The following is a 523,483-nucleotide window of genomic DNA, read 5'->3' on the forward strand; positions in this document are numbered from 1 at the left end:
TTGGCCACAGGGAATGTGCCCATGGGTGTATGTTTCCCCTGTGAGTGCCCTGTGAGTACAGCTGTGCAGGCATGGCTGTGGATCCTTGTGCACAGAATACTATGCTGGCAGGGCAAGAATTCTGAGCTCTGAGTCCTCCTCAAACCACCCCCCAGGGTCACTGAAGACAGTGAGTCTTCATAGAAGAGGCATGTACATTAACTCACTGAGGGCTGATGGCGAAGAACCAGGGCTGACTTGAGGTTTTTTAAAATTGAGGTCACAGCTAATGACTCCCCCACAGCTCCAGGAAGAGGGTGTGAGGATCTCACCAGAGGGTAACAAACAACTGGAGGTAGTTGAGCTGTGGGAAAAGAAACCCTGGTTTTATTTGAGTTGGAGCCATGTACTGTTGAAAAGATTAGGCACAGCAGGCAGATCCCAGAATGCCTATGAAGAACAGTGGCAGACCTCTGCCACCAGGAAGAAAACAGCACCCCAGGAGAGAGACAGCCCCTCCACAGAGGGCAGACATGGACGTGTGAGGGTGCCGAAGAGCAGAGCAGGACTCACTCAGGATGGTCGCTAATCAAGGTGTGCTCATGGGGCACCAGGGAATGATTGCTAGCTTTCTTTATTTCTTTAATATAGAGGCTTTAACTCACTGTGACCAGGGTGGTGGAAAACGGGGATACTGGTGTCAGCCTGTTGTGTGTTGCCAGCAGAGAAATCCAGGTTTCTATAAGGATTATCAGACTAGAAAAATGAGACATCCCCACAGAATGAAAGCCTTAGAATTGCAAATGCAACGCGAGGTGCGTAGCAGTGGTGTGGGCCATGGCAGGCCTCTGAAGTAGACCTTTGAGCTCCCTCCTTAAATTTCACGTTTGCATAGATAGAAACAGTGGGTCAGATACATCTGATAACTCAGATACATCACCTGTAAATGGGAAATATCTGCATCAAAATAGGAATTGTAAACTAGTCATAAATTCGTCTTCAAGGAGTTTAACTGTATCCATTACATGACACATGTATTTACTGACCTTTCAATGTATTGTAGCCATCCCATTTATTTTCGAGGTTATATCATTCATACTATTTATATTTTTCCTATAGTAACTGCCCCTTTTTGGCCACTTTGGTTAATGATTGTCCCTCTAATCCTTTCTAGAGGGACAGAGTTATAAATAAACAAATTAAGGATTGTCCGTGCTTTCCAGAATTTAATCTCCTACCCACCCCACTCTACCATCTGAGGAAAGGCAGTGAAAGCCACATCTTAAGCAAGTAAGTGTGTAAGGACACCGATGACACTCAAACATGGAAACCTCTCAAAGCTCCCTTCTGGATGTGGCCCACACCCAGTGACTGACCTAGAAGGGAGTTCAAAAGCTTGGTTATTTTGGCCCAAAGCACACCTCCAAGAGGTTTTCTAGCCCCGGAGCTCCTCGTGGCTGTCAGGACGCATCTCAGCTCGGCTTCTCCTTCTGCCCAGTCCTGCTTCTTGCTCGCCCTTTGCCACAGGTGTTACTCCCAAACACTTAACAGTGTGTGGTGGACAGAATAATGACCCCCTAAAGATGTCTTCAGTCCCTGGAACCTAACAATACTCTGCAGGTATGATTAAGTTAAGCCTCTTGAGCTGGGAAGTTTATCCTGGGTTATCCAGGTATTCACCCAGTGTAATCACAAAAGCCCTTCTAAGGAGACCAGAGGGGGCGGGGGTGAGAAGGTGGTGCTCCGGTGGCTTTGAGGACCGAGGAACAGCGAGCTGAGGAATGTAGGCAGTTGTTAGAATCTGGATGTAAGTCCGGGGAAAGGAAATTCCGGGGCAAAATACCTCCAAAAACCGAAATCAGTCAAAGGGAGAAACGAAGCTGAAAACCCGTTTATTGCCTACAAACCGCAGTCCAGCGCCATCTCCCCTGCTCCGGAGGGAAGCAAACCAGCAGGCAGGCCAGCCCCGCCCCTTAACCTCTCAGGTCCAGACACGCCCTCCGCTGCCCAGGTAATTACCCACTGACGTGAAGATGAGCTTCTCTCCGCCCCTGAGGATGTGCACATGCACCAAAGCCAGGCGAGATAATCTGCAAATGTTACAATTTTACCCACAGTATTATATCTCAGTAAAGCTGTTAAAAATACTGAAAGTGATGCTCGTCTTTTCCCCATAGTTAGGATCACCAGTGTCCATAATACCTGAAATGCCACAACCATTGTTCAGCCATGAAGGGAATCGGTCCAGGGCTAAGGCCAACTCACAGGGAGAGCAAGGAAAAGATGCAAAGAACCCGGGTCCTTGACCATCAAAGCCAAGTGGCTGGAGTATGACTGGAACCGCTCAATCTCTGGACATCCTATTACAGGAAATAATAAATTCCCATGTTGTTTTAAGTCCATTGGAGTCAGGGTTTTCTGTTCCTTGAAGCCAAGAGCACCGACTTGATAAATTTTAAGCCTCTGGCTATTGGTGGGTAGGAGACACAGTAAGGAACCGTGTTTTTAAAAAGATGATGTTAAGGTTTTATGAGGAAAAAAGTGGAAATAGACGGCAGAAAGGGGCTAATTCACATCAATGGTTTGCTTAACCTCTTACTGTTCCTAAAAGCGTTCTCCAACCACTCCCCTGGCCCCTGGACCTGGGCCCCCTTTCTATAGATTCGTTAACCATAAAAGAGTTAAAGGATCAGAAAAACGGATAGAACGCTCAACACCACAAAACATCTTATATGCTGCATTTCAGATGGAATCTGCTTGGGGGAATAGGTGCTCCCCAGTCAGAACTTCTATCATAGAATATTATATACAAATTCTTTTAACATTGACTTTTGGCTTATTACTTATTTTATGCATACAGATTACTCTTTAGAGTACTTTGTTTCCACCAAGAAAAAATATGAAATGGTGTTCTTGTGGTATTTATGCCTCAAATCTCTTCCTTGTGTGACCTTTTAATACCTACTGCACCTACTACAACCAGATTGGAAACATGTAAATGAGGCCTTTCAAGAAACCAGTGGGTTCTTAGGAGAGCAAATATTTTCCACATTATACTCTGAGATTTTATACAAACCCTCTGTAATACCCATTCTTGTCCATGATCTATATAGACTCTGTTTCTTCCTGACTATCACTTCTCTTATTAATGTGCCTCCTTGTCATTTTTTGCCACCTACACCTCCTGACAACATGTGGGCCCTGGCTGGCACTTCCCAGTAGCCTGTTTAATATTGGAGTGAAAAGGGACAGAGACAGAGTCCACAGTGATTGCTTTGCAAAACCCAGTCTCCAAGAGCGACCCAATTTCTAAGTGTTCTGGAACAAGAAGGGGAAATTCTATCTATAATACATTTTAAGTAGTTTTTTTAAGACTTTATTTTTTAAAGCAGTTTTAAGTTGATAACAATATTGAGAGGAGGTTACAGAACCTTCCCATATACCCCCTGCTCCTACACATGCAGTCTCCCTTTTTGTCAACAACACTCACCAGAATGGTATTTTTTTTTTTTAAACCAAGGATGAGCCTGCATCAATCACCCAAAGTCCATAGTTTACTCTTGGTGTTGTACTTTCTATGGGTCTGGACATATTGTTTAATGACATGTATCCCCCATGATAATATCATGCAGAGTAATTTCACTGCCCTAAAAATCCTTTGTGCTCTGCCTATTTACCTCTCCCCACCCACACCCTGACAACCGCTGATTTTTTAAATTGTCTCCTTAGTTTTTCACGTTTTGTAGAATGTCATAGAATTGGGATCATACATAACATGCATTTAAAGTTCCTCCATGTCTTTTCATGGCTTGCTAGCTCATTTATTTTATTTTTATTTTTATTTTTTTAATTCATTTTATTATCATTAATCTACAATTACATGAAGAACATTATGGTTATTAGACTCCCCCTTCACCAAGTCCCTCCCCACAAACCCCATTACAGTCACTGTCCATCAGCATAGTAAGGTGCTGTAGACTCACTACTTGTCTTCTCTGTGTTGCACAGCCCTCCCTATGCCCCACCCCCCACATTATACATGCTAATCATAATGCCCCCTTTCTTCCCCCCCCCCCCACCCTTATCCCTCCCTTCCCAGCCCTCCTGCCCAGTCCCTTTCCCTTTGGTAACCCTTAGTCCATTCTTGGGTTCTGTGATTTTGCTGCTGTTTGTTCCTTCAGTTTTTCTTTGTTCTTATACTCCACATATGAGTGAAATTATTTGGTACTTGTCTTTCTCTGCCAGGCTTATTTCACTGAGCATAATACCCTCTAGCTCCATCCATGTTGTTGCAAATGGTAGGATTTGTTTTCTTCTTATGGCTGAATAATATTCCATTGTGTATATGTACTATCTTCTTTATCCATTCATCTACTGATGGACACTTAGGTTGCTTCCATTTCTTGGCTATTGTAAATAATGCTGCAATAAACATAGGGGTGCATCTGTCTTTTTCAAACTGGGCTGCTGCATTCTTAGGGTAAATTCCTAGAAGTGGAATTCCTGGATCAAATGGTATTTCTATTTTGTAGCTCATTTATTTTCAGTGCTGAATAATAATCCATTGTCTGGGTACACCCGTTTTTTTATCCATTCACCCCACCAAAGGACATCCTGGTTGCTTCCAAGTTTTGGCAATTATGAATACAACTGCTATAAATAGCTGCATGCAGGTTTTTTACGGACATAAATTTTCAACTCCTTTGGGTAAAACCAAGGAGCATGATTGCTGGATCATATGGTAACGAGTATATTTAGTTTTGTAAGAAACCACCAAACTGTGTTGTAAAGTGGAGGTACCAATTTGAATTCTCATTAGCAATGAATGAGAGTTCCTATTGCTCTACATCCTCTCTAGCATTTGGTGTCATGTGTTCTGGATTTGGGCCATTCTAATAGGTGTGTAGTGGTACCTTGTTGTTGTTTTAATTTGCATTTACCTGATGACATACCATGTGGAGCATCTTTCATATGCTCATTTGCCATCTGTATCTTTTTTGGTGAGGTGTCCGTTAAGGTTTTTGACCCATTTTTTAAATCAGGTTGTTTGTTTTCTTCTTGTTGAGTTTTATGGGTCCCTTACCAGATGTGTCTTTTGTAAATATTTTCTCCCAGTTTGTGGTTTGTCTTCTAATTCTCCTGATACTGTCTTTTCCACACAAAAAGTTTTTCATTTTAATGAAGACCAGGTGATCAATTTTTTCTACCATGGATATAATGTTTGGTGTTGTATCTAAAAAGGCATCACCATACCAGAGGTCATCTATGTTTTCTCCTATGTTATCTTCTAGGAGTTTTATAGTTCTATATTTTGCATGTAGGTCTGTGATCCATTTCGAGCTAGTTTTACTGAGGAGTGTAAGGTCTGTGTCTAGATACATTTTTTTGCATGTGATGCCCAGTTGTTCCAGCACCATGTGTTGAAGAGATTCATGTATTCCGGCTAAAGGAAGAATAGCATTATACATCATGCTGGCTCAAAGAATATTCTCAGTCTTGCAGGCAGCACTCCATATTGAAAGTGTTTATTTAACCAGCTGGAGGCATAAATGAATGTTAATAGATCATTCCACTGTTCTGTAAGACCTGCTTCTTCTGGGTGTTGGGTGTATGATAAGACCAGTAATCCTAATGGGCTATAATCCGTTATCTAATTTGGGTTCCTTGGTTAGAAGCAATGTTGTGCAAGATATAACCGTTTATAAAGTCTCTGGCAAGTCCCCAGATGGTGGCTCTGGCTGGCATGGCAGGCAGGGAGAATAAAACCAAACCTGCGGCTCCTTCATGGGGTGAGGCTGATCTGTCCACAGGCCCAAGGTCATAATTAGATCTGCTAGGTCTTAAGGGCAAAGGACAAAGTCAGTTGAACCAGATCAGCTGAAGAATCTTCTCATGCTCTGAGTCCACACAACCCGATAGCTTTGTGAAATGGGTCACCGCAGCACACACAAACCTCATATTTGTGGCTTCAAAAATGTGTGCCTCTTTTTGGTGCAGTTCACAGTGCCCTTCCCTCACTGTGAGGGCTTCAATGCAGTGATGTCTTCAGGGAATGTGGCAGTAAAAGTTTCTTGCCCTCATGGCCACATAGTTCTAGGTGACCATAGAATGTAACAGTTTTTTTAAAACCTCTTTAATTAATGTATTTTATTTCAGCATTTGGCTACATCACTGTTTAACATCCCTTCGCTGTTGAAAGATTGGGCTTTAAGATGTTAACTTATGTTAACTTAAAAACAAATGAAGATCTTTGAAGTCATTTATGATTATACTCTTAGGCTTAATTTTTCAGACTGAAATCAGAGGAAATATATTTAATGTTCCATAGGCATATTTCCAAACTGCTTTATTAAACACATAACCAGTTTATATTTCCACTATTTGCATAGGATGGCACCCTTACCATCATTAAGTAATTTTCTTCCCCTATTTCTACTTATTTAATTGCTGGGAAAATGGTATTTTCTTTTGCAATTTATGTTCTTTAAATGTGAGTAAAAATGTTTTCATCCATTTAGCCATTTTTATTTCCTCTTCCATAAAATGTTGCTTATGTCTTTTACTTTTATTTTTACTATATTTTCCTGACTTACTTTTTGTGCCTATTTTTATTTTTAAAATTCTATAACTTTATCTAAATGACTAAAGTATCAAATCACTTTATGAGGATGATATTATAGTCACTGGATTCTATTTTGATATTTTAATGCTCTTCTCAATTTGATACATAGTTCTTTATAGATTAAGGATGGTAATCCTTTGGCTTATTGTAAATATTTTCCTGGTTTATTTGCCTTTGTACTTGGTCTATAATGTGTAACATTTAACAAAAAACTGTTGAATTTTATGTAGTTAAGTTTGAGTCATACTCTTGGAGAATCCTCTATGTAATGATCAGAAATTCACATATGTGTTTATTTCCTAGGAGTTTTCTATAGTTTCATTTTTTTATCTTAATCTTTTTAAATTGGCCTATAATTATTTTTCTGTATCAAAATGTACCAAAATCTTTCCAATGTCAAGGTCTTCACTGTGGCTGGACAATTTACTCATCATGTTACTCTTGCTTACACTCCTCCTCCCAGCTGAGCTGTTACGTCCCCCCGTAGACCTTCCCCATGTCATCTGTCTAAATTAAGTTCCTCCTGCTATATTCTTGCATAGCTCCTTTGTCCTTTATGGAATTCATAATTATCCATAACTTTATATATTTAGTTGTATGTTTATGTGTTTAATGCCTGACCCTTCTCTCAACTATGGTATAAGGACAGTGGCAATGTTATTTTCTTTCCTACTAAATACTGACATCCTCACATATATAGTACCTGGCATAAAAATAAATACTTACTAAGGGTTGAATGAACTGTGAACTTCCTCAACTTCCTGTCCTTCCACATACAAAATTACATGCATGTTAAACCCATCCCTACATGGCCAATTCATAAATGACAAAGGAGGCGAGAATATGCAATGGGGAAAAGACATTCTCTGCAATAAATGGTATTGAGAAAACTTGAAATCCACATGCAAAAGGATGAAACTGGTCACTGTCTTACACCACACACAAAAATAAACTCAAAATGGATTAAAGACCTAAATACAAGACATGAAACCATAAAACTCCTAGAAGAAAACACAGGTAGAAACTCTTGAAAATCAACATTAACAACTTTTTTCTGGATTCGTCTCCCCAGGCAAGGAAAGCAAAAGCAGAAATGAACAAGTGGAACTGTATCAACTAAAAAGCTTCTGAACAGCAAAGGACACCATCAACAAAACAAAAAGACAACCTAGTTCATTGGGAGGATATATGTGCAAATGATGAATCTGATAAGGGGCTAATATCAAAAACATACATAAAGAACTCATATTGCTCAACACCAAAAAAAACCCTCCAATTTAAAAAATGAGCAGAGGACCTGAATATACATTTTCCCAAAGAAAACATACAGATGGCCACCAGGCACATGAAAAGATGCTCCACAGCACTAATCATCAGCGAACTGCAAATCACAACCACAATGAGATACCACCTCACACCAGTCAGAATGGCCACTATCCAAAGATAAGAAATAACAGGTGTTGGCAAGGATGTGGAGAAAAAGGAACACTCCTACACTGTTAGTGAGAATGTAAATTGGTGCAGCCACTATGACTAGCAATACAGAGGTTTCTCAAAAAACTAAACATAGAAATACCATAGGATGCAGTAATTCCACCTCTAGGTATTTACCCAAAGACAAAAAAATCTCTGATTTGAAAAGATATATGCACTCCTATGTTTATTGCAGCTTTATTTACAGTAGTCAAAATATGCAAATAACCTAAATGTCCATTTATAGATGAATAGATAAAGAGGATGTGGCATATACATTCCATGGAATATTCTTAAGCCATAGAAGGAACGAAATCTTGAACCTTAATGGTATTATGCTAAGTGAAATAAGTCAGATGAAAGACAAATACTGTATGATTTCACTTATATGTAGAATTTAAAAAACAAAACATGCAAAACAGAAATAGACTCATAAATGTAGAGAACAGACTGGTGGTTGCCATAGGGGAGGGGATGAGGAGATGGATGAAACAGGCGAAGGGGGGAAAAATGAGTAAGAATGTCTGATATCTAGAAAAACAAGTTGCATGCATATTTACTCAAATGTAATACCACACACCATGTTCCTCCACTGAAAGCTCTGGGAGAAAATGTCCTCTCCTCCCACCAAGGCTCATGTACCCACCTGCCCTTTGCATGGCACCCTCTTCTTCCTTTCTTTGAGAAATCTGCCTCATCAGCCATTCTTTGGTATTTTTGCCCTCCATCTCCACTGTCTGTCCCTCTTGGCATACAAACCTGCTCAAAACGTGTCCACTTCAACCTGGAAATAGACCAAAATTTACCCTTCTTAATCTTGCATTCCTCTCTATAATTTTTTTAATGAATTTTATTGATATATAGTCACATAGAATATAATACACCCATTTTAAGTGTACAGATTGGTGACTTTTGACCAATGTATATATACCTGTAATGGCCTCAGTGAAGAATTAGAACATTTCTATCTCTACCAAAGTGTTTTCTTGCCCTTCCCAGTCATCTTTCACATGGTCCCAGTCCACTCCAGCACCAGGTGACCACTATCCTGCTTCCTGCCACTGTAAATTAGCTATGCCTTCTCGAGTTTCATAGAAATGGAATCATATGGTAGGTTGCCTTAGTCTCTTGCTTCTTTCTCTGAAGGTAATGTCTCCAGGATTTAGCCACACTGTGTGTGTAACAGTAGTTTGCCCCCCTGACTGTGAGCAGTGACACACTCTATGGATCCACTGCAATTTGTTCATCCATCCGCCTGTTGAGGGACATTTAGTCTGTTGTAAAATTTTGGCTGTTAGGAATAAAGGCATATTTAACGTTTGTATATAAGTCTTTATGTTGACATATATTTATGTTTTCATTTATTTTGGGTAAATACCTAGAAACATCATGTCTGGGTTGTTGGTACGTGTATGGTTAACTTTTTAAGAAACTACCAAATGATTTCCAAAGTGGTTGTACCATTTTACATTCCCACCAGCAGTATGAGAGTTCCAGTGTTTCCATATTCTCACTAACTCTTGGTATGTCAGTTTTTAAATTGTAGGCATCCTAAGGATCTAACTATCTAAAGGGTGTCTTTGGTGAAACATCTGTTCAAATGTTTTGCTGATTTTTAAAAATTAGGTGATGTGTCATATTACTGAATTTTAAGAGTTCTTGACACATTTTAGATACAAGTCCTTTCTCAGGTATGTTTTGCAAATTTTTTCTCCCTGTCTGTGCTTTGCCTTGTTATTTTCTTAAATGTCTTTTCAGGAATAAAAGCTTTAGATTTTGTGTGAGATACAGTTTATTGATTTTTTCTTTTATAGTTCATGTTTTTTTATAGTTCATGGCCTATTTAACAAATTTTTACTTAACCCAGGATCATTAAGACTTTATCCTTTATTTCCCTTTTGAAGCTTTATAGTTTTCATTTCTATGCTTAGGTCTATGATCTTTTTTCAAGTTAATTTTCCTGAATGTTGTGAGATAAGGGTTGACGTTTCTGTTTTCCATATGGACACTTTCATTTCCATATGGACATATGGCATTGTTTTGCAAATACTCTCTTTCCTCCCACTGTATTACCTTTGCAAATCATTTGACCATACACATGGATCAATTTATGGACTCTTTATTCTGTTCTATTGGTCATTGAGTCTGTCCTTATGTTGATATATTGATTAATAATTAATAGCCTTGAAAATAGGCAGTGTAAGTCCTCCAATTCTGTTCTTCTTTTATAAAATATTTTGGCTATTCTAAGTTCTTTGAATTACTGTATTTAAAACCAGCTTGTCAATTTCTGCCAAAAAAGTCTACTGTGATTTTGATTGGGATGGTGTTCAATCTTTAGGTCGATTTGAGGAGACAACATTTTTACAACATTGAGTCTTCTTACCCATGAACATGGTACACTTTTCTCCATTTAGTTAGTTGTTCTTTACCTCAGTAATATTTCTTAAGATTTAAGTGCATATTTTTATTTAATAGGTCCCTATTTTTTCATGTTTTTAGTACTATTGTAAAGGGTACTGTTTAAGTTTCAATACCAAAATTGTTTGTTTCTGTAATGTGGAGATACATTTGGATCCTGCAACTTTACTAAACTCAATTATTATGTTTTTTTTTTTTGTAGAGCCCTAAGGGTTTTGTATGTATACAATCAGGTCCACTGTGAATAAAGGCAGTTTTACTTCTTCTGGTCTGAAGGTATTTATTTCTTTTTATTTCCTGACTTTACTAATTAGTATTTCTAAGGTAATATTAAATAGAACTGATGAGAATGGGCATTCTTGTCTAATTCTTTATCCAAGGGGAAAAGCAGTCAAGACTTTGAACATCAAGAGTGACTATAGCTGTAATTTTCTCACAGATGCCTTTTGTTGCATTAAGGCATTATGAATTGTTGTTGTATTTCTTCAAATGTCTTTCCTCATCTCTTTGTGCCTCCTACCCTAGGTTTAGAACTGGGATGAGAGTCTCGGTGTGGCAGCACCAAATCCATTGGCAGAGGCTGAATGACACAAGAAAACGGGGTAGACAAGTCTGGGGTTAGAGCTGGACAATCTCTGATACTCTTTTCCCCAAATCTCTCTGAAGCTACTTGGAATTTTCCAGTTAGAAGGTTATTCCAACTATAAACATTCCTGCAGCACTAAGGAGTGATAATACCATGAATACTAATTTGAACAGATTGATTTCCCAACATCAAACCAACAAGCAGTGAGGAATTCAGAACAGGTGTCTGAGGTAGCTTTGAAACCTAGTGCATGTGGCGATGGGCAGGTGAAGACCTGCCACACGAGGGAGACGAGCAGTCCAAGAAGAGGCGGGGAAAGTGAGAGAGAAAGTGGGGAGATCCCACACCACAGGTACACTTCAGATTAGAGAGAAAGTGGGGAAATTCCACACCACAGGTACACTTCAGATTTTCGTGGAGAACCCGGGGGGTCATCACTGTGCTATTGAAATCCTCCTCTCCTACATTCATCTTTTCTTGAACAAGGAAGGTTACAAACAAGAACTCTAAAATAAAAGTGTGCCCTGAGCTGTTTTTAACAAGTCTATTCAACTATTCTGAAAGATTGAATCCTCGTTCAGTTCACAACTGTCTCTCAAGTCCAGACCTCTCGAATCAGACTCCCCAGCATATCATCTCCCAGGGTTTCCCCCACTGTGTCTGTAGAGCAGTGCTTCAGAGGAAAGCTAATGGTTACACACACATGCCAAACAACAAAACAATAATTCCATGAGCTTGGGAATCACTAGACTAAATGTGTGTCTTTAAATTAGAATTCAATAGAACCTCTGATACACAAATGAGCATATGAATTTCCAAAAGGATGATAGAGTGTATAGTATTTTATGTATTATTTAAGTTGGAAATAAAACTTAGACTTCCTGACTGCAAATCAGGTGGAGTCTAGTGATGTAGTAGAAACGCTAGTAGTTTTTGAGACAGGAAACCCAGTTTCAAGATCCAGCTCTTTTGTTTAATTGTTATGTCATTGGGGTGGTTATTTAAAATGCCTGAATTTCTGTTTCTTTATCAATATAAATATAATTCTCTAATTTACCTATATGACTAGTCATGAAGGTTAAATGAGTTATTGGACATGCAATCACCTACTTAGTATCTAATGCCAAATGCACGTAAGCTCTCCTTTTAATTCCAAACCACATGCTTTTAAAGAAAATGCAGATTTAAAAAATCTACTGTGTATGGTATTAATTCTACTTAAAATGTTATATATAGACCCCAAATTTTATAACAGATAAAGGGGATGTGACCTGACTTTATACAGAAGATATTTAATATATATAACACACATAATAAACTACCATCCACATTATAAAAATTCTCAGGAATTCTAGTTCCTACGTGAGGCACAGAGTAACCCAAGCCTTTAGGAGAACAGTTTATATGTATACAGTAGAATAAAGATGACTAACACGTAGGAGACTATCACTGCAATTTTGCCAAGCCAAATATCAAAAAGAATGGGGGTAGTTTGAAATAGCATAGCCAAAGGAAAGGGACGTGCCTCCTAACCAGAGTTCTTCCTCCTTTACTGGGCATTTGACCTTGGGCATTCAGTGGAGCCTCACTTGCTATAATTGTGAGATGGAACTGACACTTGCCCTGTCTGAAGGCAGGGGCTAGGTCAGTATCCCCGTTCCCCTTCTCAGTTCTGCCTTTCCTTTGCACAGCTTTAACTTTAGATCTTGTCCGCCTTGACCAAACTTGCTCAATACCCCAAACTGTGAAATGATATGTACAAATACAAAATCTCGCTACTAATTATGTATGTAATTGCTGAGATTAAATTCTGTGATTCAAAATTCTCTGGCGCTAACTCTAAAGCTCTCCATTTATTCATTATTTCCACATTATTGATCTTGAACCTTAAGAGGAAGGTTTAATCCTTCCAGCTTTAAACAGAGCAGGAAACCCTGACTGGTTGCTTAGGTGGCGCAGTGAGCCTGAATAGATCGGCACTAGGTGGCGCTAAAGATCCGGCTGTAGGAGGGCGATTGACGACAAACACGAGGATATTGTCCTCTAGGTTTATCGGCTGGTACCAGCGGGCTACATCCTTATTGTCAGGGATCTTGAGGATATCTTGGCTTCAATCTGATTTAAACAGCCCCTCTGCAGTGCTCAGCAGTTTGTAAAGGGGGTCTCCAGGGCCTTATCACAAGATCATTAATGACAGGATCTTTCTGCCTCCTCCCCACACGTTCTCTCCGTCCCCAGGTCTGGGGCCTGTGCTGTTTCTTCAGCCCTTTGTGCAAGCATTCATTGCATACTCTTATGTGTCAGGCATGCAGCTAGGAGTGATGTGGTCTGAGAGATACAAGACTTCAGCATTTTTTCTCAATCTGCCATCAGTACCAAGCCCAGTGGTGACTGCCCAGGCCCTGCCCTGAGGGCACCAGGTGGCTGGCTGCCGGCTGTACTTCCAGGAGGGAGCAGAAGGGAAATAACTGTGGTTCTTGTATTCACAGCCAGTCCAGTCCCTCCTCCAACACAGAGCATCTGTGTGAAGGCAGTGAGAGTGGGAATGTAGTTTCCCTGTCCACTCACTTTTATACCTTCTCTTTCTTTATAAGGGAACCTTCATATTTACTTTAATTGAACTCTAATACAAGGTAGGCTTTTTTTTTTAGTGAAAACACTCGATATTATAGTAAAATGATGGAAATGTCACTACACATTTGCCTAAACCCATAAAATGTATGCCAAGAGTGAACCCTAAAGGTAAACCATGGACTTTGAGTGATAATGATGTGTCAGTATAGGGCCGTCATTGTAACCAAGGTCCCACTCTGGTGGGGATGTTGACGATGGGGGAGGCGGTGCAGATGTAGGGCAAGGGGCACATAGGAAATCTCCATGGCTTCCTCTCAGCTTTGCTGTGGACCTAAAACTGCTCTGAAAATATAAAATCATCTTTAAAGAGTCTGTTGGAAATACATTTATAATGGAATGTTATTTGGCAATGAAAAGAAATGAGCTATCAAGCTACCAATGAAAAGACGGGGGGAACTTTACGTGCATATTTCTAAGGGAAACAAGCCACTCTGAAAGGCTTCATACTGTATGACTCCAAACACATGACATTCTGGAAAAGGCAAAGCCATGGAGACAGAGCAAAGATCTGTGGCTGTCCCGGGTTAGGGGAGAAGGGCAAAGAAAGGACAAGGTGGAGTACAGGAGATTTCTAGGGCAGTGAGACTATGCTGTATGATCCTGCAACAGTGAATATAAACTATCATATATTTGTCAAAACCCACGGAATGTACAACACAAAGCGTGAACCCTAACGTAAACTGTGGACTTGAGTTCATAGTAACCCATCAGTGTTGACTTGTCAATTATAACAAACTGATTCAAGAAGTTAATAATAGCAGAAATTGTGGAGGGGGTAAGGGGTAGATGGGAACTCTTTGTACTTTCTGCTCAATTATTTTGTGAACCTAGAACTACTAAAAAAAATTTAAAAGTCTATTAATTGAAAAAAAAAAGTCTGTTTGGAAAGACCTCACAGTTATACAGAGTGCTTTATGGTTTCCAGATCAACCCATTCAGTTAAGATCGTGCTGGGGTACAGATGGGCCTTGATTCAATATGACCAGTGCCCTTGTAAGAAGAAGAGTGGAAGGCACACAGGGAAGAGAGAGCCCAGGAGGACACAGACACATGGAGGAAGAATGCCATGAGACGACAGAGGCAGAGACTGGCGGGCTGGATCTACAAGCCCAGGAGCGCCAACAAGCAGAAGCTAAAAGACACTAAAGGGTTCTTCCCCCAGCAGGTTTCAGAGGGAGCAGCTGAGACCTTGATTTCTGACCTGTATTCTCCAGAACTGTGAGAGAATAAATTCTGTTGTTTTCAACCCCCGTTTGTAGCTCTTGCTTCTGGCACCCTTGGAGGCTTGGCCTAGGTGGCCTTTCCCATTCCCATCATTAAAGAAAACATCTGTTTGCTGATGATTCCCAAATTGGTACAGTAAAGCTGTACTCTGTCACTGTGACTCTACCCATCTGGCATTAAAAAAAAATCTTACTGTTGCCATTTTTCCCATTTCCACAGATTTTGGTTTCCATCAACCCAGAGAAGATACTCCTGGACGTGAGAGGAGATGGGAGCAGTGGCCACAATACAGAGAGAAAAAGAAGTGAACCCCGGCTTTTGTGCTTCCAAAGGCTCACTCACTGCACTCCAACCATCCTGGCGTCTTTCTTTCTTCTCAAACATGCCAACTCCTTCCCACCAAATGCCTGTCTCTGGCAGAGGGAACAGCATGTGTGAAAGGCACTTACATGGCTGGCTTCCTCTTAGCCTTAAGAACATCTCAGAGGACTTCCCTGACACCTTGGCCTCCCAGGTGCTCCACACTTTTCTCTCATTGCACATCAGTTTTGTCCTTTGAGTAGGTCTTGTAATTTGTAGTTATATTCATTCATTCATTTTCTTGTTTATTTTTAGCCCCATTCCTCCATCCAGCCTGGACTATAAGCTCTTTGAGGACAGGGATCCCGTATGTCTTGTCATCAGAATATATTCAGTGTTGGGCACTATCATGGACTGAGTTGTGTTCTCCCCACATTCGTATGTGGAGACCCTAAGCCCCAAAGTGACTGTATTTGGAGATACGGCCTTGTCTTACTCAGGCTGCTAAAACAAAATGCTGTAAGTGGGGTGGCTTATAAACAACAGACATTTACCTCTCACAGCTCGGGAGGCTGGCTGTCTGAGATCAGGGTGCCAGTGCGGTGTGTTCCACTGAGGGCTCTCTCCCCAGTTGCAGGCTGTTGGCTTCTCATGTGTCCTCGTATGGCAGAAAGAGAGCTAGCTAGCTTTCTGGTCTCTTCTTATAAAGACATTAATCCCATTGATGAGGACCCCACACTCAGGGCCTAACCACCTCCCAAAAGTACCACACCCAACACCATCACACTGGGGACTGGATATCAACATAGGAATTTTAGGGAGACACAATCAGTCCATAGTGGGCCTTTAAAGAGGTTATTAAGGTGAAATGAGGCCATGAGGATGGGACTCAATCCAGTATCACTGGATTGCATCTAGTCCAGTCCAATTCTCCTTATAAGAAGAGCAGACCAGCTGTCTGCAAGTGGAGGAGAGATGCCTCAGGAGAAATCAAACCTGCCAGCATCTTAATTTCTGACTTCCAGCTGCAAGACCTGTGAAAAGATAAGTTTCTGTTAGTTAAGCCACCCAGCCTGTGGTGTTCTGTTACAGCAGCCTAAGCAGACAAACACAGGCACATGGTGGGCACTCAGTAAATGTTAGTAAGTACTAGGAAGGATCAATAAAGATTGCTGCAAACAAATAGTACAAAGGCCTGACCTGCACTGGGATTACGTGGGGGCCTGGTCTTAAGAAATGATGGTTAGGCTGGACTGGTGGCCATTAACCAGGCAGAAGGGGTTGGAGGTCAGCAGAAAGCCTTCCAGACCCAGAGGGAACAGTGTGTGCAAAGGTCCTGAGGTGGTGGAAAGGAGCACAGTGAGAGGTGAAGCACACAGAACAGAGGGAGAGGGGTTCTAGAAGAGGCTGGGAGGCAGGCCAGAGCCACAGCGGGCAGGGCCCTACAGGCCACATTGAGGGGTTTGGAGTAAAGGCAGCCGTTTTCAGTACCTGAGTGACAGAATCAGATTTGTATAACAACCAGATCACTCTGGCAACTAGGTAGAGACTTTGTAAAATGGGATTGGGGTGGGAGGGCTAAGGATGTATGTAGAAAAACCGGGAGTCCACCGGAGGCAAAGTAGGAAATGGTGGCTTGAACTAGGGTGATGGAAGGAGAGATGAATGGGCAGTTTCAAAGGTATTTACAAAGATATGCAAAACAGAACAAGACCAGTTCCTTACCCTCCCATGTGTTTTCTGAGCTGGAAAGCCATGTGGAAGGGGTAGGAATGGTAGTGGACAAAGGAAGATGTACAGCCTGGTCTAATACAATGCTGAAAGCATTAAAAAGGGAATCCTGAGAGGAGATAACCCAAGAAGTGGGGGAAAATGAAAATCAGGATTATCTTGCTAAAGCTGTTGGCTGGATTATTTTACAAAATCCCCTTTGTTAACACGGGAGCACCAAAACGTATAGGTTCACCACTGGAAATAATCATATTTTGCATTAATAGCTTTGGCATTCAGCCCATCTCTATGCACTTTCAGATCTGATTTTTTTTTTTGCTACTCGATGGATTGCACTCTTGGTTGCCTTTTAATTATTCAATTGCTGATCTTTATCTGCATTCTCTGACTAGTAACCTTATTATAACAATTGCCCAAGACTCAGAACTGAACAGTACACAATAAAAATTCACAATAATGAAAATGCTTAAATTAAATAAAAATCTCCTAACAAGTAGCAGAGCATATTGGAATGGATTGTATGAGTCACCAACTGTATGAATGATTTATTTTGGAAGTTATACCAGCTAAAGAAAATCATATTTTGATCTCAACATTCGATATGCAGGCCTTTCCTAAAACACACATCACAGAGTCTCTGAGTGAAATAGCCTCACACAGAGATTATTAATCTATAAATAACATCCTAACAGTCTACTGGTATTTATGACTACTGTTGTTAAAAATATTTTCTAGTGGCTTTAATAGTTGTGTGTTTCTTTCACTGTCCCATACCCATAATACTTGTAACTGTGTGTGTGTGTGTGTGGTGCAAGCTCAATAAAATAGAATCTGTTCCTCTTTCTTATGTTAAAAGAAGAATTTAAGAAAGTCTCAGAAGACATTAGGTGAAAATCCCAATTTTGTAACTTGAGAGCACAGAATGGATTTATGAACAAGAGAACTACAGTCATGCTCTAAATTCTATTCTTCCTCTACCACAACAGCAAAAAGAAATCACATGACAAGAAATTTTAACAGGCACTTTACAAAAGAGGAGATCAAATGGCCAATAATCATATGAAAAGGTCCTTGACCTCCTTAGTAATCAGAGAAATGCACATTGAAATAAAAAATGAGACCATTCAGAATGGCCATAATTTAAAAGACTGATGATACTAAACATTGACCAAGAACTGGAGCAATGAGAACACTCATCCACCCCTGGTGGGAGTGTAACTGGTACAACCACATTGGAAAACTGTTGGAAGTAGCTACAGAAGACAAACATGAATTTACTCATTGTTACAACTTACAGGAATATCATTGTATTAATTTTCTTTTTTTTACTTTTAAGAATTTTTTGTTTTTTTTAACTGAAGTATAGTTGATAATACAATACAATATTTGTTTCAAGTATACACCATAGTGATTTGACAGTTATATACATTAAATGCTTACTCCATCTAGTGGAGTTACTATCTGTCAACACAGAAAGATGTTACAGAACTATTGACTATATTCTCTATGCAGTATTTTCATCCCTGTGACTAATTTATATTATAACTGAAATTTTGTGCCTCTTTATCCCACTCACCCCAATCCCTCCACCATGGTAACCACCAGTCATTTCTCAGGGTCTATGAATGTACTGATGTTTTGTTCATTTTGTTTTGTTTTGCTTTTAGATTCCACATAAAAGTGGAATAATATGGTATTTATCTTCCTGGCTCAATGGATTGCACTCTTGGTTCCCTTTTAATTACTGAATTGCTGTTCTTTGTGTTTATTTCACTGAGTATAATACCCTCTAGGTCCATCTATGTCGTCACAAATGGCAAGATTTCTTTCTTTTTTATGGCTGAATAGTATTCCACCGTGTATATGTACCACCTCTTCTTTATCCATTCATTTACTGATGGACACTTTGGTTACTTTCATATCTTGGCTCTTGTAAATAATGTGGCAAAAAATATAGGATACATATATCATTTTTAATCAGGGACTTTGTTTTCTTCAGGTAAATTCCTAGAAGTGGAATTACTGGTTCATAATGGCATTTCTATGTTTGGTTTTTTGAGGAACATCTACACTGCTTTCCACAGTGGCTGCACCAATTTACATTCCCACGAACAGTGTAGGTGGGTTTCCTGTTCTCCACATCCTCGCCAACATCTCTTATTTCATGTCTTGTTGATATTAGCCATTCTGACTAGTATGAGGTGATATCTCACTGTGTTTCTGATTTGCATTTCCCTGATGATGAGCAGTGTGGAACACCTACCTGTTCATATGTCTGTTGGCCATCTGTGTGTCTTCTTTGGAAAAATATCTATTCAGGTCCTCTGCCAATTTTCTAATTGGGTTATTTGTTTTTTGGGTGTTGAGTCAGATGGGTTATTTATATATTTTGGACATTAGCCCCTCATCAGATATATCATTTATGAATAAATTCTCCCATACTATGGGCTGCCTTTTTGTTTTGTTAATGGTTTCCTTTGCTGTGCAGAAGCTTTTTAGTTTGATGTAGTCCCACTTGTTTATTATTGTTTTTGTTTCCCTTGCCTTTGAGATGTATTCGGGAAAAAAATTACTCACATTTGTGTTTGAGATTTTTGTCTAAGTTTTCTCCTAAGAATTTTATGGTTCCATGTCTTATATTTATGTCTTTAATCCATTTTGAGTTTAATTTTGTGTATGCTGTTAGGGAGCAATCTAGCTTCATTCTATTGCATGTGTTGTCCAGTTTTCCCAACACCATTTATCGAAGAGACTGCCTTTTCCCCATTGTATATTCTTGCCTCCTTTGTCATATATTAATTGACCATATCTGCATGGGTTTATTTCTGGGCTTTCCATTCTGTTCCATTGATCTATGGGTCTGTTCTTATGCCAGTACCAAATTGTTTTGATTACTGTGACTTTGATTTCTGTTCTGCTAGTTCATTGTTAGTATATAGGAATGCAACAGATTTCTGTGTATTAATTTTGTATCCTGCAACTCTGCTGAATCCAGTTTTTAGTTCTAATGGTTTTTTTGGTGGATTTTTAGTGTTTTCTATATATATTATGAGGTCCTCTGCAAATAGTGCCAGTTTTACTTCTTCCTTACCAATTTGAATGCCTTTTGTCTCTTTTGCTTGTCTGATTGCCATTACTAGGCCTTCCAGTACTATGTTGAATAAAAGTGGTGGTAGCATCCTTGTCTTGTTCCAGATCTTAGAGGAAAAGCTTTCAGCCTTTCACCATTGGGTATGATGTTAGCTGTGGGTTTGTCATATATGGCCTTTATTATGTTGCAGTATGTTCCTTGTATAGCCATCTTATTGAGAGTTTTTATCATGAATGGATGTTGAATTTTGTCAAATGCTGTTTCAGCATTTATTGAGATAATCATTTGATTTTTATCCTTCCTTTTGTTAATGTGGTGTATCACTTGATTGATTAATGAATATTGTACCATTAATAAATCTCACTTGTTCTTGATATATGATTCTTTTGATGTATTTTTTAATTTGGTTCACTAATATTTTGTTGAGTATTTTTGCATCTATGTTATCAGGGATATTTTTCTGTAACTTTCTCTTGTTTTTTGTAGTGTCTTTGTCTGGTGTTGGTGTTAGAGTGACACTGGCCTCATAAATGAGTTTGGAAGTATCCCTTCCTCTTCTACTTTTTTGAATACTTTAAGAAGGATGGGTATTAGCTCTCCTTTAAATGTTTGGTAGAACTCAGTTGTGAATCCATCTGTACCTGGCATTTTGTTTTTTGGGAGTTCAATGGTACAATTCGATTTCATTGCTGGTAATTGGCAATTTCTCTTTCTCCCAGGGTCAGTCTTAGAAGGTTGTATTTTTCTAGAAAGTTGTCCATTTCTTCTAAGTTGTCCAATTTATTGGCATATAATTTTTCGTAGTATTCTCTACTAATTCCTTGTATTTCTGTGCCATCTGTTATGATTATTCCTTCTTTGTTCCTTGTTTTGTTTGTGTGCATATACTTTTTTCTTGGTAAGTCTGGCTAGGGGTTTGTCTATTTTATTTATTTTCTCAAAGAAGCAGCTCTTGGTTTCACTGACATTTTTTCTATTGTTTTCTTATTCTCTATACTGTTTCTGCTCTCATCTTTATTATGTCCCTCCTTCTATTAACTTTGGGCTTGCTTTGTTCTTTTTTTTCTAGTTCCTTTAGTTGTCAGTTTAGATTATTTGGGATTATTCTTGTTTCTTGAGGTAGGCCTGTATTGCTGTGTACTTCCCTCTTAGAATCACTTTTGCTGCATCTCACATATTTTGAACCATTGCACTTTTGTTTTCATTTGTCTCATTTTATTGTCTGATTTTCTGTTTGATCCATTAATTATTTAGAAGCATGTTGTTTAGCCTCCATGTGTTTTGGGGTGTTTTTTGGTTTTCTTCATGTCATTTATTTCTAGTTTTATGGCACTGTGGCCTGAAGAGATGCTTGATACAATTTCAATCTTTTTTAATTTTTTGAGGCTCCTTTTGTGTCAAGTAATTTATTCTCAAGAATGTTCCATGTGCACTTGAGAAAATGTGTATCCTGTTGCTTTTGGGTGGAATGTTCTATATGTATCTGTTAAATCCATCTGGTCTGATGTGCCATTCAATGCCTCTGTTTCCACACTTATTTTTTGTTTGTATGATCTGTCTATTGATATAAGTAGGGTGTTACTATAATTATGTTGCTGTATACTTCTCACTTTAAGTCTGTTAGTAATTGTTTTATGTATTTAGGTGCTGCTATGTTGGGTGCATAGATATTTATAATTATCCTCCTGTTATATCCTCCTGTTGGACTGATCCCTTATCATTATGTAATATCCTTTTCTCTCATTACTTTCTTTGTTTTGAAGTCTATTTTTTTTAAGTACTGGCTACTCCTGCTTTATTCCTCCTTTTATTTGCATGAAATCCATTTTCCCATCCATTCACTTTCAGTCTATGTATGTCCTGAGGTCTGAAATGAATCTCCTGTAGGCAGTACATAGATGGGTCTTGTTTCTTTATCCATTCTGTCACCCTGTGTCTTTTTATTAGTGCATTTAGTCTGTTTATATTGAGAGGTTGTACTTATTGCCATTTTATTAATTGTTTTCTGATTGTTTTTGTAGTTCCTCTCCATTCCTTTCTTCTTATTTTACACTCTTGTAATTTGATGGTTTTCTTTAGTGTTATGCTTAGATTTCTTTTTTAAAAGAAAATTTGATTGTATATCTGTCATAGGCTTTTGGTTTGTGGTTACCATAAGGTTCATGGATAATTTTCTCAATATATAATAGCCCATATTAAGTTGATGGTCATTCAGTTTTGTACATATTCTAAAAGTACTACCTTTTCATTATCCTTCCTCCCCCACATTTTATGTATGTCATAACTTACATCTTTTGTGCATCCCTTGACTAATTTTGTGCATAGTTAATTCTACTACATTTGTTTCTTCATATTTACTCTGTCAATAATTGGTCTACTACCATTACTGTGTTTCATTTTCACTGATGAAAAATACTTAGACTTAAGAACACTTCTATCTGAAGAAGTCCTTTTAACATATACTGTAAGGCTGATTTAGTGGTGGTGAATTATTTTAGCCTTTGCTTATTTGGGGAGCATTTAATCTGTCCTTCAATTCTGAATGAACTTTGCTGGGTAGAGAATTCTTGGTTGTAGGTTCTTCCCTTTTAATACTTTGATATTTTGTGCCACTCCCTACTACCCTATAAAGTCTCTGCTGAGAAATCTTCTGATAGCCTCATGGAGTTTCCCTTAGGTAACTGTGTGTCTCTCCCTTGCTGCTTTTAAGATTCTCTTTAATCTTTGCCATTTTAATTACTATATGGCCTGGTGCTACCTTCCTGGGGTTCATCTTGCTAGGGGCTCTCTGTGCTTCCAAGACCTGGATGTCTTGTTCCTTCCCCAGATTGGGGGATTTTCACTATTATGTCTTCAAATATACTTTTTACTCCTTTGTCTCTCTCTTCTTCTGGGACCCCTATTATGTGACTATTGTTTCATTTGGCGTTCTCAACACAGCTCTCAGCATCTTTTAATTTTTAGAATTTTTTTTTCTCTCTGTTCCTCAGCTTTATTGTTTTCCTGTTCTCTATCTTCCTTCACACTTATTCTTTCCTCTGCTTCCAGCAGTCTGCTATTCATTCCCTCTATTATATTTTTCATTTCAGCTTTTGTATTCATCAGCTCCAAGTGGCTCTTTTTCTATTTTCTATCTCTTTGTTGAAGTTCTTGCTGAGATCACCAATTCTTTTCCAAAGTTCAGTGAGCATCTTTATGATTGTTACTTTGAATTCTCTTTCAAGAAAATTACTAATCTCCATTTCATTTATCCCTTTTTCTGGCACTTTAGATTGTTCTTTTGTTTGGAACATAGTCCTCTGCCTCCTCAGTTTGTCTGGGTTTCTGTGTCACTTCCTTTGTATTAGATGGATCCACTATGTCTCCTGGTCTTGAAAGTTATGGCTTTATGAAGTGGGTGTCCTGTAATGCCCAGAAGCTCAAGACTCTGCTCACCAGTGCCAGTTCTCTTCTGTGGCTGAGCCAAAGTTGCTGTTGGTGGGCTGTGGGTGGGGTCTTCCCTTTTGCTTATCTGCCAGCAATGGCTGATCCCCACAGCTAACCTCTGTGTGCCCTTTGATGTGAGGCACTTCTTCTGGGATTCATTGTGGGTGGTGCTGTCCTCAGCCTGCTGGTCAGCAATGGCTGACCACTTCTTGGCTGAGTGTGCTAAGACAGGCAGGCATGTCTTGGGGCTCTGGGGTTGAGCCAGTGGGGCAGGTGCAGAGTTCAGAGCTGGCCCCCACAAGAATCTGGCCAGTGGAGCTGATGGAGGGCTGGGAGAGCCAGGGAAATGCAATCCACCCTCTGCCTACCAGTTTGCAAAATCAGACTGCTGCTGGTCTGAGCCATCCAGGCTGGGTGGGTGCACAGGCAAGTACCTCCTCAGGGTGAGCAACCAACAAGGAAGAGGGAGCATTTTGGAACTGACGCCCACAAGCACCTGACCAGTTGGGCTGAGGAAGGGCTGGGAAAGAGTCATCCACCTGCCCTTTCTTCTCCAGAAGGAGCTCCCTGCAAACCCTGGCCCTCTGGCACCCTTCCTGGTGCTGGTTAATATTTCAAACTGCCGCCTCTGTGTTGGGTCTCAGAGGGACTGACAGAGCATGCCTGTCCTCCATAAGCAACAGGAATCTTGGCCCCCAAGAGTGCTCCAACTCTCTCTGGTGTCCAGTCCTGTTAATTACCAAAGCCCAATGCAGTGTGGACTCGTGTTGCCAGAGCAGATCTCCAGGGCCATGGTGCTGGATTCCTGAGTGTTTATTTTCTTCAGCTTGGGTTGGGATGCGGGAAGGACCTGGGTCCCAATCAATCAAAACGTGGCCCATTTACCCTTCTTTGTATGCTCCTCTCTTCCTCCCCAGCTGTAGGTGGTCTTCTCTGCAGTCTTCAGGGTTAGTTGTATTTGCTGTGGTTGCTTCTTCAGTGTGTATATGGGAGGAGGTTTCTGCCCTGCCTTCCTACTCCACTGTCTTTTTCCTGTCCCTCTGTATTAAATTTCTATTGCTGCTGCAATAAATTATCATGAACTTAGTGACTTAAAACAACATATTTATGTTCTTACAGTTCTGCAGTTCAAACGAAATGGGTCTCCTGGGCTAAAACCAAAATGTAAGCAAGGCTGTGTTCCTTCTGGAAACCCTAGGGAAGAACCCTTGATCATTTCAGCTTCTAGAGACCCCAGAGTCCTTGGTTGATGGCCCCAAAGCTATCAACAGTGGGTGAATTCTCCCATTGCTTCACTCTGACCTCATCTTCTGCCCTCTTCTTCCAAATTTAAGGATCTTTCTTTGTGATTACAAGGGGCCTAGCTGGACCCTCCAGGATAATCTTCCTATCATAAGGTCAGCTGGCTAGCAAATTACTTCCATTTGCTACCTTAATTCCCCTTTGCATGAAATACAACACATTTGTAGGTTCTGGGGATTAGGATGTAGACATCTTTGGGGAACTATTATTCTGCCTACCACCATCGTCAATAGAAATGTAAGCACTGCATTAAAAGACATTTATAAGGATGTTTAGAGCAATATTGTCTTTACTGGCCAAAACCTAGAAATAACCTACATGTACATCAATGGTAGAATAGATTTTTATATATTGCATATTATGGTATATTCATAAAATGAAATCCTTTACAACAATGAAACAAATGAGTCACAGCTTCATGTTACAGCTTAAATGGACCTCACAAACATAATGTTAAGTAAGAAGCCAAGCACAAAAAAAACACAGATGGCATGATTTCATTTATAAAAATATATTAATTATACCTCAGTAAAGCTAGGGTAAAAAACAGGCAAATGTGGTGCTAGATGTCAAGGTAGTGGCTACATTTTGGGAAGAAGAAAGATGATGACTGGGGGAGGACTAGGGTTTCTGGATGCTTCTAGGTCCTGTTCTATCTCTTGATGTGGTGGTTACATGGGTGTGTCCACTTTATGAAAATTCATTGAGCTGTAAAGGTAATATCTGTGCACTTTTTGTATCTGTGTTTTACTTTTTAAAGGCTTAAAAACAGCATGCTTGTGGTACTGCTCCTTATTAAATATTTTTTTACATATTGGTCTTGTGTTGTGGGGCAGCCTGGTGGAGAGACTGGTTGAGTTTGGAAGGAGATCTTCTGACACATGAACAGCCGCACAAGTGAGCTTCAAGGCAGACCTGTAGGCCTTTGGATGAGACCTTGACAGCAGCCTGTGACAGACATTGAGCCAGAGGCCCCAGCTGAGCCACTCCCAGATCCCTGACCCACAGGAACTGAGAAGTAGAAGGGGTTCATTGTTTTAAAATACTATGTTTTGGGAATGATTTGTTATTCAGCAATGCATTGTTAACATAAGAACCTTTAGATCTGTGGCAGAAGTTTGGCCTGTGCAGGTCATAGATCCATGTGAGAGCAAATGTGTGGTACTGATGAGAAAGTCAGCTTCCTGAAGGTGCCCTTTCATGGAGAGTAAGGGACAGGTGTAGTGTGCACCTGGTCAAAGAGCAGCACCTTCATTAAAGATGACAGAAAACACTGACAGTGTGTCAGAACGCTCACGTCTAGACATCTTGTAACAAACCAGGAAGCAGAGATAAAGGTCCCATTGGCTTAGATTCCTACTCACTCCAGATGTGCAGGCCAGGGCATAGATTCCTTTCCAGAACAGCCCTTCTTTTCCTTCAAGTATAGCAACCATGGTTCCCAGATCATTTTCAACCCTTATGATGGTTATTCAGCCGTGCTCAGAGAAAGTGTTCTGAGGTGTGCGTCCCAGGAGAGGGAACAAGCGAAATCTGCGAGGTGATGTCTCCCCTCACCTGTTCCAAGCCTGGCCCACTCAGTCAAATAACAGATCTGCCACTGGCTACCATGTGTTCTCAGCTGCCCCTTTACAACCCAGCACAGAGGAGCCTGCAACCTCCTCCAGGCCAACCTTGTTAGAAGATTTCATGGATATGTGGCACTGAATTAGGCCACGTGCTTCCACAAGGATGTCTCCAACTACTTCGTATGTACCACAGCACCCCAAGCAGCTAGCTTTGGAGACAGGCATTTTGCCTCCCACACGCTCCGTAGCACCCAACTCAAAGGCAGGCTGGTCACATACATGCATCCTTGAGCTCAGTGAGGAGCTACACAGATACACACGTGCAGAAATAAGCTTATTTCTATAGTTTACTCATATATGCCAAGAAAAGGAAGCTTTTAAGTTTCCTGTAACTGACCTATTCTTTATCATCAGCTCCCCCCATCATCCTATTGGGTAACTACAAAGAGAAACAAATTTAGAAATTGATCAGTGTGTAGTTTGCCTGAAATGGTTATATATACATACACACACACACACACACACACACATAACCATATATGTATAATCATATATATATATAAAACCATATGTGTTGGTTCCTTTCAAGGATGGCTTGTAGGAGGTAGAGAACATTCAAGGTAACAGAGGTGGGATGCACCTGGAGCTTCACTGAACCATTTCATTAAAAAATTATTGATCAAGCCTCTACTATGTATTGGGCAGTGTTCTAGGTGCTGGAGATACAGCAATGAACAAAACAAAGTCTTTGCTCACTGGCCTCATGGACCTTATATTCAGCTGGATGTGTGACAGATAATAAATAGACCCAGAATATGAATGTCAGAGGGAGACAGGCAACATGGGGCGTGAAGAGACAGGTTATAGGAAATGGAGAGTACAGGTTGGGGCAGTTGTTATTCATCTGGGTGCACAGGGATGGCCCTATTAGTGAGAAGACATTAAAGCCAAGTCCTGAAGAAAGTGAGGGGCTGGGGAGAGCAGCAAATGCAAACGTCCGGAGGCTGCAGTGGACACAATGTGCTGCGGGCACGTGAGAGGCACTCCACGAATATTTGATGGATGCGAGCATGAAGAGCATGCAGGGAAGGACCGGGCCCTGAGTCCGGATGTCTGAACCAGAGGCAGCGAGGGGACGGGCAGTGGGCTGCCAGCCCCGGGTGGGCCTGCTGGGCAGTGGTAAGGAGTGTTGCTTTCACTCTAAGTGAGATGAGAGGCCTTTGGGGGATGCTGAGCAGAGAAGCAACTTAGATCTTTCAAGTCCCACTGTGGCTGCTTTGTGGAGAGCAGACAACAGACGGCAAGAGCTGATGAAGAGTGAGTGTGGAGGTGAAGGGACAGGTCCTGGAGAGACATTCTGGTGCCATGGCCTGGGGCGGGAGCACTGGGAGGGAAGAAGGAATCAAGGCTCCTCCATGGTTCCTGATTGAGCAACTGGGGGCCTGGCATTTTCATATGGATGGGTGAGAGGAAAGGGTGTGCTGAGGGGTGTACTCAGGGGAGACAAGGACAGAAGAAGCGTTAGGGATGGAACCGTCCCTAAAGGCCTGGTGCTCATGAGTTCAAAGAGCCCGGACTAGAGACACACGTTTGAGACGTGTGGGTGTGGGCAGGATTTAAAGCTATGACATGACCATGTCACAAAGGGAGCTGAGTACAGAAGGGAAGCCAGAGTTTCAAGACAAAGAGGAATCAGTCCAGGGGGCCAAGAAAGAGAACAGGTCCCAGCCAACCGCCCTGGTCTCTTCACCCATGGCAGCACTTCTCCCAGCCCCAAGCTTTAGTCTGGTCCCAACGCTCTCCCCGTCCTCTCTTGGCCAGGTATGAATTTGTGGATTCTCTGGAATTTCTGGATTCTGTGCTCTTCCTGAGCCAGCCCTGGGGGGCGCTGTGCTGCCTGGGCCCCTGCATCCAGAAGCTTCTTCGGCCAATGCTCTGTGCCACTCTAGGCAGGTGGCACTTCAGCTGGGACTGGTGGCCTCCTCTAAGATGTGCCCACATCCATGTGCCACAGTCCGTTGCGTTCATCTTCTCAGGCTCCCCTATAATTACCCGTTGCCCTACTGTTTCCCCTGTTCTCCACACACACACACTCTTTCCCTTTCTCCCTCTCAAGATATCTGGCCCCAGGGAAGGGCAATAAGAATCTACACGATCTCTAGTCTTAGCTTGGGGTCCTTCACCCTTCATGCTCTTCTTTCTAGCATCCTTGAATCTCCCTTTGCTAAAATTCACCCATCCAACCAACTACGCATAGCTCTTGATATGCTAAGGAGGAGTTCTAGAATTTAGAAATCCCAGTCTCTTTCCACAAAGGCTAGCTTTCAAGACCAAGCTCTTGATTAAGGGAGATCTGATAATCAAAGGTAACCAGTTGCCTGTTAGTTCTGCCCACCTTCTCCTCCCCTGGGGCAGCAAACTCTGTAACTCGGACCTGGGGTGGGAGCTGAAAGTAGTAGGATCCAAAGGAGAAATGAAAATAAGTCATTTTTAGTATTTTCCAGCTATGACTGTGTTCTCAAGTCAACCATCTCTACTCAGACTACAACTCTCTCTTTCCCTTTCACTCTATGCACCTAAAAGAGGAGGAGGATCAAGTGATGGTTGTAAATGGGGGGGAGAACTTTAGTGACCCACGGGGAGGGGGGTGGGACAGAGACACAAGCAGGGCTGGGAGGGAAGAGAGCAGGAAAGAGCAGGTGGCTGTCAGCAGACAGGGAAGCGGATCTGGGAAGGCACGGCAGCCCCCAGGGCTTCCTCTTTTGTCTTCCCCAGGCTGGGAGTGGGTTGGGGAGGGGAAGGGAACACGTTTTTAACACGCAAGTTCCCTATCACCCCTGGACTCCAGTTCAGAGGGAGGCCTGGAGAGCTTGGCTCTAAGGCCAGCAGAGGCAGGCTGCAGGGAGAGTTATTACGAAGCCTAGCAAGGTTTAGCGCATTGATTTTCTCCCCCTTTATTTTTTCTAGGCAGTGCGGTTTGTGATTGAGTGGGGAGGTTGGGGAGGACAGCCAAGGCTTTTAAAGGTGCCAATACTCTAGCAAGAAATAAGAATCGTAGCTGCGAAAAGAGCCTAGATTCTCTGTTCTACCCTCCCATGCCTCATTTTTCTTTTCCTCTTTCTGCTTTCTTGGATAACCCTGCCTGTCAGCGAGGTGATTAACAGCCTCACAGGGCAGAACTGGGAGGCGGGATCAGGGTGGGGGTCGGGAGGCTTGGGTCCTGAGCTTGGCTGATGACCTGACCTTGAGCACATTGCTGCCCAGCTCCCTGACTCCCGTCTTCCTTCCCTACATGCTCTTCATGCTCGCATCCATCAAATATTTGTGGAGAGCCTCTCATGTGCCAGGCATCCTGCATACAGCTGTGACAGAACAGACACGGTCCTCCCTGAGGGAGCTTACACTTTAGGAAGGTAGATAACTAAAGAAATGGAGGTGAGACCCAGATCACACGCACAACTGTGCCAAGGACAACGAGAGATGAGGAGGAGAAGAGCTCAGGCTGCTTCTGCAAACCAAACCTGCTCTGACAGGTTCGGGAGCTACTCTTCGTATATTTTGTTCTGTTTACTCATTAGCATCAACCTGTGATGTGGCATCTATCAAAGGAAATCCTATCTGAATGTTTCCTGCCCTGGACAGGGGCAAATTAAACTGCCTAGTGGTACAAGTCCACTATTTTTTTTAATTAGAATTTTCTAAATTAAAAGAATTGGTGAATGATTCTTTAATTAGGATCTAAAATACTTATAACAAAAGTCAGGAAGCAGAGATACTAGAGATTAACTCTCTTCTTCATTTCCACTGGGAGAAAGCCTCAAAATCTTTTACAAAAAATAGGAAAAAGAGCAAGTTCCAAGGCCTTTGTTATACGGTGGCAACACTCCCATCCTGTGGGCTTTGAGCTGGTACCAACACAGGTCATTAAAGCCAAGTTGTATGTATGTGACTATGATCACAAATATTCTTTCCTTTCTTTTCTCCCTATTCTTCATCCCTATGCCCATTCATTAAAAAATATTTGTTAACCACCAAATGTGTGCCAGACACCATTCCTGATGCTGGCTGGGAATGCAGCAGAGCAGAACAAAAGTAGGACAGAACAAACTCCCTCTTCTCACGAAGCTTATCTTTTGCTGGGTCGGGGAGACAGTCAATAAAGAACCAGATCAACATGCAGTGGGTCTGTTAGCCTTTGATGATAAAAGTGGGGGGAAAAGCAGAGAAGGGGGATAGATAGGGATTGATGGGGACAGGGTTCCTACTTTGTATCTACATCAGATAAGATGCTATTTGAGCTGAGACTGAAGGACTGGAGGGAAAGTGTATTCCAGGCAGAGGGAACAGAAGATGCAAAGGCTCTGAAGTTTCTTGTGTTCTAGAACCAGGAAGCTGGTGTGACTGGAGTGGAATGAGAGCTGTGTGAGTTGGTGTACCCCCTGAGATCAGGATTTGTGTGCAAGTGGTTGACTATGGAGGTGATCTTAGGAAGCACTCAGAGACATGGGGACACGAGAAAGGTCAGGAAGGAAGGCTAGTAAATGGCATGTTAATGAACGGGTCACCACTGTGGGCACCTGAGGCTCAGCCCTGCTGGGGACTGTATGGAAATGCCTCGGAACTGCCCCAGCGAGCAGTCAGGAAACTGGGTATTTACCCAACTCCGGTCTCACTGGTGAAGATGGCTTCTAGAACCTGCTCCTGAGGTCGCAGAGCACCTCCAGCAGATGCAGGAAGACCACTGGGGCCTAGGACAGTGTCTGCAGGTGGTCTCTGTGGGATGGGCATGAGGGCCGGCTGGAGGAGGGAATGACAGAGATCAGCTCAGAGGGCAGGTGGGGGCCCAGGTCGTGTAGGCCTGGCACACCACGATAAGAATTTTGTTTTATTTTCAGCCAGATGGCAAGCATTTGGAGAATGTGAGCAACATGATCTGATTTCCATTTGTAAATAAGAATATTATGACTGATGTGGGGAGAACAGATAATAGGGAACCAAGTATGGAAGCAGGGAGACCAGTTAGGAGGCCTTTCCAATAATGCAGGCAAGAGATGACAGCAGCGTGTCACGCGGTGGCAGCAGCCTGAGGGTGAGAGGTAGCTGTACTCTTGATGTATTTTGAGGACATGGAATTTACTAACGGACTGGATGTGGGGCATGAGAGAGAAGGGAGTTAAGACCAAATCTATGGTTTCTGGCCTGAAAAATTGAGAAACAGAACAGATGTTTATGGAGGTGGGGTATACTTAGGGAAGAATTTTGGACCTACTCTACTTGGAATGTCTCCAAGCAGCAGACATCCACGTGGAGATATTGATTAGGCAGTAGGAAATGTGCATCGAGAACTTCACTCATGCCCACGGACCATGTGTTGGCCAATTCCCCTCCCAGCCCGCCCAGCGTCTTCTCTATCTGTGCATGACGTCATGATGTCTTTAAATCTGGGTACTTCCAGCCTCACTCCACACTTCTGAGTAGGTACACTTTCTTTTCACTTCTAATACTCTCCTCTCCCTACTCCTAAATCAAAAGACGAGGAGGTGATTAGGAAGTACCCTATGCTTAGATAATGCCCCCCTTTACCTTCTTCCATCGATTCCTTTCCAGTACTTCCTAAGCTAGGGCAGACATGCTTGCTGAAGGTGTGCTGCGGCTTCAGTTCACACCTCGCAGGGTTTGGTTCACCTCATTTCCAGCCAGCAAGCCTCTGAGGTCAAGGTTTTCTCACATACTTTGGTAAGGGTAAGAGAGTTTTTTAAACAGTGGAAACAAGTTTGTTTTCCCCTAGAGAGAGACACACTAATGCTAACTAATGAAGTAAACAATCCTTAAAATTCGGTGTCCAAACACAGTAAAAGTTTACTTCTTGTTCACATCACAGTCTGTTGTGAGTTACCCCTTCCATGTGGGGACTCCAAGACCCAAGTCCTTTCTGTTGGGTGTCTCCTCCATTGCAGCATCCTTTGCTTCCAGCACTTGGGACATTTCATGGCCAGGTCTGGAAGTGGCTTATATCACTGTCCACATTCCATTGGCTAGAACACAACCACATGGTTCCACCTAATGGCCAGTGAAGTTAGGTAAGACAATTTCTCTATATGTCCCGGAAGAAGAAACAGGATGGGCGACACCCAGTCCATCTTTGACACAAATGGTTTGTCCCTCCTAGTAAACTAGTACCCTGGTTCTATCTTTTTTCTCTTGTGAATGTTATAGTGTGACTCCACTTTGCAATGCATGATTGCTCCCAGTGAATCAAAAAGATAATCCTTCTAAATTTGCAAAGTTGAGGGCCAAACCATGCTGAACCCAAAGTGCAGTCAGCTCATGAAGTTCCTGCAGCCACAGCTCGCCCGGAACACTGCCTGCCTGACTCGGCAGGAGAGGACCAAGTACACTGCCTGTGTTCTGTCTAATGTCAAGGAAGCATGGCCTAAACGCACTCATTTCTAGGACCTCTTCCTACTTCCCCAGTCACACCAGGCTACCCATGGCTATGGAGGTAGCCGAGGAACTGATTTGAAACAAAAATAGGAAAAGAAAGGGAGAGAAAGGCCTGGGGCAAGGGAAGAGGAAAGGCCAAACAAGGAAGATAAAAACCTTTAGATGAATGACAGAGAAGCAAAAGGTGAAAGTCACACAGGAGAGAAAGGGTGGGCGACCACAGTGAGAGGGTGGGCGCTTAGGCGGGTGAAACAAAGGAGGGGAGGGAGGACAGTGTAAGCAGTGGGGAGAGGGAAGGGTGCCTTTAGGAGACTGGGCAGCAGCCCTGAACAGAAGGGAAAGGTTACCAGCACCTTGGCTGGGCACCAAGCCCAGTGCCTGCAGTGCGGAGCAGGACCAGCTTGGTCTCCCACCGGGACACAAAGCCGGGAGGGAGGAGGCAGGTGGAGATGCAGGGAAGGAGGGAAGTGCAGGAAAGCAGACACATCCTGCCCCTGCAGGAAGCCCCTTTGGGCTTGGCGTCCTAGGTCTTTGCCTCCTAGAAACACTCCAGGCTCACCTTGCCAAGCTCAGTGTGGAGTAAACACACTTGCCCACCAGGAGATGATGCAGTGAGCATGGAGCGCCCCCCTCCCCCAATCTGGCTCCCTCTTCCCCCTCCCCTCACCCTCTCCCTTACTCCTGGGCCTACCTGAGCGCGAGCATACTTGGACATACCTGGGCACAAGTGTACCTGACTGCACCTGGTCACTTCTTGCGAGAGGACAGGCTGCCTCCTAGATGCTCTCCTGGACTTTCTTCCACTCAGCCTAAGAATCCCGGGGCTGGAAACCTGAGGCCAATGAATGCAAGGCGGGTGGGGGTGTAATTAGGTACTCCCGGGAGGGCTGCTGGCCAAGGAGGAGCAACTGCCATGGAATCAGCCACAAAGGAAGAATCTGGCCCCTCTATCCGATTGCCTCTGCTGAATGTTGGTCTTTGTTGTCCGCTTGGTGACATTTTTCAGACTCTATTAGCAGACAGAGCTTGTACAGACAGGGTCAAGCCAGTAGGTGGGAAGGCCGGTGGGGGCCAGGTATGGACACCAGGCACAGGTGGGGCAGGGAAGGGCTGGAGGTCAAGCCCTCTGGGAAATTCCCTCAGCTGGGCAGCCCACCGCCTGGAACCCCATGGGATGGCTCACTGTTCCATTCCATCAGGCCTGCCTCGATTTTGTTTTTCTCTCTCTTTTGTTTTCCTCTCCCTTGTTTTTAAATTTTTTTCTGGGTCACCTGAGATTTCTTTTGTAAGTTTTTGAGTCTACAGGGCACTTAATAAAAGGGTATCCCCAAGGCCACCCCAAATGAAGGCTTCTCAAGGCACCTTGGGGAACTTTCTTCTGTTACCACCATGCCTCCTCACCGCCAGACTCCACCCAAGCTCGTCAGTTAAAATGCACAATTTACTTTACAGCTGTTTAAAGTAATGGCAAAAACCAGCTGATAAAGTTGACACTACTAGCCACTCAGGAGAGCCATGTCACCACTTCAGTTACACTTGGGCAGTGGCTGTAATTGTGCACCTGCTTCACTTGACTAGCTCCACACGGGCCGAAGGCCATTTCCAGGGACTGGTTGGCACCCCTGTTGTCAGTCCTTCCAGCCAGTTCCTGTGGATCTGGGGAAGGTGATGAGTGGTTGCTGTTTCTCCTGCTTCCACCCTCACCTGCCTCTCCAAGGAGTCAAAACCGAGGCTCACAGGTTCTCTGAGCTGCCCAGGTCCACCAAGCAGGTTCTGGGCTCCACTCCCACACATCTGTTCTTCCCTTTAGTTCTTGCACTATTTCCCCCTCTCCTAGCTCCTAAGGTTTCCTTGCTCTCCATTCACTCAGATTCAGTTTATTTTACTGACTCTCTAGCCTGCTTTCTGGAACAACCACACTGGCAAGTTCCTTAGCTTGCCATAACTGCAGCCCTGGCTTTGGCAATTCTGGCCAACCCTGGATGTCCCACGTTACCAAGGCCGGTACTGGTCAGGTGGCTCCAGGTGCTGGCCAGTCCCAGTCGTATACACACATTCTTACAAAGATGCACCTGTTGGTTCTCCTGGAGACACCGCCGCATTTCCCACTCTGATCTCAGATTCACTTGAGGATACAGCCTCTGGGAAAGAAGGCTGTGGAGCTGGTCCTGAAGATGGGCTGTCTTTAAATCCTAAAGAGCCTTTTAGACTTTCAGAGCTGGATCAGACCTTCAAGGTCACCTAGTCCATGGGTTACCGAAGGAGATGGGAGGATTAACAGAGCTGACACTTGCCAGTGGTAGGAAACAAACTGTGTGCAAGCATCTGTAGCACGCTGGGCGGGTCGTCCAGGAGGTTGGCTCCAGGCCCGGCTGGTCCCCAGGTCACGGCAGAGCCCAGCTGGGGAGTTTCTGCGGAACGTGTGCTTCCCTTCTTTTCTGAGTGTCTCTAAAATGCTAATTTCTTGAAACTCTTCGTCTACTTGTTCTTGTGACATTTTCTACCCTCTCTACCGCTCCTCCAGGACTTTTTCTATTTCCTAAGATTCTCTGCTTTTCCATCCACAAATGCAAGTCCCATAGAAATTCCGCAGAATAACAGGGACAATTCTCTCACTTGATACTTACCACATGCCTTCATATCTATTCTCATCCATGACATATCCTCAGAAAATTCTCATCCATGCCATATCCTGTGCCCAGGTGGCCCCACACAGAAACGTTGATACTTAGGCACACCAAACAGGAGGTCCTGTTTATTTATACCCCTTTTCCTGAGGTCCACTTGTTTCCACTGAATCCCCAAAGGTGGAGAACAGTATCGATGTCACAGCCTCCACATCCTAACGGGTCAGACCACATGCAGGACACCTTATGAGATCAAGAACCAGTGTTTCCAGCTGGCCTGGCATGCCCCCCTGGTCCTATAAAAGGGCAGGCATCAGAGGACCTAGGTGGAGACCAGGCCTTTAGAGAGGAATCTGCCCTTCTCTCAAGTCACAGGGGTTGCTGATTACTTGGAGGGTCTGGCATATTGGACACTAGGCTGTAATAATATACACCTAGAAAATATAAAGGCAAAAGACCTGAGGCGGCAGAGGAGATAAAAAGAGACAGAAAATGTGCACCTGCACAAGCCAAGCAATGGTGTTGCCTGGTGGGCCAAATGTGTGTGGTGCTGGAGGAAGATGATCCATAGCCATCTCCAAGGGAGCTGGCCCATGGGCCCTGCCTGGGAGGCTGGAATTGTTAGGAATGTTAGGGAGAAAGATAGAAATGAGCAGCCAGAAAAAGGAAGATAAGGTTCTAAGAGAAAGTTCCCCAGGCAAGGTTCAAAGAGAAAGCCGCCCAAACTCTGCCCAGGCAGGGGGTCCCATGAGAAGATAACAAAGGCTTTGCAGGGAGATGACTTCCTCCCCACCAGGTTCCCTGTAGGGTCTCAGCTGAAAGGACATGCTCACTGGGAGGGACGGCTGTAAAGACACACCTGTAAATCAAATGACCCCACCTTGTCCGTCAAAGCGGCGCCTCCTACCCAGGATGCAGTCTGTGGGCCTCCCACCTAACGGGTCAGGGCCTCTGTCTCCCTGGGCTCTGGCCCGCTCCTCCCTTGGAGGGGATTCAAATGAAACTGACTCTGCTTCACTGCTGTGGCTCCACCTTTCTGTTCTCTGCTGCGGTGGGACAAGGACGGAGAACAGACTCAACCCGCAGCAAAATGACCCAGCAGAAGGGGGGGCCCCGGAGGCCAACAGCCTGAGTGTTGGGGCTCACACAACCGCTGGGAGGAGCCACTGCCCACATCACTGGGAGGCCCTGGGAGGTTCTAGTGGGGATCTCAGAGCAGCCACAGAAGATGGCCCGGAGGGAGGGTCAGCTCTGAGATTCTGCCAAAGCCGGAGGCCACCGACATGGCAGCCAGCAGCAGAGCTTTCCCCTAATCCCTTTCCCCACCTTAGCAGCGCCAGAAAGGGTGGCCAGCAAGTGGTCAGGGAGCCAGAGAAGAGAGAGAGCAGCGACCATGTCGGCCACCTTCCTGCACTGCAGGCAGGGGGCCTGGGAGGAGCAGTCGAGATGGACGTATTAACAGGGACGAGAAATCTGTTCTTGTGACTCCAAGGACCAGGAAAATCTGAAGAACTGCCCAGGATTTCCCCAAAGGCAAAAAACTAGGCCATGGAGCAAAGGGACACACAAGGAGTGAGTCCCTCCCATTCAGTACGATGAGCTCACACAGGGCACACAGATGCGGTGATCACCGGGCAGGCGAGGATGTGGCAAAAATGACTCGACCTACAGCAAAAATAATCAGGGAGAACGTGGACTCTGTATCCAGGCTTGGAAATCCCTTCTGCGATGTTTCTTAGGAATGGAGATTGGGCTGACCCGGCAGCAGCCCTGGATCCTCCTTTCCTCCCCGGTGCTTGTTTCCTGGTGGATACCCGGCTGCCTGATGAAGCAGGGTCCAAGGGGCATGACTAGGACGTGGCTTCATAATCCAAACCCCTAGGCTTTCTATAGAGTCATGAATAGCTTGCTTTTCTGTTCAGTTATATACCTTTTGTATAAAAGTAGAAATCTTCAATAAAACCAGATCAGCAACATTAGTGCTAGCAGAAGACAGATTATTGTTTCAATGGTGGATCCTCTATTTCTATAAAGAAGTAGGAATATCTTGATATTTTCTTTCTAATCCAGAGGTCCAGATGTACACAAGAACCATTTTAGGACCTGGCTGAAATGCAGGTTTCCAGGCCTTGTCCTCAGAGATGCTGGGTAGTGAGCCTGGGGCGGGACTTTAAAGTCTGCACGTTAATAGGCAGGCCTGGCAACTCAGATACGTATCTCAATTTAAGAAAGATTGTTTTAATTATGAGTGATCACATGGCCACTCACTCCTTAAGCTAACTCTTTGCTTTTTCCTAGATGTGAGTGAAACTAGTTTACCCCGAATCTTTCAACATAAAGGCGGAACATTTTGGAGGGCCTTAGGTTTGAGCAGCGTTGCCAGATAGCAAACCTACTAATATTCCTCCTGTATGGAAAGCTGGTAAACTGGTTGTAACTACCTGCCTTCTAGTTGACTAGAAGAACATCTACTTGCCCTTTTTGTGGCTGCGTTTCTTTGGGTGACAGAAGCAGACAGAATGGCCAGTCAAGCTGTAGGTTCGCAGTGGTTTCCACGTCAGAACCACCACTCCAGGCAACGAACAGCGCTGAAGTTGACTCACTAAACATTTTCCAGAGCAAGGATCAGACACCCGGGATTAGGTACAAGTCTGCTTCTGAGACACCTGTTTTAGGAGTTTGGGGTTTCAAAATCTGAGCCAACCCAGTGCATTTAATTGGACTTTAACAAGATTTAAAAATACATATGATAATTTCTTCACATGCCTGGAGATACTCAGATAGAAACAGGTGTGACTAGAATAGTAAAAATTAGGAGGGAGGAGCCATCCACTCAAGGAATAAATCAGAAGCACCTGTCAACAACCACTCAGGTCCTTTTCATCTGAGAACCTGCCTTTTTTGTTTTGTTTTGTTAAATTTTTTCTTGGCATTGGTCCATTGTTCCAGTCTGTTAAGAATATTTAGGGTCTTGGGTTTGCCTTCTATTATACCAGCTATTCCCCCAACTTTAATTCATCCCCCAGTTGGATTCACATACCTATGAAGAGGTTCTTTCACACTGGTGATAAAACTGGGACCATGACAGACCCGTAACTCCACTGCAGTGCCCTCATGCTTATTCCACAAGGGATGCATATGCTGCCCAGCTTGCACACAAAACCTCAATATACACCTGTATTGCAAAAAAGAAGGCAGAAAGATAGCAAATATGTTCCCTATTGGTTGTCAGAGACACACAGAGGGTGTGAGTTAGGGCAGAATGGTAGGGGGCAGTAGGAAGCAGGCAGGGTGGAACGGAAGGAAGTCTGTGAAGGCCCATGGGGCACTCCCTACAATCATGAACGATAACAGCATCGAGCTGCCTTTACTTAGCATTGGCCATGTGACAGTCACTCTGCTAGCAGTGTGTATGCAATGTCTCATTTAATCTCCACTACCCTTCACAGGTAAGAACTAGTGGCTGCCAGCCTGGGCACTGGGCCTGAATGGCTTGGGTTTGAGTCCTGACTCTAATGGGCTTGTGGAATTATGTAGGACTCCAGCTGCTACAACAGATAAGCCCTGGACTCTTAGTGGCTTAACATAATAAGTGCTTCTTTCACACACACAACAGTCCAAATGGGTATTTGATGGGTAGCCTTCCACATGGAAATTTAGGGACACATGTTCCTTCTATTTTGTGACTCTGATAACTGCTAGGTAGAGAGAGATAATCTGGGGATAGGCTCAGGGGCAGAAGGGAGGGGTTACGGACCAGGCCTAGAAGCTGTGCAAATTCCATCACACCTGGAATCCAGTCACCTGGTTGTTCCAACGGCAAGGCAGGCTGGGAAATGGGGTCTGTGTGGCCAGGGGGAAAAATAAATGAATTTGATCTCTTCCATAGTTATGAGGACTAAACATCAATTCAATGCTCGGTACCTGGCATATAGAAAGTGCTCAATAAATGACAGTGGTTATTACCACTTCTACTGCAGTAGCTCTGACTGTGCTCATTCTGTGTCCTTCTGATGCCCAGCACCCAGATATCTTAACCTTTCGGTTCAGAGTTCTTTCAGGTTCTGCCTGACCTTGCACTGGTGATACACTGGGGTTCTCTCTGTAACTCTTGGGAACCTTCAGGCATTGACGTTGGCTCTGTTCTGTACACACCAACCCCAGGGTCTTCTCTGACCCCACTGGTCACTGGAACACCAGTGGGATGTGAGGGTGAGGACAGGGTAGGGAGAGGCCAGGTGGATTGGCACTGCTCCCTGGAGTGCCCTGCAGGCCCACCTGGCAGAGCTGCTCTGCAATCCCAGTATGCAATTCATTAAGCTAAAGAGCCTTTGCAAAAACTTGCATGAAAGCCTATGATTTAAAGTTTGTCTCTGCAATCATTTAATCATGAAATGAGTAGACAACTTAATCCAACCCACACTACCCTCAAAAACCCATAAACATAGTCTGAATGAAATGCTTGGAAGGGGGTGGGCATTTGAATATGGTAATATAGGCTTTTGTTTTCTGTCTTGATAAATATTTGCAACTCTGAACACCATGGAACAAACTGAACTGTGACTTTTGCTTCGTAGTTTATATAGCAGATAGAATAAACTTTGAAGACTCTATCATGCTTTTGATAGTGTAACATAGTGATTAGGATCAAACAGCTCTGCATTGGAATTCCAGCCAGAATCTACCAGCCTTGTGACTTTGAGTAAGTTGCTTACTTACCCCAAGCCTCAGCATGTTCATCTGGTAAATGAGAGAACTGGATGTGGATTACAGAGTGGTTTTGCACAGCACCTGGCAATAGTAAACTTGGTAGTTATTGTTATAATAATGAGTACAAAAACCCACATTTCCTTATCTGTGACACTGAGGGAGAGGCACATAATGTTGCAAAGCCCATCTGGAGTTTCCAAGAATATTATTTGAAAGTCACCTGTGGTTTTACATTTCTCTAGTTCTACATTTTTCCTTCGTAGAGGCATACATCTATCCATTTGTCCACATTATCTCCTTTGCACATATAAGACGGAGGTACCCAAAACAGCTAGTGTTATTTTCAAAGTGGCTTGCCTTTGCAGAAGTTGAGGGCTTCAAAGGGTAGGCGCTTGTGGAGTAAGGGGTACTGACTTCCGGGATGCACCTGGGGCAAAGACTGGTTGAGGCTGGTCGGGCAGAGAATCCTGAATGCCTCAGGTCTCATGCAATCTCCTTGTTAATCTTCAGGATGGTTCCAGTTGGCAAGAAGGGACTGCCACTTGGCCTCAAAGATCCCTCTAAGAAGCTGATGACCCTCATGGGCTCCTGTCCTAGAAAAGGTAGTTACAGCCACATGCACAAAGGTTTGCAATCAATTTCAGGGGGTTCAAGACCCCCAGCATGGCCCATCTGTGGATTTCAGGTTAAGAGAATCCTCATTTGTCCATTTGTTTTCTAATGTGGCTGAAAACTGCAGCCTGAGTGTCTTGCCAATGGGTTTCAGCCCTAGGTAAGTTCACGGATTCAAAGTGACCAAAGAAATGACAGTAGAATGTTCTTGGGGTGAAAGGGTTACACCCAACTTTATTTCCACGGTGGCAGGTCTATCACTAAAATCCTATCCACTCAGAGCGAGTCTGCATGTAGCAGGCTGGTCTCTGCCTCTGGGCCTCTCTGCCCCCACAGCCATCTCAGTCTCTGTCCTCTGCTCTCCTGCAGCCTTGCAGCTGTGCCACCATTTCTCCCAGAGCACTGGGCAGGGGTCTTTATATAGAGTCAATAATGAGGCATAGCCCACACATGTGTAGTGAGCTGGCCAACCAGGGCCAGGTGATAATCCTGGCCACAGGGACTTTCACTTTATCCACATGCTATTTCCAAACTGAGACTTTCTCTTTGTTTCAATTAGTAGAATTGAAGAGAATTAAGAGAATTTGCGTTCTCACTACACAATTTGTATTTTCTTATGTGTTGAGGCAGGACTCAAATCAAGAGGGGAACATTTTACACAGTGTACCCAACCCTGGTTGTGGCCTTATACCATCTAAAATGATGCCTTCTGCCACCAGGGGTCTGGACCCCTCACTGTGGGAAAACCAGGAGAGCTGGAGTCCTGACCTCAGGTGGGGGCAAGTCCAGGAACACTGGTGTCTTTGAGGAGTGGATTTAATGGCATGGTGAGGGGTGACAGGCAGAATGCAGCAGTTCAAGAGTAAATGGAAGGTAACACCTGGAAAAATAGCTTTGAGGAGTATGGATAAAATGAGAGTTCCTGTGGCCAGGATTCTCACCTGGCCCTGGTTGACTAGCTCACTGCACACCTGTGGGCAATACATGGCTGTTGACTCTTTATAAAGAGCTCTGCCCAGTGCTCTGAGTGACAGGGTGGCACAGCTGCAAGGCTTCAGGAGAGCAGAGCAGAGGCTGGAGTGGTGGCAGCACCGAGGACAGAGGCCCAGAGGACGTCTGTGTCGGACGACTGTGCAGAGAGGCCCAGAGGGCAGCTGTGTGGGACGGCTGTGCAGAGAGGCCCAGAGGACAGCTATGTGGGATGACTGTGCAGGCAGAGAGACCCAGAGGATGGCTGTAGAGACAGAGGGGTGCAGAGGCAGAGACTGGCTTGCTGCCTGCAGACTTGCTCTGAGTGAATGGGATTCTAGTGACTGAACTGCCACCTGGAAATAAAGTCGGGTGTAACCCTTTCACCCCAAGAACGTTTTACTGTCATTTTCTTTGGTCATGTTGAATCTGTAGCAAACTTGCCCAGGGCCGAAACCCATTGGCAAGACAAGGAGCTTGGCTGTGAAGGGGAGATGAGAGACAAGGTGCTACCTGAGATTCAAGATGACACTGTTTTGCTTCCCTTTTGGGGGAGGCTCTATCCTTCTTTCAGAGGCTCTATCTGAAAACATGGGGGAGATCCGAACATGCTTTTAGAGACTGGGAAGGAAATGGATGCGAGTCTGTAAGTACTAGAGAGGGGTGCTGATAGGTGGGGCAAGGTCCCAGTTTGGGGGAAGATGCGAAGGGTTCAGATCGAGAGCACAGGTGGAGGACTAACGCAGAACAGGAAAAGGGTCATCCTTTCTTAGTTTGAGGAGGTGTGGACACAAGCAAGCCAACGTAATTGCCTGGGTGTAGGAGTGGAGAGTGAAAGTGTTCATGTCTGGGGCCTGATTTTCCTCTGTTAGTAGTGGGTGAGAGTTTTTCTGGGGTCAAGGGGAAAACTGGGTGCAGGCTTGAACTACTGGTTCTCCAGTTGAAAGGGTATATTAGGGTTCTCCAGAGAACTAGAACCAATAAAGTGTGTGCGTGCGTGCGCGCACACACGTGTGCCCATTCTATTGAGAGAGAGAGCTTAAGGAATTGACTCACAGGATTTTGGAGGTTGCCAAGTCCAAAATCTGCAGGGCAAGCTGGCACTCTGGACCCAGGAAGGTTTGATGTTGTAGCTCACCTCCAAAGGCAGTCTAAGGCAGAATGCCCCCTTCCTTCTGGGGACCTCACTGTTTTTTCTCCTAAGGCTTTCAACTGATTGGATGAGGCCCACCCACATTATAGACAGTAATCTGCTTTACTCAAAGTCTGCTGCTCTAAATGTTAACCTCATCTAAAAAAATCCTTCACAGCAACATTCAGACTTGTGTTTGACCAAATATCTGGGTACTGTGGCCTAGCCAAGTTAACACATAAACTTAACTATCATGCAGAGTATTAATGATCTCATTTATATCAATAGCAAAACCATTAGAAGATGTAGATAAAGAGAAGACTACACAATATGGAGAGACTCTCCTGGGTTCTAGGAGGGTCTAACTGGTAGTAGCTTCTCTTTGGACTGCACAATTCCTAATGGAGCCAGAGGTGATGAACACAGCATGGAAAGGCCATGGAGGATGATCCACCCATGGGAACCCCCCGGGAACCCCCGGGACCCCCACACCATCAAAGAGAGTTTCTATCTCAGTATAGAAGGATACAGCCTCTGAAAGGGAGCCTTCTGAATGCAAACTGTGATCTGAAAGCCCCATCACTAACTGCTGGGGACCATTCTCCTGCCACGCAAGCAGGACACAGGTGCTTCCAAGACAATAAACTATAGGAGTTGTCTTTTGCATTCTTTCTCCTTCCTCTATTTTCAACATGGGTCAAAGGCATATGCACTTACCTCACTGAGATCGGTAGGATTATTTACTCTATTTTCAAGGTTGCCTTTTCTCAGTGTAATAGAATTTGTAGTCGAGCTTATTCCTTCCTTCACTTACAAGCCTGAGTTCTTTTCATTTCCATCCTGTCCTTGGTAAGAATCCTTGAAGAGTAGCCTGGGACATACCTAGTGGTAAGCCACCTGCTCTGGGGTAGGGGTGGATCTATTCTGGTCATAGGCTTTGTGATCTGGACAAAGGAGTTGAATGTGTGCCTGTCAAATTGTCAAGCAATACTAAATTTGGTGGGCCAGCTGAATTCTAGCAGAAAATCATGCAAAATAAAGTTTAGCAATTGGGGAAAAATTGGCCCACAGGAAAAGACAATTGGATGAAATTCAGTAGGATGACATGGCCATAGAATTCTAACACTAGGGCTGCAATTAGCCTTGTGATCTTTTAGGACAGGAACCCGTCCTCATATAGAAGAGAGAGTTGTACCACACCAAAGAGTTTTGGAGTCAAAGGGACCTTTGAGAAGCAGCTGTTATCCCCCTTTATAAGCATCAGAAGAAGAGGTTCTCCCAGCTTTAAAAGGTTATAATTCTCCAACCTTCACTTCCTCGGAGCTTTCCTGATCCTTCCAATCTGAATTGCTTGCGCCTGCCCCTCCATTCCCACAGGGCAATGCTCTATCATTCTGCAGCCCCTCCTCCATATGCCCTACATTCTTTACCTCTGTGATTCCCCATCTAGACCATGAGCAATTTGACAGTAGGACCATGTCTTGTTCAGCTCTGCATTTCCAAGGTCTGTTATAGTGCCTGGCCCATAATTAATGATGAACAAATTTTGGTTGAATAGTAATAACAAGAAAGCCCACATTTTTTCATGTAATGATTATCACATATTCTCCCCCTACATGCTCTCCTCTCTACACAGCCTAATTCAGTGACTCTTGAAGCTGTGAAGGTCAAAACTTGAATACAGTTCACTAGATCTTTGACCAGCACAAAATACAGGGAGAAAAAAATATTCCGTGCCTAGACATTTTACTTCAGGTAAGAGAAACTGAAGAACTGCATTGGCTTGTTTTTAAAGGTATGTCACATTAAGCTTGTAGTCAATGGAAATACTAATATGTTTCCTGTGTGGATTTCTGCCAAGTTGTAGCCCTCCCATTCTGCCTATGTGCAATTGATCTTGAACCCAAAACGTAGGACTTCATATTTTTGTGTCTCTACTCAAAGTTAAATTCAACCCAAATCACTCTGAATTTGATGCAGTTAGTGGCTACTAACGGCAATCCTTCCCGGCTTCAGGTCACAGGCATATTTGACAGGCACATCTTTCCTGTCCTTCTCCCACCCTTTGATGATGCTGTTGAAAGGTCTGAGGCTAGGACAAATGCTCCAGTAGGAACTATCCCCTTTCATGTGGGCTCAGTACCACTCATAAGACTCACAGGTAATCAACCATAAGCTGCAAATGCCCTCTAAAATACTGCCAGATACCCCTTATTTCTCCATTTTATCCACAAAGATCTTATAGATGAAATTTTTAAAAGATTTTCTAAATACATACTTTACCTACAGTAGCCACTGTAATTTGCCAGCCAAGTAATCCATTAAAATATAAACAAAGCACGACTTGTATGGTACATCTCCTTGGTATGCATTGCTGGCTCTGGTGCCAATGACACTCAGAAGTCTCACAATCCCCCACCTCCCTTTGAAATAAATCCAATTTAGATTATGGCTGGTATTGATATTGACCTAATTTTCCATGGTTGGGATCCCATCTAAGAGTATATCCAATCTTATTTATCTTTTTATTATTCCTCAAAAATTACCCACTGTGACTGAGATGATAATACAAGTTTTTTAGGCACCCCAGGACAAAGTCACTTAGACTTGAAAAACTTTGTGGAGAGTGGCCTTAATAAGCACAGGGGAGCTATTATGGACTTTTAAGGGGCAAGGGTCTGCAAGGATGTCAGTTATTATTACTTCTAATGTTTTCCCAATTCCTTAGGGTGAGGCGATGAAATAGGCCTTTATCACCCTGAACATCTTCAGCCATTAAGCACAGTCACCTGATGAGAAGCTGTTCATCCTCATCTCAGGATGCTTCAACTCTTTTCAGCAGTTGATATAAAGAATCTATACATGCTGGCATTCTCTTGGTCTTTTGATGCTGAGCATATGAAGGCCCTAAATGATCCCCATAGTATCAACAGGGAGATCTTTTTGTCACCAGATGCCAAAAACTTAGAAGAAGACCTTCCAGGTCTAACATGTTGGAATCAGAGATGAAGGTCATAGGGAGGTCTCCCTATATCCTTGATAGTAAACACCCCAGGTTGATCTCATGAGTAGAAGATGCCAAAACCAAGAGGGTAACTCAAATGTCCTGATGGGAGAAGAAATCTTCCTCTTACTCAGTATGTCAAACACAATGAGATCAATCAACTGCCCTAAGATGCAGAGTACTAGGCCAGGCTCTGTCTTTTCCACCTGACTCTGGAACTCTCGAAAGCCATGTATTTCAAAAAGGGATCCAGGAACAAACTTGTTTGATGGTAGAGTTTTAACTTTTGCATCTTTAAAAGGTAGCCTGCAGGTAAAGTATTCAAGTGCAGTCCTTTTGGAGGTAAGGATCCTGAAGTTCAAAGAGGCTCAATGACGTGTCCAGGCTCACACTTGAACCAAAAAATGGAGTTGGCCCTTGCACCCCGGGCTTCTCCTGGAACAGGCTGTGGCTCCTTTTCCATGTGGGTTATAGTTTCTCTGTCACCCTTTAGTTCTATTTTTCCCATTTGAAGACATTTTTTCTTCTAGACAATAGGGAAAGAGCAATTTGAATAGTTTTGTCTTCTGCTCATATTATGTCATATGTTCTAAGAATGGGAATATGGAGGGTGGTAAATTTAGACACAGAGAAGCCAGTAATGGAAAAACAGAGCTGGAAAGGACTGATTAGGTGCAGGGCTCAGACAAAGAGACCAGAGAGATCATGGGTGACCACAGATGGAGGGATGCAGCAATGGAGTGCCATTGCTGAAAGCCAAAATGATACTGGAATATATTTATAGAAGGATGACATGCAAAGCCCAGGAAGCGATCATTAGCCTGCAGTCTACATTGGTCAGATCTCTACTGAACGCGATGCCCACTTTGTCACACTTTGAAATGCAAGAGCCCAAAGCAGGGAGCAAAGTGACAGAAAATCATTACTCAGAGTCGAAGTTAAGGAATCTGGATTGCTGAAGGCAGCCGTTTCACGGACTCCGCCTACTGTCTGATGGCTTGAGCAGGTAGGAGGGGAAAGGTGGGGAGAAAGGGAGTCATTTCAAATGGAACCTTCCCTCGAACCACAGTGGGAGCAGCCAGGTGCCCGGTGGCTGACGCTGGGGGTCGGATGGTCCTCGCTCCTCATAAGGGCGTGGGCTCCACTTATGCTTTCTGGTCCTAGAGCTCTGGGGCTCCTTCAGCGCGGGCTCTGTGGCACACGGGGCCAGGGAAGTAGGGAGCACAGCTGAGAGTGGCCTAGTCCTCAAGCATGTGCCTCCAGACCTGCAGATAAGTGTGTCAGTAAGGAGAGGTCAGGGGCCTGGGCTCTGTGGCCAGACATACCTGGGACTGAGTATCGTCTCTGTCCAGGGTAAGCCTCGGCTGTGTCCAAGGACAAACCCACACACCTTCCAGGAGCTGCTGGCCTCCTACAGGACAAAGCCACATGTCTAGTGTTTTTTACTTAGTGCTTTTATCTTGTGCATCTCTCTCCACCAACATGCTGAGATTGACCTTGACTGTTTTAATGGCTGCTGGGCAGTCCACTCTAGGGCCATATCCACTTTTGCCATTTCCCAAGAATGGCTGTCAATTTGTTTACACTTTTTGCTATAGCAAACTGTGCTGCAGTGAATATCCCTATATAAATAACTGTACACGAGTATAGCTGCAGCAAAATTCCCAGGAAGAGAATTGTTGCAAGTGCCTGTACAATTTTGAAGTTGTTTAATTGTCCTCTAAAGAGGCCCCACCGATTAACCTACCCACTAATGGTGCCCAAGGTAGCTGCTTTCTGAGAAGCCACCACGAAGGAAGGACTTCAGGTGGGTGGAGGAAGGGCCTAAAAATGACTGTAATTCTTTGGTTATCCAAGAAAGGGGCAGTCAAGGGAATTGTTGTTGGGGCTACTGTGGGGGTCCTTTTCACAGAGGGAACGTCTGTCAGGATCCAGACCTATTTCTGGCAACTCAGTGACATACCCCTTGCATTTCAGGGAATTCTTGGTTTCCCTCAACAATGACCTATTTGTGGCTGAATATTTAGCTATTTGTTCAATCTTAATGTCGGTTCTGCAAACTGTTTTGAGATTCAATAGGTTGGTTCCCAGCAAAAACTGTGGATGCAAATCCCACATGAGGTTCTTACACTCAGTTATTTGTCTGGGGAGGGTACATGGGTAAAACATGTTTTTTATTATTTAATTTTTAACCTTTTGTCATCAGAAATTTTAGACACATATAAAAGTAGAGAAAAGAGGATGATGAGTCCCTATATACTCACCACCCAGCTTCAGTGATCAGCTCACGACCCATCCTGCTTCTCTGTACACCTGCCAATTTCCCACCTCCTCTATTATTTTGAAGCAAATTCAAGACATCCTGTCATTTCATCTGTAACTGTTTACTGTCCATGTCTAAAACACAAGGTCTTTAAAAAAAGACAGCCTCCCATTACCTTTAACACACCTAAACTAATTAATAGTGATTTTTGAATATACACAATTAATCCAGTGTTGATATTTCCAATAATCTCACGAAAGTATTCAAACATGATTTTTGAATGTTAGAAAAGCAATACTCAGGGCCATGCGGACTGAGTTCAAGTCTCAGCTCTGTCTCTCTCTCTCCTTGGGTGATTTTAGGTAATTCCCTTGACTCCCCTTTGCCTCTGTTTATTAGCATTTGAGAGCTGGAAAAGACCAATGAATTGAAATACTTTCAGATGATGCTGACAATGAATGCAAAAGAGAAAAAGTCATTGGAATAATTGAAACTAGAGTCAAATTCTAATTTCTGTATAATAATGCCAGATCAATAAATATCTACTAAATTGAACAGAAGTCACAAAATTTGTCTACACTTATCCCCACAAAAGAGATATTAGGGTTAGGGGATCCTTGTCTTCTCCTCTTGGCAGATAAGTGCTTTTCAAAAGGAAGTAGATGTAGCTGCTGTTTCCATTTTAAAGCACAGAATCTTAATACAGTGTTTGTTTAAAGCTCACAGATACTCCTTTAAAAGAACCTCCTGTTAGAAGACTGGAAATAGGGCAAGAAGGAAGGAAGAAAGAAGAGAGATTTGTCAATGATTCTGGAAGTCAAGCAATGCCACCAGGACCTCTATTGTCAAATGAGATAATGTAGGCACATGTAAACTATAAAGGGCCATAACATTGTTATTAAAAAAATGAGGATCCCCAGATGGGCCTAAATCACTCTGTGTCTTCCCCATTGAATTTCCATGAGCAGCAATCAGAGTTCTCTCTTAAGAAAAAAAAAAGGATTCCCTATAAAACCTGGAAGACAAGGAGAAGGGAGAGGAAAGCATCAAAGACATACTGGCAGGAAATGGAAAATACTGCTAAAAACTCCTGAAAGACTTTTTTAAGAAGACCATTGCAAATCCCTTTTCCTGCTCTGCGTGTGGGCAGGGGCAGGTGAGGCGAGGCGATGGAGCTGGTAGTGTTAAGGGAGGCAGGGGCAGGGGAGGCCACGTAGCGGGTAGTGCCAAGAGAGGCAGGGAGGAAACGAACAGGAGAGTCTTCACTTGTCACGGTGGCTGGTGAGGACAGAATGGAGAACTCCTTCCTGAACAGGTGGGTCACAGCTGCTGGGACAGCTGTGCATGTCTATCTTCCCAAGGAAGGCGACCCTTCAGCAGAAAAACAGCTGGGCGAGGATGAGGGACGGGCACCTTCTCTCTGAAAAACAACAGCGCTGAGGGTTAGAAGAGCCTGGACTTCTGCTATTCGACCGTCGGCAGGGCGCACCCTCTGCCCCTCCTTGGGACCCAAGTGTCGCACACACGGGTGTGACGGTTTCTTCCCCTAAAGGTACAGAGGGTCCTAACGAGCTGCCCTTCTGCTCACAGAGCATAGGGGAGAGTCACTGTGCCCCGCTGGGTGGGGGTCCTCACAGAGACGGCCTAGGGAGAACCCGCGTGGGCGCTGTGGGTAGGTGCGGAACTGCTGTCCTCACGGCTGGGACTGGTCGGGGCGACCAGATGGAGACTCACAATCCCCTTGGCAACTAGATAACAGGTTGAGTTGTTTCTTGGCGACTTCCAGAGACTCCCCGGCCCCCTGCGCTCACTGTGTGACCCGCAGCGCACACACCTGACTCCCTAACACTCCTGTACATCACACTCTGCTAGTCCCTAACTCAAGGACTGAGGGAAAATGAGGAAAAGGAGAAAGCACAGGAGGGAGCATTTTCTAAGCACAGGAGGGAGGTCCAGCTGGTGACTGAGCGAGAGGTAGGGGGAATAGGGTCTGAGTGAGAAGCGGGGGAGGTGTGCGGCAAGGCCTGAATATCATTCAGGCCCCAGACACGGTGAACGCTGAACAGCAGCAGGGGACAGGCAGAAGTTATTCCCGTTCCCATTTCTGTTTCTGTCCCTCTCTGCCTCCCTCCCTTCTTTCCAGAGGTCCTGTTACCAACTTACCTTCGTGGTCTCTGCACCTCTGGGGCCACCCCGTGGGCGCCGGCCTCCTTCCCTTTACTCACTCAGCCCACCCGCAGCACAGCATGCCTCCCATGGGGCAGGCACTGAGCTGGGCTCTGGGCTGCCCAGTCAGACAGACACGCCCTCTGCCCTCTTACAACTGGAGTGCTTAGTGGAGAGACTGACAAAAACCAAGCAGGCAGACAAACAAAATAATTGAGAATCAGAATAAAAGTTCAATAATGAAAAAACAACAAGTGACACAAAGCCCAGGCTTGACATCAAGATTAAGAGGAAAGGACATGATTTTTGTTTTTACCTTTTAAAATGTATTTTGCAGTACTTTTAGGCAGAAGAGTTGAGTTCTTACGTACACTTCACCAAGCTTCCTCCAATGTTCTTTGAATCAGCTTTGTCTGAAAGTGTTGAAGTGTAAGTGATACATATAAAGCTGCATAATTTCATGTGCACAGCATGATGAGTTTGGACATACGTAAACACCCGTGATCCCATCACTGCAATAGACGCTATGGAGGTGCACCTCCCAGAGTGTCCTTGGATCTTGTGGTTAAGAACCCCTAACATGAGATCTACCCTTTTAACAAAGTAGTTTGAACTAATTCCATACAGTTAACTCTAGGTACTTTGTTGTACAGATCTCTAGAATTTATTCATTTTGTATCAGTTCATACCCACTGAATGACAACTCCCCATTTCCTGCCCCCTCCAGCCCCCGGCAGCCACTATTGTATTTCTCTGCTTCTGTGAGTCTGATTATTTTGGAGACATCACGTAAGGGGAGTTGTGCAATACTTGTCCACTGACTGGCTTACTTAGCATAATGTCCTCCAGCACCATCCATGTTGTTGCAAATGGTAGGATTTCCTTCTTTGTAAAGACTGAATAATATTCCTTTGTACATATGCACCACGTATTTTTTATCCATTCATCCACCAATGGACTCTTGGGTTATTTCTGTATCTTGCCTATTGTTTCCAGCGCTGCAATGAGTATGGGCAGGTAGATGTGAACACCTAGGGCACGTAGATGCTGAAACAACACAAGCAGTCATAAGAGTAAAGGACTTACTTTGATTAGGTGGTCAGAGAAGGCCATTCTGAAGAAGCGTCATTTAAGCCAAGACCTGAAACCTTGTTATTGTACCGCCAGGCCACTGTCAGTGTTGTCCAGGCTGTGCACTGCACAAATCTAGAGGATGCCATTTACATTATAGCATTTTTTGTACAAAAATATGCAGAAACCCTGAGACCATATCCAATCCCCTACACCCCAGCTATTCTCAAATGCTTCTTTCCATCTCCTAGCTATGTATTCAGGCTTATTTCTGGTCACCCACTGGAACTCAGCAATGCGTGTGTGTGTGTGTGTGCATATGTATATTCATGTGTGTGTGTATGTGGCAGGGGGCAGAGGGAGGGAGAGAGAGAGAGGGATTGCAAAGAGGAAGGGAAGGGAAATGAGGGACATAGTAAGCCAAAATAGAATACGCTGTATATAATCCTTCGAAAGGCTAGGAAGAGCAGCCCTTTACACTGTGATAGGTGTAATGGGACAATCCATTAAATTATGGACAAGAAGCCAACCAGCAGCTTAGCTATTGGCAGAATCACTGTGCTGACTACTATGGGACAAAAGACAGCAAAATTAAGAGCGGACCTTCCCTGTCAGGCACTTGAAGGCAATGCACAGGCCTTAAAACCAAGAGATTTCCAGATCAGGTCTGGAGCTGGTGCTTGGAGCCCAGCCCCACGTCCAGCCAAAGCATTTTGATGTTGAAGGACCAGGATGAGGAGGGACTGAAGGATGAAGCTTCGGTGCAAGGAAGAGCAGAGCATGCTTGTGCTTTCTACAAGCTGGTGCTGCCAAACCAGCATACTCGCTAGGTTTAAAAATAACAGCTCGAAAGAAATTATGTTACAACTGACACAATATGAACACACAAAAATGTTCTCGGTGATGATCTTTTTTGGGTGGTGGGACGTAGTGGATCCCTTCCGACTTCTTCTCCCTCCTCCTCTTCCTTGGGGTGTTGTTTTGTTTTGTTTTGTATTTTCCTTATTTTCCCCAATGAAAATAATTTTCTAAAGGTAAGAATCCTTTTTCAAAAATTGAAGTTCGTAGTGTAAATAAGATGGCCTATCAAACTTTTTCCTCTAAAATGGTTAAAAGCCATTGGGTGTTTCAGTTTTGGCAAAGCTTTCAATATCAGAGAAACTGGGCTATTCTAGAATAAAATGCATACGCCAGGATATGCAATATTCAGTAAGATGAATCCACATTTGGCCTTCAAAATAGCTAAGGATAGATTTAATTTTAGTGTAGATTAGTCCTAATTTTAGTGAAGATGAAACTTGCTCCTTCAACATTTAAAAGTTATATTAAAAGGCAGACCTCTAAGGGCTAGAGCCCAAATTCTCAAGCTTGGATAGCTAGAGTACTTTCTAAAGGCCATTTTGTTTTTATGACCATTTGGTTCAGAACTAATGAGAACTACTTTGCATAGACATCATTTATATTCCAGAGCAGCACCTTTTGGGAATCTTCCACTCACCTTGTAGGTACAGATGATCAAAGTCGATATATATATATATTTTATTCCCAACCCATTACTGTTCTAGGCTATGAACCTCAGAGATAATTATCTTTTAAAGCCCACAATTTCAGAACATTTATCAAGTTATTAACACCAGCAATTATGGTGGTAAACACCCAAGGAATTTGGACACTGTGTTGGAAGGACTAAGAAAAGTAGCTTCAGAGATTCCTTCATGGGGCAGAGGGGCGCATGGGACAGGAAAAGCTTCTTTGTCCTAATTGAACCCTCATCTTTTTACATCTTTTGAAATATTTCCTTTTTGTTCTCAAGCAGATATAATCTTTCTTGTGAACAAGACCCTCAGAAGGCAACTGACAACTATGTGTAAAATTTTAGAGGCGTCTCGATGTCCCCACATTTTCAAAACCACTAAACTGATTTGTCATCTCCAAAGTACACAATAGAAATACATTGTCATAGGTGGAGAGCCATATATTCTAATACAGACAGTGATGACCTCTGACTTCACCTTAATAAAGTTGCACCTCCCAGCACGTCTATTCCCCTTTCATGATTTCTCTCCAAATAACTCACCATATTGACTATGACTTTACTTATCACATATCTTACTGTTTACTCTGTAGTGCCATCTGTCTCCCTGCTGCCCACACTACACTATAAGCTACTCGAGGGCAAAGATTTCTGTCTGTCTTGTTCACTGCTCTAGTCCCCTGGCATAGAATATGTGCTTGAAAAATAATCCCCACAAATGATTCCAATACACTTCAAAAATCTGAGAAGAAAATGGTTCTTACCACTTTTGGAACTGACCTGCTGAGGATATGCAGTCATTTTTCATTTTTATTTACTGTAGCTCTTCAAATGGCTTCAACCATTTAATTTTAGAAGTTAGGTGAGTAAAACACATACTAAGAATAATAAGGCTAACTGGTTTTACCTGTAAGTATCACTGGTTTCTTGTTTGTTTTTCTTTCTTCCTGTAGATTGGAGACCAAGGAAACAATTTTATATGGCACATTGCCCAAATTTAAAGAGTGGTGCAGGTAGGGAAGTAAGGGAGAAAAAGCTAGAGACCACCCTCCCCTCCGCCTGCACGGCAAGCCTCCTGTTGCAAACCTCAGTGATGAGAAGGGCTCTGAAGACGTATGGAAAACTGTTCACAGTCATCACCACCTCACTGGAGGGAGAAGAGCATGGTCCTGAGGCAGGGTTTTTTATTCCTGGTCTAAACAGTTGAGAGATGCCACAGGGGGAATACAGAGGGGTCACCACAGTCCTGGCCACTGGACAGGAGGCGGAGCTGTGGACATGCTGCTGTAGGGGCTGCAGCCCCATCAGTGCTGGTAACACCTGGCATGGGAAGGGGCAGACCATGGCCAGCGACACCATGATGCTCGTGGAGACAGCCTTCCCATTTCGTTCAGACAGCGGAACCAACATCCGCTTCATGACGACGCTCTGCAGAAAGCCCTTTTCCACTACCACTCCTTCTGATGGCTCTGTTAGAAGATTTAGCTGCAGAGACACACTTTCCAACCAGGTCTCATTAGCTAGTGGGACTTCACACAGACCATTTCCAACCTGAATTGTTCAATAACAAATACCTATGAAGCTACTACATGCCAAGCAGTATTTTAAGCACGTGGCAAATGATAACCCATTTTGCCCTCATAACAACCCTACAAGGTACTGTTATTGTCCTCCTTCACTGAGAGCAAAATTAGGCATGGAGAGGCTATCTTGCCTGGAGTTATACCACTAATTGGTGGCACCAAACTGCACTCAAGTGGTCTGACTCCAGTAAGTCATCCTGCCATGAATGAAATCTCTGCCATCTCGCTCACAAAGAACACAAAAGAAGGGATAGTAAGGGTGATAAGCTTCCAGTTCCCTTACTTTGCAGATCTACCGGGTCTCATGGTCCTAGCTTTCTTGGGAAGAAGCAAAGTGCTTCCCTGCGGGACACCCTGAGTCTGCTCCCCGACAGTGGCTGAAACCATGTGCTCTTACATACACCTGCTTGGAGACAGCTACTATAGAGTTAACGCTGCCTGTCACCTGCTCACTGGGGAAACAGGCCTAAATACTTGGCCGTGTTGCCTGGGTGCTTACCCTGAAAGCCAGGATGAGACCCAGCAGAAAGACTCGTTCTTGGGATGTTAGCTAAAAATGTTATCTATTCTGATGTGGTTTTGAAACCTCAAGACTGAGACTAATTTTTTCATTGTCCTTTGAAATCCTCCAGTGACCGCTATCCTAGATCAAAGATATTAGCAGAAATGTTGACATAAACTTTCCAATCACAAAGCTTAGCAGCTGTTACAGGCCAGTGCATTCAGATCACATGGAGATCACCTTAGAATGCAGTCTGATTCGGCAGACCTGAAGAGTCCATATTCCTACCAAGCTCCCAGGTGAGGCTGATGCCGCTGGTCCTGGGGCCACACCTGTAGTAGCAAAAGGTTCCAGAGCAGTTCTCTCACTCCTAGAGAAGGGAGACCTCTGCAAAGGGAAAGAATATTTTCAGTCCTTAAGAATATTTTTCTCCTTTCCTAAGTTCAAAATTTTTCAACGATTTTAGTACACACAGCAGTATGCCTATATGAGATAGTCGTGTTGACTAAACAATGGTTAAATAGAACAGATATGAGTTTGCATTTCATTATCAACGTGTCCACTGTCCATGAGCTTTTGGCGTGACAAGTGGCAGGGTACTTGTGGACTCTACCACTGGGCAAGTTCCAGCCCAGAAACGCTTCTTAGAGACTGAGATTTAGAACTCACTTAGCAACGACAGAGGACGATCAGTGCAGAGGCTGACAGCGGGCTCTGGGCCAGGGACCTCATGTGGGTCAACTCTTTCATTTTCTGAAATAGTCTAGGAGGTAGATGCTGGTGGACCCACTTACATACACACAAAGACACAGGTTGAAGAGGCCAAGTGATGCACTTTGTATACAGACAGATTCAAAACCAGATCTGCTTAAAGACTCAATGAAGCTCCGGGGCCTCCTCCACCTCCCTAGGACAATGGCATTTAGCAGGACGGACATTCAGGAGAGGAAGGCTTCCCAAGACCACTGCCCGCCTCGCTGGGGGACTTGGTCAGTCCCTGGAGCTGCCTTTCCTTAGTTACCCAACAGCTCTCACTGTGGGGACTCTAGTGCCTGGAAGCTCAAGGGTGGAGGGGAGAAAGAGTGGGTGTGTTTTCCACAAACCCAGTGGATTGCATAATTCATCGCAGACACAGAAATCAAAGATGTGCTTCATTGCAAACAGAACCAGACTGTTGCTGTCTTTGTGCTTACCCCAGGCTGCCCAAGGGGCATCTAGGCAGTAGGCCTCAGAGAGCCGTGCATGCATGTCCGGCCACCCTCGGCTCAGAACGCCACAGAACTCACAGGCCCTGGGGGCGCAGTCCGATCCTCCTCGCCCTAGCCTGGCTGGGGCAGACAGTCTTTGATCTACCTGCTTTCTTTTTAGGGCATGAGGAAGGCCTGCTCATTCCTTTCAGCGGTTTCCATTCTCTCTCTTCCAAGGGATGTTACTAGCAAGGAAGACACTCTTCAGATTCTGCCTTCCCATTTCTTCAAGCTCTCCGCTTACAAAACCTTCCCGCACCCATTCCGTAAGGCACTCACCCTTGGCCTGAACTTACTTTTGAAATGTTTTTCCGTGTATTTCCACCACGTCCAGGATGTGGCTGCTGCTTCTTTAATTCCACTGCTTACTCCGTGTTCCTGTTTCAGACTAAATCTCTGAAGTTCTTCTTGGACAGCATTCAACATCGTGGACCTCTGGACACAGGCTAATCGCTATCGTGAAGGTCACACACACATGCCCACTGGACTGCTATGCAGGTGTACCACAGAGGACCAGCATGGGCCTCTCCTCTCCTTCAGGGGTCCCACCCCCACTGGATGGTCCCCCTTTATGGCTGTCCAGCACCGTGGGCCTCTTCCTGTGTGGGGGGAATTGTCTCATCTATGAATCTTGGTGGGAGGCAGAGCTCACCTCCCAAAGGATAAACAAAGGCTCTGGGCCTGTTTCCCCAGCCCCCTCAGATGGTGCATTCACCTGGGATTCTGACCCTGGGGCTGTGGCCGGAAAGCAGCAGGGACCTGGGATTCATTCCAGTGAAGGTGGCAGCAGAGGCAGGGCGCAGACTGGACTCGGTGGGTGGCTGGCGGGGGGTGCGGGACTGGCTACCTAGCTGCTTTCTCCTGCTTGCATTACCTATTGGCAGCTCCCCACATCTCGTCCCCTCTGGGCACGAGCTAGAAACTTTACACAGGACATGGGTGGACAGGAGCTGTACCTCTACGTGAAAACAGATGAAGATGACTGTGAGAGAAACTTCTCTCCTCACTGACAGCTAGGAAATAGGCTGAGGGGTCAGGGGGTCCCCAGTAATGCCAACATCTCATTATGCTTTTTCTACAAAGGTACTAATGCCAGCCACAGGAGAAAAGGAACAATAGTTTCCTTTTTGTTCTATTCTGAATACTTCTCTTTTTTTTTCCCTCTCACCCAGCTCTGAAAGCACATACCTTTGGCTTACACATGCTTGAAACGCTTACTATTTCCTCCAGGATTAGTCTTTAGTCTGTTATCTACATAAGAGTTGTCCTATTTTTTTTCTATACAAAACCTGAGGGAAAAATATCGTTCTCTGTCAAATATACTAGCATTCCCCCTTCTTCAAGCAGACACAATCACTTAAAACACACAACATGATCTTCTTTATTTAATTGTTTAATCAGTTTACATTCCACAACTGACAGATTATTTTTTTTCCATGAACAAGTCATTTAATTAATTACCAGACACTTTTTTCTTCAATCGATGGAAATACAATATTTCTGCCAATTTGAAAAAGAAAATTGCAAGATGCAGTCAGTGTCAGTGAAGTCCCCAAATGCTCCTTGCTTCCTTAGTCCTTGCAAAGTCACAGGAACCTGGCAATTTCCCTTTTCATCCCCCCACCCCTCCCTGTCAAATTCACCTCTCAGAATAGCACAATCCTTTCAAGATCTGGTTAGGATCACCTTTCCTGTAATTAATTAATTATGAGAAGGAACAGACAGTACAATAGATCTGATAAGATGTAGCATTCTTGTTAAGATTAAACAACACATTTATTCACATGGTATCAGAACAAATTAACATAATATTTAATCTTATTTTAGCACCAATAACCACAGGACTTGCTACCTCCGGGGGCAGAGGTGTTGCAGGAACCCTGCAGTACACGCCACCCTTGTCTAACCAATCAGAAAGCACTATGCAAATTAAACATAAATAAATTTATACTGACTGAGCAATAATCTGGTGGACCATAAGCACTCCAGGTGTTTGAGAGTTTTGTTGGCCATGGTACCTGTCTAATGACCATATATAAAACATACTCACCAAATCAGCTCGTTTTCTTTTACTCAGAACACAGGGCTCAAAATGCATTTTAAACCAGCCAAACCTTGTCACTGTGAAGTGCTTTCAGAATGCCCAGGGATTGCTTGCTTGCGCTTTACTCTCTCTGCTAAGATCTTGCTTCTTGTCTTCGCCCCACCCCAACCAAAGAAGTTTCTTCAAATCTAAGGAAGGTCTCTGGGCAGAGAGGAGGGACGGAGCTTGCCACTGCCACCTAGGAGACTCAGTCTGCCCAGGCCCCTGCTCTTCCCAGCATATCCCCTGTTAGCATTTGACATTAAGATAGAAATTTAAGGACATTAAGGATTTGAGAAAACAACTCCAAATGTCAGTGAGATGTTATTACGAGGGGGCAGGACCAGACGGCAAAAGGCTGTGGAGATCTGAATGCTTGACCAAGAGAAGGCCTGTCTGCCCTCTGTCTCCACTGGAAGACACAGTGCATTGGGATAAGGGATAGTTGATGCTCTCATAACTGAAGAAGTGACCTGCTTTGGCCTCTAGAACTTCAAGTCATCCACACCATACCCTGGGGCCATGCGGACACCCTCTGGGGCAGATGTGACGTGTATTGCCAACCAGTGGCCCTTTCCTGTGACTAAGCAGGTGAAGCAGAACTTCCAGCGGCCAGGATAGCGGCCTGAACGTGGCTCCTGTGCTTTCCACTCTGGGCCAGCTCTCACCCCTAGCCTGCCAGCTCTGAGATCTGAATGACTCATGGGGCAGGGGATCCCATTCTGTTTCCTAACAGAGTCGAAATCTTTGCTGTCCTATATGGCAGCCAATAGCCACATATGGCTGTTGAGCACAGGAAATGTGGCTGGAAAAAAACAACTAAAAAAACTGATATGTTTTCTAAGAATAAAATTCATATTGGATTTCAAAGACTTCATTAAAAAAAGAGGGTAAAATATTTCTGTAACTTTTTATACTGATTCCATGTTGAAATGGTATTTTTGATATGTTAGGTTAAGTTATGTGTTAAGATTAGCTTCACCTGTTGCTTTGGAATTATAAAAAGGGAGCTACTAGAATATTTAACATCGCATATGTAGCTTACATCTCTGCTGGCATCACTGGTCCAAACTGCCTTCCCAAAGCTGGTCTCAGAGATGATCACCATGGGGCATCAGAGAGGACAAAGGGTGGGAGGGGAGGTACCATGGGGAGTGAGGGGTTAGCCCACTGCCTAGCTGGTGGGAACCCCCCGGGACACCTACTCTTCTCAGTGCTGGGGGAGGCAGATCTTTGTGCTATAGTATTACCCATTCCCTGTTCCTCTTTCCTACTTCCTCTTACTTCAGGGTGCCCTGCCTTTTGGGGGCCCTTCTCTGCTGCCATGCTAAGGACACTCTGGTGATTCTACCATTTCCCTTTCCAAAAGGTTCATCTTACCTCCACTGCCAACCTGCATCTGCTGCCCACTGCCTCTACCCCACCACCCACCAATGCTTTCTTCATTCCAGCTTGGAAGCATCCCGCAGCCGGACAACCGGCGTTTGCCATCACAAGCCGTGTTCTAGCTCCGAGATTACAAAGCAATGCATATCAGCATCTCCTTTGATACCCTTTCTCCTACCCCAGAGGCAAAGCTCTGTCCTTAAAAGGGGATCATCAAAGTGGGTGGGAAAAGGCATCTGAGAATGAAAAGGTAGGTCAAAGGCTTGGACTCCGAGCACAAACTGGCTGTGAGCTTGAGGTTACTCTCTGAGGAGTGAAAGAGCGCGGCTAGAGCAGCTGGGGGGAAGCTCTCAGAATGGACCTCGGTGCAGCACGCACACCAGAATGGGTGTGGGGCCTCTCTAAAAACAGCCGCAGAATGGCCAAGGAGACTTGGTGCCCCAGGAGCCCCGAAAGTCCCCCTGCTCCGTTTGGCTGAGAGGACGCTGGGACATAGTGAGGTAAGAAGATTCGATGCAGGTCCGGAGTGAGCCAGAGACCAAGTTGCTAAAGCGACCCCAGGAGCTGTTCTCCGTGTTAACCTTGGGGATGACCTTCACCCTGCAGAGTTTGATGACCTCCTTTCACTTTTTGGAAAACATTGAACTTTAAAAGCAAAAACCTTGAGAACAGAGAGTTCCAAGCAGACACTAGGGACTCTCAGAAACAACCAGAAAAAAACTTCTGTGCCAATGGCTTCCCTCCCTTCAAATCCCACCCAGAGTCAGGATTTCAGGGCAGTCCCCTAAGTCCTCAGAAAACTGAGGGCTACATCAATGCATTTGATCAGTCTTGATTCCCTCCCCCTATTTTCAGCTTCAATTTTTATTTGTACATTTTTACAGATAGTCTTGGATAGCAAAAGAGTCACACCACGGGTGGAAATGGGAAAGGGTGTAAGAATGAGTTCATGAAAGCTCTTTCTGTGAAAGGCATCATTACATCCACAACAACAGACACACCGACACATTCAGGCTACAAAGGGTCTACAGGCACCCGGGAAAGGAAGGGAAGGGCCCAGCCAGAGGGAGAAATGGGGACAGGAGAGAGGGACACAGCCTTCTCCAAGGAGCAGCGCCCAGTCCCTGGAAATGATACGGAAGGACTTGCAATTGCTCGTCTACACCAGCCACATCGAGGCTGGTGTCTGTCAAAGCGAGGCCAGGTTTGGGCTGCTGCTGTGCAACCCCGTTTCTGTTTCTTAATAGTAACAAACACCCCTTCCAGGTGGGCAGTTCCGCCGTTCCTTGTTGGGCACTGGCCCTCTAGGGAGCAAGGGCCTGGACTTCCCTTACAGAAGGTCTCACCATAACACTGAAACCCCATCCTCCGCAAGGCAGAAAGAGTGCAGACCCACTTGGAAGTGCAACCTTGTCTTTTTCCCAAACAGGATCACCCCAGAACGCTAGAGAATGCTCCATCCGGAGGACTTCCTTTAGGAACCCATGAGCTTCTGATGAAGCCAGCTGCTTTGCCAACTGACAAGAGAAAGAAAGACCCCAGTTCCTTGAAACTTGTCCCCACCTGAAACTTAGAAGGCCATTAAAATGTTTCAAAATCTGATTTGCTTCCACCACTTAAGCATGAACAGCTAGAAATAGTATTAGAAGGATGGTTTAAGAAAAAGGCATTGACCATGTGCCTGGGTTAACAGCTAACTGTTTTCAGCTCACGTGTGCTGTTTGCACCATATGCTACCCATTCCATCACCTCCGGGTATAATCAAAAGCGATTATGAGTGGCTTTGCAAAGTTGGCTTTGGACAAAAGGCAGGAAGCCTGAGAATGGGTAAGTTAAGAACTCCCTTCTCTGAGGGGCCTGAAGGAATTGAATCCTCGTGCTTAACTGGGTAAACAGTCCTGCTCTGGGGCCAAGAGGACATCTCACTCCAGGGGGCCTTCTGCAGCGAGGCCGGACACTGCCTGGAAGGATTCCACTCGGGGGCTCTGCTGCTGCAGGATGATCTGAACAGTGCATAATTTATGTGACACTTCATGTTCGCAAAGCATTTTGCCATCTCTTTGTCACCCTTAATATACCATGAGGTAAAGTGTTATCACTCTCCTCATTTTATAGATGAGGCAGTTCAAGTATGGAGAAGACAGAGTGCCCAGAGTCACACATCATTTGAGTGCACAGCTGAAATTACAGTAACTGTGTTATACAAGGGCAGCTTAATTAGTGAGTTAGTCGGGCTTCAGGGCTCTTACACCTATCGTCAGGTTGGCATGGCACTCAAGACAAAAAAGAAAGAAATCCCAAAGTAGGGATTTTTTACCTCTGTTCCACCCCTGCCCCTAAGCTCTGGCATTGAGCTTTTTCAAAAGCCTCTTTGCTCTCCGTGGGTGCTGAGCCCTGTGGGTCAACCCCATGCAGGTCAGCGTGGTCTGTGGTCATGGATGGCACTCCTGGCGCCGACTGCCCACCCAGAGACACCCACTGACTGGGGAGGGCGGGGTGATGGGGCCGTAACCACTGTGATGCCTCAGAGTGGTGGGATTATGAACAAACCTTTAGCTGTTTTTTGTATTTTATTTTTATTATTAATATGTATGTTTTCTATTATTATGTATGTATTGCATGTATTATTTAGAGGAAAAAAATTCAATAGCCTATAAAAATGTAGTGCAAGAACTAACAATGATGTTTAAGAGACAATTTGCACCATGGAGGCATCAGTGGAGAGATGGCAAAGCCCACCGAGTTGACTTCTTTGAGGGACACCAGAATCTTCTGCATCCATCAACTCAGGTGGACCTGCTTTATAGGGAAAGAAATCTGTTCCTTTCTTTAGGATTAGCACACATAATGTAGTGGGTGGGGGGCACAGGGAAGGCAGTATAGCACAGAGAAGACAAGTAGTGATTCTATAGCATCTCACTACACTGATGGACAGTGACTGTAATGGGGTGTGTGGTGGGGACTTGATAATGGGGGGAGTCTAGTAACCGTAATGTTGCTCATGCAACTGTATATTAATGATACCTATGCCGCCTAGACGACAGCAGAGAAGCCAGCCTGGCTGGTGTGTACCGACTGTTTTCATCTGCAGTGAGATCACCTCTCACTGGGACTTGTGAAGGGCTGGATGTGTCCAGGGTGATGGCTGGTCCCTGGAGCAGAGGGAACGTTTTCAGAAAAGCAGTTTCACTTAAGCTACGAGAATCCACCAAGCATCCCACACAAATGGCACCAAAGCCAACCACAGTGTGGTTTTCCGGCTCCTTCCCCCTCAGAGGCTTGAGGGTCACTTCCCGCCCAGAATAAGCCAGGTGAAGACAGAGCTGGTTCTAAGTGCCTCTGGGTGACGTGCCTGAGGATTCTGAACCTGACCCCGGTGGGCAGCTTTAGGGCCAAAGCGGCCCATCCTCCCGGAATCAGGACAGCGGCGTGTGGGCCCGTCGCTGTAGACCTCTTTTCATGGCTGTGGATGGACAGTAAGACTTAGGGCCCAGACTCAGTTTTGGAATTTCTTCTTCTTCCCTTGTCAAAAGGAAGGCAAGCGTGCTAGGGGGAAGCCCTCTCTCCGCGACGAGAGAACACCCAGTGCAGCACCAGGGCTCCAGGCGCTGCGCTGGGACATGCGGCTGAGGGGGGCTTCTCTGTGTTTGGTGGAGTTGCTGAATCTTTGTGACCCTGGGATCCCCGGAGTTGGAAGGGCACTGCTGTTGAAAGGCTAGGGGTTGAAGGAGGATTAAAGCTGGAACAGGCACACTTTAAAATTTCTTCTGTTTTGATGCCAGGGAGCCGCAGACCTCCTTAGGAGACCTACAGCCCTGGCAGATAAGGAAGGGGCTGCTGGGAGTACGTCAGCCTCTCCAGAGACACAGCCTCTAACCGCTCTAACTGTGCAAAGCTGATGCGGAGGGCAAGTGCAGTGGGTGGAGAGGAGAAAAGGAAACAGAAGAAGAAACCTGAACTCCCAGAACGGAGAGAGACAGCAATAGGCCCTCTTTCCAGGCCGACACCCCACTCCCATAGAGTAAGGAAGGAAATAAAAGCTGAAATGGCCTCCCTGGTCGAGGGGCTGACCTGGGGGAGCTCAGAATACAGGCACGGGCACAGACCTGTGTGTGCACTTGTGAGGGCTCGGTGCTCAGTGAGGCTGCCGCAGTCATATCCCACCAGAAGGTTGGCTTTTACTTTGATATGGAGTCAGCAGAGTCTGGCCTAAACTGTCTCTTGCAGGTTGGGGCCCCCTCTTCCTTCTCTTCTTCCTCAGCCACGTCATATAGCAAGAAAGTGTCAGTAACAGCTTGGACCAGCATGTCTTAATCTGGGGTGAGGCCTCTGTGCTGGAGGGATCAAGGCCACCTAACAGTTCTCCCCCTGGCCAGGACTTGTTCTCTGGGGCACCCACCCTAGCCTAGTAGCTGGGCTTTTACTGGCCCCAAGCAGGTTCAGATCCCCTAGTGTGTGCATCTGTACCTCTCTGGTCCCACTACCAAAACAGCAGCTCAAAGCTCCTGCTCCCCCGACAGTGGGTTGAGTCAAGGTGGTTTACTTCTTTCCTTGGAGTCTTCCTCAAATTTCAGGAAGGCTTCGAAGGGATAGGCCACGTGAGAAATCTATCATAAAGACTAGTAGTTGGAGAGCGTGCATGATCTGTTTATGGCAAGCATGGGATATAAATGAAGGCATAAATAATGGCAGGCTGGTGAAGGCAGTATCCTCAAACATGGTTACTTAAGAAAAGTTTAATTATTGATAGCAAATTGTCCGATATATAATTTCTCTCCCTATTTTCCTGCAACAGGAAAAGAGCTGGAATCTGGGTCTGGCCGCAGACTAGCCCTCTGCCCCAAATGGATGTGTGGGGACACCTGCCTCTCCCCGCCTGGCAGAGCCCACCAAAGGCTCTTAGAAGGAAGACACAGGCCTCTCCATCTGAGATACTTGTCACTTTTCTTCAAGCCCAAGTATGCCCTTCCCCTTAAGAGAGAAATCCAACTTTTCAAAGAAAAATTTTAAAAAATTCCCTATGCAATTGAAAAACTGGGTTTTCCTGAAAATTATTTTCCTCCTCATAGAATAAATCCTTTGTCTTAAAAAATCCTTAGAAGCTCAGTTAGAAGCTAACAGGATTTCCTGCTATACAACACAACTCCTCTCCCCACACATCCACATGTGAGGCCTGCAGAAGGTGACCAGTCTCACTGGCAAGGAAGTCTTGAATCGAACACTCACACCTGCGTCCAGGTACCTACTGACACAAACATACACACAATGCGCCAGAGAAATACTCACATACAGGGCCGCACATTCTGGCTATTCATGCACATGGGCTGTCCTACCCGGGGGTGAACTTTACACACACAGTCAGAAAGAGCAGATGAGGAGATAGGCAGGACTTGTGGCCTGGTGGACGGGAGAGGGAGAAGGTGAGTAGTTAGTAGGTGAGAGCAAGTGGAGGAGACACAAGAAGATAGAAGACAGGTGGATGAAACAGAGTGCGTGGGCGGCAAACTTCCCAAAGAGGACTTAGTTACGAAGCAACTGGATTCTTGGCTCACAGGTGACCCACGGCTGTGCAGCTCAGGGATTCTCTCCTTGCCTCCCGGGGCTGCTCAGCGGCTCAGGGTCACTGAGGTGACTGTCAGCGGCTCCTGTCTACTCTTTCTGGCAGACTCCTGTCCCTACAGCTTTCACAACTCTCTGGCTCTGTACCCTGCCAACACCTGCAGTGGCAATTTGCTCAAATGAGCCTGAGATGCTGGGCTGGATTTATGCCACCTCTATTTGGGTGCTAGCCACTAAGATGGCTATTTTGGGATTCATGGCCTTGAATATCAAGAGGAAAAGGAAGAAGATAGAAAGAGTTAAGAGTTCTCCATTGATTTACACAATATCATACAAACTTGAGCCCATGGGACATGGAGGTGTCCTCTGGACGTGACCCATTTTCCTTCATCTGTACAGAGGTCACCCCTAGGGAAGGGGGTAGATGTCCAGTGACAAAGGACAGCCTCCATGATGGGGAGTGAGATGTCCTGTTTGATATACATACCTATACAATAAAAACAGATGGACACTCCTCCCTTCTCAACTGCTCCCCCTCTTCTGTCATGGCTTTTGTGCCCAGCTGTGTCTTGAATTTTTAAAACTAAAGGACTAAATCCTGTGGTGTCCCACAACTGTGATGTGATGGGCCACAGGGGCCTCTGCCCAGTGGTTCTGTTCTTGGCTCTGCTCTCTGGGAATTTCAGTTGCACTCAAAATAATAGAGAAATTCAACACAGACGATAAAACCCCACACTCAGAAACCACCCCCGCCCCCCACACATGCCAGGGGGCTGCAGCTGCAGAACTGGCACCCAGAGAAGCCTGACCCTCATTATTCTCCCTGGGTCACGGGGCCTCCATCCTGGGCTGTGAGGCCCACACAAATGATAAAGAGACAACAGTCATAATGCAGGATTTCCACTTAAAAAGGTGAAAAAAGGAAACCACCCAAAGTGGCTGCACACATGCCCATACACACACCCACACACCCTTCACAGGGTGGCTCCCAGGCTCCGATCTGCCCCGGGGGGGTGCAGGCGGGTGAGAGGCAGGGTGGCCTCTTGTTTAACTGGGGTAAGGCAGCTGGAAGGTAAGACGGGGTTTTACTCAAGTGTCCTTTGACTGATGTGGATCTTGCCTCTCAGCGTATTGTTATCTCCCCCTTCCCACCTCTATAGCTTTGTCCCAAAGTTTGGCAGCAAAGAGAAAAACTTCCTTCTTAGTCTGTTTTCTCTTCCACTTCTTGTGAGTCACTGGTGGGCTAGGAAGGAAATCAGATTAGGAAGAACAGGAGAAGTGGTTCTGTATGGCCTCAAAGATTCGGTTACATCCTATGAACCAAGGGCTCTGTTTCTCTGTGACATGATTGGTGTTGGGCTGGGGTCCTCACCTGTGGCCCAGTGGATGGCACTTCCGTCTCCATCTTGCCGCTTCTGCCCACTGGCGCCATCCCCTCCCAGCCCCCATCCTCATGCGTGACAGGAATCAAGATGCTATGTGAGGGGTGATGTTCACTCTGTCTTCAAGGAACCATGGAGCCAAAAGTTAGGAATTGATGGAAGAGCCACACGACGGGTACGCCTTCCCCCTATTGGTGATGAGGCGACACGAAGTCTGACGAGATGCGGTGCCCGAGCCAACTCAACTCTACCTTGGTGCTGGCGTCGGCTGGGTTCAGTTTTGTTTTATATATGTATATTATATATATATTTATATATATATATATGTGTGTGTGTATGGGTTTGTTTTCAGCACACTGTCCCATTCTCGGGTCTGGATTTAGGGCAGTTGGTCCTCGGGACAGGTTGAACGGAAGGGGCCAAGGTACAGAAGAATCCCGAGATCAACGTGAGGCCCAGGCCCCCCCACGCACAGAACATGGACCATCCGTAGCCATGGCTGATGTCATCGGGGAGTCCATACAGGTAGCGTGGGTAGCGCGACAGCTCAAAGTTGATCCCGGCCACACAGGTGCACAGTGAGATGATGCAGAAGGTGCCTAGAGGGCAGGGGAAGACATAGGGGGTGGGGTAATGGAGAAGGAAAGGGAGGCGGAGAGAGAGAGACAGAGAGACAGAAGTGAGGTCGATTGCATTTTCTATCTTCTCGAGTAGAGAAATGAGAAGATCCAGGAAAGAGTAACCTGCTGACAAGATCAATATCTGGAAATATTCATGACGGGGAGAATTGGTATTAAGGAATCATGGCCTCCTGCCTCTTGAGAAATTGCTCAGTCTTGGACAAACTCAGCAAGTCTCTCATTTGGGAAAATACTAAATGGAAATCACAGTGGAGTTGCGTGCAGGGCAGAGCGAGGCAGAAGAGTATTCAGTTCAATTTTCTAAAGCACTGGAAATTCAGTTCTCCTTTGGAGAGGCAGAAAAGACCCTCTATGTTACTTCTTTAAAGAGAAAAACATCTTTATTCTTTTCTTTCCCATATATGTCTTACATATAACACTGGGTTTTCCTTTAACCCATTCACCAACAAGTTGTCCAAATCCTGGAAACCTTTTCCATTTTCCTGTAAGACAAGGTCTCCCAGAGCGTTCTCCAAGGAACTCTAGCCCTATGAGATATTCCCTTACAAAGGGGCAGCAGTCAAAAAACTCCGGGAAACTGTACATGACCTCTCACCCCTGAATATTCCTAACTCACAGTAGCGTAAGTTAACTCGTCTGCATAGTCTATGAGGTATTTCATGAATCTAATGATGTGGCCATCTCTTTAAAAAATATTGCTTACGTTAACCTCCAATGGTAAGGCTGCTGTAAGAGACAGAATGTTGTAAAAAGGTATAGAATTGTTAACCCATTTTTGACCAAGAGAGATATATGGGGTACCTGAAATGAGTTCAAGAGCTTTTTCTCAATATTTGCTGTGTCTTAGCTTCTTCTGTCAGCTCAGATATGAGGGCAATGGCCTGTTAAATTTGGGGAGGGTGAGTTGGGTCGATGGAAGGAAGAAGAGAGAGAAGCCTATTTTAAGGCAATGGGAACAGGACAAGGGGCATTATATTCATTATAAGACCTCTTGCTTCCTGAAAGCCAAGTTATTTCAGCATCCAACCTTATTTCTTCTAGGCCTCAGGCCCACGAACTTGCACTAATTTAGATGGCCAAGGAGGCAGCAGTCACAGCTGACATTTATTAAGTGTTGTGTGCTAAGAACTGTGTGAAGTGCTTAAGATGTTATCGAGCCTTAATTTCTCAAAACAAATCTATGAGGTAAGCTATATTATTATCCCCATTTTTCTGACTGAGGAAATTGAGGCCCAGAAAGGTTAAGCCATCTGCCCAAGATAACACAGCAAATAAATGGTAAAGTCAAGCTACACCCACCCCCAGGCAGGCTGATCCCAGAGTCTGCAGTCTTACCCTCCTCGCTGTAAGACTGGTGCCATGCAGGCTGAGTCCCTTCACGGGTCCCCCCTGCTGTGCAACTGGCTTCAAGGTGAATTCTATACCTCGCAGTCTGGGGCAGGGTGGTCTGGAGTCCTGAATGGCTTATGAAAGTGGACTGCTGGGCCCTACACTGCAGTTTCTGTTTAGTAGGTCTGGGTGGGGCCTGATAATTTGTATTTTTGATAAGTTCTTGGGTGACACTGATGATGCTGGCCCTGTGACCACACTTTGGAACCACTGGGCTAGAAGAAAGGTTTTATTGGGCAGAGATGAACCTTAACAGCCCAAAGGTCAGATGGCAGAGGAATACAAACAAATGGGCAGTGAACGTGAAATACACTCAATTCTACCAATAACCAAAGAACTGTAATAAAGAACAGCAGAACAGTAACAAGAACAGTAGAAAGAAGGTAGAGTAACAAAGCATAATTTATCAAATGAGCAAAGTTTTGTTTTGCTTTGTTTTTTAATGATCATCTCCAGAACAAGCACCGGAGCAGTGAAATGGATCATCCCACAGACTCTAGGATGCCTCTAAGGTGGTGCTTCCCTTACAGGAAGGGGGTCATTACAATATTCATACCTTTTACCTAATGACTTCATTTTAGCCTAAGGAAATAATCCCACTTGGGGAAAAGATTTAAATACGAACATGTTCAGGTGGTGAAGGTTGCATCTGAGGCCTGGCCACCAGAGGGGGGGCCAAAGTCAACCCCAGATGGTGGGGGGCACTGCTCTCTGAGGTGAGAGGTCTGAACTTCAGCAGAGAATGTTTCCGGGGTTGAGGCACTCAGTGGCTCTGCCCTGCATTTCCAAAGACCACTGAGTCAGGAGAACAGAGGAGAGTGCGGAGTGAGGGGGACCAGTTAGGAGTCTGCTGCAGTCACTGGGGGAAGGGAGGAGGGGGCTGGCAAGGGCGAGCAGGGCTGGAGTGGACGGCAGTTTTGTGACTGAGTGCTTGTAGAGGAAACTGAAAACCATGTATTGGGGGTGACCCGGATGCAGGTGCCACATAAATGAAATGTATGTTCATGCACATGCACATGCTTGTATGTATCCATGTGTGTGTGTGTGTACTTGTGCACAGCTGTGTGTGCACATGGATGTGTTTGTGCACATGTCTGTGCTTGTGTACATGCATGTGCATGTAGTGATAGCCACAGGATACAAACACAGGTGGCACCATTACTTGGGAGAACAGGGTTCCCAAACTTGGGGGAATTACAAAGCACTCCGGGTCCCTCCTGCTGCGCCCTGGGGTTCAGACAGAATTCTGTGATGGTACCCGGGGTGCATTAGGTCTCACCCTGGGCTTGCACAGAATCTCTGGGGCTGTGGGGCCTAGCCAAGGCAAGGGTGATGGCCTGGGAGTGTGAGAGCTAAAGAAAGCTTCAAATGACCCAAGTCCCAACAAATCAGAACCGGCCTGCCTGAACCTCAAGTATGTTTTCAGTTTCCTGTTTGGGAACCTGGGTATGCCTTGTTGTCACTTACTAAAATCTAGGTTTAGGCTAGCAAATATATGTGTGTGCAGAGTTCAAATTGAGCTGCCTGTGGGACATTATAGCACTTGGAACCACGATCTGGAGCTCGATAGAAATTTCTGAGCTAGAGATGGGGACTGAGTCATCATCTCGTAACCCAAAGCTCTGGATGTGATTGGGGTTACCCCAGGACTCATATAAACTGTATCTACATAGGATACTTTAAAAATGGAGATGCTTCTCCTCATCACAAGTACACCATTCTGATTAAGTCCAGTGATCAATTCTCGGAGAGAAGGTCAACCTCAAGAAGTTTTTGATCTTCCCACATGGCCAGTAGCTGAAAAAGCTGGATATACACTATTTTAGTGGCTTGCTCTGCAGGCAGAGTGGTCAGGAAAGACATAGGATGTGGCTGATAAATGGAGAGGAAAGGGATTAGGTCAACGTGGACCTCACTACCACTTGGAAATGGCCCCATCTGTTGAGAACATACGTCTGGTTCTGCTCCATTGATGGAGTTCACTGGAGGGACTCTCCCTGCCTTAACTCCCTGTCCGCTGTTCTGACTTTGGAACCTTTAACCGCTTCTGTTGCCTGTTAACCTCTGTCAGTGCTCCCTAGATGGGGTTCTCCTCTTAGACGGCTTTGTAGGTTACATCCATGTAACTTGTTGGGAAATTCCATGGGACAGAGCAGGAGGTTTGGAACAGGTTCTTTTAGTTTCCACGAACACAACTGTTTTCTGTTATGAGCAAGGAATTACACTGTTATGTATTTCTGCACTTATCAATTCACACTTGATTATTTGAATGGATATACGCAGGCACATGGTAGACCCTCAGTAAAGCGACTGGATGAATGACACGCTGCCTTTGTTACTTAGCATGTTCTGACAATGGAAATAATGATGCTGAGTCCTGACAGTGCAGGAGGTAGGGGACGTAGGTGGGCAAGCACCCGCCGGATGCAGCTTTCTGTCTAATGTCATGAACCCAACTCTCAGATCTGTGGATTGGAGACTAGCTCGGGGGCGTGGGGTGCAGAATGCCCCCCGCCACCACCATCAACTCTCGGGGTCCTCTGGGGGCAGGACCAACAGATTCTCAGTGCCTCTGCTGGAAGCATAGCTCAATGAAACGGTGGGATGGGTGTGGCAGCGGCCCTCAGGCGAGCATGAGGCCACCACCCCAGTCGCTTTATTTTGCATGAGCACTTATGGATACATAAAAGGGGCCCAAGGGCAAGAGCACTCACGTACAGTCACTTCATCATCCCTCTGGGGCTGGGTGTTCGGGCCTAATTCCAGTCAGACTCCAAGACTAACTGCAGTTAGACTGCAGCAATGAAATGAAAGGAACTCTGCTCCGAGCCCATCCCCTTGGAGCGAGGCCCTGTGCTGCCCTCCAGACCCGGCGGTAGGGAGCGCCAGGGGTGACGCGGCCCGGGAGGCAGGGACAGCGGCAGTGTGGCTGTCAGGGCCGAGCACAGCCAGGTCTGGTGTGGGAGGCGGGTTAACTGTGATGGAGGCGGGGGAATTCGTGACAATGGGCTCCTGGACGTGCAGGACAGCCAATCAGCAAATATTTGTTGAATTTCTATGTTTGTGCCAAGCATTATACTGGATGGTAGGGAGACAAAAAGGAGAAAAAGATTTGATCCCTGCTCTTAAGAATCTTTAATTAAATCTAAAATAGAAAGGTGAAAAAAAAGTGTATCATCTACTTGGAGATGAGGCAGACATAAATGAAAAGTTGAGGATGATCGAAAATAGCAGCATCCTGGGCCCAAAAGGCACGAGAGGGTCCCTCTTCTGTGACAGCAGAGAGCAGGAGCAGATGACTGTAAGGCCCCTCCCGTCTCTAGCAGACCTTGGGAAGAGACGGAAGAACACCCCGTGGGGAATGGTAAGAGTCAAGAGTCAGAGAGAGACACCGAGCTGGGCCAGGGAAGGATTCCTAGGGAGGCAGGGTCTTGAAGGACACACAGTTTCCTCAGGCAATGAACAGAAGGGGGGACTCGCCTGGTGTGGGGCGCATTCCTCCCTCCGACTCGGCGCCCCACTGTCCGAGCTCCCGTGACAAGAGAAGGCATGCCCACACACCGCACTTGACTTCTGTAACGCTCACGGCTGCCATCCTAGTCAAGCTTCCATTGTTCCTCACGTGAACTATAACAAATAATTGATATTCTGCCTTCTTTTCTTGCCACATATAGTAGCCAGTGATATATGTATATTTTTTAAGGTCGAATTTACATTTTATTTTCTTTTTTTATTAAGGTATCAATGATATACACTCTTACAAAGGTTTCACATGATCAACACTGTGGTTACTACATTCACCCATATTATCAAGTCCCCTCTACACCCTATTGCAGTCACCATCCATAAGCATAGTAAGATGCCACAGAGTCATTACTTGTCTTCTCTGGCTATACTGCCTTCCCCGTGACCGCCCTACATTATGTGTGCTAATTATAATGCCCTTCAATTTCCTTCTCCCTCCCTCCCCACCAACCCTCCCCCAACTTTCCCCTTTGATAACTACTAGTCCCTCCTTGGAGTCTGTTGAGTCTGCTGCTGTTTTGTTTTGTTATTATATTCTGCAAATGAGTGAAATCATTTGGTACTTGTCTTTCTCTGCCTAACTTATTTCACTGAGCATAATACCCTCTAGCTCCACCCATGTTGTTGCAAATGGTAGGATTTGTTTTCTTCTAGTGGCTGAATAACATTCCATTGTGTATATATATACCACCTCTTCTGTATCCATTCATCTACTGATGGACATTTAGGTTGCTTCCATTTCTTGGCTATTGTGAACAGTGCTGCAATAAACATAGGGGTGTATGTGTCTTTTTTAATCTGGGATCTTGTCTTCTTTTGGTAAATTCCTAGGAGTGGAATTCCTGGGCCAAATGGTATTTCTATTTTCAGTGTTTTGAGGAACCTCCATATTGCTTTCCACAATGGATGAACTAATTTACATTCCCACCAACAGTGTGGGAGGGTTCCCCTTTCTCCACATCTTCACCAGCATTTGTTGTTCCTTGTCTTGTCAATGTTGGCCATCCTAACTGGTAGGTGATGATATCTCATTTGGTTTTAATTTCATTTCCCTGATAATTAGCGATGTGGAGCATCTTTTCATGTGCCTGTTGGCCATCTGAATTTCTTCTTTGGAGAAGTGTCTGTTCATATCCTCTGCCCATTTTTTCATCAGGTTATTTGCTTTTTGGGTGTTGAGGCTTATGAGTCCTTTATATATTTTGGATGTTAACCCCTTGTTGGATATTTCATTTATGAATATATTCTTCCACACTGTAGGATGCCCTTTTGTTCTACTGATGGTGTTCTTTGCTGTATAGAAGATTTTTAGTTTGATGTAATTCCATTTGTTCATTTCTGCTTTTGTTTCCTTTGCTCTAGGAGAACTGTTCAGGAAAAAGTTGCTCATGTTTATATTCAAGAGGGTTTTGCCTATGTTTTCTTCTAAGAGTTTTATGGTTTCATGACTTATATTCAGGTCTTTGATCCATTTCAAATTTACTTTTGTGTATGGAGTTAGACAATATTCCAGTTTCATTCTCTTACATGTAGCTGTCCAGTTTTGACAACACCAGCTTTTGAGGAGGCTGTTGTTTCCCCATTGTTATGTCTATGGGTCCTCTATCGTATATTAATTGACTATATATGCTTGCATTTATATCTGGGCTCTCTATTCTGTTCCACTGATCTATGGGTCTGTTCTTGTGCTAGTACCAATTTGTCTTGATTACTGTGGCTTTGTAGTACAGGTTGAAGTCAGGGAGCATAATCCCCCCAGCTTTATTCTTCCTTCTCAGGATTGTTTTAGCTATTTGGGGTCTTTTGTGGTTCCATGTGAATTTTAGAACTACTTGCTCTCATTTGTTAAAGAATGCGGTTGGTATTTTGATAGGGATTCCATTGAATTTGCATATTGCTTTAGGCAGGATGGCCATTTTGACAATATTATTTCTTCCTGTTTATGAGCATGTGATGTATTTCCACTTATTGGTGTCTTCTTTAATTTCTCGAATGAGTGTCTTATAGTTTTCAGGGTATAGGTCTCCCTGGTTAGGTTTATTCCTAGGTATTTTATTCTTTTTGGTGCAATTGTGAATGGAATTGTTTTCCTGATTTCTCTTTCTGCAAGTTCATCATTAGTATATAGGAATTCAACAGATTTCTGTGTATCAATTTTGCATCTTGCAACTTTGCTGAATTCAGCTATTAGTTTTAATAGTTTTGGGGTGGATTCTTTAGAGCTTTTTATGTACAATATCATGTCATCTGCAAACAGTGACAGTTTAACTTCTTCCTTACCAATCTGGATGCCTTTTATTTCTTTGTGTTGTCTGATTGCCAGGCTAGAACCTCCAGAACTATGTTGAATAAAAGTGGGGAGAGTGGGCATTCTTGTCTTGTTCCCGATCTTAAAGGAAAAGCTTTCAGCTTCTCATTGTTAAGCATGATGTTGGCTGTGGGTTTATCATATATGGCCTCTATTATGTTGAGGTACTTGCCCTCTATACCCATTTTGTTGAGAGTTTTTACCATGAATGGATGTTGAATTTTGTCAAATGTTTTTTTTGCATCTATGAAGATGATCACATAGTTCTTGTTCTTCTTTTTGTTGATGTTGTGGATGATGTTGATAGATTTTTGAATATTGTACCATCTTTGAATCCCTGGAATAAATTCTACTTGATCATGATGGATGTTCTTTTTGATGTATTTTTGAATTTGGTTTGCTAATATTTTGTTGAGTATTTTTACATCTATGTTCATCAGGGATATTGGCCTGTAATTTTCTTTTTTTGTGGTGTCTTTGCCTGGTTTTGGTATTAGAGTGATGCTGGCCTTGTAAAATGAGTTTGGAAGTATTTCCTCTTCTTGTATTTTTTGGAAAACTTTAAGGAGGATGGGTATTAGGTCCTCACTAAATGTTTGATAAAATTCAGTGGTGAAGCCATCTGGTCCAGGGGTTTGTTCTTGGGTAGTTTTTTGATTACCTATTCAATTTCATTGCTGGTAATTGGTTTGTTCAGATTTTCTGTTTCTTCAAGGTTTTATTTTTCTAGAAAGTTGTCCATTTCTTCTAGGTTATCCAATTTGTTAGCATATAATTTTTCATAGTATTCTCTAATAATTCTTTGTATTTCTGTGGTGTCCATAGTGATTTTTCCTTTCTCATTTCTGATTCTTTTTATGTGTGTAGACTATTTTTCTTGGTAAGTCTGGCTAGGGGTTTATCTATTTTATTTTCTTGAAGAACCAGTAGCCAGTGATATTTTCAAAGTTTAATCAGGTTATAATTCTTTCCCCTGCTTAAAATCCTCCAACAGCTTCCTATCCATTCAGAACAAAACACACACTCTTTATCCCACCCATGTGGCTTTACCTGAGCAGACCCTGCCTACCTATCTGGCCTCATTTCTCACCTTGACCCCCACACTCCTTAGTTGCTAGACACTCAAGAAAGCATTCTGTGTCTCAAGCTAGCTAGGCTTGTACCCAGCCCATGGCCTTTGCACTTGCTGTTCCCTCACCTAGGTGGCCTTCTTCTAGCTCTTCTCCGAGATTCAGTAAAAATGTCGTCCTCTCAGAGGGATCCTCCCTGGCCTTCTTTTAAAGTAGTGCCTCCCAAGTGGTTTTCCAACTCTTCCATGGAGGTGTTTCGGGAGCTGCCCTGGGGTAGGGAGAGGGAGTAGAAGAGACTCCCAGCCCTCTGTCCTCTCTTTAACCAGAACAGCCCTGCTTTGATCTGTTTCCATGTGAATTTCCTTTTGAAGACAGGAGTCTGGTGATTTAAACATTTCTGAAAAGTACTGGCCTTTTACATTTGCAAGTTGACCTTGAGGTATGTCATTATGGGGACTATGCTTTGGATAGCAAGGCCCAAATAGCTGCCCCATTAGTTGCACATCCATGCCTCTGGCAGAAAGAGCTAATCAATGTCAACCCTCATTCCTGCTGGTCCTGGAATGGGGCTGACTCCCACTCAGCCCAGCCCTGCAGGCAGCCAGCCCCAGCCAGCCAGTTGCAGTGGTTGGAATGAGAGAAGATACCTAGTTACCCTCTCTGTGCCAGGACTTTTATTCACAGGCACTCAGAGCTCAGGAAGAGACGAGGCACCACCCCATGTAGCTGCAGCCTGAGAGCTTGAGTGCTTAAGACCCGCTGGCATTGAGGCAACAGTGCCCTCCGGACCCCTCCAGCATCCCTGTTTGCAAACTCTACCTGTGAGTGGGCAGGCACGGTCAACAGATGAAATGAACTATATAAACATCAATGCCTCCTTTTGATGGTTCAAACATGGCACCTGCTTCCTTTGAGGACAGTCCCACCTGCACTTCTTTCAGGAATCACACCTACACTATCACTTCCAACCTACGGCCCCACCCTGGCCACTCCTGTCTGCATGTCCTGTCATCACCTGACTAGAAGAGACAGCTGTGAGGTGTTCTGGGACTGCTGCCCGACCCTGTCCCCTGCCCCCCACCCGCTTCACTCTAGGCACAGCTGAGGCTTGAGCGAGGGTGCGAGAGAGGAAACAGTTCCCATGCCCAGACTGCAGGCTCTTGTTCCAACACCAAAAACAGCTTCCTGTCCACCTCCTTCACATTGCTGCCATCTCTAATTAACGTTTCTTGAGTTGCCAAATATTAGATTCTAGTTCCCCCCTAGTTTTAGTTTCTTGGCCGTTGGACAACGTCCTCCTGGTGGCTCTCTTTTCCCTCAGTTTCCCAGCTGCCCCTCCACCCAGGCTTCATCCGCCTGTCATGATGTCCTGCCCCAGCTCCTGCAGGGACTGCTTTACCCTCCCCTCTGACTTGAACCACCACCAGGAGATGATTAATTCACATGATTGTGTGATATATGTTATGTAGTCATGTGTCCACTGCCCCCAGGGACAGAGATGTTCATGGTATTCCCTGGCTACACACAGATTCCCAGTGCTTCTCCCGAAAACCCAAATTCCCTTATGTGCCTGACTTCTTTTAGTCTTTCAAAGTCTTGCTTCCTTCCCTAATAGGGTCACCATCCATCCCAGTTTGCCTGGGAGTTGGCAGAGTGCAGGGTGTTTTCCTGGAACATGGGACTTCCACTCCCAGAAGTGGGAAGTCCTGGGCTAAGTGGGACACATGGGACTTCCAGGTTCCCTCACATTCCTGCTCTCCACTCTGGTGCCAACTGGTGATACTTCACCGATGATATAAATAAACATAACACCTTAACCTAGTGGAAGCACAGAAACACGTATCCTGAGAATGTGTGGCTAATGTTAAGAAATGCCAGGCTCGGGTAGCACTATTTTGGGGCAGCTAATTCTTTGACAACCCTGAAATGTTACCAGGGAAACATCAGCAACATGATCATAGTTCTAACCCAGGACCACCTTAAAGGCTAATCACCTCTACTTTGATCCCAGCCCAACAGGGTCTGCACGGTGGTTGCTGCACGAGTGCCCTCGTGGACGTGCGTGTCAGGGATGTCTGAGAAAGAGCAGTCTAAGTCGACCCTAAGATACTCCCCCACTAGGCCTTCTCAGTCTTTAAAACTATGAAGAAGCAAATCGGCAAACATAAAAAGGATCCCGCCTCCAACAGCAGCGCATGTGTCCTAGGAAGCTGATGTACACTGAGCCCTTCCTCTGCTTAGATGGCATGCCTCAGCAGCATTCAGCTCTCAAGAGCACTTTATAGCTTTGCTCAGACCTGCGTGGAATATAAATTACTGTCGAATTATACACCACTGCATCAGCAGCAGCTGACAGGCATGTCACATGGGTCTAACATCCAAAGCGCCTTAGGAGTTCATTGGGATGAGACGGGGGTGGTGGTGATGGGCTCCAGAGATCACACTGCGAGGCATGGCGCCCTCGGTTAGGACAAAATCATCCTTCATTCTGCAAACTCTGCAAGAGCTCTAGGCAGACACTGACTGCATGAGCGCTGCCACCCTGGGCAGGCAGTGCCTGTGCTCCTGAGGCTGTGTCTACACACCACAAGGCTGTTCTGCATCTAGATATGATGACGCCACAGTCATGCCACATCCCGGCTCAAGCAAAGAAGGGGACTGACCCATTCACATAGGTTGGCTTCAGTTCTAAAGACAATGGTTCCAGATTCCCATCATGGAACCTGCAGTCTTATTCCTTCATTTGTACATATCTACACAGCCACCAAATCTGAGCATAGGTGTCATAGACTGAATTGCGTCCTTGCAAAAGGAACGTGAAGCCCTAGCTCACAAGCCTCTGAATGTGACTGTTTGGAGATAGGGCGATTAAAGAGGTAATTGAATGAAAATGAGGCTGTTAGGGTGGGCCTGAATCCAATCTGACTGGTGTCCTTATAAGAGGAGACTAGGACCTACAAAGGGGCAGTAGATAGTTGCATGCACAGAGGGAAGGCCACTTGATGAGGCAGCAAGAGGGGCCATCTGCAAGCCGACGAAGAGTTCTCGGAGGAAACAACCCCGTCAGTGCCTTGACCTTGGACTTTCAGCCGCCAGAACTGCAAGAAAATGAATTTCCCTTGTTTAAGGCCCCAGACTGTGGTCTTTTGGTTTGGCAGCCATTGCAATCTCAGCAACAGGTGAATGCATGATAATTGGCATGATAACAAAACATTATAATACATGATAAAATTAGACAATCTGTGTTTCCAGATTTTATGGCCACCCTGTAGCTAAAATAGGCATCTAAACGTAGCCATATAAAACAGTAGCTCTCTTCTGGTTTTTCCTCCACCCAGCTCCCTTACCTCTGTATCTGTGCTTACTCCCACTCAATGCCCACCAATCCATTTATCCTTTTGGGTGTATATTTAGATTTGATCACAAGATCAGTGGCTCTGGTGGCCTGTATACCAAAGATAGAGCCTTCACAAACTTGTGAAAACATCTAAAAGGCTGAGCAAATAGAAGAGGGCATTGGTGGGTGTTGGAAGTGCTTTCTATGACGGGAATTTACAAAGGTCAAAATGCTATCGTCCAGTCCCCCTGACTGGAGTCTGACATTTCCATCCTCCACCCAGTCAACACGGAGTCCTTGCAGCCATCCTCGAGTTACCCTGTATGGTCCAATCCAAGTCCCAAGTCTCACAAGATGCCTTCTCTGAGTAAGCCCAGCACAAGATCATTCACATTTTTTCCTGAATCCCTAAGCCTTTAATTAAGGTCTGGAAAACAACATGCCAATTACTTGTAGGGACCCCTCCTGTTCTCTGTTTTAGTTTATGTTCAGCCAGACTGGAACCTTCTCCAGAACTGGTAGGGTAGTGACACCTTCTTTTGTATTGTACACAGCAACTGAGGATTAAATCCCTTTCACTAGAAGAAATGGATTTCTAGGCTATGGAGTTTTGAAACCTAGAGGGGAATGAAGTAGCCCCCATGCCTGGCCCTCCCATCCCTTTTCTCCTCAATCATTTTGTGATGGTGGAGGTGTTTGTGAGCACGCATGTGGCAGGCCCACACATGCACACGCCTACCTTGTGTTTCAGTTGTACCTAGGAAGCATTTTTATTTTTACAGAAATTCGGCATCAGAATAATACCCTCTCTGCAGGATTATTTTGAAGAGCAATATAATAAATGTGAAAAGGCTTAGAAAAGTTAAAATTGCTTTTTATATGTAAGGTATAATATTAGAAATGGAAAGCTTTAAGTGAGGGTGAAGAAAAATTGTTCTGGAGGACAGAACGTGGTTGTTGTTTTCATTTCCACCACCCACTCCGCTCTCCCTCGTCCCCCTCCCAGGGTACAGGCCACACCAGAAGCAGCTGCTCTCCAGAGAAACCAGAGAAAGTGCTCATTCAGGACTCTTTGTTCTGTGGACTTTGCTGGAACCAGAATGATGGAACTTGGAAGATCTCAAAATACACTTCTGAGTCAGACCCTCTTTGGAAAGGAACTCTGGGCTCAAAGAGAGACAGCATCCAGTGACGGTCACATTACAACATTGGGCATTTGTTAAGGAGCCTGTATGGCCGGTGGCTCAATCAGGGTGAGTAAAAGGAGCGAGCCCTGGGAGAAGGGCTGGTAGTTGCTAGACAACAAGCATTGGGGACCTTCTGTAAGTGCTACAGAGCTTCTGACCTGGTTCCTCTGGGATAGAGAGGTGGCATTTACAGTATGTCATACTCACTCATTAGACACCTGCCACATAGTGGACTGTGAGAGCTGTAGTTTTATTATTTTACACCATGCAGTGCACCTTCCCTTCTTTCTTGTTTTGTTAAAACACCACCACCGTTCTTTCCCCTGGGAAGCCATTCTATAATCCCAGTGACTAATTCAAAGGCACTTGTTTCAAGCCAAGTCTCAGTTTTGTACCTTCTGTACCTTGAAGTTACTGTGAGATTGTGTGTGTGTGTGTGTACTCACACTCACATATATGTAAATATACATATGTACATTATATATATATATGAATTTCTATATAAATATACATACAGCACAGAACATAAATTATGTAATTCATATAGTAATCCAAAGTCAAATAATTTGCTAAAGATCCCAAAGCATAAGTGATGGAGCCAATATTTTATTTTGCTATAAAGCTTCAAACTATTTGATTGCAGAACCATCTGGAAACTACCCATGGTACTTGCTTCCACTGCCCCCATTCAAAAAGTGTCTCCTAGAGGAAGCAACTGTTGGCTCATTCCACTTCCGCCCACCTGACCTTGGATATTTCATGCTTCATGGAGAGAAAAGTTGGGAAGGTCTGAGGTATAGGGCCTGGTGAGTTATGAGCTTTCTGTGTAAGAGTAGAAAAGAGAGTTCTAGGAAGAAAATGATCCAGGGAGAGCACCACGTCTTTCTCAGTGCAAACCTTTGCAGCTTCCCATCCAGCTGGGCCACGGTCCAGAGATGAGAGTGAGTGGGAGCCAACCAGTTCCTCAACTAATCTGAGCATGGCATCTGCAGCTGTGAGAAAGGAACATTCTCAAACTGTGAACAGTGGGCTTCCAAGAGCACAGCCACTTAGAGCCTGCCATCTTCCTGTCCCTGCTTCTCCATTCTCTCCTTCTCTTTGTAGGCCAACTCTTTCTAGTGGATGACAAGAGTCCACAGGGCAACCTTTGAGACGCACTGGGGCGGAGGACAATCTTGCCCCGAGTTTCCTGCTGGAGATAGTGCTGGAAGCAACACAAAACCCCCTCAGACCACTCTGATGCTACGGCTTCCCGCTTGCTCGGGTCGTTCCTTGTCCCCAGCCGCAACAAGGCTTCTGCAGAGAAAGCCACGTCTCACCCACAGCCAGCCTGAAGCCCAGCACAAGGAGACCTAAGACTGCATATGAATTCCTCTTGTGGTAGCTCTCCTGGCCCAGCTGCAACCAGTGGGGGTGTGGCTTAGCAGAAAGAGAGCTCCACCAAGAATCAGAAAATCTGGGTTCTGGTCCCATAGCATTAGCAAATCGCCATGGATCATGATCCCCTCTAACCATAAAATATAGGGGTCGGACCAGATCTCTAAGTCCTTCCAGGTAAGTGATTTCTAGACTCCAGGTACTGGCATATGAAGGTGCCATTCTCTCTGAACTGCTCCAGGTCTGGCTGTCACTTATCCTGTTGAACATGAGGCACCTGGAAAGAGGACACTGCTTCTCAGCTCCTGACATGCACAGAGGGGCAGGTGCATGAGGCCATTAGACATCATATTGACATCAGTGTGCATATGAGGCTAAGCTCTAAATTACCTTGATTTTAAATGTGGAAGGATTGGGACCCAGCTGTTTGAGTGTCTGGGAGAAATTGGCTCCTGAGAGAAATCTCTCAGGCGTCTGCCCTATCTGATCTGAGCCAATGCCATATTAATTAGTAGAGGAAGAGGCCTGGGGTGGTAGCCAGAAGATCAGGTGAGCCTGCCACCTGGTTTGGTTTATGTTTCATATGCCTAGCACATTTGTCATCTTGGCCTGGCCTTTCTTTGAGATAAAAACCTGTACCCAAGTGATTTTTGCATGCTGTCACCTCACTGCCAAGTCACTGAACACATACATAGCTTTGTATGGATCAAACACTGATAAGTAATACACTTAGCCCTTGAACAGTCTGGGAGTTAGGAGTGTTGACCCTCCACACAGTCGAGAATCTGCATATAACTTTTGACTCCCTTAAAACTTGACTACTAATAGCCTACTGTTGACTAGAAGCCTTACTGATAACATAAACAGTCAATTAACACATACCCTGTATATGTATTATATACTTGATTCTACAATAAAGTAAGCTAGAGAAAAGAAAGTCATTTTTCAGATTGTTACAAATCTCCAAAAAAATTTTTCAATTATTTATTGAAAAAAAATTTGCTTATAAGTGGACCCATGAGGTCCATACGCATGTTGTTGAAGCATCCGCTACTGTATTTATAATGTGACAGGCACTGTTGCAGGTGCTTTACAAATGTTAGCAGTTTTAATCCTCAGAGCAACTTTATGAGGTTTAGAGGAAGAAAGTGAGGCACTGAGATGTTGGGCATATTGCTCAAGGTCACACAGCTAGTAAGTACGGGAGCCAGGATTGAAATCTGTGCTTTCACCACCTGTTACACTGTTTCTCATTTCTGGAGCATGCATATTGATTCTGGAAACGGACTGTAAGTGATGTGAGCAGAGAAGTCCTTTTCTTCCCCAATAGGGCCTATACACAGTGGGGCTTAACTAAGATTTATCTACTAGATGTGACTGGGAGAAGAGGACCTATCATTATCAATGTGGCCCTGACAAGGTTCTGGGTACCCCTCTGGTACTTATGCCTCAGGGATGACTTCTTCGGAGAACTAGGAAAACCAGTCATAAACTGTACACAACTTCACCCCTCATTGGCGTCACCAGAAGGGCAAGTCCCTGGGGAGGAAAATGATTTTTCAATAAGGGGAAAGGTCAAGTAAAGAAATGAATCAAGATCACAGCATTAACTCTCTTTCCATCAGACTCTTAGCAGTTTTCCAATCGGCCAGAAACTGAACCCAGTGGACAGAGTAAGCTCGTGGTCAGAAGAGGAGCTCAGGATGGACCTCAGCCTCTCAACACCAGCTCCTGCGGGCTTGTGAATGGGTCTCTACCTAGCCACCCTTTTAGCCCCTCTTTTCTCTTGGAGATTTGGGGACTGGTAATTACTCACCTGGCTTCATTTCCTGAATTTTAACTCTAGGGAAAGACACAGAAAGGAGGGAGATGGGGCAGAAAACATCAGCTTTATTACTGATAAAGCTAGCTGGCAACTAGCTAGCTTAACCCCTGGCCACCATCCAGTGCACCTATTCTTTGCCCCAGCCTGACATTCAAGGATGATTGGCCTCAGGGAACATTCAGCTTTGTGGAGCAGACACACTTCCCTGGAAGTGCTGACTCACTCTGGTGGGCCAGAGACAGAAAGGAAAACGGCTTCAAACTGGCCTCCTGATGCCAGCCTGGGCCTTGGGCCTTGACCCAGGAATGCTGCCTGTATGAAGGAACAGGCCAGGGCAGAGGACCGAGATGGTGTGAGGCCCCAAAGGCTCAGCCTCCTCTCCCAACCTCACCAGTCAGGGAAGTCAGCCTTGAAAGGTGAAGTGTCCTGCTAAGAAAGAAGTTTCCTACTTTATGGGCCCTGGTGGGCATGCTGACCTAAGGAGAGATGACCCAATTTGCCCTCAGCCATTCAAACTCAAGGACCTTAAAAAGCTCTGACCAGAGGCTTCTGGGGAATGTGATTTCAGTGGAACTAGTCTGAAAGTACTGAGTAGATTTTAAATAAATTGTAGTCTGGGAGTGCAGTGGAATCTTCAAGGAGAGATTCCCTGGTTTTGTTAGAGAGGCAGTGGGAAGGACACAGCGACTGGCATTCCTTCCCACCCAGGGCCAACACCAGGGGTCGAATATCATACTAGACTTGCACTTTACCTTTACAGAAAGCTGCTGAAGCTTTTTGTTTTTTCAGATAAAAGGGATTTTTTTTGCCTTATTCACAATAGAGTTTAATTACATAGAGATGTATAAAAATGGAACTGTATTAATGGCATGTGAAATCCTAAACTAGAATGAAAAAATAAAGACTTGGCATACTGCTTCTGAAAAGTGGCCAACTCTAAGTCTAGGAGCAGTTTCAGTTGATAGATGAGCATTAAAAGCCCTTTGAGGGTAAGCACGGTAAGGACAGAGCAAGTGACTTGACCCTTCCTTCAGCCTCCATCACTAACTAACTCCCCTGAGGGCTGTTGCTGATGCCCCAGCAGAGAGAGGCTCCCTTTCTCAGTCCACCCACAGTCTCCGCTGTCATGGCACCACTCTCTCTGCCTTTACCACTTGTCTGGGTGGCTGTTAAGGCTTCCTGCACGCCTTGTGGGCTAACCCAATGCCCAACATACAGTAAGCACTCAATTAACTGTTTAGGGAGTTGAACTTGGTTTGTAAAGCAGATAATTAAGAAGCACAACAGAGCTGCCTCCAAATACTTGAAAGACTGTTGGGGGAAGACGGTACTGACTTTAATTTTTTTATTTCAGCAGAAAAGGACCCAAGTCCAATAAGTCACAGTTACCAAAAACCATATTAAGGTTTAAAATAAAGAAGAGCAAAATGACAACCAGAGTAGCCAGCAAAGGGACCCTCGCCACCATGGAAACTTTAACCCTGAAGGAAGATAGGAAATGAACTAGATTTCTGCTCTCCAAGATATTTACAATGAGATAAGTGCCATCAAAATGGCACAAAGTGATGTCTGAGTTGAGAGGAGGAGTCTGGTTTTAGTAAAGCTGATTCAAAAATGTTTCTGGAAGATGCTTATGTAATGCTTAATTTAATTTAAAATTAAATTAGAATGTAAGTGGAGCCTGGAAGGAGCACACGGCTTCAACCGGCAGAGACAAGAGCATGCAGGCAGGCAATGGCAAGTGGCCCAGAGGGGAGCACGGGACGTGTGGCTGCAAGTGAGCCTGGGACAAGACTGGGGCCACAGTAAACTCTAAGCTGGGGACACTGGTCTTTATTCTATAAATAACAGTGAACCACAGATTACTTCTCATCAGAAAAGTGAATTTTAGAAAGACAGTATGGTATAAAGGTTGAATTTAGTGGAAAATAGGGAAATGAACATTTATGGAATGTTTATCCTCTGCTAGATGCTTTTACTGTGTCATCTCATTTTATCTGCACAAAGACCCTACTGGGTAGGCGGTACTATTTCAGTTTTACCAATGAGAAAACAGGCTCAGAGGTTGGCAACTATGTGGTGGGTCAGACACTTCCATGAAGGGCAGAGTGACTGCCAAACTACCGCACTAGCACGAAGACCCCGATGCATGCAGGGTGTGGGAACAACCGCGGGGCCACAGAGAACGTTAAGGAAATACTGACAAATGTCAACAACCGATGGAAAGTTGCTAAAGGGACTAGAAAAGTGGAAGATCACACAGAGGTGACTGACAGGCTGATGTGCTGAGGATGTCACAAAAAGAAACTCATCTCACTGGGGGGAAGGGAAGGGATGAAGCTGACATTTGTCAGTCACCTACGCTAAGCCCGGTACTTAGTGCAAGAGGCATAAAGCACATGCATAATGTATGTGGAGAAAGGACAGGTTTAGTTCAAGGCATGTCTGAGGTTCCTGAGGCTGGATATGTCTAGTGAACAATTAAAAGCATGAGTCTGGAGCTCAGAAAAGACGGTTCCATACACAGGTTCCAGACCCACCTGGGCAGAGACCATTATCACTGTGAGAGTTGATATTGTTGACAAGGGGACATGTTTATAGGGAAAAAGAAAAAAGCATCAAAGAACCCATTATACATAAAACAAAGAGAAAACAGAAAGGGCACAGAGAAAAGGAAACATCAGGTGTGTGTTGTCATGGCAGACAAGAGATGACAGTTCCTGTCTAGGTAGGTAAATCCCAGGGAGGTCAGGAAGAGCAGGTTCAAGGACAGGAAGCAGGCAGAGCAGCCAGGAGTAAGCAGGTCTCCAAGAAGTAATAAGTAAGGATCACTCTTTTTGCTACATGAGCCCTAAGCTTTGTCTTTTGTCTCAGAGCATATGAAAAGATAAGGCCCTCAGCCAAAGAGGTTCATCTCCCTATTCCTCTACGAATAGCCTTTGAACAGAATCTGCCTCATCTTTTCTGCAGCCCAAGAACAATGCCCTTTGTCTCCTACGGTGAGAGGTCTGTGTGGGGTCGTCTCTTCCCTATCACATAATGAGCTGCTGGAGATTCAGAAACATGTCAACATATTTGGGAGATGGTGCTGCATGACAACTAAAAACCCAGGCTTCACAGTCAAATAGATTTGAACTGGAATCCTTAGTTGAGGAGCTACGTGACCTTGGGCAAGGTACTTAAACTCTCTGAGGAAGAGCTAGAAACTGCAAACAAGGTAAGAGCCAGTGATAACTGAGTGCACACAAACAACAACACAGCAAGTACACAGTATGTGCCAGGCACGGTCTAAGCAGGTTGCACATCCTACTTAACTCTCACAACCACCGTGTAGGCAGGCACTATTTTAGAGATGGTAGAGATGGTGGAACTGAGACATCCGGAGGATTCACATGTGTGAGGTTAGCACATTTTGATTCAGACCTGACCCCGGAGCTGACCTTCATCACATCGGACCTACCGCTGGTATAAGTGTGGTAGTGGAAGTGCTTCCCTTGGTGGCTTCTCTGCCTGCCCCACACCAAGAGAGCATCTACCTGGCTCTTGCTGGCGGAGGTGTATGAGACCCCTCCAGGTTATGGATATAAACAAGTGCATGAATGCTTGCAGCGAAGGCCCTGCCTGCCGTCCTGGGGACATCCTCAGGCTACTTCCTATCCCAGGGGGCCTTGCCATGTATCCATTTCTTTTCTCCCTTGGGTCCCGGCACAGAAAGGAAAGAGTGGGGGTCAGTCTGAAGACCTTAGATTAAGGCTCTACCATTTCCTTACTATGTGACTCTAACCTTGTTCCTTGGTTTTCTGGGTCTAGTCAATTATCTACAAAATTAGGGTGGTAATGACGACCTCAAGGGCCACCGGGAAGATGCAAGGAAATAACATGCAAATAGCGTGTACCACTGATCCAGCCCACATGCCCCAAATGAAACCCCTTCCTGCCCCCCGCCCCCCGCCTCCTAAGGGGCTTGAAGGCCACAGGAGACCTCACCCTGTCTCTGGAGCTCTGTGAGGTGAGAAGTGTCACCCATAATTGACCCCTTTTCCACCCTTTTTGGGCGGTGGCACCTTCCTTCCCAAAGAAAGGCAGACAGCAGACTGAGGATGTCCTTGTCCTCTTTACTCCTGAAAATACAGCCACAGAATTCTCTCGTCTTTAATATTTTGCATTTTAAAGGTGTCAGTCATTAAAGGAAAACAGCTAATTTATCACACTAAGTGGTTAGGAGCCTGACTCTTCTCTAAGATTAGCAGCAGCTCCAAGGCAGGGATGAGTTTTATTTTATCCTCCACAGTACCTGGTACTTAGCAGGTGCTTAACAACTGCTTGTTTATTTAATGAATAACAAGCATCAAGCAGGTACTAAGGGTTCATCACAGAGGGGGTGGGCTCACCTTGTCCGTTCATAGCTTTTGGTGGCTTCTCTAGGCAGGGTAAGTGTATTTTCCAAACCCCAAATCAAGACACATGGCAGGAGACATATCTGGTAACAGGAAGAGTGTATTTCTGGAAATCAGGAGACTTCCAGAGTGTCAGAGAGGTAGAGCAGTTTACAGAGGCCTTCATTCTCCAATTATTTTATGCCTGGGGATAAAATGTAAGCCATTACCCAGCAGTCTCAAAAGCCCAAGGTCTGTTAGGATGAAAAGGTGTGTCCACTAGAGCAAAATTCCTACACCCCCAGGGCCATCTTCATAAACTCTCTCCAGTGCAGTGCTTTAAGACCTCCCCAGACTCATTCCCCCAGTGGTACCCACAAGACCTTCAAGGCCATCACCAGCCCCCTGCAAAGGGCAGACAGCTATTGTTCAGGACTGTCTGGCCCTCCTCGCTCCCATCCACAGGGACATCATCACAGTAAGATGTAGGAATGCCGCCCTGGGTTCAAAGGTGGGCCTGACTGCACAGTGTGGGGGGCTGCCTGGCCCATCTCCCTGGCTCTCTGATCTGGGGCAGTTCTCCACGTAAGCTCTCTGGCCCCGGGAGGGGGCCGTGGCCCTACCTGCTATGTGCGGACTCCAACATGCCTACTGGAAAGGCCTCTCAGCTTAGCTTGGGGGCCCTAGGCCTGGCCTGGGCCAGTTTTCCCAGGTGCCTGGTACTCAGACTTAATTCCACACGTAGTACATCTCAGTCATCCCAGTAGTTGGGTGATAAGATGCCTCTCTAGGTCAGAAGTTCCCTCCCCCCTTCCTGAGGTCTAGCTATTTCTGATGTACTTCTCACACATCTCCAAACCTCCAGGACAGGAGGAAATTCTTCCTCACTTACACCTGCTCCTCCCTCTTAACTGTTTCCCCTGAACAGCTTTTCAGCCCAAGAGAAGGGGTCTCTCCATTTACTTCAGGAATGAGCATATCCCTTTGATTTAGGGCTCGTTTCAAGGGCCAGAGGCTTGCCTGACGAGTTCCCTTTCTCTGAAGCTTGCACGCCGCTGTAAGACCATCCTAGAGGAGCGACAGGAAGGGAGCTTTTGAAGATGCTTCAGGAGTTTCCTGAGTTTCCATGGCAATGAAGCACTGTGGAGTAACCACCACATTCTGGGTCTTTCTGTTTCCACTGAAAAGCCTGCTGGAGAAACCTGTTCTTTCTCAACAACTGCTCCACAATGGAGATGGTCTCCCAGCCTCCCTTCTCTCTCTTCTCCTGCCCGCCCTTCCCCATCCCACTCTCGCTGATATCCATGGTCTGGAGGCCAGGGGCCTCACAGCATGCAGCAGAGTCAGGAAAGACAGGGCCTTGGTACCATGACGGGAGGGGACCATAGCATGTCAGGGCCCCAGCCTGAGTGTGGGCCACGTTCACTCGGTGATTCAGACACATCTGGGCGTGTCTGTGTTGGTGGGGCCAGGCCAGCCAGGAAGTCACCAGGCTGTGGAGAGGCCATTCATCCTGAGCGGGACCCCAGTCTACCCGCCATTCAGCCTGGGCTCTGAACCTAAACCACGCCTTTCTGTCTACAGTAACCTACCTTTGTCTCCTTTACACTTTCAGGTCTGTACTGCCCAAGCAAGTGGTTTGATTGTTTATTACAGGAATTTCTCAAAAGATCCATCAATTCTTTTATTAAAGCATTGCAGACAGTGTGTGTGCTTTGTTTTTGATCCTGCTGCTTCCAGCAAGTCTGGACATGGCCAGTATTCTCACCTAATCTGCGCCATTGAAATAAAGGCCTTACACCAAACTTACAGTTGGCAATCAATGCTGACCTTAACTCCCCTAGGGGACCCTGCCAGTTCAGCGGGGCGCTGTTCTCCCCTATCACAGTAAACCATAAACTCAGCTTAGTCTTATCAGTAGGTTGTGCTGGCAATGTCTGGGGAGCCAGCTTTTGATCTAAGGAAAGGGGAATGCACATTTCGTGTGATCATTCAGTAATCAAAGACAAGGGGTTGATTTAAGCACAGCAGACCTGGCCTGAGTTGGGGAAGAGAGGAACTACAAGTAGAATTAAGATCTGACTTCTCAACATCTCTGGGATCCCCTGCAGCAAAAGGCCGACGCATCCTTGGGATGAGGGAGCTGGAGAATGGAACCGTGGTGGAGGCAGGGCTAGCATCACGGCATGGGACCTGCGCAGTTGTGTGCTTGGTTTAACGCTCTGCTGTGGCCAGCCTGAAATAATAATGTTTGAACAAGGGGGTCCCAGGTTTGCATTTTGCACTGGGCCCCACAAATATGTAGCTGGTCCTGGTTGGAAGGGAGGCAGGCTCCTGAGTGTGCGGTGATGTTACATACCCACTTTCGGGGTGTGTGTGACAGTTTCCCTGCCCTGGCCACCCCAGGCATAGATACCATGCCCCCACACACTGTAACTGGGTGTGGCACATTGAAGAAGCTCAGAAGGAGCCAGACCACAGATAAAAGTCACACAATATCAAGTGATGTCCCCGTGGAGAACCCCAGGACAATCTGTGAAATACAGACAGGGCAGGGCAGAATGAGACATGACACCCTCTCAATCAATCAAACCCGTGCCATGGCCTGCCTCCAAGGCCCTGTGTGACCTGCCCTCCTTTGGGCACATCTCCATCTCACTCTGCTCTTGTCACCATCATCCTCTTGCTCAACGTCTTCACCCAACGGGCTCATTCCCACCCCAGGTCCCTTGCACCTGTTGTTTTTGCAAGGGCTGATCCTGCCCCAAGTCTTCGTATAGCTTAATACCTCCCTCATTCAAGCCTCCACGCCCACCCGCTTGCCCTCATCTACAGCGACACCCCCATCACTCTGTGTCTCCCTCCCAGCTTAATTTTTCTCTATAGTTCTCAGCACCTGACACTGTATCATATACTTATGGTATTTTCTTTTCGTCTGACTTTCCAATAGCAAGTAAGCTCCATGAGGACTTTATCCTGTTCCCACCCTAGCCCAAGTGCTCCAGCACTGTCTGGCACACAACAGGCAATTAGTATTAATTTACTGAGTGGAATGAATGAGTAGGGTGGTGACTAGCCAGACAGACATTACGGGCTTAAGCAATGTCATCTTCATCCCACGGTATCTGTGAGTGGTGTTGCTGGCGATGGGACAGAGCTGCTCAGAGCAGAGTGTTACTGAAGATGGTTGTTTAAAAAAACTATAACTAAAATAATAATATCTCAGAATTTATTGAGAACAATGCCAGGCATTGTCCCAAGTCCCTCACATGAGTTAACTCTATAATTCTCACAACTATGCCTCAGGTAGACGCTATTCTTAGCTTTCTTACAGATGAGAAAACTGAAGTGATGCTTGAAGGCAGTCACACAAGTTTCCCAACGTCACACGGCTGGTCCAAGGTTCCTCTGGTCCTGGACTAGTTCTTCACGACAAAAACGGTAATTCCCCCTTTTACTTGGATGATTTACTTCCTGAAGAAGGAGTTTAATCCTTGTTCACCCCCTAGTTAGCCTGCAGGGAGTGGAAGGCAGCTCATGGGCAAGCATCACTGGGGACACCCAAGAGACAGGGGCTGGCTCTTCCCAGAGGGTCGTCCCGGATGCCCTCACCAACATCCTTCCTCTCCATGTCCTTCCAGGGTGTACTCTGCATGAGCATTTGAGCATTTCCCCCGGGAGTTCAGCAACAAAGCACCCCCTGCTCTGGGTGACACACAGCACTTTGCTGAGCACCTGCTGGGCAGGTTGTAGGGCATTCCGACATGGCTTCCACTGACCAGACCTGGGCATACAGGGCCAATGCTGCTTCCGATCCTGCTCCGAAGCGCAGATCTGTAATGGAGGCAGGTCCCACTGGGTGGCAACAGTGCAGTTCTTTGGGGTCTGTGCCAACTCTTAAGGTGAAAATGAAGCCCTCCTACTGCCTGGGTCACTGAGTGATGGATCCTGGACACTTGTTCTGTATTAGGTAAGTGAGCATGTTATTTCCTAATCTTCTGACAATGCACCCCCTCCCCCAAATGTCTTTGTTTTGAATGTAATTATCAAATACTAACAAGTATTCAAGTAAGTACTTTCCAAAGTCAGGACATGTTCCGGGGTATGAAGTAGTTGGTAGACCTCTGCTTAGGATTTTGAGGGAAAGGTTTTAAGACAAAAACGTCAAGAGGAGGTGTGATGTTCTAGTGAAATCTCACATGAAACTATAATGAAGTCTAGCAGGGTAATTAGATGGGTTTTAAAGCCTTGTTTGGTCATACATAGTGGACACTTCTTGGCCTATTAGAATGTACATATAATAGGAACAGCTACCATTTATTGGGGTTTTTATAAGCTTTGCATCAGGGTAGGTCATTGGCTTACATTCTCTCCCTGCTGAATTTACATAATCTCCCTTCTTTTACCCATGAGTCATGAAGTAATAACTCAGAGTCATCAAGCCATGGGCTTATAGAAACACAACATTAGAACATGTTTCTAAGCAGTGCTGGGGCAAGGACCAGTGGCCGGGAGATATTGTTCTACTTCACAGGAGTTCCTAAAATGACTTTACTGCCTCAAAGAGATAGTTCTCCAGGCAGGACACCTACAGTCTTGGACTTTTCACTTTTGGCTTTAAGTTTTCAGAGTGGCTGGGCCTTTACCAAGGTCTTATCAGAAGAGAGGCATCTGGGGGACTCTGCACAGCCGAGCTGCTCTCTGGTGTGGTGTGGGGCAGAGGCACTGGGTTTGCAAGTGGTTTGCAAATCACTGCAATCACTCAAACTGGACAGGCTGAGCTTCTTCAGGGCATTCTCTTCGCTCCCCATGACTGATGGGAAAGGTAGAAAAGGCCACACTGATCACAGGTGCTAGGAAGAGGACTTTAATGATTTCCTTTTCCCATTACCACCTGTGCCCTCGATTCTGGCTGTTATCCCCTCCATATGCCCCTTTGTGCTTTGAGAAGGGAGGAAAAAAAAAAGGGAATGGAGTGAGCTTCTGGGATAGGCATGTGCTGAAAAGCCCAGAATCAGAGCCATGCTAATGTAGCAAGAGGTGTGTGGCACAGGGTATCACGTGGATCTTCAACAGGATCCAGGCTGGTGTCTCGGGCTGGGCTCTGGTTCCAGTGCTGCCACTCACCAGCTGGGTGGCCTAACTGACAGAACTACTCTGATCTGGAAACATGAGGACATCAGACTGCATGTTCTCTAAGGTCCCTTCCATTTCTAACATTCTGAGTCCAAATGAAAGACAGACAATTCTTCATGAATTCATGTATAATTTATACTCTACTTCCAAAGGGAATTTGAGACCTTTCATGCCAGAGGTGCACAGACCCTATGACCATTCCAGGAAAGACAGAAAGAAGATAAGGAACCCCAGGGAAAGGGAAAGAGCAGACCAGAAACAGAAGGGCATACTTTCTTGGAGGACTGTTGCTCAGTCGAGATAAACCACTCTCTCTCCATGTTGCACATAATTCACTTTTGCAATACGCGCACTTTTGCAATACTGCATTTGAGAATGCAGACACTGTTTGCAACATAGGGGACACCTTAGAGAACAAGGCAGACAAGGTTCTGGGGCTCATAGAGTTTATATCTAAGTTGGGGAGAGAGGTACTGAGTAATACAGAATTCTAAAAACACTGCAGACACCTAGTGCCCAGACCATTTTCCAATAAAAGGAAGCAGGGCTCCTTGGAGAAATGGCTGATTCTAGGTTTGGGGCAGGAAATATGTAAGATGAGCCTGGAGCACCCTGTAGTGCCAGAAAGTAAGGAAGTGCTCAAAAAACAAAAACCAAACCACCACCATCAAAAAGAGTGAATTCCACACTGATTAGGAGTCTGTCCAAGGGGCTCAGGGGTCAACTGAAAGAGCTCCCAATGGCCCAAATGGATGAACTGGAACAATGAATATAGTATCTGATTATAACCCAGAGTGAAAAATAAATATCCCTAAGTCTACACTGATATAAATAAATGATTGAATAAATTAATAAATCGGGAAGGAGAGAGAAATCTCCGAGTGACTTCCTTCCTGAAAGGACAGTTGGGAAGCAGGGAAAAGAGAAACCCTCACAGCGCAGAAACCTGACACACGCTACTTCAGCCAGGTGATCAAGGGCAACTTCAACAGTCGTAAGTCATGGTCGTAAGAGGTAGCCTGAAAGGATGTGGTGGAAATGGTACTCTGTTCCTGGGATCTTCCTCCTCAGACCCCACAACCCAGTCTCATCAAGAGAAAAGTAGCAGACAAGTTCCCGGAGGAGGGCATATGACATACACGGCCAGCATTCCTCAAAACTGGTGAGGTCATTACCAACAAGGGAGGCCGAGAAACTGCCACAGCCCAGAGGAGCCTAAGGGGGCCCAGCATCAGCCCAGACACAGCTCAGGGGGCTTCAGCCCCGGGTGGGGGCAGAGAGGCGATGTGTGTCTCCCAGGAGTGCAGGAGGATGTGTGAGGGGCGCTGATGGGGGGCAGGGGCTAGATGTGCCCGCTTATCTTCGAGATCCGTGTCCATGGGGTGGCTCTGAGGTTCACCCAGAGAGTGAATCACAAGGAACTATAGCAGTCACACGCTCCATCGCCACGCGTCTCCCCCGTGTCATCTTGTTCCTGGCTTCTGAATACCACTGATGATTCAACACACTTGTGCCTGGAAACTGCTGGTACCCGAATGGTGTGGTGCCAGTCTGGGCCAGCTTCTTCCCTGGAGGCCCTGCCAAAGGGGAGACTGGATCCCACCCCCACCCCCAGAGCCTCCTGGGCCAGCCAAGCTGCTCTACTTAATTGCCTCCTCTGCACAGAGTGTTAATGAAACAATTTGTTGCTCATTATTTCACAAGGTAAAGGGCGCTCTCTCTTTAACCTGGAAAACAGTTAAATCTGGAATGGAGTTGTGCCCAGTGTAGACCACCGTTCTTCACTTTGCAGATAAGAGTTGCTAACAGAATTCTTCCATTTTTATTTTGGCCCAGGTAGTTTCATCTGAAGTCAACTGCAACTCCATCTTTAGACCCTTTAGATGCCAACCTTTTTTATTCTTGCTGACCCTTCCTCCTCCTCTCACTCCCCCTACCCTCACCAGCCCAGCGCCACTTGGAGCCCAAGCTGCTCCTGGGCCCCAGGCTGTGCTCAGTTCCTAAAGCCTGAAATGCCCATCTGGGTGAGAGCCAAGGTCATAGGGCCTTTCTGTCCCCTTTTGCCATAATATTGATAGTCTGAGTGCCTGACTGGTTGACATGTTCACAAGGTGGCTGTCACAGGAAGCTGAGCCATCAGGCCAGCCCCAGGTTACCTGCTCGAGGGCAGGCACTGGTCAGGTTCTGGGAGGAGCTGGTGCTTGCACGTCTCCTTCTGACACACTGTCCTGTAGGTCAAGGCACCATTTCAGGGACCACACCTCAGCCTCTCTGTTGTGCTCTCTGCTGAGCAGGGATGGGGAGCTACAGCCTCTGCTCCTGAAGCCTCGGAAAGGACACTGGTAAGGGCCCTAACCTGACAAGGGAAAGTGCCTGCCCACCGTTTGGAGCTTTGTCTTCCCCAAATGACCACCATTCAAGGAATCAGCCCTTAGTGGTTCTGTCCTTCCCTTCCTTTGCGGGCCTGGTCTGATGGAACCCATGAGGTGTGTGAACACCACTTCCCTTCCCAGCCCCTACAGGGAGGGTATCACTCTACCTATGGACACAGGTAGCAAAGCTCCAGAGTGGAGGGGATAGGTTCTCTCCAACCCCCAGCAGCGAGAAATAGCTCAAAGTATAGCATCTTTCCCAAAACTCTGCCGGATGCTAACATTTTATCATGAAAAACTAAAGTGCATGTCCTAGAAAGCAGATTTAGCTGGGCACCTCAGTGACCAGCGCTTGGAGAGGTCTCCACAGTAATAAGTGGAGCCCTGTGAAAGCACCTGCCCATCCTGGGCTGCACCGGGCTTTGTAAGAGAGTCACAGGAAGTGGGAGAGGGAAGGGAAGAAAGGGAACAAATCATGAGCAGTCTTGGCCAACTGGGTCATCCCCAGAACCTTGCCATTTTGGGACTTTGGAGCTCATCCACTCCACCAGGTCTCACTGCATGTAGTCGGCTCACCCCCGCAAGTTCTGCCTGGGTGGCCTGGGGTGAGTTCCCCGCATCAATGTTTTTTAAAAACTCTCCAGGCTATTGGAATGTGTGGTGATTGAGAACTGCTACCTGGGCAGAAGGGAAGCAAAGCCCTCAGACAGGCACCCTCGAGGGAGGGGCCTCTGATTCCTAATCAAACCCAAGGATTTTCAGACTGCCTTCCCCAGAGCCCTCATCTTGCTGGCCTCACTGTCTGCCCCACACCCCTTTCTGGGGGAGGTCCCCACTGGAGTCTTGGGTGGGCAGGATGTGTCTGGGTGACCCCACCCCAGTCACAGCCATCGGCCCAGACACTGCCACTCAGTCCTGGCCCTCTACTGTCTGGCTGGTGGTGTGTGGCCTGGCCAGAAAGGATAAATGGGCCAATCACATTCTCTCTTTGTCTGAAGCTGACTGAAGCAGCTCAAAAGGCAGCTGTCAGAGCTAAAAGGGAGGTGAGCAGGGGCCTGGCCTGGCAAGCCAGGAGAGAGGAGAGCCTGCGAGCTCCACGAGAGAGGTGGGGGTGAAGGGATGTCGGCTCCCAGCGCACGCAGGAATCCTGCTCTGCCCGCGGCCTGTTTGCTCAGCTTCTCCCAGATTCCTGGGAGGCCTTTCTAGAGCCTTAGAAAAGCCCCATCTTACTGGAGCTTGTCTTTGTAAAATCAGAGGAGTCTTAGGGAGAACACTCACTGCAAACAGAGCCACAACACTTTTATCTTTTTACATTTCGGGGTCCATGGAAGATTTTGATGAGAAGGTGGAAACAAAAAGGATTCCAGAGCAGCTAAAACAGAGGATGGAAATCATAGGCTGGGTCTGACCCCTTGTTTTACCGAGGACACAAAGGCACGGCAATGTTAGGCGGGATGGTGGTATGGCCTCTGCTTCCGTGGGAGACCTGAAGGCAGGGTGTGGGGACTGTGGGAGAGAGCCACCAGTGGCCAGCACTCCCCTAGCCTCTGCCGTACCCGCAGGGGGGACACAGGGGTAGGCAGCTCTGGCCGGGACACCTGATTCTGAGGGCCCAGAGTTCGGTAGGCCTGGGGCTCCCCAGGAAGCCCTGACCTGTCTGGCCCAGAATGGTGGAGCCTCAGGAGAAGCAGCGTAGACCTCCAGGCCCCTGCCGTTCCTCTTCAGCCCAGAGCTCACTAGCCCCAGAGATCTCTGCACCTGGAGGGAAGCTGCCCCTTCCCCGCTTCACCCACTCCACCCCCACCCCTCTGCTCAGCACCCAGAGTCAGGCGTTCACAGAAGGGACCTGCACTGAGAATGTATATGGGGTGCGTTAGGTTTGACAGTTGTTTCTATTTGCAGGACCCGCTTTCCTTTCTTCCCATAAACGCCTCTACTCCCTGTGCCCAGCCTACTTCCCTTCTACCTAGCTCCACACAAGCCATCAGTCCACTTCCCTCTGAGGAGTAGACTGCGGCAGGTCACCCAATGTCAGCTTCAGATTTGGACAGAGACTCCGACCAGGAGATCAAGAAGCACCTGTTAGGTCTTCAGGGAGAAGAGAGGCACATGTATATTCCCAGGGCCTGGAACCTATGCCCATGCAGCTATACAGTTCTCAATCTCCGCTCCCTTCATAAGGATGCCAGATTAGTTCTACGGCCACGACAGCACCAGAGAGTAAGGGAGGCAGGCGTGAGAGAAGGTGTAGCCTGGCCTACCACCTTTGCAGTGCGAGCAGCATTAAGACATAAGTCAAGGCTAAGGATGGGCTTTTGAAGAGAAAACTTTCCAGGGAACACCTCCTTCCCACCCCACAGTCTAGTATGTGTATAAAATGCCTGAGTATTTCCTGGGCTCTTGCTCACGCGGGGCTGATACCTCTGTCCATGCCACAGTCCCCACAGCCTCTCCCAGACCAGGCAGTCAGACCCCCAAGAGTAAGGGCCATGCCTTATTAACCTTACTTACATCCCCATCAGCTGGCACAGTGGTGAGTGGCTAAGGAGAACTTAAAAATGTTTGATGAATGAAAAAACAAGTGTTCCCAGCCATTCTCCCAGAACCACAGTCACCAGGGCCTTTCCCCTAGCCCCCACGCCTTACCTCCCATGAGGAAGAGAAGCCCGGCCACATACTGCATAAGGCCTCGGTCCCAGCAGCAGCCCAGCACGCCGATGATCCAGCCGAAGAGGATGATGGCCACCGCCATGCCCATGAAGCCAGCCGTCATCCGGCGCAGGTCTGTGGGGAAGCAGGCAGGCGCCAATTAGCATCAGAGCCTGGAACTCAGGGTCAGGGTACACCCTGCCCTGGGCCACGGGGGAGAGGGCAGGCACCACAAGAGCAGGAAGGTAGCCTGACCTTCACAGACAAGCTGCACAACTGAGCTTCCTTTGCAGAGAACACTGCTCCGGATGGTGACTATTTTCATGTACAGAAACATGCCAGGATAGCCTGGTTTATGAGAAGAGAGAGAGGTGGTCCCCACCACAGGTGTCAGTTCTTACTGGCCTCCTTTGCTCCAGATGGAGCAGCCTGCTGAAGGTTGTGCAGCTCGTCAGGGCTGAGACGGCGCACTAACCCTGGATCTGCAGGGCTCCCGGGCCCCAACCCAGCATCATGCACCTCTCAGAACCAGCTGATCTCACCGGAGGGCCACGGTGAGGAGGAAGCTGCTGGCATGTCCTGTTCCTTCCCCTCCAGGTGGCCTCCCAGGGGCTCAGCTGTTTTTGCATGTGGGTTTGCAGCCCTTCCTGCTCTCAGACGGAGCCTCTGAGCAGCCCCCTCAACCTCTGGACTCAGGGCCCGCCCAGCTTTCCCTGCTCCACGCCACACGGAACCTGCCAGGCAAAGTCCGGAGTGGGAGCAGAGGAGGGCTGTCCGTAGGGGGAGGGAGAGGGCACGGCTGCTGCCACATGCCAGGCAGCCTCACTCAGCACCATGCTCACTCAGCTTCCCCCCAGCTCCCCCAACTGCCCTCCGGTGCACCCCCACCCCACCGGCCACACACCCCTTCCCTGGCATCCGGTCTCTCTTCTTCTTCCTGGGAAACACCTCACCAGCGGTGTGGACTCCTTCCACCCACCACCCACCCGCAGCCCACCTCTGCCACCTGTGTGAAGCCCACCCATTCACAGCTGAGCCTACCCGCCAGCCCCAGCCCAGGCCCTGCCAATGGGGTGCCAAAGAGGAGCAAAGTCATTTTCCCAGGCCTCTGGCCCTGGGTGTGGGAGGCATTGTGGAGCAGCCTGGAGGACCCCATGGGCATTTCCTTCTCTCAAAGGAGGGGAAGGAGGGAGGGGGTGCCTCACGGCGAGCTCTATCACATTCCACGCAAACAAGGATACCCTCTTCTCATCCCTGAGGAACAAAGGCCCCACAGGTCTCTGTGGGGACACTCCAGATGCACAAACCTTACTAGGACAGCCCCCCCTTCGATTCCTCTCCCTCACTCCATTCCCCCACTGGGAGCCATGTCAGATCCTAGCAGTCTGGCTTGACAACTCCTGGCCCTCTCCCCCTGGACAGGAAGCAGGACAGGACCCTGTCACTGGGGCAGAGATCCACAGACCCATCCACCCACAGGTTCCTGCCCCTTGTTCTACGAGCTTCCTCCCCGGCCCGCTGACCCGGGATGCCGGGCGCAGGCAAGCTAGAGCTATGTGCATTATCATTTATGTGACCTGCCAAGGACGCCTAATTGTCACGCTGCACCTTACAGACCACTCAGATCGCCAAATGCGTCATAGGAGTGAGTGCACCACGTGAGCACAGCCAACGGGCCAGGCTTCCTGCTGGTCCCTTGCTTTCTGCTCAGTCATCTGCAGCCAGCTGCAAATAAGGGAAGGAACGTTCCTGCTGCTTGGGCTGCCACCACTTATTCACCTGCCTCTGGTCCTCTGGCCCCCATCTCCCCACAAAGCCTTTTGTGCAGCCACCAGTCTCACCCCTTCCTCCGCCGCCACTGCAGGCTCTTGGGTGAGACAGGCCTGAGCTGCCCCCTCGGTGGGTAAGGGTCCCCTCTTGACATGTGAGTCCATTTGGACAGATTCCTGGAAATGGTGTACTTTTTGCTGTTGATGCTTAGTCCACTCTCCAATGCAGTCAAGGAGCAAGAGGAGGTGGTGGGAGTGGGGAAAGAGGGGCCAGGGTATTCAGGGAATTTTCATTGTAAAGGAGGCTTTTATCCCCTTAAGTAAGTCATGAAATTTCTCTCCTACGCCCCTGTGAGGCCTTAGGTTCCCTTTTCAGTGCACGGAGGGTTTCTAGGGGAAATCTGGGTCCCCTGACCGCACTGGAGATGGACAGCCTGCTAAAGCTATAGGGCTGCTCCCTGCTCTGCTTGGCCTTGCTCGCGGAAGGCCCTGTGGGTCTCCAAGCTCTGCAGACCCATGGGAACAGGGGCACTGCCTGGGGGTATTAAGTGGATAATGTGTCACACAAGGTGGGTCCACTGGGCCAGGGATGGGAAAGGGGGCTGGGCAGGAGGAAAGAACCGCAAATCAGAAAAAGAGGGAGTGCTATCAGTGTTACGGGAGGAATGCAAAGGGTTTTACTTGGGAGAAAACAGAGAAAAAAGGGGAAAGGCAGGGAAATGGAGGGAACAATTCCTCCTCCAAAAGTTACAGATAATAGTCACGTGTCTCTCAGGTCTGGGAGGACTGTGGCCCTCTAACCCAGCCTGGGACACTTTGTCAACACAAGCTGAGGAACATACTACCTTGTTTATCAGGAAAAGAGGATGCAAACCAGAGGTCAGGCGTGAGGATATTCACTGACCCAGGACAATTTCCACCATCACCACGTGAGCATGATTCTGCCAGAGCTGTGCACGTACAATTTGTTTTTTTTCCCCTTAGACCTGTGGCAATTCAGGGCAGCTGCCGCAAACACTTTTAAAGTAGGTAGGATAAGAAATACTCCTGTTTCTACATGTTAGGAAAGCAAGGGCCAAAGATGTTAAATATTTGACAAACAGTCCCAACCCGGTGAAGTGAGAGAAGAGTGAGTTGGGCTGCTGAGTTGTGCGGGAGAATAAATGATGTGATTAAAGACCTACTGGGTAGTCATGGCAGACTGAAACGTGTATCCAGTATTTCTTCCTCCCAAATAAAGTCAGAAGTATAGGTAGCTTTTTTTTAAAGACAGAAATCCACAAGGATGGGAAAAATAGGAAGGCAGACGATGACAGTAGCAACAAAAGACTGGAGACTAAAGAGGGTGGGCAGTGCACGTGACTTTGCAGCCCTGAGCCAGACCCAAGGCCCACAGCAGGGAAGCCAGACTGCACCTGCCGAATGCCCGGAAGGCCCAGGAACTGCGCCAGCAGCTTCCTCCGGATCAGGAAGTAAGCGGGGTTGGGGGCTATGGTGTGGGGGCATGGGACGGGGATGGGGACAGGACATAAAACAAGGATTTGGTGGAGGTGGCTTGACATGGAACTGGATCCCTATGTCTCCTCAGCCATTCCACACCCCTGGTGTGGGGGTACTTAGGCTGCGGGTCGACGAGCTCAGGTGAGGGCTGGCTGGCAGCACGGAAGAGTCGTTGCACACGGAGCCATTAAGAAGCTACTGCCATGTGGAATGTTGAATCTTGAGACCCTGGTCCCCTTCTACTCCAGATGCTGCCTGGCGGCTGGAGCTGGAGAGATCTTTCTAGTGCTGACCCGCTCAGGAGAAAGACCCAGACACGCTGTGCCGGGGGTGCCCCCTCACAGCCCCTCCAGTCACTCTGGAAGCTCCCCACTGACAAGCCCACCCAGCTGCTCAGAGCTTCCGTCCGGGCGGCTCTTCAGGGCCCAACCAGACAACGCGGCACTGCCAGCTCTCCGCAGAGAGAGAACCTGAACAAACTGCTGGGAGAAGAAATAATAACTCAAAGCTACTATTACTATTACTATTGTTGATATCTCCAGGGAGATGAAAGAAGACACATATTTTGCCTCCATGAAATAAGAACAGGATACTATTGAAAAAAACTATCTATATTATCAAAAATAATACCTTAAAATAACAGAATAAAAATCACTGAAATTTATATTATAAAATCAATTCTAATTTATAAATTAACAGCCCTTTTAATGTTCCAAAAAAAAAAAAGATGTAAGGCGGCTTACAAAATGCACACAGTATAACAGGATAAAAGTAATTAATGTTGTGAACAGATCCCAGAAATGGGCTGCTTTAATTTGTCTGATGGTTCAAGTACAGTTCGAAAATATCCATCATATCATAGATAAATTTTCACAAATGCCTAGGGTGCCTAAATGGTTTTCTTGGCTTCACTGGAGATGGCTGGTAATTATAGATTTGCTTTGTTTATGTCACCGTATTCCTATTATGTTAATATGTGTGTGCAAATTAGTTAGTAGTTTAAAACCTATACATACTTAAGGTACTATACAAGAAGATATGTCAAAGAAATAATCAATCCTCCCAAGTTTCCTTCATATGCTACATCTATAGCTTTTCTTCTTCCTTCCTAATTACAAACCTTAAATAGAATTCATGCCTCATATCGAATTTACCGAGTATCATAATTCCTCCAGGTGGTAAAGATACCTCGAGACAAGTGCTGGGCATAGAAGCCACAGGGCATAAATCTGCAAAGAAGTTAAAAGCTAACCTTTGCAAACAATATGGCTTCTCTCTCACTTACCAACTTTACATTTCCCTGTATGGCCCCGGAAGATGACTGGTTAGCCAGAGACGGGTAAGATTCCTCAAGGGAGGAACAACCTAAGACAGGCACAGTTGCAGGGGGGCCATCAGGTGAGAATTTGGGGATCAACAGAGGTGAGGCTCAGAACCTCACCCCCCCTGCTTTGAGAGAAATCTTCTGCATCCGTGGATGTCTTGCTGCCCTTGTCTAGCCTGGATTAATACTTAGTCCATAGGCACACACCTGATCATCTGATCATCTACATTTGCCTTCTTACAGCACTAAACTATGTTTTCTACCTTTATCTTGCATCTACCTACCACTTCAGCATTTTATTAAAAATAAAAATAATAATAATAATAGGAGAAATGTGGGATCAACATATAAATCAAGTACAAAAATCAAATGAATATTCATATTTGACCTGATGGTTTATAGGTCATATTGCATGATCAAAACCGAAAGTTTCTGTGATGAATGCCCTTGTACTGTTCACCATGTAAGAATTTATTCACTCTGTAAGAATTCGTTCACCATGTAAGAACTTGTTCGTTATGCTTCAGAAGATTGGAGACTGACGAGAATTAGGCTTGAGATGGATTAATGATTGTACATTGAGCATTGACCCCCCTATACTGAATTTTATTGTTGTTAACAACCATTTGATCAATAAATATGAGAGATGCCCTCTCAAAAAAAAAAAAAAAAAAAAAAAGTAATTAATGAGGAAATGAAGGAAGAGAAAATAAAGGAAATGAATCCAGACATCACATTCACACACAAAATTGGGTCCATGAGGTCTCTTCGGGAAGGTAATTGTATTTGCCATATTCACATTCAAAGGTAACAGCTATTATCTCCATTGTCCTGAAATCTTTGCGCTCTTTGTTTTGCCTTGCGTGACTGCCTGTGGAATGACCCCCAGGCAGACGCCCATTCCTGCCCATCTTGGCTACCCTACGTGTCACTTTTCCCTTCAGGATTAAGAAAGGGCCATTTTTATTCTCTGTGACTGCTCACTGTGTGCATAGCAGTCCTCTGCACTCAGGAACTTACATAGCTTGTATTTCTTTTCCCATCTTGTCCTGCCTTTTTAGAAAAGGAAAAAGAAAAAAGAGGAAAAGAAGAAAAAAAAGAAAGGGAACCTAACTCACTTGTCTGAAGCTTCGGGAAAATATTATTTATGCACAGGTAGCCCAAGAATAATCTCCTTGGAAAGAACCCGAATGATGAGCTGGACTCCGCAGGCAAAGTCTGAGACAAAGAGAAATCTTCTCATGAATCACATCGGGTTTGAGTCCATTATCTGTATTCTATGGCCTAACATTCAACACTCTAATTTCTGAAATGACAAAGGTGCATTCTAAACTTTTTAGAGAAAGAATTTAGTTCAGCTCAGTGGAAAGGAGTGGGCAGAAGGGGGCTGGTAATGAGAGGGTGGAGGAAGAAAGTCAAGGAGAGCCATTCAACAGAACCAGAAAAAGCAGTTCTCCCTCACGGAAAAAACCTGTGATTTTGAAGTTTACACTTTCATTAACATTTAAATTGAAAGGTATTGCTTGCAACTCTACATGGGAAACCAGGATGTCTGCATTTAAATAAATACCACTTAGAGAAGAAAATATATATGGGCTCTGAATATCTGTTTGCTCTTTAAAGACCTTGCACAAAAAAATGATGATGACTGGAATTTCTTTTTCTGATTAAAAAAAAAAAAAGAAATGGTGTTAAGTATGGGTTAGACTTTGCTGTGATGGTGAAGATTGGAGAGAGGTAGGGAGGACACTGCATTAATGGCCCTAGAGTCAAAAGCTTAGAGTGACCAGCAAGGCCACATGGTCCTCCACTGCTCTGGACACAGGGGGCTGCCCTGGGTGACCCTTGTTTGCTGGAAGTTCTCCCTTCTGCATGGTAGAAGGACATCACCCTGGCTACCAGGATGGAAGAGCGTCAGCTGCCCTTGGAGCTGGACATTTAGTCACGAATTAATCAATCCCCCTTGGGGTTCAGAGTCACAGGAATTGAATGGCAGAGCAAGATGGTAAGGCTGGAAGTGAAGTGGGTTTTTCTGCTCCAAGGGGTCAGTCTGGGAAGTAAGGAAGAGAGGGACATGCTACCCGAGGGATCATGCAATGAACATGCTACCCGAGGGATCAACTCGGGTCAAACTCATTCAAAGGGGGAGGAATATTCCAGGAACCAATTACTGCACAGCAGCCATTTCTGAAGGAAGTGGGGGTTTTGGTTCTGGGTAACCATATAGCTTCAACAGATGGAGAAGGAAGCATGGATTCTTGGAACCAGGCAACGCTGGTTCAAAATATGGCTATGTCGCGTACTGACTGTATGAACTCGAGCAAGTCAGTCCATCAGTTCCCACACTGGTAAGTGAAAGTTATGACAGTACTTACTTCAAAGGGTTAAGAGGATTAAAGAAGTTAATATGTGCAAACTGCTAAGAGTAGTACCTGATGCAAAGCTAGAGCTATGGAAGTGTAAATAGAAATGGAAGTCACTTATAGAGGGTCTTTTTTTCATACTCCAGATCTCTTGAATTTGCCGTACATAAGCGCATAAGGAGCTGAGAAACAATGGCATTAGCCCCCAATTAAGGATTTGGTTACCTAAAGAGAGCAGGCTTCTAGAATCTACTGTTATGCTTCTTCGGGGCTCAGACGGGCTGAGGTGAAGGCTTTATTTTTCTATTTATTAATATTGAGATGCATCCACCCTGGAGGGTTGATTTTCCTAATCTCCCAGGACCAAAACATCCAGAGACTGCAGCAGCTAACAGCAGAGGTGCCAGTGGCCATAAAGGCTGTTTGATTGAACCTTTCAGTGAGCACTGCACTAATCTAGAAGGGTGAGACATGAGCAAGACTGCAACACTGTTGCGAGGGCTTCAGTGATCTAGTTAATTAAAATTCAAACAGAGAAGTAGTTAACAGGAGATCCTGCCTATTGCTTTCTTCTAGAATATAAGTTGGCTCAGCATCATAATGTGGTAACATTTAAGAAATTATTTTTACGTGAAAACAAAATAGTTTATAAGTGTCCACAGAATGTGCCTGACTTGGGGCTTTGACCCCTAAAAGATCCTTTAGAACTGCCCTTTGCCTCCTCCAGCACCTCCATCTCGCTTCAAGCCACCCAAGCTCCAGTCATAACAGACCGCAGTTCCCTGAAAGCCTGGCACTTTCCCCTCTTGCCTCGATGGCACAGTGCTCTCTGCCAACATGGCTGCCCACTCACTCCAGCTGGTAACCTTCTCATCAGCCTTAATATCTTCCCTAACACAGAAATGTCTGAAAGGCTCTGGAGTACTCTAGCAGACACTGGTGTCCAGTTCACTTGGTTGATATCACCCCCCTAGCACTTACTACAAATCTTATTGTAATAATTGATGTCTTCCTCCCTCCAATAAATGTGAGCTTGTTCAGGACTATGGGCGTGTCTGGTTTATTCTGTCTGCTTGGTCCCTAGCACATTGCCTGACATAGCAGGTGGTCAATAAATGTCTGCTAAATGAGATCACTATCCCACACTGTAGCAATTACTAACATTGTGTGCACCCTGGAATAAAGCAGGGTGAGGAGGATGGATCTACCCAACTCAACCCACTTCAAGGATTTAAATGTCATTGTGACTTGAAACCAATTTCTGTCTCCTCCAATCTTATTTTTAAAAGCCAACAATAACTATCACTTAACAATCCAACATAATTATTTATCATATATAAACAAAATATCAACAGAAGCCCAGATTCCAGATTGCACAGAGCCACGCAATATGGGGGCACCTTCCCATAAAGTTTAATGACACAGATGACACCCCTCAGCTTATGAACCCAACAGACCTTTCTGCCCTGTCTCCCAAGTTAGGAAGAGATGGTGGGGGGAGGTATTTGCTATAGAAATGAGGAGTGGTTTCTGGGTTGGAAGACAGTCAGCAAGCCTCCTCCTCCTCAACCCCACCTCCGGATTAGGGAGCTGCCGTAAATAGGGATATAATGTGATGCTGCCATAGGCAAATCACATCCATTGTCAAAACAATGGAAGGCAAATTGCAAAATTTGTACTTGCCTGATGAAAGCTAGGTCAGCAGCTAAAGCAAGTGACTGGAGAGAAGAAAGAAGGGGAGAGAAACCAGCACTGAGAGGCAGAATCTCAGAGCAAAAAAAAAATTCACAGGAATGACTCTTTTCTCCCTGAAGCCACACTGCTAAACCAACAGCAGAAACAGCAGTAGGCAATGGAGGAAAGCAAACGGTGGCTCCCCAGCCAGTTAGTCCTGCGCAGACCCAGCTTGTTGCCTGGTTCTCTGTTCCTGTCCCTGGGGGGTCTTCTACCATGAGTGATGAACTGGGCCAGTACAATCCACTCTTCCACTCTGGAGAAGCCCCATTTCTCCTGCTCTGTACCATGTGTCACTGACAGCTGCTCTGCATGCGGAGCACTGAAACTGGGGTGGCTTGGCAAGAAAGTGCCCCCAGAGAGTCCCTACAAAGCAGTTGTAAGATGCGAGCTTTAAAACACACAGGCACCTTAGAGGGCGCTATGCTTTCCAGAAAAATGTGCAGGCACCTGAGAACTGACTGATGGCAAAGAATCTGAAAAGCCTAGGGAGGGGAAGATGAATAGTCATGAACATTTACTGTGCATTTATTATGTGCCAGCTCTGTGCTGGGCAATCAACACAGGACATGTCCATTAAGTCTCCCCCAGGCTCTATAAGATGGATGCTATTTTTCTCATTTTGTAGACTTAGAAATTCAGACAAAGGAATTTCAGTCAATGACAGAGTGACCAAGGTCACACAAACAGGAAGAGGCAGGTCTAGGAAAGCACCCCGTTCTGTTCATGCCCTTCCAGTACTCAGTCCTTTTCAGATTCCATGCCACTTCAAATCCCCAAGAGAATTTAACATTCAATAGAATATAATCAAGTATTATTTGGCTATTAAAATTATTCTTTTGTAGAATGCCAATGGCAAAGGACGGGTCATAATAGAATATTGTATGAGAAACAACGCAGAGGCCTCCGTATTCCACATGACTGCTACAAGGCAGCTGTATATATGTGCACCCACACGTGTACACCCATGTGGGAAAAGCAAGAGAGAGGTACACCAAATGTTAGCAGCAGCCTTTCCAGTTATGATGTTTAGAGTTTTGTTTGCTCTTTTCCACAAAAAAGAAGGTATTACTTTAACAATCAGATTTGGAGTTATATGTGAGCTTTCCTGTTTTTAAAGTTCCAAGTGCAAATAGCACAGCCACATGCCCTAACCTGGACTTTGACAGAAGACCATGACCTCAGGCCTGGCACAGATTCCTTTTAAGAGTACTGCCTTTTAAAAAAAATGCTACCACTAAGTAGTTTCTTGTTCTTTTTTAGCAGTGGAAGGTAAAACCGACGAACAGTGTGACCTGTGGAAGTATCAGCACTGGGGGCGGAGCTTCACCCAGCAGCTCCTGGGCAGGCCAGGGCCGGCGGAGGGCCAGGACCAGGCTCGAAGACACCACTGCCCACAGTTGCTATTCTTCCTGTACGCACTCTCAGTGAGGCGCGGGGCTGCCTTCAGTACCACTCTCTGACTATCTCCCACGCTTCAGGACTTCAGTGCTACCCCAGATCCTCTAATGACTCACGCAAATGTCTACAGCCACCTCCTTACCCAAAAACGTCCCTTCAGCCACTGAGGTCTCCGCAAAAGCAGCACAGCAATTTCTGTTAGAGCAGCATGGTGGGGCAGAAACAACCCAACAGAAACTTGAGTTTGCTGTCAGAAGACCTGCATTGGAGTCCTGGTTGTCCACACACTGGTGGGCATGCTCCCTACGGGTCCCAGCACAACTCTCAGTGCTGAGACCTCACCGCTGAGAAGAGCAGAAGTTATGCCCTACTCTCCCTCCAGTTCTAGAGTTGTGCCGTCCAACATGGAGGCCACCAGATTCCGATGGGTGCTGAGCACTTGAACTTGCTACTGAGTGCTTGTGTTGAGACACGTAGGAGTGCAAAATACGTACCAGCCATCAAAGATGCAGCATGAATTTTCATAAAATTTTTTATATTGGTCACATGTTGATATGACAATACTTTGGACTAGATAAAATATATCATTAATTAATTTTATGTTTCTTATTACATATTTAATGTGGCTAACAGGAAACCCAAGTTAGATGTGTGGTTTGCACTGTATTTGCATGGGACCACACTGCTCTAAGGAGAGGTGTAAGATCTTGTACGCATTGCTAGAAGGGGCTGCAAACCAGCTCTGCAACCTGTAATGCATCCTGCACCTTCATTTCTCACATGATAGGAGTGCAGGAGAGTGCAGGAAGAGACTGAGCAGGGATGCATAGGCAGAGGGCTGTGCATTCCCCTGCCCCGACATGCCTTGAAGCCAAGGGCCCTGCACAGAACGACCTGGAGAGCTGCACACAGGCATGCTAGAGCTGAGGACACAGGACAGGGCTGGTACCTACTGTGGCCTGGAAAGATGAGGCAAGAAGCTGGGAAGAGCTACCTGTGGCCACAGAGCAAAGAAAAAGCCATGTATCCAGGGTTTGTCTGGGTAGGTATCTGGTACTTCTCCATGAGCCCAGTGGATGCCAACGAAGACTAATGCTTCCTTGAAAAGACTCCGTCCAAGAACCTTGCCTGTTAGGGTGTGGTGACTACAACAGAAATAATCTCTACGTGTAGGGGGCACCAAAAATGAGGGCATAGGAGGGGGTGGAACCAGGTCAGCTAGAAGGTACTCCCGTCAGAAGCCAAGGTGCATGGCCACTCTCCCAGAGGCTTTTCCAAAGGAACCGCAGAAGTGCCCCGCGGGCCAGCGAGTGAGCACTGGAGCCCGGCCACAGTCAGGGCACTGAGACAGACAGCATGAAGCAAACGACACTCCTTGGATGCTGTACCTGCCTCTTCCCACCCCACCTCCCTGAGGAGCCAGAAGTAGCAGGGCCAATGGACAGCAGCTGGAACAATGGGGCTAAAGAAACGGAACAGATCTTTTTTCTTACTGCCAGTTTCCAAGAGTGGGTCAAACCCAAGCTGGGAAAGGGAGAAGATTTAACTAGATACAAGATGGAAATTATGGCATTACATCTATTCTGGCATTACTTCAGACTTTAATGTCTACAAATTAAAGTTTAGTAACACCTGAGAGTTATCAAAAAACCTGCAGAATCTTTCATAACAATATTAAAGTTAGCGTTTTTTATGTGCCAGGCATGTTCTAAGCACTTCCTACACATTATTACATTTAATGTTCCCAACCAATTGATCAATTTATCATTCTCCATTTACTGATGAGAAAATAAGTTCTATCAAGTCAGGCAGATTGGAAGTGTGAGACTCCAAAATCAGGCTTTTAATCACCATGCCCTACAGCTTCCTAAAGTCATTGACCAAATGAGATCTGTAATAGCCCTTTGTAAACTGTAAAGTGCTACCACAAATACCAGTGATCATTTATGTTCACTGCCATGCTACAAGGCAGAAGAACAAATACAACAGACCCAACGTGCATTACTGATGTCATCTAATATGTATTTAGCAGTGTCAGGGTATACCAGTCATTATGAACAACATGGAAAATACAAGATCAGTAACTTCACTTTTTCTCTCCCCAGAATTTTTCAGTTTACAATGCTAGCAAATTCTGTTTTCTAATTTAGAAGTCTGATAATGAAAGTGCCTATGGAGTGTGTGCTTGCCTCTCTCCTCAAAGGAGCAAAGATGTTTTCCAAATCCCATGTGCATGGGATGGCAAGATGTGGTAGAAAAAAAGATGTTTTAGAGCAGCACAGACCATGGAATAATGGGTAAGCACTGCCCCGGGGAAGGAGGTCTGCCTTTAGTCCCTCTCCCTAGTTCTAATACTTTAGGTAAGTCACATAATTTCTACGTTCAGCTGTCTACTTTCCGAAATGGGGATAATGCATTTCCTGCCTGGCAGTCTTGGGGTAGACCAGATGATTCTGTTCTAGTAGTTGTGATTCTCAGCCCCATTTTGGCAATATACCACTAGCCTGTCTTTATTTGAAAAGTCGGAGCATAATTCAAATATAAAGAGCATGTTATTAAAACACAAATAATGAGTCAGGAAGCCATTTTTGAGGAGTGCCGAGTGATCATAAATCAAGTAAATGATAACAGGGCTGTGTGCCTCTGGAGGCTGGGAGTCACATGCACGAGACAGCGGAGCCTCCTCCACCTCTGGCCCCAGGGTGATCAGCACATCCTCCCCTCACTGCGGTTCTCACCCCTGGTAAGGGGATGCTCGATAGCGATCAGTGACGAGTGAGTACACTCTTGAGATCAGTAGAGTGGGTTGACTTCTCGTCCCTGTATGCCTGCCTCTTTGGCTCTACTGATGCGTTTTTGAAGGCTTTCTGTGACCGAGGCTTCTTGGGCAGGCCTGAAGCTCATTCAAATAAAGGTCTTGCCAAGGAAAGGATCTCTGCAGAAGGAGACTAACGTCATATGCTACCCTCGACTTGGAAACAATTCCATCAACAGAAATTCTCTCTTTGGAGTCATCCTATATTCATTTCTTTCTTTATTCATTCGATGCATGGTTATCAAGCAGCTTCCACACCCAACAACAAAACCCAGTTCAGTGACCCAGGCCAAGTCTCTGTGCTTTCCAGGGAGGGAGACAAACTATACACACACACACACACACACATACATATGTCAGGTGGTGATACGTTATGAATAAAAATAAAGTAGGTCAGGGGGACAAAATGCAACGAGGTAGAGGTGGGGGGTTGTCATTTACTATAGGAAGGCTAGGAAATCGCTCTTAATAAGGTGACATTTCAGCATCTGAGGAACTGAGGGAATGGACATGTAGATACCTGGACGAAAAGCACTCCAGGAAACAGGAACAACAGGGGAAATCACCGAGGCAGGGACCTCTTTATCATATCTGAGGAACAGAGAGACCACACACTCTGTATAATTCTATATATGTTACTCATCATACTTACTATGAACAGGCTGACTTAGAGCCACATGATGAATGTCAGCGATCATTTGGAAACAAAGAAGTACTTGCTATAACCAGCTAAGTTCTCTTAGAACTTAGGATACAGGCAGAATTGATAGGAATTGGTGACTGAGTGAGCGTGAGAGGTGCAGGAGAGGGACAAGTCACTGATAACTCCGGGTTTGTGGCTTGGATGACAGGGAAAATGGTGCTCTTGCTGACCAAGGTCCAGAATAAAAGAACAGGTAGAGAGTGCTGCTTCTCTGTTTGGATTTATTTTTATTTTTATTCCTTTTTCTGGAGAAGGATGGAAAGGACAGGACTTGTAAGTACAGAGAAGGATGTTGAATTCAGTTTGTTAAATGCTTAACAGACATCTAACTGGAGATGTCCATTATAGCTCTGGATTTATGGGCCTAGTGCATGGGAAGGAGAATGGTATTTGAGATACTGATATAAGAATCATGTAGTTAAGGCTATAGGATGGAAAGTTTGTTCTCCTGGGGCATGTGTATAAAAGTGAGAAGGAAAGAAGGCTAAGGACAGAATTTGAACACCAATATTTAAGGGATGAGATGAGGGAGAGAAGAAGAATGAGAAAGGATAACCAAAAAGGACAGGCCAAACTCCAGCACAAGCAACACCACAGGGGTGAGGGGAAGAAAGGGTTTCAATGATGGCTGATGTTGCTGATCAAATAAGACAATAACATCATAAAACATTCAACAAAGACTACTAAGCACCCCTTATGTGCCCAGCACTGTGCTAGGATAGGGAACACAGTTGTTCATAAAACTGGCCTGGCCTCTTCCCCATGGAGTTTACCAGATTTGTAACTAGGTCCCTCATGACCCTGGCAAAGGTTCTTCAATGGAAGTTAATCTCCTTGAGTTACTAGGAATGAATGGAAAGTAGGGCAGTAGAAGTCACTCAAATACCATGCTTTTCTGTAGGCTGACTGTGGAGAAACGGATGGAAATGGAGTGACAGGGTGGAACACAGACAGAGGAAGACTTTTCTTTTTTAAAGTATGTAAAACTTGAGTACATTTCTGTGCAGGGGAGGAAGAATTAGCAGAGAAGATAAACCTGATGATACTAGAGATACATGCTTTCACACACTCTGTATCTTACCCAATCAAAAGGTCAGACCCACACAAACTCAGGAAAGTCCCTGATTCCACTTGACAAATGTGGGCAGCAGAGCCTAGTGGTGAAAAACACCAAGTCTGAGGGGACAGACTATCTGGGCTTGAATTCCAGACCTACCACTTACTAGCTGTGTGACCTTAACATCTCTGTACCTCTGTTTCCTTCTGTGAGCTGGGATAAGAATAGCACCTACCTCAGAGATTGTTATGAGGACTGTATTTATATGTTACTTAGAGGCTAGCACAAAGTGCTGTGCAAATGCTCAGAAAGCAAGGCCCAGAGACAGGCACATGATGTGCACATCCCTGTACACACACATGCAGTGGAAGGAGTGAACAGAGAAATAAGGGGGTATGATGCCTGGCAGTGGGAACAGGATTCAAAAGTAGGTGAGAATATGGGTGAGAGACACTGTCCCTCTTCTGAAGTCACTCAGGGCTCAGCTTAGACCCCCATCTTCCGTGGAACCTCTTCTGGGTACTCTGGCCCAGAATTGCCCATTCTGTAGATGTGCCCATCATGCAGCCCATGTGTGGGCTAGACCTCTCTCTTAGTTATACATTCATTCATTCCCTGACTCATTCATTTGCTCATCATTTGCAGAGGTCCACCTCCAATCCAGGTAATATTCCACCAACACAGGCAAGACACCAGCCCTCCCCGGGAGGTCACTGGTCCATAAAGCCTTGGGTCTTCCCTTCTGTTGGCCATGTCCTGTGCAGTCATTTGGTCAGTTAAAATGATTTCTTCATGTCCCTCACAGCATGTAACACACAGTAGGAGCTCTGAATCTCCACAGAAGGGAAGAATAAGCCTATTCTATTGAGCAGGTGCACAAACGAACAGGAGCCCGGTGTCTCTCCGGGATCAGTTAGCGAGAGAGAAAGGAGCTGACATTTATTTGTCACCTATTATGTGCCAGGCACTGTTGACAGTACACAGCTCACTTAGAGCCAGTCAATGAGAAAGCCTCTTCTACTTGTTTTGTTGAAAAGTGACGCCTAATAGCTTCACTTCTATGTTTTCAAATGTTTTCCATTTCTTATGGCTTGCTTGCTCTGCTTGAAGAGTCTCATGTGACTGGAAACATTTTTTTATGCTTCATGTGTAGCCTGTCCCTTTTATATTTTGCTGGTGTTTGGCTGTTGGGTCTTTTGTTAAGTAAATGCTGGCTATGTACTTTGTGTCTGGTTCTACAAGACAAGCATGCCCACCCTGACGGCCCCAGGTGCACCCCTCTGTCCCCTGTGCTGGATGGTGTCTTTGTTCTGCGGCAGGCTCTGGAAGCCTGTTCCTGCAAGGTGCTCACTAATGAGGCCAGGGTCATCAGCAGATTGGTGAAACCCAGGACAAATTGGGACACATTGAGCAAAACTTTTTTTTTTTTTTTTTGGTTCTCCCAAAGGAAATGGTGTGTTTGATTTACCTCTGAGTTAGAAAAATAAATAAATGGATCATGGATTTTTTTTAAAGCATTTAAGGCACAATGTTTATCTATGGATACCTAGCCATGCCAAGTCCTTGACTCTAAAGGAACAGCAGCCAAGTTGCCTCTCTGACACTAGCTCCTGAGGCCTTATGCTCCCTGAGTTCTCATGCCCAGCACCATGGAACAATCCTCAAGTTCACGATTCTTTTCTGCCTTCTGGGACACCGCCCTCGTCACTGGAAAGGGGAAAAGAGTCAGATCTTCTGTGCTTGTAGGATTTAGATGCAGGGCCGGGGAGGTGCATTCCTGGGCCCTGAGCTAGACCTCATGGGTCTGTGAGCAGAAAGGACGCTACTGGCAGAGTTGTGTGCTGTTCTTGGGCAGGTTAAAAACAAGGAGCTCATTGTCCCTCCTGCTCAGAAGGCTCAGCACAGAGACACAAGGCAAGAAGACTCAAGGTTTTGGAACTGGAAGGAAGTTGAAACCTGGCTCCTTATGGCTCCAGAACTGTTTGTGTCACCAAAGAATTTAAAGAGAATATTCTCACTGACAGATAAGAGTTTAAATGTATCCAAATTTATAATGTTTAATTGTACTTTGCATTCAAATATATGTGTGACCTACATAAATCAGAACTCAGTTTCTACTAATCTAACGTCAACTCAACATGAGCAGCACAGGCCTTTCTCTGGGCTCCCGGTCCGTATGGCGCACGGCTTTCTGGACATGTCAGCAAGGGTGGTCTGCTTATGCCTCTAATCCCGAACCCCCAACACCCAATTCCTCATCTTCACTCTCAAAGTGCTCCTTCCCTACTGATGCCAATGGCATCACCATCCTTGTGACCATCTGTCCCCCAAACCTCAGTGGCATTTTCAATTTCCCGCTTTCCTTGTCCCCTTTTTTCCTAGCCAGTTGCCAAGCTCACCAGGTTCTTGCCTGCATGGTAAGTGATGCCTATATCCCCTCCTCTCCGTCCCGTTGCCTCTGCCTGGCCCTGGCTCTCCCTCCCTGGCCCCCGGGGTAGTCAAACGAGTCTGAGCTTCGGGACTAGGGTTAACACCTGGCTTTGCAACTTTCTGGCCACATGACCTACCTGATCTCAATTTCCCCATCTGTAAGTACAGGTGATAAAATGAGAGCATTTACATAAAATGCCTTACAGTGTCTGGCTCTCAGTGGACCACAGCACCAGTATTCTCCCTCCTTGCTGGCCCACCCCCAGTCCTTCCTCCCAGGACGTCTCTGCTCCAACCTATTTCATGTGCTACTGCAGATGAATTCTTCTAGGGCAAAACTCACTGTCTCACCTCCATGCTCAGTACCCTGAATGGCTTCCCCTGCCTGTCAGAGTAAAGACTACATGGAAGGCCGAGTCTTAGGTCCTTTCTATCTGACCCTCATTAGCAGCATGATCTCTTCCCTTGCTTCTCTCTCTCACACACCGACCTTGGCTCACACTGGAGAGGAGGCACCTGCCCCACCTCTAGGGATCAGGTTCTTTCTCAACCAGCTCAGCTCCACTTTCAACCCTCAGAAAGTCTTCCTAATACTCAGGCGGAACATAGGCTTGCCTTCTTATGACACACAGTGATCAAGTTTTGATTTGTGGCAAAACCCAGAATAAATAATACCACATACATATAATTCCCTAACTTTTAGCTCTCTGCAGAGATCATTTAATTGTCAAAGTTAAATAATGTTTATGTTAAGGAGATGTTGCTACTAAGCATATAAATAAAAATTTATAGTAGCTTAGTGTACTGGTGGGTGTGCGGGGATAGAGAGTAAGATAAAAGCTAGGCCCTGGCTTCAATGCAAAATTTCCATATTTCTATATCATAAATTAGTTTGAGAATAAAAGTCATTTGCAAATACTCTAGTGAAGTATTAACTTCCAAATGTTATAAGCTGACCAGTATATCCTTCCATGTAAGACGGGTACTGCAGACATTAGAGACCCTGCTGTGAAAACCAAAAACCACCTAACCTATTCCAATAATTTGGAAATAGTTAAATAAATTAGGGTATAATCACATTATGAGCTATTATGCTGCCATAAAAATGTTGTTTTTGAGGAAATTAAATGATGTTGAAAAAGCAAGATATGAAATTGTATATTCTGTATGCTCCTAGATATGTAATAATGATTATAAATAGTAATGACAATAATAATGAGCAAGAAAAGATACTTTCCAACAAGCCAAGCACATTCTCCTGTGGGAATAAGGTCGAGTCCACCCCTGGCTCCTATAAAGCCTGCCTCCCACAGCCCTGCTGGTCCTCCCTGAGGGAGCGATCCCCATGGGGCCCTGCCCAGCCTGCAGTGTCCAGCTCCCCTGGACTCTAAGGATATGTGATGAATAAACAGCTGCCCATCTCAAAAAAGAAAACATACCACACGATTAATTGCCAGGGGAAAGGATTATGGGTGATTTTTACATTCTTGATCCTTTTATCTGGTTTCTAAATTCTCAACAATAAGCACGTGTTGTTGTTACAATGAAAGAGGAAAATATTCAAAGCATGATTTAAAAACAAACACAGCAACACACTAATGTCCTTGGGCTTAGATGAGGCCCGGAGGGCTAGAGGAAGTTCAAGCAGCTTCCGCATTCTCCAGCCACAAGCTCTCCCTCCATGGTGACATTGGGTGTCCACAATGCAATCGCAAAGAAAGTTTTCTCATCAACAGCCCCTGAAACAAATACTGTGAGCCTCTGCATGCTAAAGACCCTCACTGACCTGACTCCTAGGCAAGATGACCCAAGAGCACCAGGGGAGAGGGCACAAGATTTTGCAAAAGAACTGAGTTTGTTTTTTGTTGCTTTTTGTTTTTTTCTGTAACATCTCTGTCCATGATTGATAGGATAGAAGTCTTTATTTTATTTATTTGGTTTTCCAAACTCTTAAGACTATGATGCCAGCTGAGCACCTGACAACCTTTCAGCAGGCCTCTTTCAAGAATCGGAACATACCCAAGAGTCCTGAGAGATGTGTCGGTGTGACTTGAAACAATTACAGACTTATGGATACATGTTGTGACTGGGGTGGGAGAACGCTGTGATATGAAATCAGTTTTCTATAGACAAGTAGAAATACAAAATGCACACATGCCATGAAGAGTACATCAGCTGTAAAATCCTGAATGTCAGACAGAGGATGGAGGCACCAGAAAATTGCTTTGAATTAGCACTCAAGAAATATTCTTGGTTGACTGACCTACAATTTTTGTGACGTGAACGATCATAATGACATGGCAGTGGAATGCTATTATCACCTGTGCTTCTTTGTGACATTATGAAGCTGAGCATTCTTCCAAAGATCTAAAGAAGAACAAAAAGCTCACCAATTACAGAGATGCTTTTTAATTAAAACCAAAAAATCTCAGTCTTGAGAACCAGAAGAGTCTGGAGTCAGACTACCTGGGTTTGAGCAGTGGCTCTTGCCAGCCATGTGACTTTGGTCCTCTCTAAGCCTCCGTTTCCAACTGTAAAACAGAGTTAATGACAGTGTCTGTCTCAGAATGTGAGGGTTGGAGGGGATCATGCATGACACAAAGGAGATGACACAGAGTAGCTCCATGAGGTGTGAGCTACCCAGGGAACTGGCCACTGAGGACCTTGACTCTGAGTTTCACTGAACACTCCATATTGCTGGCAAAGCCATTTCTTTCCATTCCCTCATCTGAATCTGTCCACTCTTCAGCAAGTGGCTTAGATAAAATGAAACCCAACATTTTCTGAAATCTAAAGGCATAAGTGACACATTTTTCTTTGACAATAATCATTAGCATGAATTTTGTCATCAGCTAACTAATGTTGCAAATCTCTTGGGCCCATGATTCAAAAGCAGAAATACAAGAGATAATCCCAGGTGCTTTGCCTTGATTCTGAAGCCTGGGCACACTGAGAGCAGAAGGCTGGACAACTGCAACTTGAATGAGGCTGATGCAGAGCATCTAACCTTGGTCGGTGTTCCATCTGGTAGCTGTAACTCTCCACTCTTACCCTTAGGGTCTGACACTGTGCCTTGCTTCATGGCGATGACAGCATGTGTTCGGCACGTACCGTGTGCTGGCTAAAGCACTTCCTAAAGACTTTGCAGTTATTAACTCATTTAATTATCTAACTATGTTATGCTTGGATGACGACTCAGAGAGATACCATGCCCAGTGGGGTCACTTCTTACTGAAAGAGACAAGCTGACTCAATCAGATCATCTTTGGGGATCTAGGAATGTGAGGGGCATACAGAAGGAACAGGTCACTCACTCAAGCCAGTCTGAAATCCAAATAACACTGAGTCACTGTGTCCATAAAGTCCAGACGTGGAAGCCCTGGCACGCGGGGCAGCTGGGTAGCGAAGGACACAGCTTCCTTCCGTGCCCCATTCCCTGGTATCTTTGCAACAGGAGACTGTCCCCAAAGACCATCTGAACCTGCCTCTTCTTGGCAGCCTGGAAGAGACTCACCAACAAAGCCCACCAGAGCCAAGAGATAACAGATTCCTCAAGTTCAGCAGTGTGTTGAGCTATTTGTAAGGAAAAATGTCGACCATTTCAAATTAAATTCAGTTAGTTAGTCTGCACTGATCGTTTTATTCCATACTGAGCCCTGTGCCTCCCACATAGGCTCTATAAATGTGCTGAATGAACAGGTGAGTTGTCTGAGTTACACTTCTAAATCGAATACACCAAACACAATAATTTTTGAACAACCCACATTACATATAATACATTTTTACATCCCAAAGCTTAGAGAATGACTTTGAATCAATGTATGGGGCTTGCAAAAAAGTTACATTCTTATTTTTGTTTCCCCCCAAATGTTTATTTTGTGCTTTAAAAATGTTTTCATGGGGGTTCCCTCCCCATCTTTCAAAATTGTGTTTGTACATAACATAAAAAGTTCCCATTTTAACTGTTCTTAAGTACCCAGTTCAGTGGTATCAAGTACATTCACAGTGCTGTGTGGCCATCCATCTCCAGAACTTGTCGACCTTTCCCCACTGAAACTCTGTACCCGCTGAACACTGCCTCCCGTCTCCTCCTTCCCACAGCCACTAGTAAGCACCGTACACTTTCTGCTTCTGAATTTGATGATTCTTGGAAACTCACATATGTGGAACCACACATTATTTGCCCTTTTATGTCTGGCTTACTTACTTAACATAATGTTTTCAAGTCCATCCAAGATGTAGCATACACCAGGATTTCATGCCTTTTTAAAAAATTGTGGCAAAATATCCACAACATCAACTTTACTGTCTTAACCATCTTTAAGGATACAGTTCAGGGGCCATGGCGGTTCACTTTGAGTATGACAGCTGTAGAAAAACCATGAGAGATTGCACAGCATAGTCCTCCTAACTTTCCAGAGTTCTTGCATAGCTAGAATCAAAAAAGAGGGTGGGAGATCTGGATTTGGACCTGGCTCTGCTGAGAACTTAGCTCCTGAACCTGTTATAGGTCTCTGGTGACAGGTCTCAGGCCAGAGTCTGTGGGCAGATTATTATAGCCCATTACCACCCCCGGGTTTTTTTTTTAAAAAGAAGACACCCAAGGACACAGTCTCAAGGGAAGTAGCAAGAGTGGTAACAAAAAGCCAGAGCCAGAGACCTGACTTGTGAAGGCATCTGTTAAGGGTGTTTCGTTTGGAAGAATTTGCTGCATCTGAAATTAGCAGAGCAGAGTTACTACGGGCTGTCAGCTGCGGCACCGAGAAAGGCTCATCGCACAGAGCCAGGCGTAGGGCTGAAGACCACAAAGGCTGCCCAGTCAAAGCAAAGTGCTCAGAATAGAAACGTATGTCCCTTTTCACACTGGGGAGAAGTCAGGGAATTTTCCAGAAAGTAGGTGATGGGGATATTGGGAGAAGAAGGAAGCAGTAGGACAACGATGCACAAGCCAGATGTATAAGGAGGGGACACGTGGCCATGTCTTCTGGCTGCGGGACCCAGGACAGACCAAGGAAAAGGGGGACTCGGAGGCACACGTATTCCAGGGGCTCAGAAGAGAGAGGCCACAATTCAAACCCCAAGTGAGAAAGGGTAAATTTGAAAGGAGTTGAGAGCTTGAATATCACATTGTGTTAATTAACAGAACTGTGATTTGCCAATGAACGCCCAGCAGGGGCGATCATCTGCCTGATAGAGAGGCCCTGCTTTCCTGATGGAATCGCAAGTGCATGAGCCATGAAATTACTTCTAAAAAAAAAAAAGACAAAGACAGTCACAGAGGACAAGCACTTACATCTGTGCACTGGAGAGACTCTTGTTATTTTTCTTAAAGAAAACAGGCTAATTACAGAGACCAGAGATGAAAAAGAAATATCCAGCCTTATCAGCCCTTCTAGGAAAGCAGAAAATGCTAACTACATTTAATAAGGACATGAAACCTGTGCAGAGCACTTACAGGGTGCTCGGATGTATTTTACTTACACTATCCCATATAATCCTGCAACAACCATTATCACCTTCTTTTCAGTGAGGAAACAGCAGCACAGAGGTTAAGTAACTTGCCCGAGGTCACACAGCACAACAGTCTAAAAACAAACTTTCTACCTTCCTTCCTGAGACACTCCATGTATGGTTTACAAAAAAAACCCCAAACAAAGCCCCCAAATAAACAACTCCCTGCCCAAAAAAAACCAGCATTAGACAGAGTGAGCGTGGGCCCCAGATAAGATGCAGCTGAGAAAAGCTTGTCTCCCTCTTCCTGCCCGAGGTCTCCAGTGCCGTTGCCCCACGTCTCTGCGGGCCCTTTGTCGTTGCTCAGGGCAGTCTCACGGAGGGGACTGATTCCAGCTCAGGACTCTCTCCAATGCACACTGGATCTTGCCCTTGCAGAGCTTCAAGTCCTTCAGGGGCTCCTGGGGCCTTTAGATGGAGTCCTGGCTCTTCCACGGGCCCTGTGCGGCCTCCTGTGACCTGGCGTTGTGGCGCTCTCCGGCCTCTCTCACTAGCCCCCACCCCAACTCCCGCCCAGGACTGCACCTTTCAAGTCAGGGGGTCACCGGGGAATCTCCCAGCTTTTCCTGGGCTCTCCAACCCCTGGGTGCTTTCACCCACCGCTCCTTGGGTGTAAATCACCTCCCCCTTCAGCCTGGACAATGCCTCCTAGACCTTCAGAGCCCATCCATGGCCTCTGCCTCCACAAAACCTCCTGTCCCAGGCAGCCTGAGCTGCTTTCTTTCCTCTGCTCCCCCAGCCTCCCATACTTACCTCTGCTATAGTTCTTTCCACACTGCATTGTGAAGGTGTCTTTCCTCACTGCACCCTTTCCCTAAGGAGACTCCACTCATTCATTCATCCATCCATCCATCATCCACTTGCTCTGTCCAGGGCAGGAACCACAATCACCTCTGGTTTAATCACATGTCCCCAGCCTCGAATCCAGTGGTTCTCTTAGTGTGGTCCCTGGCAGCACCCCTGACAACCTGGGAACTTGATAGAAATGCACATTCTCAGGCCCCACCCCAGACCGACTGAACAGAAATTCCCATGTGGAGCTTGGCAGTCAGTGTTTTAACAAGCCATCCAGTTAGGGAACCACTGCTCTAATGCAGTGCTTGGCACATCTATTCAATAAATATGGAATGAATGAATACATAGCTGTCACTAGAGGCCAGCTACCTTGGAGCCTCTGGAGACCTCTGGGTTGCTCTGTCCTCCCGTAACTAAAGGTGAACAGACTTCCTTAGCTTCCCTGTCTTGCCCAGAAATCCTAGGCTCACTACATTTCAACCCCATCCTAGCCCTCGCGCAGCTAGATGACTCTGTGACTCTGTGACTTTGGAACAAATCAAATCAATGGATTGTCGGCAATACAATGAGCCTCAGAGTCAGAAAACTGGATGAGGCCCAGCCCAGGCTCTTACTGGGTGACCTGTGTCCTCTCTAGACCTACATTCCTCTTCTGAGCAGAACTGCCTACTCACATGGTCATCACAAGCATCAAAAAAGATAATCTATGCGAAGATGCTCTCTCAGCTTTAAAGCATCACAGAAATGTTTATTACTACCAATCTAGTAAGACGCTGGGCTAGATGAATACCAAAACGTTTCTGCTTTAAAATTCTCTACTTCTGTGAAATCTAGATAAAATACAATTTTGAGAAACACACATAAGTAGATGGGCTCCTCACAGAGGGGTGGGTCATGAGGCAGGTTCAGGTATCAGACTGAGTTAAAACCAGCTCTAATTTTCCAAGCATGTGACATGAGAAACTTAACCACCCTGTCTGTACCTCAGTGTCCTTGTCCACAAATGGATCATTACCACCACCCACCTCCCAGAGTTGTTAGAACATATGTAAGATATTCAAAGTATACTGTAAACATTCGGTAGATGTGGAGTACCCTAGCTACTAATGAACGATTGCTGTTGTTAATGGCGCTATTTTCATTTCTAAGGGGAAGCACACAAGTAAGAGATTATCGGGTGGTAAACAATCTACAGAAAACCATCTTAGTTAATTAATACAATCTTCTGATTACGTGATACTGAATAGTATATTTTTTATGCTCCAGACTGTGGAGTACTATTTTTGGCTTTATTTGGATGGTTCTGAAGTCAGAGCAGTCTTTCCAATCCTTGAGGTTAGGCACTTCAGGGATCATCTCTTCCAAGTTCATCCATGGGTGTTAACAGCACAGAAGCGCCCAATAGCTTAGAGCCGGGGTCAGCAAGCTTTTTCAGTAAGGGGCTGGACAGTAAATATTTTAGGCTTTGCAGGCCATAGTCTCTGTTGCCACTGTCACTCAACTCTGCCACTGCAGCAGGAGGGCACACCAGGCACATAAACCAGCAGGTGTATCTGCATTTGGCCCATGGGCCGTGGTTTGCAGTCTCTGACTTAGACAGCCAAGTAACTGGAGGTGACAGAATCACGGTCCCTCCTTTCCTCAGCCCCTTTCAACATACTTTATTTGCTTTGCTAATTCATTACAGAGAAACTGGCTAGGAACTCTATTTTGTGTCTAGTTCCTGCAGCCTGGGGGTGTGACTTCTACAAGTGCATAAATTGTAGCAAAATCCCACTTCAGCTTCAGAATCTGAGTCATGTGGAGTGTATTATGGGATTTTTATCTTAACAAGTAACATTCAAAGGAAGGTCCGGTATTATAAGGCAAAACTAATTCCATGTCTGCCCACACAAACTGCTTTTCTCTCATCCTAACTAGAATATGACGCATTTTAAATGAAAATCGTAGCATACTACATACATTTCTACTAATCTCTGTTTTTCCAGTAGTAATCAAAGTTATGGAAACATGGTTCTTTTGTTTGACCCAGTGTGCCATGATAAATTACCTTAAATTTAGGCATAGCTCTCCAAGTGCTGTGGGGGTGAATCAGTTGTTCTGTTCTGCTACAGGTCCTTAGGGTTCATGAGTGGCAGTTGGGGTTACCATTTTCATATCCAACCCTGGTGGAATCTGGGCGAGAGTATCAGGGGGTCAAGTACAGGGTCAAGACAAAGGCAGGGAGCAGGGTAATGAATGGAGGTAGGAACTTTCCATCAGCCTAGGGTAGGGGCTTTTATGGGGCACAAATGGGGGAACAAGCCAGAATGCAGAGATGGAAACTGGAGCCAGGGACCTTGCTGAGAGGGAAGGAGCAGAAATAACCCCTACAAACTGCTAGGGAGTGAGACAAATCACATTTTGGAAGGTAATGCTCCAGGCTTCTGACACTCTGGTAATGTAACATTTAACATACAATGTGCAGTGAACAGATGTGAGCTGGAAAATGACAGGGTGGAGAGAGGTGGGTGGCAATTTTATCTGCCATTTGAACCTGAACAGCCCAGTTTTAGGAAAACAGATAAAAAAAAACAATAAATAATGCAGTATACCTCCTCTATAGCTGGTGGCAATGGACTTCCATTTTAATGAGGATTGAATGCAACATAAGACATTTTGATGCCCTAACACATCCATTAAAACGGAAATCTATCTGTGGAACCTGTCACAGATGCTTCACAATACTAGGAAGGCCCATCCCCTCTCCAAAGAGACCAAGAGGTTTCCAGCGCCACGAGAGCAGGAGCCCCACTCCCGTTGTGCCAGCCGGGCTCCTCCTGCAGGCTAGCCCCAGGCCTGCAGAGGGTGGGGCCTGCAGAGTCTGGGGCTGCTGCCCTGGCCTCTGGGCAGAGGGGACAGTATGCTCCCTGCTGAAGGGGTCCGGTTTCTCCACAGTCTGTAGGTGTGTGTGGTGGGGCGGTGGGGGGGCTTTGAGGGAGATTATAATATAACCTTCACCCTTGCATTAAGCACTGTTACATAAATAGCCTAAATAGCCTGTGAGATAGATATGAAATGTGTTTTTCTCATTCTACAGCTGGGAAAATGGGTCCTGTGGTCAAGGTCAGGTAAGGTCAAGGTAAGTTATATAGTTTTGAGGAAGGGCCTCCAGAATAGTGAGGTCCCTTCTCTGGCCCAGGGATGTGTGGCCAACAGTGTCCAGCTGGTGTCCAGCTGCCCACGGTTAGGGTGTAAGGTGCCTAAAGGCCCAGGTATTCAAATGGCACCAGTTAGTCAGAGGAGCTGCCGTTCCTGTGCCCAAGCTCCCCCACAGGGTTAGGACTCAAGGCTTCTAGATCTGGCTGTGTTCAAGCGTCCCACTGGAACCAGGGAGGAGGACCATAGAAACACATCATTTTCCATTATAAGGAATTAGCAGGAAGCAGCTGCCCAGGGGATACAGACAAAAGCCTGTGCTGATTTGGGGGTGCAATGGAAATGCCCAAAGCAGAAGCCCTGGGTGCCCATACACCACAGGGTGGGCTTCAAAGGGGAACTTTGCCTATAGCCTCGCCCTTGGCGTGTGCTGAGCAGCAGACATAGCACTGGACCGACACAGGACTCCAGTCTCAGGGTCCTGGATACAGCTGTGCTGCTAAGTAGCCATACAACCTTGGAAAAGGCAGGAACCCCAACTTCCTTATAGGTAAAATGGGTAGAGTGAATTAAATTTGTCTCCCAAAAAGACATGTACAAGTCCTGTCCCCTGGTCCCTATGAATCTGACCCTTTTTGGAAATAGGGTCTTTGCAGATGTGATGAAGTCAAGGATCTCAAGATAAGATGACCCTGGATTCAGAGTGGGCCCTAAATCTAATGACTGGCCTCCTTGGAGGAGAAAGGATGGGAAGATTTGCCCCCCCAAAGATGCAGGGACTATGGTCATGAGAAGAGCCGGGCGGAGAGCGCGGTGACATGTCCACAATCCGAGCAGTGCCACGAGCCACCGGGAGCGGGAGGGGGCCAGGGAGGGGGCTCCCCTAGAGCCCTCAGAGGAACATGGCTTCGCGGGCTCCTTGGTTTGGGGCTTCTGACTCCGTAACTGTGAGACAGTATATTCCTGTTGTTTTAAGCCCCCCAGTTTGCATGAATTAGGTGTCCTTAGGAAACTAAAACAACAGGGATAAACACCTAATCACAGGGCAGCCACAAGCTCAAATGACACAGTGCAACTGCAAGGGACAAAGCAGCGAGGGAGCGGCGTGTTCTGGGAGAATCCGAGCCTCCTTCGTAAGAAGCTCGTGCTGCTGTAACTACTGTGACTTCCTCCTCCTCAGGGACTAGGGGGCTGGTGGGGCAGAGGACTTGCTGTAACCACAGACGAGCTAGTAATGACTGAGGGCTGACTCCACTCCAGACACTGAGCTAAGCATCTGCAGATGCTCTACCTAGGCTGTCACAGCCACGTGGACAGGTCCCACGATGCATCCCGCTGCACAAAGGAGGAAACAGACACAGGACGTGAACACTGGCCCAAGACCACAGTTAGTAGGCAGGAGAGGCAAGGCTCCAACCCCCGGAGTCTGAGCACCTCCCATTACAGGAGGTGATGCAACCCCTCCAAATGGGCAGCTGGAAGCTCTGACACTCTCACTAACCACCCACGAGTGTCTACACTGTGCCAGCAAGGAAAAGGCCCTTGACATGTTACTAGAATAAATCCTAAAACAGCCCTACTGTGTCCATTTACAGAAAACTGAGGCTCAGGGAGGGTAAAGTAAATATCCAGGATCACACAGCAGCGAAGTAGCAGAAAGAAAGTCCAACCAGGTCCCTGGGCCATCGAACCCGTGCTCTTCCTGCTGTAACACACAGCTGGCCTGCCGGAGCCTTAGGAAGGCTGGAGGTGGATCAGCTTTCTCACGGCGTCTTGCTTCGGCCTTGAACAGCCACATAGGTTTGGCTGAGGGGGCCTCAGCCCGGGGAGGTATAAACAGCAAGTGAGCGGTGAAGCTTCAGCTTGCGTCAAACTGACGCCCCATTCCTGCTGCTGGCTTGTTCTGCCTGAACGCGCTCTGCTTCCAGAGGGCAGGAGAGGCCCTGCATGCTTACGGACTCTTATCTCTGAATAAAGACCCTTCTGCAGCGGGTTCCCTAGTGACCATGGTGTGGCTTCCAGTGAGGGCAGGCCATGGCCTCCAGACCAGGCGTGTGAGGGAGCAAAGCACATGCTTCCTGGGGATGGGACAGACTCCGAGGTGACTTGTTAGCTGAGTGGTCAGAAGTCACCTCCTTTGGGAGCTGGCTCCTGAGGCTGGCTCCACTGCCTTCGCCCCTGGGCCGCTGGTCTGGCAGCTGCTGCGTATGGATACGGGCACAAATGCCCTTCTCTCCCCTTTGTCTCAGTCCGTCTTTTCACATCATTATCTAAGTTTGACACTGACTATGCTCGGGGCAGATACACCTTTCATTCATCATTCAACAAACAGGCAGCAAGAGCATTCTTAGTTCCAAGCACAGCGGGAGAGCCTGTCGGGTGGCACACAGGGAAACGGGGTCTCCTGCTGAGCGCAGGGTGGCATGTCAGCATCCTCAACCATGTGTACGGGCGACTGTGTGGAGTAGAGCAAGCCATGCTTGAGTGTCACAGGAGGGAGGGATTCGCTCTGCCTGGGGAATGGTATGGGAAGGCCTCATGGAGGAGGTGATACTGAATGGGTCATGGCAGGTGAGTGAGAGCTCAGCTGCTGTAGATGTCTGGTGGCACCTCCTTGTCTACAAGAGGTAGGTGGGAAAATGCGGGGTTGGGGAAAAGTACGTGGTCCACTTGCGATGCAGGTGAGGGTGCGTTGGGCTGGAGAGTAGCTTTCTGCTGACCTTTGAACAAAAGGGGATCATAGCTGAGGCGACTGTGCCACCACAGTTGGTGGGGGCTGTGCATTGCTCACTTCCTGTCTCCCTCTCCTCCTTATCCAGTTAAGGCCCCGCCCACTGCTCTCCTTCTGTGTGGATCACTCTTCCCAGTACTTCTCAGCAGTGTAAACCCTGGCCCTCACCTTGCCATCAGTAGACGTGGGTTCAGGTTTTGACTCTACCGCTGACTAGATTTTCAGCTGTGGGCCCTTGTGCAACCCCCACCCCTGTGAGCTTGTTTCCTCATCTGCAGTGGGAGAGCATCACAGAGGGTCTCCCCAGCTCCGAGCTCTGTGATCCATAACCAGGTGCATTTAGAGGAGAGAGACGAGCACCACGCAGATCAGTACGGTCACCCTCACGGATGCTCCCTCGTGCTCCCCAGCGGAGTCCCTGAGAAGGGCCAGTCTTGCCTCAACTTGCAGGAATCAAGCTGACCTTGGTCTTCTCTTCCCTGTCATAGTATTTTTTTTGGCTACAGCAGCGCACAGATGCAAAGGACGCAGGTGGAGGGACCTGTGGAACCAGGGCCCCGTGTCAGGATGTCCTTCTCTCCCTAGTAAGATACGTATTTGACTTTAAAAGGAATTTAACTTCTTAAAGCAAAGAAGGGGAGCTTACACAATGTCACTGGTTTCAGTACAGCAAACATACAGACTTTTAAAGCATTCACAGATTTTGCAGGGTGAGAGGGCACTTAAAGAGAGTTGGCTGGGTGTCAGCTCTGCTCAGCTGGGCTCAGCTAGGCGGTCCTGCCACTCTCACGCAGGGGCCTATGGCCAGCTGGGTGGGGCTCTGCTCCATGTGCCTCTCTTCCTCTCTGGGGACCAGCAGGCCAGCCCAGACATGCCCCCCACTTTTTATTCTGATAAAATACACATAAAACTCACCATTCACCCATTTTTAAGTGTACAATTCTGTGTCATTAAGCATATTTACATTATTGTGCCACCATCACTAAGATCCATCTCTGGAACTTTTTCACCATCCCAAACAGAAGCTCTGGCCCTATCAAGCTATAATACCCCATTCCCCATGCATAGGTCCCTGACACCCACCATTCCTTCTGTGTCTACGAATTTGATGGCTCAATCTCCCTAGGTATATAAGTGGGATCATACAATGCTTGTCTCCCTGTGTCTGGCTTATTTCATTTAGTGTGTTTTCAAGGTTCATCCATGTTGTAACACATATCAGAACTTTACTTACACATGCTTTAAATTAGTGTTTAAAGCTGATCATAAAGACTAACTGAACCTCAGCCCTGATGTCACTGGTTATAAGCATGTGGGCTGCCCTGCCAGGTGTCTGCTGCCCAGTACAGTTGTCATGAGCCTCACGTGACTGCTGAGTACTTGCATGTGACTAGTCCAAATGGAGGTACACTGGAAAGGACAAAGAGTGTAAATTACCTGCCTAATATTTATTTTATTTGTTGAGATGATAATATTTTAGATGTATTGAGTTAAATATCTTATTAAAATGAATTTCTTCTGTTTGGTTTTAGACACTTCTTAATGTGGCAACTAGAAAATGAAAAAGTACCTATGTGGCTTATATTACATCGTTCCTGGACAGTGCTGGCCTAGACGATGTGCTGGGTAGCACACTGGCGTGAGAATTTTGGCCCATCTTTCAGGTAGTCGCAAGCCTAGGGCAAATGCAATTTCTACCAGCCATAAGGAAAAGAATGCCTGCAGTCCTGTGTGGAGCCTGCCTCCATAGGATTACATAAACTAGTGTGGAGTTCTTGCAAAGGCAGGTCTCCCTTTATGGGGGTTAAATGAAAAAGAAAGGAAAAAGAAAACCAAATGAAAAATGAAGAAACAGATATCCTTGTTTCTCCTGTTTTACTCTTCCTTTTGCTTATAACTCAGATTTGCAAATGCTGTCAACACTCAGGCCGTTGAGTGCTTCGGCTGCCTCCAGCCCACCCCTGGCATTGCTAAGTGCCTGTAATAACAGGTTGGTTGGAGCTCAGATCATTACAGACCCAAACTAGCCAAGGCTGTGACATCTGTCTTCTCTAGCCTGTCTGTCTAGCTCACTCCTCATCTGTCCACCAGTCTCCAGGCAACTGCTCATAAATTTACTTTCCTCCCCCTTTGTCATCTCCCCTGTCCTCCCCTCACTTGGGTTTGTCTTTGCACGGGAGCACTGGCACACTCGATCCTAGTCTGTCGGCAGCACTGCACGCACAGCCACAGAGCACAGAGCGTCTCTGCCCCGAAGCAGCTCCCAACGTGACAGGTGAAATGTCTGCAGTAATGACAGGCGTGGGGAGGGAAGGAGGAAATGAGTTGCTAAAGCGCCCCGACTCCCAGCTCTGCAGAACATGCAAAGAAAGGAACCTACACCTCTGCGTGTAGACAGGCAGACACCACACACCAGACATGGGGAATGGAGGTTAGCTAAACCCACGGGCATGACAGAGCTTCCTTGAGAAGCCTGCTTGCCCTTCCACACCAGCATAGGTTTTCCTGTCCCAGAACTTTAATAATATCTACTGTCTGGGCTGCTTCTCTTTGTGTCCCTTAGCACAGTGGACTCCCGAAGGGCAGGCCTGAGCCTTCCATAAGCTTCCTTGTGATGGCCATGGCTATTCCATGCTGAAGATGCTCAGGAGGTGTTGGCTGCTGTTATTAACGAAGAAAAAAAGGAACAAAACTAATAGAAGGATATTTCTAAGGCCACCTTTCCTGGTGATAGCAAAAAACGGACCAAGATTTGTAAATGAGGCAAAGGATTTACTGTGGGTCTTTCTAGCATAGTGCTGGGAGGTGTCCAGCAGCCAGCTGGGTGGTCTGATTCTTCAGGGGTGTGCACCTCAGTTTGACTTGCTGTGTACTCTTCATGAAGACATTCACACCTCTGTTAGGGTAGATGTCAACTTTTAGAAAACTGATAGCCAAGGAAATGATTCTATCCAACAGCAATGCAAGTGAATATTGTCCTACAGACATACAAATGACTTCTGGCCTGGAGAACAGGTAAACCAGTGTTTATGTTCATTGTTTTGTGGTTCGTGAGCCAGTTTTGTATCTAACCTACCAATCTATTTCTTAGGTATATTTTAATTATGTTTCCCTATGGAACATATAAACTCCAGTTCTTTAACAGTCTTTGAACCATGTTTACTAACTTATTGGTTCCCTAACTAATGAGTTAGATAGCTTTTTGAAACATGTTCATTCGATTCATGTCTTTAATGTTTTGAAAATTATTCTTTTGCACTCAACAGCATTGGTGAGTTCCCAGTCTATAGCTACCCTAGATAAGCAATTAGCCATTGAGATGTGGATCATTAATGGTCACTGGCTCAGACTGTTGTTCCCCTTAATAGTGCTTCTAGGAGGTCTTTCAGGAAGAAAAGGTCCTTTGGGACTTGGAAGAAGGTTTTAGAGAATAAAAGAGAAGGAAAATAGGACACTGGGACAACCACCGAAGGTGGGGGCAGAGAGGACAGGCGATGACGTGACATACGCTGTGCCCCACATTGTCACACCTGTGACTCTCTGTACTTAGAATATCTTCCAGCTCGCTCTGCCACTCATACTTCATGGCTCAGCTCAAAGGCTCCCTTCTCCTAAAGCCCTCCTTGACCCCAGACCCAGCCCCGAACCCCCAGGAAGGGTTGGCTGCAGCTTGCTTTGTGAGGGCATTACGGAGGCCCTTGCTTAACAAGAGAACTTAAACATCTTTTCTTAGAATTGTGTGAAAGACATCTCCATTGTAAAGCTGACAGGTGCTTTAAAAAGAGTATGGGTAGAATACACTCTTCTGGGAATGGGGAGGGGGTGGTATATTTCCCAGCCTGGAACAAAGAGGAGAAAAGGAGCTTGAGGGAAGATGAAACCCTCTTGGAAAAAGAGGGCAAAATTGACCCAGGCTAAGGCAACATGTGCCTCTTGGGGCCCACGTTGAGTGGTGGGTAAGGCAGAAGAATGCAGGTGTCTTTGCGAGAATAAGCCAGAGGTGAGGGCTTCTAGGAGCTCAGGATAGAGCGAACTGAGGAAAGGAGAGATAGAGGATGGAAACACCTCTGTACTTCTGAAACTCAGTTAATTGGGAACATATCTTTGTTCCCGTCATCTGCTGAACAGATGCAGGAAAGATAAAATATAAGCAGAGAACTCTACCAAGCTTGGCCCTAAACTTTGGAACCCCCAGTGGATCGGGGGGCAGCCTGCTACCAGAAGAGTCTCTACCCGTGGGTAAATGGTGACCTCCAGCACTTTGATGTCATGTCACAAGTAACTGCCTCTGTGCCTGCAGCTTCTCCTTGACCACTGACTACTTGGGAACAAATACCACCTTATATTCATGATTGTGTTCCCAGAACCCAACACAGAGTTGGACATGTGACACAGAGGACACTGATGGTTTTCAAAGTTCTTGAATCTGTATTTTTTTTTGCCCACTAAGTTTTCTTTTCAGATGGAGAATATCTGTTTCTTTTCAAACATAGCAAGGCAAGAAGGGGCAATGGAAATCCCAAAACCGAAAGTAAGATATAACTTTGAAAAGGGGAAAATTTCTGGGGCCAGAAGAAGGAAATATAGGATTTCTAGAGATACAGAAACACCCTTAAAGATTTAGCAGTCTGGACGTCATGCGACTCTGCCTTTAATGTGGTTCAATGTGCAGGCAAAGGCAGCTGGCAAAATGACGTCTGTAAACCATCTTCCGAGAAACGACAAAGACACAGACCTAGAAAACAGGCAAGAAACTAATCTTGGGGCAGAGGCCCAGGGGTGTCTAGTAAACCCAGTGAAAGACAGGTTACCTTCCTAGGACATTGTGATCACAGGGAATTTCATTACCATAATCTGGAAAGAGGAGTCAAAGACCTAATTCTTAGCATGATTCTGCCTCGACCATGTACCAGCTAACTGAATAAAATGTGATTCTACCACATACCATATTTCCCACTACCTTCCCTAAATGTTTATTCTGGCAACCGAGGGCAGTGTTGCCGACATCGTGGACGGACTGAGGTCCAGGGAGCCAGTGAGATGGCTGCAGCCAAAACCCAGCAATAATGAGAAAAACACTTAAACTGGCCAGTGCTGAGTTGGAGATAAAAGCAAGGCCTGACTGGGGGGTGCCTGGTGGGCACCTGGAGATAAGAAAATGGGAGGCAAGTCAGGACGGGGGAGATAAATCTGGTTGGAATTTGCACTGATGTGAAACCTTTCCAAAATTAAAAAAAGAAAAGCAGAGAAAGCAAACAGGTGCTGAATCTGTGCTGCCCGCATATTCAGAGAACACTGATTACAGCTTGATACTTTCTAATTTGGGATGACTGGGAGGTGGAGTGCTTTCCTACTGATGAAAATGCCCTTTTGAGCCTCTCTCCTCAGTGCCCCTTCTCTGGAAATGCAGGAGACACAACAATGACAAGCCATGGAGTGGTTTCCTGCCTCTGTCGCCTCCTACCTTTGTCATCTCAAAGTCAGTTCACCTTTCTGGGTCTCAGATTCCTTATCTGTACACACACAGGGTTGGACTAAAGTGACGGGCCTCACCTGCCAGCTCTGGGAGCTCCCGCCACAGCCACGGAGAGCAGCTCGTGGAGGCCCTCTGCAGCTCCTCCTGCAGCTTCTAGAAAGTAGGGGATTCTCCATCAAACCACTCTAGCAAATCATATTTTCTGCACCCTGCCGAAGAGTCTATTTGCCTCCCAGGTGCTCTTGCAGATGGCCCAGTAAAAAGAACACATTGGTGTCCGAGGGTCCAAGCCCTGGGACAAAAGAAACCCCACTGTGGTGGGGAAGAAAGTTGGGGAAGGGGAATGGCTGTTCATTCATCTTCCCGTATATTAACCCCCGTACCTCCTTGGGTGTTCACAGGCTCCAAGGCACAGGGACTGGTTACAGTGGCTCCCCATGCAATGCAGCAAAACTGGGGATCCCTTCATCCTCAATGTATCCAAGATTTTTTTCAGAAGCAACAAGCATGAAATGGTCTCCTCCTTCTCAAAATGGAGATCCAGTATTAAATTTACCAGTCTGGTTAGACTCCAAGAGTTGCTACAAAGTTTGAGGCTGTAAAAGTCAAGCAAATGTCTCAAATACCCTAAAGTTGGTCTTTAATCCCACCCTTAGCCCTCGTCAAAGGCTCCCTACGAGAGCCCAGTGTGTTAGAAAGCCCACCTGTATACACTGGGGCACCTCCCCCAACCTTGCCTTGTTCCCTCTCACCTACCACCCTCCCCAGTCTCCTGATGCTGCAGATGACCCTCACTCAGCACCTGGTCCAGTCACAGCCGTGCCCTTTCCCACTTCCCCTGCTGCCCTGAGGCCAGTGTTGTGGCCCCAGCTCTCCACTGAGTCCTCACTTGCCCAAGAGCTGCTGGAGGGTCACAGTGGGGAGGGCATCCCCTCTTCCGTCCCTGAGTGGGCCATCATTCCTGACAATGCCAGTCAGAAACTGGATTATAACTTCTTAAGGAAGGATTTGTAATGGTGCTTAAACTCTATGTGATGCAACATAGAGAGAGAATCTGTTTTCAAGTGGGAAAATCAAGTGCAATAATTAAACGACTTGCCCATGGACGCAGGTGCCAGGTGACGGCTCCTAACCCCCAGCTCAGCTGCAGATGGGCTAAATGGACTTCCTCACTGGCTCAGAAACCTGCCTACTATTCGTAGCGTGGCTTCTATGTGAAAGTGTGTTCTGAGTTCCAAATCACCGTATTACCGGGAAAATTGGGAACATGGCTCATTATAAGGTCTGTCTGTCTGAGGGCTTGCTGGAGGGTCAGACTCAGGAAATGATGTTATTCCTGGGCTGATCCGCCCAACAGAAGGGTCGTCACGGTGCCAGTGCCCTCAAGACCCTGTGTGAAGGTAGCTCAAAAATCATTAGAGAGGAACCTTCTCTAATCTCCCAAGGCTGCGCTTACTTATTTTTTTTCTCACTGCACTATTTCTGAGAAAGAAGCTGAATCAAACAGTTCATCACTATGATCTGGAGAGAAAAATTCCATCATCTCTTTACTTCGGACACCAACTGAAGTTCATCTTTCTTACGGCCCTCAACCTTTAAGGAAGGTGGGCGCACATGTGGTCTTCCGGGGGTCACGGTGGTGGGCATGGTGGTACTGCCCCCGCATTCTCTTTCAGCCTACTCAGTGACGTTCGTGCAACAAAAAACGAAAGTTCAGTTCAGATGACATTTTGTCCTTTTGGCTCTTTTTCTGCCCTGAATGGCAACAATCACACATGTCTCAGAGGGTGGCTGCCCCCGTATAGAATCGATGGAGGGATTTCAACACCTGAATTGCAGACTATCAAAGGGTTTTTTTTCCTATCATCATCTCTCATTCTTACTCCGTAATAGTGACCTTCCTTATGGTCTCTCTCTTAGTATCATGTGGACTTGTAGGAGACTGCTGATTGGTCACTACGCCGACTCTCGGTGTTAAAGAAGTACTCTGTGCCCCAAGCCTGGGCCCATTCTTCTCCTCTTTACGGCTGCATCTGGAGGGGCCTGTGGCCTCTGAACAGAAGCAGGGAAGAGGAAGAGATGAGGAAGGCAGTGATCAGCCTGAGTGTTGGTTAGTGGCCCCAGCTCCATCCCTTCATCTTGCTGAGGCTCTGTCTTCCTCCCTGTCACAGGAAAGGCCAGCCCAGGTGCGCCCTGAAGGTCATTCTGGCTCTCAAGACCTTCGAGGGTCAAAGGCAGCAGGACCAGGGACTTCCATGCAGGGAGAGCGGCTGAGGAGGCACGGGGACCCTGGGAAACGGGGGACGGCGGCAGGAGGCATCAGTGAGGCACAAGCGGAGGGGCATTTGCCTCTTCTGACCTTTGAAACATTCTCTTCCTGTGGAATTTGGGCAGTGAACTCCTGGGAGATGAGGTCACAAGACCGGAAGTGACTCTGATGACAGACAGGTGGGGGTGCTGGCAGAGCCCCCCATCCCCATGGCAGTGACACTCCCCTCCTCTGCCCTCTCTGCACACCCCCTCTTGGGCAGGGGAGGGGGCCAAGATCTGTATGGGTCCCCAAGCCGCTTGTTTCATCCTGCTTCCCAGGGCAGGGCCAGGTGCAGAGCTAGGAGGGCCCCTGCATCTCCATTATGATCAGAAGGGCAAAGATAATTCTATTACCAGTAATAGTATGTTGTGAACTCTCCATCTCCCCCTGTTAATTAGCACCCCCTCTCCTCCCGGATATGAAGCGATGCTGTGTAATCATGGCATTTTGCGGGTGATGCTGTTTATTATATGTGGTATTTCAGTAGTTTGTGTGGGAGAAAGAATTAATTATAGCTCTCTGGTTTCAACCCGTTCTCACCCCCACCCCCGTCCTTTTCTCCCATTCCCCTGATATAGAAAGCCCTATATATATAAACAAGCAGAGTAAATATGCAGCTCACTGAGAATGGGGCAGGCAGGGCGCCGTACACCAAGCCCTGATCAGGAAGTCACCGGTCTGCCCTGGAACCCGCACAAACTGACAGAGAGGCCTTGGGGAACCTCTGCCTATGGGCTTTGGCCTCTTCACCCTAAAATGGGAATAGCAAACTAGCTCTGCTCATGGCCCTGAGCTTGTTATGAGGGATCGAAACCATGAAGCTCTGGAAGCTATACAGTGCTATATACATGCACAGTTAAATCCTTAAGAATTGTTCCACGCGTCTGTGCAATTCCTTTCCCAGATTCTACTGCAGTACATCTGTGGCCAGGTTTCTTTGGAAACCTGTGTAAACTAAGGAACCAGATCAGAATCATTAGGTGGTGCTGGGGGCTGCTTGGCAAGAGGAAGTGAGAGCGACGGGGCTGTGCGGGGCACTGTGGGCAGGAAAAGGGCAGGTTCAAGTCAGTGAAAGCTCAAAGGTATCACAGGTGCGCACAGAACATGTGGGAACACCTATGTAAAATACAGAACAGGAACTCAGAAATGGACTAGCACACTGGAGTCCATTCAGAGCAGAGAGGAGGAGGAGAATTGGGTGAGAAATGGCTAAGGAGAAAAAAATACACAGGTGATATACAAAACATATATATATAAATATTTAAAAGAACTATTTATGTAATATGCTTCATTTTTATCTTAGACTCTGAGAATATGTAAACAAACTCAGCATAGATGTAAAATGGAAAATGGCAGAATTTGCTTAAAATACCACTGGTGTTGGGAGAAAATAATAGCTATTGTGGACTATATCCTGGGACAGGTGTGCCATAGACGCCATTATTCTACACAGGGATCATGATTGGGGTTTTGTTATCAGACACTGTGGAAGGTGAGGCATGTTATAATGTATAATTCCCTGAACAACTCTTGAAGTTAGAAATAAAAATGTATCTTGCCCAAGGCCACATGCCAGTAAGTGGCAGAGCTAGGTGCCAAACCCCTGTTTCCTGAGCCACCATTCTGGGCTGCCAACTCTCAAAGTAGACAGGAGGGTCCCTACCTCACATTAGGTCCACATAGCTAGGACGTGGGGGGGTCACGTCTGAACCTCTCTTACACCCAAAGCCTATGTTCTTGCCATCACACCCCATTTCCTCACAGAAAAACCCAACCCACGTTCATCTTGGAAGCTTGGAAGAAATGTGCCAAGACCAGCAGTAGTAGGGCTGTGGGACACTACTGAAGAGCTACAGCATTCTTTCTAGTCTTTCCAGGGTCTTCTGCACAGCACGGAGGATGTCCTGGGATTGTTAGAGGGCAAACCCTTGACTAAATTGTGCAGAATCAATCTTTAAACAAAACCTCCCAGAAATGCAACTGCAAGTCAAGAAGAGGTCAAGTATCAGAGCTTGCCAATGAATTACTGGGACAAAAGAGGTGCTTCCTTCATGGCTTGCAGTCTTTAGGAGGCAAGACAACATAAATTAAAGCATGAAGAGGAAAAGAAAAGTTCCAGGCTAATAAATGCATCCCAAATCACAATGAAAAGCTAATTCCCGCCAAATGGTATGCTGCACACCTGAAAGTCACTTGTCCAGTTAGCCTTCTCCAAACCCAAACACAGCTCCCATACGCATGTGTGTGGCCTGTGATAACCACAGCCATAAAAACCAGTAGGAAGAAAATTATGGTTTTCTTGAGAACATGAGAGCATCTCTGTAGGAGATTTCTGACATTTTTGTGTCAGGGCCCCACTCTTAGGAGTACCAGGTGCTGGTACATGAGGCGGGAGGGGCTTACATGAAGCGAAGAGGCAGGGTTAGAACAAAGCTCTGACCCTATAATGCTGAGGGGAGGAACTCTTTCCCTTCTCCTGACCTCTTAGCCACACATTCCACAAACCCTTCAAGAATCCATCTTTTCCCAGAAGTCCTCCGGTTCCTTCATTCCTCCTTGATTTAAACATCTACTGCAATGGGCGCTCTGGGTGGAAAGCACGGACATGTAATTATTACGCCTCCATCAGTTCTCCTCCTGGTTTCAGATGCCATGCGTTTCCTTTGACTCCCCACCAGTGCTCAGGACAGAGTCATCACAGAGTAAATATCCTACTGATTCAGTGACAGATGAAGGATTTCGGCTTTCTTGGTTTCACGGTTGCCTAAAGACAGAGGCAAAGGAGGACGAAGACTGTGCTGCTCTAGGGAGCAAAGCCCCTGCAACACCCAGGCTGGCAGTGTCTCCTGGTAACAAGCCGTCGGTACCAAAGGGGAGAGGAAGGGCCTGCAGGAGACCGTGAGTTACCATACACAGTGTGAATTCCCAGCATCTAAATATACCCCAAATGCATAGGCTCCAACTGCTGGAACTGGTGAGTTATTTACCTTAAATAACAGGGGCTGGAGATGTATATGCACAACTTCTGGTAGCTTGGGAATGTGACTCAGCGTAAGTCTTTTCTCAGACATGTTGAAGGTTTGGCAAGAGTACATGCCGGATGCGAGCCCCATTAGAACTTGCATCTGCTTTGCTTTGGAGTAAGGAATTCACTTTCAGTCTCTCAAATCCACTCCCAAGAGCTAGATTCTGGCCTGAGGGGCCGGGAAATATGCTGCTGTCCATGGTGCCAGGTTTCAGTTTTGATCTCCTCTCTTCCTCCTCAAAACCTCTAGTGTTTTCCTTTTCATCTGCTGGATAGATTCAAAAGCCCTCCATGTATGATCCTTGGTCATTGGATCCTGATTAAGAAAAAGAAATCCAACCACTAAGGACATTTGGCAACAACTGTGGATATTAGAATATGAACGAGGCATAGGTGATGCCAGGAAATAGTTTTGTTGGATGTGATAATGGCAATGTGGATATTTAAGTAAGCTGATGTACTTAGGGTCACAAAGTTTGCAGTTTACATTGAAGTGGTTCACTAAAAATCAAACATTTTTGATAGGTAGTCGGAGGAGAGAAAGAGGAAGTAAATATGGCAAACTGTTAGCATTTGTTAGATTTGTATTATGGTGCTATGTACATCCCTGTTTCCTTCAAAAGCACAGGAGTATATATTTTCTTCCAAGGGAATAAATATCAGAGATTTGTATAATATGAGATTGACAGCAAAAGGCCAGAAGTAGGAAATTATGATCCTTGCTGCTCAGTCCCAAACTGGACGTAGCACCTAAAATCAAATGGCATTCTATGGGCAGGCAGTTTGAGACTTGTTTTGTTTTGAATCTGAGAGGTTGTGTATATGGGTGTTTATTGTCCTTCTCTTTCAACTTATGTGCATGTTTAAAAATTTCAATAATAAAATGGTATGCCAATTCCTCAAAAAACTAAACATACAATTATCATATGATCTAGTAATTCCACCTCTGTGTAGATATCCAAAAGAGGTAAAAGCTGGGAGTCGAACAGATATTTGCATATCCATGTTCATAGCAGCATTGTTTACAGCAACCAAAACTGGAGGCAACCCAAGTGTCCATCCATGATTGGACAAACAAAAGCGGCATGTCAACACATGGAATATAACTCAGCCTTAAAAAAGGAAGGAAATTTTGACACATGCTTCAACATGGATGAACCCTGAGGACAATATGCTAAGTGAAACAAGTCAGCCACAAAACAACAAATACTGCATGATCCCACTTATATGGAGTACCTGGAAGAGCCAGGTCAGAGCAACAGAAAGTAGAACAGTGGTTACCAGCCACTGAGGTAGCAGGGAATGGGGATTTAGTGTTTAATGGGTACAGAGTTTCAGCTGGAAGAAGAGTTCTGGAGCTGGGTGGGGTGATGGATGCACAATAGGGTGAACGTACTGAATGCCCAGAACTGTACACTTAAAAATGGTGAAAATGCTAAATTGTGTGTTACGTACATTTTGCAATAAAGAAAGTTTCATAATAAAGAGTTGAAGAAAGAGAGTAGGCATACTCAGCCTGGCCATCAAGGCCATCCTGGCTCTGCTCGGGACTTCACGCTCAGGGCCAGGCCCTGCATGCTCCGCACACCACGCTGCCTCTCTGTGCCCCTCCTCTTGCTGGTCCTGCCATCTGAACTCTCTCAACGTGCACCTGTCAAATCCCATCCACCTTGGGAGGCGAGCTCAGCCGCTGTCTTCTTTGTAAAACCTTTCCCCATTGTCCTGACCAGGAGATCCTTTCCTTCTCTCACTCCTGCTGCAAACTGCTTGTATTCTCCATAAATGTTTGTTTGCTCTTACAAACAAAACCAATGCTCAGATACTGGCCCAAGCAGAGTGCCCTGTGTATATATATAGTTCATTTGAGAGTCCCTGCAGAGGTACAAGAACCTTAAGTTTTCTTTCAAGGAAATATGCACATTAGAAAGTTTATGGGTAACATGAGATTGAGAGCTAAAGGTCGGACCTGGGAAATTACGATCCTTGCTCTCAATCCTAAACTACATAAAATCTCTAACCAAATGTCACCTCAGGATGGGCAAGGCAGTTTGAGAATTTCTGGCTTTGAAAACTCAAAAGCAAGGTAAGCCAAACTGTAGAATGTAACGTGACCTTAAAACACGACAAGGATACCTGCCAGCCGGTCAGAGCTGGGGAGGAGCCGGCCCCTCAGGGGACAGAAGTAGGCAGAGTTCTGATTTCCCCGACAAGTAACTATCACTTGATTCTGAGTGGGAGCAGACCTCCAAAACCATGGTAAAGAAACTTTGCAGAAATATTTTTTGAATATAGTACATGAAACCACAAATAACAAGTGAAAGTTTGTCCCCCGAGAACAGAAACCACCAATGCTTGTTCACAGCAGCCAAGTACGCGGCTGGGCTTGGAGCCCATGGTGCATGTGATCAAGAAAAATATAAACTACTCCCTGACTCAAAAGAGAGAGTTTTGCCCCCAAACTCTGGAAAAAAGGGAAGAAGAGTGTGAAGAGAGAAGTGATGATTTTTCACTAATTTTGGCTTGCCTTCTCTCATTCTCTCCGTTTAGCCTAAGTGATTTTCTCTTCTTTTTTTTCGAAGGGAATTCTAACTTGAAAGGAAATGGATTTTGGTGCTGGAAGTATTTCTAGGCAAGAAGCTAAAGTGTTCCTCCGCAGTAATTGCTTGGGCCTAAACAAGATGCTTTCTGGCCACGCGCTTGGTACCTGAAGGCTCCCTTCTGTCAGATAGTGCTCCTTTCCCAAAGCAGCTGTATTTTTAAAAGGTAAAAGGGAGTCTCTCGTTATTTTCTAGAGATCCCAGGCAGATCATGGAGGTGCTCAAGCCAGTCACCCTGCTGAAAGACTGCGGCCTCTGAAAAATTCTTTCTCCCCAAAGTCTTTGAATAACTCCCTAATGGGAGCCAAAGGCTTTTGTAAAACTGTAGACCACACACGATGTTCTCCATTCAGATTCATAAGGAAGGATCCCAACAACTAATGGCTTTGACACTGATCAAGGACAGTTTTGAAAGTAAAGGGGATTGTCACTATTGATAAGTGTGACAGGATGGTGCTGCCTAGCAACAGCTGGTACTGTCTGTGCGCTAGTGTGTTGTTATTGGCTAATCAGAGATCTTAAGATCCTAGGAACATCATGGCCTCCCCATTCACCACTCACATCAGGCTCTAAATGGAGAATACATAACAGCTCTCACTACTGTTTCTTTGATTATATTATGTTGGGTACAGATGCATCCCCTTTTTTCCATTAAGCCATATGAATGGAAGTCCAGGCCTGGATACGCCCCAGTTTCAAAGCCAGTTTACCAGAGAGGCCACTCCATGGGTCCGAAAGGGTCTTCTAGGAGGGCAGGCCTGCCTTCCTCAGTAAGGCAAGCTGGGAACCAAGGGAGGGACACTTTCTCTTTTAGGTCATACATTATTTATGGTAGTACATTATCTGGCAGGACAGCCCAGAAGAGCGGCACAGTTTTTACTATGAATTGTCTACTTATATATTCCAGACTTACTAAGAATAGTGGTATCAGGAAAAAGTATAAACTTGCTGGCAGTTCCTCTCACCAGCGTGTAGAGAAAGGGGTTTGTTTCTGCCAGGGTAAAAAAAAAAACCAGGAAGACCGAGCTCCTGGGCCCTGCTGGTCAAGGTGTGGTGACATTCCTCCAGATGACTCAGCTGGATTTTGGAATCTAGGAAGATCTACTGAATCCTTACTGCTGCCAGGAGTTAGATAAACAAGCCAGCTTTCTGACTATCCCAGGACACTAATGCGGATGCATTTATGGTGCACTTCAAATATCTGCAGTTCTGGTTTGGGGGGTTTTTTTGGAAGGAAAGATTTTGTGAACATACAGTATCTACTAATCAGCATACAGATTAATTAGTATTATTAAATACATTGGTTGCTATTCTACTTACCATCCCAAAGGTGTTCTTCAACTTTATTGAGGTACAGTTGACAATTTAAGATTGTACATATTTGCTGTGTACAACCTAATGACTTACGTATACATTGTGACATATTTACCACAATCGACCTAATTAACATATCCATTACCTCACATAGTTACCACTTAAGAACACTTAAGATCTAAATTTTTAGCACATTTTAACTATTCAGTACTGTCAACTCTAGTCACACTATTGTACATTAGGTCTCCAGAACTCACTCACCTTGCACAACTGAAACTTTGTATCTCCTGACCAACTTCTCCCCATACCCTTCTGTCCCCAGCCCCAGTGATCACCATTCTATTCTGTTCCTATGAATTTGACATTTTTACATTCCATGTATAAGGTAGTTCATATAAGTACTTGTCTTTCTGCATCTGACTTATTTTACAGAGTACAATGTCCTCCAGTTTCATCCATGTTGTCACAAATGGCAAGATTTCCTTTTATACACAGGGAATATTATTCAGCTTTAAAAAGGAAGGAGATTGTGCGTGTGTGTGTGTATATATATATATATATATATATATATATATATATATATACACATATGTATATGGAAATATATTTGTTATTGTATATTAACATGCATATATATTTTTTATATTCTAATTTTATTTTAACATATATATTCTATATACAATAAATGTGGTATATATATTATATATAATATTTCCTTTATCCACTCACTGTTTTCATTGAACTAGAGTTGATGTACAATATTATATGGGTTTCAGATGAACAACATAAGTACTTAACAATTATGTTACTCTTGACCAACATCTCCCAGTAATTACATTACTAAATACTCTCCATGGTAAGTGTAATTACCACTCATCTTTCAACAGATATTTAGGGTGTTGCCATATCTTGCATATTGTGAATAATGTTGAAATGAACAGACATCTCTCCAAGATACTGATTTCGTCTCCTTTCTTTATCCACCCACCTGTGGGACCACTGGGTCACAAGGTAGTTCTCCTTCAATTTTTTGAGGAGACTCCACGCTGTTTTCCATAATGGCTGTTATCAGTGAGGACACTGATTATAAACAATTCTTAACAGAACTTCTAGGAAGCTTGGGTATTTGACTTTACCTATATGCAGATATTTGGAAATGAGTGAGTCTTGCTGACTCCTACCTAAATCAGTCGCAAGCTCTGTATACATTTTCCAGCATCGCAAATGTCTAGAAGGGCAACGGAGAGGGGCATGTGAAAACACTGCTCACCAGGCTGCCGTGGCTGGTGGGGAAAGTCGACGCCAACCTGAAATAGTTATTATTCTAGTCCTTTTAAACTCACTCGTCAACCGTTTCTAGGATTAGGCTTTGGGAGTCACAGCTGGATCCTTCTGCCTGCAGGAGAGACTGAGGGAGGGGGCACACCCACCTCGGGAGTCGGCTTCCTCCTTGTTTGGAAGAATGCAGCACGAAATCAATTAAAGTCACAAGAAGATTTTTCACCCAGAGAAAAGTAACTCAGTCCTTAGTGAGTTCACAGTTACACTGACAGCAAACCAGGTGGTAAAATGAGGGCCATCCTTTCCAGAGCAGGAAGGCGTGCTTATCATTGATCTCAGGCAAATAGCTCCAATCAAAGCCTGAGTATTTGGGTGACATTACAGAGGCAATTCAGGACGAGTTCTATCTGAGCAGCTCCTCTGAGCCTGGCCTTGTGCCGGGTCTGGAGGAACCATAGACACACCTGAGCTGCTTCCCTGCCACACCTGCCACTCTCCAGGAACTCTACGGTCACCTGACAGACACTCGAGCTGAAATAAAAATATCCAAGTAGGAAAGCTGCTTCACTGGCAGAAATATCCCGTATAAGTAATCTAGATGTACCCAAATGCTTCAATGGACACAACATCACAACCATAAAAGCACACACCCCAGAGCCAGGTGATGAGGAGCTAAAGGCCGAATGGCATGGCAACTTCAGCAAGTAAATGCAGGTGTGAAGGAGGTGTTTAAACAGCAGGTGGATAGAGAGCAAGGAGCAGGCTTCCTTTAGGAAGGAGGGGCTAGCAGGATGACCATGGGGAAGGGGAGAGACTCTGCATGAGTTTTGGATTGTGTGACAGAACAGAGCAAGAGTGGGTGGAGGACAGACCCAGAAATGGAACCACTGTGGGTGAGCCATGTGGTGATGGAACAGTGTCAGGCCACAGGGACGCGCAGCAGGAGGTGGTGGGCGGGCAGAGTCCACACCCCTGGGGGACAGAAATGGTCAAATACGTGAAGGCTTCATGTTTTCCCTTTATTAAAAAGGGGTCTACTAAATATAGCTTTTCTTCATGGAAACCTCTTCCAAATCCTGGTTGACAGTGGTATAAGGAAAGAAGGACATGAGAAGGGACCCACCTGTCCCCAAATCCATTTTGGGTGGGGACAATGTCATCCTGTAATTTACTTCTGATTTATTTAGATTATCTAGAAATAAAAATTGGATTTCTAGGAACTCAGAAGCAGGAGCAGAGTGTCTTCCCCTGACTGTAATAAGTTATGAGAACCAGTTATAAGGAGCGTAGCAGATTCCAAACTATCATTTTCTAAGTTGAGTATTTGTTTCCTTGTCTGTAGAATAATTTACAATAGGTACTTGAATTATAGAGCTATTATAAAAGTGAAAGGAGATGGCACACGTATTTAGCCTAATGTCTGACACATAGTAAATACTCAATAAGACAATATAAATATTACCTAAGGTTCCTTCCATGCTGATATTCTGAGGTTCTATGAATTTGTCCAAAGCAGGAGGGCTGTGAGTGCCCCAAAACTATGTGCAAAGGTTAATTTATGGGAGACATGCCTGCCTAGCTCATGATGTTTTCTCTGTCACTGGGAATGGCCTCACGTTACACCCTGACGAGCACCCCTTTCTCCTAGTATAGCTAACCTACTTGATTCAAGCTAGAATAATTAACTTCTCTCTCTTGGGGTTTTGAAATGTGGGGCAGCTATGGACATTGGAGGTTTGGGGAGCTGAGTCAGGAAGAAGACCACCATCCCCCTCCCCAAACTCTGGCTGCTGAGCCCCTGGGACTTTCCTGGTTCCTACTCTGCTCCTATCTAGGTTGCTTAGCTCTTATGCTACTCCATTCCACCAGCTACCAGAGCGTCCCTCTTTATCGTTTGTGCTGGCCGGAGCTGACTTCCATTGCCGGCTAAGGACAGACCAGTGATACACATGTGGAAGTGCGCAATCACATTATTTGGAAAGAAGATTCAAAGTTTTCATAAGTTTCAAAGTATTCTTGACTTCCCCTGAGAATGATTAAATAAAACCCAAGATGTGAGTCTTCCCTGTAATAAGATAACACAGAGATAGCTCCCCAGAGCAGAGGTAGCACATTATTTGAATCATGGAGAGCAAAGTTTCTCAGAGTGGATTTTAATGCTTTTGACTTCTGCCATGTTTCAGAGTCCAGGGAAAGGTGCTGATGTTTCTGCAAAGTCCTCACACAACCCCATGTACCAGGAATGCCACCAATAAGTAGGTAAGATTTTTAATCAAGTCATCACCCAGGAGAGAAAAGAGCTGAAGGAGGAAACAGAGAAGACTAATGATATCCACTGCAATTCAAAGCCTAGCTGATGGGAGCAAACTTTCAAAACCACCTCAGCACCTCCAAACCCCTAAGTCTTTCTGAGGCCACCTGCCCATGGGCATAAGGTTTCCAATCCTGTGACTGTGACAAATGGCTACTGAAAGGTACTGAATGTTGTGGGAAGTACAGAGACTCAAAGAAAATCTGTCATCATTATGTAATGATTTCAAAAAAGAGCCCCCGAAGAATCTGATCTCTTTGTAATACAACACAGCCCAGGTGAGACCAAACCAGGAGTGGGAAGATTTACTGGCAGAGGGTGGTGTCAGAGGAAGGGGCTATCTTCCAGTTTTTCAAGGAGTTGCTCCTGAAGACATGGGCATGCAGCCTAGGAGCCGACACCTGCTGCTCCTAGACTCACCCAGGTTAGGGGTAATTAAGACCAACAGGTGGTCCAGGAGCAAGAGAAACAGTTGTAACGATATAGGAGAATTTATGCCTTGAAACACGCTGAGAATAAGCAGGACAGAGAGATGGGTAGGGTTGGATAACATGTGGCTCACCCTTAAAAGTAAGGATTATTTGAAGTACTATTTGTTAACAAGTGAGTGCTTAATGACATGCTTTTAGAACCTAGAAATCTGTTTCCCTTACTTAAAGTATGAACTACTTACAGAGTTCAACGTTATATGTAATGCACTTCTAGATCTTTTTAAAAATATAAATCTTTATATAAAAAGTACAAATGGCTGGGTTGAGTAGAGGATCTCTGCTAATCAAAATTGTGCTTACCTAAAGTCAGCCTACTGGCAAGGATGCCCTTACAGGGCACCATCTGAAGGGAGGGACCACAGTTATACGTATAAAACTCAAGGGATCTGGTTCAGCTTTAAGGGCTGGTCTTGCAACATGTTACTCTATGTCAGCCATGAACATATTGCATGTGCTGAAGATCTAACATAATTAAGGACCCTGAAATATCAATAACAGGGTCATGAGAGTTATACTGAAAAATATTAAAAGTAGGAAAAGGATACTCTTTTTGGTGGAAAAATAAATGTAGGGACCTCTTCGAAAACCCATATAAATTTAAGTTAGGACTGTCACTTGCAGTAAAGAATGCTTTGGATTGAACTATGAATTCAGGGATTCATAACAAGCATAGAAAGAAGGTTCGGTTTACCTGGGAACCGAGGAAGTATGGACAGAGCAGCGTGAGAGGAGCAGCACGCTCTGCAAGGACAGTGAGTAGGCTCGTTTTGTATGATGGATTTCCACACTACAGAGAGCACCAAAATGATGATCGGTGACATCTCACGTAGAACTTCAACTACAGAAAACGGGGCAACTCGAAAGAAAAAAACCCGAACAACTCCATTAAAAAAATGGGCAAAGGACCTATATAGACATTACTCCATGAAGACATACAGCTGGCCAACAGGTACAAGAAAAGGTGCTCAATATCACAAATTATCAGCGACACGTAAGTCAAAACCACAATGAGATGTCACCTCATATCTATTAGGATGGCTGTTATCAAAAAGAAAAAAAGTGCTGGTGAGGATGCGGAAAAAAGAGAACGCTTATACGCTTTTGGTGGGCCATTACGGAAAACAGTGTGGAGGTTCCCCAAGAAATTAAAAATAGAATTACCATGTGATCTAGTAATCCCACTTCTGTATATCCAAAGGAAATGAAATCATTATCTCAGAGAGATACCTATATGCCTATGTTCACTGCAGCATTATTCACAATAACCAAGGTATGGAAATAACCTAAGTGCCCAAAGATGGGTAAATGGGGAAAAAAAAGGTGGGAGATACACACACACACACACACGTGGAATTTTATTCAGCTTTAAAGATGAAGGAAATCCTGTCATTTGTGACAATATGGATGAAACTGGAGGATGTTATGCTAAGTGAAATAAGCCAGACAAAGACAAATGGTGTCACTTATATGTAGGAACCTAAAAAGAAAAAGTCAAACTTACAGAAACAGAATAGAAAAGTGGTTGCCAGGGGCTGGGAGGTGAAGAAACGGGGAGAGGTTTGTAAAAGGGTACCCAAGTTCAATCATAAGATGAATGAAGTCTGAGAACCTAATGCATAACATGGTGACTACAGTTGATGACACTATATTCCATTACTAAAATTTACTAAGAGAGTAGAACTTAAATGTTTTCACACACACACACAAAGTAAACATGTGAGGGGATGGATGGGTTAATTAACTAGATGGGAGAATCCTTTCACAAGGTATATATATGTCAACCACGCGGCATACTCTACATGTCTTGCAGTTCTGACACTTGTGTCTCAATAAAGCTGAGAGAAAAATTACAAAAAAAATAACTATAGGAAGACAACTAAGTCTTCTGGTGAACAGTTTCCTCCACCTATTAAAAATAAAAGCAATTCCAAGGGCAATGATTCAACACTAGTGAACTCAAGCCAAACAAAGGCGTCAGAGGCAACAAAGGCACCAGGCCAGACCACAGGCTGCCACCCTGGCCCACACACTGGCCCAGCCTGGGAAAGAAAGGTGAGAGTGTTTCCAAGCTCCCAAGGTGGACGGGGCGGGAGGATGAGGCAGCGGTGGGAAAGAAGCCTGAAGGGAAGTAAGGGGGTGTCTGTGCACTCACACTGGCAGATGTCGCTGGGATTTCTACATTTCTCAAGACATAGAAGAACTCAGCACTTTGCTGAGGCACAACTTTGAATTGCATGTGTCAAGGGGTTTGTTTGTGGGACTGAATCATCCAGCTGGTGAGAAAGGCTGGTCTGCTCCCTGGCACCCCCAACTCGGTGTATTAGTGTTGTTTTCTCTGTCATTACACATACATCAATGCTCATAAGGAAATTCTTCCTTTAAATTGCCGTTCTTATGAAAAAATAGTCCACTGAAGGAAGCCAACTGCTAACATTGATAATAGATGAGAAGAGGTCTTCAAGAGTGGTATTTTGCATAAGATAAAAGTAGAATGTTGAATATGGCAGGTCAGACATGAAATAAACAAGTTCACTTACAGGGATTAGGGAAGTTGGAAAATAAAATTTGTGAGTGTTCATAATCTAATTGATGTGCAAAAGCTGTAATTTATGGGGGAATTTTTAATAATGTAGTGATAGTCGCAAAGTGGTAGATTCTCAAAGGTCGTGGAACCTATCTCCTGAGAATCCAACTAGACTGTCAGCTCCAGGAGGGTAGACTGTCTGGTATCTCACAGAATCCTGGTGCCTGGCACACAGCAGGCTGAGAGATAGGCAACTGCCAAGGAATGTCATGCCCAGTGGTTCAGAATGAGGAATTTGACATTGATCTAAGTGCAGTAGGAAGACTGGGCATTTTTACATAAGGGACAGATATGATTTCTGTTCCAAATGGTCACTCTGGCTGCTACATGGAGAACAGATGATAGGAGGAGCACTGCTAGAAGGAGGTAGACCAGGTATCCCTACGGAGAAGGCTATGAGAATAGACCAGGCAAGGGGTCATAGTAGCCTGGATTTGAGGATTGTCAATTGGTTCAAGATAAATGGGAGACTAGAGCCAATACATTTACTGATGGACTGGGAGTGGGACTGAGGAAAGAGCAATCTAGGATAATATGAGCAGCAGGGTAGATGGTGGTGCCATTTGTTCGGACTGGCAAGACAGAGGAAGGCACTGGTTTGGGGGAGGAGAATCCAATTCTTCTGGGGCACATGAAGTTTGAGATAAGTATTAGACACTGTATAGAGATATCAATTACACATCAGTTAGATGGCAAATGGTATATGACCCTGGAACTCTCAGAGGTAAACAGGGTTGGATATTTAAATTTAGGATGAATACAGGAATGCTGAGGCCTACTGTCTGATTTAAAAATGGGAAAAGGTCTAGCCGAGACAGAACACCACTCACTTCCCCTCAGTTATGAGAGGAAATGTATTCTCCTTGTGGGCAAAGGGGGGATCTGACTTGTCACTGTCCTAAGACATGAAAGTCCCTCCTACATTTGTCAACCTATTCTAATAGTCCAAAACCTCAAAGAAGTGGTTAGGATCTTTTTAATGTAGGTAATGTTAGCTACTAAGACCCTCATTTTCTTGATTCACATAAACTCGTTATGTTTCCAATAAGGCAAGGTTGGAGGGATATTTGGAAAGAAGTAAGAAACAGCCTTTTAATAAAAATAATAACTCACAGAACTATTTGATGCTCAGGAAAAGTAAAGGGGGAAATGTGAAAAATGAGCATTGCTTCTTCTAAGGAAGGAAAAAATTCTCATAACACTTAGCTCTCTGACAAACCAAGTGTGGCACAAGAAAATCAAACAGAAATTACTTCCTCTGCTACTATGAAGAAAAGTCTACTTCTCTATTCAGAATGGGAGGCTGGAATTGTCCATTACCAGACATAAGGATTTAGAAGAACTTAAGAAATATGAGCAAGACCACAAGAGGAAGATCAGGAGATTAGGAGAAGCCACTGCTAAATTAACTGTAGGACTCAGATGGGGCAGGGGGTACACATCACTGAATTACATATAAAGATCACAGTCCCATCGAGGCTCCATTTGCCCCACCTCCTGGGACCTGCAGCACTTTGTCTACCTTACCTCATTCATTGTAATATTATTGGATAGTTAAGTAAGCATACAAAAGAAATATGCTATGTATGCATGTAAGACGTGGATTGTTAGAGGGGCAAGGGGTGGGGAGACAGTAATGGAGCTGTTACTAGGGGCTCAGCAGCCACTTATTAGCCTCTATACTACCCAGTTATAGGTCTGCCCTCTTCTAGATACATATTTGAGTTTGAAATTTCCTGACAGGTATAAGAGAGGTCTAAGTTTCTTTTCAGAGATGACTGATAACCCTGCCTCTAAAATGCAGTGAGATTGACATGCTGAGACTACTTCACTTACAATGCAATGATCAGCTGAAAAGATGTAACATAGCTGAGGATATATATATCCTTAAGATAATTACGGATCAGAATGATAAGCTTTCAATTAACATTTGTTCATAGAAAGGCACACGATACCCGCCCCAAACAGATACATACACACACAACAACAACAATAAAGCTGGCTGATATTGTTAAAAGGGAAGAGAACATGCAATTCTTTTTTTTCTTTAACTTTAATCAAAATTCTGGGACATAGCCCAGAATAATCTTACTAGGACATAACATTACTCTTTTTGAGCAAGCCATTTGGTAAATTGTATATTCTAGTCAGAAAGACAAAAACACTGATAACCTAAAAAAATTTGATTACAAACCCCACCAAGTTTAGATATGACAAAGAAGAGGATATGGGGTTTCATTTTCTAAAGGTGCAGAAAGGTCCTACAGTTGATGAGTAAGATGGGATCTCCTTTTCGATTGCCTTAGAAAGGTTTTCACATACACGCAAAAGGAATAGGATTGAAAGATTGTTACACCCAGTGTTCTGCTATCAATCTACACATTCAGATATTTTGTATGTCCAGATTGTTCTATACAGCCAATATCGACAAAATTGACTTCTTGGTGGCCCCCACTAAACACTGCAGAACATCAGTTCTAGATTACTGAGGTGATTAGCACAAGTACATGAAGACTTTAATCAAGTAGTCCCCAAAATATACATCGGGGCCAGAAAATTTATTTTGTCATTGAAATACACATTTTTAATATTCAACTGGATTTGTTTTAAAATTTATGTTTATGGGTAGGGAGTGTAAGTAACTCTTAGTCTGTATTTAAAGTAGTACAAACAGATGGGTAGAAAGAGATATCCAATGTGAAATCCTGTGAATTTATATCCATTTCCAAATTCTCCAAAGGCAAAAGAATTTCCTGACAGAATCATAACACCTGAACAATCTCCTAGTTTGATAAAAGTCTTCCAAGAACTCTGTCAGTGTTAGCCTGAGCTAGAAAATTTCATTTCTCATATAATGACACTCGTAATCGAGGAAGTGTGGCTGCCACAAGTGGCAGTTACACAAACGGGAGAGACTATTACACAGGATGTATGGGGTTGTTCTCACTTCACACACAAGTGTGAAGGTTTGTCCGCTAGGGAAGAGAGCTGGGCTGGCAGTTTTCTTTCACTCTCAGTACCATCCCTCCATTTCCTGGTTAACCACTGTCCAGTAGCAATGAACGATCTGTGGAAATCAGAAGTAGCTCCTCTGAGGGAAGACCACTTCTGCAATAAAGTGAAACCTAGAAATTTTTCAAGTTGAGGGTGGGAAGGAGACTCTCCAGGTTGGTCAAAGGACAGCGTGGAGGGGGAGTGGCTTACCAAGTGGGGCTCTGTGTCCCTGAGGACCTCCTTTCCCTCTCCCTTCATTACCAGCTCCACCAAAGCCACAGCCCTCTTGTGTTATCTGATGGTGCTCTTTCAAAAAAGGGCAAAAACAAGCTTCCTGTAGCTCAGCTAAAATTAACCAGTGCTCTGAGTATTGGGCAGTGGAGTGGGGGAGGGCTAGTAAAGAGCAGCATCTTGTAAACATTTAAAACTGTATGAGCTGGACTCAGTGACTCACTTCCAGAGAATAAAAATAGAGTACAAAAAAGGAAAAACAGTAAGTAGTAAAACAGTGGAGAGACCTTTCAGACACTACCTTAACCAAGTGATCAAGGTTAATGTCACCAATGAAGATCCACGTTGATGTCGGGCATCCCCTCAGATAATGCAAGAAGAGGGGTGCCTTACCTCAGTGGAATTCTTCTCTAAAACCCCTAACCCTGGTCTACCTATGAGAAACACATCAGAAAAATCCAGAATGAGAGACACTCTACAAAACACCTGAACAATAATTCTTCAAAACTCTCAAGGTAATGAAAAGCAAGGGAAGACTGAGAATCTGGCACATACTGGAAGGGACTAAAGAGATGTGGTGACTAAATGTGATGTGGAACATGGAACAGAAGAACACTGCTAGTGGGAGGGTGACTGAATCTGAATGACGTCTGGAGCTCAGCTAACAGTAACACCCCAGTGTTAATTTCTTAGTTTGGACAAAGCAGCCAGAGTAAGGTGACATGTTAACGGTCAGGAAAACAATGGAAGGATCCACAGGAACTCTACGTAGTGGCTCGGCAACTTTTCTCTAAAGTAAAAAAGTGTATTTAAAAAATATTTGAGTTCCAAAAGAATCCCTAGATTTCAATACAAATGAAATCCCAATTCCTTTTTGGTATATGTTTTTTGATGGTGATTTTTAAGAAAAAGAGAAATAGGTGAAAAAGGTAAAGGGGATAAAAAGGAACAAACATCTAATTATACAATAGTCATGGGGATGAAAGTATAGCATAGGAATTATTATCCATAATATTGTAGTATCTTTGTATGTTGACAGATGACAACTACATCTACTGACGTGAGCATTTAGTAATATATATATATATAACTGTCAAATCACTATGTTGTACACCTGAAACCAAAAAAAAAAGAAAAAACAGAAACAGCCTCCCTGTATTATAGAAAATGATAAAATATACACAACTAAAACCTAAAAATTGAAACATCACATTTCTACCACCACCTGGTGATCACCTGTTACTATCTAAGGGTATATTCACCTCTGGCTCTCTAATATAGATATGTACATTTATTTATCCCAATATGAGATCTTAAAGCACATACAATTCTGCAGCCTTTTCTTTTCAGTCAATGATTTCTTCTTTTCCACATCAGTACATTTTCATACCATTTGATACTTTTTATCATTTTCATATTTTTCCCAAAATGTCCTTACAGCTTCTTTGTTCCAACCAGTATTCAATCCAGGATGATTACATCTGATTGTTATATTCTTTAAATATTTTTAAATCTAGTGATTTTGCCTATGGACTCTGATTTGTGAAGACATCAGGGCAGTGGTCCTACAGAATATCTTAGCCTCTAAATTTGTGTGATTATTTCTTTCTGGTGATGCTTAACTTGCTCTCTCTCCCCTACATTTCCTAGAAACTGAAATATCTACCTCAGGTTTGATGGATTAATGTTTCTTTCTACTGAAGTATCATTGATATGTATTAATGTTAAACCTTTTTATTTTCTAGAAAACATAAGCGATGTGCAGTTGTGCTCACTTACATCAGGAGACATATAACATTAGGCTGTTATATCATTATTGAGGTGGTGTTTGGTTATCAGATTAGAGTGATAACCATTTCCCTATATTGTGCAATTATGTTTTCCTCTTGAAACCAGAAAGTAGGCTGTTTAGTCAGTGTAATTCTGGCAGTGTAACAAATACCCATTTCCCCAACAGCTACATATCTAGTGATCTTCACACCAATTAATAAATACTTGCCTGAATCAATAATTTCCCTGGGAATCATGAAATTATTTAAAATATTCTCAGAACAGTCTCTCATCATTTGGATCTATACAGTTACCCTTAAATACAGTTCCTACAGAAAAGACAGGAGAAATGCTGGCTGAAGCATTTACAAGATTTTACTAAGCATTAAGGGTGAACAAAAAGGGAGATATATGTTTAGAGTATCACAACTATAAAGTAGACACTTGCTTTGGCTTACAAAGATTAAGAAGGGTGCCCACAGCAATGCAGTGTTAGTCAGCCATAAAAAGAAAAGAAATCCTGCCATTTGCAACAACATGGATGGATCTAGAGGGTATTATGCTCAGTGAAATAAGTCAGGTGGAGAAAGACAAGTGCCAAATGATTTCACTCAGTTGTGGAGTATAAAAACAAAGCAAAAAGAAGGAACAAAAAAAGCAGCAGACTCATAGACACCGAGAAGGGGACTAGTGGTTATCCAAGGGGAAGGGCTAGGGAGGGTGGGTAGGGGAAGAGGGGATTAAGGGGCACTATAATTCACAATCACAACATAGGTAGGTCACTGGGACAGCAGTACAGCACAGAGAATACAGTTAATGACTCTATAACATCTTACTATGTTGACAGACAGTGACTGCAATGCAGGGGGTGAGGTCTTGATAATATGGGTGATTCCTGAGCCACTGTTTTGTGTACGTGAAACCATCATAAAATTGTATATCAATGATAATTTAATTTTTTTTAAAAAAGGCCAAGAAGGGCACCCACAGGACCAGCAGAACTTTAGGGTCACCATGTGGCTGGTCCCAGTTGAATGTCTCCAGGCTCAGGGCCCAGAGGGATGCTCCCTTCTGTCGCTCACCCAAGGCTTGCTCTCTCTATTTGTATTTTACGTCTAAGAGTCTGGCCTCTTCTCCAAGTATGATCTCTCTCTTCAAGTGAGACTGCCTCCCCTCTCCTACTTAATACAGCAGCATATCAAATTCTTATGGACCCATCAACATGGCCATTTCCAAACACACTGTAACAACCACGGCCTCCTAAATACACTGTAAGAACCATTGCCTCCAATAACCAAGAATCACACAGTGTAATGGTGAGGAGAGAGGCATTTCTTTGTGGATTCCTTAACAAAAAATGGTGGGACAATCCCTGGAATCAAATTATTTCCTCTGGAACATCATTATTCCCTCCTGTAATAAGGAACAAGCTATAATACAGTTTGTTTCTAATACAGACAGACATTAGTCTTATCTGCTAAAATCAGCATTGTAAAGGGTTTCCATTACATTTTTAACTCCCTGTCTTTTACATTTAAAAATAACAGTCTAACTTTGACAAACTATGCTGCTACAATCAAGATGGATGCAATGGAAGGATTTACTTATTGCAATTTACATGGCACATCACAATGACCCTGAAATGATGGGGCCAGTATTTTCAGGCTGCAAGCAGCTTCAAATATGGGCCATGGTGAAACCTTTCCACACTGTCAGGATCTACCAAGGTTACACAATCATAGGCATAATTTACTCATGTTAATTATTAAAATCACAGAGAGATGGAGCAACGTTTAAATAGTATAAAGGAACAAATTAAAGCAAATATATAAAGTGAGGTGATGATCTGTCCATCAAATGTACAAAATTCAGAAGGGAAGCATTTGTCAGCATCCAAGTATACATTAAATTATGAAAAAGAAACATATGGAAATAAGAACACAGACTCTCAAATCCTAGACATTCAATGTGGGGACGTGTATCTTAAGCCATACAAAGTGGACACTGACTAGGATGCAGAAGGTGTTATGCAGTCTGGGATTTTGTAAAAGTCAGTCCACTGCCTCATTACATTCGGCATATACGGAGCCTTAGCAGTGCAAGTTCCCTAGTAATGAGCTCACCTATCAGATTGCATTTTCACAAATTTAGTTCAAATGCCAGAGATGAATATATAGTCACACAGCAAAAATTGTCTGTAACAGTAAACCCCAGAGTAAAATGAGGTGACAAGTTGCCAGTTTAGGAAAGGACGTCCCATGAATCCTTAAGTAATCCTCATATGAGGTGATGTGCGTGAGCACTTGGGAAGAGGCAGGAACACGGGTGGAAGAGACTCACCTGATAGTATGTGATGTTCCTGGTCCACACTTCTACTACGATAGTCGTCCTCTGCCTCCAGCGTCAGCCCATGTCGCCCTAGAACAGTCACTTTCTCCACCCACCTATGTGCTCTTCTCTCCACTACAATGCACACAGCAAAGTAGTACGGGAAGAAACCGTGCAGAAGAGGGCTCGGGAGTGCTGTCTGCACTGCACACCTGTATCTGTGAGCCTAGAAAGGTAATCATTTTAGACAGGCTAGCCAAACAGTATGCACCCGGAGCACCAGGAGAGCCCTATGAAATGCCCTGAGCTCTTCCCTAGAGCCACAGAGGCCTGCTGGTGGCATCCTGTTTAAACGCTGACTTCCAGTCAACAAGCACGGATTAAGCACCACTTTAGCACTGTGAGGCTGCAAAGAAGGTCCTGCTCTGGGGTTTTTACAGTCCTGGGCTTCCCACCAAAAACACCGGGAAGAGTGCACACTTTGGTGACCCAGATCAGGGCTTCCCACCTCATCAGCTATAGGGTGGGACGGGTCTTAGCTTTCTCCTCCTCGCCACTCTACGAGGAATAAAATGTGAGGAGGCGGGGCCCCATTAAACATGGCCAATTTTCTTCCTTGTCTGTTAAAGGCTATCCCACAGAGAGGGACTTTAAGTAAACGTTCGCCCATGTAAGGGATTCAGGGGCACAACTGGAGTCCCCTCTCACAAATTTCAGGCTCTGCTTTCCCTCTGCTGAGCGGAAGCAGCAATGCTGTCAAGCCCCCACCTCAGGACTCAGGTGGGAACCGAGCAGGTAGCCCTCAGTGGACTCTGCAGTATGCCGCCCAGTCGCCCCTCAGGACCAGGCCTTCATCTCCCCAGCTGCCGGAAGTGCAGGCGGCTGGAGGCTCACAGCCGAGGCCCTCTCAGAAGCCAGCTGCCTCCTCCAACGTGCCTCCTCCTTCCCTGGGGGCAGCCTGCATCCAAGACTGGTCACCACAGCAGCAACCAGCCTGGCCCTTGTCCCAACTGGGACGTCTCTGAAGAAGGGACTTCACTCTAGAGCAGCTTGAAGGCAGGGAAGCCAGATTAGAGTGAGTTTAAGAAACAGGGAAGGAGAGGAATTGAGTGACTCATCTGTGAAGCATTGCTGCAAAGAGGAGAAATATGTGGAGAATTAGCTGGCAGGGGAAAACGGGCTCAAGAGGAGACTTTTAAGATGAGGAAAATAACAGATATTTGTATGCTCCTGAGACCCATCCAATGGAAAGACAAGAAGATTAGGGAAGTGGGGACTCAGTAGAGCAGTGCTGTGAGAAGTGAGAGGAGGTGGGGTCCGGTGGGGTGGAGGGCCTGGCATCAGGCAGGAGGAGGGGAGCAGGTTGTACAGGAGTAAGATGGCCTGCGGTGGCCTTCGCCAGTGGGCAGTGGGCAGCGGGCATCGGCTCCCACTGGCCGGTCTCCCTCTAATGCAGAGAGGTACACCAGGAGGCTGAGTCTTTAGACCTTGAGTATTCTGCTCCTCTCTATCCTGGTCTCATGGGAGAGACCAGGGCTGTCTATGAGACTAAGGTGCCCAGTTTGCTTTAGTGGGGGGCTGTTGCACCCCTTCCTCTAGCCCACCTCACTCCTTGTTCACCTGGTAACCTCTCGGCTACAGTTCTGCTTTACTCACAGACCTGCCTGTGTGGGAGAAAACAAGCGCTGGTCGTGTAAGCTGCTGCTATTCCTACCCATGTCACCATTTCTCTGTCTGTGGAGTGCACAGACCAGCCTGTGGGTTTTCTCTGCTTGTTCCCTGAACTTGGTCATGTGCATCCTCTCAGGAAAGACAGATCCACCTTCAGAATGCTGACGCCATCACGCTTCTGAGTCACATGACTGAGCAGCATATGCAGCTGCTGTTGCCTAACTGGAGACAGACATGCGCATCTTCTACATTTGCTGTGTGCAGACAGGAAGGGTCTATTTTTCAAATACTTAGGAGCAATTAACCAACCTCTAAGGGGCTGGCCTGGCAAAAATATCCCCTATTAAATGTTTGCAAATCTTACAAAGCCAGAGTCTAAAATGTCTTGCCCTTCCTGTCCAAATTTCATTCACCCTCCACGACTCAGCATAAATTCTCTTCCTCTCCAGGAAATCCTCCTCAAAGATTTCAGCTAAACTACTGTCTCCTTCTACTGAGCACAAATGGAGCTCCTGTGTAGTACCCACACTGGGGCGCTTTCTCACACGTTGCTTTACACAACTTCCTGCTACTTATCAGTCTGCTTCCGTGGATTAAAAGCTCCTTGAGGGCACAAGTCAGGTGCTATACACTTTGATCATGTTTCCCAAAGCTCAGCAATGTTCTGGGGTTGGTCATCCAGAACACGAGCCTAGTTCAGTCACGTCCCACTTGGCACTGCCTGTCCCAGCTGCTAAAATGGAGCGCCAGGTTCATCTCCCTTGCGCCCCGGCTCCCTGGCGCCCTTTCTGAACTGCCAGCCCATTGAAAACCTGGATCCTCACCCCCTTCTCGTGAGGGAGTCTCGTGGCCACTCCTCTTGGTATCCTAAGGCTGGGTCTTCCCTTCAAATGAACCTCTCTGGAGGTTTCCTTTTCTCTCTGTTGCTTGTCTCACTACTGCTCCCTCTGTCTCAGTAATACACCTGGGGGCTGGGTTCTCTCCGGGTGGGTTCCCTCCCAATGCCACCTGCCCCAGGACCCTCCCGCTCCGGCCTCAGGCCTGGGGGTGGGAGCCCACACAGAGCCCACCATTTTGCCGACTGAGGTGTGGCTCTGCCTTGTGCTGGGACAAAGAGGGGCAGTATAGGAAGAAGTCTGCTCTTTGCTTTCGCTTTTATTTTGTTTTATTTTTTCCCAATCTGTATGCTTCCATGAACCTTTTCAACTGGAATATTTCTCCACTTGCGGGGCATATTTCCATTGTATAGTTACTAAAAGTCATGTTGAAAAAGCCATTGTGGATAAGAGGTAGGAAGCCATCCTGGCTCCGGGGGACAGATGGAATGACCCACTGGGACTCTGCCATGTCCATTCCCAAGAGAAAAAGTGTCAGAATGGATCTGTCTGAAATGAATTTCCATAAACCTGGGCCCACAGCCCGTCTGCAGAGAGCAGGCTCCATTAGCAACATGGGTGAGGTGCTTCCCTGCTCAGCATTCTCGCTCAGGGAGGAAGCAAAACAGCTTCCTTCGAATTTTCCATTTTGCTCAGGCATACAAACAAGGAGGTAAACAGGAGGTCAGCCATTTTAAACAGCTGGAGAGGCCTGAAGCCCCGCAAGGAGCTTCTTGCTTCGAGAGAAAGTCACTGCCAGAGAGGCCAACAATTTCACCTTCTCCATGATGATATTTATTCTCTCTCTTCTACACATACTTACAAGCATGCATGCACATGCACACAGGCCAAAGAAGAAAAAAACAGAGGAAATTCCTGGACGGTATCACTTAAAGAAGACACATCTTTCTTCATTAATTCAACCATAGAATCCTGAGTATTTGTACCTGGTGGAAGGGGGAATGAGGAGATCCAATGAGAAGAAAAGAGCAGGGGGCAGCAACTGAGAAGCCAAGCGGAGGCCGAAGAGATGCCTACCCCTTTCTAGGGCGTGACAAGCCAGCTGGGGAGGGTCCCCAGACCTTCTTCCTGGGGCCTGCCCTTCTCCGGGGTCTCACAGGTCAGGCTTCCCCACCGCAAAGGAAACGGGGCCTTTCCTGCCAGTCCCTCACTCACTAACGATCTCTTCCTTGAGGATTTTCTTCGTTTGGACTCAGATGTAGGGAACAGAGCAGGAAGAGCACATCCTCCCCTGAGAGAGGCAGGCAGGCAGAAGACAGCAACACAGAGAGGGTTCGGGAACATTTCCCACTCCGCGGAAACCCCTTGGAGTAAAGAGGAATCTCTGCAATCCGGCCGTGTGACCCAGCAACCTCCCCTGGGCTCACGCCCTTCTTCCCTCTAGGATGGCTGTGAAGGTACCAGGTAGGCAGCAACAGGTAAACGCAGTAAGGTCCGGTGCACGGACAGTAAGAAACACTAAAACAGGAGAAATGAACACACTGAGAAGTGGATAAATGATGATGGCCCTTGTTAGAATGGTATTCAGTCTTTACGTATCATATTCTCGAAGTACTTTTAACAGTGTGAAACTTCTGTGATATGAAGTTACATTAGAAACCAGAATCACAAGTTTGTAAGCACAAGCCTGTTCATGTAAAAATTCGGTGAGACATACACTCAAGTACACTTTATGCACTTCCCTGTATGTATCTTCTATCACAAAAAAGCTTAAAATGTGTAAACACAGGATGATACAAATTCAGAAGATTGGTGATTAGTATCTCAGATCAGCTTTTCCTTTTTATGTTTTTCAACATTTCCCTGATTTTCCAGAATGAACACGGCCTCTGCTTCCCTCTCACATGGTCTTAGGCCATTCAGACCCTCCTGCCCACCCATCCTGCTGGTCTTCAGATGTTCAGATGCTCCAAGGTCCACCCTCCCTAAAGGCCTTTGCATTAACGATGTTCTCTGCCTAAACCCCATCCTCTCTGCCCCTCACTCTTACTCCGGCTCCTTCCCTGGTTCATCCTTGTTCATCGTTCCAGTCTCAGCTCAAGGATACAGGGTCGCAGGAAAGCCTTCTTTCCCTTCCATCCACTTCCCACCAGATGCCGTCAGGTTGGACCCCAAGTTAGTCCTCCGCACAGCCTGCCGTTACCCACTGTTTCTGTGAATATCGGTCTATTGACCAGTAAGATCTTCAGGTTGTAAGAGATGGTTTTACCCACATTATGCTCCTAGCACCCAGGATGATACCTGGTCCCAATAGGAGCTCAGAAAGGAATCACTGGATGAATGAATGGAGAACCTCATCCTGTTATCAAATAATCGGTTTGTAAAGGAAACGCAAGTCTTCAACAAAGGCCAGACAGCGTGTCCCTTCTCTCTCCCTATCCGCAGGGCTGGTGTTGGGGGTAGAGGTGTCTCAACAGGGCTGGAAGCCTGTGCTCTGCCCTCTGCCACCACGTGGGCCCTGCCTGGCAATGAGTTCCAGAGGTGTAGCAGCACAAATCAACCAACAAATGGAAGAGCGACATAAATAAGCAGTTGTCTAAGGAGGAGCCCCACCCGTGAAGCCCTTTGGATTCAATTCTGTGTCAGTCACCCCCATCCAGGAACAAGGAGATTGAATAGTTTTAAGGTCCGTAAAACAGATTATAAACTGTCACAGGAGAGTGGCAGAGTATATTATGGGCTGGACAGTCTGAGAGGTCTCCAGAATGAAAATAAAGCCGAGGTTGGCCACGGATCTCAACCCGTCTGATGAAAGTGAACGGGCGAAGGGGAGGGTCTCTGTGTTCGGGAGGGGAGCAGGGGCGAAGGCGGAGGGGAAGGTGAACAGCGCTATGGGGAAGCGAACACGGAAAGGGAAGGGGGTCAGAGGGAAGCGGTGAAAACCCAAACAAAACGGTGGCATAAAGAGAATAAAAGGGAAAGTCAAGGGAGGCCGGGATAGTGCAGCTGAAAGAACGGAAGGGTCAGAATGCCCTCTCCCCTCCTCCAGAAGAAAGTGACCTATGGGTTCAGGCAGATGTGAGGTTCATGAAATCCTCAGAAACCAACAGGTCTTAAACACAAGGAAATACGTCCCTGGGGGTAACATGCTACCTAGTCGGAGAGCCAGTATGGATTGGAAAAGCAGAATTCCTTAAGGTAAACCTGTGGTGATGCTTGTGTGCGGCTCACTCCAGGGGCGCGGGGGAACGGTTCCATCCTTGCCCCGTGGGGCCAGGACCTGCCGACAGGCTTTCAGCACAGGCAGGGAAGAGAGGGGGAAGAGGGAGAAGCAAAAATCAAAGGGCTCCCCGAGCAGTGCCTAGGCCTCGGGGGACACAGCAACCAGGTTATTAATAATAAATATTACAAGCTTTTATTTTTATGACAGCTCCCGAGGAATCACACGCTCGACAATCATCATCTCTGACCTCATCACATCCCTTCCAGGATGACAACAAAACCCTGCACAGTTATAAAGTGCTCTCTGCTTTACAGAAAGGCTTCCCCCAACGTTATTGCATTTGATCTTCCAAACAGCTCTGGGCCATCAGGGAGGCAGATGGCATCTCTGTTTGACAGAAGAAGGAAGTGACATTCTGAGGGTTCAGTGATTTGCCCAAGGTCGCTGCTGAGGGTTGAATCATGTCCCCCAAAAAGATATGTCAAAGTCCCAATCCCTGTTACCTGTGAACATGTCCTAATTTGGAAACAGGAAATAGGGTATCTACAGATGTGACTAAGATGTGAACTAAGGTGAGGTTATACTGGAGCAGGGGGGACCCTTCATCTAGTATGACTGAAATATGGCTGACAGCTTTATGAAAAGGGGAGAGACACAGAGGCTGACACACACAGAAAGAAGAGTGCCACCTAAGCACACTAACACACCAAGAGCAGAGGCCGTGGGGCTGCTGACGCTGAGGCCGCAGTGATGCGGCTGCAAGCCTGGGGGTGCAAGGCCGGCCGGCAGCCCCGAAGCCAGGAGAAGCAGCTCAACCCTGCCAACACCGTGACTTTGGACATCTCGCCTCCAGAACTGTGAGAGAATCCATCTCGTTTTAAGCCACTGATCTGTCATGAGACTTCGGCAGCGCTAGGAAACCGTGCTGTGGCGATCTTTCAGGCATAGCTGCCAGGTGTGGCTGCCGTTCCCATCCCCAGACTTCACCCTACTGCTCTGCTGGTGAGGCTTACATCTGACCACTGGCCACCCCCACTCCAGCCTGGCCACCCCAGCATTCAGTCCTTTCCCACCCACACCCCGTCACACAGCTCACGGCGTCCCCATCACACAGCGCCAGTGTCTCCCCAGCACCCAGACACTCCCTACCTCCCTTGGCTCTCCTAACAAATTCCATTTCTATGGGCAGTGATCTCAGTTATCAATGAGGAAAAAACCTGATATTAGTGAAACTTTGGTGTAGAACCGAAACATGACTGTGACATTTATTTGGCACTCTGTGAGAAGGGCTGTCTACACATTTCCTACAATCCTACAACATCTTCACAAGTCCAGGGGTCAATCTTAACTCCACTGTATAGACTGGGGACCTAGGCTTAGAGAGCCTGTCAGATGTGCCTGGATTTACATAGCAACTAAGGAGCCAGCCTATGGATCCAGAGCCTTAATCCAAGGCCTGAAGACCATCACATCAGGTAGGAGCCCAGGCCTTTAAGCTTGGCTACCTCAGTTTACAGATGAGGAAATCATCCTTTATCTTTGCCAAGATCACACCCCAACTTCAACTCTACCTTACATCTGAGGGCCAATCTGCATCCAGAATGGTACCAGGGAGAAGACAGCAGTCTGGGTGGAAAGCAGAGGGTTTCTCCAGAAGGCATTTATCCAGGGTTGCACATTTGATGGAGAGAATGCCAAGCGTGCTTGTTAAAGAAGGGCGAAGTGATGGAGAATCTGAGACAGGCTACCATCTCCCACAGTCAGGCCTTGGCACCATCCCTGGGACACAGATGTGTTTTGTTTAGTCCACAAAATGTTTAAATTTTTGAAAAATGAGTAATGACACCAAAAAGCCAGGAGACGTTACCTTCAAATTTTGTTTGCCAGCTTTGATTGAAAAAGAAAAAAATCAGAAGATCTGGCAACATAAGGCCTACATCCTCACAGAGCATCACTTAGTTGAAGTTCAGAAACAATAGGGTAAGTTATCCTCAGTCTCCACCACTCCCTGTTATCCTGCACAGGGGCCAACTGACAGTTGCTCATTATATCACTCTTCCGGTGCTGCTTTCCTTACATCCAGCCCATGTCTCTCTTTTGGACTACCTGCCTGGCCAGTACAGTAGACATTTCAGTATGTGATTGCTGGCCCAACTTTTTAATATATTCTAATTTAGGAGAGGTATTTGCTTTTCAAGCAGGTACAGCCTAGAAGTATAGCACAAATGCATGACTCTTTAACTGCACTAAGACAGCTGCCTTTGGAAAATTATTTTAGGAAAGGAAAGGGGGATTGCTCCCTTGTAAAGTAAGAGATGAAGAAGTTAGCTATAGGACATATCAAAAGTGGTCACAAATGCTATTATAGGCAGAAGCATATAAATCCATTACTTTCAGAAGATGTAAAGCTGTGACTAGATCCCCAAATGGTTTAGACACATTCATGGGTGATAGAGACATAAACAGACACAAGAGGGAGTCGAGGCAATTCACGGAGCATCTTTTCCTGTTACATGGCTTCGGGAGGCTGACCGTGGTCTGGTTCCCTCTGGCCCTGGGCTTGCCTTTCTTCAGAACAGTACTTTGTTTCAGAGGAGCTACTAAAAGAGATCTAACTTGTACAGAAAACTCTTTCCCCAACCCCTGCACCCAAAGAAGAGATAGGAGGGCTAATTGATTCTTAGTGACACATAAAGAAACTCCTCTTGGGAAACATTCAGCCTTGCACAGTGGAATCAGTCCAGTAATCAGAGGCAGAGAATTGGGTACAAGTCCTGGTGTCCCACTTAGTAGCCTGGCCTTGGACAATCACTTCACTGATCTTCAGTTTCCCTCACTTGATAATTAAAATGCTCCTGTCAGCTCCAAAGGTTCCTCGGAGGGTCCTCTGAGGCCATGCGTGCAAGCACTTGCAGACCGAGTTATGGTGTCTTGAGTAACTGACCAGCCAAGATACAGGCAATAGACTCGAGGAGGAGAGGGGTGTGTAATGCATTTTGCTCTAAGTCATCAGGCTCTTGACATCAAGATCCTAGAGGGATTCCTCGCTGTTTATTAACCCTGCAAAGGCAAACCCTGAGGGTGTCATGCCAGCCCCATTCATGAGTCACAATACTCTGACTCACATTAAAATTCGTTCACTCTTTTTTTCAAGCATTAATGAGCTATGCTTTTAGGCCCTGAGACTGTTGTGATGATTTCCTCTCCTCTATATTTTCTGCCCTGCCAGTTCTCCAAAACTTACTGGTATGGGAACTCTTGGCCTGCTTTGTCCCGGACGACAGACTCACTGTTGCCTTCCCAGCCTTTGCTCTGTCTGCTCAAAAAGCTTCCCATTTGTCCGCTGTGGATCTGACTTCCCCAGTGGTTCCCCGGCTGGCCGGGCAGACCGCTGCCCACTCCAGATGGCAAGAGCTGCCCCAGGAACATCTGTCAGTGGCTCTCGGAGGGATGTCTGCAGCATGGGATGTTTCCTTCCCTCTTTTCCTGGAGCTTTCAAACTGCTCACAGCATCTCTGCCCAGCAGAGTTGAGGAGCTCACTGGTTCCCTCTCAGTTACTCACTGACATCCAGAAGCCAGGGCCTCAGGCAGTCCTTCAGCCAGAAGAACGTCAGCAAAATTATCAAACTGACCTCAAGCACCATATGCTCAGCCGAGTGCTCCCCAATCCCAAGAGCCACTCACCCATGTCCTCGAGTCCTGGCGCTTTCGTAGATAGGACGATTCGATCATAAAATTATCCAGGTTGGCCTCTCTGTGCCACAGACCTCTTTTCTTTGAGTGGACAAACTAATAGTCTGGCTAATGAACAGGTCTTTCAAGAAACTGTACATGTGTTAAGCTTTCACGCTTATGAGAGAATCAAAGAAGAAACCAACTGTTTTCTAGGTGCTGTGGGCAGAGCATTTCACTCTGAGCATCACAGACTGCAGGCAGCTTGTCTGTACATTTCAAAGCCAAAAAGTCTGCTTTGGCATGACTAGTGTCCTATGCTTATTACTTTGCACCAAACTGTGATTTTTTACCTAAACAAACGGCCCTGGAGGGAATGCCTCCTGCCACTGGGAAGTGAAGATCCTACTAGTGACACTTAGGAGCCTCAGTGCCAGGCTAAGACGGCACATCATGTCTTAATTTGCGGGGCCCATTGAAAAGCATTAATTGTGATCATCAGATAATGGGCTCCCTCCCGTGACTTGGTGCACTAATTAGCAATGGCATTTGTCAGACTAGCTGTCTTGCAGCAAAGGGGTCTCGAAAGCTGAATTAATTTAGCCACTGCCATGCACCAGAGATGCTTTGCCTTGTAAGAATAATCAACCTCCTCACCTCCTCTCCACCAAGAAGGATGCGTCTGAAGTGTCACAAGGGCAAATTTCCGTTTGTGTTCTGCATTACAGTTACAGTTGGGTTTGCAAAGTCTCAGGCCTACAGGTGTTGGGAGGCAGCTAATTCTAATGCTGAAGTGGGCTGGGTGGAGGAAGCATGCAGCCTACTCCATTTATTCTTTTATTTTCCCACTCATGAGAGAGTCTCTATTATGCGAAAAAAACACCGCAAGAGTGACAATACAACTAACACTGAGCCTCGGTGTCAGGGAGACAATAAGGAGAGGGTGACAGCACGAGCCTCAGGAACACACAGCAGGGCAGCAGGGACTCCACAGTGGCAGGCAGAAATGTGGGCTAAGGTTGCTGAGATGTCTCATTTTTTTGAGGCCACAAATGTGGATCTTTACGTGAAATCTCCCGATTTTTAAAATGTTGGCAACCAATTCTGTAAACATGTTAGGTGTGTAGGTCACACAATACATATTTTACCAAACTGGGGACTCGGGGACAGCACTGCAATCTCAGCTCAAACTGTTTGTTCTCACTGGCTTCTCCCTGAAATGTGCTATGGATACAGAGAAACTGAAGATTTTTTTTTTTTTCATTTCAGAAACAGAACTGGTTTTGGGGGAATGGTCCAGAACATTTCCTAAGTTACTTGATACTCCACTGGGGTCATTCATGTGCTCCCTGCTTCCTCATCGTAAAGCCTAGCAGGATGGGAGAGACAAATGACGCGTGGTGCCCAGCTCTGCACATCCCAGGTGGCCGCGTGAGGAGCAGGAGGGCCGCCATGTCACATGAGCAGACAGTGGCAGGGTGCTGTCTCGGGTCCGAGCCAATGTTCAAGGCCCCCACGCCACGCTGCCCCTCTTAAAGAGCTTCTTACTCAGGCACACCACCCAGGAACATGTCCATAAGGCATCGCACCCTTCCTGATTTAATGCCTTTTTAACCTTCTCTTCTCTCTGCCCAGGGAAGCTCCATTCATTGATTGTTTCCCTTCTTTGAGGCCCTTTTTTGGCCAAATTGCCCTTAGTGTTCAGTGTTCTCCTTGCTGATGCCCTTGGAGTGCCAAACCATCACCAAACCATCTTTTTTTTTCTCCCACCAAGGAGGATTAGATGATATTTTGCTCCCCAAATATCCTCTAACATGTTCAGTTCTCACTTATAACTGCATCTAAAAGCCAGAGGCTAACCTAAGTCCCAGAAGAGAATTTGCAAGTGGTAAAAACACTGTATTTGTAAGCACAAATCAGTTAGGAATGCATTTGGCTGCAAGCAACAGAAAATCTGAGTTCTGAGACACTGAAGTTGCTGAATTAGTCTACGTAACGCTAAGTCTGGAAACATGTTGTGTAAACACAGTTAGTGCAGGGGCTCAAAAATGTTAGGGTGCTGGGTCAGCATTTTGTGTCTCTCTTGACCAATCGGTCACACTTGCAAGACAACCACAGCAACGGGAGGCCTTCTGCCGGCACAGGAGCGTGCCAAGCAGGAAGGAGGGGAAAAAGCCTTTGCTCTGTGAGGATCTAGGCTTTTATTTGGAATCAAAATCTTTTCCAGCAGCCCCTGGAAGACTTCTTCCCTCTTAAAGCTGTAAGCTCCATGGACACCCCTCGTGGGAAGCATGGGAAGCTGAGAAAGGGAATATCTTTGTCAGAGCAGAAAGGGAATATTACAATTTGCTCCTATCAATCATGATTTATCCTCTAAGGCTGTCAGAGGAATCTCAACCTTATGTGAACAGAATCTGGGTTCTGTTAGCAGGGAAGAGATGATCATTGTGGCTATTACATCAGCAAAGTACACCACAAAGCTAAATTTACAAAATATGTTAATTGTCAGAATGAGATGACATGTACGCAAGAGGGTCTGAAGGAGTTTGAGAATGAAATTGATGTAACCTACTCATATAAATGGGCACCAGTTCTAAAGACTGGTTTACTGAAAGTGCATCCCTTATTCATGAGAAAAATTCCATGGTGGGTCTGGAAAAATGTCATGGAGCTTAAAATAAGAGGATATTAGCCACTCTGGACCAAATTGCTTCAGTAACCCTTGTAAGAGTAGTTTACCATCATGATTGTTTATAGTCATTACGGTTAGAGTAAGTTAACACTGAGTTAATGATAATGGGTCAATTAGGAGAGATTGGAGTACAGGTTGGGACAGAGTCAATCTGAAAGGCTGGAACAGAGCATGGCAGTTACTATAAGAAAACAGTAGTACAGCATAGGAAATACAGCCAGTAATACTGTATTAACTACATGGTAACAGATGATAACCATACTTAATGCAGTGAGCATTTTGTAATGTATAATTATTGAATCATTATGTTGGACACCTGAAACTACTATTGTATATAAACTAGACTTCAATAAGATAGATGGGAAGACAAATGGGAATAATCTCCCATTGGGCAAGTGGAGATTCTTTTGCCATTTTCATCCTATTTACCTATCTTTGGGGGAAAAAATGGTAAAGATAAATTCAATATACAACTTCAACAATACCATCAAGTGTGTTAATTATTCAAGATTCAGCTACAAGAAGGCAACACGCTGGTGGGCTATACCCTGGGGCAGAACTGATAAGAACATTTCAATAAGGTCAGATGTACTCTGGAGAAGCAGGAAGAAAACAGATCATCAATAAAACACTAGTGATAGCGCTTTTTTAAAAAACAGATACTAGCACAAGATTTCTGGATTTTAAATGAAAGAGTTTGCCAAAAAGAATTTTTGGGGCCATTCCACTCAATGCCAAATGTAGCTACTATTTTATGGAAAACCACTGTGCATCAGTTATGGTACTGATATGTCTGCAGGAGGACACAAAAAGGGGTGTGTGCGTGTGTGTGTGTGTGTGTGTGTGTGTGAAAGACCGAACATCTGGGAATAACTTTTAATGTCTAACAAAGCTCTTACAAATCACAAGATCTATTGATGATTTGTCTAAACTCCACCTCCCAGAGATCTAATATTTACTAAAATATTCATTTTTAATAGATGGCTATAAGATCTAATCACTCTGGGAAAGCAACATGGTTCAAACAAGAGAAAACCTGTGTCTTCCTACTTGTTAGAATTCTTTGAGAAAGAAAGGAGCAATCTAGATCAAGAGAAAGAGAATTTCTTAGTCATTAATAGAAGTTTTCCACTCAATGCCTTTTTAATTTATTGAATGAATTGTGATGGGATTGAGGAGATAGGGAAGGGCTGGGGGTTCATATATAAAGGGCTATTTAGGGAACAAAGAGAACTTAAAGTGTCTCTGAGTAGAGAAGCATACTATGAAGAGCCTGATTTTTCAAAGATAAGCACTAAGTTGGTGCTGTCTAGCATCTTTAAAAATGATGCTAAGGAGACATTGGGGTGTCACACGGGTAACACCCAACTTCTGTGGACAGGGAAGAGTCAAGTGATTGAGAAAAGATACAGGAAACTCTTACAGACCTGTGCAGTTGAAAAAAAAGAAAGATGCATCTTAATGAAGACAAGTAACAAGGCAATGACTGACTATAAATAACCCAGCTTCCCATGTGGAATGAAATACTAAGCACCAAGAAAGGATGGATTCCTGAGGATACCTGGCCAGTGTGCTGTGAAGGACCAAGGTCAATAAAATGTTGATTATCATCAAAATGTAAGTTGAAATGGGGAAGGTTTATCTTTCCTTTATATAAACTATAACATTTCAGTTTCTTACATACTATGTTCAATTCTGTCCTTAAGAAGTACATAATAGAACAGAGTTCCAGATAAGAGCAGTTAAAATGGTTTCCAGGATATATGAGCTGCTGTATGAATACAGAATTCCAAAAAGCTTGGGAATTTTTCATCTGGAAAACAGGGACTCTTCACCTGTGTCCCATGGACACGTCTGGCAGTCTAATGAGCCATGAATGCCTTCTTGGGATGTTATTAAACATATAAAATAGAACATACCACATTATTAAGAAAACCAACTATGATGCTACCTAGTTTTTTTAAATTGGTGATCTAGTAATACATAAGCTTATTAACATAGTAAGTAACAAGATCTGATGGCAGTTCTAATAACTACCATAATTTCAAAGTAGTGATGAGCATTAAGTGATATTTCTATACACCGGTAACAATTTTAACTTGATATGAAAACATGTGTGATATACCATCTATTGGTGGTATTTGTAACAGAAGAAAATACTAAATTTCAATTCGATGTTAGTGAGAATAAAGATGCAATTTCTCCCATCCAAGTTCATGACCCCTCCCTCCCCTCCCCCCTGGATTTCTCCCCTAGGCCCCTTGGGGGTTTGGGATCCCAAAGCTAAGTACCCCTGCTGTAACAGCAGGACTGAGAAAGAATATAGCCAGTCCTATCATGTAGAGAATAAAATGCAGATAAAACAAACTTATTTCACATGTCCACAAACATGAAGATGGGTGGTGGGGAAGACATTAGAAACATGAATGAAGTGAATCTAGGATCAGAAAAGGACAATTGTACAAGTCTTATAAAAATGTGAACCTCATAATTTCAGTAGATTGTATTAACTTACAGTATGAAAAGATTCAAAAGGGGTTTGGACAAACTTGTCAATATTAGCCATAAAAGGCTCCTAAGAGGAGAGCGGGGGACACTTAACCTTTAAGAGTACAGTCAGGGCAGACAATAGAACCCTTGTTCAGGACATCATTTGTAGCAGAAACTACAGTAAGACAGTTGGGTCTGAAGCAATATCATAATATTTCTCTCCTTTAAGAATCCACTTTTGTTCTGCATCAGTTTTTTTCCCTCTGCTCACAAGGAAGAAAAACTACAATAGGACCCATAAGAATTGCATATGAATATTTCATCCCAGACCCCAGCTTTAGGAACTGGAAATTTGTGCTCTAGTTGTTGATTTAAGGTATATTTTATGGACACAAAAAATATTTGCAGCAAAGCAGGCAGAGAGTGACTTTAGAGCCCGAGAAGGAGTTGAAAGGGACCAAGAGTGGGGTCATAGTGCCAAAGGTTCAAGGTAGTCAAGTTCTCAGGTAGAAATTCTGACCACAAGATCAATGACCAAGAGGTCACCTGAGCCCAGAGGCAAGCTGGACAGCTCAGCCTGGGTGGGCTCTTCCCTACAGCCTTTGTTCTAACAGAAATGTAAAGCTGTGTGCAATGTCTGCCTGGGCTTACCTGGCTCTACCTTGCCCTTCCTAGCCAGCATATATACTCACTCTACCCCACTCAAGAATTACAGGATCCTGAAACTGCTATTATAGTTTTTTTTCCCTCTTTAAGATGGTAAAAAACTGTAAAAAAAGAAAATCAACAACCCTCCTCTGTTCTGGATCTGTCTCTATTCATGTCAGATGAATGACTGAGGGAAAGACTGGGGGCCTCAGTGCTTCCCTGAGGCTCCGTGGCAGTCCGTCTGGCATGGTTCTGGTTTTGTTCTCGCGGTTTCCATCCCTCTGACTCCCTGTATTTCCTGAGTTAGTCACCAAGTCTGAACAGCAGCCAAAGCCCTGGCAGAGTTAGCAAGAACACTGGATTCCCTTCCATAAGTCTGGAGATGGCCCTGGAAAATGCTCCGTGTTCCCTCTGGTGTGCTCTCTGCTCTGCGCCCCCAAGGGACGGCCCTCCACACCTTCCGCATTTTTCATCGCACAAGCAGAGGGAGTGTGGGGCTGAGGAAGCTGGGGACTCGGGCTGCCTTCAGCAAGTGTTTTTCATTAACATGAAAAACTTTGTTTCCTCTAAGCAAAACAATAAACAATAAAATGGTAAAAAAAAATTATTCTTACACAGACATCTGTTAGAATCTCTTACACTTATAAGGATATTCAAGATCAGTTCACAGAAAGTGTGGAGAAGGATGAAGAGCTGGAGGATCAAAGAGATGAAAGAGGAGGGGAAACTCGGAGGTGTGTTTCAGGAGGAGGTGGTGCGAATGGCCATATCTCGGGAATAAAGGAAGGATATAGGAATGGAAGTGACAGAGGGAATTATGCTCAGTGAAATAAGGCAGGCAGAGAAAGACAAGTACCAAATGATTTCCCTCATTTGTGGAGTATAACAACAAAGCAAAACTGAAGGAACAAAATGGCAGCAGACTCACAGACTCCAAGAAGGGACTAGGTTACCAAAGGGGAGGGGTGTGGGAAGGTGGGGGGGATGGAGGGAGAAGGGGATTGTGGGTATCATGATTGGTGCACATGGTGTGTGTGGGGTCATGGGGAAGACAGTGTAGCTCAGAGAAGACAAGTAGGGACTCTGTGGCACCTTACTACACTGATGGGCAGTGACTGCAATGGGGTATGCAGGGGGGACTTGATAATAAGGGTGGTTACAATGTAGTAACCACATTGTTTTTCTTGTGAAACCTTCACAAGAATGTATATCAATGATACCTTAATAAAAAATAAAAATAAAAATAAAGAAATGGAAGTGAAAGGGGTGCATGGGTGAGACCCACAGAAACTGCCCAAGTGAGACTAGGTGGAGAGAATGGGGCAGAAAGATGTGTTACCACAGTAAGCTTCTTACAGCTTAAAAGGATTTGATTCTGGAATAATGGAGGCAAGTGGGTGACTATTCCTGAAAGAACACAGGAAACCATTCCCAAAGAAGATAATTTAACTCTTGCACCTATGCACGTGCACATACACATTTGAACTCCCGACCTTCTCATTCTCCTGGACTGCATTGGAATAAGGAGGACACTTTATCATCTTGTCAGAACCATATGCCCACATCAAATTTGAGGTGCTAGGGTTATGGCAGGAAGAGGACTTCACTGCGTGGAACATCAGCACCACAACCTCAAAAGCACTTGAGCCGAATAGAGCGTATTTCTACAGCCATAACTTCCTTAATGTTCTTTGAGAATAGCTTATTCTAAAACAAGCAAGTGACAAAATTAAAAATTTAGAAAAGTTATATGAAACTCAAAGCTGCTATAACATATATTAATACCCAAAGCATATATTTTACTACTGCTTACGGACAGCCGTAAACTGTGCAGCAAGGCAGTGAGACAAGAAAGCCATAGACCCCGGAAGCCCGCTATAAGCATCAGTTGTCAGTTTTGCTTTGCAAATAATCAGATGCCCGTAGTTTCTTCTTTCATTTAATCCTCCTAACATGATGAGGTAGAAAGCGTAGGTTTACTCTTGTTTCGCTAATGAGGAAACTGAGACTTCAAGAAGAAATGAGACTTCGTCAAGGTCAAATGGCTATTCAGTAGCAAAGCAGCGTCTCCTGCCATCAAGTCCAGTGAACAGTATATGACACCTTGTTGTTGGCCCACCAGCACAATTAAAGTGAACTTAGTATTTTCTGTTTCTTTCTGATTTGATTTCATTCGATTAGTGTTTATCAAGTGCTAGTCACAGAAGAAAAAAAAGTTGAAAATAATCTGTCTTAACAGAGGTTTCAGAAAATGAACAAAACAGTAACAATGAAAAGAGACAGAAAAAACGCAGTATGCCTAGCAGGAGAGAAGCCAATGGGACTTACACTTGAAGAAGGAATAGAAGTCTGAAGTCAGTGGAGACAGCAGCAATAAATAGCATGTATTTTGAATTTTCATATACAACCTCTAAATAATGTAGGACTTTTTCTTTTCTTTGAAAATAACCTGCCTTTGAAGAAAGTTAAAATCTTTAGGCAGGCAAGCGGGAGAGAGGTTATTCTTGTCAAAGGGAAAACATACACAAGGCAAAAGATTTGAGAAACACTGGTATGTGCAGGAAACTATTAGTGGTTCAGTTTTGCTCAAGAATAAAATGTGAGGTGAGCATGGAGAGCTATGGGGTGACGGGAGGCCAGCTCAGAAAGGGTCTTGCATGGAAAGACTCTCTAGCTGTGAGCCCTGAGGCTGGGGGCGGCGGGAGGAGGGGGGAATCCACGGAAGATCATCACAGGGGAGGGACATGACCACAGGTGCATGTTAGAGGACATCCTGGCAGCCATGTGGACTTAGCCAACAGCGTGGCAGAGGAGGAGGACTTGAGGCAGAGAGACCAGCAAGAAGATTGTTTGTAGTCATGGCAACAGATGAAGAAGGCTGAACTGAGGTGGTGGTGGGAGGACTGCCTCCAGGAGGATTTTAAAAGTAAAATCCACAGGACTTTGTGTCTGAATGTAGAGATGAGGGAGAGGGAGCTGCCTGAAACAATGCTAAATAATTTGAAAACAACCATGAATGCCTTAAGAACAGAGGTTATATCCTGTCTCTGTATCCTTTCTCATACAGAGCCTGGCACATCTGGGGTGCTCAGCAAACCTCTGTGAAAGGTTGCTCTCAAGTTCTGTGAAAGGTTGCCAGATGTGACATGTCAACTGATCGTTCCGCATTTCTAGGAATACCTGGTTCAGGGGTCTGAAGTTAGCAAGTGTTCAAAAAGGTCATGAAATTAATAAATTTTCTAGATTTAAAAAAAACGTGACGTGAGGAAGTCAAGTTTAGCCTAGACTGAAGTGGAAAGGTGAACTGACGCTGGACTCTGAATTCTTTCCCAAAAAGGGCCACAATCTTTCTGTTCCTTCCCTGGATCCACATTCTTTTAAATGTGGCTTTGAAGGGACTCCTCTCAAGGGATGGAGTTTGTTTCCCCACCCCTTCGATCTGCACTGGCTTTGCAATTTACTTTGTGCAGCAAAAGTGACCTTGTATTTACACATCTGTGCCTTGCACACTGCTGATCTCTCTCAGATCCCTGCCCTGCTGCCATGTGAACAAGCCTGGACTGGCCTGCTGGAGGACAGGAGACCCCATGAAACAGAGACCAGCTATTCCGGTGGAGGCCCCGCCGGACCAGCCACCGTCCAGCCAACCTCAGGTAACTGCAGATGCGTGAGGGAGTTCCTGCGGACCAGAAAAACTGCCCAGCTGAGCTTAGCCTACATCAGCAATTCAGAAACTTATAAAGTTAAGAAATAATTGTTGCTTTAAGTGTCTAGAGTTTGGGCTTATTTGTAGCAAAAGTTATGGATACACTATTTTTGTAAAAGGAATATGTAAGACACTTTTCCTTGGGTCCCTGTTTTGAAGTAAATTAATGGTCCAATTGCTCTGGAGACCAGTACCAATTACTCAGTAGATCTCAATGGATGGATGGGTGAACAGATGGATGGCTGGACAGGTGGGTGGATGGATAGGTGAGTGGATAGGTGCGTGGGTGGATGAATTCCTCCTCAGGGTTCAGAGAACACTGGGTAGCTGGCTGAGGTCACCAGCCAGGGCTTAATACCATTATTTGGCCCCACCTCCACCACCCCCATGGCTCCTATCCTGCTATATTTTTCCTTTGTTCTACAGCAATTTACACCTTCTGACATATCAGATAATGGACCTACTTGTTTTGTTTATTGCTTATCTTTTTCCCATAGCCAGAATGTAAGCTCCACAGGGCAGGGATCTTTGTTTTGCTCATTGTTACAACCCAAGTACCTCATACAGTACATGGATCACAATAATAGCTCAAAACATATGTGTTGGATATCTGAATGTGACCCTGTCTCCGTTTCTGTGTAGCCTGATCTAATGTGCGTCTCGGTCCCTTTCCATCCCAGCTTCTCCTGGGAGATGTCTGCTTTGAGGATGATACATCAGGTATTGGTTCTGCCCAGAGATGTAGGTTCACACACACAAAAAAAGTCGAGACGGGCCCTGTGAGTAATTTACATTTATAAATATGTAGTATTTTTTTGCAATCTAAAAATTTGAGCAATGTAGATACACAGAGAAAATATAAATCAGAAATAGAATGCTTTAAAAATACAGAACACATCTGGTTTATAAATAAAAGCTAAATTATCACCTGAACCAGTAACATCAATTAACCATGAAACAGAGCGAATAAGAGGCTGATGGAAAAATTACAAAATGTATTCAGACTATTATCTGCGGACCTTTTCTCTCTGCCCATGTGTGAGTCACAGGGGAACACACTGGACTGACAGACACCACGGTCTGTCAGTCGGCAGTGCCACATCCTGGCACCCTGTCAGGAGCTCTGCCTGTCGGTCTCTTAACAGAATTCTGACAGGTTTCTTGATGTCAGCTCTGCTTACTGGAGTCCTGATGGCTTTGTAACCCAGTTAAGGATTCATTATCTTAACTAGGGTAAAGCTATATTTTTTCAGACAAAATCAGCCTTCCACCCAGGGTAAGACACATTATCTGAAATTGCTCCTTCTCCTCACAGGTCTATTTTGAACTCTCACATTGTGATTTCTTTGTAACCCAGTTAAGGTTTCATTAGCCTAACTAGGCTGCAGATAGTCTCGTCAGTTAGAATTTGCTTTCAGCCTGAGATCATCCACACTCTTTCTGAAATGACTGCATTTTTCTCACAGTCTAAATTAGATGAACTAATCTCAGGCTGCTCCCTCCCTAAATTACAATTTGCCAAGATGGCCCAGAGATGGTGTCTTTCTTCCAGAAAACTGTCTTTCTTCTAGTCCTCAGCTCCCCAGGCAGAATGCCATCCCTCCACGGCCTCCTCACTGCCCTGCCTGTCTGCAGAGAAGCCTGGCACCCTTTTAAGAGCCAGTCACACATCACCTGGGTGACGTCCATGTTAAATGCACTATATTTGTAACTTCTTCAGATGGGATCTTAGAACACCTTCATACAATCTGGGCTTTATTAAGAAGCTTGGATTCACTGATTTTGTGATCTTAATTTTGTAGTAAAGCAAAACAACTGCACAATTTAGAAATTTTAAAAAACCCTAAAAAACAGAAACAACCCACTGTGACAAAAGCCAAGACGTTACCTAAAACAAAAATAAAATAAAATAAAAAGACCTGGCTAATAAAAATCTCACAAGGAAGTAACAGAATATGTAGCCTGTTGCTAAATGCGACTCGATGTGTTTAAATCCTTTTCTCCTCCAACGAGTGTGAATATTGTCATTAAGAGTTCTGTGGTAATTAAATGCAGACCTTTGGAAATTACATTTTGAAAGGTTTCGTGACTGAGGCTGTTTGTGAAATCATCTTTCCTAAGTAACTACTGAGACAAAACAGGATTGCCAGGCTAGTGTGTCCAGACCGGATTCATTACATACACATTCCACTGTTGGCAGGGTGGTGGGGCAGGGACGAAGGCAGGAAGGGGTGAGGGAGGAGGGCAGGAAGGAAAGGGAGAAGGTAGAGGGAAGGAGAAGTGGAGAGTCAGAGACACAGACCCAGTGCACCCCATACGCAGGGCAGAGGGGGTGAGCCGGCTGAGGGCCTGTCATGCTGCACGGAGCGTGGTTCTTCATGAGAAGCATTTCTGCACAGTGTGGCTCCTCATCACACACCGATTGTGTCATGTGATGTTCAGCTAACACACTGGTCTCTTCAACGGCTGAAGGGAAATCAGGCTCTGCAGGTTCCCTGGGAGACTGTACGCTGATCTCACCTGGCACAGCCCGAGGGGATTTCCAAGGGAGGAGTTTTCATCTCAGATCCTTTTAGAATCTACAGAGAGTATCAAGACTCTCCGCCACACTATATGTAAATTTCATGGAAAACCTAGGGAGAGGCTGGTCTAGAAGACTACGTATGGGGCAAGAGAGCTCTCATGTCTTTATCAGTAAGTTTATTTGTAACAGAAATTTATGTCCCAATAGAAAAAAATATGATTCTATTAGAGAGAGAGAGAGAGAGAGAGAGTGCGTGCGCGTGTGCGCACATGCACATGAGGATAGCCACAGCCTGCACCTGGGGTGGCTGCAGTGAGGACAGGGAGCAAATACACATAATGATACATGATAACCCCTCATAAGGGGCTAATAAGCCAGCAGCCTTACACAAAGCTATCCATGAGGCAAGCCCTAGAGGTGGGCACTGTCCTGAAAGGGGCTGATCTTCCAAAAGGCATTTTAGATAAATTAGGAAAGAAGGACATAGGGTAATAATATTAGGGTTGATGAATAACACCCAAGAATTGTTGAAAAGGATGCCAAATTGTACCCTAGGTCTTTATTTTTTAGTATTTCTCTGTCTGATTTTCCACAGCATTATTTACTCTTTTCCAAATCATCTGTTTTGGCAAAGAATTACTTTTGACTGAAATAAAGAAATGAATTATAAGTTCCTAGGTAAGATCTGGTCCACATGCCACAAGACGAAGTGAGTCTTTCACCTTCTGCCACCAGTGACAGGAAGCCCAAATTGCACATCTCATTTGGTTGACTTTCTTGAAAATCCCCATTTAATGTTAAAAGTTAATATAAACAATCAGTAACAATATTTTAAGTCATCATTTGTAATTTCATTTAGTAATTAATTAAACCAAACTCTTGAACATTTCTCTTTTCTTTGCAAGATAAATATTAATTTCCTGGCCACGTCAGCTCTCCTTTTGCATTTTCTATGAAACACTAACCATCTGTATCAAACCCTTACCTAGCAAGGATAACGACAAAATCACCTAATACTTGACTATAAAAAGGATAACACAACCCTAATGCACACACTACAGCTCCTTCTGAGATGACTCTACCATTCACTGGTCATCTTCACTGTAGCTTGGCAAGAAGACCCCAAGCCTTCCAACAGTGAGGACACAAAAAGTTGGGAGGTGACATCTTCTTTCTCCAGAATCTCTCCAAAACACCTTTACTACCAATCCCAAGTTATTGACATTTGTATTTAAAGATTTTATCAGAATTATCAGCTCCCTCTTTCAATGTATTTGTAAATGTGATTTACAAATCAAAAGATTTTGATAAGTAACCTGTTATCATCATAGGTTAATGTATAACCTATTATACATTATTGTATTCAAGTACAATCAATAATGAATTTGTGCCAATTTAACCAGGCTGGCAGGTTGAAATTTTTCCATTTCTACAAATAGAAAAGGAGTGGGGAAAGGGGGTCCTAAGCAAAGTACTAATAGAAATGAGAGTGCATTTGTAACCTTTTGCTTTAGGACATTATGTCTTTCCAACTGCTTATTTCATAACACATTTCTATGCAATGTGCTAATTATGAGTAGGTTTAATTTCTTCATGCAAGTAGAGTCTATGTCTTTAGCAGATTGTTAGCTATTATTACAAGTTCATTAATCAACTAATGGGTCATAGTAAGAGATGTGGTAGAGCCCTTGTCCATCTCTGTGACTTTCCAACCAGGCCCACTACGCCCTGGAGAGTTGGCCAGCTTGCTCCAGGTCTCAGAGCCAGGTAGTGGCAGAGTCACAGCTAAAAGCCAGGTCTGCTGATTCCCAAAGTTCTGAAATCTTTATACTCTGATGGTTTTTAAACTGATCTGTGGATCTCTAGGAGCCTGAGAGGGTGGGGTGCTGGGCCTTCCAGGTCCTTCTTTCTTGATTTTATTACTTGGCCTTCCTTCTAAGAGTTACTTGACTGCTAAAGAAACATGATGGCTTAAAATAGATTTAAAATCATATTTCAAAAATTTCAAAGAAAAATAATTTCTCAAAATATGCTGGAAACTTACTACAGCTCTCCATTATAGGATGGAATGCAATATGATCTGGATCCCTTAAAATGCCATTAAGTTTAGTGAGTGAAGGGTCACAGGACCCAGGGTTCAGAGCTTCAGCCCTGAAGTCAGAGAGACTTGAGACAAGTGCCCCCAACTCTGACCACAGTTACTTAACCACGCCAATCCTCAGTGTCCTGGTCTGTGAAATGGAACTTAGAAAACTCTCCAGACTAGAAGAGTCAATGAGATAATCCATGTTCACTACTGCTGCCGGGATCTGGTCATTTTAGGCAACACTGGCTATGCGTGAGCAGCAGAGAACAGAATTTCACGTTCCATATAGTGAATGGTGAATACACCCTGTATTTTCAACCTTAAAAATCAAACTGTCTTGGCCTCTTTAGTATGGATAAATCATTTTGCTTTGCTCCCAAGGAGATCTGGGAATCACAAGCCAAGATCATGGACACTGGGGTGTAACAGGAGTCCAAAGGCTTGGGCAGCAGGCCCCACACTTGTCTTTAAAGAACAAACCAGAGCACAGAGGCTTAAGAAAGTTTTTTCATCACAGCTGTGGTCTGTATCAAGCCTAATTATGAGCTCGGAAGCTGGGGAAGGTCAGCAGCCTGGCTACCAATCTGGCCTTAGATTCTGTGCCTGCAAATAAGTCCAACAATAGGCTACAGCCAGATTTGGGAAGCACCAGCCAGGCCTCTCTGGGGGACCATCTGGCTTTGGAAACTCACAGTCAGAATCCAAGGACTAGTCTGAGGCCACAAGGCGTCTGGTTTCATTTGTCCAATACAGCATATTTATTGTCCATGGTCTTGCCAGATGCAATGCAAAGTGTTAGTGGGATAGGGATGAATCAAACTTTTTAAGGGGCCTACCTGGCCCAGCCAAATGGATAAAGCATAGGGCAGCGGTTCTCAAAGTGTGTTCCCTGGACCAGCAGCATTGGGACCACCTGGGAATATGTGAGACACACACATGCTCAGGCCTCATCCAAGACCTGAATTAGAAACCCGGGGAGCAGGCCCAGCAATCGGTGTCAACAAGCCTTCCAGGTGATCCTGATGCAACTAAAGTTTGAGAGCCAGTGTCCGGGGTGCGTTTACAGGAGCAGCTAGACGTGAGCAATGACACACAGGATGACGACAGCAAGCTGGCCCTCTCTCAGGAGAGATGGTGTGTATGACAGACCCACGGCGTGAAGAGCCCACCAAGGTGGGCGGGACAGCCGATCAGGCTGAGAGAAATGGGAGCCCGGCACAGCACGGGATAGGGCAGTCTTCACACCTCACTGACTGCATAAACCCCAGTGGGAGAAAACAGCAACGACTGGGTGCCACATGTGAGGACAGTTTTGTTTAAAGTGGATACTGAGCCTGCTCTTCTCTCTGTCCAGAAGAAGAAAACCTGCTTAACCTTACCCAAAAGAGATTCCTTATCAAACAAGGGGCCACGTGACCAGCTAAAAGAGCGCGATCCTGAACTCTGCCAGTCCTGGAGGTCGTCAGGAAGACCCAGGTGGAAGGGGGTCTTATCTTAAGGATAAAATGAACAGATTAGGGCCATGCCAGGAGAGTCAGAAGGGACTGCACGGGTGTGGGTCTTTTTGAATATGCTTTTTAAGCAAAGGACTCCACCAGTCCTCCCCTGACTTGGGTGCTCCTTGGATGACAGTTTGAGAAATACGGCTCGATTTCACACACTCAATAGCAGCAAGGTTGGAACCAGTGACACCAAAAGACCTATTATTCCTCGTTCATTTGACACTTGTTTAGGTTGTAATATTTACATAATACATAGATTTCTATTAGAAGACGTTGGAGAAGTCAAGGCTAATTTCTCAAGTGGCAAGAAGTCACTAGAATCCCAAAGTAAAGGAAATGATCCAGATTAAGATGGAAAGGGGCTGGTGAAAAGGCAGGGGAAGATTCCTGGGGCTTTCAGGGTAGGAGCCTTGCAATCATTTTATTTTCCAGATGAAAAAAGAGATGCATTTGTAACTCAGTCCCATTTCCCCTAAGTTGAATGACAGAGAAGATTCACCACGGAATGACTAGACATGAGAGCTGGCAGGGACCCTGGTGGTCATCTGTCCACTGCAGGCCCTGTGTGCCACTTCTTAGCCTCTAGTGATGAAAACATCCCCTCAGAAGGCGGCCAGTCCACTGGGTGGGGAGATCTCCTCCCAGGGAGCTTCGATAGTCACATTTCCTTCCTTAGAGAGAAAGGAGAGATCTGTATGCCCCCTTCAGATGGATGGCTAGATTCTTTTCTTTTGTGAGAGACGAAAGGTGATGAACAGCTAAAGAAAAAACCTTAATTAGATGCTGCAGTTAAAATAAGTGACAAGACAGATGGCAAACCCTGTCCTTTTTCCTTCATGATTCCTCCCACCCCACACCCCTGGCCTCTCTAATCACAGCATTTAGTAAAGTTACTGCTGCAAAACAGGGAGAAAAGAGAGAAAACCCCATTTTGTTTTTGTTTTTTAATCCTTAGATGTCATCTTACTCCGTCATTTTTGTGGCCTTCTGTCTCTGCCGGTTTCCATAGCAACCACCACGAACTGGCAGTTTGCATCCCTTTCTCTACCTTGTGCACAGAGAGCTCCAAACGGGTCGAGAACAGCTCTGGGTTGAGGATGAAAAGAGAAGATTCATTTCCTTCTCACAGGTGTTGATGTGTGGATTTGGTGTCAAGGTGCACACATGTTTCTGTGCACTGATCTCACTCAGTATTTTTGGCTGCAAGTGGTTTTTTTTAGAGTGTGTCTTTGTTCCTGATTTGGGGGAAGTGAGCAACACATTTCATATTTAGCCACATATTTGAAAACATACAGACACATCACTCACATAATATTGAAAAACTAAGGAGCATTAAATGATCTTTCAGGAAAAAAAAATAGTATAAAGCATTCTATATATACACCTAGGAAGGAAACTATTTCCTGGAAGGGCACCAGGATCTTGCAATATTTATACAGCCATCAATGACCTACCAGTCTATCAGGCAGTCTCACGTCAAGACATGATATTTGCTTTACTTTATAACTTCAGTGTTTTTGTGCTGCAATGCTCCCTGTGTGTTCTGTGTCTTCCTTAGATATTTTTCTGAACAAACTGTGCTGCTCACAGGTAGCGGTATGGCCCCATTAAGGTCCTCAGAGAAACACACAACATCTTCTGATGAGTTTTAACCAAAGTTGAAATAAGCAGGTTTTACCCCTTTAAAAAACATAAATCCATTTCAAACAATATTGCTTCTCTCTCACTTACCAACTTTACATCTCCCTGTATGGCCCCGGAAGATGACTGGTTAGCCAGAGACGGGTAAGATTCCTCAAGGGAGGAACAGCCTAAGACAGGCACAGTCGCAGGGGGGCCATCAGGTGAGAAATTGGGGATCAACAGGGGTGAAGCTTAGAACCTCACCCCCACTGTTTTGAGAGAAATCTTCTGCATCCGTGGATGTTTTATTGCCCTTGTCTAGCTTGGATTAACACATAGTCTACAGGCACACACCTGATCATCTACATTTGCTCTCTTACAACACCTAACTATGTTTTGTACCTTTATCTTGCATCTACCTACCACTTCAGCATTTTATTAAAAATAATAATAATAATAATAATAAAGGGAGAAATGTGGGATCCACATATAAATCAAGTATAAAAATCAAACGAATATTCATATTTGACCTGATAGTTTATAGTTCATAATGCGTGATCAAAACCGAAAGTTTCTGTGATGACTGCCCTTGTACTGTTCACCATGTAAGAACTTATTCACTATGAAAGAATTCGTTCACCATGTAAGAACTTGTTCGTTGTGCTTCAGAAGATTGGAGACTGACGAGAATTAGGCTTGGGGTGGATTAATGATTGTGCATTGAGCATTGACTCCCCTATACAGAATTTTATTGTTGTTAACAACCATTTCATCAATAAATATGAGAGATGCCCTCTCAAAAAAAAACAACAACATAAATCCATATTTAAATGTTACTAATACAGCTATAAATACCAAATTATGATAATAGCAGGAAGTATATATGGCATTTCTAGAGAAAGCTTTAAAAAAAAAAAGTATCTCAGGAGAAACTGATACCTGGATTCGTTTTCCATTGTTGCTCTACCAAATTACCACAGATTTAGTGGCCTAAAACAACAGAAATTTATTATCTTACAGTTGTGTAGGTCAGAATCCCAAAACAGGTTTCACTGGACGAAACAGAGGTCAATAAGGCGGCTCTCCTTCTAGAGGCTCTAGAGGAGAACCTGGTTCCTTGCCTTTTCCAGCTTCTAGAAGCTGCCTTGGTCCACTCCTTGGTCCACGGCCTCTTCCCGCAACTTCAAAGCCAACAGGGCAGCACCTTCAAGTCTCTGATTCCGACTCTCCTACCTCCCTTCATAAAGACCCTTGTGTTTATATCGGGACCACTTGGATAATCCAGTTTAGTAATAATCATTATCATCATCATCTCCCATCTTAAGATCCGAATGACATCTGCAGACTCCCTTTTGCCATGGAAGGTAACAGACAAGTTCCCGAAATTAAGATGTGGACATCTTGGGGTGGGGAGAGAGCGGGGTGCATTATTCTGTCTACCACAGAACAGTGTTCATCAAATCATGCCTAACAACCACCACATTTTAATTTGATCCTGGCCTTACTCCAAGACTTCGACAAAATGACCTTTTCCAACTGGCCCAAAATCCTATTGTGCAGCTGAGAGTCCAGCTCTTTGACTTCAAGCCAGGTTGACAGCAAATGTTTGGCAGTTTCTACTAGCCTAAGCCCATCCACTCTAGGGCAGTTTGGCTGCACCAGGTGCTGCCTGATCCTGCCTCTCTGCCTGTGTGCCCCCCTTTCAGATAGGTGCTCCCCATCACCACCCCACTCCCATTTACAGCACTGAGGACTGGTTTCTGCCACAAAGAATGAGCTGAGTTAAGATGGGCAGCGAATTTGTTTTAATGTTCAAATGTTCTGTTAAGATACACAAGAATGCCCTTGCTTTTCTATTTGATTTTTTATTTATGCCTTCAGTTCATGAACTCCTTATTTTTTAAGTCTCCTTTACTCTGTTAACACTATTGCTAGATCTCTTGCTGAAGTATCATCCTGGTTTCTGACCTCCCACTTGGTCTGACTTCTGCAATCTCTGCTTATGCCAGCAGCTGGTTTCCTGACCCATTAGCAATGCCCACCCTTCCTGACTGCCCAGCTCTAGATGCCCATCACTGCATCCAGGCTGCTGCAACCCACTGTCTGTTCCCCTCATGCGGCTACTGGGATCTACCAGAGACTGCTGCCTGACCCATCCTGGCTGAGCCAGGCTGCCCACTGAAACGATTCCTCTCAGGCTTCAAACCCCTTCCACTGGAAGGATCCTCTCTCTGCTCAGTGGGAGGAGAGTCAAAGAGAAGGAAGGTAGCCCCAGGGGGACTGCATAGGTCTCTTCAACCCGGGTATGGAGAAACTGGCCCACTCAGGGATTTGCAATGCACACCTACATGTTAAAGCCACAATCTCCCACCACCCCAAAACATACCCATCTTCCCTCCCTGACACCTGCAGTGGAAGTCCTTATTTTTCTGAAACAACATTTACATTTTAATAGATATTCCAGCTTCTTACCACTGAGATAACTCCCTAGTGCACAATTATTTGTGATGGGTGAGAAGTTTTTGAAAATATAAATTCAAGGAGGACTAAAATAATGTGACTTTTTATGAAGAGAAGGCACCACTGGCCAGCCAGAATTGGATTTGACAGCTGTGAGGGCTGGAAGACATCAAGGCAGCCCCATCACCCTCTGCACACACCGTATACCACAGCCATGAGGCTGGCCTCTGGGCTGGGTGAGAGCCCATCTCTGCTCTCCCTGCAGCTTCACTCGATCACATGTCACAGACTTACTTGCAAGGCTAAGCAGTCCAGACCCTATGGGCAATGTAGGACTGGCTTCTGAAAGAACCACTAAAAAAGGAATTTTCTATTTCATTTGTTCTAAACAATGTAAGAAAACAGACATTATTCCTGTCTTCCTTCAATTGCCATCTAATATCAAGCAGAGGGCAGGTCCCATGGAGTTCCAGGTGTTTTCATTACTCAGTCTTAATGAGATGTTTCTGGCCAGAATAAAAGTGTGCTCCAACCTGGGACCCAAAGATTACTTTTATATGCTTCTTTGATTTCCAGGGAAGAAAACAAAGTTGGGAGTGAGTAAAAGGAAAGGTTGAGAGAAAGCTCAATTATATAATTGACTAATTTACAGTTCTGTACTGACTGCAATCACTTCTAACAAAATAAGGTTATTAATGAAGGTTTAAATTGCATCGTGACCAAAAGTCTACTTTCCTTCCCTTTTCTTACACCTTTATTACCCTAATTAATTTCTATCACAGAATTTTTAAAGGAACGTTGCTTTTCAAAATACCAAACCATCTTGTGGTATCTGCTAGATGTCTCTTGAGTATGTTCTACCTCTGCTGTTTGCAATGGGCTTAAAGTCTTTACTAAGGCCACCATGGCCTCCTCTTTATCAAAATGACAATGTATCAACCTATATGGAAACACACATATCCACAGACACACAGATATAAAAGCAGATGTATAGATAACCTGGAAGATGTAACCAAAATATAGACAGAACAGGGGCTCCAGCACCACTTATTAACTCTCAGGCCTTGGGCAGATTACTGAGTATCTCTAGACAGATGTGTCATCTATCATGAAGTTAATAATATTGAAATTGAGGCTAATAATATTCAATCACACAATAGAGTTTTTGTGATAATTAAGTGAGTAGATTCACAAAGAGCACTTACAACAGTGCTTGGCAAGTAAGTTCAACAAGACTTCTTATTGCTGATTTTAGTGGTGGTGTGATGGTAGATGCAACTGTTGTAAGAGTTTTAGCCTGTGTAGTTAGCAACAGAGTATGAGTAGTGGAACTACACATTTATAAAATTTACATTATTTTTGAAATACACTGTCCCACGGATATCATCCTCAAGATAAAGCCGAGATTAACTAAACCAAGTCCTTGTGTTAGAAACTTTATAGCATTGACTCCACAACTCACAAGAGCCCAAACACGTAGATACCTAGTCTCACTTCACAGATGAGAAAACAGAGCCCCCAACAGCCAAGCAAGTGCTCAAGGCCACACAACGGGCAGCGGTGGGCCCAGGGGTCCATCACTCAATGCATGTTCTCCTCCTGGCCAGCCTCTCTCCAAAGCTCAGCACTTCCCCTGCCTGGGCCTTCCAGGGAAGCCAGCAGGCCGGGATTCAGAGGCCTAGCTATTAAAAGATGAGGAAATGGAGGCAGACAGCCAGGAGGCAGGAACTTAGGAGCAGAATGCAAGCTGTGTGGGGGTGTTAGTGTGGGGTGGTATTGATGCTGGTGATGGTGACGGTGGTGGTGACAGTGGTGGTGATGGTGACGGTGGTGGTGGCAGTGGTGATAAGGTAGAGTAAATGCTGTGGCATAGGCCCCAGTGAGGAACAGCTTCTTCCAGGAAGAGCCAGCTAGGTTCTTCCAGTTGGCTTGGTAACAGCGACTCTCTAAGTCTGCCTGTGGCAAGTGATGATTACTCTTTTTCAGTTGAAAAGACCGTCAAACATTTTAAATTACAATTGTCAGTCGTGTGATGGTGTTTCATCATGTGAAATGATCTAAAGCTGCAAAGCATAAAGGCTTCTTTAAACAGCAAAGTAATGGCTCCCTGCAGAGAGCTGAACTTTACGCACAGAGCGGGGCTCTTTTCTTAGAGACAGTGGGAGGAAAATTAGCAAGGTTCCCCAGATCTAAGAAGAACACGGCCTCAGGACCACCCAGGACACACCCACCCTCACACACACCATCTTCGCAGGCCCCCTCAAACGTCAGTACGCAGTCTGCACACCTGAAGTGCCATCCCGGCCGGACAGAACCACCACGTGTCTGCTCTGACCTGTAATGCAACAAATTCCCACATGTTGTGCTAATGGGGGAGAGGTGAGGTGATGGGAATTTGAAGGGGGGAGAAGCAATCCCAGACTGCGTGCTGCACTGCCACTATGTTCATGGGCTTCTCTCACCCGACGGAAGTTACCAATGAGCAGCGAAATTGTCTATTTGTGGTTCCTTCCTCCTGTTCTTCCATAACCACTGAAGGTGCAAATGAGCCACAAATCTGCAAATGCCAGGCAGCAGGAGGAAAGAGAGTTACGGGAGCCCAAGATTCTGCCTTGGACCGTGCCAAGCCCCCCGAACCCCCAGACACTGGTGAGAGGAATGAAGAGGTGAGGGAAAGTGGGGAGCCTAGGGACTGCCAGGCACATGGGGCCAGAGGCTGGGAACAGGGAGAAGAAGGGCCAGTCGCAGGCACCGTATGTCACCTAGGGACCTGCTTCTGACCTACCCTTCTGTGACCACTTGTCTGCTTGTCTCAATTGCTCCATCTGCCCTACAGCTGCCAGGGGGTTCTGGATAACGGAGGCGCCTGGACTCCAGGTCCGGAGCAGTCCCACCCCACCGCATGCCTCAGCAGAGACGAATGGTCTGTAGGATTTTCTGAAAGCTTCAAGCACTAGAACAACCCTTTTCCCACCCCACCCTCTGCTCCAGCACTGCGAACCTTTGTGGAATAATTAAATCAAGACAAACAAGGAAGGAGGCCTTCATTCAACAAATGTTTACTGGGCACCTACTGTGAGCCAGGAAGTGTGCTAAGAACCAGGAATACTGCTGTGAAGAAGTCAAAGAGGAAGTGAGAGACCACACACAGGAACCCTCAGGTGGTATGAAATCTAGGAGTGCCGGGTGATGGGTCACCCTCCCGGGGGCACCTGCCCAGTTCTATAGAAGCAAAACCATAAGGAAAGATTTCCTGGTCATGCCTGCCCCCACCCACCGCTGTTCTCAAGACCCAACTGACTACACACATCAGTCGGCCAACTCCATTTCCAGCATCCTCAGGGCAGGGCCGGGTGGTGAGGCAGGAGGAGGAAGTAGATATGGGCCCCAGTGGGTCGGGGTAGGGGCAGGGGAGATAGATAAGGACTCTGCATCCTCTCAGGAGCTACTGGAGGAAGAGGCTAACCTAAGCATCTAGGCAGCACTGGCCCCTCTGCCCACCTCCCAATGGGGCCACCTGTCCCCTCAGCTGGCTCAGACTCTTGGTCTCCTGACGTCCCTTTCCCCTCCCTTATCCAGGCTGCCCCTCTGAAGCAGCCGTGATGACATGGCTTGCATCAGAATCACCCAGGCTGTGCTAACCAAGCAGTTCATGTCATTGTCTGCTACTGATTCAGCAGCCCTGGGAGAAACTGCAGGCTCCTCACGGGAGGCAAAGATAAAGGAGGAACAAAAGGGCTTCCAGACTGTTTGCGTTCTTGCCCCTCGTTGGACCTGCCCTGGATTGGGAACAATTTTCCAAATCTTTACCAGCTGCCTGGCAGCTTGCCACAGATCAATAAGTCTTCTTCAGGGCTCCAACTTGCAAAAATATTTACTGTACATAATTTAATAGAACCCTCTCCTGGCTAAGGAGCTGACACTTCTAATTACCTGGAACAAGTGCTCTCCTCCTATAGGACACGGCATGCACGTGGCTTGGCATGCCAACTACATGCATTTCCCAAGGCTCTGCACAATTGATTTGAAAAGAGAAAGGTTCCTAGGACGGTGACCTCCATGTGGGGTAGCTGGGGATAGGCAGCCACAGATTTAATGTGATTTTTTCCCCAGGAGAAATTTCAACATGCTGCTCCTCTCTTCCCATTGCTTTCTCCTCTACTCCCTTTAATACATTTCCACATGCTCAAATACAGACAAAGCTTTTACCATTTCCAAGGAATTACGTTGTGCATTTTCTTTGGGATTCTGCCTGGGGCAGCTGGCTCCCAGGTATTCATCTTCTTCAGGTCCCAAGGACACATGACTGAGAGTGTCTGATCTGGAACTAACCACAGCAAAGATAATCATAATAGCCAGGATCTTTTGTGGGTCAAACATGGTAACAGTCTCTTAATACGTTTTATTTCTAAGCTGCATAATAACAAGCCTACGTAGAGGTGTTGCTATGCCCATTTTTCAGATGAGAAAACAGAGGTTCCAAGATATTATGTAATTAACCCAAGGTCACCTACCAACAAGCTGCTGAGCCAGGACTGAAACACTCATCGGTGTGACTGAAATCCTGTACTGCATGTAAAGCTTGTCCCAAGGGTCCCACACATTCTCAGATAAGCTCCAGAAATCTGTCCCAGTTTCTGTCCTGGGGCTGTGTGGAGTTAGGGAGAACAGATCTGGAGACTGGCCTCCTCGCCTCTTGCGGCCTGCTTCTGCTGGGCTCTGCTCCCCCTCCAACCCTCCTCTTCCCGGGCCCTGGGAGGATGTCCACCCTCCCACCCAGCGCAGCAGATGAGGCCTGGGCCCAGCCTCCATCGGGCTCTGGCCTAGCGTGGTCGGAAGCCCCATCTGTAAAGTAGACGTCTCTCTCAAATGCTAATTCATTTCCTTTGGCACCTCAGACAAAAGCAATCCCCTGGCAATCATATTTTGCATAACACCTAAAAATTTGTGGGTGTACAATAAATATTCAGTTCCTAACAACCATTCCCACACTTGCTAATAATTGTGTAGGCGCATTTGGTTTCATAGGCAGGAAAGCCAAATAACACATTGCTGAGGCCAGAAAGGGAATGATTAACCCAAAGTTACTGTATCTGCCTGTGACAAGGGCTGCTGGGCAAGCATGGAGTGGGAGACTGGAAACCTCATACCTACACAAATCATAAGTGGCACCAGAGTGGCTAAGGCCCACCAACTAATATGCAGTTGAGCCCTTAGAATGTTCGTGTACAATGGTGTTTTCAACACCACATAATTTTAGAGCTGTATATTTAACTGAGATGCTACTGGGATCCAGAAAAAGTAGATGTTCGTTCTGGGCCACCCCTAGGGGTTGCTGTGCCCTAGAAGCAGTGGAGGGATAGAGAGGATATGATGGTAAAGACACTTGGAAAATTTCATTAAAATGGTGGATTCAAAATGAATGGAGACAATTCTTCAGCCAAGAGCTCTTTGGTGCTCACCAAGGTGGCTCGCCCCTGTCACCTACTAAAACTGTATCACCCAGCAAGGGGAAAATGAGCAGCAAAGCACCAATATCTATCAGTTCTCAAAATGATCAATGAAGGACGTGGGTTGTTTAGCATGGATTTTAATTTACAACATCCACTACAAGTGAGAAAGCACTAGAGAGACCTGACACGTTTGCATATTCCAGGTGAGATGGGCAATAGATACCGCTCTGTAGGGAAGGACAGAATTGCAGGTGGGAGACAAACTGACATGCATTTCTCAACATATCAACCATCACCCTCCCCCCCGCCACGCACACACTGTTGCCTCCTATTATTTGAAACGAATGTCTAGAAGAGATGCTTGAAAAACTTCACAGACATTCAGGTGACATACATGTATAACTCTAACTTGATGATACCTTCCTGAGGGGAGCTGGAGGGATGAAGGGGGAAGAGAACTCGGGCATAGGGAAGGGAGAGAATAAAAGCACAGGAAAGGAGCAGCTCCCCAGGCTAGGCAGGTGTGTGTGTCACACGTGTGTGTGTCAGTGTCTGTGGGAACCACAGGACGGTAACAGCAGCCGGATGAGGGTGGTGGGCCTACAGGGGATTTTCTTCCTTTTTGTTCATGGGTATGTTATAATTTTTGACATGTAATGTAGTATTTTGGCATTTAAAAGGATGGGAGATTTTAAATATTTGGAATGTGAATTGGGATAATGGATACCTGAATTATATATTTATGAACAAAACTTCATAAAGATTTGGAAGAGTCTTGGATCTTGAGCAGCAACACAGATTATTCAGAACCACGAGTCTGGTTAGAATGACTTGGAACAACAGATGTGAAGGTTGGAGCTGTGCAGATGCAGAGTCACCGCCAGGAGGTCATCCCCAGGCTCGAAGTGTCCTGAGAACATGGGGAACAGCCTGTTGAGGGGACACAACCTCCCGGGGAAGCCTCCAAAGGGAGCAACAGGAGCTCCTGAATAAGACAATGACGGGTCAGACCACTGGGAACAGGCACAGAATGAGTTACAGACCAGGAGACCACCAAGAAAATCTCAAAGTACACCAACTGGTCCAAAGTGCTCCCCCTTTTCTAAGGGTGAGCAAACGGATCTTCAGTGTCCTCTTTCCCCCCAGCATCACCCACTGAAACTGTTTTCACCAAAGTTACGTGACTTCCTTGACCTTGCTTCCATGTCCAACTCCACTCCCCATTTCTCTCCTTCCCTTTGCAGTAAAGCTCGTTCAAGAGGTATCTGTCATCATTGTACCTAACTTCTCATCACCGGCTCTCCTGAAACCAGCCCAATCGATTTTTGCTCCACCTCCCCAAACCTGTTCCCGGCGAGCTCGCCCTTGCACTCCATGCTCTACCCCCAGCCCCACCCCACGCCACTCGACCCAGCAGCCATGACCTTTCTGAATGAGAAATCCAATCACGGTTCTCTTTCGTCTTGACCCAGCAGCAGCATTCGTCACATCCCTCATTTCTTCCCCGTGGGTAATTCACACGGCTTTCAAGGGTCACACTGTCAGGTTACTACTAAAAGCTACAGCTTTTCCATCTACTTTGCTGCTTCCTCCTCATCAACTTGACCTTCTAACGTTGGAGTGACCCAGGAGTCAGCCTGACTCTTCCTTCTTCTACTTACATTTACTCTCTTGGTGATTCTTGGTGATATCATCTAGTCTATGGCTTTAGATACCATCTATCTGCCAGGGACTTAAAATTTATGTCTCCAGTCCCTCCCTTACATTGAAGGCAAGACTATAATCCTCTGGCTTACTTAGTATCTCCACTTGGATATAGGAACACATCCAACACCTCCCCCATAAATCTAACTCCTTCTGTCTTTTCCATCGCAGTTTATGGCAACTCAGCCTTTCAGTTGCTCAGGTCAAAAAGTCTTGGAGCCATCCTCGGTTTTTCTTTCTCTAACACCTCATGTCTAAGTCTCTCAGGAATCCTGTTGGCTTCAACCTTCAGAAATCAAGACAGAATTTGACTACCTCTTGCAACCTCCACTGCTACCTTCCTGGTCAAATCCTACCTCCTCTAGCCAGGGATGCTGCAACAGCTGCTCCCTCTGCTACTGTCCTCTTCCCACTTCCAGGATACATATTCAACCCAGAAGCCAGAGTGATCTTGTTAAAGTTAGACGGTAACATCCTTCTTTCTAAAACTTCCCATTGGAGAGTTGCAAATCCATCAGTTTCTTTTTATCTACACTTCATTTCTACCTTCAGGTCCTTCTGTGTCAACCCCGCAAACCCCACATCACTCTCTACCCAGCAGCCATGACCTTTCTGAATGAGAAATCCAATCATGGTACTCTCTAATTAAAAGCTCTTCTGTGGGGTCCTGTTGACCTCAGGATACAGTTTGAAGTTTCTCAGGCTTACCGTGGCTTTCTCAGGAGCTCAGTCCACCTCCCCTTTCCTGGGCAGCGGCAGTCCTAGTGTATCTCCTGCTGCGGGCCTTGGTGAGCGCATTCCACTACCACTGATTCCATGCAGTCTGTATTATTTACCTGTCATTAGCATACTTCCTGAAGAGTTACCCTCTTTGTGCGACTTTGATCTCCCTAACCAGATTTTTTTTGTGAGCTGGAATCCCATCTCCTGTTTTATTTTCTGTTCCTTTATCAGCTTCTTGATAATAGCAGGTCACTTGCTCCTTCTTTAATTAGTGGAGAAGAACAGACTGTGTAGTGTGTGTAAAGGGATGCTTAGCAAGTATTTCTGGGCCATGGGTTGATTTCCTTTCCCAGCACATCTGCAGTGGCTATTATAAAATGTTCTGTAGAATGGTTGATGTACTAGTAGTTTGGTACAACTCGTTTTTCAATTCTGTTGAACAAGAACAAATGACTTCAGCTGAATATGTTGCAATGACAGGAAAGCTTTATTCCCTGGAACAAGAATAAAAGGCAGCTCTGCTGACCTGATAAGTATCAGGACAAAAGGATGATGATTTGATACAGTGGTTCAACAGACTGGACACTGGCTCGTAGGATCTGCTACCCAGTCAAGGGAGAGATTGGCAGGGAGGACAGCAACACAGAGACCAGGCTAGCCAGAGCCCCAGCTTTCCTCTTCTCACCTTACATGGTGGGTGCCCCAAATCCCGCCCACATTTTTACGCATCTGAACCCCTGGTAGGGGTGGGGCGACAGTTTGAGAGGTGATGTTACGTCACTCCTTTACCGCAGCCCATTTTAACAAAACCCCATGCAGTCTTTTACTAGACACTTTGGTCAGACTGGTTGAAGGATAGTAACAAACGCTGCATGCCCTTGGGGAGTTTTAGAACACCCATGTCAAGGCCTCAAGTTCCCCTTCCCGTCCAAGACTTGGGGGTTGACTCTATAGGCATAAAAGCAGTAAACCTAAACACAGCATAGATTTGCGGGAGGTGGGGGAATATATTAACATATGAAGAGGGCCAATCAGGGAAGTACAACATGTCAAAATGATCTGAGGATCATGAGACCGATGCTAACCATTACTTTCCTGAGTCACCCTGACCCAGGTACGGCAACTCTCTGGGCCTCATCTGTAGAAACGAGGAGTTGGAAATAGAGCCGATATTATAACAGCTGGTCTTCAAAGACCTCTGCAGGTCAGTGGGCCTAGGATTTGTTTTAAGAAAAGGAAAATGAAAGGCATCTTTGCTCTGGACCATTTGAACTGGGGATGGTAAATGACAATGGCCAGGCTCCTCGGCCCACGTCAGAGAAGATTCACAACAGCAGCTTCAACCTCTTCTCCAGGGCAGAATAAGACCTGTATGCCAGCTGTTGCAGCAGGACACAGTGAAAGGGGAAGACAGCCATTTGTAAGCCAGGACTCGAGGACTCACAGGATGTGGGCAACATGTCTCCTTTTATTCCTGGTTTGCCCCCAGAGACCTCGAGTGGCCAGTCATACCCTCAGTGGCCCAGGAGTCTCATCTCCTAGGCCAGAGCTCTTCCCACCATATGATGGTGACATTTATGGGCTTGGAACTCCCTCCTTCAGCTACTAGCCTCCCCTGAGGAGCAGGAGTGGGAAGAATCCCATTTGTTTCTACTCCTATCAGCAGATGCTGCGTCTCACAGACCCTTCTCAGATTCTCCCCATCAGAGAAGGTACTAAATATGAGATACCACCCGTGTGAAGTTTGGACAGAATCCCAACCCTCCATTTCTCTCCAAAGCTACAGTAACTCTGCCTATGCCTGCAGGAGCGAAGTAAAGACCAGAAAGGAAAATACATTCATTCTCTCTCAGGAGCCAACCTCACTCCTTCTTCGTTACTTGTGAAATAGAAGTGTGTCAATTAAGACCTTCAATTGCACACTCACGAATGAGGTCCAAAGTTAAGATGCAAGGTTAACTGGTCATCCTTGAAGGATTCAATCTTCCACTTCCCAAGCTGGCTGAATGCTCAGGATCTGTGGCAGGAATGCACAAGGTAGGCGAACATAGATGATTTGAAACAGTCTTTCGCAGAGTGTTATTGGCATTCATTTAGCGATCATGCTGAATTACATACACTCTACTTTATAAGGGTGTGGTGCTTCTTTAGAAATTGTTTTCTACTAGAACTTTAGAAGATACCCCTACAGATACTTTATTTTTTAATGTGCACCAACATTTTGCCCCAATTACATCCATTATTTACCACATATAAGTCTCCTATAAACTCCATGACATAGACTGCAGGCTAACTTATCTCAATTTCATAGACCACATCATATATATCCTATGCCAGTCTCATTTTCTCTATTCCTTTTTCAACTGCAAATGCATGAAAGATGCCAAGTAATAAACCACCAGTGGTGATAAAATATAATTTAAGATCACTCCCTGAAAGACACTGAGATTCTTAAAGCGCCCTTCCAGTATGCTGCATTAACAATTAGATGTCAGAGCAGGAGGAGGAGTTAAAGATACGGGGTATCAGATCACCACTAAAATCTGAGCCTTTGAATAAAATAAATACGGTTTTCTTTAAAAGACCAAAATATTAAAGCACATGGCCTAAAATGGTGATTTTATCCTAGAGCCACATTATATATTGTCATGGCAAACAGCAAATCCTAACGCAACCCCGTGCTACACACAGACTAACTGGAAGAGGCCAAGTTCAAAGAACCAAGTTCTTCATGGCATTTTTTAGGGTCAGTGGCATTGAACATGTGATCAGTTGGGAAATGAGAGCTCCTCAAGCTGCAACGAGAACAATGGCATCTCTGGGAACATCCCTGAGAGGAAAACTAGGCTGGCCATATGCATGGCCGGCACTGCTCTATACCGGGTCCACAAGTCCCTGGGAATCACCTGAAAGAGCAGGAAACTGGGATCCCATCCTTTATGGTCATGAGTGCACATGATGGAGAGTGATGCCTCAAGTGCAGGAAACTCACATCTACTTCTGTCCCTCCACTCCCCTCCAGCTTCCAGCAGGGAAAGAGAAGGTATCAAAATTGTAAAGCAAATCAATCTTCTCCTCCCTCTCCTTCCAGCACCTTCTCCATCATCCTCAACCTCCCTTCCATGCTCCACCCCCAAAGCTGTGTCTTCACTTAGGATCTTGCAGGTCATTGTGAGCTTTATCGGGAAGTCAAAGGCTACAGACACTGCATCCTCTTTTCCCCCCAAAGGGATCTGAATATGTACATTATGCATTTGTCCAAACCTACAGAATGTACAACACCCACAGTGAGCCCTCATGTAAACTACAGAGACTGGGTGATGATGACATGTCATTGTAGGTCTGATGACTGGAACAAATGCACCAGTCTGGGGCAGAATGTCAATAGTGGGGGACACTGTTTGGGGTGGGGGTATGCAGAGACAGGGTGCATACAGGAGCTCTACCAATTTTGCTTTGAACCTAAAACTGCTCTCAAGAATACAGCTTATTACTTTTTTAACGTAGTAAAAAAAAAACAGGCGGCAGGGGGACTTGATTAAAATTTTCCTTACTCTTTGCTCAACATTTTCCACTGGTAAATCTGTCTTTCCCATGATGGGATATTTCTGGGTGGAAAACTGCATGAACTCCATCTTTATAAAAAGAGGCCACCTCCTACCCAATGTAGGAATAGTTAGAACATTTTTAAAAAGTGTCTCAGTCAGGAAAGTCTGGAGGAGACCCAGGAAACAATGGCACAGAAAACAGAACGCGGGAGGACCCAGGATTTCACTGTATGGTCTAGCGTTGTATTGCCCAACGCGGTAGTCCCGGGCACCTGTGGCTATTTAAATTCAAATGGACAAATAAACTGAATTCAAATGTCAGCTACACTGGCCACATTTCAAGGGCTCAGGAGATACATGTGGCTCATGTGTTGACAGCACAGATACAGAACATTTCTGTCACTGCAGAAAGTGCTCCTGGGCAGCACGAGACTAGGGTAGGGTTCACAAGCTTTTTCTGTAAAAAGTTAAAGTGAACATTTTAGTCTTCGTGGGCCAAACAAATGGTCTCTGTCAAACCTACTCAACATTGCCTGGGTAGTGTGAAAACAGCTATAGGCAATATGTAAATGAATGGGCATGGCTGTGTTCCTCTAAAACTTTACTTACAAAAATGGGAGGTGGTCTGCAGGCTGATTTTGTCAAGCCCTGTCTAGAGGAACCATTCCCGATCTAGATCCCAAATCTAACATTTGACTCCCAAGAAGTCTGGAGTTACTTCAGGGCATCCACCCAAGGGCACCACAAGCAAGAGTGAAGACTAACTAAATGGTATGTCTGGCATATACCTGGACCTTTATTTATCAGGACACCTCTGTGTTATCATGGCTGATAAAATACAAACCCATATAAAATCATTTCAAAGGAACATTTGTCATCGTCTATTATTCTAAAGAAATGAATCATGAATTTTAGATCTTTTGTTATGTTTCTCTAATACAAGTAATGCAGGTTTGGTTTTAAAAAATGAGAGCAAGATTGAAGAAAAAAAGAAAGAAAAGGGAATTAGTCTGAGTCTCTACTCAGGAGATTTTTTAAGCATTGTTAAAAAATACATAGAAATACATGATTCCTTTGTTCATGGCTATATTCCTTGACCTAGAGCAGTCCTAAATGTGTGATAGGTACAAATGAAAAAAGTGACTAATTATTACAAAAATAGGAGTGTTCATGAAAGGACTTTGGGAATTCAATAAACCTTACTACATTTGTAATGCCAGTTGTACGTAAGAGTTTCTGAAGTGATCTACAGTTTTCACCGGATCATCAAAGGTGTCTGCGACCTAAAAAGGTGAAGAACCTCTTAGTCATCCCCAGGACTGACCTACAGGCCCTTACATTTCTGTCCATCAATCACGGAGCTCCCTAAAGTAAAGCAGACATTATTTTCCAGGGCAGTCTTCTGTCTCTAACCAAAGTCATCTATCTGAATCCAAACCATCCCTGGTAGAAAAGCTGCTGGGTTTAAACATAATTCACTCGAGAAAAATGGGGAAAGGGCATGGATCCAGCATGTAGAAAAGGATGCCCCTGTGGCCTTCCCAGTGAGGTAGGGAAGGGGCATGGGACAAGCATCATGATTAACTTTTCCTGCCTATGATTAAAAATGCTGCAATATAAATAGTATCATAAGAACAGGAGGGACTCCATCTTAAGGCTAAGATTCCATTTTAACCAGGGAGTTAGGATGTAAGATTCCTAACATATTTTATGATAATTAGCCAACAACAAACCCTGTCTTAAGGTAGGGCAGGCAGTCCTAAATGGTATGTTCCCACTGCTTGAGGGCAACCACTGTCATGGAGAGGAACAGGATCAACAAATTCCTTGTGTTAAGGTTATCTTGCAGAATATCTAGAGGACAGTCTAGGATGATGACACAATGTCTCTCACAGGAGGGAGACATCATGAGACCACAGTCAAGCCTGCCCAGGACCTTTGCCCCATTCCTGAAAGCCTTAAAAGATAGAATCCTAAACCCTAAAGGGCATCTCCTCTCTGAGGTTGCCACACTCCTGTTTCTTAGACTGTGTACTTTTTGCTTTAAATAAAGACTTTCTCTCTGCTCAACTTACTGCATTTTGTCTTTGCGCTCTTGCAGTGGTAAGCGTCTTTGTTACTTTACTATTTCATTCAATTTTGTAGACTTAAGGACAAGTCTTCACTCTCTCTGTCCTACTTCAGACAAGTAAGTAGGGAAGGGCTACTGAGATCTCTGATTTGGGCCTGCAAGTTCTCCCCATCCTAATGACCCAGACAGAACTGCAGCTGTACAATCATGCTCTTTAGCGGCCTGCCCGAAAACCGCCTTTCTTTGCTTTGGGAAGTTCTCAGAACATAATCTCCCTCCACCCAGTGCTCTGCGGCTCCCCCAAATCCTGGGGTGGTGGTGGTGGTGGCTTAGATTCCATGCTGTGCAGATTCAAGCAGACAGTGGATGCCTGGTGACCCTGGCCTCAGGGGCTGGCCAGGGGTTGGCCCTACACTGAGTGTTCTTTGCTCCCTGCTGCCATGTGCATGGCTGCTGCCATTCACCGCCATTCTCTCTGTAATGAATTCCGTCTTTAGCTACACTCGTCTGAACTACTCGAGAATTCTCTTTTGTTCAGACTCAAGAACCCTCCCCATCCAGGCTGTGGCTGCACCTACTGCGCAGAGAGAGACCTCCCCAGAGGCAGCTGCCAGACACCATCAAGAAGTTCAGGCTTGTTTCACTTCTGTGGAGCCTGCCAGTTCAGCAGGCTTGAGCATCATCCTAATGAAGTCAGACCATTAGCTCAATCCCTACAAGGACCAGCTAAGACTGAGGTGCCCCCATGGGCACGCCTAAGGTCAAGCAGCAAATGCCTCTCCGGGGGGGCTGCCTCTCCAGGGGCTGAGCCCCTGGGGACACCTTCACAGCCGGTGTGCACCTGAGATGGGGGAGTGAGGCCCAGCACTGTGTTACTTTTTGTCAACAATGAAAAGTTAACACAGAAACGCAGGGAAGTTTTCTTTCTCAAGATGCTTTTATAATCTGGGGGGAAATGACTTGCGATTTATAGAACCCATTTAGAGTTCTCTCAGGCGTTTTACCTGCATCTGTTGCCGAATGATGCAAGTTTTAGCCTCCTTTTCTGAATCTTCACAATATAATACCGTCAAATCAGTGCCATTAGTTGTGAAGACTAAAGGGCTTTCTGATGCCTAATGAAACCTTTAGGAAAGCAGGCTCCTGAGGAGCACGTCTATTTTTAGATCATGCATTTTCTAATGGGCCTCCCTCTCTTATCACTGAGAGCCCAGGTAGGAGGCAGGAATTTTTTGCTTCTGAGAAAATGATCACCTGCCCCGCCTCCTTCTTCTCCACCTGGAGTTCTAAACCAATTCTGACATCCTAATACGTCTAAGCACAACCACTATGCTGTCCCAAAAAGAGGATTATGACTTCAAAACAAGATGCAGTGAAGAGCTAATCATTGTTCAGAAACAAAAGGCCCTGTTTGTATGCAAATGGACATAGTTATAAAGAGTCTGCAGAGATAATGACCAAAAATGTAATCTATGATAAACAGATTTATGGCAAACACAAGCTGTGTACTTCCCAACTCACACATACAAAATGTGGCTGAAGATTCTTTAAAGGGATGTTAATGCCTTGACTCAAAACTATGATGAGAAAATCCCCGAAAACCCAGAGTTGTGTTTCTCAAAATCGGGGAGCCGGTCTGGGCCTCAAATGAGACACAGCTGTGAACAGAACACATTCAAAGGCATACTGCATGTCACATGGCCATGAGTCAGAAGCTCAGCTCCTGACCCCTCTCTCCACTGCCTTTGCAGACGTACATGGAGCATTTGTCCTCTCCATCCTCAGCTCATGGCCACTCCATCTTCAGTCGCTTGGGTCAAAAGCCCTGAAATCACTCTCTTACAGTCACCCCACATCTAATCTGTCAGCAGATCTTGTTGGGTCAAAGTACATCCTAAGCCCTACTACTTTGAACCATCTCCCCTGCCGCCACCCTAACCCAAACCACTACCATAAGCAACCTGGAATATTTAAGCAGCCTGGACTATTAAACTGACTCTGTGCCTCAGATTTTGCCCTGCCTTCAGGCTATGACCTATTAACATATAACTCATATCATATCACACCTCTGATCAGAACTCCCAATGGCTTCCCTCCCAGGAACCAAGACATCTGCCTCCTCCCTACCTCTCTATGTCACCTCCCACTAAGCTCCCCTTCACTTACTCTAATCCAAGTTCATGACCTCCAGGGAGTTTCTTGATCATGCCTGCACCTTGAAGCCTCAGGGCCTTTGCACTTACTGGGGCTTAGCACTTACCACTACCCTTCAATATTTCATTTATTTATCTTGCTCAGCATCTGTGTCTCACAATGAGTGTAAGTTCCTTAAGGGCAGGTTTTGTCTCTTCTGCTCACTAGTGAATCACCGCTATAGTGCCAAGCCCAGTGTATGAAAGAACACCAAAAATACAGTAATTGGCATTCTAACTGTTAATCACAAGTTAAAAACAAAATATAATTGGAAAAAAATAGAAGTGGCCTAAATGCTTATGAATATGGAATTGGTTAGGTAAATGATGATAGAGCCATAAGAAGATATACTATACAGCCCTTAAAAATAATGATATAGAAGTTATGAATATGAAAGAATCACAACTTAGTAAGTCAAAAAAGAACTGCAAAACTGTATAGTATTATCCCAGTGGAAAATATTATATAGGTATTATATGTGTCTGTATCACTGTGGGTAAAACTGTACTATCTCCAGAAAATCTCGCCGGCTTTAGTGCATCTGCATATCAACAGGCATTCCTCAGGGGTGGATAAAATAGTTAATCTTCATATCAATGGGTAATTACCGGGGCAACCAAGGACTTATTTGAACCGGAGAGGTTAGGGGGAGGTCTTGTTTGCTTCTGCCCGAATAGGAGGGAGAGATGGCCCTGGCCTGCAGTTTGTAAGCAATAAATGGGTTTTAAACTTTATTTCTCCCTTTGACTGATTTTGGTTGTAGAGGTATTTTGTCCTGGGATTTCCTCTCTCCAGAGTAACATCTGGTGGTAGTCGACAGGGTCTCTGAACCCGAAATCTGTCAAAATGGGTTTGACCTATTGGAGGGCTGCCCCTAGAGATGGTGGAGAGATGCCCAGAGCTGCCCTGTGGATGGTGGGGAGACCCCAGTGGATGCAGCAGCAGAGGGTGCAGCTTCACTTGTTATTATCCCACCAGCTGTGGGACTTCCAATTTGGAAGCCCCTAGTGGGGAACAGGTCTAGGGTAAAGTACCTCCTAGAGGGGTAGGGCCTTCCCCAGAATTGGGGAACAGTGGTAACAGTGGAAGCTGCAGAATCAGTCCTCTGTGAGTTGGAAGACTGCTTGGAGACCCTAGAGGGCTGTGTAGCAGCTGGCATTGTAGGGTTTCTTTTCATAGAGATAGTGGAAAATGTTATACAGGAAAAAGAGAAGTTTGAGAGGATTAAAGAGAGAGAGGGTCTTAGGCGGGAGAGAGACACACTTCAGCATCGCTTGGAGGAGCTGGGTGATAACCTATGGGATGCCGTTAAAGATGAGAGAGTTACTGAAAAGACAGGTCACACTCCTAGAAGATTCTGCAAGTGGGGTAGGCAGCAGGAAAAGCCACACTGCGGGAGGCCATGGGGAGGAAAGAGTGGTGCCTTCAGCCCCAAAGATGGAAGAGGAGCCAGGGGAGAAGAGGAGGAGGTGGGGCCATGGGCTGATCTGCTACCGAGGCCACGGCCCCAGGTAACATCCTTGCCTGTTTTGAAGGCCCACCTGGCTGTAATTAAGAAAATAAGAGTGAAACAACCGTGGGCTCCTCAGGAGGAGAAGCCGCCCCTCCCCAGGTTGTGGAGCACTCCCACCGATACCCAGGATGAGCTGGTGGCATCTCTGGGATAAGGGGGTGGAAAACGTTGTTGTGTCAGGTACTGAGATGAGCAGAATGGCTTCCCTGATGACTCACCCTTCCCTCCAGCTGCGGTTGCAAAATGCCTGTCACGCCTCAGGGAATAAGACACTTCTGGAATGGCTGACAGCTGCCATCAGGATAGTTTGGCCTAATCAGGGTGATTTACCATATTTATCCAGTAGTGGGAAAACGTATGTAGAGCTCCAACAGGTGCTGTGGGAATTGGGTGTGAAAAATATAGTCTTTAATATGGACCCCCAGGGCTCCAATGAGGAGGTGTTCACTGTAGGAATGAGAAACCTGGTGCTGCATACAGCTCCCACATCTCTCTGTGGGTCCCTAGTGACTGCTCTTGCCCCCCACCTAGGGCAGCCCATAAGTGAGGCTACTTGTACTTAGCAGATCTGGGGGAGGTTGAAACAATAAGGGCACGGAGGAAAGTACAGGTTACAACTGAAAGGAGGAGTGCAAAAGGCCCCGTGAAGGCTCGAGGACCCAGATGTGGGTTGATTTGATAAGGCCAGGGTAGTGAAAGAAAAACTCAATGGACAGCCCAATAGAATCTTGTTAGAACTGTGGCACCAATAAAAGCCAGAGCAGCAGTTTCAGCCACTGAGGTCCAGGACATGGAAACCAGAGTCAAGGCCTCATGCCTGGCCTGTGTCCCTGCAAAATTTCCTGGGAGGCAGTGCTCAGGATTCACCTGAGCTCTCACCCCATGGGAGGATGATTGGGCATTGCAGTTCAACTGGGCGGGGGGGGGGGTCAAAGTCCCCACCTTGGGGGACATGGCGGGGACCAGAGGCCACATGTAGAATTAGCAATTCATTGGTCCCCTGTGAATGTACAATGTGTCCTGGTGCTGGTGGACATGGGAGCTGAGTGTTCTCTGATTTGTGGCAACCCTGAGCGGTTTACCGGACCCCTATTGTAATAGATGGCTATGGGGGTAAGGCAATTAGAGTGAAGAAAGCCCAAATCTCATTGGGGATAGGGAGTTTACCCCCAAAGGAGTATACCGTGTACATTTCTCCCATCCCTGAATATATTTTGGGGTAGATATCCTGCAGGGCCTGTGGTTACAGACCACTGCAGGTGAGTTCAGACTGAGGGTACATGTGGTAAAGGCAGTTCTGAGGGGACATGCTAAGCACCCACCTGTAGCTCTGCCTGTACCTCGGTGGGTGACAAATATTAAGCAGTATAAATTGCCTGAGGGGCACAAGGAAATTGGAGAAACTACAGGAGTTGGAGAGGGTGGGCATCATAAAGCCCACTCATAGTCCTTTTAATTCCCCAGTGTGGCCAGCAAGAAAGCCAGACGGCTCCTGGTGTATGACTGTGGACTACAGGGAATTGAATAAAGTCACACCCCCTTTGCAGGCTGCCGTCCCCTCTATAGCAGACATTCTGGACACCCTCAACCATGAACTGGGAACGTATCATTATGTAGTAGACCTTGCTAATGCTTTCTTCTCTACTGACATAGCACAGGAAAGCCAGGAACAGTTTGCCTTCATGTGGGAAGGCCAGCAATGGACATTCACTGTCCTTCCACAGGGATACCTCCACAGTCCCACCATCTGTCATGGACTTGTAGCCTGGGGCTTGGCCACATGGAAGAAACCATAAATGGTGCAGTTGTATTCCTACACTGATGATAATATGCTCACATCTGATTCTCTTTCAGATTTAGAAGGGGCAGTTCCTAGACTGTTGCAACATCTACAGGAAAATGGATGGGCTGTGAACAGCACCAAGGTTCAGGGACCTGGTTTGTCTGTGAAATTCTTGGGGGTTGTCTGGTCAGGTAAACTAAAGTTGTTCCTGAAGCAGTCAGACAAGGTCCAGGCTTTCCCCACCCCTACCACTGTGGCAGTATTATAAGAGTTTTAGGGTTTTCTGGGCTACTGGAGAGTGTTTATCCTGCACTTGGCACAAATTCTGAAGCCCTTATACCGGTTGGTAAGAAGGGGCATCAGGTGGGACTGGGATGAGACATGTGCAGCTGCTTTTACTTCTGCCAAGTGGGCAGTCAAGGCCGTACAGGCCTTGAATGTAATGGACTCATCAAGGCCCTGTGAACTAGATGTTCATGTAACTGAAGATGGTTATGGATGGGGTCTTTGGCAGTGGCTTGAACAGACACACCAACCTATTGGATTCTGGTCATAACTATGGAAAGGAGCAGAAGTCTGGTACACCTTGATAGAGAAGCAACTGGCTGCTGTGTACCATGCCTTGCTGGCTACGGAGCCCATCGCCAGGACAGCTCCAACCAAGGTAATAACCACCTAGTTCATCATAGGGTGCGTACGAGACTGGATCCAAAGGCCACGGAGTGGTGTGGCACAGACACCTACACTGGCCCAGTGGGGTGCATATTTACAGCAGCACAGCACCCTCTCTACTAGCCCCTTAAGAGGAGAACTCCAATGTTTATTGGGGCCAGTGACCTATACCAGTGGAAAGCAGGAAGAACTTGCTTTTGAGCCATCGGTAGCTGAGAGTCCTTATCAGGAGGGAAAAGCCCCTGTACCTGAAGATGCTTGGTATACAGATGGCTCCAGTCATGGGCAGCCCCTGAAGGGGAGGGCTGTGGCTTTCCATCCCAAGACTGAGACAATATGGATGGAGGATGGAGAGGGGAGGAGCAGCCAATGGGCTGTTGTGGGCAGTATGGCTCATGATCACCCAGGAGCCTTCCCCCATAGTTGTCTGCACTGACAGATGGGCCATCTATTGGTGCTTGATCTTGTGGCTACCGACCTGGTACCATGGCAACTGGAAGGTTGGTCACTGGCCCCTTTGGGGGCAAGAGTTGTGGCAAGACCTATAGGCCTCTGGTCAGACTTAGACTGTTACCGTGTATCATGTGACTGGCCATTTGCCTTTGGTGTCCTCAGGGAATGAGGAAGCAAACACATTGGCCCAGCTGCACTGGCTAGAAGAAAAGCCTGCCTCTGATGTGGCCCAATGGCTGTACCAGTGTTTGTTGCATGCAGGGCAAAAGACAATGTGGGCTGTAGCCCATCGGTGGGGCTTGCCATTGACCTTTGAAGAAGTCAGCAGAGCCTGGAAGGAGTGCCTTGTGTGCTCTAAGAGGGACTTACACCGAGTCCCACAGCAACATGGAACAATAGTAAGGGGACCAATACCCCTTGTCAGGTGTCAGATAGACTATATTGGGCCTCTGCCCATATCAGAAGGATATTGGTATGCCATGACTTGTGTGGACATGGCTACTGGACTATTGGTTGCTTTTCCTGAACATTGTGCAGATCAGCAAACCACCACGAGGGGCCTGGAGCATCTCTTTGCAGCCTATGGCCAGCCGCAGGTGATTGAGAGCAATTAAGGCACCCACTTTATTGGACATGCGTTACAAGGATGGGTGCAGCAATTAGGAATTAAGTGGAAATTTCATGTACCATATAACCCTACTGGGGCAGGCATGATAGAGAGGTACAAAGGTTTGTTGAAATCTGGCCTGAAGTTGGACACCAATAGTCTATGGGGCTGGTCAGCTCGCCTACGGACAGTGCCACAGCATTTGAATGAGAAGCCCTGAAAAGGAGCCTTGAGCCCTGTGGATATGCTCACACACCTTGCTGCCTCTCCTATACAGCTGAATGTGCAAACCAAAGAAGAATTATTGAAGCCAGGATATGGCCAGCCGAGCAACATCCTGCTGCAGCCCCTACTGCATTAAGCCCTGGAGACACCGTTGAATGGACCTGGCCCTGGACATTTCAACACATGGACCAGTAATGGCTGGCCCTTCTGGCTCCTGAAAGCTGGCCTCATGTGTGTTCCTGGAGTGACAGCAGAGTGACCTGCAAAGCTCATGATAGCACACCCAAAACATCCAGGAGGTAAGAGCATCTTGCAGAGAAGTTTTGTTTTATCTTTACTGCCAGTGTATGTACCTCCCATTGCCCTATATATTGACGCATCTGTAACTCCCACAGGGAGGGGGGTGAAAGTCTGGTATACTAGCCCAGAGGAAGATCCCATTCCTGCCACTGTTTTATCAAGGACTACTCTCTTGCACATATCCTACCTGATGGACAAGATTTGCCTATGCTGGTGTCTTTACAACATGTATCTTATGGCCCTTAAGATTATTTTCTCCTACAGTCCTTGTGGCCTGAGTGCGCCCCCTGGCTGCAGCTGCCACATGATGATTGCTCTGAACCCTCCACCTCTTCAGTTGCTGCCTGCCTATGGAATGGGCGAGCTACACACTTAATCTGCATAAGACTTTGAACCTCGCTGAATCTTCCAGCTTGAGGATTATCATGATTTTATTGCTGTTGCTATTGTATGTCATTAGTCTGGTCACAATGCTCCAGTTTTCTCACCCAGGGACCATTGTGGAAGAGGGGGAGCTAGTAGATTATAAGGTGAGGTTTCTGGAGGGGTGGCCTGTGGGTAAAATTATAATATTTTCAGAATATCTCACCTGTGTTTAGCATATCTGCATATCAAAGGTATTCCTCAGGTGTGGAAAGTAGTTCATCTCCATATATCAATGGGTAATTACCTGGGCAACTGAGGGCTTATCTGAACCTGAGGGGTTAGGGGGAGGTCTTTCTTGCTTCTGCTGGAGCAGGAGAGAGAGAGAGACGGCCCTAGACTGCAGTTTGTAAGCAATAAACAGGTTTTAAACTTTATTTCTCCCTTTGACTGATCACAGTTTTAGAGGCATTTTGCCCCAGGATTTCCTCTACCCAGAGTTACAATCACATATATTTATCATAAAACTCCATCTGTGGGTGTATGTATGTGTGTGGACAGATAGGTGGTAGAGAGAGAGGTAGATCAATCAATCTTGGTAGAAGAATTTAAGGATATTTTTGCTTTCTTTATGCTTTCTGCATTGGATTTCTTCAATGAACAGCTTTTAAACAGAATTTTTAAAAGAGATTCTCTTTTAACATTTACCAAGGGTTAGCTACCTGCAGAGAGTCTGGCTAGACCTGATATCCCATAAAAAGCAGCATTCAAACCATCTGAGCTCAACCCTCCAGAAGCTATTTGACAGCCTGCTCTTCAGAATTCCAAAGGAAGGCTCATCGCCTTGGGACAAAAGCACATATAAGGAAATGATAAAATACAAATGAGTCTAGCTCACTAATTAATATTTTGTGGGCCCAAATCTCGAAGTACAGTGTTGGGCAGGGGGAGACAGAGGGGGGGTATGGAAGAAGAGGGGTGCTCACAACAAAAGGGTTTCCTTTCTCGGCCACGAGGCCTCATTCCAAACTCGGTCTCTTTCTTGGCCACCCAGCCCAGGTGCAGGCCTCGTCCATGCAGAGCCGGGTCACTGAGTTGGCTGGCCACCCCTGCACATTCCTGCCTCTGGGCCTTGGCTCTCGTCATGGCCATGCCCTCGATGCTCCCATCCTGCTAGGCTTGCTAGAAGCCCCATCCCCTTCCTCCAGGAAACTTTCTGACCCCCAACTCCTAGAAACGTACTCTTAGAGCGATAGAGCGTTTCTGATAGACACTGAGGACACAATCCTTGGCATTGTTTTTTCATTATTGTTGTTAATAATAATATGAATAATAACACTGCTCTGTTGGCTCCCAGGACAGGGCAGGTAGTAGGGATACAGAAGATGAATGAGACAGGCTGGTCCTGGACCTCGGATCATTTCAGATTCCCAGCCAGTCTGTAAGCTTCTAATCTGATTTCAACCTCTTTGTCTCCCAGCACAAAGCAGAGAGCATTTTGTACAAATCAGGAATTCCATAAATGGATGCTGCCAGTAATGACGATGATCCCAGGCTGCCTTCAGTCAGTGGGACGCCTGGATCCTACAGTGAGGGCTGAGGCCTGTGCCTAAGCTTCTCCAGTCCCTGCTGCACGAGACTCACCTAGGGAGCATTTTTTTTTTTAATGCTGGTAACTAGGACCCACACAAGTAAATCAGAATCCCCAGATCAGGGCCCAGGCATCAGTACTGTCTGAAAGCTCTCCGGGTGATTGCAGTGGCAGCTGGGGCTGAAAACCAACACTCTGGCCTAAAGGCCATTCTGCTACAGAACAAGCGAGAGAGCTCGCCTCCTCCTCTGGTGCTCTAGTATTCAGACCTAGTACTACTGGTGGAACAAAATCACAAGCAGTGGGACCACAGTAGAGCCCTTAAAACCACTTTCAAGGAATTGTGGCACATCAGAAATAAAAGGAAAGATGGGGCATGTGGCTACAGGTCACAAGTAGTGACCACCGCCTCCTGCCAGTAGCCTCCACCCTGGTGTGGCTTATCTTGAGAAGTCCAGTCTTCGTTTTCTAGGCCTCAGTGACCAGCATAATGTGGGTATGCATGACACCCAACAAATGTCACTTGCCACTGGGGTCAGTGAGGGTTCACTGTTCATGGAGAAGGCATCTTCAGCACACAAGGACAAAGATGCCCAAGACTTGAGGGCAAACTGCTTGGAGACAGGCCACCAGCATCTGGAAGTACCAGACCTATTTTACAGGGTGGTGAGCCACTGAAGAATGGCAGTCACCATACTGATGGCCAGTTGAGCTTCTGTAGGGTCTGGAGATATGCAGGGGGCTGCAGCATTTGGTCTTGGCCACCTCGAGATGCTGAGCCTCAGGCAGCCAATGGCATAGGCTTCCAGTGTGCTCCTAATGGCCAGAAGTCCCTTTCTCTATAGACAGCAGTCATACCCTAAAGGACTTCATTTCTTTAAGAAGCATGAACATGACCCAAGATCCATCAGTGAGTGTGGCGAGCCTTATTCTCAACAATGGACTCTGAGGGAATCCAGGTGAGCTAGGAAGGAGAGCAGGTTGAAAAGGCATCTCCATCTCTGGAAGCCTTCCCCAGCAGGAGGGTGTTACAGCTTATAGATTGAGAGCACAAGTTCGACTCAGACTTCCTGGGTCTGAAACCTTTGCTGCTACGTAGCTATGTGACCTTAAACAAGTTACATAATTTCTCTAAGCCTCGGTTTCCTTTCTGCAAAATGGGGATGACAATAAGAATACTTCTATCATAGATTTGTTGTGGGACTAAATACAGGGTAATAGTAAAAATATTGCTGAATGAATCAGTTATTGCATAAATGTCTGGATGACTGCGTAATAAGTAAAGGATTACAGGATTCTCTCAGGGTCGAGAATGGCCTGAGGTTCCAGGTGTGTGGGCTGCAGGAAACAGAAGTTAAGAGAACCAAGGTGGGTCGGCTGGCCTACTAAGGACTGCAAAAAGGTACAGTCCTTTGAACTCTCACAAGGATCAAGAATTCTGGGTCATGTCTCTCTTCTCCCAGAGCTCACTCCAGTCACAATGTCACCTTGACTTTTCACTCAAATATGCATGCCTGATAGAACTCCCTCAACATAAAAGCCAAAACCTATTGAACTCATACCATGTGCTGAGCCCCTTCATTTAATCCTCATGCCAATCTTATAAATCAGGCTGCTCATCAGATCCCCACTGTAGAGATGAGAGGCAACTGAGGCCTGGGTTACTGGGAAACTTGCTGAAGGCCACACCACTTATACATGGAATGCAGAGATCGTAACTCAAGTGGTCTTGTTCTGAAGCCCACTGTTCTTAACCCTTCTGGTAAGAAGTCAAAGGCACTGACACAACCAGAAAGACACTTGTTCCATCCCATTCTTCAGAAGTTGGCCTCTATATTAGAGCTCTTCACCATAAAAAATGCTTAGTCCCCTTGCCCCTTTCTTGACATAGATGCTAAGCAAATGAATTTGAACTAATTTGGATACCAAAAGGTTAATCAAATGGGTAGAAATACTGCAATTGTCAAACTCAGAAGTCTTTTCAGGACTAGAGGGACTGAGTCTCCTGCCTGTGGGCTCAGTGTTACAAATGACAAGCTTCAGAGGCAAGGCCACGAACCTGCCAATGAGGCTCTCTTTCTAAAGAAAACATAATGTGAACCACTGCTTTGTGGGTCAGGTACTCAAAAGCCAATTTATTTCTAGAGTGACTCTCCTATGCTCTTGTTCGAAACACAGTTGTCCACTAGGATCACCAAATCGCTTGATTCTATGCCATTTCTTAGCCTTCTGCTTTGCACCTTACTTTTCTGGAACTCAGTAAGAATCACATCTTGCAGTAATTGACAATTCTCTCCAACCATCACAGTCACTGTTTTTTTTTTTCAATTATGTAAAACTTGGTAAAAATTGTTCATTTCTTTTTGGCAGAAGTATCTCATATTCAAGCTTGGATCCAAGGTAAGCATTTCTGGCACATATGGTTAAAAAAAGATCTCTTTAACCGAATTAAGATAGCATGGGAAATACACATACAGTTAGCCTGTTTCCAAAAGTTGATTTCTAGCAGTTTAACAATATTTGACAGTATTATTCTTAGCACATGTGGTAGAACTGTTGTGTGCCTCTCTATAAGATAACAGATATCTAAGATCAAGATAAACTGTGAATCAGAGAGATTTAAAGTAGCAGAAGTTCCAGATATCCTATATAGACTTCTGAAGTGTGGGCTCAGGTTTAGTTTTAAACAAGAAGGAAATGTGGAATAGGTTTAAAGAGAGGAGACCTATTTTAGTCCCAATACATTTCTGTTTCCCATTGAGTGATAAGTGATATTTGCCCTACTCCAAGTAAAAAATTCTAAAAATCAAATAAAGCATTTATTCAAAGAAATAATGACTAAAGGAAAACTTGAATAGTTTTCTGAATCCACACACCTGAGTTCTCTCCCAAACCCACACTAAATCAGTTCAAGCCAACTTCAATATAGGCATACCCAAGATTTCAATGCTAAAATTGAAAGAAGAGAGGGGATGAGAACTTAACAGTCCAAGCAGGTTTATTGCTAACCTGAGAGGGCCCTCTCTGTCCTGGCCAGCAAAACAAAGGAAAGAGTCTCTTAACAGGTCAAGAAGCTTTTTATGGCCAGGACTTTGGTGGGCTCTTTGAGGGGAGGGGTCAGGGGAAAGATGGGTTTGTGGTTCACTGACGTGTCCTCTGGAGGATGCTTGTAGCCTGGGGAAGATGACACCTAGGTCTCTCTGAGACGGTGGCTGGGCTTATTTGAAAGGTGGTCCTCAGGTCCAGATTCTATCAAATACCCAATTTTTTATTAGATTTTCAGTCCCCATTCCCACCCTCAAACTGTTCTATAAGGAAGGATGGCCAGCAATCCTATTTTATGTTTACAGACTCAACATTCAATATATTTGTGCATTACTTCCTTAGGGAATGCCATATTGTAAGCCAAACAAATTTTTATTGCATGGATAGATAGATGGACATCCCATACCACCCCAGGTTGTGATTATACAGCAGTCACAACCACAAGTCTGAAAAAGAAAGCTTCCTAAACAGAATACGTTTTAACTACATTTAAAATAAATCTATAATTCCTTCCTCCCCCAAAAAATCTAATAAAATTACTCCCTTTAACAAAAATCTAATAAAAATAAACATTGGGCAGAAGATGCATGCTTCTGGCATTTGACACCTGTAGATGTTAGCAAGAGCCACATTCTACAGCTTTTGACAATCCTATTCAACCATCAGTTACTGTTTTTTAGTTGCTCAACATTCAACAAATCTAATAGTTTATCACTAATCCTTAACTGTTGGCAGAGACAGATGAACTTTAGTCTTATCCCTTGATTCTGGTAAAATGCTCTTTTCTAACTCACTCTGAATCATATCTTGGAATGAAACAACTCCTGGGACTGGGTTATGGCTCTGGAGTTGCCAATCAGTTTTGGGCCAAAAGCCTGATTAGAACATATCTTCCTAAATCACACCAAAACTCTTTATCTTGGCATCCAATCATTCCTGGGCAGACATCCCGGGAATTTCAGCTCCAGGACCAAGGGTCATCTTGGCATTAAAAGTCCTCCCTGTGTCTCACTGGTACCAGTAGTTTTTCCACAGTTCCTGTGCTCTTGCTGCCTGCTACAGTTGCTCAGACTAACTAGATGCAGCCTCAGTCTGCCCTTCCTGTCTCCTCACCAGCTAGAGAAGGTCTGCGACTCTCACTGACACACCTGCAGCCAAGTGGGCCTGGCAGAAAAGGTAGGATTATATCCACGTAGGGCTTTTCTCTGCTCCAGCATGAAATCCTGTCATCTCTTTCTTCCCCAGGGAAGAAGGCAACCTCCCACTCTCCTCCTTAAGAAGAAAAATTCTCCTCCCTATAGGCATCTCCACTAATAGCTGTGCTACTTGATGTTGCTTTTAAATACAATGTCACTTCTCAAAGCAGCCTAGGGAGCAAACCAAAACTTCTACCACCTGCCTTGGACACAAACCACTTTAATAACAGCTCCTCTGAACCACTTTCCACAAGACCTTTTCAGCTATGCCTGAGATGAGCCTGGATATCTAGCACCAAAGGCAGGATAGAGGACTAGTATCTGTCCGTGTGTCAGTCTACCCAGCACGTACAGAGTGTCATCTTGAACTGGAGGGAAGAGTAGGGAATGTCACTTCCAAAAATAAAGCGACATGAAATTGGAGACATCAGCCAGTTTTATAAACACACCAACTTCAGAAAGGATTTTGAAGACACAAAGGAAAAACACATCTGCAGGGAGTTAGAAGCATAGAACTGCTGAGTAAGAGTTTGTTGCTGCTTACTCAGCACTATCCACAGGACAGGCACTTGTCTAGAAACTCCAGGACAGGAGGGATAATGCCTGCATTTTCGGCACATGGCAGAGTACTTAGCAGGTGCTCAATAAATGCTCACCAATGGCAGAGGTGAGCATGCAGACATGTGGGGAACAATGTGTAGTCTTACACACACACACACACACACACACACACACACAGAGCAGTCCAGAGGCAATTCTGGCCTTCCCAGAATTCGGGGTCCCCACAAAACCACGGCTCTAATTCTCTTATGATCACCAGTCAACTCTGACTTCAAAGTAGGTGCCTACACACCTTCATAACTCCAAATTTCACCCTAGAAGGTGTATGTAATATATCTATCCCTAAAATCTTATGCTGATTTTACAACCAGTGTTTGTAGTTTGATTAATATCAATTTCCCCCTTGGAAAATGTAGTTAACCATTAAATCAAGGTTCTGGATTTGCTAAGCTGAAAGCCAGGTCCCGCCTCACCGGCCAGCCAATCTCCCCTGTACTTAAAGTCCTTTAATGCGTGAGTCCTCAGGGCCGAGTCGTGCCTGAATTAGTTTGGCAGCCACTGCATGCAGTCTTGCTATTTCCTTCCTTCTCTGGGGTTCAAACATGTGACCACTAGCAAGGTTCCACCCTGAGCATAACTCACACAGCCTCATCAGGAAAGATGAGCAGAGAACATGTCTTTAAAAACAAGGATCATATTAGTTATGTCTCATCTGTCAATCATACATAATCAAGCTCACAAACAATAAACAGTATTATTTTTTGGTGCGTAAAGTTTTATTTTTATATATTGATGGGAAGATGAGAGGGATGAACAGGTTAATAAATTATGTACAGGAAAAAACAGTTACTTTAAAAATAGATTTCCTTGATTAAAATAAAGTGAAAGTCCCAGGTAACCTTAAATCTCATTCTGCTTTCAAGTGCTGAGTAACTTCTACCTGCCGAGCTCTGTACTAGATAAAAGGTGACACGGAAAAAATGTACAGCTCATGCCTTCAAGAAGCTTAAACTTGTGTCAGGGCAGTAAAACATGCAGATGAAAAGAAAAAAACATTTTAAATCCAAAAATAAAATAGAAACATCAATAAAAGAAAACAGTGCAGAAGATACCAAATAGCAGTATGTGTGTAATTAAAGTAAGTGCCGAATATTAGTCTTTAGCTGTTGGGGTTGAGGGCCCTTAAGGCTCGAATATTTACAAGTTTCACTAAGAAAAGGAGATCCTAATCTAGACTGAAGAGGGGGTAAAGATTTGCCAGCAGGATTTGGAGACGGAGAAGGCCTTCTGGGCAAGGAAGCTGGCACAGTATGGATGGGGGCAGGAACGCCCTGGCATGTTCTGGGTACCCTGCTTGCCTGGAGGTGTGGATCCACTGGCCAGGATTGGGAGTTCCTTCATGATGTCCTCAAAATGGTAGTTTAGGCTGTTTCTAATGGTAAAGTGTTTGGTAAAACTCTTTACCATAAAATGGCAAAGCTATGAATGGTAAAGCAGAGGATGTGGGAGAAGAAGCAGTGTTTCCAGACGATGCATCTGACAGAGGTGTAGAGAATCAACTGGAGCTGGGCAGAGGCCGGTGGCAAGGAGATCAGCTAACAAGCAAGAGCAAAACTTCAGGTGTAACCAGACAAAGACACTGGTGTGAGCATCTAGGAAAAGTGGGGAAATATGAGAGCCGCTGATGGAGACAAAGGGCAGTCAGAGGGTCAGGGGGGAAGCAAGATCAGACGGTGGCATGAGGGCCACAGCAGCAGCATTGCTGAGCAGCAGGAAAGAACAAGGAAGCCTGAGAAAAGGGCAAAGGGCCTGAGCCAACCAGCTCCTCGGAGAGCATCACCTCAGCAGACTGGACAGCACCGAAGCCAGATCACCGGGGAGTGATGGTGAGATGGGAATGGACACGTGGTAGAAGGAAACGAATATGAGTAAGACATGGTCACTAACACAGCAGTGAATGCAGGACAGCAGCGCAGCCACCGGGGTACCATCCCTGCCCCACAAGGAGAGCACTTTTCTTCTCCAAGAGACTATGGACATCCTGCAGCAAAAAGCTTGTCTCATCTCTTCCTCCCAAATCTTGCAGGAGAAAACCATCCCATGGCACCAATGATGTGCATGAGCCTGAAACCTGTCATTCTGAGAGCTGAGGCCATCTGGCTGCTCTGCCTGCCCTGCAATGTTGATTCCAGCTGGCAGGGGTTAAACATTTCCAAGAAGTGAGGACAGAAGGTTTCCAGGCGAGAAGCTATGGCTGTTGCAACTAAATGAAAGAGATGTCAGGTGGTGGGGATACTCAACTGAGGCGGAGCGGAAGCGGCTGCACCACAGGCAGCCAGAAGTTTTTGCTTTGTTTGCTTTCAGCTCATTGCTCTCAGATCTCGCAGGAATCATTTAGTGGAAGCTCTATCTGGTTCCTGTCTGTTCCCTCTCAGGAACTGGATTTAAATCAGTGATTTTTGCACTTATGGATTTCCTTATCTCATCAGAAAGCTCCTAAGCCAAGTGGGCCTCTACATCTTTCTGAAGTAAGATCCTCCCTCTGAAAGCACAACAACATCACTAATGCAGAAAGTGCAAATGCGTACTTTTAAAAAAGCATAAAAATATGACCAGAATGCCTGTATTTGTCCAACGAAAGCCACAGTTGCATTGTACTTTCAGGACCGTGTCAACAAGCAGAGTGAACTTGACAGTAACACCTTTAACTACGGCGGGCAGTAGAAGCAAAGAGAAGGAGAGAATTTCAGCAAAAGTCACACTGGATTTGGGCAAAGACTTCCTTAGTATTCGTATTAATGAGTTGTATTAATGCACTAGTTCTACTAAAGATCCATAAAGTTTCCTTGAAAGACAATGTCTGTGGTTCATTTCCATAAATTTGCAGTAGGTGTGGGGGACATTAGGAAAGCTTTTAACGAAGCTGTGAGTGAAGCAGGATTCAATTCTATGAAGTGAAAGGAGACAGGTAACACAGGGAAGGGTGGGAGGCACATTGGCAAGAAAGAGCCAGACTTGAAGGTGAGCCCAGAGCATGGATGCCCACTCAGCCAAGTACTGGGGTGAGATATGATGCTGTTCGCACTTCTTTTGACTTTTAAAGAAAATGACTGGATAAATTAATAAAAGACACGGCTTCACTTTGGCTTCTCTCTCAAAATAGCTGGCCCAAATTTAGACATCTATTGCTTGAAGCTTTAAAATGCTTATCTGGAAAGAACTTGTCCCCTTCTGACCAGCCTGTTGTGTCTTCTGTTAATTAAAAAGAATACAATAAAAAGCCAATTCTGTTTAATTGAGATATTTCAAGAAATTTCTCTTTAAAAAGCTTCCACCTTTAGGAAGCAGTTTCTCTTTAAAAAGCTTTAGGAACTACATTTGCCACCCTGCATGGACCCCCAGGAGAGGCTTTACATTCTGCTTAGTTGTTGCCCTACATGATCTGCAGGTGCATTTTCTTATGAATGCAAATCATAGAAGCAAATTTAGAAGCTGTTTTGAAATATGTGACCTTTGGAGATTGAATTTGCAAGCTGAAGACTGAGGAGGTTATTTACAAAATTCTTATACTTGAAGAATGTTCAGAGACTCTTGTCTCTGAACTTGTCACTTGTTTCCCAAATGACCTCTCAGGACCTTTAAAATATCTGGGAGTTAGGGCTTTATTTCCCAGCTCAAAGAACAGAATGCTGTCTTCCCTATTTTAGTTTTCCTTGGCAAAACTAGTGCTTACTTACACATTCTCAGTCACGGGAACATCTTCGTGTTTACTCAAAGTTCCTCACAGAGATGTCAGTCCATTTCTTCTAACCCTATCCTTTCTGAAAGCAGAGTTTATAAGCACCTTAGGAAACTCACTAGATAAGGAATCCTGGGAGAAGAGCAAGTTGGGTTGGGGAGGGGAGAGAGGATGATGCATTTGGGTCATGCTCCATTTGAGATCAGACACCCAAACCATGAGGCAAATACATTCACCTCAATTCAGAAGACAGTCCAGGTTGGAGATACACATGGAGAGGCAGGGTCCTAGGCATGTGGGCTGTACCTGAAAGTATGGGGATGAATAGGTTGCCTAGGGAGAGTTTATAGAGTAGAAAGAAGAGGGTGCAAGGCTCAATCTCGAGGCACGGATGGCAGAAGAGTGCAGAAGACCCCACCTGAGAGAGAAGAAAGAAAATCAGGAGACGATGGCGCCATACGATCTGAGGGAATTTGGGGCTTCAAGAAAGAGGAAACACAATGTCAAAAGCAGCAGAGAAGGTAAACAAGAAAGGAAATGAGATTTGACAACTGGAGAGTCCTTGGTGACCTTGGCTACAGCAATAAGAGTTTTTTAGCCAACTAATCCCACATCCAGCCACCCCACTTCCCCCGTCATTCTCTCTCAACCTCGGTTCCTGACAGCATGTAAATTGTGTGGTTCCACACACCATTTGAGGACTCATTGTGTGGCCCTCAGCATCCAGCTGTCACAGCCTCTTCTCCCTCTGAAATCTCACCTCCACGTGCTGTTGCTCTCCCAGGTTCCCCTTTCTTGTCCACTCTTTCTTCAGAATCTCTGCCAGCTCAAGATGCCTTCTGACGACTGCCCAAATCTGGTCCTCACACTCATCTCAAGTCTTTTCAAAACTATCCCACTTCAGACAAGTGACTCATGAAATACACCAACCATGGAGTTTCAAGCTTAAATGACCAAAATCAAACCAGAAAAATAAAATACTTTCCTAAGCATAAAACAAATGGTGACAAATCACAAAGAAAAGAATCAATAGATTTGAGCATATAATCTAAAGTAGCAAATAAAACCAAATCAATGGTAATATAAAAATTCATGTTTCAAAGTGAGAAACACATTTATAGCAAAAATTAATATCCTGAATTTATATTTTTAAAACTCTAATAAGTCAATTAGAAAACCAGTAACAACCCAACTGGATAAAGAACAGCAGTCAATACACAAAGCATCCAGACAAAAATAGGTAATAATATAGAAGAAAATCAGCCTTTCTAATGACCAAATAATTTAAAACTAAAATAAAGTCCTTTTTTTTTTGCTTATTAAATTAGCTCCTTTAAGATAATACTCAGTTATGCTTAGAAATTAGAGAAATAGGTAGTTGCATAAACTTCTCATGGGGAGTGACACAATAATCCCATTTCTCTGAATCAATCCCAAAAGAGTGATGCAGATAAAATCTATGTGCAAATATATTAAGTGCAGTATTACTTGTAGTAGCCCAAATTTGTAAGTAACTTAATACACTGTAGAGGACTGATAAATTATAGACTTCTTAATTATATGCTCAATATTTTCACATAGATGCAAAAAGGGAAAAGATTTAACCTATAAAGAACATGTAATAATCAACAATGAATCTATTAAAAATGGCCAAACATGGACAAGCAAGCACATACAGATAACAATCAAACATTTTTTAGTTTATCATATAGTAATGAAACAAGATAAAAATATCTATAACTCATCACACTTGAAAATATGTAAGTATATGTAATATAACCATATTAAGAATACCTACATATGAGTAAGGCCTACAAGACCATTCAACAAAATGCTGGCAACAGTCATTTCTACGTACTGAGATTATCAGAGATTTTTATTTTCTTCTTAGTGTTTTATATTATCTAGATTTCTACAATTAACATATATTTCTTTTGTAATGAGAGAGATGTTTCAAATCATGTTTTCTACAATATAGTGGTCAGAATGGAAAGTGTACATGCTATAATGTTAAAGAGCAAAAAGCAGAAATGAGATAACATGTAAAACAATTTGATCCACTTTGGTATGTATACATTATGTGTGGGAAAAATAATGGAAGGAGATCCACTATACAAAGCTTTGAGTAAATATCTCAGTTATGGGAATATGGGTGATTTATTTTCTTCCTTAATTTTTCTGTATTTTCGAAGTTATTTTATAATGAAAATGTATTATCATTACAGTTTTAAAAAGTAAAACATGTGAGTCAAAAAGCTTTACTCTTTTGTCTGCAAAATTAAGCTTTTCCCATTTCAAGCTGAAGCTCCGAGTGTCCTTCCTCTAGAAAATTTTCTCAATCATTCCCCAGAGCACTTGATAATCAGGATGTCTTCATGCCATGTCTGTTTTACTTTTGTGCTTTTGGTCTGGTCTGTAATGGTCTATCATGGGACGGATATATGACAGACGGAGCCAGTTACAATGGAGGTTGCCATTCAGGAGCCAGAGTCCTGGCCCCTACGGACCCCCAGCACATCCCCCAGCCTCAGGTGGGCCACACAGCCTCTTTGAGACTCGGCTTAGTCACCCTGAGAATAACAAGGCTGGGCTGGAGGCATGGTTTGCATGTTGCTCTCTTCAGAGGGCCGCTGGAGGGCACAGGGGAGATGGAGGGTGTGTGGTCTGAGGCCAAGCCCCACCCTCAACTAGAGCAGCTCCGCATTTACCAGCTTTTCGTCTTGGGGTCCCACATAAAAGTGCATTGGAAAAAAGGCTCTGCTTGCTTAAAAATGTTTAAGAAACACGTTTCCAACTTTCTGCCTCCCCCTCCCAACCCTACCTGTTACAAATTGAATTTTTTCATCTGACAGTATTGACTGCAAGTCTGAGAAGTTAGAATGATTTCCTTCAGCTGGAGATCTTAATATGGTGGGTGAAAACATGGGTTTCATAACCTGAGATTCTGAATTTGAGTTTTGGCCCTTCCCCTGTGGGACGTTTATGTGATATGCTGAGGCTGAATAAACTTGCAAGTATAAATTAAGTTAATAATGTTTGATTTTTCGAAGCTAATTAAGGATAGCACAAGATAGACATACTTGTGTCATATCAGAGCACCTTTCCTGAATATAGAATTTCCTTCTGGCTACTCATAACATGAACCTCTACCTTCAGGACCCGTATGTGTGAACACAGCCACAAAACATCCACCTTCTCCTTCCCTCAAGCAAAGGGCATCCCTCTGTGAAGGCCCCTCCCACGCATGTCTTTTAAAGAGCACAGGTAATGACTGAATACCTATGAGCAAATGAAAGATGATTTTGCCTCTGGCTCATGCTTGACATCTTCATTCTTCCTGATTGGGACTCAGCTGGCCTTTTCGCTAGAAGGGATGAGGCTACGTGAATGACATCAACCGCAGCTAAGAATATAGTCTGTGAATTCAACTCTGTCTGCTTCAATAGATAGAATATATCCAGCACCTACTGTGTGTAAAGTACCTGCCAGATGCCACAAAGGATACAGATCCACAGGAAATAGTCAATGCCCTCAAAATTCTTCCAAGAAACCAGATAGGATAACCCAAGTACACACATCTGTATCACCAGGCAGAAAATGAGCACAATGAGAGAGAAGCAGGAACACAAAGAGCCCGTCTAATGGGAGAGCATCAGGAGAACAGCAAGGAGGTCAGGGCACCTCTGATAATTGAGAGATGGGTAAGATTTAGACCTAAGCCAGGCATCACTATAGGAGAAAACAGGTACATTAAGAAAAACACAGGGCATGTCTACAGTAGCAAGTGATGCATTTACTAGAGTAACAGTGTCTACTCACTAGGTGGTTATGAGAACCGAATGAGCTGATATGTATAAAGCGCTTAGAACCGTGCTCAGCACGGTGTTCTGTGACCACTAGTTGCTTACTTATTGCTCTTGCTTTATCACCACTGCTATTTTTACTAGTAACAGCTATTGCTACTCCTTCTGTTTCAGGAGCAGAGAAGTGATTGTAGAACATGTGACTGGAAAAGTGATTTCTGATCACAGTGTGGAGAGCCTAAACGCCACAGACCATAAAATATTTTTGACAGAGCAGATGTGATCTGAGTTTTATTTTAGGAACATTCAGGCAATAGTATAGGATAGAGTGGAAAGAAATAGAAGGTAGGAATACCAGTAAGAAATTATTCTTATCATCTATTGAAAAAGTTCATGGGAATCAGGACCAGGGCAGTACACACGGTGTGGAAAGGCTTGGCCCTAAGAAGCTCTGAGTGAAGAGATGTCAAATGAACAAATGGAGGGGGTGGACGCTAGAGACCCTAGAAAAGCAGAGGTCAGGGGGCCCAGCAACAAGTTAGATATGTTAAGTGAGAAATGAGGTGTTGAAGGAGTGGGGCCGGGGGCAACAGGAGAGCTGGGGTGCCACAGGGTGGGCAGGGAAAGGGGAGGGAAGGTGATGGAGAGCCTGCCAAGTTCAGTGCCAGAGCAACCCCCAGAGGAACTGCCCAACAGCGAGAGGGAAGCAGGTCTGAAGATGCCAGAGTTGGGACTGGTGATACAGAACTCAGAACCACTTTGACAGCAGTCACGGTGGCAGAAGCCAAGAGGTGGATGCGAGTCCTGAAGAAGAGAGGGCAAGAAAAGCCAGCTCAGGGTAGAATCCTCTCTGGGGGTGTCCCCATGCGGTGGGCAGAAGATGGGAAGGAGGATGGGGGAGGCACACAGAGCCAGTGAGGCAAATGCACTGCCATCTTCTCAAAAGAAAACAGAACTGGTGCAGAAGAACAGAGTCCTTCCACCCTGTGCCCACTCTGCCCGCCCACCACCAATCATGGATTCCTTCCACCCTCCTCTACCCCCATCTGTCATCACCACTACACAGAGGACATAAGATTTGCATAGGTGGCAAGACAAAGAGGAGAAATGGTGGCCCTTTTTTAAAAACTGAATCAGTTAATGGCCACATAATGTAGCTCACTGGTCTGAACTAATGGCAGTTACCTTAAGACCTAGATATTTAGATTTTTTCAATGAACACCAGTCCCTGTGGTACTGACAAAAGAACATGGAAATCTGAATCCAAAAACCTGTTTCTACTACTTACTGGCTGTGTGATTTGAGACAAGTCACCAAACCTCTCTGGGCCTCGTTTCTATCTACAAAATGGAGACCATGATACCTACACCTCTTATGGTTATTGTAAGGATTAAATGAAGAATATATATACATATAGCAACTTTTATTTATTACGTATTTGAAAGGAGGCCTTGCATATAAACATTCTCCCCCCTGTTTTTGGAAGAACATCACATTCTTCACCCCCAAGACTTTCAGTGTCTGACCCCATCGCATGATGGCGATTGGTAGAGGCAAAAAGTAGGAAGCATTGATCCAAAAAAAAGCTCTCTGCCAAAGACTGGTTGCACATCTTGTATCCTGGGGAAAACATCAGCAAGGCAGCCTGGGACTCACCTTTGAATCACGGTGTCTCCCTTGGAGTTGAGGGTGATACTTTAGGGCAGCGTCCAGACACTCCTCGGGCTTGGGGAGGCCATCTCTGGAGGGTGGGTCCTGCCCGCGCAGCAGAGCACTGGCTGCTCATGCGGAACACACTCCCCTAGCAGGCACCTGGCACAGATGGGCTGGACAGCTTCTAAATCTCCCCATAACCGGAGTACAACTGTCAGAGCTTACCCTCCAGAGCTATCCATGGAAGATGTGGCAGACATGGTATTCGGCCTCGTACCTTCTGGAGGCTACAAGAATCCTGTTAGCACAGGCGATAATTCCAACTAGACACATTTCCAATCCCACAGAAAAGCTACAAGGCTACATGAGAGAAGAGGAGGAGGGATACCATCAGCAAAGACAAGCTAACATCTCCACAACGTGGCATGTACATCTGAAGAGCTGCCTGGCTCCTGGTGGGAGGGAACGGCACTGAAAAAATATGCGATACCTGGAGGAAGAACCTAGTTGCAAACTGGTTAGCCATTTAAATGGGCAAATTACCCAAGACATAATTAGGGCCACAGTACCCCCCCCGGAACTCCTGTATGTGAATTAATGGACCCTTCTCGGTGAGCTAGGCTAGCACTAATAGCATTTTCTTTCCCTTAGACCGTTTAAATCATTAATCCTTTTCCAAGATGGCATTTGTGTTTGCGTCTTCTGTGCCCGGAGGTCAAGTCTCTAGCAGGCTGCCTTTTGCTCTCTGGCAAGTAATGCTGGGCATCCATCAGGAAGGAGAGGATCTTCTGGTTCTAGGTACACAATGTTCCCAGAGGTAGTTAGCACTAATCGAAGGAGCAGTGGGCTGGGAGAGTAGGCAAGCTTCGTTGGTGCCTTGCGGCCTGCCAGGACTGTGTGTGTGTGCTGGGGTGGGGGGACAGTAAAATATACAAGGCATAAAATTCACCATCCTAACCATTTTCAAGTGTACAATTCAGTGGCATTCAGTACTTTCACACTCTTGTGCAACCATCACCAGCATCCATCTCCAGAGCTTGTCCACCTTCCCCAGCGGCAACTCCATACCCAGTAAACAACCACTCCCTCTTTTCCTCTCCCCTCAGCCCTGGCAACCATACCAGCCAAGACCTTTAACTAGACCAGCCTCAGGTTCTTCATCTGAAAAATGTATACTGTAATCACAGCGTTGGACCTAGGAGCCATTTGAGTGCCAACTGGATTGATTTCATTCAGCTCAGTCCCCCTGGAACCCCCTTGAATTCTCTTCCTGGGTGGGTGCTTACAGCCAACTCTGGGGCAGCTGGATCTGGAAGACATCTGGGAATGTACTCCAGTCCCACATTCCATGGGAGAAGGGGCCAACACTTCCATCAGCGTAAGGAGTAGAGTTGTTCGTAACCTTTCCACACACCTACAAAACACTGCTCTTGGCATAATTAAACACACTCAGCCCAAGGTTAGAAAACCACATACAACAGTAACAATCTAAATATAAGTCCCCATTTGGTTTTTATTTTCGCTGCTACCTTTCTGGTCCTGGACAAAAAGACAAGAAAGTGTAGCTGGTTTAGATTGCTATCTCCTCTAAGAGAAAAAAAATTACGTATCACCCACCCACCAGTGAACTACACACATGTGAAACGACCATCTTCTTAAAGAAAAGAAAAATAAGTCCCTATTTGAATTAAGAATCTCACTTTTGGCAGAAGAGCCATTTTCCACTTTATATATTGTGCGTGTTTATTAGGGTTTAACAAAGAGGAGAAATTTCATGTAATTAGTCACCGGAGGATACCCACACAACCCCATAAATGTAACAGAGGCATATTGACAGCGGCATAAAAGGAAACACTAATTAAATCCCAATTTCCTCCAAATACTGCCAGATCTTTCAGGTACAAGCTCACTTCCCGGGTTGTTGAACATTTACTCAGAAGTGCCCAGATTTCAGAGCCAGTGCTTCAGAATACTGAAGAGTCTGGAACAAAGCACTTCAGGAACAGTTACAGGTGCTCCTCCACAGATAGGATGCACCTGGCTCAGCCCAGGAAAGAGATGAGAATAGGCACTTAGTCAAGAGAATGGACAGGGACAGCTGAAGAATTTTCCGGAAACATAAAAACATACGACAAGAACTGTGGATTTGAAAAAATAAAATTAAGGAGTGGACTTGGTTCTCTGTTTACTACATTGACTTGTTTGCAAAGCACTTACCTCCCACTGGTGCTAGCAAAGCTCAATTCATCCCAGTTCCCATTCTGATGACCATAAATCCCAAGTCAGTAAGATACACCTACTGGAGACTCACTGACATTAATTCAAGAAGCTTAAAAGTAAACCCCTGGAAAATGCTACCCAATTTTACTCTGCCCATATTATGACTCTAGATCTTTCCTCCCAGCATCACTCTCCCTTTAGAGTTCTTATTTAAAGCAAAGTTTCATAAAGGCTGTCAGGCCCAGCCCTGGGTTGAAAAGAAGGGGAGGGGACTGTGCCATGTGCTTTGAGTGGCATCAGAGATCCCCTGTCCTACTGATGTCACTCCTAAGGCACCACAGGGGTTCCAGAAAGTCCACTGGTATCAATTCCTTCCACTGCAAGTGGGGATTAAGAGCAGGGGCTCCAGAGGTAGACGGTGTGGGCTCTGCTATTTAGGAGCTGTGTCAGTTACATTCTCAACCTCTGTTAGGGACAGTCACAGCACTGCCAACATGGGCTTGTTGTGAGGCTGAGACAGGACAATACATACACATCCCATGGCGAAGGTCATTATAACAGTATCAGCTCCTATTTTTCCTTTTAAGCCAGTCATTCTCAACAACCCTATGATGTGCTGTGATGCGCAAGTAAATGGAAAGAAGCAGATGGCGAGGATCCCGCTGTAAGCTTCCTCTCCCAGGATAATGCCCTAGGTGTGCAAGTCACCACCGTAACACGCATTTGTTGACTAATTAAGAGACTTTGCTTTTTGACAGGAGAGAACCTAGAGCATGACAAGGCTGTGGGGTGAGGTGCGGGAGACCCACCTGAAGGAAGAGAAGAGGTGGTAGGAAGCAGTGCAGAGGAAACACACTTAAGGTCGGCCAACGTGCGCTGTGGTGATGCAAGACGTTACCACTGGGGGAAACTGAGTGAAGGGCATGCAGAATCTTCCCATGAATCTAAAATTATCTCAAGATAAAAAGTTTAAAAAAAGAAACCTGCCGGAATGTCCAGGTCCTTAAGGTTCTATTAAAATGAATCTGGGCGCCATCAGCAAGCTCGCTCTTCCTCTCTGAGCCAGGGCTTCCTGAGAGCAGAAACGATGTCTTCTCATCTCCGCATCCCCAGCTAGAGCTGTACCTGACACACAGCAGACTCACAAAAAATGTGACATCAGTGCGTGAAAGAATTAATCCTCTTTCCCCAGCCCTCGCCCCTGGAGACCAGCTGGAAGTAGTCCTTCCCCTTTGGCTCCAGGGCAATCATTTAGGATTTTGGTGCATTTCGTCATTTAGTCATTCTCTGTGTCTTTGGAAACCTCAGCTAGGAGAGACATGTGTGCGCTGCAGTCGGCTGTAGCCGCCCTGCCAAGAAAGGTTAACGGGAATGCAAACGAGCCACCATTAGCATCAGGAGGTTAATGGTAACAGGGCTGTGGCTGGACCACCTTCAGATTTCTGGAAATGTGGGACAAAGGTGAGCTGCTCCTCTGAGCTGGTTTCACTCTCTGCTCTTCCGCCTGCCTCCGGTTTGGCAGCTAAAACGCCTGCTCTAATTTCATTCCCTGCTCTTGGCAGTGTGCTTTGTGAATTGCCTCTCTTGACACAAGATGAAGTGAATGAGCAGAGGAATTGGCCCCCTGCAGAAACCAAAGGCAAAGCCAAGTCTGTTTGCTAAGAAAACACTCCCTGCTCACCAACCACAGCTCAACAGGTACTCGCTCCTGTTTGCTTCTTCTTAGTGCCTCAAATAATCCTTGAGCATCTGGGACCTGCCAGACCTGGAGCTAAATGTACTCACTAAAAAGGAGACCAGACATCCTCTGGGGGCAGGGGTGGGGGTGGCGCTTCAGAGCAGGCCCCAACGGCACTGCGCAGACAAGCCAAGGGAAATGAAATGCCAGATGGCACCCACTGGATCCGAGGCTTCAGGCTGCACCTGCCCTCTCTCCTGGTCCCATACCACAGGTCCCCTCTCCTCCGTCCTGTACTTCCCAAGCTCAACACCTAACTTTAAGTCCCCTAACTGAGCCAGGGGGCTGCCAAGATTCATCCATCAAGGGCCCCAAATCTCCCATGTTCGGATTTTCCCTCATACCTGTCATTTAGGTTTCTAGAATCTAGATGCCTTCTTCCCCCACATCCAGCAGCAAAGCAAGCACACAGGCATAGACACCCATCGGTCTGAGCAGCTCCCAGGTGGGCAGCTCCTTCATGCCCCAGGACCCACTAAAGGGAAGGACACCTCTCACCGTATTATCCAGTTCTGGGTCAAGGACAGCAGGCCCCAACGATCCCTCTTTCTAGTGGCACTAAAACCACAGAATTACATGTGCAAGCCTAGCGCCATCAAACTGTCTTAGATTGAAAAGGGCCCATGTTTGACTGATGTTCTATTCGCAGATGATGCTCCACAGCATGGTGAGAGTCCATCCACCAGGGTTTAGAACTAAATGGGTTTCTACAAGAGATTCTCCATAATTCTCTATAGGAGAGAAACAGGAATAAAGTGAATGAAGTTCAAGATTAATCTTCTCTTTTCTGTATTTGCTCAAGGAGTCTGAACCCCAGTGGGAGAGGACAAGGAAAGCCTCTGTCCCTCCAGAAACCAAGCTGGTTTCTGCTGTCAGGTTGTTGCTGGGCAGCTGCGTCTGGGGAGGTCTCTCCCTGCGCACTAGGTGAAGCACGAGGAGAAACCTCAACCTGGCTGGGGGAGGGTTCTTGACACTGGGTGAGAAAGAGCTCTCGAGCAGGTCAGGTGAGTGTAGGTAAGGAAGGAATTCATTAAAGCAAGAGCAGTGGGGATGGCAGCTGCTGTGCAGGCAGCAGAGAACAAGTAAGTGCAAAGGGAAAGAGGGAAAGTTCTTAGCTGGGGCAGATTCCCTTGCTAACTCCTGAAACCAGGGTCACCCACCCTCCTGTGTCTGCTTGGATCTGCATGGCATGGGGACTAGCACCCAACCACTCCAGGATTTGGGGGAGCCACGGAGCACAGGATGGAGTGAGATTATGTTCTGAGAACTTCCCAAAGAAAGGAGATTTTCCGGCAGGCTACTGAGAGCAGATCGTACGGTGGCAGTTTGGTCCAGGTCACCCAGGTGATGGGAACCTTCAGGTCCAAATCTGAGCTCTTAGCAGCCCCTTCCTACTTAATAGGAGTAAAGCAGAGACAGAGTGAAGACTTGGGAATAAAATGAAATAGCAAAGAGACAAGCTGCAGTAATCTAAGCAGTGAGAAAGCTTTATTTGAAAGTAAGCACTTAAAGAAAGGAAAGTGTGGGCATCCTCAGAGAGGAGGCATGCTAAAAGTTTGGGGTTTCTGTCTTTTAAGGCTTTCAGGAATGGAGCAAAGGGTGGGGGTGGGGTGTTGTTATTGGGCGTAGGCTTGACATGGGTCTCAAGGTGCTTATCTCTGCTGAGAGACACCATGTCTCCCTTCCTTTACTATCAGTCCTCCAGCTAATTCTGCTAAATAAACCCAACACAAGGGATTTATTTATCCTGTTCTTCTCCAAGACAGTGGTTACCCTCAAGCAGTGGGGACATAGCAGTTAAAACTGCCTGCCCTGCCTTAAGGTAGGCTGTTGGGTTATTGTCTGATTACCAGGGAATATGTTAGGAATCTTACTTCTCAACTCTCTACTTTTTAAAATGGAATCTTAACCTTAAGATGTGGTCCCTCCTGTTCTTACTGTCCTGTTTATATCTCAGCATTTTCCATCATAGGCGCGAAAAGTTACTCATGATGCTTGTCCCATGTCTCTGCCCCACCTCAAGGTGGGGGCTGAGGGGACTGGGTGTGCAGGGAAGGAGTGTTCATCTGAGGTTGTTATCCCCACTTACAAGGCATTTAATTGGGAGTCTTTGTTTAAACACCTTTGAAAGCTGCAACAAGAGAGAAGGGGTTGCTGAGCCTGAACGCAAGCAGTGGTCTCTTTCAACAGCCTCTTGTTTCTTCCTGTTAAGTACAAAGGTACTTTATGCAGGAGGATTAGTCATGTGCTAGCCAGGCCTTTGGGTACCAGAGGCTGTCAAAGAGATGGTCTCCTGCTGATTCTTGCTTTGGGTCTGAGATCCTAAGCCTCAGAAAAATGTCCTAACTCCTCTCAGAAGGGCGATGTTCCCATTTCTAGGTTCCAGCAGCTGAGATCAGCAGTGGCGGAGGGAGGCTGGGAATCCTGAAACTATACCTCTATTATTGGTAATCATTACAATTAACATTTGTAAACCACTTTTGCAGTTTCCTACTGACCCTAGTCTTTACAGCACCCTAGGAGGCAGGCAAGAACCAGGACTCACAGTTGACAGACAGAAGTGAATCTGCTCAAGGTCTCTCAGCTACCAGGTGGCAAACTCAGGACTCATACCCAGGACTCCAGATCCAAATTCTCTGCCTCTTTCAGGGCCATGCAGCCTCCTTCTATCGACCTCATAAGCTCAGGGTTAGAAATGTCAAACAGAAGAAACTGAGTTGCTCTCCTTTGCTAATTTTCAGATCAAAAGATCAAGAAAGAAGTAACATTACACCTCATACCCTTTCGATGTCCTACATTTGTGATAGAAAAAAATGAGATGCTATTATTGTAGAATCATAAAGACTTTCTACTCGCTCTCTGCAGTGCTAGTCACCGGTACGTGACCTTAATGAGCATTACACCTAAAACATTCCTGCTGTTAACAAATAAAACTCCCTCCTGCACCCTCCCAATAGTAAATCTGTCACCAAGAGAACCTTAATTGCCTGTGCGCAACACCATCTAGCCGTGGTGGCGAGTGCGCAGCTGGAGGCTGCGTCTGCGAGGCTGACATTCTTGTCTCTGCCATGGTCTCACCTTCTTCTCCTCCTTCCCATTTCCACGGGTGGTACCCCACTCTTTGCCACCATCCCACCTCACCCTCATAATTCTGGGGCTGCACATGAAGCTGCTGTGCCTTAACTCCTTAGCACTCCATCTCCGGAGGGCATTTTTTGCCCAGAAAAACAAACCATCACCACCAAGGTAGTCAGGGGTCTTAAGAGTCAAGGAGATTGTTCTAAATGAAGGGGTTGCCAAAGACCATAACTCCTAGTGCGCTGTAGGCTCCAGGCGAGGGAGGAGAAGGCAATGGAAATGACTGAACACCTGGAAAATGCTCACATCTGGCCATGCCCTGCAGACAAGCTCCAGGTCAGTCCTGATAAAACAGACCAAAGTCAGGTCTGTTGAGGGCACTGGCTTCAGTTTACAATCTCTACAGCCATTGCAAGTTTGATTCATCTCCGAATCCCTCCTGAGGCCCCCTCTCCAGCTAAGAGAGAGCTGGGCTCTCCCCAGTCCTGCCTCCAAAGACAGAGCCCTCTCTGGGGCTGAGGTGGCCCTGCAGGTCTCTATTATATTTTTATTTCACAGGACCCTTTCACCATGACCCTGGCAATCTCAGCACTTCAGGCTCAACTCTTCCCCAGAGTAGTGGCCAGAGAAGTCAGTAAATAGAAGATCTGAAAGCAAACTTGAGGGCAGAGGGGGTATTTAAAGATGAAATATGGGGAAGAAGCCAGAAAGGATATTGGTTCGTTAGTGATGCGAGAACACAGGCAGCCAGTGACTCTCGGGGCACGTGCCGGCTGCCCTCTTGTTTTTCTGCCGGAGGATATGGGTTTGCAAGCCTGAGCTCACTCCTCTGCTCCCAAAGATGAAAGGCGCTTGAGGAATGATTCTTTACAGTCTGGTTTATTACACAAGATAAATGGCTCTTAGAAAGGGTGGCAAGATGACAGTGAAAAGATATTTCTGAGAGATTAGAATAAAACCAAAGTTAAGAGGGGATAATGTGAAAGAATATGACACCGCAGGTCAAGAGAAATCCAGTAACTTTGTAGCTACATTCCAGTTGCCTGAATATTCTGGATCTTCTATATAAGAACAGTGGTCTGTGCTCCACAAAACACTGAGGTAGATTTTTGCATTTGCAGAAGGAAACTTGTTAGAGTCCCGGGGGGCCAGGTTCCACAGGGCACTCAGTGGCTCCCCAGGGAGAGGCACAGGATGGCTGTGTGTAACACCACACAACAAGCAGAAAGGGGGTGTCTTTCTGGAATGTGCATCCAAGATGACATGGCAAAGAGCCAATAAGAGAAGGAAAAAGAGCAAGCAGGGCTTTGATTTTTTTTTTTTTTTTATGTATCTCTATGAGATACACAAACCAGAGCACAGAACTCCAGGGCAGGACACTGAGGTGCAGGCGCGAGGAGGTGACGGATGAGTCGCCAAGGTGGTGGCCACCCCAACTGGGCTGAACAGGACTGTCTTCACTGTAGTGAGATGGACATTTCAGCAGCCCAAAGGCGAAGCTCGGCCGAAAGAGTGATACTATCCCTAAATTCCCGCTAACTGAAGGTGAGATTCTTCTTTATATATCTTCACAATCCTGGGCCATGGCTCTCGCTGCCATCTGGGGGGCTAGACCAAAGGAATAAGGTGCTCCCACATCTTTATCACCTGCCCTTGGGGCAGAGATTGGGAGTCCCCGATGCCAATTTTCTCACCTCCTACTGGACGGTGAGTGGTACATGTCTGTGTGTTTTCTAGTGTAGAGAAAGAAAAGAAGTCAACATGATTATCCAACACAGTTTTCAAAGGAACCTTGCAGCCTTGTCTTGCTGCCAGTCTCCCAGTAAAGGAGCGCGTGTCTTGGCTTAATCTACTTAAGAATGACAGACAATAGGTACCATCTGTTAATTCCAGCTGCTTCTCACAGGAAAGGAGAATCTGTCACATGGTGATATCAGAAGGCCTCAGGATAATAAAAAGATTTCCCAGAGGGTCTCCTAAAATAGGAGGAATGACCAGAAGTCATTTTGGTTGAGGTGACTGAGTCCAGAACACTCCTCCTGCTCAGAATAAATAACGCTTCCCCAGTATAGAGGACAAACTTTTTCAGAGACCAGCTACAGCAGTGATACCAGGAATGCTGTGTCTCCTAGAGGTCTAACTCTGTCACATGCAGAACATCAGAGTCCTGCCTTGTCCTGCTGATAGTTTTCTCTATCAAAATGCAGAGAAAACAATTAGGGAGACCACTATTCTTGACACAATTCTGACCATAAGGGGGGAGCCAGCTGGCAACGTGTAAGTGGCAAGGATCTCTTGAGTAAGTGACCACTTGATCTCCGGATTTGTAACAGCTTGGGACTGGGACACGCACACAGGTGGATGGGGTCATCGCTCACAGCCAGCATATAGGAACAGAAAGTAGCATGGCTACTTCCTTCCAAGAGCTTCCAGTCTACATGGAAAATAGACAGCATCCAAGGGCATTTTATCAGTGATAAAGGAGAAGCAGAAAGGGCCAGTGCCACAGAAGTTCAAGGAAGGAAGAGTGTCTTGTGCACAGTGGGACGAGGTGGTTGGAAAGGTGGAGAGCTCCTTTAAGGGTGCAGTAAGCAGTGAGACTGAAGACTGAAGGTAGTACAGGCCCTGCAGATGTTCAGCAAGCCACTCCAGCCTTCTCAGAGCACTGCCGAGGCCCTCAGGGCAGGCCCTGCAACCACATGTGTTCTAAGTACCACTCAGCCCCCTCCCTGCACCACAGCTGTTCGGACTGGGGTAACATGTGACAAAAGCTGAACCAAACACAGGCTTTCTCCCAGGAATTTGGAATTTTTAGTCTCTGCTCGTTGGCTGCTTTATGGGTGCGGAAACTCGGGGGAGACCATCTGCTCCTAAAGGCCAAATAAATAAAGGCGGATAGCAGTGTGCAGGAGAGTGAGGTGGACAAACAGAAGAGCAGAGAGGAGCCCTCTGCCACATTCAGCCCCCGTCCTCGTCCCATCCCTCCTGGGGCAGGCGTTCCCTGTGCCGGGCCCCATGAAAGCCCCACACTCTGATGCAGTCTCCTTTTCACCCAAATCAGACTGCCTGGGTCCTGTGTACCTCAAAAGCCATGACGATAATCAATGGCTAACATCTTACCATGTGCCGGGCCCTGAGGGGATGAGTTTTCCATATATAAAGGTTATCAGCCTGAAGGCCAAGAACTTGTCAATCTGATGCAGGGAGATGAGGAGGGAAAAGTGGAAAGACAGCTGGGTCAGCAGCCAAGTCAAAAAAGCAGTGAGTGGCCCAGGGACGAAGGACAGTAGGATGAGGCAGGCAGGCGAGTCAGCCAGCGCCCGCCCGGGATGGCACCTTCTGTCGCACCTGGTGTTTGCTGCCTGCACGGGGCAGCCCTTTGGAAGAGCCACGTTGGAGCTCACAGCTTCAAAGGTAGCAGGTGGCCGGGAGACAGCCTGCAAAGGATTATGGAGAGAATGGACAGGGAGCAAATGAATGGGAGGCAGGCCAGTGGGGAATGTGGGTGCCAACTTGAAAGGAAGACAGACCATTGCTGGAGGAGATAGGAAATCAAAGAGGGTTTCTTTCTTCTTTCTTGTCTTTTTCTCTTCTTCATTTTAAATCTTTATTTATTTATTTATTTATTTATTTTTTGGACACAGAAGCTTTGCTTAACTTTGTGGGCTGAAGGAGCCAGCAGGCAAAACTAAAGATGCCACAGGCCAGGAATAAAGGATGGTGCGGTTAGGCCCTGGGTGGGCAGCTGGACTTTAGAAAAAATGAATGGGAGACATTGGCGGTGAGAAAAGTAGGTAGAAGTTCACAGCGAAGTAGTCCAGCAGAGTAAACTCTCCATGCAAGAAAGATCATGAAAGGTAAAATTTCAGCTGAACAAATACAAATGATCCCAGAGAAGAAAAAGAGTGGGAAACATCTAAAGAAGGCCACATGGGCACCAGGACAGCTGAGCCTGAGCCCTAAAGAGGCAGATGTGAACATGGGGAGGCAGGGCCCCAACGTGGGGTGCACACACTTCAGGGCGGGGCTTTGAGCCCTGTCAGCAGGGCTCAAAAAGGGCTGGCAGTAGTCAACGGGGCTTTTGAGCTATGTTCGTGAGGAAAACAACTAGCTTCCCGCTGCTTGGGAAGACACTGCCCGCTTGCTTGCAGATGGCCAGAAGAAGTCAGACCTCCTAGTTTGTCTGCCTTTCCTCGGGAGAATGGTCTTGGGAGTGAGCAGGGTAAAGTGAACATCATAAGAAAGTAAGTGAAGTGCAAGGGGGTGGAAAGATAGTATGAGAACAGTTGGCATCCTTAAATGAGTTCAACTCTTCAGGCCCTGAAATGAAGGTGCGGTGCACGGGCCCATGTCCGGGGAAGTTTTCAAGGAGATGCCAGTTAACTGGAAAGGAGTATTGTCCAGATCACTGGGAAGAAGAGGGCGCACTCCCTTAAAAGGCCCACGCTGATCCCCAAAATGGAATTACTTATTAAACTGGTAGCTTGAGAATATTTAGAAGAGAATAAATACGTTGATTACCAAAAGCCACTGGGGTTCATATACCGGGCTAGGTAACTCATTTCCATATTTTGAGACAGAGGTAACTGGACGCTATTCATTTACTTACGGTCTGTCTCATTCCAGCAAGCACTGAAGGGTGATTAAAGGGACCCCAAAAATCTACTGAGACATCCCAAGTTACAAATATGTGAAAAAGAGGAAAAACAATGGAGACATGAAAATGGAGCCATAAATAAGACCAATATTAAAATGTGCAGCATAGAGCCCTACCCATGTGTTTTACAGTGAATTCTATTCTCCTGCTAATGACAGGCACTAATTTGGCTTTATGTGTTCCAGCAGGCAATAGAGGGGAAACCTGATTTACATTCACTTCACCACCTAGGAAATTTTAAAAAGAAGTAGGAAGAAAGAAAGTGGGCAATGGATGGGGAGGGAGGAGAGACAGAAAGGTTGAAAGAGATTAAAAAAAAAAAAAAAAGAGGAAGAAGTGCCGTAACTAACATTTGAGCATTTATTCACACTCTGCAAGAGAAACAGACAGTTGGGAACAGGCTGTGCAGGGGACAAAACATACCTTAATAACTGAGACCAGGACCAAGAGAATGAGGACTCTCTCAAGACAGCTACAGGGACAGTAAGTAACAGAAGAGCTAAGAGGTCAGTTATTCTAGGTCGTAGAAGCCACATTTCCTGTGGGCTTATGTTTCTTCATTAAGGACCTAAGAGTTTTGCATTAAGAATAAGTTACAAGAGGTTTGGAGTTTGACAAACTTTGATTAAATCTCTCTTTCACTTACAGCTTTGTTTGCCTGATCAAATCTATGTAACGATTTGGGTTTTTGTTTGTTTGGTTACAAAAATGTAATAACATCCCTACCTCAAAGAATTATTGTGAAAATTAAACGAAAAAGAGAAAAGCACAATTATTCGTGAGGCTAAGTCCAGAAGTTCTCCCAAGAGTCCTCATAAAGGGGACAGGGCATAACTGGAATAGGCAAAGACTTGAAGGACTTCCTTGCAGTTAGATATAAATTAGATGTAATATATTACCTCCAAGAATCCCTCTAACTCTGTTTATGAGTATTCATAATTCAAATTAGAGTAAATTTTGTTAAAACAAAAGTCTCGATGCTGTAAAGGTACTCTCAGCCCCCAAATATTGGCCTGGTTATTTTAAGCAACATTAGGTACAGATTAATTTTAGGACAAACTGACCACTAACAAAATAAACATTGGAGAACTTCCCACATTCTTTTCCTGAATGACATGTTGGGGTACACAGTCTCTGTGCCAGTCTGTGCAGGGCTTTGGGAAGACTCAGGGTCTGCTCAATGGAGACCAGTGACAGGCATGATTCTCCCCGAGGCTGGGCAGACCCTTGTGAACAACCAGTGATCCCAGCTGGGAAGGGGTTTGGGCAGCCAGTGTTCCCATCTTCAGACAATATTGTATCAAGGCCACCCTGACCTCATTAATGATTATCTTCAGATGGCTCTTCTAAGCTGTCATGCCATCTCTAAGGACAGAGGCATCACATGTACTTGTCCAGACCAGCAGACTTGACCTTTTTCTCTCACAGCCAATATCATGAGCCTCACCACCCTTACCTCTGTTGGGACCCATTCTCCTTTACAGATCTTTGACTCTGCTCCCTAACTATCCCTAACCTGTTTGACTCCCAACTGAGTCTCTGTGGACAGTCACGGAGCCCCTTTAATTATACAAATTCCATTCACCCTTGACTCCCTGAGAAATACTGACCAGTCTAGGCCCTAATGACCAATGGTCTATCAGGCTCCCCCTTCATACTAGACTTGAAGAGACATACTTGATGTTCATCCCTTTGTCTAACAAACCTTGCTGGCCCCATGCTATGTCTTATGTTATTCTGTCCTGAGGTGCTTTGGAATAAGATCATTGTATTCTATGATAAATACCATTTTCACTTTCAATTCTAGGTAAAGATATAATAGAATCAGAAAAGGTCTAGAGAAGGGCAGCTAAATTCATCAAAAGACAGAAAACCTCCTTCAGAAGGATGGATTAAAGAAATTAGGAGTCTGCAAGACACATAAAAATGTTTGAAGGAGACGATGTCAAAGTTTTCAAAAAAGTCTTGGAGAGGATAAAAATGCACTCATAGGCCAGACTGAGGCATCATCCCTTGAATCTTAAAGCAGACAAATTTAGGGCAGTTAGAACTAAATTACTAATAATAACAATGAAAGTGGTGACATCAAGAGGCCATAAAGACTAAAAATGTAAAATTAAGGAGGGTTGAGATAAAGTCACGGTGAAATCCACACAAGAGCATCACGAGGATACTGAATATCTCCAATCTCTGGAGAAGAGCTCAACTCCCAAGTCCCGTGTCACGTTGACCACCAACAGCTGAACCTGCAAGCTATAGAACCTGAAGCCTTTATGGTGTTCATCTGTTGTGAGGATTAAATGGGACCATCCATGTAAAGTACGTCTCACAAGCCTCAGTAAAATACATAGTAGCAGCAGCAGAAATGTTGCAACAGTTTTTATGTAATTCAGCCAAATGAAGCTGGATCCAGCTCCATATACTGGTTCTTCTGCAGAGTCATTATTTTGTCTTCAACCGATCACCAGCCGCCATCTTTCCATAACCACATCCTGCGGTAGGTCTTTCATTAGTTCCAACATTTGGGATTGTTCTTGGACATTCCAGACAAGCCCTTCCACGAGAGGACCTAGCACTAGAAAATTTCCAGTATAAAGAGCATGCCAGTCTCAGAAAAAAAATATTTTGTAAAAATAAATACACATTAACCAACTGCCATGCAATCCTTTACCCCATTAATGTTTGGTAAGAAAGACTGTATGCTGAGTAGTAGAATGTCAAAGAACTGACACTGTGCCCACTCAGGAAGGACATGAGAGGTTTCAACAAATGCTTCAGACATTAGACATGCCAAAAAAAGTGAAAGGTAAGAACTTAAAAGCTGAGAAAAAGAAGATTTCCTAACAGATGTAAAATCAATAGCAGCTCAGAACCCATCCAGGGGAAATGATGGCCCTGGCTGCAGGAGACAGGATGAGAAATCTTTAAGGAAAGGAAGACCATAGCTGGGGATCCCAAATTCCCCTGTACCTCACAGGGTCAGGTGAGCAGCTCCTGAAAGCAGACCTTTCTGCTCTGAAATTCACTTTCTCCTTCCCCACTTTGCAAAGCAGGTGTGATTATCCCCATTACCACTGGTCACCCCTACCTTGGGCTACATCATATCTGCTGGATTCCTGGGGCAAGAGGATAAATCAACCACAGGTAGAAGGAGTTGGTTGGATTTTACAGCCAAAGAACATTTTAGAGGTATTTTGAACCCACCTCTACCTTTTGCTGCTAAGTAAGCTAAGTAAGCTAAGGCCCAGTACATTAGGGGAAGAGCTGAATCTAAGCCTGGCTCTTCTCACATAGGCGGGTCTGCCTGTGCCCAAGGACCATGACATCCACTCAGACACCTGTGATCACTCCAAATTCCTCACTGCCAATAAGGGGGATAATAGAAAGTCCCTCTCTCACCAACTGTAGGAACCACTAAAAGAAATAGTTTAAATGAAATAGTTTGTGAGCTAAACACAGTGTCTGGCATGTCTAAGCATTCAATAAATTATAACTACTGTTAGAATTCTTCATTATGATTTCCTTTCCTCCTTTTTCAGCCCCATCTAGTTGGGGAGGAAGAAGAAACTATGAGAACATTTTTAGATTATCTCTGTCTGCCATTCCTGCATTTTCAAGTGTTCATTTACCTAATAGGCTGTGTGCCTTGATTACAGTCCTATATGGGTTTGAATTTACATTCACAAGTATGTTCGAACTTCACTAGCATTCCTCTCCAGGGAGTCATGCTATGTCAATACCTCTTATCCGATAAGGCTTAAATTGGTGTCACAAACTACCATTTGGATTCTGTAACAGAATTGTAAATAGAGTGATAATTAACAAATTTCCCAAGTATTCACCCCTAGTCCAGATTTACCAGGAACTGCACCTTCAGAGATGTCTGTCTTTCACCCACAGGAAGATGGAATGAAAATAATGAGCAAAGGGGATAAAAGAGGAAAGAAGCTCCACTGATTCTTGGCAGGTAACTTAACTCTGTGATTTACTCTTCACAGTTGAATACTGTCTTTGCTTCTTCCCTCCCATTCTCTCTTCAACCCCCTGTGATCTGTTTCTCTTCCTCCAGCCTTCCCCTCTGCCCCAGCTGATCCATTAAAACTGCCCTCCTTAAGGCCAGGTGGCAGGGGCCTCATCATTGGCAGACCCAAGGGCACTTCTCAGGCCTTAAGTGACATCTTTAGATGCTCTTGCCCTTGGCACCCAGTTTCCTCCTATTTCTCTGGCTACTCCATCCTCACCTAGAGGACCTCTTGCTCTGCTGTACCTCCTAAACATTTCTCCTTTCTATTAGCTCTTCATCCCTAGTGCCCTGGCCTAGTTCAAAACTTTATCATGGCACACCTGACCACGGCCGTGGCTCCAAAAGAGGTTTCTTTGTCTTCAGGGTCAACCCCACACGTCCTCCAACACAATCTATACTCCACTGGCAAAACAGTCATTCCAAAAGGCAAATCGTATCACATCACTCTCCTACCATTTTTTGCCACCTACAGAATCATATCTAGGCAATTTCATGCAGCACACACAAGCCCCCTCCTGATTCGGGCCTGCTGTATCTCCTAGAGACCTCCATGTGCTACTCCAGAATGCTATGCCCTTCCCTTTGCACACATGCTGTTCCCTCTGCTGCAAGTGCCCTCCTCCACCTCCTCATGGAAGATTCACTTCCATTTGGCTCCCCAGGCAGAGGGTTCTGTGTTCCTCTTCCCACAGCACACAGGAACCCCCCATTACCAGGGTCCATTTGTGCGTCTGCTTCCACATTAGGCAGAAAGCTTGCTGAGGACAGGGGCCACACCTTACTGGACTTTAGTCCCTTGTCCCTCACAGGCAGGTGTGCCTGTTAGCCTCTGGGCGCTCAACCTGGTAAGTAGCTAGAGAAAGAGATAAGCATTTGTTCAAAATGACATGTTTAAACCCCCAAAAAGAAGAGATGCCCAAATTACTGTTTCTGCTCATGTGAGCGGCATTCTGGGAAGCTTTCAGGGAGAAAAAGTATCTGTGGGTCTGAGTGATGGCACCAGAACAAGCCTATCCCTGAGGCGCTATTTAAATTCCACACAGTGATTTTCTTTTTAATTCATTTTTATTCCAGGTGCAGCCCTGCAGCTATTTTAAAACTGAGACTTAAAATAAAGTAATACTAATAGCTGGAGTTATCACAGGCTCCCGCAGTAACAGGGCGCCTTGAATCCAAAAAAAAAAAAAGGCCTTCGTGGAGTTTTGACAAACCACAATATCCCCTCCCCAGGAGAGGGAGGAGAAGGAACAAAAAGGAGCTCCATCATCAAAGGATTGTGCTTCACTCTGCAAAAGCATTTATTCCTAGATTCCCTGAAATAGCTCATGCTGTACATTTAACCATTTGTTTTCAGAATATTAAGAGGCTGAGGGCAGGACTAACATGCCAGGCAGGGAAACAGGAAAACCCTGGGTAAGAGAAGCTACTTCCAAGTGTGGTCAGCAGACCATCTGCATCAGCCACCCAAGCAAGACCCAGGGCTCTGGGCACAAATGCCCATTCCAGGCCCTGCCCCAGGCTGTGGAACCAGAATCTCTGCTAGGGGGAAACAAAAGTGTAATTTAGGTGCATGTTTCTCTCAACTCATTAATGAAAAAATGTGTTTTAATTACTGACCTAAGCCAGCAGAGAGTCCACAATATTAATGCTTCCCCAGGCATGGCACCGTGCACATTTTACGTGTCCTCAGCTCAGCGCCTCCTCCCTTGTTCTGGGAATGGCACTGACCCTCCAACGTGGAGGATTCCTTTCTCCTCATCTCCCACCCAAATGTACAGCACAAATCCGAAAGAAAGGCTAGCAGCATATCCTCCATCAGAGTTACAGATGGGAATCCGACTCAGGCCAGGCCACCTGGAGAACCTCCTTAAGGATGAGTCGGGAGGACCTGTGGGCAAAGTCCCAGGGTCCGTCCCTCTGCCCTCCCACACCATGGGAAACACACTTATGACTAGGCTCGCCTAAGTTGGGTTCCTGTCACTCTTTGGACAACCAAAAGGCCCTGCATGTGACACAGGTGATTAAAGTTAAAATGAAGTCTACCTGAGGCCTTCGGTTTACAGAATCCTAGACACCTTTCAGATGAGAACTTGCAAGTCCATGGAGGTTTGTGATTGGATGCCTCTGCGGCTACAGAGGCCCGGGCTAGTTGCCCACAGCCAGCTTCCCCAGCGGCCCCCAGCAAGGGGGGGTCACTGTGGGCAGACTCCAGATTCCTGGGTAGGCCTGCCCTAGCAGCCCACTGCACTCCTTCCCTGCAGCCAAGGGAGGGAAGTCCACCGGCCTCAGACACCAGAGCATCCTCCTTCCCAGCTAGCAGTGGGCACTGCTCTGAGATCAGCTCTAAAGTAGATGTTGCTGTTTTAAGTAAGGGACCAACCCCTGCTGCCTGAGACAAAAGTGCTCATCTCTCCTTTCTATGAATTTGCACAGCATTTGCTCTGCCTACCACTAATTTAGAACTTCCATTTACAATTCCTGACATCAATGACAGCCTTTGAGTCAGAAAGAAAATTGGACGGGGGTTTTCCAATTTTTTAAATTTCACAGACCCTTAAAATCCCCCCATAAAAAGAGTACAAACCTATTATTTTGCTAAGTAAAAACATGTTAAAAATATAGTAAAATCCATTACCAGCATCCTATCATAAAAGTGTCCTCATGGCAGAGAAAAATGGAAACCACCGGAAAGGTATCATCTCCAAACAAGCAAATGAGAAGTTTACTATGTTGTCGTGGCCACCTTCTTCCCTCTCTCCTCCTCCTTCATCTTTACTTTTTCCATTTTGCCTGGGACCAGGAGAAATGGCCTCACAGACCAGCCCCAGCCTGCAGAAATGTCTGAGTCACTCTCCTTGGAAGTTCTCCGCCTAACCAACTCAGGGCCATGACTTAAACTACAATGAGCATGACCTCTGGACATTAACAAGAGAAGCTTGCCTTGGTGAGATGTTTTCAGATTACCAAATACTCATCCATGCTCTCCTCATTCAGTTTCTCTTAATTCCCATTGCAAGGCTATGATATAGACGAGGAAGCTGAAACACTCAGGAAGATATGACCATCTGTCCCTGTTTGCATCCCAGTGCCTCCCTCTGAGATCTACACTTTGGCCTTTATTTTACCCTTTGGAGTGTTCCTTCTACCTAGTTGTCTTTAAATTTCACCAAGTCCTTTCTTCTCCAGACTAACTAGACATCTTTTAATTCTTTCAAGTATGGCAAGCTTCTATTTTCCAAACACGTTCCACAGTCCAGCTACATGGTATATGCTCAACAGGTCTTTGTTGAAGGATGAAGGGAGGAACAAGAATGAACTGTTCTTCATTTGATGTGATTTCTAGACCTTTCCCTTGCCTGGCCATGTCCCTCGAGAGGCAGTGCAATCTTTCAATGTGCCTCTTAAAATGTCATGCCCAGAACTGTGTGCCATGCACCAGATGGGCTTAGCTGTGCCCAGTGCCAAGCCCCCTTAGCTCTCTTGTCCTGGGCACAAAGCCTTTATTCATGAAGCTTCAGATTGTATTTGCCTTCTGGCAGCCATTTCCTGCTGCTGACTCCTCTAGATTGCAGTCAACTAAAATTCTTAGATATTCCCAATTCTGAATTTCTTAATTGGTATTTTAAATCCAAGGACAGTTGTTTTACATTTAGCCCTACTGTACTGACTTCTGTTAGTATCTTCTATTCTTATCTGACTTTTCATATCTTCTTATCTCTCCAACTACATGTTAAGGTTCTAGAGATGGTAGCTTATATGCTTTTATATAAGGAATAAGTATAAATATTCAGCATGATGTCACTGAGTAGGCAGTCAATAAATACATGATGGTTCATTAAGCTCCACTTTTTTCCTACTATCCCCCAGGACTCTCAGCTTCTGATGAATCACATTTAAGTCCTAAGGGTTAGCCCTGAAAACCTGTTCCAACTGTCCCCTTTTTACCCACATACTTCTGCCTCTGACTCTTGCTTGTCTCCACAGGGCCTGCTGAATGCATTCACAGCAGCCTGCTTGCACCCCGGCGTGCTCCACTCTCTATAAACACACACCCCCTCCCAGGGCCTACCCCTGCCTTCTCAAACCTCACAGCAGCCATAAGCCCTGACCCGCTGCACTTCCCCCCATGTTCCCTTAGCCCTTCTAGTGCAGTACGTCATGCAGGAAAATGATCTGGAAAAAATCTGTGAACATTCACACTCACCAAAACAGAGGAGGAGTCATCATTTACTTTAAAATGGGATTCTCTCCAAGAAGCAGTTCGCCATAGATTTATCTTTATAAAAAAGTCTTTAGCATATTTAAAACATGACTTCATGTGCCCCTATGTGGTTAACACACAACCTTCCACAAACATGTCTATCATACAGGGAGATGCCTCCGAACCTTCATAAAGAATTGTTCTCTGCAGCAATGCTGTTTCCATGCACACCAGCCAAAGGCCCTGGGACACACTCTGCCATTGACTGGGTGATAACGAAGTCTGTTCAACACGTAAGTGTGTGTACAAGTGCTTTCTCTGCACTCTCCATATATCACGGGTTTTCCATGAAGCTTATAATGGAATTAAAGAAATCATAGAGTCTTGTATCTGGAAGGGACCTTGAGTGACTCCCAATATGGGCAAGGAAAAGTAAGCTAAGCAGAGAGGGTGACCACTCCTTTATCCTGCCTTCATGTGCCAACAGCTCTTCCATGAAGCGCCACCCCCACCACGGCGAGGACCTCCTCTGGAAGCTAAAGATGGCATTGCCATCCTTCCCCTACGCAGTTTAAAGGACTGAGTATCTCCAGCTATTTGACTGGAGAGGCTGGACATCAGCCTCCATCTCTGAAGCTCCTGAAGATGAGTGGAGTGTTTCCTGGCAAACTGTTCAACATTCTGCTACAACAGAGTGATCTGGATGCCCATTGCTCATACTGGTAAAAATCTCAGCCGTAAGTGTCTGTACTTATTCAGATACTGCTTTGAGTTTGTCTTCTCTTAAGTGCGGCATGCTACTTGGACAGGGACCTCTGGGCACCCTTCTTGGTTCCCGGGACAGCCCTGGGCACAGGACTTAGAAGTTGGAGCAAATGCGGAATGAAAACAATGCACACTCTCTGTCCCATGGCACTTCACGGCCAATTTGCTGAAATAGTATCTGTTTAGATGGCTAATAACCACTGCTCTGTTATTTGTAGAAAGCTGTATTTTGTTTTCTAATTATGTCTTAAGTCAGTCTCTTATCTGTGCCTTAATATCTCTATAAAAATGTGTCAATTTCTCCATCATTTATTATACCCCAGGGACCCTGAAGGTTTGAAAAGGTGATTACTATAGTGTATTTTTTTAAAATACAAGTTGCTGTTACCATGCCTGCAAATCATATCCCAGAAAGGGAAATACATGTGCTGCTCAGGGTAAGACAGTAAGGGGAGTCCACCAGTGATGGGGGAAAGGGAGCTCTCAGAATCCTGATTTTTTTGGCAGAAAAGAGGTTGTACCTAGCAACGTAATTCCAACACAGGGTGCCCTTGGGACGTCAGGTAGAATAACCTAAAATTAGGTTTCAAAATGAGAATTGCATTTTTTCCAGCGAGACAGCATAGTTGATACTGAATGTTATTTACAGATTTGACTTTAGTAGTTTTTTTTTTTTTTTTTTTTTTTTTTTTTTTTTTTGAGAGGGCATCTCTCATATTTATTGATCAAATGGTTGTTAACAACAATAAAATTCAGTATAGGGGGGTCAATGCTCAATGTACAATCATTAATCCATCTCAAGCCTAATTCTCGTCAGTCTCCAATCTTCTGAAGCATAACGAACAAGTTCTTACATGGTGAACGAATTCTTACAGAGTGAATAAATTCTTACATGGTGAACAGTACAAGGGCAGTCATCACAGAAACTTTCGGTTTTGATCATGCAATATGACCTATAAACCATCAGGTCAAATATGAATATTCATTTGATTTTTGTACTTGATTTATATGTTGATCCCACATTTCTCCTATTATTATTATTATTTTTATTTTTAATAAAATGCTGAAGTGGTAGGTAGATGCAAGATAAAGGTAGAAAACATAGTTTAGTGCTGTAAGAAGGCAAATGTAGATGATCAGATGATCAGGTGTGTGCCTATGGACTAAGTATTAATCCAGGCTAGACAAGGGCAGCAAAACATCCACGGATGCAGAAGATTTCTCTCAAAGCAGGGGGGGTGAGGTTCTGAGCCTCACCTCTGTTGATCCCCAAATTCTCACCTGATGGCCCCCCTGCGACTGTGCCTGTCTTAGGTTGTTCCTCCCTTGAGGAATCTTACCCGTCTCTGGCTAACCAGTCATCTTCCGGGGCCATACAGGGAAATGTAAAGTTGGTAAGTGAGAGAGAAGCCATATTGTTTGCAAAGGTTAGCTTTTTACTTCTTTGCAGATTTATGCCCTGTGGCTTCTATGCCCAGCACTTGTCTCGAGGTATCTTTACCACCTGGAGGAATTATGATACTCGGTAAATTCGATATGAGGCACGAATTCTATTTAAAGTTTGTAATTAGGAAGGAAGAAGAAAAGCTATAGATGTAGCATATGAAGGAAACTTGGGAGGATTGATTATTTCTTTGACATATCTTCTTGTATAGTACCTTAAGTATGTATAGGTTTTAAACTACTAACTAATTTGCACACACATATTGACATAATAGGAATACGGTGACATAAACAAAGCAAATCTATAATCACCAGCCATCTCCAGTGAAGCCAAGAAAACCATTTAGGCACCCTAGGCATTTGTGAAAATTTATCTATGATATGATGGATATTTTCCAACTGTACTTGAACCATCAGACAAATTAAAGCAGCCCATTTCTGGGATCTGTTCACATCCCATATGTTCTTTTAACCATAGATAGTCTATAGTCATGAGATTTTGGGGTGCTACAACTTGCACCCCTCCCAACTCCTGGTTGAGTTCCAACAGTACAGATCCAGTCAAATTCGTTGTCTCACTGTATGCACATGCCAGCCTAGACATCTCCCTCCTCCTTCTCATGGCAAGTCCAGGAGATGGTGGGCTGGATGCAGCCACAACCGCAGCATCGTCCGGATCCCTGTGGAGGCTTTTTGATGATCATCCCCCAGCACGAGTCCTCCAGAGAGTGCTGATGCCGGAAGCTCCTCCTCATATCGTATCTTAGTTCATTTTCTGGGTATCCAAGCTAGGCCTTGATCTTCTGCGTAGAAACAAACAGACCCTTTGCCCACACTTTGACATGCCCTCTATACCACTGTGCAGAACTCATTGGAGGTCAGCACACAGTAACTGCTTTTTTTTTTTTTTTTTTAATTAAGAGAAAGGAATATTATCAGAAAAGAGTACCTCCATAGCTGATCATCTGACACCCTTTAAGTGATCAACATTAAGGATATTTAAAGCATGCGTTGATCTTTGATTTACCAATAGTTTTATCCTGTTAAGGAGTAATCCCCCTTTTCTTTCTTTCTTTCTTTTTTTTTTTTTTTAAATTTTTAATCTACACTTACCTGAAGAATACTATGTTTACTATGCTCTCCCCTATATCAGGTCCCCCCTAACAACCACATTACGGTTACTGTCCATCAGCTTAGCAAAATGTTGTAGAGTCACTACTTGTCCTCTCTGTGTTGTGCAGCCCACCCTCCCCTTTCTCCCTCCCCCCCATGCATGCTAATCTTAATACCCCCCTTCTTCTTCCCCCCCCTTATCCCTCCCTGCCCACCCATCCTCCCCAGTTCCTTTCCCTTTGGTACCTGTTAGTCCATTTTTGGGTTCTGTAATTCTGCTGCTGTTTTGTTCCTTCAGTTTTTCCTTTGTTCCTATACTCCTCAGATGAGTGAAATCATTTGGTATTTCTCTTTCTCCGCTTGGCTTATTTCACTGAGCATAATACTCTCCAGCTCCATCCATGTTGCTGCAAATGGTTGGATTTTTCCACTTCTTATGGCTGAGTAGTATTCCATTGTGTATATGTACCACATCTTCTTTATCCATTCATCTACAGATGGACATTTAGGTTGCTTCCAATTCTTGGCTATTGTAAATAGTGCTGCGATAAACATAGGAGTGCATCTGTCTTTCTCAAACTTGATTGCTGCGTTCTTAGGGTAAATTCCTAGGAGTGGAATTCCTGGGTCAAATGGTAGGTCTGTTTTGAGCATTTTGATGCACCTCCATACTGCTTTCCATAATGGTTGAACTAATTTACATTCCCACCAGCAGTGTAGGAGGGTTCCCCTTTCTCCACAGCCTCGCCAACATTTGTTGTTGTTTGTCTTTTGGATGGCAGCTATCCTTACTGGTGTGAGGTGATACCTCATTGTAGTTTTAATTTGCATTTCTCTGATAATTAGCGATGTGGAGCATCTTTTCATGTGTCTCTTGGCCATCTGTATTTCTTTTTTGGAGAACTGTCTGTTCAGTTCCTCTGCCCATTTTTTAATTGGGTTATTTGTTTTTTGTTTGTTGAGGCGTGTGAGCTCTTTATATATTCTGGACGTCAAGCCTTTATCAGATCTGTCATTTTCAAATATATTCTCCCATACTGTAGGGTTCCTTTTTGTTCTATTGATGGTGTCTTTCGCTGTACAGAAGCTTTTCAGCTTAATGTAGTCCCACTTGCTCATTTTTGCTGTTGTTTTCCTTGCCCGGGGAGATATGTTCAAGAAGAGATCACTCATGTTTATGTCTAAGAGGTTTTTGCCTATGTTTTTTTCCAAGAGTTTAATGGTTTCGTGACTTACATTCAGGTCTTTGATCCATTTTGAGTTTACCTTTGTATATGGGGTTAGACAATGGTCCAGTTTCATTCTCCTACATGTAGCTGTCCAGTTTTGCCAGCACCATCTGTTGAAGAGACTGTCATTTTGCCATTGTATGTCCATGGCTCCTTTATCAAATATTAATTGACCATATATGTTTGGGTTAATTTCTGGGGTCTCTAATCTGTTCCACTGGTCTGTGGCTCTGTTCTTGTGCCAGTACCAAATTGTCTTGATTACTATGGCTTTGTAGTAGAGCTTGAAGTTGGGGAGTGAGATCCCCCCTACTTTATTCTTCTTTTTCAGGATTGCTTTGGCTATTCGGGGTCTTTGGTGTTTCCATATGAATTTTTGAATTATTTGTTCCAATTCATTGAAGAATGTTGCTGGTAATTTGAGAGGGATTGCATCAAATTTGTATATTGCTTTCGGCAGGATGGCCATTTTGACGATATTAATTCTTCCTAGCCATGAGCATGGGATGAGTTTCCATTTATTAGTGTCCCCTTTAATTTCTCTTAAGAGTGACTTGTAGTTTTCAGAGTATAAGTCTTTCACTTCCTTGGTTAGGTTTATTCCTAGGTATTTTATTCTTTTTGATGCAATGGTGAATGGAATTGTTTTCCTGATTTCTCTTTCTATTGATTCGTTGTTAGTGTATAGGAAAGCTACAGATTTCTGTGTGTTGATTTTGTATCCTGCAACTTTGCTGTATTCCGATATCAGTTCTAGTAGTTTTGGAGTGGAGTCTTTAGGGTTTTTTATGTACAGTATCATATCATCTGCAAATAGTGACAGTTTAACTTCTTCTTTACCAATCTGGATTCCTTGTATTTCTTTGTTTTGTCTGATTGCCGTGGCTAGGACCTCCAGTACTATGTTAAATAACAGTGGGGAGAGTGGGCATCCCTGTCTGGTTCCCGATCTCAGTGGAAATGCTTTCAGCTTCTCGCTGTTCAGTATAATGCTGGCTGTGGGTTTATCATATATGGCCTTTATTATGTTGAGGTACTTGCCCTCTATTCCCATTTTGCTGAGAGTTTTTATCATGAATGGATGTTGAATTTTGTCAAATGCTTTTTCAGCATCTATGGAGATGATCATGTGGTTTTTGTCTTTCTTTTTGTTGATGTGGTGGATGATGTTGATGGATTTTCGAATGTTGTACCATCCTTGCATCCCTGGGATGAACCCCACTTGGTCATGGTGTATGATCCTTTTGATATACTGTTGAATTCTGTTTGCTAATATTTTATTGAGTATTTTTGCATCTACGTTCATCAGGGATATTGGTCTGTAATTTTCTTTTTTGGTGGGGTCTTTGCCTGGTTTTGGTATTAGGGTGATGTTGGCTTCATAGAATGAGTTTGGGAGTATTCCCTCTTCTTCTATTTTGTGGAACACTTTAAGGAGAATGGGTATTATGTCTTCTCTGTGTGTCTGATAAAATTCCGAGGTAAATCCGTCCGGCCCCGGGGTTTTGTTCTTGGGTAGTTTTTTGATTACTGTTTCAATTTCTTTGCTTGTAATTGGTTTGTTTAACTTTTGTGTTTCTTCCTTGGTCAGTCTTGGGAGGTTGTATTTTTCTAGGAAGTTGTCCATTTCTTCTAGGTTTTCCAGCTTGTTGGCATATAGGTTTTCATAGTAGTCTTTAATAATTCTTTGTATTTCTGTGGAGTCTGTCGTGATTTTTCCATTCTCATTTCTGATTATGTTGATTTGTGTTGACTCTCTTTTTCTCTTAATAAGTTGGGCTAGAGGCTTATCTATTTTGTTTATTTTCTCAAAGAACCAGCTCTTGGTTTCGTTGATTTTTGCTATTGTTTTATTCTTCTCAATTTTGTTTATTTCTTCTCTGATCTTTATTATGTCCCTCCTTCTGCTGACTTTAGGCCTCATTTGTTCTTCTTTTTCCAGTTTTGATAATTGTGATGTTAGACTATTCATTTGGGATTGTTCTTCCTTCTTCAAGTGTGCCTGGATTGCTATATACTTTCCTCTTAAGACTGCTTTCGCTGCATCCCACAGAAATTGGGGCTTAGTGTTGTTGTTGTCATTTGTTTCTATATATTCCTTGATCTCTATTTTGATTTGTTCATTGATCCATTGATTATTTAGTAGCATGTTGTTAAGCCTCCATGTGTTTGTGAGCCTTTTTGTTTTCTTTGTAGAATTTATTTCTACTTTCATACCTTTGTGGTCTGAAAAATTGGTTGGTAGAATTTCAATATTGTGGAATTTACTGAGGCTCTTTTTGTGAGCTAGTATGTGGTCTATTCTAGAGAATGTTCCATGTGCACTTGAGAAGAATGTATATCCTGTTGCTTTTGGATGTAAAGTTCTATAGATGTCTATTAGGTCCATCTGTTCTAGTGTGTTGTTCAGTGCCTGTGTGTCTTTACTTATTTTCTGCCCGGTGGATCTATCCTTTGGGGTGAGTGGTGTGTTGAAGTCTCCTACAATGAATGCATTGCAGTCTATTTCCCTCTTTAGTTCTGTTAGTATTTGCTTCACATATGCTGGTGCTCCTGTATTGGGTGCATATATATTTAGAATGGTTATATCCTCTTGTTGGACTAAGCCCTTTATCATTATGTAGTGGCCTTCTTTATCTCTTGTTACTTTCTTTGTTTTGAAGTCTATTTTGTCTGATATTAGTACTGCAACCCCTGCTTTCTTCTCACTGTTGTTTGCCTGAAATATGTTTTTCCATCCCTTGACTTTTAGTCTATGCTTATCTTTGGGTTTAAGGTGAGTTTCTTGTAAGCAGCATATAGATGGGTCTTGCTTTTTTATCCATTCTATTACTCTATGTCTTTTGATTGGTGCATTCAGTCCATTTACATTTAGGGTGACTATTGAAAGATATGTACTTATTGCCATTGCAGGCTTTAGATTCGTGGTTACCAAAGGTTCAAGGTTAGCTTCTTTAGTATCTTACTGCCTAACTTAGCTCGCTTATTGAGCTGTTATATACACTGTCTGGAGAGTCTTTTCTTCTCTCCCTTCTTATTCCTCCTCCTCCCTTCTTCATATGTTGTGTGTTTTGTTCTGTGCTCTTTTTAGGGGTGCTCCCATCTAGAGCAGTCCCTGTAGGATGCCCTGTAGAGGTGGTTTGTGGGAAGCAAATTCCCTCAGCTTTTGCTTGTCTGGGAATTGTTTGATCCCACCATCATATTTAAATGATAGTCGTGCTGGATACAGTATCCTTGGTTCAAGGCCCTTCTGTTTCATTGCATTAAGTATATCATGCCATTCTCTTCTGGCCTGTAGGGTTTCTGTTGAGAAGTCTGATGTTAGCCTGATTGGTTTTCCTTTATAGGTGACCTTTTTCTCTCTAGCTGCCTTTAAAACTCTTTCCTTGTCCTTGATCCTTGCCATTTTAATTATTATGTGTCTTGGTGTTGTCCTCCTTGGATCCTTTCTGTTGGGGGTTCTGTATAATTCCATGGTCTGTTCGATTATTTCCTCCCCCAGTTTGGGGAAGTTTTCAGCAATTATTTCTTCAAAGACCCTTTCTATCCCTTTTCCTCTTTCTTCCTCTTCTGGTATCCCTATAATACGAATGTTTTTCCTTTTGTATTGGTCACATATTTCTCTTAGTGTTGTTTCATTCCTGGAGATCCTTTTATCTCTCTCTATGTCAGCTTCTATACGTTCCTGTTCTCTGGCTTCTATTCCTTCAATGGCCTCTTGCATCTTATCCATTCTGCTTATAAATCCTTCCAGGGATTGTTTCACTTCTGTGATCTCTTTCCTGACATCTGTGATCTCCTTCCGGACTTCATCCCACTGCTCTTGCATTTTTCTCTGCATCTCATCCCACTGCTCTTGCATTTTTCTCTGCATCTCATCCCATTGCTCTTGCATTTTTTTCTGCATCTCTGTCAGCATGTTCATGATTTTTATTTTGAATTCTTTTTCAGGAGGACTAGTTAGGTCTGTCTCCTTCTCAGGTGTTGTCTCTGTGATCTTTGTCTGCCTGTAGTTTTGCCTTTTCATGGTGATAGGGATAGTCTGCAGAGCTGGTACAAGTGACCGCTGGAAGAGCTTCCCTTCTTGTTGGTTTGTAGCCTTTTCCTGGGAGAATAGCGACCTCTAGTGGCTTGTGCTGGGCAGCTGTGCGCAGACAGGGCTTCTGCTTCCTGCCCAGTTGCTTTGGGGTTTATCTCCACTGTTGCTGTGGGCTTGGCCTGGCTGGGGCTGTTCCTCCAAAATGGTGGAGCCCCGTTAGAGGGGGAGCAGCCAGGAGACTATTTATCTCCGTAAGGGGCCTCTGTGCTCCCTGCTGCCCAGGGAGTTAGAGTGCCCAGAGATCCCCAGATTCCCTGCTTCTGGTCTAAGTGACCTGTCCTGCCCCTTTAAGATTTCCAAAAAGCACTCTCCAAACCAAAACAACAACAGCAACAATGAGAGAGGGAACAGAAAGGAAAAAAAAAAGAAAAAACACGCGATTTTTTTTTTTTTTTTTTTCTCAGGTGCCGGTCCCAGGCACCCGCGCACTGGTCCTGCTGCCCTGTCTCCCTAGCACCAGGGTCCCTGTCCTTTCAAGGCTTCCAAAAAGCACCCATCCACCGGTCCCGCAGGGAAGGAACGCTCAATATTCTTTGTCCTCAGGCACTGGTCCCACGCACCCGCTCACCAGTCCTGCCGCCCTGCCTCCCTAGCACCGGGGTCCCTGTCCCTTCAAGGCTTCCAAAAAGCACTTGGCAAAAAGAGAGAAAAAAAAGGGGAAAAACGCGCGATTTCTTCCGTCCTCAGGTGCTGGTCTCAGGCACCCACCCACCGGTCCCACAGGGAAAAATGCGGGATATTCTTTGTCCTCAGGTGCCGGTCCCAGGCACCCGCTCACCAGTCCCGCCGCCCTGCCTCCCTAGCACCGGGGTCCCTGTCCCTTTTAGGCTTCCAAAAAGCACTCGCAGAAAAGAGAAAAAAAAAAGGGGAAAAACGCGCGATTTCCTCTGTCCTCAAGTGCCGGTCTCAGGCACCCGCCCACCGGTCCCGCAGGGAAAAACGGGGGATATTCTTTGTCCTCAGGCGCCGGTCCCAGCCACCCGCTCACCAGTCCCGCCACCGTGCCTCCCTAGCACTGGGGTCCCCGTCCCTTCAAGGCTTCCAAAAAGCGCTTGCCAAAAAGAGAAAAAAAAAAAGGGGAAAAACGCGCGACCTCCTCCGTCCTCAGGCACCGGTCTCAGGCACCCGCCCCCAGGTCTCGCAGGGAGAAACGCGGGATATTCTTTGTCCTCCGGCGCTGTTCCCAGGCACCTCCTCACCGGTCCCGCCACCCTGCCTCCCCAGCAACGGGGGCCCGTCCCTCTAAGGCTTCCAAAAAGCGCTCGCCAAAAAAAAAAACTGCTCCGGTTTCTCTCCACCCGCCGGGAGCCGGGGGGAGGGGCGCTCGGGTCCCGCCGGGCTGGGGCTTGTATCTTACCCCCTTCACAAGGCGCTGGGTTCTTGCAGGTGTGGATGTGGTCTGGATGTTGTCCTGTGTCCTGTGGTCTCTATTTTAGGAAGATTTTTCTTTGTTATATTTTCATAGCTCTATGTGTTTTTGGGAGGAGATTTCCACTGCTCTACTCACGCCGCCATCTTGGCTCCCGCCCCCGACTTTAGTAGTTTTAAACCAGAGCTGTGTGATCTTGGGTAAGTTGCTTGATCTCTCTGAGCTTCCATTTTCTCACTATAAAAGGCAGATATTAGAGGAACTTAGTTCACAGGATTGTAGGGAAGAGTAGAGGAGATAGTGCAAGCAAAGCACTTAGCAGAATCCCACTTAGAACAAAGAGTAAACCCTCAGTATATGAACTATTGTTTTACATTAAAAGTTATAAAAGAGTCCAGGCAACCCTCAGGTTGAACTCTATGCTGGAACCAAGATCAGTGACGTAGGGACCTTGTTTTGCAATAGCAACTTACAGCCAGAGAGGAAATGGGTCACGGACTCCACAGTGCCTGTCATGAACAGGAACATGGGAGTAACACAGGAAAACAGAGTCTCAGTCAAGCCCATCAGACTCTTCCCATGCACTGGGGCCCACCTAGTGGTGACGACCATACATGGAGTCAATTCCCCCTGCTCAGCTCTTAAACCACTTACACCCTTTTTAAAACCTCATAAAAGAAATGTCAGAAGGAAGTCAATGCAGGGAAATACTTGAGGATGGTCCCTGTGATCCTTGCCCCCAAGAAACCAGCCCAGGAAACTGGAGTTACTAAAGGCAGAGACAACCAAGAGTGATTGCTGGAAGGCCAGGGAGCATGGAGAGATTTTGAAGCATACCTCCTGCCCAACCCCAGCTTCTCAGATGACCCAGTGATGCAGGAACAATATTTACTGGAGCCCAGCTTTCAGGGTCTCCAGATGCCTCATCCCAGAACCCGTGCAGGGGGAGGGGTTCCTCTGTTCCTGGGGCAACAGGCAAACTGCGGACACAGTCAACTGTCCCTTCCAAGTCCCAGGAAGACTTTCAGAGCCCATGTTGGGTACACCCGGCTTAAGGCACTTAGAAACAAGCAAGCCGCCAAAGTAGCCACCTGTCACCCAGGGCTGAGACCCACAATGAGGATGGTCCAGCAGAAAGGTACAAAAATGGAACCAGGAAGTTCAGGATGGCACAGGAGGGGCTGAGCTGGCTGGCTGAGGCCCAAGTATGGTGGCATTTTCTTCTCCGATAGTGAAGAGAGAATGACATGGTATGAAGGACATGGTAACACTTAACAACAAAGGCTATCAAGAGCTATGGCTTGGTTTTTAGGAGGCTTGAATTTACCTTTCTTTGCAACATTTTGATTATGCTTCAACTGGAATTACACAGTATTGTCTTTAAAAGCCCGCATTTTAATTAGAAATGATACTTTCAAGAAGAATGGTAAAAACAGCCACTAAGAAAATCAGTTAAAGTAGCGAAATGACTTGTGGTCAACACATTTGACAAACAGGAATGATGGTAAAAGGTAGTTGAGTATATAAATCACTAAACTGCATGAAATTTTAGGATCAAAAGAGAATGTACCCAAGGATAATTCCTGCATGTCCCTTTCTCTGTCCTGGGGTCTTCTCTTCCCAGAGGCGTAGCCTGTCCAACAGAGCATCTGAGCTTCAAGCAGGTGCTCCCTGGAGCAACAGGCTGCCCTCCGGAGCCCAGGTGGGATCAAGTGCTCCCCAGGGCTGCAGACTGACCACACAAAAACCAAAAGTTGAACCAGGTGCTTCCCTCAGGGTCTTTAGTTCTGCTACTAGATTCTAAAGCCCCACAATTCGCATAGTGCTTCAAGCACCATAGCCCTCTAATTAAAAGACATAAACACATCATATTTAAGGGGAATCTGTCCTATAATGAATGTTTGGACAGCCACTGCATTTCCTATTGTTGACAAGTGAGAAATATGGGCTTCCATGTAATTCTATAGATCTTACAAAAACAGGGGCATAGGACACAGTGCCACAAGTTGGGCAAAATACGTCTTGTGCTCCCTTGTCTGCTCCAACACTGACTTTCAGGGTAAACTTTGAGGATATTTGTTGAGCACCGCTCAACAGGCACCAGCTAGGTTCGGAGGGTGAAATGGCTATCAGCCCAGCCCCTCCATCACCCCCCAGTTACAGGATGAGGAGTAGAGAATCAGGCCAGGAAAGCCCTTAACAGGCTCTTAAAGAAAAGCGTGATCCAGATAAGAATACACCATGACTTATCTAGAAGGATATCCCTTGTAGGATGGATGTGCTGGAGCAGGAAAGCCGGCAAAGCCCACAGAACAGTGTGGCTCCCCTGTGACACAGGAGGCATGTTCCCGGGCTCCGTGGCCATGCCGGGGTCTCTGCAGACAGGACGCTGTGTTCAGCCTGATGTTTGATGTTAGCACATTAACCAAAGGCACCTATGTCTACACCTATGTCCTGGAGGACTGGCTTAAAGCCAAGGCCAACCTAACACGGAGGAAGGGTAGGTGACAATGACAGAAACCCTCAAATATCTCCATCACTGAGGTCTCAAAGCTCACTGCTGGCTCATCCTTGTTTTGAGTTTCATGAGATCCTCACTCTTTGGTAAAAAGCAAAAACTACACTTTAGATAGGAATAACTCATCAAGCCCCTACTACTTTAGTGTGAAGGAATTTAACAAATTATTTAACTCTTTGTTAGGAGAGGCAGGAAAAACCTTTAAGTAGAGAAATCTGAAGTAAGCAAAGGGTTCAGAAATCAGGGGAAAGGGCAAAAAAAGGGTAATACAATTTCACTTCTTGGCTACTTTGCCCTGCAGCAGCCATGCTGTTATTTAGCTCTAGATCAGCTATTGGGGAGGTTCTTTCTGTTTGTCACACTCCTGTTCCTCTCACCTCCTCGGTAGTGACAAAACATAGGTGACACGCCTGGGGTCCTACTTCTGTCAGGTCGGCCAAGGTCTAGCAAAGCCCCTGGGAGCATCACCGGATTTCAGTGAAATGAGAGGCAGGCCACACAGGCTCATGGCAGCTCCAGGGGAAGAAGGGACTCCGGACCGGCCCACCTTCAGAAAACCCAATGCAGCAAGAACACTGCGCGATGCATGGCTTGGGTCTGGGTCTCTGCTTTTTTCTCAGTTCACAGACAGATTTTGCCAAAGAATTAACAACTTCTTGATGATCAATCAACAAAAACAAGGTATTTCTGATAAGTGTCTTATAAATAATAAACACCTTTTAATGTCTTAGCATTATACAATTCACCCTGGGTTCCTGAGGCTAAAGGTTGCAGTGGCTCATAGGGGGCACGACAGGAGATGTCAGGATTTCCTCAGAATCTCCACGGGCAGCCCTCCTAATCCACTAGGAGATTCACACGGCCTTTCTTAAGCCAAGAGCCAGCAGGACTCTCCACCTGGGATAGGGAGGATGGAGAGAATCCCCCAGGAACACTCTGTTGACACACAGGTTTGAAGAACTTACAGCTCAGGTGCACAGCATTTGCTGAGAAAGCAGCTGCAACTAGACTTCTGAGCTATTAACAAAGAATTGATGGACACCAGAAACTAGGCTTAGCTCTCAACATTCCAGGGCCATCAGGGCCAGATGTCCCCTCTCTCAGGCATGCCGTCTGCCAGTGAGGACAGCAGTTACTGATTCTGGTTCTGGGCAGGCTCAGAACGATGCTGGGAAAACTAATGAAATGATCCTCCCCCATAGAGCCTCATGCCCAAACAAGTCTTACCAGAAGAGGAGATACTCAAGGCTATAGCACCCTTTTGGGGTTCGAAGTTTCAATATTTTTCTTAAGAAACTTAGAGACATTATCGTGGTGAGTCCCCAAACAGCCTCTTTGGTTAAGGTCTCTGCTGTCAGAAGCCCTGATCATGCTCCAAAGTGGGCTGGATCATGGAGCAGCAGAACTCAAGGATGGGCAACCTCAGGCTCCCCAGGACAAGCTCATGGGGGACACCACCCCCTAGCCAGGCCATATCCAGGCCAGTGCAAAGAGGTCAACGTAGTCCAACTTGCAAAGAATCTTTAGCTGGGGAAACCCAGACCTGTGGTCACAGCAGTTCACTTCCAAATCAACCAAACCCTGTCTCAGGAAGGGAGCATTGTTGACCATCATGACCATATTTAAAACACCATTATAGCCTACACCCATATTATCTCTGTGGTCCTAGAAAGAACACTGGATTTGGGGTGCCAAGATCTTGGTCCTTTATGAGTTATGTGGCCTTCAGCAAATCACTTAACCTCTGTGAACCTCAAGTCCTCCATCCATCAGTATAAGAGGAACACAAAACTTAACTCCAAGAATGTTGTAAGGATCAAATGAAATCACATGCATGAAAGTACCTTAAAACTATAAAGGGCCACAACAATGTCAAGTATTATTTTGAAAGTACCTGGGAGCCTTCTGAAAAAATATAAAGTTAGAGAGAAGCTGATCCTATGTCTTCATTGTTCATCCAACCGAACTCCAGAATACACGTGCTCCACCTAACTGCCTCGCATAGCTACCAATCCATTTAGTCAACAAAAGTTCATTAAACTCTCCCATGCACTGTGCTAGATGCTAGAGGTTGAATAATAAAAGAGATCCCTTTCCTGCCCTCAGGGAGCATCAATCTAGAAATTCCCAACACGATCTGTATCTACCTCCACTTTATCTTCTTAATCTGTCCATCCTATCCTAGCTAGATCGCATCTCCCAGGGGCAAATAGAGTGGTCTCCTCAGTGTAGATGAACAGGCCTGAGCATGCAACCCCGCCCTGTCAGCTAATGCATTGCCTGAGGTTAAGTCTATGCCACTGTCCTGAAGCCACAAAACTCAGCTGTCCCCCCATACCCGACAACTGCCCCCTTCATCTGGGCCCTTCCAAAGCTTTTCATGTAGAAACCTGAATCTCCTGGTGGACCCAGCCTCATTCTTAGCAGATACATAGTCTTTTGAAGCCGCTTCAGAAATAAACACATTAAATACCAAACCAGTGAACCAGAGGTTTATCTCTGTCCCATAGGCTGTGTTAACCATGGCCATCAGGGGACTTGTAGCAGGTTAAGTATAGACACTGAAGTCAGAAAGACCTGGGTTTGAATCTTGGCTTGGTCACCTGTGAGCCTTTAAGCTAATTATTTAGCTTAAATTCCACTCTAAGATTCAATTTTCACATTTATAAAACTCAGATAATCACACCTACCCCATAGTGATATTCAAATAATTAAATGTGATAATGTTACTAAGTAATTTATCAGTGCTTGGCACTTACAAGCACTCTATAAATGGTAGCCACTATTATTTATAATTATAATAGTCATTACTATTAACATGCTCACAAAACAGCGCATTTTATCCTATGCCCCTTGACACCTCTTACTGCCTGTATCGATGTACACAGAAAGCAATGCCTCCACTGACTCCTAAGCAAATTATTTCTGACTGTAGACTCCAATTCATCTTGCCTTTTTGGAAAAACTAACTCTCAACCCTGAAGGTTAAGATATATTTATCCTTGGTTAACACCCACCTGATGGACAAAATGAAAGAATAAATCACACCTAAAACAATATTTCAAAAATCCATTGGGTTTCATGTCTCCCACTCCATTCACACATAATACTGCAGCAAGTGCTTCCAAGCAGCCTCTCCTCCTTTCCATCTAGTTTTTTCCCATCCCACTCCCTTACTTGCGGTACTTTCACTCCATCTTCCCTATGGCCACTGCCTCATCCACCGCTGGGACACCCAGGCTTACCTGAACAGATTTCTGCAGCTGGCTCAGCATGCAAAGAGAGGCTGTGTATTAAGAATTAACCTTGCCCTAAGAACATTCTGGCCTTTGCCCTGGCCTTCTGGGAGGTAATTCTCTTAAGCCCTTGGAATGTAAGGCCTGACCAGAGTTGCCTTTGTTTGCATGGAGCCTTCAGCCATGCAGGATAGTATAATAATGCTGCTTCGGGGCTTGGGTCCTGTGGTATCAGCTCAACCTCAGGAGGGGCTGGAAACTAAGATCAACCAACCACGTGCAGTCAACCATGCCTCTGGGAAGGAGCCCAAATAAAAGCTCTGGATGCTGAGGCTTGGTGGGCTTCCCTGGCTGGTAGTACTCCATGCATATTGCCATATACTGTTGATGTTGAGAAAGTAACATTGCTTATGACTCCCAAGGGAGAGGAAAACTGGGAACTCACATTTGACACTTTTCTGGACTCTATCCTTTGTGCTTCTTGCCTCGCCTGATTTTAATTTCTATCCTTTAACTATAATAAATCATAATCATGAACATAACAGCCTTCAGGACATTCTATGAGTCCTTTTAGTGAATGAACAAAGCCAAGAGTGATCTTGGAGGCCCCGAACTTGCAACTGGTGTCAGAAGTGAGAACAGTCTTGTAACTGTTCCTCTAACATTGCAGACACCATTGGGAAATCCCTGCAGAGGGGCAGCCACGTTCCAGTGTGCACTGGGGATATCTCTAGGAAACTGAACAAAATATCCTCAGATCATTCCCTGCCATAAGAAGGTGAACCTCAAAGCCTAAAATTGTTACCCTGCAACCACTTGCAATCCTTATATGGTCAAGATAATTCACTCTCCCTAAATTAATGGGTACAAATGGCAGCTCGGCCCTCTTTCTGCCCACTGATCTCTATGCACAGTATGGGGGCAGTCCTGCCTCTGGGGCATTTGGGATTTCTAAATCTGGCAGTCACAGTAGATGGTAGATCACAAGTAGATTGGAAGGATTACCACCTGGAAGACCACACCTGGGAAACTGCCACCTACATCCATGTGTCTCATCTGCCTGGAAAATGTCACAGGACCATTTCCATTTCACTGAGCCTGGTCCTCAGCCAGGAAGTCTCACAGATAGAGGAACAGAAAAGAGGATCCAGAGGAATGCTCAGGGAAGCCAGAGGCCAGCAAGAGTGCCATCCATGACAAACTCCGAGTCCTTGGAGACACACCTCTTTCAGATGTCTTCCCCAGGCTCGCTGGGCCCCCTGCTGAGAAACAAAGTTCCTCTTCAAGGCTGTGCTGCTGTCTGCCATGGTTTGGTGTCCAGGAAACTGGGGAGCAAGGAGATACATTCTGATGTCAGGGCTCACAGGGAAGATACAGAAAGAAGAAATGTCAGCATTTGGATACCAATGGAAATGGGAAAATCTCAAAACAATCAAGAGGGAAAGAAACTGCATTTTTGTGATAGTGGGACTGGAGTGAGCTGAGGCTGGGGGAGTGCTATACTGGATCTCAAGTGGCCACAGTGTCTTTGTTAACCTTGAGTCCCAGCCACCTGCCCCAAGGAAGGCAAGTAACAATGAGGGAACACACTGAACCCAACATGTTTAAAATAAAGAGGTTTCAGAGCTGTATCAGTCACTTAAGCCTAATATTTAGATTTCCTTTAAATTGCATTGCATCAATGGCTGTTCAGGCTGAGTTGCTTAGACAGTAAATTCTGGTTCTAGCTGCCATTCCACATTATGCTAATGTATGTGAGAAGCTGTCTCCCTGGATACCGTAGCAAATTACCAGCTGAATCACAGAAATGCTGTCAACTTTTTTTTTTCAACTTTTCCATTTTTGCTTTGCCATTGTGTATAGCCAAGAGAAATGGGAGTGGGGGGGAATATGTATGTGTGTATATACATATATACACACACATCAAGCTTCCATTGGACTGGTTTTGCCTCTCTGAGGGAAACCTATACCTTTCTCCCTTGTTTCTAAAGCAACCCACATACATGCCTCCATTTTATTTGAAGTCATTTCATCGCACAAATGTGTGTGTCAGTTTCAGGGATCCGCCTTGAGAGCCAGCAGAGGGAGAAAGAGAGCACCAAACCTGATTTTCTACAGATTCTACTCAAAATCAGAGCGTGTGCAAGTGTACACCTGCTGAGCCCAAAGAGAAAAAAACAAATCAAACAGATCCACCAGGGGAAGCCACTTTTCCAAAGCTGGCCCAGGGCTCCTGGCGTGGTGCAAACAGCCTTGGCTTGGTTCTGGCTTTGGCACTGCCATCTTCCCTCCTTGGATGGCTCCTCCTGCTGCAAAAAGTCCCTTTGTCTGTAAACTAGGAGAGGGAACTAGATGACCTCTAAGGTCCCTTGGGGTCCTAACATTCTAAGTCTCTAGGGCTCTTTTCTAGCCTTCGCTGTCTTTTGAACTGGGGATAACAATACCTTATTTTCTTGGAATCGGGGGCTGGACCTGACAGCCTAGCAAGGTTCTTCCAGGTCTGAGAGCTAAGATTCTGTGATGCTTGCAGTACAAAATGGCAATTTCTCTTACCGTCCGATGGTGGAAGAGACTGCTATGTGCAATGGTGAAGGACGGCTGCAATAGGGAGTGGAAGGGCGGCTCCCAGGAGCTGAGGCAGGGACAACAGGGAGTTATTAGAGTGCAAAGTTCCCATTAGACAAGTTGAGTCCTCTCTACAGCACCATCCACTGCACAGCATAGATCCCGAGTTAACCATACTGTAGTGTATACTTAAAGACCTGCTCAGAGAGTAGTGTTTGTACCACAAAATAATAATAAATAAGAAGGCAGGAGGAAACTGTTGGTGATGGATAGGTTTATGGCATAGATTGTGGTGATGGTTTCACAGGTGTATCCTTATCTCCAAACCCATCAAGTTGTATGCATTAAGTATGTACAACCATTTACATGTCAATCATAACTCAATAAAGTAGGTTTTTTGTTTTGGGTTTTTTTTTTTTTTTAAAGAATAATACAATGTAGAAAGAAAAGACAACGGCAATAGAGCTAGCACATACACCCTCATGCCCCTACCCTTCACTTCTGGACTCCAGCGCCGGGGCTCACTCCCCATGGCCTAGTCATTGTCCTGTTTCCTGGGATGGCAGTGAGGACAGAGGCTCTGTGAGTCACAGGGACGACCATGTTGGCACACAGCTCTCAGTCACTGGCCTGGGTTGAGACTTCCCATCCTGACGTTTTGCCAGCTGCAGAACCATATGTAATTAACAATTCCTGCACTTAGGACCCTCCTCTACAACCAGTTTCATTGTCCAGCCTGTACCATTTCCAACCACCCAAAAGTTCTACTCATGTCCCAACGCCCACTTTTCCTACAGATGAGGATTTTAACTCTGCCCTGCTGCACCTTAGCCCTCCCCTAGAAGGGTAACATGCTCAGATGCCTTTGGGAGACTATCGCAAAGGCTCAGCAAGTGAGACTGCAAGGCCCGGGGAGGAGCAGGCCCCGGGCTGAGCCAGGAGAGAACCCCTGCCCCTCCCCGCTCCCAGACAGGGAGCACAGATGCAGTGTTTCAAAACTCTGTGCCCCAACCAAAATGGTTATGCAAAGTGAGGTCCCACTCTACCAGTTTTTGACTGCAAGCATCTGTTCATTAAATCTGGGCTCCTTTTTAGGAATATAGGAATATACCTGCACTGAGAATTCACAGTTCTTTCCAGTAACTAGCCTTGTATTACTAAAATGATCTTCAAGTTTAATATATTCTAAAGCTTTCATACCATAAGGCTGACATTATCTTTTATTAACTGTTTTTTAAGTCTAATCTCTATGGCATTTCTGTAATATTTTAATGAAAATACTCCTAAGTATGAAGTCATACCTCTAGGGGTCACCCAGAGTGGCCAGAGTAAGTAGAAAATTTCTCTGATGTCTCAGGGTTTTATCTAAAAAAACACATGAAGTATTTTTTTGTGAATTCTGTATTTACTCTATATTACATCCCCTTATTAATTTGAAAATGTGTTTTTAATGACTTAGCACCTACATAACCCTTTGCTATAAATCTTCAAGTGAAATGGATTTAGGGATGATGTACCACTCGTATCCCAGCATATCCCTGGAGGGACTTGGGCTTTCCTGTGCTGCCTATATAGGAAGGCTGGTTGGAGATTCCATGTAGCAGCCTTAGAGGGAAGTAGGTTTGTTCATGAAATCAAAGGTTTAGAAAGGGCTGTTTCTGGGAACTGCTCTTCTGCCTCTTTCCTGAGGCTAAATTCTCAACAATTTCAAAGTCTTGTCAAAATAAACACTAAGCAAAGTTCCCCAGTTGCTTCAAAGCTGCCTGTGGTCTTCCACTAAGCAGCCTCTTACACCCTCTTCTCCCTGAATGAAGAGGTCAGCTGCAATCCCCTCGCCCTGCTCCTGGAGCCCTGGCAGCGCTGCAGAGACCCTGACAAGAACAGAGAAAAATGAGAAAAACCAGACATGATGCTGCTGAAAATTATGCACAAAATAAGTCTTTGTATATTAAATCCTATCTTGCCACTGACCCCCCTCCCCAGTTACTTCTTTTTTCGTTGCTTTTCAAAAGACAGCAGACATGAACACATGAACTTTAAGCTTTTCTGACCTCTACCAGGTAGTCAGTGATTTGAAATATTTGGCGGACATAAAGAACTTTTCATATTGTAAAGTGGAAAACTGTTTCATATAAACTGCTCCTTAATTTGTGTTTTTTTTAAGTCTAGATTTTTTTTTTCAGCTTGCATTAAAATTGGGTCACCTTTACTTAGATTCTGGAATCTAAGAACTGTGCATATGGAGGATCATAGCTCATGTTATCTCACTTGTCATCACCTCTTTAGAATTCTGCTTGCAGTGAACAAGCTTCTCATTCCAGGCGAGAAGAAAAGCAATGCAACTGGCCAAGGGGTGTGGCGTGCTGGTGGGCAGAGGCTGTCATCTCAGCAAACAAGCTGCCCAGCACCCAGTTACCCTCTCTGACATCACCCATTAGGGCTTGTCTCTGAAAGACCTTTTGCCCATCCACATCACATCTTGTCCACACCATGCTCAGATGCCAACCACACAGGAGAGGTCACGGCCCTCTTAAGAAGCAAAGCAGATTCTACTAAATATCCTTCCTTCCCATCAGAAATGCTCTTTTATACTTGACTAGCAGAGTTAAGGTAAGCCCAACTTTAAAACCATTTTGAGGGCAAAATGCCGACTTCACAGACAGTAAGCTGGAAGCGGGAAAGAGAGTAGGGGGAGGAGGGCATAAGTTCCTTGACCAACAGGCTTCTGTCTTTGCCCTGGGACACAAATGCAGGGGTTTTTTTAATAGGAGGAAGCCCTTTGTTCAGTTCAGGGTGGGATTACAGGTCCCTAGTGTTAGGAGCAACGACTCACTGTAAAGCATTCACAAATGAAGGGAGAATATGTATCTGAAATGAAATAGTGTAAAAAAGTAGGAGCCCAACTACTAAATGCATAACTTAATGCAGTGTTTCTGGAGCATAGCTACTTTGTAAACCAAGATACACTTGCTACAGGGAATTAAAACGAGCACGAGCCTGGAGCTGATGCCCTGGCTTACAGACCCAACAGCCAGTGAGGAAGGGAAAGCCAGACATGAACACATGATCTTTAAGCTTTTCAGACCTCTAGCAGGTAGTCAGGACACAACAGGGTATGGACGGGGCACTCACTCCAAAGGCTCGACTAAAGGGAGTTTTGGGAAGGGAGGGCACCAGCTGGTGCAGAATTAAAGGAGCCAGTAAGGGATGGTGAAGCATCCAGGGGAGACAAGGGTGAAGTTATTACTGCCCCCAGGCTCTGGGGCAAGGAGAGGGAACTGCGCGTGCTGGGAGCCTGGCAAGAGCCAGGGCAGTGGCAGAGGGCTCCCTGGCGGGACTGCCTTGAAGGAGCACAGCATTGCAGAACCGCAGGGCGCGGGTGCAGATGAAGACCGCCACCTCCTGCCTCTTGCTTCCTGATTCTCAAGGCATGCCTCCTGCTGCTCACACCCAAACGGAAAGCCAGGAGTAAGGAGCCCGCGGACACAGCCCGTGGCGGGCAGCCTCCCTGAGCCTGGAGAACGAGGCTGGGCCAATGGAGCAAAACCAGCAGAGCCCTAGACTGAGGGTCAGGACACCTGTCCCAGCTGTGTCACCACTGGCTTTGCGACTGGACAACCCTCAACATGCTTAGACTTCGAGGAAAGAGGCTGTGTGACAGCCTCTGGGTGTCTTTCAGGTTTTATATCCTGTGACTCTAATCCTAGAGTTACAGAGACCCAGGAACTACATATACCAGGAGAGGTAGAGAACGAGATGACGCATTAGCTACCATGGCTGTCACAGGCTTTACACCAGCACCCCTCAGTCTACAAAACACTCAGTTTGCTGACTAACTTCAGAATCCAGGGAGAGAGCAAATCTGTGGCAAAGAAATATTAGCCCAAGGAATCCCCATCTCTTGGTTCTCAATTTTATCACCAGAGCTACTCTCTCACCTTGACCAGTTTTCCTTTGGATTATGGAAGAGTTCAGAATTTCATGTGGCTGCCCTGTTTCTTTTGAGAACAAGGCAATATAAAAAAATGAGGCATGTTGGGCTCCAGAGCTTCTGTGGCTATGCACGCAGGGAGAGGGCTCAGACACCCCCAGCCTGGAAGTCCCATCTCCATCACTGCAGACCAGCCTCCTATTGCAAGGGCCTCTGCTCCTCTGCATCTTTTCCATCTTGGTCTCGTGCCTGCCCCTTGCCAGCCTAGGAGGAGAGGGTTCTGTAGGTCAACAGGTTCACATGTTGTGCCTCTAATGAACAGCCTTGCCCACTTTCCCTTGTCTCAGCAGCTACTTCTGGTCATTTCAATTCTGTATGTTGACAAAATCTTTCTCTTGCAATTTCAAAGCAGTTGGGAAAAGGACACTAATAAATAGACAATCTCATTTTTCAGCCTTAAGCAAAGAGAGATCTTTGAGAAATTCCTTTCTCCTAGGAGAAAATAAAAGAATTACATGACAAAAGCAGCATCAAGTTGGTGGAAATTTCAGAGAGAAGTGACTCCCCTTGCACCCAAGAGACAATGACAGATCCTGCCTACCCCCACCTCCGTGTAAGTCCCAGGGCGCTGCAAGTAAAGGAATGAGAGCCCGTTCATCTTGGACGGGACCATAGTGGGTTGGGACACACTGTAAGAAACAGTCAAGTACAATTCTGGGTAGATAAATTATACCTAGGGTGATAAACACTCTAATTTTGTTTTATAAGTTTGCACTGGAGTTATTACCATCATTATTTTACTTAATAATTATGGCTTAATATGTAAATAATTTTTACTTATGCAATAATCTTGCAGGCTAAGTAGTTACATGGGAACTCTGCATCATGCACCTAGTAGGTCCTGTCAATAAATGTAAATTGCAGCAACTTCAGCTGCAGAACTTGGGAAGCTATGAGAGGGCCCTGCTCTGCTCCACCCTCTCTATTCCCTAATTCTGTCTAGTAGCAAGTTGCATCACCTCCCTCTGGCCCATTCCCAGATGCACATATGATGTGTTTCCCTGGACATCTGTCCTCGTGCATTGTCCAGGCCCCTCTGTCACTTCTGAATGCATTTCTGTGGCTCCTGCGGGGTGTTTTTGTTTATTTGCTTGTTTGTTTTTGCCTTGCCTCTAGCACAGAATTTTCTGGCAAAGAGATTGTTTCCTCCCTGGGGACTGAGGGGCTCCCATACAAGTTAGACTGAGAGCCTCCTAGCCTCCAGTGTATCCTCAGGGTCTCCATAGGGGCATGGCCCACAGGAGATGCCTAAGGAAGATTGTTAAAGCCAAACTGTGTTATTAGGTAAACTGAGCCTGGCCAGTCCTTTAGGGAAACACAAGGTTGAATGCAAAGTATAGGTCTGTGAGGGGAGCCTTCCTTTCCCACAGTCTGGTGTTCTGAGAAAAATCTTCCCCTTGCAAGGTGGGAAGGGAGCAAAGACAATAAATGGAGTTTATCTTTCATAAAGAAAGACTGTAGTGAGATTAGACTCTTTGGGTCCTATAGGATGTGAAAAGGCTTCTCAGGAACTTTGGGGCACGTTGGCCAGAACTGCACTTGGTGGGAACTGTGAAGAGGTGATGGGAAAAGAGAAGATGATGGCATGCATCTTGGGGAGGGGGTGGAAAAGTCACTTGTGGCCAGGTGCTCAGCAGGAGCCTCTCCCAGGGAGGGTCTGATGGTGATAAATGTCAGGAAGCCTCAAGAAGACTGAATGAAGGTGAGCACAGAGCTCTTCTTTGCCCCATGAGTGCATCAGATGCCCCACCCTATGCTCTTTCCTTTGAGCTCTGTGCATACAACAAAATATTTGTGATTCAAGAAACAATTTGCAGGGTATGATGGAACTAAATTCAAAAGGAAGGGAAGGAATAAAACTAGTCAGATTTCTTCCAGTTTTTAACTCTAGCATCCAACATGATCCATTTAGTTCATGACTAGCCTCCTCCAGGAAGCCATCTCTGGCTACTACATCACTTGATACTATTTAACTTCCTTTGAACTCCTAAGCACACAAGCTGTACCACCAAGTGCAAATTATTTTAAAATCCTTTTGAATTGTTCTTGTTGCTCCATTTAGGCTATAAGCTCCTAGAGAATGTGTACCACTCCAAATACACATCTGTAGTCTCAAAACACCTTGCATCTACTGGGACTGAAAAATACTTGCAGATATCATGACTGAAAAATTTGCCACTTGCATCACATAGGGAAATGCATTACTAGTCTGTATTTTTCAATTCCATTTTACTCAGGGAATAATAAATATTTCATGACAGATTTCATTTGAACAAAAATAAGCATGGCTCCATTGGGATGAACTATCACCAAAAATGGGCAAAAGTCATTACCATTGCTCCATAGATATCTAGAACCTGGTAGAAATCCCATTATTACTCAGAATCATACCTTCAGAAACAAATTTGAACAAAAGCTAAATTGTGCCTAAATTAAGGCTAACTTAACTAAGGTCTGGTTAAGCCTCAATTAGGCTCTTGATGAGTCCATAGAAATCTCCAGAAATTATAGGTTTAATCAGAATTCAGGGAGGAAAAAAAACAACAGAAACATCATTTTCGAAACCTTCTTTCTCCCATCACTACCCCCAAGCCCTTTTCAAGTCTGATGGTGCTTCCAGAATGAGATTCAAATCCTGCTTGTTTACATAACAGAAGTAGATTTACATCTCATTCCATGTGATAACATTTCTATCATGGGCCATAATGAAATTCACTGGATGACTTCCACAACAGAAAGAATATGGATTTGGGGAAGGTTTGGAAGATTTACTCCTAACATGCTGATTCTCTTGCTTCTATTTCAGTTAAATCTATAAATATTTGCAAATAACGTGGAGCTTTGTCAGGGGAGCCAGCTTATATGTGCAGTGTGGCTGCATCTGAGCTTGGGGACAAGTGAAAACATATCAGCATTATGTGCAGAAACAAGAGTTAGCAGAAGAGGATTCTCAGAACGGAAGAGAATGGTTCTGGGACCTCAATGATTCCTCTCCATGCTGTAAACTCAATAGGCTCTCAGAGACTTTTTGTTGTGAATTTCTATTTCCTAAAATGCACTTGAAAGAAGACTCAACCTCTATAGCAAACATTTAACATTCAGGCCCTGAGCAAAATTATCTACAAGTGCAAAATGAACAAACTTCTATCCACAAAAGTCTTCTCTTAGTCCTGCTGCAAAGGTACCCTGGGTTCAGCTTCTGGCCTTTCCAAGGTTCTGATTTCCCTCCCTTTGTCATGCACCGCAGGTGGCAGCCCGCACCTGGAAACCCCCCACCCCGGCCCCCTGGACATGATGGGCCATTGCTTTCCCCCTACTGCTGCAGTCATCCCTGCTTTGAGCCCTTTACTGACCCCTGCTTCCCTCTAAGTGCAAGTTCTGCACACTTTGTAGGACTCCAGCGTTCACCTTCCTCCGTTTCACAAATAAATCCTGTCCCCTGACTTTACTATTACCTCTACTCCAGGACTCTCAAACCTGTATTCCCCACTCCATTTTTCATCTACACTCCAGCTCAGGTGCCCATGAGCATTGCCAACCGGACATGTCATCATCACTAACTCTCCATACCCCAAACAAAAACCATCATCACCCTTCTCAACACCCAACAGCTTGGCTGGGTTCGGTCGGCCAGGCTTAGAAGCCTGAAGCCATTCATTTGTTCATTCAACAGTGATTCACATGTGTCCTACATAGTCACCCACAACCAAAGCTTTAACCTACATTATTCCTACTGAAAAAACTATCTTCTTTCATCTCCACGTATCCTGTGAGAACTATCTTCACAACTCAATATTAGTCCTAACTCATCTTTCCCATCTCTGAACGTCTGAGGCATGTATTGACTATATAATCACCTGGGCACTTAATAACCCCATGCTTTGGGCTCTTGACTGTTGCATGCAGACGTACATCTCAACATAGTCTATAAACTTCTGGATGACAGGTGCTGTGTTTGTGGATTTTTTTTCTTTTAAGGATCTATTTTAGCACAGAGGTAAATGAGCTGACCTTGATAAAATGCTTATTTCAGGGCCTGACACAAATTAAGGGTCTGAGAAAACAGGCCTAAAAGTAAGTAGATACTCAGTAAATGTTGGGAAAACCAAATAAGACTGAATTATGCAAAATGCTCCCAGGACATCCACAGCCCAATTTGCCTCTTCTGCCAACTGTCAAAGCTCAGAGTGTCAGGCCGTGGCTGGACCGCAGGCACAGGTTTGGGTATTCACAGACCAAGCAAAACCCATACTACCTTCAATTATTTGGGGAGTGAAAATGGAATGTGGAAACACATTAGCTACTATTTCTTTCCTTCTCCCCATTATTTTTAACAATGTAAATGCTTGGTTTAACCTCTTCCCAGCTCTGTAACTGGAATGAGAATGCCCTGAGAAGTGGGTCTGGACTCAGGGGCCAGTACAGCAGAGCAACTACACAGAGCACAGCTGAATTTGACAAGGAGGAAGGAAGCTGAGGTCCAGGGAGGGGTCACATTTGCTCAGGGTCACACATCTACTGCCCAGGTTAATTTGATGGTCCTGCTTCACTTTCCTCTTCCTTCCCCGTCCCTCCAGTCATGGTCTGATGACAGCACCCAGCCCCAGCTGATGTTTCTCTCAGCTTCATAAACACCTCCCATCCTTCCCTAAGATGCTTTATTACTTCCCATGCCAACCATAATCCCTCAAAGCAGGGCTGACCTCCCTGCCTTCTGTCCCCTTGGAAGGACAGTAGAGCTAAGGGACTTCTGTGTTCTTTTTATCCCAAAACAGAAGTTAACTGTTAGGGTCAGACCCAAAAAACTGACCATCCTGGCAGCCCTCTTGACAAAACGCAACACAGAGTGCCTGGCCGACGTCAGATGGATTTGATAGCAAGGATCTTTTTCCCCTTTATTACTCAATGGTCCTCAAGAAAAGGAAATCAGTCAAGGGCCACAGGGGTTTGATTATTTAGGTTTCCTTAAATTTTATTTTACAGTGAGTGAAAAATCTAAACTGTCGCCCTTCTTTTATTACTGGGAATTCAAAATTATTCCATTCAAGAAAGAACAATTTAAAAAATAGGCAGAGCACAGAGAATTTCTAGGGCAGTGAGCTCCTTATGTGACACTACAGTGGTGGGTATGTGTCATTGAACATTTCCCTAAATCCACAGCATGTACACCACCAAGAGGAACACTAAGGGCAAGGAGGGGCTTTCGGTCACTATCACATGTCACCGCAGGTTCACTGAGGGTGACAAAGGTCCCCCTCTGGGGCGGAATGCTGGTGAGTGTGGAGGCCGTGCCTGCGTGCAGACAGCGTGGGTATGGGCAATCTCTGTACCTTGCACTCCATTTTGCTGTGAACCTAAAACTGCTTTGAAAAATAAAACCTATTTTTAAAAAATATAGACTTTGTAACTAGTTCATGAAGAAAGTCAGATATGAAAGGAAGAAAGAGGAAGATAAATAGCCAGATGGAAGGTGAAATGCAAAACGGTATCAGAAAAGCAGGAAACCCAAGCAATGAAACTAAAAGGCAGAGAAACAGCAGTTAGAATCCCAGGTAAAGAGCCAGGAAGGTAGTTGATGAAGAGACAGACATGCGCACATTTAACACAAACAAAAACTTGAAAAGAGCCTCACAGGGAGATCCTGCAGGGAAGTCACTATAAAAGTCTGTTTATATTTTTTCTTTTTACTTCAATAGCTCTTTAAAATATTCTAAAGTAGCCAGCACACGTGCCTATTGGGCATTTGAAATGTGGCTACTGGGACTAGAAAAGTGAATTTTTAATTTGACATAATTTTGGCTAAACTTAAGTTTATTTAAAAATGAACGTAAAATAAAGTCATTTTCCACTGAACACAACTTTATTCCATAGGACTACTTTTCACTTTGCTTCAGAGTCAAATCAATTTATTCTTTACTGATAAACCCATTTTATTAATATGGATGTAAATATTAAAGAAAATTGGTTTTTTTGAGAGGTACTCGATTCAGTTACTGAGAAACTTCTAAGTATGTTCAAAACAACTTGAATATGTGAATCCACATTTTCCCACTGCAAATTTTATGAACTCTAAATACAGGTCAAGTCTTTCTTTTTTTTTTAAGGTCAGATCTTTCTGATGAAAATTTACCATCCAAGTTCAGGTGTGTTCTAAGTGAAAAATACTCACCAGACTTTGAGGACAGAGTATGAAAAAAAGGGAATGTAACATATCTCACTAATATTTTTTTACATTAACAAGACATTGAGATGAGAATATTTTATATATACAGGGTTAAATAAAATCCATTATTAAATTTAATGTCACCTGTTTCTTTTCACTTTTTTTAATGTGGCTACTGGAAAATTTTTAATTATGTATGAGGCTCACATCATGCTCCTACTGGACAGCACTGCTAAATTCGGTTAAATTCTAAATAAATGTTAAATTGGGCACTGTTAAGTTGAGTTACATTCAGATAAATTCTAAATAAGATGCCTTCCTGGGATGGGATGAGCCAGGGGAGACAGGAGCCCTCTTTGGATGGAAAAGGGGTCCCAGAAGTGAGGATGTTCTGAACTCACAGGGAGGGCTTCTGGGGGCTTCCTCCTGGGAGGAGACACAGGGCAGAAAGTCTGCAGTGGAGGCTCACCCAGTGCCCACCTTTCAGAAGATTTTCCAAAAGCTGGTGGGTACCCAATCACCAGAAGGAGGAGAGAAACAGAGGCACAGAGCAGCAAAGGGAACACAGCTCAGAGCAGCGGAGGATGGGGAAGCAATTTGCTTTATGTACAGAAGAGCGAAACCATTCCCAAGGCTGTGTGCCTGTAACTGGGAAAGCCATCCCGGTGTTTGCCAAAGGCACAGAAACAGCTCTGGCTCGCCTAGGATACCCTTCCCTTTGGGGTGAAAATGCAATCCAATTGATTAAGGAGTTTTACCGCACAATTTTTTTTTATTGAAGCATAGTTAATATACAATATTATATTGGTCTCAAGCGTACAACATAGTGATTTGACAGTTATATACATTATTAAATGCTCACCCCAAGTAGCGTAGTTACTGTCAACACAGAAAGATGTTACAGAACCACTGACTATATTCTCTATGCTGTACTTTTATTCCCATGACTAATTTATATTATGATTGAGATTTTGTGCCTCTTTATCCCCATCACCCACCCACCTCAACCCCTCTACCACGGTAACCACTAGTCACTTCTCTGTGTCTATGAGTCTACTGCTAGTTTGTTCATTTTGTTTTGTTTTTAGACTCTACAAATAAGTGAAATCACATGGTATTTGTCTTTCTCTGCCTGGCTTATTTCACTTAGCATAATACCTTCTAGGTACCTTACCCAAAAACATTCTTAAAAATATAATTTGTACTCACAGAGATTCTTGTCCTCATTTGCAGCAGAGAAAATCATTAACTTTCCACTTTGGGGAAGTAGAAGATACCCTCACCCACAGGAGAGAGAAGAATATCTCCTACTTTTGCAGCCTAATATCAGTATCTTGGGACTTTTTAAGGTGTATATATATATATAAACATTATTATATGTTATATATAGCGTATATATGCTAGCAATGATCAGGTATATATTTAAGGTATATATGCTAACATGATTAGCACTGCTGGTCATTGCTGTTCTGCTGTCATTGGAGCTTTTTTTTTTTATCTAATATAAACTGTATCATCTCTTAAAACTTGCCCTAGGGTCCAGATGACCCTGAACTGAAGACTGATCATGGAGATTTAGAAACTCAATCAGTAAACACTATAGCATAAGTTAGAGGCTTCTAGAAGGAAGGTACCAATCCCACTCAGCCTACATAGTGTACACACAAAACTGATAAAATCCTGTGTCTTGTACATATTTTTGAGTAGTAATAGTGATGAATTTGAGTTACTGGCTTCCTAACCCCACCAAAAAAACACTTTGACTTTAATCTGGGGGTCATGGAAAGGGTTGATGGCATTCATAGCAGAGAGAAAATACATTCTACAGCTGTCCAACACAGTAGCCACTAGCTACATGAGGCTGCTGAGAACTTGAAATCTGGGTGGCCTATTGGACTAAGTGACTAACTTCAGCTCCCTAAAAATGGGGGGAAAGGCCCAGATACAATGTCTGTAAGTGAGGAGGCCAACGGTCTCCCACAGTGGGGCCACCAAGTTCTGTGACGAGCCCCTGATCTCTGCGATCTAGCCCTCCCTGATGCAGGGGCTAGAACCATCGGGAAACCTAGTCTGCTGCTGGAAACCACCACCAACGGGCCAAGAATCGCGAACGGTCGTTACAGCGCAGGTATCCTGAGATCTCACTGCCCGCTGCAGCGGACGCTACGGTATGCCACCAAGATCTGCCATCGTCACTGAGGCATCCATTCCCCCAGCTACCCTGAGCACTGCCTGCCAGGGCTCACAGCTGAGCCTCTTCCTAGGAATTGCCCTCAGCCCCAGGGAGCCACCACAGCCAAGGCTAGGCCCTGTCTAAGCAGTCTCTCGCACTCGGTGTTAAGTCAGTGTGGAGGTATAAAGGCCTGAACCCCTGGCCTCATTCTGAGACACTCTGAAGGGCTGCCCCAGCTCCAGAGCAGCCTGTGCGGCTGGCCGAGGCCTCTGTCACAACTCCATCCTGTCCAGCTGTTCCTTTTGCCCAATCCTGCTCTCCACCCTCCCCAACAGAACACTGCCCAAGAAACTCTCTTCATGCAAAGCCCAGCCTCCAGGTCTGTGCCATGGACCGAATGCTTGTGTCCCCCAAAATTCATCTGTTGAAACCCTAATCCTCAATGTGATAGTATTTGGAGATGGGGTCTTTGGGAGGTAATTATGTCATGGGGGTAGAACCCTCACGATGAGATTAGTGCCCTTATAAAAAAAAAAAGACACTAGAAAGGGGGGGTTGCTTCCTTTCTTTGCCCTCCGCCATGTGAAGACACAGCAGGAAGTGGCCATCTGCAAACCAGGAAGTGGGTCCCCCACCACACCAGATCTGCAGGTGCCTTGCTCTTGGACATCCAGCCTCCAAACCTGTGAAAAAATAAATGTTTGTTGTGTAAGCCACCCAGTCTTCTTGTCACAGCGGCCTGAACTCATAAAGTCTGCTTCCTGGTGAGCCCACCTAAGATACACACAGATGTAAAGAAAACATCATGGAGGCACACCATGTGTGTGTTCTCACACACACATACACATGCATTTGGGCCCAAGAATGAATGTCAGGATATTTGGTTCAGCTACACAAAAAAACCAAGCTCCCACGAGCTCCCCCAGCCTCTCTGAGTTGTCATGATTACTGTGAAACATTGGTCAATCTCTGCTTTGTTGGGCAAAGGAAAGAAATCCTAACACCCAATGAGCAACCATGCCCATACAGAGGGTCATCTCACCTAGTTAGAGCCCTTTACTAATAAGTCCAGAGATACAGGCTTCAGTTCTCCCAAGGGGGGCAATTAATTTCACTGTGTTCCTTGACCACAAACTGCATCCCTCACCACATGGGCTCTGGCAGCCTCACAATGCTGGTCTCAGGGCAGCCGCACAGGAGCACAGGCCTCCGCGGACACAAACTACGACCAGGTCTAGTAACTCACAAAGGCACACCCAGGCAGGAGGCTGCCAGCCACCTTCTACAACGTGCCCAGCTTCACTTACTGCTTCCAGCATGAAGCGGAGGGAGTGTTTTCCCACAGATGGTTCCTGGCCTGTGCCTGTTTTCTTTTCTTCTCTGAAATACCACTTCCCTGCAGTCCTTGCCAGCCCTGATACTTTAGTTCAACAGCACAGGGTTTTTTCTACATACACACACCTGCTTTTCCCTCTCTTTCCCGTAATTCCCCCCATCTGCTCCTCTGCATGTCCTGTCAAATTTGGGAGTGATATAGCCAGAGATACTGGGGAACTTCTCCACTCCCTCTTCCCTCAATACAAATCCTCCCTGAGACTGGAGCTCCCTTCATCCTGTCCCTCCTCACGTTCACAGGGACCTCTGGGTGGGGGGCGTTTGCTTGGCTCACATCCCAGAGAAAACTTAGGAGCTGGAACCGGAGAACATTACTGCAGCTCTAATGTGTTTCTCTCACTCTCATCCAGTTCAACTCTTGCTGCTGAATGAACAGAGAAAAAAAATCCCTCGTGTGCTCTTCTGTTTGCTCTCATTAGAAAACCAAACAGCAGGCAAGCTTAAGGAACATTACACACCTAGGACCTGGAGGGCTGAGCTGGGCAAGACAGGCCTGAAGCTATCCGCAAGGCACTGGGTGTCTAGGGGAGCATGTTAGGTCCACACGGCAAGTCACACCCACCCTGTTCTCCAGTGTATCCCAAAGGGTGTCTGGCATTTCTTGGGGCTCCTGTGGTTAAGGAACAAATAGGGGTACCCTCTCCATCCTGGCACCCAGGGAAGTATGGTGACTGAACTGTATGTAGACAGTCACTTGGTCTTATCTTTAAAGGGTTGTTTTGGGGTTTTGTTTTGGAAACCAATCTACTTTTTTTCTTAATCCTTGGCTAGCGCCTGTGCCCCACACACTCTTTCAGTACAACATCCTCAAGATCCTTAACTTAATCTGGGCTTCATCACTAAAATGATAAAGTTTGATTAGATGATCTCAAATGCTGCTTCTAGCTATAAAATTCCATGGTGAGATTAACAAGTTAAAGATGAATGCTTTTACTGATGGCTATATATTCTGTTCTGTCTACATATGGGCTTAGAGTACAACTCATAATTCACATCTGACTACACTGTACTGGCAACTAAAGCTCAAAAGGGAATTAAAACCATGAATGGCTTTGCCTAGCCTACTGTATACACTGCAATACAGGCAAAGAAATCATCCTCCGAGCATTCTCCACCACCCAGGAAACCATTATTAACATAATAACATATTCTGTACCACAATACATCAGGAGCCTTTAGTCAATGATTCTGAATTTGGTGGAGCTCATTCCCAGCTCCATGAAAAATCAGGCACAAATGAAGATGTGCAGCGGGCAGCCCACTTGCCAAGGACGCTGGTGCAACAGGGATCCCTTAATGCTCATACTCCCGAAATTCCTACCTAGTGTTACAGTAAGTAATCAATATTAAACTGGAAACCAATCGTGAGGTTCCTTTTCCATGGCCTTGGGATTGGACATCAAGTATTCAGGGAGTGCCAACTCATTTGAAAATAGGCCTAACGAGGAAGGCAAATCTGCTGCCCCTGCAGCCAGCCGTCCCATGGTGCAATTCAAAGCCCAACATAAATGCCCTTTGTGTCACCCACTGTTTTGGACTATTCAGCTGCACGTCCATCCCTTCAGCAGCACAGACAATGCAGAACTGACCAAACTGTCTCTTCTCTGACCTCCACTCTCTCACCAAGGCTTGGCTCTGCCACGCAGAACAGAGTGCAGATGGCACAGAACTGTTAGGAGGGCATGGAGCACCGAAGTGACATGAAGGGAATAAGGATTTCATGAACCCACGTTGGGGTAAATAATGGTCATGCAAACCCCTGGACCAGGTTTCACCCCTTGAAGGTGGGATCACGTCTGATCCTGCTGGAAAATGTTTCAAGGCTCCCCTGGACAATAGAAGAAAGTCTGGCATTCCCAAGTTTTGCTCCTATTTAAGCCTCTTCTCCTGGCAAAAAGCCTTGTGCCCTCTCCGTTCTGGCCACGTGGGACTCCTTGGCCATGTGGCCCGGACAGCCACATCCTCCTACCTCCAGTGCCACTCAAGCTGCCACCTAGGTCTAGAAAGTCTGTTTCCCACATCCTCCTGGGAAGTCCTAGCCATTCTTCGAGTTCGAGGTCCAATTTGAATCTTACCTCCCATAAAGCTCTCACCAGATGCTCCCAACCTCAGTAAAATTATCTCTCCTTCTCCCCATCTTTTACAGCACTGAATTTGCCCCAGTGTGCCCTTTAGTGAAGTGACCATGCATGAATATAGATACCTTTAATTTTAAGCAATAGAGGGCAGAGGCAGCATCTTATTCGTATTTTAACCCCAACAATGTGTATCACTGGCTTTATATATTAACTATGGTCCAGCAAGAGGCAGGCCACAGACAGGGAGCAGGTACCGCTCCTTGGCATCCCCTGGACAGACAGTGCTCAGGACTGCTCCTAGGGAGACCACACGCCCCATACCCTATGGCAGGAAGCATCCAACTCGAGCTGGCACATAGCAATAATCTTCAGAGTTTGTTACAAACGTAGATTCCTGGGCCCTGTTTATGACTTTGACTCAGTAGTTTGAACTGGCAGGACAAGAATCTGCTTTTTTGCAAGCCTACTCAAGTGATTCTGGTGGTAGTGATGCTGGGACCACACTTTGGAAACTCTGCCTTGGGGGATATTTCATGTGACAGCAACAGACACACAGTGAAGTCAAAGTTGAACTAGGTGCTACCAATTTTTCAAAAGGGAGAAGCACTTTCTGGTGGAGATCCCAAGAGGATGCATACAACTCTTCATCCTTATCCTTTTCACCAGGAAGAGCAACAAGTTAAAGGGCTCTGGCCTTTCCAAACACTGAGCTCCCAGAAGCATCTGTGTGACAAGAAGCCAAGACTCTCCTCTGACAGACCCCATCCCCAGTGAGACCTGGAAGACCTAACGCCCCATCCAGCTCTCAGCGTCTGTCTGTGCTGAGATGCACAGGAACTCCTGAAAGGACCAGCCCCAGAAGCGGAAGAGCCATGGTTGACTGTCACTTGGGGATACGCTTCTAGGGTTTATATGGAAAATGGAGAAAATCCTTCCTTAGAACAGCTCATACAGCTGGGGCAATATAAATTCTACCTTCAACAATTCTGAGTCAGCACCATCAGGCTTCAAGCTCATTCTTAACCTAGTAACTCCACTCTCACACCCTTCACTCTCTTCAATTGATTAAAGGATTTTCATGCCTACTATGCACCTGGTATCATACCAGACACTGGCAACTAAAAGATGTTCCCTGCCCTAAGGTACACAAGCACTGCCAACAGCCGTAACATAAAGTAAGCGGTGCACTGACAGCCAGATACCCAGAAGGCGGGCCGACCCTCTTTGGAGAGAAGATGGAAGATGGAGACCTGACCGCAGAGCTGACAGACTCTTCCAGGATTACCACATGCAGTCAACGCACTCTCCCTCCATCGGCGCCATGTCACAGGAGAACTTTGCTACTGAGAGAACTGACATCGTCTATTCCCCCCGGGTTATCAGAGAGGGCAGACAGCTTAAAGCCATGCTCAGATGATCTCCTCAAGCTTTTCTCTGCCAGGTGGTGATGTCTCTGCTACCAGCCACGTTTCCCAGGGTTGGGGCCTGACTGGTGGATCCCCCCAAGGGCCTTGGGCAGGAGGCTCAGGGCCCCTGACGGCCATGGGTCTGCCTGCTGTTAACGGCAGGACAGCTGGAGGCCCACGAAGAGCACAGAGCTAGGAAAGCTCTCCAGAAGGAGAAGGAAGGACCAAAGTTACACAAGAAGGAAAGAAGCATCCTCCAAGCTTACATAAGTTTACAGGTGTTAAGCCATACTTAACACTTTTTTTTTGAACTAAAAGTGTCATGGAAAAAGCAATGCTGACCTAAAGCCCCAGCTGACCGTGAGAGAGCAGGCTAATGGGAGAGCTGTGCCCTCATGCCACCCCCACAGCAGCCCTCGGCCCCTCTGGCAGGGGGACTCGGAGGGCCCTCCCAGCTCCCAGGGAGCAGGCCTGACTTCTCTCTCTGAATGGGGGAGCTGCAGAGGAGAGGCCATGTCTCCTGCAAAAAGAAAATAGAAACAGTACTGGGTACTGGGTGCAGAATTATTTTACTAAGCAAGTATTTGTTTTTACGAGGCATCAGCAATTTTTTAAGGTTATATACTGTGTAACTGCAATCACTGATTACATTAATGGATTACCTCTGGAGAAGGAATCTAATTACATTTTTGTACAAATTGCAAAACCTAGATTAATTTCAAACTTTCTTGGCAGCTCCTTTGTTCTTTTACTGAGCTCCGTGACAGGGCTATGAGTCAGGAGAGTCAAATCACAGTAAAGAAACTGGAATGCTGAAAAGGCTTTGTCCATTCATTCAACCAATACTCGAGCTCCTTGCCTTCTCTCTATGGGTTAGCTCTGTTCCAGGTGCCAGAGAAACAGATGTGAACAAGACACTGTTTCCTTCTTCTTGGAGTTTTCCAAAGGATTAGCCAACTCCAAGAGTCATAAAATCCCCGATGTTCCTGAACCTATTTAAGTAGCTATTGGGCTTCATTTTCTGAATGCCAGTTAGTGGTTGGTGTCTCCAATCCAGATGGTGTCAACCTCTGTAGCCCTGAGAGGAAAACCTAAAGGAAGAGGCAAAGACTTAAGTAGCAGGAAAAGGGGAGGAAAACAAGAGGAAGAGCCCTTGGCCAGGTGGTATACTTACTGAAGTGGATTATTTATTTGAGATGGGAAAATGTAACAGAACTCGAAAAAAGAGAAACACAAATAGCTAATAACCATTCAACCTCTCTAATAATTACAGAAGTGGAAGTTCCAAACATGAGTAATTATTTTTTGTCAACCAAATTAGCATATACTTGAGTGAGAAAAGGATTTTCAGTGTAGATAAAATGAGGCAAGACTAAACTGGTTTGACTTTTCTGGAAAGCAATTTGGCAATTACATATCAAGAATCTTAAAAAAATGTATGTTATCTTTTGAGCCAATCCTACTCTAGGAATTCATCCTGAACAAACTATCGAAAATATGTTCAAAGATTTACGCACAAAGATTATCATTACCACATTATCATTATATCCCAAAACTGAAACAACATAAACACTTAACTTTAGAGGAAAGGTTAAGTACATTATGTATATCCATATGGTAGAATATTAAGACACCATTAAAATTATGTTGATGAAGAATTTTGATGACAAGGGGAAATGCTTATGATATAATTATAAACCAAACCCAGGGTAGAGTTATATATAAAATAGGATTTACACCATGGAAAGAATGCAAGCGGATGCATGCTGCAGCAGTAATTTGCCACTGGTAGTAGAATTTTGGATGACATTTTCTGCTCTTTTACATTTTCTGTCAAATTTCTCTGTGAAAATCCTATTTTATATTGATAGTCATGAGAAATGAAATAAGTTGATGAAAAAAAGAGATAAAACATTCATCTACATCTAATGAGGAAGGAAAAGGAAGTGACTTTGGGGTGGGCGGTTCCAGGGAGGGATTATTACAGAGCCATAAAGGGTTCAGACGGTGGGCAGATGCTTGCTGATTCAGAGACAGAAGGAAATCTGTCTCGGATCTCCTTCCTCCTTTTCACGATTCACCAGATTTAACATTAGGTTTCTTTCTCCCTGACAACTCTTAAAGAAACAGACCTGAGTCTATGGGATTTTAAGTCTCATTCGGTTGCTACTATTTTCAGCCTCTAAACTGAATCCTAGTTTGGTCCTAGAAACTTTATACAGTGATGCATAAGAAAAATGTTTCAAAAGAATTCTGAAAAAATTCACTTTTCCAAAAAATTACTTCAAAAAATCTTCAATGCTGTAATCCAATTCCTCCTACCTCCAAAAAAAAACATGGTACCGTCACCAATTGACTCTTCGGTCTAGATGCATTCTCTGGAGATTCCATCTTCCTGAAGGAGATGAACTGGATCGTCTTGGAAAGCTTCTAAAAGGGGACCCTGTCTGTTCAGCACTTATTTTGTACACAGTAAACCATAAATACTTAATGATGAGGCCAACAATGGTGACTAAGTTGATCAATACTGAGCATGGGATCAACATTCCACTTCCATGCCCCTCCATGCCCCTCCAGGGTGGCTGCTGAGGGAATGGAAGAAAACTACCACAGTTAGAGGAGACGCTGGGCTGCTCTGCCCTCGCTTCCTTCATTCACCCACTGGTCACCCCCCGGTTGATGGCAGCTCAGTGCCCCCAGAGCGAGGGCTGAGGTTGTTCTAAGAAGATGTTGGAGGAGCTGGTGTGGAGGGTGCCAGCCACTTCCTCAACAGTGTCCTTTGGCCATGCAATTTTAATAAGCTCAAACTCAAGAAAAGACAAAGGAGCCTAGGATCATGTTGAATTATTCACAGCTCCAATCGGGGAAGGCAGAAGAACCCCTCTGCTGAGAGTAAGTAATAGCTATTCATTGATTTTTCCCCCACTTCATGATCCCTTAGTGAGAATCCAGTTTAAAAAATCAAAAGATAGAAGAAAATTTAACTATCTTCTTAAATTTGAGTTCATGAGTAACTAGTGAATTTACAAATATCATTGCAGTTGACAATTCTATCCTCAAGAATAATTTTGAAGAGCTTAATATTATTAAAACTTATTTAAGCATACTTACGAAAACTAATTTTCGTACATTAGTGACCACAATCAAAGTGGTCTCATTTAACAATAGAATAAAAATGGTTGTCAGCCTTGATACTTGAAGGCCAAAGAGATATATGGTCCGTGCATTTATCAGATGCCAAAGTTGAACTGGCTTTTGAATGTCATGACTATACCTTATTTCTATATAGAGAACGAGAAATGTAAATTCAACAAAATATAGTTAATTCTTCCCGACACTTCAAGGAAAGCTTACTTTTCCATATTCCAAGCCCATAGTTAATACTGATAAATACTGTTCTCAGAGATAACGACAGTTGCTATGCTCTATGGGGAATGAGCTAGAAAGCAGCTCATTCAGACTTTGTCCACACTCCTCAGAGCCTCAGCCCTCCCACAAAGCACTTACGCAAGCACACCCACTTAGGAGGTGACCTCACCTTATTTTACCAAGTCTCACATACCCACCTCTGAGAGCCTAGTCCAGACCACTATGATCTCATGCCTGGAATATCACAGAAGGCTCCTCAGAATCCAGACTCCTCCACTATCTATCCCTCCCACACATGGCTGACAGATGAACTTAGGTATCACCAAATCCTAACACACACCATGTGGCTCTACCACAAGTTATTCAACCTCTGAAAGCCTCAGTTTCTTCATCTGTAAGACAGATATAATAACAATATGTTCAAGGGACATTTGGGGTTTAAGTTAAATAATGCCCTTCAGGTATGTACTGCGGCCACTGTATCACGTTAACATTCAGTTAGTGGTGCTTTATTTCATGAGAATGCAGGCTCCATGAGGGCAGGAATTGCTGCCTCTTTCATCTGGTGCCTAGAACAGTTCCTGGTTAAATGGTAGGAGCTCAGTAAATAAAATACATGAAATATTGCAGGCCGATTTCTATGCCACTATTCATGCCCCACCATTCTGGGCTGAGCTGGCTTTGCCTCCTCTGGAGGCTGTAACAGCATTTAGTTTGCCCAGGTCCTGTGGCACTGGCCTCTGCTGTCTTGAGGTGATGTCACCGCTCTGTGTTCCGCCGTAGACTTAGGCCCCAAAGGCCCCTCTTTGAGTGCCTGTTCAGATGCCACGCACACCACAACCCTTGGTAAACACTGGGAATGAAGGCCCTGCCAGATCACTCCAAGAACGAGCAAAGAAGGCTCTTGGTTAACCAGAGCCACAGAGGTCTGACTGAGAACTGTAAACACTGTAATCCCAGCCCCTCTCCTTCCACGTAATGAGGAAATGGGGCCAACCTAGTACTTTTTTAAACTGTACATTTCGGTTAGGTCTGCTAAGCTAAACAGTACCTGGATCTCAGACCTTAATCATATGCCAGAGGTCCCTCCTCTTTTTGATGTGGAGAGATAATTTTTACTTCCTGGAAATTAAAAGATCCCTTTGGGGTAGAAGCTCACAGCCCTGACAGGTGGGGGGCTGGGGGGAGGGCAGCAGAACACGTTGCTAATGTGACACATGGACAAAGCCAGACTGGTGTGTCTCTGTGTCGGCATTCGCCCCACTCACCGCCTGAAGGCACAGCCCTTCCTTCTCTACCCCTCCCATAAGAGGATGTGCCCAGAAGCTCTGGGGAGGAGAGAGATTTTAATACACTTCCTTTTCCCGGTTTCCCTGGCAACTGTGCAGCATCCAGAAGCTCCAGGAGTGAGGCGATGGGATGGGTGGCATGGGATGCAAATGTGCAAATGCTGATGTTGGTCCCACGTGGTGTCACCTCCACACCCATGTTTAGCAGCCTCTCAGCCTCAAAAGGTCACACACACGCACACACACACACACACTCCCGCCGGCTGACTGCTCATTTCTAATTTGGGGCCAGGTGCCCAAGCAAAAAGCCTCAGGGAAATGTTATATAGTCAGACTAATTTTACCAACGTGAACTGAGAGGTGGGACTGAAACAGAAGGTTTCCTGACACCAGGTGTCCTTGGTGTCCCTTTGTTGGGCTTCTGGATTCAGATAAGCTACACAGGACACATTATTAATTTTGTATCAGCAGCTGGTTATGAGCTAACAGGGAGTCTGAGCTCTCACCCCATCGAGGGTGCCTGATTCCAGGGACCCAGCCTAAGAACAACAGATGCAGAAAGAGGGGAGCCGGCAAGACCAGTCAGAGGCAAATTGCTTAGAAAGTAGAAAGATGTCGTCTCTAGCTTTGAAATGAGTTCCATTCTAAAGCCTCATTTGTAAGTCAGTTATTTGGAATTCAGAACCCATTTCCAGAGAAGTCATGTCTGTTATAAATGATGACTGGGTTTCTAGGCTAGTCCACAAAGGCCTATTTAACTCATAATGTAGATGAAATACTATACATTTGCAATGAAAAGCAATAGAAAAAAAATCCTGTTGTGATACCAGTAATTAAATGAAAAAGAAAAACAGAGAAGTGAAAAATAAATAGCTTTCTTTCATTTCCTTTGAATACTAGAGGTCTTGGGTGGAGGGGCTGGCCTGTCTGGTTGCTCATGGAAAGGAAGGTCTTCGCTTACTTTAGATAATGGGATGGAGGGTGAGCAGTTGGTGGGCGGGGAGGGGCAGAGGATGATGTAGAACCATCCTTTTGGGTAATGAAAAGAAAAATAGTATATTTCGGAAAACAGGCAGAGAGGGGAGAAGAGAAGGCTTGTTTCACAGGTGGAGGGCTCTTTGGGGTGAGGAAAGGGCAGAATTCAGCAGTTTACAAAGGCCTGGGCTGCAGTCCACCTCTGTCTCTTAGCTGTAACTCTGGGCAAGGAGCTCCAGCTCCTAGTCCCAGTCTCCTCACTGGCAACCTCAAATATCCATCAGTCTAAAGCCTGCATGGCGTATACCGTGTGGCACCCCTCCTGGTCCCCTCATGGAAGCGCTCGTTGCCCTGGCTCTGGGATGGCTGCTGGCCTTCAGTCACCCCTGCAGGGACTGTTCAGACACAGAACTGCAGGTCCAAGTTTATCCCTCAACCAGCAGCCCACACCCAAGACAGGACCAGTGTGGGCAGATAGGCCAAGCCATCTCGGCCCAATTCAGGGAACTCTGAAGGGCCACTGTAGGACCAGAGCCCTCTGAGGGGTGTCCCTGGGCCTGCATCCGAGCTTGAATTCTCCCTCTTCCAACCCCTGCTTCTGTCCCCTTCCTTTCCCAGAGGCCATTCCTGAATCAACAGCCTCCTGCTGAACTCCATCTAGAGTCTGCTTCCCAGGGAACCCACCCTGTAACAGCCTGGCCCAGATTAGGCACAGGCAATGATGAGACTCTTTCCTGCCTGCCTCTCCCTACCTGCACATGGCATAGATCAGCAGAAACACCTAAGGACACCTCTAACTAGCTTTGGGATTGGGGCTTCTGGGAGCCCAAGGGCGGGGGGGCAAGCAAGGATCACGGTCCCTCAAGGGAATGTGCATTTCTATCCCACTGAAAATGGCTAGGCCAGATAACCTACAACGTTTTGTTTTTAATATAGATGTGTTCATAATCAACAGTTCATAATTTGGGGATATAATCTGTATAAAAACTTTGAGGATGGTTTGCTTGGTACTGCTCTGCCCAGTACAGTAACCACTGGCCATGTGTGGCAATTAGACATTCAGTTGCTTGGCTGCACTATTCATATCTTGTAGTCATAGTTGGCTCATGCTTATCATACTGGTAAATGCAGATTTATAGATCATTTCCATCATTACAGCCATCCCAGAGCCAGGGCAACGAGCGCTTCCATGAGGGGACCAGGAGGGGTGCCGCACAGTATACGCCTTGCAGGCTTTGGACTGATGGATATTGGAAGTTCTATTGGACAGAACTTGTTGGAAGGCTGAACTATAAAAAAGGAATCGAAGAATGTTTAAGTGTCCTCTGTACCAACCTTCCAGGGCCGGCTCCTGAGACAGATATGCAAGGAGAGTGAAGCAAGACAAGTAACATGTTATTTTTGGCTAAGGTTTGGCTCCGCCTCCCACTCCCCGCCACAGAATTCTAGTTCTGGACGAGCTGGGCTGAAATCCACCGAGAGCTACTTTAGGTAAGCCTGAATGACCCGGAACCATGCAGGCCTCCCGGCCTGTCGTGACCTCCAAGCTCAAGCCAGAGTCAGCTATCAGGAAGACAAAGAAGAGTGCAAATGGCCCAGAATGCAGCCCTAAAGCCTAAGAAGCGCAGTGGGGGGTCAGCTCCCAGAATCATCTCAGAGGCCCTTCCCATGTGCCCAAACATTGTAGCTTAGCCTGGTAACTCTATCACTAATACAGAGGCCAATGAAACATCCTTAAACCTGATCAATTCAGGCAGCTCTTCTTGGTCATCAATGGAGACCTCTGGGGTTCCTCCCAGTCACCAAGGCTGCCACTCACTACAGATGACTGAATGAGCAATGGCAGAGTCTGTGGCCCCAGCAGTGCTCCAGTCTCTCAGGTGGCCCTCCTCGCCCCACCCCACTGTCACTTTGGATCTGATTGTTGCCTTCTGTCCACTCCACAGACCTGCCACTTCAGATATGCCTGGCTTCCCCAGAACCCCTCCCTTGTTGAGACTTAAGTTCCACCTTTTCCCATGGTCCTGGCTGCAGAACATCCCATTAATGTCATGCCTAACCCTGCATCCCAGGAAGACAGGCCAGGCAGAGCTGCAGCCCCACGCACCCGACTGATGGATTACAAACTATCTTCAAGGCCAACCTATTTCCCTGCAATTCGAGGACTTTCTTAGTTGGTAATGCAGAGTGGCAGAACCACGACCATGGCAGGTACCACCCACCCTGGGCACTGAGTTGAAAATAAGAAGAACCTTTTCCCCAGAATAGGAATATCTCCACCTCCTCCTCAATCCTAACAGCATCGCCTACCTTCTTCCTAGAGCCTCTTCTCCCTATGCCCCCAACCCTCTCGCAGTTCCCCCTTTGGGGACTGACTACTGAATAGAAGAGGATCTGACCATGGTTCCTATCAGAAACTGCAGCCTTCCTGGAAGAGGGGCTGGGCTACACCAGTTGGGAGAGAGTCGTTTCCATGCTCCCCTCAATGACTTCAATACAAATGTACTCTCAGTGCATTTATCTGCAAAGCTCTGGAAATGTTACTTTTTAGACCCTTAGTATGTAAATCTTCTTTTAGAGACCCATTATTGTCTAAACTGCATTCTTATTGGATACAACTGATAAATTAGATGACTGCTTTGGCTGCTATCCCACTGAGGATTCCAAACCTGGACATGTTCTGCTTTGAAACTCCTTTCACAATATGCCACACTGTTGGCATTCCGCATATAATACTCTCCATCCACCACTTCACTCCCACACTGTAAACACCTGAGGCAAGCTCCCATCATATACACCTGTGCAGACAGCAAACCCCCAGCAGACCCAGCGACACGTGCGGCCATATAACGGGCACATTCACCAGCACGGGCTGCAGAGAGTTGAGTAGAAAAACCCAAGTCCACGAAATGTCATTCCAGAGCGCTTCCCCCATGTCCATGTCCTATGGGGTCCTCAGCACCTAGCGCAGCGCTGTGCTAATGCTACTCGATATCAGACTTTTAGAGTTACTGACTGATTTTGCATGAGTCACTTCACTTAATTTAAATTTTATAATAACTCTCAAGACAAGTATTACTACCTCTGCTATACAGAGGAGCATACTGGGCTTAAAACATTGGCGTAGTTTGCCCAGTTTGCCTAGAGAGCGGCAGAGCTGGAATTCAGTCCCGTGTCCCCTGGCTTCCACGGAGCTTGAAGCCTGTCTATAGATGAAGGAGAGCATTGGGGATACAAGATAGAGATTTCAAGCTAGATGTTAGGAAGCTGCTCCCAGACAACACACATGATGTAAAAAAGAAACTACACCTGCTTTTTCTATGTTGTTGTATTCAATGAACAAAAAAGGAATATGGAAGAAAAGTAAATTAACAAAGCTTTAACCAAATAGAAACAGATGAACAACACACAAATACCTCTCAAGTCCTGCTTCTGTGTGAGTGGTTGTAATAAATGTAGTATTTCCCTTCCCATCTGCCATGCAAAGGCCACCCATGCTCTCTCCTCCCGTGAGCCTTCACTGACCCCTGCAGCCCCTACCAATACCTCCAGATCAAGAGTTCTTGAACTTTAATGTGTTGAGAATCACACAGATTCCTGGACTCCACCCCTATTGATTCTGGTTCAGCAGGTCTGGCCTGGGGCCCAAGAATTTGCATCTCCAAAAAATTCCAGGTGATGCTGAAGCTGCTAGTCCATGGATCACATTTGAGTAGCCCTAGTAAAGACTCTGATAGGACCTTTACCACACAGGGTAGAGCTTGCTTAATTTTTCTGTTAAGCTATTCTGGTTCCCAGAGGCTTCTCCTCTGCCCTTCCCAGAGTCCTATCATCTTCAGAAGCAGCCTCACCCGAAAGCCCAGGACCAATCCTGACTGCACTTTGAGGCTGTTGCTCTGTCTAAAATGGTCTCCCACCTTCTCCAAGGCATAGTACCCTGACCTCTGCACTCTAGATCTTCAAATGGAGCTTTTCTCATAACCGCTGTTTTCTACGTCTTATTCTAACTCCCTAGGTGTTCCAGATTTCTTGTAGAACTGGGGCTGCTTTCCTTTGGCAAAGCCTCTTCCCTATTAGGTTATGTAGTCATGAAAACCCAAAACAATATCTACCGTATTCACACCTGCTGACCCACTGCCTTGATGGCAAGTGTCTACTGCCCAGACATCTATGTCTCAGCCAACTGATTCCCTACTGCTGAGCTCCCCCGGCCTGCTGGAACATTCAGCTCCTGACCTTGATCCTCCCCCTCACTGCTGCAGCTCGCCTGGACTGTGAGCTCTGATGGTTTCAGCTCGCGGAACGATGAATCACCTGTCATACTGAGCTTCCTTTTCAGCACCCGGAGCTTGGACAGTTTCCCCTAGAGGGCCAAGAAGAGGTAGATCCTAGGCCATCCCCATTTTTCTGTTTCTGTAAAAAACCAGCCATGCCTCCATGCCTCTGTAATATGGTAGTTTTGTCTTATATTTTGCTTTTTACGTCCTCTGTAATGAATTCTTGCTGATTTAAGAGTGGAGGTCAGGACCCATGATGTGTGCATGTCAGCAGCACTCTAGGTAGTCAATAAATAGTAACCAAAAAACAGTTTGACCCCTTGCCTGGTTGGCACCTGGAAATATATCATCCAATTTGGAAAGCAGAATACCCTTTAATATCCCCTCCAGAACCTTACATAGGGTTTCTCACAGAATAGACACTCCATGAATATTGAATGAGTAAATGAACAAATGGTTGAAGGACGCCAGGGGGGTTGCACCGAATTCTCCTTTGTGGTGTCCATATCAGTATGCTCAGCCAGAAGAAAACGACTTCCAATCTGCAGAAGCTGAGAGAATGCCTCTAGGCCAGACTTCCAACTAATTCCCAGCACAGAACTGGATCTGCACATTCAGATGAGCTGTGGCTTGAAGACTACAATTACACCAACACAGCAGTTCTCAGATTTGTTTCAGTACATGGATCATCAGTACAACTTTAACAAAGAAGGTTGTGCCCTACCTTCACCCCACCCCACCCCACCCCTTATCCAGGCCTCCTCCCTTCACTACTAAGGCCAGCTCAAAAAGAAACTCGGTCTTGTCTATTCCATTTCCATCACTGACCCCTAGCCAGGCCAGCCATCTAAGTAGGTGGAATTGTCATCTATAAATATATTATGATTTTCAAGTATCTCCACACTACCTTTAATCACATCATCATCATTCCTTTGGGTGAGAGATTCTGAAAAATAAAAATGTTATCAGGGAAGGTAATCCACAAAGACTCTAACACCTTAATGCAAACAAGCTCATCAAATAAATAAACCTGTTGTCTAGCAGAAGCCTGAAGAAATGGGACAGAGCAAAGTTCTGATGGGCAAGGAAAAGCTGTGAAGGAAAGGTGTGTCCTGGCCTGAGTTACTGCTGCAAGAGCAGGTAGAGGAGGGACGCCACGTTAAGGGGTTTGTGTTCTTTGCCTGGCTTGCTGCAGAAATACCACTGGAGCTCTGGAAGGAGAGGCACAGGGCAGCTGTGGGTATCCTGACAGGTTTACAGTGTTCCCTGCAAGGGCTGGGTAGGGGCAGAGAGACATGGAATGGTGTACAAAGACCAAAGACTTCCGAACACCAAGAGGCATATGGTGACCCTCAATTGGTTGCATTTCTTCGCTACCAAGCTTCCACAAACCTGAGGATGTTTTCTTGCTGGTGGTGATCCCCATGGATACAAGACTTGCAGGCAATAGGCAGCTCACAATGGACTGCACACATTAAGGGCCTCACAAGGGGCTGGGTTCCTAAGTTGTGGAGGCAAGGAAAGAAAAATGGCTGACACTGCAGGGGACCTAAGCTTCTAATGCCTGGGATGTTTACCTCAGGCGGCTGTTTTACATAACATCAGCCAAAAAAAAAAAAGTTGCTGGAGGGAGTCCGCTGGAGTTCAGACATGGATTCCAGTCTCAGATTCCTCTGAGGCCTAGATGAGATGACCTCCCTGGCTAGATTACTTTGTCTGCAAAGGAGCCAAGCAATGTGGACTGGGCTTCTGGGGGAGCCTCAAGCCACGTTCCAAAGATCATTACAGTTGCTATGAGCAATGAGTTAGTTATTGTTGTTACAATTACTATTTTCATCCCAAGGCCTTTGGTCTATCACATTCATCTTGCTCTGACAAGGCAGGGATGACCTAGAAATCCAGGTAACCCCCAGGTAACTGGGAGGGCAGTTCAGAGGATAGATGAGCAGACTGGTTTAAGAGCTGACATGCAGTTCATGGAGCAAGGAGCCAACATAAGTCTAAGGCCACAAGGCCACTGCCAGCAGGCACAGGCAAGGGACAGGCTGGGGTCCAAGCAGTACCTGGGGGTGGCCAGAGGGAGTCAGGCAGCACCAGGGAGGCTGGGGCTCAGGGGAAGGATGTGCTAATTCTGGAAATAGAGAAAGGTGTGGAAGAGTCCAGATTGGGGGAGGGGGGCACCAGCAGGCCTTGCCTAAGCGGAGTAAGATGAGAGTTCTGGCAAGAGACCCACACCAGAGTAGTAAGACACGCTGGGCTTCTCACCATGCACTAGCCTGGGGGTGGGGGGCTGGTCCCCAAGACTGAGCTAACCTTTAGGCCCCTGCCGTGAGAGCTTCAGGGACAGGGAGCCAAGTGTGTCACTCCGGTGTGTGCATTAGACAAGATGCTTCTGGATTTTGAACCTTCTCCCTCTTAGCAGTGTGTCCACTGAAATGTCCTTGTTCCTCCACAAAGTCTTGGTCCCCATCTCTGTCTCTCTCCCTCTTTAACTACATGTCTTATTTCTTCCGATCCCACTTTCCAGGGCTACTGATGAGCCTGTTTTTGTGTCACTGGGGGTGTGGGATGAGCGCCCTCAGGAGGATGAAGTGGAGAGCAGAGATGTGGGGTGAAATCATCTCTCTTTTTCCCTCCCTGGCCAGCTGGGAATGTGCCGTGTGACCATCCAATCTAATTAGTTGAACTTTCAGTCTTGACAGAAGGAGGCCTTAAAAAAAAAACAAACAAACTCTAGCTTTCTTGGCTCTCAGCCTCTTGAAAGATAATGGAGAGGATCTGATTGCAGGGAAATGGAGCTGGGCTCCTTGATTCCCACTGCCAGAGGCAATCAACTGTGAGCTGAAACCTCCATCTTGAAAACGCCAAATGGAATGAGCAAATCTGAGCTCACAAGCAGAGGCTCTGGAGCCGCAGGGCTGGAACCCTGAGGGAACCTTGACAGCAGCTGCCCAAAGTCCTGCCAGCAGAGCAGGAGATGGGGTGGGAGGGAGCCAGAGGGAGGGCTGTCCTCCCACAGCTTCCAGTGCGTGCCTTCCCAGTGGCCCCAGGCAGGCTCCTCCACAGCGCCCACAGGCCTCCCTGGGGTTGCCTGGTGCAGCCCCCGCCCACCTCTACCCCATACCAGCTCCATCTTGCAGGAGCACACACCTGTCGGTGGCAGCATCTTCCCAGACCCTGCTTCCTGGGCCTCCTGGCTGCCTGTCCCTACCACAGGCCAGCCAGGCTCCCCTTCCACCCACCTCCCCTTGCCCTGCCATGGTCAGTGTCCAGGGCCCCAGCTGTGCTGAAAGAGCATGTCAAAGGGATGCCAGTGTCAGGCAGGGCAAAGGCACAGCCAGTTGGGATAGCCTCAGGGGCTCTTGAAGGCTGCAGAACACCTAGAATTCTCCAAACAAGCACTGCAACCCCAGGCTGGACTGCAGAGCGTGAAAAGTCTGTGGGGATGAGTTCTAGTGAGAGAGGGAAGTGGCACCATTTAAGATGACACAGCAGTGCCAGCCTACCTCCCCTGGCCACTGCTAATCTGATTCTGACATATTCAAAACACTAAAGCAGACAACCCACTGAGAGACCTCATCTCCGGCAGCCGCCCTCCCATCCTCACTGGTCCATGACACTCTCCTGTACTGCTCCAGCCCTGGGGGTGCCAGGAGGATCTAGGCCAAGAGTGGACCTCCTGGGCCACACAGGAGCCTGTGGGGGCTGGACAATGCCACTTGAGGTCACAGGGACCTACTAGGAGGAAGCTAGCAGGTGGGCTGCCCCCCAGAGACAACCAGGCCTGGGTGGCCTGAGGACACAGTCCCAACTCTGGAAGGAGTTCTGCCTTGTCCCAGGGAGCTCCAGCCAGGGTGGGAAGGAGAAGCGGGCACACAGGACACCTCACCAACAATCACCATCTACGCCAGAGTCAGAACCTCTTCTCCAAGTCACCAGACAACTCAGCATTCGAACCTCATACACAAGACCACCCCAAAGGTGCATGCATGTGCATGCGTATACACACACACACACACACACACACACACACACACACACACACACACAGAGGTTTGACACTCTGGCCTTTACTCTCCGTGATGGTTATTATCTTTTTACACTTGGATTTGTAAACACAGTGGTCACAGATAATTTTATTCTTTCACATGCTATTCACTTGGTCATAGGGTGAATGAGCTCTTAGCCAGACAGGCCTCCCACTGGTGGGATGAACTATTCAAAACCCATAGCATAGTTTTAAACCAAAATGTGCTTTTCTTTTATTTGAACATTTTCTTCCACATCAAGTTTGAGGACCACATACAAATTCCTGATGAAAAACATATAACCTGAATTTAATCAAAGTCTAAAATATTTGCCAGAAAAAATAAAACCAACTTTCTTTCTTTTGGCAAAAATTATTTGAGAAAAATATAAGATATTATTGTCAAATTATAAAATGACCAACCTACTATCAAATGAATGTATTTGATCTCCATTTACAGTATTAAAGAGTACAGACCCCAAATAGCCAAAGCAATCCTGAGAAGGAAGAATAAAGCTGGGGGGATTACACTCCCTGACTTCAAGCTCTACTACAAAGCCACAGAAATCAAGACAATTTGGTACTGGCACAAGAACAGACTCATAGACCAATGGAACAGACTAGAGAGCCCAGATATAAACCCAGACATATATGGTCAATTAATATACAATAAAGGAGCCATAGATATACAATGGGGAAACAACAGCCTCTTCAACAACTGATGTTGGCCAAACCGGACAGCCTCATGTAAGAGAATGAAACTGGATTATTGTCTAACTCCATACCCAAAAGTAAACTTGAAATGGATCAAAGACCTGAACATAAGTTATGAAACTGTAAATCTCTTAGAAGAAAACACAGACAAAAATCTCTTCAATATAAACATGAGCAACTTTTTCCTGAATGTATCTCCTCAGGCAAGGGAAATAAAAGCAAAAATGAGCAAATGGGACTACATCAAACTAAAAAAGCTTCTGTGCAGCAAAGGACACTATCAGTAGAACAAAAAGGCATTCTATAGTATGGGAGAATATATTCGTAAATGATATATCCAACAAGGGATTAACATCCAAAATATATAAAGAACTCACACACCTCAACACCCAAAAAGCAAATAACCCAATTAAAAAATGGGCAGAGGATATGAACAGACAATTCTCCAAAGAAGAAATTCAGATGGACAACAGGCACATGAAAAGATGCTCCATGTCATTGATTATCAGGGAAATGCACATTAAAACCACAATGAGTTATCACCTCACACCAGTTAGGATGGGCAACATCGACAAGACAGCGAACAACAAATGCTGGCAAGGATGTGGAGAAAGGAGAACCCTCCTACACTGCTGGTGGGAATGTAAACTAGATCAACCATTGTGGAAAGCAATATGGAGGTTCCTCAAAAAACTAAAAATAGAAATACCATTTGACACAGGAATTCCACTCCTTGGAATTCACCCAAAAAAACAAGATCCCAGATTCAAAAAACATATGCACCCCTATGTTTATTGCAGCACTATTTACAATAGCCAAGATACAGAAGCAACCTAAGTGTGCATCAGTAGATGAATGGATAAAGAAAATGTGGTACATATACACAATGGAATATTATTCAGCCATAAGAAGAAAACAAATTCTACTGTTTGCTACAACATGGATGGAGCTAGAGGGTATTATGCTCAGTGAAATAAGCCAGGCGGAGAAAGACAAGTGTCAAATGATTTCCCTCATTTGTGGAGTATAACAACAAAGCAAAACTGAAGGAGCAAAACAGCAGCAGATTCACAGACTCCAAGAAGGGACTAGCAGTTACCAAAGGGGAGGGGTAGAGGAAGGTGCATGGAGATGGAGGGAGAAGGCGATTAAGGGGCATTATGATTAGCCCACATTATGAAGGGGGGTCACAGGGAAGGCAGTATAGCACAGAGAAGACAAATAGTGACTCTAGACTATAGCATCTTACTATATTGATGAACAGTGACTGCAATGGGGTTGGGGGAAGACTCAATAATATGGGTGAATGTAGTAACCACAATGTCACTCATGTGAAACCTTCATAAGATTATATATCAATGATACCTTAATGAAAAAAAGAGTACAGGATTCTCAAATAAGAAATCAGAGTCGGATTTTTTTTTTAATTTGCAACACTTGATCACAGTGATTTGCTAATCTTTGACAAATCTACTTTATTTCAAAGGGGGTTTATGTGCCCACTTCCCACCGAATGTCATCAATATCTGACCTTTGAAAACTAAAATTGACATTTATTGTACTTCCCACATTATGCCAGCATTGCCAATTATACTTCAGATATGACAGATGCTCACCTGCCCTCTGGCTAAAAATAGCTGTCATCAATGTCAGAAATGGCAAACGTTTGCTGCCTGCCTAATAGCCCATTAGGCCACTTTGTGAAACAAGCAGATGAATCTTTCACCAAAGGATAGCCTCTCCTTCACCCAAAACAGGGTGCCCAGAACCTTTGCATGTATCAGTTGCTGAGATGGCTTTTATCAGATAAAAACAGATCAAGAGCATCCCAATTCACAAGCATAAGCTGCATACTAGATCCTGCAGAACCCAACTGCACTATAGTTCTGGGACAACAATCCAGAAGCCATCAGGCTCAGAGAAGCTTCTGCAAACCTTAGCACTCGCCTCCTCTCCCCATCTTTGCCAACACCATGTAACATAATTTCAGAGATGCCGTAATGGGTTCTGTACTTCAATTCCAGATATCTATGTGTACAGCTAAAATAGTTCTACCACGTTTCCCTTGAAATGCATCTGTGCAATTTACACTAAAATAATTCTCCTTGCTGAAAAGCTTTCACAAACTTTCTTAATTGCTTGAAGCAATTACACTATATTGTAATTATCGCATTGCCTTGTAATTATTTGCTTTGTGAATGTATCTCCCCCCACACACACCTCCTCTATCTCCAGACGTGAGCTCTTTCAAAGAGCTCACTGTGGCCTCAGTATCCACTATGTGCCTGGTACATACGAAAAATCAGGAACTTTGACTGAATTGAGTAAATGTGAATTGAAGCTGCTATGTCAATAACTTCTTCTTTCCTAGATGCTATTATGACCCCCATAACTTAAGTTATATTTAAAGGGTTATTCAACAAAGCTTATCATGTATCTTGGACACCCGTTGTGGGTCTCTATTAAATGACTACACCAGGCAATGTGGGATACAAGGAGTCACCGTCAGGTATTTAAACACTTGGCTTCTTACATGCCTACCTCCAAAGCTGATAATTAGTGTTTCTAAGGCAAATCTCACATTAAATTAAATAAGAATGTTGTGTTGTGCTTAGCTCAATGTCTAGCACATGGGAAAGCACTTTGACCATTAGCTCTCTGCTACTATGTTCTGGTTAGTGTTGCCAGTAATGATAAAGGCCCCTGATAGGGGAACACTTCAGGTAATGTCTTCCCATTACTGAAACCTGCCCTATCATTTTGGGTCAGTGACATTTGGTAACAATCATCCAGACACCTGGCCACAATCTTTTTCCTGAAACCAATGAATGATTGCTCTGTTTCATTTTACTTGTTTCTCACTCCCCTGCCCCCCCGCAAAAAGTGACATATACCTGGTGGGGCCCCTGCATGCCAAAAATAACTAGGCAATAATGAAGTGAAGAGAAGAAAGATGTTTTTAGCTTCTTTAAAGTTTACCAATCATGGGATCCTTGTCACCAAATGATAAAAGACCGTCCTTCATATATAAATGTACAATGAATCTTAACCTTGCAACCTTATGTGGAAAAAGTGAAACAGGAAAGAAATGATAAATGCAACAGAGGCAGCTGGAGCTCACTCACAGCAGGAACACATAATTTAAGTCTCTGAGGATCCCTGACTAAGAAATGCCCTAACCAATGGAGGCAGATACTCTGATCTTTGCTAAGAAATCACACGCAAAGCTAAGACCCAAAGCCTGTTATTCTAGGGAAAACAGAAACAGGTAAATTGAGGACCAAATTCTACCCTTTAGTGACCCCACCCAGATGCAAATTCCCAATAGGAGGTAGCCTGCAACCATCAGTAGGTCTCACCACGTATGAAGGACACCAGGAGGGATGAATAGGTCACCACAGTTACTCCCTGGGCAACTTGGAGACATGCTCGAGTTAAATCCCAGGAGTTGCTGGATCCTTGATCACTAACTTCTAGTTCATTTCTTGCGGGGGCTCTTATAATTTTAGAAGCACACTCAAGTCTATGAGGCAATCCTAACCAACCAAGGCAGCTCTGACCCACAGACATTGATAGTTTGTACGGAATTGCCACTGCGTTCTGAGACCTCCACAGACCTCAGAAGGAGACACATCCATCTGTCCTGACCAAGCTGTGAAGGGCATCCAAACCTCCATGACCTCCACAGGTCACAGCCAAAGAAAGAAACTCAGATGTACTTACGCAGGGCATGCCACTCATCTTGACGGATGGTCTTCGTGATGTTGAAAGTGAGGTTCCTGGGGATGGTGGCTGAGGAGTAGTGGTATTTGATGTACGTGCATCGCTCAATTTCTCCTGGCAAAGGGAGACAGGAAGCCAAATGTCAATGAGGTGGCCCCTGTATCAGGAATCGTTCTGGGATAAGGGGAAAAAGGACTCACTCCACATCGGGCCTGGAGATACCTACCGTTACACAAGGCAGCTTCGACTCCAAAAGAGCACAACTAAAATCAGACATCGTTAATTTAAATGGAAAAATACATCTGTGGCACCATGCAGCAATGGGAAGAGCCAAAAAGTTTAGTCTGCTAGCAGCTTGTTTAGTACCCATGTTTATTTAACCTGAAGAAAATCAACTTTCAAGTCAAGGGAGGAAGTTTGGCATCAAACAACATTAACAGTTTGACCCACAGACCAAAAGAGAGTAGACTGTGGCCCGAAGGGTGCCCTTTGTGCTGTAGTATATGCTGTCTTGAGGACTGTGAGCTGGAGGAGGCCCCTTCCCTTTCCTCTGTCCCATGCCCTTAACCCGTCCTCTGACCACAAACCACTCAACTCAGTCTGTATCTCCGTGAAACAATCTCCTCAGGTTTCTTGGACAAAATTAAAGCCCCTTAACACACACAACACCCAGTCCAATAGAAGCTTTACTGATAAATTGTTCCTCACCCATGCATGCTTTGCTAGTCGAGTTACCAAAGCACTCCTACATCCTAGAGCAGACGTACTCTGCTAATCTAAGTGTGGTCCTTGGACCACAGCATCAGCCTCCCTCTGGGAACTTGCTAGAAATGCACTTTTCCAGGCCTAACCCCAGACCTGCTGAACCAGAAACTTGGAGGTAGAGTCTGCAATCTGAAATTCAGTGAGCCCTCCAGGCCACTCTGCTGCACACTTTTGAGAGTCTAACAGAATTGCCAGCGTATTGATTCACAAATCCCGCTTGCTAGCAAATTCTAAAAGGCAGGAATGCCGAAGAGTTCTTCCCTCGTTACTTTCAGTCTCCTGCAGGCATTTCTATGGAAGCTTGCACATCTGGGGGATATTAAAACTCAGTGTCAGAGCATTGTGAGGAACCAGGAAAGGAGTGATTTTTAAAGGTTAAGGGTTTTAAAATTTGGTTTTGCACCTGACTGGATTTTGATGGTAATCCATTTTGCACCCCACTGATTTCCAATTTATAAGTGGTGGCGCCTGATTGAATTGTTTGACCCCTGGCTCACTGTCAGCAGGGAACCTGGCAATTGGTGGAGTGCAGTAATTTAGACAGTGCCTCGCATGAAACCGATGCCTTATTGTAAATCATATCTGGACAACTGCCCAACTGCCTGTTATTGGCAGACAGTCCTCCAGTGGGACAGACACTGTCCAAACAGGCAAACTTTTGGGAAAGTATTATTCACTCTTTTCCTGTTATCTTTAATTTTGCAACTCCTCTGCCTCTATACCCTTAGCCTACAAACCTCCTGAAGTCTCTCACATGCCCCCAGCACTCCCGTGACCACATCCCCACTGTCTTCCTGCTTCCCTGACTTGCTGATACTTCTTGAAAAAGTAGCCTACCAGTCTCCACTGCAACTCAAATGCACACATCCAATTTCCACAATTCCTATGAATAGCACTGCCCCCCACCCAGTGTCCAGCATCACAAACCCCAGAGTCCTCTCCAAGGCCTCCCCTCTCTGGTGGCTCCTCTTCCCTGACATTCTGCTGGTCACCAGATTCTGTCAGTTCCGCCTCAGCAATGCCCCCAGAATCCAGCCCCTCTCCCCTGTCCTCACTCCTTCTATGGTAGTTGTACAAAAACAATGACTCAGCTCAGTCAACAGCCACATTTACTGAGGACTTACTGGGCAGGAGAGTCTTGCCAGGAACTTTGCACACCAGTGGTTTCCAGCTTTACTCATGCCGTGGTGCACACAGACTAGATGTGCAGGAGGCACCCGGGGCAAACAGCTCTGCTCGCCCAGCGCTGCCCTCCTCCCTGCGGGCCGGAGGAACCAAGGCACTAGCAACACATTCACATCCTGTGCTTATCCCGCCAGGGGAAAGCTCTGTTGCGGAGAGTGTCTTAATCCTTTACACAACCCAATTAAGTAGGTGTCATTACCATAATCATCCCTATTTTACAAATAAAATGAAGGCTCAAGAAGATTAAGTGACTGGCCCAAGGAAACAGCAGTAGCAGGACTAGAACCCACATATGACAGGAGCCTCCCTCCACCCTGCTGCTTGCATGTGTTCCGGAAAGGAAAATGTGGCCTTACTCATGGGATGAACGCCAGTTCCCTGAAGCTCCCACCCTGACAACCCTACCCCAGCCAATTTCCACAATTCCAAATCCCAGCCAGGCGGCCCCCACACCTGCCCTGAGTAGGCCGGCGCCACCATGCCCCAGCACCCACTCTCCCCGCCTGCTCACACTGGGAGGAGGCCAAAGGGCAGCTGCCGGCACAGCTCCCTGGCATGGACGACAGCACCCCACACTGGGTGCCCCATGGGCCCCCCTCCCCGGCCTGTCCTCCACAGCAAGCACACCACCAGCTGTGATTTATCTGTCACGCCTCACTCCCCTCCTAGATCATGAGTTTCTCAAGGGCAGGGACTTGTCTTATTCATCCATTTTTGGCTCCCTGGCTCCAGCCCAGGGTGAGCACCAATAAAGAGTGCTTTGAAGAAAGAAATGATAATATGAGGCACTCTTTGTAAGACCCCAGTGGGCAAGGAATCCAACTGTTTCTATCATATACAAGGGATTTAAATAATTGAGGAAAATTAGGACCTAATGAATAAAAGGAGGAGAGGGTCATTACAGAACTCTGGGTCTACAGCAAACACTTCTTCCTGTCTGGACATTGAGGAGGGGCTTGCCAGTCACAGTGAGGAAGAAGAAAACACATATGCACAGAGCAGCATCTCAAGGCACTTTGTAAATGTAATCCAAAGGTCAGTTAGGTTCAAGGAAGGGAGGAAGGAAGGAAGGCAGGAAGCTGGGGAGATAGAAAGAGTAGAGAGTTGTAGCAAGAACACCATCAGCAGCTACTTGGGCCTGTACAGTTGAGCAGGTTGTGCCCTGATCAACGGCACCTCCCAAGGATACCTAGATGCTAAGGTCAGGCTGCCTCTGTGCTTGCCAAGCCTTGCTCCCTGGCTGGGTATGAGAACATGCCCCCACCGGAGGGGTTGGCTTTGTCTAATTTGCACAAAGTTGTCATATAAACTAGCAGGTGCTCCACACTCCATTATTTCAAAACTAAACAAAACAAAACCCTCCCTGGACCTATCTTCAAAACAAGATCCTACTGTTAAAGGCCAGACTGGTACTCATCACTAATGTCTGATTAAAGCACCTGATTCCTTGGCTAAGATCAGGTTCTCTCAACCTCAAAACAAACTCAATAAGCAGCCACAGGTTCCAGGCGGGCTGCAACCAGCTCCCATAGCCTCCCTCACCCCAGGCCACACAGCTCTGGGCAAGATCAAGGAGCTGACAGACAGACACTGAAGGTGGCCAGCCAGGAAGCCTGGCAGGAGCTACCGAGGTAGTCCGCTGGGGGCCTCAGAATTTGCTTTGCCTCTGGGATGCAAGCATCCTGTCTCTGACAGCAATTAAATTTGAAAGACTCAAATATTGCCTAAGAAGGAAGGCAAAATATTTATCCATGTGTCTGCAGGTCCTGTCAGTGTGCTGGGCTTTTGTAAATACAGGCACCATCTGGGCACCAAATTCGTGTGCCCAGAATGTGGGCTTCCCAATACAAACAGGTTTTGCTGCAGCAAACGGTGCAGAGGAGCAACCTGGAGTCAACCGAGAAGCCATGGCCTTACCTGGAAGGACCAAACCCGTCTCCCACTCTGCCTTTAGAGCTGGTGACCCTCCTGTGTGTCAGGGCCCCAGACAGGATACCCAAAAGAAGGGGAGTCACAAAAGTGGACGATTTACAAAGCAGAGCACAGGGTATAAAGAGACCAGTGAAGGGTCACACAAGAATCTGGGGGGCAAATGAAAGAGCTGGTGTAACCCCCAGGCCTGGAGAGGCAGAGGAGCAGCAAGCTGGCACCAGAACCGCGGGAGATGCAGCCTTCAGCACAGGGTCACGGCCAGCCTGTGGTGAAGCCCTCTCCCTTTCTGAAGGCAACACTCCAGCCTTCTCCTAGGCCAAGGCAGGCATGTCCCTCCTCCCCTCCACTGCAAAGTCTTCTGTGGCAAAAGGAGACATGGGGACAAGGAGCCTGGGGGAGACTGTTCCCATCCTTTCTCTCCATTTCAAATCCATTAGGATCCAAGGTATATGCATGATAACTCACATCAAGTACTAAATGTGGTGACTGTATGCAGTAAGTGCTCAATAAATATTAGTTACTAATATCAACTGCTGCCCTAAGAGGGCAAGACCACAAGAAATCAGAATATTAGCAACCAATGTTTACATCATATATTGTGTGTGTCTGTGTGTGTGTATGTGTGTAAAAGAGAAAAAGTCTTCACACACAGTAATCCTAGGAAGCTGGTAGAGAAAAGCTCTGATGTGTGTTATGGACATGAGGAAACAGACCAGAAAGAGGAATGGCAGACATGGTACGCAAACACCAAGTTCTGGATTTGAGCCATACTTGATGACAACGCCAGCAGGGGGCTCTCCTCTCAGGTCCATCTGCTATCAGCAAGACAGGGCTTCCTAAGTACTCGTGGAAGAAGTCTACTACTCCAGTTACATAGATTGAGCAGGAACCTTCTCAGAAAACATGACTTCAGAGGCAGCACAGGATCCACCCCCACTCTATTTAAAATGATCTTCCCTAAACATTTAGTTGCTATTGTACTTCAATTTCTTCCATTAGAGAGTCATTCCTTTGGATTAGATATTTTACCTCAATAAAACTTGTGGGGAGTGAGTAGAGTGAGGCAGGCTGGGTATGCGATGATCAAATGTATTTTAGGAAACCTAGGCTAAACAATATTTAAATGGTTTATTTGTTGCAGGACTTTAAGAGTTTTTAATGTACATTATGACTCCCCCCAAAAGAGACAGATATGGCATGCGGACTTTCCAAGAATCCTTTGACCCAAAATCTTTTTTTTTTTTTTCAAGAACAGTTACTACTGCTGGACTATAAGTTCGTCAAAATCAGAAACCATGTCTCTCACTTACATTTTTACCCCCAGGGCCCAGCAAGTAGTTGGCATCCAGCCAGCCCTCATATATATTTAAATGAATGAAGAATGGATCTCGCGGTCTGTCACTTGGTCAAACGATCTACATGGTAAATGAAGTAGTTGGTCTGAGTATTTGCTGGTCTCCCCCAAGAAGCCATGTCTGGGAGCTACCAGCAAAGCAATACTAGGGTCAAATGCCAATCTGGGAGCTGTGTTTGCACAATGCCTTCAAGTATGTCTGGGATATCCGGGGACAGAACTAGAGCAGTGGCCCTCAGTGCCCTCAGCCCATCCTGGCTTCTGGCTGCAGCTGCAGTGGGCACTCCGGGCAAGCTAATGGCACCCACATCAAGCACCTGGCCAGTCCCCCTGCCTCAGTGGGCTTCAGAAATCCACTCAGTCCCCACCAGGACTTACTCCACAGGAATGCAGCAGAACAGGAGGAGGTGGGCTTGGGAGAGCGACCCTCAACCAAGGGCACAAGAGCCAGAGAGTCAGCACCCATTTTGGAAGATTTGTGAGGGACATGGCACAGCTACCCAGAGGGGTGCCTCTGGGATCTGACCTGAGGCTCCCATGAGCACCCAGCTCAGCACTGCACGCCTCCCTGGCCTCCCCTCCTCTCCTGCTTCCTGCAAACTCCCCCAGAGTCCCTGTCTCAGGCTCTACTTTGGGAAGGAGACCCCAAGTTATCTAAGGAGGATAACCTTGAGTGAATATGGTTCAGACAGTTGGGAACAGCAAGGATGGTGATAAATAAAAGGAGTCGGTCCAACGAGCCCTGCGGCCAATCAGAAGGGTCGCGGGGCACCTGGGGCTGAGGCAGGCTCTTCTTCCCTTCTCAGCCTCTGCATGCCCTCGGTGCTCTGCTCCTGAAATCAGAGTGCCCCAAAGACACAGTGATGGACTGGGCCACTTCTGAGAGCCTGAGGGTTTCCTTCACCCCACAGCTGCTTCTTTAAAACAAAAATCTATTTGATGCTTTCCAAATGCCAGACACTATTTTATCCCGTATCATCCTTGCAATAACTCCGGGAGGTAAATGTTACAGGAATAATCCCATTTGACTGAAGGAGAGAGTTTAGACAGATGAAGGCCCTCCCAGAGCCACTCAGCCCTCAAGGAGGCGGCCAGTGCCTGTGGGTCCCAGATACCACAGCTGCCAGGATTCAGCGCCCAGCCGCAGGTCCACCGGGAATGAGGGCTGCCTCGGCCACAGTGCCCTGCATACAAGGCGGAACTTGGTGTGTCTGCTGGTGAAGGAACACGGAAAGGGAGGGAGCCGTGTCACCTGGGTCTTGTCTGCTGCCCCTCTTCCCTTGGGGCCCGTGGCAGAGCAGCCAGGACACAGGGTCCGTCCCACTCACCTTTCTGGCCTGGGCCTGGCGCTAGCCCTCACTTTGCATGTCTCACCCTCTGGGCTCACAATTCTGAGTCATCTTTCCAACCCAAAGCCTGTGGTCTATGCTTAATAAGTGGAATGGTTAAGCAGAAAGTAGAGAGAACACATCAGAAAAAATTGAAAACCAACTTTTTTTTCTTTTTTCTTAAAGATATAGCCAGTTCAAGTTTTAAGTCTGAGACTTCATCTCCTCTTTAAAGGACATTTTCTCAAAAGAAGAAAAAAAAATGTTAAAATTATATCTTAGCAGGGAGAGTTCCCTGTAGCAAATTAGGAAAGCCACTATTAGATTTGTTAGCATCATCAGAGTTGATTTCTTCCACAGGCCCCAGGAGTGGGGATGGAGTTTAAGGGGTGAAGCATTTGGGATGAGAGGCAAAACCCTGTCCCTGATCAACAGGGAGGTCCCAGGGCTTCAAGGAGGGCAGACCCACGGCGGGTCCCCAAGAGGGGCCGAAATGGGAAAGAGATGAAGGGTGCCTGTGGCAGCCCCAGTGACAAGCAATCCTGACCAGCGCTCCCCCTAATTAAGACATGACTCTCCACAAAGCTTATTTCAAGAAATCTCCCACCCCTCCTCCCCCGTGACTGCTCTTAACACCTTCTGCTCCTCCCAGATGTCCCGAGCCTAAAGATTTGCAAGGCTTAGAGCTGCCACAGGCCCAGCCAGAAACAATGTTTTATTTTCTTCATACTGAGGAAAGGTGTTAGCGGCATTTTTATTTTTAATGTGTTCCACCGAGTGTGCTTTGCCTTCCTGCTTGCAGTGGAGGCATAGCCTTTTCATGTTTTGTATGCATTGCCTTGACAAAATCCTAAATATTTAATTCCTTCACATTATTCGATGTTACATAAATGTTTGTCATGAGTGGTGTTCAAAGGGTCCCTCCTGACTCACAGGAATTTCATTCTCAAAAACCCTGCTCCCGAAAGTAAGCCCCCTATCCACCCCCCAAAACATTGCTGATCCCTCACCTGTTGTCTCCAGACACCTTCTGCAGCTACACTACTATAACACAGATATTTGTATATTAATCATGTATTTCTATCTGCAGCAAAATCTTTGAGATAGGGGAGCTTGTGTTTTTCATCTTTGTGCTCCCAGTGGCCAACATGGTGCTTTGTGCAGGCAGTCTTACTCATTTCAAGAATAGCTTATGGTTAACGAATGCCTTCTATGTATTAGGCACTGTACAAAGTACATTATTATGTATCATCACATTTAATCCTACACATTAGGTCCTGTTATTGTCTCCATTTCACAGATGAGACCCTCCAAGGCTTTCTAGAGGAAATAAGGCAGATGTTTTCATTTGTAGGGACTGCTAGCATCCCAGACTTCGCTGCTCTTATCTAAGATGAAAATGTTTGCTTCCAGAACTCCCCGAACAGCTGGAGAGAAGATAGCTCCTAGTCACGCTGGAGGAGAGCTTAAAGAGTGTCTACCACCCCCACATCTCAGCCACATCCCTGCCCCCACTCCCAGGGCAAGCCATGTACCATCAGGAACCCTTGGGCAAGTTACTCAAACCCCTCAGAGCCTCATCTCCTCATCTGCAAAATGCAGATAATACCAGCCCCCTTGTAAGACTGATGAGGAATAAATGAAAAAACCCACAGAAAACGTGCTCCTTGTGGGCGTTCGACAACTGCTCGTATCATTCATCAGCCGTGTCTCTGGGACACACGTCCTGCTTCCATATAACAGCCCATGAATATTGTCAGGCCCGCGCCCCTCCCACCCCACAGTCACCTTCTCTTGCAGCTGAGCGCTTCTGCGTTCCACCCTCCGAATCACAAAACCCAGCACTGCACTGGCCATCCTCAGGGTCAGCCCACGGGCCAAAGTCTCTCCCAGGGAGCCCTGGCTGCAGTGGTTCCCTCGCACTGTCAGACCTGCGCGAAGCCCCCAGGGCCACAGGCTCCCCTGGCCCGGGACCCATGACTCTATACCTAGCCTGGCTCCCTGCGAGCCTTGGGAGCAGCTGTGTCACAGGCTGGTCACACAGAGGGGACAACCCCAGGTGCTTTCCTCCAGTGAAGCTGTGAAGCCACCATGTGCCTGGGCAGCTGTCTTTCCTCATTTTTTGCTTGTTTTTTGTACTTAGGTTTGTTATCTCCTGAGGGAGCTCCTATTTGTTCCAGCCCCTGAAAAAATTTTCAGATCGTGATCCTATCGTTCCACAGATTAGCAATCTGTCCCACACGCTTTGTCAGTGAGCCGTCCCCATCCCGGCCATCACTGAAGTCCCTTAACAGGCCAGTAGGGAAGGCAGAACTCTGCCGCACACACACGAACGTCCTTGTGACCAAAAATTGAACCTTCCAGGGAGGGCAGGCTGGGCATGCCTGCCATGAATTCACGCCCCTGATCTGCCTCCCCAGGCCACCTGCCCATCTCATCCTGGATCCAACATTCACCCCACCAGCCTGTCCGGGGACTGTGTCCAAGAAGGCAGTGCGGTCCACTTGGCACGGCCGGGTCGGGGTCGTGGCACCCACCTCTCATGCTGAGCACTCACCCACCATCTGTTTGGTAAGCCCGTCAGACGGTTCTCCAGCTGCCTCCAGCTGGGCTGCGCGCTGTGTTCATGAAACCCCAGCGGTCTTCTCCCTCGCTCCCTCACCTCCAGGCTCACGGCACTCTGGGGCCGCAGCTCCCTCTGGCCAGCCAGTGTCCTTTTGCAAATAGGATGGTCCCACCGGAGGAACCAGTCCCATGCAGCGACCTGTCCTTCAACATCTGGTGGTCAACACTCCGATCAGGAAGCAGAAATGAGGCCTCATGCCGGGTGGCCCCTCACCCCCTGAGCTCGGTGCCCAGGCCTCCGGCTCCCACTCCGCTTACTTGCCAGGCTCTTCATTACTTCATCAGTGACTGCTCCTTACACAATATTGAAGTCTCTAACAGTTTACCATCTTCTGTGCTAAAAGGCACCTCATCTTTTGTGAGATCTACAACCTTGTTATCCTAATTTCCCCATTCCTGGATTCCGAATGTTTTTCCCCCATTCTGAGTCTTTTTGCATGCTTTAAGCAAGACTTTTTTAGATGTCATAATAACTCCCTCACAAAAGGAAATAAAGAATGAGAGGCCATGCTTGCCCCACACCACCCATCTTCCCTGTGAGGTGCTGGCTGCCTTTTTTCCCAGTTTGCTCATGAATTTTCCAGCTTGAAACAGAATGCTCGGGAAAGAATTCTCATTGTCTTCTCTAAAGGTGAGGTATGACTTTAAATTACCATTTGGGGTGTAGTAAATAACCTGTTCCCCTATTCCCATCACACCCCTAATGACCTTCTGGAAAGTTCAGAGCCCCACGCTGCCACTGCCCTCACCGCGGCCCCCTCCTGGCCCGCCCACAGAGACCCACAGCGGGAGGCTGCAGCTCCTCCAGGCACAGTTTTCAGCCGGTGGAAGCATCATCAATCTCCAGGCTCTGACAGAAAAACGAGGCGAGAAGGAGACCAAATCTGGTTTTTCACTGGAAAACGATGAGCTCATGCCCTCTCTCTGGGGGACCAGGAAGTGGAGACATCTGGAGATGGGGAGGAGCAATGACGGACTGGCAGGAAAGAGGGAGCAGGCCAGTCTGGCCCTTTTTAAGTGTCACTTTTGATAAGAAATTCCAGCTCTTAGGCCAGAGGGAAACATCCATTTTGTTTAAATTAAAGATCCAGCATGAGGCAGTTGTCCTAAAGCAGAGGGACAGTGAGAAGATAAACAGAGTTGGAAATTCTTCATTCCGGCTCCTTCAGGGGAAAGTAAGATGATGGTTCATGAGTCACGAAGAACAGAAACCAGGGCGAAGGTGGCCCTGCCTTCCTTGGCCACTGAAGCTCAGGTGTGGGGTTCAGGACCGGGTCCTGGACAAGCACCGTCCCAGGTGGGCATCTGCATGCAGCCAGGGCCAGTCACTGTCCACAGGCAGAGCCAGATAAAGACGAGAGGATTCCAACAGCTGAATGTTTGATTTCAGCTAAGAAAAAAATAATCCAGATTACTGAGTTTCCCACTTTCCACTTGAAAAAGGAATTATATAATGTTGTTTTCCTTGTTACCAGTTAATTCAGAGAGAGAGAGAGAGACTGTGTGTGTGTGTGTGTGTGTGTGTGTGTGTGTGTGTGTGTGTGTGTGTGTGTGTCTGGGGCAGGACAGGGGATACAGGGGAATCTGAGCTCTTTGAGAAACCAAACCCAGATAACATTATTTCACTCTTCAACCTACTATGTGCCTTAGCTAAAAACTGAGTGAAAATTAAAGACTACAGAAAGAAAGCAGAAAGCACAGATGAATTTTTTAAGTAGAGATATAAAGGAAAACATATTTTCTTAAGCTAAATGGCTTGGCTAGATCAGAGAAATTAATTCAAGTGTTACTTTGCCTGACTCACTAGTAGAAATGAAATTCAAAGCCAGATATGAAAAGATGAAGAGTGCATTATGCACTCCTTCCCTGCTGGGGCCAGCAGCACTTCTGGGCTGGGAGCCTGGGCCCTGAAACCAGCTTGCCTGGGGTCAAATCCTGGCTTTGAGACCCTCTGAGTGTGTGATCATGGTCAAATTAAACCCTCTGTGCCTTGATGTCTTTACTTTAAAGGGATGTGATATAAATATCTACCCCGTTAGGATACTGAGAATCCAGTGAATTAATATAGGTAAAGCACTTAGCTCCTGGCACGTTGTAAGCACTCCATAATTGCTGTTACTGGGTCTTCAGCCATACTTTATCACCATATAGGCTGCAGATGTATATGCATCAGACGCCAGGTAAATCCTTTAAAACGGGCAGTGAGCATGTATCTGGCGTGTCTCAGCAAAAGAAAGGGATGTCCTAGGAGACGAGTTCCTAGAACACTCTCAGCCATGGCTCTGGGTATCTCCCCCACTCCCAAGTCAGAGCACTTTCCCAACAGGCTCCAGCCTCAGACATCCTACCACCCTGCTCCTGCCTTAGGGCTTAGACCACCTCCCACCCCCTGCCCCATTTCCAGCCCCTGTAACACTGTTTACACCAGTGAGCCCGAAGGCCTCTCCTCCACCATCTGTAAGCTCCTCAGACTCAGCAGCAGCAGGAGGGGAAGGGCACAGCTCCAGGTATAATTTGACCACACGCACCCAGGAAAATAGCAATTTAGGACCAACCTTTGACCTGTGAGGACAACACTTTGTAGTTGAACAAGTGTCCACTAGCCCTAACCTGATGAGTCACTGGTCCAAGCCAAGATGGGATTTCTCAGTCTTTAAGCTTTCTGGAATTGCTGTAACACTTACACCTCCCAATCAAAATAGCAATAGTAAAGTAAAGAGTAAAGGCAGGGGAAAAGAGGTTTTCAGACACTGGAACAATTTATGGTCCAACAACAGATATTTGACAAACATCAAGTAAACTTGTTAGGCAGGAAAATAGATATGAGCGGGGTGGAAAGAGAATAAGGTCAGTAAAGCCCAACAGAAAAGATTCAAAGTTAACCAGTTAAAACTAGAAAGCCAGAAAAGGCTCAGAGTTAATCAGTTAAAGCTCAAAAGGTCAGGAGCAACTTGGCCTTGAATGTTGGAATATTCCCCTAGAAAAGAAAAGCACCTGAGCACAGCCCAAGTCTTCACTGTGTCAATTAGATCACGCCACTGCCTGCACTTTTTCTCTAAGTAACTTTAAATAAAACTTTTGCTCTGCTTCACTACAGTGTCTCTGCCCTTCAATTTGTCGTGGCGGGAACAAGAACCGAGGAAAATACACAATGTCTCTCCCCTAACATATTTGGTGCCATGCCTCGGATGGAGTTCCATCCCCGGTAGGCCGAACCGACCTCTCCTACCAACACACTGAAAATGTATGTGACCTGTGGTCCAAAATTATACCCCCAGGGCAAACTCCCCCATATGTGCATGAGGAGGAAAAATGTACACGGGTGTTGCAGAAAATATTGAAAACCTAAAGGTCTGTCAATTCAGAGACAGAAAAATCAAACAAGGTGTGGTAAAATTGTAATGTTTCCAGAATATCTCACCTGGCTTTAGTGCATTTGCCTATCAACAGGCATTCCTCAGGGGTGGATAAAAGCAGTTCACCTCCATATCAATAGGTAATTACCTGGGCAACCAAGGGTTTATGTGAACCTGAGAGGTTAGGGGGAGGTCTTGCTTGTTTTTGCTTGAGTAGGAGAGAGAAATGGCCCTGGCTGCAGTTTGTAAGCAATAAACGGCCTTTAAACTTTATTTCTCACTTTGACTGATTTCAGTTTTAGAGGTATTTTGCCCCAGGATTTCCTCTCCCTGGAGTTACACAAGGTTATATTCACAGAAGATATTATACAACAGTTTAAGTGAATGAACTACAACCGTACATATTATTAGAGATAGATTTCTAAATATAAAGTTGAGTAAAAACAGAACTGTTGGATTTTATATCTACAATGTCTTTACACTTTTCTGTATTTTAGATTTTTTCTCCAACAAAATATATTCCCTGGAGCCCAATGAGAAGGAACGTTAACGATTTCTAGAGAAGAAACCCATTTGTTCCCATAACAAAATCAAAGCCCCATTATCTAAGTTTCAATGGCAGGAGAACCTCCAGGGGGCCCTGCTTACCTCCCACTGATCTTCCAGGAGCTTCTCACTAAGCACCTGTGAGCCCTACCCCACCTCAGCTGTGAGCACAGTTGCCCGCCCTGCAGGAGCTAGATGCTCAGTGGGAAGAATGAGGCAGAGACTAGGGAACCCAAGATGTGGAGAGCACTACAGGTGCTGGGCGAGGGAAGCTGGCAGAGGAGCGGAGACCGTGTTCTTTAGCTTGGCAGGATGTAGAATCTGTGGGAAGGGGTAGCCTGGGGCCAGCCAGCCTGGAGCCTGCAGCCAGCTCAGCGGGAAATGGAGTGCTCTGACTGCTCTGGGCCAGAGCTTGGCAGACCCCACAGGGGGCTGTTTAAGACTGGTGCAGAGTGCTCAGGCAGGGGGCGGTCACGGTTGCCCAGGCACCAGAGTGGGGCCAGCAAATGGCTGGAGGCATGGCCTGGGAGGACATGTGTGGAGTCACTCTGATCCCCATTGGCTTCCTGGCCCATGGATTTCATCCTCCCCACACACAGGCCAGTACTTCTGCTGCAGCTGAGTCAAACAGCTGCTCCAGAGCATAGGAGCAAAGAAGTGAGGGGTGGGTACCCTCTGGGACCCCTGGCATCCAAACTGGGTGAGCTGAGAGAAGCAAATCACCCTAATGGAGTAACCTGCTCCTTGAAAGGCTGCCCAACTCCTCCCTAAGTGCAGTGAACATTACTCCTGGGCCCCCTTAAGGTTTGCATCCAAGGCTTCAGCGAAACCATCAGCCAGCACCCAAAAGCAGAACCAGATCAGACAGACAGATGCCTCCTAGTTTTGCAAGGCCTCTGGGACGACTCCCTTCACTACTGTGTAACAGAACTGGTGCAGCACAAACCTGGCAAGGAGGCTTTCTGTAGGGGCCTCAGAACCCAGAAAGCAGAGCCAAAGGAGAGGCTGCAGGCAGAGAAAGCTAGCGCAGCTCCTTGCGTCAGCACCGAGGGGCAGGGGCAGGGCTGCAGCTGGAGGGCAGGCGAGCCCCAGGCAAAAGATGATGGCAGGGCTGGGATGGTTAAAGGAGAGCCAGGCAGCTAACATGGGAGAAACTGCCATTCACGTGTGTGTTCCTACTTACAGAGGACGGAGTACATTAAGATTTTTACAATAAAAATAAGTATCAAATAGTAAGATGCCATCCCCAGAGGGTTAGTACCCCAAATGCACATTGTAGAGATTTCTCTGGAACAGAGTGGGTCTCTAAGGAGCCTGGGGGTTGAGGGCAGGTATGAAGCCATGAAAGCAAGTAGAGTCTGGACTCTTGAGAGAGATACTGAAATAAACACCTGAAAATGAAGAAAACCGCAGTGTTCTCTCACTCTCTCCCATCTCTAGTCCAAGTTGCAGCAGCCCTGATTTAGTTCTCGGGGTATCTGTCCTGGTGCCGCCTTCTGCAGTGCCAGGAGGTCCCATCAGTCCTCCCCAGGTAGCTCACCAGTGGCCCCGCTCCACGCCCTCACGGCCATCTCTCGCCGCCCTAGTTTCCCAGCTGACCTCAGCCCTCCCTGAGGCCTCTGTCCTGTCTGTGCACCGCCGGGTGCTTCCTTTCCCCAGAGCCCTCTGTCCCTCCTGGCCTTGGGAGCCCCGACTCTGCGGCTGCCTCCGTGGTGGGCAGTGTGATATGATGGAAGAACTGGACCAGAATTCAGAAAATCCGGGGTCAGCCCAAACATGGGAATTCACTGCACAGTGTGTATTAGTCTGCTCTGGCTGCCATAACAAAACACTGCCAACTGGGTGGCTGAAACAACAGACATTTACTTCTCTCAGCATCTGCAGACTAGAAGTCCAAGACCAAGATGCAGGGTTGGTTTCTAATGAGATCTCTCCTCCTGGACACCTTGTACGTCCTTGCACGGCCTTTCCTCTCTGGTGTGCAGACGAAGCAGGTAAGCTCTGGTGTCGCCTCCTCTTATTAAGAACACCAGTTCTATCCAAGTAAAGCCTCATTCTTATGACCTCAGTTGACCTTAATTACCTCCTAAAGGCTCTCTCTTCAGATAAAGTCCCTCTGGAGATTAGGGATTCAACATATGAATTTTGGGGTGACATGATTCAGTCCATAGCAGCACCTTGGAGCAGTAGGAAAAAGAAGATTTATTCAATAAATAGTATTCAGAAAACTAGATAACCTGGGAAAAAAAAATTAAATTGAAGGCATACTTCTACACCTTATACCAGGATAATTTTCAAATAGACCAAATATTTGTTTGAAAAAAAGTAATGAAAGTACTAGAAGGAACCATGAGGAACCCCTTTTGTAACCTTAGGGGAAGAAAGTGTTTATAACTATGATGTAAAATCCATAGAAGAAATACTGATAAATTCAACTATGTAAAACTTAGCATAACAAAACCTACCATAAGCAAAATCAAAAGACAAACTGAGTAAAATAGTTGCAACAAGAGATCACAAAGGACTAGTTTCTCCCAATCATAAAAGGCACCTGCATATTAAGAAAAATTCCAGCAATCCAGTTTTAAAGTGAACAAAAGACAGGAATCGACAGTTTGTAGAAATACAAATGTATTTAAACATATGGAATGACGTCCATGAACACTCAAAACCAGAGAATTACAAGTAAGATCTACACCAAGATGCCATTTTCAACTACCATTCTGGCAAAAGTGCAGAAGTTTGCTAACACACTGTGTGGTGAGGTGTGGGGAAACAACACACTCGCAGGTTGCTGTGGGAGTGTAAATTTTATAAATTTGTACAACCTCTCTAGAGGGTGAGTCATCGATATCTTTCAAAATTACAAAGGCTCAATTTGACCCAGAAATTCCACTTTTAGTAATTTATCTGAGAGATGCAGTTTCACAGGAGTGAAATGACATATGTACAAGGTTATTCATTATCACTTTACTCACAAAAGCAACCTAAATTTCCTTCAGTGGGAGACTGGTTAAATAAATTATGGTATATCCACACAATGAAGGCAATATACCATTTTTTAAAAAGATGAAAACTCTTTATAAACTGATAGGGAAAGCCTTACAAGACAAATTAAGTGAAAATAAGTAAGATGCAGAAAAGCATGTAATGTACATTACATTTATGTAAGAAGTGGGGGAAGAGATGATAGGAATAGAGATATATAGATATGTAGGTGCATAAAACATCTCTGGAAAGAAATTAGAAATACTGGTCATCTGGCAGGGAAAATGAGAGGGAAAGAAATGTTCCTCACACTAGAAAAGAAAACCTGGCTCTGCCCCAGTTCTGCCAGGATGGTTTTGAGATGGTCACTTGCACTCTGAACCACAGACCCTGAGCGCTGCCCTTCCAGCTTCCACATCTCAGCTGCACGGCGCCCGGCATCCTTGGTGGTCACCTTTCAGTTCTCAGCACTCAGAGCCCTCCTCTCCCCACAACTTGGACCGCCCCTCTCTGAAGCCCAAAAGCAATGCTGACCTTTCCCGGAGAGACCTTTGAATGGCTGACAAGGCCAGTGGGTGACCATGTGCCTCAGACTCAGGCTGGGCAGAGGGAGCACTGCCTGCCATTCCCCACTGTCTTTGTGCTGACCTTGCATCCAATCCTGCCTGACCCTCCTGTGACCAGGGCAGGCCATGATGGCCATTCAAGTCCCCAGTTCCTCCAAGCTGAGGGCCCCACTTTCCCCTTGCCAGAACGGATGGATTCCTCATCCTTGATGAGCCTCAGAAGGCCTGGCCACGGGCTGCCAGACCTCCTGTGCATTGACCCAGGGGTGTACAGTCTGCCCCCAAGGTCCTGTTGCTCTATCTGCAGGGCAGTGTGTCCCACTGGTTGGGCTAGCCCATGTGTTCCTGGAGCCATATTGCCCTAGAGGGGCTTCCTCTGCTCCTCTTGTTAATGGCGGCCTCCCAGGTGCCCCTTTCCCACTGCTTGGCAGAGCCCTGCCCTCACTCACGTGCCCCTCATGGCCAGCCCATCAGAGCTTTGCTCCTGGAAACAGCCTTGCCCTTACTACTTGTCCTCGGCTACATTTTAGTACATCATAGAGAGGGATTCTCTCTTGTCATTTGATGTTCATTCTAGGTTATGCTAAAACAGCTCAGAAAACCTCTTGTGAAGTCCTAAGCAACGTCAGGCCCCACAGTTCTCAGAATATGAAACACCACTTCGTGGTGGACCTTCAGAGCCACCCTGGCCCCACCACTCGCCTTCCAAAGGACACGGCGACCTCCTTGGTTTGGTCTTCAGGCTCTTTGTCAATCCAACATCAGGCCATGCGGCCCTGGACCCCCTCAGGCAGGATTCAGGGACGCCTTTCAGCTCAGTATCACCAACGAGTAACTTGGCTGTTTGCGCTTGTCCAAACTTGGCGGGTTTGGACAAGAACGTGACCTTGATTCTCTCCAGTATTATCTCCAATCCACAGCACATCCCAAACGTTCAAAGCAGCCTGTAATTTTTGTGTGTCCTTTGGTGTGAGCACTTCAAGGTCACAATCACCAGCACAGAGCAATCAGCTCTCAAATGACTGTCTTAATGGATGTTGTCTGCAGTTTATCCTAACTAGAATGTGGGCTAATTTCTTTTTATCTTCCCAGAACACCTAGGGATGCACAATGCTCTGCGTACAGATACAAGACTTACGGGGAAAGGAAGGGTGGGCAGGAAGTCAGAAGGCCTAGGCCTAAGTGTGCCGCGTACTTGTCGTACAAGTCTCTCAACTTCTCCCGGACTCAGTTTTCTCACACGTAAATGAAAGCAGTAACACCTACATCACAGGGGTGTTGTGAAGAGCTACGAGGTCAGGTACATGAGGGTGCGGTCTGAGCCAATACACACAACACAGAAGCTGTATGAATTCATGTAGTGAGATTCGTTTTATAAACAACTTATCAAAGAACCAAATCTAGAAGATACGGGCTCTGTACTATCCAAGTGGGCTGGTGATGCTCCCACGTGCCTGATCTTTGTTCACTCCTTAAAGACGGCGCAAAGGTAGGAGCGTTGATGTGAGGGCAGTCCATGTTGTTAGCGGCCCTGGTGAGGCTAGTCAGTGTCCCGCTGAATCAACAGAGCCACCTTCACAACAGTTCCATAGTTCCATCTCCAAAAAACCAGAGAAATCCCGCCTCAAAAGCCTGCCAAACTCCCTTCTAGGAGAATGTGCTTTGCCCACTGTCCCTGCCGCTTAAACAGGCATATATTGAACCATGTGCCCCTCCAGTCCCACCTGAGGTGGGCACCAGCCAACCATCCATAACAAGGGCCCAGCCTGACGTGCTGACAGGGGCCAATCAAACCTTCCTTCAAGTGAAAACAATGCCAGAAGCAATGAAAGAATGCAATGATGCCATGAGATTAAGTTACCAGAGAAAATAGAATAAATAAATAAAATAGAATGGTGGGAGCCAGGCAGAAAGAGCAGATGCGGAGGGAGGGCAGGATCAGGGCAGCCTCGGTCCTCCGCCCTTCCAGCAGAGGTGAATGCTCCCGATCAACAACCTCTGCTTGAGGTAATCCTGTCGGTTCCTCGCAGTCAATCCAGGCAGTCTAGAACACTCCTGGTACCCTGAACAGGCATCCACTTTCCCAAATGCAGCTCCCTCTATGGACCACAGCCATTGGCACCAGCCGCACAGAGCTAGGCCACCACCCGGATCCTCTAGGGTCAGCTCTAGTTTCCTACCCGTGACCTTGACTCTTCAACCATGAACTGCATTTGCCACCATGACTCATCAATAATGGGCTCCTCCTCATCAGCATACATATACCCCAACCCACCTGTTTTTCAGTTTTGTTTTTTCTTGTTTATGGTATCAAGTCACAGTCGGGAGGAAAGATTAAGGATCTAAAAGATTCCAAGAAACTGAAGGTTCAAAAGGAAAGAATTCTCAGGAGAGGCTGGTCAAGGACCACAGGCCATATTAATATCATATTAAGACCATCTATGGAGCTCTGCTCTGTGCGGGCTCTGAGTGAGGTGCTGAATACCAGCTCCCCAGAAAAGCACCGCAAGCAGCACCCAAGAGCCTGGGCCCCGGCCACCTGGGGCTTTAGACATGTCTGGGCATGCCTGGAGGGTCAGGACGGCACTGCAGCTCTGAATGAATTGGTGCTGAACGAGTACAGAGCGTCCACACTCTACTCCCAGGATCACCTGTCTCTTCCCCTCTCTGGCCCTTCCAGAAGTTTTCTGGGAAAATTCTCATCCTGAGGGAAAAGCCACTGTACCCAAACCTGGTCCAAGGACAAAGGATCAGAATGAGGGGAGGATGATTCCAAAAGCAGTCTCCAGGCTCCCGGCTCCAGGAATCCATGCCGGAGGGGAAGAGAGGCGTGCAGAATAAAGGAAAGTGCCGACCGCCCGAAGTCCCTGTGAGACACGGCCTCCCACACAGCAGCACAGGCTGGTGACCCACGGGACACGGGGAGGGCTTCTTCCCTCTCCAACGAAATGCCTACCAAGACCAGGCTCCTGGGGAGCCAGCGAGTGGCAGCTCCACTCAAGGACAGGGGGAGAGGCCGGGAACCCGAGCGGTGGAAGCAGGAGTGGCCACAGGGCAGGGGCTGCAGGCAGAGAGGACAGGTCTTGACACATTCTGAAGAAACGCCAGAGCCTTCCAGGGAGCCAAGGGGCAAGAACATTTAGAAATACATATGAGACACCGCTGGCTACTCCCTAAACCCACAGGGTGGAATTTGAGGGCCCCAAAAGACAACAGTAGGGGAAGAAAGTGAAAATCAGGACAACCTAAGCCATGCTTAAAACCTAAACCAAGACCATGCAGCAATTGCAGATCTAACACTCACTCCCATGGGGCCAGATTCTGTCACCATTTACCAACCAGCCCTGCAAAGTTTCATGCAAGTCGATGCAGAGATGGGCTCTCCAGAGTCACACTCCACAACCTGGGGCCCGACAAGCTGCCCTTCTTACAGTAACAGCCAACAAGTCTGCACTGTTCTGCAGCAGACCCTATGGAACACACAAGGAAATCCATGAAGGTCGTCCCTCTGATTAAAACCTTCCAAGTGAAGGAAAGACTTTCCGAGACGCATCAGTGGGAGGAGCCCAGCTGAGAAAGCCACCCAGCTGGAGGCTGATGCCAGAATGGGCTGCTTGCATCACGTCTGAAAGTGATGCTCCTTTGCTGAGGCCAAAACTGGCTGCTCTATGAGTGAGGAAGCCTGCATGCCAGGGCCAAGTCAACCACAGGCCAGCACCGGGACGAAGCTACGACCCTCCACTCAGAAGCCACCACTTCTACGAAGTGCTCACTTATCAACTGTCATAATCTTACATGTTCACAATCATCCGGCACCTGTGCCATCAGGAATCAGATGCAGCACTAGGCGCTGGGGTGGGAAAATGTATCAAATACTGTCTCAGCCTCAGCAGTTTACAGTGTGACTTGGGAGGAGGAGCAGCAAGGAGGCAGAGGAGGAAGAGAGCTGGGAATCAGGCCTGAGGAAATGGGGTGTCAGTAAACACAAAGACCTATTTGGTGACTAACACATCAATGGTTGAGATGTAAATAGGCACTTCTAAATTGTTTCAAATCAGAAAATGATACTTATTTAGGTTTCTAATATGCTCAACCAACTATTTTTTCCTAGGTAACACACAAAAAATTCTAATCCCAGATCTGTTTGAAGAACAAAATGTTCTAACTTAATAGAACACTAATTTTTACCATTTACCAAGTCAATTCCATGTGCATTTTCAACAATTAAGGGGGAAAAGGACCTGAAGTTTGAGAATCAATAGGCCGATGACAGGGCAAGCTATGAAAGCTGTCGTGGTTAAGGGCTGTTTTCTCTTACTCTTGGTTCATTTAACCCCACGCTGTTGGAAGATTTCAGGCGGAGGAAGAGATCAGCAAGGGCAGGCCCTCTGACTTCAATTTGTTATGACTTGGAGTCAACAATGACTTTCTAATGAAAAATTTTAGCCAGTCAGGTTACTAAAGACTCATTCATTCAAGCACACATGATTCTCAGTTGAAAGCTCTGAATAGGTGACAAAATTCAGGTCTTTGATATCCTTTAGGACGATTGCTTCACTGACAGACTTGCATGCCTTGCTGACCACCATTCCAGCGTGCTGCCTGGTCAATGCCAGCGTTCACATCATCCCTTCAATCAGCTTCCCCCACTAACTCTTTCCCACAGGTGACCCACTTCCCTTCCCTGTGTGATTCCAGATGGACCATGCCCTGGACTCAGACCTAGTCCCAGCAGGAGGAACCTCAAAAACATACCGCCTGCAAATAGTGTGCCCTTAGTTAGAAAGCTTCTCACTTACGGTGTCCTGAGGCCACTACCCAGTGGACATGCATGAATCTCCCTTGGCTGCCTGGACACTTGCCTGGTTCCAGACTCCTGACTTTCCTGGCCCCAAAACTCTCTGTATCATAATTCTTGTAGGTCCAGCTTCATGGCATGAGGACCTCAGGTGCAAGCTAATAAGAAGAGTGTGCAACTGGGAACATCAGGCCTGAGTTAAGAACTACCCAACTCAAGGCCTAGCCCTGAATGGGAATCACCAACGGTGCAAATACCAACATCTCGTAAACAGGCAAGGGGTCCAAGCTGGCAGGTGGACGCTGGCAGGAGGACACTTTGGGTGGAGATGAGCCTCCTAGTTGGAAGCATCACGACTCTAGGCAAGGGGACGGCAGATCATGGAAAAGCTCAGCACCAGGGAAGAAGACTGGCCATGAGTTTGAGGAAACGAGGGCTGCAGCTTAGCGCGATGAGATCCATGGCCCAGTGGTCATGTGTGGCCGTGGTTCCTGATCCCAGCTCCTGGCCATGAACCTGAACTCACTGTCCTGCAGACTGAGGTGGTAAAGACACAGCCACAGGCAAACCAAACAATGTTAATGGGTAGGCCTCTTCCAGAACAAGAGCATGGGACCCACTCACCCAAACCCACTCATCTCAAAAATGTCCTCCTCCTCTGGGAAGCCAGTCTACACTGAGCCCCGAGTCCACCAGTCTACACAGGGCCCTTCTCTAGTCAGCCTCTCTGCCTCGGCCACTCCCATGTTGTATATTCCCACTGTACACACCTTATCACAAGCTTCAACAAACATGTGTCAAGAACTTACAGAATATTAAGGCCTTACAAGGCTTATAATCTACACATTTAAAGATGTATTTATGAGCACATTGTTGTGACAACACAAACCTGTATTTGTTTCTTGAGTCTGGCTATTTTATGCATCCAATTTTGTCTCTAACTAAAATGTAAATTCCCAAGGTGAATTTTCATCGTCCTACCATATGCAGTTCTCTATCATACACATGAAGGAGGGATGGATGGGATGAGTACATGGATGGATGGATGGGTGGGTAGGTGGATGTTCTCCTCATAGAGAGCCTCTGAAATGGGATTCAGAAGCAGGAGAGGGCAGAGTACAATAGAACCTACAAATTTACAGTTGGATGTGACCTTAGAGATAGCTGGTCACATTTCTCATTTTGAAGATAAGGAAACTAAGGACTGGAGGAATCACGTGACAATTCAAACAACTAGTAATGAATTTGGGAACTAATGAAGACACCACTTTCTTCTGCTGGGTGGTACTAGTATTTCAAATAGTACTCATCACTTGAATTTGGATATACCAATATGAATCAACTCCTAAACTATGACCAAGTCTAATTAATATAAGCTCGAAGTCTACCAGTAGAGTATGACTTTCATTCTCATTAAAGTGACTAAGGGAAGGAACAGAGGACAACCACCAGGTGGAGAACAGAGGATGGGGCTGGAACGAATGTCATTCTTTTGCATGTATTTGTATGTTATTGAAATTATTAACTTGTTGAACCACATCCACCAATCCTCTCCCTCTACCACTCTGACATAATGACAAGCACAAAGGAAAAAAGACTACTCCAAGGACAGTTATAACCACCAGTCATTTACATCTTAATTTAGTTTAATGAGATGTCTTTCCTCTTAAAAATGGGTGGAGAAAGGGCTGGGAGGTGGTATGGGCGCACAGGGCACTTGAAGGTGTGCAGGCACAGGTACAATGCAGAGTGGGAGCATCATACCATACCAGCAAGGCCCAGTGAGACAGAAGAGGCCAGGGGGAGAAGGTTAGGGGAGGGAGGGCAAAGTACGGTAAAGACTAACTGGGACAAAATCAAACTTCACCTCCTCTGCGACAAAGCCAAGGGTCAGCCTGGTCCTGGGCTCTCATGTGTCCTGAGGATGAAGGACACTTGTCCAGGATGGCCTGCCCTGACACTGGCATTAAAAAGGCATTCCCTTCTGCCTCACCCCTAATACTGCCCTGTCCCAAACCACTTAACTCCCATCCCGTGCAGCCCTTTCCCATTTAAAGGTCACTTTAAATTCTAAATATTGTCAAATAGAACCTGAACTCCAACTATTTCCCTAGACCCAATCTTCTGCTGTCAGCTAATTCAGAGGGTAAAAAAAAGTCCGTAAGCGGATTAGCTGCGAGTGACATTGCATATTGCAGCAGCAGTACACTGTGCCCATGGTGAATGAAGGACTTGCCGGCTGACTAATATTATGCAGCCATTTCAAATGATGACTTTTTAATCAGAAAGCCTCTTCTGTCTCTCAAAAAAAATTTTTTAATCAAATTGTTTGACCAAAATGTTTCCATTTTTCAAATTCTGCCACTACTTTGCCTGATATTAAAACCCTTCAGAGTAGGTATTAACTTTTATATCTGATTTTGATATATAGTTCTTTATCCAAGAAACTAAGTTCTTAAATTGTTGGGAGCTAGCCCAAAGGAGAGCATTTTCTTCCAAATTTCAGAGAAGCTAAGCAAATTCTAGCACATATATCTAGATCCTCAGCTCTCCAGTCTGGAATCCTATTCTCTGGACCAGTGGTTTTAAGTCTGAACTGGAAGGCTGGGCCATAAAAACCAGTGGATCTCTTGCAGCACAGTTACACCTCAATTATCAAAAGGTCACTTATGCAGCAATCTCAACCAGGCGAAAGCCAGCGGAGAACCCAGAGTAAGTTAAGAGGTTTCAGGACAAGCCCAACACCCACACTCATGAAGGAAGTCCACATTCTTCATTCGCAGGAACATCTCTTAGGCCCTCTTTCCTACTGCTTCCCTTTAAACAACATTCAACAGGCTTAATTACATGATATTGGAGACCACAGAAAATCATAGTGCAAAAAGAGTTGCTAAAAGCAGGCAAACTGATGGCAGCCAAGAAGAGGTTGTCAAGTGCCGTCAAAGTAGTAGATAGGAGAACAAAATGAAGATGTAAGATCTCAAAAGCAGAGCAACCTGGGACCGACTCATACAAGCCAAGCAGCCCCATAACCCTTGGGATGTAACTGCATTACAGCAAAATACAATGTTTGATATTATGATGACAGCATGTTACCAACTATATCTTAAATAATGATTGGTACAAGTGAGCCATTTAAGGAAGAAGAAAATTCTACAATCAATTCTACAGTTAGTTCTGCTAAAATTGTTTGAACCTGTGTTTAAGTTTTACACAAAGCCTAAGTAATCTGGAAATTTAACCTTTGTGGTTCAGGTCATACCTCAACAATTCTAGAAGAAATGATAAGGTATTATAACATTAAAGTGAATAGCGCTAAGATGTCTATGCTTCTATACCTCCCAGATGCGTAATTTCTTTCTAATAACTAAGGTTTTTCTACTGAAGTTGATATATATTATATTGGTTTCTGGTATACTTGACTATAGTGATACCTGAGACAGTTATTTAACAATTATGTATATTACTAAATGCCTCACTACAATGTAGAGTTACCATCTGTCATCATACAGAAATATTACATTATTGACAATATCCCCTATGCTGTATTTTTATCCCTGTGATTATTTTATAATTGGAAGTTTGTGCTTCGTTATGTCCCTTCACCTATTCTACCCATGCCCCACCCACCTCCCCTATGACAACCACCGGTCTGTTCTTCATGTTTATGAGTCTGTTTGTTTTGTTTTTTAGATTCCACATATAAATATTTGTCTTTCTCTGATTTACTTCACTTAACATCACACCCTCTAAGTCCATCCATGTTGTCACAAATGGCAATATTTCTTTCTTTTCTATGGCTGAAAAATATTCCACTGTATATATGCTCCACATCTTCTTTATCCATTCATCTATCAATGGACACTTAGGTTGCTTCCATATCTTGGCTACTGTAAAGCTGCAATAAAATTGGGGGATGCAGATCTTTTCATATTAGTGATTTCATTTTCATCAGGTAAATTCCCAGAAGTGAAATTATTGGGTCATATGGTATTTTTACTTTTAATTTTTTTAGAAACCCCTACAGTCTTCTGTAGTGGTGGCACTGATTTACATGGTAATTGGTTTTAAAGACAACATCTCTGCTAAAACCTCTTCAAAGCCTAGGTTATACATTCAGTCTCGTAAGATGCTTTTATGATGGAGAATTTGAACAATGAAAAAGTAGAGAACCACTTCTCTCAGCCATGTGATCTCTTCTGCTTCTGTGAGTTGGTGTCAAATGCATTGCCAGGCCCTGTAACCATGAACCTGCTTCCCCCTATATATGAAGCTGAGGCAGAAGCAAGGAGTGGGGATTATTTTTTTTAATGCAGAAACTTAATATGAGAATGGACAACGTGATACAAATGCCACAGTGCCCCTCCTACACCATGGCAAACAAAGCCAATCAGTCCAGCATTAACGTGAGACTTCTGAATCCTTCCCTCAACACAGATTCAGCCAACCATTATGGACTGACTGGGGTTGACATTCAGAAGGAAATCATTCCAAGCCTAAATCATTGTTATATGGCCTCAAATTAGATTTACATACTTCAGTGTTGTAAGTTTTCATGTGCAGTAGGCTACCTTCTTTGGTATCTCCACATTCTCAACAATGACCACAATCCAATCTTGAACATCTGACCTCAAATAACCCTCCTCAGTGAAGCTTTCCTCAAACACCCAGGAGGAAAGAGCTGAGGAGGGAGTGGTCAGGCAATAAGCAGCTGGTTCCATTCTGTTTCCATAATATTTGTATATTACTTATTTCTATGTAGGAAGCATTTCTTGAATATCTACTCCATATCAGGCATGATGCTAGGTACTGGAGATACAAATTAGTATGATATAGTTCTTCCCTCAAGGAGCTTCAGTATACTGTATAGGATCTATCTCTGTTTTGAGTTCCTGAAGGGCAAGGGCTATGTCATATTCATCTCTGTATCCCAGAGCCAAATGCAACATGCAGCAGTCTTTGGGACACTTAGCTGGCCACCCACTCCAGGCTTTACAATCTGGACTTCAACAGCTATTTTCATGCACACACACACACACACACACACACACACCACCACCACCACAGTACATTTGTGCAGATCTCATCTATAACAATACCTCAAGGAATATTTTAACTAGGACTTAATGAGGAGAACAAAAGAATTAATTGAGAATGACTATTTTTGCTTTGGGATAGAACTTACATATAATTATGTACAACAAACTGAAAGAACTACACCTTCAATGTCTAATAATTGTGAATTCTTCCTCCCTCGACCTGGAGCTGCAACTGTTTCCGTTCTCATCTATTCCTGCTAAATCTCCTCAGGTCCTCCTCTGTGGCATCCTGCACTGCTGCGAGGTAGCAGAGTCTTCATGAATTACTCTTGGAAAGGCTCTGCGACCAAGCCTGTTCCTACTCCGGTTCTGATTAAGCACTATTTTCTCTCAATTGCGGGGCTCTGCTGTATGCTCTTGCTATCTATTCCAGGCCCCAGATCTTCTCACCAGACCTGGTAGGCCTGTTCTCTGCTGTACTGCAGGATCTAAGAGGTCCTTGCTGGCTTCCTTTCTGGTATGGAAACTTGCGGCTTAGATTGAAAAATATCCCAATACCACTCATAGGCAGAGACATGGAGTCTGGAACTTTCTATGTAACATAACATTACTAATATTCTCCCTGGAAACAGCAATTCAGGGGCTTCACCCTCTAAACCATTGCCTAACACTGTGGCTGGCACCTAGCAGGCTTTCAGCAAACATCTGTGAATGAATGAATGAAATGAAATTATGAAATAAACTATTTCACACTCACTGTCCTGTGAGTTGGAATCCCGATTCCAACTCTGTAACCTTAATGGAAGTATTTATTCTATGTGCCTCAGTTTCCTCTCCTATAAACAGAACAATTCATAACATACAGCGGCATTGGAAGGAACAGAGACAATGTGCCTGGAGCATAGTAAGCACACGACAAAGGCTTGCAATTATTATGGCACCTGCACATAGTAGGTCCTCCACAATGAACGTGCAGTTATTCCAAAAAGAATTGCGGGCATCCCCCCTTGGTCCCTGCCCTGGCCCCCACCCACACATGCTCATACAGCCTTACTCTTCTGTTAACCCTCCATCCACCACCCTGGCTGAGGCACTGTCCCGTCACTCATTGGCATGTATGTCACCCCTGCCTCAGCAACCCAGCAGGAGCCGCTCCACATGCTGCAGCATTTCCTCCAATGTCCAGCTAGTGTGTTGGGCCAGGTAAGAAGCCATGCCCGGCAGTTCGGGGCCCACTATAGGACCTAAGAGTAGGGTTAGGGAGGCCTGACCACCAGGGACTCGTCTGGCATTAGTTCTCTCTTAGGCACTTCCAGACCTTTCTCTGTTAGCTCATGTGCCTGCCACCAGCCCCACAAGCTCCTCCCAGTACAGCTATGCACTGCACAGAGTCCTTGCCAGCTACTGGGAACTCTGTCAGCCACCCTTCCCATTATGGGGAGGGTCATTCAAAGCAGATAAAGGGGGATTTGATAGGCAGTCAGTTACATCATGAGCGACAACTTGCTTTTGTTATCATTTACAGAGCAGTTCTACAAATTATACTGTTTGAGCCTCACAGAAACAACAACCCCATGCCACAGATGAACATATGACTTAGGATAAGTCATCCACTATCTCACTAATCACACAAAACTGAGAAGAACTACAATGAAAGAAACAAGTTCATCCAGCTATAAGACAATTACTGTAAGGGATTCCAAGAACTACTTTTATAATGGAAAGAACTCCATCCAGGGACAATTCAGGTCAAGAAAATTAACTCACTTTTTGTGACTCATAGGATCAATTAACATTACCATCGAGTAACAATATGACAATACCTATCAAGAACCATGGAAATGTTCAATCTTTGACCTAGTAGTCACAGTTCAGGAAACCTAGACTAAGGAAGTAACCCAAAAGAATTATAAAGTTATTTACAAAAAAATGTTTATTACAACTATATAAAGGCAAAACATGGAAACCTAAAAGCATCCATTGGTAACGGAAAGTCTAAGTACACAAAACATCCATTTGATTAGTAAATAAAAAGCCGATGTAACAAAATGGGTTAACAGTCATTTGGGATAACATAGCAAAATGTGATAATGTAGCAATTTGTATAATATTAAGGAATCATAATTTGTATTCATATGGATAAAAAGTAGAAGGGAATGGAGTCCAAAAACTTGATTTGGTAGTGTGGTGGGATTGTGGGGGAAATTTTTTGTAATTCAGAGTTATATTAACACTGTTAGATTTTATTATCATACCATATAAAAGTTGAAAAAATAACATGAGGGAAATTGTTGGAAAATTGCTGAAGTCACTAATAGCTCCAGTAATTGTTGTGAGTTTTTTAAAACCAGAACCAGTGTCTTTTTCATTATTGTATCCCCTGACTTTTCTGGGGCTGAACCTCAATAAACACAGAAGTAACATTACAAATGATCATGAGGATGATTCTCTGCTGAGACTGGGACCATCTGCAAAGTCAGAGACTTGATCATCCCAAAAGGTATGTGTCTACATATTAATTAGATGAAATAGAGGTTCAAGAAAATATCCAGGAGGAACCATTTCTTAAAAGAGGAGATGAGAGCAAGATCTGAGGAAGAGAGTACTTGGTTGAAATTTCTAAATTTTGTCTCTTTGATGTAATTCCACAGATTGAATTTCCCAGGTCTAAGGGCACAGGGAAGCTCTGCCTCCAGGTTTCCAAAGTCTGGGACTCTTCTCCAACGTAGATCTCATCTGTGGAAGGAGAGGCCATGGAGTCTGCATTAAATTCAAAGTCACCAGGAGAATGACCTGAAGCCAAAAGTCAACCAAATTACACCACAGCAAAAGCCTGACATGTGAGAGACCCTGGGTCAGAAGAGAGAGATGACCCAGCTAGGAACATGGTCCATCTCCACTAGTGTAAACAAATCACTTGACCTGCCTGGGACTAAGATTTCTGATCTCTGTCCTGGCCATCTCACAGAGATGTCATGAAAATCAGACATGTTATGAAAATGTACATGAAAAATATGTATAAACTGTGAAGTGTGATATAAGAGCCTGACCACAGGCATTTTCAATAAATATCGGAGCACATAAAAGGGTGGAAAGGAGCAAAATGATTACATGATTTTCACAGAAATGTAGAAGTAAGTATAAGGTGGAGTACTGGCCTGTGTTCAGAGCAACAGGGAATCACCATTTCCCTGGGTCACAATGGGAAGGAATGCACAGACTGCAGGTGAACTGGCCTCCGAGATGCCTCCCACAGCCTCCCACATACCCACCTGCCAGGGCTGAATTCTTTTACAAAGCTTTAAAGAGGTAGCAGCCTCAGAATCTGAAAAATAGCTACACCACATTCACTGATTATGCATTTGAGGACAGCACAGGCATGAACATTTTGCAAAATGTTTTCAGTTTAAGGGTTTGGAAGGAAACCCATCGTAAGAGCACTTCAGGCGTGTTCTCTGATCAAAGGGATGAGAAAGAGCGAGGGGTGCCAGTGACACAGATCCAGGCCCCATACATCATGAAGTGATTAAAGGCATGGATTTGCCCCAGAGCTCTCATTCCTAATAGGACCTGACCAAAGCAAGGAGCGAATGAATAGGCAGGAGAACAATGCACCTCCCACATTCATGGTGCCATGCTTGTGCTAGCTGCAGCCTGCTGAGATGGGGAGGACAGAGCACCCTGCACTGGAGCTGCTTACAGAGAAACCAGAGAGACAGAGGAACACTTTGGGTATGGCTCAGATGCAAGGGCAAAGAAGTGATTTCTTAAGCCCTGCACTGAAACAAGACGCAGTACTCCTGGGTGGCTTGGGACAATGTGCCCAGCAACCAGATCACCTGCCCTCAGAGCAGGGAAAGGAACCTAGAGCAATTTTTGCCAGAAATAATCTTAGATCACATAAAATCAACACCCGCATGTTACAGATAAGAAGACTGGAGTCCAGAGAGGTCAAGTGACTAGCTCTAGGCCACAGTTCAAGCTTCGGCTATGACCTTTAACATTCTCCAAACATATTTAGGAGAAGCATGGCTCTTACAGGGTTAACATTATCTGGCAGGAAACTGTTCTGAGGCATCTAACCAGGGCATGGAAGGGGAATGCTTGTTTGTAGGAGCCACCTGCCAGGGCCAAACTTGAAGAGGTGACGCAGCAGGCCACACACAGACACACTGGACTCCAGCTGCAAATAGGGCTTAGACCCCATCAGCAGCAGCAGAGCTGGCCCTTCTCGGTATGTTCTCCTTTCAAACCTGAAGGCCCACAGGCAAGACTTGGCAGTGACACGGCTTTGGTTCCTGGTGCTCTGAAGGAACATTTGATACATGAAAGACGTCATGGGGGCAGGTTCCGGGTCACTCCCGTGGCTGGTTTGGACATCATCCCTCCAGGTCCCCAGGGACGCTCCTTCTTACCCTTTCTGTTAACACATAAGGTGGCTCTGACCATTGAAAAGCCTTCTAAGCCCACCCCGTCTCTTACTTTTTAAAGATCAAATATGTTTTAAAAAGCAAACATAATCAAACACTTTCAAATGGATACACCATTGCCTCTACCAACATGTGCTGGATGTGAGCCATTCAGAGGCATCTTGGGGACATATGATGCTAGAGGAAACTGATTTTTCTGTAATGATAAAGTACACCCAGAAAGACTATGAATTCCTCATAACCTCTTAGCTCCCTTCTGGTTGCAGCCTGTGCATCTCCCTTGCCCAGGGTCCAGAACCACCACATAGAGAGGCCGTGGACCCTGATCAAGGGAGACTTTGTAATAGGAAGGATATTCACATCACTGCTGGAGGCCCGGAGGCCCAGATCTCGGGCACAGTGATTATGGCAGTTGCCACTGGCTATCTGAAAATCTGGCCTCCGTTCTCTTCCTCAACAGCACCCCAATTTCAAGCCAGGCATGTTGCTTCCTAGCAAGACAACTAGACTTCTCAGCCTCACTCACACCTGGATGTGGCCATATAACAATATCAAGAGCTAACAGTGATGGGACCTCCCTATGTGCCAAGTATATTTCTAAGTACCTTTACATGTAGAAACTTAATACTCAAAACCACCAAACAAGCAGGCACGGGTACTTACACAGCTAATTAACTTTTTCCTGGGGAAACTGAAACACAGAGAAGTGTATGTGCCCAATTCATAGTTAATAAGCACCAGAGGAGAGACTGGATTAAAGATGGTGCCATGAGAAGTGAGACAAAGACCTCCTCATAAAACCACATATAATAGGAAAATATAACTAATACAACTAGTCCTGAAAGACCAACAGGAAAGAGGGCTGCACCAGCCTGCATACACCTGGAACAGGGCACCAACACCACTCCCTGTGACCCCTGACATCGCTCTAGGGGCTGAACAGCTCCAGAGAGTAGAGCTTCTGGGCACTAGAGGGCGCCACATACAAATATCAAACGTCAAAGGAACCTGGTTCAAAGCAAAATCTCAACACCAGAGAAAGGACTGAGAGAGACTGAATAAATAAATCCTCCTGAAAGAGATTTCAAAATAAAAATCACAAACATGCTAATGAAGGTACAGAAAAATATTCAAAAAATCAGGAACAAATTTAGAACGGAGATCCAATCACTGAAGAGCACAATGGAGGGTATTAAAAGCAGATAAGATATGGTGGAGGAGACAATAAATGAAATAGAAACTAGGGAAGAGGAATACAAAGAAGCTGAGGCACAGAGAGAAAAAAGGATCTCTAGGAATGAAAGAATACTGAGAGAACTATGCAACCAATCCAAACTGAACAATATTCGTATTATAGGGGTAGCAGAAGAAGAAGAGAGAGTAAAAGGAATAGAAAGTGTCTTTGAGGAAGTAATTGCTGAAAACTTCCCCAATGTGGGGAAGGAGATAGTCTCAGGCCATGGAGGTGCACAGATCTCCCAACAACAAGGGACCCAAGGAAGACAGCACCAAGACATATAATAATTAAAGTGGCAAACATCAAGGATAAGGACAGACTATTAAAATCAGCCAGAAAGAGAAATAAGACCACCTAAAAAGGAAAACCCATCAGGCTATCATCAGACTTGTCAGCAGAAACCTTACAGGCCAGAAGGGAGTGGCATGATATATTTAATGCAGTGAAGCAGAAGGGCCTTGAACCAAGAATACTTTATCTGGCAAGATTATCATTTAAATTTGAAGGAGGGATTAAACAATTTCCAGATAAGCAAAAGCTGAGAGAATTTACCTCCCACAAACCATCTCTACAGTGTATTTTTGAGGGACTGCTACAGAAGGAAGCATTCCTAAGGTTAAATAGATGTCACCAGAGGTAATAAAAAGGGATAGACAAAGAGTACAGAATATGGTACATAATATATAAGGAATGGAGGTGGGGAAAAAAAGAACATTTAGATTCTGTTTGTACTAGCATACTAAGTGAGTTAAGTTAGACACTTAGATAGTAAGGAAGTTACCCTTGAACCTTTGGTAACCATGAATCTAAAGCCTGCAATGGCAATAAATACATAACTATTGATAATCACCCTAAATGTAAATGGTCTGAATGCACCAATCAAAAGACAGAGTCACTGAATGGATAAAAAAACAAGATCCAACTACATACTGCTACAAGTGACTCACTTCAAACCCAAAGACATACACAGACTAAAAGTGAAGGGATGGAAAAAGATATTTCATGCAACTAAACAGGGAGAAAAAAGCAGGTGTTGCAGTCCTTGTATCAGACAAAATAGACTTTAAAACAAAGAAAGTCACAAGAAACAAAGATGGACATTATATAATGATGAAGGGGTCAATTCAACAAGAGGATATAACCATTACAAATATCTATGCACCCAACACAGGAGCACCTACATATGTGAAACAATACTAACAGAATTAAAAGGGGAAATAGAGTGCAATGCATTCATTCTAAGAGACATCAACACTCCACTCACTCCAAAGGACAGATCAACCAGACAGAAAATAAGTAAGGAGACAGAGGCACTGAACAGCACATTAGAACAGACTGACCTAAAAGACATCTACAGAACTCTCCACCCAAAAGCAGCAGAATACACATTCTTCTCAAGTGAACATGGAACATTTTCAAGAATAGATTATATAGTAGGCCACAAAAACAGCCTCAGTAAATTCAAAAAGGTTGAAATTGTACCAACCAGCTTCTCAGACCACAAGGGTATGAAACTAGAAAAAAATTAGACAAAGAAAATGAAAAAGCCCACAAACACATGGAGGCTTAACAACATGCTCCTAAATAACCAATGGATCAATGACCAATAAAAACAGAGATCAAGCATTATATAGAGACAAATAACAACAATAATTCAATAATGCAAAATCTGTGGGACACAGCAAAGGCCATGCTAAGAGGGAAGCATTTGCAATCAGGAAAAAAGCAACCCATATGAACAGTCTAAAGTCACAATTAATGAAACAAGAAAAAGAAGAACAAATGAGGCCCAAAGTCAGTAGAAGGAGGGACATAATAAAGATTAGAGCAGAAATAAAAGAAATCAAGAATAATAAAACAATAGAAAGAATCAGTGAAAGCAAGAGCTGGTTCTTCGAGATAATAAACAAAATACATAAACCCCTAGGCAGACTTATCAAGAAAAAAAGAGAGTCTGCACACATAAGCAGAATCAGAAACGAGGAAGGAAAAATCATGACGGACACCACAGAAATACAAAGAATTATTAGAGAATACTATGAAAAATTATATGCTAACAAACTGGATAACCTAGGAAAAATGGACAACTTTCTAGAAAAATACAACATTCCAAGGTTGACCCAGAAAGAAACAGAAAATATGAACAGACCAATTACTAGCAACAAAATTTAATTGGTAATCAAAAAGCTACCTAAGAACAAAACTCTTGGACCAGATGGCTTCACCGCTGAATTTTATCAAAAATTTAGTGAAGATCTCATACCCATCCTCCAAAGTTTTCCAAAAAGTAGAAGAGGAAGGAATATTTCCAAACTCATTCTATGAGACCAGCATCACCCTAATACCAAAACCAGGCAAAGACCCCACAAAAAAAGAAAATTACAGACCAGTATCCCTGACGAACATAGATTCAAAAATACTCAACAAAGTATTAGCAAACTGAATTCAAAAATACATTAAAAAGGTCATCCATCATGATCAAGTAGGATTTATTCCACGGATGCAAGGATGGTACAATATTAGAAAATTCATCAACATTATCCACCATATCAACAAAAAGGACAAAAACCACATGATCATCTCTGTAGATGCTGTAAAAGCATTCAACAAAATTCAACATCCATTCATGATAAAAACTCTCAGCAAAATGGGTATAGAGGGCAAGTGCCTCAACATAATAAAGGCCATATATGGCAAACCCACAGCCAACATCATACTTAAAAGCAAGAAGCTGAAAGCCTTTCCTTTAAGATCGGAAACAAGATAAGGATGCCCACTCTCTCCACTTTCATTCAACATAGTTCTGGAGGTCCTTGCCATGGCAATCAGACAACACAAAGAAATAAAAGGCATCCAGATTGGTAAAGAAGAAGTTAAACTGTCACTGTTTGCAGATGACATGATATTGTACAAAAAAACCTAAAGAATCCACTCTAAAACTACTAGAACTAATATATGAATTCAGCAAAGTTGCAGGATACAGAATTAATACACGGAAATCTGTTGCACTCCTATATACTAATGATGAACTAGCAGAAACAGAAATCAGGAAAACAATTCCATTCACAACTGCATCCAAAAGAATAAAATACCCAGGAATAAACCTAACCAAGGAAGTGAAAGACCTATACACTGAAAACTACAAGATACTCATGAGAGAAATTAAAGAAGATACCAATAAATGGAAACACATCCCGTGCTCATGGATAGGAAGAATTAATATTGTCAAAATGGCCATCCTGCCTAAAGCAGTCTACAGATTCAATGCAATCCCTATCAAAATACCAACAGCATTCTTCAACATACTAGAGAAAACAATTCTAAAATTCATATGGAACAACCACAGACCCCAAATAGCCAAAGCAATCCTGAGAAGGAAGAATAAAGCTGGGGGGAATATGCTCCCCAACTTCAAGCTCTACTACAAAGCCAAAGTAATCAAGAAAATTTGGTACTGGCACAAGAACAGACCCATAGACCAATGGAACAGACTAGAGAACCCAGATATAAACCCAAGTATATATGGTCAATTAATATATGTAAAGGAACCATGGACATACAATGGGGAAATAACAGCCTCTTCAACAACTGGTGTTGGCAAAACTGAATGGCTACATGCAAGAGAATGAAACTGGATTACTGTCTATCCCCATACACAAAATTAAACTCAAAATGGATCAAAGACCTAAATGTAAGTCATTTAACCATAAAACTCTTAGAAGATAACATAGACAAAAATCTCCTGAATATAAACATGAACAACTTTTTTCTGAATGCATCTCCTCGAGCAAGGGATACAAAGCAAAAATGAGCAAATGGGACTAGATCAAACTTAAAAGCTTCTGTACAGCAAAGGACACCATCAACAGAACAAAAAGGCATCTTACAGTATGGGAGAATATATTTGTAAACAACATATCGGACAAGGGGTTAACATCCAAAATATATAAAGAACTCACACACCTAAACACCCAAAAAGCAAATAACCCAGTTAAAAAATGGGCAGAGGATATGAACAGACAATTCTCAAAAGAAGAAATTCAGATGGCCAACAGGCACATGAAAAGATGCTCCACATCACTAATTATCAGGGAAATGCAAATAAAAGCCACAATGAGATATCACCTCACACCAGTTAGGATGGCCAGCATCAAAAAGACTAAGAACAACAAATGCTGGCAAGGATGTGGAGAAAGGGGAACCCTCCTACAGTGCTGGTGGGAATGTAAGCTAATTCAACCATTGTGGAAAGCAATATAGAGGTTCCTCAAAAAACTAAAAACAGAAATATCATTTGATCCAGGAATTCCACTGCTAGGAATTTACCCAAAGAATATAATTTCTCAGAAATGATATGTTCAAAAAGACATATGCACCTGTATGTTTATTGCAGCACTATTTACAATAGCTAAGATATGGAAGCAACCTAAGTGTCCATCAGTAGATGAATGGATAAAGAAGAGGTGGTACATATACACAATGGAATACTATTCGGCCGTAAGAAAGAAACAAATCCTACCATTTACAACAACATAGATGGAGCTAGAGGATATTATGCTTAGTGAAATAAGCCAGGCGGAGAAAGACAAGCACCAAATGATTTCCCTCATTTGTGGAGCATAACAATGAAGCAAAACTGAAGGAAAAAAACAGCAACAGACTCACAGACTCCAAGAAGGGACTAGCGGTTACCAAAGGGGAGGAGTGGGGAAGGGGATTCAGGGGTATTATGATTGGCACACATGGTGTGGGGCGGATCAAGGGGAAGACAGTGTAGCACAGAGTAGGCAAATAGTGACTCTGTGGCATCTTACTACACTGATGGGCAGTGACTGCAATGGTGTATGGGAGGGACACGATAACAGGGGTGAATGTAGTAACCACATTGTTTTTCATGTGAAAGTTTCCTAAGAGTCTGTATCAATAATACCTTAATTTAAAAAAATAATAATAATAAGCACCATAGCTAGAATTTGAACTCAAGCAGCCTGACTCCAGTCAAAGCGCCTCACATCTATCATACTAGACCAAATCCCAGCCAGCAGAAATAGAACATAAGCTTTGTATGAGGCTTCCAGGAATGCACCTTAAAAGAAAGGGGCTCCAGGAGGTACAAAATGAACTTAAAGACTTCTAACCAAGAGAGTGTGGAAATGGAAACAGAGTAACTGGAGATGGAGAAACCTGGCAGACACCATGTTAACAAGTGATCAAGGTTTATATCAGCTAATAGTCATGCTGGTATCAGGAACCCTGATATAATGCATTGAGGAGGGGACTTCGTCTCTGTGGAATTCTTCCCCCAAACTGATAACTGCAATCCAACCATGAAAGAATATCAAACAAACTCAAATTGAGGAATTTTCTACAAAATACCTGACCATATTCCTAAAAACTTTCAAGGTCATGAAAAACAAGGAAAGACAGAGAAACTGTCACTGACTTAAAGGGACTAAGGGGACATGATAACTAAATGCAATGTGGGATCCAGGATGGGATCCTGAAGCCAAAAAAACATTAATATTAAAACTTGTGAAAATCTAAATAAAATCTCTAATTAGGTTAATAGTATTGGACCAACATTAATTTATTGGTTCTGATAAATGTACCATAGTCATATATGATGTTAACATAAGTAAAAGTTGAATGAAGGATATACAGGAACACTACTGTCTTTGCAACTTTTCTGTAAATCCAAAATTACTTTAAAATAAAAAGGTTTTCTAAAGGGAAGGACAACTGCACTTCCTTCTCCTCTATTTCTTCCTTTACTGGCCTGTTAAATATGATGATTTCTGGAGCTCCAGCAGCCATTCTGATCCATGAGGCAACCTGGAGGTCACCTTGAGGCTGGCAGTCATGTCCTGAAGATGTCAGGACAGGAAGACAGAAGCATGGATCCTGATGATGCTCAAAGCTATCTTATCAATCCTGAACTCCTAACACCAAACCTTTTTTTTTTAATGAGAAACAAATAGCCTCTTATTTTATATAAGCCACTTATATGGAGATTTTTATCAAGTGCAGCTAAACTTAGTCCTTACTAATAATAGCACTATAGTAAATTCTATGTAATTTTGATCACTGATATAAAAACTAGAATCTTGGCCTTAGAATTGACCTTAGATTCCATCTAGTCCAACCTATCATTTTTTATGTGAGTAAAAGAACCATAAAGATGAAACATGTGCCCCAGATCCATCACCTATAGCAAAGTATACATGGGAATACAAGCCCCGCCCAGCCCAGCCCAATTTCCTCCAGTGTGCCTCACTGCTTGGTGAGAATCCGGATGCCAGCATTACAGTATTAGCATAATCAAACACACAAAAGTCAGGTGAGACACCGCAAGGCAGGCTGTTTCTGATTGTTGCCCTGACTGGCCTACCTCAAGCTCGTGATAACACTCTTCAGTTTTCCATTTCTGAATCAATTACTGAACACAACAACACATTTGCCAATTATATCATAATTCTGCAAATTTCACATTTTGAGTTTTGTAACCCAGAAGCTCTAATATTAAACATAATGTTATTATATTCACTTGGTTTTTTTATTAAAGGAATTTAAGAAGGAAAATGTATACTATTACACCTATCAGTATTATATTCAGAAAAAAGGGTTCAATAGTTACATCACTAATTACTAAAAACCCTGTGAAAATCACTTTCCCAATCTGAATTACAAATTTCTTAGTCTGTGAAATGAGGGGTTTAACCAGTTTGATTTCCTCTGAGTTTCCTTCTAATTCTAATAATCCTTAATTCAAAAAACTAAACAATTATTCAGCTTTCACTACCCTGTGTGTAATGACCGTTTCAAATTACACACCTTTGCTTTCTTCATCAAGTCTGCTTAAAACATGCTGTTTACTAGACGGAAAATATTAATCTCTGGTAGATCACATTAATGGTCCCAATTTTTCATCCTTCCCTATATTCTCACCTTTTGCCAATTAACTCTGCTACTCCTCTCACCAATGAGGCAGAGTCTATTTCCCCACCCCTTGAATTTGGGCTTAGCCATGTGATTTGTTTGGGCCCATATTAAATGGTGGGAGTGACAGTATGCCAGATCTAAGGCTTGTCCTCAAGAAGGCTTACATGTTCCACACATACTCAAGGCACTTCTGCCATCGCTGGGAGAATGACAGGCTGGGGATAACTTGCTGGTCCTGGGAGGAGGATGACAAACACGTAAAGAACTGCCCTAGGAAAGTCCCCATCAAGCTACAGATGCATGAGTGAGCCCACCTGACAGCAGAGACCGGAAGAAATCAACTGTACCCCAAAGTGGTACAGTTGTAAGCCAACTGTAAGCCACCGTGGTTTTATGGTTGTGTTACACAGCAACAGCTAGCTGATACACTACCTTAAAACCCCACCTTTGGAGGGAATCTATTTTGGGCAAGAACTGGCTATACGTACTTGCCATAAAATGCTCTGTAGGAAAGAGACTAGGTTTGCTTGTGAAGAGATGGATTCCTATGTCTACTCAGCACCACACTCACAATCAAGCCTTTGCCCAGAGATGGATAAGGAAGTCCACCTCTCCTTCATGAACAACCTCTTGAGCTTTATTCTCCACTCCCCTAGAAGCACACACAAATGCTGAGTCATCTCCACAACACTACCTTTTAAAATCATGATTTAAAAAACATTTATACTGGTCTCCATCTTCTTCAGTGCATGAATTCAACCAAACATTGCCTGTTTTGATTAATGAAATGAAATGCTAATATTGGTACCATGGACATGATATGATTCTTTTCTAACTATGCATTGGTAAGAAAGGAAATTAGGTGTCAACATCCTATAATGGGTTGAATATTCTACTTATCCCCTTAGGCGGTAGTGCCAAAAGGCAAATATATTTAGTTGGACCCATTTTGCTTGTTCTTAAATCATCCTGCAAATGCTTGTTAAGGATCAACCTGCTCTAGCAAACAATGTTCAGGCATCAGCCCCAGGGTGTGGGCAGCGGCTGGAACGAGAAAATCCCAGGGTGTATCACATGGCAACAACAGAGCAGACCAGGTGCCTGGAGGCCCTACTGGGGTCAAAGGAGGACAGTGGATGTAAAGCCTGGAAACAGCAAAGGGATGCCAACCACAAATGGGACAGGGGAGAGGCAAGTGGCTGGACAGAAGGAAGGAGGGCAACAGCTGGCAGCAGCCTCGGGGCCCCAGCCTCCATAGGCCGACTCCAAGTCTGAGACAGCTTCCGTCCCCTGCTTCGGGCTTCTCTGCAGTTCCTGGGAATCCTAGGGGGCGTGGCCCAGCCCCGCAGGGGGGCAAAGGCGGTTACTGGCACCTCGCTGTGGGACATCTGGAAAATTAGCTCCTGGCTGCCGAGCACTGGGAGGGCTTCCTCCCTTTCTCCCTACAAATGCACAAATACTCACCCACATGCACACACAGTCACCTACAGCGCTCTCACATACACTCTCTCCCCCTCACACACTCACACTGCACATTCCGTCTCTCACACACACAAACTCTCACACCCTATATACATTCTCTCTCTCTCTCTCTCTCTCTCTCTCTCTCTCTCTCTCTCTCTCTCTCTCACACACACACACACACACACACACACACACACCACACACACAGAGTTGTCAGGTCCTATCTGACCCACCTCAGAAATGTCTATCTCCCCTCCTCCTGCCCACCACGCTGGGGCCCACGCTGCCTTCCATCTTTCCACCAGAGGGGTCTCTAGGTCTAACTGGGGCCCTGCTGCCAGCCTCTCAGCCCACCCAGGACAGCCTGCCCATGCTTGTCAATTGACCTCCAAACTCAGCTTTCACCTCTTCACTCTTCTGCTGAGAAGCCATTGCATCCCTCAGGGCTGCAGAACAATGGCCGCACCACAAACACACACTCAAGACTCTGCTTTCTGACTCCCACCGACTGGCCCTGCCATATCACCCCAGGCCCCAGCACTGCCTGCCCCGCATTCAGCCACATCCCTGGCTTTGTTCTTGCATCAAGGTCCACACCTGTTCCCCACCAGGTCAGAGTCCCTCCACTTTCCCAGACCTGCTCCAGAGGAACCTTTTGGTGGACGTTTTCGGAGCCCTGTGGCAGTAACAGTGCCCCCACTCCCATGCCTGCTCCCATACCACCACTGCCCGCTGCCATTCCTCATGGCCTTGGCTACTCACATCTTGTCAGGCTGGGGCCTCTTTGAGACGTATCCTGTGTCTCATTCATCTTTATAACTCTCTTCCCTCCCCTAATGCCCAAGCATAAAATAAAGCCAATAAAAATATGTTGAGGTGAAGGTTAATAAATGAATCTGTATGAGGGCAAATTAATTTTGTTAATCCCACATCCAGCCAGTTTCTATCACTGGGCAGAGCAGCCTGGCCTAGAGCTCGAGGCTGGTTCAGCTCACTCAGAATCCACAAGGAGGAAACTGCTTAGAGCACATACCCTCTTAATAGTCAACCAGAAACATGCATCAGAAAATACCACTCACCTTGCATTTACCAACCACCTGTCTGGTGGCAAACACTCCTCTGACCACAGCGGTAGACAGGCCAACACACTGGGTCAGGGAGGCAGACAGACAAAATTCAACCTAGAGAATGATGAGTACTTCCAAGGCCCCAAAAGGGGGAAAAGGTGAGGTTACAGAGAGTAACTGAGGGAGGGGTACAGGTAGGGAGGAGGCCGCAATGTGGGGGCTGAGACCAGCCCACGAGAAGGCGCCCACCATGCAAACTCCCTTCAGGAGACAAGAGTTATAAGCCAACCGAGAGAAGAAAGGTTGGGGCCAGGGTAGTGGGTGCGAGGGGCCCAGCGCCATGAGGCTGCAGATTCAGGCGGAGCCAGAGCAAGCAGAAACCTGCAGGTCGTGGGCAATTTGGATTTCTTTCTCTTTGACAAACTATTCAGAACATAAAATGGACCTTCTTAACCATCTGTAAGTGCACAATTCAGTGGGAGTGTCACACTCATTCACGTTGCTGTGCGACCATCATCACCACCCTGTCCAGATCCGTCCAAATCTGGACCTCCATACCCATTAAGTAATAGCTCCCCATTTCCTCTCCCCAGCCCTGGTGACCACCATGTCTGTCTCTATGTCTCTCTGACTCTGACGAATCCACGAACATCATGTAAGTGGAATCACGTGGTATTTGTCCTTTTGTGATTGGCTTACTTCATGTTAGCACAATGTCCTCAAGAACCATCCATGGTGTAGCATGTGACAAGACTTCTTTCCACTCTGAGGCTGAATATCCCATCATACGTATGTCATGCTGTTTACCCATTCATCTGTCAATGGACACTTGGGTTGCTGTCACCATTTGCCTATTGTGAGTAGTGCCGCTATAAACATGGGTGTGCAAATATCTCTTTGAGACGTAGCTTTCAGTTCTTTAAGGCTATTAAATTAAACAAGGAGGCCATTAGACTGAGGTGGCTTTAATGCCTTAGTAGCCTAAATAAGGAAGACCAAACCTAAGCCTGTAATGCCTCAAGGTTAAGAAATCAAAACCCAGGGGCAACCCAGCACAGCCAGCCAACTGCGCTTTCCCACATACTGTGACCACTGAAACGACAGCCACACAATTTCCTTGCTCTGCCTCTATCTCTTCTCTATAAAAATCTATCCCCTGGACTCCTATCAGTGGGGTGCTCCTAACCACCTCAAGTCTGGCACTGCCCAATTTGATTTGATTTCTGCTCAAATAGACTCTTAATTTTTCATGTGCCTCAGTTTATCTTCTAACAGTTCATTTCCATACCTAGAAGTGGAATTGCCAGATGATATGACAATTCTATGTTACATCTTCCAAAGATCCACCATATTGTTTCCCATAGTGAAGAATCTGGATTTTATTCTAAGTGAAATTGGAAGCCATGAGGGTTTTGACTGGGGAAGCAACATGATTTTATTTAGATTTTTAAATCATCCCTCCAGCTGCGTGGAAGATGGACTGCAGGCAGGTAAGACTGGCAACAGGGAGATAGTTACAATGACAAGGTCATAACAGGAACCCCGGAGGAAGGCGGTGAGGAGGCGGAGGAGGCGGGAGCCATGGTCAGACAGGCACAGAAGGTGGAGGGAAGGCGGGACAGACCCCAGGGGGCCAGGAGGGGGAGAAAGGGCTGAGGAGCACTCCCGGGCTCCGCCCCGAGCCCTTGGCAGCATGGTGGTGCTGTTTCCTGAAATGGGGAAGAACAAGGGACATGTGTGTCGTCAGTTAATTCACAAAAGTACGAAAACACTGCCAAAACCCTTCCCTCCTTTCCCTTGTCTTCTCTTTTTTAATCAGTTAGAAATCTCCATTTAAACTTCATTCTCTCAGGCCTTGCTATCTAACTCCTCAAGAACAGAAAATTACTAATCAAGGGCTTACACACAGGTTGGAGTCCTCTGAAGCAGGCATGCAACTACTGCCCTCCGGAGGCACAGGCAGTGACCCTGGGCCACCTGCAGTGGGCACGGCAGGCTTACTCCTTTGGCAGGCAGGCCAGCAGGGAGTCAGACCACATCTTCTAATAGAGGCTGGACAGCTGGCCAGCCAGTAGTCTAGGAGTTTATTCATGGGTCCCAGCCCTCAGGAGGGTCTCCTGAGACCATGTCATCCAGGGTCAGGCTCCGGACAGAAAGCGACCCTTACCACAGATCTGGCCTCTGAGCTCAAAACCTCCAAGAGTCCTGTTCTTCCTGCTGGTCTTCTTGTCCCCATCACATCTCATAGACAAAGGTGAAAGCTTTGGGAAGCCTGAGATTATTCTTTTTAATCATTCAACAAATATTTATGAAGCACTACCACGTTCCCTTCAATGAGCTGGTGTAAGAGATACAGAGATGAACCAGACTTGGATTCTGCCCTTGAAGAACTTTCAGCAGAGACATCAAAAGGCAGTATGAGGCCACACAAGGTTAAATACCAAATGATAAAGAGAATGTCTGTTGTGAGCTGATGTTAGCAAAAGAAAGTGGGACTCACGCTGGCCTTAAAGAAAAAGCACTATTTTTGCAGAGAGGAGAGAGGATGCACCAAGCAGGGCAAAGGGCTCCATCAAAGGCACAGAGGCAGGAGAGAGCAGAACATTAGGAGGGAATTTGAAGGCCGAAGGGGCATATGGGAGGCTGACAGAACAATCCAGCCATGAGGAGATAGGGTTCAAATATGAGCAAGAGGGAGAAAAGAATGTTGTCTTAATACCTACTATGTGCCAAGCATCATTTGAAGTGTCACAGCTGCTAACTCAATCTTCACAGCCACCTCTGAGGAGTGAGGCTGAGGTTATATATGGAGCCGAGGCTTAGTACAACTAAAAGTCTTTCCAAATAAGACTGCCTGCTGTCAGACCTGTCCTCCAGCTCCTCAGACAGATAAGCAAACAGTCTACTGCATATGCCCACAGGCCTCCTGCCTCTGTGTTGTCACTGTTGGTACTGCCGCTCCATATTTTGTGTTTTATTGATTGGTTTGTGTATGTGTTATTTGGTACAGGGAAGAAAAGATCAGTTTTTCTGTTTCTTGTCATGAAGTTGCTCTATAAACTAAGGAGCGCTCCCCCCAAAAAGTGAAGAAAATAAAGAAAAAATGAAACAAAACAAAGAAGAATAAAATAAGGAGCGCTCTTCTCCTGGGACTGCAGGAGAGAGACCTCTCTGCAATCTTCACCCCATCCTGTTCCCAAAGTCACCATAGGCTCTGTGGTTTGTCGCATGAGAAGAGGAGCATGCACTCCTGCCCCAGGGATGTCCAGCTTGGCCTGTGACTCGCCTTGGCTAGTGGAACATGAGAAGAAGTAACAGTGGCCTCAACCAGCCTAGGCCTTTAGAAGCATTGCGTGTCTCCATTCTAAAAGAACCTGCCCGAGGTAGTCCATCAGCCCCAGAAAACAGAGTCAAGTGAACAGACCTGAACTCCAACTGCAGCTGGGAATCCAGCCATTCTGAAATGCCCCTTGGTTATGAATCACTGGTCTATTCCAAATCCCTCATTTTTCAATAAATACATATGAGACTCACACTGGAGAAATGGTCTGTTGGAGTCTTACAGCCAGTTAAAAATTGGGGCTCCTGGTTGCTAACCCACTGTTTTTTGCCTATACCACCCTATCTCATCAAAGGGATTCCCTGCAGGCTACAAGAAAACAGAGGAAATCGGAGATGCCAAGTAAGTAAGTAATTAAGCAGAACAGATGCAGTCAAAAAGCATGAAAGCAAAATTTAACCTGGATAATCCCTCCATAATTTAGAGTTGATCTGTCTAAAAGAGTTCCTGTTGATTTCCCAGGAGGACCTTTTTCTTGAGCTAGAGCCACAGGGAGCATCACAGCCGGAACTATTAACCCCATCATCTTTCAAGGTGTCAGTCTTTTATACCTAAGAAATGTGGCCCAATTTCTTTCATTTTTGAATTTGTGTTTTATTACTAGGATCTATGGCACTCAAAAATAACACTTCTTTCCCAAATGACTTTGCATGTTTTTCTGATTCATAGATTATGAGCCAGCCTGAAGATTCCCTTAGTAATATCACTGACCATAAACATCACTGCCATCATTCAGAGATTCTTATAACCACGGCATGTTAGGGCTGGAAGAGACCTTGGAAATCGTCCATTCCAACCCCATTATTTCGCAGATAAGGGTAGGACACTGTGGTCCAAGGAGGATGAGTGCTATTTTGGAGGTCACACAGCCAGTGAGTGGCAGAGCAATCAGTGCCATGGTTGAGATTAGCAGGACTGTGCTAGAAATACACAATAAGTTTAACTGTCTAAGCGAGCCACTGAAAATGGGTCCCTCCATACTTGTTAAGATGTCCGATACCAGGACCCTTGCTCTGAGGCTGGGAAAGAGGATGAGACTTGCTGGTGCTAGAAGAGACCTCGTTGAAGAGCGAACAGGTCTCCAGGACTAGTGGTGCCTCCGAAACCAGGCTGGACCCAAATCTGAGCAGCAAAGACCATCCTCCCTTCAGGCTTGGACACCAGGCCCCCAGGAGGGTGAAGTGCCACCAGTGGTAGGCTGGAGCCAGCTGGTGCCAGCTCCCAAGAGCCCATAGTTGCATTTCATGAGCCAGCTGTTAAACTATTGGTAACTTCAAATCAGCCAGGGTAGGAGTATTTATACTTGGCAGGTGCTACAAATCAAGGGTGGTGGTGGTGTTTCTTGAGGGCCAATTTACCAGCATGGCATGGGGACTGTTCCTTCACCAGGGACGGCCAGCCTGCCCTAAAACTGACAAGCCCCTTCCCCACAGACCAGGCTACTCAGAGGGACAAAACAAAATCAGAATTATCAAGGATCCAAGAGCTCTTATGCAGATCCCTGTCAGGGCTACAGGAGCCCCGTGACCTTTGCCCCTATACTAGGAGAACTTGCCTCTCAGAATTCCCTAAGCCTTCTGCCTCCAATCCCAGCGTCCTGATTCTTGCTGCCCACGCTAGCCTCTGTTTTCAGCCCTGGGCTCTTACCACTCTATTTTGAATCCTCTACAGATTAACCAAGGCGGGGCAATAGCAAGGAAACCAACTCCTTCTCACCTTTTCCAACCTGAGCTGGAAAAGTCAAAAGGAGCCAAGGGCCCCAGGCCTCCTGGTAACTAGCATGGAGACAGAATCATTAACTGTCACGTGGGTACTGTGGGCCCAGGGCCTGTTACCTTGCATGCAGAAAGAATCCAGTACTTACTGGAAAACCCAGTGAAGGTCCCACCACATCAAGCCTGATGAAGGAGAACACTGTTGATCAGCTGCAGGGCAGCATGACCTCAGCGGTCAGGCCTATTTTCTCATCCATACAAGCCACCTCTGCAGGGCCTACTGCACAAACAGAGAACGCCAACAGTTAGAGCGAAGCCTTGGGTCTGTCCTGGATGAGGGCCCATGCCCACACAAGGGGACCAGTTTCAGCAAGCAGGCCTCAGTAGCCCTTGCAGAGGAACTGGCCTTTGACAGGGGGTCTGGGATTCTATAACCTGATAATTATGAGTCAGAGGGCACTGGTCTCTTGGCAATGTATCTTCCATTGCAGCAGAGAGCCATTCTGGTTTGAGCCTTAAAATTCTGGCCTTATCTGAAGAATTTCTCTCTTCGCCCTTTCCTCCTATGGAATGCAGAGCCACCACAGAAGAGTTCACCCACGCCCCAGCTGACCTCTTCAAGAAAGAACATCTTAGAATCTGCCTTCACCTTAATTCAAAGGCAGTTAATTAAAAAAATTAGTGGAGAGACCGCTATATAATATCCTACATAGAACCGGAAGTAAAAACAGTAAAGGCAAAGAGGGTAGATTTGATTACCCAGAAATTTTAAACTTCTTTACATAAAAAAAACACTATAAATATAAAAGTACATGACAAATGGAAAAATATCTATAACATATGACAAATGGTTCATGTCCTATTTTTATAAAGAGCTCATCCAAATCAATAAGAAAATATATATTCTAAGCTATATTAGAAAAAAAGACAATTCACAATGGCTCCACATGGCTAGTACAGTGTCCAATATCATTGAATACTATTATAAGATATAGTTTTCACCTGAGAAATTTTACAAAGTTTTAAAATAATGAAATATCCAGCATTGGCAGAATTGTGAAGAAGTGAATACTCCACACTCTACTACTGGGAAAGGAATTCAGTTCAACCTTCTGGAAAGTTTTTTGTAGTAACATCCAAAGCCCTTAAAATGTGCATGCCTTTTGATACAGAAACACCTAAAAAGATATCCTCAGGCATTTTTCTAGGATATATGCAGAGATGCAGAAACAAAGTTGCTAGTCATGGCATTTTTATAACAAAACTTATAAACAACCTAAAGTTCCAATAATAAGGAGTTTTTTAAAACTGTTGATCCCTATATAATAAAATACTTCACAGCCATTAAAATCAAGATGTTGAAAAATACTTAACATTGGAAACTATTTGAAATATAATGCAGAATTTTAAAAAAGCAGTCTCTAAGTCAGTAGTTACTGTCACTCCATGTTTTTAGACTACACACTTATGTGCATAGAAAAAATATATTAACAGTAGTTATCTGAGGCTACCGATGATTTGCTTTTCTCCTACATATTGCAAATGTTCTACCTTGAGCGTGCCTGTCTTTGCCAGTTGACGGCAGCACAGGTTAAGTGCTCAGGCTTTGGCTTAATTCCCAAGTCCGCAACGCACTTGCCTGGTTACTTAGGACAAGTGAGCCACTTTCTCCAAGCCTCCATCTGGTAGCATCTGCCTCACAGTGTTGAGAGACTCAAATAAAATGAGAAGTGCTTAGCACAATTTCTGGCACATAGTAAATGTCTGGTACATGTTAGCTACTGCTAGTAGAAAAAATGAACAATAACTATTATGTAAAAAAAGAACATATTCTAAGGTTTGGCCCTTCCAGGGGCCTAACAATCTGCCTAGTTGCCTGCCCAGTTAAAGGCCAGCTCTGTCCAAGGAGGGAGCCTCCGGCTGGAGGCTCCCCACCGAGCTGCTAGGTTGGAGGGGCCCCCTTTGCACCGCTTACCCTCGCTGACATTCTAGCTCCCACACGCACTAGCCTGGTGCTTGCAGCCACCACAGAGCAAGGCCACCTCAGGACTTTCTTTTTTAACTTCAAAATCCTCCTCTGTACTGAAGTCAGGACTAAGCCTGGCCCAGGGTACAGAAGTGGCCTGTAGTCATCCCATTTTGAGAAGTCTGGAAGCTGAGCCAGCATGACTTGTCAGGGACTGAGGCCCCCCTCCTAAAGAGGGTGCCTGAGATCAGTCACCAGCCCCGTCACCAAAGCACCAAAGAGGGCCTTGCTGAAGAGAGCAGCCCATTCCAGAGCGGGGTTTCCCAGAACTGAGAGCCACTCTCAGTCTCCTAGGATGTGGCCCTGTCCACCTGTATCCATCCTGAGATGCCAACTTCGGTCTCCCTGCCCTTGCCCTCACCAGCCTGTTTCTCAGGGCAGTAGCTGCCGCCAGCTCCCTCTGAATGTACACCACCATTCCTGTTCGCACAGGACGGCTCCCCGGCCATGACCCCTCTCTCCCTAAGAGTCAAGTCATCTTTCGAGCTTAGCTCACAGCCCCACTGTAGCACACTGTCCAGTGGCCGTGACACCACGTCCTAGCCCTGCGAGTAGAACCTGGCTACATGCCCAAGCTGCAGAGCCCACAGGATACAGCAACACAGCCGGGTGGGACCCTAGAGACAAGGGGCACTGACACTCACCACCCACGTGGTTTTGCCATGAAAACAATAGAATGAGAAAATGTCCTGGAGGGGGCAGCCCTCCCTGTAAAATCTATTCAGGGAGGGAAGGGGCGTCTTTCAATATTTCACAGATTAAAATGATAACAGCGTGGGTTCACTTGGCCTTCCCCTCCCCAGTAGGATCCTGATTTTCCTGATCTCTCTGATCCTGATGCAGAGAGAGAATGGGGGGCTATATCTCCTCAGTGAATGTTACCATTTGGCATCAATCCTCCTGATGCCAACTGCCAAGCCAGAGAGGAACTCCATGTGACCACAGGAGACCCAAGCCCAGCCTACAATCTGGCCCAGTAATGTGCCTTCGAGTCAGGTGAGGGATTAGTGGGAAATTAAGACACCCTGGAGAAAGATACAAACTTGAGAATCAAACACAGCTGGAAGCACATCCACCCCCTCCAGCTGTGCAATCCTGGCCAAGCTACTCATCCTTTACCGGATTCAGGTTCTGCATCTACAGAGGAGAGAAGAATCCCCACCACATAGGGTCGTGGTGGGATCCAGGTAAAATAATGAATGCAAAGGGCCCGGGACCTAGTGAGAGGTCAATGGCAGCTGTTATTATCATTAACCACATTTTGTCTCTCCAAGGCCATTCCTAGCTCACAGTAATGCTACACACTCAACAATAAACTCCAAGAAGGCAAATGACAGTATTCTGAGTGCTCACCCCATTCACCTCTGTACCCCTCACCTACTGCCCTGCCAGGCATATTCTAGAGAGCAGACCCTTAAATATTTGTGGAAGGAATGACTGAATGAATGCCATTTCCTCTCTGAAATGTGCCTTCCATATTTTAATCATTTCATGAATGATGCATTATTCCATGACCTTTTGAATTTCCATTCAGTCATGCATCTAGATTAAATCCTGATTTACCTTCATGACCCTGAATAGCAAATAGCTCTTTCCCTCCACATCACCCTGCCTAGGTGGATATGAGCTCTACACCAAGTGTATCCCTTCATGTAACCAAAACTTTGTGGCTTAAACCACACAGCATTACCTGCCCCAGTTCTGTGGGCTGACCAGGAGGTTCTGCTGCTGGTCTCACTTGGACCCACTGCTTGGCTGCAGTCAGACAACTGATCATCAGTAGAGGAGCCCAGACTTCCTTTCACGGCAGCAGTGAGGGTCCGAAAGGGCCAAGTCAGAAGCTGCAAGGCCTTGGAGCTCAGGCTCTGAAACTAGCACATCATCACTTCCATTCATCAGTCAAATCAAGATGGTGACTTAAGACAAGTGACCCACTTTCTCTGTGCCTCCAGTTCACCATCTGTACAAAAGGGGTTCTGGTAGTATCTGCCTCACAGTGTTGTGAGACTCAAATAAAATAATCTCAAATAAAGATAAGCACAAATATTTTTAGGGGAGAGGGACTTAGAGGGAAGAACAGACTACCTCTTCATGGAAGGAGCTTCAAAATATTTTGACCAGGCTCTCAAACCAGATCAAGCATAAGAAATACACATTAAATTTACCCCACATAGATTTGGGAGTATAGCCCACATTTCCCCTGGACCTACAAAAACTCAAAAAGAGTTTCTGACATTGGAAAACATTTTTTGCACATTAGGAATCTTCAAGGCCATTCAGGGTTGCCTGAAACTTCCTCTCCCTGGGTGACTTGATTGAGTCATCATTTCAATGCCATCTATATGCTAATGACCCTCAAATTTATACCTCCAGCTCAAGGTCTGACTCACATAGTCAAGTCTTGATTTTGATCCCCAAAGTTGCTCCATGCACAGCTTTCCAATCCCAGGAAAGAGTATCCTCAGCCACCCAACTGCTCAGGACACAAACCAAATTTGTCCTCAGTTGTTCCCTCTCCTTTACTCTCAACTGTTAATCTATCAGGAAATCCTGTTGGCAGCATTCCCTCCCAGGCACCTTTTCCCATCTCACTATCAATTTCCTAAGGCTGCCATAACAAAATCCCACAAAGTGGGTGGTTTAAAACAAAATCATTGCACCATAATTCTGAAGACCAGAAGTCTGAAATCAAGGTGTTGGCAGGGCCATGCCCCCCACTCCGTAATCTGTAGGGGGGCAACCCCTCCTTGCCTCCTCCCAGCTTCTGGTGGTGGCTTTGATGATCCTTGGCTGGCAGCTACATCACTTCAATCTCTGCCTCCATCATTAATTGGTGTTCTCCCTGTTTATCTCTGTGTCTCTGTCCAAATTTCCCTCCTCTTATAAGGATACCCATCATATTGGATTAGGGCCTACCCTAATCCAGCATGGTCTCTTTTAACTTGAGTACATCAGCAAAGATCCTAATTCCAAATAAGGTCACATTCACAGATATCAGGGGTTAGGATTTCAACATATCTTTCAGAGAACATAACATAATTCAACCCATAACAACTATTAGGATCCCTACCTAAGCCACTATCACTTCTCACTGCAATCGCCTCTTTACTAATCTCCCAGTTTCACTGTTGACCTCCAACAAAATCTTGGAATAAAACCTGAACTCTACCTGTCATGGAAAGCCCAAAGCTATGACCTGCCCAGCCTTCCCCAACCTCATCCCCCACCGCCCTTCTTCTCACCTCCATGCTAAAGCCACATCAACGGCCTCTCTATTCCTGCTGAGCTAGGACCCACTCAAGTGAGAGCCTCTTTACTAGCTGCTTCCAGTGCCTGGAATATGGTGCCAGGATTCAGTGATTCACCCTTCTTGTTATTCATATATACGCTTAGATGTCACTTCTGCAAAGGTCTTCCCAGTCTTTCACATGTTTCCTAATTTGACTCCTTACATAGCACCTATAACTATGTGACTTGTTTGCTTATTTGGTGATTTATTGCCTGTCTACCCTCACTAGGATATAAGTAGGGACTCTGCCTCCATCACTGTTATATGCTCCATACCTAGGATAGTGCCTGGCACAAAGTAGATACTCAGTAAATATCTGTTGAAAAAATAAACTGCTTCTTGATGGACAAGTTCATTGGGCGTTTGTCGATCATTCTCGTAAAAACCTACTGCATTTGACAGGAGTAATCTTGAAGTTCTTACCATCTCCTCCCACTCCCAGCCAATGCGAAGGCCATGGTCTAGTTCTCCCTACTGCAATTTCTCTGCTTCCTTTCATACCCCTCTTCCTCTGTATGCCTTCGATGTCCATAAACCTTAGGGTTCTACTTTAGGTCCTTATGGTAGACAGAAAAAAAAAGAGCCCCAAAGATGTCCTAATGCCTGGAACCTGCTAATATGCTACTCCCCAGGGCAAAAGGAATTTTGCAGATACGATTAAGTTCAGGATCTACAGAGGCGAGACTATCCTGGATAATCCAGGTGGGTCTGATGTAATTACAAGGATCCTTATGAAAGGAAAGCAGGAGGACTCAGAGTCAGAGAAGATAAGAAGAAAACCGAGGTCAGAGTGACTTAGTCAGGAGCCAAGAAATACGGGCTGCCTCAAGGGGCAGAAAAGGGCAAGGAACAGACTGCCCTACAGTCTCCAGAAGAAACACACCTGCCAAGAACTTGATTTTAGTTCCCTGAGACCCATTTCACACTTCTGACCCCTAGTATTGCTAAATAAATTTGTGTTGTTTTAAGCCACTAAGTCTGTAAGAATTTGTTACAGCAGTCATAGAAAACTAAAACAGTTCTCTTCTCTCTGTTTTTTTTTTTTTGCAAAGGGAGATACCTTTTAATCACTTAAACAATGATGGCCAATTCTTAAAAATTTAAACTGCTTGTGGGCTTATAGGTAAGGTTCTTATTCTCTGTTTCCTTCTGTATATTTAAATTTTCATGGTGAAAAAAATAAACATTTAGATAATGTTTGCTTTGTCAGTTATTTCTATAATAGATACCTCAAGCATACTATTGGTGTTCCCACTTATATTCACCATTATCCTCAGAAAGAAGCTCATGTATAATCTACTTCCAGATGTAATCACTTAATTTGGTGACTATTGTTCCATGTATCTGTTTTGAGAGATACATTTTTTTTTTGAGAGGGCATCTCTCATATTTATTGATCAAATGGTTGTTAACAACAATAAAATTCTGTATGGGGGAGTCAATGCTCAATGCACAATCATTAATCCATCTCAAGCCTAATTCTCGTCAGTCTCCAATCTTCTGAAGCATAACGAACAAGTTCTTACATGGTGAACGAATTCTTACATAGTGAGTAAGTTCTTACATGGTGAACAGTACAAGGGCAGTCATCACAGAAACTTTTGGCTTTGATCACGCATTATGAACTATAAACAATCAGGTCAAATATGAATATTCGTTTGATTTTTATACTTGATTTATATGTGGATCCCACATTTCTCCCTTTATTATTATTACTATTTTTATTTTTAATAAAATGCTGAAGTGGTAGGTAGATGCAAGATAAAGGTAGAAAACATAGTTTAGTGTTGTAAGAGAGCAATTGTAGATGATCAGGTGTGTGCCTGTAGACTATGTGTTAATCCAAGCTAGACAAGGGCAATAAAACATCCACGGATGCAGAAGATTTCTCTCAAAACAAGGGGGGGGGTGAGGTTCTAAGCTTCACCACTGTTGATCCCCAATTTCTGACCTGATGGCACCCCTGCAACTGTGCCTGTCTTAGGTTGTTCCTCCCTTGAGTAATCTTACCCATCTCTGGCTAACCAGTCATCTTCCGGGGCCATACAGGGAGATGTAAAGTTGGTAAGTGAGAGAGAAGCCATATTGCTTGAAAAGGTTAGCTTTTTACTTCTTTGCAGATTTATGCCCTGTGGCTTCTATGCCCAGCATTTGTCTTGAGGTATCTTTACCACTTGGAGGAATTATGATACTCGGTAAATTCGATATGAGGCATGAATTCTATTTAAGGGTTGTAATTAGGAAGAAAGAAGAAAAGCTATAGAGGTAGCAGATGGAAGAAAACATGGGAGGATTGATTTTTCTTTGACATATCTTCTTGTAGAGTAACTTAAGCATGTATAGGTTTTAAACTACTAACTAAATTGCACACACATATTAACATAATAGGAATACAGTTACATAAACAGAGCAGATCTATAATTACCAGCCATCTCCAGTGAAGCCAAGAAAACCAGTTAGGCACCCCAGGCATTTGTGAAAATTTATCTATGATATGATGGATATTGTCCAACTGTACTTGAACAGTCTGAGAGAAATCAGAGAAATTAAAGCAACCCATTTCTGGGAACTGTTCACATCCCATATGTTCTTTTAACCGTAGATAGTCTGTAGTCGTAATATTTTGGAGCGCTACAACTTGCACTTCTCCTGATTCTTGGTTGAGTTCCAACAGTATAGATCCAGTCAAATTTGTTGTTTTACTGTATGCACAGACCAGCTTAGATATCTCCTTCTTCATTCCAATGGCAAGTCCAGGAAACGGTGGGATGGATGCAGCTACAACTGCAGCATCACCTGGACCTTTGTGGAGGTTTTTTGATGATCATCTTCTGGTACGAGTCTTCCAGAGAATGCTGATGTTGGAAGTTCTTCTTCATATCGTATCTTAGTTCATTTTCTGGGTAGCCAAATTGGGCTTTGATCTTCTGTATAAAAACAAACAGACCCTTTGCCGACACTTTGATATGCCCTTTATACCATTGTGTAGAACTCATTGGAGGTCACCACACAGGAACTGCTTTTTTTTTTTATTATTAAGAGAAAGGAATATTATCAGAAAAGTGTACCTCCATAGCCGATCATCTGACACACTTTAAGTGATCAAAATTAAGGATATTTAAAGCATGCATTAATCTTTGATTTACCATTAGTTTTATCCTATCAAGGAGTAATCCCCCTTTTCTTTCTTTCCTTCTTCTTTTTTTTTAATCTTTAATCTACACTTACATGAAGAATACTATGTTTTCTACGCTCTCCCGTATACCAGGTCCCCACTATAAGCCACATCACAGTCACTGTCCATCAGCATAGCAAAATGATGTAGAATCGCTACTTGTCCTCTCTGTGTTATACAGCCCTCCCCTTTCTCCCCGCCCATGCATGCTAATCTTAATACCCCCTTTATTCTTCCCCCTCCTTATCCTTCCCTGCCCACCCTTCCTCCCCAGTCCCTTTCCCTTTGGTACCTGTTAGTCCATTTTTGGGTTCTGTAATTCCACTGCTGTTTTGTTCCTTCAGTTTTTCCTTTGTTCTTATACTCCACAGATGAGTGAAATCATTTGGTATTTCTCTTTCTCCACTTGGCTTATTTCACTGAGCATAATACCCTCCAGCTCCATCCATGTTGCTGCAAATGGTAGGATTTTCCCTCTTCTTATGGCTGAGTAGTATTCCATTGTGTATATGTACCACATCTTCTTTATCCATTCATCTACCGATGGACATTTAGGTTGCTTCCAATTCTTGGCTATTGTAAATATTGCTGCGAGAAACATAGGGGTGCATCTGTCTTTCTCAAACTTGATTGCTGTGTTCTTAGGGTAAATTCCTAGGAGTGGAATTCCTGGGTCAAATGGTAGGTCTGTTTTGAGCATTTTGATGAACCTCCATACTGCTTTTCACAATGGTTGAACTAATTTACATTCCCACCAGCAGTGTAGGAGGGTTCCCCTTTCTCCACAGCCTCGCCAACATTTGTTGTTGTTTGTCTTTTGGATGGCAGCCATCCTTACTGGTGTGAGGTGATACCTCATTGTAGTTTTAATTCGCATTTCTCTGATAATTAGTGATGAGGAGCATCTGTTGGCCATCTGTATTTCTTTTTTAGAGAACTGTCTGTTCAGTTCCTCTGCCTATTTTTTAATTGGGTTATTTGTTTTTTGTTTGTTGAGGCGTGTGAGCTCTTTCTATATTTTGGACGTCAAGCCTTTATTGGATCTGTCATTTTCAAATATATTCTCCCATACTGTAGGGTTCCTTTTTGTTCTATTGATGGTGTCTTTGGCTGTACAGAAGCTTTTCAGCTTAATATAGTCCCACTTGTTCATTTTTGCTGTTGTTTTCCTTGCCTGGGGAGATATGTTCAAGAAGAGGTCACTCATGTTTATGTCTAAGAGGTTTTTGCCTATGTTTTTTTTTCCATGAGTTTAATGGTTTCATGACTTACATTCAGGTCTTTGATCCATTTTGAGTTTACTTTTGTATATGGGGTTAGACAATGGTCCAGTTTCATTCTCCCACATGCAGCTGGCCAGTTTTGCCAGCACCATCTGTTGAAGAGACTGTCATTTCGCCATTGTATGTCCATGGCTCCTTTATCAAATACTAATTGACCATATATGTTTGGGTTAATGTCTGGAGTCTCTAATCTGTTCCACTGGTCTGTGGCTCTGTTCTTGTGCCAGTACCAAATTGTCTTGATTACTATGGCTTTGTAGTAGAGCTTGAAGTTGGGGAGTGAGATCCTCCCTACTTTATTCTTCTTTTTCAGGATTGCTTTGGCTATTCGGGGTCTTTGGTGCTTCCATATGAATTTTTGAATTATTTGCTCCAGTTCATTGAAGAATGTTGCTGATAATTTGAGAGGGATTGCATCAAATCTGTATATTGCTTTGGGCAGGATGGCCATTTTGACTATATTAATTCTTCCTAGCCATGAGCATGGGATGAGTTTCCATTTGTTAGTGTCCCCTTTAATTTCTCTTAAGAGTGACTTATAGTTTTCAGGGTATAGGTCTTTCACTTCTTTGGTTAGGTTTATTCCTAGGTATTTTATTCTTTTCGATGCAATTGTGAATAGAATTGTTTTCCTGATTTCTCTTTCTATTGGTTCATTGTTAGTGTATAGGAAAGCTACAGATTTCTGTGTGTTAATTTTGTATCCTGCAACTTTGCTGTATTCTGATATCAGTTCTAGTAGTTTTGAAGTGGAGTCTTTAGGGTTTTTATGTACAATATCATATCATCTGGAAATAGTGACAGTTTAACTTCTTCTTTACCAATCTGGATTCCTTGTATTTCTTTGTTTTGTCTGATTGCCGTGGCTAGGACCTCCAGTACTATGTTAAATAACAGTGGGGAGAGTGGGCATTCCTGTCTAGTTCCCGATCTCAGAGGAAATGCTTTCAGCTTCTCGCTGTTCAATATAATGCTGGCTGTGGGTTTATCATATATGGCCTTTATTATGTTGAGGTACTTGCCCTCTATTCCCATTTTGCTGAGAGTTTTTATCATGAATGGATGTTGAATTTTGTCAAATGCTTTTTCAGCATCTATGGAGATGAACATGTGGTTTTTGTCTTTCTTTTTGTTGATGTGGTGGATGATGTTGATGGATTTTCGAATGTTGTACTATCCTTGCATCCCTGGGATGAATCCCACTTGGTCATGGTGTATGATCCTTTTGATATACTGTTGAATTCTGTTTGCTAATATTTTATTGAGTATTTTTGCATCTACATTCATCAGGGATATTGGTCTGTAATTTTCTTTTTTGGTGGGGTCTTTGCCTGGTTTTGGTATTAGGGTGATATTGGCTTCATAGAATGAGTTTGGGGGTATTCCCTCTTCTTCTATTTTTTGGAACACTTTAAGGATAATGGGTATTATGTCTTCTCTGTGTGTCTGATAAAATTCCGAGGTAAATCCGTCCGGCCCCGGGGTTTTGTTCTTGGGTAGTTTTTTTATTACCATTTCAATTTCTTTGCTCGTAATTGGTTTGTTTAATTTTTGTGTTTCTTCCTTGGTCAGTCTTGGGAGGTTGTATTTTTCTAGGAAGTTGTCCATTTCTTCTAGGTTTTCCAGCTTGTTGGCATATAGGTTTTCATAGTAGTCTTTAATAATTCTTCGTATTTCTGTGGAGTTTGTCGTGATTATTCCGTTCTCATTTCTGATTATGTTGATTTGTGTTGATTCTCTTTTTCTCTTAATAAGTTTGGCTAGAGGCTTATCTTTTTTGTTTATTTTCTTAAAGAACCAGCTCTTGGTTTTGTTGATTTTTGCTATTGTTTTATTCTTCTCAATTTTGTTTATTTCTTCTCTGATCTTTATTTTGTCCCTCCTTCTGCTGACTTTAGGCCTCATTTGTTCTTCTTTTTCTAGTTTCGATAATTGTGATGTTAGACTATTCATTTGGGATTGTTCTTCCTTCTTCAAGTCTGCCTGGATCGCTATATACTTTCCCCTTAAGACTGCTTTTGCTGCATCCCACAGAAGTTGGGGCTTTGTGTTGTTGTTGTCATTTGTTTCTATATATTCCTTGATCTCTATTTTGATTTGTTCATTGATCCACTGATTATTTAGAAGCATGTTGTTAAGCCTCCATGTGTTTGTGAGCCTTTTTGTTTTCTTTGTAGAATTTATTTCTAGTTTTATACCTTTATGGTCTGAAAAATTGGTTGGTAGAATTTCAATATTTTGGAATTTACTGAGGCTCTTTTTGTGAGCTAGTATGTGGTCTATTCTGGAGAATGTTCCATGTGCACTTGAGAAGAATGTATATCCTGTTGCTTTTGGATGTAGAGTTCTATAGATGTCTATTAGGTCCATCTGTTCTAGTGTGTTGTTCAGTGCCTGTATGTCCTTACTTCTTTTCTGCCCGGTGGATCTATCCTTTGGGGTGAGTGGTGTGTTGAAGTCTCCTAAAATGAATGCATTGCAGTCTATTTCCCTCTTTAGTTCTGTTAGTATTTGTTTCACATATGCTGGTGCTCCTGTGTTGGGTGCATATATATTTATAATGGTTATATCCTCTTGTTGGACTGAGCCCTTTATCATTATGTAATGTCTTTCTTTATCTCTTGTTACTTTCTTTGTTTTGAAGTCTATTTTGTCTGGTATTAGTACTGCAACCCCTGCTTTCTTCTCACTGTTGTTTGCCTGAAATATGTTTTTCCATCCCTTGACTTTTAGTCTGTGCATGTCTTTGGGTTTGAGGTGAGTTTCTTGTAAGCAGCATATAGATGGGTCTTGCTTTTTTATCCATTCTATTACTCTGTGTCTTTTGATTGGTGCATTAAGTCCATTTACATTTAGGGTGACTATTGAGAGATATGTACTTATTGCCATTGCAGGCTTTAGATTCATGGTTACCAAAGGTTCAAGGTTAGCTTCTTTAGTATCTTACTGCCTAACTTAGCTCACTTATTGAGCTGTTATATACACTGCCTGGAGATTCTTTTCTTCTCTCCCTTCTTATTCCTCCTCCTCCATTCTTCATATGTTTTGTGTTTTGTTCTGTGCGCTTTTTAGGAGTGCTCCCATCTACAGCAGTCCCTGTAAGATGCCCTGTAGAGGTGGTTTGTGGGAAGCAAATTTCCTCAGCTTTTGCATGTCTGGGAATTGTTTAATCCCACCATCATATTTAAATGATAGTCGTGCTGGATACAGTATCCTTGGTTCAAGGCCCTTCTGTTTCATTGCATTAAATATATCATGCCATTCTCTTCTGGCCTGTAGGGTTTCTGTCAAGAAGTCTGATGTTAGCCTGATGGGTTTTCCTTTATAGGTGACCTTTTTCTCTCTAGCTGCCTTTAAAACTCTTTCCTTGTCCTTAATCCTTCCCATTTTAATTATTATGTGTCTTGGTGGTGTCCTCCTTGGATCCTTTCTGTTGGGGGTTCTGTGTATTTCCGTGGTCTGTTCGATTATTTCCTCCCCCAGTTTGGGGAAGTTTTCAGCAATTATTTCTTCAAAGAGACTTTCTATCCCTTTTCCTCTCTCTTTTTCTTCTGGTACCCCTATAATACAGATATTATTCCTTTTGGATTGGTCACAGTTCTCTTAGTATTGTTTCATTCCTGGAGATCCTTTTATCTCTCTCTATGTCAGCTTCTATACGTTCCTGTTCTCTGGTTTCTATTCGTTCAATGGTCTCTTGCATCTTATTCATTCTGCTTATAAATCCTTCCAGGGTTTGTTTCACTTCTGTGATCTCCTTTCTGACATCTGTGACCTCCCTCCAGACTTCATCCCATTGCTCTTGCATTTTTCTCTGCATCTCCGTCAGCATGTTCATGATTTTTATTTTGAATTCTTTTTCAGGAAGACTGGTTAGGTCTGTCTCCTTCTCAGGTGTTGTCTCTGTGATCTTTGCCTGTAGTTTTGCCTTTTCATGGTGATAGAAATAGTTTGCAGAGCTGGTACGAGTGACCGCTGGAAGAGCTTTCCTTCTTGTTGGTTTGTGGCCTTCCTCTCCTGGGAGAATAGCGACCTCTAGTGGCTTGTGCTGGGCAGCTGTGCGCAGACAGGGCTTCTGCTTCCTGCCCGGTTGCTATGGAGTTTATCTCCGCTGTTGCCGTGGGCGTGGCCTGGCTGGGGCTGCTCCTCCAAAATGGTGGAGCCCTGTTGGAGGGGGAGTGGCCAGGAGGCTATTTATCTCCGTGAGGGGCCTCCGTGCTCCCTGCTTCCCAGGGGGTTAGAGTGCTCAGAGATCCCCAGATTCCCTGCCTCTGGACTAAGTGTCCTGCCCTGCCCCTTTAAGACTTCCAAAAAGCACTCTCCAAACCAAAACAACAAAAATAACAATGAAAGAAAAAAAATATTAAATAAATAATTTTTTTAAAAAAAGGAAAAATGCATGATTTTCTTTGTCCTCAGGCACCGGTCTCAGGCACCCACTCACCGGTCTTGCTGCCCTGTTTCCCTAGTATTGGGGTCCCTGTCCCTTTAAGGCTTCCAAAAAGCACTCACCAAAAAAAAAAAAAAAAAAGCCGCTCCCGTTTCTTTGTTCTCCGGCGTCGGCCTCAGGCACCCGCTCACTGGTCCTGCTGCCCTGTTTCCCTAGTATCCAGGACCCCGCGCATGCACTGTGTCTGCGCTCTGGTCCGGAATCCTGGGGCTGGGTGTTCAGTAGTCCTGGGCTCCCTAGCCCTCCTTGCTGACTCCTCTCCACCCACTGGGAGTCGGGGGGAGGGGTGCTCGGGTCCTGCCGGGCGGGGGCTTGTGTCTTACCCCCTTCGCGAGGCGCTGGGTTCTCGCAGGTGTGGATGTGGTCTGGATGTTGTCCTGTGTCCTCTGGTCTCTATTTTAGGAAGAGTTGTCTTTGTTATATTTTCATAGATAAATGTGGTTTTGGGAGGAGATTTCTGCTGCTCTACTCACGCCACCATCTTGGCTCCAAGATCTTCTCTCCGTTTTATATCTTCACCCATGGCTTCAGTGACTATCTATAAGTGGATGTTTCTCTAAAATTCAGACTTATTGTTGCTTGGGGTGGGAGTGGGGGAAGGGGGTTCCCTGCCAGTGGCAATTCCCCTATGAAACTGAGGAAACTGAAATAGTCATAGGAAATATAGATTGGGAGAAACCATTTTTTATTGCTCACAGCTTTCTCCACTTCGCTAGCTTGGCCCAACCCAGTCCATTTCCTCGGCCGCGGCTCATGCTCTGCTGCCACAGCACAAGCTCACTTTCCCACCTGTCCCTTCCAGGAGGAACCCCACAAGTGGGTCTCGAGTGACCAGCAGGCGCCAGACCAATTACACACCAGGAAGGGTGGGGAGGAGAAAATGACTGTCCTCTCTCCACCCCTTGCTCTGGAGGCTGCAGCAGTAAACACCTACTGATATGTAAATAGAAGGCCAGGTGGGAAATTCTGCAATTTACCCCACACCTATTCAACAGTTTGTTTAACACCTTTCATTGGATGTCCTATGTATACACCAAACTCAATGTGTCCCTGGCTCAATCAGTCCCCCCTCTGCCCCAACCTGTTTCTCCACCTGTGTTCTGTCTCATGGTGGCAGCACATGCATTTATTCTCCCAAGCAGGGCACCTTAAGGACTCCCTCGCCTTCACCCCAGTGTCCCAGTTTCCAAGTCCTGCTAATTCTATCGCATAAACTTGTCTCCTCCTCTCCACTGTCTGTATCACAGCCTTGATTTCCACAATAGTGTCCTAACTGATCTCACCTCCATCCCTGAACCCATCCTCCATGCTGCATTTTTTAAAAATGCAAGTGTATTACCACATCTCTACTTTTTAGATTCTTCTGAGATAGAAGTCAAGTTGCTAAAAATGCAATTTACAAGGCTTCCCTGTCTGCTTCCTACCCCATCACTCCAGCCTCACCTCCTTTGAAAATAGTCCATCTTCCCATGCTCCCAAATGCACTCTTCTGTTAGAAGACAAGGTATAGGGGGGAGGGAGAAAAGGGGGTGTAAGGAAAAAAGGTTGGTTTCACTACCAGATCTTTCCTTAGCTCAGCATACCTCTGTAAAACCCCAATCCAACTGACTCTCAATTCAAGAGGAATAGAAACACCCCATCCACATAAAACACTCGCAAATGTGTTTCAGCAATTATACATTCTCATTACTCCTCACAACACACCCCAAAAATGCAAAAATCACACAACATGCAAATTCATGCAAATATTAATTCCCTTATAGATATGCCCACCCAAAGAAATACACACACAGACTATATACCAACAGATGCTTATCCAACTGCATGTGCCTTCCCATAACTACCCTTAAAAATCCTCTTATGCAGACACAGCCTAAACATACGGACATCCAAAGCAGGGGAAACAGTTAAATGCTGTGGCTTGGGAAGCAAGGGAATGAATAGGATAGGACAGGTGGGAAAGGATGAGGTTGAGGGTAAATGGAAGAAAAGAGGAATGAGTATGGAAGATGGAAGAGTCAGCTGGGATACATTAATTTACCAACATTCCCTAAGCCCCAACAACAAGCCAAATGCCATGCTGCTAAGCAATAATCTTTGCTAAGCAGAAGATTCATAGTAACAGCAGCAGCAGTAATAATAATAATAATAATAACAGTGACTAATACTCCAGTGGTCATTATACAGCAGGCACTAAGTGTTATATTAACTCATTTAATCCTCATAACAATTTAATAAGGTAGATACTATTATCCTCCATTTATGGATGATATAATGGAGGACCAAGAAAGTTAAGTGACGCGTCCAGTATCACACTGCTAAGAAGTGGCAAGACCTGGATTCTTATCCAAGCTGTCAGACTCCAGAGTCTGTGTTCTCATCCACCTTCTAACCAACATCCTGCCCATGAGCAGCTCACAGACCACTAGGGCCCCACATGCTGGAGTGGCGGCTGCCTGTTCCCCTTCCCTGGCAAGGCAGTGTGGAACAGGAGGCAGTGACAAGGACACGAGGCAGACAGTCCCCCAGACCATAGCTCTGCTGCCCACTACCTGTGGAAACTTAGGCAAGTTACATTATTAACTTCTCTGAGCATCAGCTTCCTCATCCACATATGAGGATATTGATATCTACTTTGTCAAGCTTTATTCCAGTTAAGAGATATTACATATAAAAGTGCTAAGTACAGTGCAGTGTTTGGAATCAAATAAGGACTCAATAACCAAATTCTTAGTGCTTCAATAAATAATCACTCTTCAACTCGCTAAACCTAAAGCTTTCCAGAAATAGAAGAGCCATTGCAAATTATGGCCCTCCCGCATGTATATGTTTTAGCCAGCAAAGTATTTTAAAAAGCACAGTAACTGGGCAGGACCTATTGTGGCCACAGAGAAGCAGCCCAGCCACTAGTAGCAGTTACAGGCACCGCCAGGCCCTGAAGGCATTTGAGTTCTCAATTCCTGCACAGAATCAAGTTGTTCTCAATCTGCTTCAGAACTACAGAAACAGACTTTCCCAGGGCAGGGCCCTGGACTCTACTGTTTAAATTCTTGTACACCCTTAAGTTTGAGAACCACTGAATCAAAAAGTAAAGAAACATTCTTTTTTCCAGCAAGATGCATGGCTCTACTGTTTAAATTCTTGTACACCCTTAAGTTTGAGAACCATTGAATCAAAAAGTAAAGAAACATTCTTTTTTCCAGCAAGATGCATGGCTCAGGGGTGAATGAGTTGACCTGCAATGATGGGAACTTTGGATGTTTCTTTTACAGGAGACAAGAAATAAACAAAGGTCATTTATCTGGCAAAAAGTAGCCCTCAAGCTAAGATTTCCAGGAAATCTTCCAGGGAAACCACAGTGTCTTCCTTGCCCACATTTCAGAAGCCAGAAAAGCTAGATACAGCAGGCAACAGCAAGAGTTAATTCTACCAAGTCTAGCCCTGGAGGGAAGAGCTGGAATTGAGGCAGAGGAAAAAATTCCTGGGGGACAGGATCCCTGCCGGTACTGTAGAGAGGTGAGGAAAACAGTCCCCACTGGCCCTCCCTCAGCTGAGCCCAGAAGGGAACTCAGAGGGCAGCATCGTTGGCCCAAGGCACGAGGGAGCAGAGCCCAGGGGTGACCCCACGGTCTGCTGGGGCTGGTGGAACACTGGTATTGATGTTGCATAGGAGCCAACCTTTGAGTACAGTGAGTCTTGCTGGCTGACTCAAAATGCAACTGAAAGTGACCTTAAAATAATTTCCTCATAAAAATAATTAGGCCAGAGCTAAAGGTCAAATTGTAACCAAAGATCTCTGAGTCACTCCCAGCATATTCCTCTCTACCTAGGGCTGGGGTCACGTAATCCTCCCCACCACCATCCCTCAACCCTGAGCACTGCAGTCTCACCCTGCTCCAAGCCTGGTTAATGGCAGGAAACAACTAAGAGTGCCAGCCCACTTTAGAGTTGAACCTGGGGTCTGCCTTGCAGGGGGACCAGTCCTGGCATCATGCTCCCTCCCTTGCTCCCACCATGGCCTCCAATTATGGCAAATGGGCCTCCACCTCCCTGTGGCCAAGTCTCAGTATGTTCCATATGCCCCCTCTCCCTGTCCTTCAATGAAGGACTTCCCCTGAGCCCCTTGTATGAATGGGGGCCCTGCTCTTTGCAAGTGGAAGGCTCCCACACCAAATGCTCAGACTCCCAGCATTGTCTGTACCTGGATTCCGCACTGGAAGGATACAGTATTCTCCTCAGGGTTCACCCTCCTATGCTGAGGACCAGACACCTGACCCCCTTCTAGTCCTGACCCTTACACTCAGTACCTGTGTCCCCACCCCAACCCAGTGCCTGTTCCGAGCCCAGCCCCTCTCAGCCTGTTTCCACTCTCTATGCTTTACCATCTTTGTTCCAAAATGTTACTTCTAATAGACAGATTAGCACATTTATGGTGTCTCTATTTGTAGTTCTTTGCCCACTGCTAATCGGGGGTAGGGAAGAAGCACAAGAAAAACTGCCTTTATTTTATCTACCAGCAAATAAAAATTAATTTTCTTTATCTAGCTCTCCCACCTATAGAAAGCAATATCAGCTGGAATCCATATATACCTTTTCTGATCTTAAAGCTAATTAAAAAGTTGACTAGAGAATCAGAATGCAAGCATTAACACAATTAATGAATTTTTAAGTACTACATATAAAGGGAATCCTCAATTTCAGATGTTAAGCTTTTGACCAACCTAACCTTTCTTTAACATTTTATATGTTGAAACCCCTAAGGTCTGAACCACCACTCATATATTATATTTAAGAGTGAAAAAGCTGTTAAATGAACATTCAAGTTCTCCAATGAAAGTCCTGCTTTCCAGACAGCATTCATCCATTCTTTCCCTCAACAAATGTTTCCTGAAGGACAGTTATTCATCAGGCACTGTGGGTGAAACATGGTATCTGACCTCATTGAGTAGACAATACAGGTGGGGACACAGACAATAAACAGGAAGCACACAAATGAATGACCCACTGATAACTTATGCCATAAACGAACACATCACAGTACTCTAATAAAAAAGAATAGGGAACAACCCCAGTAGCAATGAGCACACCTAGCACCCACATCTTAACCTCTAAGGCCATTCTCCAATAAAAAGAACTAGAGTTCCTTGGACAAATGGCTGATTCTAGGACTGGGGCAGAAAATATATAAGTTGATCCTAGAGCATCTTGCAGTGCCAGGGAGTAAGAAGTTCTTTAAGAAAAAAAAAAACAAAGTCAATCAGTCAATACCTACATGGGTGGGGCAAAGTCAAAGAGAAATGAGTCAACTGAAAGAGCTCCCAATGGCCAAAGCTGCATAAATTAGAGCAATAAATAAAACAGCATTGGATTATAGCCCAAAGTATAACATAAATATTCATGAGTCCATATTGATATGAGTAAGTGATTGAATATGTTAATAAAAGAAGAAGAAGCAAATCTCCCATGCAGATTCCCAAAAACGTATGTAGATACTCCAGAAACTCCCCACTCCTTGAGTGTGAGCTGTGCCCAGTGACTTCCTTATGAAGAGGACAGTACAGAAAGGGGCAGGGGTAGAGAGAGAATAATTTTACAGTAGAGAACTCTGACAAATAGTACTTCAGCCAAATTGACATCAACAGTCATAAATCATGTTGATAGGGTACACCCTTAATACAATGTGATGAAAATGGCACTTTACTTGTGTGATTTTCCTCCCAAACCCATTACCCAGTCTAACAGTGAGAGGAAAAAAAAACATCAAACAAGTTCCAATAGAGGAGCAGCCTACAAAATACCTAACCAGAACTCCTCAAAACTGTTGAGATTGCCAAAAATCAAGGAAGGTATGAAAAACTTTCACAGCCAAGAAGAAGCTAAGAGATATGACAACTACATGTAATGTGGTTATCCTGAATGAGACCCTAAAACAGAAAAAAGACATCAGACAAAAACTAAGGAAACCTGAATACGGACTTAAGTTAATATAATATACCCATATTTGTTCATTACTTGAAACAAATGTCCCCCACTAATATGTTAAGAGGGGAAACTACACAGTGCCTAAGGACTCTCTGTACTGTCTGGCTCAATTTTTCTTTAAAACTATTCTAAAGATCAAAGTATACTGATAAAAAGAATTAAGTAAATGTGGAGGAGAGCCTAATTTAAACGGGATGGTCTGAGAAAGCCTCACTAGGAAGTTAATTTTCAGCCTGGATGTGAAGGTCTAGGTCATGAGAGCAAAGTAGAAAGAATGTTCAGAGCTTAGGAAATAGCATGTGCCAGATGCCTCCAGCAGGAGAAAACCTAGTACGTCTCAGTGAATGGAGATAACGCAGGCATTCCTGAACTGGTGTGAAGACAGGGGGGTGCTGGGAAATAAGGCTGGGGGGATAAGTTGGAGACCACTCAAGGCCTGGCCTCTGCTGGAAGGAGAAGATCTAATTCTAAGTGTGGTGGGAAACAACAGAAGGCATGTAGTGCCCTCAGTACAGCCATCTTATTGGCATACGGTACAAACAATGCTGATACAACCATGGGATATTTTATTACATTCACTCATTTCATAAAAGTAAATGGGAAAAATCCATCAACATCATCCACCACATCAACAAAAAGAAGGACAAAAACCACATGATTATCTCCATAGATACCAAAAAAACATTTGACAAAATTCAACATCCATTCATGGTAAAAACTCTCAATAAAATGGGTATAGAGGGCAAGTACCTCAACATAATAAAGTCCATATATGACAAACCCACAGCCAACAACATACTTAACAGCGAGAAGCTGAAAGCCTTTCCTTTAAGATCAGGAACAAGACAAGGATGCCCACTCTCTCCACTTTTACTCAACATAGTTCTGGAGGTCTTCGCCATGGCAATTAGACAACACAAAGAAATAAAAGGCATCCAGATTGGCAAGGAAGAAGTTCAACTGTCCCTGTTTGCAGATGACATGATATTGTACATAAAAAACCCTAAAGAATTCACTCCAAAACTACTAGATCTAATATCTGAATTCAGCAAAGTTGCAGGATACAAAATTAATACACAGAAATCTGTTGCATTCTTATATAGTAACAAAGAACTAGTAGAAAGAGAAATCAAGAAAACAATTCCATTCACAATTGTATCAAAAAGAATAAAATACCTAGGAATAAACCTAACCAAGGAAGTGAAAGACCTATACACTGAAATCTACAAGACATTCATGAGAGAAATTAAAGAAGATACCAATAAATGGAAACACATCCTGTGCTCATAGATAGGAAGAATTAATATTGTTAAAATGGCCATCCTGCCTAAAGCAATCTACAGATTCAATGCAATTCCTATCAAAATAACAACAGAATTCTTCAATGAACTAGAGAAAATTGTTGTAAAATTCATATGGAACCACAAAAGACCCCAAATAGCCAAAGCAATCCTTGAGAAGGAAGAATAAAGCTGGGGGGACTATGCTCCCCAACTTCAAGCTCTACTATAAAGCCATAGTAATCAAAACGATTTGGTACTGGCACAAGAACAGAACAATAGACCAATGGAACAAACTAGAGAGCCCAGACATAAATCCAACCATACATGGTCAATTAATATATGATCAAGGAGCCATGGACATACAATGGGGAAACAACAGCCTTTTCAACAATGGTGTTGGCAAAACTGGACAGCTACATGTAAGAGAATGAAACTGGATTATTGTTTAACCCCATATACAAAAGTAAACTCAAAATGGATCAAAGACCTGAATGTAAGTCATGAAACCATAAAACTCTTAGAAGACAACATAGGCAAAAATCTCCTGAATATAAACATGAGCAACTTCTTCCTGAACGCATCTCCTCAAGCAAGGGAAACAAAAGCAAAAATGAACTCATGGGACTACATCAAACTAAAAAGCTTCTGTACAGCAAAGGACACCATCAACAGAACAAAAAGGCATCCTACAGTATGGGAGAATATATTTGTAAATGATATATCCAACAAGGAGTTAACATCCAAAATATACCCAAAAGCAAATAACACAATTAAAAAATGGGTGCAAGATACAATTCTCCAAAGAAGAAATTCAGATGGCCAACAGGCACATGAAAAGATGCTACACATCACTAATCATCAGGGAAATGCAAATTAAAACTGCAATGAGATATCACCTCACACCAGTAAGGTTGGCCAGCATGGAAAAATCTAAGAACAACAAATGCTGGAGAGGATGTAGAGAAAGGGGAACCCTCCTACACTGTTGGTGGGAATGTAAATTAGTTCAACCATTGTGGAAAGCAATATGGAGGTTCCTAAAAAAACTAAAAATAGAAATACCATTTGACCCAGGAATCCCACTCCTTGGAATTTACTCTAAGAATACAACTTCTCAGATTCAAAAAGATATATGCACCCCTATGTTTATCACAGCACTATTTACAATAGCCAAGATATGGAAGCAACCTAAGTGTCCAACAGTAGATGAATGGATAAAGAAGAGGTGGCACATATACACAATGGAATACTACTCAGCCCTAAGAAAGAAACAAATCCTACCATTTACAGCAACATGGGTGGAGGTGGAGGATATTATGCTCAGTGAAATAAGCCAGGCAGAGAAAGACAAGTGTCAAATGATTTCCCTCGTTTGTGGAGTATAACAATGAAGCAAAACTGAAGGAACAAAACAGCAGCAGACTCACAGAGTCCAAGAAGGGACTAGCAGTTACCAAAGCATGGGGGTTTGGGAGGGTGGGTGGGGAGTGAGGGAGAAGGGGATTGAGGGGTATTATGTTTAGTACACATGGTGTGAGGGGTCACGGGGAAGACATTGTAGCACAGAGAAGGCAAACAGTGAATCTGTGGCATCTTACTACACCGATGGGCAGTGACCACAATGGGGTATGGGTGGGGACTTGATGATATGGGTAAATGTAGTAACCACATTGTTTTTTCATGTGAAACCTTCATAAGAAGAGTGTATATCAATAATACCTTAATAAAAAAAAAGCGAATGGGAAATCACATAGGAAGATAAAGACTAGAGGTCTCAAACATTTTGGAGCAAAGATGGAAACTACTAAGAAGACTTAAAGGAAAAACTAAAGATGGAACTAAATTCATCTCTGGACATTTAAGCAGAGGGTGGGATTTATTGTGAAAGAAAAGAACAAAATTCAGGGACATCTAGAATATTCCATTGAAGATGATATCTAAAAGAACATTCATAAATTGTTCCATCTCTGAGAACAAAACCTTTCTTTAAAACATGCAAGTCATCTTATCTTTTGTACTTTTTTAGCATGGCTTGAGGGACAAAAGAAAGGGAATGGCTTTTATGCTATCTTCACATAAGTCTTATGTTTAACAGCTTGACTGATGTTAGACAAAATTTTGACTGAGTTCACGTTTTCTTCCCCCAATACCTCCTGCACTGTACTCTGCTTCTCAGTTCAGCGTTAGCCCACATCCACACCCTGAAGCACACCCACATGCACTCCCTGCTCCAACACAAACCTCCACCCTCACTGTCAGGAGACAAAGCCCGGGGCTGAGCCACCTGGGCCCGTCTTCTTCCCCTTTCCTGGGTCTCCTTTCCCCAGACCTTGTGAAGAACTGATGGGTAGTCTGTTAAACTAATTCTCCATAAGGATGTACATAGTTTTTCCTTTAAAATTTGAATTTTAAAAGATCTCATGAAAATTAGAATACCTCATACCAAGAAACAAATCTCTACTAATACACATTTTAGGAGTTACGCCAATCTGGGGGGTGAAGAGAGATTTTGTAGAATGGAAACTTCTAGCATCTACCTTCTCTGGCAGCACATGGACAGCCAGATAATGTGGCAGCAGAGAAACCCATTTTTTTTAAATTAAGGTATCATTGATATACAATCTTATGCTCAGATTTCACATGAACAACATTGTGGTTACTACATTCCCCCTATTATCAAGTCCCCAGCATATACCCCATTACAGTCACTGTCCATCAGCATAGTAAGATGCTATAGAGTCACTACTTGTCTTCTCTGTGCTATACTGCCTTCCCTGTGCCCTCCCTATATTATGTGTGCTAATAATAATGCCCCTTAATCCTCTTATTCCTCCCATCCTGCCCACCCTCCCCAGTCCCTTTCCCTTTGGTAACTGTTAGTCCATTCTTGGGTTCTGTGAGTCTGATGCTCTTTTGTTCCTTCAGTTTTTGCTTCATTGTTATACTCCACAGATGAATGAAATCATTTGGTACTTGCCTATCTCCACCTGGCTTATTTCACTGAGCATAATATCCTCCACCTCCATCCATGTTGTTGCAAATGGTAGGATTTGTTTTCTTTTTATGGCTGCATAATATTCCATTGTGTATATGTACCACATCTTCTTTATCCATTCATCTTCTCATGGACACTTAGGCTGCTTCCATATCTTGGCTATTGTAAATAGTGCTGCGATAAACATAGGGGTGTATATGTCTTTTTGAATCTCAGAACTTGTATTCTTTGGGTAAATTCCTAAGAGTGGAATTCCTGGGTCAAATGATATTTTTATTTTTAGTTTTTTGAGGAACCTCCATACTGCTTTCCACAATGGGTGAACTAATTTACATTCCCACCAGCAGTAGAGGAGCCATTCTCCTTTCTCCACATCCTTGCCAGCATTTGTTGTTGCTTGGAGAAACCCATTTTATCATTTAATAATGTTAGTCTATTTTCTTGCTTAATAATGTTAGTCTATTCCCTTTTCACCAAACCATACTCTATTTTGTTTTTAAGGGGGAAAAAAGTTTTAACTTTGGTATTCTCAGAAACTCTTAATAAATAAATTGCTAACTATTGATTAAAGTATAACATGTTTACTTCCATAGTTGTAAAATGTATTCACTGAACATTTATTAGTTATGTGCCAGCACTGTTCTGTGAGCTGGGGATATAATGATGATGAAGTCAGACAACATCCCCACTTTTGAAGGACTTATTTTTCTAGTTCAATTTTTTCAAAAGCCAAAACCCAATAAAAATGTAGTTAAGCCAAAAACCCAATGAAATATGGAGACCTGGCCTTAGAGTCAACAGGAACTTAGGACCTGCCAAACAAGGGCAGCAGAGCTGGAATGAGTTAAGAGTCTCCTTCTCTCAGGCAGAGAATACTGAATGTGCAATAAGGGTTTAGCTCAGTGAGAGCTAAGGAAATCCTCAGCCTCTGAAATTGTATAAAAACAAATGGGGGGAAACCAGAGCTTGTTAAAGCAGAGCTCCGAGACAATAGCAAGTGTCGGTAAAGATGTGGAGCAACTGGAGCACTTATACTTTGTTGGTGGAAGTATAAAATAATTCAATCACTTTGAGAACTGCCAGTTTCTTATAAAGCTAGATGTACACGTACCAAATAATCTCACCCTTAAGTATCTACCCAAGACAAATGAAAATCTATGTCCACAAAAATGTTCTTGGCAGATGTATTCAAAATAGCCAAAAAATGGTAAACTACCAATCAATGGCCATCAACAAGGAAGTAGATAATTGTGAAACATTCATACAATGGAATAACACCAGTAATCAAAACACACACAATGGTAAATCTCAGAACATCCTGATAAGCAGAGAGACTGATCACCAAAGAGTACACACTACGTGTTTCCATTTATATGTCGTCTAAAACAAGCAACCTAATCTACACTGAAAGAAATCAGATCTGAGGTTGCTTACTGTGGGAAAAGGTAGAAAACTGATGAAGAAATGGATGGGGGACAGAGATACCCTGCCCCTTGTCTGGGGTGACAGTAATACCCAACTGTCTACACACATCCAACAGAACACTTAAGATTTGGGCATTTTATTGTGTGTTAATTAAGACCCAATTTTTTTTTTTTTACCTTTTAGGCTGATTAACTTCAGGTTAACAGTAAAAAGGGCACAAATATCAGCAAACACCTGAGAGAAAGAGCACACACGGTCTTGGTGGCTACCGCTGGCACTCTAGCTCATTAATAACAGGTTGGTGAGACCAGGCCAGGACAATTTTATGGCAAAATGCCTCTGACATTCAAAAACAACTTCCTCATAAATCATCTTTAAAAATCAGTAACTCCCTTGTAAAGACATTTATTGACCATCCACCAGGGCCAGGCACAGAACTGAGTGTTGGGAATTCAGCCCCACATCAGATGATCTCCCATTCTAGTGAGAGATGGGATTGCAGCAGAGGAAGGGGAGCCCCTATAAAATCAGCAAAGAAGTTAGGTAACTTCAGATGCTGACTGATCACATACTCAAATTGTATATAAAAGGTTGTCTTGCTTTTAGGTTTTTTTTTCTAATTAAGTTCCAAGATGAGACAGAATGAGGTAGCAATGAAAAAAGCACACATGGGCTATGGCTACAAGCATTTGCTTAGCTGCTTACTGTAATTCCTGGCCCGTAGTAACCTTTCAGCAAGTGTCAGTTATTACTTCCCTCCTCCCCCTCCTTTCTTTTAAGGGAAACAAACTTTGAGAATATATGTGCAATTAGAGGCATGTACAAAAATATTCCTAGCAGTTTCACTCATAATAGCCAACACTGGAAACAGATCCAAAGAGTGGATAGATAAATTGTGGTCTATGCATATAACGGAATACCTCCTTGCAATAACAAGAACAAACTGCTGCTACACAGCAGTTAACCCGGATGAATCTCACAGACATAATACTGAGTGAAAGAAGCCAAATACAGAAGATCACATACTATACAACTCTTTTATGAGAAGCTCAAGAACAGGTAAAAACAATCTATGATAACAGAAGACAGAGAGTGGTTACCTTTGGCAGAAGTTGTTACCCAGAAAGGAGCACGAGGGAGCCTTCTTGGGCATTAGAAATGATCTTTATCTTGATTCAGGGGTGGTGACATGGGTGTATGCACATGAAAAAAGTAAGCTCTTCACTACAGATTTATGCACTTTACATATGTTACATATCAATTTAAAAAAAAAAGAATTTTCTGCAATTAGCAAAATAAAGCACTTCTGGGATATGAGTATTTCTTATATAGTCTCTCATATTTTCAGCCACTGATGGTGTCAGTAAATGGAAATGCTGGACCTCTTCTTTCATGAACAGTTGATTCATTCAATACATATTTCCTAAGCATCTCTCAGCTGCCAGGCACCATACTAGGTGCCCAGAACACATGAATGAACATGACAGCACAATCCCTACCCTTAAGGGCATCCCTGAAATGAGCAGTCAGCCATGTAACCAACTATCCTGGGGCAGCTGGTGGCAGCATCTCTAAATGTGGCCACAGGGTCCTGTGGGAGTTCAATGACTTCCTAGGAGAAACCTGAGGCCCTAATTCTAACCCAGTAACCGAAACATCGTGTGTGGTCATCCATTTCTCCTGAGAAGCAATATGGGTAATAAATCTCAGATCATGGTGTTTAATTGCAATTGACATTTCTAGGTCATTGGTGGTGATGGCAAATATCCTCCCGGAAGGCCCCTCATCCAGGACGAGGGCAGAGGGAAGGAGGCTGATTTTAGAGAACATGGCCTTGCTTCCATCCTGCTGAAGAAACATCTAAGGGAAGACTCCGTGTTCTCTTGTGTGGAAATCACGAAACAACTTGAGCAACTGCCTGCCATCCTCTTAACGGGCCCCAGGATTCTGCCCTCCCAGTGGCTCAAGAATTAGCCCCATGCAGTATTAATGTGTGAAACATGACAAAACACTTTGCTCTTGTTTCTGGCATGAATAATTTAACATATTTTGAGTTTTATTTTCAAGGATCCAGGTTAATCAATATTGCATCTAAAGTCTCCCTGATTTAGAGGCACTATCTTCCCCTCGTTGTAGAGGAGCATTTTTAAAAGGCTGAGTGGCAAAAATGGGAAGAAGTAAGGTGTCCAGGAGCCATTCTGCCTTACCAAAGGGGACTAAGATGAAACAAATGTCAGAATCCTGAGCTAAAAGAGAAAAATCAGCCTCTGGAGAGAGCAAGAGAAAAGGGACTAGGAAGGCCCGTGATTCCTGACATGGTCCTAAGGCCGAGCAGGCAATTATTCCCAACGTTAACACTGACAAGACCAGAAGGGAGGCCCAGCAGGACTAGTGCTTGGTATCTAGATATGACCAATAAGAAGGGTGACCAGATGCCCTGGCTTGTCTGGGACAGTCCCAGTTTAATTTGTTATGATTATCAGTAGTGCCTCCTTTAAGTCACAAGAGTGCCCCAGTTGAATATTATAAAGTCACCTTGTTAGTAAGGAAAGCAACAGCTGGTAAACTGGAACTGACATAGCCCTTGTGGGAGTGGAACCAGGTCCTCTTACATCCTATGGCTTCCCTTGGGCCCACTGACACAGGTGCAGAGCCCAGGGCCGACAGACCAGAGAGGAAATACAGTACAAAAGGAACTGGACCTAAAACAAGAAATTCTAACTGTAAGCATGAAAAAACTTCAAAAGAAGCAAAGACAACTACTCAGGAAGGCGAAAGAGGAATCGTCCCCCATGGATATCACATGGCTGCAGTAAAAAGTTACGTAAACTGAGAGACTTCGACAGAAATTTACTCTCATGTTTCTGGAGGCCAGAAGTCCAAAAAACAAGGTGTCGGTAGGGTTGGCTTCTTCTGGGAGGATCTGCTGCATACTTCTCTCCTAGCTTCTGGTGGTTTCCCGACAATCCTTGCATTCCAACATTCCAACCTCCGCCTCCAGCTTCACATGGTCTTCTCCTGCGCATGTCTTTGCATCTCTATATCCTCTTCTCTTCTTATAGGGACACATGTCATTGGATTTAGAGCCCACCCTAAATCCAGGATGATCTCATTGTGAGATCCTTCATTATAACGGCAAAGACCCTTTTTTCCAAAAAAGACACTTTCATAGGTTCCAGGGGTTAGGATTTGAACATATCTTTTTGGAGGCCACCATTCAACCCACTAAAAATATATACAAAATAGTGTCTAGGTGACTCAGAGTTCACCAGTCTTTAAAAAAAAAAAAACCATAAGGCTTCTCTAAGCTAAACTGGAATAAGGAGAAAAGGGCTTGCCTCCTTGCAGGAGAGAGATTATAAGTGAACCAAATGTCCCTGGGGTGGAGACCCTCCTCTTGTCCTGTTTTGGTGGCCCCTACATCCAACAAGGAAAGGCTGGGATGGCTGGTGGCCATTTCATTCCCCGTCTCTGGCCTACAAGGCTTTCCCTTTATTCACTGTTGATTCAACACAGCATCCTGGGGCTGAATGCAGCAGAGCTGCCCCGACACGTCTCTGCCTGGCCCCAAAGCCTCCGTACTTCCCACTTTTTGGTCATCAAATATGTTGACTTGCCCTCCCCACACACATGTTGGGGGAATACCATAAAGGAGACTGGGCTTTCTTCTCAGGCAACAGCCATCAGAAACGACCAGTGACTTCAATCTCAAAAGTTCCCCAGGGTGTTTCTAGACCAAGATCCTCTCCTGACCGTGTGAATTAAACACCAACCACCAACCCAACATTGCATGTCCACTGCCCATCAAATGTCTGCAGCTACAGATGAGACAAAACAAACCAAATTAAAAGGTAAATTCTTAATGTAATCATCTTCCAGGATGTGTCAGTCCCTTGATCAAAGCATCACTGGCCACCAACTGCCATAGCAGTGTTTTCCCAATGGGTTTCCATGTACCCCCAGAGCACAGGGAAGGGCATGGGGGCAAGAACTGAGAGTGGGTTCAGGGGAAGACATTCCAGATTCAAAAGGCACATCTGCAAGGCTTTCACACACCAGTCCCGACCAGCATCCCTGCCTCCCCTCTCGTTAATTGTCTGCATGCACCACATCCCCACCCCATCTCTTCCGTGTGCCAATACACTGTTTGTCTTCAAGGTCATGCTCAGAATGCCTTTCCCAGTCCTCTCCACTCACCTTCAAACCAGGTGTCCTGTCAGGTATCCATCCTCCGTGAGGTCTTCTTTCTCTGCTCCAGATGGCCTCTCCTTTCTCTGAACTCTCAGTGCAATGATCTGACCATTCATTCCACAAAATCTGGTCATATCTTAACCAGTGTCTTGCTCTACCCCTATTCCCAGTTAGTCCAAAGCCCTTTAGGGAGGGGCGCTCTTGGCCTAGCCTCCACTTAGCAGTCACAGTAATGTCTACTAACAAAAGACAAGGTTACATGAGGGCCTGTGAGAAATTTCAGAGATGCGCTTTAATAGACAGGTAAGAATGAACCAAACACAAAGGTGTACTTATTTCTTGAGTTTCCAATGCCAGAACAACATTCCCAACATGCTGCCCTCCTTCACTTGGAAAAGTGCAAATGCCAATTGTGATTAAAACAGCAACTTTATTTTTCCAGTGGGTTTAAGATGGTATGGGGCGCTGAACTGCACTTCCTTCCAAGCAGTTAGGAAGCTAAGTTTAACTGTTTGCCAGATTTTATAACAGTGCTTCTTCCTGAAGTGATATACGGCATATGTTTTAAACTAACGCAAACTTAAAAAAAAAATTTGCTTTGAGAATTCTTTAAGATGTCTTACTGCCTCTTGAACTAAGTGGTGACACCTGAGAATGTCAAATAAAAGTGGGGCTGAGACTGGAGAGAAGTTCTCTTCTAAATCAAACATAGACGTTGTCTCAGAAGCATTTTGGAAGCATTTTTTAAGTTCCTTTGACAAGAAACAACTAATTAACATCCTGATAGAGGGCCCCAGGTATTTCTTTTATTCTTGGTTATCCAGTAAACCAAAGCACAAAGGATAAAAAAGCCAAGGAGATGAGGGGTTGGGGGGTGGGGGGTAGCTTAGGCAATTCTAAAAGCTTTCCTTTTACAGTTTTTTCTCTTTTGACTGTTTGGATAATAGGACTTGAAATTCCAGGGAGGAGGAAAGTGATGAGTAATGAGAAAGAAACCAGCTCTGTGATCTTCTCTGAAAGGTTTTTATTTCCCACAGTGTATTTTTCTCTTGGGAAAAATAAAAGTCATATCCCTACCTTGCTTATGTTGCAATTTCAAATATTCACAATATTTAGAATACCATATGTTAAGCATCAACTCAACAAATATTTATTACATGCCTGGCACTGTGCTAGGTGCTGGGGAAACAAAACAAAACATAACTCTTCCCTTCCAGTAATGTAGGCAGGTAGATGCTCTGAGGAATCTCTAAACAAAGACAACAGGAGCCCTCGCCTCATGGTGCTTCCAGTCCAGGGGACAATGCTTGTCAATAGTGGAGAGGAGTTGGGGAAGAAAAAGAAAGGCTTACTGCTTCTTTCTGTCTCATACTCATTATCAGACAGACAAAAATAGGTCCACTGAAGAAGTTCATTCCTTTGAAACTTTAAAAAACTGAAAGTTTAATATCCCTCTAAGAAAGAGGTAACCAGTATGCAATTCTAGCATAAACACGAGTGTCACAAGGTAGTCTAGAACAAAAGAGGCTAGATCACTGGCTCCCTCATTATCAGCCAATGAAGCCAAGTCCCGTGAGGTCAGTTCACAGTGGCCACTAGTGTAGATAAGGGGATTAGACCCCATGTCCATAAAAAGCAGGTGCACAGCCACTAACAGCTGCTTTCTCCTCTGCAGGATGCAAGCACTTCTCTGCTGGACTCCGGAGCTCAAAGGGATAATGTGAGGGGCTAAGAGGAGGAACTACTTCTGCTATGGAAGGGTGATGTCCAGAGCAGTGTGGTCCTCAGAGGATCTTAGTAACAGGCAGCACTACCACTGGTCCTCACACTAGTCATAAAATAAGGAAGGTGAGAGCCTCCTGGCCCCCTGAGCTCTCATGAAACACCTGAACATCTGTCGAATCTTAGTGTTGCTCTCTCTGTACCATCTGATTCCAAATGTCTCTCCTTCCACGACTTGGGCATGATTTCTATTTTTCTGTGGCTGTCCACTAGAGCATCAAGAAACAAAGAAAAGCAAGCTGAGACAAGTGGGACAACATTCAGAGTACTCAGAAGAACCCTAAAAGGGTGATAATTAAAGGAAAAGAACCAGGGGCATCATCAGAATGTTGGGCATAAACAGAATGTGGAACTGGCCTGACCACAGACTGAGGCCCCTGGCTGGCCAAAACAGGAATTTTCAGAGTTTAGATTTTTTTCTTATTCTGACCAATGGCCTTGATCCACCTGAAAATGGGCAAGAAATATTGTACTTGGCTATGGAAATAAATAAGCTATAATGGTTATCTTTATAGCTACATAAAAACAAGCTATTATAGCTATCTTCATTCAGAGCCTTCAGATTCACAAAGAAAAGAAACAAGAAAAATAACGGACAAGATGAAAAAGGAAAAAGCCCTTATCCTAATTTTCCCCCTAACCATCATGATACATTACATTCACGTAATCCCATTTAAAGTTGAGTCTACAGTCCAGTAGAGCACGAGACTCTTTGAGTTGAGTCTACAGCCTCCACACAGTACATTCAGGGGCCGCTGGACCCCACACATCGTCTTCCAGGATGCTGGTGGTATTCCTCTAATGGAGGTAAAGCACCTTTCTAAAACAGGTGGAATTTGTGCTGTATAATCAGTGTCCTTTGTTTTACAATCTTGTGTTCTCAGGACCTTCTGAGGCTGACAAGGATAAAATTCTTATATGTAATAGCAATTGATAAAGATGCTACAATAATGGCCTATTGATAAATGCATTATCAATAACAATTCCCTAATCTACAGTGGATTAATACCCTGCATTAGACAAAACAGACCTGAACTTAAACTTTTTTTCCTTCTTGAGATGTCATTATAAACTCCCTCATTGAGGCATATTTTTCTGAGACTTTTTCCTTCATTCTTCCATTTTTTTCTTGACCAGCCAAAGTCTTATTTACTTATTAAATGAAAGACCTTGAATATATTATGTTCCAGTTTTCCAGGGGAATTTTCAGGCCATTCTCATTTACTTTAAAAACGTATTTCAAATTGGACAGAGCAGATCAAATATGCCTGTTTCTCTCCTCTCCACAGTAACTCCACCAATAGAAGGAAAGGGACTACAAAGGGAAAAAAAGTTACAATTCCACAAAGACAAACAGAGACAACATCATTACATGAATAATTACAACAAATTTTTGGAAGGCAGCAGGTGGAAGAGGGTACCTGATGGAAGTTACAACCTCAGCAAGGCCAAGGGGGATGCAAGCAAGGAGGGAAGGAAGATTCTCCACCACCCAAGCGCAAGGGAGACTCAAGATTTGTGGGCAACAGGTACTCAGAGAGAAAAAATAAGCCAGCCCTCAAAGAAATAATCCAAGAGGCATCATCCTTCTCATTACCTAGAAACCAACAGATTCAGTCTTTCAAATTTGTGACAATATCCATTTCAATCTTTCTACCTTGTCAAACTATCAACCAAGAATAATAAAATCATTCCAAGCAAACAAGGACTCAAAAATACACACTTTTGAAAGAAGCTACTATGGTATGTGCTACAGCAAAAAGAGGAAGTAAACTAAGGAAAGAGAAGACACGGCACCTATGAAAAAGGACTATAAGCAGGAGAGTGATCAACTGGAGTTCTGGCTCACTGGGACGCTACCAGCACCCTAAAGACAAACCAACCAGAGCAGGATGACAGGTCTCTGCGAGGGGAGAATGGCACCTGGAGATTTTCTTTCATGTTGAGATGTTTGGAACACAATATTGGAAGGTATTTGACAGATCTATTAAAATTGGCGGGGGGGGTGGGGGGAATTAGCAATGGACACATAAAACACTGAGAGAGTTTTTTTAAAGGCAAATAAAACAAGGTACAAGAAGTAAATATAATCATAATGCAGAATTTGGCTCAGAAGTAAATGATATTTACACAGTCATAATAATGTAAACACTGACAAGGGATTTAACTAAACATACAGTTAAAATGAGAAAATAAGAGGGATCTGGATGAAGGGTAGGATATAAGAACTACAATTCAGTCTACTATGTCAGAAAATTAATATGTATTATCTAATACTGTCTAAGAAATAGTAGTTTGAGTATGTGAATTTTAAATATGGTACTACATGAGGAAACAACTCTAAGCATTGAAGGGCCTGACTCTGAAAAGCTGCTTGGGAAATGGGAGGCGAGGGACTGAGTTTTTTTTCTTTAGGACACTTTTAGTTGCATATTACTATCACTGTTCATTTGATTAAGAAGCATTAATTAAAATTTAATTTAATTTAAAAATCTGTGTCCCATTAATATATATTCTGAACTAACATTTTTATAAAACCTGCAATTATCTTGTGAATAGCATAATTGTATTGTGTTGCACTATTTTATTAAAAACACTTTATTAAATGCAAACATTCTAAATAATCCACCATTTAAAAAACAAACTAACAAGGATATGAGTGCTTTGTAACAGATACATCTGCTCATCAGATCGTCCCAACCTGATAAGTACATGTTACCTTTTCCTTCCTTCTGCAGATGAAGAAACGGAGGTTCAACTTGCCCAAGGTCCTAAGACTCATAAAGAAACAGCCAAGATTGCACCTGGGTCTTCTGCCTCCAGGTGTATCCTGGCACACCACTGATACCACCTTTCTGTTCTAAGCCAAAATCATCAATGGTAACTAATACCCCCAAATTATGCCTACAAATATGTAGAAAGACAATGCCTTTCACAAAGCTACAGTTACAAGATCTGTCTGCACCCACCTCACCCTCCCAACCCATCTAAAACCTGGCACCTCATCAAAACAACCGGACTAGCAAATGCAGCCCATGCGCTATGGCCCTTTCAATCCCATGATGATGGCAGAGCCCAACCCTGCTCCAGCCCTGTCCACCAGAAGGCAGAGAGAAGCTCTTCCCACGTCACTGTCCCTGCACCCGAGGGAGGGGAGATCCAACCGGAGGCCTCTCCAGATCCAGGTGCTGCCACGGACCCCTTTCAACCTGCAGGCCCTAGCTCCCTGCACTAGCCCTTCCTCCATCTCAGCTTGCCCTCTCTATTCCTGAGACTGGACCAAACAGGAATTCTCCAAGACAGGAATTCCCCACGGCGGGCACTTATCAAATTCATCTGCAAAATCCATCAAAGCACATAATAAAACGTTTGCCAAGTGCCAGGACAGAGAGCACAGAAGTCCACAAGGGCTTAGCTGACCTCAGGGCCCCGCCCACACCCCCCAGGGCTCCCTGATCCCTGCAGGCGGGTCCTCAGCTTCCACCTGCCCACACCTGACAGTCTTTACCTGAAGGCTCTCTCAGGCTGCCAGAGCCCTCGGGGAGCATGCAGGACAGATGGGAAGTGCCAGGCAGCCAAAGCCCCTACCCACAGCAGGCCTCCACACACGACCAAGTGCATGAAGAGACCAGCATCATCACGAGTCAGCATGAACTAGGAGCCTTTTCTGCCCCATCGCCGGGACCTCGGCGGGATAGAGGCCCAGATGCCCACAGCAATAAGCAGCTCAACAACTTACCGGCCCCATCCACTGTGGGGCTTCTCCCCATCCTGCCTCAGGCACCCTTCTGGGGGAACTCATCATACAGAGCCAGTCTGACTCAGCAAAATGCCTTAAGAGAGCCAATGGTGCCAAATAATTGTTCTGGGGACCTGCTGTAAGGAATAGGTAAGACTGACTCGTATTAGCACATCTGGGGTTTTTTAAATGCAAAATAAACATTGTTACAAAGATTTCCTCAAGTGGACAAGGCCCTTTTAAATTTTGTTTACACTGTTGTTTTCTTCACACCATTCCTTCTGCACCTTTTCTTCTTTGCAAAGATGAACTTCATCTCACCACAGAGTCCATAGACACAAATTAACAAGGTCTGAACTGATGAGGGCTCATAATCATTTACGTATTTTTATATCCTGGTGTTGCCTCTGTAGCAAAGAGCCCTCAAAATTATCAGCTATTAACTCCTCCTGCAGACCCTGTACATGATTTTTCAAACATCAGGCCTAGGGCTTCCCTCTGAGGTCAAACAGCACTGATTTATCGACCACTGTCACCATCATTAGCTGTAATAGAACACTTCCTATATGCTGAGAGCTCTAACCACCACGTTTATTAACTCACTCATCCTGATAAAGTAGGTATTATTCTCACCCCCACTGTACAGATGAAGAAACTGTGTCTGATATCACACAGGAAATGGAGGTGAGATGAAACCCCCTTACCTCTCAGCCCTGACTCTAAAGGGTGAAGGCAGAGGCCAGACTTCCAAAACATGGTCGTGTTTGTGGCAGAGGTATTCTCAAGTCCAGCAATCAGTCTTAGAACTGAAGCCCTTAAATAGCTGGGGTGGCAGCAGGTGCAGGAACCAGCCACAGAGGGAAGCATATACAGTCCTGAACTTTGCAACTAAGCTCCCTTCCATAGGAGGAGTTTTTTGCAATACAATAATTACACAAAATTGTATGGGAAAGAGTAAATAATGTAATATTTCACAAATATTCTACTCCACCCACATATGCCATGGAGGGGTTCCTAATCCAGAAAAATACCTCTGAGTACCCACTTCACTGGAATTTAATAGCTAAAGAAACTGACCTCAACTAGAAACTGACCTCAGCTCCCCAGCTGAACTAAATATTTAATTCCGGCATCCCTCTTGGTTTTACAAGAGGTCGGTTCTCTCCCGATCCTTCTACCTCCCGCCTCCACCCCAGCTTCCTTCTAGCACCTTCTCTCCCTACTCTGCCACGCAAAGGTCAGCACCCACCTTTGCTTTGTGCTTAGGGCTCTGTTGGCACAAATGACGCCACTTTCATCCTCTAGCTAATAAGAACAGAGGTGGCCTCTGTAGGCAAACAAGTAAATAAATAACTCCGTCCCAGTCAGCTGTTCAAAGGTTTCACAGTGCTTCAGAGACACAGGCGGCGGGATGGAGCTGTGGCAGGACGCGCAGCACAATGAACACAGAGTGAAAGCTGGAGCTGCCAGCCCCATGCTCACTCATTTCAGCAAAAAGACCATCCATCACATTAAATTAATGCCGTTAATTTGAATTTTATTGGTTTTGTCATTTTACTTGTTTTTAATGTGTAAATCTCTTTTGATTTTATGGATACATAAGAGCTTTAAATACTTGGAGTTTATCCCTAGCCTTATTTTATACAGATTTAAATAAAATTACAATAAAAATAATTTAAGTCAACTCAGCAGGTCCACGAGACCTTTCCCTTTAAACACTATTCTAAACCTTACAGACGGCCCTTTTTCCTCAGAGGTGTGTGCCCCTTGTTAAGGTGGGTCTCTGTACCCCCTCTCGGAACCGTGCTCCTAGCAGATACTCAATCATTTCCAGTTGATTGGACATTGAACATTGCCTCTCACCTGCCTACCCACCACTTCGATGCCCCAACAGTTTCTTACCCCTTTACTTCCTTCCCCAGCCTATTCTCCCTGGGTTTCCAGATTTCCATAAGACAACTCTTACTACTTTTCATCAAGTCAAGGGGGTTTGGGGAGTCCTGTGCCTTCATGCTTTCCCAGGGGACCCTAACCAGGCTTTTCTCTCACTCCTCCTGTTCCATGGCACTGGCGTTTCCCCTGCCCCTCCTCAGTTTTCCTGACCATTCAAACCCTTCTCAGGACCCACCTAGTCGACATGCTCCACTCACACCCACCTCTCTCCTCCCATCTCCCACGGCCCCACCCTGTCTGAATCATCAGTTTTGGCCCTTACCTGTACAACACCTTCTAAGGTTACCAACTGTTCCACAGATTCCCCAGTCAAAGGGTGAATAAACTCTTAGAGGTAAAATACCCTCCTATGTTCTTTACTCCCCTGACTTAGGCTGACTCCTCACTAACAGCAGAGTCTCTGCTAACCGTTCACATGCAGTTGCTTATTGGGGATGGAGCCCAGGAGCAGGAATGAAGAACTGGGGAGAAAGGAAGCCAATGCAAATGAGCACTGAAGGGCTTGTCACTGTGTGGCTCACTGGGGCTCAATCACAGTAGGACATTTCAAGAGGAATAGAAGATGCCTCAGAATCATCCAAACGACAGAAGGAGGGAACATTTAACAACTCCCATCCACGTCAAGGATTGGCCCTCGGGGAGTTGATACCTTTGCATTTCCAAGCAGCACGTGCATGTATTCCAACAGGCCTCCCAAGGACAGTTTCCAGAAACCCTTGAACCAAAAGGAAGAGATACAGTGCTGCTGAAGCAAGATGCTGTGGGTTATACCTGTGTGAGGCTGACGCAGGAGTAAAAGGCGGGCTGAGAGGATGTGACGCAGGACGCAGTGATGTCTGACAGGTCTCCTCAGCAACTAGCTCAATGTTATGCTTAAAGTGAGGCGTGCAGTCCTTTACCAGTGCAATTAATTCAAACACTTCCTCCATGAGGCCTTCTCACAGTCATCAGTTACCTTCGGTGACTACCCACTTTCAGACCTGGATAACTCAAGGCTTCCTCTTTTTACCAATAATAAATGATCATTGATCTCCATACTGAAATGCCCTCAACAGTGAAAACAGCAAGACAAGATGATAGTGATTTCAGATTTTTACACAGTATTTCTGTACACTTATTATGTAAATAACCTTCTCCCCCTGTCTGTGGCAGCACAATTATCATACCCAGAAATCAGAGGTTATCCAGCTCAAATGGTGATGAAACGGTGACCAAATAAAATAGTCTCTTCGAATCAATTCCACAAACATTTGCTGAGTTTACATTACAGGCAACATGCTGATACAGATGCTGAAGAGATGTGAGAGTATGCCGTGCTCCTTGGCCTCCGGAGGCTTCCCCTCAGGCTGGACTGGCCAGCTCACCACCCAGATGGTCAACAAGAGGAGCCCCAGAGAAACAGCTGTGCTGAAGGGGTTCAGTGGGAGGGGTTCCTGCTCTAATGGGAGAACTGGGAATGGCTTCCTGAAGGAGAGGGTGTTGAGAGGGGCTCTCTGACTGGTCATTCTGTCTGGAAGGATGCTCCCAAAAGAAGAACAAGAATAGCAAAAAGAAAAAATGGTCCCAGCCATTTCATTTGGCTGGGCGATGCCCTCGCTGGAGCCCTTCCATGCCTTTCAAGTCTGATGGTTTTCAAGCCCAGTGGTTTTCAAGCTGTAATGTGGAGTCTCAGCATCCCAGGGAACAGAGGGATAGCAATGGGAAGATGGGACAGAGCACAGGGCTCTGAGGGTCCCCCTCCCACCTCACCTAGAGTAGCTGAATTAGAACAAAACTCCACTGTTAATGACTTAAAAAGTAAATGCCTCTCTTGGAGTTGAACGCACTTATGTGGGAGATAGAGCCGTACCCCACTACCAACCAGCCACATGAACAGGCCTCCTCCAGGCCTTGCAGGATCTTAATTTCTTCACCTAACCCTTCAGCAGCTCTCAAAATATATCCCACTATTCTTGCTGTCTCGGAATTGTTGGACAGTTGAGGGGACTCTACATCACATTTGGAACCCAGTGGAGTATTCGCTGATAGCCAATGGACTGCCTCTGGCTGAAAGGCAAAGCAAGTTCCCAGGTCACAATATATTTCACCTCCTTTTACTCCTCTTCCCCACATGAGGGGCTTGAGCAGTAAGATAAATGAAACACATTTCTGGATCACTCACCCAGAAAAAGCTATTTATCACTCTAACCAAGTGGGTGACTGGCTGTCTGCAAGACAGAACGCATTGCTTCTGAGGAATGTCTAGGTAGTTCTCTCTTCTCTGATGCACAAGAGGAAGCCCTTTGATGTCACCAGCCACACTTAGGTCTGTAGAGTCCCTAGAAGGCACACAGCTGGAGATGATGGCAAGATGCTCTTGCTAAAAGCAGAAGGATGGCAAAGCGGGGGAATGGGAGGAGTTATGGAAACTTTGGCCTGCAGCTATTAGCAAATTTTAAAATTCTAATCCAGTTATAAGACAGAGTTTGTGAGGCAATTTCTGAAAATAAACTGCTTTGAAGTGAATATCTCTTCCAGAGTAGAATTAGCCCAAAAAGCATATGAAAATGTCCTGTATGAATTAATTCTTCCTAACTACCTACTACTAGGTTTATATCTATCTGGGCAAAAACTGAAGGTCACATATCAGCAAACAGCAAGGAAAAATAATTATTGACTTTGTAAAGTGCACATTCTTGTACTTCTGATCTAGGGACTAATATTTCTGACTGTCATGAAATGCCAAAATTGTTAACTTCGACTACTTCTATAAATTAGTACACACACTTTAGTTTATTGAAAGGTGTAATCAGAATGAAAATATTGATATAAGCAAACATTCACTTCTGGCAGAGGAAAAGTAAACAGAAACACAATTATGACAGTATTCATTTGTCCTGCTCTTTCTCCTCCCAGGATTAGTGTAAAGTGTTCTAGCACCATTATACCTGAGGAAATGATGGCAAGTCTTTATGGTTCTGACCTTTCCTCTCTTGATTTTTTTTAAATCCAGAATTAACATCAGAAAATCCCCTCAACCTCTTAACATCTGTCTTCTCAGATTCTTGACAAGCTGGCTTCTCCTGAAGCAAGAAGCAGCAATCCATTTTTAAGGAACAGTCCCTAAGCCAAGAAATTGTCAGCAAAGATACCATTTCTGCAGCAATCCTTTGTAACAGAATTTCCATGTATAATGAGAAATTAACATATTAGATAAACAGAGGTTAACAAATGCTTCAAGTTGAAGGCAAAAGTTTCACAGAACTGTCTTAGATCAGATTGCCCTGGCAAAGTACCACAGACTGGGTGGCTGAAACAACAGACATTTATTTCCTCACAGTTCTGGAGGCTGGGAAGTCCGAGATCAAGGCTCCAGCAGGGTTCGGCTTGGTCCTGGCTTGCAGACGGCCATCTCCTGCTGTGTCCTCCCTCGCATGGCCTTCCTGCCCTGTGCTGGCGGGGAAAGCAGTGAGCTCTTTGGCTTCTCTTCTTATAGGGACGCTGGTCCTTTTGGACCGGGACCCCACCCTATATAACTTCTTTAATTACTTCCTTACTCCAAGTACTGCCACTCGTGGGGTCAGGGCTTCAACACAGGAACTGCGGGGAGCACACACACTCAGTCCGTAATGACACCTATGGGGAAATTTATTTTTCTCTGGAATTCAGGAAAATATTTACTCAGTCAGTCAATATTCATTCAGTTCCTGCTGTACGCCGGGCATTTTCTTGATGGCGAAAGGAAAGAGGAGAAAGCAAAGGAAGTGTTTGGAGTAAGAGGAAGCATGAACGAGCGTTCAGGCCCTAACAGTGCTTCTCTTCCGCATACCTTTAGTTTTGTAGGTTGACTTGTAAGTGTGTTTACTGACTCTCCAGACGCTGTTTCTACACCTCAAGTGTGATGACGCCACGGGTGGGAGTAACAGGACCCAAAGCGCTGTGTGTGTGTGTTCTCCCCAAGTACTGACACAACTGTGTGTTCTGAATTCCACTCTAGAACTTCCACTGCTTACTTATGAAAAAAGATTCTTTCTTCAATCAGTTACTAATTCTGTAAACCTTTGAGAGGAGGGCCTTGCCTTATTCCATTGAAATCAACAGCTACATAGTGACTGATACATAATGGACATTCATACAATAGCTGAATGAAAACAGGAACAAAAATAACCACACAAAAAACTGTAAAATACTGTTTTTCATAAAAATGTTAAAGAAATAAGCTCCTAATTCCAATTATTATCTTTCCTACCATGTGCCTTCTTTTTCCTATAAATCAGTTATTTAAGATGGAACCCGATTCTAATTTGTCTTTTAATCAGTAGATCAGAAATTTTGTGAAATCCTATTTGATTTTTTTCTCAAGAGTTGATTTTTGATTCCTGTGTTGACATCACTGAAAGCCACAGCGCCCATGTGGACAGGCTACCTCCTCCCAGGCCACACTGGTGTGGGCCTTACTTTTCATTCAACAATTATTTATGAAACTCCCATAGTTTTCTAAGCATTGTCCTAAACAACTGGGAGATATAATGGTGAGGAGAAACAGACACAGCCCCAGCTCCTATGATACTTACAATATAACAAAGGAAATATACAAATAAATGCATAATTACTAACTGAATGAAGCGTCCTGATGGAAAGGAACCCAGGCCTGTGAAAACTAAAGTCAGGTAAGAAGTCACAGGTCTTGTACTACCAGCAACTGCAACTCCTCCATAACCACAATTTGGGCTGTCACACTATTTGTCCACCACCTCCTGGGTTTCCAGCTTACTCCCTCTAGTGACCCATCCCCAACAATCCTTTGATGCCACCAAGACTTACAATCCATAGACGCACTATCTTTCCACTGTCCCCATCCTCTCCTGTCCTTTCTTCCCACATACCCCAGCTGAGATGCCGTGGGCAATCATCCCAGCACTCTTCTGCGTGCACCCCCCATCCCTGTGCCCCTTTTACCTTCTTACTGTACCCTAGCAAACTCCTGGTTCTCTCTCATTCTTTACCTTCTCCATGCTCTTGCCCATGCAGCAGAACGCTGCTAGAGAAAAGCACACAATCATGCCACACTGGGACCACAAGGCTCCATTGAGGCCTTAATGCTGTCTGCAAAGATACTGTATTTTCAAGTCCACTGCTTCACTCACACTCCTAGACAATTATTTCACACCTTCTTCCTCTTCAGCCCTCCCCCTCTATCACCTGCGTACCCATTCTCACTCTCAGGTGACAATCTTGCAACCTGTAACACTGAGATGTGATGCAATGACAAAATTTCCACAAACTCCCACTACCTCATCTGTCTGCCTGCCAGCTGTGTGTCTAATGACCACACACCACAGCCACAGATGAGCTGTTCATACACCCACTTAATGCAAACACGTGCACTAGGTCCATCACCGTACACCCATTCAATGATATCACTGTAAGGATTCTCCCCTCTCCCACATCAGCAAATGTCCCTTCTCTACTGAACTATTCCCGTTATCTTTCAAACATGCTGCTATTTCTCCCATCTTTAAAAATCCCTCTCCTAGCTCTCCATTCCTCTTCAACCTTTATGATATATCACCTTTGAGGAATTCTTCATACTCACCATCTCCAATACCTTCCTTGCATTCTCTCATGAACGCACCCCAATCAGGCTTTTGCTCCCCTACCACCATGACCACTGGTGACCTCCCAAATGCTAAACCCAGTGGGCAAACCTCACTCTTCATTTCATTTGCTCAAACCACTGTTTGACATAGACCACCTCCTCCTCCTGGAAGCACTTACTTCACTTGGCTTCCGGAACACCACCAACTGCAGGACACCACTGAGCACTCTGCCCCCATCCCCTTCCTCCTGCACTTCCTTATGCTGCAGTGTCCCAAGCCTCCACCCTTGGGCTTTAATCTTCTCTCACCTTTCCCTTGGGATCTCATCTAACCACAGATTTGAACACCATCTATGCTGACAACTCTCAAATCTCAACATCTCCACTCCAGATCACTCTGCAGAACTCCAATACACATATCCAAGTGCCTACTCTTTAATGTATAACAGACATCTCCAACTTAATATGCCCCCAAACCAAAGCCTGCTCTGATCATCCTGGTCCCCAGTTTGGTTGACAGCAACTCCATCCCTGGTCAGTCAAAGACTGCATAGCCTCTCCTGAGTCCTCTCTTTCTCTCATATACCTGACACCCAATCAATCAATAAATTTGTTCACTTACCTTTAAAATGTCTCCAGAATCTACTACTTCTAACCACGTCCATAGCCAACATTCTGATCCAAGCCACCATCATTTTGTTTACATTGTGTTAATAGCCTCCTAACTCATCTCCCTGCTTCTGCTATTATCCCCCTACTATCTGCTGTCAACACATTAGCCAGAAGGACCCCAGTGGCTTCCCATCACAGAGTAAAAGCCAGAGACCCTTACAACAGCCCTACATCATGAGCACATGTCCTACTGCTCCCCCGCTACATGAGCCTCCCCACCCCCGCTCACTCCACTCCGCTCCACTCACCCAAGGCTGTTTCTCAAGCAGGTCATTTGTTCTCCGGCCTTAGAGATTTTTACACCGCTGCTTCCTCACCCTCCCCCCAATCTCCCCAGAAATCTCTATGTCTCGATCCTTTATCACCTTCACTGCCATCTTCTTGCTGAGTCCTTCCCTGTCTGGCCTACTTGAAATTGCAAACCAGTGCCCCCACTCAACACACCTAAGCCCCTTACCTTCTTTCATTTTTTTTCCCCAAACATTCATCAGCTGCAAACAGAGTATGTAATTTACTTACTAGGATTACTGTCTCCCCACTAGTATGTAGGTTCAATCAGAGCAGGGATTTTGTTTATCTTTTACTCAGCTCTGGGAGGTGCCCACAGTAGGACTGGCACCCTGTAAGCACCCCATAAACATATGCTGAGTGAAGACAGTATGTGAGAGGCAGTGACATCCTCACTTAATGGCCACAATTAAAATATGCACAGTTTATCCCAGGTAGTGAAGATGGCGATGAATAGAAAGGACCCAGATGCTCCCACTAACTGGTCAGCAGGTGTTAGCACATTTACACAAAGGTGTTTATCAGATTATCTGGTTGTTACTTTGGAAAGTGGCCTGAGGCTGAAAGAAGGCTCCAAATACATGGTAACTTGAAGAGAGTTTAAGTATTTAAAACTTTGCCACAACCCACCAACCTACCCACAGTAAATGACTGTGAGCAAGCACTCCCAGGGTAAACGAGGAGTGGGCGTGGCCCACCAAACCCCTCAACTTCATTCAAGAGTCATGTTTTAGCTTTAAAAAGTTATGTACATTTTGAATTCCTCTCTGTAATAAACTCATTTGTTTTAATATAAAAATAACATTAAATTATTTAATAGTTTACTTACCTGACTTCCCAAACAATCTTAAAGTAAAATTCACAAAGGGTGCCATGTCTGCCCTGGGCCTTGCATACTCCCAGGGTGGAGAGGAACCCTGCTTTGAGAATCACAGGACACTTTGGAAATACCAAACAGCAACTACAAGGAATGTGAAGCCAAATGGAAGCATAAATACAAACTGGCCTATTTCACAATTTTGCTGTGGCTGACCCTCACTGACCATTTTTAAAGGTCTTATTAAACAGCTTCCTGAATTAAATAATTGCTGTGGCTTTGCTTTTCCTAAACTTCTGGCTTTGCTTTCTTAGTCTTCTTACAACCAAACACTTTGTTCTAGAGCTATTTAGAGCAGCTGCATGTCCCATTTTATGTTATCCCTTTAACATCCTTTAGTAGCTCTAACTTAGAAGTTACTACAATTGGTGAAAGAAAATAAGGAGATTTTTTTAAGGAAAATGATATCAATATGCCTTTCCATTTGTGGCTAAATAAAGCAAAAGAAGTAAAATGTTCCATCTTTTTGATAAAATCTTGAGGTGGAGCAGGTGGAGCTCAGACACGACAGCTCAGACAGCTGGCCCTTCCCTTCCCAGACTGATCCCCACTCTGACGCCCTCTTTCCTCTCCCTGCTTCCTCCTCCAGATGCCCTAATGTTTGGACAAAAGGCCACATGGGGGCTGGAGGAGATGTTTTGCTGTGCTGAGTTTAAGTCTGACTTCTGACTATTTCATTGCAACTATCCTGAAAGCTCACGAAGAGTGATTTTCAGCCCATGTTATAGGCTGACTTGTGCCCCCAAAATCCATATGTTAAAGTGCCAACACCTGGTACCTCAGAATGTGACCGGATGGACATAGGGTCTTTTTTACAGAGGTAAACAGGTAAACATGAGGTGGGCCCTAATCCAATCTGACTGGTGTCCTTAGAAGAGGAGATTCTTATATGACACAGATACACAGAGAGAAGACTGTGGGAGAAGACAGCCATCTACAAGCCAAGGATGAGCCAACCCTATGTGCACCTTGATCTTGAATTTCTAGCCTCCAGAACTGTGATAAAATTAATTTTTAGTCTTTAAGCCCCTCAGTCTGGGGTACTCTGCTACAGCAACCCTTGCAAACTAATACAGCCCATAAATAACAGATGTAAGTCAGTACTGATCAAGTGAGGGTAGGAAAGAATGGAGGCAGTTGATGACTGGGCCCAGCTGGCAGAAAGAGAGCAGCAGGTAGACAGAGAATAAAACTCAAGAAATCTAGTTATGTTTTTAGACCTTGGAAGGCTCCTGGCTTTGTTAGTTTCTACCTGACATCCTGCAAATCCTTGTGCCTGGAGAGGAACTTCACCGGTTTTGGGGGCAGTGAAAGACTTCCCAGAGCTCTACAGGAAGCCTGGATCAGCATCCCATGGGTGACTGTGCATGAAGCACAGGGCTAAAAAGGGGGCCCCTTCACCCCCTTTTGCCAGGACAGCCGCTTCCTGAGAGCCTCCAGGTGAGCCTTTGCCCAGCCGCCCCAGAAGCGCTTCAGTCATCTCAGGAAGTCAAGGGAACAGAAATCCTGTTTGTTCTACATTCAAAATTGGTCAAATTTCTGACCTAGCTCAGATTCAACTAAAATACTGGGAGGAAGAGCTCAAAAAATGCACTAATATATTCTCAATTGTGTGTGGCAGTGGGTGAGCGGGGGGACAAAGAGAGAAAATAGTTTCTATTTTGATATCTAGTTGCCCCAAGTGAAGGAGATTTCTCTCAACAGTGATTATGTAAAGGAATTGATTCCATAAAAAAAACCTGAATCAAATCAACTCTTGTTTTCCCTGCTATGATGAGGGTTTACCAAAGAAAACCCATAATTCCAGCACAAATGCAGTCTTAGCAAAATTTGCCAATAAATCTGCAAAGAAAACCTGTCAGCAATGCTATTATTAAATAAATGGAACAATGTATTGCATGATACAAATTCAGACAACACACCTCACCTCATTTTTGCATAAATTCAGACTTCTTCCAGGCAACTTTGTCCCCTAAAGCTGTGTGAGAGTCAAACAAGAGCACTCATCATCCATCCATCCAAGTCCAGTGCCAAAGTTCATTTAGTCATTCAACCAGTATTTAGAAAGCAACCACTGTGTGCCAGGCAGGATGACAGATACGCAGAAAAATAGATGAATGAGACACAGCCCCTGCCTTCAAAGAATTCATTCTCCAGGGAGACAGACAAATACATTGATAGATTATAAGGTACTTTGTTCAACAGGTGCCACTGTGGAGGGAGTGAAAGAAGAGATGAAAACTGAAAAGGCGATCCCTGTGCACAGGATTCCGAAGGCACATGAATTTTAACTTCATATCAGAAAGGATGCAAGCCACAGGGCCCACTGGTTTTAAGGCTTTACAACTTCTACTCAGTCTGAAGTCTGTCCACTACCAGCTGCTCCTCTTCGTCCCGCCCCAAAGTCCACATCACAATGATGATTCAGCAGGTCTACACTGGCCTCTGCCTTCCAAAGTCCCCAGAAAGGATGAGTTGGCACCACCTGGGAAGCAATAATTTTTTTCTCTCTAAACTAAGAAAACTGAGTAGCAGGAAAATGACAGATACAGTAGTAGAGAAAACCCTCAAATGACATGAGGTGCCAGCTGGGTATCTTCAGGCTCCTGGATGTAACTGTGCCTTGGGGCACAGGCCTTGGATAGCAGTAGGGGCAGCAAGCTGTGATGGAGACCGTGCCAGATGGTGACTCTGAAATCCTGGCCCCAGCCACTGTAGCCACCTAACTAGACACATTTTATTTAATCCCATCAGTTGGAACTTTCTCATCTGTAAAATGCGGTCATACCATCTACCGTACCTACCTCACAAGAAGCTCAGAAATTCAAAAGAAATGTAGTAAATAAAAATGTCCTTAAGCTTGAAAAACACTGTACAAATATAAGAGAGGGTTATAACATCTTACTACACTGATGGACAGGGACTGCAATGGGGCAGTAAGGGCTTGATAATATGGGTGAATGTTGAAACCACAATGTTGTTCATGTGAGACCTTCATAAGATTGTATATCAGTGATACTTTAATAAAAAAATTCTAAATCATAAAATATATATATGAGAGGATTACAATTAACCTAGCCACAGAGCTGCCTTGGGGCTTGATTAAAATACACTGTACCCCTCTGGATTGACAAAGTGTGAATATGGTTAAAAAATAGGGATAGCTACTCCTAAACAGAGACAGTTGGTGTGTGGGCAAACCCCCATAAGCATTTTCTATGCCAGGAAACCTGCATATGCTTAGAAACTATCACGTTTCTGTTGGCCTTATAGCAGCAGTGAGGAGAGCTCACAAAATGAAATCTGCAGCAGGCAACACCATTGCCAAACACAACTGTCCCAACTCCCAAGAAATATGTTGAACACCAGCCGCATCAATGGAATAAAATGTAACCTGCACTAGTACAGAAAGGAACCCCACAGAGAACACTTACATGACTAAATGCAAATAGAGCCTCTAGCAAAGTGACCATGTTTTGAACACTAACTGATATGGACTGAAATGTGAACCCCCAAAATACATACAAAACCTAACCCCCAATTTGATGGTATTAGAAGGTGAGGCCTTTGAGAAGTAACTAGATAACAAGGGAGGAGCATTCATGAATGGATTGACCCCCCTATAAAAGCATCCCCAGAAAACCCTTTCGTCCCTTGTGCCATGTGAGGACACAGAGAGGAAGGCTGTCCGTGAGCTGGGAAGCAGGCCCTCACCAGAATCCACTGGCACCTTGATCTTGGACTCCCAGCCTCCAAAATTGTGAGAAATAAATGTCTTGTGTAAGCCACCAGCTCATCATATTGTTATTGCAGCCGAAATGGACTAAGACACCCACCTGCACATTTCAAAGCTTATGAGTAAAATTTCTTTTTCATAAGATTTCCAGATAGTAAGACTATTTCCACAACCTGACAGATGATTCCCAAAAACAATACTTTTTCTATCTGATTACAGTAAATTTTCCAATACAATGAATGCTTTGTTTGGTTGAACCATTTAATAGTCATTCACAAGCTAATGAAACTACTAATTACAAAATCTCTGCATTGCAGGCAATAAAAAGGGGTTGCTAACCTCTTCATAGGGCTTTAGTTCTGCCACCAAGTAGTAATTACTCTTCAATGGCTCTCCCTCTTTCACTGACTCTCACCTCAAGCATCCCAATCAAACCTACTGAAAAACTAAAACTCACTCACACACACACAAACACACACCTCTATACACACTGTGTGAACTACAAGAAGAAAAATGGAAGTAGTAACAAGGCTCATAGGGGACTTTCATATTCAGATTATTCCTTTGCACTAGCTAATTCAGGAACAGTGGGTGTTAGCTCTCTGCACACCAGAAATGTAATTTCTATTAAGATGATTATTAAAACTAAACTCACCACAACAAAAATACTTGAACCTAATAGAGGCAGTTGTACCAGAGTATGTTACATACATTTTAATTTTTAAAATAAACCCTACATTTATTTTTATTTCATCTGTCATCCAGATAGCTATTTCTCTGTCATCCCAAGAGCTATCTAGTCTCTCCAGCTGCTGTCACCAAACAAAACAGAAAGAAGCATTAAGACATCATGAGATATGCTTGTTTTCAGACTTGTTACCATTACAGCAGCTTCCAAGATACCAGAACTATCTCAGAGAAGCTGACACACACTATGTCCCAAGCTCCAAGGGCACTGCACCTGTACCAGAAAAAACAGAAGTTAATAATTTCAACCATTTCCACGAAGGTTCTTTAAACAGCAGTGAGGTCTGTAGCAGAAGAAATCAACATTCCACACACAAACTCAGGCAGAAGGACAGAAAGAGGTAAAAAGCTATTATCCCGGTTTCTAAAGGCTAAAGAGGAAAACAAACATTTTGTTATAGTTCATTAATTAATTAATTAGACAACAGGCAACAGATTTGTAGAAACTTTTGCCAAACCCAAATTAGGTTCAAAAGAGCCAATTTTTTTCCCCTAGCTTTACAGGTTACACGCTTAGAATTTGGTGAGTTATTTAATATTCCAAAGAATGTGTCTCAAAGGATTATTTCAATAACTTAGCAAAGTACTCAATTCAAGCCTGTGGAAATTAATCTTTTCTCCTTTCCAAAGATAGGTGGAATGGAGTAAGAGCTTTGAGGGCACTTAAGTCAGAATCTGTTTACTTGTAAAGTAGCCAGACTACTTAAAGCATCTCTTTGTTTAAACAAACAGGGAAATGTACACATTCAGTTGATTGTCCCATAAGGCCCTTTACCTTTGAGGTCTACGTAATTTTTCCATTGATCAAAACACTTTTGGAATGTTTCTTTTGGAATTATTTTTAGGGTAAGTTTATGATCCACATAAGAAAATCAAACTTACTATGGTGCACTATGCATATACATGCACACATGCAAACACATCAGCCCTCATTGACATCTACAGAAGAACTTCAAGTGAATAGTCTAAAAATAACTTCTACTTGGATGAGCATGCTTTTGTGTACATATGCTAGAATATAGGTGTTGTGGAACTTCTTTAAATTTATGTCAACTGAAATCACACATCCATGTGATGATTAGGGACCCAGATTGAATCAGGACTATCTGGGAGGCTGACCAGTTTTCCTGCACTCCCACAAAATCCAGCCTGCTATCTACTCCAGCCTGGTTATAGAATGCGCCTCTCACATCTTACAAGGATGAATACGTGTAAGTGTTTGCACTTGTACAGAGTGCAGAGCGAGAACTTTTAGAGAGAAAATGACTGCTCAACCTACAGATCCAAAAGACTTTAAAAATGGACCCATACAGTAATTCCCATTCCAGGTTTATTATAAAACCCGTGGCCCACCCACACATACTGAATTAGAAGTTATAAAGACGGGGTCTGCTAATCTCCATATTTTTAAGCTGCCCAGGTCATTGTGATTACAACCTGAATTAAATGTCACCGTTTTCATTTACAGACAAAGGCTGTAAAACAAAGGAGGAAGTGACCGCAAGTAAATGGCAGAGTTGTAAGTAGGAGCCAATGCTCTGACTCAACCTAGTACTGTGATCTTTCAATTAAATGTCATCAATAGCGGTGATTAAGGACAATAACACATTAATTAGTACAATTGATACACATGAAATTGTGATTTGCTATGGATCTACAACAATGCAAATCAAGCTCCTGTGCCCAGTCAAGAGATTAGAACATTACTGAGTGTGGAAGTTCTATTCTAATCTGCATCCCTCTTTGAAGGCCTCAGCCTATGGTTTTTTAACAGTAAATTGTAGCCACAGTTAAATCCATTCGGCAAGCTGACAATTCAATTCAGAATTATTTAATGTGTACACCCTTAATCAGAGCCAGACATGTTAGAAAGTAAAAAAAAGGGTAGCTATGATAGAAAAGAACATGTAACCAGAAAATACTCATCCCACCTAACAGATACAATTTCACATTAGAAATGTATTCCTTTAGCTTAAACTTAGTCTCCATATTGGCAGCAAATTCTTCTGGGAAGGGCCAATCACTGAGCTTTCTTGGTCATTTACAACTGATATAAAGGATCTGCTTAGACTCTTTCCTGAGATGAAAAGCTACGATAGGAAGGAAGGCAGAGAAATGTTCTGATTGATGAAAATAGGATTCTGTCAAAGGAGGAAAAGATTCTAAAAGGAAAGATAGAGGTTTCCAAAGACAAACCTCACAGCTGTCCCTGCATCCAGTTCTGCTGTGGATGATGTTCTACACTTATGCTGCATTAGCAAAGTTGAAGAGTTCTGTTTTGTTTTGTTTTTTAACAGATTTTTTATTTGGTTTTGGTTTTTATAAATAAAGATGACCAACAGGAGGATCAAAGACAGATTATTAAAAGAATAAACTTCATCTGAAAGGGGAAGACAAAACCTAAAAGAAATTACAAACTGAAGACTTTCAGATGTAAAAGGCATTTCTGGCAACAGAGTCCATTTTGGCAACAGTCTAGTAGAGAGACCTACATATAAATGATCCTCTTTAGTCCATTCTGTTTTCTTCTAAGTTTTAAATACTATAATAGCCAACACTTAATATGTGCCAGGAGCTATTCTTGGGCCTTTACTTGTATAAATTCACTCAACCCTTACAATAAGTCTAATTTTTAATAGACTAAAAATAAGATCTCCATTTTACAAATGCAGAAACAGGTCTAGAAAATCTAAGTAACTCACTCAAGGTCACATAGTAAATAATGAAGCTGGAATTTGTAGTTAGTGTAACTCCCACGTTTACACTGTTAATGAAGATACTTAAAACTGAAGCCTAGACACCACTTTACACATAAATGTTTTAAAGCTCAGTTGATATCAAAAGTATTTTTTAAATTGTGTTATGATAAACTTGTAAGCCTATATTTAGTCTAGTGTGAGTGATTAGGGTTAGAACATTTTCCCATTGGTATTGGGGAAATTTTTCAATATAAAAAGTTTCAAGTAGTATAAACTCTGACTTCAAGTGAGTGAGTAAAAGAGCTAATAAACTGGAGAGTTGCCTCCCGACTGGGAAAAAGTCATAGGGATTCATATTGCTGGCAAGAGAACTTGAAGCACACAGCTCTTTTGGTGACATGAATCAGAATAGAAAATTATGAAAAGAAAACTTTGGCAAGCTGAGATAAAAGAAAATACTAGTTGTTTAAAGAGAAAAGTAACTGTCTGATGGATAAGTTCTGTGAGAAAAAATATTGTAATACTAAGAGTGATAAGATTTGAAGAAAGCTGCAAATGTAACACATTAAAAATGCTAAAAATTTCAGGACCATGGACAGACATCCACGGCCCTCTATTAGCCAAAGGGCTCAAGATGGGTTGATTCTCTTCAAAAACCAGGATTAAGTTGAGCGGTCTTTGACAATACTTAAAAATTTGGAGGCAAAGTTACTGAACAAGTTCTTTTTTTCTTCAAATTTTGTTATAAATGTATACAGATGAATATATAAATGAAACTGTGGCAATGCTGGTATTGGTGGAAAGACCCAGCATCTCTTGTGCTAACCTGGATATAAACAGTTCACATGTTGTTTTAATGGTACCTGCAATATAGACTTGCATATCAGAGTTGAAAAGGGATGCATTAAATTATTATATATATGAGCAAATAATAAAATAATACTAGCCACTTTAACAAATAAACTCTAAAATCTCAGTGCTTAACTAAGAAGTTTATTTCTTGCTCGCTCAAGTCCAATTGGCCAGCAAGACAGGGGAGATCATTGTTTCCTGTCATTCAAGGACTCAGACTTCCCGAGGCTTTACCTCCTTCAATCCTTGACTTCCAACATCACCTAGATTGTCAGCATTTAAAGAGAAGATGGAAGAAGAGAGAAAGTAGGGGATCACACAAGAGGATTTTATGGGACAGACATGGAGGTGGAATATATCACTTATATCTATATACAATTCACCAGACCTCAGTCATATGGCCATACCTAAATGCAAAACCTGGCTGTGCATCCATAAGGAAAGAGAGATAAGTCTGGCGAACAGATAGCCACTCTTTGTTCAGTGGGCAATCACTTAACCTACAGTGCAATTTAAAGCACAGCATAACAAGATATTTAAACTGAAATACTACTTTATCAAACTATGTCCTCCTTGAGACTGGGAGAACACCAGTTTTAAGAAGCCAGACAAGAATATATCCAAGAAGCTAATCATGTTGTGTGGAACGTAGTTCCAAGTTTCTTCCCCTCCAGATACCGTATCTGAGGCTGTCAACACCAGTTGCCTCGGGCCACCATCCACACTAGCACTTGCCTTCACCTATCCCGTCACTCCTATAGATGCAATCATGATGGAGGAGTACAAAATAGGAAAGGACACAGGCACATCCCCACCTCAGCCCAGCACTGTCAGGCAGCATCCTGGAGTGTGGTGGTTGAAACCACAGAAAAGGCAATAACCCTGGTAAGGTGTTCCATTATTTACTAATCAGATGGCAGATGATAAATTTCTTTGAGTCTCAGGTGCCTCATGTGTAAAATGGGAATGATCACATCTGCTCTCTATGCACCCCCATATTGGTGCAGAGGCTCAGTGTTTAGTGAAAAAAAGTACTGATGAAAGCTTATGATTGAGAAAATAAGCAGCTACTGAAAGACAGAGAGCAAGAAAGTGACAGAAGATTAGGAAGGAGAGCGATCTATTGAAGAGCTTATTACTGTAACAGTTGTGGAAGAAAGTGGCAATAACCTAACAAGGGAAAATCATAAGCTAAAATATGTCCAAGAGCTTGAAAAATAAAATTGGTCATGACATGTACCCAGAAAAGAAAAGCATTTAAGGAAATTCAGATCCAACTTGCTTACAGATGGAACAAAACACTCCCAGCCACAAGCAGGACAGTAAAGATAAAAGTCAAAAGTTAGGTGCAATTATAAGTAGCAATGAGTGACATTTTTTCATATGGTTTCCAAATTGGGAACTAGATTCCCCCCTCTTTCTGAGTAGGAGGCAAAGGTGAAATTATATACCACCTGCTCTACTAACTAGCACCTGTTACTCTTTGTCTCTAGAGCTTACAGTTTTTCTTAGAATTTTGAGTCCCTATAATCTCCAAGGAAGAAATAAAAGATGCTAATGACATCCACACCTTCTCAAAAAACATGCAGAGATAAAAGTGATTGCCTATAAATGTGACTCATAATTCCTGTACAATATCCAGACTCTTTCTTCCCCAAGAAAGGAAGATTTTTTTACCTTAATTCACATGCTAATCATAAAAAATATTTGATGCTAAGAAGTTACCATAAATTCTTGGGCTTTGTTTTCCAGAGAAACTTACAGTATAATATACAGAGAAGACTAACTCTGCACCACCGTTAAGTCTTCAGTCCTCTCATCAGGGGCTCTGAAATGCAGACACAGTGCAGCATTTTTAGGATGACAAGGTAAGAACGTGGCTATTCAGCCTGAAAATAAAGCAGTTTTATCTCAAAAATGACCTGAATGTCATCAGAGCCAAAGCACCCTGAGGTTCTAATTAGAGTGATGCCATTAAATGGAAAAACTGCAAAAACCACTGGTTAAAGGATCCCTAAAGCAGCGAGTAAGAGATGTTTGAGAATGGGCCATCCTATCTTTAAAAATGGAAACCTTTTTTAACTTTTCAGAGCACCATACTTCAAGACACAATCCATCACATTCCAACTTACACCTGAGGGCGAAAGGTCTCAGAATGTCCAACCAACCACCAGCCACCTGGTGCCTACAATAGTTAGGCTACTCTGACCAACTCCTTTTCATAAAGTAGAAAGCAAAGTCAACCTGCTCAACAAGCATGTAATTCACTTTCCAATCCTGCTTTCTTCAGAGAAACTACCATTAAATGCTCAATGCCAATAAGACACTGACATGCATAGAAACCCTCTTCTAAGAAGCTTAAAGGTCTTGGTTCAAATTATCCCACAAGCTTGTGGTGCGAGCAAGACGATTAATAACTTGCATCAAGAAAGTCTTGAATTTTTTACCTCCTCACTCATCTAAAACATGTGTTTCTTCCTAGGCCACATCCACTTCCTTCCACCGTTTCTCTACCTTCCTTTCTGCCTCAGCCCTCTCCAGCAACTGCTCCTGGAACTTTTCCCTTTTTTTCTGCACCACCAGTTTTGTCTCGATCTATTGGATCATTCCCATCAGCCTACAATTACGTTATGATTTCTATAGTTTAAAAAAATTTTTTCAAATCTCTCTTATTCTTTCTCAGTCCAGCTACCATTACTCTCCTTACTTTTACACCAAAAATCCTTTTAACAGTTGTCAAAACTCACTGTCTCCAATTTTCTCCCCTCCTCCCATTCACTCTTGAACCCACCATTGAAATCAATGACCTCCACATTGTGAAGTCTGAAGTTCAAGTCTCAGACTCGTCTTACTTGAGCCACTGGAAGCTTGCACACCATTGATCACTTCCTCCTCTTTCAAGCACTTTCTTTAACTTGGTATCCAGGACACTACCCTTGCCTAATGTTTCTCTCATTACGCTAGCTGCTGCTTCTTGGTCTCTTCTGCTGATTCCTCCTTATCTCCCTGAGCTCTAAAAGTCAGTGTGCTTCAGGGCTTAACCACTGGACCTCTTTTCTTCTCTCCTTACACTGTCTACATGTTCTCATTCAATCTCAGGACTTTAAATATGGTAAGCTGATGATTCCTAAATTTATATCCCAAGTGAGACTTCTCCACAAACCCAAGCAAATATATCCAACTAACTACTGACATCTCCATTTGAGCATTTAAAAGGCATCACAAAGGTCATCATGTCCAACATAGTGGATCCCTAAATGAAGCTCCTCCTGAAGTCCCATCTGTCATATTTCACATGGATTCCACTCTGCCAGCTGTGTGAAGTGGCTCTTTAGTTCTCTGACATCATATCCTACTCAGTCCCCCTCAGTTGCTTTCCCCACCCCACCAGCCATTCTGCCATCCTTGTTATTTTGCCAACATGCCAGTCACTCTCCCACCTCAGGCCGCTGCCCTTGCCTCGCCCTCTGAAATCCTCTTCCACAGCTAGTTCCCTCATGTCCATCAGGTGCTTACTCAAAAATCACCTTCTCAGTGAGGTTCCCCCACTGGCCACTCCATCTACAATTTCAACCTGCCTCCTCACATCATTTCCTATCCCTTTTCATGCTTTGTTTTTCTCTTTGGCACTAATCACTGTCTAATACAATATATACTTCACTCATTTACTTTTTATTGTCTCACTGGAACATAAACTCCATGTAGGCAGGGGCTTTGGCCTATTTGATGCACTACCTAACCTAAGCCCATAGCACAAATACTGACATGTAAGTATTCTCCAGTGTTTGCTGGATAAACGAATATATAATCTGTGTGATTTATTTGTACATCAGGATGGGGAAGCACAGAGTAGAAACTGTTACCCCACTGGAAGAAGTCACCATCTTCTCTGATACGATATCCCTAGGAACTCAGCTGTACATAACCACCTCAGCTTAGACACAACCTCGATTCTATGTGCCCCCAGCCTTCAAGCTGAGAACCTTACCTCAGGAGCCGCGTGCTGTCTCCTGTAATCTCCAACCCCACCCACATCACTGTGTGTTTAGAGCTTCTCCCTTCCCACCTCCTCACTGATGCTGTCTCCAAGCCCACCTAAATCTCTTAAACATCAGTGTTCAGGTTATGAGGATTTTTTTTTAATAACAGGACAACCAAGAACAACTGCAACCCATGAGTGTTTGAGGCCAATGGAATTCATTCTGTGTTTCTCCACCTGGGGATTCTTCCATTAAAATAAACTGAATTTGTTTTGAATTCAGCTAGAACAGTGGACAAAAAAACCTCCTAGAATGTATGTTTAGCATGTTAAAGTCTTTATCATAGGACTCATCACCTTGAGAGAGTCCATTTCTTTCTTCTAAACAAGAAGGATCTCGATACAGAGATATCATTGTTGTTGTTGCTAAATGCATTTCACTACCTGGAGAGGATCTGTCTTCTGTGAAGAAGCCATTATGGTCTCTGATGTGTCTCCCTTTTTAGCAACTTATTGATCTACAAGCGCCCAGCCAGCCACCGCACCACTACAGATATGTGTAATAAAAGCTGATACAGGCATACTGCTGGCAGAGAAGCACAAAAGTCCTTCTTTGAAATGTTAACAACTGTGCTGACCCAAAGATATAAAATGCCACCTTCCAGTTTGAAATACCTCTGCATTCCTACAGGTTTTAAAATAAACATATATGACAAGAGACAGCTTCCTAGGGTAAAGGTTACCCACTACTTTATGAGACTTGCATCACTGCATAGCTCCTCAGTACTTCTTGTAATTTTTTACAATTAATCCAGGTCTTCAAAACACAAATGTAGTTGGGATTCCTACCTAATGGTTACCAATGAATGTACAATCTGCATTTTCATACATACCACTTTATACAACTTGAGCAGAAGGTGCCCGAAGAAAACTGGAAATCTGGTTTTACCTTAAACCCAGCGCAGACTTAATTAATATAACTCCAGGAGTTAACAGTGGTCATAGAAAATATTTCCTTGACACAAATCGTTTATTGAACCTAGTTTAGAGAGGCAAGCAGTGCAGCTGCATCTGTATTTATCTGCTGAAAGCAGATATAACTGGGGACACAAAATGTTCTAAAGTACACTGTATGTACCTGAGTGGGATAGCACTGGGTTCTGCTCTTGGGAGATTTTACGGCTAAAGGACAAGTCCTTACAACCTTCACTGAGAGGTAACCCAGCCTGACAACCATCACTCATTTTGGAAGAGAATCTACTTCTCTGCGAGACCTTGACAGGCAACATCTGTCTCATCCGCTGTTGAACTGGGCTGTGGCAGTCTTCATAAGTAGAGATGTATAAGTCGGCCATGACATTTTTCTGTCCCCATGTCCAGCAGGGCATGGATGCGTTCTTTAAGCAGTGCTGCTCACTAACTACTATGGGCAAGGTGTGCAAGAGAATTGGAGGCAGACACTTGTTTTCCCAGCATCTCTGACCCACTCCTAGTGAGTCATGGAAAGTGAACTAAGGTACGAACCAGAGAGGCAGTAACAGAAGGCACATCTCTGTTTTCTAGTCATTTCTGACCAGAATTAATATTACAGGACTCATCAGAGGAGATCTGAGGAAGCTGCCCTAAATAAACAGTTGAGGGAGAATTCACTGAGATAGCCTGAAGACATGATAAATATTAGGAAGCTTGGAAACAGACCCTGAGGGAAGGGTCAGACATGCGAGACCCAGAGGTACATCTGGAAATTCTTACATCCATGATAGGAACCAGAAATAGTTCCTATCCAAAATGCTGTGGGGAGCAGGACCAGCCTAGGAAAAGCACGAAGAGGAGAGAATGTGGGCAAGATTATAATGAAGAAAATGGAATAGTGCCCACTTGGAATTCTCCTCCTGTGAATCAGAAATATGGGTGCTTTAAGAAAATACAAACCTTAAAAAAGGAAATGAATTGAAGTTTATCATATGCATTAAAGAACATTTCACAGCAGGCTTCCTTTAAATAGTGAGTCTCCCCGGTCCAATGACGTTATGGTTCTTTGTTAGTAAGATTTCCAGATCGACTGTATTAACTGAGATAAACTTCATTCATTGAACAAATATGTGTTGAATACCTATTTTGGCCCATGCATTATGCAAAAAGCTGTGGATAAAAAGAGGGTAAGAAGTAGTTCAAAAATAGTCTCAAAAAGGATGGAAACATATGGGGAAACAAATGTCAGGGTGCTGGGGAGTATGTCTGGGGTGTGACAGGGGGCTAAAGAGGAAGAAGGCAATGCCACCTGGAGAGGAGGTAAAAGAACACAGAGCAAGACGGGGAGGAGGAGCCTGAAGCTGATTCCCAAAGGATAAGCAGGGGTCAGCCAGGCAGGGGTTGGGGAGGGGGCAAGCAGGGGCAGGGACGGGCAAGCAAAGGAGGAAGTGTCACACACAAAGGTTCTGAAGGAAAAAAAAAAAGTTCTGTTTGGGGCTCAGGAGCCCTTCATCAAAGCTGGAAAAGTGTGTGCTGGTCTTGGGAAGAGGATGCCAAAGGATGAGATGGACAGATTGGGGTGGGGGCAGCATGTTGCAGACCTGTGCAGTGCCTGTGCCAGATGAGAGTATGGACCTTTCCATGGGGATGGGCTGTGGGGAGCCACTGAAGGCTGTGAGCAGTCATAACATGATTAGAAGTATCAGGAGTAAAAGTAACGCGTTCACTGCTTGGCTGGGCAGAGCGGGAGAGCAAGGAGCCCTAAGGATGACCCTCGGGTGTCTGGTTTGGGCAGGCAGAGGGGCAGCGCTGTCACTCCCCAAGAGAGAGGAAGATGTGGGAGCAGTGACTCTGGGGAGAAAAGAGAAAATGGGTTCTAATGGACCCAGCAGAGATACTCAATAGGCAAGATGTCTGGTTGGAAAGTCCAAGCCAGAGACACCCGTCGTGCGCACCAGGCGGTGAACGTGCCCGTGGCCACAGGCGACAGCGCTTAGGGAGGGTGCAAAGGGTGACAGGTGGGACCCTGGAGAACTCCAAGCAGGCTGAGAAAGGCGAGCCAGCGAAGGCGCAGGAGTTAAGATCAGATAAAAGCAGGTACCGGAGAAACTGGCCCTCTGCAGCCAGGGAAGCTTCCAGGGAAGGCAGCCTGGCACCAGGGACCCGAAAGTGCACACCGATGGGAAGCAAAGAAGAGAAGAGAGCCCGGCAAGGAGAGAGGCCACCCCAGAAAAGGGCAAGAACCAGGCAAGATTACCTTCTGTTTCCTTTGTGGTAACACATTTCAGGGAGACAGACGGAGATTGGAGACACAGAGGCCAGTCTTTCCTGATGTGGAAGGTCATGGACCTAATGCAGTGCAACATACGTCTATCTCTCTGCCCAGCACGATGAGCAGAGCAGCCCACCCACCGGGGACCGTGGGATGCCGGCCTGCCCAGAGCCACATGCGGGCATCTCGTCGGCCCTGGGGTTACTGAAATATCAGCAGGGAAGTTATTCTGCTTTAAGACGCCTGGCTCCCTAGTAACTTCAGGCCCAGTTTTGGTGTTTTAAAGCCTTATCAGGTGGCAGTGGAACCCTTGCTACAACTCTGATGGCACTTCGCTGTTCCTGCTGTAGTTGACAGAAATGGAATGGGAACATATTGTTATCGGATAACAGAGTGGCTCTTGGCTGAAGTCACCTTCATAATTTTAAGAATAAAGATTCTATCCCGTATTCATCAACAGTAAAACTAAAGTCTTACCAACATTTTCTACTCATTTTCAAAAGTGATAGGAAAACTGCTAAAAATGTAAAGGACAATCCTGATTCCTTCTCATTAATTCGTAGCTTCTCGCTTCCTAGTGTCTGGTGAGCTCTTCCCTCGGTATTCAAATGCCTTCCCAGATGTTTGTGCTCAGGCTCTGCTTTGTCCCACACTGTCTGTCTCCAGGCCTTATCTACTTATAGTTCAATGTCTGATCAAGTTAGTTAGAGGTATGACTTTAGTTTAACTTTCTGCCCTTTGGAACTCCTGGTTTTCCCCACAAAACTGCAGGAAATTTACAAAGGGGTGGAGTGACTTGCACATTAGTCTCTATCTCAGAAAGAAATCATTCTAAAGCCCTGATTTCCTCTTCTAAGACCACATCGGAAGGTAGTAAAACAAAATTTGATTCCTCCTAAACACTTTCTCGGGAGCTACTTTCAGTGATACCTGTTGGGGGTTACCTGATTCTGATTCTCCTCTGCTCTAAATGCCTCCTGCTACTACTTAGAAAAGTCAGGCCCAGATTGCCTCAAAGACAAAGCTTTCCAAGAATTTTCCTTAAAGAGCCTGCCTCCTGTACAATGTACAGTCTGAATATAATTTTAACTTTTTTGTCAGAATCACAACAACCTTCCAAATAGCTTAAGTGTGCATGGATGTGTAAGTCCCATTTGCTTCAGACTTTGTTTTTTAAGAAATAAACTATCACAGATGATTTTGAAGCACCTGACCAATTCCATTTCTTCCTATCTTGAGAAGGGTAACCATCATCTTTCATTTTGTGGGTATCAATCCCAGGAATATTTTTATAAGTACAATGCAAATATGTTTCCATAAACAATATCAGGTGTTACTTGATCTGCTTCGGAGCATCATATAAATGGCATCATTCTCTACATTTCATTCTGCACCTTGCTTTTTTTCTCTCAAATTTTATGTTTATCCATTTGGAAACAGGTAGATCCAGTATATTTATTTTAAATATACAATGACAGTTTCCAGTATATGAATATACCATGCTTCCTTGTCCATTTTCCTATTTAATGGACACTTAAGTTCTTCTTTCTTGTTTATTTATTTTGCTATTACATTGGTGTCATGGATCTTGAATGTGTTTCATGTACTCATGAGTATATAGCCAGGAGTAGAGGTGCCCGGCTGCAAGGTACACACATCTTCAGCTGTGTTCCAGTGTTGAGCCAGTTGACATACAGCAGCATGTGAGCACAGAACTTCTTTAAGGTAAGACAACCCTACCTCATCCAGGTCTATGAGATACTCCAAGGGAACAGAAGTTATGTTTGCCTAAATACAATTGTTATTATAAAGACAAAGAGAAATTCAGGCCAAAACTGAATGAGAGATGTTCTAGAACCAATAAAGTGTCCAACAGAGTGAGATTCAGAATACAGAACAGCAGGTCATTTTAAAATGCAGGTAATTACACAAATTTATGAAGATGACCTAATATAAACTATACTGCCTTTTCTTAGCAAAATACTTTAAAACCAAAAAAAAATCAATTGAAATATTTCAGATACCGCAGTCTCCCAGAGAAGCAGCAAATCTGTCAAATTTCTTTGTAGGCCAACTGCAGCTTCCACTCAGAATAAACATCACCTGTAAAAGATTCTTAGTGGCTCATGGAATGGGCCTTTAAACATCATCTCTGCATATGCGAATTTACAAAAAATAAAGTTTTTTCATCCTTGAATCACCAGTTCATTGCCTGACTTATATTTATACTTGCTGTTATTTTTAAGTATTGCTGAATAGAATAGCTCAGATATGATTTATAAAAATCTGGTAGGAATGGCTGCCTCTTGGAAGGACTGGGAGTCTGGGGGACAAGGGTGGGTGGAAAGCAAACTAGAAAAGCATTCCCTCATCAAAGGTAATTAATCATTTTTAAATGAGGCAAGGACTTAACCTTATCAATCCACAGATAATACCCCTTTTCTGCAAAGCATCCCCTAACTGCCCCAAAACTCAATTAATTGTTACTCAGCTGGCATGTAAATCTCTCACAGACTAAACTTGAGGCTAGTATTTGCCAGTGTTCTTGTACACTTCCTCCTTTTTTTATTTTTGTTCTTTGAGGATTTTTTTGGAATACATACAGTGAAGTGTTCTTCATCATACAATTATTTTTAAATGACCCAAGGCAAGTATTCATTATTTTTACTTCTATATATTGGTGCTCTTTAAATGTTTGTTTAGAAAAACAAACAAAAGATACAATGCTGTTTGAATGTAAGCCCTGTAAGGACAGGAGCTTTGTCTTTTTATTAACTTCTGCATCCCAAGCACACATTGGGCTAGTGCGTAGCACACCGTTTGTGCTAAAAAATGTATTGAATGAATGAAGATCTTTGGCCAATAAAGCATTCTACACACTGCCCAGTAATCCAGTTCTTTTCTCTACTGAGGTATTAAATTCCTTTTAATTAATTTACTTATTTTAATTGTGGTAAATCATACAAACATAAAAGGGACCATTTTAATCATTTTTAAGTCTACAGTTCAGTGGCATTAAGTACATTCACATTGTTGTGCAACCATCACCACCTTTCTCCATTAAGTTTTTAAATTTTTAACCCCAATCTGCAACACAGTTTTTTCAAATTAGTAGAGAAAGTTAATTTTTATTACATGCTCATATATTGGTATGAAATCACCTGCTTTGACTTCCACCTCTTCTCATTACAAACCAGCAGTCTGTAAGGGTCCCTGTGGAAATGTCTTTCTCTCAGTTTGCTCTTTCTCCTTCCGCCTCTGCTTTCCCTTCCCTCTCTTTTCACCTTCTTCAACACTTACACAATATTTACTCTCTATCACCTAAATTTCACTTTCTCATCAAATGTTAGCACATGAAAGGGCTCCGAGTTTATATAATCCAAACCCATTATTTCATATATGAGGAAACAAAGGCCTTGAAAAGAAGGAAGGTATTCTCTCAAAAAGAGCAGACACCCATTCAAGATGTTAGAATAAATTTTCTGCCTACTAACCCACCAAGTAATGCACTCCCCACTCTCTCTGTATTGTTTGGGATACATAGTTATAAAAGTATCTGCATCTAAATAAACATTTGTGACTCTACTAATACTAATATATGTGCATGCATGCATATGAAGGGTCGAACTAAACCAGAGCATGTTTGGGATTCTGCCTGAAGGCCTTAGGATTACCTATTAATAGCACAGAGGGAGAAAATATGTTTACCTGAAAAAAGTGGAGTATACAGAATCCATCACCTAATTGATCCTTCCAGATCCTACAGTAAATGAATAAATAAACTGACCTTTTGGAACAGAAATAAGGGTCTTGACTTTTTGATTCAATAAAAAGTAGTCAACCCCGAGTTCTCTGACCAGCTGATTCCTGATCCAGCTGATACAGGGATGACCTCCTGAGCAAGAACCTCACCCAACCACATATGAACATAAGACAACAAACTTGGGAAAGCGTGAGCTGGAGCGTGAGCCCCCTCAGGACAAGAACCACACTGCACCTCTTCATTCTCCCGCGACACCTCACAGAGGGCTCAGCACAGAGTAGGTGCTCAAAACACACCTCTCTACCCACCCCTCTCTCTCTTCCTACCCATGCACTTGCCCACTGAGTCACAGGGTTCTTCCCTATACGTCAGTTCTCCCTGCTTCGTTGTATTTCAGCATTACTGGGGAGGAGGGTTGACGAAGTCATGTACTTGTACATACCGGCATTCATATAACCTGTGCGCCTGGGGATGCACACTATCCATAAAGACCATGGATGTCTGTATGTGTTTGCCAAAGAGAACTATTTAATTTTTGGCTTCTTGTCCATCCTCCCCTTTGTGCTTCCTAAGGGCAAAGACACATCACGGCATTCGCTACCCCACGTTATATTACACACTGATGAGTTCACGAGATATTATTTTTATTCCAGATGTGTTTACTTACTGTCTGTCTCTCCCACTGGAATGTAAGCCTCCCCATGATACCCAGCCCATCTGCCCTCAATAAATATTCATGTAATGATTATGTCCTTTATGTCTGTAACATCAGCATCTACCACAGTGAGCAAAATAAATAGGTCAAAAATCATATGACAAAAAGAATAGGAACTTCTGTCAGTCGGTCTCAAAGCAAGGTGTGTGAACCACTTTAAAACGATCTTCCTCCTTAAAGCTAGGCCAAAGTTCTCGAGCAGGTCTCAAGATTCTTGGTGAGATTTTAAAACTACTTCCTATTTTTTTTCGATTTGGGGGAATCAACACCAGCCTCTTCTGCACCCAACCCTGCCCCAACACACTCGACAGTGGCAGCAGAGTACAGTGGGGATTCCCCAGGCCAGAGCTGGAACTCAAACCCTGACACCTCTACCTCGTTATCATAAGACCTGGCAAGTTCATTGACCTTTAAGTGCCTCAGTTTCCTCAACTGTAGAATAGGTTAAAAAATTTAAATAATTATACCCACCTCAAAGCATTATTATGAAGAATAAATTAGCTAATACATGTAAAACTCTTAGAAGAGTAGCTGGCATCAAGTTTGGCAACTATTACTATTAGTCTTTCCCATACAATCAACTTTGCAGGTTACTTTTAATGGAGTCAGGAGAGGGAAAGGAGAGAAGAGAGAAGCATATGAGAATTCTGTGAGTCAAAGATGGAAAATTAAAACAATATAGATTGAGTGTAATTGACCATAAACTAAAACCTTCTGCCCAAAATATTCAAGTGGCAAAGTTTCAAGTGTAGAATAATATACTTAAATTTAAGCCCAAGTTATCATGTTTAATTATCCTCATCTGAAGCAAAGCATGTGCTTGTTCTTTTTAGAGCCTACAGAGGCTCCGTGAATCACTGTCCAGTGGAATTTTCCAGTGATGATGGATGTTCTCTAATCTGCACTGTCCAATACGACAGCCCCTTAGCCACATGTGGCTTTTGGGCATTTGTAATGTGGTCAAGGTGACAAAGGAAATGAATTTTTAATTTTTTTTTAATTTGGCTATTGTAAATTTAAATAGCCCCGTATGGCGAGTGGCTACCCTACCAGGCAGCATGGCTAGAAGGGATGTGAGTACACAGGCTCCCTCACCTGCCCCTGCCTGCTCTCCAGCTCCTGGTCTGTTCAAATCAACACTCACAAGGCCAAACTGCTGTTTCACACTTCCATGGCTATGTATTTGCTGCCCTCTTTGCCTGAAATGCCCTTCCTCCCCATCCACCTCCAAACTTCATGACAATCTTGTTCAGATTTCATTTCCTCAGGGCAACTTTCCCTAACCCAGACGTGCCTCACCACCACACCCCACTGCTGACACAATCCATCATTGTCTCCTTTGTGTTCCTGTTGCTCTCACCATCCTTAGTTGTCACCTATTCTCTGTGACACTAACAGACCAAGGGAATTTTAAGCACCAGCTCTTATTCATCCCTTCATCCTAGTGATGTATGCCCATCACATAATACATGTTCAGTAAATATCTGCTGAGTACACTATTAATTTGTGACTATGTGCTAAGTTTTATTAAAATAAGCTTCAGAATGCTGACTCCATGATTATGGAAACAATATTGGTCAAATTCTATTAGAAGGCCTATTTTCAAATAACAAAAAATTCTTAGAGTATCAATTGAAGGTCTACTTATTTCAAGCCCTAGCACTATCACATTTCAGTACAAACCAAAGAATATACATGTTCCTGGGAACAAAATCCTACCTGTAGTTGCTCCTCCTAAGGATCTAGAAGTCTCTTGGATTTCAGAAACTGATCCTGCCATTGATCTGTCCCCAGTGCTTGCAGTGACTTACTAGGGAGCCATGGATAAGGTTGAAAAGCAAGAAGACAAGAAGGCCTGGTTATGGACAGTCATATGGGAACTCAAGGGTAATCTACCATTGCTACACCCTCTAACTCAATCCTACCTCCAAGAAAGAAATAATTAAAATCTTATTTAATGTGAAAAATAATAATTGTGGGTGATACATGTCTGTTCAGTGACATGTTATCCAAAAAAACTTTGTGCTTCCCTTAGCCCTTAGCAAAGCTTTTGCTCAAGAAATCTTCTTTGTTAAATTATGTAGTATCTGTTGCAATATTAACCTGCCCTGAGATCCACACTGGTTCATTTCTCTTTCATCACAATTTTCTAACTAATCCTTTATTTGGATTCCCACACAAGTGTTCCTACAATTAGAATAGGCTCTTGATGGATACATTTCTGTGAACCTAATTTGTACATTTCCCAAGTAACACGTATCTGGTGGATGTATTTTACAAATGATTATTTTTCCCCCACCCTCCAGGAATTTACAGTTCAATGAGACAAACAAATAAATATACAGTGACCAGAAATGTATATTTGTGGGTACAGTCTTAGCAACAGGGCATTGAAGAAATAGATTTTGGAAAGAATATGAATCCAAAGGACTTTATCTTCAAATCAGATACAAATTTGAATTCTGTTTTCTTACTAGTTAGTTTTATTTTAAAATGCACTAACAGCCCTTTCTGATGTAATGAACATTGATTTAACAAATGATTGAGTTATTTGGGGCTGTATGATCATTTAGACAAATCTCTAATTTTCCCATAATACTGACAGATTTTAAAGTTTTTTCTCTGGTTCCCATTTCCCCTTGCCCAACATATACCTCCTGAATTTTAATCTAAGATGTTTCAAAAAAAGACAAAGGCCTAAGATAGCTTTTGAGGTTGTCAATGAATACTGTTAAGATAAACATTTTCCCTAAGAAGCCTTAAATTTAAACACAGGGATATCAATTCCTTTTTTTAACTTCCTTCTAAAATCTGCCCATCTAAGAAGAACATCGATTAAGTCTAGAAATTATGATCTATATGTTATTGAAAGAGCTTGTGAATTCTACTAAAGTAAGATGCACTTATTTCCAAAATGTGTCTACTACTGGTTATAAAAGGAAGGTCTGGCTTTCAAAGACTATGTTTTGAGGTTAGAAATGAAGATGGTGGCCTTAAGTCTCTCAAGATTTGTAAGGCTGGCATGCCATCTATCTCAATAATACCTAACAAGAATGTCAAATGGACAGAAACGACCATGGTAAGTGGGTGCTTGCAGCTGACAGTGATTGCTATATTCTGGGTGATGGGAAAAGCATTTCCATTAGTTCAAGTGAAATACAATGCCCTGCCAACTCTAGGTATCAACGTATTCAATTCCCCTGCTGTGCCGTGTCCATTTTCTGTTGCTGCAATTAAAAATCAGTCAACACAAAGTCAAAATGTTGTACATTCTTCCCCTATCCCTTTCCCTGTCACTGTGTTTCCAGCTTCACCGGAAGAACATGTCACCATGGTAACCAATCCCTTTTGGTGCACAGACCAAGTCAGCCTTTCTGGCAGGATTGCCAGCAGAGCCACATGGAATCAAAACCCTCAATGGAACCACCAGAAGCCACGGCCCCTTTTCCTAAGTGGAGTTAGCCAATACCGGGCAGAAGGATACCTGTCTTGTTCCAGGACACTCAAGGTAGGAAATTCAAGAATGCCCTTCCGTAAGTCCTACCAGTGTTTACCAGTCATTATTACCATGAATTCTTCCTCACATTTCAACTAACTTCCTACCATTCCAAGTTTAATGAAAGCAGAAAACAACAGATAAAATAGCACATCATGAATCTGAAAATCTGAAAACTGCTATAAAGTCACCCATGTCAAAAACTATTCTGCTTCCTCTGGTTTTCCAACCCCAAGTTGCTCTCTTCTGGAATTCTCTAACACATCCTTACATCTTTACCAGGTTGTAAAGCTCCAAACGGGTCACCCTGCTCTAATAAGAGACTAACCATGAAGTAGATGTGTTGGTAATACTAACACTCATAACTAAATCAGCTAAAATCCCTAGTCATTCCACAGAAGCTACAAAACAAACATTAAGATGGATTCTCTTTCTGTACATCTGAATGGCACCTAAACCATACCTGCTGATTGTCATTCTTAAACAATTAACTTTTTTCAAATTAACAATTCTGTCCTGATCGATTTCAACATTATTTAAAATCAAAGAACATCAGTTCTCACAAATAATATTTAAAAACAGCAGCAAACCTGCTTTACAATATTAAGAAACAGTAAGAAATGCTTTATATCTTGGCCTCAAAGACTTTGCAGATAACATCATTTTTACGTTGGTATCACCATTTAATAGTTGAAGAGCATGAAATATTGGGGGGGGGAGGCAAGATTTATAAAATCATACCCACCACATAGCCTGAGATGCAGCTGCCACAGAGAACATACTCCCTTCCTCAGAGCAATACTAATATACAGTCAAACAGTATTTCAGTAGGCTAATTGAATAGGATGGTCTCCAAAGTATAAATCATTTAAGACTCACAAATTTCATCAGATGAGCAAACTTAAAAATTTATATGGTCATTCTACTGTATCAAATTTTATCATTTGATAAATGCAGTTTGTTTTGTTTTGGTATGCTTTGGCTATTTTTTATACAAAACTTCTTAAAATATCACGTTTTTTCTGCTGAAGTGCCCACTTTGGGTGTTACCCAAAGAACTACTTTTTGTGCTAATATTTAATGCATACCAAGTCACTTTGTCAACCACTTGTGCAAAAGGAGAAATCAAGGATCGAGGTATGATGCTACTGGTCAACAGGCTTTGGGCTGCAATAGGGCAGGGTCTGTGATTTAGTGATGTTCCTATGACCAATGCCTGCATCATGCCTGGACTAGCAGAGCACTTAACAAACGTTTCTGGCAAGAATAAGGCTTTCTTTGTGAGGTTTCCACCAATTTGCATGTGAATCAGCTCAACATCTAAAACAAAGATTAAAACGGCATCTGTCTACAGTCTACAAATCACTTTTAAAGGGCTCCCTCTTCTAAGAGCACAGCATTACAGATTCCCTTCCTTTTCAGAGACTGATGAAGCATTATCCTGCATAGAAATCCTGGACCTTGAGATTCCACGGGAATCTCATCAGACAAATGCAAGCCAAGAAGCCCGGCAGAGACAGGTAAGCCTCCATTACCAGCTCTTGGAGGCAAGTTCTGGCCACCCCAAGGCTCAGCCGGGCCTGGATAACCTGACCTCCTGGAACGCGGAGACGTGACAGGCCGGCCAGGCGAAGGTAGGAGAGGGTGGCCGGGCCTGGAGGTGCCGGTTCGCCGCCGCACCACGCCTCGCTCTCGTCCTTACCTTTCCGAATGAGGGCCGCGATCTCGGGGTCGAAGCCCTGCCGGTGGCACTTCCTCCAGAGGCCCATGTTGGTGGAGTTGTACTGCCGGCTGCACTCGTCGGCGGGGCTCATGGCGAAGAGTTGCCGGCGATTCCGGGCCCGGAGGAGTTTGCCCTCCCAGCGGTCCAGGCGCGAGCGGCTCGCCCGCAGCGGCAAGTTGTTGTTGTTGTTATAGATGAAGCCCGGGTCGACCCGGCGGGTGTTGAAGGCCTTGCACCTGTCCCTGTGCTTCCTGGCGTCCGTCTCGTACCAGTGGTCCGAGCAGATGGCCACGGCCAGCATGCCGAGGGCGCAGAGCGCTAGCGAGAGGCCCGTGTAGAGCAGTAACCTTCCGGCAGCCATGCCTCCGCTTCGGGCTACACCATGGGCATGATCCGCCGCAGCCTCGCCTTCCCTCCGCGCGCCCGGAACAAAGCGGCGGGCGGCAGAGCCAAGGGGGGAGGGGACGGAGGGGGGCTCACGGCGCGGCGGCCCCTCTGCCCCCCCGCCGGTGCGCGGCCCAGGGCCTGCGGGGATGGGAGCCGGCAGCCTAAAAAGTTCTGATTCCGAGAGGCGCCGGCGGGCTCCTGGGCATCCTCCGAGGCAGGTGCAGCTTCGGGCGGCGGCGAGCGGGACAAGTCCACCTCCCGCCCCTCCCTGCCCCTCAGGAAGCGCCTGCTCCGGCGGCCTCCGAGAGCAGCTGCCCTCCGGCCGGAAGCGAAACGCCAAGCGCCCTCGCGGCGGTGGGACTGCTGGGCTGCTCTGGGCAGGTGGCGACGGGACCCACTCGCCCGGCTTTCCTGGGGCTGGAGGGTGGCGGCTATCAGGAGGAGCTGCTAGACTGCAGGGTGAACTGAAACACGCGTGATGCCGCTGGCCAGCGAAGAAACCCTGCAGACGCCGGGGCCGGCTGCCCTGGGTCCCGCCTGGGTCTCCCTCTCAGCTGCTCTCCCCCTTCCGGTCTGCAAGCGAAGAAATAAATGTTCTTCCTCTTCCTCTCTGAGTCAGATCTTTTAAAAATCTCCGTGCTCTGGTCACCAGCAGGTCCCTTGCTTCGTCTGGCCAACAAGCTGCACTCAGAGGCGGGCTCCGGGTGGGCGCACGGTGTTGGCCGACCTTTCCCCGCGAGCTCCCGGGGCGTGGGGCCTGGCCATTCAGGCGGCCCCTCGGGCCCACAGCGCGGTCATCCGGACGGCGCTCCCGGACAAGCCTTGGCCCGAGGTCTGCGGCCACTGGGCGGCCGCCGTTGGGCGCGAGGGGCGGGCTGCGCCGAGGAGGGCGCACACGGCAGGGCGCACAGCGCAGGGCGCGCGGAGCTCGGAGCAGAGCGCCTTCAACACCATGGACAGGTCGCGCGATCGCGGCGCCCGGCCCGCCCGGCAGCCAGCACCCAGGGCGTCCAGCCGACCTCCCCAGCGCCCTCTTCTTCCTGGAGTATCCACTCGGCAGCCTCCAGACCTTTCTCGCGACGCCTCCGCCTCACTTCATCTGCCTCCCGAGAAGCCCTGGTAACGTACTGCCAGGTGCAAAGAAAATGCAGCAGGCACCGAGGAAAACTGCTGCCTCGGCCCTTCAAAACATTCCCCCTTCTCCCACCACCTGAACCCCGGCACTCTACCACTGACCAACTGGGGTCAGTCGCTCTCAGACTGCACCATTTTCTTCTCTGCCCACCCAGGGGCCGAGATGCCTGCTCACTCGGCAGCGTGGAAAGAATCCCGTCCCGGCCTCAGCGTCCCACGAGCAGGCTCCAGGCGCGAGGTGTTCGCCGAGGTGAATGGGGCGACAACGGGGAGGGAGGCTGGGTCGCTGGGCTTCTCCTCCCTGTCTCTGCTCTAGCCGCGGCGGCTCCAGGGCCGCGCGGGCTCGGCCGGTGCTGGGGAGCGAGAGCCCAGGCTGCGCCCGGGGAGCTCGGGAAATCGCATCGCCCGGTTGCGGGCGCCAGGGGAAGCCGCTTGCAGCACTCGCTCCTCGGGCGCCGGGCGCTGCAGCCTTGGCTAAAACCCACAGACGAGAACCCGGAGCGCGCAGCCAAAAGCTAGTGATGTCATCCGTGCAACGTGAGCCTCATCTCTTATTTTTCTAGCATCCTTAAAGATAAACTGCACCGTTTCCCCGGCACGAAATGTCTAAGCCTTATTCTTTGACCAGGCAAGTCAATGGTGTCTAGATAGGTGTGTGCCCAACCACATCCATATTTATGCACATATACATATATGTGGTATGTAGCATGTTTACATGCGTTATTTTAAATTTAGGAATGCTGCCTCCATCTCCTGTTTAATTCTTTTCAGTAGTGGAAAATTCCCTCAAATCGACCACAGTTCTTTAAATAAAAGACAGCTTCTAGCAGAGTAGGCATTCAGAGGGACTGAGTAAATTCCCCGCGTCGCCGGTGCCGGTCACCGGTGTCTTGGATTGCACTTGATCTTTGTTTTCCCCAGGAAGCCACAGGCAATACCTTGCTAGCTACAGGCGTTTCCAGCCGGGGCTTGTCACCGCCAGCCCCAGACAGCCGGACACACACACACCTCCACCTGCCTCCACCTCCCTCCACAGCAGGAAAAGGAAAAAAGGAAATTGACCGATCCTTTCAAGACAAGCGGAAAAGAATTTTAATTGCTGGAGGGTCGGGGGTTGCTTAAAAGAACGCTCGGAGGCTTGCACTTTGAGCTAGGGAGGTGAGGTTAAATGACACCCCAGTGCGGGATTTGTCCATATCTGGGCGGCAACTGGATTGAAGCTCTGCCGGGCCTCTGGGGGGTAGTGCGGGACCCTAGACCTTGGGCGGGTGGGCCCCAAGCGGGCCCCGTTTCACCCCAGCGCCCTCCGCCCCCCTTGGCACTCACGTGAGACAACGCCGCAAAGGCTGGGAGACTCCCTCCCACATTGAAACCCTAGGTTTTTCACTCTAATGCTCACCCCTCATTTTCACCGTCACTCCAAAGTCGAGGGCCTGCTTTGCCGGGCAAAGGGCTACCCTGGGGATAAAAGCGTGGGGCACCCTGCTTTGCAAAACCCGGCCTGCCAGCCAAAATGAATGCGCCTCCACCATATTCTTTTTGTCTTTTTTCCTCCTTCCTGCATTTTGAAAATCGCGAACGAGGCGTTTCAGTGCCATCTAGTGGGGGAGGGGCGTGCCTCGCTTTTCGTCCCTGGATGCTGCATTGGGATATGCTGAAGGGGCGGCAGAGACTGAGGGTGTCCGCTGGGGTCTCGGACCGGCTGGCGGAGCGGCTGTAGGCCTGTGCCCTTGGCCAGATCCCGGTCGCCTGGGTTCCCTCGGACGAGGGGGTGGAGCCAAGTGACTTAACGCCGCAACGTCTTCTCACCTTTCTTTCTACTCTTCTCATACCAGTTCTCCTTCTTCGACTGTGCAAATAAGGAAACAAGCATCAACACTTCACACACATGCAGGTAATGACTTAAATTTCTAGAGCTATTTTCTTCCCTAAAGCCCACAGCACTTTTAGGCTAAACAGGGTGTCTGCATTTGACAAAAGAGGGAAGGCAGAAAGGTGAAAATATGCAAGGTCACTCAGGAAGCTAGGGCACCACCAGCATTCACCTCAGCCTCCTGATTACGAACCAGCTGAAACTGCTGGCCTGGGACCTCTGGAGGCCCAGGCAGTTGTCCATTTGCAACAGATATATCTGTTCATTTTGCCCTATTCTTCCCTCCTCCTTCCATTTGTCCACCCCTTTTTCCTTCACACTTTTCAACTTTTGTTCTTGGCCTTCGGCCTGCTCCCAAACAGGTGCACCTCCGCTCATGGTCCTCCTCAGCAGGCCCGTGATTAGCGCCCTACGGTGGGAAGGGTACAGTATCCTACTCTTTTGTGAACGTCATTAAAATTCTATCATGAAATTTTTGCCCATGATGACATCCCAAGAAGCCCATGAAAGATGCTGATTTCAGGCCTCCTTTGAAGTGCAGTTTTGTCACACAGCCCTACGGGCATGCTCTGAGTCTTCAGGGCTAAAAAGACAGTGGACACTTCCTCTTAACTATATTACCACATGACTTTTCTTAATTTAGTGATCTGTGTTTCTTCCTCTGTCTGCTTCCAGTTCTTTCCATGCTATGAGCCACAACATCACTATCTCTGTATTTCCAACCTATTTCTTCCATTTACCCACACCTACACTGTCCCACGATTATAGAATCTCAAAATCAGAAGGGACTTTAGAGTCAACTACACAATAATGCATGAATCTCTCCTAGAACATTTTGCAAAAAGTGATTGATCAGCTGCTTCTTGCACAGTTGCAATGATGTGGAAATCACTCTCTGGGCAAGTACCCCCTTCCACTATAGGATGGTGTAAGTGGTTAAGACAGTTCTTCCTTACACTGAGTCTTGTCCTAGATCCCTGTAATCCTACCCATTGGCCTTCAAGAAGCCCACAGACATGTGATTCCTCTCCCATATAATGGTGCTTCTTATACTTGACATTGGCTATAACGTTCTCCCTAAGCCTTCTTCCCTCCAGGCCAAGTAACCCTTGTACACGGCCTCCTTGAGCTGGCTCCTCCTGGCTTTCTAATACTGCCTGATTGTTACCTCTTCTTGTGTCCAGTTGTGCTCCTTTATCTAACAGCTGTGTCTGCCTATGAAGGAGGAGGTCTAATGATCCTCACTTCCCTTCCAGGAGCCCACAAGTCATCCCTTTTGAATGCTATTCCAGGATCTTGCTCCAAAATGACATTCAGAGCATTGGTTTGCAGTTTGTATAATCCACATTTTTGAAATTTAGCACTCTATTCGCTCACACATGCCCCCTTTTTTTAAGTAGCATTCACATTCACCAAGTTTTCTCAGATCAACGACAGAAATTCAGAGATATCACTAAAAGCTCTCTTGGATGCCTGGAGTATATGGAGTTAACGCAGAGCAGATAGATACTTTCCAGCAATGTCTTCACCCATTATCAACTATCTTCATTTGTCATATTTGTTTTACCTTACACCCCACCTCCAGTCTGAAAATCACTGTCTTTGACATCGTCAACTGTAAGCAAAATAAAAGTTGACGAGATGTGCTCTCTCTTTTACACTCAACATCATTTGCCCAGAGAAAAGACCCCTTATATATCTTATTCCTATTTTCCTAATTAATTTTGCACAACTTGGACAGTATTTGAAACCCAAAAGTCATCTTCCACTTTAGCCCTCCTAACAGTCCCCCATGTCTCTGACATGTTGTATTAATCCTTGAATAGGTATCCTTCTTTCTAAATCTCATCAGAGTAATATTGGTTCATTTAGCTACTTTCCTTCTTTTCTTCCTTACTGGGGTCAATATAGCAAAAGGCTATTTTTTTCTCATCCCTGAGTATCTAAGTCCTCTCCTTGCTTTTATTTTCTTCTTCCACCATTGCAGCATAAAGCCTACAGTTAGCCTTTGCTCAAAATTCTGCAGTAGTTTCATCTTGCCTGTACAATAAAGCTCAAACTCATTATGGCCATACAAGTCCCCGCAAAGGCCTCAGCCTATTTTCTAAAGCTGGCCATCATACTCCTTTAGACACACCCGCTGTTCTAACCAGGCAGCCCGCTAAACGTGTTTTGAAAAGCCCCACCCTGGCATCATTCCTCTTGCTCATAAAAGATTTAACTGATTTGCTTTTTAAAGTTCTTACAATTACAGGTGCCTCATATCACTAGGTCAAATAAATACCATTTGATCATCTCAGTAGGAGCTGAGAGGAACCAATTAAAGCCAACAAACATTCTTGATATTTAAAAGCTCTTGCTAAACTAGGAATGGTTCAAAATGAGTAAGATCATCTCTTGCATAAAGAAATATTTCAAACTACTAGGAATAAAACAACAACAGAAAAATAGGCAAAGGTTATAAAAAGAAAGCTTACAGAAGAAAAAATTGAAGTGAAGAATTAACATATGAAAAAACCTGAACCTCACTAGTAATCAGAGAATATAACTTTTTAAAAATACTGCTGTTTACCCATCAGATGGGGGAAAAATTTACATCTGTTAATGTCAAGTGTTGGCCAGGGCATAGGAAACATGCTCTCATGCACGGCTGGCAGGAGCATAAACCGATACAGCCATTCTGGAGGGCAATCTGGAGCAACTATGAAGAGGAAAACTACATGTTTGTTCTGACCCAGCAGATGTACTTTTAGGTATCTAGGCTGTAGAAACACTGGCAGAAAGAACAAGGAGTACCTTTAGTATGCCATCTGCATTAGTTTCCTAAGGCTTCTACAACAAAGTACCAGAAACTAGGTATTGTAAAATATCAGAAATTCATTGCCACAGTTTTAGAGGCTTGAAGTCCAAAAATGAAGATGTTGGCAGGACCATGCTCCCTGTGGAACCTGTAGGACAGAATCCTTCCTTGCCTTTTCCAGCTTCCAGTGTCCATGGCAATGCCTGACATTCCTTGGCTTGCGGATGCTTCACTCCAATCCCTGCCTCTGTCATCACATGACTGTCTTCTCTCATATCACCCTCCCTTTGTCTCCAAATGTCCCTCTCGTATGAGGACACCAGTCATACTGGATTAGGAGCCTACTCTACTCCAGCATGATCTCACCTAAACTAATTACATGGACAATGACACTTGTTATAAGTAAGGTCACCTTTTGAGGGGGTTAGAACTTCAACACATCTTTGGGGGAATACTATTCAACCCATAATTCCACCTTTTCTGTAAAAAAGGAGATAAGAAAATATACATGTATCTGCTTATTTGTGCAAAATAAAAGGGTTATGGAAGACACAAGAGTCTAAGCAGGCAACAAGAAATAGATAGCAGAAAACCAGTACCCTCCCACCAGCCCACCACCAGAGGCTGAAGGCAGGCTTACCCCTCACAGAGAGCCCAGGGCAAACATACCTCTGGAGGCCCACATACCATGTGTCTAAATGTTCAAATGACAAATCATTAAATTAAAATGTTTTATCCTTCTACCTTACAAATATCTTTATGAAGGCAAAATTTTCAAATGTGGGTAAAGTTGTGTTTTTTGTATAACTAAAAGTTGGCAAAATATCAGAGATAACCAAATTAATTATTATTGCTCATATATTGATGAACCAGCAATGTGCAGATGAGTAATAAGATAAAGGCCTTCATAATTTATGCTATAATATATATTTCATAAAACTTATTTTTCTTTTTATTTCAGAAAAATATCATTCTACTGTTAAATCAAGGTTTTCATATAACTTTATATTCTATTGATGGCAATGCCAAATGTTTATGATGACCAGTTTTGGTTCATTGTAATTCATAGGTTTTTTAAATTAATTTCAATTTAGAGGAAGTTCACTCTACTAAGGAAGTAACACTTCTATCGGAGGTGTCAATATTCTTACAGTAGTACTAATATTTTACGTGTTACATTCAAGAGCACTGTAACTATCACATATGACAAGTTATTGTTCGTGCAAAAAATACTATATATTTTGATAAAATAAATCATTATCACATATATCATGACTTTTACTATCTCTTAAAGTAATATCTAGATCCTTCCAATATTTTTTAAGTTCTTTCAAATATTCCAATGCTAGGATGAAGAAAACCAAAAATCACAGTATACTGCTCAGTTTGTTCAAGTCTCTCTACAGTCAAGATCATGTCTTTGATCTATAATGATTGGGAAATTGTTACTGCAGACATTACTTTGGGATTATTTGTACATGAATTTTCTCTTTAAAGTCATAAAAACATTTTCATTTCCTTGTTCTAATTTCTTTATATTTTATTGGAATATCATTTCTGGTTTACCGTAGTTTATTTGTATTTAGAAAACAATTTTCTTTAAAATGTAGAAGTATTTTTAATCCCCTTAAGTGAGAAGTTACTGAACTTAGATCTTCTTTTGTTTACATTATTAACAGCAAACAAGTTTTACATCAAAAAATTGTGCATCACGCAAATCCAAAATTAACTTCATTTTTTACCAAAGACCACATTTTGCTCTGTATCTGAGGATCTGTTTCATTTAACTATCCTAATATATCTCATATCCTTTCAAAATTTAAGTTAATGGTTTTATCAACATCCAGTTGACATTTCCATTTTGTCTTATGTGGCTGTAAGGTCAAATTTAAACATTTCATCTCTGGATAAATTCAAGATATATCATGAATAATCTCTGAATTTCTCCAAAGAACTTCATGACTACTGCTTCAGTTGAGGCCCCATCTCTTAGTAATAAATTTAAATTATGTTTCATATATGTGTCATAAAGAATGTTTCTGGATTTTAGACCAAAATTCAGGTTAGGTCTAGAAAAACACTTATAGTTTAAGAGCCACATAAATTGCAAGAACATAATACTGCAAAATGTTCCTCAGTTACTACGTGCAACTGTTCAAAAATACTACCTTAATTCATGTGTAACTCCTGAAATGTGAACTGAACACAAGGGGAAATAAGAAATGGATTCTCATCACTGCTGGGAAATACCTCCTTATCCAAACTCTGCATGCTTGCTATCTGGGAAGAAGGACTTGATAAGTTAACCATTTCATCTTTTCTTTTATCAAAGTATCTCCACCCTCAAATCCTCTCAGCACTCCAAAGCAGTATCTATCCTCAACATCTGCAGCAATACAACCCGTGTAACTTAAAGGCATTCAGATGCAGCTGACTTTGTTTTGAGAACACAGGGAAAGATGTATAGAAAAGCATTTCCTTGGTGCCTATACTGCATTAACCAGAAGACAAGAGTTTTAGGATTGTAAACCGTGCTGTACCAGTACTGATACAGGAATCCCAAGGCATAGAGGCCACCATGAGTTCTTCAATAATTTGTTTTGTGTATGTTTGTGATACGCAGACCCTCTAAAACCTGGGGTCTAAGGCAGGGACCTTCTTGATGGGGACTGAGGAAGGCCTTGCTAGAAGAACGAAAAGAGGAAAGGGTATTTCCTGAGCCCGAGGACCAGGTTTGCCCAGCAGAAGCTGCAGCCCTGGCATTCCCTGCCTGGCCAGAGTTGGAACCATGAAATGAATGCAGCTGCTCCTGGAGTTGCTGCCTGTGGCAGAAAATAAGGGAGAAATGCCCTGGCTTCTCCCTTTCTTCTGCTCACTAATCTCTCCCCAGGACCTCACACTGGCTGAACCTAGGTGGACACCAGCTGACATGGGAGCCTTATGATATGCAGCCCACAAATTGCACCCCGCAGTAGAACAAAGCAAGGAAAATTAAGGAACAAATCTGAGGCAAACAGTCCAGGATGGACTGGCCCACAGTGAATAATTCCATAAAATCAGGTCCAAGACAAATATGTTCTCTATACCATCACTATGTAATATTTTGAGGGTCAAGAATAGGGCAGGCAACAGAAAAGGAGTTACAACAATTGGAAAGGAGAATGCAAAAGTATTATCATATGTGGATAAAATGGCTGAAAACTCCAAGAGTAAACTAAAACATTATTAGTACCAATAAGATCAATAAGATGGCCTAATATAAGCAGAACAGACAGCACTCAATACACTCTGATATAATAAAAATTGTAAGAAAACATACTGGAAAACTATCCCATTCACAATAATAACAACAACAAGAAAACCTATACTACACTTAAGAGTAAATTACAAAGAAAGTGAAGACTTTCTATGAAGAAAACTACAAAATTTTATTGACAGACATAAATAACCTAAAAAGATGTGGAAACTCACCATGTTCCTGAATAAAACAACTCAATACTGCAAAAATGTCAGTGCATTACAAAATCATTCATAGGTTAAACACACTTCCAGTCAAAATCTCAATCGGTTTAATCAGAACTTGGAAAATAATTATAAAGTTCATTTGTAGAAGTCTAATAGAATAGCTAAGATATTTTAATGTGATCATTTCTCATCAGTATTAAAATATTTTTAAAAGCTACAATATTTCAACCAGTGTGACAGCACTTTTCAGACCCTGCATTTCCTCCCCAGAAGCTCCAGGGTTTTTTGTAAATAAAAAGAATAAGGAAGCTGATTTACTCATTCACCAAAAATTGCAGAACTTGTGATTTGTAGGAAATCAGACCTCTTGGGGACTACAGTTCCACAAGATCTGGGAACCTGATGAGTGGACAACAGTGTCCCTGGCAGGCTTTGACCAAGATGGGTGCGCTGTGAAGCCGCCTGGCCCGAGCGATTCTCTGGTGTTCTCCAGGCGCTGAGCTCCTGGGCTGAGGAGCCGTGGTGTATGTGGACACTGTCCCGTTCTTCTTTCTGACCTGATCTTATGAATCTGGATCCTGTAAGTCCTTCATCCCCTGCTACATCATCTGCTGTGGACTGAATGTTTATGTCCCCCGCCACCAAATTCCTGTGCTCAAGTCCTAACTCCCAATGTGATAATATCGGAGATGGGCCTTTGGGAAGGTCATCAGGGTAGGGCCCTGTGACGGGAGGAGACATCAGAGAGCTTTTGCTTGCTCTCTCTCTCTGCCATGTGAGGACAGAGTGAAAGTGGCCATCTGCAAACCAGGAAGAGAGCAGTGGCCAGAACCCAGTCATCTGGCACACTGATCTTAGACTTCCAGCCTCCAAACTGTGAGAAGTTAAATTTCTGTTGTTTAATAGAATGTTCTTGTTGTGCCAATAGATGGTATTTTGTTATGGCAACACAAGCGGACTGACACTGTAGCCCCATAGCAATTCAAGGGGACACAGGTGTGAACCGCAATGCGGAGTGTCTCCACCGCACCATGCCAGATCAAGTGAAGTGAGCCACATGCCACTGGACGACACACCAGCAGTTCTGGGGCAGAACCTCCCTTCCTAGGTATCGGTGTTTCCTGGTATTTTCTCTGTTATGAGCAATTCATTCTCTCTCTCTCTCTCTGTGCCTCTCTCTCTGTGTGTCTGTCACTCTCTCTCTCCTTTAATCTCCTTGATAGCCATGGTTGCTGACCTCATTCGTTTGTTCTATATTTCCCACATTCAAGCACCCTTCTAGGTTCTTGAAGAGACATCAGTGAAAAACAAAGAAAGATCCCTGACCTCACAGATATTATATTCTAGTAGTGGGAGACAGGTAATAACCAATTTAATAAATAAGCAAATCATCCAGTATTTTAGAAGGTGACAAATGCTACAGGATAAAAATAGAGTATTAGAGTGTTATGGATTGAATGTTTGTATACACTCAGAATTCATATTGTGATGCCCTAAACCTCAATTTGACTGTAGTTAGAGATGGGGTATTTCAGGCGCAACTAAGTTTAAATAAGGTCATGAGGATGAGGCCCGAATCTGATAGGACTGGTGGCCTAATAAAAAAAAGGAAGCGATATCTCTATCTTTCTCTCTCTCTCTCTCTCTGTTCCCTTCACCACAGAGGACAGGTGATTTGAGAACATCTCCTGCCCATCTACAAGTCATGAAGAGAGCTCTCACCAGGACCCTAACTGGCCAGCACTTTGATCTGGGACTTCCCACCTCCAGAACTGTGAGAGGAAAAATTATTGTTGTTTATCCCACCCAGTCTATGGTGTTATGTTATGGCAGCTTGAGCAGACTAATAAAAAAGAGGAATCGCCTTATAAAAGAGAAATAATCTGTGCAAGGTGCCAAAGAATTTCAGTGGCTGAAGACCTTATTTACCTACCTCTCTCACGCACACATGCACACACCCTCACTCATCACAGCATGGCCAGGGCTTACCCAGCCAACTCCGGGCTCCAGCTTGGCAGTGGGGGCCAGGCTTACCAAGGAGAACCTTGGGTGCACGTATTTCCACTCCACCATGTCCTGCAGATGCTGGCCTTACAAGCAAGCACCCAACTCAGAACAAGAATTACTCTCCAACAAAGGCCTGGCCGAGACTTGAGGACACTGCCTGGGGCACTGCATTACAGGGTGCTCACGTGCCCTAGCCGGCCGTAGCTGACACAGATGCAGAGAGCAGCGTGTTTGTAACAAGCCAGCGAGCTGTCTTGGTCAAGTTGACCATTTCATATGTGCCAAGCAGCTAAATAGGAAGAGCCCTCACCTGGAAGGCAATAAAAATTCCTTCCAGAGAGAATCCTCCACCCAAAGTATCTTCGGTCATTTAACCCCACTGCATGCAGTTGGCCTCGACATTGTGTCACCAACAGCAATCAGAGCTGCACAGTCAGCGGACCTTGGAAATGTAAAGTGTCCAGACAGAATCTATTTTAAGGATATAATTGGATGAGTACTCAAAAATGAAGGTTCAGATATTTACATTGGAGTATCATTTGTAGTAAGATTCACAAATGCCCAACAAAAGAGGTTAGATAAATAAATCACAATACAGTCATTCAGTGGAATGATAACCAGCCATTTAAAATAATGTTTCTGAGGAATATTTAAGAATATAGAAAAACACTCAAGCGATACTTGTAAGTGCAAAGAGTAGGATATAAAAACTGTGGATGCCATATCCAAATTTTATTGAAAAAAAAAATGACAAGGAAATAGACCAAAATGTTACGATTATTTCTGGACTCTCTTTAAGGGTTTTCACATTTTCTAGATTTCATATGATGAGTGGGTATTACTTAATTGTCTAAAACAATAGCCATATTAGGATAATAAAGGTACATATTCAAACTTTTCTATGTATTATTAATTCCCCATGTGGTGAGGCTTCCCTATGTTCCAGTTGAACAAATTCATTCAAAAGCACAAAATCTATAAATAGTCACTGACATCCAAAATTAAAAGTATTCTCCTTAGAGATAACTCTAAGTACTTTAAACTGCTTATTGTTATTGCCTTATTCCTTTTGACAGTGAAAATTCTTTTCAGAAGAAAAAAAACATGGTTTTTCCAGAGTTCTCATTACTTTAAATTTTTCACCCATTTATGATATTTGTGAGGCAAAAACTACCTCCTCCCTCAACTAGATCATTGTGTGTGGATCTGAAAGACGTGCTATACAGAGGCACACGTATAGTACAGGACTTGAGACGACTGTGCCAAGGTACCAAGGCTGGCTACTGAAGGGCCTGGGCCGGGCAGAAGTGGTGGAGAGGCTAAGTCAGCACCCAGGACAAGAATCACAGGAACAGAATCAACAAACAAGGTAATGGAACCCAAAACATTCACAAAATGCAGAAGGCCAAACAGCCAGAGAAGCAGCAGGAACTGTGGGCTGAAAGCAAGAATCTAGACCAGGACAACGATAGTCCTGCAAGGAAATCCAGAACCGCTAGAATCAACTCAGATAACTGGAAGGGAGGGCAGGTCAGAAGAATAGCTATGAGCATCCGGCCTCCATGTGCTGTTAGGCTACTTTGTGCCGACATTGAGCAGAGGACTTGTAATTTAACAATCACAACAATTCTTCAAACCAGTATTGCCCACATTTATCAGATGAAAGAAGCCACTCAGAGAGTGACTGCCGAAGTTTATCCAGCTAGTAAGTAACTGGGCAGGCATTTAAACCTAGATATGGCTGACCCCAAATGACACTCTCTTTGCACTGTAGACCTGCTTTGGCCCACAAAAGTAAGAGACAGTAGAAGGGAAGGTGACCTCTTAGGGTCAGAGGTGAAGATACATGTGCCTATAATATTCATGACAACCAGCCCCAAAAGGAAATAATCTGAGGTAGGAGGCACTGACTGTATATCGAATATGATGATGAGTCTATCTGAAGTCAGTCGGTTTGGAAGCCATATTGGAAAAAAGTACCATTTTCCAGAGACCAGATGGGAGCTGACAGACAATTCAAGGAAAACAAAGCTGATTTAGTCTTTAACAAACCCAAAACTAGGATTTACAAAACCACACTGTTTGATAAATATCAAAAAAACTAGACAGATCACAGTCAATACTACAAACACCTATATACTGTACCTTCAGCTTTGTAGTAGTGTGTGTCTGTGTGTATGTGTTAAGTGTGTGTGTGTGTGTGCACGTAAACACCTTGCATAGGTTCACTTGCTTAGGCCGATGTTAGAGATCCATCTGACCTGAAATTGATCTCTCTCCATCGATGGCAGCAATTATCAGAATTTATACAAAATGAGACTGGGGGGAAGAGATGGGGACAGATTTCTATGTTCTGTCGTCTGTATGTTGCCTGCATCGGGGGTCAGTTTGGAAATACCAAATCAATTAATTTAAGCACTCCACCAGGGGAAGCTCTTCCCAGTTCCCGATTTCACCCCCACCAACAGGCACTAGAAGACTTGCAGGCTTATTCCCTTTAGTTGTGATCTTTTAACAAGTGTTTCTGTTAGTGGACTCTTGTGAAATCAATAAAGGTTTTAAAAATCATGTTTAGTACTTTTTTTCTAGAAAACTTGACAGTAAACTGAAAATTCAGGGAAGTGAAAAGAAAAAATAAAACTCATCTGTCAACATTTTGCTGTATTGACTTTACCTAGACAAATGTACAGGAACTGTTTATAAAAAATATATACACAAATACCCTTTCAGTGAACTATGTTGTCAAGTGCTTTTTCTGTGTCTATGGATATGAACATGTGATCTTTTTCATATGGAATAAATCCCACTTGATTGGGGTATATACTTTGTTTTATACATTGTCAGATTTGATTTGTTAATATTTTGCTGAGGCTTTTTGCATCAATGTTCATGAGAGATATTGGTCTGTAGTTTTCCCTTCTTGTAAGTCTTTGTCTTATCTCAGTATTAGGATAATATTGGCCTCATATAATGAATTAGGAAGTGTTCCCTCTGTTTCTATTTTCTGAAAGAAATTATGGAGAGTTGCTATCATTTCTTCTTTAAATATTTAGTAGAATTCACCAGTGAACTCATCTGGTGCTTTCTGTTCTGGGAGGTTACTACTGACTGATTCAATTCTTAATAGATATAGGCAAAATCAGATGATCTCTCTTCTTATATGAGGTTGGCAGATTATGTCTTTCAAGGACTTGGTCCATTGCTCTAGAATATCAAATTTATGAATATAGAGTTATCCCTAATATTCCTTTATTCTCTATAGGATCAGTAGTGATGGTCACTTGTTCATTTTGTGATGTAATTTCTGTCTTGTCTCTATTTCTCTTAGCTTGGCTAGAGGTTTATCAATTTTATTGATCTTTTCAAAAAGCCATTTTTGGATTTCATTAATTTCCTGTTTTCAATTTCATTGACTTCTGTTCTAACTGTTATTACTTCTTTTCTTCTGCTTACAGCAGATTTAATTTATCCTTTTTCTAGTTTTGTAAGATGGAAGCTTAGATTATTTCTCTTTTCTAACATATGCATTCATTGTTATCAATTTCCCTGTAAGCAGTGTTTCTACTGCATACCACAATTTTTTTAAATTAAAGAATCATTGATATATAATCTTATGATGGTTTCAAATACACAACACAGTGGTTCAACACTCACCCATATATCACCCTCCAATGCGGTCACTGTCCATCAATATAGTAAGATATTACAGAATCATTAACTGTATTCTCCTGGCTGTACTACCATTCCCATGACCAACCTATATTGTGATCGTGAATTATTGTGCCTCTTAATCCCCTTTTCCCTCCCTCCCCCAACCCCTCCCCTTTGGTAACCACTAGTCACTTCTTGGTGTCTATAAGTCTACTGCTATTTTGTTCCTTCTGTTTTGCTTTGTTTTCATGCTCCACAAAAAAGTGAAATTATTTGGTATTTGTCTTTCTCTGCCTGGCTTATTTCACTGAGAATAATACCCTTTAGATATATCCATGTTGTTGCAAATGGCAGGATTTCTTTTCTTTTTATTGCTGAATAATATTCCATTATGTATATGTACCACATCTTCTTTATCCATTCATCTACTGATGGACACTTAGGTTGCTTCCATATCTTGGCTATTGCAAATTGGGCAGCGATAAACATAGGGGTGCATATGTCTTTTCAAATCAGGAATCTTGTTTTCTTCGGGTAAATTTCTAGGAGTGGAATTACTAGGTCAAATGGTACTTCTATTTTTCATTTTTTGAGAAACATCCCTATTGCTTTCCACAACACTTGCACCAATTTACATTCCCACCACCAATGTAGGAGAGTTTCCCTTTCTCTGCATTCTCTCCAGCATTTGTTGTTCCTAGTCTTTCAATGTTGGCCATCCTAACTGATGTGAGGTGATATTTCATTATGGTTTTAATTTGCATTTCCCTGATAGTTAGTAATGTGGAGCATCTTTTCATGTGTCTGTTGGCCATGTGAATTTCTTCTTTGGATAATTGTCTATTCATATTCTCTGACCATATTTTAATAGGGTTATTTCTTTTTTTGCTGTTGAGGCATGTGAGTTCTTTATATATTTTGGAAGTTAACCCTTTGTCTAATATGTCATTTACAAATATATCCTCCCATACTGTAGAATGCCTTTTTGTTCTTCTGATATTGTTCTTTGCTGTACAGAAGCTTTTTAGTTTTATGCAGTCCCACTTGTTCAGTTTTTATTTTGTTTCCCTTGCCCAAGGAGATGTGTTCAGGAAAAAGTTGCTCATGTTTATATTGAAGAGATTTTTGCCTATGTTTTCTTCCAAGAGATTTATGGTTTCATGACTTACATTCAGGTCTTTGGTACATTTCAAATTTACTCATGTGTGGAGTTAGACAATGATCCAGTTTAATTCTCTTACATGTAGATGTCCAGTTTTGCCAACATCCATTGTTGAAGAGGCTGTCTCTTCCCCATTGTATATTCATGGCTCCTTTATCATACATTAATTGACCATAGGTGCATGGGTTTGTATCTGGGCTCTCTATTCTGTTCCATTGATCTATGGGTCTGTTCTTGTGCCAGTAACAAATTGTTTTGATTACTCTAGCTTTGTAGTAGAGCTTGAAGTCAGGGAGTGTAATCCCCCAGCTCTCTTCTTCTTTCTCAGGATTGCTTTGGCTATGCAGTGTCTTTTGTGGTTCCATATGAGTTTTAGAACTATTTGTTCTAGTTCATTGAAAAATGCTGTTGGTATTTTGATAGGAATTGCATTGAATCAATAAATTGCTTTGGGCAGGATGGCCATTTTGACAAGATTAATTCTTCTTATCCATGAACACAGGATAGATTTCCATTTATTGGTGTCTTCTTTAATTTTTTTCATGTGTCTTATAGTTTTCAGAATAAAGGTTTTCCACCTCATTGGTTAGTTTTATTCCTAGGTATTTTATTCTTTTTGATGCGCTTGTAACTGAAATTGTTTCCCTAATTTCTCTTTCTGCTGTTTTATTGTTAGTATATAAGAATGCAACCAATTTCTGTGTACTAATTTGGTATCCTACAACTGCTGAATTCAGTTATTAGGTCTAATAATTTTTTGTTGGCATCTTTAGGGTTTTCTATGTACAATATCATGTCATCTGCAAATAGAGTTCAACTTCTTCCTTACCATTTCAGATACTTTTTTTATCTCTTTGTGCTGTCTGATTACCATGGCAAAAGCCTCCAGGACTATGTTGAATAAACGTGGTGATAGTGGGCACCCTTCTCTTGTTCCTGATCTTAGAGGAAAATCTTTCAGCTTTTCACTTTTAAGGGTGATGTTGGCTGTGGGTTTGTCATATATGGCCTTTATTGCATTGAGGTATGTACCCATATACCCATTTTGTTATGATTTTATTTCGTGAATGAATATTGAATTTTGTCAAATAGTTGTTTTTTCAGCATCCTTTGGGATGGGCATGTGATTTTTGTACTTCCTTTTGTTGATGTGAGGTATGATATTGATTGATTGATGAATATTATGCCATCCTTGCATCCCTGGTATAAATACCATTTGGTCATTATGGATGATTTTTTAAATATATTTTTTAATTCAGTTGGCTAGTATTTTGGTGAGTATTTTTGCATCTGTGTTTATTAGGGATATTGGTCTATAATTCTTTTTTGGTGGTGTCTGTCTGATTTTGGTATTATAGTGATACTGGCCTCATAGAATGAGTTGTGAGGTATTCCCTCCTCTTCTACTTTTAGACTACCACAAATTTTGAAAAGTTGTATTTTTAATTTCATTTAGTTTAAAATATTTTTAAACTTATTTTAAGATTTCTTCTGTTATTTAGAAATGTGACATTTAACTTTCAAGCATTTTAGGATTTTCCAGCTGTTCTTCTGTTATTAATTTCTAGTTTAAGTCCATTATGGACTAAGAGCATACATTGTATGATGTCTATTTCTTTTACTTTGTTAAGGAGTGTTTGTGGCCCCACTTATTAAACATTCCATGTGAGTTTGAGAAAGAGTGTATTCTTCTATGGTCAGATGAAGTATTTTACAAATATCATTTAAATCATGTTGATTAATGGTGCTGTTCACTTCAATTATGTCCTTACTGTTTTTCTGCCAATTACTGATAGAGGGGTGTTGAAGTCTCCAACTATAAAAGTAGATTCACCTGTTTGTCCTTGCAACTCATCAATTTCTGCATTATATTTTGATGCCTTATTGTTGGCTGCATACACATTAAGGATTGTTATTTCTTCTTAGAGAGCTGACCCCTTTATTGTTATGTAATGCCACTCTCTACCCTTGCTAGTTTTCCTTGTTCTAAAGTATGCCTTGCCTGAAATTAATACTATTATTCCAGCTTTCTTTTGATAGGGGTTAGTGTGGTGTATGTATCTCCATCCCTTTAATTTTAATCTATCTTTCATATCTAAAAAGGGTTTTTGTTGACAACATATAGTTGGGTCTTGTTTTTTTAACTGAGTCAGAATACCTGTTTTTTAATTGGTTTATTTAGACCATTGACATTTGAAGTGATTACTGACATAATAGGATTAATATTTATCATATTTATTATTTTCTATTCATTGTCCTTATTTGTTTTTATTTTTGTCTTCCACTCTTTTTTGCCTTTTGTGGTTTTAACTGCATATTTATTGGATTTTGTATTCTCCACTCTCTTAGCATATCAGTTATACTTTTTTTGTATCATTAATGTACAATTACATGAGTAACATGATGTTTACTAGACTTCCCCCATTATCAAGTCCCCACCACATACCCTGTTAGAGTAGCTGTCCATCAATGTAGTAAGATGCTAGAGAATGACTACTTGTCTTCTCTGTATTGTATACCTTCCATGGGCCCTATACTACATTATGTGTGCTAATCGTAATGGCCCTTTTTCCCCCTTATCCCACTCTTCCGACACATCCTCCCCAGTCCCTTTCCCCTTGGTAACTGTTAGTCCATTCTTCAGTTCTGTGAGTGTGCTGCTGTGAATGTTCAGTTCTGTGAGAGACAAGTATCAGTCATTTGATATTTGTCTTTCTCCCTTTCTCCACCTGGCTTATTTCACTTAGCATAATATGCTCTAGCTCCATACATGTTGTTGAAAATGGTAGGATTTGTTTTATTCTTATGGCTGAATAATATTCCATTGTATACACGTACCACATCTTCTTTATCCATTCATCTACTGATGGACACTTAAGGTGCTTCCATTTCTTGGCTATTGTAAATAGTGCTGTGATAAACATAGAGGTGCATATGATATGTCTTTCTCAAACTGGGCTGTTGTATTATTAGGGTAAATTCCTAGAAGTAGAATTCCTGGGTCAAATGGTATTTCTATTTTCAGTTTTTGAGGAACCTCCATACTGCTTTCCATAGTGGTTGAACTAATTTACATTCCCACCAGCAGTGTAGGAGGGTTCTCCTTTCTCCACATCCTTGCCAACATTTGTTGTTGTTTGTCTTTTGGATGGTGGCCATCCTAACTGGTATGAGGTGATATCTCATTGTGGCTTTAATTTGCATTTCTCTGATGATTAGTGATGTGGAGCATCTTTTCATGTGCCTGTTGGCCATCTGAATTTCTTCTTTGGAGAAGTGTCTGTTCAGATCCTCTGCCCATTTTATAATTGAATTATTTGCTTTTTGTTAGTTGAAGTGTGTGAGCTCTTTATATATTTTAGATGTCAACCCTTTATCAGATATGTCATTTATGAATATATTCTCCCATACTATATGTAACTTTTTGTTCTATTGATGGTATCCTTTGCTGTACAGAAGCTTTTTACCTTGATATAAGCCCACTTGTTCATTTTTTGCTTTTGTTTCCCTTGCCCAGGAAGATAAGTTCATGAAAAAGTTGCTCATATTTATGTTCAAGAGATTTTTGCCTCTGTTATTTTCTAAGAGTTTTATGGTTTCATGACTTTCATTCAGGTCTTTGATCCATTTCGAATTTACTTTTGTGCATGGGGCTAGACAGTGATCCAGTTTCATTCTCTTACATGTAGCTGTTCAGTTTTGCCAACACCTGTGGTTGAAAAGCCTGTCATTTCCCCATTGTATATCCATGGCTCCTTTTTGTATATTAATTGACCATATATGTTTGGGTTAATATCTGCACTCTCTATTCTGTTCCACTGGTCTATGGGTCTGTTCTTGTGCCAGTACCAAATTGTCTTGATTACTGTCACTTTGTAGTACAGCTTGAAGTTGGAAAGCGAGATGCCCCCTGCTTTATTCTTCCTTCTCAGGATTGCTTTGGCTATTCAGGGTCTTTGGTGGTTCCATATTAATTTTAGAACTATTTGTTCCAGTTCATTGAAGAATGCTGTTGGTATTTTTATAGGGATTGCATTGAATCTGTAGATTGCTTTAGGCAAGATGGCCATTTTGACAATATTAATTCTTCCTAGCCAAGAGCATGGGATGAATTTTCACTTGTTAGTGTCCTCTTTAATATCTCTTAAGAGTGTCTTCCAGTTTTCAGAGTATAGGTCTTTCACTTCCTTGGTTAGATTTATTCCTAGGTATTTTATTCTTTTTGATGCAATTGTGAATGGAATTGCTTTCCTGATTTCTCTTCCTGCTAGTTCATTGTTAGTATATAGGAAAGCAACAGATTTCTGTGTATTAATTTTGTAACCTGCAACTTTGCTGAATTCAGATATTAGTTCTAGCAGTTTTAGAAGGGAGTCTTTAGGGTTTTTTATGTACAATATCATGTCATCTGCAAATAGTGACAGTTTTACTTCTTCCTTACCAAACTTGATGCCCTGTATTTCTTTGTTTTATCTGACTGCTGTGGCTAGGACATCCAGTACTATGTTGAATAAAAGTAGGGAGAGTGGGCATCCCTGTCGTGTTCCCAATCTTAGGTGAAAACCGTTTAGCTTCTCACTGATAAGTATGATGTTGGCTGTGGGTTTGTTATATATGGCCTTTATTATGTTGAGGTACTTGCCCTCTATGCCCATTTTGTTGAGAGTTTTTATCATGAATGGATGTTGAATTTTGTTGAAAGCTTTTTCAGCATCTATGGAGATGATCATGTGGTTTTTGTCCTTTTTGTTGATGTGGTGGATGATGTTGATGGATTTTCAAATGTTGTACCATCCTTGCATCCCTGAGATGAATCCCACTTGATCATGGTGTATGATCCTCTTGATGTATTTTTTAATTTGATTTGCTAATATTTTGTTGAGTATTTTTGCATCTAGGTTTATCAGGGATATTGGTCTGTAATTTTCTTTTTTAGTGGTGTCTTTGCCTGGTTTTGGTATTAGTGTGATGTTGGCTTCATAGAATGAGTTTGGAAGTATTCCCTCCTCTTCTATTTTTTGGAAAACTTTAAGGAGAATGGGTATTATGTCTTCTCTAAATGTCCAACAAAATTCAGTGGTGAATCCATCTGGCCCAGGGGTTTTGTTCTTGGGTAGTGTTTTATTACTGCTTCAATTTCATTGCTGGTAATGGGTCTGTTTAGATTTTCTGTTTCTTCCTTGGTCAGTCTTGGAAGGTCGTATTTTTCTAGAAAGTTGTCCATTTCTTCTAGGCTATCTGGCTTGTTAGCATATAGATTTTCATAGTATTCTCTAATAATTCTTTGTATTTCTGTGGGTTCTGTCATGATTTTTCCTTTCTCATTTCTTATTCTGTTTATGTGTATAGATTCTCTTTTTCTCTTAATAAGTCTGGCTAGGGGTTTATCTATTTTGTTGATTTTGTCAAAGAACCAGCTCTCGGTTTCATTGATCTTTTTCTATTGTTTTATTCTACTCAATTTTATTTATTTCTTCTATGATCTTTTTTATGTCCCTCCTTCCGCTGACTTTGGGCCTCATTTGTTCTTCTTTTTCCAGTTTAAATAATTGTGACTTTTGACTGTTCATTTGGGATTTTTTTTCCTTCTTTAAATAGGCCTGGATTGCTATATACTTTCCTCTTAGCATTGCCTTCACTGCATCCCACAGAAGTTGTGGCATTGTGCTGTTGTTGTCATTTGTCTCTGTATATTGCTTGATCTCTGTTTTAATTTGGCCATTGATCCATTGATTATTTAGGAGCATGTTGTTAAGCCTCCATGTGTCTGTGAGCTTTTTTGTTTTCTAGTTTTATACCTGTGTGATCTGAGAATTTGGTTGGTAGAATTTCAATCTTTTTGAACTTACTGAGGTTCTTTTTTGTGGCCTTGTATGTGCTCTATTCTGGAAAATGTTCCATGTGCACTTGAGAAGAGTGTGTATCCTGCTGCTTTTGGGTGTAGAGCTCTGTAGATATCTGTTAGGTCCAGTTCTTCTAGTGTGTTGTTCAGTGCCTCTGTGTCCTTAGTTATTTTCTGTCTGGTTGATCTGTCCTTTGGAGTGAGTAGTGTGTTGAAGTCTCCTAAAATGAGTGCATTGCATTCTATTTCCTCCTTTAATTGTGTTAGTATTTGTTTCCCATATGTTGGTGCTCCTGTGTTGGATGCATAGATATTTATAATGGTTATATCCTCTTGCTGGACTGATCCCTTTATCATTATGTAATGTTCTTCTTTATCTCTTGTAACTTTCTTTGTTTTGAAGTCTATTTTTTCTGATACAAGTACTGCAACACCTGCTTTTTTCTCCCTATTGTTTGCATGAAATACCTTTTTCCATCCCTTCACCTTTAGTCTGTGCATGTCTTTGGGTTTGAGGTGAGTCTTTTGTAAGCAGCATATTGTTGGGGTGTTGCTTTTTTATCCATTCTATTACTCTGTGTCTTTTGATTGGTGCATTCAGTCCATTTACATTTAGGGTTATTATCAATATATATGTATTTATTGCCATTGCAGGCTTTGGATTCATGGTTACCAAACGTTCAAGGGTAGCTTCTTTACTATCTAAGCATCTAACTTTAACTCACTCATTATGCTATTACAAATACAGTCTAATGATTCTTTATTTCTCTCCCTTCTTATTCTTCCTTCTCCACTCTTTATATGTTAGGTGTTTTATTCTGTACTCTTTTGTGTTTCCCTTGACTGCTTTTGTGGATAGTTGATTTTATTTCTTGCCTTTATTTAGTATTTGGTTGGTCTGCTTTCTTTGCTGTGATTTTATTTTCTCTGGTGACATCTATTTAGCTTTAGGAGCATTTCCATCTAGAGCAGTCCCTTTAAAATACCCTGTAGAGGTGCTTTGTGGAAGGCAAATTCCCTCAACTTTTTCTTGTCCTGAAATTGTTTAATCCCTCCTTCAAATTTAAATGATAATTATACTGGATACAGTATTCTTGGTTCAAGGCCCTTCTGTTTCATTGCATTAAATATAGCATGCCATTCTCTTCTGGCCTGTAAGGTTCCTGTTGAGAAGTCTGATGATAGCCTGATGGATTTTCCTTTATAGGTGATCTTTTTTCTCTCTCTGGCTGCCTTTAATACCCTGTCCTTGTCTTTGATCTTTGCCATTTTAATTATTATATGTCTTGGTGTTGTCCTTCTTGGGACCCTTGTGTTGGGAGATCTGTGGGCTTCCATGGTCTGAGAGACTATTTCCTTCCCCAGCTTTGGGAAGTTTTCAGTAATTATTTCTTCAAAGACTCTTTCTATCCATTTTTCTCTCTCTTCTACTTCTAGTACTGCTATGATGTCAATATTGTTCCGTTTGGATTGGTCACACAGTTCTCTTAATATTCTTTCATTCCTAGAGATCCCTTTATCTCTCTCTGCCTCAGCTTCTCTATATTCCTACTTTCTGGTTTCTAGTCCATTAGCAGTCTCTTGCACCTCGTCCACTCTTACGGCCTTCTATTAATTGTTTCATATTCTCTGCCCATATTTTAATAGGGTTATTTCTTTTTTTGCTGTTGAGGCATCCCTTAGCTCTTTCATATTTCTCTGCAGCTCCATCAGCATGGTTATGACTTTTATTTTTGAATTCTTTTTCAGGAAGATTGGTTCTATCTATCTCACCCGGCCCATTCTCTGGCATTGTTTGAGTGATTTTGGACTGAACCAGGTTCTTCTGCCTTTACATAGTGGTAGAAGTGATCGCCGGCACGTGGTGCATGTGTCAGCTGGGAGAACAATGTCCCTTCCTGCTTACTGGTTGCCTTTCCCTTCTCTGCTGCCTGTGTCAGTCAGCTGCACACAGGGAGCAGTCTCTGTGTTAATGCCCTGAGCTGCTGTGTGCAGGGCCGCCTTCAGGATAGCCTATGGCACTGTGGGGGGTAGCAGATGCACTGGGGGTGTTCTCCTGTGAGAAAAGCACCCCTTCATGCTTTCCAGACCTTGCGTCAGCTTCGTCTGTCTGTGCTGGGTAGCTGTGCATAGGCAGCAGCCTCTGCGTCTGTCCCAGTTAGCTGCGTGCTGAGAGAGGACTCTATGTGGTTGCTGTGAGCAGGGCTGCTCCATGGCTGGTCTGCAGCAGTTGTGGGACAGCCAGCTTGCTTGCAGTGCTGGTGGAGGGGAATGAATGGCAGGCTGCTTATTGCCGTGAGGGGCTTTGGAGCTGCATTGCCACCCAGGGGGTTAGGGTGCCTGAAGTTCCTTATGATTCCTTCCTGCTGGGCTGAGTGTGCCAGGATTTTGTCCACCTGTCAAACTCTTGTCCCTTTAAGACTTTTAAAGTGCCCACTTTTCTTTTGTCCCAGGGGAGCTGACTGTGGCGACCCACTCGGAGTCTCCGTCTTGGATTTTACTTTTCCATTTCTCTAATGTCCAGTACACCGTGCAGTGTGTGTCTGTGCTCCTGGTGCAGATTACTAGAGCTGGCTATTTAGCATTCCTGTGCTTCCACTCCCTCCCCACTCTGATTCTTTTCCTCCCGCCCATGAGCTGGGGTGGGGGAGTGCTCAGGTCCCGCCAGATCACGGCTTTGTATCTTACCCACTTCGTGAGATGCTGAGTTCTCACAGATGTAGATGTAGCCTGGCTGTTGTACTGTATCTTCTGGTCTCTCTCTTAGGAATAGTTGTATTTGCTGTATTTTCAAAATATATATGGTTTTGGGAGATTTCCACTGCCCTACTCATGCCGCCATCTTGAGCGCTCTCCCACAGTTATACTTTTTTTTTTAACTTTTTTTTAGTGGCTTCCCTAGAGTCTACCATGTACATTTACAACTAATTCAACTCCATTTTCAAATAACACTGTACCACTGCATGGGTAATGTAAGTACTTTTATAACTGAGTATTCCCAGTCTATCCTCCAATTCCTTATAACATCATTGCCATTCATTTCACTTATCCATAAGTATAGCCACCAGATACGTGGTTTCTATTACTATTTTAAGCAAACTGTTAGGTCTATTAAGAATAAAAAAACTAAAATATTTATTTTACCTTTATTTATTTATCCTTCACTACTAGCTCTTCCCTTCTTAATGTAGACCTGAGTTTCTGACCTATATCATTTCCTTATCTCTAAACAACTTCTTTCATGGGTGGCAGGTATCTGGTCTTGAAGAACCTCTTTTAAGAAAAAGGTAGGTCTACTGGTAATAAGGTGGGTTTATTGGCAACAAATCCCCAACTACCACTAACCAACCAACCATTGACTGCACAAATTATTTAGCCTGTCTGTTTCCTTGGCTTCCACAAACATGAAATTATCTGAAAACATTCTTTCTGCTCTGAAATTCTAGACTTCTAGGTAAAATTTAATACAGCAAGTAAAGTATACATTCACTCACTAGGGTGAATATTAATAGGAAACATGGAGAAAGCTTTGTTTAAAGTGAAGAAATCTTTTTAAAATACAAATAAGCACTCCCTCAAATAGTCATTTCATGAATCTTACTTCTCAAATATCAGCTTCTCTTAAAGTGAAACCCATTTAAATGCCTTTACTTTTCCTGTATCAGTAAGTACAGAAAATCTAAATGTAAAGGTCAATAAACTGTAGACTGTAAGGGAAGATTAAATGCCTGTTTTAAAATAAACAAGCAGCTGAAATATTTCCAATATTTTCATTTTGCTTTAATGGCTACCAAATGCATTTGGATCCAAAATTCACTCAAGAGCATGGATATCAGATATGAAGGTTTTTGAAGGAAAATCTGACTAATGAAATGGAAGGGAAAGGAAATAAACTGCAGCTGGACAAATTAATACAGTAAAGCAATATTGCTAATTCTTGGCATTGGGGATTTAGCATCCATGGTTTAGACTCCTTTTTAATGATGCTAAAGTCCACATCATATAGTAGGCGAGAATTTTGCTAAAACTTTAATTTTCAGCTTTCTATGCCCCAAGCAACTTGTGCAGGATTCCAGCATCCAAATTCCAAAGCAGCTTCTTCTGTCCTTACTTGTTGCTATGGACATGTACACTCTCTCATACGTACTGTGCTGCATTTAGGAAGGAATGACCACTTGACAGCTTTCTGGGCTCTCATGCTCCCAGGCTGTATTCCACCTTTCTCCGATGCCTTATGTAGAGTCCCTGAATTCACACCTATTGAATCAATTTGGCTCACTGCCGCTTCTGATTAGTCAGGCCTTGGTCATATGATCCACCTCTGGAGAAAGAAAGGAGGTCCACCCAATCCACACCCCTTGGAGACTGTCATAGAAAAATGGCTCACCAAAGGAAATTCAGAGTGCTCTGACCCACAGGAGAGCAACTGCATGATGGCTGATCAACAGTAAATGTTGCCCATGGGCATTTAAGATAAAACTGAAGTAACTGTGGTTTCTAGATATGAGAGGTGGATCCTAAACAACTGTAGTTTCAGTATTAAACTCTCCCTATTTGGAAAGCAAGAGAAGATCCTAGGGCTCTGGCGAAGATGAGTGTTCCAGGAACTGTGGCAAAGAGTAGCTGCTCCAAAGCTTCCCTCAGGAAAAACAGCCTAACCCTCCTTTAGTATCTGTTCCCTGTCTGTGCCAGTGCACTTGTCAGAGAAGCCCTGCTGTCAGTTCAGCATTCTGTGTCTGAATCGATGACCTCTATTTTCACTGGGCCAGCCTTTAGTTCTTTCCAATTTATTCATCAGCGTGTTTACGTCTGTGTTACTAGTAAGACCCAAGTGTGCCTGCATTTATTACATGTTCATTTTTGTGCTTTATAAGCACATTTTGTTTATTCTAACAGTCAAATAAGTTTTAGGGGGAAAATCTCATTTTATGTTATTTAAAATTTGATCTAGCATTAGACTACGTAAAAGACCAACGTTGTACTTTAAAACATCTTTTCCTCAACCAGGAGAACTTAACCCAGGTTTGTGCATTTTTTCAGAGTCCACTTGGATGCCAGAGGGATCAGTGACTCAAAGTATGAAGAACCTGGGCCTAAGCGCATGAGCCACTGAGCACCGTGTTGCCTGCCTCGTTGTGAAGGCCACAAGGCATGATAGGGACACGCAAGAGTAGTGGAGACAGACTCAGAATTAACCTGGCTCTTCTCTGTGACCTTAGGCAAGCTCTTCAGTCTTTCTGTGCCTCGTTTCCCTCACTTTTAACAGGGATAAAATAGCTCTAACTTCAAAAGATTATGATAAGAATTTTAAAAGATATTTCATGTCAAGTATTTAAATAAGTAACTGATACGTAATAAATATTGAAAAATTATTAATATTATAACTGTATAGATCTTCCTCAACTTACTATGAGGTTTTATCCTGATAAACCCATCATGAGTTGGAAATATCCTAAGTCAAAAATGCATAATACCCCTAACCTACCAAACATCACAGCTTAGCCTAGCCTGCCTTTGCAGGCTCAGAACACTTCCATTAGCCTATAGTTGGGCAAAATCATCTAACACAAAGCCTATTTTATAATAAAGTATTGACTATCTCATGTAATTTATTGAACACCACTGAAGGTGAAAAACAGCATGGTTGTGTGGGGACAGAATAGTTGACCCTTGTGAGCACGTGGCTGACGTGGAGCTGCAGCTAACTGCCATTGCCCAACAACACGAGAGAATATCAGACCACATATCGCAAGCCTGGGAAAAGATCCAAATTTAAAATTCAAAGTGCAATTTCTACTTAATGCATATCAATTTCATACTATCATAAAGTTGAAAAATCGTTAAGTCAAACCACCGTAAGTCAAGGACTATCTGTACATACTTGGTTTTTGTGTTTTTCTACCCTGAGTTTTCAAACTATTTCCTATAATACAATTAATTCACAGTTCATCCAAGCTCAATATGCCAGTCACTTCCCATATATATTTGCATAATGAGGATTTATGCATCTGGAATTTGGATTAAAACTTAAGAAATAAAGTATCTTTTACTTAATACACATGTATATGGCCTTGACTGTGTACTGGGGCTGTTATTGCTTTACTAGTATCAACCCATTTAATTCTCATAATAATTCTATGAGGTAGGATCTATTACTATCCTAACTTTACAGGTGAAGAAATTGAAGCACAGAGAAGTTAAGTGGTTTGCCTAAGGTTACACAGCTTAGGCACAGATTTAGGATTTGAATCCTAACAGTCTGATTCCAGAGGCCAGGCCCTTAACCACTTTGCCATTTACCATTCATCATTGCTATTCAGTGGACGGAGAAAGTGGCACTGAAAGAGAGAAAAATAATTATCAAGTTCTCAAATGTATTAAGCACCTACTGTGCTGGGGCTTCCACACCTACATATTTCAATACTTAAATCACCATTAGTACTTTAAAGAACAATCTTAAAAAGATTTTTATAGAGAACTCAAAAAGTAGAAATGATCTCCTTTAAACCTCTAAGAGCCCTATAAAGTAGATGCTGTTATTATTGCCATTTTATAGATGAAGAAAATAAAGCTTTAAAAGGTTAAGTAATTTAAGTAGTAAGTAGTGGAACTGGTCTTCAAACCCAGGTTGTGTGGCTCTAAAACTCTTGTGTTTAACCACAATCCTCTCTCATCTCCCCAACCCTGTGAGGTAGGTATTATGATATTATTATTAATGAATCACATGGATGTTTATTCATGACCCACTTGGAGGCTACTGATCACTGATACCATTGTCTATCACTTTGAAGATGGAAAAATGAAGCCACAGAGACTAAGCAGATCCTAGGCTGCCCCAAGGAAGCTCCAGTCTAGTCACTGGGAAAGCTAACTACAGGCAGAGTTGTGAGGCAAATGAGTATTTCCTTTGGAGTTTCCACACTCTCATTCAAACCCTTTTCTCTCTACCTAGTAACTCCAATTCCCCGTGGTGCTATTGGAAAATAAATATTCTCTCCAAATTATTATGACTCAATTAAGAACTCAAAATGGACTAGAGAGGATATGATGAAATATAAATGTGGAGTTCTAAGAATGCTAATGCTGGCAGGAGGGTGTTCAAAGGCAAGAAGTTTCCATTAAATAGGAATTCCTAACATTCTGATGTATAACTGGGGGACAAACTCCTGCCACACAGGGCAGAACAGTGGAGAAACTGAAAAACTTGAGAGAACTTTTGGATTCAGAAATTAAGAAATATCGAAAACATTTTAAAAGCAGACATCTCAGGCAGTCTAATCTAATGGTAATAAATATCCAAAGTAGAGTTTAATTTACAGAATTTCTGTTGACCAAGTCCAGTGATATTAAGACTCAGGTAATCCCAGGAGGGTAAGTTAGACATTAAACTGAGGAATGCTAATAGCAAATACCATATAGTTCACATATTTGTTAATTCTCATAACTGCCTTGCAAAGCAGCCATTACCAACCTATTTTATCGATTAAAAAGGTGGCTAAAGTAGCATATCGAAGTCTCTTCAGTAGAGGAAGTAGGATTCACACCTAGTTCTAGCTGATTCCAAAGACTGGGTTTTTTTTAAACCATGCTGCCCTGCTGGAGCAGAGTGGAAGCATGCCTCTCCCAGGATGGCAAAATCCACCTCAGTCATGGGATACAAAGATGAACTACCAAAAGCCAGAGTGAGAGAGGTGTTAAGCAGTGCAGAGGAGACTGAGCCATTCTAACACAAAAGTATGTGTCATTATACACAGCATCATGCCTGTCCAACAAGCCTTCTAAGGAGTCAATTGGCTATGCTAGGCTGTGTTGACTTCTGAGTGCAGCCTACTACCCAAGTCATCCAAGTGACAAGATTCATGGACACTGATAGGTTTACACTTTTGAATGACCCCTATGATGTCAATGTTTGAATCCTTTTACTCTGATAGCGACAGGTGTGACTTTTTGTTCTACTACAGTGGTAACTTCCAAGATGTGAATTTGGGTTTAGGAGTAAGAAGGCCATGTTGCCCAGACTTGGGTATTCATGCATTCTCAGACCAAATTACCATAACATCACTGCTTAGTAGTGCCTCATTACAAGGTCCCCAACAGGCTGGTTTTGTTTTAAACAAACAAAAAAAGCGTCCCCATCTTTTAGACATATATACTAAAATATTTGCAGATGAAATTATATGACATCCATGATTCACTTCAAAATAATACTGAAGGAGAGGAAGATGGACCATGAGCTGATATTAGCTGAGACTGAGTGACAGGTACAAAGGGGTTCATTATATCCCTCTCTACTTGTATGTATTTTTGAAATTTTCTATAATAAAAAAAATTTTTCAATGCATTTTTTTAACCAAATGTACATCACAGTGGTTCAAAGTTCCCCTTCCCCTTTCCCCCATGCCCACCCCAGGTTTTTTTCTTGGTAACCACTAGTCACGTCTCAGTGTCCATGGGTCTAATGCAGTACGTTCCTTCTGGTTTGCTTTGTTTTTATATTCCACAAATAAGTGAAATCATATGGTATTTGTCTTTCTGCCTGGCTGATTTCAGTGAACATAATACCCTCTAGATCCATCCATGTTGTTGCAAATGGGAGGATTTCTTTTCTTTTTGTGGCTGAATAATATTCCATTGCATATATGTACGACCTCTTCTTTATCCATTCATCTATTGATGGACACTTAGATTGTTTCCAAATCTTGGCTATTTCAAACACAAGGGTACACATATCTTTTCGAATCAAGGATTTTGTTTTCTTCCTGTAAATTTCTAGGAGTGGAATTATTGGGTCAAATGGTATTTCTATTTTTAGTTTTTTAAGGAATCTCCACACTGCTTTCTACAGCGGCTGCACCAATTTGCAGTCCACCAACAGTGTAGCAGGGTTCCTATTTCTCCACACCCTCACCAGCATTTATTTTCTTGACTTTTCAATAGTGGCCATTCTAACTGGTGTGAGGTGATATCACTGTGGTTTTAATTTGCATTTCCCTGATAATTAGTGATGTGGAGCATTATTTCATGTGCCTGTTGGCCATTTGCATTTCTTCTTTGGAAAAGTGTCTGTGCAGGTCACTTTTTTAATCAGGTTATTTTTGGGGAGTTGGGGTTGAGGCATATGAATTCTTCATATATTTTGGATGTTAACCCCTTACTGGATAAATTGTTTACAAATATATGCTCCCATAATGTAGGATGCCTTTTTGTTCTGCTGCTGGTGTCCTTTGCTGTGCAGAAGCTTTTTAGTTTGATGTAATCCCACTTGTTCATTTTTTGTTTTGTTTCCCTTGCCTGAGGAGATGTGTTCAGGAAAAAGTTGCTCATGTTTATATTCAAGAGATTTTTGTCTATGTTTTCTTCTAAGAGTATTATGGTCTCATAACTTACATTCAGGTCTTTTATTCATTTTGAGTTTACTTTTGTGTGTGGAATTAGACAATAACCCAGTTTCACTCTCTTACATGTAGCTGTCCAGTTTTTCCAACACCACTTATTGAAGAGGCTGTCTCTTCCTCATTGTATATTCATGGCTCCTTTATCATATATTAATTGACCATAGATGCATGGGTTTATATCTGGGCTGTCTATTCTGTTCCATTGATCAATGGGTCTGTTCTTGTGCCAGTACCAAATTGTTTTGATTACTACATCTTTGTAGTAGAGTTTCAAGTCAGGGAGCATAATCCCCCCAGCTTTGTTCTTCTTTCTCAGGATTGCTTTGGCTATTCAGGGTCTTTTATGGTTCCATATAAATTTTAGAACTATTTGTTCTAGCTCACTGAAGAATGCTGTTGGTATTTTGATAGGGATTGCACTGAATCTGTAAATTGTTTTGGGCAGGATGGCCATTTTGACAATATTAATTCTTCCTATCCATGAGAATGGAATAGATTTCCATTTTTGGTGTTTTCTTTAATTTCTTTTAACAGTGTCTTATAGTTTTCAGAGTAAAGGTCTTTTACCTCCTTGGTTAGGTTTATTCCTAGGTATTTTATTCTTTCTGATGCAATTGTAACTGTAGTTGTTTTCTGATTTCTCTTCTGCTACTTCATTGTCAATATATGGGAATGCAACAGATTTCTGTATATTAATTTTGTATCCTGCAACTTTGCTGAATCCAGTTATTATTTCTAGTAGATTTTTGGTGGAGTTTTAGACTTTTCCATGTATAGTATCATGTAGTGTGCAAATAGTGAGAGTTTAACTTCTTCCTTACCAATTTGGGTATCTTTTATCTCTTTGTGTTGTCTGATTGCTATGGCTAGGACTTCCAGTACCATGTTGAATAAAAGTGGGAAGAGTGGGCATCCTTGGCTTGTTCCCAATCTTAAAGGAAAATCTTTCAGCTTTTTGCTATTAAGTATGATGTTGTCTGTGGGAATGTCATATGTGGCCTCTATTATGCTGGCGTATGTACTCTCTATACCCATTTTTTTTAGAGTTTTCATCATGAATGGATGTTGAATTTTGTCAAATGCTTTTTCAATGTCTATTGAGATGATCAGGTAGTTTTCATCCTTCTTTTTTTAATATGGTGTATGATATTGATGGATTTACAAATATTGTACCATCCTTGCATCCCTGGAATAAATCCCACTTGGTCATGATGGATGATCTTTTTGATATATTTTTGGATTCTATTTGCTAATATTTTGTTGAGGATTTTTGCATCTATGTTCATCAGGGATATTGGTCTAATTTTCTTTTTCTGTGGTGTCTTTGGTTTGGTATTAGAGTTGTGCTGGCCTCATAGAATGAGTTTGGAAGTATTACCTCCCCTTCTATTTTTTGGAATGCTTTAAGAAGGAAGAGTATTATCTCTTCTTTCAATGTTTGGTAGATTCAGCTGTGAAGCCATCTGGACATAGAGTTTTGTTTTGGGGGAGAGTTTTTTATTACTAATTTGATTTCATTGCTGGTAATTGATCTGTTAAGATTTTCTGTTTCTTCCTGGGTCAGTCTTAAAGGTTATATTTTTCTAGGAAGTTGTCCATATCTTATAAGTTGTCCAATTTATTTTTTCATAGTATTCTCTAATAATTCTCTGTATTTCTGAGGTATCTGTTGTGATTCTTCCTTCTTCATTTCTAATTCTGTTTATGTATGCACACTCATTTTTTTTCCTAATAAAGTTTGTCTAGGGGGTTACTATTTTGTTTATTCTCTCAAAGAACCACCTCCTGGTTTCACTGATTTTTTTCTATTGTTTTATTTTTCTCTATTTTATTTCTGCTCTGATCTCTATTATGTTCCTCCTTCTACTGACTTTGGGTTTCATTTGTTCTTCTTTTTCTAGTTTCTTTAATTGTGACTTTAGACTGTTTATTTGAGATTGTTCTTGTTTCTTGAGGTAAGACTATATTTCCTCTTAGAATTGCTTTTGCCACATCCCACAGATTTTTGGCTGTTATCTTTGTTTCCATTTGTTTCCACGTATTGCTTGATTTTTGTTTTAATTTATTCATTGACCCGTTGCTTATTTAAAATCATGTTGTTTGTAAGTCTTTTGGTTTTCTTTGTGTAATTTATTTCTAGTTTCATACCACTGTGGTCTGAGAAGCTTCTTGATACAATTTCAATCTTTCTGAATTTATTGAGGCTCTTCTTGTGGCCTAGTATGCGATCTATTCTGGAGAATGTTCCATGTACACTTGAGAAGAATGTGTACCCTGCTGCTTTTGAATGGAGTGTTCTATAGATGCCTGTTAGGTCCATTTGATCTAATGTAGTGTTCAGTGCCTCTGTTCCCTTATTTATTTTCTGCCTGATCTGTCTATTGAAGTGAGTGGTATGTTAGAAGTCTCCTAAAATGAATGTGTTGCAATCTATTTCCTCCTTTGTGTTAGTACTTGTTTTACATATTTAGGTGCTCCTGTGTTGGGTACATAGACATTTATAATGGTTATATCTCTTGTTGGACTGATCCCTTTATCATTATGTAATGTCCTTCTTTGTCTCTTGTTACTTTATTTTAAAATGAATTTTGTCTAATGTAAGTACTGCTACTCCTGCTTTTCTCACCCTATTATTTCATGGGATATCCTTTTCCATCCCTTCACTTTTAGTCTGTGTATGTCTTTGGGTCTGAAATGACTCTCTTGCAGGCAGCATATAGACGGGGCTTGTTTCCTTATCCGTCCTGTCACTCTATGTCTTTTGATTGGTGCATTCAGTCCATTTACATTTAAGGTGATTATTGATAGATATGAACTTACTGCCATTTTATTAATTGTTTTCAGCTGTGTTTTATATCTCCTCTTTGTTCCTTTCTTCCTCTCTTATATTCTTTTTTTGTTATTGATGGTTTTCTTTAGTGTTGTAATTGGATTTCTCTCTCTTTTAAAAAGATATTCATTTTTATGTGTGTGTTTTATTCAGTTTTGTGATTACCACAGGTTCAAGGATAGCTTCTTTACTAAATAATAGTCTATCTTAAATTTCTGATTACTCTATTTCAAACACAATCTAAAAGTACTGGTTTTTTTCCTTCTTTTCCTTCCTCCTCCACATTTGTTGTATTATATGTCATAATGTGCACTCTGTGTATCCCTTGACTGATTTTGTGTATAGTTGATTTTGCTTCTTTTGCTTTGTTTTGATTTCATACTTGTTTGGTCATTAGTTGGTCTACTACCTTTACAGTGGGTTTATTTTCACTGGTGAAAGTTATCTAACCTTAGGGTCATTTCCTTCTACAACAATCCCTTCAACATATCATGTAAGATTGGCTTAGGGATGGAAATTCCTTCCTCTTTTGAAAACTCAGATCCTGTCTTCTCTGTGATTCATTCACTAGCTACTCCACACAGTTCTTAACCTCCTCAAAAGTTGTCATTTCTTTAAAGCACATACTAGAAAGTTGAAAATTAACGTACTAAACATCCAAGTTAAAGTTAGAAAAAAAAACCTAGCAAATCCAATTCAAACAGAATAGAAGGAAGATTCAAAGAGATTAAAACAGTAAAATATGAAACAAACATAGAGATTTTCTCAGCCAAAAATTTGTTCTTTGAAAACTCATAACCCATGGCCTATTATGACAATAAACATTAAAATTTAGGTTATATGGACAGCTTATAACCTATGGAGAAAAAGAAAGCCCCAAAAGGTCCTATTTCAGATAATAAGTAGAATTCCAAAAAATAACTTAAGAATAATGATTTTTAAAAAAAGAATTTATAATTTAAAACTTTGCCACAAAGAGAACCCTAGACTGAGATGACTTTACCATCAAATTCTACCAAACATCTGTGGAAGAAATAATGTTAATCTCAAAACTCTCCCAGGAAATAGAAACCCAGCATAGTTTTATGAACTGGCACAACCTAGGTACCAAAACTGGATAAATATATTTTGAGAAAGTAAGATTATAAATCAATCATTAATATAGACACAAATTTTCTAAACAAAATATTTTCAAACTAAATACAGAACTACATAAAAACAATAGCATATCAGAGCAGAGAGGATTAAAGATGGTGGCATGAGAGGTGAGACAGAGGTTTCCTCCTAAAACCACATATAATATGAAAATATAATTAATACAACTAATCCTGAGACAGCAACAGGAAAGAGGGCTATGCCAGACTGCATACACCTGGAGAAAAGAGCAGAGCTCACAGAACAGGGAAATGTACCAAAGCTGTGGCCTGGCAGTACCCAAGCCCTTCTCCCACCCCAGCTTACCGGCAGGAGGAAGAAAAACTGAGCAGAGAGGGAATGGAGACCTGGAACTGCTGAATACCTAACTGTGGATATCTGCTCTGGGAGCACAAACCTACATTTCATGATGCTTTCATGATACTCTCGTGATTATGGGGTTGGAAAGCTAAGAAAGGCAGAATTCCTGGAGAGACTGAGATTCCAGCCACTTGTGGAAAGCAGGGATCCATATACAGCTGCTCTGGGACAAAAGCTTATACCTGTGTGCTCGACCCACTGGTTCAGGCAGTGGAGACAGGCACAGCAGCCAGGAAGCAGGAAACAGCTCTTTCCTCCCCTCAAGCACCAATACCAATCCCCTGCGACCCCCGACATTGCTTCAGGGGCTGAGCAGCTCCAGAGAGTAGGGCTTCTGGACATTAGAGGGTGCCATATACAAATATGAAATGCCAAAGGAACCTGGTACAGAGTAAAATTAATATAACCCCTGAGAAAGATGACATGGACCTCATGAATCTTCCTGAAAGGGAGCTCAAAATAAAAATCATTAACATGCTCATGGAGGTACAGAAAGATATGCAAGAACTCAGGAATGAATTCCGGTTGGAGATCCAATCATTGAAGAGCACAATGGAGAGTTATTAAAAGCAGATTGGATACAGTGGAGGAGATGATAAATGAAACAGAAACTAGAGAAAAGGAATACAAAGAAGCTGAGGCACAGAGAGAAAAAAGGATCTCTAAGAATTAAAGAATATTGAGACAACTGTGAGACCAATCCAAATAGAATAATATTTGCATTATAGGGGCATCACAAGAAGAAGAGAGAGAAAAAGGGATAGAAAGTGTCATTGAGGAGATAATTGCTGAAAACTTCCCCAATCTGGGGAAGGAGATAGTCTCTCAGGCCATGGAGCTCCACAGATCTCCCAACTAGGGACCCAAGGAAGACAACACCAAGGCATATAGTAATTAAAACGGCAAAGATTAAGGATAAGGACACACTGTTAAAAGAAGCCAGAGAGAGAAATAAGATCACATACAAAGGAAAGCCCATCTTGCTATAATCAGACTTCTCAGCAGAAACCTTACAGGCCAGAAGGGAGTGGCATGATGTATTTAATGCAATGAAACAGAAGGGCCTGGAACAAAGATTACTTTATATGGCAAGATTATCATTTAAATTTGAAGGAGGGATTAAACAACTTCCAGATAAGAAAAAGCTGAGAGAATTTACTTCCCACAAACCATCTCTACAGTCTATTTTGGAGGGACTACTATAGATGGAAGTGTTCCTAAGGTTTAATAGCTGTCACCAGAGATAATAAAACCAAAGTAAAGAAAGTAGAACAGCTAATTACTAAGCAATTGCAAAATTAAATTAACTATCCCCAAAGTCAATAAAGGGATAGACAAAGAGTACAGAATATGATACCTAATAAATAAAGAATGGAGGAGGAAGAAAAAGGGGAAGAAAAAGGAAAGAACCTTTAGATTGTGTTTGTAATAACATATTAAGTGAGTTAAGTTAGACTCTTAGATACTAAGGAAGTTAACCTTGAACCTTCGGTAACCATGAATCTAATGCCTGCAATGGCAATAAGCACATACCTACTGATAATCACCCTAAATGTAAATGGACTGAATGCACCAATCAAAACACACAGAGTCACTGAATGGATTAAAAAACAAGACCCATCTATATGCTACCTAAGAGAGACTCACTTTAAACCCAAAGACATACACAGACTAAAAATGAAGGGATGGAAAAAGATATTTCATGCAACTAATAGGAGGAAAAAGCAAGAACTGCAGTACTTTTATCAGACAGAGTAGACTTCAAAATAAAGAAAGAAACAAGAGACAAAGAAGGACATTACATAATGATAAATGGGTCAATCCAACAGGAGGATATAACCATTATAAATATCTATGCTCCCAAGAGAGGAGCACCTACATATGTGAAACAAATACTAACTAAATTGAAAGGGAAAATAAAATGCAATGCATTCATTCTAGGAGACTTCAGCACTCTACTCACTCTGAAGGACAGATCAATGAGACAGCAAATAAGTAAGGAGACAGAGGCACTGAACAACACATTAGAACAGATGGACCTAACAGACATCTACAGAACTCTACACTCAAAAGCAGCAGGATACACATTCTTCTCAAGTGAACATGGAACATTTCCAGAATAGATCATATACTAGGCCACAAAAAGAGCCTCAGTAAATTCAAAAAGATTGAAATTGTACCAACCAGTTTCTCAGACCACAAAGGTACAAAACTAGAAATAAATTATGCAAAGAAAATGAAAAAATCCCACAAACATGTGGAGGCTTCACAACATGCTCCTAAATAACCAATGGATCAATGACCAAATAAAAACAGAGATCAACCTATATACAGAGACAAATGATAACAATGAATCAACACCACAAAGTCTGTGGGATGCAGCAAAGACTGTGCTAAGAAGAAAGTATACTGCAACACAGGCCTATCTCAGGAAAGAAGAACAATCCCTTACAAGCAGTTTAAACTCACAATTAATGAAACTAGAAAAAGAAGAACAAATGAGGCCCAAAGTCAGTAGAAGGAGGGACATAATAAAGATTAGAGCAGAAGTAAATAAAATTGAAAATAATAAAATAATAGAAAGAATTGATGAAAGCAAGAGCTAATTCTTCAAGAAAATAAACAAAATAGATAAACCCCTAGCCATACTTATCAAGAAAAAAAGAGTCTACACACATAAACAGAATCAGAAATGAGAAATGAAAAATCACTATGGATACGATATAAATACAAAGAATGATTTAGAGAATACTATGAAAAATTATATGCTAACAAACTGGATAACCTAGAAGAAATGGACAATTTTCTAGAAAAATACAACCTTCCAAGGCTGACCAAGGAAGAAACAGAAAATCTGAACAGACCAATTACCAGCAATGAAATTAAACTGGTAATCAAAAAACTACCTAAGAACAAAATGCCTGTAACAGATGGCTTCACCACTGAATTTTATCAAACATTTAGTGAAGACATAATACCCATCCTCCTTAAAGTATTCCAAAGACTAGAAGAAGAGGGAATACTTCCAACCTCATTCTATGAGGCCAGCATCACTCTAATACAAAAACCAGGCAAAGACACCACAAAAAAAGAAAATTACAGACCAATATCCCTGATGAACATAGATGCAAAAATACTCAACAAAATATTAGCAAACCGAATTCAAAAATACATCAAAAAGAGTTATAGGGGATTAAAGATCGCAGCGTGAGAGGAGAGACAGAGGCTTCCTCCTAAAACTGATACAATTAGAAAACTGAATTGGTGCAACCAATCCTGAGAGAGCAAATGGAAAGAGGACAGCATCAGACTGCACACACCTGGAGAAAAGAGCAGACCTCAGCGAACAGGGTAACATACCAGAGCTGTGGCTCCGCGGGACCCGAGCCCCTTACCCACCCCAGCTCAATGGCGGGAGGAAGACAAATGAAGCAGAGAGGGAGTGGAAGGCTTGAGACTGCTGAATACCTAGATCCGGAGATCTGCTCTGGGAGCACAAACCTACATTTCATGGTGCTTTCATGAGACTCGCATGACTACTGGGTTGGAAAGTTAATACAGGCAGAGTTCCTGGGGAGACTGGGATTCTGGCTGCTTGTAGAAAGCAGGGATACATATCTGGCTGCTCTGGGACAAAAACCTATACATGTGTGACCGGCCCACTGGCTCAGGCAGTGGAGACAGGCACAGCAGCCAGGAGGCAGGGAACAGCTCTTTCCTACCCCCAGGCACCAGTACTGCTCCCCTGTGACCCCCGACATTGCTTCAGGGGCTGAGCAGCTCCAGAATAGAGCTTCTGGACACTAGAGGGCGCCATATACAAACATAAAATGCCAAAGGAACCTTGTCCAGAGTAAAATTGTTAATACAACTCCCAAGAAAGATTTAAATGATATGGACCTCGTGACTCTTCCTGAAAGGGAGTTCCAAATAAAAATCATCTACATCCTAATGGAGGTACAGAAAGACATACAAGAACTCAGAAATGAATTCAGGTCAGAGATCCATCATTAAAGAACATGATGGAGGGTATTAAAAGCAGATTGGATATGGTGGAGGAGACAATAAATGAAATAGAAACTAGAGAAGAGGAATACAAAGAAGCTGAGGCTCAGAGTGAAAAAAGGATCTCTAAAAATGAAAGAATATTGAGAGAACTGTGTGACCAATCCAAGCTGAACAATATTTGCATTATAGGGACACCAGAAGAAGAAGAGAGAGAGAAAGGGATAGAAAGTGTCTTTGAGGAGGTAGTTGCTGAAAACTTCCCCAATCTGGGGTAGGACATAGTCTGTCAGGCCATGGAGATCCACAGATCCCCCAACACAAGGGACCCAAGGAAGACAACAGCAAGACACATAGTAATTAAAATGGCAATGATCAAGGATAAGGACAGACTGTTAAAAGCAGCCAGAGGCAGAAATAAGATCACATACAAAGGAAAGCCCATCAGACTAACATCAGACTTCTCAGCAGAAACCTTACAGGCCAGAAGGGAGTGGCATGATGTATTAAATGCCATGAAGCAGAAGGAACCAAGATTACTTTATCCAGCAAGATTATCATTTCAATTTGAAGGAGGGATTAAACAATTTCCAGATAAGCAAAATCTGAGAGAGTTTACCTCCCACAAACCATCTCTGCAGTCTATTTTGGAGGAACTGCTATTGATGGAAGTGTTCCTAGGGTTGGATAGCTGTCTGTCACCAGAGGTAGTAAAATCATTGTAGGGAGGGTGGAGCAGCTGATTACAAGCCAAATGTAAAATTAAATTGACTATCCCCAAAGTCAATCAAGGGATAGACAAAAAGTACAGAATTTGATATGTAATATATAAAGAATGAAGGAGGAAGAAAAAGGAGGAGAAATAGAAAAGAACCTTTAGATTGTGTTTGTAACAGCATACTAAGTGAGTTAAGTTAGACTCTTAGATAGTAAGGAAAGTAATCTGGAACCTTTGGTAACCACGAATCTAAAGCCTGCAATGGCAATAAGCACATACCTACTGATAATCACCCTAAATGTAAATGGACTGAATACACCAATCAAAACACACAGAGTCACTGAATGGATAAAAAAACAAGACCCATCTATATGCTGCTTACAAGAGACTCACCTCAAACCCAAAGACATGCACAGACTAAAAGTCAAGGGATGGAAAAAGATATTTCATGCAAACAACAGGGAGAAAAAAGCAGGTGTTGCAGTACTAGTATCAGACAAAATAGACTTCAAAACAAAGAAAGTAACAAGAGATAAAGAAGGACATTACATAATGATAAAGGGCTCAGTCCAACAAGAGGACATAACCATTCTGAATATATATGCACCCAAGACAGGAGCACCAGCATATGTGCAACAAATACTAATAGAACTAAAGGAGGAAATAGACTGCAATGCATTCATTTTAGGAGACTTCAATACACCATTCACTCCAAAGGACAGATCCACCAGACAGAAAATAAGTAAGGACACAGAGGCACTGAACAACACACTAGAACAGATGGACGTAATAGACATCTACAGAACTCTACACCCAAAAGCAACAGGATACACATTCTTCTCAAGTGCACATGAAACATTCTCCAGAATAGACCACATACTAGGCCACAAAAAGAGCCTCAGTAAATTCAAAAAGACTGAAATCCTACCAACCAACTTTTCAGACCACAAAGGTATAAAACTAGAAATAAATTGAACAAAGAAAGCAAAAAGGCTCACAAACACATGGAGGCTTAACAACACGCTTCTAAATAGTCAATGGATCAACGACCAAATTAAAATGGAGATCCAGCAATATATGGAAATAAATGACAACAACAGCACAAAGCCCCAACTTCTGTGGGACGCAGCAAAAGCAGTCTTAAGAGGAAAGTATATAGCAATCCAGGCATATTTAAAGAAGGAAGAACAAGCCCAAATGAATAGTCTAATGTCACAATTATCAAAATTGGAAAAAAGAAGAACAAATGAGACCTACAGTCAGCAGAAGGAGGGACATAATAAAGATCAGAGAAGAAATAAACAAAATTGAGAAGAATAAAACAATAGAAAAAATCAATGAAACCAAGAGCTGGTTCTTTGAGAAAATAAACAAAATAGATAAGCCTCTAGCCAGACTTATTAAGAGAAAAAGAGAATCAACACACATCAACAGAATCAGAAATGAGAAAGTAAACATCACGACGGACCCAACAGAAATACAAAGAATTATTAGAGACTACTATGAAAACCTATATGCTAAGAAGCTGGAAAACCTAGAAGAAATGGACAACTTCCTAGAAAAATACAATCTTCCAAAACTGACCAAGGAAGAAACACAAAATCTAAACAAACCAATTACCAGCAAAGAAATTGAAGCAGTAATCAAAAAACTACCCAAGAAAAAAACACCCGGGCCAGATGGATTTACCTCGGAATTTTATCAGACATACAGAGAAGATATAATACCCATTCTCCTTAAAATTTTCCAAAAAAATGGAAGAGGAGGGAATACTCCCAAACTCATTCTATGAAGCCAACATCACCCTAATACCAAAACCAGGCAAAGACCCCACCAAAAAAGAAAATTACAGGCCAATATCCCTGATGCAAAATACTCAATAAAATATTAGCAAACTGAATTCAAAAATATATCAAAAGGATCATACACCATGACCAAATGGGATTCATCCCAGGGATGCAAGGATGGTACAACATTCGAAAATCTATCAACATCATCCACCACATCAATAAAAAGAAAGACAAAAACCACATGATCATCTCCATAGATGCTGAAAAAGCATTCAACAAAATTCAACATCCATTCATGATAAAAACTCTCAGCAAAATGGGTATAGAGGGCAAGTACCTCAACATAATAAAGGCCATATATCATAAACCCACAGCCAACATCATAATGAACAGCGAGAAGCTGAAATTTTTTCACCTAAGATCAGGAACAAGACAGGGGTGCCCACTCTCCTCACTGTTACTTAACATAGTACTGGACGTCCTAGCCACAGCATTTAGACAAAACAAAGAAATACAAGAAATCCAGATTGGTAAAGAAGAAGTTAAACTGTCACTATTTGCAGATGACATGATATTGTACATAAAAAACCCTAAAGACTCCACTCCAAAACTACTAGAACTGATATCAGAATACAGTAAAGTTGCAGGATACAAAATTAACACACAGAAATCTGTGGCTTTCCTATACACTAACAATGAGCCAATAGAAAGCAAAATCAGGAAAACAATTCCATTCACAATTGCATCAAAAAGAATAAAATACCTAGGAATAAACCTAACCAAAGAAGTGAAAGACCTATACCCTGAAAACTATAAGACACTCTTAAGAGAAGTTAAAGAGGACACTAACAAATGGAAACTCATCCCATGCTCATGGCTAGGAAGAATTAATATTGTCAAAATGGCCATCCCGCCCAAAGCAATATATAGATTTGATGCAATCCCTATCAAATTACCAACAACATTCTTCAACGAAATGGGACAAATAGTTCAAAAATTCATATGGAAACACCAAAGACCCCGAATAGCCAAAACAATCCTGAGAAAGAACAAGAAAGTGGTGGGGATCTCACTCCCCAACTTCAAGCTCTACTACAAAGCCATAGTAATCAAGACAATTTGGTACTGGCACAAGAACAGAGCCACAGACCAGTGGAACAGATTAGAGACTCCAGACATTAACCCAAACATATATGGTCAATTAGTATTTGATAAAGGAGCCATGGACATACAATGGCGAAATGACGGTCTCTTCAACAGATGGTGCTGGCAAAACTGGACAGCTGCATGTGGGAGAATGAAAGTGGACCATTGTCTAACCCCATATACAAAAGTAAACTCAAAATGGATCAAAGACCTGAATGTAAGTCATGAAACCATTAAACTCATGGAAAAAAAAACATAGGCAAAAACCTCTTAGACATAAACATGAGTGACCTCTTCTTGAACATATCTCCCCAGGCAAGGAAAACAACAGCAAAAATGAACAAGTGGGACTATATTAAGCTGAAAAGCTTCTGTACAGCAAAGGACACCATCAATAGAACAAAAAGGTGCCCTACAGTATTGGAAAATATGTTCGTAAATCACAGATCCGATAAAGGGTTGACATCCAAAATATATAAAGAGCTCATGCACCTCAACAAACAAAAAGCAAATAATCCAATTAAAAAATGGGCAGAGCTGCTGAACAGACAGTTCTCCAAAGAAGAAATTCAGATGGCCAACAGACACATGAAAAGATGCTCCACATCACTAGTTATCAGAGAAATGCAAATTAAAACCACAATGAGATATCACCTCACACCAGTAAGGATCACCATCATCAAAAAGACAAACAACAACAAATGTTGTCGAGGTTGTGGAGAAAGGGGAACCCTCCTACACTGCTGGTGGGAATGTAAATTAGTTCAACCATTGTGGAAAGCAGTATGGAAGTTCCTCAAAATGCTTAAAATAGAAATACCATTTGACCCAGGAATTCCACTTCTAGGAATTTACCCTAAGAATGCAGCAGTCCCATTTGAAAAAGACAGATGCACCCTTATGTTTATCGCAGCACTATTTACAATAGCCAAGAAATGGAAGCAATCTAAATGTCCATCAGTAGATGAATGGATAAAGAAGATGTGGCACATATACACAATGGAATATTTTTCAGCTATAAAAAGAAAACAAATGCTACCATTTGCCACAGCATGGATGGAGCTAGAGGGTATTATGCTCAGTGAAATAAGCCAGGTGGAAAAAGACAAGTACCAAATGATTTCACTCATCTGTGGAGTACAAGAACAAAGAAAAACTGAAGGAACAAAATAGCAGTAGAATCACAGAACCCAAGAATGGACTAATAGTTACCAAAGGGAAAGAGACTGGGGAGAATGGGAGGGTAGGGAGGGATAAGGGCAGGGAAGAAGAAGGGGGTTATTATGATTAGCATGTATAATGTGGGGGGTGGGGGAAAGGGGAGGTCTTTGCAACACAGAGAAGACAAGTAGTGATTCTATAACATCTTACTATGCTGATGGACAGTGACTGTAATGGGGTTTGTGGGGGGGACTTGCGGTAGGGGAGAGCCTAGTAAACATAATGTTCTTCATGTAATTGTAGATTAATGATAACAAAATAAAATAAAATAAAAATACATCAAAAAGATCATACACCATGACCAAGTAGGATTTATTCCAGGGATGTAAGGAAGGTACAACACTCAAAAATCCATCAACATCATCCACCACATCAACAAAAAGAGGGACAAAAACCACATGATCATCTCCATTGATGCTGAAACGCATTTGACAAAATTCAATATCCATTCATGATAAAAGCTCTCAACAAAATGGGTATAGAGGGTATGTACCTCAACATAATAAAGGCCATATATAAAAAAAAAACCCATAGCCAACATCATACTTAATAGCAAGAATCTGAAAGCTTTTCTTTCTAGAGTGGAAGCAAGCCAAGGATACCCACTTTCCCCACTTCTATTCAACATAGTAGTGGAGGTCCTAGCCACAACAATCAGACAACACAAAGAAATAAAAGGCATCCAGATTGGCAAGGAAGAAGTTCAGCTGTCCCTGTTTGCAGATGACATGATATTGTACATAAAAAACCCTAAAGAATCCACTCCAAAACTACTAGATCTAATATCTGAACTCAGCAAAGCTGCAGGATACAAAATTAACAGACAGAAATGTGTGACATTCCTATACACTAACAATGAACTAACAGAGAGAGAAATCAAGAAAACAGTTCCATTCACAATTGCATTAGAAAGAATAAAATACCTAGGAATAAACCTAACTAAGGAAGTGAAAGACCTATACCCTGAAAACTACAAGACACTCTTAAGAGAAATTAAAGAAGATACCAATAAATGGAAACACATCCAGTGCTCATGGATAGGAAGAATTAATATTGTCAAAATGGCCATCTGCCTAAAGCAATCTATAGATTCAATGCAATTCCTATCAAAATACCAACAGCATTCTTCAATGAACTAGAGAAAATCATTGTAAAATTCATATGGAACCACAAAAGACCTCGAATAGCCAAAGCAATACTGAGAAGGAAGAATAAAGCTGGGGGCATTATGCTCCCCAACTTCAAGCTCTACTACAAAGCCACAGTAATCAAGAAAATTTGGTACTGGCACAAGAACAGACCCACAGACAATGGAACAGACTAGAGAGCCCTGATAACCCAACCATACATGGTCAATTAATATATGATCAAGGAGCCATGGACATACAATGGGGAAACAACAGCCTTTTCAACAATGGTGTTGGCAAAACTGGACAGCTACATGTAAGAGAATGAAACTGGATTATTGTTTAACCCCATATACAAAAGTAAACTTGAAATGGATCAAAGACTTGAATGTAAGTCATGAAACCATAAAATTCTTAGAAGACAACATAGGCAAACATCTCCTGAATATAAGCATGAGCAACTTCTTCCTGAACATATCTCCTCAAGCAAGGGAAACAAAAGCAAAAATGAACTCATGGGACTACATCAAACTGAAAAGTTTCTGTAAAGCAAAGGACACTATCAACAGAACAAAAAGGCATCCTACAGTATGGGAGAATATATTTGCAAATGACATATCCAACAAGGGGTTAACTTCCAAAATATATAAAGAACTTAGATGCCACAACACCCAAAAAGCAAACAACCCAATTAACAAATGGGCAGAGGATATGAAGAGCAATTCTCCAAAGAAGAAATTCAGATGGCCAACAGACACAAGAAAAGATGCTACTCATCACTAATCATCAGGGAAATGCAAATTAAAACCACAATGAGATTTCACCTCACACCAGTAAGGATGGCCAACATAGAAAAGACTAAGAACAACAAATGCTGGCGAGGATGCAGAGAAAGGGGAACCCTCCTACACTGCTGGTAGGAATGTAAGCTAGTTCAACCATTGTGGAAAGCAATATGGAGGTTCCTCAAAAAACCAAAAATAGAAATACCATTTGACCCAGGAATCCCACTCCTTGGAATTTACCCAAAGAATACAACTTCTCAGATTCAAAAAGACATACGCACCCCTATGTTTATCGCAGCACTTTTTACAATAGCCAAGATACGGAAGCAACCTAAGTGTCCATCAGTAGATGAATGGATAAAGAAGAGGTGGTACATATACACAATGGAATACTATTCGGCCATAAGAAAGAAACAAATCCTACCATTTGCAACAACATGAATGGAGCTGGAGGACATTATGTTTGGTGAAATAAGCTAGGCAGAGAAAGACAAATGCCAAATGATTTCCCTCATTTTTTTGTTAAGTATAACAATGAAGCAAAACTGAAGGAACAAAATGGCAGCAGACTCAGAGACTTCAAGAATGAACTAGTGTTTACCAAAGGGGAGGGGTGTGGGAGGGCTGGTGGGGAGGGAGGGAGAAGGGGATTGAGGGGTATTATGTTTGGTACACATGGTGTGGGGGGATCACAGGGAGAACAGTGTAGCACAGAGAAGGCACATAGTGGATCTGTGGCGTGTTGCTGCACTGATGGACAGTGACTGTATTGGAGTATGGGTGGGGACTTGATAATATGGGTAAATGTAGTAACCACATTGTTTTTTCATGTGAAACCTTCATAAGAGTGTGTATCAATCATACCTTAATAAAAAATTAAATTAAAAAAAAGAAAACCCACAGCAAACATCATACTCAATGGTCAAGGACTGAAAGCTTTTCCTCTGTGATCAGGAACAAGGCAAGGGTGCCCACTTTTACCACCTCTATTCAACATACTACTGGATGTTCTAGCCAGAGCAATTAGGCAAGGAAAATAAAGGCATCCAAATTAAAAAGAAAGAAGTAAAATGATCTCTCTTTACAGATGATATTAAGTTATATGTAGAAAACCCTAAATGTTCTACAAAAAAGCTATTAGAACTAATAAATGAAGTCACCAGGTACAGGACACAAAGTCAACACACAAAATCAGTTGCATTTCTATACACAAATCATGAACTATCTGAAAAGGAAATTATAAAAACTATTCCATTTACAATAGCATCATAAAGAGTACAATAGTTAGGAATTAACAAAGAAGGAAGAGAATTATACAATGAAAACAACAAAACATCACTGAAATAAATTAAAGAATAGTAAATGGAAAAACATGATACATTCATGGATTGGGAAAAGCCAATACTACCAAAGCAATCTACAGGTTCAATGCCAATCCCTATAAAATACTAATATTGTCTGCAGAAATAGAAAACCCATCAAAAAATTTATACAGAATCTCAGGTTACCCCAAATAGCCAAAATAATCTTGAAAAAGAACAAAATTGGACAACTCACACTTCCTGATTTCAAACTTACTACAAAGCTAGCATAATCAAAACAGTGTGTATTAGAATAAAGACAACCATATAGAACAATGGAACTGAATGGAGAGCCCAGAAGTAAACCCTCACCTATATGGTCATGTGACTTTTGACAAAGGTACCAAGACCATTTAATGAGGAAAGGACGGTCTTTTCAACAGACGGTGCTAGGGGAGACTGGTTATCCACATGCAAAAGAAAGGAGTTGGGCCCTTACCTAACACCATAGGCAAAAATGAACTTTAAATGGATCAAAGACATAAATGTAACACCTAAAAAAACAAAACCTTCAGGAGAAAACACAGGGCAAAATCTTTACAACACTGGATTTGGCAATGATTTCTTGGATATGACACCAAAGGTACAGGTACCAAAAGAAGAATAGACAAATTAGACTTCGTGAAAAACTTTAAATTTGCAGATCAAAATACACTATTCAGAGAGTAAAAAGGCAACCCCCAAAGTGGGAGAAAATATTTACAAATCCCATATCTGATAAGGGTTTAATATCCAAAATATATAGAAAACTTCTAAAACTCAACCCAGAAATGCACTAGAGAGAATGGCCGATTAGAAGATGCAGAACTGATCAGCCATCTGGAAGACAAGGAGGGGTAGTGAAAATCATCCAAGATGAACAGGAAAAGAAAAAAGAATTTTTAAAATGAGGATAGGTTAAAGGACCTCTGGACAATATAAGTATACTAACATTCACATTATAGAGGTTCCAGAAGAAGAGAGAGAGAAAGGGACAGAAAACTTATTTGAAGAAATAATAGCCAAAAGCTTTGTTAACCTGGGGAAGGAAACAGACATCCAGGAGAGAGATCTAAACAAGATGAACCCAGGAGAATACCAAGGCACATAGTAATTAAAATGTTGAAAATTCAAGATAAAGAAAATCTTAAAAGCAGCAAGAGAAAAGCAACTTAGTGACATACAAGGGAACCCCTGACCCAGTAAAGATCTGAGTAGATTTTTCAGCACAAATTTTGCAGGCCAGATGGAAGTGGCATGATATATTCAAAGTCCTCAAAGGAAGAAACGTACAACCAAGAATATTCCTTTTTTTATTTCTGTTTTAATTTATTTTCTTTTTGTTGTTTTCCTTCTTTTTTAACCAGGAATATTCTACCCAGCAAGGTTAGCACTCAGAACTGAAAGAGAAATAAACAGTTACCCAGGCAAACAAAAGTTAAAGGAGTTCATCACCTCTAAACCAACCTTATAAGAAATGTTAAAGGGACTTCTTTAAGCAGAAAAGTCTGGTCATTAACTAGAAGTAAGAAAATAATGAAAGGAAAAAATGTCACAGGTAAATGCAAACACATAATAAAGGTAGTAAAGGTAGTAGGAATGACTTACAATCCTAGTGTGATGGTTAAAAGAAAAAATTAGTAAAATTAATTATATCTACAATAATTACAGGATAAAGAAAATAAATAAAAAGATGTAAAATATGACACATACATAAAACCCAGAGTGTGGAGTAAAAATGTAGTGCTTTTACAATCTTAAGTGATCATTAAATTAAAAGGCTGTTATATACATAGGATGTCGTATGAACCTCATGGTAACTGCAAACCAAAAACCTATAGTAGATAAACAAAAATTAAGAGAAAGGAATCCAAGCATAACACTAAAGAAAGTCATCAAATCACAAGGGAACAGAGCAGAAGAAAAGAACTACAAAAACAATGAGAAAACAACAAAATGACAATGACTATATACCTACCACTGCTTAAGACCTATCTATATGCCACTTATAAGAGACTCACTTCAGACATAGACACATACAGACTGAAAGTGAAAGTATGGGAAAAAATATTCCATGAAAACAGGAGCCAAAAAAAGCTGAGACAGTAACACTTATATCAGACAAAACAGACTTTAAAACAAAGACTATAACAAGAGACAAACAAGGGCATTATGTAATGATAAATGGATCAATCCAACAATTGTTACAACATAAAATTATAAATACCTGTTGCACTCTACATAGGAACACCTACAAATATATAGAGAGCAAATATTAGCAGACATAAAGGGAGAAATTGACATTAATACAATGATAGTAGGGGACTTTAACACCTAACGTATCAATGGATATAAGCTACGTGAAAAAGAATGAAAACTGGACACCGACTGCAAAAGAATAAAACTTTATTACACCATATACAAAAATAAACTCAAAATGCATTAAAGACCTAAATGTTTGGCCTGAAACCACAAAACTCCTAAAAGAAAACATAGGCATCCTTTGGACATTGGCCTTAGCAGCATTTTTTTTTCGATCTGTCTCTTCAGACAAGAGCAACAAAAGCAAAGATAAACAACTGGGACTACATCAAACTAAAAAGCTTCTGCACAGCAAAGGACACCATCAACATAACAAAAAGGTAACCTACTCTATGGGAGAATATATTTCCAAATTGTATACCCAATAAGGGACTAAAATCCTAAATATATAAAGAATTCCTGTAACTCAACACCAAAGAAAACCAAATAATCTGATTTTGAAATGGGCAGAAGACCTGAATAGACATTTTTCCAAGGAAGATATAACCAACAGACCCATGAACAGATGCTCAACATCAGGGAAATGCAAATCAAAACCACAATGAAATATCACCTCACACCAGTCAGAGTGACTAATACTAGCAAGATAAGAAATAACAAGTGTTGGCAAGGATATGGAGAAAAGGAAACCTTTGTACACTGCTGGTGAGATTGTAAATTGGTGCAACCACTATGGAAGGCAGTATGGAGTTTTCTCAAAAACCTAAAAGTAGAAATTCCATACAACCTAGTAATTGCACTTCTGGGAACTTACCTGAAGAAAACAAAATCACTAATTCAAAAAAATACACGCACTTCTATGTATATCACAGCATTGTTTACAATAGCCAAAAATATGAAGTGACCTAAGTGTCCATCAATAGATGCATAAGGAAGACAAGGTACATATATACAGTGGAATATTGCTCAGCCATAAGAAGAATGAACTCTTGCCATTTGTGACAACATGGATAGACCTGCAGGGTGTTATGCTAAGCGAAATAAGTAAGACAGAGAATGACAAATACCATGTGGTTTCAATTATATGTGAAATCTGAAAACCAAAACAAATGAACAAACAAAACAGAAATGGACTCGGACATGGAGAACAGAGTGGTTGCCATAGGACAGGGCAGCGGGTATATGGGTGAAATATGTGGAGAGGAAAAAAACTAGTGAGAATGTTCAATATCTTGATCTGGTAGTGGTTACATGAGTGTATACACAGGGCAAAATTCACTGAGCTGTACACTAAATTGGCGTATTTTATTTATGTACCTCAATAAAAACAGTTAAGATGGTAAATTTTGTTATGTGTATTTCACAACAATAAAAAGCTAACAAAAAAAAAAGACTGAAAAGCTCACTGTTCTTACTGAAATTCAGCAATTTTTCTTGCATAAGCACTTCCTGAATTGCCATAGGCCTTTAGTTAATTTCCAGAGTTTGGAAAAGTTATTTCTGCCGGTTTCCTCATTGCTTCATTGCTTTTATGAAGAAATTTTTGGAAATCCTTACTCTGCTGTTTTTTGCCAATACTAATGGCTTTGCATTGTGACTATCCCTGTGGCTACCTGCTTCCACTGCCTGGGTAAAAGGAAAGGCTATAGTAACACCAGGTCATTAAGAAAATTCTTGCAGGCCTAGAAAAGGGCCCCAGCTCTTCTTGTTCCACTTGAAAACTCATCTCTATCAAAGATAAATAATCAAAGAGGAAGCAGTGGAAATCTACACAAAGATGCTAGAAGGAAAAAGGGGAGAAAAGAAGCATGGTAAATGTGAAAGCCACAGACCACTTACTAGAAAATTGTTACCCATGAGCGGGGGGAAAATTCAGTATTTTCTCTTAAATATAAATTTAAAAAAAAAAACTCTTCCATGAAACCAGGGCATAAAAACATGTAGGAGAATGGGAAGGCAACAAAGGGAGCAAAGCGTGTGCTGAAGAAACCTAGAAGACAAGTAAAAGAAGAAAATTAAAGCAGCAGGAAGAGAAAACAAAATAAAAGAGTATCACAGGGAACATAAATGCTGCAAAAACACAGAAGGGAGTTTGGAGGGCCAGAAGGTGAAGAGCGCGTCAGATGACATGGAAGTAGTGAAGGAGACTTAAAAGGAAATGACCAATTCAGCAAATGGGGAAGAAAGCCAATATATATATGTGATTGGTGTCCCCCAGGAAGCAAATTCAAAGAATGGACTCAAAGACAGAACCCTGAAACTGCTTCCAGCAGTAAGAAAATACATGATTAAACATCTTGAGAGGCCGTGCCCCAGGAAAAGTGCATATAAGTGGCCAACTCTTCCAAATGCTAGTTACTGAACTTCAAAGTTACTGGAAAGAATGCTTTGAACTGACATGAAAACAGAGCAAGTCACATATAAGAAAAGGATGTGGCTGGGCTGACAACATCCCTACACCTGTATTCAGTTGGAAGACAGGGGAGCCAGTAAGGCCTCAAAATTCTGCAGGAAGCAAATGTAACCCAAGACATTTATACTCATCCCAAACATTACTGAATATACAAAACTCAAGGAATATTGTTCTCATGGCTCTTCCCAAGGAAAACACTCGAGGTGAAATTCAGCCGTTCAAGAGAAGTCAACACAAAAGGTCTGATGGAGCAAATCTCCCAGGATACCCCACCAAGGGCTCTGGCATCTGTGCTCACTGGCATTTGCCCACTTGATACCCAGGGGGGGATCATTTAAACACTCTCTTCTCTATAGACAAAATTATTTTCAGCAATAATCATGTTCCAATCAGTAATCATTTCTTGATTCATCCTTCAGCTTTACAGACAAAAGGAATAATTTCAAAATTTTAAAATATTCAGTCAAGTGGAATAGTCCATGTATAAATAAAAATTTTCATTAACCAAAAAAAAAAATACACCTTACACTCTATTTACATGTTTTAAATTTACAAAATCAAAACATAAGTGATCATATAAACTGACAAAATTGAAGTGATTCCAGTTGTTTCCTCATTTTTCCAACCACTGTGACATCATTATTTCATATTCACTAATTAAATACAGGAATATCTAGAATATTTGGGCCGGAGACACAAAATACAATGGAAGTGAGCTCATAGGATTTCAGACCTTTAAGGATGTACTTTCCAAATGAACTCATGCTGCAGAGTTTATGTGCCTGTCTTGGGGGGATTTTCCTACTGTATATATCAGGGATTCTCCAAACTAGCTTCCATGCAGACTATTAAAGATAAATAATAGAAGTATGCTAATTTTAAGCACACAGATAGACTTGTTTTTTAATTGAAATTCAACAATGACCAAAGCAATTGTAGCAAAAGATTTTGGGGGGGGCAGTGGGAGGAGCATTTTGTCACTGCCATGCTTTAGGATTGCCAGTGCAAGGTTTTACAATAAAAAACAGAGAAGCTAATCAGTTTTATTATTGTTTTTAAATTCTCTACATCTGTCCCATCAATTTTACATTTTGCAACCTTGCAGGGATCTAAGAAAGAAGCCACAGATATAAGATTAAAGGTGGGAAATCACTAAACAGGGAAAACAATCTATATTTGATATTCAAACTAGACAACGTAAATCAACACAAGGCAATGTTACGACGACAAATCCCCACAGACCAAGCACTGCCTTATTGCCAGGACCTGGGGCTGAAATGTCCATTACCCTGCCCCAGTCCAACACTGGAATCTCTCAGTCCTCCTGCCCGGTTTTCTGACCCTAGAACTCAACTGCTCTAGATCCACAGCTGGGAGGCACAGAAGCAAGGTAGAGGGAGTACTCACCCTTGGAGGGAATGCTCTCTGGGTCAGGTACAGACAGCCATGACAGTGGAGAAAGATGTCCCATCGGCCGCTCCCAAGATCCATACAGGAGCAAGCAGCAAAACCCAGAAGACCGTGGACCTGAAGCAATGGTGAATGAGAATGTCAGGGTCATGGCTCAGCAAAGAAACAACAAGACAGCACAGGAGAAGACAACAAGACTGTAAATGGATGAGCCTGAAGATGCTCCACCTATTAGAAGACATATTTTGAATAAATCAATGCATAAAAGGAGAACTTACTGAAGAGGTGCCTGGGTTTTAAAATGCAATCTTCTAGAAGGCTTCAGGGAGTGCAAGGAAAAACTACCTGTTATCTGGGGGAACTGAGAGAGAAGAGAATGTAAAGGAGACATGGAAAGCCTGTAAGAAGGAACTTAACAATACTTCAGGGAGGAAAACAAAAGCCCTTAAAGAAAAAACACAAGTAGAGAAATGAAATCTGAATGTCATCAAATTCAAGAGAAGAAAAAATACCAGACTTAAGAGGAGTGAGAAACAGTTACTACAGGAAGTGAGAGACTAGCGAGCAACCTTCCCAGCCTGCCCAGTCTCTGGAAGACCATGTAGGAGCTCTCCCGACCGGAGGCACACTGGAATCACCAGGGGGGCTTCAAAACCACTGCCTCTGGGCCCCACTTCCCGAGATCCTCATTTAATTGGTGTCAGGTGTGGCCTGATTTGTTGGGTTTTGTTATTTTTTAAGCACCACAGATGATTCTAATGGGCAGCCAGAAGGTATTACTAACAAAAAAATAAATTCAAGTTTTGGTTAATTGCATTATGCAGCTGACAATAACCAGATGACAACACTTTAAAGCTGGTAAATGCCATGAACAAAATTCTGGTTTAAAAATATTGTACGTGAACTGGAAAAACTTAAATGTTCATTAGTAGGAGGAGAACAGATGACCAAATGTATGTATCCACATGTTAGCATACCACTCCCTAATTTAAAAAAAGGAAGAATCTTATACAGGCACCAAGGATAAATCTCTGAAACACAATGCCAAGCACTATACCATGGGGCAGACGTGGAGTCCTGTGGGCTCGCTGCGCGGAGCGCTAGGCTCGGTGGGAAGGCCGGTGCCTGGGTCCGCGCTTTTCGTCGCTGCCTTGTCGGGAAGTGGTGTGAGATCGCCGCATCTACGCGGGTAACTTACCTCCAGACATGCGAACCAAGGACACGGAGGACGTGTTCTACAAATTCGGCGCTCTCCGTGACTCCGATCTCAGAAATTGCCGCGGAGGGCCGCCCTTCGCCTTCGCTGAGGACCCGCAAGACGCAGAGACGCGGTGTGCGTTCGCGACGGCTCTGACCGCGGCAGGTACCGGTGGCGGATGGAGTTGCCTTGAGGCGGTAAAAGCAGATGCAAATGTCTCATCCCAGTCCCACCCGATGCTCTTATAAACGAGATGGTATAAGGGCTTCAGAATTTGTGCCAAGTGCAAGATAAACACTCGAGTAACCTAAAAGACTCAAAACTCCTGTAACAACACCACATTGTAGGGCTAGGGAAGGCCTGGACTTTATGACTGCTTCTGGGATAACTTCAGTCTTCCCCAACAGGACAACCCCCAATAATTTGACTGACAAACCAGGTCCCTGAACCTTGGTGCTGTTCACAGCCCATCCTTTCTGCTGTACATGTTGCAGCAGTCTAGGTGCTGCACCTTCTAGATCTGAAAGAGAATCAGACATTAGCGTATCATCAATATAAGGGTCCAGCTGCACCATAGGCAGTTTCTCCCATGCTGCCAAGTCCTGGGCTACAAGCCCATGACAGATGGTGGGCTGTGGAGGTATCCCCTGTGGAAGGACAGTGAAAGTCCATTGCAGTCCTTCCCACATGAAGGCAAATTGTTCCTGACTTTCTTGTTCTATTTCAATGGAAAAGAAGGCATTACCAAGATCCACAACATAATGATATGTTCCTAGTTCATGACTCAGGGTATCCATCAGGTATGCAACAGAGGAGATGACTTTATTCAGTTCTCTGTAATCCATGGTCATATGCCAGGACCCATCCTATATTTTTACCAACCACACTAGAGAATTGAAAGGACTATGGGTGGGATTTATAATACCCACTTTTCCAGTTCCTGGAGGGCTTCTCCAATTTCCTTATGCCCTCCAGGGAATTTGTAGTGCTTGGCATTAGTCACCTGCTGATGCACAAGAAAAGCAACAGGCAGGTGCTTAGCATGTCCACTCAGAATGCCTTTACCACACATATCCTCAGTCTGAACTCACCTGCAGTGGTCTGCAACCATAGGCCCTGGAGGACATCTATCCCCAAAATATATTTAGGGATGGGAGAGATATACACAGTATACTCCTTCGGGTGTAGATGCCCTATTCCCAACGGGATTCAGGCTTGTTTCACTCTGACAGCCTTATCTCTGTATCCAACTGTAACAGCGAGGGTCCCTGAAAATCACTCACGGTTGCCATAAATCAGTAAACATTTAGCTCCTGTGTCTACCAGAGCTGGGATGTGTGAAACATTCACTGAGTACCAATAAATTGATATTTCAACATGTGACATCTGGTCCCCCTCCAAGCCCTCAGGGCAGGTACCTCAACCCTCCCCTCAGTCAAACCGAGTCCTCCAATTATCTTCCTGTGTGGGTTCAGGTGAGGCTGGCTCACTCTCTTAACAGGAAGTCTTGCAAACACATAGGCCAGACTTGTGGCTCTGTCTCCAGCCTCTGCTTCTTGTTCTTCAACAGCCAGAACTGCTGCTCCAGTTTCAATTGTTGCCATAGCTCCAGGAAGATTCTATTTGCCTACTCACCTAATTTCTCTCTGTCTGCTCTTTCCCCTATTAAATCAACCCACATCTGGGTCCCTGTGACCTTCACGGGGCCCTTTAAATTCTTCCTCTTAGTAGCAGACCATATTTCCTTCTGTGCTATCATTGCTTCAGCCTCTCCCAGGTCTGCTACCATATGGATAACATCATTATGGGTTGCCTTCAGTGAGGGACAATAATGGCCACTGGCAACCCAAAGAGGGACATGGGAGCCTTCTGAAGCACCATATTTCTCATCCCTGCAGTAAAAGGCTCCTCATATGAGCCATAATTCTCTAGACTATAGATGGCATTTTTCATGCTTAACTCCCATAACACCTGTTGGAGCTTAGCATATGTTTGCCATCTAGCAGGAGAGGATGTAAATCATCCTGATTGGACCATACAGGGTGAAGTGAAGCCATAAGCCAGTCAAAGAGGGAGTGACTTTCTGGGTCTGGTGTGCATTTTGTAATCACCGCATCAAGGCAGGATGAAGTGTCAGGGAATCCAGCTTTCCCATCTCTGATCCAGACAGAGCAATTCCATTCCCACTACATCCCAAAGATGCAGGAGCCAAGCTGATATTGACTCCGAGGGCTTCTGCCAAAACTGGAAGCCCAAATCTACCAGCATAACCTGAGTATAGGGGTGGGGCATAGAGTGCTCCATGATCTGGAGAGGGGGACACACCTTTCCCAGAGAACCCACAGTTACTGCATCTTTATTTTCTTTACTGCAACTCTGTGGGCTTTCAATAGAGGGGAGGGTCCATGCCTCCAGCACCACCCCTTCATCCTTCCCAGGCTCCTCCTCTGTTTTCAGAGCTAATGGTACCTTCCTTTCCACTCCCCTGAGTACCTCCTCTGCTACACCCTTTACCTTTTCTACAGTGACTCGCAGCAATGCCAGCTCAGCCAACAGCTCTCTTACCTTCACCTCCATACCTCGCAGCTGGTGTTCTCATGCTGCCTCTTCCTGTGCTTCCCTCAGGAGTACGTCCTTCTCCTCCGTGGCCTTTGCCTCCTTCAGGTCCTTTGCGTTCTTCAGAGCACCTTGAGGCACCACTGTCTCATTCTGCAAATAATCTTTTACTTCCTCCACAGAAACTCGCAGCTCATGTTCTCACACTGCCTCTTGTGCTTTTCACAGGGGTACGTCCTTCTCCTTCGTGGCCTCTACCTCTTCCACAGTGCTTTGCAGCAACACCATTTCATTTTTTAACAAATATTTTACTTCCTCCACAGGACCTTACAACTTGCATTCTCGTGCTGCTTCCTCTCGTATCAATGCCATTTTATTTTTCAGTAAACCCACAGTCCTTCCCAGTTCACATTCTTGTGCTGCCATTTCTCATGTCTCTTGCAGGAGAAAATTCTTCTCAACTGTAGACTTTTTTAATACTGTGAGAAACAGTCAGACCATGGTTCCTGCTGCCCAATGGCCATTCTATTTCTTAAAGAACTTATTTTGCTGTGGGCTTCTCCTTCCTCAAGTCCTGGGATGGGGTCCAGTCCTGTAGGAGGCAAGCCACCTCAGACCACATGCCCACTGGGGGACACTCAAATATCTCCCCATTCATAGGGGTATCCTGCTGAAGTAACCTTCCCATGAGGGTAGCCTTTTCCATTCTTTGGTCTACAGTGAATCCTGCTGGCTAAGCCAATTATCTTGACTGAGTGTTTCAGTCCCACACAAGTTCACTATGGATTCAGTGAGACCAAGAAATGACAATGGAACATTCTTGGGGTAAAAGTGTTACACCCAGCTTTATTCTCCTGGCGATAGGTTAAGTACTAGAATCATATCTTCATCCAACTGTCTGCAGGTCCATAATCCTCCTCTTTCTCTGCCTCAACCCAGAGCACTAGGCAGAGCTCTTTAGATCATGACTCAGTCAATATTAGCTTATTGCCTATGGATGCACAAGCATTAGCCCAGCAGTAGGCCAATTAGTACTCAAATACTTTAGGGTCAGGTGAGGATCTTGGCCATAGGAGCTTCCATTCTCTCCACACTGAGATAGCATTCCTGAGAGACACTGTGGAGAAGGTAAAGGATGTAGCAGAGGAGATGCTCTGTGGAGCAAGATAGCTCCCAACAGCTCCAGAAGTAGAGGAGGGTACACTGAAGGAGAATGAGGAGGTAGGGGTGGTGCTGGAGGCACCAACCCTCCTCTATTGAAAGCCTGCCCAGCTGTAATCAAGTAAAAAAGAGATAGCAACTGCAGGGTCCTCCAGGAGAGGTACAGTGCCCTCTCCAGGGCAGAGTGCACTCTATGTTCCCCTATACACAGGCAGAGCTGGTGGATCTGGGCTTCCAGTTTCAGCAGAAACCCCCAGAATCCACATCAGCCCACCTCCCTTACCTTTGGGACATAGAGGTGGATAGCATCCTCCTGTCTGAATCAGAGATGGGAAAGCTGGCTTCCCTGACAACTCATCCTGCCTTGCAACAGCGAGTGCAGAATGTACACCGGACCCCTGGGACCCATTCCCTCCTCAAATGGCTGATGGCCACACTTCACACTGTACAGCCAAATCTGGGTGACTTACCATCTCTAGATGGCAGATGCATGCCAAGCTCTAACATGTGTTACAGAATTTGGGCATGAAAAATGCCATTTATAACCCAGTAAATTATGACCCAAAACGAGGAGCTGTTTATGGTGGGGATAAGGGTATGGTGCTGCAAATGGCTCCCTCAACCCTCTTTGGGCCCTTAGTAGCCATTCTTACCCCTCACTTAGGGCAGCCAATAAATGAGGTTACCCATATTGTGGCATATTTGGGGGGAAGCTGAAGTGATGAAGGCACAGAAGGGAGTGTAGTCCACTACTGAGAAGAAGGACTTAAAGGGCCCTGTGAAGGTAATAAGGACCCAGATATGGATTGATTTGAGAGGGGCAGGAGTGGACAAAGAGAAATTGGATGGGAAGTTGACTAGAATTTTATTGGAGCTGTGGCAACAACTGAAGCCAGAGCAGTGGTTCCAGTCACCGAGGATCGAGAAATGGAGACAAAGCCACAAGTCTTGGCCTGTGAGCCTGCAAGACTTCCTGCTAGACAGTGAGGCATCCTCACCTGAACCCACACACGAAGGTGATTGGACTACACAGTTTTACTGAGTAGAGGGTCAAGGCACCCGCCTTGGGTAACCAGGTGGGGACCATAGACCACGTGTTCAAATATCAATTCATTGGTACCCAGTGAATGTTCAACACATCCAAGCTCTGGTAGACACAGGAGGTGAATGTTCACTGATTTATGGCAACCGTGAGTGATTTTCAGGGACCCCCACTGTTATAGTTAGATGCGGAGGTAAGGCTATCAGAGTGAAACAAGCCTGAATCCCACTGGGAATAGGGCATCTATACCCAAAGGAATATACTGTGTATATCTCTCCCATCCCTAAATATATTTTGGGGATAGATGTCCTACAGGGCCTGTGGTCTGGTGAGTTCAGACTGAGGATATGTGTGGTAAAGGCAGTTCTGAGTGGACATGCTAAGCACCTGCCTGTAGCTTTTCTTGTGCATCAGCAGGTGACTAATGCCAAGCACTACAAATTCCCTGGAGGGCATAAGGAAATTGGAGAACCCCTCCAGGAACTGGAAAAGTGGGCACTATAAAGCCTACTCATAACCCTTTTAATCTGCTGGTATGTCTGGTAAAAAATCCAGATGGCTCCTGGCATATGACCGTGAGTTACAGAGTGCTGAGTAAGCATACCCCGTCTGCAGGCTGCTGGCCCCTCTGTTACAGTCCTCATGAATATCCTACATCATGGACGAGGGACATATTATGCTAATGCTTTCTTCTCCATAAACATAGCACAGGACAGTCAGGAACAGTTTTCCTTCACATGGGAAGGATGGTAGTGGGCTGTCCCTGTCCTTCCACAAGAGCACCTCCACAGCCCCACCGCATGTCATGGACTTGGAGCCCAGGATCTGCAGCATGGGAGAACCTGCCAATGGTGCAGCTGTACCATTATATTGATATCATGCTTACTTTTTATTTTCTTACCACCAGTCCTGCATGCAACAAACATTGTGCAGCACCTGCAACACGTACAGGAGAAAAGATGGGCTGTGAAGAGCACCAAGTTTCAGGGACCTGGTTTGTCAGTCAAATTCTGGGGGTTTGTCTGGTTGGGTAAGAGTAAAGTTATCCCAGAAGCAGTGATTATAGATAAAGTTCAGGCTTTTCCTACCCCCACAGCCATCACACTATTGCGAGAGTTTTTGGGTCTTTTAGGCTACTGGAGAGTGTTTATCCCACATCTGGCACAAATGATAAAGCCCTTATACCATGTGGTATGAAAGGGCATCAGGTGGGCCTAGGATGAGACATGTGCATTTTCTTTCACCACTGCAAAATGGGCAGTCAAGGCCTTCTAGGCCTTGAGTGTTATAGACCTTTCAAGACCCTGTGAGATGGCTGTCCATTGACCAAAGACAGTTATGGCAGGGTTCCCTGGAAGTAGCTTGAATGGACTCACCAGCTTATTAAATTACTGTCAAAATCCAAAAAAGAGCAGACGCCATTTGCTGCTGGCATCCCCATGAGTTGATGAAGCAGATGAATTGGCCCAGGTATGCTGGCTGGAAGGAAAGCCTGACTCTGATGTGGCCCAATGGCTACAAAAATGTTTGTTGCATCCAGGGCAAGACAATGCAGGCTGTAGTCCTTCAGCAGGGCCTGGACTTTAACCATTGAAGTCATCAGAGCCCAGCAGGAGTGCATTGTATGCTCTAAAAGGGACTTAACACCAAGGGAAACAAAAGCAAAAATGAACACATGGGACTACATCAAGCTAAAAAGATTCTGTATGGCAAAGGACACCATCAGCAGAAAAAAAAGGCATCCTACAGTACAGGAGAACATATTTGTAAATGACATATCTGACAAGAGGTTAACATCCAAAATATATAAAGAACTCACATGCCTCATAAACCAGAAAGCAAATAACCCAATTAAAAAATGGGCAGAGGATATGAACAGACACTTCTCCAAAGAAGAAATTCAGATGGCCAACAGGCACATGAAAAGATGCTCCACATCACTAATAATCAGGGAAATGCAATTTAAACCCACAATGAGTTATCACCTCACACCAGTAAGGATGACCAGCATTGAAAAGACTAAGAACAACAAATGATGGCGAGGATGTGGAGAAAGGGGAACCCTCCTACACTGCTGGTGGGAATGTCAACTAGTTCAACCATTGTGGAAAGCAATATGGAGGTTCCTCAAAAAACTAAAAATAGAAATACCATTTGACCTGGGAATCCCACTCCTAGGAATTTGCCCAAAGAAAACAAGATCCCAGATTCAAAAAGACATGTGCACCCCTATGTTTATCACAGCACTATTTACAATAGACAAATCCTTCCATTTGAAACAACATGGATGGAGCTGGAGGATATTATGCTCAGTGAAATAAGCAAGGCAGAGAAGGACACATACCAAATGATTTCCCTCATTTGTGGAGTATAACAATGAAGCAAAACTGAAGGAACAAAACAGCATCAGACTCACAGACTCTAAGAAAAGATTAGTGGTTACCAAAGGGGAGGGGTGTGGGAGGGCGGGTGGTGAGGGAGGGAGAAGGGGATTCAGGGGCATTATGATTGGCGCACATAATGTGATGGGGATCATGGGGAAGACAGTGTAGCACAGAGAAGGCAAATAGTGACTCTGTGGCATCTTACTACACTGACAGTGACCGCAATGGGGTATGGGGGGACTCAATAATATGGGTGAATGTAGTAACCACACTGTTTTTCATGTGAAACCTTCATAAGAGTGTATATCAATAATACCTTAATAAAAATAAAAAATAAAATAAATAAAAGGGACTTACACCAAGTCCCACAGCAACCTGGGATGATAACTAAGGGTCTAATACTCCTCAAGTGCCAGGTAATAAATCCTACCATTTGCAACAACATGGATGGAGCTAGAGGGTATTATGCTCAGTGAAATAAGCCAGATGGAAAAAGACAAGTATCAAATGATTTCACTCACCTTTGGAGTAAAAGAACAAAGCAAAAACTGAAGGAATAAAACAGCAGCAGACTCACAGAACCCAAGAATGGAGTAACAGTTACCAAAGGGAAAGGAACTGGGGAGGATGGGTGGAAAGGGAGGGAGAAGGGGAAAAGGAGGCATTATGATTAGCACAGATAATGTGGGGGGGGCATGGGGAAGGCTGTACAGCACAGAGAAGACAAATAGTGACTCTATAGCATCTTACTACACTGATGAACAGTGACTGTAATGGGGTATATGGTGGGGACTTGATAATGGAGAGAATCTAATAACCACAATGTTGCTCATTTAAGTGTATATTAATCATACCAAAATTTAAAAACAGACACACACAAAACAAAAACAATATTGGGGTTTTGGTGCTGTAGAGATTGTGTTATGGGGTGAGAGTTTCAAAGCAGCTTTCCAGAGGCTGCAGGCAGCAGCAGGTATGAGTGGCATCATTCAGCTGGCAGCAGTTGGGTTGGGCACCGTGGCACCGTGAGCAGGTGCTGCTGAAGTGGGAGCAATGACAGCTGGGTTGATGGTATATCCATGTGCCGCAGGGCGACCCTCGAGAGTGCGTCATTAGGGGGACAGCAGAATCACACCTCTGTGGGGAAGAGGAGGGAGAGAAAGTCACTGAGAAGCCACTGGAATTGGGGGCTGAAGGCTGTAGTTTCCCTCACTCATGGGGCTGGCCAAGTTCCTTGTCTTCTCAAGCCCACCCTTGTCCTGCTGGCCCGAATCCCACTGATTCCCCCCACCAGGTCTGCCTAGGGGCACCATGTAACGTGCTAACATCAGGCTTCCGAGAACCTGTCTTTCCTGCATCAAGCCTCAGAGCGCACTCTGCCCAGATCCTGTCCTAGGCTCCTCTGCCTCTGGCCGGAAGTCCACTCTCACCTCCCTGTGTACCTACTGCCTGGCCAGGCCCTTGGCCTCCCTTCTCAGGCCTACTCGAGTGTCTCCTCTCCCCTGGGCACCCGGCTCTGGTCTATGCCATTCCAAGCCTCACCAAATCACCTTCCCCGAGAAACTCCTGGCAGCTGCCACCTTCGGCTGCGCTTCCCCTCTGCCTGGGAATCCAGCTCCAGTGCCCAGCTGGCTTGCCAGACTCCTCACCACCAAGCCCCTCCCTTGTCACCAGCCTGGCCTGCATGCATGCAAAGCCTGTGACCCTGCCCTGTGTGTCCCTAAGCTCCCACTCTGCCCCTGGCCTAGCCCCTGACCTCCTTGCCAGAGCAGAACAAACAAGGCTGCCTACGTTGGTGCATGAAAGGCCACAAGGGGCCCAGCGACTCCCTGTCCTCTCCAGCCCACTGCACATTTGCAGACTCTACTCACCCATCACCCCCCACCTTGTCCGTCATGCCACATTCCTAAGGCCAAACTGGGGGCACTCTGGCCCTACAGCCCCCAGAACACTAGAACTGGAGCTCTCTTCTCAGCACCAACGGCAGTCTTCTCATGCCCACGGGGAGGTCCCAAAGAGATGAACTGTTCTCTCTTGTGCATATTCTTAACTGTTTATTTTTTCAGGTCAACTTTAGAATCATTTTGATCAAATTCCCTAAATGTGTGTAAGCAGCAGCTTTGGTCCCTGCAGGGGGCTGTAGGAGGAAATGACACCCATTTTGTCTAAAAAGGACCTCGTGAGGGGGTGGCACAGGTCACCCTCGCTGGGAGCCCTTCTGTTGCCCTGAGCACCCATTCAGTGAGAGGGTAAGATTTCCATCCTGAACCTGACTCTCCTGATGGATCTATGAGGGTCGTTTCCCATGAACTGTGGGCTGCCCTGGGCTCAGGCTACGAGGAAGAGAATCAGGACCTGATGGGAGTCAGGGTTTGGCACAAGACTAAGGAACTGGAGTGACTCTAGCTGGGTCAGAGTGTGTGTGTGTGTGTGTGTGTGTGTGTGTGTGTGTGTGTGTGTGTGTGTGTGTGTGTGTGTGTGTGTGTGAGTGATGGGAGTCAGGGTCTGGCACAAGACTAAGGAACTGGAGTGACTCTAGCTGGGTCACTGTGTGCGTGCGCGTATGTGTGTGTGTGTGTGTGATGGGAGTCAGGGTTTGGCACAAGACTAAGGAACTGGAGTGACTCTAGCTGGGTCAGAGTGTGTGTGTGTGTGTGTGTGTGTGTGTGTGTGTGTGTGTGTGATGGGAGTCAGGGTCTGGCACAAGACTAAGGAACTGGAGTGACTCTAGCTGGGTCACTATGTGCGTGCGCGTGTGTGTGTGTGTGTGTGTGTGTGTGTGAGATGGGAGTCAGGGTTTGGCACAAGACTAAGGAACTGGAGTGACTCCAGCTGGGTCACTGTGTGTGTGTGTGTGTGTGTGTGTGTGTATGTGTGTGTGTGTGTAGGAGGGATGCCCTGTGTGTGTGTGTGTGTGTGTGTGTGTAGGAGGGATGCCCTGTGTGTGTGTGTGTGTGTGTGTGTGTGTGTGTGTGTGTGTGTAGGAGGGATGCCCTGTAAGGGAGCAGTAGGAGAGAAACTCCTCTGGGATTTGAAGGCAGTGGGGCAAAGACACGGCCTGTTTGCCAGAGCAGAAGTGAACAAGGCTGCCTCTGTTAGTATGTGCAAGGCCACAAGGCTACGCCTTGGTAACATGCCCCAGGCACACTGGGCGGGCTGTCTGGCACTGAGATCAGGCTGGGCTGGGCCCTTCCTGCTCTGTAGGAACTGCAGGGCCCAGTGTCACCCAAGCCTCTCAGCCCATCATTACCTTGAGGCCTAGACTCTAACACTGAAGGCTTAAAGAGCAGGAGCCAAAACCCCAGCACCTGTGCAAGGGTCCAGATGTCCAGCTGGAATCCTACAGTCCTGGGGTCTCCAGGGCCGTGCCAGGGGAGAGGGAGGGAACCCGTGCACAGGGCACAGCCCTCCTCAGCACGAGCTCAGTTCATGTAAGAAATCCTGCGTGCTGCCACGTACTATTGGGGTAACCTCGCCCACTTCCCTGACCTCTGGGACCCCCACTGCACCACCAGCGAACAAACAGGTGGTCACTTGGAGCTCTCAGCATTGCTGGGATGACTTCAGAGGTGGCCCTGAAGGGCCTGGCCAAACCCTGGGCAGCTGTACATGCCCAGAACCCATCACTCTGCTACCCTCCTCGCCTGAGCTTGGCCCTTGGAAAGGCAACCTTTTCAGACAGTTGCTCAGTGTCCTCACCCTCACCTTGCTGGGCCCGAAGGCCAGCCTAGCAGCTTGCTCTTGTCCACCCTCTGGTCGCTTGCCTCCCCTTGCTTGAACTCTCTATCTGGCTCTGTTGTCCCTGCCCCTGCCCCTACATGGCATCTCCGGGTTGTGACTCCACTGATCAGAACTTCTAGCCCACCTTCCACAGGAGACCTGAACCTCTGATGCCAGGCACTGGCCCTGCTGGACACAAACATGCCTCAGGTGTGTCTCATCAGCCACATGCAGAGGCTTCTGGGGCTGCCCAGAACTTCTAAAGGTCGCCGGCTCAGCCCCTGGAGCCAGGGTGTGGCCAGTGCAGCCCTGCTCAGACTCTGGGGACCACATGTCCTCCAGGTGTCCCGGCCCAGTCTGTGCAAAGGGTCTGAGGCTGAGGAAGCTCAGGCAGATGAGTCCCAGGTGAGCCAGGAGCTGTCCCTGGCCCCAGGGTCTGAGTAGGGCCACCCTCTGGTGGTTTGGGGGTAAAGCCATCAGGAAATGAGTGCCGACCCCAAAGGAGGGCAGGGCAGTGAAAATGGAGGAGCCAGGGGTAAGAGTCAAGTTCAGCTCTGCCACCTCCAGGCTTTGTGATGACACAGAGCTTGTGCCTCTCTGTGTCAGGACCATCTTAGTAAACCTGGGACACCATTAAAACCTACAGGTGCAGTTACTGGGAGGATTGAAACAGTGAAAGTGTATATGGTTCTGATCTATCAACTGGTCCCTAAGGGGAACACAATAAAAATTAGTCACTGTTATTATTAAATTCTAAGGTGATGATTATAACAATTTGGCTTCCCTCTTGGTGTCAAAGGCAATAACGGAAGGAATGAATCCTTAGTAACTGGTAAGACCAGTCCCTGTCGGCCAGCCCGACACCTGCCTGAGCAGCCAGGAGAGTCTCAGGAATTGAAGGGAGCCACACACCCACAGGGTGGGGTGCTCAGAGCGGAGGGACAGTGGCCTGGGAGGCCAAGAGACCTCAATGGCCTGCTTTTGCCCCCAGGCCTGTTACCCTAAGTTTTGAAGACCTAGATAATAAGTGTCCTAACATCTTGCAATGACAACGCACGGGACTGTTGGGGGGTCCCTGCCCAGGGTCAGCTGGGGGCTCAGGAGAGCCATGCCCCCATGTCTTGGGCATCATCCTTGGCAGGTGCCCATACAGGGCTCTCTGACCCACTGTGCCGGAGGGTAACTGTCAAGAGCACAAGCAAAGTCTCTCTGTGTCAGGAGACCTGAACCTCTGATGCCCCGCTTACATATTCATGGGCTGACACACCTGTGGCTCCTCAGTGCAGGTCTCAACAAAGTCACACAAGGGGCCTGATTTGTCCTGAAAAGGTGTGGCTGTGAGGAAACTTAAGGCTTGGCCACTGTCTTGCGAGGGGGAGCGTCCCCTCTGGCTCTGTCCCCAGGGCATTGCCGACCCCACACTGCGGCCTCCACCGTGGGCAGGGGGCCCGTCAGCCTTGTGTGTTTGGGGTGAGATTACTGTCAGTCACTGAAAGTTCTGGAATTTGGAACAAATCAGAATTTTTGCTGAGGGAGAGTCACGGGCTACATTTAGAGGAAAAGGTCGAAGTTTGGAGGCAATCCAGAGTGACCACAGAGAGGACGTGAGGGGGAAACATGGGGTGGCCACGGCACAGGAGCTGGAAAGGTGGGGAACAGGGCCTGCATCTTGGGGACACACAGAGGGCAAGAGGACCCTTGTTCTGCTCAGGGGGGTAGGAGTTTCATGGGGACCAGAGGAAGGCAGAGAACAGACCAGAAAGTGGCCCTGGGCCCAATGGCAGGTGGCATCATGGACCCATGCCAGAAGCTGTGGCTCAGGCCCCTCTGAGCCCTGACAGGTGTCAGCATGGGGCAGGCCCTGTGGCAGAACAATCCCCAGCAAGGGGCTTCTAGCTCTGGCAGATGTGTTTGGGGTTCCCTGGGGCCCCAGACTGCCTGCAGTGAGAGCAGGATGGCTCTCAGCTGCCATTTGAAGGTAAGGAGGAATTAATGGATCTGTCAAAAATAGATGTAGAATCAGGGAGACGGTGGCAGGGCCTGACACACTGTGGGGCTCTTTCCTCCTCAACACCTGCCAACCAGGTCCCCGTCCACCCCTGCCATCTCTGGGACCTGCAGGACGGTTTCTCCTCACTGGGTGGGGCCCTGGTTCTTCCTGGGGGTGGGGGTCCTTCAGGCCCCTCCTCCAGGTGCCCGTTACCCTTTCACAGTGGGTCACAGGGACCCTGCAGTTCTCTCCCTCACTCTGCTGAGGGGACGTCTGCAAGAGCAGCAGGTGACACTCATATTTCGGGAATATGAGAACTTCGCAGAAAGAACTTGGCACAGAACTTCTCTGGCTTTCCCTGACCTATGCGGGCTTGTGCCATTCGGTTTGTTCTCATTGATCCCCCTGAGGGCCAATGAAACCTAAGCTTTGCGGGAGCAGATGACAAGCTCGGCCAGAACCGTGGACTGGAACCTGTTGCGCAGCCACCCACATCCAGAAGCCTGGGCCAGAGCCAAGGGGGAGTCCCAGGGGCTGGGACCAGCCTGGTGGGGTGGAGAATATGAGCCCTCGTGCCTTTTCTCTCTCCCAGGCCTCTAGGGCCGGAACGGTGTCTTGTACTGTGGTGCCAGGTGATCAAAGCCCAGCACCCATAACCTCACCACCACAGAAGCCTGGCCTTCTGGACCCGTGTCTGTGGGGCAGGAGCTGGCTGTCCCTGTCCCCCCTCAGCCCAGCCTGGGGGATCAGCACCTGTCTAGGGCCCTTCTCACCTCTGGTTCCTTTATCTTCTCTTTATCATGATTCCCACAGCATGACACAATCACCATGGGGCACATCCGTGGTGACACTGGGCTCTAGAAAGAGAAAACAGTGTCTGCTTCCTCGCAGGCAGCTCCTGGGGCAGGGACGCTGCAGCTGTTGCCCTGCACCTGTCACTTCCTGGCCACTCCGCAAGTGTTTGCTGGGAGACCTCCAGGACCAAGGATAGCACCCTGTCCCTTAGGAGGGAGCCGTCCTGATGAAAAGCCAGCAAACTCTTAGTTTGCAAATAAGGCTGTTCCCCAAAAGGGCAAGAAATTCTCTCACATCCCCTTCGTTCTCTGAGGCAGCTCCCCTTAGAGAGACCTGGTCCTGGGGCTCTGTGACTTAGAGGAGGGTGGCCAGGGTGAGAGCATTCGCAAGGACAGGGCTGTGTTCACGTGACCCTGGCAGATTGGTCTCCCAGGCCACCTGTACCCATACAGGGTACTCACCCGGGCAGGGAGGCCCACCTTCCACTCACCCCAGACCCTCGTTTCCTGCCTCGGGACACTGTGCCCCAGCTATGGGCCTTGGTTAGGCCCCCGCCCCAGGGGAGCCGTGCCTGCTCACCTGGTACTTGGGCTCTGTGCGCACCTGGGCTGGGCCTCCCTCACAGCCTAATGCCACATAAGACGCCCTCCACTCTCCCCAGCCCTGCTGCCCCTAAAAGCCAACCCCACCGCAGCCCCTCTGTCAGCCAGGATTCAGGGATGAGGCCTGTGAAATGCAGCACCACATACATGAGAGCCCAGAGGAGAGGACCAGGTCCTGAAACCTGAGCCTCTTTACCGTAACTCACTGAGTCCTATGGAAGAGCCTCCTACAAGCAGGCCTTTGGGAATTGAACAAAAATCCCTTTGTTTCAGTGGGAATCACAGCAGTTGCTGAAACAGGCCCCTGAGTTGCTAATTCAATGACCGAGGACCTTGGTCAGGCTCTGATGGGAGCACGAGAAGGGTGTCCTCTGTGTGACACTGTGAGTCCCACATCTTAGAGGGGGCCCACCATGGCCCTGTCACCCTCTTCTGCCAGCTCTCTCTGCTCAGGGCATGAGAGCTGGAGGGTGCGAGGAGACTACCCTGGGCTGCGGGAGGCCTCACTGTGAAGGCCAGTGTGCCCGCAGGCTCTGGCAACACCACAACCGAACCAAACAGGACCTACCTTGTCCGGTTTTGGTGGTGGCTTCTGGGAAATAGACAGATGGAGTGATAAACACAGGGTGAGAAGGCTCTGGCTCAGCCATGCCCCCAGGAGGGGACCTACCTACTCTGCAGTAGAGGGACAGAACAGGGCTTTGGGTGTTCATATGGGTGCTCGCTGCATATGGGTCTGTGGCCGGCTGGCTCCCCCTGCCTGAGCTGAGCCCACACTTCCCTGTGGGTCCCCAGAGAGACATTCAGCCTAGGATGCCTGGTGCTGGTACAGGTGTCTAACCATGTGGTTTTCATCAGCAGCCTGTGTGTCTTATGAAGACAAGAGCTCCTCCCCTTCCCCTCCTGCTCCTCCCTCCCCTTCCTCCGCACACCCTGAACTGCCCCTGTGCCCAGCCCTCAGGGAAGTCCACCCAGCACCCTGGCTTCCTGTCCTCATGCCCCCAGTTTGCAGACCTCAGGCCTGCCGGCATCTTGCTGGGGCTGCCCTCACACTCCCGGGGGTCCTTCCTCATGCAGGGCTCCTGCACCTGTCCTTGGGAGCCCAGCTAGCCAGGCCTCTGTGCCCGCCCTCCCCAGGGCCCGCCTCTGCCCTCTGCTGTTGCTCTGGTTGGACAGGACACTGGCCACATGCCATGAAGGTGACATTTTCCCCCCAGCACCCCAGGGACAGAGGCCCGTCGAGCCACCAGACCTGGAGCTGCCATGGCAGGAATGGGACCACTCCATTTCTGTCCCCTGCCCAGCATGGGGCCCAGCACACCCTGGTCCTGAGTAGTGACTGGGAAGGAAGGACAGGGCTCCAGAGATGGGCAGAGGCCATGTCTGCTTTTAAAGGCATAGCTGCCCCAGAGGAGAGGAATCCTGGGGCACCTGGCACCCCTTTTGGGACCATCATTGCCCATGTAGGGTCTGTGTTTTCCTCCAATCCACAGTAGAGGTCCCTCCCTGGCCTTTGTCCCCCTGAGTCCTTCAGAAGCCTGAGTCAGGGCCTGGGGTCACTTCTCCTCAGGGGGAGGAAGCCCACAGGTCCCCTCTCTGAGGCAAGCCTGAGGCACAAAGCACCTTAGAGGCCAGGCTGTGTGCCCAGGAATGGGGGAGCAGCTCAGAGCCTCTACGTGCACAGGTGATGACCTCAGAACTGACGGGAACCTTCCCACAGGAGGGATCCTGGAGCAGCCAGGAGTCTCGATACTTTGGGGGGCTGGCTGGGGAGGGCCTGGGCCACAGGGCTGCGTAGTCAGGGGTCACTCACACTTTTAGTGTGCCATTGCCAGATACAGCAGCACAGCACCAGGAAACAGGGCAGCACCAGGAGGGGCACAGCCCAGTAGAGAGTCTTGTAACTGGGGAACAATGAGCTGAGAGAGGCTCCATGTGGGTGAGTATTCTGTGTGTCTTTCGGCACAGCATCTGGAAGGGCTCGTCGCTGTATAGCTGGTGGTATGGCACCCAGTAGGGCAGGTGGGGTCCCCTCCTAAAGAAAGCACATGTGTTAAGCCCTCGGTGCACCTGGGCAGCTTCCTGTGGTGCCTATCACTTGACATCTGACCCCACACCTCCAAATCCACCTTTCCCCCTTACACTCAGATTGCCCCACTCTGAGAGGGCACAGCAGGACTAGGAGCCCAGGGTTGGGCCCTGAGGGCCCCTGAAGAGCCCTGGGCCACAGACCCCACTCAGAGGCTCCGCCCCAGAGCCCCGTCAGGGAGTGCGGCATCCTCCGTGCTGGGCCACAGGCAGCCCCCACTGCACGCCCAGGCTGACAACACAGGGGCCTGGGGAGGAGCACAACAGTGACAGCACACAGGGTGCAGGAGGGGCTGCTGGGGCTGGGAGGAAGGGGCATTGCAGGGTCAGGGCAGCACCCTGGGTCTATCTCCCCGTAGCCTCACCCTCCCTGCCCCCTTTCCAGAGCTGCTCAGCCCCTCTGAGCCTGCACTTTCACATCTGCAGGAGCGAGTGAGTGGTCACCTGTGAGGTTTAGAGTTCACAGCCCATCCTAGTACAGGGCAGACCCATAAGGAATGGGGGCTACTGTCCTGTTGTTAGTCATAGCCAAGGAGAAGCTCACTGCATCTGTGCACTCAGCTGCTGCAAGTCCTGAACCGTTCAACCAAGTGAGATGCTTCAGAGAAGTGGGAGAGGGACAGGGTGAGATTGCTTCAGTGTCCAGGAGGCAGGGCAGAGGAGAGGGGAGGCCAGATCAGGGATGGGGGAGAAGCCACTGTGCTGGGAGTAGACGCCAGTTGGCTCCTGAGTTCTTTTCCCAATGTGCCTGTTGAAAGGTAGTTGTCACCGGGTGGGACTCCTGATGGGCAAATGGGTCAGTTCTCTCTGCCGCTGTGAGCAGACATCCGGGGATAAGCATAAACGACACATACAGTAATGTCAGTGCTGTTGAAAGCCAGGCTTGGGGACAGGAGCTGTACCCACAGCTGGGCTGGAGCACCAGTGCAGTGGAAATTCACCTCAACTATGCAGGGCCACAGGGGGTCCCAGCCTCCAGGGCTCCTGGGTCTGGGATCTGTTTTGAGGGCCTAGACTCTAGCTCCCTGCACACAGCCTCCAGCCTCCACCCCTCACCTAAGCCAGACCCAGAGGGAGCTCTGAACTCCCCACCAGGAGATTCAGGCCAGGGAGGTGGCAAGGTGGGAGTCAGCATTGTTCCGGAGTCTGCTTAGAGCCCCAAGTGTTCGGTGCCATGTGCCTTCAGGGACCTTGGCTTTGCAAAGGAGCAGAGGAGCTGCCCAGCCCCAGATACTTTTACAGAGGTACCCCCAGGGCACTTCTGAAGCCTGAGTGGGGCACAGCTCCCCAGGGAAGGGCTCAGGGGCTGCAGTGGCTGTGACGTGCTGCCCAGGTGCCCAGCTGCACAAGCTGCTTGCTGGGCCTGCCCTGTACACTGTTCCTGCCTGTTGCTTCCCAGTGTGTGTGTGTCTCCGTCCAGTGAAAGGAGAGCATAGTCCCAGAGGGAGGCTGCAGTCTTACCCTGGAAGTCACACAGCTCCTCCTGCTGACATCTAAATCCGTCTTGAAGAAGGTGAGGCCATTATCCAGGCTGATATCGATGAAGACGGCCCTAAAGCACAGAAAGGGCAGATGGTGACCAGCAGCCCAGACAGCACAGTGCGTGCACTTGGCTCTAACTGCAGCCCAACAGTGGTCCTCGTTGTGATGGCTCTGTTCAGTGGGCATTCAGGACACCAGATAGGAGGCAGCACGGGACAGGAGAGCCCGCCCCAGGTGAGATGAGGTCACCCTCTGCAATGAAGGCTGAGCAGGCCTTGAGGAGCCCTGCATGGCCCAGATGCCCTCGTGGCCATGGGCTCAGTGGCCAGCCTGGCTGTTTGGTGTCACCTTCCAAACTCTTTTCTATGACAGGGTATGCTGGCTTGGCCCTGAAAGGCTGCCTGGGCCAAAGGGACCATCTCTGGGGCTCATCACCTCCTGTATCCTGCCCTCCTTGACAGAACCTGGGTGACAGGGGATCACAGCCCCTCAGGGGACCACCCGCACAGGTGGGTGCAGAGGAAGCTCTGCGCCCTCCCAGCACAGGTGTGAGCAGCTCCGCCAGAGGAGGCATCCTCCAAGCTGGTCACGCCATAGAGCCAAAAACTGACCACTGCTCCCTGAGCTTTTCACTTACTGGCCTGGATTAGTTATATTCGGTCCTGGGCAGGTAATGGAGGTATCTTCTACAGATATAGCCTTTATTCCTGGAAGAAATTTACACGCAAATAATGTGAGTGGACATGTCTCCACATCCCGTCTCCCCTCCTGTGGCCCTTGGCAAGCAGAGCTCACCCTTTGGCAGATGTCGGCTTCTGTTCTCTGCCTTCTTCAGAGCACCTACCTCATACCAGGTACCGTGCTGCTGACTCGACTGCCAGATTAGCTACGACATTCTGAACATTCTTACCCCTTTGTTGGAGCTCATAATGAAAACTAAATGCTAAGTATGGTTAGGGGAAAGGATTTGTGTCTGGGATGTGGAACGGTTAGGATTAAATGGGGGAAAAAATCCCCAAAGAGGTGCAAACTGACTTTCCCGTTGGATATTCACAGTCCAGAGAAGAGAATGATGTGATGGGAGCCCAGCATGCAGAGGGGCCTGGACAAGCACGATTGACTGGAAAGGAGTTTTCAAACCAATATTACATGCATGGGGTGAATTTCCACTTATTAGTGTCCTCTTTAATTTCTCTTAAGAGTGTTTTGTAGTTTTCAGGGACTAGGTCTTTCACTTCCTTGGTTAGGTTTATTTCTAGGTATTTTATTCTTTTTGATGCAATTGCAAATGGAATTGTTTTCCTGATTTCTCTTTCTGCTAGTTTATCCTTAGTGTATAGGAATGCAACAGATTTCTGGGTATTAATTTTGTATCCTGCAACTTTGCTGAATTCAGATATTAGTTCTGGTAGTTTTGGAGTGGAGTCTTTAGGATTTTTTATGGCATCATCTTTCAATCTCAAGTGAACACACCGTCCTGGGAGACCTGGCAGAGACTCAGAGCCCTGGGGCTGCCTCGACTTCCCTCCCACAGACTCATGGACTCTAGTCCTTGCCTCTCAAGGGAAGTGAGAGCCCAGGAAAGGGAGGGGCATGTAGCTCTTAGGGAGCACCCCACCCCACAGTCAGCCAGGGCTGCAGGAGAGGCTGCTCCCAGGGGTGTGGTGGTGCTGGGGATCGATTAATTCCTGGGCATGAGTGGCAGGTGCCCAGGCTCCCAACCAGTTACCCCTTCCACTGTGCATGTTGCTTGTTTTCAGTGTGTACGTAGTGAATGGCCAGCACGGGCCCTGAAGGCCTGGTTTGCTGTGGGACAGCCATCACTGGAGGAAAGGAGGGGCTACTTACGGATGGTTTCCTTTCGAACTCGAAACTGACAGAGAACTTCATCCTGGTGTCTGTCCTGAAAACCTTTTCCAATAACCTTGATGTCCTTTTTACCTGCAAGAGTAATATCCAAATGTCTGTGTGAGGAAGCGCTGAGTTATTTTCCTCAGATCACAACTATGGCAGACCACCCCCAAAACAGAATTCCCATGAACTCTGGGGAGGTTGCAGTTGCCTTGTGTCCCTGCTGCCCTGCAGGCTCTGCTCTTGACCACTCGTCCTCCTGTAGGAACTACAGCTCCCAGGGGTCTGGTTCACTCTGGGAATTGTAGGTAAGTGGGGGCAGGATGATGGTTTCAGGGTTTTGAGCAGAAGAGATGTTGAGTTAAAGGGCTGTGCTTTGCCCAGACAGCTGCTCCTTTTACATTCTATCTGCCCTCACCGTGTTCCTCCAACAGTAAAAATCGCAAGGAGACAGTGAACCCAAGAGTGAGCACAGCCAGCGTGCAGGGAGCTGCACTTCCCCCGCTGCACTCCTGCTGCCCACCAGCTCTGAGAGCGCAGAGGGACCTGCAGCCCCAGGACAGGAGACAGATCCTTTCTGGAAGGGAGGGCACTCTTTCTGGGAGAAAAGTTATATACCAGGCTGGCTGGGCTCCAGGGGACAGGGGATTAAAGAAAGTAATTACACTAAACTTATGTGGCAGTCATTTTGCAGTGTGGTCACCAAGCCATTGTGCAGTGTGCTCTAAAGTGATAGTCGGCCCATTACAAACCTGGGTAAAATTGCCATCACATGCCCGCCCCCCAGCACACCCCAGGCATCCATACCTCCTCACACAGACTTATACACACCTGAAACAAACGTTCTATGGACCAAATCGCATTCCAAACCACAATTCCCCCACAGACACCACATTCATGTACACACAGCGCATTATACACATTCACACCACATGCTCCACACACACACACACATGGTGTGCTCATACACACCACACAGACTGGAACCACATACACCACTCCCACCACACACATGGCACATTCACAAAACAAACATACACACACTCCTGCGTTTACAACAGCGACTCCAGTTATTACCTCCAGTGCAGATAGGGGAGAAATCCACAGATGTAATCTGCACGCAAGATCTCCCAATGAGCTGAAATAGAGAGAGAGGAGTGGCAGGGTCATGGGCGTGAACGGCGGAGGCACGGTGTGCAGCCCCCTTCATCCCCCCCTCACTTACTGGGTCAACGATGTTTTTCAGTCCAGGGTATCCACTGTCCACTTGAAACAGATGATCCTCTTCATCAGCAATTTCCAACAGCTGAAAGGGAGAGGAGAAGACCTGAGCCCACAGCCAGGGGTGATGACCCAGAGGTCCCCATCCCAGGAGGCAGACACCGGGGGATAGACCCTGGCATCCACCAGCAGCCCACCCTCAGGGAAGGGAAAGTTCTTCCACCCTCACCTCTGCTGTGCAGGTCTTATACAACACTTGTTATTCATTGTGAATGGCCACCTTGTATATCTATCTTTCAACTTCCCGGGCCCAGCCTAAGTGGAGAGGGCCCTGACCCCACTTCCCAGGCACTTTTTGGTGGGTACAGGCCCATCCTCTGGGTGACCCTGAGAGAGCCATCTTTGAAGCTTTCCCCAGCTAGGCTCACAAGTGACCCCTCGTTACCTGCTCAGAATTACCTGGGATAGCTGATAATTTTGTACACCCACGAAATACAGAGTTGCCCCCAACTGCTTGGATTTTGCAGCCTGAGAAAGAGGAAGTGTTGGGTATAATAAATTTGGTCCAAATATGTGGACCAAAAGGCTGGTAACAATGGGCTTGACTCACTTCAACTTGTGTCTGTGCAAACGATTCTGGCAGCAGTTGTTCACCTGTCAGCACAATGATGAGGCTGGGTACCTTCGCTCCTATGGGAGAGGCAGGGCATGTCTGGGTCAATGAGAGCAACTGTCACAGGCTTCCAGGACCCGAGCACTGCTCGCCACACCTCACCCTCCTGGGGAGAGGCCACCCCGACCTGAGCACCTGCCACCCACATGCCTGGAAGGCTTTGCAGCTTATCATGCAACAAGAAGGGCCCCTAGCCCAGGACCCACTTTGCAGATGAGGAGACTGAGCCCAGCTTAGGGTTCTTCCTACAGAACTGTCACTTCTACCAGACAGTAGAACCTTTGCCCTGTAAGGCAAGTCCAGCAGTTTCACAGGATAAGCATCAGCCTTCCAGATGAGCAAAGGCAGGTGTGGGCAAACCTACTGTGCAAGACTCCCGCAGGTCCATGCAGGCCTGTTCCAGCTCTGGGTCTCACCCACAGCTCTCCCGCGGGCACCTGTAGACCCAGGCTCAGGGCTTGAGGTCAGAGTCAGGTGAGCAGTAGACCCCTTCCCCAGCTCAATGTCCTTCCCTGGACCCACACATCTTTCCTAGACCCTACAGCCAAGACGAAGATGTTTCTGGGACAGGCACAGTCTTTTACACTACGGGAGACACAGAGCAGGAGCATCAACCCAAGGGAAGGAGCCGAAGGGAGGAGTCAGGGAGGGATGTGTGCTCAGCAAGAGGGAAGGTCAGGCTCTCTCCTTACACTGAAGCCCCACCGCTCTAGGGCCCTCTGGGTTTCCCCCTTTTTTCTTCATGCAGCCCAGCTCCAGGGCCAGCGCCTCCTATTTCCTAGGAACCATGACGTCGCACACGCGACCCCTTGCTGTGCTGCGGAACCTCTCGGGGTGGCTTTCATCCCCACTGCTCAGAGCAGGGGGCTGCCGCTCAGAGAGGGCAAGCAGCTGGCTCCAGGAGTCAGCACCAGGAAGCCTGGGAAGGGCTGCACCAACCTCACTGAGGCCCAGGCCTGGCTCTTTCCCCGGACACCATCGCCAAGAACGCAGGAAGCAGCTCACTTACCTGCAGCACTCTTTCTTTCGATCTGCTCATTGGCCTGCAACAAAATGAAGGAAAATGTGTGTCGGGGGGACAGTGAGATGACCCAATGATGACCCTCTGAGAATTTGATAAAGCAGAGCCACATCTCAGAAATCTAGATTCCATACCTTTTTCAATCCGTGTTGCATATTTATGGCTCCTGAAGGTATTACATGTAACAATTTGACAAGAGCATTGTTTATTTTTTTTCTGAAAAAAAAAATCAGAGCAGGTGGGAGATGGAATGAAGGGTTACCTCTTACAACCAGCCCCAGGCTGTCCTTGTCCGTCTGCACATGCAGCCCTGCTGGGATGGGAGAGGGCCACATCAAGGAGCCCTGTCCCGGCCCTCTGTCCTGTGCCTTTGGCATTGGCTGGCCTGGTTCCCACCTTCCCAGTCCCCTATCCGGTGAGCAGGGTGGCGAGGGGACGCTGCTTTCTAGCCCCATACGTATGGCCGGGGCTTCTCTGTGCTCAGCTCTGTCTAAGCTGTGCAGAACTGGGAACCTCACCAGGGATATACCTCGACTCCATGGAGAGTACGGGGAGATCCCAGCTGTGATTCCATCACAGTGTGACTGGCAGCACAACTGCCGCCCGGGGGCCCTGGTGAGGGTACACTGTACTCCCACACTTAAGGCAGAGCCTGGAAGTCACCATGCTCACCCTGGCCCCTCCTGTCCACAGGCCCTGGGACCCTCCAGTGCAGGGTCCTCGGGCTCTGCCTGGTGCTCCTCCCACTCTCAGGAGGGTTCCAGTCATTTTCCTCCATGAGAATCTTAACCTCCCTGCTACTCAGAAGCTCCATAACGTCCCACCTCCCACCTAGACCCTCCTGGGATGCAGGCCCACAGGGCCTTCCTCCAGCACCCTGTCCCAGCCTGGTGTTCAGGACCCACTCCTGGGCTCACCTGACCAGACTCACTGGGAACGTGCTCCCCTCCTGAAGCACCCACACTTGGATGACACCCATCCCTTCCTCCCTGATTCTGACTGTCCCCTCTTTCCCCAGCGGCCCAGGGCAGAAAGTGACACACAACAGCAGGTGCCAGGCTATGTCCCTAAAGGCCCCCACATCTGCCCCACCTGATTCGGGAATCTTCACAATCAGCCTGCTCTAGGGAAAGGGTAGAGCACGGAGGGAAGGACTCGGGTCGGAAGGAGGGCTGGGCTCGGAGGGGAGGAGTCTGCCTACTAGCACCAGGTCCGGCCAGTGCCAGTGCAGAGGTGGCAGTGGGGCTCAGGGGGCCAGGGCTGAAGGTCAGGGTGGGCAGTGAGGGGAAGGTCCAGGACAACACCAGTGGGTTCCTCGGTGTGGGATCAGGGTCCCCCTCTGCTCCCTGGCCCTGCCTGTGGCCTGATTGCTGGGTCTGCTTTAGGGGATCAATGAAACACTTACCTGTCCGAGGTCAGCTGCATATTGACGTGGCCGTCCGTCGAGTAGGTAATGAATGACATACGCTGTTTGGGGCTTGGAAGGAAACATGGGCTTATGAGCAACTATACACACAGGCTGAAAGTGATGCTGATGTGCAACAGGGAGGGGGTGCCCACCAAGTTCCCTGTTCTCCATTCTGTCTCTTTTAGTGTGGAGTACATTTCCTGCACTCCAGAAGTTCTCATAACTTTAGTGAAGGATTATGAGGCCTGGAAGGCGGGCAGCCCTCTTGTCAGAGTGCGGCATAGCACCCTGTAGAGCCAAATCCCAAAAGTCTGCTTTCTCTCTCTGCCTCTCTCTCTCACACACACACACACATGCACACAGGGCTGCTGCCTGCACAGGGAGATAGACAGCTACATGCTCTTCCACGAGGGCCCTCCCAAGCTGCCTCTCCTCTCCTGTCAAATTCTCTGTACTTTCACTTCTCCTCCTCCCTAGACGATCTTCCCCACCTTCCTCCCCCTCATCTCGAATAAATTATCCTCCCTCATCACCATTCATATTCTCCCCTCCCTTTTCATCTTCTGGCCACTCTCTTCTGATCACCTGGCCCTCATTATCCTTTAGTTACATTGTTCCCACAGGTCCTGTGGAGCTCCCTACTGGTCCTGGCTCTTGTCCACAATTATGAGACTTCTCTGCCTGGAGTACAGCTGGAGTCCTATCTTTCTGGAGCCCCACCAGCCCCTCTGATCACGCATCGTCCAGAGCTCCCTATGGCCCGCAGCAGGAAATCCAAGTCCTGCTTCCTGGCATTACTGGCCTCTCTGCCTTGGCCACAAATGGACCTCTCACTTCATCTCCCAGCCTTCCCATGTTAACCATGTTCAGCCAAATAGACCTCTTACTGCTCAAATGACCTTCATGGTTCCTGTTACCGTGAATTTCTCATCCTTGAAGATCTAGATAAAATCTCCACATCCAGATGTTTGGTTACAGTGTTAAGTAGTTTGCCTATTTCCTAATCTATGAGGTCCTCCAGGGAAGACTGTGCCCCTGAAAACAAGGCCTGACTCCCAGAAAGGAGCCAAGCAAGGTTGCAGAGATCTTAGGAAACAAATGGGATCAGTACTTTTCTCCTGCTTCAGAACACTGCCTTGAGCTTTGTGACCTGAGGCAGTCCCGTGTCCACTCATCTAAACAGCAATGTACTCAGAGAGGAAAACGCCCTGCAACACAGAGCTGGAAAGCCATACTTTTTAAATCTGTTCACCAAATCCTTCACAAAGCTCTGTGTGAACTCCCAGTTGTTGTTTACACTGTGTGACCTGAAAAAAAAGACAGTGAGTCAGAGACAGAGGTGCATGTATCGTGCGAGCATAGTTTCTGCCCTCCCTGCCTTCCTGCAGGCCCTTAGCAAGCTCCTCCACGAGAGCCCCCAGCTCCTGAAATAGCTAGAGCCACCACAGCTCCTGACGTGAAATCAGTGAGTTACCCTCATGTTGACTTTATTCAATGTGAGTGGCAGCAATTGACCAATTAGACCTGTGTGGGAGGGGATGAGGGACTTCTCGGATGAGGGGCTTTTGGTGGCAAACATGGATAGTTGATCATGCAACGTGGGAATGTTAGGAAATGAGGTGGGATGCTTTGGTCGGTAAAGCCTCCAGAAATTTGGATATGCTGGCTCTCCTGGTCCCCCATTTCCCCTTGGGAATCACCATTCCCAGCTCTCTGCTCCTCTGCCAGCCCTTTAACACTGGGGTGGGTCACGGCTCTCAGCTCTTCCTCCCCACCATTCCTTCTGCCTCCATGGCTACATCAAAAACTGTCAGCAAATAGTGAGGAAACTAAGGACAGATGACCCAAACATCAAGATTACCCAGTGAGGAGGCGGAGCCAAGATGGCGGCGTGAGTAGAGTAGCGGAAATCTCCTCCCAAAACCATATATATTTTTGAAAATTCAACAAATACAACTATCCCTAAAAGAGAGACCAGAAGATACAGGACAACAGCCAGGCTACATCTACACCTGAGAGAACCCAGTGCCTGGTGAAGGGGGTAAGATACAAGCTGCAGCCCGGCAGGACCCGAGCGCCCCACACCCCAGCTCCAGGTGGGAGGAGAGGAGTCAGAGTGGGGAGGGAGAGGGAGCCCAGGTCTGCTGAATACCCAGCCCTAGCCATCCGCACTGGAGCGCAGACACAAAGTGCATGGGGCGCTGGGTATTAGGGAAACTGGACAGTAAGACCTGTGAGTGGGTCCCCGCAGCAGGGGCCCCTGGGATAAAGAAAACTGAGTGCTTTTTGAAAGACTTAAAGGGACAGGGACCGCACCGCTGGATGGAAACATCCCGGGACACTTAGCCCAGCAGCTGGGAATCCCAGGGAACCCTTAGGCAGCAGCGCAGCTCGGAGGCCCCTCATGGGGATAAACCGCCTCCCGCCCATTTCCCCTCCGATGCTGCTCCGCCACAGTGGAGCAGCAGCCTGAGGCTGGCCACACGCACAGCAGCAGAGCAGCTTCTTTCACAGCGGCCCGGCAAGAATTAGAAACCACATCTGCATGCAGCTGCCCAGCACAAGCTGCTAGGGGTCACTGCTCTCCCAGGAGAGGAAGGCCACAAACCAGCAAGAAGGGACATTCTCCCAGCTGACACACACACCAGCTCCCCACAACTACCTCTATTGCCATGAAAAGGCAGAATAATTTGCTATAGACCAGATTAAGCCAGACATCCTCCCCTGAGAAGGAATCTGGGGAGATAGACCTAACCACTTTCCCTGAAAAAGAATTCAAAATAAAGGTCATAACCATGCTGATGGAGCTGCAGAGAAATATGCAAGAGCTACGGGATGACGTCCGGAAGGAGCTTACAGAAATGAAACAATCTCTGGAAGGATTTATAAGCAGAATGGATAAGATGCAAGAGGCCAGTCTTAAGCAGCGAAAGCAGTCTTAAGTGGAAAGTATACAGCAATCCAGGCATATTTAAAGAAGGAAGAACAATCCCAAATGAATACTCTAATGTCACAATTATTGAAATTGGAAAAAGAAGAACAAATGAGGCCTAAAATCAGCAGAAGGAGGGACATAATAAAGATCAGAGAAGAAATAAATAAAACTGAGAAGAATAAAACAATGGAAAAAATCAATGAAACCAAGAGCTGGTTCTTTGAGAAAATAAACAAAATAGATAAGCCTCTAGCCAGACTTAAGAGAAAAATAGAATCAACACACATCAACAGAATCAGAAAGGAGAAAGGAAACATCACAACAGACCCCACAGAGATACAAAGAATTATTAGAGACTACTATGAAAACCTATATGCTAACAAGCTGGAAAACCTAGAAGAAATGGACAACTTCTTAGAAAAATACAACCTTCCAAGACTGACCAAGGAAGAAACACAAAATCTAAACAAACCAATTACCAGCAAAGAAACCAGACATACATAGAAGACATAATACCCATTCTCCTTAAAGTTTTCCAAAAAATAGAAGAGGAGGGAATATTCCCAAACTCATTCTATGAGGCCAACATTACCCTAATACCAAAACCAGGCAAAGACCTCACCGAAAAAGAAAAGCTAGATGGTGGTCTTCAATCCTTTTCAAGAGAAAAGTCCCAGGGAACAAATGTCTGGGGCATTCTTTCTGCCCCAGGAACAGGGAGGCCACAGAGAGTCTGTTCCTTGAATGTGACCAGACAGTCCCTGCTTCCCTCTCTCAGAGCCTGGGGCCCCATACTGACCCCAGGGACAGCACTGTTCTATGGCAGCGACTAGAGCAGGTGGGCCACTCACGAGTCTAGGACGAAGTACACGTCGTAAGTGCTCCAGCAGGATTCCCCATCTGCTGGGCTCTCCTGGAGCCTGGAGCTGGGGTTGTGACCTTGGTCCTGGGTTGGGTAGCGGTGGAGGGTGCTCCTGGTGGTCAGGAGCGGAGATGGCAGCAGCAGCAGCAGGAAGACGACGAGCATGGGGCCCAGCATCCTGGGGCCGCTGTTCTTGCCTTGGCCCAGTCCCTGGGGGCCCAGATGGGCCCCGTAAACTGCAGGCCACCTCAAGCCAACACCTCTTCTGCTTCCTCCTGTGCTCAGGGTCCTCGTTACTCCCAACCTCAGCTCTACTCACGCTTTAATCAATATATCTTGTACCTGCAAGTAGCCACCTGATACCTGCCCTGTGAGTCCAAGTAGCAAGTGGTTGGCTGTGGGGTGATGGCCCCACTATTTATGCACCTTCACCCCACCCTGCTGAGGTATGTCCATTATGATGGACAATAGGTTGCCATGGCAACCTTGTGACCTGCAGCTTTGCCCAGTGTTCTCCCTGTGGGCAACCCAGGCAGGAGTTTGAAGGGGTGGTCAGAGGAGGTCTCCATTTGTCCCTTACCCCAAACCCTCCCAGGGAGTCTACAATTTCAAGGAAACCCAGCCCTTTGGTAAACTGAAAGAGGGCAGCTGAGGGGGCCTATACACGGACATTACTGAGTGTGAGGAGGTGGAGACAAGAATACTGTAAAGTTTATTTGTGGGGACACTGAAGTCACCCATGGGATAGAAGGATCTAGAAGAAGGTTGTGAAAGCAGGCCAGTGTCCTTTGTGAATGAGGGACATTCTAGTTATCTGCTGCTGTGTATTGAACCTTCCCAGACCTAGGGACATAAAACAGAAAATTTTCATATGCTCATAGGTTCTGTGGATTAGAAATTCAGAGATGTCTGAGTGGCCATGGTTGACTTTCCTCCATGGAAAACCCACTTTCTCTTTCATGTAAATTTTGGAATCATAAATTCTTGACTCACCTAAACCTCTCTTAGTATTTTAGCAAAATAAAAAATATGTAGATACATTTGGAGGGGTTTGAATCTGCTATCTGGATTCTCCTACCAGTGAACATCAGGCACCCGCCCTGCTTCCCTCCTTAGGGGCAAACCCAGCCACGGGTTTCTGATCTGAAATGCCAAGGTGCCCCCTAATGGGTGCAGGCAGGGGCACACAGAGGGGGACGCAGCTCTGAGGGCACAACCTGCCCCCAAACCCAGCGTGAGCTGCAGTAAAGGCTACTCCCAAGTGTGTGGTGGTGCTGGGGACGGATTAATTCCTGGGTGTCACTGGCAGGTGTCCAGGCTTGGCTCACTGTGGGGATGCAGCCTGTTCTGGGAGGATTTTCACTGGAAGAAAGGAGGGCCTACTTACCTAGGGATTTCTTGTTACCAAATCTGAATTGACAAATAACTTCCTCCGTGTAGTCCATACTGAAAGCTTTTCCCAATAACCTTCAATTTCTTGTTAACTGCAAGAGTAACATATGTCTGTGTGAGGAAGGGCTGAGGTATTTTCCTCAGATCACAACTATGGCAGACCACCCCCAAAACAGAATTCCCATGAACTCTGGGGAGGTTGCAGCTGCCTTGTGTCCCTGCTGCCCTGCAGGCCCTGCTCTTGACCACTCGTCTTCCTGTAGGAACTACAGCTCCCAGGGGTCTGGTTCACTCTGGGAATTGTAGGTAAGTGGGGGCAGGATGATGGTTTCAGGGTTTTGAGCAGAAGAGATGTTGAGTTAAAGGGCTGTGCTTTGCCCAGACAGCTGCTCCTTTTACATTCTATCTGCCCTCACCGTGTTCCTCCAACAGTAAAAACCCCAAGGAGAAAGTAAACCCAAGAGTGAGCACAGCCAGCGTTCAGGGAGCTGCACTTCCCCCGCTGCACTCCCGCTGCCCACCAGCTCTGAGAGCGCAGAGGGACCTGCAGCCCCAGGACAGGAGACAGATCCTTTCTGGAAGGGCGGGCACTCTTTCTGGGAGAAAAGTTATATACCAGGCTGGCTGGGCTCCAGGGGACAGGGGACTGAAGGCGGGCAGCTCCCTGGGAAGGCCAGGTGGAGCTGGGCGGTGAGGAAGGGTGGCTGACCGCAGGACTGGCAAGGGCACAGCGGGAGGTGCCTGCCCTAGGGCGGCCAGGTAGGGGCTGGGACACCACATGCTGCCTGGCGCAGGCTCGTGGAGAGAATACCCATACAGCTCACCCACTGTTCACCTGTGTGTCCCCTGCCTGCAGCAATTTTACTGCTGGTACTGATCCCAGGAGAACCCTGCCCCATGCCCACAGAGAGGTATGCTTGAGAAGACCCCACAGGGCGGCGTGTAGTAGCATCTCCTTCAGAACAATCTTACTGTTGGAGGGAGACTAATGACATTAATTTGGTCCTTCAACATAACGGACTGCTGTGCACATGGCTGCAAATTACAGGACTTACAAACCAACAACAAATGGAGGAGAAAAATCAAATTAGAAATAATTGGGAGCAGACAAGGGAAACTCAAGAAAGCTCTGAAAGTAAGTAGTGGGCAGGAAGGAAAGAGTCAAGAAAACTACACAGACACAAAAGCTCAAACAACACACTGCAGCCAGCAGCCTCCACACTTCAATGGCTGTTGAGGGCACCGCTCAGGTTTTCACAACTAACTATGATGTGTCTGGAGGTGACATTAAGCCATTTAAAGCAGATTAAACATCTTACACAGGTTTAAAAAGGACATGAAAGCACATAATTAACCTTGGAAGGATTCCAGTCCAAAGTGATTTGTGGCCACAAATCATTTTACATGTTCAAAAGTTAACTCACTGCAAAATTCAGATAAAAAGTTTCTCCAGATTTCATGAGCCAAGGAATCTCTGAAATTTCAGCAGCAATTTTTTAAACAAACTATGCCACGTTTCAGGGTGACGGCCTAAGACAGCATCATTTCCCTAAGAGGTAAAAACAAGATCAAGTCTCAGCCCTCATCGCCGTAAGTGTTTTTCATCTACCAGACAGACGCAAATGTGTGCCAGTAGATCTCTTCCCGCCTGAACTTCCCAAGTTCTGAAGGCAGTAAAAAGTGACAAATGCCTGTTCTTCACTGCAGAGCTAACAACCCCCAAATGACGATTTTACATAATAAAAGATGTTTACTGAGGCTTACAGATTCCATGGTCACCTGCTTCAAAGGCAGCTGGCAAATAATGGATCCAAATTAAGGCCAATAAACAATTTCCCTAAGGAGAATGTTCCTGGGCCATTGGTACTTTCCGACACACCCAGAAAATAGCAGATGAAAAAAGACTAAATCTGATGGCAGCTGAACAAGAAAACAGACTGTGCCAACCTTGACTCACTCTACCACCACTGAAACGGCTTCCATGGGCCCTGCCTAGAGAAACACGGGTGCATTGTGGCAGTAATCACCCGCTGTCCAGCCCAAGGGGGGTCGACACTCCCCAATTAAAGGCATTCACCTTATGAAAACAGAAACTACAAAATCTCATCTTTAAGGGCCTTAAACCCTATGACATTACAGACAATTTTAACTCTACAAGTTCTCTTACGGAGTTGAACACCCAAAAGTGAGTGAGAAGCAGTCTTCAGTCAGTAGACCCAGCTCCTCTTTCTGCCTCTGACTCTGCCTCTGAATGAATCAAGTGTTACCTGGAGAAAGTTCTCTCATCTCTTTATTTATCCCCTTTTCCCCACCAGGTACAAGATTAGGTCAAACCCACCAATTTCTTTTTTCTTTTCCTTTAGAAATAGGGTTGGGTTGGCTATAGCTGGGCAGCAGGCAACCTCAGCTTGGAGAGGCGCCTTGAAAGGTTGGAGAAAGTTTAAGATTAAAAGGTTATACACTTAGAAAGTGCCTGTGACCTCAGAGAGAGGAGTGCCCTGAAAGGTTGGGGGTTCCTCCTCTTAAGGATTTTTCAGGAATGTGATCAGGGCTGAGGGTGCAGACTTGTTAAGTGGTCCCTGAATATTTAAAATTAACTTAATACAAGAAATTTACTGCTCTGATTTCTCCCTGAGATAACTGGCGACTCGGTCTGAGAGCCTAACAAGCAAGACCACCTGCCCAGCCCCAAGGTGGGCTGAGTTATTGTCTGCTAAAGAGTAAGTTAAGAATCTTACTTCTTAACTTCCTGCCTTTTACTATGTTGTTTATTGCTGGGACTGCATGCTAAATTCCTCCCGTTTACCATCTAGCGTATTCACCAGGCACAGTGTGGCTGAACAGTAAGTGTATTTGTGTGTGTGTGAGACACACACACACAATTGTTAAATGAATGAGATGAATACATTTCCAGAGTCTAATGAGCCATGCACCACCCCAAAACTTCCGGATCAAAAAGCCAGTGTTGGGGCGGCTACTTACTAAAAGCTGCTGCTGCTGTGAGGCGGCGAGGTCTGCGTGGGAACAGGCAGCGGGCGGCCCCCTGCGGGGGGGGTGGGCGGAGTCTGAGACCGGAGGCGGCCGCAGCGCGGAGCAAGGAGGCGTCGGTTGCGGGCCGACACCGCTCTCTTACGATGCTGCCCGCCCACCACCCGCTCCCGCCGCCCACCGACATGGTCCCCGCCTGCCGCCGCCCGGACCGGGGCCGCCGCTCCCCGCTGCTAAACCGCCTGCCGCCTCTGCCCGCCCGCGCCGCCTCTCACCTCCGCCCCGCGCTGCCCCTCTGCGGGCGGCGGAGCAGGGCCCCAGCCCACAGACGCCCTCGTTGCGGAGCCGCCCCCTCGGACGCCGGCCCGCAGGGTCGCCCGGACGCGCCTGCGGCTACCTGCCAGGAGCTGCGGCTGCGAAGACAGGCCGTCGTGGAAGAGAGGGCGCCAGGTCCTGGTGAGGGGCGCCCTGGAGGCTGCAGACGGCTAATGGCGGAGGGCGGTGGCGAAGGAGGCGGGGGGCGAGGGGCGAGGGGCAGGGGGTTGCTGGTAAGCGCCGGCGGCATCGTTTGGTGGGGTGGGTAGCGTCGGTGAGACACCGCAAAGCCGTATCTGCTGCTTAGCCACAGTGCCTCTGGCCCTGACAACTGCCCCGTCCAGATGCCGTCACCTGCCCTGGTCTCACTCCTGCCCGGCCTCCCACGTGTCCCCGAAACTGCTCTCACTACTCTCCCTGTATTTTCCTCTATGTCAAATCAAAGGACTGAGTCTCAACTGATGTGATGTAGTAGGTGGGGGCAGGAGGCATGGTTCTAATTTATCTGCAACCAAAGTGACATTTATCATAGATGTAATGAGTTGGCTTATCAATGTGGCAAATTACATTAATCAAACTTTTCAATTCAAGACAGTCTTGCATTCCTGGGTGTCTGTGTATGTTGATAATATATTATATAATATATGTATATGTATTTAACTCATTGCTGGATTTTGTTAGCTAACATTTAATTTTGCAACTAATTTCATGACTGAGAACCATCAGTAATATTCGTTTCCTGTACTTTATCTAATATCGACTTTGCTAGTCTCATAAAGTGATTTGAGGAACGTTTCCTCCTTTTCTGTGTAAGACTGAAATGTTCTGTCCTTAAATCTTTGGTACAATTTGTCTATAAAGCACCTAGGTCTATGACTGATATTTTTTAACTATAGAGTTTATTTCTTTACTGATAGAACAATTTAGATTTTCTACTCCTTTTGAGTTATGCTTGATAATTTCTCCTTGGCACTTACCCATTTCATCTAAGTTTTCAAGTTTATTAACATGCAACTATTGTCATATTTAAAATCTCTGCTGCATTTATAGTCAGGGATCTGCTTTATTACTAATATATTTGTGCTTTCTTCCTTTTCTCCTTATTAACATTGCCAGTTTGATTTATTTTATGAGTATCTGAAAGAACAAGTTCTTTTCTATTATTATATGATTGTTAATATAGTCTGTAAATTTCTGCCATCACCTTTATTATTTTCTTGTTGAGTTTTATTCTTTTTTTTTAACTTCTTAATTTAGATGGCTAGCTCATTCAGTTTAGCTTTTCTTCTTTTCTTTAGTAAGTATTTAATTACTGTAAATTTCCTCCAAAATATAGTTTGTGCCATTCCACAAGTTTTTATATGTGTTACATTTGTTATTAAATAATTATCTCAATAGACGCAGAAAAATTATTTAATATTAATACCCAGTCTTGGTTTTCTTTAAAAAAAAAATGTTGGCAAATTAGGAGTAAAAGGGATCTTCCTTAGCTTGATTTATTTTTTGAAAGTACGTAAAACATAGCAAACTGGAGTTAAAATGTGAAACGCTGGAATGCTCTTAGGACTAGGAACAAGGTGAGGATGCAATTAAAGTCTTTGCCAGCATAGTAAAAATTGGGGGGTTGGGGGATTGGAAAGGGAAAAACAAAAATGTCATTATTTGGGCATGATATGATTGTCTATATAGACATAAAAAATGAATCAACAGGTACGTTATTTTTTTTTTAATTAAAGCATCATTGATATACAATCTTACAAAAGTTTCACATGCACATCGTGGTTTCCACATTCACCATATCATCAAGCCCTCTCCTCCAATTGCAGTCGGTCAGCATAGTAAGATGCCACAGAATCATTTGTCTTCTCTGTGCTGTACTGCCTTCCCCATGACCCACCTATATTGTGAGTGCTAATTATAGTGCCCCTTAATCCCCTTCTCCCTCCCTCCCCACCTACCCTCCTAAACCCTTTTCCTTTGGTAACTGCTAGTCCCTTCTTGGAGTCTGTGAGTCGGTTGCTCTTTTGTTCCTTCAGCTTTGCTTCATTGTTATACTCCTCAGATGTGGGAAATCATTTGGTACTTGTCTTTCTAGGTCTGGCTTATTTCACTGAGCATAATACCCTCTAGCTCCATCCATGTTGTTGCAAATGGTAGGATTTGTTTTCTTTTTATGGCTGCATAATATTCCATTGTGTATATGTACCACCTCTTCTTTATCTATTCATCTACTGATGGACACTTAGGTTGCTTCCATATCTTGGCTGTTGTAAATAGTGCTGCAATAGACATAATGTCTTTCTGAATCAGGGTTCTTGTTTTCTTAGGGTAAATTCCTAAGGGTGGAATTATTGGGTCAAATGATATTTCTATTTTTAGTTTTTTGAGGAACCTCCAATTTGTTTTCCACAGTGACTGAACTAATTTACATTCCAACCAGCAGTATAGAAGGGTTTCCCTTTCTCCGCATCCTCTCAGCATTTGTTGATTCTTGTCTATTGGATGTTGGCCACCCTAACTGGTGTGAGGTGATATCTCATCAACAGGTACACTATTAAAATCAATAGTAAATTTTAAACTATGTGCTAAATGCAAAATCTTATAATGTAATTTCTCCTTAACTCAATCTATATTTTACTATGATTCCAATAAAAATTCCAAAAATCACAGCTGTGTTCTTTCTTGCTGCTGCTGGTTCTTTACCTTCTTCCCCAGCCCCATCCCAGCGTCCTCCTTCATCTCCCATCCTTTGCCCCCCGCTCCTTCTCCTCTGCCTTCTTGTTCAATGAAACCTGACAATCTTACTCTAAACTTTACAAGGATAAGGAAAGGGTCAGAAATAGCCGTAACGCTCTATAAGAACAAGGTACGGAGATCTACCTGCTAAATATAATAATTAAGCTACAATTTTCAAAGCTCTAATAACAAACAGTAGTATTGGCACAGAACACATCACTTAAAAAGATGTTTTTAAAGAACATAATTTTAAGTAAAAAGCCCAAATAAAAGCCAAATATGGGGGCTGCGGCCTGTGAGGGGCCGCCCTCTGCCCCTCCGAGCGCACGGCGCTGCGGGGTCTGCACCCGGCCTCTCTGCCCAGTTCACGGGGCAGCCTGGTCCGCGCCGGGGCCTGCCTGCCGCCCTCCCCCCGAAAGCAAGATTCAGAGTTTCCGAGAAACGTTCTGCTCAAGAGGCCCGTGAAAGTGCCCCCGTTAGGCATGTCCTCCCAGGGTCGTCGCTAGCAGGTTGCGCGGGTTTGCCGCCCAAAAGCGGGTGGGGAGGACCATAAGGCAGAGCGGCTTTACCCCGAAGGAGGGCTGGGAAGTAGGGGCGCAGCAGAAAACACTGTAAATCAGGGCCTTTTTCTCCAGAGAGCTGGTTGTTAAGCATTTACCAGCACACCACTGCCTTACTGCAACATTCCAGACCTTTCTCTGCTGGCCTGTGTCTGCCACGTCAGCTGCTGCTTCTTCCCTTAGCTTCCCTGTAGCTCTAGCCACATTGAGCTTGCAGTTTTACAAATATGCTCTACTGTGTCCTGGCCTTGAGCTCTTACACAGAATGCTGTTTGCCTTGCCTCCAGGCTGACCTACCACATGCAGGAGTCTCTGTGCCTGGGGTCCACTTTCAGGGACCATGAAAATGATTAATTTAGTTTCAAAAAATAAACTTTAGGTCAAAGAAAATGCTTTAATATGTGATGCTATGTATTTGTCTTTTACGAAGCCTGTCAGTTAAATATAACCTTAAATATTTTTTTATGGTGGAAGAAACCCTAAAAGGCAAGAGTGCCCAGGGCCCAGGAAGTTACTGCGGGGCCTTTGTGCCTCTACCCACCAAATTCATCAATTTTAAACTCCTCTGGGTTAATCCTCCTAGCCTTCACGATATAAAATTTTGAAATAATTTCAGAACAATGTGGGATTTAAATAAATAAAATTCCACTATAGCACTTACCATAATAACACGTGTGTATCGATATTTATCCTCTTCACTAACCTATGGCCATCTTTGAAGACAGTGATTGTATTTCATTCTACTCTGTAGTTTCAGGATCTTGCACAGCCTATTTTCTTTGAATGAATGAATGAATACCTATGAATGTAGTCTACTTGGGCTTCCACAACAAACTACCACAGCCTGGACACCTTAAGCAACAGAAATTATTTACCTACAGTTCCAGAGGCTGGAAATACAAGATCAAGGTGTCAGCAAGGCTGGTTCATCCTGAGTCCTCTCTCCTTGGTGTGCAGATGCCGTCTTCTCTCTGTGTCCCCACATGGTCTTCCCTCTGTGTGTGTGTGTGTGTGTCCTGATCTCTTCTTCTAAGGATACTTCATTTCAACTTGATTGCTTCTTTAAAAACTTTCTCCAAATACAGTCACATTCTGAGTTACTGGGGGTTAGGACCTCAGCATATGAATTCAGGGGGACACAATTCAACCCATAACATGATGCTATGACATCTCATGTTATTGTTCACATCTTGCTTCCTCACTAGGCTAGACTGTGAAGTCCTCAAGGCAGAAACGCCTTAGCTCTTGTTCCTGTCTCCATTACCCGGTGGAGTAGCACAGCCTAACTCTGAGGGGTGATTGACAAGCACTGGGGAAGTGCTGCACATGCTCAGGAAAGGGTCTGGTTTGTCCTGTGGGCCCTGGGGTCTCCAGAGACATCAGATGTTTCCAGGAACCAGTAGGGCTGGAGAGCATGGTGAGAGGGGAGCCTGATGCTGGCCTGGGCAGTTTGTGATGGACTGCTTCATTCTTGAATTGATGGAGGCTTTAGAGACAAGGTAGAAAAGCAAACTCTGAGAGGGCTTCTGGGTTTTTAAAAGCTTATTTATTCACAGTGATTTGCATAAAATAGTCTTTTAAAAGGGGCAGCTGTTTTCTCTTTTCCAAAATGTTTACTGGGGCATAATGAACCACAGAAATACTCTCTGGTTGCATCATTCCACAAAGATGATGTACATTCATCTGAGAAATAAGATATTTTTGTTTTGGTGGGGGAATGGGATAAAGTCCAAAGCTAGATATTTCCACTCAAGCTGCATAAAAAGCCTCTGTACAGAAAAGGAAACCATCAAAAAAAATCAAAAGGCAACCTATGGAATGGGCAAAAATATTTGGAAATCATGTATCTGATAAGGGGTTATTAATATCCTAAATATATAAAGAACTCATACAACTCAGCAAAAACATAATCCAATTTAAAAATGGACAGAGTTTCTGAGTAGACATTTTTTCCCAAAGAAGACATACAGATGTACAACAGATACATGGAAAAGGTTCAACATTACTAATCATTAGGGAAATGCAAATCAAAACCACAATAACACCCAGTAGAATGGCTTTTTCAAAAAGACAAGAGATAATAAGTGTTGGAGAAGATGTGGGGAAAAGGGAATCCTTGTACGCTGTTGGTGGGAATATAAATTAGTGCAGTTACTAGGAAACAGTGTGGAGGTTCCCCCCAAAATTTACAATAGAACTGCCATATGATTCAGCAATTCTACTCCTGGTTATCTACCTCAGGAACATAGTTTCACCCCCATGTTCATTCCAGCAATATTTACAATTGCCAACACATGGAAGCAACCTAAGTGTCCATTGAAAGATAAAGGGTTGAGGAAAATGTGTTGTGTGGGTGTCTGTATACTTTCGTGTTGGCTCGACCAAGTGAGGGAGATCTCACTGGACATGTGAGGCCCTAGAAATCTACAGATGGTAGACAACATATTCTTAGGAAACTGGGAATGAAACAGGCTCTTGTCTTTGAGGGCCCTGATCAGGCACCAGGAATGAAAGCTAAGGCTCAACCATAAAATGGAAGGAAATCCTGCCATTTGCAGCAATGTGGATGGACCTTGAGGGCATTGTGCTAAGTGAAGTAAGTCAGACGGGGACAAAATACTTTATGATCTCACTTTGTAGAGGGAAGTCATCAGGAAGACACGAGTGCCAGTTGACCTGTGAGCTACACCCAGGCAATTAGAGGCTCCTCCCCACTCCCATCCTAGGAATGTGGGTTCTGCCTGCCTTCCCTGTTTCCAGAAGCTGCCTCAAAGACAAACCTTAAGATAGCAATGTAGTTTTGAGACCATCCTGACTGCCTATGTAACTGAACCCAGTTAAGACTTCTACAAAACCTTTTAAGATTTGGCAGGTGGATATGGAGATCTACTCATCTTGCAGCCACCCAAGACAAGCCTCATATGTAAGTTTCCTTGCTCATGAAACTTGCCACCTACCAATCTGGAGTGGCCTGCCTCTTTCTTGGGTTGCTCCCTGCCCTCTGATTATAGGGGCCAGTTTCACCTGGGAAGCTCCCCAGGAGCTTGTGAACCAACAATTGGTGAGGCAGCCAGGAAACTGAAGAAAAGGGCCTTGAGAAAGAGGCATCTGCAGATCGGGATCCCAAGTTGGCCAGTCGCCTCTGTGTGGGAGGGGTGATCCATACATCAGATGCTTGTGGGCTGTTACATGATTATGAGGACACCCTGAAAACACTGGCTGCTTTAAAGGGCTTGTTTATGGAACTGCAAATAGTGCACTATGACAAAGAAGGGAAGCATGTGGCTGTCACAGAGGAGTGGCCTCTACTGTGGGCAGTTCAGCTAGCCACCGATGCCCAGCTAGAGGCTGAAGCTCACATTAGAAAGTCAGAATAACTGAGGTTAGAGAAGAACATGGGGTTAACCCAACTCTGCTAGCTTCAGGGCTGGCAGACAAGGTGGAGAGAACAAGATAATAGGTTAGAGACCTTGGTGTGCCATTTTACAAAGCTAGGAAGGCACAGGCTGCCTCAGATTAAGGTCTGAGCACTTGTGACTAAGCCTGATTGGGAGGCTGAGACCTGGAATCTCTTGGAAAACGATGAGAATGAAGAGGAGGATGTTGTAATGGACAATGAAACAGACTGAGTGCCCTCGGACTCTAATACAATGGAAAACAAAAGCACAGTAACAACGCCAGCCACCCAGAAGCCCCATTTCAGGAAACCCTTATGGTAAGACAAGGTGTTCCTGCTGAGTTTATTGATACAGCTGCCAAGTTCCAGCAAAAGGCCAAGGGAAGTATCCAGACAAGGTTAATGCTGCTGTGGGATATGGGATGACAGCATTTCTGTGACCAGTAGGAGGCAGAGAAAATGAGCGCTACCACCACACACACTGCCCTCTGGCACCTGCCTGGTACTCAGCAGTTCCAGATACTCCCTAAGAGTGGATTATTCTAGCCTGAATGGGGGCTTGGCCAAGTGAGGGAGATCTCACTGGGCATGTGAGGCCCTAGAAATCTATAGATGGTGGACAACATATTCTTAGGAAACTGGGAATGAAACAGGGCCTTGTCTTTAAGGGCCCTGATCAGGCACCAGGAATGAAAGCTAAAGTTTGCCAGTCTGCCCCCAGGACCAGTATGGGACCCTGATATCCATGCTGATCCCAATAATAGGAAAAGACCTTCATGATGGGCAATCCATCATTGATCTAGGGAACACTGACAAATCTCAGGAATAGATACTGGCTGTGGGTAAGACCTGAGACACAGCCCAAGCTCAGAAAGTCTTAAAATCTGTCTGGCCCCATCTCCAGTATCTTACCTGATGCCCCAACTGTCCAGAAGAGGCCTCAGGGTTAAAGCTTATTTGGGAAGGGATATAGGATGTGGGTTAGGATTGCCTCCAGATGAGGGCCACAATCAGAGGCTCCACATTGAGTTCACTATTCACTGGTTCTCCAGAAAAATACTAAAATGATGGCTCATTGCAGATGACAATGGACTACCAAAAAATGAGCAAGGTATGTGTCCGTCATTTTAGATACCTTGTCCGTGGTGCTAGGAGTGTACCATACTGTGCTGGAGTTAACAAAGGCCTTTTTCAGTATACCCTGGCCATGAGTCAAAAGATCAATTGGCTTCCACATGGGAGGGGCAACAATGAACCATTCAAGTGTTTCCCCAAGGCTACCCACACAGCCCACCATAGGTCATGGATTGGCAGGTGGAAGACTATCCTTGTTCTCTTCCACATCAGCACAATGGCCCCACTACACTGATGCTGTAATGTTAACATATTGACAATTTACCTCTGCTTCAAGGAACCCTGCAAGCTTTACTGGAACACCTGTGAGGCAGAGAGTGAACAATGAACCCACAGAAAATTCAAGGCCAAGGCACTGCCATAAGGTTTGGGGAGTGGTTGGTCAGGTAAGAAGCATGCAAGACTGTCCAACCCTAAGGATTTGAAAGAGGTGCAAAATCTTCATAGAGACTTTGGGGTTTGGAGGATTTTTATTCCCCACCTGACAGAGTGCCCCATCCCCTGGTTAAAAAAAAAAACGGCATGCATGGGAGTGGAAATCAGAGCAACAAGCCACCTTTGAAACAGCAAAAATATTAATGAAGAAGGTTAAAGTTCTGGGCATCTCCCATGCAGGGCTACCATTTGAGTTAGTTGTGTTTGTGACTTCACAAGGTATGGGTCAGGCACTGTGGCAGAAATAACAGAAGGGGAAAATGTCCCTAGAATTTTGGTCTCAGGTCTGGAAGGAGACAGAACCTGTACTTACTTCCAAAGAGCAACAGCTCCTACCAGTGTTCACTCTTCCAGGTAGAGCCTCTCCCACGTGGCCAGTGCAGCAGCCAGTGGGCTGAACTCAGAGCAATTTGGCTGGTGGTTACTCAGGAACCCTAGCCATTAACCCTTTATCCTGTCAGTTGGGCTGTTCCAAAGGACTTAACCCCATGGCTTGATGATGGGAAGCTAAGGAGTGGATTATCACAAGTAAGCTCTTACGGGCACCAGCTATTTGGAAGGACATTTGGGTCTGCCTACAAGAACCTGAGGCGGTCCTCACTATTTTCCACATCCCACCTGCCGGGAGCCATGCTACTCAAGCTGTGTAGCGAAGCTCAGGCTGGAAGAAGACCCCTATAAGGCAGGGGCCTTTGCAGCCGGCTCCCTCTATTACCCACCTTGATTTTGTTATTTTCTATTATGCTATTGGCTTTGTTTTTACTTGCATTGTTGCCAAAGACTAAGCTAACCTTTGCTAAGCAGCACGGAAAAGATGAGAACATAAACTTCCCAAAAGCTTTTCAGGACAGTGCTCCTGAAGAATAGAACACACCGGGGCCAAATGGCGATCTTACCATAAAGTACTGAAACCTGCTGTTAGTTAGTCAAACATTGACCACCCCATTTCCACTGAGAATGCCCCCCTTGTTTACAATGCTAGTGAAACTAGTGATGGAAAGTTTTATAGAAATAGAGTCATGAGAAAATATTGAATAGAATAACCCTTTTGACACTTAATCAATCATCTCATGTTTTCTTCCCTCTACTACTTCTATAGTTTGTTTTCCTTCTTTCCTAATCACAGCCCTTTACTAGAATTTGTGCCTCACCTTTAGTAGAATTTGTGCCTCAAACGTGAAATTACCAAGTACCATAATTTTCCAGGAAGTAAAGATACCTCAAAACAAGTGCTGGGCATAGAAGCCACGGAGCATAAATCTGCAAAGAAGTGAAAAACTAACCTTTTCAAAGAATATTACTTCTCTCACTTACCAGCTTTACATCTCCCTGTATGGCCCCGTAAGACGGCTGGTTAGCCAGAGACGGGTAAGATTCCTCAAGGGAGGAACAACCTAAGACAGGCACAGTCGCAGGGGGGCCATCAGGTGAGGAAAAAGGGGGCCAACAGAGATGAGGCTTAGAACTCACCCCCCAGTTTTGAAAGAAATCTTCTACACCTGTGGATGTTTTGTTGCCCTTGTTCAGCTTGGATTAAGACCTGGTCTGTAGGCACAAACCTGATCATCTACACCTGCCTTCTTACAGTTCTAAATCATGTTTTCTATCTATATCTTGCATTTACCTACTACATTAACATTTTATTAGATTCACATATAAAGTAGAAAAATCAAATGAATAATCATACATTATATTTGATGTGATTGTTTATAGTTTAAGGTTTGTAGTTGAAACAGAAACAGTTTCTATGATATGAATGCCCTTGCATTGTTCACCATGTAAGAACTTGTTTAGTCCCTGCAGTAGTGGAGTTATAGAAACCTGTGTAGCATATGTAAGGAAGATTTTGGTATCCACCCAGAAGAAAGAGAAATGTAGATAAGAAGAGGAAATTTAGTTTGCTGCCTACTGTGCCCTATTAAGAGGTATAAAGTAAAGATATGAGTTTATGATTTTAGATTAATTATAAATTTATTAGAGCCTCTAAGAATATTTTTGTGGGAAAGAATCCTAGCTAACTGTGGCACTAGGTGACCTGTATTTCACCCTGAGCGGATATACTCCATAGTTGCTGCTACATACTGCATACTCCTATGGTCACATGCACTACTTAGAAACTGCATTGCATAGAAATGTAAAACACAATAGAGTCCATGTTGCTAGGAAAAGTTTTGGTCAAGGAACAAAAAAACAATCACCTGTCTAACGCTTGACCAACCATGAATAGATTAGAAAGGAGAAAAAAGAAAAAAGCTTGCCTATACTTATTAACCAACTGCCTATACTAATTAATCATCAGAATAATAAAAAATAATCATATCCTTGTGCAAAATAGTATAAATAAAGCTGTCATTGGCACTTTGTCGAGAGACCACCTCCATCTGACTCTGTGTCCTGTCTCTCCATGCGCTGACTCTGTCTCATCCTTTTGGGCTTCACCCCCCCCCGCTGGAGCTGGACTCCAGCACCCACCCATGAGGCATTGAGACCCCCTGGCAATCAGAACATTGATGAGCTCTAACTACTGACCCTTTAGTAGATACAGCAGATTGGGTGCACAGAAAGAAGGGCCACTATAGTGCCCAGTTGGTATGGCATACTGCCAAGGATGCCGGATTGCCCTTTAAATACAATGACTCAGTTAACACAGTAACAACAGGCCCTGTCTGTTTGAAACAGTGCCCAAGGCAACTGCCAAAGGAGTCTGGGGTCATCCACCAGAGTTCTCAACCAGTGAGGGATTGGCAAATTGATTAGCAAATTAATTCAGATCCCTCTGAATAAGGGTTCTTAGTATGCCCTAGTTTGTGTGGATACTGCAAATGGCCTCAAACTTTTTCCATGCAAATCAAGCTGCTACCACTAGAGAATTAGAGAAGCTGAGTACCATATATGTGATACCCTCATCAAATAGAGATTAAGGGTCACATTTTGATAGTCATGATATGTAAGACAGGGCAAAGGAAGATGGCATTGAAAGGAAGTTCCATCTCCCCTATAACCTGTAAGGAGCAGGGTTAGTAGAAAGAAAAAAATAGAATATTAAAAGAGCACATTAACCTATTGAGAGATAAAACAGTTTGGCCAGGTGATCTAAAGTACTGTCTTAAGCTTTAATACATTTGAATGATCAACCATTATGGCTCTTGCCCCATGTGCCAGACTGGGAAACCCTGTCAAGGCATACCAATAAAGGCATGGAAGCTGAAGGAGACAGCCGTTGCTCCAACTCTCACTATGGATCAATATTTATGCAGCTGAGAACCCCAAGCCCCATAACAACTGGGAAAGGAGTTATCTGCTAAAATTTACAATGGGATACCCCACCAAAATGGGTGAGTTACTGTGTACCCCCAGGTGAGGGACAACTACTCAGTCTCCACTGGGATCCTGCTGCCCTACTGCAAGCTGGACCTATTGGAATGCTCTATACCTGGAATGAAACACCATTGAAAGAGGGAGAAGGTGGGCGTCTTAGTCTGGCATATCCCTTCCCCATCCCTTCTCCTCATGTCTGACATGCTGTCTTCCCCAGCCAACATGTATGGTACGCACAAACAGGTTAAGTTTCTAAGCCACATCTACATTAACATCTAAAGGTCAGGCCACAAGTGTAATTCTTATAGAGGGAGAGGATGTTACCCTACGATTTCCTACTAAATATCTGCCTTTTCAACCTTAGGCTTCTGCTCGTCCTGTGGTGTCCTGTCACAGGACAGGAACCTGATGGACACACCTTTCTACAGTGGGCCACTTGTATGCCTGACAAAGGAATCAATCCAACAGTTGGGTATGTGGGCAGCTGCCCCTCTCTAGCTCATTGGGATTAGCATGGTGGGTATCAACCCTCCAGGGAGGAGATTGGAAGGCCTGAAAGCAGTACATTAAGAAGTAACAAGCTAGATGCAGGATTAAAGATGGCAGTGTGAGAGGTGAGACAGAGACCTCCTCCTAAAACCACATATAATATGAAAATATAATTAATACAACTAATTCTGAAAGAGCAACAGGAAAGAAGGCTGCACCAGACTGCATACATCTGGAGAAAAGAACAGACCTCACGGAACAGGGTAATATACCAAAGATATATACCCAATGGGGGCCAAGCCCTTCTGCCACCCCCAACTCACTAGTGGGAGGAAGAGAAACAGAGCAGGGAGGGAGTGGAGGCCTGGGACTGATGAACACCTAGCCCTGGAGATCTGCTCTGGGAGCATGAACCTACATTGCATGGTGCTCTAGTGATTTAGTGGGGTTGGAAAGCTACAACAGGCAGAATACCTGGAGAGATGGAAATTCCAGCTGCTTGTGGAAAACAGGGATTCATATCTGGCTGATCTGGGTGGGCAGTCTGAGAGACTTCCTAAAAGTGAGAGGGCTGCTAAAGGAGCAAGAATTGCACAGAGCTTACTGCTCAGGAGAAAGGACAGGTAGACAAAATTGTTGGGGTGCACTCTGCCCAGCAGGTTGGGAGCTTAAACAATCTTCAGGCACTCCATCCCTGTGGCTGACTATGCAGTTCCAAGGCCCGAAACCATGATACGCAGACTGCGGTGTCTTCCTCCCAGCTAGCCTGCACCTGGCTCAGGCCCAGAAACTGGCAACCCCTGCCCCAGCGACAGGCCAGCCAGAGAGAAGCCCCACCTATGGCAGCAACAAACACAAAGCATAGAGGCTTACACCTGTGTGCTCGGCCCACTGGTTCTGGCAGTGGAGACAGGCATAGCAGCCAAGAAGCGAGAAACAGCTCTTTCTTCCCCCCCAAGCACCAACACCGCTCCCCTGTGACCCCTGACATTGCTCCGGGGCTGAGCAGCTCCAGAGAGTAGAGCTTCTGGGCACTAGAGGGCACCACAGACAAATTATGAAACATCAAAGGAAACTGCTTCAAAGCAAAATTATGAATACACCTGAGAAACATTCAAATGAAATCAACCTCATGAATCTTCCTGAAAGAGCTTTCAAAATAAAAATCATTAACATGGTTTGTTCATGGAGGTACAGAAAAATATTCAAGAACTCAGGAATGAATTTAGGACAGAGATCCAATCATTGAAGAGCACAATGTAGGGTATTAAAAGCAGATCAGATACAGTGCAGGAAATGAAATAGAAATTAGGGAAGAGGAATACAAAGGAGCTGAGGCACAGAGAGAAAAAAGGATCTCTAAGAATGAAAGAATATTGAGAGAACTGTGTGACCGATCCAAACGGAACAATATTCATTTTATAGGGGTACCAGAAGAAAAAGAGAGGGAAAAAAAGATAGAAAGTGTCCTTGAGGAAGTAATTGCTGAAAACTTCTCCAATCTGGAGAAGGAGATAGTCTCTCAGGCCATGGAGGTACACAGATCTTCCAACACAAGGGATCCAAGGAGAACAACACCAAGACATATAAATAATAATTAAAGTGGCAAAAATCAAGGATAAGGACAGACTATTAAAAGCAGCCAGGGAGAGAAATAAGATCACCTACAAAGGAAAACCCATCAGGCTAACATCAGACTTCTCAGCAGAAACCTTACAGGCCAGAAGGGAGTGGCATGACACATTTAATGCAATGAAGCAGAAGGGTCTTGATCCAAGAATACCCTATCCGGCAAGATTATCATTTAAATTTGAAGGAGGGATTAAACAATTTCCAGATAAGCAAAAGCTGAGAGAATTTACCTACCACAAACCATCTCTACAGTGTATTTTGGAGGGACTGCTATAGATGGAAGTGTTCCTAAGATTAAATAGCTGTCACCAGAGGTAATAAAAAGGGATAGACAAAGAATAGAGAATGTGATACCTAATATGTAAAGAATGGAGGAGGAAGAAAAGGAAGGGGAAAAAAAGAACCTCTAGACTGTGTTTGTAATAGCATACTAAGTGAGTTAAGTTAGACGCTTAGATAGTAAGGAAGTTACCCTTGAACCTTTGGTAACTACAAGTCTAAAGCCTGCAATAGCAATAAATACATACCTATCGATAATCACTCTAAAGGTAAATGGTCTGAATGCACCAATCAAAAGACATAGAGTCATGGAATGGATAAAAAAACAACACCCAACTATATGCTGCCAACAAAAGAGTCACTTCAAACCCAAGACATACACACACTAACAGTGAAGAAATGGAAAAAGATATTTCATGCAACTAATCAGGAGAAAAAAGCAGGTGTTGCAGTACTTATATCAGACAAAATAGACTTTAAAACAAAGAAAGTCACAAGACACAAACAAGAACAATAATGATAAAGGGGTCAATCCAACAAGAGGATATAACCATTATAAATATCTATGCACCCAACACAAGATCATCTACATATGTGAAACAAATACTAACAGGAATAAAGGGGGAAACAGAATGTAATGCATTAATTTTAGGGGACTTCAACACACCACAGACTCCAAAGGACAGATCAACCAGACAGAAAATAAGTAGGGACACAGAGGCACTAAACAACACAGTAGAAATGATGGACCTAACAGACATCTACAGAACTCTATACCCAAAAGCAGCAGGATAGATATTCTTCTCAAGAGCACATGGAACATTTTCCAGAATAGACCACATACTAGGCCACAAAAAGAGCCTCAGTCAATTCAAAAAGACTGAAATTCTACCAACTAACTTCTCAGACCACAAAGGTATTAAACTAGAAATAAATTGTACAAAGAAAACAAAAAGGTTCACAAACACATGGAGGCTTAACAACATGCTCCTAAATAATCAATGGATCAATGACCAAATTAAAACAGAGATCAAGCAATATATGGAGACAAATAACAACAGCACAAAGCCCCAACATCTGTGGGATGCAGTGAAGGCAGTTCTAAGAAGAAAGTATATAGCAATCCAGGCCTATTTAAAGAAGGAAGAACAATCCCAAATGGATAGTCTAAAGTCACAATTATTGAAACTAGAAAAAGAAGAACAAATGAGGCCCAAAGTCAGCAGAAGGAGGGACATAATAAAGATCAGAGAAGCAATAAATAAAATTAAGAATAAAACAATAGGAAAAAATCAGTGAAACCAAGAGCTGGTTCTTTGACAAAATCAACAAAATAGATAAACCCCTAGACAGACTTATTAAGAGAAAAAGAGAATCTATATACATAAACAGAATCAGAAATGAGAAAGGAAAAATCATGATGGACACCACAGAAATACAAAGAATTATTAGAGAATACTATGAAAACCTATATGCTAACAAGTTGGATAACTTAGCAGAAATGGACAACTTTCTAGAAAAATACAACCTTCCAAGACTGACCAAGGAAGAAACAGAAAATCTAAACAGACCAATTACCAGCAACAAAATTGAATTGGTAATCGAAGAACTACCCAAGAACAAAATACCCCAGCCAGATGGATTCACTGCTGAATTTTATCAGACATATAGAGAAGACGTAATACCCATTCTTCTTAAAGTTTTCCAAAAAATAGAAGAGGAGGGAATACTTCCAAACTCATTCTATGAAGTCAGCATCACTCTAATACCAAAACCAGGCAAAGACACCACTAAAAAAGGAAAGTAAAGACCAATATCCCTGATGAACATAGATGCAAAAATATTCAACAAAATATTATCAAATTGAATTAAAAAACACATCAAGAGGATCATACACCATGATCAAGTGGAATTCATCCCAGGGAGGCAAGGATGGTACAACATTCGAAAATCCATCAACATCATCTACCACGTCAACAAAAAGAAGGACAAAAACCACATGATCATCTCCATAGATGCTGAAAAAGCATTCGACAAAATTCAACATCCATCATGACAAAAACTCTCAATAAAATGAGTATAGAGGGCACATAACTCAACATAATAAAGGCCATATATGACAAACCCACAGCCAACATCATATTTAACAGCAAGAAGCTGAAAGCTTTTCACCTAAGATCGGGAACAAGACAAGGATGCCCACTCTCCCCACTTTCATTCAATATAGTACGGGAGGTCCTAGCCACAGCAATCAGACAACACAAAGAAATCAAAGGCATCCAGACTGGTAAAGAAGAAGTCAAACTGTCAGTATTTGCAGATAACATGATATTGTACATAAAAAACTCTAAAGACTCCACTCCAAATCTACTAGAACTAATATCTGAATTCAGCAAAGTTGCATGATACAAAATTAATACACAGAAATCTGTTGCTTTCCTATACATTAACAATGAACTAGCAGAAAGAGAAATCAGGAAAACAACTCCATTCACGACTGCATCAAAAAGAATAAAAGACCTAGGAATAAACCTAACCAAGGAAGTGAAAGACCTATACCCTGAAAACTGCAAGACACTCTTGAGAGAAATTAAAGAGGACACTAACAAATGGAAACTCATCTCATGCTCTTGGCTAGGAAGAATTAATATTGTCAAAATGGCCATCCTGCCTAAAGCAATCTACAGATTCAATGCAATTCCTATCAACTTACCAACAACATTCTTCAACAAAATGGGACAAATAGTTCAAAAATTCATTTGGAATGACAAAAGATCCCGAATAGTCAAAGCAATCCTGAGAAGGAAAAATAAAGCAGGGGGCATCTTGCTTCCCAACTTCAAGCTCTACTACAAAGCCACAGTAATCAAGACAATTTGGTACTGGCACAAGAACAGAGCCACAGACCAGTGGAACAGAATAGAGAGTCCAGATATTAACCCAAACATATACAGTCAATTAATATATGATAAAGGAGGCATGGATATACAATGGGGAAATGACAGCCTCTTCAACAGCTGCTGTTGGCAAAACTGGACAGCTACATGTAAGAGAATGAAACTGGATTATTGCCTAACCCCATACACAAAAGTAAATTAGAAATGGATCAAAGACCTGAATGTAAGCCATGAAACCATAAAACTCTTAGAAAAAAACATAGGCAAAAATCTCTTGGACATAAACATGAGCAACTTCTTCATGAACATATCTTCCTGGGCAAGGGAAACAAAAGCAAAAATGAACAACTGGGACTACATCAAACTGAGAAGCTTCTACACAGCAAAGGACACCATCAATAGAACAAAAAGACACCCTACAGTATGGGAGAATATATTCGTAAATGACAGATCTGATAAGGGTTGACATCCAAAATATATAAAGAGCTCACCCACCTCAACAAACAAAAAGCAAATAATCCAATCAAAAAATGGTCAGAGAAGCCAACAGACACATGAAAAGATGCTCCACATTGCTAATCAGAGAAATGCAAATTAAAACCACAATGAGTTATCACCTCACACCACTAAGGATGGCCACCATCCAAAAGACAAACAACAACAAATGTTGGCAAGGATGTGGAGAAAGGGGAACCCTCCTACACTGCTGGTGGGAATGTAAGCTAGTTCAACCATTGTGGAAAGCTATATGGAGGTTCCTCAAAAACTAAAAATAGAAATACCATTTGACCCAGGAATCCCACTCCTTGGAATTGACCCAAAGAATACAACTTCTCACATTCAAAAAGACATATGCATCCCTATGTTTATTGCAGCACTTTTTACAATAGCCAAGATACGGAAGCAACCTAAGTGTCCATCAGTAGATGAATGAATAAAGAAGAGGTGGTACATATACACAATGGAATACTATTTGGCCATAATAAAGAAAGAAATCCTACCATTTGCAACAACATGGATGGAGATGGAGGACATTATGCTCAGTGAAATAAGCCAGGTGGAGAAAGACTATTGCCAAATGATTTCCCTCATTTGTGGAGTATAACAATGAAGCAAAACTGAAGGAACAAAATAGCAGCAGACTCAGAGACTTCAAAAATGAACTAGTAGTTACCAAAGGGGAGGGGTGTGGGAGCACTGGTGGGGAGTGAGGGAAAGGGGATTGAGGGGTATTATGTTTGGTCCACATGGTGTAGGGGATCACAGGGAGAACAGCGTAGCACAGAGAAGGCACATAGTCAATCTGTGGCATCTTGCTGCACTGATGGACAGTGACTGCATTGGGGTATGGGTGGAGACTCAATAATGTGGGTAAATGTAGTAACCACATTGTTTTTTCATGTGAAACTTTCGTAAGAGTGTATATCAATCATGCCTTAATAAAAAATTTAAAAAAAAAGAATAGCATATCATAACTGAATTGGTTTTATTCCAAGAATGAAAAGTAAATCAATCACAGTAATTTATCACATTAACAGAAAAAAAGGTTTTAAACAAATATGATCATGTCCATAGATGCATGAAAATATTTCAACAGAGATTCATGATTTTTTTAAAACTCTTAGCAAATTAGAAATAAAAGCAAAAAAATTTAATCTGATAAATGATGTCTATAGTAAACATCAGCAAGCATTATACTTAATGGTAAATAGCTGAAAACTTCCTCTTTGAGATCAGGTACAAAACAGTATTCTCATTAACACACTTTTATTGAACATTTTACCCCAAGCTCTCTCCCCTCCACCTTCCAATCTCTTGCTGGTGCCTCCCAATGCCTGGGCCCAGTGAAACACAGTCCAAGGAGGTCAGCTTCCCAAGGGGTAAAGAAGAGTGGAGAGTGCATATGGTGGTGCAAATAGGAATACCTAGCATATGATCTTTGAGGCAGCAGTGGACACTCAAATAGAAATTCCCAACCCAACCTTAAAGATATGAGACTCAAAGAGAACTCTTTTGCTCATTTTAATTGGGTTGTTTGCCCTCTTATTTTTAGTTGTAGTTCTCTATATATTGTGGCTACAGGTCCTCTATAAGATACATGTTTCACAAGTATTTTCTCCCTGTTGACTCGGCTCTTCATTTTCTTAACAGTGTATTTCAAAGATCAGAAGCTTTAAAATTTTAATGGAATATGAATTATTGACTTTTTCTTTTATGGCTTATGTTTTTCATGTCCTACTGAAGATTTTGCTTAACTCAGTGTCACAGTAATGTTCATGTTTTCTTATAGAAATTTTATTTTGGCTCTTAAATTTAGAAATATAATTTTGAGTTGATTTTTATATGTGGAAACACAATATCATACCATTTACTACTCAGAGAACATCTTAGCACCAGTTCTCATACCCAGTTCCCCACAGGGCAGCCCACTGAAGGCCTGATGTTACCCTGCACATGCCACAGGGTTAAAGTCATAGGTGCGGACCCCAAAATTATGAGACTCAGAGCTTATAATGGGGCTGAAGGCAGTTGACTCATTCTCTTGTCCAGAGAATGAGAGATTTTACTCTGTAATGTAAACAAACCATTTCTGGGGACAAGGTGATGAGTTCCTTTTTTCCCCTCTTTTATCTCCCCTCTTTCACCTAGGTGGCCCAAGTGAGAAATGTATAGTAGGCACAAGCAGCAAAAACACCCAAAAGAAACACTGCCATACTGTCCAGAGGACCAGAACCTGAGAGTCAGAAAGTATGGAGGGAAACTTCTTTTTTTTCCTTTCTCTTTTCTTTTCCAGCTTTGCCCCAAGTTTAGTCCCAGTCATGGGGCTGCACTACTGTGGTAGTGGTGGAGCATGTGTCTAAAACCTCAAGAGATAATTTATCATTTTGAACAGAGGATTAGGGAATGACCGCAGAGAAATCCCTGTCACTGTTTACCCCCAACTTTTTCTCACTGCTTGACCCTATGGGTGACCTCAGTCATGCAGAACTACATGGCAGTGCAGGTGGCTAAAATGCTAAGAGATACCTGTTTTTAGAGCCAGAAGACCAGGAAAAGAGGATTCTGAGGCCCAGAGAGTGTGAGGAAAATCTTAGAGAGCACACAGATAAAGGGATTCCTAGTTCTTTGTATGAACTGACCCATTCCTGGCCTCATCCCTAATCTGCACATGCTTAGAACTGACCCAAAGCAGCATTGCAAAGGCTTCGAAAATTGAATCGACAAAGAAGGCAAACAGAACTTGCAGTCTGAATATAGCTAAACTGACTGCCTGCTAAAATAAACAAATAAAAATCAACATTCTCTAGAGAATTTTAACTGGACCAAGACACTTAAAACATAATATTCAAAATGTCTAGAATACAATCCAAAGTTACTCAACATACAAAGAACCAGGGAACTGTGACTAATTTGTAAGGGAAAAGAAAAGCAAGAGATGCTAACCCCAAGATGACCTAGATGTTGGAAATTTCAAAGACTTTGAAATGGCCATTATATCCATGTGTCTTGAAGGTAAACACTCCTTACATGAACAGACATACAGAAGTTCTTGAAAAATAATACAAACATCAGAAAAGACTCAAATGGACATTTTGAGATCAAAAAGTATATTGCCTAAAATTAAAAAGTCATTGCATAGAGACAGTGACAAAGGAAAGAATCAGTAAAATTGAAGATTAGATAGATATAATAGAAGTTATCCAATCTGAAAACCAAAGGGGACAAAATGAGAACATAATAAATAATAGGACATTTGTGCCACTGTAGGCCTAGAAGGGCAGAAGGAATAAATACAAAAATATTTGAAGAAATAATGGCCAAAGCTCCCCTGAATTTGCTGAAAGACATAAATATACATATTCAAGAAGCTCAGAGAACCCTAAGGATAAATGCAAAGAAAATCATACCAGACTCATTAAAATCAAAGTTCTGAACACAAAAGTAGTTTTCTTAAATCTTGACAGTAGCTAGAAAAAAAAATGACATATTACATATAGGGGAACAACTATTTAAATGACTTAAGTCCTCCCATCAGAAACCATGGAGACCACGGACAGTGGAATAACATTTTCAAGAGTTGAAAGAAAAGATGTATCCACCCAGAAGTCTATATTTGGTGAAAAGATCCTTCAGGAGTGACAGTAAAATGAAGACATTCTCACATGAGAGAAAAATAAAAGAATTCAACACCAGCACACCTGTTTTAAGAAAAGTGCTATCAATAGTTCCTTAGGCTGAAAGGAAATTATACCAGAGAGACACTTGGAACTTTAGGAATGAAGGAAGAACAATGGTAATGGTATCTGGGTAAATAAAATACTCTTTTTTTTAAATGTGAAGGACTATTCAGAACAAAAAGTGTTAACATTCTCTGGTGGGGTTTTCAATATATGTGGATGTAATACAACAATTATAACAAAGGTTAGAGAATAAATGGATCTGTATGGTTTTAGGCTTGAAATAAAGGGCTGGGGAAGCACAGAAAATAAAGGACCTAGGAGGATACAGAGATTTTTTGGTAATGTGTTCTCATATGGTACCTGCAAGCTGTTAAATTCTTTCACAAAAATTCGACATTTTAAATGTGCTGATGTAAGGTAAGATGTATTTAAATTATTTGATAAAGAAATAATTGTTTCCTACATTGCTAAGTTTTATTTCTTTCTTATTTATCAACTTCTTTGAAATGATGCACAACAAACATATCAGAATGGGGTAATAGAAAAAACAAGGAAAGATGAAAGTCATTTGTAGTAGTATGTGCTACCAGAAGAGAAATTTGCTTTCCTGTATCCATAATCTAGGTTAAAACTACTAAATGTCTACACACATATGAAAATGAAACAACTACCCAGATAAGTAACAGGTATAAAACTCTCTTTCTGTATTTAGTTCTTACAAAAGGAAAGACGCTAGGAAATTGTAATTAATCCCAGACAATTGCCTTTAATTCTTCAGTTTAGCATTTGTGGAAACAGTTTAGAAAATGTTACTGTAATATACATATAATACCAGTGATCTTCAAACTTTTCCTAATAAACCACCTAAGAGAATTTGCAAAACCAGGTGCTCCCTCGCACATTTTTAGTTGCATCTGAAAATTTTCATCGTAGACTCAAAGAGTGGCAAAGTGTATCAGTGTATCACCAACATAGATTTTCAAATAAAGCCATTACATTTTTTTCAATGTCCAATGGAAAAACAATTTCATATCCATCATCATTTAAAAATATATAAATAAGACCTTCTTTGAAACTGGGAAAGTTTGTGTCATTTTTCTCCTTTAAGTTACACCTGATGAAATTTTACCTTGTCCTAATATGTTTTCATGCTTGAAAGTCTTCTTGATCGTCTATCATATACCTGCAATAAAATATTTGTAAGTTGAGTTTTAATATTTTTAAACTTTTGTGACCAAAAAACTCTACTATGTGTTAGAAATATTTTTCCCTTTGGGTTATCATTACAATTTTTTGTACACAGATGATCAAAACAACCTAAATATATCATGAATTTTGATGAATGCTTATAAACAAAAAAAAGAAACACATCTCTTGACAGATGAAGTTTTTCCCATTTGCTTAATGTGTTCAAGTATGACTTATTTATTGCTTGAATGAGAAAGCAACAATTCTGTTTTCATTTATATGTATGTAAGCACTGGGAAACTTTGTTCATTATTAAGTAGATGGGAATAGGAAAATAAATTTACCTATTTTACCTATGTGCCTACAGCAATATCACCAAATTCTTTGAACCCATTCAAAGTTATGTGCCAAAAATTACATAGAAATCTATTATAAAATAATTTGTAATGATCTGTCAGCTGATACCTTTATTAGTTCCTCCTTCAGTTTTTCTGAAAACAAAAAACTGTTTTCAACCTGACTTTAAAAGAACATATTGACCTGAAACACTTACTGTCTGATGCTAAAGTTTCCATTACAGTCGCAAAAATAAAGTGTGCTTAGACTTGCTGTCTGGTCAGAGTAGGTTATTTATTATATTTACTTTTTACTATGACCTCTTTAAGTCAAGTTAATGGGCTTTCATTT

At 44.5% G+C, this 523,483-nt stretch overlaps 2 protein-coding genes and 1 long non-coding RNA gene across 3 annotated transcripts; 1 reads left to right on the forward strand and 2 right to left on the reverse strand.

Moving 5' to 3' along the window:
* Positions 1-57,578: 57,578 nt before the first annotated feature.
* TMEM178B (transmembrane protein 178B) lies at positions 57,579-412,949 on the reverse strand. The gene is made up of 4 exons (XM_036994567.2): positions 412,568-412,949; positions 295,973-296,086; positions 97,821-97,958; positions 57,579-67,230 (listed from the first exon to the last, which is right to left on the reverse strand). Exons 1-4 carry the CDS (start codon positions 412,947-412,949, stop codon positions 66,980-66,982), a joined length of 885 nt encoding a protein of 294 aa, XP_036850462.1. The 3' UTR covers positions 57,579-66,979.
* Positions 230,530-243,482, forward strand: LOC108396847 (uncharacterized). The gene is made up of 5 exons (XR_001853051.3): positions 230,530-230,718; positions 237,731-237,797; positions 240,655-240,798; positions 242,225-242,348; positions 242,543-243,482. It is a non-coding gene; the product is annotated as an uncharacterized lncRNA (long non-coding RNA).
* Positions 412,950-475,416: 62,467 nt separating the features above from the next.
* On the reverse strand, positions 475,417-500,348 carry LOC108409184 (anthrax toxin receptor-like). The gene is made up of 17 exons (XM_073238324.1): positions 500,230-500,348; positions 497,243-497,339; positions 495,845-496,698; positions 493,294-493,365; positions 492,056-492,127; positions 490,785-490,866; positions 490,639-490,672; positions 489,567-489,646; positions 489,416-489,484; positions 488,961-489,041; positions 488,813-488,873; positions 487,733-487,825; positions 486,522-486,591; positions 485,864-485,954; positions 484,128-484,349; positions 481,691-481,774; positions 475,417-476,344 (listed from the first exon to the last, which is right to left on the reverse strand). The coding sequence occupies exons 3-17, from the start codon at positions 496,030-496,032 to the stop codon at positions 476,129-476,131; spliced, it is 1,515 nt and encodes a 504-aa protein (XP_073094425.1). The 5' UTR covers positions 496,033-496,698; positions 497,243-497,339; positions 500,230-500,348; the 3' UTR covers positions 475,417-476,128.
* Between the last annotated feature and the right edge of the window lie 23,135 nt (positions 500,349-523,483).

This window comes from Manis javanica, chromosome 6 (genome assembly GCF_040802235.1).
Source record: "Manis javanica isolate MJ-LG chromosome 6, MJ_LKY, whole genome shotgun sequence".
NCBI classification, from domain to species: domain Eukaryota; kingdom Metazoa; phylum Chordata; class Mammalia; order Pholidota; family Manidae; genus Manis; species Manis javanica.

Coding starts and splice junctions, on each gene's coding strand:
- TMEM178B (XM_036994567.2), bottom strand. CDS start 412,949: ATGGCTGCCGGAAGGTTACTGCTCTACACGGGCCTCTCGCTAGCGCTC. Junction 97,959..295,972: donor AGATGAGTGGCATGCCCTGC/GTAAGTACATCT, acceptor GCTTCCCCACAG/ACCTGCGCCGGATGACGGCT. Junction 67,231..97,820: donor GCTTCTCTTCCTCATGGGAG/GTAAGGCGTGGG, acceptor CCTGCCCTCTAG/GCACCTTCTGCATCATCTCA.
- LOC108409184 (XM_073238324.1), bottom strand. CDS start 496,032: ATGCTGGGCCCCATGCTCGTCGTCTTCCTGCTGCTGCTGCTGCCATCT. Junction 493,366..495,844: donor GTGTACTTCGTCCTAGACTC/GTGAGTGGCCCA, acceptor CTTTTTTTTCAG/GTCACACAGTGTAAACAACA. Junction 487,826..488,812: donor CTCCCCTATCTGCACTGGAG/GTAATAACTGGA, acceptor TTACTCTTGCAG/GTAAAAAGGACATCAAGGTT.